Source organism: Lissotriton helveticus, chromosome 9 (assembly GCF_964261635.1).
Source record: "Lissotriton helveticus chromosome 9, aLisHel1.1, whole genome shotgun sequence".
In the NCBI taxonomy this organism is placed as follows: Eukaryota; Metazoa; Chordata; class Amphibia; order Caudata; family Salamandridae; genus Lissotriton; species Lissotriton helveticus.
The window spans coordinates 126,945,210-127,508,462 of NC_136070.1; the positions used below are offsets into that span (position 1 = coordinate 126,945,210).

Genomic DNA, 563,253 nt, shown 5'->3' on the forward strand with positions numbered 1-563,253 from the left:
CAGGCCCTTTGTTCAGCACCAGTGTTGGGCACTCCTGATTACACGAAACTTTTCACATTATATGTACACGAGAGAGATGGATGTGCGTCATCTGTGTTAGTACAGATGCACGGGGACAGGCAGCGTCCGTGTGCATACTTCTCGGCATTGCTCGATCCTGTTGCTCGAGCATTGCCGGGGTGTTTTCGTTCGGTCGCAGCGACAGCTGTGTCAATACGTCAGAGTGAGGGAATAGTGTTATCTCACAAGCTGTTAGTGTTGGTCCCCCATGCTGTTGACGCCCTTTTGAATCAAACAAAGACACAGCATTTAACAAGTGCTCGTCTGACCGGATATGAACTAACGTTGCTGGCTCCCCATATCACACTGAGGAGATGTGCTACGTTAAATCCAGCAACATTGTTACCATTCCCGACGATTCAGCCTGAGGCACAAGAAGCACATGATTGTATTTTTGTGACTGAGGAACAGACAAAGGGTCGTATCGATCTCCAGGATACGCCTTTCTCAGATGTAGATGGAGAATTATGGGTGGATGGCCCCTGCCTGAAGCTACCAGATGGTACGACTTCGGCAGCATATGCCATCACTACTTTGTATACTATCGTGGGACACGAGCATGTGAACTTAGTACAGAGTTGTGTGTGAATATTTATACAGATAGCCGCTATGCTTTCGGAGTAGCGCACGACTTTGGCCTGCTCTGGAAGTAAAGAGGTTTTCTGACATCACACGGAGCACAAATTATGTATGGAGAATTGGTGCACAATCTTTTGACTGCCTTGATGTTTTCCTAAAAAGATAGCTATAGTGAAATGCAGTGCACATAAGAAGGTTACCGACAAAGTAGGGCAAGGAAATGCTTTCGCTGACCAAGTAGCACGAGAAACTGCAATGAGACCTGACTCCACTTCAATGTATGTTGTGAAGTCACAAGCGGAACGATGGCATGATGCTAGGAAAGAAGTGATGGAAATACAGAGAGTTGCTTCTGAAAAAGAACGAGAGCAATGGTCTGAAAATGGAGAACTGGATGATGAAGGTTGTTGGCGCAACAAACAAATGGATAGGTGGAAGTTGCCCACAGCTTTTGTCCAACCTATGGTTCAAATGGCACATGGGCACATGTTGGAGCTTCAGCGATTGTGAAATTGCTTGCGCAAGTTTGGGAGCATCCAGAGATTGCTAGCACGGCCAAGAGAGTGGTACAGACCTGTATGATCTGTCTTAAATACAACCCAGGGAAAGGAACACTGACTCCGGCAGGAGGATTTGAAATACCTACTGCACCTTTTGAATTCCTGCAAATGGACTATATCCAACTCGAACGCTGTAATAATTTAAAGTACGTCTTGGTGGTGGTGTGTGCTTTCAGTAAATGGATTGAAGCCTACCCTACTAAGGACAATACTGCAATGACTACAGCGAAGGTGCTACTGAAGGAGTTCTTCCCTAGGTATGGTGTTTGTAGACTGCTATGGAGTGATAACGGGCCTCATTTTATAGCAGACGTTATCAAGTATGTTCTGAAAGGTCTGGGGATAAAGCAGAAGTTCCATGCAGTGTTCCATCCACAGTCGGCTGGCTTGGTGGAACGGTATAATGGAACATTGAAGCTTAAACTAGCAAAGATCCAGGCTTCCACTTCTCTGACTTGGCCAGACGCTTTGCCTTTGGCATTGTTGTCAATAAGATCAGTACCACACTCCCGAACCGGCCTTACACCGTATGAAGTGGTGTTTGGTCGTCCCATGACTATTTGGGGAGTGCCCAAACCAAGTTCCGTATATGATGTACCTTGTGTATTGATGAATGACTATCTGGCACAATTAACTGATAACTTGGTTTCTCAACAGGTTCGAGAAGCACTCCCTGATCGGTCCACAGGCGACGGTCATAGTCTCCGACCCGGTGACTTCGTCCTCATCAAGGCGTTCGAGAGGACGAGTGGCCTGGAGCCCCGATGGTGCGGTCCCGAGCAGGTTCTGCTCGCAACAAGAACGGCTGTCCGAGTGACCAACCGGGAAAATTGGATCCACTCCCTTCACTGTCGCAGAGTGCAACCCGGATTGGTGGAGCCTGCCGTGTTGACTGACCATCGAGAAATCCTGACTACAGAGAAAGGCCCTGCTGTGGTACCTGATGAGCAAGAGGAGTTCTTCCCGGACCCGACGACTTCTGGAGTAAGAAAATACAACCTTCGACCCAGGAAGAAGTTTGCTGCTGGCTAGACTGTTGTCAGAACGGCCCCTCGGATTGGTGCAACGGAGAGCCGATGAGGCAAGGGGGGGGATAAGCCTTGCATTAGAGTAGTGACACCCGTCTTGGCCCGCTGGTGAAGAAAACAACGGCCGCCTTGGGGGAAGAGTTCTGACAACCTTTTTTTTAGTTTCAGGAAGATTTGCGAGACATTTGTTTAACATGGAGAGAAAAAAAGTGATCTGCGCTTTTGGATTCATTGCTATTGTGGCAGTTGTTGCCATTATCACATGGTTTGTTGAGGATGTAATTCCTGCCCGTGATCTATATGTGGTTTCTACACCGATGCCAGAGGAACATTTCTTTTATACGCTCCCCTATCAGGAATCAAAACACCGCTTGTCCTTTGTAAATAACACCTTCATTCAGATGCTACATCATACCCACACTGCTACAAATGAAACAAATTGCTGGATATGTGGTATGATGCCAGCGCACCAGAAGAAGGGGGGAACACCGTTCATACCTCTCCCTTTCTCTCATAATGGTTCTTGTCGTGCCTGGTATACTCTTCTATTTGCCACAAGAAAGCCTGCTGTTGGAAGGTTACTTTTTAGACTAAACAAAGAATGTCACCAGAATAAAGAAGGCTATCCACAAGCCAATGGAACTATATGGGAGTGGGAAGAATATCGTCCAGACAATGAGTCTACTCCCTACATTTTTACGAACACTAGAGACACTGTCGAAAGTGAAAAATTTATGATCTCAGTTGCACAAGCACAAGCGGACTTATGTGTGCAAAGTGTTGGGTACATCCCTGTAGGTGTTAGTGATTGTATTAAAGTCTTAAATATAGATGGTCTGAATAATAGCACATTTTTAGCATCCCAGAATACATATTTTGTATGCGGTAATAGAGGATATTATCGATTACCAGCTGGCTGGTCAGGAGTATGCTATGTATCGTTTTTATTACCACCAGTGTTTTAAGCACCTGCCACATATCATAAAGACTTGAAATTGTTGAATAATGCCACTGTGAATAGATACAAACGTACTTTATCTATCGATGATGTGGACCAGACTGACACTAGTTTGCAGCAATATGTGGATTTTAACCTAGGTTTATTCTTCTTTGTTGGAGCTGCCCTAAACAGTAGAAAGATAAGAAGACAAACTAGAGTTGTAGAGGCAGTGGCCAACCAAACTGCTGCAGCACTAGGAAACGTAACTGAAGAGTTGCAAATTACTAGAATTCTTGCCCTGCAGAACAGAATGGTGTTAGATGTCATATTAGCAGAAAAGGCAGGAGCTTGTAGAATTATTGGAAGCAGCTGTTGTGTCTTCATCCCAGACCACTGGCCTCTGTTTATAATGCCATAAATAAACTGCATAAAATAGCTTCCGACATACATGTAGATAATGGTACATGGACCTTCTCTAGTTGGTTTTGGACCTTATTTACTACATGGGGTTGGAAGATCCTCACTGTCCTTTGTATAATAGTAGCAATTCTCTTCACTTGCTGTATGTGTATTCAATGTGGTCCTATGATATGTTCTCTTTGTATTACCTCCTGTATACCCAATAAGAAAGCTGTTTCCGAAGCTGCTTATCAAAAAAGTCTAACTAAAGAAATTTCTAACATTATGAGCATTGACATTCAAGATGAGTATGATGACTACCCTATGAAATGGAATGGCTTCAGCTAATGCTGAAAAGGTCGTCTGTTGTAAATAAAACAACGGTATTATTAAGCATTAGCTGAAGCCATAATGCATTAGTCCAAATATCTAGTATACGGATTGTATTTTGTATTTCGAGTCTGCCATTTTCCATGCCCTACATTGCCATGTGCTCAATGTACTGATTGTCCTACCTCTCTGCCAGTTACACTGTGGATTCTACCTAGCAACAGTTATTATTAGTCCTTCTTGAGAGAGTAGCGCATGCTCAGCAGAAGTAACAGCTGTTCCTTATTAGCATAGCCCTCCCATGTTCTAGAAATACTGTTAGCTCCACCTACTGATATGTTTAGAAATGTCCTTACGTGGTTGTGAACTCTGTCTAAACTGTAAACTGAACCCCTTCCACTGTGTATAAAAGGGGCCATGTGCTTGTATTCAGTGTGCTACTCTGTACAATGCTGTAGAAGTGTTGTAGAGGTTGTATCACCACCTTTAAAGGTTTATTAAACTATGCTTTTGTATTTCCAGTTTCCTTGCCAACTTCATTTGTAAGTCTAAGGACTTTGTACACAGAAGGGCGAACCCTGTCGGTACTTTTGGGCCTTGCTGAGGTCTGAATTCATCACAGGTATGGACACAAGAACAGGCCATGGCGATGTAATGCTGCCACTACTACTGCCAATTATTTTGTAAATACCTTCAGAGCTGATTTGAGGCCGAAGGCGAAGACCTCGAACTGGTAATGTTTTGTTCCCACCATGAACCGCAAGAACTTGTGATGTCGTGTTGTGATTGGAATGTGGAAGTATGCATCTTGGAGGTCCACCGAACACATCCAATCGCCTTTCTTCAGATGTGGGAATATTTGATGGAGCGCCAACATTCGAAACTTCTCCTTTTTGATGAACTTGTTCAGAGAACGTAGAACTAGAATTGGTCTGAACTTGTTCAGCTGGTCTTTTTTCTGAACAAGGAAGTATCTTGAGTAAACTCCCTTTCCTCTCTGTGCAGGAGGGACCTCTTCTATTGCTAGCTTCTCGAGAATGGTCGACACTTCCTGACACAGGAGTTCTAGATGTAGATGACAAGAGTTTACTGGAGGAATGTCTCTTGGGGACACACAAAAACGTAGTGTGTACCCATTTTTTGTATATTCAGCACCCACTGATCTTTGGTTATGTTGCGCCACTCTTGAATGTAACTTGAGATACTTCCTCCCACTGGAGTGTGCAACGGTGATAGAGGAAGCAGAAACTCATTGCTTCCCTGGAGTTTTTGTTGCTGCGGAGGACTGCTGTTGATGTCCTCTTCCTCTCGAGGAACTACGGCCTTGGTACTGGGTATTTACCGGTTTGTTTTGTGACCATTGAGGGGTTTGAACCCTCTGTTGGTAATTTTTCCGATTGTAGAGCCTGTATCGCTTCCTAAACTCCTTTTTCTTCTCCAGGCCCACTCTGCTTTCATTCTGGCCATTTCTGCGTATGTGTGTGCACCAAACAGTGAAGTGCCACAAAGCGGGAGGATGCGCTGTTGCGCCTCCGGTTTTTAACGCTGTGAGGCGCAACCAGGAAGATCTTCGTGCACATATGCCATGTGCATAAGAGTGAGCTGCCAGAGACGCACCATCTGCTGCAGTGCTAATTACCTGGTTGGCCCCCAGAGCACCTTCCTGGAGGATCTCAGAGAACCCTTGTTGATCCTCCTTTGGGAGTTTGTCCTTGAACCGCTCCAGTGAATCCCATAAGGACCCGTCATAACGGCCCAGCAGAGCCGCAGCGTTGGACACTCGAAGGGAAGACGCTGCAGAGCCCCAAAAATCTTGCGCTCTACTCTCTTTATCCGGAGGAGCTAAGGAGGAAGATGCAACTGCGTGTCTTCTTCGCTGCTGCAATAATGACAGAGTCCGGAGGTGGATCCGATTTGAGGAAAAGAGGATCTGATGCAGATGGTTTATGTTTTTTTAGGATCCGAGCTGGAGCTGCTTTAGCCGATGATGGAGAAAGGAAGATATCCATTACCGGCTCGATGATACCAGGGACCAAAGGAAGCAATGGCCTAGCCGCAGACCTTTGATGGAGGGTCTCGAAAATGATGGACGTGGTTGTCTGAGGAGCGGACATGGTGATGCCCAGCTTTTGAGCTCCTTCAGTGAGAACATCATGAAAGGTGTTCACATCAACAATAGGAGACACTCTGGAAGGAGGGCTAGCCGCCAGGGTAGGTCCCTTTTGGATGAGTGTGTCGAAGAGGAAGAACAAGATGGTGTACGCAGCCTCTTGCAATGCCAGAGTCGACCTGCATACAGGGGATCTGCCTCGGTGGTCTCTGGTCCGAGAGGTGGGTGACCTGTCCACTTCCTGCACCAAATGTTGCAATGGTCATCTGTGCAGCGGACTGGAATAGTCCGTAGGCCACTGAGCGTGACCTGCGGGCACTGCCTGCCAATGATGGAGAGGTTGGCGCCATCTGGGAGAGAGATGGATGGAAGGAGATCGCTGTCCCCTTGGAGAACCTCTTGGCAGTGATCTTGGAGGCTCCTGCGAATGAACAGAAGCACTGCGTGATGACGCAATCGTCTGGGGTGAGCTCAGAATAGAGTGAGAGGACACTCTGCGGCTTCTGGAACAGGATCGGCATCTTGATGAGCGATGTGACATTGATGGAGTGTCTCGACATCGACCAGCTCTGTGTCACCATCACTGGTGAGTCCCTAATTGTCTCCTCAATGTCGATCTCTCAGTCTGCTTCGATGTTGTATGGTGGGATGTCGAATGTCTGGAGCCCATGGACCTCGCCTTCGACGTTGAGCGTGCAGGAGACCTCAACGATGAGCGGGTGGACGGAGAAATCCTTCTCGACGTCGATCTTTCTCTCGACGCTGACCGTCTCCCCCCCTTTTTGTGCCCCATTTTGCTGGATGCTGCGCGGTGAGGAGAGCGATCCCTGACCCTCCTGGTAGGTTGCTCCCCCTCCACGCAGCGCCGCCTGTGTGCCCCTGCTGCCACTGCCGGGGACTCGCTGGTAAGTGTGCGCCTTCTTAGGGCCCGTTTTTTTGTTCTGTGCCACTCGCTCTTCCCCCCCCTTTTTGTGCCCCATTTTGCTTGTGTACCACTCGTTTTCTCCCCCTCTCTGTGTCCCATTTTGCTTTCTGTGCCACTGTGCTCCCTGCGGCCCTGCCCACTTGCTTCTCCCGCCTCCCACCTCCCAGCTGCTCCTCCCTTCCACCTCCCCATATATGGGGGACGCTGCACGACTGAACAGCGGACGCCGGCAGCGGGCATGCCACTAGCGCGACGAAGGCGCGCCTAAGGCAAGCCCATCTGCGCCTGTCCGCGCCAGGACATTGCCCAGCGCCAGAACCCCTGGCCCCCGCGGACGCCACGACGCCAGACTCCGATACAACGCCAGCACCCTCCACACACTCATCGCCAGCCGAGACCACAGCTGCTTCCAGGCCGCCCCGAAACACACCCACGGACCTTTCTCCTGCCGCACCTGCAGCCTCACCTGCGACAGAGCCACCAAACCACCAAGGACCGGACCCAACTGTAGGAGAGTAGAGTCTGCTTCCTATGGTCACCCCCACTTTTTGCTGTGATTTTCTAGTTTTTCGACTTTAGTGTGGCTGTGGGCCTGCTAATCAGACCCACAGCCCAACTGTTCTCTCTCTAAATTGATACCATGTACTTTAGGTACATACCAGATTGGGTACTGGGTCACCTTTTTGAGTCCCTGTATAGTGTACCATAGGTACCCAGGGCATAGGTGCATCCAAGGCCTACCAGGGGCTGCAGCATGTATTATGCCACCCCTGGCTGGCCCTCCAAACGGCACCACAGGCTGATCACTCAGCTTGGGTAAGGTGGTGTAATCACCCCTCACTTAGATATAGTATATCTATATCTAACTATACATATAGACACATATGCACCTATGTCACTCCTATGGTAGGCCTCGACAATCCTGGAGGCAGTGCTTGGTTTTATGTGAGAGGGTGACCTAGCATGAGCTGAGCCCCTCTGCAGCTTTCGGAACCATCTCCTTATAGCTGTTCTATGATATAGCCATACCATATACTCTTAAGTGCATTATAATCCTAGCGGTTATTGCTAACTTTGCTTTGGATTGGCTTTATCGAAACATGTCGTGTAAGGTGTCAAACACTTTGGAATACTACCCCCCCACCAGTTCTGGTGGCAGGGGTAGCATTCCACCTTTCTAGAGGGAGAAGACATGTAGTTACTGCTTTACCCGGTTAAAGTTATACAGAGCCCCAGCATCACGAAATGGATGCTGCTGCCACAGACACAAGTCTGACCTCCTGCTGCTGGCCGAAACTCCGGCAGGGGAGGGCTGGACAATAGGTTTCCTTTCCAGGGAGGTGCCAGCACCTCCCCCAGACAGGCAGATGTGTATTGGGACAGGGAGGGCTGCATCAGCTGATGCTTTTTGAGAAACTGGCTGGGGCACACAAGGTGCTCCATGCATAGCCCAGTTCAAACCAGTTGCTGGAGCACTCCTGCCCCGCTCTGGCGTGAAACTGGACAAAGGGAAAGGGGTGTAACAACCCCCTTCCCAGGTCCACCCATTGGAGGGACCCAGCAGGTAATCCAGCCCCTTTGCTTAGTATAAGTATAGAAGCTGTGTCCCCAGGACTTTAGATTATCCTGGAACGAAACTCTGATACAGAACTCTTGGACCTTCGACATTCTATTCTGACTAGAAGACGGAAGACATCTCCCTTGTGGTCAAGGAGTGACCACCCTGTGCAAACAGGCACCACCAGTAACTTGCTAGTCTGCTTTGTCGATGCTCCCGCCGGAACCCGAAGACTCAGCGACACAGGAACTGGACTCTCAAACTTCTCTGACTCCGATCCACATCCACAGGAAAGCTGAGACCCGTGGCGGACACGAGAGACGTGGGACCGGACACCCTGGACATCCTGCATTTTGCTAACTGCACCGACTCTTGAGGTAACTCGCAGTTGTGCATTGGGGTACTAGAAGCCCCAGACCCGAGCACCAATTGCACCGAAGCTCAGCTCTCCACACTCCTCGAGTGCCACGTGGGGCCTGCTCTTGCATTTCAGCTCGACGTGTCTTCCCGGTTCCTTGCCCGTTGGCTAGTGAGCCCCCTGAAGACTTTTCTTTCGAACTAAATTGCTTTCCTGGTTGCTCCAGGCTTACTCCAGCTTCCCTTCAAAGGAGAAGCGCCACAGACCTTGCTGGTCTGCAACAGAGCCCATCTCGACATCCTGCGTGGGTTGCGTTTGCCAAGGCTTGTTGGGTCCAATCTGGATACCGACACCGCAGTCAACTAGATCCTTCGTGGGACAGCTCGAATCCAGCGCCTGGTCATTGTCGATGCCTCCTGGACCTCGTGGCTGAAGAGACAAACTCACCTTCTTCACCTACAAGCATGCAACATCGCCTGGTTCCTTCCTGGTCACTGGCTAGTGACCCAGACTCTGTCCCCTCTGCTTTCAGGTTCTTCAGATCTTCGATCCATCCTTCCATCCACCCGGACACTTTTCCTCTGGTCGCCTGCAGCACTTCTTTGCAGATCTCCATAGAAAACGACGACGAAACCCGACACCAAAAGGCACCTATGCACCCGGCTTCCCTGGGTGAGGTAACACAAGTACTCCGGTGCTCTCGTGGTTCTTGACTCTCGAAGTGTCCTAGTCTAAAGGGGTTTTGTCGTAGTCCATCCGGAAGTGCCCGTAAACAGTTACTTTGTAACTTCCTCGTTTCCCATTATAAGTCAATGGTAACTCGCGACTGTGTTTAGACACTGCACACGTCTCCTGTGGGCCTTCTACTTTCTAACCTTTGGTTTTTTAGTGTAGCCCCAGCGATTCCCCAGGCCCTAGGCCTACTCACGGTTTCAGACATGGTTCTTATACCACTTTCTTAGTATATGGTTTGTGAGGCCCCTACGGCATAACTGTATTTGTGCAACTTATCGTATGCTAATTGAGTAACTTGGGATGTACTTTTACCTCTGACCTCAAAGAGTGCAGAGGGGTTGTGTTAGAAATAAATACATATATATTTGATATATACCATGCTTCACATGGTCTCTGAAGTCTTAGCCTATGACTGCTGGCCCATGCTACCACTAGGATAGCTTTTCTATAAGGTTGACTTTACAACCACCATCAATAAGGGTCGATTAGACTGGTGCAAGGTGCCCACTAGAATAGTGGACATCATATGCCAGGCTAACTTCTCACATACTCAACGCCGGACGAGACCACAGCTGCTTCCAGGCTGCCCCGAAACGCACCCATGGACCTTTCTCCTGCCGCACCTGCAGCTTCACCTGCGACAGAGCCACCAAACCACCAAGGACCGGACCCAACCACCTCCGCTGCATACTCCTAAACACACGCTCCGCACGCAAACACGCTGTCGAGCTCTGGGACCTGCTAGACACCTCCACCCCAGACGTTGCCTTCCTGACTGAGACCTGGTAGAACGACTCCTAGGCTCCCGACATCACCATAGCCGTCCCGGATGGATACAAGATCGCCCGCAGAGACAGCACCAACGGAATTGGAGGAGGAATAGCCATCGTCCACAAGTCCACCCTCAAGGTCTCCACCCACTCAGACGACACTCAGCACCGCCGAACACCTGCACTTCCGGATCCACACTGACCCCAACACCACCCCCAAGAGTAACACTCGTCTACAGACCCCTCCAGACCCCGGCCACAGTTCAGCGACTCCATCGCCGACCTCGTTAGCACCCACGCACTCACCTCCACAGACTACATCCTACTCGGGGACCTGAACTTCCACCTCGAGAACAACGACGATGCCAACTCCGCCACCCTGATCCACAACATCGCCATCCTCGGCCTCAGACAACTCGTCACCGCTCCCACCCACGCCCCCGGCCACACGCTTGACTCCATCTTCTCCACAAGCACCCACGTCTCCTTCGACCACACCACAGAACTTCACTGGATGGATCACCACTGCATCCATTTCACCTACAAGAAGCGCACCACACACCACCGCACCCAACAGCGGCCCCGCCGCTGCTGGAGCAAAATCACCGAAGACCAGATGGCCACCACCCTCGCCCAGAACCCCACTAATCCAGACGCTGCTGCCCGCAACCTCAGACAGTTGATCAGCGACTGCGCCAACACCCCCGGCTCGCTCAAGAAACCCTCCAACATCCGCACCAGCAAGAAAGCCACCTGGTTCACCGAAGAGCTCCAGACCTCCAAACGAGCATGCCGGAAATTGGAGAAAAAATGGCTCCACGAACGAACACCGAACAGCCACGCAGCCCACAAGGACGCCACCCGCAGACATCACCATCTCATCAGATTAGCCAAGAGATCGTCCTTCAAAGCCCGCCTGGACAACAACGCACACGACAGCAAAGAGCTCTTCAGCATCGTGAAGGAATTCTCCAACCCCAGCGCCAACGAAATCCCGCCCTCACAAGAACTGTGAGACACGCTGGCCACCTACTTCCACCACAGGATCGCTGACATTCACGACAGCTTCACCACCACCACGACCACCCCGACAACGTCAGACTCCACCACCCCTACGAACACCACCCACACCAACCGCCTGACCTCCTGGACCTACGTCAACAACGACGAAACACGCAAGATCATGAACTCAATCCACTCATGATCACCGTCAGACCCCTGCCCACACCACATATTCAACAAAGCAGATGCAGCCATCGCACCCCAACTACGGAAATAATCAACTGAATAGAATAGCAAGCCCAATCAACCACCTGCAGGCAAATGAGAAGAAACATGACCCAACCAACAAGATTGCAACAGCCGAACTCAGCTGTTACACAGATTCCGCAAGGAGGCCTGGCCTACTTGGGTATCTGCTCTAGTGTCTGAATCTAGACAGTAATGTCTGGTAAATGTATGGACGGACCTCCAAGTCGCCGTCTTACAAATCTCAGACATAGGCACATTATTGAGAAAAGCCGTAGTAGCCGCTTTCCCTCTGGTGGAATGTGCCTTGGGGGAAAACCCTAGGGTCTTCTGTGCCAACTGATAAGACCCCCTCCTGTACCCGTGACTCCCCCCCCCCACCCGTGACTCCCTCCTCCCGTGCCCATGACCCCCAGTTACTACCACTGCACCCACAAGGTCTGGGGGCCGCCACTGCTGTAGAGTCGAACACATAGTTCTTCTTAATGTGGTCGATATTGTTTGAACCAGACAAAGGTTATAGTTTGTTCACATTTTACCCTCAAAAACTGGAACCGGTGGTTTGTAAGATGGCTCAAAAGCTTGCTTCTCATAGATTTTCCTCCCAATCAGCCACCGAGCTCCGGACAGCACACTCCTATATTCTAGTCAAGAAGTGCATTGACACCTTGACCGTTTTACAGCCCTTCCGCACCTGCAGCGGCTGAACCCACGAAGCAACCTATTCCAGCCCAGATTCTCAGCTGAAGCTGATAGTGTTTCCGAGCTATCCCTGATCCCGCCCGTAACAACGTACGAGGCACTAATATTCAGGCTTGTATTAATCCGTCCTGATGATGATCCTGGTATTGTTTTAAAAGGATCGAAACGTCGTCGACTTGTTGAAACAGCTTGCACTTTAATGTGATGTGATAAAACATGTGCAACAGCTGTAGTCTTTAAGATTGTTCCAACTAACTGCATCTTTTACAAGTTAACCTTGTCTTGCCTGTAATTGTTTTGTCCTAATGTATTTGGTTTGTGTTTATGTAGGACGCAGGCCTGTGTCCCACTCTACTGTTGTGCTCTTATTTTGTTTGCTGCATTGATTATTCATTACATTTACTGCCCAGCTGGGCATTACCAAGATAGCACTGATTCTAGTCTATATTAATTACAGCCCCATTTTTCTTCATCAAGAACCACTGTTTTCTTATAATACTAACTCCCAAGGTCCTTATTTACCTTTTGGGTTCCCTTGTTTGGTTTAAAATATGTCACATGCAGGGTGGCACAATCAGTGCTGCAGCCCTGCTGGACACTAAGTGAAAGGCCTTGAGTGCATCAGGAAGGATAAGTTACTTACCTGTAATCCTAGTTCTCTTCCGGGGTTATCCTCATCAAAGTCATAAGCACTGAATATTCCCAGCCATGTGCGGGGACCCCGGAAATAATATAAAAATATATATGGAAATTACATATATCTAGCTCCACATATGTCATGTTTTCTCACACGAATGCAGCCCCACAACTTAGGCTAAACAATGTAATTACTCACACATGCACTGAATTAGCAAGGAAATAAAAAACATATTAGTTCAAATAGCCCTTGAACTCTGTGTTTTAATGAGCAAAACACTCATAAATCCTGAAAATTGCTAATAAATAGACAGTGTTGGCCCATAGGCTGCATTGTAAAGCAACAGCATAGAAAATGAAACCATTTTCAACAAATAAAACTGGCACCGTGCCTTTAAGGCAGCCATGACCCCTGGCTTCCCATCATGCCTCAGGGGTGACAGTTAGGTCAGTTGTTCTTCGCATAACCCTGAAGACAGGGCTCAACAATAAACTAGGAACACATTGATGATTCTCATTTACCTGGGGAGGCGGGTGGGTTGCTTATGACTTTGATGAGGATACCCCTGGAAGAGAACTAGGATTACAGGTAAGTAACTTATCCTTCTCTTCCAGGGAATCCTCATTAATAGTCAAAAGCACTGAATAGAATAGCAAGCCCAATCAACCACCTGCAGGCAAATGAGAAGAAACATGACCCAACCAACAAGATTGCAACAGCCGAACTCAGCTGTTACACAGATTCCGCAAGGAGGCCTGGCCTACTTGGGTATCTGCTCTAGTGTCTGAATCTAGACAGTAATGTCTGGTAAATGTATGGACGGACCTCCAAGTCGCCGTCTTACAAATCTCAGACATAGGCACATTATTGAGAAAAGCCGTAGTAGCCGCTTTCCCTCTGGTGGAATGTGCCTTGGGGGAAAACCCTAGTGTCTTCTGTGCCAACTGATAAGACAGCTTAATACAAGAAACTATCCACCTTGAGATAGAACGTTTCGAGGCTGCATAACCTCCATAGTTGACAAATAACTGATCAGACTTACGTATAGCTTTAGACTTATCAAGATAGAATTTTAGAACTCTTTTCAGGTCCAAAGAATGCAATGCCCTCTCAGCTGGTGTGGAAGGACTGGGAAAAAAGGTAGGTAGAGAGATTGTCTGGTTTACATGAAAATCTGACACCACCTTAGGTAGAAAAGAAGCATGTGTTCTCAATACTATCCTATTCAGATGGAACACTGTGTAAGGCTCTTTGGAGGTTGAATTTCGCTCACCCTGCGAGCTGACGGGATTGCTACCAAAAAAGCAGCCTTCCACGAAATATGCTGCAAAGTTGCTTTATGAATGGGTTCAAAAGGTGGACCCATCAATTTTGATAGCACCAGGTTCAACTCCCAGGGGGGATGATGGAGATCGCACCGCAGGATAAACCTTTTTCAACCCCTGCAGAAAATCCTTCACAGCTTGCAACTGGAAAAAAGAAGGTTGGGAAGGTGATCGCCTATAAGCTGTTATAGCAGCCAAATGCACCTTAATGGAATTAAATTTCAACCCTGCTTTAGCCAGATATAATAGATAAGGGAGAATGACTTCTTCCTGACCCTTAATAGGATGACAATTGTTCTGCATACACCACATATAGAAGCGCTTCCACTTGCGTGCATAAGAATGTCTTGTGGAAGGACGTTTCGCTTCTTTCAAGATGGACATGCAATCTTGCGGCAGTCCTAGGTGGCCGTTCAGTTCAGTGACGTTCAGTTCAGTGACGGAAGGTTGGGATGATAAATCCTCCCGTTCAGCTTGGATAGCAGGACCACCCTGCATGGCAGCTTCATGTGAGGGCTCACTGACAGATGAAGGAGGTCTGTGTACCACCATTGCCTCGCCCAGTCGGGGGCAATGAGAATCATCGTTATGCACGAGTGCGTCAGCTTGCTCACCACCTTCGGGATCAGCGGAAGGGGTGGAAAGGGGTACACAAATTCCCCTGACCAGTCTATCAAAAGGGCATTCCCTTTCGATCCTGGTTGGTAGAATCTTCAGGCGAAGTCTCGGCATTTGGCGTTTTCGTCGTCCGCGAAGAGATCTATGGTGGGACGACCCCAAGACTGGAAGATGTCTTCGACCACCTCGTCGTTGAGAACCCAGTCCTCTCCGTCTTCAAAATGTCGGCTTAGCACGTCCGCCCTCACATTCTGTTCTCCTGGGAGGTGGACTGCTGTGACTGACAAATTGCGAGCCAGGAGCCAATGCCAAATGTGCTGAGCCTCCAGTGAAAGAGTCCGTGAGCGTGTTCCTCCCTGCTTGTTCTAGTAGTACATTGTGGTGGTGTTGTCCGTTAGCACTAACACAGATGACGCCTGAATCGAGGGCAGGAACACTTTGAGGGCTAGGTGGACTGCCCTCAACTCAACATGTTGATGTGGTAAGTACGCTCTTTGGGAGATCACAGACCTTGCATCTGGAGAGGACCCATGTGTGCTCCCCAGCCTTGTAGAGAGGCATCTGTGATCAACGTCTGGGCAGGAGGAGGTTGATGGAACAGAATTCCCACCTGCATATTTTGCATTTTCATTCACCAAGGAATGGATGCTCACGCCCCGTCTGACAGTGCAATCTTGTCGTCCCAGCGAGCTGACTGCTGGTCCCACTTGTTCTACAGATCCTGCTGAAGAGGACGCATTCGTAGTCTGGCATTCGGGACCAGGAAAATGCAGGATGCCATCGACCCTAGCAGGGAGGCAATCCTTCGCACCCTCAGATCTTTCTTGCGAAGCACCAGTTGACACTTCTGAGCTATGGAACACGGTCTCTCCTCCGAAGGAAACACTTTTCCTACCTTGGAGTCTAGCAGAGCTCCTAGGAAATGTATCTTCTGCTTAAGCTGTGAGATTGACTTGTTGAAGTTCACATGCAGACCCAACCGGTGGCAGAGGTTGATGCAGCTCAGAAATTGGTTTCTTACACTGTCTGGGGAAGGACCTTTCAACAGCCAGTTGTCCAGGTATGGGTACACGAAGACACCCCTGCGGTGTAGAGCGGCCGCTACCACCACGAAACACTTCGTGAACACTCAGGGGGCTGACTTCAAATCAAACGGGAGGAATTTGAACTGGTAGTGAGAGGTCCCCACCCGGAACCGAAGGAATCTTCTGTGACTGTGAGCTATTGGGACATGAAAATATGCATCTTGTAGGTCCAGCGAACACATCCAATCTCCCTGCCTGAGATGTGGATATATTTGATGAAGCGCCAACATGCAAAACCTTTCTTTCTTAATATACAGGTTGAGTGTTCTCAAGTCCAGAATGGGTCTGTATTCTTCTTCTTGGCCCTTTTTTCTGACCAGAAAGTATCGTGAATACACTCCTTTCCCCCTTTGTGAGATTGGCAACCTCTCGATGGTTGACTTTGAGGAGGATAGCCACCTCTTTTTTCAGTAGGTTCAGCTGATGACTTGATGTTGGCATTGGAGGAACTGGTGGAGGCAGATGTTGGAAACGAAGACAGTATCCATTCTGAAGTGTAGCTAACACCCAGCGATCTTTTGTAATGGTATGCCACTCTTCCATATGATGCGCAATGCTTCCCCCCACTAGAGTGGTCAACGGCGCTGGGGGAAGGATGAGCTCATGGCTTGGATTGGGCTTTGTTGGAACTGTTGCCCTGGCGCTGATTTCCACCGCCTCTGGAGTTACGTTTGCCTCTGTATTGAGACTTCTGCTGCCCCTGCTGGTCTTGACTCTTCTGCCATTGAGGGGTTTGAACCCTCTGCTTGGAAGAACCCTTATTGTAGGAGCGAAACCTTTTCCAGAATTCTTTCTACTTTTCAAGCCCCACGGCTTTAAGAGTGTCTAATTCCGCCTTCATTCGCTGCATCTCTTCATCGGTACTTGCCCCAAATAACGATGTTCCGGAAAAAGGCAAGTTCAAGATCCGGGACTGAGCCTCTGGTTTTAGGGCAGTAAGACGCAACCAGGTAGACCTCCTTGCACACACTCCGTGAGCATAGCCATGCGCCGAAAGGGTAACTCCGTCCGCTGCAACGCTGATGATCCGATTGGAGACCTGGCTGCCCTCCAAGAGAATTTCCTCAAAGTCCTTTCGATCCTCTTGCGGGAGTTTTTCGATGAACTGCTGCAGAGAGAATCCCACAGGGACCTATCATAGCAGCCCAAAAGTGCTTCCGCATTGGATATCTTCAGACGTGAGGCTGAGATGTTAGACTCTCCTTCCCCATGAATCCTGCGTCTTGCTTTCCTTATCAGGAGGTACCGTGGAGGAGGAAGCTACAGCATGGGATTTTCTCACCGCTGCAATAATGACCGAATCTGGTGGAGGATCAGCTCTGAGGAAGAGAGGCTCCTCCTCTGGCGAACGATACTTATTTATTTATTTTATGAGTTTTATATATCGCTGGCTAGACCCGGAGGTATCAGAGCACTTTACAAGAGTATCAGCACGAAGCAAGTTACAGAGAGGTACTATACATTACACAATGTTAAACATTATAAACACGAGATAACTCGAGAATGACAAAAAGGACATATGATGAAGCAACGTAACACAGTGGCACAACAATATTAGCATAGGATAAGAGAAGACAAAAACAACCATAGAGGCAGAGAGGGAAAGGGGGATAACAATAAGGAGAGGGTAAGGAAAGCAGATTTGCACCGGAAAGTGAGAGCGAGACGGAAGGGAGGTGGGACCAGAGGATACAACAACAATCGAAAACGTGGAGCAGGTCAATGGAAAAGAGAGACGATCGGAGGGTCACCCAGATGCTTCTTGAGAATCCTCGCTGGGGCAGGCTTTATCGTCGCTGGTGTGAGGAACACCTCCATAACCGGTTCTATAATCCTCGGAACCAAGGGTTTGGGCGCAGACTTGTGATGCAAAGTCTCGAAAATCACCGAGGTCTTGGTCTAGTGAGTTGTCATGGGAACTCCCAGCTTAAGAGCCCCTCTACCCAAGATGTCTTGAAAAGTAAAGATGTCGTCCACTGGAGATATTCTCGATGGAGGACTGTCTGTCAAGGTCGGAGAATAATCCCTATGAGATCGAGTAGGAGAAGAGAAAGAAGTTGCGTTCCCTTCTTCTACTCCTAGACCTGGATCTCTGTCTGCTGGAGCACACCTGGGTGCGCGATCGTTCCTTAGGCCTGGACACATGCCTGTTTCGATCCGCTGCCAGCCTGGCCGCTGTTTCCTTGTCTGAAGCCCAGTGATGAAGAGGCCTGTACCATCTTGGTGACAATCTGATGGAAGGCGACTTCTGAGTGTCTCTCCTTGTAGGTGAACGAGCTGGAGGAGGTGATTTCCTCTGTTCGTGCAGTGAACGTGCAGGGGAATGTCTTGACCTTTCACTGTCTGATGAATAGATAACCACATCTGGAGACCTATTACGGTGATTGGAGCGAGAGCCTGAAGAGGATGATGAAAGGCTCACTGGAGGCGTGTTCTCTCTTGAAGGGCCTCTAGGACGGGATCTGGAGCGACTCTGTGATGTCTGATCCGCTGGACCCCTCTTTCTCTTAGCAGGAGGGTTCATGCACACAGGAGAATGATCTATAGACCTAGACCGTCTCCCCAAGGCCAATTCTCCTTCCGCAGCAGACGCCGACTTTGGAGATCCCTGTTGCGACAGTGACCTGGAGATGGAGTTGGCAAACTCGACGTCATGGTTTTCTTGGTCGACGTTGACGTGGGCAATACAGGCTTCGACGCCGACGATGGAGGCTGCGCCGAGGATTGATGAACTCCCCCTTGTGGAGATCTGTGGCTCGACATCAATCGTCTCTGGGATCCTGAAGGAGAGACTTGCCTCGACTTTGAACTTCGGTGTTGAGAAGGCGACGAAAGATGCCTCGACATCGAGAGCCAATGCTTCGACGTCAATGGAGGATGCTTTGACGTCGAGCGTCGGTCATGAGGCGTCGACTGAGTGTGCCTCAACGTCGAACGCCGGTGATGAGGCGTTGACGGAGTATGCCTCGACGTCGAATGCCGGTGATGAGGCTTCGACAGAGTGTGCCTCGACGTCGAACGCCAGTGAGGAGGCGTCAACGGAGAGTGCCTCGACGTCGAACGCCCTTGACAAGGCGCCGACAGAGGAAGCTTCGACGTCGAAAGCCGGTGATGCGGCGTCGATGACGGCTGTCTCGACGTCGAGCTCCTGTGCATCAACGGAGATCTCTCTCTCGACGCTGAACGTCGCCCAGTTGACTTCAGCGGATGTACCTTAGATCCCGACGCTGAAGTCTTCGCCGTCAAAGGAAGATGACTCGTCTTCGACATAGTCTTAGTCGTCGCCAGAAGCTTCGACGCCGAAGGAGAACATGTCGAGACTTCTCTCGACGTCGATCGCGTCTTCCTTTTTTTCCTGTCTCTTAGGAGACCTACCTCTTTCAGAGAGGCCGTAAATCCTTATCCTCTCTCTGTCCTTGAGGGTTCTCCTAGATAAAGTCTTGCAGTGTTCACAGTTGTCTGCAGAGTGTGTCTCAGGGAGACAGAGGATACACACATGGTGTGTATCAGTCCTGGCCTCCTTCTTCCCACAGGAAGGACAGGTGTCAAAAAAAGAAGGCATTTTGACAAAAATAATCCTTTTTTGAAAATCAAAAAAGGCAGCACTGACGCTCTAAACCTAAAAGACGTCGAGTGAAAGTGAATTTAAGGAAAAATCTCAAAGTATTTTTGACAGAAAGTCAAAAAAAGTAGGAGCTGTTAAACCAGGGTCCTGGCTGAAGGAGCCAGAAAGAACAACTGACCTAACTGTCACCCCTGAGGCATGATGGGAAGCCAGGGGTCATGGCTGCCTTAAAGGCACTGTTCTAGTTTTATTTGTTGAAAATGGTTTAATTTTCTATGCTGTTGCTTTACAATGCAGCCTATGGGCCAACAATGTCTATTTATTAGCAATTTTCAGGATTTGAGTGTTTTGTCATTAAAACACAGAGTTCAAGGGCTATTTGACCAAATGGGTTTTTTATTTCCTTGCTAATTCAGTGCATGTATGAGTGATTACATTGTTTAGCCTCAGTTGTGGGGCTGCATTGGTGTGAGAAAAAATGATATATGTGCATACATATATGTGGAGCTAGATATATGTAATTTCCATATATATTTTTATATTATTTCCGGGGACCCCGCACGTGGGCGGGAATATTCAGTGCTTATGACTATTGATGAGGATCCCCTGGAAGAGAACCATGTACTTGGGACCTATAAATAAGTAAAGTTACACTAATTTGGTATAACTCAATCAAACCTATACTTTTAAGAGTCACAGCACTGGCATTGAGGTCTGGTTTGCAGGCCTCCATGCACTCACAGTCTTGAAAAACCAGCAACATCAGTCCAACACTTTAGGGGTGATCATGCAAAATTAGGCATTTCCTAACACGCTCTCACTCTTGTCCTGAAAACGTTTTTGACTGTTCCCTGAAGTGAAAAGTGGTGCAGTCTAAATCTTTGAGGCATAGTGAAGTGCCTTTGGCTTTCAAGTACACTACAGTTCATCTACTAAAACAATAACACCATCTCGATTTGGTAGGTTCTGCCTATTTCTTCATTACCAAAAAGGAGGCTCTGGTAGGAAGACTACGTCGGCCTGCACGTGAAGTATAATAAGCAGTTTGACCTCATCGCAGTAAGGAGTCTGTACTTCATGGAGGCTGTGTCCTTGCACTGGCTCGGGTACACCTAAAGGTTGCTCTTGACTGCACTGATCAGTGAATGCTGTTAAATCCACAGAGGAACACTGGTTTTACCAGAACTGTCCCGGACCAGTGCAAGTCCTTCTTTTCAGACTGACTGCGAACCTTGCAATAACCGCTCTGATCCTCGGGCTCAACATCAAAGACAGACATCAGTGCACAGACCTGCAGAATCAACAATTACAATCGCAGCGGGCTTAAGATTTGGTAGTGGAAGAGGCGATGGAGAGGAATTAGGTCAAGTGTTGGCTTTCGATGTGGCTCTAAGAGAGTGGTGTAGTACGCCACGGTGTAACCATCACCACTGCCTGTTGAGGCAACAGTTCAGGTGTGAGTGGCTGACTGGGGGTATATCACTGGAGCTCTGTGATTCCGTAAGCTGGTGAGAGCTGACCCTATGTCTATCGGAGCAGTGAAAACAGTCGTAAATGGCCCACTGAATACCTTGTGTGACAACCTTTGGCTGGATTGATTACTTTACAGGTTAGAGTTATCCCTGAGAATTTAGTGCTGTGTTGCTCCCATCTTAAGAGCTACTTTGGGGTACTATCGTGGAGAAAATGGAGAGAAGAGACTTTTCCAACTTAAAGTTGTCACCCACTAGAGGGGAAACAAACAAAAAAAGACTGTCAAGCAGTACTTTCAGACGATATCCAACGAATTTAGGGGATCAACAGGCTCTATTACACCCGAATAACGCCATCCACATGGAGGGAGAAAATCTCTTAAGCCTGCTCTTTAGTGAAGGAAAGAAAAACTGGAAGCCTTGTCAAGCAGAGTACTAACACATGAACAGGTGCTGGATTCTACAGAAGGAAAGGCAAAGATGCCGGAAAGCTCGATAGGGGAGATTGCGATAGGCAAAGGAAAGGTCAAAAATAAAAGGGATTCGCTGCTTACGCCATGGTGAATCTGGAGGAGAGAATGGAGATATTGGACAATGAGAAGAGGCTGCTCACAATGAGAGGTTAGAGTCCTCCCAGATATAACTCTGGAAATGCTGCAGGCAAGGTTGATTGCAGTGATGGATTACTTCCTGGCACTTGTGCTGGCAGTAAACGCTTCCTTGGTGAAAAGGCCCTCGTAGTTTCCCACCTGAATTAGAACAAGCCATCAGGTCTCGCCATTGGGACCTTATAAGTGTTTAGCTAGAGCTATTGGCAGTGTGGTTGCTGGCAATTATGTCAGCCTCTTGAAGCGAGAGACAAAGAAGGAAATTGAGTGTGTGTTTGTTGTTGATAGTGAGGTAATGTAAGGAAGAGTGAGAATTAGTGAAAGAGGGTGAATGGATAGTGTGTGTTATACTGAGAGCGAATGCAGGAGATATTAATTGAAATAGAGTAAGAGTGTGTGGGTAAATGTGAGATGTAGAAATAGGGAAGGTAGAAGAGTAGACACTGAGACAATAAAGAGTAGCATACCGGAAACATAAAAGTCGAAATTATACTTATTAGAGGCCCACATAAAATGTAAAAAAACTACACTTAGCTTTTAATTGTTGTGCCTTGTTACAGCAGGGTTGTCTCCATCCTGTAGCTCCGAGTAAACATGTAAAAGATGTGTAAAAGCATGACTTGAAGCGTGACTTGAAACATAAGACAAAATAAAGGCATCTGGCAGACAAAAGTTAACTGAAACCTGTGTCTTCAACCCTCTTCACCAAAAGTAATCCCAGATTTTTTTGTTTTAATGTATATAATAATTTTACTCCCTAAAACAAAAAGCGTTTACGGACATTTTGCAAACAAATGGAACGGGTGTTTACAGCTAATTTATATTCTTTCGAAAATCTGTGAGCGCGATGGAATATTAATTGTACAAAATATACTTGGGTGGCGTAATTTTGTAGACTTGCTTTACTGACAAGGCTGGGCAGGGGCGATGCAAGACCAGCGGAGTGCATGGTCATGAGCCCAGGAGACGCAATTGAGTGTAGTGCACTGGAAAGAACGAAAGGGAGATTGATATTTAGGTGAAGTGCCATTCACTGTGCATATTGTTCCTGCATCTAAACAACCGTAACACAAATGCAGTCGTCTTTGACATCTCTTTAAATCATAAGTAAAGCTGAAATGCCAGAAAAGGCGAGCAAGAGAAGGCAAAGTCTGATCTCCTCAGCCCGTGAAGCGACACAGACCTGCATGCCTGGCATTCCCGGTTACCACAGGGCAGCGTTATACAAAAAGAATTTGAGCAGAAAGCGATGGCAAAGCGACGGCAAGACAAGCAGTTGAGAAGGGATAGCGAGGGCAACAAGGCAAATGCAACCAGCTGTTTTCAAGCACTCGTGCTGGCATCCACCTTGGGGAAGCGGGCAGCGGCGCGCGGGCCATCTGTTTTCAATTAGCGCGCGTGCCGCTGCTCGCTCCCACCAGGTGGATGCCAGCACAAGCACGAGTGTTTGAAAAGAGCTGCCTAGGCAAGACCTAAAAAAGGAGCAGAGGGCTGGGGAGCATAAGTATGGACCTTGCCTGAAATGAGAAATTAAATTATTTTTGGGTGGGGAGGTGGGGTTGGGGCGTGGAATTCGCCGTAAAGAGGTAAAGATGGATGAATGGAGATGGAAGATCTTCACCAATGTATATTCTGGCACTTTAGAGTGAAAAAGGAGGTGCTGCTGATCAAAAGAGAGTGGGAGAAAAGGGGACTTACAGTGCTGGTGTTCTTTCCTTGCAAAATGAGAGTTAATCAATCAAACTTGAATGTCCTGACCCCAAATGTAAATTGGAGCCAGGTGAAGGGTGCGACCCTCTTGGCACAAGGGATACATCAGGCTCTACGAATATTAAGTTATGGTCTGTAAATAAAGTTAAAAAAGTTGTATTTAAAATTAGATCAAATTGAGCCCCTGGTCCTAATGGAATGCCGAACGCTATTTTTAAAACTAAAATTGTGTATTGGCCAGAGTTATTAATGGCCCTCTTCAATGAAATTATTAAGACAGGCTGTATCCCGGATTCATGGAGGGGAAGTACAATACAGCCGATTTACAAAAGTGGGCCCCAGGAGAACCCTGCAAATTATCGATTAATTAACCTCACAGACGTAGATGCTAAAATATTCGCAAGTTGTCTGTTAGAGGAGTTGGAGTCTTGGGCGGAAAGAGAAGAATTGATCCCAATCTTTCAAACAGGATTTAGGAAGGGAGAATCGGCTCTTACCAATTTGATTTTATTGTCTTTACTAGGAGAAAGAGCCATATGTAGGAAACAAAAATTGTACATTTGTTTTATTGATTTAAAAGCCGCATTTGATTCTGTACCCAGAAATATTCTTTGGAAAAAGCTAATGAATTGGGGTATATCAGAAACCCTAATAAAAATGATTAAATTATTGTACTCAAATACCTGGGTGCAGGTTAAAATTGGCAACGGTAGACATACTACTCGCCGCCTTGAAACAAATCTTGGCTTAAAACAAGGATATGTGCTCGCTCCTTGTCTTTTTAATTTATTTATGTCTGATCTCCCAATCCATTTTAACGATGTAAATTCACATTCCCCTTCTGTAATGGGTAAAGAAATCAAATATTTACAGTATGCCGATTATACTATTTTACTTAGCCAAACTATGATAGGACTAAAAAGATTAATAAATTATTTTAATATATATGTAACCCAAAATGGTTTAACAATTAATATAAAAAAAAAACAAAAATAATGTTACTAGGGAAAGGCAAACTTGGAGTAAAGGAATTGAATATCAATGGTTTGTCTGTTGACTGTGTAAAAACTTATAAATATTTGGGAATTACATTTGATGATCGACTATCATTTAGACAGCATTTTAATAATTTAGAGGCTAAAGGTACCTCACTTGCTTTCGCATTTCGTAAATTAAGAGATAAATTAGTATGCCCCAATTATGACCACCTACTTAAAGTCATGAAAGCAAAACTCATCCCCTCCTTGGACTATGGGTCCATTATTTTTAAGGGTAGAGACGTGAAAGTATTGGAGGCCATAGTTGCAAGGACATATAAATCAGTATTTAGGATTCCTAGGCAGATTTCACGTGCCAATTTAAGATTGGAATTTGGCTTACGTCAACAGCTCTTGGTGCGTAAAGCTGTATTTGTTAAAACACTATTGGCATTATCTCGAGTCGAGGAGGGCACATTGGCCAATATGTGTTGGAGCGTGATTTCGACAAGCGAATATTCTAGAAGTTGGCAGGATTATTTAGCCGACTGTCTCCTAAAATTCGAATGTCCCAATTGGAAGACGAAACAAGGAGTAAAATGGTTTATAAAAAAATAATTAATTCGACCGTTGCCTTGTTGTCAGAAGTGTTGGATAAATATGAGTTGGGAAAAAAAAAACACTTTTGGTCCATTGCCAATTGCTTCGACAAAATGATGGTCCAACCCTACTTACTTTTTCATCAAAAACCCTTTATTAAGAACACATTTATGTTATTAGGGTTTGGAATTTATCCAACCAAAGATGGAACCCCCAAATGGAAGTCCAAATGGGCATCAAATATTTGTCGGCTATGTGGGCAATATGATGAAACCTTGCTGCATATGGTAACACTATGCCCAAAAATGATGAAGGAACGGAAAACAATTTTAAAACCTATTTTTATAGAAATGGGACTTAGGACTTGTAGATCGGCATTAATATTTTGCTTAAGTGGTGTCAACGTTCATACAATACATCAATTTGTAAAATTCATGCTTTCAGTGGAAATGAAATTATGTAAGGTTGACACCCAAAGTATATCTTAAATTTGTTACGGCTGTGAAATGAGGTTGTTGTTGTTTTTAAGGTAATGATGAATTATTTCTATGGCTCTTTTTAATGTACTGATTGCTTGTTTTTAGAGTACTACTTTTTAGATAATGTTCTATTTATTATGTTTATTATTTTTATCAAATGACATACGTGCACTTTATCCCTGATAAATGCAAAGCCCTATAGACTGTTTTAAAAATGAAATAATAATTGTAAATTATCCCGAACTGGAAAAAGTTAATTGATTGTGGTCAACTTTATGCATTGTATCCTGGAATATTTAATCTGGTAATGTGCTGTGTTTGTATTTATTTCTGTTCTTTGTTGTAATGGTTTTAATTAATCAACAAATAAATCAATCAATCTATAGAACTATTCTTTTTTACACTTGAAGTGCAGTGCATCCTCATTGTAACAAGATGAGAATCTGATGTAGCACTCTTTCAATGCAGCATCATCCTGAATCAAACAACATTACTTGGTGGTATTACTCATAGGGAGATAGTGACCTGAAATAGGCAATGAAATCTGTGGTATAATTAATTCAGTGCTGGACAACAATCCGGTTGGGATGTTGTTATCTCTTCTTGAGAGTGTTTTCAGCTAATAAATATAGTTTACCCTAAACACAAAAGCAATGCTGGCCCCAGGAATTGTGAATGAGGCTGGCTTCAATTAACCAAAAAATGATTGACATTAAGCATACAAAGGATACAGGCCCAGGCCTACAAAGTTCAACTGGCACGTGCCATATTTGGCCTCCCTTATGTAGCTATTTTAGTTTATGGATCCCCTGAATCCCTATTCTGTGTCTAGGAAGGAGTATGATGTGTCATTATCCATTCTGAACCAGAATCTTTTCTACAAATGGAAAGAATCTATAAGGCACTCATACATTTAATATCCCTTTATAATCTTTACCACGAACAGTAATTTTTGTGAAAAATACATGACATTAAAGCGAAAAGAGATATTGAAAAAATATATTTTTAACATTCCTTGCAAACCAATGGACTACTTTCAAACCACAGTCTAAATACTATATCAAAATTAATTAACATGAGTGAAAATATTTACATATTAAAAAAGTCCTTGTTCTGCCTGAAAACGCACTGACACAAAGGAAGCCAAGAGTTTTACCAAAGAAACAGCACTTTAAAAATTCTGGCCAGTGCTCTTACTTCATTGCTTCCTACATGAGGATACCCCTGATGCTGATGAATACATAGCAGCACCATCTTAAGTATGCCTATAAATACAAATTAAATAAAATGCAAATCTTTTGAATATTTACAAAATGAAAAGTTATTTTGCAATAATAATTCTTCAATAATACAAAGCCACAATATCCTATGCTCCCAACAATACTGACCACCATTCTTCTAGCAAAATCCTTTTTCCACGTTTTACGTTTAAAAAAAGGTGTAGGGTAAAAAAGGCAATTAGACAAAATGAAGTCCTTCTTTCATATTCACTTATGGTGTAGTCAGGGAGTTTTGTTCACGTTAGGAGAACCAGTTCCAAGTAGCTGTTTTGAGCTGCCCCTAGGAAAGGACAAAGAACGCTATCTGGACATCACTGGACTCTCATTCGCTTCTCCGGAGGAGCCTTCGGGCCACTGCTCTGCTGGGTTGTCTTGGGGACCTCCTTCTCTTCCTGCTTGATTGCTTCTGGAGCCTGTTCTGGCTCCTTCTTTATTTGATCAACTGTCCAAAAAACACAGTGCACATTTACATATCTGCAAATTGCTTCCATTAAGGCTGACATTCATCAAAACAATTCAGTACCAGGCTAGAAAATATTTTGCTTTTCTTGTTTCTAAACCATCAAATAGGTACATGCTTCTAGTCATTGAACGCCTAGTAAGTAACTGTACTTATAGCTAAAAAGAGAAGACAAATTTAACTTGCCTGCAATGGGTTTTTCCCCCGTCTTTTGCTGAAATGTAAAGGGATAAAAGATTCATTTAGAGGCAAAGTCTTGCTTGTTTTCGCATTCATTACATCTTCCATAAAACAAACAATTAATCATGAAGCTTTCTGGGACACTGCATCATTCAAGGATTCACTGGGGTCAAAGTAAGTTTAATAAAAAAGGGCAACACAAATTGTCCTTTCAGCAATACGCAGGATCTTTGTAATTCTACGGCATTATAGGGCAAAATTGTGGCACATGGCTGATCGAACTGCGTGGCATAAATGCAACACTGTAGGGCATCTCATGCACTATTCTGAAGCACATTGTATGATATTTTGACCTAGATAACATGAAAATGTAACACAAATCAGGCTTTAATAAAAAAGAAAAGGACCCTATTTCTCTAGAAAATATTTTTGGTTCCATAAGAAAGGACACATTCAAGTGAACCTATTCGAAATGTTATTCATTAACAGTTCACAATTTTGTCTTATATAAAACACCATTTGATCATTACAGCCATCTATGCCATCAGTTAAATATGTGTGTGGCATACACAACCTTACACTCAGCAGAACCAATTGGAATTGAAGCCCCTTTAAATCTTTTCATTATAATTTGCTTTCAAACTCTTCTATCTTCTTCATCCAGTGTTTATACCAAGGGGCATTTGGAAGCAGACATGGCATATCATGGGAACCTGCAAACCCTGTGCAAAATCTCTTCTCTAATTTCCCTATTACAAACTACATGTGAAGTCTATAGTCACCTGCAAAAAAGAGATGACATATTTGCTCAACTGTAATATATTGGATAAAGCACACATTGCAATATATTTTTAGGATATTGCATGCCACCGAAGGCCTGGTTCCTCTATATGAAAGGTGATTTGTAATTTTATAATGTATGGCAGGGGTTACTTGAATCATTAGATTACACTATAATATCACCCGTACAAACATCTTGGTGCGTTGCCCTTTCATATGAAAGACATAGGATGTTTGCAGACATGAAGAATAGACGTAGAATCTGCAGTGCAAATTTAGGCATGCCAAAAGCAATTAGTAATTTGTTGGAAAAATGTATCAGAATCAGGTTAATGTAACCCAGAATAAAACAAATGCTGCCTCTCAGAAGGTGCACGCACACTGATTTTTAGTGCCAGGTGTTTGTCCCATGCTGTAAAATCAGAGCAAACGTGCAAGAGGGCACTGCTTCTTTCTGCCAATTGGGTAGAAGTTTTACTCGGCCTGCAGCTTCCTCAAGCACAAACAGAAGGTTTTTTAACAAGAGTGGTAGCGACCATCCACGAACACCCGGGTTGAGAAATCTTGCAGGGAAGTGGTCTAGCATTGCATTTTCCTTGCTCGTGCTCACCAACCTACTGTTGGCGAGCGAGAAAAGAACTCCACTTTGCGGAGCATGAATAACTCAGCGGAGTTCACTGCCCAGGCTTAATTCAAATATCTTTTTCCAAAAATTACTAACTGCTTTTTCGTGTATTTACGTTTTCAGTACAGATACTGCTTTTATTCTTTTTGTCTGCAATAAACATTAAAGAGCAAGATACCAAGATATAAACAGTTTGTGGGAAAGGTGAGGGCGTGAGCATGTATTATTAGAAATAAAACACTCTCTAAAGTTTGTTTAACGGATATTGCAAGTCATCTCAAAGTTCAATGACCTTATAAGGGAACCTGCTCTTCGGCCTGGTCTGCCTATATTTTCAAGGACTCCTCATGATGTGCAATATACCTATAATTTATGGCAAGGGGAATACTATGTAGCATATATTATCTAAGAGGATGCTGCTTTAAGAACACTGGTGTATACTAGAACTGGCGTCAATAATCAATTTTTACGCTATTCATTTTAGCTCTTGTGGGGCAGCAGTCTGCCAGGCTGGTGTCCTACAATCAATCAAAATATGTTCATAAACACACACAATTCTGACCTCTTTAGTGACATTGTAAAGCAACAAACAGGAATAAGGTGACCAGATAACTTTTGCAAAGGGTCAAGAGTAACACTCATTTCATTCCTAGTAATTTGAGTACATTTTAATATGAGCTACAATGTTAAAATTTGCCACATGTGCAACATCATTATGTGAGAAACACCACTGTCTCACATATTCTGAGTGGCCGTGTAGATAACCGGGCTATTAGTATTGAAAGAAGGGCATTTACAGATATGATGAAGTATACCAAACTGTACACCATTGGGATATTGCGAGACAGCGTGAGATTACATGACTATACAGACGTAACACATTCATAAGAAGGACTTTCGGGTTTTACAGTGATCATTTTGAACTTCATTTTGTACTTCCTTTGTAGGTATATTTTGATATTCATTTTGTTCTGTTAAAAGGAAAGAAGCAGTATTATTTATTCTCCTGTCAATTTGGTAATTGTTGAAGGAAGTAGGAAGAAGACCACATTTCAGTTCCAAACTAGTTAGCAATAATGCATGCTCTGCAAATTAGTCTGGTACTTGGCCAGTTAGTAGCCCCCACCAATCAATTAATGTGCAGATGATAAGAATCTGCTAGCAAAAAATGCTGAACTCGGCGCAACCTGGGTGCCTTCAACAATGCTTTATAAACCTATTTAGCTCTTTGCTTCTTCGGGAACCATGCTATGGTTATCCAAAAACACACCAAACATATAGTTCTAGGAACACTACGATTACCATTGCTATTTCTGCTAACTTTACCGTGTGAGAGCGTGGTTCCTTTACAGAAGATTGCCCCCTTGACTTTTGGATAAAAAAAGCTTCTTGGTTTTTTTTTTAATCCCATAGTTCCAAGCAGTGTTAAGATATTTATAGGGATATGAACATGAAAGCAAAACAATTGCAAAAGTAATTCCTGTTCAAATTTAGTAACAGGGTTATGTGGAGGACTAAAAAACAGCAACTGAAAATATTGTATATTAAATATTCAAGTAAGGGCAGTAATATGGTATAAATGTCAGCCAATTTGCTCTAAAAGGTTGCTCATAGGATCAGTCAAGTGTTTCAGGTTTTTCAAATTCTCCTCAAGTGAGTTAAGGTAAAATGGCCAACTCTGGAAACCCCACCAGGCATCCAAGCACGTCCCAGAAACAATGATGTTTGACTTCTCAGTAAGGCCCTACAGATCCATGTCCCTGACACCAATAGATAAACGTTAAAAGGGGTACCCAGTAGATGATGATTGGGTTGGAGGTCATCCAGAAATCCACCAACAGCGCCAATCCACAAGCACACTACTTTCATGCATGCTGACATGGAGGTTACCTGCACAAACTTGGGAGGAAACTTATGCCGGAGGTCAAGGAGCAAGGAGTCCACTCGTTGCCTCTGAAAGAAGGAGCTTGCTTCTTCTGTTTTCTTGGACTTGGGTTTTGCTTTATCTGCACAAAACACAAGCAATGTAACATAAGCAATCAAAACAAAGTTATTCAACTTTTTATTCCACTGCTGACCCAAGTGTTCTGGTGAAAACTGGACAAGAACAAATCTCCTTGCTATGTGGTACTCCTATTTGAACTCAGCCTCTATTGTACCTATATTTCCTCTCTTGAAGATCTGCATTCTTCTGTAGGTCGCTTCTGCATCTTTAATTACTTGTTTGTGTGTATATGAAAAGGCCATCTGATACAATTTCATCAGATAAGAGATTAGAACAGAGCATGCCCCCATGTTTGCCATGAAGTTCCAAGAAAAACAACCAAACATAAAACTGATGTCAACATTTGTCAGAGATCTAATTGCATATATTGCAGTACAATCCAAATGATGATCGTAAGATAAAGGTCTACAGCCTCCCTGAGTCAAATATTGTAGACAGAGCTTCTTCTTGAAGTAATCTTTGCACATACAAGGCCTACATTTCTGATGCCTTGCATTGCCCTTGCAAGCACAAAGAGCAAGGGTGTTCATGGACAGGACTGGAAAGAATAACCGCTCATTTGCCTGAATTACCCAAGAGTTTAATTTGGGTTTCATGAGTGAAAATTGAATGTTTCGGTGCACCAATGGGTGAGCCTCCATGCAAAGATCAGGGTATTTTGCCATATCCCTTGGCAACATAGAGCAAGGCTAATCTGAATATAAATCTGAATTCTTCTAATTCTACAAGTACAAAATGTTAGACTGCCGTTTTTTTTTTTATTTTAAAGAAAAATAAAATTGGCTAACTATCACCATGAAAAAATCTATTAGGCTAGATTCATTTTCTGCAGACTCTATATCAAAGACCAGGCCTAACTTTTTTGAATCCCAGCAAGATTTCAAAAGAACTTACTTTCAATGTGCTGAGTTCCCTGGCTAGGTCACTTGCTAAGACAGTTCTCCATTGTTCTACTGTGAACACGGGCCACATATTTTTACTGAAAGTGTAATGGTGGGATCAAGACTTTCAACGTGCTGTTTAAATGTGACCAGAATAAAAAATATGAAGGGAAATAGAAAGGTTCTGAAACTGTATAGGTTTTCCATTACATTAAGAATCCATGCTGAAATAACTTGTTTTTACATAGAGCTTCATACCACACTTCTGCCTTTGCTAAGAGTTTAAGTAACAAAAATAATGTGATCATTTGTTAAGATTTTCAAAACCACCTGGATGCAATGAGGACTTGAGCTTGTCTTTCATTACAATTATGAAAATCAGCATATTTTGTGTTAGAAGGCAGGACTAACAGCTCTCACCTGAAATGTACTATTAAACAGAATAGCTGTTTAAGATGGACAACGAAAATCACATAATAATCTGCCAATTCTAGCCCCAGTTCTAACTGTACTGTGCTGCACACTTTCATTAGCAGAAAAAGTGGGGGAAAAAAATCACCTTAAAGGATTTCTTTTCACCTATGTGGGTTTATGTCATAATCCTTATTATCTGGATTGGTTACACTGTCTGCACTCACCAACATGGATAAACAGTAAAGGGCTATGACGTTGTGAAAGGCTTTACAGCAGTGGTAGTCACGCGCAAGGCTGTCTAATAGCACATGGTCAACATATTTAGCAAAAAGTGCTTTTAAAAGGGAAAACTGAGAATATTTGCAACGTTTCTTGGTCAGCTAAACAGTTTAAATCCCACATAAAGGATTTTGGATTTTTTTTACTTTTCTTCTAGAGATTCAACTTCTATAAGAACCCTTAAATTGTTTGGCTTCCTAGCAATATTTTACATTGTACAAATGTTTTTTAACTAATTAAAAGCACTGTTGAATACCGGTTTTAGGTAGATTAATTAAGACAACATTCCACAGCATCCCACTGCTCCTTTTACACATGCTCACAATGTTTAACATTTCACATGTGAGAAGACCACCAATTTAGAGCCGCACTCTGAACAAAGATATGTTGAGTTTATGTCCTAATGAATGAACTTTCAAAGACCTGTGCGAATTCTAATTATTGCAATGCTTAGCCATAGTGTTGCATATGGTGTACTAAAATAAAGAGGAAGACGTTTCCCTTGGCTGAAACTAAAATTAGACATTAAAAAAATCCATATTGAATATTAATTTGTGGTGAAGATGGTTACATGGGCCATCCACACTTCAGCTTGCACTCTTCCTGCTTAACAGAACAAGCATTGTTGTTGGGACAGAAAAGTCCTCTACATGGCAATGGACATGCACACCTGCCCTCAGTGCCCAACTGTACTGGTGTCTGGAACCTTAATGCTGATTGTTGGTGACATAGGCAAACAAGGATCATGCAAGTATGTCATGACATAAACATGTCTCACAGATTGTGGCCGTGTTGGACCGGGAGAGGTGCCCAAAGTGCTACTCTCATAGTGTTGAGAGGCTACCGTCTTCACCAGGAGTTAAGCAGCATGAGTGATGTGGTGGAAGCATAACATGTAGTGATTAGTAGAAGTGAACAGGTCCTTTCTAGGTCGAGTCTGGGCAGCGCATGCGCTGCTCCAAGGCATGCAGTATTGGAGTATGTCTTTGAAGCCTTGTCCACTCTCCACCCATATTTTTAATTGGCTTGTGTCATTGTCCTTCGTAAACGCTGGCTTCCGAGTGGTTATTTGGCTGTTAGTCCCTCCTTGGTTTATTCTTGCCTGCATTTGTTACCTCCCATAATGACTGGTCCTTTTACTGGTGTTGTTACATGTTCTGCTTTAAAGGTCGGTGAGCACTATTTTATTTAATGCTTATCCCCCATTCCACACACTACCTTGCAGCAGCCGTGCGCTTTTATTTTAATTTTTACTAATGGCGGTCAGCTTTAACTATAGCGGCCGCGTTTAGTAGCACAGTCCGCATTTAGCATCAACGCTTATTTGTCTATTTTAGTGTACTAGCGTTCAAGTGGCGCTTTCACATTTATGGAGGTCGCACCCCTTTCTTTACACAAACCGTGACTAGAGAAAGGTACACAGCTGACATTAAAGTGAAACCGCAGCATGGGTGCTTTTATCCCAAAAACAAGTTTGTCAACTTGACAAAACAATGCTTTTTTTCACTTTAATGTAGGACACGTCCCTTTCTTTAGACTCTGCATGTCTAAAGAAAGGGGCGCGGACTCCATAAATGTGAAAGTGCCGCATGGGAGGCTAGTAACAATTTGCAATGCAATAAGTCTCGCATTTGCGAAAGTTTAAGTTATTGCGTTGCCAATAGCTTAAACTCTTGTTAATGCAAGATAATTTTCACTACAAATGCTTGTTAATCAGTGGCACTGGAGTAAGGCCTACAGGCTCACTCATTTTTAAGTCCTGCTAATCTGTGCTTAGTTCACCCTTGGCCTACATGGGTTTGTTGTAAAATGCTGTGCAGCACAGGAGTGGTGTATCTGCCCTGGGTGTTGTATGCCTGGGAAAGGTACAATACAGAGATAATGCAGTACTGAGCAGTGAGTGCATGGTTATTGCATGTGTTGAGTAGGTTTGCCTATGAGAGGTCCAGTACATGAAAGATACAGTGCTATGCAGTATGTGTAAGTTGCATACATGCACTGGCTGTATGTGGGACTGTGAATGGTACAATAAATGGTGGGCCCTGGGTTCTATTTTGGGAGACCCAAGCCTGCATGGTGAAAGTCGAAGAGGAATTAGAGAGATCGCCTCCAGACAGATTTGTGTATTGCTGGATAGGGCAGAGCTAGGCCTCCCCATTACACTTCCAAAGGTGCTTTTTGATTTACTGAAGGGTCACAAGGAAGGGGCCTGGGCACATCTCAGGACGGAGATGGGGCTGATCAGAGAATCATAAGGAGTGGGGCTGGGGGCCTTGGGCTAACATTTTGATGCACATATCACTTTGGCTGACATCCAGTTGTGACCTCTAGTCACTCCCATGGCCTGTGTTGTGGGACTATCAACTTTGGAGTTGCTCCTGTTTTGACAGACTTCTTTTTAAGAGGACAAGAGGCAGAGGAGTGGACAATTAAAAAGAAGCAAAAATCCTCAAAGACTCAGACCCTAAATCACATTTGGTGTCTGGAAATGGACTATAAAAAGGAGAGTTTGAGACCTCAAAAATGGTCATCTGCCAAGCAATCAGACAGACTCTGTCAGGAGGGGAAGCTCTGCAAGACTTCTGCCTGTGACCAGGACTAAGGGTCAGGGCCTGCTAGTCTATGCTCGATGAGGGAACATCACCCAGGGAATCCAATACCACCTGTCCTGCAGCCTGGAGTACCATAGCCTGCTTGCTTGCCAAGACTAGTATGCCTTGTGAAAAAGAGAAGCGTGTTGGAGTGGGTAGGTCCAGTCGGGAGCCCTGTTGAGTGGATTCCCTCTGTGAGATGTGATGAAATGGCGGCTGCACTAATTGGGGCATTGCCAGTGGGCAGGACAGAGTCGGGGACCTCTGTATGCTAGGGGAGGGCCGCTGCAAAGTGAGCCATGTGCCACACTGAGCCGAACTAGCCGAAGCCAGTGCGTAGTGCCGAGTGGGCAACCCCATATGCTGGTAGTGGTGCAGTGAAAAAGACTGCCATGTAAGAACTGTAGCTGGACGTGAACCTAAGAGGGGCCGCTGACTAAGATTTCCCCTAGCCGACCGGCCTGTATCCCATGTACTGTGAGATGCGGTGACCACGTATATGCTGCGCGTGGGTGTCACTGGGAGCAACGAGAACCGCAAACTGAACTGCAATGCCCCACTGGAAAAGTGAGGCTGCCATGGGAGCAAATGCGCACTATATCCCAGATGAGGGACCAGGCAAAGGATCAACGCAACCACCCTTTACCAAGAGCCAAACCGGGCACTTACCCAGCAGGAGGAGCCATAAAAAGCATCTGGTTGCTTCAGGTGCGCAACCATGCATAAGGGACTCTGCATCCGCTGAGTGCAGTTACCTGGGCTGCATGCAGCAGACTCACCTGAATTTAGCTGCTTTGAGCACATGCGGACGGGGCATACTCAAGAAATTCAGACACTCCACGCCTGCTGGTGCGGGTAAGACTGATTCCAAGCCTGTCAGCCTCTGAGGAACATGCTGCTACTTAAGCACGGTAGCGCTGGAACACCATTGACTTTTCAGTAGAGTTAAAGTGGACTTTTGAGACTTAGCCAGCAGGTGGGAAATACCAAGAAAGCTACAAATAGTGAATGAGGAAAACCCACTATCGCTGGAGTGGGACAGGGAATCGCCAGAGAAACACTAGAGCCCTGGCCTGAAAGGGGTTTGGCTCTGAGAAATTGTTTGTTAATTTGTATTACTCTCCTCTTTGTTGGTAGCAGTAGAAAATAAAACACCTTTTTCCTATAAGGTGAGTATTGGGCGTGGCAATGATTTATTGATGCTGCTACCCACATTTGGAGTTGTAAGCCTGTGTTCACTCTCCAGTATTAACATCTGAGAGGGAACTTTGGACTGCTCAGACCACACTAACCAAGAGAGTCAAGTACTGAAGGGGCACTTGGCCCAGTTGCTCAGAATCCATACTAGATTGGGCCCCGGGTCATCAATAGTAAAAGGCCCCAAACCACATGGTTGGGCCCAGTAACCCCTGCTTGTCCTGTGTACCTCTGAAAGGGGTTCTGACGATCAGCAAAGCCATTACATCTGGCTATTTCATAATGATAGAACTACTTCTTTAATTGTGAAGTCTGTGTGTCACTGTGTGAAAATGGGTGGAGGAATGATTGAGCACATGGACAGAAGAAGGATTGATTGAGTGCACGGGTAGACGAAGAAGTGAGAAAGGGCATTGCTGGGAAGTGCATGGATGGATGCCAGGAGGATGGTTACTGAATGACAGGGAAGATGAATGCATAGATGGATGCGGACAGTTTACAGCAATCTTACAAGCTGAGGCCTCAAATTGCAGTAGCAAAAACATGGCAATGGAAGCATTACACCAGGGCTGTGCCTCCTCGTAAAGTATGAGTGTTTCTACAGTTAAAGTATTCAGTAAAGCAATACAGAAAATCTGCTACTTGCTCAGTTCTAAGAGGAAAGCCATCACAAGCTGTAAATTGCCATTGACACAGTAACAATTCATTAATCTATTCAAAGATCATCCCCATACTATTGAACCTGTGCCTTGGCGCATACAAAAGGCAACCTGACTTTTATGATTAACCAGCTGGTATACTCTCTTTTAGGAAAACAAGTAAAAGGAAAAAAGCTATTTGAGGTTTTTAGCAGATAATAAATAATACTATTTTAGACATTGAGGCAGGGTTAGCACCAATGAGTTCTTAAATGCATGTGGCATCAATAACGGTTGAACTTTTTTAAGCAGAAGTAGGGACTGTTTGTAAGCATGCTCTGCATTCCATTTTGAGCCGGTCCTATTTCTACTCCCTCCGTTTGGAAGCATGTTCCGTTTTGCACATTGCTATCGGGTCAGCATGACACAAATATGTATTAATTCGGGACCACTTCTCTATTAAGGTAAGACCCACCATCGGCACCAATATTTTCTTTCTCTTTTGCCGAATAGACGCTCCTCATAACCGTTTCGTTTTGTGCTGGCCCATCAAGCGTGGGCCAAGAAAAGGGATGTGTTCCAAAAGTGAGGTTTGCCATTTTAATTTCCACTAGAAAGTTTGCTCTCAGATACAGAAAAAAACAACTCAATGGAATAGCTTCAAATTTGGCACAAAGTGAGAACTTTACTCAGAAAGCCTGCTTTTGAGATTTGGTGTGAATCAGTCTGGAGAAAATGTTGTGACTGCCATTATAGGACTCAGACACTTGCTCCCAGAGCCCTGAAAAAAGTGCAAAAGGACACTTAAGGCAGGATGACCACACACCGACCGACCCCCCATGCCCATGTGGGGGGTCCCAGTGGAAACAATAGGTTAAAATGTTTTTTAAAAACCAAAAACATTTTTGGCCGCTGAAAACACAGTACAGCTTGGCCACATGTGTACTAACAGTAATTCTATACTGTACATGACTTAAAGCCCTTTACAACCAACTTTCTTTTTTTTGTAAGGGTTTACGGAGTAACATGAATAGCAGTGTCATCGATGACGTCAACAATGATTTAATCAGTGATGTCATCAGAGATGTCATTTGAGATGTAAACAGTGATGTTATCACTGATGTAATTTAACATGTTATGTAATGCATGACATCATAAGCAGTGCATGCCAAGGGTGCAAGTTATAGTTGGGTCACTAAACTGTAAATAGCAAATGTCATTGTTTTTCTTTCAATTTTTGGATGTTCATGCTTAGTTGTTTGTTGTGGCAAATGCCACAAGACAGCAATTCCGCAAGCTCAGGCTGGGCACAAAAAAAAAAACTTTCATGCGATATGGGTCATTTCTGAGTAAGAGACACCATTGCTAACAGCTTATCTGGAAACATACCTCGTTCTTCCTGATCTTTGAAGTGCCACCAGTACCCTTTGGAAGGGTGGTACCGGCAGTAGGACATGGCTTCATCAAAGGCTGACTGGATACCATGTACGGCACTAAGCTGCAGAAGCACAAACCAAATGTAAGAACACTAAAGCCCACAAAACAGCAAAAAACGCATACAGATATCAAACATACTGTACACATCAAATCTATTGTAAACAGAATCTAAGAATGTCCTAGTGTGTCCCACTTATTACCAGTCAGGCTAAATGTTTCACACAGAACGACAGTGACTTGCTGGTATTCCCCAGTTCCAGAGACCAGTCATTTAAAATCTCAAAGAACTTTAGTAAACAAATATGAATTTTAGATCATAATACGAGCATCTAAGGTAGTAGTTAGAACATTTGCATCATATTGTTTAGCAAACAATACAATATCTGCTTTTCTATAAAATATTTTCCATAGAAGTACCAAAAGGCAGACACAAGTAGAAGCTAATATTATTCACAGTACCACATACTGCTGGGACCTGAGCCTGATGCAGAATGAGAAAACATCCAATGGAAGCACAAATCGTACACCATTATGAGGATGCTCAAATGTATAGAATAGCAAACATAAGTCTTTCTAGTTTGGAGTCAGGAAAGTATAGTTTCTTACCGGTCGGTGTAGTTTTGCAGCTTGAAGACTTTCTGGATTCACTATGCCGTGCATTATTCTGCTATCTAGTAATTGGGTCTGGAATTGTAATCTTTTTTTTTTTTCTTTTTCGTGGCCCAGGTGGGCGTTGACATAGCACCATTTGGTTTGGTGTCCTTCGTGACGTTGATGCGCTTCCTCCGGAAGCTCCCACCTTTGGTCGCCATCTTCGGATTCTTTTTTCTTGTCTTGTGTTACTCTTGTGTTTTTCCTTTTATCTTTTAAAGTCTTTCTACAGTTTTAAACACCTTTGCTCCTGTCTCATCTTTCTGGCGGAGGAGGGAGGGTTCGCTAGTGAATCCAGAAAATCTTCAAACTGCAAAACTACACTTACAGATAAGAAGCTATACGATTTGCAGAGTGAATCTTTCAGGATTCACTATGCTGTGCATAGACTTTGTAGCGGTTTGTATTTATTGTGGTGTTTGGGTGGAAGATGAGGTCTGGTTACTGAATATGTGTTGTAAGACCTTCTGTCCCACTTGCGCTTCTTTGTTCATTTGGATATCTACACAGTAGTGCTTAGTGAACGTGTGCACTGAAGACCATGTTGCAGCTTGGCAAATGTCTTGAATTGGTGTGTTAGCTAGAAACGCAATTGCTGCTCCTTTCTTCCTTGTTGGGCGAGAATGAGCTGCTCCTTGTAACAGTTGTCCTGCTTGCTTCTGGCATAGTTGTATGGTTTGCGCAATCCACCGTGCAATGGTATTTTTGGTAACTGGCCGTCCCAAAAAACTGCTGGCAAAGGAAACAAAGAACTGCTTTGTCTTTCTGCACTCCTTTGTCCTTTCTATGTAGTGCATTATAGCCCTCCTTGCTTCCAGTGTGTGTAGCACCCTTTTTGTGCTTGTGGTTGGCTTTTGGAAAAGACTAGGTATTTGGATTGTTTTGTTGATGTGGAATCGAGACACCACCTTTGGCATGAAGTGTGGGTCTGTTCTCATTACAATCCTATCATTGTGAATTTGCAGGTAGGGCTCTTGAAGTGTTAGCGCTTGCAGCTCACTTACTCTTCGTAGTGATGTGATAGCCACAAAGAAGGCGGTCTTAAGCATGAGCGTGTGCTGTGTAGCCTTGTGAATAGGGTCAAATGGTGCCTTCATCAATTGAGTTAGCACTACGTTGAGGTTCCATGCTGGTGCTAGCATTCTGCATGGAGGTGCGATTCTCTTTGCTCCTTCTAGAAATCTTTTTACAACTTTGGAGGTGAAGAAACTTTTCCCTGTTTCTCCTCTTGTGTAAGCCACTATCGCCGCTTAGTGCACCCTTCGGGATGTGTAGCTTAGTTTACTTTGTAGTAGCTGCGTTAAGTATTTTAGTACTGTTGATTTCCTTGTGATTTTCCTTTGCAGTTTCTCTCTAATGCACCATTCGGAGAATATTTTCCACTTTGCTACAGAGCACTTTCTTGTGGTAGGTCTTCTTGCCTCCCTGAGCACTGGCATTGTGCTTGCGGGTAGTTTGAGGTGTGCAAACTCTAGGTCTTCAGGAGCCATGCCGCTAGGCTGAGGCTCTCTGGTTCTGGGTGTAGCACCTTTCCGTTATGCATTGTTAACAGGTCCCTTCTTTTTGGGAATCTGTGTGCTGGTGTTTTTGCGCCATTTCCACCATTTGTGAGAACCAGGATTGTCTGGCCCACTGCGGTGCTATTAGTGTTAGCGACATGTTGCTGATCCTGCATTTGCTGAGTAACCTGTGTATCAGTGGTATCAGGGGAAAAGCGTATGCAAATGTATTTGACCAACTTATCCATAGCGCATTCCCTTGTGACCGATGGTCTGGTTGTCTGGATGCAAAGTGTTGGCATTTAGCATTTTGGTGTGCTGCAAATAGGTCTATTTGCAGTGTACCCCACTTCCGGAACACTTTCTGTATTTCCTGTTGGTTGATCTCCCATTTGCGGGATGCTGACTTCTGCCTGCTGAGTCGGTCTGCTTCCACATTGTCCTTCCCTGGGACATGTATGGCTAGTAGGTCTATTTTTAGTGGAATGGCCCATGTCCATATTTCCTGTGCTAGCCTGGATAGTGCTACTGATTGTGTTCCTCCTTGTTTGTTGATGTAGAACATGGTGGTTTTGTTGTTCGTAAAGCTCCTTCTGAAAGGCGTTTAAGGCTAGGAACACAGTTATTAGATCTAGGTAGTTGATGTGCTTGACCGCATCCTGCTGCGACCATAACCCCCTCACCTTGAGTTTGTTCATGTGCGCGCCCCACCCCAGTTGGGATGCGTCTGTTGTGATGGCCACTGTTGGTTGTGTGAATGGTTTTCCCTGTGGTATGTTTTCCTTGTTCCACCACGCTATTTCCTGATGCACTGCGTGTGTGTGACAACCACTAGATCTTCCCAACTCCCTGTTGCCTTTGAGAATTGCTGCTGTATCCATTCCCGGAATGGTCTCATGTGGAGTCGAATATTTGGGATCAGGTGTTTGCATAACGCCATCATTCCCTCTTAGTTTGCTCACGGTCCTCACTGTCAGTACTTGCCCCTTGCAGTACAGAAGTGTTTCCTTCAGTATTGCCAAAATCCTCTTTGTGCTGGGGAACACCTTGCTTTGTATGGTGTTGATCTCTGCCCCTAAGAATATCTTCACCTGTTCTGGTTCTATTGCCGACTTTCCCCAATGGATTGAAAAACCTAGTTGACTTAGTGTATCACCTGCTGGATGTTTTGTTTGCACTGGCTGTAGGAGCTTGCTTTCACGAGCCAGTCGCCGAGGTAGGGGTATACATGTATTCCCTGCCTCTTTAGGTGCACTGCTAATGCTGCTAGGCATTTTGTAAACACCCTTTTTGAACCCGAATGCGAGCACTGTGAACTGGTAGTGAGTCTTGCTGATCACAAACCTTAAGGAGCGTTTGTGTTGTTTGTTGAAGGGGATGTGTAAGTACGCATCCTTTAAATCTATAGTTGCCATGTAATCCCCTTCCTGTTACTGGGGTATTATTTCTTGCAGAGACTTCATTTTGAATCTTTGTGCCCTTATGAACTTGTTTAAGAATCTTAGGTCCAAGATAGACCTTTTTGTCTACCTTTGGTACAAGGAAGTAGTTGGAATAAACTCCCTTGTTTCTTTCCTTGCATGGTACTATCTCTATTGCCTCCTTGTTGAGCAGTTCCTGTGCCTCTAGTATCAAGAGTGAAAGTTATTTTGCAGAGTGTGACTTGTTGCTTGGCTTTTTGTTTGCAGGTTGTTTTATTACTGCAGTGATCCCATGGACTTTGCAGTTTCATTGTCCTTTTTGAGTTGAGTTAACTTTCCGTCGACTGGCATCCTAAAACGTTGTTCTCCGTTGAAGGGCATGTTCAGGATGTTAGTCTGTACCTCAGACTTGAACCCCGAAATACACAGCAATGCCTGCCTTCTCTCTGTTACCCCGATAATCATCTGTCTTCTGGACGTCTCCGCTGCGTCCAAGGCCGACTTTAAACATGTGTTTGCCACGTTTTCCCCCTGCTCTACCAGGTGGGTTGTCCTCCGCTGGTACTGTTCCGGTAGGTGCTTCAGGCGTTGCCCTACTTCCTCCCAGTGCTGGTATGCATGCCTGTTGATTAGGGTGTTAAGAGTTGGCGATGCACCATTGGAATTGCCGCACTCTGTTCTACCTTCCTCCCTGTGAGATCCATTCTCCTACTCTCCTTGTCAAGAGGTGGTCCTGCATTTGTGGGCACGTTGGCCCTTTTCCTAGCCATTGCAATAATGATTGAATCGGCTGGCACTGATCCTTGAATGTATGCAGGGTCCTCTGAGGAGTGCTTGTACTTCTCTGTTCTTGGGGTTACAGATTTACATATAGCTAGTTCCTTGAAAGCCTCTCTGCCCTGGTCCAGCACATTAGGGAGCATGGGCAGGAATTTACTTCTTGTTTGTGTGGGTAAGAGAGTCTCCAGGAGAAAGCAAGCCTTGGGTTTCTCCTCCACCAATTCTACCCCATATGTTTGTGCAGCATTTTTGACCACCAAATTATAGATCCCTATATATCGTCTGGTGGCGAAGGCCTCGAAGGGTATGTGTCTACCCCTTCTTCTGGCATGTCGGTGTCGAGATCATGCCACTCCAAGTCTTGCGCCTCCGAAGATGTTAAGTCCTGGTAGGTTAGCTGTTCCTCCTCGCCTTCTCCCTCGAAGTAATCAAGGGCTTCTCCTTCCTGTTCTTCGATCGCTTCAAGCGTTTTCGGCGGTTCAGGGTCTTTGAAGTCCCTCTCGACCTCGGCCGGAGGCTTCGGCGAGATGGTGTACCGACTCATCTTGTCGTCGAAGTCCTTCTTCCGCTGCAGGATTCTCGCCATTTTGGCCTTGAGCCTCCTTTTCTTCCTTTCCATCTCGACAGCCTGTTCAGCGTCGAGGGTTTGAGCGCTTCGTATTCGTCGACATCGAAGCAGTTGGCGACCCTTCTCTTCTCGGCATTGAGGAGTCCTTTTCGGGGGCTTTCTTCAATGACCATGATTTTTCGTGGGTCTTTGCCATCCGGGAGTCCTTTTCGAAGGATCCACTGGACACTTTGTCCTTGGGTGCAGTTGCTTTCGTCGAGATTTGACAGCACTGTTCCCTCGAGGACTTTGTCTCACTCTTTCCAGTGTCGGTCGAATGTTTTAGGGTCGTCGACTCTCTTTCTACGTTTTCTTATGGACTTCAACGACCATGCAGTCCTCAAGTCCTTCGGTGATGCTGTCCTCCTCTCCACTGGAGAGGCCCAAGTCTTGGAGCGATGGAGGTGGCCCCGCCATATTGTTGTTCGCCCTTCTCTGCCTCTCCCTTACCCTGAGGTTCTTGGGTGTGAACGCCGAGCGCGCATTGCAGTCCTCGCTGTTGTAGCTGACTGCAGGCAGAGGTTGCAGACTGGATGCTGGTCCTTCTGGGCGTATTCGTGGTGGCAATTGGTGCAAAACTTGAAGGTGGTTTTGTACATTCCTGCGCTCAGGGAGCCCCATGTGTGCGCATTCTCGTGGGAACGCAGAGTTCTCTCAAAATGTTCTTCTCCTTTGTAGTCCCGTCTACTTGGCCTGTAGTCAGGTGCGATGATAAGCTTCGATTTTTATGATTTTTCCTGTTTTCCATCGATTCCTCTTCCAAAAATCTGGAACTCCTCGACAACAATGCAGACCCAACGGTGGAAAAAAGAATCTGAAGATGGTGACGAAAGGTAGGAGCTTCCAGAGGAAGAGCGTCAACGTCACGAAGGACACCAAATGGTGGTATGTCGACGACCACCTGGGCCACGAAAAAAAAAAAGAAGAGAACAAAGGCTACAATTCCGGACCCAGCCATTAGCTGGCAGAATAATGCACAGCATAGTGAATCCAGAAAGATCCACGCTGCAAAACCACTCCCATAATTTGTAAGGAGGTCAAAAGACAAGTCATACAGATTAGAACAAAAAGATTAAAGTAATAATACTGCCTGAAATATTAACAAGCAAAACAAAACTACAGTCTTTCATTTTATTTCTATTTTCTTCTAGTTTTAAAATGTTGCATTAAATCTAAAGCAATTAGGATTTGTTTTCAATTTGACACTCCTCTTGGCAGCAAATCTCCACAAGTTAGAGCGCTCAGTGAAATCAAAAGAACTTGAGAACTGCTACTTCCTGAATGGCTCATTACAGAGCTTGTGCATGAAAATATGCTTCCTTTTTAGGTTTCAAATCCTGTGCATGAACAAGTACATAGTTAAGATCAGAATTGACAAAGTTAGGGAAATGGAGGCCAGATTCACAGAGGTTTTTCTATGACTAGTCATAGCTTACTCCAGACTTAAGTAACCTACTCATATTGTACTGATATAGCTCTTTCCAGACCGCTTGCAAGATACTGCTAGACATGGTCACTAATGAAGATAAGATTTTTGAGTTACAATGAATGCACATGAAGACCAGTGTGAAGCTGTGCCATTGATACATACATATACATGTCAATCAATCAATCAGCATGTGTATAGCACATTACTGTTATTCCTAAGGGTATTGAGTTTCATCCTGAGGTCTGCTACGGAAAGTGCTGTTCGAAGATGGAGGGGTGGGTCACTCCAGGTCCTGGCAGCAATGTAAGAGGAGGAGGAGTGGCCCCCATATGGCAGATGAGGATGAGCCCAAGTCCCTTGCGGGGAAGTGGAAACCACTGGCCAGAGTGTGGTGGTCTACAGTTGTAAAATACTATCCTGAGCAGAAAAACCCTAGCAGAATTTAGATCATCCTGCTGAGCTTGGACATTATACTTGTTTTTATTCAAAGAAGTTTAGAGTCGTAGGATGTGGCAGAGGTTGGAAACGGCACGCTGGTCCACCCATAGATTTTTTGCGTTACACCTTGGCTAAAATTGGAAGGGTGTGGGTTCCAACACCACCTTCCTATCTGCATTCCCTGGGCGAGCTCTGTGGACACTGAAGATCACTTGACTTAGTTTGGGATGGGGGCGATAGCCGCCGGTGAAGTCAAAGTAAAGTGATCTGTAGGAGTAGAGCGATGTTCCAGTAGGAAGATCCACTGAATGGAAGTAGATATTGCAGTGATGGTTATCGGAGTTGCTGGTCTGGAAGAGTGGAGAAGTTAGGTTTGAGAACACAGTGCAATACACATTGATCTCATGACCACTGATGAACACACCTGTACCTAATGGAAAAACACATTCTAAGGTGATGTCCATGCGCACTGTAGACTAGGTGAAAAGTCACAGCACATTCCAGGAATCAAGCTTCTTCAAAGAAAAATAAGTTGTAACGTCAAAGCCAACACTAGCCGGTAGGAGTATGCAGAGAGCATGTGCATCTACAGTCACACATACTATTACAAAGTTAACAACTTCTTTGTGGGCTGCAGAGACGAACTACCATGATGGACAATCTAGCCAAGCTTTCAGTCCAGTTTTTAACACTCACAAAAATTAGAAATGCAATGAGTATCAAATGGGTTAGGAATGTCAAATTTCAGGATATAAGCTACTATGTATTCGCACACAAGAAAGTTCTCTTACCACTCTGGAGTTTATGACAGACCCCAAGTCAGGTGCTTGATAAATCACTCCAGCTATGATATAGTAATCCGCCAACGGAATCACTGCAAGTCAAAGAATATCTGTTTAAACATTGAGGATACAAATGTAAAACCACTTCAGAATAAGAAGTGTAAATGAATCACATGTACAAAGTCTCCTGTAAGTTTACAAATTACTAAAACATTCACAAATACAAAGCATTTTATATAAAAATTACAACTCTTGAAAAATCACTCATCTGGCCCTATCACAAAGCTCTGCAAATGTACCTCTGTGGGAACCTGCTTTTCAGGGATGTAGTGTGGCAATGTCCGTAGAGCCAACTACCACATAGCAATGGGACAATTCAATGCCCAGTTGAATTCTTTGGCATAAAACCTGATCCTGCTTCCCTTTAAAACTATCACAAGACTGATGTCACACTCGGACAGGTCCTGTTATTGCAGATTTTTATATTAGCTACTTAAAAATTTGCACTTCTAATAGTAACAAATTCTTCTCCTATACCTGCAACGTTGACTATGATTGTGACCTACCGGCATCATGATTTTGGCTTATACATTTTAGAGATGTTTGTGGACATTTGTGGGGAGATTCCATTGACTTCTGCCAGTATTATCATCTCATAAGACAGTTCAACATGCATAACACCTCTGATGTGAACTTCTGGTGGTTCAATGCTGAACTAAATTAGGACTGGTCTTAAACAGTGGGCCAAGCAACCCAGGCATACTGCAAGTCAAACCGACGTATCTTGTATTTGCAAAACTCACAGTAATTTCTATGTTTAACTTGCAACCTGTGATCGGATATGATTTGTCTTTTTTTCACCTTGAGCCACTGGGTACTTCTCTTAGGAGCCAACTTCCTGTTGATGTGTGTTAGATCTGGGGGTCTCTAGTTGGCAATGGTATTCACCTTTGTCCAAATAGGAACCCTTACTTCTAAGTCAGGATAAGGGGATTACACTCCGTAATAACCCCTGCTCAACCCCTTGGTAGCTTGGCACGAGCAGATAGGCTTATCTCAGAGGCAGTGTGTTAAGCATTTGCGAATATACACAGTAATTTAGTGAAAACACTACAGATGGACACAACACAGGTTTTATAAAAATAAGTATTCTTCATATAGACTTAAACACAAGACCACAAACGACAAAAATCCACAATACCACACCTAAGATTACTTAATAGATGATTAAAGTCTCTTAGTTCAAGTTGATGGTAAATGCGATAAAGTTCTCAATCAAGTACCTGGTTGTGTAAAGTAAAGTGAACAAAAGGCTCGCAAAAGGGGAGATGCGTCTGTTCCGTGACCCGGGGGAACGGTTGCGTCCTTTCTCAATGCTTGCACAGAGTAGGGGACTCGTCGTGAGCCTTACTGGTGCGGAGGTGATGCGTAGATTCTCAGCCTGCGGGCCCGTTGCGGTTCGCAAGATGTCGCCTTGATGCGATGCGATCTGGTTGCGATACGAGAAGATGGCGCCCTTGATGCGGCGATGCGATGACGATGTGATGACGCCCTGGCAGCCTTGCGACAACTCTGTACTCTGGAGCTGCGACAGGCCCTGCGACACGCTTCTCCGGTGATGCGATGGCGACTCTCTCAATGGAGTCACGCTTCTCCGGTGATGCGACAGCAGGCAGCTTCGATGAACACATGCTTCCAGGGAGATGCGGCAAAGGCTTGCTTCTCCAGTATTGCGATGATTTCAGCTGCGGCGACACGCTTCTTCTCGAGTCTCTGGAGTCAGAATTCCCAGCAAGGAAATTCAGGAGGGAGCTGGAGGTGAAGTCTTTTGTCCCTGAGACTTCAGCAGGGGCAAGCACAGTTCAAGCCCTTGGAGAGTATTCTGTAGATGAAAGTCCTTACAAAGTTCCTTCTCTTTCGCCTTTGGCAATGAAGCAACCACTGCAGGCCAACCCAGCAAACAGCACACTGGCAGAGGGGCAGTCCAAACTCCTGCAGCTTCCTTGGTTCTTCTCCTTGGCAGAAAGGTTTCTTGTCCAGAAGTGATCTAATTTCTTGAGATCAGGGTCCCAATATTTATACCCCAAAATCCTTTGTTCTCTGAAGGCAGAGAGGCCTCTGCCTAGTCCAAACCAGTTCCTGAGCACTTTGTTTACATGACTCTCCTCTTCCTTTCACTGTGCAGGGCAGAGACATCAGCCGCCCCACAGGAGGTGGAGACAGCACAGGGGAGGGAAGATATAGCCCTGGAACACTCTGTTGACATGATTCCTCATCTCCTTTCATAGTGCAGGGCAGAGATATCAGACAAGCCACAGGAGGTGGAGCCAGCATTGTAGAGGGAATGCCCAGCCCTATTCAGGTCCCAGGTGCAACTCCTCCCTCCTATCTAGATGCAGATCTCTCTATTCACCACTGGGCTGTCCCAGCCTGTCTCCTCGAATCCCCCAGCCCTGTCACACACAAACCCAGACAAGGAATACACAACTCAGCAGAGGCAGGCTCAAATGGTTAGGCAAGCAAATACCTACTTTCTAAAAGTGCTATTTGCAAACACAGAATATTAAAATAAACTTTACTAAAAGATTTATTTTATTATTCTGAGTTCAGGCATACTAAACTCGAATTTCTACCATGTTCCCTGAGTAAGTTAGGATTATAAGAATGTAATAATCTTAAGTGCCCATTCTGGTCTATGAGAACAGGTAGCCTTCAATAGTGAAAAACGACAATGGCTGTAATTCACTATTAGAACACGCTACACACATCAGAGCATGCCCTACCTTATACTTCAATGCACCCTGCCCTTGTGCCTACCATAGGGGTGTCTAATATGAAGTAAAGGGAAGGTTTAGGGACTGGCAAGTGGGTGCACTTGGCCAAATCGACAAGGCAGTGCTAGACTGCACACAGGCCTTGCAATGGCAGACCTGAGATACACTTTACAAGCTTCTTCTGTGAGTGGCATAACCAGTGCTGCAAGCCCACCAGCAGCATTTGATTTACAAGCCCTGGGCACACATGGTGCACTGTACTAGGGGTTGACCGATAAATCAAATAACTCAATCATGGAATAACCAATTAGTACATTAATTTAACATAGGGAGCACTTGCACTGTGGCACTGATTAGCAGTGGCACAGTTCCCAAAGCATAAATCCAGCAAAAACATATAATAAAAACAGAAGAGGCAATCCGTCAAAAATTAAGGGAGACTCACGCCAATGATGCCAGGTCTAACAATGTGGCTATTTGTGAGAAGTGGAGAGAAAGCAGCTGTTGAGTTACAGCAGGCCTTATCCTCTCCTAACTGGAAGAGGAGAGTGTTGAATCAGCTGGGATATCTGTACTCAATAGACACAGTCTGTAACAGGGGTTCGACAACGAGTACCGTGTGAGCTACTGTTGCTGAATTCATTTGTGCGTACCAACATGGAAAGGAAAATGCTACTTACCAGTATGCATGTAGAGCTGCAGAATCCTACATTTTGCAATAGATCGCCACCTGGTGTTGGGCTCGGATGATTGCAGGTTGTTGTCTTCTTGGAAGAAGTCTTTTGTAGTCACAAGACAGGTGACTCCTCCCTTGGACAATACTGCGCATGGTCATCGACTCCATCCTCAGATTGTTTTGCGCCATGATGGGAAATGATGGAGTTAGTAGAAGTAAAAGAGAAAGGATGTCCATGCGTGTGCATCTAAGTAAGATGAGTACTGGAACGGATACAAGTCCCGGGGAGGCGGGAGGGCATGTAGGATTCTGCAGCTCTACATGCCAAGAACAGATGCATACTGGTAAGTAGCATTTTCCGTTCGAGGCATATGAGCTGCAGATCCTACATTTTGCAACGATTGTGCAGCAGTGTCTCCCCTAGCGGTGGTCACCTGTATCCGTTGCAGTATGCTGAAATAGTGTTTTAAGAACAGCTTGGCCTACTTCAGCTTGCTGCTTGGCTTGCACATCAACACAATAGTGTTTAGTGAAGGTGTGTATTGTAGACCATGTGGCTGCTTTGCATATGTCCTCTAATGGTATGTTTCCTAAGAAAGCCGTAGAGGCTCCTAGTTTGCGAGTGGAGTGTGCTCTAGGAGGAACTGTTAGTGTACGTTTAGCCTTGTGATAGCATATTTGAATACACTTTACAATCCATCCAGCAATACCCCCTTTAGAGATGGGATTGCCTTTGTGTGGTGGAGAGAAAGATACAAATAGTTGTTTCGTCTTTCTGAAGGATTTAGTCCTGTCTGTGTAATATAGTAGAGCTCTTCTAACATCTAAGGTGTGTAAAGCCCTTTCTGCAACAGAGTCCGGTTTTTGAAAAAACACCGGTAACTCTACTGACTGGTTTAGGTAAAAAGGAGTAATCACTTTTGGTAGGAATTTTGGATTGGGTCTAAGAACCACTTTATAAGGATGTATTTGAAAAAATGGTTCTTCTATTGTGAATGCTTGCATTTCACTAACTCTTCTGAGAGAGGTAATGGCGACAAGGAACGCGGTTTTCCATGTTAGGAATTGCAGTTCACATTTATGTTACGGCTCGAAAGGGGGTCCCATGAGTCTTGTAAGGAGTAAGGACTACATTTAGGTTCCATACTGGAGCAGGTGGTAACCTAGGTGGGATGATTCTTTTTAATCCTTCCATAAATGCTTTTATTGCAGGTACTCTAAAGAGAGATAGATGTTGTCTATTCTGTAAATACGCTGCAATAGCTGCTAGATGTAGGCGTATGGAAGAGTAAGCCAAATTGGACCTTTGTAAGTGTAGAAGGTAGCAAATAATATTTTGGATGGAAACATCCAAAGGATCAATGTGATTGTTGTTACAATATATTGCAAATCATTTCCACTTAGCAGCATAGCATGCTCTGGTAGTGGGTCTTCTAGCTTCTTTAATTATATTCATACAGTCTGGTGGTAAATTTAGGTAACCAAACTCTAGGACTTCAGGAGCCAGATCGCCAAATTCAGTTGGCTTGGTTCTGGGTGTCTTATTTCTCCATGGTTCTGTGTTAACAGGGATGGCGTGAGCCGTAATTTCTGATGTGGAACCATTGAGAGATCTAGTAACGTGGTGAACCACGGCTGACGTGCCCATGTGGGGGCCACTAGTATTAGTTTGAGGGACTGTTGTCTGAGCTTGCGTACTACTAGTGGAATGAGTGGGAGAGGCGTAAAAGCGTACGCAAATCTGCCTGACCAGTTCATCCATATTGCATTCCCCTCCGACCGTGGGTGTGGAAACCTGGCGGCGAAGGTTGGGCATTTTGAGTTCTCGTGGGTGGCAAACAGGTCTATTTGTGGATGCCCCCACATTTGGAAGAATGGTTGAAGTACTTGTGGGTGCAACTCCCATTCGTGAATCTGTTGTGATTGGCGACTTAACAGATCTGCTATCTGGTTGTGTATCCCTGGAAGGTGTTCTACTGTCAGATGTATGTTTTGAGGGATGGCCCATCTCCAGATGTTCTGTGCAAGTTGGGACAGTTGCAGAGAGTGTGTCCCCCCCTGTTTTTGTATATAATACATGGCTGTCATATTGTCCATCCGGACTAGTACAGCTTTGTTTTGTATTTGTACTTGAAAAGTTTTGAGTGCTAGGAAAATTGCTAGCAGCTCCAAATGGTTAATGTGGAACTGTTTCTGTTGATTGTTCCATTGACCTTGTGTGGTATAATGCAGGAGATGGGCTCCCCATCCTATGAGGGATGCATCTGTCGTGAGCACTATCTGTGGAACTGGGTCTAGGAACGGCCGTCCCTTTGTCAAATTTTTGGTGTTCCACCATTGCAGAGAGCGATATGTACGGCTGTCTACCAACACCAGGTCTGTGAGCTGACCCTGAGCCTGATTCCACTGTTGTGCTACAAATTCTTGTAGTGGGCGCATTTGCAGTCTTGCGTGGGGAACTATGAAGATGCAAGATGCCATCATACCTATTAGTTTCATGAACACTGTGGCTTGTAGAGAGTGCTGACATTGAAAAAGGGAGACGAAGTTCTGAATACTTTGAATCCTGGCTTGACTGGGATACGCTAGAGCTACCGATGTGTTTATAGTAGCTCCTAGATATTGATGAACGTGCGAAGGCTCTAGGTGCGACTTGGTGTAGTTTATCGTAAACCCTAAGTTGTGCAGTGTTTGAATTGTTTGTTTTGTGTGTTGTGCACACTGGTTGTACGATCTTGCTTTTATGAGCCAGTCGTCTAGGTAGGGGAAGACATGTATTTGTTTTCTTCGGAGGTGTGCTGCCACTACTGCTAAGCACTTTGTAAACACTCGTGGTGCTGTTGTAACCCCGAATGGAAGGACTTTGAACTGATAGTGTTGTCCTTGTATGACAAACCTTAAATACTTCCTGTGCGCAGGATGTATTGGAATGTGAAAGTAGGCGTCCTTTAGGTATAGCGTGGACAGAAAATCTCCCTGTTGTAGTAACGGGAGTACCTGTTGTAATGTGATCATGTGGAAATGATCTGATTGTATGTAGTGGTTGAGGGGCCTGAGGTCGAGAATTGGTCTTAAGGTCCCGTCCTTCTTTGGAATTAGGAAATACAAGGAGTAGATTCCTGTTCCTTGTTCTGCTAATGGAACTACTTGAATAGCATCTTTTTGTAGAAGTGCTAGAACTTCCTGTTGAAGCAGAGTTATGTGTTCTGCCAACATTGGACGCTGCCTGGGTGGTATGTTTGGGGGGGTTGCAGTGAGTTCTAGGCAGTAGCCATGTTGGATAATTTGTCTTACCCACCTGTCTTTTGTGATGGAGTTCCAGACAGGTAGGAACTGTGAAAGTCTGCCCCCACAGGAGTGGAATGCTGTAGGGGAGCCAGAGGGAAGTCACTGTTTAGGAGTGGAAGAGGAGCGGTTGTTGTTATTACCTCTACCTCTTCCTTTGTTGTTATTGCCTCTGTATCCTCCTCTAAAATATCCTCTATTAGAGGAGGTCTGCGTGTGTGTTTTAAAAGATGATGTTGTGTCTGCGCCGGTTTGCTTGGAGCCTCCTCTATAAGAGGAGCGGCGAAAAGAACCTCTAGTTTGGGTGGATTGTAATGCCCCCATAGACTTAGCGGTGTCTGTATCCTTCTTCATCTTTTCTAATGTATTATCTACCGCCGGCCCGAACAATTGGTTCTGATTAAAGGGCTGGTTTAGGATGGTAGTTTGTACCTCAGGTTTAAAACCCGAAATGCGTAACCATGCTAGTGTTCACTGCTCTGGATGCTGTGTCAGCTACATCTAGTGCACATTTAATTGAGGCATTTGAAATTAATTTGCCTTCATGTAAAAGTTCTGCTGCCAGATCCTTGTGTTGATCTGGTAGGTGTTCCATTAACTTTTCTAGTTGATCGTAATGAGCCCTGTTGTAGCGTGAAAGTAAAGCCTATGTGTTTGCTATGCGCCATATATTTGTTGCTTGTGCAGCAATTCGTTTCCCTGACGCATCAATAATTTTGGACTCTTTGTCAGGCGGGGGTGTGTCCCCAGAAGTCTGAGAATTAGCCCTTTGGCGTGCATTTGACACCACCAAGGAGTCTAATGGCAGATGGCCCTTAATGTATACTGGATCAGCTGGTGCTGGCCTATACTTTTTCTCTATTCTAGGATTTAACACCCTACACCTTACTGGATCTTTAAAAATCTCTGGAGCATGTTTAATGACTCCTTTGATCATTGGTAATATTTGGGTAGACCTTTGTGACTGTTCGAAAGTGTCTAACAAGAAGTCCTCCTCAATGGCATCAGAGTGCATAGGAACCCCATGGTAAAGTGCAGCGCTGTTCAATAAATGATTAAAACCAATACTGTCCTCTGTAGGGGAAGGTTTTGATGGGTAGTACTGAGGATCAGGGATGTCTGGTGCATTATTTGGTTCAAAATTATATGCATCATCCTCCTTAGTGTATTCTGTGTTAACATCCTCATCTAAAGGGACAACATCCCCCCCCCCACCCAAATCATACTCCTCATCAGTGTGGTGTGATGATGCAGGTGAATGAATAGGTTCTACATGTGGAGTAATAGGAGAGGAAAAAGGTGAAGGAGAGGAAGGGTGCATTGGCGAAGTTGCACAGTCCTTTTTGGCAGGAACCACAGGTGTAAGTGGTGTGTCTGCTGGTCTCTTCTTATGAGGGATTGCTTCCACATGTCCAGTTTTTGGAATAAAAAAAGACCTTTTTCTGTCTAGGATCTGGTCTAAACAGTTCTTCCTCTTCTATAATCTTCTTCGGCGTCGATCTTTCCGGGCCGATAGAGGTTGTATAGTGTTTTTTGCCTTATGAGGAGTAGTTGAGTCTTTTGGCAATGATTTCGGTACCGAAGGTTGTTTAGCCTTTTCTGGGGTCTTTGGTACAGATGTTAGAGGTTTCGGCGTGGAGACAGGTTTTGCTGTTCCTTTGGCGCCGGAAACAGGCTCCCCCTCCTTGTTTTTTGAACCGGAAGGTTTCGGAGTCGAAGCTTTCGGTGTTTGTACAGGTTTTGGTTTCGGCACAGATGGTACGGGTGTCGAAGTGTCCTTGTCTTTGGGCTTCGAAGGGTGTTTCATCTTCGGTGCCGACACGTCCTTCGGTGTCGAAGGACGTTTTGGTGCCAATGGAGGAGGTGTAACTGGCACATGGTGTTTCTTCGGTGCTGAGGCACCGGAAGGCGTATTCTCTTTCCTCGGAGCCGGGCCCGAAGGCGGGGCGTTAGAGGGTAAACCTCGGTCTCGACTGGGCCCCATGGGTGGAGTGCTTCTGTTTGGGTAACGTCTGTCAGATGTACCTAGGGGTTGTCGAGATGGGATTGAATCGTCCGAATCCTCTGCCCCCGATATTATCTAGAGATCAGGCGAGTCCTCCTCTGCGCCGAGTGGAGGCTCGTCCTCGGAGATATCTTCGATTGGATATTCGTCCTCGGAGACGTCTTCTTCGATGATCTCCTCTTCAAAGATGGCCTCCGGTGCTGGTGCCGATCTCCTCATTTCGTGTCGACGGGCCCTCCGATCCAGAATGGTCTTCTTCGATCGGAAGGAGGCACAGGCTGTGCAGGTTGACTCGTGGTGTTCTGGCGAGAGACAGAGGTTACAAACCTCGTGTTGGTCGCTATGAGGGAATTTTGCTCGACATACCGGGCATCTCTTGAATGGAGTTCTTTCCATGAGGCGTAGGCCGCACGGCGCCGATGGGCCAAACGGCCCGCGTCGACGCACCGGAATGTAGCTGGTGATGTCGAAAGTCTATTCGATGTCGAAAGACGTTGTTTGAAGTTTCTCGCTTCGAAAAAAGCAGAAAAAGTCTTTCTAGCCGGAGCGGAAAACTTTTATCCGAACCCAGTGGCGGAAAAAAACAATCTGAGGATGGAGTCGATGACCATGCGCAGTATTGTCCAAGGGAGGAATCACCTATCTATCTACAAAAGACTTCTTCCAAGAAGTCAACAACCTGCAAACATCCGAGCCCAACACCAGGTGGCGATCTATTGCAAAATGTAGGATCTGCAGCTCATATGCCTCGAATATGGTTTTTTCAAAAAGAAAATGTGTGTGTTCCCAGAACACATAAGCTGAAGTCTGTCGAATTTCCAAACACATATGAAAAGCTGATATTTGAGCGATAACTCATGTGATGTTAGGGAGATTTTTGCCAACATTATTACTTTGGTGCCAGAAGTATTGCAGGAATAGCTGTTATGTATTACCTATGTAAGGCATTCCAAATTGTCAAAGCCCTTTTGTACCCAACTGGTGACAGTTCTGCCAGATGTACGGACATGATTACTGCTGGTAAACTTATAAAAGGTGGCCGCTAATGTAATTTTGCCTGATGTGGTCACTGCACCAGGATTAACAATATTAGTATCTCTGGGTGATTTTAATTTAGGATTGCACTCCGTGGCTAAGCCACCCAATCCTCTCTTCATTTGTATTGGATAATAGAGGATATTTCTCTAACCGTCCACAGTCAGCGGTACGTTTGGAGTTTGGCAGCATACAGAGCACAGAGTGCCGAGCAGTGTAAGGCGAATCCAGGCGTCTCTAACCCGGCACCAGACACTCCGCCCTTGGGGCTGGTCACTGGGGCCCGCGACCCTGAGATCTGGTGGGGCGCCGGCGGCAGCAGTACCACAGCCGACGATAGCTGACTCAGCATTTCCCGCAAGACGTAGCCGCACCGGAGCAACGCTCGGAACCAGGAGCCCACAAACGGTGAAAGAACAGAGGGTCCCCCTCCGCCCCGCCCACCCCTCATTTAATTCGGGGCAAGCGAGGGGGGATTGCGGAGGAGGCTGCAGAGAGTCAGGGAGCAGAGAACAGCAAGTGTGGCAGCAGTAGCAGGTTACCGCGAAGAGTGGCCCCCAGGTGTCACGGAGACAGCCCGGTTAGACCGGGCGCAGTTTGCGGCTCCTTAGGCACGCCGCCACTTGCTTGACGGCCTCCGACAGCACCCGCTCTCCTGAGCACACCAGCTAGCAGCAGGCCAAGAGGAGCTCCTAATCAGGCCAGGGGCAGCTCCGGTCCCTGCACCAGCCCTACTCCCAGCCCCGCAACCAAGTGTCGGCAGTGTAGAGTCCCCTGGATGCTGAGTTGAGAGCAGAGAGGAGCGTCGAGGAATTGTGGACAACCGGAGGAGCGCGCAGGCATCTGCACCACTGCCAGCTTTCCATGCAGGGGGGTCTCCTAAAATCTCAGCACAAAACTAACCTTGGTCACAATTTAGGGGAACAATCACCCCCCACATCCCTGGCATCTTTCTAGTTACAGCGCGTTCTCAGCTACTGATTACACCACAGGCCAATCAGTCAGACAGCCAAACCACTATCCTGCGCTTTAGCAAGATGGGACCTAAAAAGAAGGATCGACCATGCCTGACCCCTGAAGAAATCACTAACAATCGCCAACAAAAAAGGATCACATCTCTATCAGAGAACCCAAATGAAATCACACAAGGCGCCCGACAAAGGGGGTACATTAGGCACTTCTTTAAAAAAAAAGTCAACCTCAGCACCATCCAGGGCAACATTCAGGGCAGGCAAAAGGATGAACCCCAGGATGTACTACTTTCTGGATACGATCCCTGCATCTCTCAGGAGATCAGCACCAAAAGTATGAGCAGAAAGTTCTCAGACTGCTTGCATACCCTCAAAGTAGGATCATCTCCAAGTCCGGTGAGCCGCAGCGCGTCCACGCAGCAGGCGTGCCGCTAGCGTACCTAAGGCAAGCCCGTCTGAGCCCGTCCGCGCCCAGCGCCAGAACCCCTTGTCCCACGCCCGCCGCCACGATGCCAGCACACTGCACGCTCTCAACTCCGGACGCACCCACACCTGCATCAAGGCCGCCCCGAAACGCATACAAGATCCCTTCACCTGCCGGAACTGCAGCTACACCAGTCTCAGAGTCGCCAAACCACCCGCCAAGAAAAACCTCAACCTCCTCTGATGCATCCTACTGAACACCGGCTCCACACGCAAACACGCCGTCGAGCTCTGGGACCTGCTCGACACATCATCCCCGGATGTCGCATTCCTGACAGAGACCTGGATGAACGACTCCTCCGCACCAGACATCGCCATAGCCATCCCAGACGGCTACAAGATCACCCGAAGAGACCGCACCAACGGAGTCCGAGGAGGAATAGCCATCGTCCACAAGAACAGCATCAGGGTCTCGACCAGCACCGACGACACTCTCAGCCCCGCCGAACACATGCATTTCCAGATCTACACAGACTTCAACACCACCCTCAGAGGCACAGTCATCTACAGACCCCCCGGACCACGACCCCAGTTCAGCAACTCCATCGCCGACTTCATCAGCACGCACGCCGTGACCTCCACCGACTACATCCTCCTTGGAGACATGAACTTTCACCTTGAGAACAACAACGACAGCAACTCCACCACCCTGATCGCCAAACTGGGACTGAGGTAGCTCGTCACGTAGCCAACCCATTCCACCAGCCACACTCTCGACCCCGTCTTCTCCTCAAGCTCCCACGTCTCCTTCACAGCCACACAACCGAACTCCTCTGGACCGACCACCGCTGCATCCACTTGGCCTACCAGAAACCCACCACACACCACCGCACCCAACAGACTCCCAGCCGCTGCTGGAGCAAAATCACCGAAGACCAACAACAGGCAAACCTCACTCTCAGCCCACCCACCGACCCCTCCAACACCGACGACGCTGCCCGCAACCTCAGATGCTGGATCGACAACTGCGCCAACACCCTCCCCCGCTGAAGAAACCCACCCAAAGAGACACCAGCAAGAGTGCTAGCTGGTTCACCCCAGAACTCCTAGCCTCCAAGCGAACAAGCCGGAAACTAGAGAAGAAACGGCGCAATCAAAAGACACCGGACAGCTTCGGCAGCCACAAAGACGCCATCCGCAAACACCATCACCTCATCAGGTCTGCCAAGAGGACCTCCTTCAAAGACCGTCTCGACAACAACGTACACAACAGCAAGGAGCTCTTCAACATCGTAAAGGAACTCTCCAACCCCAGCTCCAACACCAACGACATCCCGCCGTCGCAAGCCCTGTGAGATTCCCTCGTCACCTTCCTCCACCGCAAGATCGCTGACAAACACGACAGCTTTAACACCCAGACAGCCCCAACAGACCCCGACACTCCAGACTCTTTGCACACCATCGACCATGACCCCCCTGCCAGGCTGGGCCACGTGAACAATGATGACACCATCAAGACCATGAGCACTATCCACTCCAGCTCCTCGTCAGACCCATTCCCGCACCACATCTTCAACAAAGCCATAAGCTCCATCTCACCCCACCTGCGCAAGGTCATCAATCTCCCCTTCGAGACCGCGACCTTCCCAGAGAGCTGGAAACACGCCGAGATCAACGTCCTACTCAAAAAACCCAAGGCGGACCAGAGAGACCTAAAGAACTTCCGGCCCATCTCCCTACTTCCGTTCCCAGCCAAGGTCATAGAGAAGATAGTCAACAGACAGCTAACCCAATACCTCGAAGAAAACAGCATCCTGGACCCATCCCAGTCAGAGTTCCGCAGCAATCACAGCACCGAGACTGCCCTCATTGCCGCTACCGACAACATCAGGACCCTGCTGGACAACGGTGAGACCGCGGTCCACATCCTCCTGGACCTCTCCGCCGCCTTCGACACTGTCTGCCACCGCACACTACGCACACGACGCAGGGATTCGAGACAAGGCCCTGGAATGGACCACCTCCTTCCTCTCCTGCAGCACCCAGAGCGTCCGCCTCCCCCATTCCGATCAGAAGCCTCCAAGATCATCTGCAGCGTACCACAGGGATCATACCTCAGCCCGACACTGTTCAACATCTACATGGCGCCGCTCGCACAAGTCGGCCGACAGCACGACCTCAACAATCTCCTACCCTGACGTAACTCAACTTATCCTCTCCCTCACCAAGGATCCCCTCAGCACCAAATCCAACCTCCACGAAGGAATGAAGGCAGTCGCCGACTGGATGAAGATCAGCCAACTGAAGCTGAACACAGATAAGACGGAGGTCCTCATCCTCGACTCCAACCCTTCAGCCTGGGACGACTCCTGGTGGCCCACGGCACTGGGGGCAGCCCCGACACCCACCGACCACGCACGCAACCTGGGAGTCATCTTCGACTCAACACTCTCCATGACCAAGCAAGTCAACGCAGTTTCCTCCTCCTGCTTCAACACCCTCTATATGCTCCGCAAGATCTACAGGCGGATCCCGACAGATACAAGAAGAACAGTCACCCAGGCCCTCATCAGTAGCAGACTCGACTATGGAAACGCCCTCTACGCAGGAGCCCAGGCCAAGCTCAAACGACTATAACACATTCAAAACAACTCTGCACGCCTGATCCTCGACGTACCACACTACAGCCACATCACCCCCCCACCTGAGAAACCTGCACTAGCTCCCAGTCAACAAGAGGATTTCCTTCAAGAAATGAAAAGCTTCATATCCACGCACACAAGGAACTCCACAAGACTGGCCCAGCCTACCTCCACAGACTACTTTTCTTCTACATACCCAACCGCCAGCTCTGCTCCGCTGACCTCCCCATCACCACTGTCCCCCGCATCCGAAAAACAACCACCGGCGGCAGATCCTTCTCCCACCTCGCCGCCAAGACCTGAAACACCCTCCCACTGAGCCTAGGACAGACCCAAGACCTGTTGACCTTGAGGAGGCTACTCAAGACATGGCTGTTTGACCAGTAGCGCCCCCCCCCTTTTTGCCCCCAACACCGGAGACCCTCACGGATAAGAAGTGCGCTCTTCAAGTTCTTGATTGATTGAATCAATGGATCACCCTGCGGCTACATTATACCCTCACTCAAAGAAAAGGTGCCTGACTCAACAATTGGCAGGAAACATGAAACAGCATAGTCTAAAAAGGATTACGACTCTGTGACAGCGGCTCAAATTCACTGAACTAAATGTCATGATCAGGACACCCCGAAGGCGGTGAGCACTAAGCCCTTCCCATCAGCCACAATCCCAGTGTCGCTTCTAGATGACCCGATTCCAGAGTCTCCAGTGGTAGGGGACCTCACACCCTCGTTCCTTCAAAAACTGGGCCAAAAGATTGAAAGAATCCTAGAGTTAACCCCAAATTTGATGGGGCTATTAGAGCCTCTACGGGACTCTAAAGGAGATCACCTTACTTCTAAACAACAGTATAAATGAAGATCTACAGAAACTATCAAAGAATGAGATAAACAGCTCCACAAACAAAGCACTACTGTAGCAATCATCAAAGACGAAGGTCCAAATAGACCTCCTGCAATCGATAGCAGCCCACCTCGTCAATTTAAGCACCAGGGTGGAAGATCTGGAAAAAGAGGATTGTTCAGTACCTGGTTTCCTACCCTGGGGAATGCCCCTGTTCAATCCTTTTGAAAAGTGGGCGTCTCTCCCTGAGGTCCTAGCGGATATAGTTCAGATAATTAAAGGATGTAGGGACATGCCGCTTTCCAGCACCACTGACGGTAGGACGACTTCAAAGAATTACCATCCGGCTGCGAGCAAGAAAGAAGGAGTACTGCCAGGACCGAAGTCAACAGACAGAGCCGATCATAATCTGGCACAAAGGATGGAGATCCCTGCTTACAGGCCCAAACCAGCTCAAGGTACACAAAGGGGAAACAGCAGAGGAAGCTACGTTCTGGCAACTGATACACAAGAACCCAGCCCTAGCACAACAAATAGGTCGGATCCTCCCCTATCAAGGAGGGCAAAAAAAAGCTGAGCCAACAACTGAAAAAAACACAAAAATAAAAGGGAGACAATCGCAGCTATGGAAGACAGACCACTCACCCCCACAAAGTAATGCTAAAATGAATATGCTACTTACCAGTATGCATCTGTTCTTGGCATGTAGGGCTGCTAACATTCATATGTATTGCATAGATCGCCGCCTAGTGTTGGGTCCGGATGATTGCACATTGTTGTCCTGGAAGAGTCTTCGAAGTATCACAAGATAGGTGGCTCCTCCCCTGGACTACAGTGCGCATGGGCATCGACTCCATCCCCAGATTGTTTTTAGCCATTGTGGCAAAGATGGAGTGCGATAGTAGAAATGATGTCCATGCTAGTGATGAAATGCAAGAAGTAATCTGCAGCTGCTACAGGCGCCGGGGAGGAGGGTGGGCGATATGAATGTTAGCAGCCCTACATGCCAAGAACAGATGCATACTGGTAAGTAGCAAATTCAGTTCGAGGCATGTGGGCTGCTAAATTCATATCTATTGCATAGAATACATAGCAGTCCCCTCATTAGCGGCGGCCGTCCGTGCCAGCTGCAGAAGTCTGAAAAAGAGTTTTGAGAACAGCCTGTCCTACAGCTGCCTGCTGTTTGGAGTGCACATCTACACAGTAATGTTTGGTAAATGTATGTGGTGTAGCCCACGTGGCTGCTCTACAAATGTCTTCCAAAGGAATGTTACCTAGGAAGGCCATGGAGGCCCCCAACTTGCGTGTGGAGTGCGCCCAGGGGGGACCGTTAAAGTGCGTTTAGCCTTCTGATAACAAATCTGAATACATTTAACGATCCACCTGGCTATTCCAGCTTTGGAAATAGGGTTGCCTTTGTGCGGTGCTGAGAAGGCAACGAAAAGTTGCAGTGTCTTTCTAAAGTGTTGTGTTCTGTCAATGTAGTACATTAATGCCCTTTTAACATCCAGCGTGTGGAGCATTCTTTCCGCTACTGTTTCTGGGTTTGGAAAGAATGCGGGCAGTTCAATCGCCTGATTGACATGAAACTGTGACACCACCTCTGGAAGGAACTTGGGGTTAGTGCGGAGCACTACCCTATTTGAATGGACTTGAATAAATGGCTCTTGAATTGTGAGCGCTTGTAGCTCACTAACACGTCTGAGAGACGTGATAGCAATGAGGAAAGCCACTTTCCATGTCAAGAACTGAACCTCACACGAATGTAGAGGCTCAAAAGGTGGGCCCATCAACCTAGTGAGGACCACGTTGAGATTCCACACTGGAGCGGGTGGGGTCCTGGGAGGAATGACCCGCTTCAGCCCTTCTAGAAAAGCTTTAATGGCAGGCACCCTGAAAACAGAGAGATGCTGCCTGTTTTGAAGATAAGCCGCTATGGCGGATAAGTGTATCCTAATGGAAGCGTACGCTAGATTGCATTTGTAAAGATGCAACAAATAGCAGATGATGTTAGGAATGGATGCATCTAGCGGGTTTATGTTATGTGCTGTACAATAAATGACAAACCGCTTCCATTTTGCTGCATAGCAAGCTCTTGTAGTGGGCTTCCGTGCCTCCCTGATGATGTCCATGCATTCTGGAGGCAGGTTAAGGTAGCCAAACTCTAAGACCTCAGGAGCCAGATCGCCAGATTGAGCTGGTGCGGATCTGGATGCTGAATGTCGCCATGGTTCTGCGTCAAAAGTCTGGGTGTGAGGTGCAGCCTTTGATGCGGTACCACGGAGAGTTCTAGAAACGTGGTGTACCATGGTTGGCGTGCCCACGTTGGAGCAACCAGGATGAGCGTCATCGAGTGTTGCTTTAGCTTTCTTGCCACCAGCGGTATTAGAGGTGCTGGGGGAAAAGCGTACGCAAATCTGCCTGACCAGTTCATCCATATCGCATTGCCCTGCGATTGTGGGTGAGGGAAGCTGGTGGCAAAGCTTTGGCATTTTGCGTTTTCCCTTGTGGCAAACAGGTCTATCTCTGGATGACCCCACTGCTGAAAGTACGGGCGGAGTACTGATGGAAGTAACTCCAACTCGTGCATCTGGTGGCTGTACCTGCTGAGCAGATCCGCCATCTGATTGTCCTTGCCCGGGAGGTGTTCCGCCATGAGGAAAATGTTCCTCTGAATGGCCCACTTCCACATGCTCTGAGCCAGATGAGACAGCTGTGGAGAGTGCGTACCCCCCTGCTTCTGGATATAGTACATGGCAGTCATGTTGTCCGTCCGGATCAACACGACTTTGTTGCACAGATGTACCTTGAAGGACTTGAGTGCCATGAAGATTGCCATCAATTCTAGATAGTTGATGTGCATCTTCTTCTGCTGTGTAGTCCATAGCCCCTGCACCGTGTAGTGGAGCACATGAGCTCCCCAACCCTGGAGAGAAGCGTCCGTCGTCATGATGATCTGCGGCACAGACTCTTGGAACGGTCGGCCCTTGCAAAGGTTGTGTGGATTCCACCAATGCAGAGAGCTGTATGCCCGACCGGTCACCAACACTAGGTCTTTCAATTGTCCTTGAGCCTGTGTCCACTGATGCGCCAAGCATTCTTGGAGCGGACGCATATGCAACCTTGCGTGCGGGACTATGAAGACGCAGGAAGCCATCATGCCTATCAACTGCATAAACACTCTCGCTGGGAGTGAGTGTTGCGGTCTGAACCTTTGGATGAGCGACTGGATGTTGTCGATCCTCACCTGGTTCGGCTGAGCCGTAGCAGTCCGAGTATTTATTGTCGCGCCCAGATACTGCCGCACATGGGCTGGCTGAAGGTGCGACTTTGGATAGTTCAGTGAGAACCCCAGACTGTGAAGGAGGTGAATTGTGTGGGACATGTCTGCGGCGCACTGCTGTTCCGACTTTGCTTGAACGAGCCAGTCGTCTAGGTAAGGGTAGACATGTATGTTCTGTCTCCTGAGGTGCGCCGCCACAGTCGCCAGACACTTTGGGAACACTCTGGGGGCAGTGGTCACTCCGAAGGGTAGGACCCTGAACTGGTAATGCCTGTTCTGTATGGTGAACCTGAGGTATTTCCTGTGGGATGGGTGGAGTGGTATGTGAAAATAAGCATCCTTGAGGTCCAAGGTTGCGAGGAAGTCTCCCTGGTTTAACAATGGAAGAACCTGCTGCAGTGTTAACATATGAAAATGTTCCGAGAGGATGTACAGGTTGAGGGGGCGTAGGTCTAGAATGGGTCTGAGTGAACCGTCCTTTTTTGGGATTAAGCAGTACAGGGAATAAACCCCTGTGCCTTCTTCCTCCACCGGCACGAGCTCTATTGCGCCTTTTTGCAGCATTACAAGAACCTCTTGCTGCAATAAGTGCAAGTGCTCTGCTGACATAGGTCGTTGTCTTGGGGGTATGTTGGGTGGAGTGGACGTCAACTCCAAACAATAACCGAACTGGATAAGTTTCCTTACCCACCTGTCTGTGGTGATGGACGTCCAGACTGGCAGGAACTGCTGGAGTCTCCCCCCGACAGGTGTTGGATGGTCGGGGGGCAGTGACAGAGAGTCACTGTTTGTTGGCAGCAGAGGAACGGGAACTATTGTTGCCTCTGCCTCTGTTGCCTCTGTAACCACCTCTATTCTGTTTTGGGTACGAGGCCTGGGCGCCTCCTCTGCCGAAATGTGACTGCTGTGCCAAGTGTCCTCTGGTAGCACCCCGCGCACTTGAGTGACGAAAAGTGTTTCCTCTGAATTGCTGAGACTGAAGTGCCCCCATGGACTTAGCCGTCTCAGTATCTTTTTTGATCTTCTCGAGGGTGGTGTCAACCTCCGGCCCAAACAGTCTGTCTGGATTGACGGGCTGGTTGAGGTTAGTCGTCTGTATTTCTGGCTTGAACCCTGAGATGCGGAGCCATGCCTGACGCCTCAACATAACACTTGTGTTGACTGCTCCCGCCGCTGTATCTGCCACGTCTAGCGCACATTTAATTGCAGCGTTGAGCTTGCCCTCTTGTATCAGCAACTCAGCTCCTTCTTTAAACTTGTCTGGAAGGTGTTGTAAGAGCTGCTCTAAGGTGTCATAGTGCGCCCTATCATACCTGGCTAATAGGGCTAGTGTGTTAGATATGCGCCATATGTTGGCTGCCTGCGCAGCCACCCTTTTGCCCCCTGCCTCCAGCACTTTTGACTCTTTGTCCGGGGGAGGAGCTTCACCCGTTGTCTGCGAATTCGCCCTTTTGCGGGCCTTTGAGACCACCAAAGAGTCTAGAGGCAACTGGCCTCGTATATAAGTAGGGTCCCCAGGTGCCGGCCTGTACTTTTTTTCAATTCGTGGGTTCACAACCCTCGCTCTGGTGGGTTCTTTGAAAATGTCTGTGGCATGCTTGAGAACCCCCTTAAGCATTCGAAGTGTTTTCACAGTTTTTTCTGATGCAGAGAAAGTATCAAACAAAAAGTCAACTTCCACAGGGCCGGCATGCATCTCCACCTTATGGTTTGCAGCCGCCCTTTCAATTAAAGCATTAAACGCCGCAGAGTCTTCAGTTGGAGAAGTTTTCACCCCATACATCTGTGGGTCACCGACCACCTGTTGGTCCCCCTGATCACCAGAGTGTACCCATGAGTCCTGCTGCTCATCAGGGTCAGTATTGTCTGGGAAGTTATATCCCTGATCTTGTTCATCCTCATCTCCATTTGAGCAAGTGGGTGAAGGGGTAGGACTCCGCCTATGCCGTTGTGGAACGGGTTCAACAAGTTCTGGCGTGTCTGGTGCAGGCTTTTTCTTCTTTAGAGGTATTACATAGGATTCCACAGGCTGGGATGTAATTTTCCTCTTGTAGGAGCGTTAATCTACCCGTGTCGGCGTCGATAAAATGCTCCTCTTGGTCGTCAGATAAAGGTGGTCGACCAAAGCCTCCACTCAGCTGAGTCTGCCTCAATGGCTCCGAGTCCTCGGGCACCGTACGAGGTGCAAAAGCCTTCGGCGCCACCTTCGGTGGTAGCGTATAGAGGATCGGCATGGAAGTCTTCTTCAGTGGAACACTTGTCCTCGGTACCGAAGGTGTGTTCGGCTCTGACGCCTTGTCTCTCAACCGTTTCAGGGAGTCCGAGACTTGCTTCATAAAAGAAGCGGACAGCTTCGTCGATCCGACCGACGACCTCTGTCCACCCGCAGGGGAAGAACCGAGCGTCGACGATTTTTCCTTGGGTGGCGGAGGCGCGGACGCACCTTCGACAGCTGCGCTCTGCTTCACCGTCCCGGCCTTAGTCGTTGACGTCGCAGACTTTGGAGCAGCAGATTTATCTGTCTGCGTCGGGGCTCCAGACTTCGGCTCGGTGCCCCTCGCTGACTACGCTTCGACTGTCCGTTTGCCTGTCGGTGCGGCAGTCTTGGTTGAAGGTGTCTCGACAGTCTTCTTCGACTTCGACTCGACCATCTTACTCGACACTGGCTCGACGACCTTCTTCGAGCCGGCCTCCTTGGCCCCTTTCGGCACCTTAGCCTGTTCGACAGCCTTCTGCGGCTTCGAGGGCTCCGAAGACGACGGTTTCGATGTAGTCCCAGACGTCTTCGGTGTCGATGGTTTGTCGGCCATCTTTGTTGTTTTCGATTCCGATGGTTTCGGTTTCGATTTGTGTAATGGAGGCTCCGCTGGTATGTCTGTAGCCGGGCCAGGAGGCGGGGCCGAGGACTGAGGAGTAGGGTCGTGGGTAAGGCCGTGTGGCGATCCCGTGACCTGAGCCTTAGTAAACGTACGCACGGGGCATAGCTCTTCCTCCGAGCTATCTTCCGCGGCCCCATAAACTTCCTCGTCGTCCCCTACCTCCTCAACGTGTTCGTCTAGGTCCAGGTCCTCAACGGGTTCTCCGTAGTCGGCCTCGACCTCCGCCTATGTAGGTGAGATCTGCAGTTGAAGCTCTTGCTCGTCTGCTTCGGGGTCGCCAAAGATGTCCGCCGGCACCGGTGCCGATCGCTGGTCCTCGAGGCGCGCCACGCGCCTAATCTTGAGCGTCTTCTTCGACCTGAATCTCGAGCAGTTGGCCTCGTTGTGGTCCGGCGACAGGCACTTGTTGCATACAGGATGCACGTCGATGTGTGGGTACTTCGATCCACACACGGGGCAGTACTTGAACGGGCTCCGTTCCATCGTAGCGTCGTCCGGGTCTTGCTGCGTCGACAGGGCCTCGCTGACCGAAGAGTCACCCGACTCCTCAGATATCCGACTCGAAGAGTTGGAGTACACACGAGACCGAACGCGAACAATACCGACGAAGTAAAGAAGGCCTTTTGGCCTTAAAGAAATTGTTTTATCGATTCCGAACAGGAGACGTCGAAATCACATCCGAACCCAATGGCGGAAAAAAACAATCTGGGGATGGAGTCGATGCCCATGCGCACTGTAGTCCAGGGGAGGAGCCACCTATCTAGTGATACTTCGAAGACTCTTCCAGGACAACAATGTGCAATCATCCGGACCCAACACTAGGCGGCGATCTATGCAATAGATATGAATTTAGCAGCCCACATGCCTCGAACACAGACAGTTCTAGCCAATATTTTCAGTCAAAAACTGGGGTAAGAAGGACGCCTCATCTGTTACGTCTCATGGAGACTATCAAGTGCAGCCAAGTCACTAAGCCATTCTATTGCGAAGGGCTCCAGGACACTCGTAAGACCAAGTCTGTCTTCAGGGCATGAATTAACAGCAGGAATAAGCACTGCACTAAAATACATAACCTCCCAGGTATTGACAGCTATTACACCACCGCAGCTGGATGGTTCAACACAACCCCAGCCAAGTTTCAAGAAGCAGATAGGCTCAGTGAACAACCAAGTATGGAGAATCAAGGTCCAGGTAGGAAATACCTCAAGTCATCAAGCAAGCTCAAGCTCTGCGTTAAGCCCGGCAGTGCACACATCAGGAACAGGAAAAGTGGTTCCAACCTCAGATTCCCCAACTAATGTCCATGAGGTGGTTCTCTCCCCAAGATTTCACATTACGGGACAGCATGATATTCTGAATCGGAGCAACATTCTCTGCCTTTTCAAACATCTTGCCACCCTGGACCAGATACAAACAGGGGAATGTGATAGGCGAGATTCTAGAGCATCCAGGGTGATACCCCTGGTGAATCCACAGTGGTGGGTCTGAGGCAAAAGGAACTACAACAAGCCGTTTTGAACGAATCACCACAATTCGCTGAGTGCGGCATAGACATCCAGATTTTGCCACACGCAAAATATCCACACGTCCGAGCATTAAATAGCCAGGGCAAGGGATCTTGGTTGGTCCTGCATGGTCTAGGGACCCACAGCAGTAGCTGGACAGGCTCCAAGGACCCCATGGGCATTAGGATCTCCCGTTGAAACAACCATTGGGCCATTTATACAAGCTCCCATGCTCTGGACCAAACAGGAACTAAAAGAAGACTGCAGCACTATTCCTAACCGCTGTGGCACCAGGCCTGGCAAGGCAGAAGCCAGGGGAGTTTTCCATCTAAGCAGCAATTAACCATAATTTCATGCAACATTGCAGGCATCAGAAAAAGAAAATACAAAGCAGTTTCTAGAAAATGGAGATATATTGTGCTTCCAAGAGACATTAGCAGCCACCTGGGATCCACATTAGGGCATTTGTCAGACCAGGACCATTATTTCCGCCAAAGAATCAGGGGGGTTAGGTAAGTGATGTGCAAAAGGGACATTATAGTTAGGTGAGAATATCAGTTAAAATGTAACATTTTAAACTAAAAAATACATTTTTTTAAAACACTGAAAATCACTAGTTATGGTTTACTATGCTAACTAAAACTGGTGTCCCTATCATGCCCAGTGTTATCATTGATAGATTACCAGTTATGTCATCAATGACATCTTTGTGTAGATCATGAGTGATACAATCTGTGAAGTCAAAAGCAGAAATTGATGTTTTAGGGCTGAGTTCTAGGTGAGGCCCAACTTTGCTTCGCTCACGCTTTCATGTGGTTTGGATTCTGGGTGTGCGGTGGATTACTGTTTGGTAAATCCTTATGTTAAGTCTGCACTCAAGATTGACATGGTGATAATGTTCCAATTGCTTGCCAGTAAACTTTGCGACTCTGAATTGGTCTTACGCATCACTAATATTTAGTACCACACTCCCTCGAATTTGCTCTGCACGGTGTATGCTTGGTATCTACAGTATGTGCTGTAGTCAGGAAGGAAGCTGTATCTTAGACCAGGGCATGGAGTTAAAAAAAATATATTAAACAAGGGGCAATTAAAGCACCTGTCTCCAAGTTCTCAAGTTAGGAGTATGAAATGAAAGGCCAGACTCAGAGTAATGAAATCAACCAGTAATTAATCTGGATATTGTATGAAAAATTATCACCAAACTACAGAGCCCCCTGCTTAATCAGATCATGTGAACTTTAGTAACGTTTTCATAACTACCAGCGTGTGAGTGGCCGGTTAGTGTGCCAGAAAGCATGCATACATGACATACTGAGTTTTAGTTCTTGGTTGGATATTCAAGGAGTGAGGCTTTCCCAAACCGAAAGTAAAAAGTGAGGTCAAATACAGTAGTGGCTAAGTCCTAAACTCAAACTCATCTAGTCCATCCCAGGATTTCACTGGATTAGAGGTACGACCTACACTAAAATATAAAAATGGGGAAATAGAGTGGGTGCTCCACCATGGAGGGGAGACAGTTGATAAGGGAACCAGAGGAGAGAGGTTGCGTCAGTCAATAAGACTGCGGTTTCCTTCAGGCTGAATTTTGAAAAGGCGACTGACACCCATCATCTCACTGCTGCTAAGAAGGTGGTTGAGTGCCTAACTGGCACAACATCGGAGGGTCCTTAAACTTGTCAGCTTTTCTGAATATGTGCTGTAATAAAGATGTTTCTATGTTTCAAGATTCTTTCTTGCTTAAGGCGCAGTAGATTAAGGTTCACTAAGATTTGCATGAGAAGGCGAAACAACAGGCACAAAAGAAAGAAAATGTCAGTTGCTCCTGCGTTATGCTTCTGTCTCAGACAATCCCAACTCTGAGAGGAATGCTAGGAGAAGTAAAGAAGACAAACTGTGCAAATCAAAAATGTGGATTTAGCTCTCGCCCTCACTGATCACAATGAATGTCAGATGCACTTTGTATTTCAGATGGAGAAAAAACATAAATTTTGAAAGCAATCCAGATCTCAGGGTTATGCCTCACATAAGTCTGTATAACTTGATACAACACAAATGCTAAAGGTGTGTAGGGGCTTTACCTTGTGTGGGGGACTGTCGCTGTTGTTTCCGGATGATGAATAGAATAGGTTCTTGCGCATGTAACAGGATGTACTCCACTCCCGTCATCTGACTGAAAAAGATTCAATAGAAACATGATGTGCTGGTTCAAGAAGACTGACCGAGATACAAGCAATACACAAGTCATGGTACTTTAAAACATCAACTGCTTTCAAAGGCGCTGTGAAGACAAATTACTGAACCCAATTGCAGTATAGCACACAGGTTCTGTGAACCTAAAATAAGATGCTGAATTGCACGACACACTAACTGCTTCCTTGAGCTTTGTAGATTCAAAAGCAATATTTTTATATAGCTTTCAAAGTCTGCCTGTATCCTTCGTTTATGAGATGTACGGTACATGAAAACGAAAGCAATTTTCAGACCAAATGTAAATCTTAAAATTTAGGAAGGAGTTTAAAGTACTGTTACAGTTCATATGGACTGCATTAAATATTCCTTAGTGGCTGTGGTGGTCTCGCATCTAAGAGACCCTTTTTGAGACTAGAGTCAGACAGAGCCGTCTGGTCTCACACCTGGAGTGGCTGGTGGAGGATGATTAGTCTTCCAAACAGGAAACATCCAAGAAAGCCAAGGTGACTTATATGCAGTGATATTCAGCTGTGATGTGTGCACAAGGTGACTCTGAAGCAGTGCAGTGATATTTAGCTGTTGTGTGCACAAGTTCATTGAGATGCAGTGATATTCAGCTGTGGTGTGTGCAAAGTTCACTGGGATACAGTGATATTCAGCTGTGATGTGTGCACAAATTTCCTACATAGGAGATTAATCCAGGCTGGTCTCCTCGGCACGTCCTATAGACATGTTTTGCGGTCTTTGTTGTACTGAAAAAGAAAAGCTCGAGTGTAGGACTGAGAAAGGAGGAAAGTAAGAGATTCGCCTAAGAAAAAAGGACACCTTGTAAAAATTTGTACAACATGATGTATCATGTTAAGGAGCTCCAAATCTATATGATCAATGCTCAGAATCTGTATGATTCATTAAAGTGTATGAACAAACATGATTGTGGTGACAAGAGAAAGTACAACACATTGGAATGTTATTGATAACACAGGAGTAATCAAGAGTAACGCGGAGTTTGTCAGTGCAGAACCAAGCAACTGATCAATGATCGTTTGAGCTTTACCTTCATCATGATCTTAATAGTTATTTCTGGTTGGGAGAAGAAACATCAGAACATCATTTACATTCAGAATTCAACTTATAGTAAATTAAGAAGCTACAGTTAAAACAATGTACTTACATTTCTGTATAGTGACTGTTATACAAAGGCTTTTAATTCATGCAGACTAGTTATACAGTGTGCATTAACACAGCATTATAGTAAATCATATGCCTTATAAATGACACACAGAGTATGCATCTCTAATTTTATACCCAATGTACCAATAAAACCCTCATTAATAAAAGATTATTCTGCAACTTTACCGCACAGCAGAAAGTTCTAACCTAAAGACATAACACTATCTGCTAGTAGTGCTTAAAGACAGCAGCACAAGATAATAGGTAAAGATTCTCTCTTGAATCCATATTGTTTAAAGCAAGCATTGAACCTCTTATCAGTGCCTGTTTGCCCTGATAAAATTAGCACTTTCAGAAGCAATGGGCAGTTGTGTATTGCTAAGTTTAATCATCAGAAAAGAAAAGGACCATCAATATCATAAAAGGTCGATGAACACTATAGGAAAGTGCCCTTTTTAGGTAGAGCATTTGAGACCTCTTGTATATACTTTAGTATACACTTTAGTAAATATACTTATATGTGTATGTACTTTGTGGGTTCTGGAGATCAGCCCTAGGACTTGTCTGCTTCTGCTTAGGGACTTTTCTTTTCTTTTTAACTGCCTCTATTTAACTGTCTTGATATAAAATGACCAGCAGAGGACAGTAAAATACCAGAATTGCTTTCTGCTGAGGCACTTCTTTTTATAAATTTTTCTATTCAACTGCCTCTATTTAACTTTCTTGATAGAAAAACGACCAGCAGAGGTTAGTAAAATACCAGAATCACTTTAGCAATGTCTAGATTCCAGTCCATAGAAATTGTCTTCCACGAGCACCCGTAGACAATAATATTTTTTTCAAATCATGAATTTTCAGTTACATGACCACTGAAGGCCCTGCTTTTATTTTAAAAACAGAGCTTTGGACTATACCATTTACCGATGAAAGGCAATATTTCTCTCCATGTGTTCCTATACCTGGCGTGTCACGCAGTTTGGTGCTTACTTTCCCTCCATGTTAAAGAACAGTAGATGTTTCAGCCCCCAGGCTAATGTGCTGCATAGCTAAATACATGTAAGGTCCCAAAGGTGAGACCGAATGCATTGCAAATACTTGTTTGTCATGGTTACCCCAACTTTTTGCCACAGATACTGATGTTTTTTCAACTGGTGTGCACTGGGTACCTGCTAACCAAGGCCCCAGTGCGTGGTCTTTCCCTAAAACAAAGACATGCTCAATTGCTCACTAATTGGCAAGGACTTTAAGACCCCTGTAAGTGCCTAATAAATGGTACCCAAAGCATGGGTACTAAAGAGGGTCCCTAAGGGCTGCAGTATGAATCATAAGAAAACCAAACTCTAGCTTCTCCGATTAAATCAAAACAAAAACACTTAGCTTACAGTGTTTAAGAGCCATACATCAGACCAGTTCAGTTTATAATTTATCATTAATAAATACATTTATACTTTACAACAGAAATGTATTTTTTGACAATATGTACATGAATATTGTGAGCTCAAACAAGTTCAAAACATACATAAAGGAAAAAGAACAAAAAACAATACAGCATAGCGTGTTTCAAATAACACACACACCCAATGTGCCTGTGATTACTCACTCAAACTCTGTATTCCCTCTGAACCTATACAATGAATATGCCTGATCAGATGGGTTCACCTCTCCCTTAGTTGCTTTAATATCGTCTTGTTTAAATATCATCCTGTTTTACTGACATCTTTGAATGCCCTTAAATGGATGCTTATTTTGTTTTATAGATAGCAGGTCCATCTATTCCAACGCGGAGAATCCTTCTCCCAATATGGCAGCTGTAGCTCCCGCCCATGTATCAAATACCTGCCCAATCCATCTGTTGGAACCACAGGTGTCCCGGGTTCATGTTCGAAACTCGAGAACTTCAGGGCTTCGTTTGTTACACTCTCCTCTTCTAACCTGATTCCTTCTGAAGACATAGCGTGGCTTCATTTTGCTCGAGGCAAGATCTTTGTGAACCATTTGTGTCGCAACCCATTGTGAACACAATAATTTTACGTTCTTTGGAGCTACTCTGCTTAGAACATAATCTTTGTACTTTGTGTATTCGTGTACATAGGAATCTCCCCGAATTCGATTTGGTTAGATTTTAGATGTAGTTATATTCAGTTTTGGTCTGAACTTTCCCCTATGTATGCTCCTGAATGCTACAGGTTTACAAGTTAGCCGATGTAGGCTCAAAACATAGTTTTACCTCTTTTGTTAGGACTCATACCCGGATACATTCATTTTACACATGTACATACGGACCATTTTCCGAAGCCTCTGAATACAAGCATTCCCATATTCCCCTGTGTGACTTTATGTAGTGCTGCACTTCATCTGTACTCCTTATGTGGAAAGTACCTTACAGCTTATGCCTCGTAGTTACTCTTCTACATCTGGGACTGTAATTATACTGAATATGTTCTTTATCTACAGACACAACCAACATACCTTGCCCCATGTGGGACCCACAGAAGTAACGGTTAATTCTTTCATGATGAACTTTTTATGACGATCAATCAATCAATTAGGGTTTGTGAAAGGCAGCTACTCACTGAGATGGTCTCAAGGTGCAGGAGTGGGGGTACATCGCTTACGGTGATTCTTCGAAGAGACAGGTCTTGAAGAACTTGAAGTGTTGGTGCATGTCAGAGGTGGAGAGGGAGGGCGTTCAATGCCTTAGCCGTGAGGAGGGAGAAGGAGCTCCTGTTCTGGATGTGCTGAGCGTGGAACGAGAGGCGGTGGTTCTTGTAGGCGGTTCCGGTGTTGTGGAGGGTCTTGTGCGCGTGGGTGAGAAGCTTGAAAGTGATTCTCTTCTCAACAGGGAGCAAGTGTAGTGTCCATAGGAGATGGCTGATATGGCAGTGGCGTAGTAGGTTGAGGACTAGACTGGTGGCAGCGTTCTGGAGTTTCCGAGTAACGTCGAGTTAATCCTGGCTTAGAGTGCGTTGCTGTGGTCTGGTCTGCTGCGGATGAGGGCGTGGGTGACTTTTCTTGTGCCGAGGAGAACCCAGTTGAAGGTCTTTCGGAGTAGGCGGATGGTGTGGTAGCAGGAAGAGGGGACAGTGCCGATTTGGCGGTCCCTTTTGAGGTCAGAGTACAGGACGAATCTGCCTACACCAAAAGACCTTCAACTGGGTTCCCCTCGGCACAAGAAAACAGTCTCTTTTGAGGTCAGAGTACAGGACGAATCAGAGGTTGCGTGCGTGGTCCATAGGGGAGGAGTGGGGTACTTGAGGACGGGCGGCCACCAGATGTTGTTCCATACGTCGGGGTGTGGGCCCATGAGGAGTACTTCGGTTTTGTCCATATTGAGTTGTAGGAAGCTGTTCTTCTTGCACCTGATGACTGCTTCCATTACTTCTTGAAAGTTTTGTTTGGAGACGTTGGGTTCGTTGGAAAGGGTTAGGATGAGTTGGGGGTCGTCTGCGTAGGATACAATGTGGAGTCCGTACGATCAGACGGTGGGGGAGAGCGGGCCATGTAGACGTTGAACAGGGTGGGGCTGATGGAGGATCCTTGGGGAACTCTGCAGGTGGTCAGTGTGGGATCTGAGAGGAAGGGTGGTAGTCCGATCTGCTGCGTTCTGCCACAGAGGTATGAGCAGATCCAGTTGAAGGCCTTGTTCCAGATCCCTGCGCCGTGGAGTCTGTGGGCTAGGGCGGGGCATGACACTGTGTTGAAGGCTGCGTATAAGTCCAGGAGGATGAGGGCCACAGTCTCTTCTGTCGAGGAGGGATCACATGTCGTCTGTATCAGCGAGAAGGGCGGTTTTGGTGCGGTGATTCTTCCTGAAGCCTGATTGGGACGGGTCGAGGATCTTGTTTTCTTCTATGAAGGAGCTGAGCTGGCGAGACATTTAGTAAGTGGACTTTTAAAAGTCCTACCACAAGCTTTTGCTGGCACAGGGTGTACGGTTACGCGCACAATGATAAGCAGAGGCCCCATCTGGCTTTCCTCTCTCGTAATGGTGAGCGCACATCGCATAGCTCGTGGCACCCTTACACTTGTGTGGTTTTTTTTCTTATTGCGCGCACACACACACACAACTCCCGGTCGTGGTCGCACGTCTTGCTTGTTGCAAGGCCAAAGCTTGTTTTTATTATTACACCTGGTAGACTATGATCGGCCGTGAGTCTGCACACAGCTTAGAAGCACCAAGAAGAAGAGCATAAAACAGTTCAGTACAACGAAGAAACACATGTTGAATAATAAAAGTACCTTATTTTTCTTCTATTCTAGCCCTATCCATCAGCATAAACGATGTGCGGCATGCCTAAGCATTGCCCGGGAACCATAGGCTCTTCAGCATCTCATTAGGGAGCCCTTTCTGGGCACGGTTCTCACTACTGTGCCTTCAGTGGAGTTCCCACGAACATCCTAACTCCACTATAAAAGTTCCTGGGAAACGAGCTGCGGCCCCACAGCTGACAAACGTCCAATGGTTCTTCCCCTAGCATAGTCTTTCTTCCGCCTTTAATCCGGAATGCGTGCACATGCATATCCGCACTCGCGATAGCAGCAAATGGCCAACTCGTTAAGCATGGCTGCCCCCTTTACGATTGGGCTCTTCTGTGTCCCTGCTGTCTTCACTGTAGTCGAATGTCTCCTGCTTTCCAAAGTTTTTCGCATCCTACACACAGACTTGGCGGCTACTGCGTGACACCAGGTAAGGAGTTGCATAAATATATGTAGCATAAATATATTTAGTCTCAGTGTAACTGCAGGTTTAATACACTTCATTTTATTGTCCTTCACTGTATTGTTGTTTAGGTCAGTCTTGACTTTATGTGATCAACTGAAAAACGGGCTTTCAGAGTAGTAATTAGATGGGGGCTTAGGCCCACTCATATGTTTGGTTCTGAGTACAGTATCTGATTGGTCCGAAGTTGTGTGCTTCTACTGAAAAGAAAGTTTGTATCATACATGCCAGTAGATACCATTCAGGTGAGAGACTCCCGATTTTGAGAATATCTTCCCCAGATTCTTTTTTTTAAATCTTCCTCTTTACGCTTTGCAAATGTATTCTTGCTTGTATTGCACCTTTTGGTTTGTGGAAAACCTTATACTCCATACAGTAGGACACGTGGTGGCAAGCCAATAGTGTTATTTTTTGCTGTATTTGTAAAGTGCACTATAACCTGCAAGGGTATCCGGACTGAAGAGGTGAGTGTACCTACCTCTTCATATGGTAGGTTGGCTAATTGAAAAGACAGGTTTCAGCTTCTTGTGGAATTCAGGATGAGAGGAGAAGGTCCTGATGTGGAGTGGGAGGTCGTTCCACACTTCAGGAGCAATATAAGAACGTCAGTCTTCCAGACAGGTTATGTGTATGTTTGGGATTTGTGTAAATAGGAGTCTTGCTAAGCTGAGGTGTCTGGGTGGTTGGTAGAAAGAGATGCAGCTGTTTAGTTAGTTGGTGTCCGAGTTGTGGAGTGCCTTGAATGTGTGTGTGAGCAGTTTGATTTGAGTGTGCTTGTGTATAGGGAGCCAGTGTTGCTCCCCGATGTGTTTGATGTGAATTCTGCGTGGGAGGTGGAGGATGAGCCTGGCTTCTGAGTTCTGGATGATTTGTAGTCTTCTAGAGAGTTGCTTGGTGATCCCGGCATAGAGTGTTTCCCTAGTCCAATTTGCTGGTGCCTAGGGCGTGAGTTATGTTATGTTACAGGTATTTATCGTGCGCACAGCTGCTCCAGCAAAGGAGCGTCCTGGCGCATGACAAGGTAAAACACAACAACGCTAACAACAGGAGCAAAAGAACAACTATGGGGCAGAGTTAAAATAAGAAGGTTTCGATAGCCTTACGGAACTGCAGAAGATCCTCCAACAAACGGATCTCAACCGGGAGAGAGTTCCAGATAACCGCAGCTCTCACTCGAAAGGAGCGGCCACCGGCACGACAAAGCTTAAACCGGGGGACTACGGCGAGAGGCTGGCCCAGAGATCGGAGAGAACGAGACGGGACATACAAAGATAAAAGATTGGTCAGGATCTGGGGGGCAGTGCCCTTCAAAATTTTGAAGGCCAAACATAAGACCTTAAACTGGATTCTCATCCTCACCGGCAACCAATGCAGGGAGCGGAGGATGTTAGAAACAGGGCAGAATCTAGGCAAGCCAACTATCGCTCTAGCGGCAGCATTTTGGACGCGCTGCAGGCGAGTAATTTCAGCCTGGTTAGCCCCCACCAGGAGAGAGCTGGCGTAATCAAGCCGGGAGATTACCGTCGCCTGAATCACCAGCTGCCTGGTCGGGGCATCAAAAAATTTAAGAACGGGTATTAAGCCCCGCAGCACACCAAAGCAGCAGGCCGCAGTTTTCTTTGTGTGGCCGACAAAGATAAGGCTAGAATCTAGCCAAACTCCCAAATTTTTTAATTCAGAGACCGGAGTCGGAGATGGTCCCAATTCCGAAGGCCACCACCTGTCTCCCCAGAGCTCCGCTCGCTTACCGACAATCATGATTTCTGTCTTACTAGCGTTAAGCTGGAGACAATTCGCAGTCATCCAGCTGGCCACCGCCTTCAGTCCATTCTGAGTGACAGTTTTTCTAGTATTGATAGGGAGATATTAGAAGACCTTCATCAGATCTTCGGGGTGTGGAAGCAGGATGCAGTCATGGCTATTGCCCTGATCTTTTTATTATGAAATGTTAAGATAAAGGCAGTAAGCCCGACATATATATTTGCAAAAAGGTCTTTTCTGGCTTTTGTGACCCTGCAGCCATACAGGAAGTCAGCCTGTTGTAAGGACCATGTCTTCCAGTGCAGAAACTTCTTTTTTAGGTCGAGCCTGGGCAGCACATGCAGTGCTCTGGAAGGCATGCTTTATTTGAGTATAGATTTGAAGCTCCGCCCACTCTCTGCTGATATTGGTCATTGGCTTGTGTAATTGTCCTTCCAAAATGATGGCTTCTGATTAGTTAATAGGCTTGTTAGTCCCTCCTTAGTACCACATTGTCTTCATTTGTAACCTCCCATGCGACTGGCCCTTTTACTTTGTTTGTGACACAGTACGTTTTATTTAGTCTGTAAGCCCTTTTTTCTTTAATGAGTTTCACCTACTGCAGGCACGACATGCTTTCCTGGAACATTTAGAGCGCCATGCGTGCTTTCACTTTCCAAGCAGCCCGAGACAATGGCGGCCGCTTCTTTGAAGTGAAATAGGTCTCTCATTTACAAGAGTTTGAGCTATTGGCATTGTAAATGACAATACCTTTTATTCATGTGTTAATTATTAAAACAGATAAATAAAAGGCATGGTCATTTACAATGCCAATAGCTTAAAATCTCACAAATGCGAGACCTATTGCATTGCAAATGCTTGTTAAGATATGTAATGGGCACTGGTCATTAAGAGTTACCCAGGTACATAATGGCTGTACTGAAAATAATTGTGCTTGGTTTCAAACACCTTGTCTTAATAAATCTTTATTGATGCCAGTAGTGGCTTTATTATGACATGCATGTGGTGAAGTGCCCCTGAAAACCTACCAGTCTCTTATTGTGCTGGCTGACTGGTATCTACCAACCAGCCTGCCACCACAGACAGGTTTCTGACCCCCTGCAGGTGAGAGCCAGAGCACTCAGAAGTCAGAAACAATGCCTGCACTGGCAGAAGGCGTTTACATCTCTTCCAGCAGAATGGCTTGTGAGTCAGCATATCAAGTCCAGGAATGTCCAAGCCCCAGCCTCCTTGATATGCAACCCCGGCTCCCGCTAGACCTGGGAATGCAACCCCCTACCCTGAAGCCCATTTGGCACCAGGGCAGGTGGGAAATTAGCTATGCAGTAGGTGTGTTGCACCACCAGGCTAGTCACACCACTAAGAAGGGCTACCGGATGTGCTCCGCGAAAGGTTTTCACCATCTTGCTTTTGGTGGAATTAGCAACTCTGGGACAGGGTTATCCCCACTCCCCACAAGAAGTGGTCATATAGGGGGTGTAGTGACCCTGGAGGTTAGTAGCCCATTGGCTACTAACACTCCTCTTAACGGCCATAAATTCAGTATTTAGGTGGCCCCATGAACCAGGAATTTAGATTCAACGGATTAAAGAAGAAGGACAAAGAGCCTAAAAGGCAAGAACTGTGGACCAGCAGCGAAACTGGCGCCAAACCCTGCCTGCTGCTGTCCTGACAGTTGCAAAGACCCACCTCATCCTGCAGTTGTGCATCCTCCTAAAGTCTTGGAGGACTGCCAGCACTTCGCCAACCAGCCAGCATCTTTAAGTGGAGGAGCCACTTCCCTGAAGGCACGCAAAAGTCAGGTTCAACGATCTGCTTACCACCGGGTCTACCCACACGGCAGCAGCCCAGGAGAAAGCTCCTAAAGGTCAGTCTCTCCAGTGGGCTTTCAGATGCCAGGTCTTCCAGGAGCCCTCCAGCACCAATACCTGAGGTACCGGTCAAAAAACCTCTGCACCCGAGCCCCACAGTCAGAGTCCGAGCCTACCAACGGTTTACCCTTGCCCCAGAGGCCCTCAAGAACCGAGCCCCTCTTTGGGTTCTGACGGAGTTCTTCCCAAGTCCCCGCTTGCAGCTTTTATCTAGTGGATATATTTCCCCATTGACTTTAACAGTAGCGTCTGCTCTTGCTACCACCACCTCTGCACCCGAACACACCAGGGCAGGTAAATAGAAAATGCTGATGGTTCTGAGGACCTTGGCCCCTACTTACCTTAGTCCAGAAGAACAATCCTGTAAGTGGATTGCAGGTATACCTATGCAGTGTATGTTTCTCCCAAAGGATAACATTACTGCGTTTAAAGCTCGTGCCTGAAATTCTAAAGCCATGCTTTCAAAATTAGCTAACTCAATAAGTAGTTATCTCATCCAAAATATCTTGGTGTCTAAATTAATAAAAACATATGTTATTTTTCTAAATTGGTCTAGCATATCATTAAGTGTGTCTCATTTATTGAATGTGTATGTGAAACAAATGCTCAACACTACCCTCTGATAAGCCTAAAGAAGCTTGACCACACTACCACAAAATAGAGCACTCTGGGATTGTTAAAGCAAGGCCATGTAAACTGATAAGTGTTGCCTGGACTCTGTGCACAGTGCACTTCTTTTGGGTCCACTATATAGAGAGACAGCTGGCTACACTCATTTAGGCAGATGAAACCGTCAACTTGGGCCTATTGTGCTACCTCAAGTAAGCAGCTATAAGCACTCTGTGCCATGATTGTCATTTCTCCTTAGACCAATTATGGGATTATGTGCCCCATGTTCTGAGCATGCCCTAGTGTGCCCATTATACTCAATTTGCCAGCCAAGCCATAGTCTGCCTGCTTCCTTACTACAAACCATACCATTCTGTGCCCTTGTCCTAATACAGCAGCCTTGATATGATGCGCTCTTCTTCTCCCCATATTACAGTCATGTTATGATACGTATGTGTTGAAAGTTGAAATGATGACAGGAACGGAATGTCAGAGCATTCTTCTTGATTGACCATCCACATTCTGAAACCCCAACATTCTAAGGTGAGCTCACCAGAGGAACCCAAGGGTGAGGGCAGGGAAGTGGTGGACGGAATTTACCATGTGGGGAACAAGACTACAACACACCTCCCTTCCTATACAGCGAAAGGGGGAAACACAAGCAATGAAAAAATTAACGGAAATAATTTGCAAAAGAAAAACTAGGAACAAATAGATCACATTACAGATCTTATGATTTTGTCACAGCTCCACCATTGCCCATTGTCGAGAGCTTTAGCAATGCGGCAAGGAGGGTAGAACTTACTCTGGCTGTGCCAGTCTTTTGTATCTCTCTTGACTTGTACCACATCGCCAACATTCCAGTCGGGGATTCGGACGCCGTACTTCTGATCGTACCATTCTTTGTAATTGGTTTGGTGCAAATCCACCTTCCTGGTAATTTCTTCCTGGTTGGGGATTGTCTCCCTGCCTCCTTCCAGCCAACTAGGGTTGAATTTGGTGCACAGCTCTTTCCTGTGGAGTGAGACGAAAGGGGAGATTCCAGTCAGTAGGTTTGGGGAGGTGTGATATGCCCATAAACAATTTCATAGGTGGCATTTTACGTCGTGACCATTGACAACAGCCAATTGAATATGTTCTTTGATCATCCTGTTTGCTCTCTCAACTAGCCCATTAGCTTTTGGGCAATACAGTGCCGTCAACTCATATTTTATGCTCATGTTGTCTAGAAATTCCTTCATAGCCTGTGAGGTGAACTGTACCCCGTTGTCCTTGATCAAGGTTGAGGGTATGCCCTCCTTAGAAAATACATCCTTGAGAAATTCCAAAACTGTTTTAGTTTTGACACGATGTACAAACTTCTGGGTGATCCAATGTGAGGTGTAGTCAATTAGGACGAGCATAAATCGCCTTTGGATTCCCAGGTTGTCCATGGATCCTAGGATGTCCATGGCTAGTTTGTTCCATGGCATGGTCGGTATCTTGACAGGGGTGCTTTGCACAAGGTTTTGGACTTGTAGCTCTTGGCACAGCTTACACAGTCCTTGACTTGTTGCCCTGCCATGGTGTCCATCTTGGGGAACCAGAATGTCGCCCTGATTCTCCGTTTCGTGATGCTGTGCCCTAAATGCTCTTCATGCACCAATTCAACAATTCTCTTCCTGAGACCTCTAGGTGGTACCGCTCTGCTTTGGCGGTACACTCTGTTTCCGATGATACTCAACTCGTTTCTGGCATCCCAGAAATCTCTTAGTGCCTCTTCAAACTCATTTATCTTGTCAGGCCACCCTTTTATCATAATGTCTTTGAGTCTGCAGAATTCTTTATCTTCCTCCATGAACTTGTCCCTTTCTCCTTCTGTGATGGCAGGGTCATCCACTACCATGATGGGTTTATCCAGTATTTCTTCTTGCACTTCTGTTTTTAGTGGGGTCATTGATAGATATTCAGCAATTTAAATTTCTTCTCCAGGTACGTACTCCACTTTGAAGTTGAAGTTCATGAGCCCCAATATCCATCTACTTATGCGCGGAGTACAGTTCTCCATTCCTTTCACAGTGAAGATGGAGGTGAGGGGCTTGTGGTCTGTCCTGATGGTGAAGCTCAAACCCCACAGAAAGAATTTAAAATGCCTCACCACCCAGAAGCACGCCAGGGCTTCCTTTTCAATTACGGAGTAATTGTGTTCTGCACTCATGAGGCACCGGGATGCAAATGCAATAATCTTCTTTATCTTCCTTTTGTAGGAGGTTGGCTCCTAGGCCCTTGTTTGAAACATCGGTTATTGTTATTATTATTATTATTAAATTAAATGTATCTAGCGCGCAGCTACCCGTAGGTTTCCCGGCGCCTGTGAACACAGTGAGCAAGAAGAGTGGGCTAGACACAGAAACGGAAAAGGAGTTACTGATTAAAAAGCTAAGTTTTTAGGCCTTTGCGAAATTTGAGATAGTGTGGTTCAGTGCGTAAATGAGTTGGGAGGGAGTTCCAGAGGGAGAGGGCCAGATAGGCAAACGAGCAACCTCCCATTCTGGCTAGTTTGATCCTAGGGACAAGGAATTTGTGTTGATTCAAGGATTGAAGTGGGCGAGGGGGTTGGTAGTGGTGTGCCAAGGCATTAAGATATTGAGGGGCTAGGTTAGAGTTTATTTTATTCATATAGCATAGGGATTTAAATTTGGCCCGACTGTCGATTCTCAGCCAATGAACTGGGCAGTTTGCAGAGCAGTCTGGCAGCGGAATTCTGGACTACCTGAAGCTTGCGCAGCACTTCTTTGCTTGCCCCCAGATAGAGTATGTTACCATAATCCAACCTGGATGCAATTAGGGCCTGGATGACAGTTTTTTGGGTAGACAGAGGGAGCATCCAGAGAATTTTCCTATGCCATTTGAGTATGGCAAAGCAAGTGGAGACCACTTTGACCACTTGTTGCTTCATTGACAGTTGGTCGTCAATGATGACGCCAAGGTTACGGGTCAATAGGGACATTAAGTTTTAGTTTGTTGGCAAGCATCCAGTCGGCAATGTTTATTAATCCAGACCGAAGCGCTGATGATTTAGGAGGTCTCCTTAGTGGAGAGTGAAAAGATGAGCAGAGTGTCATCTGCGTAAGGAAAAATGGTTAGCCAGGCTTGCTCAGCAAATGTAGCCAGAGGGCTCACATAGATGTTAAAGAGCAGTGGGCTGAGTATGGAGCCTTGAGGGACTCCATACTGAGATACATGAGTTTTGGCATGGGTGATAGGGGAGAAGACCTGAAAGGTCCTGTTAGATAGGAAACTGGACAACCATTTGAGTGCCAGGCCTGTAACACCACAGGATTGGTTTTTAACTGCACTGTTTTGTGCCTCTAACCCTGTATCGTTTCTCTGCTCTTCTCCCACTTCTCTCCTGAGGCGGAAGCCGGGAGATCTTGCTCTTTTCTTTTGTGACTATTTGCTATCAGGAGTGCTGTAACTTTTAACAGGGGGGCATTTTCCTACTCTCGCCACCTACCCGATAGCCGCGCCGCGCCTTGCTGACATTCCATCACCGCTGCCCCTCTCAGCCGACTAGGAGCTGAGGGGTATTGTGGGACGGGGAGGCTGTGGACTAGTCGGGCGGACATCTTGGAAAGGTCAGGCTCGCCAGTCAGTGGACTAGGCTTGCTGCTTCCGGAGGGCGGGCACTATAAATTCAGCTTCCTTTGTGGGGTCGGGTTAGACCCGCTTTCATTTCGCAACTCCCGAGGTGGATGCCTGGAGCTGCGAGCTGCACGAACTGAGTTTTTAAAACCGACATTGTTTTGTTAGCTTGCTTTTTAACTGCACTGTTTTGTGCCTCTAACCCTGTATCGTTTCTCTGCTCTTCTCCCACTACTCTCCTGAGGCGGAAGCAGAGAGATCTTGCTCTTTTCTTTTGTGACTATTTGCTATTAGGAGTGCTGTAACTTTTAACAGGGGGGGCATTTTCCTACTCTCGCCACCTACCTGATAGCCGCGCCGCGCCTTCCTGACATTACATCACCGCTGCCCCTCTCCGCCGACTAGGAGCTGAGGGGTATTGTGGGACGGGGAGGCTGTGGACTAGTCGGGCGGACATCTTGGAAAGGTCAGGCTCGCCAGTCAGTGGACTAGGCTTGCTGCTTCCCGAGGGCGGGCACTATAAATTCAGCTTCCTTTGTGGGGTCGGGTTAGACCTGCTTTCATTTCGCAACTCCAGAGGCAGATGCCTGGAGCTGCGAGCTGCACAAACTGAGTTTTTAAAACTGACATTGTTTTGTTAGCTTGCCATTTAACTGCACTGTTTTGTGCCTCTAACCCTGTATCATTTCTCTGCTCTTTTCCCACTTCTCTCCTGAGGCGGAAGCCGGGAGATCTTGCTCTTTTCTTTTGTGACTATTTGCTATCAGGAGTGCTGTAACTTTTAACAGGGGGGCATTTTCCTACTCTCGCCACCTACCTGATAGCCGCGCCTTCCTGACATTCCATCACCGCTGCCCCTCTCAGCCGACTAGGAGCTGAGGGGTATTGTGGGACGCGGAGGCTGTGGACTAGTCGGGCGGACATCTTGGAAAGGTCAGGCTCGCCAGTCAGTGGACTAGGCTTGCTGCTTCCCGAGGGCGGGCACTATAAATTCAGACGGGGATGCCTCCGCGCAGCGGACGCGCCTCCTACGCGCCGAAGGAGCGCCAAAGGAAAGCCCGTCTGCGCCCGTCAGCGTCCCGGAGGCGGTCGGGCTGATGCCCCTTCGGGTAATATTCTTAGGTACTCCTCTGCACACCTTTTAAGTTTAAAAGGGAATTGTCATGACAGGTGTCTAGACAGTTTTTACTGTTCTAACACTGATTTTCTTTGCCCTAGATGTGGGTGGGCCTCGAACAAGGGTGGAATTACTAATGTCCCCTTGGAACAGGACATACAGGGTGCAAGGGACAGTGGTAGGAGATCCTTCAGCAGTAACTTCTCATGCGCACTGCTGAATACGCGCTCTGTGAGCAAACATGCTCTGGACCTTTTTAACCTTTTATCAGATTGTCAACCCGCCTGCCTTTTCTTGACAGACTTGGCTGGGTGAGCTATCGGGTCCGGACGTTGCCAGCGCTCTTCCTCCGAATTACTCCATGTTTAGGAAAGACCGGGGAGTTGGCAGAGGCGGTGGAGTGGCCTTGGTTATAGACAGGCGCTATAAATGTTCAATTGTTCCGACAGTGGAAGTCTGTGGGGCTGAGGTGTTGGGCTTTTGCCTGACCCTCTCACCTTACCAATCTTGTGCGGGACTGCTCGTTTATAGGCCGCCAGGGCCCATCGGGGCCTTTCATGATGAGCTGTACACTGCAATTTCATCTTTGAGTGTGAAGTTCAAACACCGCCTATTTTTGGGCGACTTCAACATTCATTTGGATCAGGCAGAGGCAGCTGATACTGTGAAATTGCTTGACACCACCAATTCTCTGGGCTTATCGCCCTATATTGTGGCCCCTACTCATAACAAGGGCCATATCCTCGACCAAATATTCTCCACTGACCCTATTGTAACAGCAGTACCTAAACCAGTGCTCTGGTCAGACCACATGCTGGTGAGCTTTGACATCTTAGCTAAATCCAGGTCCATGCCTAGGGGTTTGGGGCAGCAACCTCAACCGCAGCGTGCTCTGCGTCGAATCTCGGTGGAGATGGTTACGCAATATTTAACGGATCATCCGTGTGAGCTCAGGGGCAGCCTTGAGAATGATATTGAACATTTTCAAACCTGGCTGGTGCAATGTCTCGATGAATTAACACGTCAGTCGGTGTATAAGAACTCGTCGCGGGCTTCGGCGCCGTGGTTTACGCCAGCACTGAATACCAGTCGGAGGCATTGCAAGAAGTCCGAAAGAGCATGGTGCTCGAGTTATGATGAGCCGCTCAAAGTAGCCTACAGACAGTGTGTCAAGGCCTATCACAAAGAGATCTATCTGGAAAAGAAGGCTTACTTCGCCAGGAGGATTGATGAGGCTGACAATACTAGCAAATAAATCTTCACGATTGTGAAGGAATTTACTTCCCCGGCCTCAATGACAACCAAATGCTCTTTCTCCGAGCCCTGGGTCCTCGAATTAGCAAGCTTCTTCGCTAAGAAAATCTGCAGTATTCAATCCTTGTTTCGGACGGGTTCATTAGGGGAGACTAATAACGCTGCTTCCCCCTTTTTCTCGACTGGAGTGGATAGACCCATGCTGTCGGAGTTTCCCTCCATTGATCTTGGGACTTCGCTAGATCTCTTGTCCAAAATGAAGTCCGGTTCTCTGCTGGACCCCTGTCCCGCCAAGTTTTAGGCTAGTATGGCCCAAGCCTTGAACCCCATTATTAATCCTATTCTGAACCATTCGCTACAAGAGGGAGTGGTGCCGTCGGCATGGAAACAGGCACTGGTTCTACCATTGCTGAAAAAACCGTCCCTGGACCCTAAGAGCCATGCTAACTATCGCCCCATCTCTCTGCTTCCGGTCCTGGCCAAGGTCGTGGAAAAGCATGTGCAAATTGTCCTGTCGGACTTTGTCGAGACTCACGATGCCCTCCATCAAACCCAGTCGGGATTCAGGGCGAATATGAGCACTGAAACGGCATTGCTGGAGGTCTCAGAGGCAGTCAGGGAGGCTCTTGATGGTGGAGGAAAAGCACTGCTGGTGATGTTGGACCTCTCGGCGGCGTTTGACACCGTCCCCCACAGCCGTCTCCTTGCAAGACTCTCAGAGATTGGGGTGGAGGGGACGGTGCTCAGATGGTTTAAGTCCTTCCTATCGGACCGCCGACAGATGGTCTGGGCCCCTCCGTACTCAGACGTGGTGCCGCCTTTGGAGGAGGGGGTTCCTCAGGGTTCCATTCTGAGCCCCACTCTGTTTAATATCTATATAGCCCCTCTGGCGGCGCTGGCTGAGTCTTGCGGTGCCCAGATCGTCTCTTATGCAGATGATACCCAGCTCCTTTTCACTTGTGATAAGAACATGGAGTTTGATGGAGAGCGTATCAAGAACTGCCTGGATACGGTCTTTGCTTGGTTCCAATGTAACCAATTGAAGTGTAATTCCGATAAATAGAGGTCCTGTTTTTCGGCTGTCATCCTGACCCCGGCTGGAAATCATGGTGGCCGGCTGACATGTTTCCTCCGGATTCGGACACTTCAGTTGCGAAAAATCCAGGAATAAAGATGGATAATGGTCTCACCTTTAAGCCGCAGATTCTGGGTCTGGTTGGGCAATGTTTTGGCTTGCTCAAAATAATGAAAAAATTCCTGCCACTCCTTTCCATCTCTCATAGGAGAACGATTGTCCAGGCTTTGGTAGGGTCCAGGCTGGATTATGCGAATGTGCTCTACCTTGGCCTCCCAGACTACCTTCTGTCCCGCCTGCAGGTGGTGCAGAACTCGGCGGCGCGGGCAATTTTCGGTCTTGGACGGAGATCCCATGCTACGGGGCTCCTGAATTCTCTTCACTGGCTGCCCATACAAAAGCGTATTGTCTTTAAGACTCTTACAATCGCTTTCAAGGCATTGCATGGCAAGGGCGCCCGATATTGGAGGAGCAGGATTGGCTTCCACCACCCCACCAGAGCCTTGCGCTCAGCTTCTTGGCTAGGACTCCAGCTGTCAGACGGGCCCGGACCGGAGGCCGTTCATCTAAACATCTGGCGCCTAAGGCTTGGAATACTCTTCCAGTGACGTTAAGGAAGATGGACAACCTAATGTCATTTAGAAAAGAACTCAAGACATGGCTGTTCTGCCAATAATTCCTCTGTGTCCCTGTTCTTTTTCATTGGGTCTGTCAGCGCCGGGACATTCTGTTTGAGTAGCTGAGCGCTTTACAAAACTCCATTTAACATAACATAACAGATTGGAGTGTAATTAGGAGAGCAGTGTGAGAAACCGTATCGAAAGCGGCACTTAGATCCAGCAAAATAAGTTCCACTGTTTCTCCTTTGTCGACCTGTTGACGAATATTTTCAGTGACACCCAACAGTGTTGATTCCGCAGAAAAGCCTGCCGTAAAGCGAGATTGAGACGTGTAAAATATTATGTGTCTCAGTAAAAATTGTAAGTTGTGTATTGATATGTTTCTCCAGAATTTTGGAGAAGACTGGAAGAAGGGAAATGGGGCAAAAGTTGGATGGGACCTCCGGGTCGGTATTGGCTTTTTTCAGCAGGGGTACGACCATGGCATTCTTCCGAGCAGCAGGAACCATTGCTTTACATAGAGATGTGTTGAGTAGTTCCATGATGATATTCAGAATGGGGTGATTGAGTTTATGAAGGACCGAGGAGGGGAGCGGATCCTTGGGGGACCCAGATTTGATATTAGCAAGAATGCCAAGGAAGGAGGAAATGTCAAGAGAGACATTGTGTTGAGGGGACATCAGTTTGTAAATTTATTAAAGTTGTGGACCATTTTGTCAAAATCAGCATAGATGTTATCTATTTTATCAACAAAGAATTCTGCTAGATTATCGCATTGATTAGAGTCCAGACATGGGTGCTCAGGCTGACAAGAGGCACCCGAAATTTCCTTAACAACTTTAAACAGTACTTTGGGACAGTTTTGTGCATATAAAATAGCTTGATTGGTATGCTCTGCCCGAGCCGTATTAAACATTGAGTGATATTTGTTTAAGGCTAACTTATACATTGATTTTATTGTTGGTTCGTAGTTTTTGCGCCAGCGTCTTTCTAAATTTTTACATTTCGTTTTTTCTAATTTGAGCTTTTCTGAAAACCAAGGGGCTGGGAGGTGGTGGCGATTATATTTCTTATTGGTTAGGGGTAGACATACGTCAATAGACGAGGTTAGTTAGTCATTGATGGAGGACAACATCATCATCAAGATTAGTGATAGCGGTAACCGGCATAGTGTTTTCTAGAAGAAGGTTGAGTTTGTGTATGTCTAGATCCTTCCAGTTTCTCGCGTTCCTTAAACCTGAGGGGTATCGGGGGGTTCTTGGAGCTCTGCTCATGTATGATTTGGAATTCTACCAGAAAGTGGTCTGACCAAGGGATCAGAATAGCAGATTTACATAGAACGGTATTAAGGTTGGAGAAGATAGGATCGAGTAAATTTCAGGCTTTGTGGGTGGGGCCAGAGTTGTGAAGAATAACGTTCAGACCTGCCAGGTCAGTGATGTGATTGGCGCTAGTGGGGCAGGTAGTCTCGTTGAAATGTAAATTCAGGTTGCCCAAAATCAAGACGTTAGTAGCTTGTAGTAGTAAGGGGGCAATGAGATCAGGGAGTAAGGTGGCCCATGCACCAGCTGGTCCCGGGGGTCAATAGATTAAAGTTACAGAAAGAGTGAAGTTAGGTGAGAGCGAGAGTTTACAAAGACCGGCTTCACAGTCATTAAAGTCTAGGTCCTCCCATTTACATGCGTAGGAAGTTTTAAAAATGATTGCTATGCCTCCTCCGTCCTTACCAACACGATTTTTACCAAGGTATGTGTAGTTAGGGAGAAGTGCGTTACCAATGTCAGGGCCAGAACTATCGCTTAACCAGGTCTCCGTGAGGAAGATGGCATCTGGTTGAGAGACATAGAGCAGGTCATAGATGTCTCTTTTATGTTTTGGGAGTGACCTCCAGTTTAGACTAAAGAAGGAGAACTCTGAGACTGAGGCAGTGTTTTTCATTTTAGGAGCAGATACAATACTAAGTTTACTGGTATTCGGGTTTGGGGAGGTAGGTGAGAAGGAGAAACTACAACCAGAGCAATGTGAGGAGCTTGAGTTGCACCTAAGAGGTGCGTAGTGTGTATGGGCAATGGGCCAGAAGGTTAGGAGGACTTCCCTAGAATATTTAAAAGGGCTGTGATAAAGTTGGGCAGGGGTTCTGGCCCCAGGCCCCATCCGGGCGCAGACGGGCTTGCCTTTGGCGCACCTTCAGCGCGCCAGTGGCGCGTCCGCTGCGGGTCTTGATAGGCATCAGTTTTTAAGGCGTGTGGATTGACAGCTGCAAGCAGCTGATTGGCCGTCTGGCCCGGAAGTCGCAAATCACTTCCTGGAGCCCGGTTCTCGTCCCACATCCCTCCACAAAAAACAAACAATTGGCGGTCGACCGGGAAACTCAGAACAGGTAGGGCAGTGTAATCACTAATAGATTTAAACAAGTCAAGTGAATTTTAAAAGCAAGCGTATTTAAAATCAGAATGAATAAATCGTGATGCTGTGCTAAATACAAGTATGGCAGAGGACTGGTGAAATTCTACTAGGAGGCGATACCGGAGCCCTTTCCCAGGTGCTCCTCTCACCGAAGAAAACAGTGTCTGCCTTCCCTCAAGCGCGTCCGTGAAGACTATCCTCTAAGGTGAGGATAGTCTTTTTCCTGGGGTCGAAAGTTCCTAATGCTGGTGAGTTCAGGATCTCCTCTTTTAACTCATCCATTACACACTTATGTTCCTCGTTCCACACAAGATCTGTGTTCGTCTTCAAGAGATTACACACTGGTTCACATTTTGCTGCAAATTTTTTGATGTACTTGGCCATATATTCCATGAGCCCCAGGAATGACTGGAGTTCCTCTTTGTTTCTCGGGTAAGGGGCATCCTTTACTGCACCCAGCAAGCTGTTTTTAGGCCTGAACCCTTCCTTAGAAATTGAGTGTCCCAAATGGTCAACGGATGTCACTCTTATTTTACATGTGCTCCTTTGTACCGTCAGCCCAGCGTCCATGAGCTTCTGGAACACCAGCTTGAGGGTGTAGTCGTGTTCTTCCACGCTGCACTCATACACCAGGAAGTCATCTTGGAAGCACATCGATGTGTCCCCTCCTCTCAAGATTTGTTGCATTATCTTCTGAAAAACCACTGCACCCGACGCTAATCGGAATGGCATCCTCCAAAACATGAACACACCTTGGGGAGTTATGAAGGCGGTAAGTGGCCTGGATTCCGGGTGGGGATCCACCTGGTGATATGCCATTGATAGATCGATTACGCTGAAGTATCTTGCCTGTTCCATGGTGCTGAGCTTCTCGTTGATATTCGCCAGAGGGTGCCTCTCCACCCAAATGCTTTCGTTAAGGCTGCGTAGGTCCACACATAATCAAATTCCTTCACCATTGGCTGCGATAACCACTGGGGCCAACCATTCAGAGCAATCCACAGGTTGTATGATCCCCATGTCACCAAGTTTGCTCAATTCCTTTTCCAAAGGTTCTCTCGTTAGTTGCGGTACTGGGCACAGTTTGTGGACCCCCGGTTTTGTGCTGGATTAGAGTTTGATTTTGTGTTGGAATTCATGCAGACAGCCTAACTTTTCTCGGAATAATTCTGGGAACCCCTCACAGATGGGGTCACGTCCGTGGATTCCTTCGGTAAGTAGAACTTGTTCTTCACTGTTTGGGTCCAGGATGATACCCAGATCCTTTTGGTGCTGCCATCACAGCAGGTTGGACCCAGACTCTACCATGTATACCTTACCAAAAGTTTTACTGTCTTTGAATTGTATATTCATTTCCTTCATTCCCATGAGGAGTATCGGTTCCTTGCAGTACCCTGTGGGAGAAATGTCAGGTTTCTGCAAAGAAGTTATTAGTTGTTCCCCAAGGTTCTCAAAATCTTTTTTGTTTAGTAGGGTGAACAGAGAACACGAATCAGCATACATAGTAACATTTTTGTTATTCGATAGCACATCACATTTAGGATAAATGGCATTAATAGAACCTGCATTACTCTTAAGCTGTAGTGCATATTTTCTCTTGCTAGGTATCACACATTTTACTTCCGTGTTCTGTGCCTTACCACCTTCTCTCTTGCTGTCTCTTGTGAGGGGTTCCCCTTCCCTGCATACTTTAGCAAAATGCCCCCTCCTGTTACATTTCTTGCAGGTCATGCTTCTGGCGGGGCACTGAGGATAATTGGCAAAGTGATTACTGCTTCCACACCAGTAACGCTTAAAGTGTCTTTCTTTGGTGGTTACTTTGCTACTCACGCTTTCTTTACTTTTTACTTTGTAAACCTCGCCCTCTTCTTCCTTCTCTTTAACATTAGCTACCACCTCAGTGTTAGGCTTCATTTCTTTTCTGCACTTGGCTGTGTGCTCAACGGATTTTGCAATCTCCACTGCTTCCCTTAAACCAGGGTTCTTAGCTAAGAATTGTTCTTGTATGTGAGTGTTGTTAGTACAACGCACCAGTTGGTCCCTTATAAGTGAATCAGTGAGATTGCCGAATTCACACAACTGCGTGAGACCCCACAACGCAGCAATGTAATTTTGGACGGACTCCTGTTTTCCTTGCACTCTATTGAAAAATGTAGGGCGTTCCAGAACAACATTTATCTTCTCGCCAAAATAGGTCTCTAATTTTCCCACAGTGCACATAAACAAATCTACATCCCCTCCTTCTACCCCCCCTACAGATTCAGGCAATGTCTCGTACAGTTTCCTTCCATGTACTCCTACGTTGTGGAGAAGGATATGTTGTTTGCGCAAGGAAGTAGAGCGTCCCCCCCACCCCAATTGATATAATGTACGATTCAAATAGCTTAAACCATTCCTTCCAACATATCGCTGACTCACCTATTTCATTTAGGAAAGGGGGTGGTTGGCTCATGCTTGTCGCTGCCATCATGGACACTGGAGGAGAAAAAAGTGGCAAGATTGACCCCTGAGAGGAAGAATGCCTGACCAGGAGGTACTAGAGGAAACCCAGGAAACCCCACCTGACAGACCCCAACACACCACTGGGCCAATGGGAGAAGGAATGGAACTGGGGATATTAAAGAATTAAAGTAGCTTATACCCCTTGACACACAAAATAATGTGAGTCAATGTGGGGAATATTTCATGTTGGCTTCCAATACAGTAATTTTTCCAGTGGGAATGCTGAAAAGTAACCGCGTTGCAGAGGCAAGGAGATGTACATGCTCTAGGGCACAAAACGTACACTGTAGAGCTCCGGACTGGAAATGGAGAGGAAACACTCTGGTCCTTAGTGGAGAAAGGTCCGGGGAGCAACACGCTGCAATGAAGACTAACAACACAGAGCTAAGGTTGGAGCGCTCCCGCACACATCGGTGAACTTCGTTAGTGCACCCAGTTAGTCAGGTTGGAATGCAGGGAACTTTAGCTGACGTACCTCAGGACGCTGACAGGATCCGGATTCCAGCTTGCTCTCCCACACACCTCGACGAACCGCGGTAACCACCGCGTCAGACTGCTAGGAATCAGGGAAACTTCATGTGGACGTACCCAACTCGGAACTTGGCGGCGTCTATCTCCCACCTCTGATGCGGCACCGGACCATACACAGCAGTTATAGGCGGAACAGGGGTGAAGGGAGTAAGGAACTTTCACGCTGCTCTGAGGGGGACTCGATGCAAGGTGCTGACGAAGCGGAAACTTAGTGGCGTTTATCTCCCCCTCAGATATGTTACTGGACCATACACTACAGCCTCAGGTGACACAATGGTGAAGATAGTCAGGTAACCTCACGCTCTTCTGAGAGGTACTCTATGTAAATGCTGGTGACAGCGTTCGTCTCACCACCTCTGTGACAGGCACAGGGACCCGCTAGATGCACAGAGACTAACAGAGAGGCAAAGCGCAGGTCAGAATAAAACGATACAGAGCAGTCCACAATCACGCCTGAACAGGTGTAGCCACAACCACATAGATAAGGTAAGTCCAAAGGATTACTTCATTTGAGACTGAGTCTTCTCTGTAGACGCGCACAAAAGGGCACCGGCAAAACATAGGATGGTTGGCAGGTATTCGAAATGTCCGCTTGCCCAATAGCACAAACGACAACTTCTAATAGTGTGAGGGTAGCGCTGACCTTCCGCTGTAGAAATTCCAACGTCGCATTAGTATGAAGAGTTTTTTGCTGGTAGACAAGCAAGATAAGCACATAAGCAAGGAGTTCTCCACTGAGGATTTCACAGGTTTTTTTTTGAAGGATGGAATGGAGGAGTACACAAAGGGGAGATGGTCAAAACTGCCCCCTACGCAGTAAATCGTCGCCAGTGTTGAAAGTTGAAATGATGACAGGAACAGAATGTCAGAGCATACTTCTTTATTGACCATCCACTCTCCAAGGCACAGCCTGAAACCCCAACATTCTAAGGTGAGCTCTCACCGGAAGAACCCATGGGTGAGGGCAGGGGAGGGGTGGACGGAATGTACCATGTGGGGAACAAGACTACAACAGTATTATTCCCCAACATACTTACCAAGCCCTGAAGAGAAATCAAAATTGTGCACAGCAGGTCATCCACTAATGCTTTAAATATCAATGATTTTTCAATCAACTGTTTCCAGATCCTTGGCTTTGTTTCGACACGTGTCGGTATTAATATTTAATAATAGATTCTCTAAAAAAAGAAAGGGATTAGGTAGAGCATGAGCATTATGCAGTGTGTGGTGCATACTGAAGTTGATCAAGGTAGTCTACATTGCGATCACAGCTGGCTACTGCATCACAGATTCCATACCACTCATTTTCTTGCAGACAAACAACTTGCACGGGAACGATTTCTCTCCTCTGCTTTGAAAAAGCCTCGGGCTAGATCAGCCAAATAAGTGTGAAAACTTCAACATCATGGACCCTACTCAATCATTTTCTTTTCAAGAGCAGCTGCTGTTGTTGATTAATAAATATGCAAAGATCTGTAACACCATTTATTACATAATTATTGACATTTGCATTTTTAATGGAACGCAAGCTCCACTGAATTTTTGAAGATTTACATTCCTTGTTTGTATACAATGGATCTCGGACCATGAAAGCCAAACTATGGTGTTCCAGGTCCCTATATGCGAACTATGCCCTTATATACTCCTGCAACCACATATGCCAGCCTTCTGATGTGCTTGTTTCCCCAATCAGCTAGTAATGTCATGATGTGTCTGTTTCCCCCATGCGAGCCATATCAGGATGTCTTTGTTCCTCCGTGTGCCAGCTATACCAGTCACAGCTCCTTCTCAGATTAAATACCAATTACACATTGAGGTATCCATGTTCCTCATGTGCTAGCCATGAGGTTTCCCTGTTATACCCATAAGCCAGTCATATGATGAGCCCGTTTCCCCAATACACTGCCTATAGACCACTCTTCTGCCCCATTCCAGGCATGTTGTAAGTTAACAAACTTCTGTCTTATAGATTTTACAATTAATAAGCACCAAATGCAACGGACAGGGAGGACTTTAGATTGAACTGTAAACAGTCCATAAAGCCAAAATGAGGAGGACAACGGAGTACATTCAGGCCTCTAGAGCTTTCCAATGCAAAATGTAGAAAAGTCTTGCGAAAAAAGGGATCTACACTGCCGGGAATTATGGATGGGCAGAGAAAGAGGGCAGGGGTGGGAGGCAAATAAGGGATAGAAGGTCTGGTTGGTCTCTGATGTTTAAGAAGAAGCTTAACAGCAAAAAGTGGTTTTGAAAGCTGACAGCTTATGTTGCAATACCAAACCCTGGCAGGTACCTTAAGTGGTCCATGGTCAATCTCTGCATTTTGACCACCTCATTGCTGCAGGTTCGATCGTAGAATGGGTTGCTTCTTTCGGAGAAATAGTCCAGAACGGTGACATTGTTCAGAATAGGAATCCAGGAACTGTCCACCCATGAAATCCCCAACAAGTTATCTAGCAAGGAAGAAGAAACAAGCGGAATAATTAAACAAGCATTGGTAATGCAATAAGTCTCGCATTTGTTGGAGTTGGAGCTATTGGCAATATAAATGGCAATGTTTTTTCCATATGCAATAGATGGAACCTCCCCACCTTAATAAAATAAATAACTCTTGTGTTTTTTTTGTATAGTATACCTGTGATAGTGCTGTAGCACTGGGAGTAAAAATAGCAGTTCCGACTCCACTTTAACCTCTTCTTTGCTCAAGACGGACCGTCATGAGCACAAGTAAAAGTGTGCTCATAATGGAACCATTCAGCCATGAGCACACTTCCAAAAACTCCCTCTGCTGTAAACAGCAGAGGGCTTTCCTATTATTAGGTCTCGCCTGGTGTTGCAGCGCGCATGCGCTCCTCGCCTGCGAGAGCTATAGTCATGAAGGCAGTTTCAAGAAGGGGACTCGAAGCCCCGCCCCTCATTTTCATTGGGTAGTATCAGCGTTCATGTTAAACACTAGCTTCCCATTGAAAAGGAGGGTTTTTGGTTGCCGCCCTTTCGCCTTTTTGGACGGCCCCCAAGGTCTCGGTCACCTGCATTACGGCTGTCGTAACAAAGTTTCTTATCAGAAGCTTCGTCACGCTGCCTTGCGCGCGCCAGTCCGGCTCTTTCATTGGGCGCCTGTACCGACTCATGCAACCCCTGCAATTTGAGGAATCGTCTTAGTGACACTTCCTAGACCCGCTTTGCTTTTAGAACCTGCGTCCCGTGCTCCTTTCCGTAAACGCACGAGGAAGAGTTGGAGTGAAAACATGAAGCTCAGCCGGAACAGAATCCGAGTAACACAAAGAGAGGGTGTTCCCGCTCCACAAACACACAAGCAGACTTCTGTGTGGCCCTGCCCCTTTCCTCTCCCCTCACCCGCTACCACTTCCTTTAGTGTTACTGCCAACAGTTAAGAGTGTGACTAGTATAAACACGGTCCACAGCAATTTAATGCTTTTCCCAATAACAACTATACTTTCCCCGCACAATTTCCTAACCTCCGCAAGCTTATTGGCATATAGCTGACTGCATGGAGAGCGGCCAACTAGGGACGGGAGTCGTGTAAAATGGCAATGGCCCCATGAAACGAGGGTATCAACCAAATGCGTTGTAGCACCCTCTTCCACTGCTAAAACGTTAAAAGGGGGGGAACTTCCAAAGGCTGGTGGAGAAGGTCAGAGTGTGATGCGCAGCGCGAAACACACTCACACCTTGACGCCCCTCCATCACGTTAGAGAAACAGAGGCCCAGATTTAGAAGCCCCGTGCGCCACTTTTACGTCACTTTTAACATGGGGAAAGTGACGCAAAAGTGGCGCAAGGGGCTTGTAAATCTGCCCCAAAGCATTCTGTGCACTAGAAAAAGTGTGTGCGCCGCTCTTAAAATCACTTTTACTCTGGCGCAGAGCACACGGCTTTGCGCACACCTCTGAAAATACATTCACTCTAGCGCAGAGCCAGTGGTTGAGTGCACCAATCTCTAAACACATTCATTCTAGCACAGATCCAGTGGTTGTGTGCACCCCTCTAATAACACATTCACTGTAGTGCAGAGCCAGTGGCTGTTGTCACCCCTCTGTAAACACATTCACTCTAGCACAGAGCCATTGGTTGTGTGCACCCCTCTCTAAACATTCCCTCTAGCAAAGAGCCAGTGGTTGTGTGCACTCCTCTCTAAAAGCATTCACGCTAGCGCAGAGCTCATGGTTGTTTGCACTCCTCTGCATTCACTCTACAACAGAGAAAGTGGTTTTGTGCACCCCTCTGCTAGCATTCAAGCTAGCGCATAGCCCAAGGCTGTGGGCACCGGTCTGAAAACATTTCTCACCGCAGAGCCGGCGCTGTGCTCCGCTCAGGTGTACAGATGTGTCACAGAAGCGCGGAGCGGCTGCAGCGAATCCCTCTACACACACATTTACGGATTCTCGCCGTACTCACATGCACAGTAGCTTAGCAGTAATGCTGAGCTTTAGGCAGAGCCCTTCGGGATGCTGCTGCTGGACGGGGCTGCGAGACTGTGGTTGAATCAACCACCCGAGCCCCCGAACAGTGGGTGCGTTTCCGTTTTTTGTGCGTCGTTCAGCCCCTCTGGTGAATCACCCTAGCCACAAAGCTGTGTATGCCTGGTGCCACTCTAGGTCTCAAGGTTGACGGGATGTACCCACAAAAGCCTATTGCGTGACAAGCTGCGTAACTTGGAAAGTGGACAGACACCCAGACTGGTGAAGTAGGCTCGGATGGCCATACTAACTGGCAGTAGATGGGGGTTACCATTGGAAGGGCAGAGGGTGGATTACTCTCTACACAGCCTCAATGTGCAGACGCAGTGTCCACTAAAGCTGGCCTCAATGTAGCCACGAGAAGCCCTGAGGTGATGTTACAATTGCAAACTATGGTAGCTCATTGCTGAGTATCTTCTTCTGTCACTGCATGTTTGGTCGCGTGGTACGAGTGAGCTCTATGGTGAGCCCGGGATCAGACTGGGGTCAGATGTCGCCAACGCTTGTTTACCAACTGTGTATAGGGTTCTGGGACTTGAAGTTTCTGTTTCATAGTTACGAGTAGGGGACTGAGAATACCAACTTGCAGATTGTATGTATTGCTTTTTTTTCATTCTTTGTTCCCCATCCCTCCCCCATCTACACTTTTCGGGTGCCTTTGTTTTTTGTTTTTATTTTAACCGGAGCGTTGTGCTATAAATTTTAAATATGCTCTTTCTCCCCATCTCCTCCGCTGCACATACGCCCGCAAGACGGGCGCTGTCTTAATTAAAAAAATATGCTCTTATATTTACACACTTAAATGGCAGCAACGTGTCTCGTGCGCGGCTCACCCAACTCATTTATATATATTTTTATTTGTATGCTATATAATGGCAGCCGGGAGACCTATGGCAGTGTATCGCAGGGGATGCTGCCATTAAGGGCGGGAGTGTGTGGGCAGCTGAATTCGGGTGCGCTGTAATAAAGGCAAGTAAGTTCATTTGTACGCTTGCCGCAGCCAAAACCATTTCTCTACTTCCTTCAGTTAAAAATACGCTCTAAGTCAGCAGTTTGTTAAAAGGAAAGTGAGAGCCGGAGTGCTTGGAGCGCTGATATCAGGAATAGTGGCACTAAGATGGAGTGGCTGGAAATCTGGGTAAATGGCGGTGGTTGGCCATCTTTGAGCGAGTGAAACTGTTGGCGATAGATGCCTGGCAAGAAGTCAGGGAAAAGCAACAGGAGTATAATCTGTTGACCAGATTGAGATCTGGGTGTACATATGTATAAAACAACAATATTTCAATTGGATTCACTTGAGCAACAGATATATTTGCATGTACAAGACATTACAAAGGATCTGGACATAAAGGAAGAGCGACTCAGAATTTTTAGTTTTTGAAAGTGCATATAGCGTCATGAATTAAGGGACAATATTTGCAAAACAGCCAAACAACAGTTTGGAGAGCAGCACTGGAGGCATATAATGCGGTGGCAACCCAAGGGGGCTTTGTGCACTACGTGATAGTGAGACAAACGGTGACGGCGCGAGTGACATATGGGTGAAAAACAGCGATAGGCGCAGAAAGACAAAAATTAAAACACTATATACAAAATTGTTGGTTCCTCCTTGATGAATGGGTAATTGCTGTTAGTTTGGGAACCAAAGAAGGTAATGCGCCATGCGTTGCGCTGTGATGTGGGTCGACGGCGTTTCGATCCTATTGATTTAGGATCTTCATCAGGACCGGGTTGCCTGTTCAAGGAAGTGAGGATAGGTGCTGGCCCAGAAACGGATCCCCGTTCTGGTGAGGACGTAGGTTGTGTTGTTTTGTAGTCGGGAATGTAAAAATGTAGGATCTAAAGGATGTGGAGAAGGGTGCAGGCACAAAAACGGAGCACCGCTAATTCCAGGAAGACAACAATGGTTATGTAGGAGTGGGTCCAGTAGCTGGGTCCGGTGATGGGTATCATGTGAGGGTCGAAATTGGTGTGAGGATGCAGCCCCGTCTCGGTCGAGACGAGGCGGAGGTCGGAATGCAATGGAGAAGCCAGTCCGGTGGCTTGTCCAAGAGTATTGTGTGTGCTCTGCGGGTCGTTGGAAGACGCGGAAACAGAGCCCCGTTCCGGCAGGTACAGTGATTAAATTTAGGCAGGGTCAGAGTATCCACTGTTTTCTCCCGGTGAGGGCACCGTGAAGGAGTACTGAGTACCGTCAAAGTCCGGCGGTCAGAGAGCTGTCACGGATCTGTTGAGTAGATCTGGATCCACTGGAAAAATGTTTCCCGCAGATCCAAATCTACTCAACAGATCCCAGTCCAGTCCCACGTAGAGATCACTTTTGTCAGCTCTTGCGGAGGACCAGTTGAGGATGCAATGTTCTTTATGAATCTCCTTTAGTCAGGGCCACTAGGATTAAGCGGCAAGAGAGAGCAAAATTATTTAGCAGGGTTGAGTAAATTGTGTGACGAGAAAAGGCAGATTATGCAGCATAATGCGCCACTTTTTGTAATAGTATTAATTATTTAGTCGTTTTCAAACATTGTAACACTGTCTAGGCATTTATTGCCCCTCATACGCACCAGTTTAACACCCAAATATAGCAATAAGCAGCCGAAAGTGGACCAGTCAAGTTTTGAAAAAGGCCTTCCATCATGCTACAAGTGTGGCTGCATTTTTAGTAACTTTTGAACTGTTTGAGGCAGAAACAATATTTTTTGTTACAATCTGCAGTTTATGCAGCAGATGATTGAAAATGTGGCAACTGCAGCAAATCTATAACTATGCAAAAACTGCAGCAGCCACAAAATCACATAATTCCAGTATCCCTGCCTATACCATGTCACAATGCAAAGAAAACAAAAACATTAAATTATGACCCAGAAATAGGTGGTGGTGCAGACCTTAGCTCAGTTGCCAGGTTAGAAAAGTTAAATAAACGGACACATTGCACGAAAAAGCTCAAATGTGGAGAGCTCTTTATGTTTCCATAGCAGTGCATTTTATGGTTTAGTGATGAGGTCTTTGCTATCAGATTTATACAAAGTCAAATGTTATACCGGGGTAAAATGTATTCACGTCTTATCCAAGTGGAGGCACTCTATACCATTTCCGGTGTCTTAATATAGAACAGCCAACACACTATATTTTTTCTCAAGGATTTGAGTCGACATAGTCTCAGCCAAAGTCTGAGAGATGGAGAATCACCTCTCCTGTTTCTCTTGTTATACCTATAGCCCAAAAGAAGAGGTATAAAGTGCAAGGGTTTAATTTGTGTGGCAGAACAATTGATATGTTACGAATAAAGCGGCAGAAAATGATTCACTCAATGTTTGCCAATTAGAGAAGACACGTGTGACTTAACCACACAGAACAAGATTTATAATGATGATATTCTCTACACTAGTGAAGGTTACAATAATGCTGTCCGAGAGGGGTGTGGCCTACCGGAGGAATCAAACAGAGGTGAGACTCTTGAGCCCATTCGGGACCGAGCTTTCTCCAGCCGCAATAGCATCCCTTGGGCACCCGGGTCACTCTGAAGCCAGCTGCAGAATTTGGAGGTAAGGTGGTCAAGATCAGACAGCGACACACCAAAATTGTTAGTGTCCGAATCTGATGGGGACATCTGTTTTTCTCCAGAAGCCACTTGGCACAACAAGACTTGCAGAGACTGCATTCTAAATGGTTTCTACTACAGCACTCCTCTTGGCAACCAGAAAAGGAAGAATAAGCTCTTATTTTATGGAAAGTTTAAAGGAACAGTTAAGATTGTGAAAACTGATACAGCAGGGAGATTGTCGAGTGCTCCGGTCTTTGTAGGACAGAATGTGTACATGGTTCCTTGTATGCAACAAAAAGCAGCCCAAAATCCTTTTTCAAATAACTATATCCCCAAGCCTTAACCTTCGCTGAAGGAGAGCTTGCTTTAGGGGATTATTTAAATATAGTCATGAGCAGTGTCCTTGGTTGAGCTAGCAAGGAATACAGATGGTCAACCACTGCCTTGAATGAATTTAGAAGGTGGAGGCAGCAGATTATTTTCTAAATAGAGCAGTTCACAAATCCCATCCACTTCGTGACCTACTGCTCTCCATAACTATTACGAAATGGCGGAGGTCTGGGTGAAGGTAAAATTATAGTCTTTTTTCAGACCACTGCACCAGGAGATTGTGTAAAGTACTCAGGGGTACATCACGGATAATGATAAGGACTGGTCAAGAGTTTGGTTGCCCCAGCCCCTGTTACCAAGACACGTAAAGAATTGAAGAACAGAAAAATATGGAACACAACCACAAAGGGTCATCTAAGATTTGGCAAAAAGCACTTGGACGCCAAAAGCTACATACTTACTATATAAGAGTCAAGTAAGGATATACTTCGGGCAATAAAGCACGGCAGCTCTACACTACAAAAAAACTAAAATCAAGGATAGAGGACAGAGGGACTATTAAGAATTTAGAGCCAGATGTACAAACATTAGGAAATCAGCATTCCTAATATATGAAACTCATTGAATTTCATTTAGGGATCCCTTTTGGGTCGCAAATCGACTTACCTCATGAATATTAGTAAGGTAGGTCGCAGTTTTCAAACCATTAGGAATCACAGCCATCACAGGGATGGTGGCCTGAAGAGGTCAGCAGATTGCCATGTCTGCGAGTGCTTTTTAAAAAGGCAACTTTTTTTTCCTTCAAATGCAGACTATTTTCCTTACCAAAGAATGCAACGTGTTCAAAAAGAAACAAATGTAACCTAGAAGTTTCATTTTTTTAAGGGTCGGCAGTGGTTTCGTGGGATCACTTCCTGCTGTAAAAAAATATTTTATTTAACTTCTCAGAAAGGATGGGTTACCACCAGTTTTAAACTGGTGGTAAAGTATTACTGTTATGTAACTGGAATTCGGTCACAAAACAGTAATACATACCATACTGATTCTGTATTTGGAATGGACGCCCTAAACATACCGCTTACAAACACTGAATCGCAAATGCAAAATATGATTAGATAAAAAGCTGCCAAATCGCATTTTGTACATTTGAAAACGCATTTTCTGCAAATCGGGCAGCTTCCAACTAAAAAAGTGGTTTGTACATTTGGCCCCTATTTTCCAAACAGGAGGATTTGGCACTAAAAGATGAAAACATACCAGAAATAGACTATTATCAGAATTTTTATGGAGAAGAACTTACAAGTGTAATTAAATAAGGACAATGATATCTATTTTTCTGCTCACATGTCCAAGGTCCTGGAGGCACATGTAGAGAAATTGAAAGACCGCCTAATTGTGACAGTGATGAGTGGCATCAACCTAGGTAAGGTAGTGAAATCTCTGGAACCAGATGGATTCTCAGCCCTCTAGTTGAAAAACGTTTTGCAGATCCTTAGTCCCAATACTCAGAAAGTAGTACAATTCCTTTTGAGAGGGGTAGAGGGGAATACTAATTGGGCCCATGTTGAAAGCAGTAATCCCCCCAAAGACAGAAAAATATGTGTGTCAATTTGTCTCCTACATGCTCTTTTGAATATTGATGCACAGCTCTTATTTATCAAGATACTGGCAACCGGACTGCAGCATCTCCTACCAAGCTTATCCCTGTCAAACAAGTCTGCTGTGGGTATACAATGCGTAGATAAGAACAAAAAGATATTCCAAGTAGTGGAGAATGTGCAGCACACTTGTGATGGTACCTTTGTACTCATGGAAGATGCGAAGGTGGCTTATGATAAAATTCACTGAAAATTTTGCAGCGAGTACTGAAGCAGGTCAAATTTGGCCTAAGAGTTTGACGTGGCTGTTGATCAGCTACCAAAATCCAACAGCCCACATTAGGGTGAACAGATTGGCTTTTAATTTGATTATTGAGATGGAAATTGGAAACGACAGTGCTGGCACCTCCCATCTTTAATGTTTGCATGGAGCCCATGGCCAAATATGTGTGCTGTAAAGGTGTAGCCACAGGCAGAGATGAATTTAACCTCACCAAGTTTGCGGACGATTTAATGGGTAGTGTGAAGGAGCCTGTGAAATTATTACCAGCACTTATGGAGGAGCTGCTAAGATTTCCATAAGTTAGAAGTATTAGCTTTGAATGTCTTGACATAGACATTAACTCTTCACAAGTAACTCCCTTTTCTTTGCCTTCCACAGTTGATATTTACCTTGGGGTACAAAGAGCTTCATATATTTCCATGCTGTGACACTGAACTTTCTTCTCCATCTACATGACATGAAAAAGACTGTGAAAATTACGAACTGCCTAGGGAGATTTTATTTGTTTTAAACACCCCCAAACCCACTGGTGCTTACAATTATCAAACCGTTTCAGAAAACGACAGGAAATTGTATGTGGAGTGGTAAGAGTTCTAGAATTTCACCCAAGCTGCTGTTCTTACCCACTACATCGCGGGGTTGGGGGTGGAATGGCAGTTGCAACATTACAGCACTATTAACAGGTCACACAGTGAGGTAACTGTAGAAAAAATTTAAATAAAACATTTGATGCCATGCCATTAAATAGACGGGTCTTTTCTGTTGCGGGCTTGTAGTTAGCCATGTCCAAATTTTGTAACGGCTGCGAACAACATATTGTTCAGGTTGGGGCCAGCCAATCTGTATTGACTAGTCCCCTTTAAGGTGGCCAATCAGAACATATCTGGACACCAACATTCCAGATACCCCTTCATGACCACCCAACACCTCTAAACACACATTTCTCAAAAATGGCAGGACAGATTTACAGCAAATAACAAAAAAAGCACACTTTGGAATTACATCAAATTTGTCAGAATACTCATTCAGTCGCTTTTTGTTTGCAAAGTTGCATAAAGATTTGTAAAACGATATTAAAGTTATTAGCAAATTGTAACATTGTGCCTTTTTACTTATAATTACCTAGTTGTTCCTTTAAGGGATTTAGTTATTGTTCAAGTAGCTCCATGGCAATGGAATATATATGTGTGCTCAGAGAGTCAGTTGCACCTGACCATTTCAAGCTGATGGATGGGACATTTCTTTCTCCTGAATAAACATATCTTTCTTCATCATATAGACGATTATTCACCATTTTACACTGGCGACGATGGTCTAAAACATACCCTGCGTTTGCTGCACTTGATTCACAAGGATTTGTCTCAACATCAAGAAATGTATTTTATCTTCAAAGTGGAAGGAAAGACTGACTGATTAAACCTTAATTTCTTCTGCTCTGTTCTACAAGGAGATTGGCAGTTTTCAAGTGAGTGATTATTTCCAGTAACATTTTGAGCATCGCCACATGCCTCACTCTAAATTCTATATTATTTATGTTTAAGGGTTGGGAGGCTTCGATGTGGGCTGTCTACCTGTTTGTGGAAAGATTTTAGTCTTTATCTTAATTTGACATTGACTTTCTCACCAAAGATTGTCTGCCTATTTAATTTAAATAAAATATCTCCAATTAATTGTAGTTACAGTAGCTACATCATACTGTTGGTTTTTAGTCAAGTTCAGCCTCATCAAGTTACTTTGAGTCCCTTCTGAAATTTTGAACTTAAAAGTAAGTTACTTACTTACACGTTAACATCTGAAAGCTTCTCTGGGATTCACAAGTACTGAATTCTGTACTCAAAGAAGGAAACTAAGTTCATTCTGTGAACAACTACCAAATGACTGGTGAATAGAGCTGCAGCACCAAAGTACTACGTGTGAACTTGACTTTATGGAAGTGCGTACTTTATTGATTTTTGTCTCCTTTGATCTATGATGGCATCTATGTGACAGTTGTTTGCTTTGCGATTTAACTATAACTTCAGGGAAGTTCAAATTATTGAAAGTAAATAGTTCCCTTAACTGTCTTCATCTCGCATCGTCTCGCTTCGTTCCTACCTATTGCCATGTGACGCTACAAACAATTCTATTGCTGCTGTCTTCATCAGAGTTCTTCCTTCTCTTTGACGTGCACCAGTAGTGTTCTTCTCGCGATCTCTCGCTTCTCTGAACTCTACTGGCTTCATCATCCCTCAGGCTTGCGTGTGGGTGCAGCGTCACACGGGCGCCATTTTGAATTGTTTTCCGGACGGAGAGAAGAAAACTTCTTCATTACTTCGAGGGATACCGTGTCTTCTACATGTTATGGAGGTGATTTCAAAATAAGTATAACAACCCCAAATAGGACAGAAACACGAATTGTTACAAACCTGATAGTTTAGTTTGTTCTCTCGCTAATCCAAATGGCTGTTAATGTTATGTACAACAGCACCACCCTGTGGAATTTTAAATAACTTTGAGATGTTTATCTTCCAGGTTGGCACTAATAATTTCTTTTCATTTTAGCTTCCAAACACTTGTAAAAATAGTCATATTTAATAATATCGTTTATATTTAGGAAGTTACAAAATTGAGAACCGGTTGAAATTTCTGGTTTTGTTCTGCATTTGAGGTAACATGCAGTACCTTGGCATTACTGTTAAGCTCACAGTTTAAGATTGCATTTATTCGTGCAAAGACTTCGCCCAAGTTCCTCAGGCCAGCAGAGAGTTCAAAGCTCGCTAGCAAGTCAAGTCTCATTACATTTCATGTAGAGTTAAAGGCACTTTCTTAAGATAAACACTTAAGTGTATAGTGTTAAAATGCAGAATGTTGCCACACCTCCATTTTTCCTTTCAACACCTGGTGATTCACCCATAAAGTGGCAAAAGTGGGAAAATGTGTTTGAAAGATACGCAAAGGTGTGTGGAACAAACTTAAGCGCAGAACGTAGGACTGCACTTTTGTTCAATTGTTTAGGGTTCGAAGGACAGGACGTTTTTGATCATCTTCCTGATATAAATGATCAAACGTTAAATGAGGGTTGTAATATTCAAAAAGTTAGGGATGACATCTGGCAAAAAGATGATCCCTGTCTAGATGAGGTTATAAACCTTGTTAAGCAAATTGAGCATTCATTAAAATGTGTTGAAATTATCACTAAGCATGAACATAAAGGTGATACTGTACATGTGGTTAAAACCTCTTCCAATGGTGGAGATTAAAAAAAAAAGTTACAGACCTGTTAACAACAAATCACATGTTGTCAAAAAATCTACATTTCTAGGCAAGTGCTTTCATTGCGGTAATGTGGGTCATTTAGCCAATGACAAGAAATGTCCCGGGCATTTCACCTCAGTCTGTCTTGCTAAGAAAAAAAGGGTTAAAGTTAGTTCAGTGTCACGACAAGTATTATCTGATAGTGATTCAGATTCAGAAGTGGATTGAAGACAGATTGTATCACAAGTGTCGGATAGTGACATAAAAGGACCTTTTGATGAAATACTTGTCGAAGGAATGCCCACACGTGTATTATTTTACTCTGGAGAGAAAATAACCATTATTTCCAGACATTTTCACACTCATCATTTGGAAGATAAAGTTAAAATCTTAAAAGCTGATATAAAACCATTTGCATACGGTGGTGAACCCATCAAACTCATTGGCTATTTCCATAGTTTGATTGATTATGAAAGAAGATTAGTCTTTGAGAAGGTCTATGTATCCCACAGAGGGGACAGAATCTTAAGTGGTTCCACCAGCGAGACTTAGGTGTCATGTTGGATCCCAACTGTGATCCCCCCCATTTTATTAAAAGAGAGATTGAACGTGTGCGAAATTAATGAGAGTGAGAATGATACTGTGTATACCGAACACCTCAAAAACTTATTTCCCAGTGTTTTCAAGGATAAGTTAGGTTGTCTACGTAATTACACTCATAAAATTAAGTTAGTACCTGGTGCTGAACCTGTTGCATGCAAGGTTCAAGGTGTACCCTATTCAGTACGTGAAGAAATGGAAAGTCAACTAAATAAGTTGAAGAGTGAAGGCATTATAGAGGAGGTTGAAGGCACACAGTGGTTGGCCCCAGTGGTCGCAGCCAGGAAATCTGATGGGAGCCTGCACCTATGCATTGACTTGCGCTCTCTCAACAAGCAGGTAATTGTGGATAGGTATCCTCTCCCTAAGATCTCAGATATGTTGCTCAAAGATCCAAACGTCTTCTCCACAGTAGATCTAAAGTCAGCCTACCATCAGATAGAGCTAGATGAGAGTTCCAGAGAGATCTTAGGTTCTTAAGATTGCCTTTTGGTTTAGTCTCGGCAGCATCAGTTTTTCAGGGGGCATTAGAGAAAGTGTTACAGAATCTAACAGGGGTAAAAATATACCATGACAATGTCTTCATTTTTGCTCGGGACAATGAGGAACATGATAAAGTTTTGAAAGAAGTTTTAGATAGATTCTGCAAAAACAATCTCACCGTTAAGTTAGAAAAATGTAAATTTAGGAAATCATCTATTGATTATTTAGGTCGCACTATTTCTGGTAAGGGTGTTGAACCTAAACGTGAATTGATTGAGACTATCCAAAATTTAGCTTCTCCAATGAGTAAGGAGGAAGTTATGAAAGTGCTCGGGATGACAGAGTACTACAGTAAATTAGTGGAAGGGTTTGCTGAAAAAACAGTTAACATAAGGAAATTGTTGTGCAAAGGCGTTGACTTCCATTGGTCTAAGTTGTGTGAGAATGAATTTATAAGCTTGAAAGAATGTTCGAGAAAGGCTCCTAAACTTAGGAGTTGTGATCCATTGTTGAAATCTGTACTTATAACGGATACGAGCATGAAAGGGCTTGGTGCAGTCTTGCAGCAAGAACATGGGGAAGAAGTGAAGGTCATTTTGTTTCTCTCTCGCAGTTTGAGAGGTGCTGAGCTCAGGTACTCAGTGATAGAGAGGGAAGCTTTAGCAGTTTACTGGGCCATCAAAAAACGTAAAAATGTACTCTGGGGTACTAAATTTCTAGTGCGGAGTGATCACAAGCCTTTGTGCGAAGTTTTTAATAAAAAAGGGTTTGATGCCATATCTAGCAGAATATCTAAGTGGATTGTGGGTTTGCAGGCCTACGATTTCAAGGTTGAATATCTACCTGGGGTGCGTAACAGCATCGCAGATACACTCTTCAGGTTGGTCAATATGGAGGAAGGTGAAATAGATTCAAGAGATGAGGATTTGAATGAATGGGTATGCAATGTTGAACATGATGGGATGAAAGAGGACAAATGGCGCGAAGCATGTGACTCTGATGGTGAGTTCGCAGAGTTACGCAGGTCAAAAAGGGTTGGTCAAAAAAACTGGTGGGTCTGTGGATGATTTTTGGAATGTGAGGGACGAATTATCCCTAAGTGGAAGTTTGATATTTAGAGGTTCAAGATTAATTCCACCTAAGGTTTTGCGTGAAGAGTTGATAAACTTAGCACATGAAGGTCACCAGGGAATATCCAAGACTAAAGAAAGACTTAGGCTTAACTACTGGTGGCCAGGGATAGACATTCATGCTGAGAGAATTGTCAGAGACTGTGTACCATGCACTTTAAGTGAGAAATTCTTAAAACCTAGAGTTCAACCCATGATAATAAGAGAACGTCCAAAAGGTCCATGGCAGGAACTTGCCCTTAACATTTTGGGACCTGTTACATACAATGATTGTGAAATGTTTACGTTTGTCCTCATTGACATGTTATCAAGATGGCCAGAAATCAAGTTTACAAAAAATGTTGACTCCAAGCAAGTCATAATTTTTCTTAAGGAAGTCTTCACGAGAGAGTGTTTGCCTGGTTCCCTTTTGACAGATAATTAATGGGTTACAGTTTGTGTCTCGTGAAATGGAGGATTTCCTACAGCGGTGTTCTATTAATCACAAGCTATGTGCACTATACCACCCAGAATGCAATGGCATGGTAGAATGCTTTGTGCGAGTGCTTAAAGAGACTATTTCAATGTCCAAGCAAAATAATCTTGACTGGAAAAACAAATTGAATAAAAAGGTTGAAGCTTATAGGTTTACCCCACATGCCACCACTGGCTGTACTCCGTTCAGCTTGTTGAAAAACAGACAACCCAACACATTCGTAGCTCAGTTTTGGGTAAATGTTGCTGAATCCAAAAGAAATAAAGGTGTTTCCTCTCAACTTTTATGAGAAACAAATGAGGAGAGAAAGTCGATTGCAAGGAAGGAGTATTATGACTCCAGAAAAGCTGTGAAATCCGTAGTTGTCCATGTGGGAGATTTGGTCATGATAAGGGCACCCTTGGGTAAGAAATCTTCAGGTTTCTTTTCTAAACCCCACAAAGTCATCATAGTTTTGAGAAATGCCATAAGACTGAAGACTCTAGCATATGGAATTTGAATAGGGTGGTAGTACTGAAAAATACCACCCCCTTTTCTGAATCATTTTGTCCACCATAAGCGTGGAAGGGTATACTCAGATGTGAGTCCCTTGCTCATTGCACCATCAGGATTCAAGCAAGCCGGGCCAACGAGGCTGAAATGCCAGAAACCGGTCCCCGGTAGCTTGTTTCCTTCCCAGTATAAGAATTGGCTTGGTAGTTTGGTTTGCCCTGTTCCCATCATGCACTGGGACAGGAACAGACTAATTTGCATGTAGCCAGGTTCTGAGCTGGGATGGTGCAGTGAGCTAAAAAACGGTGATGGATCAAGCCCTGATCTTTGGACTGGGTAAGAGTGGTCTGCTTAATTCAGACACTCTGTTCATCACCACCCCCTTTTCTGAATCAGTACTGAAAAATAAAGCACTGATCAATGACAAAAACAAGGGTGATACAGTAGAGCCTAATACTACATTTAAGGTTCCCACTCCAATCCAGCAAAAATGTAGAAAAAAATGTACCGTCTGAATTCAAAGACTTTGTTATGAATTCTTAAATTTTGTTACACTGTATATCATACTCTTTTGTTATTTTCTGTTTTTGGTTGTATGGAAGGAAAGTGTCTAACATTGTGCCTTTTTACTTGTAATTACCTAGTTGTTCCTTTATGGGATTTAGTTATTGTTCAAGCAGCTCCATGGCAATGGAATGTATATGTGTGCTCAGAGAGTCAGTTGCACCCGACCATTTCAAGCTGATGGATGGGACATTTCTTTCTCCTGAATAAAAAAAAAACGCTCTTTCTATGAGAACTCTTACCTAACTACAACAAAACAGTGGCAACTGACACTGTACAGTAAATACATACTCGCATATATGACAGTTGTGTATATGATTCGTTAATGTGAATACTTTATTTACTATTAGGATAAAGTGAGCTCTAAGAAAATGTATTCAGTTATTCAATCCTGCTGGTGTTCCAGCATAAAAAAAGTGTACACGCTTTCAAATGTAACAATTTAAAGCTACTTATGTTACAAGAATATGCCCTGACTATGCAAGCAAGACTGTTAATTGCTTGTTTTTTTAAAAAAAAATTATAAAGGAAAAAGAAAAACAGACAAGTGTTCTACTTGAAATAAATGTTGCTATACTAGTGTGTACCTTTAAATACCATTTCTGAGGCATCACTTAGTATAAAGTATTCTTTGCATGCCAATATAAAAAAAATCCTCATCATAGAGAACCAGCGTAAAGTCATTATGGGAAACTGTAGGGTAGCATGAAAATAAACGTGGTGCCCGATTCTAAAAGAATGTAACAAAAGTGCAACTGCAATTATATGTTCTTGTATTGGTTCAGATATGCGGCTTTCAGGAATTTCCAACAGTTTAAAGATGTAGTCTTTGAAACAGTACTCGGAGCAAACTTTTGTTTCTATTTTTACATAGCAAATATATTTATGAAATCTGTTGATCAATTACGAATTCACTTTCCCACACTGGATTACGTTTTACTCCTGCCCTTGCCAACAGAAACATTTCAACATTTTCAAGTGAAGGGAGAGACTAGAGGAAATAGTGCAAACCCTTAAACATGTAAGTTTAAGGATGTGCAGAGGGTCTCAAGGAATTAAAATCCTGAAACTATAACTTTCCATCTACTTTCAGCCCCTGTGTGAATATTTGCACAAAGGTGGTAAAATCAGAATCCCATCAGTTTTACATATTTCTATAATGAGGAAAGACAGTCTGACAAAATAAGGTTGAAGAAAAGTCATTATGGAGAAATAACAAAACACAGTTTCCACAAAACCAGAATGAATTGTGTAAAAGGTACAATAGACCAGGGATTGGATACTGGGGCAGGAAAATAATACTCAAATTCCTAGCAAAATAGGAGGTTTAGAAATAAAGTTTCACATAAAAAAAGTCCCAGTCTTTTTATGTTTAGCCGGTAAACAGAAGATGATGACAAAGGAAGAGGGAATTGGAACAGAAGACAAGGGAAAACAAGTTGAGATTTGAGGGGGTGGGCCGTCTGGAAGTGGTGGGGGTTACTAGGAGGCTCCATTGAGAAAAAAAACAAAAAAACTTGTAGGTGGGAAAAGAGGAAAGTGAAGAATCAAGAGGGTGTTTAAAGGCAGGGGGATGCCAAAAGAATTGGAGTGGTATGTTTCGTGGGGTACCCCCTTAAAAGAATACCAAAGAGTATTCTAGACCTTTAGGGTGAAGCAGCCCCCAAGACAAAACCAAAAACACACATAAAACTAACGTGATGAAAATATTTTCCATAGAAGAAGGTCTTTCACCAGGTTGGTTATGCCATCCTGGCCAAAGCCACATATGAACAAAAATTCATCACAACTGGTTTGACGTAAAAGAAACATCAAAACACATTTCTGAAGAGTTGCATTAAGAACAGGTAGCAGGTAAAATCATGCCCCTGACTTGAATCCAAACCTTGATATAATACGTATTATGAGATCTGATGTAATAAAACCGCTGCAATCATTTGTCACGTCACTGCATGCCACCAAAAGGGACATTTTTATTTATGATGGAACAAGTATATTGAAACACCATTCCGTCCCCTGGACAAGCATTTTATAATATCCCACAGCCCTCTGCTCCCTCTCAAACCAACAATAGATGAGTGGCGCTCAATGACAGCCTCTGAAGGCTTCCCATGACCTAGTCCCTCTTACGGAGACAAGTGTCAAACGGTTTGTCATGGTAGGGAGGGTCGGATTTGTAACGCAGGCACTCGGGCAATTCCCGAGAGCCCGGTGTCCAGTTCCGGCTGTGGGCTGCTTTTTTTTAGCAGTCTGGGAGGCCGATTTGGGTGGTTTCTGCGTTGTTCGGATACCACCAGCGGCCCGGTGGGTGCCTAAGTGGCCTTTCTGGAGGCAGATGGGCGTCCCTTACCTCCCTTTCATCAACTGGCAGAGGTGCCACTCCCTTTCTCTCGCTGGGCCGGCACATTAATAGATGCATATTGAGCGGGGGCAGAGGAGGGTGCATGAGCAGAAATAGCCTAACTTGTTTTCAGTTGTTTTACTCCAGTGTAAACTAATCAGTGCATTTCTTTTTTAGCCCCCTCCCCCCACTTTTTTTAATAAAATTTCACAGAAGCAGTGTTTTGCAGAAAGACAATATGCAAATGTGAGCTACTTTTTTTTAGCATGCCCGGGCCGATTTTAAATCCCAATGCAACCCTGATGGTAGGGTCATATTTACCCCCACCCACATCCCCCACTGCTACCTCCATTCTCCACCCGAAATGGCATAATTCCTTACTTTTAACCCCTTCCATGCTGCCATTGGCCGACGGCAGCACTACCTCGCTGGTGCTGCCGTCAGCCAATGGCCGACGTGGCCCCGCCCGTTTTGCGGTAGTGCCGCACTTCCGCAAAATAGGCGGCGCAGCCAACGGGTTAAAAGAGCTCAGCATGCATAGGATGTAAATCAATGCAGTTGCAATGTCCTTCCCAACTCAAACGTCTTTATTTTCAGTCTTCTAACACTGCAATAATATGCCTCAGTACATAAATATACTTTTTAAAACAAAAACAAGTCTGAGAAATGTTGCAAACGTCAATCTTTCCATACACGTTTAAGCAAAAATTTGCATTAAAAATGTCAAAATAAGTTCAGTAAAGAAATAGTTGTTTCTTTGTAAAAAAAAAAAAAATGGAAAATTAGACTTCACATTGGGTTACCAGCTCTACTAACTATCTAAGTCAGAGCTTTCCAAACTCTGTGTCGGAACACAGTACTGTGTGGCCTGCTATGTGTGTGTCGCATGAAAATGAATATACAGGATCTATTCATTGATTTTGCAGGACGGGACTGCTCATGTCAGTGACACAGTACAACTAAGCCGCAGCTCCTCTGACAACTCCAGAAGCAGGGGCTGCGCTTTTCCAGGTGGGGGAATGAAATGGCCTGCCGTCCTCTTGTTGTTTCCTGCCAGGTTAGAGCAGGGGTCCGGACAGGGTCAGCAACGGGTATGAGAGAGCAGAACCCCAAACCTGTCAGACTCCGGGCACGAAAGAGTGCAAGGCATGTCCATTAGGTTTGAGAGGGCACAGTCACCCAATGTCACACACCGGCACAAGAGAAGCCGCTTCAGACTCTGGGCATAAGAGCGTGCAAAGTTCAGCTACTGCCAGACACCGGACATGACCTCTGTCAATCTCGGGGCACAAGAGTGTGCAGGGCGCAGCTACTGCCAGGCACCGGACACAACCTCTGTCAGACTCGGCCACTGTTAGACAACAGGCATGACGGGAAGGAGGGAGGCAGAGGTGTACAACCCCGTGGAACTCTAACCCCGAGAGCGAGCACACCATGACAAGTAGGCATGAGATAGTGTGGGTCACACATGAACACAAGAGAGCTTGATGGTCAGTCAATGTCAGACACCGGGTACAAGAGAGCACCGGGCTCTGCTACTACTATACACCGGGATGAGAGAGCGTGGGGCACAGACACTGTCAGACGCTGGGTACAAGAGCGCACAGTGCTCAGCAGCTGGCAGACATCAGCATGAGACAGCATGGGCACATCACCTGGATGACAGCAGGTGCGAGAACCCAGGGGCACGATCACTGTCAGACACCGGGCACGGGACTCAGTTATGCAAGGACACAAGAAAATGCGAGACTTGGAGACTGTCAGACACCAGCAGAAGACTAAAAGATACAGCCTCTGTCAGACATCGAGCAGGACATAGCAGGGCGCAAAGCCACTGTCAGACACCGGGCACGTCTCACGAGCTATGACTGTGCACGCCCACCATCAGGCACCGTGCACGGTTAGGAATGACACTCAAACAGGGTCAAACACCAGGCACAAAAACCCGGTCACTCACCAAGCGTCTGAGAGAACTAGGGACAGCTCTATGCGACACCTTTCACAAGGAAACAGGGACGCAGGCTCTATCGGACATGAATGTGCAATTCCAAAATGACAACACACCGCACTGTGTACTATCCGAGCCCACTTGTATGCCAATAATTGTCCACTCCAGAGCCAGGTGTCATTAAAGGCTGGTTTACGTTTAATGGGACTGCGACAGAACTTCTCAATTGGACTACATACTTTTAATGGTGCAGGGAGCACATTCGAATCGGGCACGATATTTTAATCTTAAAGCTCCTGTACAATCACGTCGTAGCAAGGCTGGTTCACTTTAATGTGAGAGTGACAGAACATCCGCATTAAGCACTTAATGTTGGTGAGACATTCACAAGAGATGGCGGCAGGTATTCTGTACTTTCAATAGCAGAGTACAGCACTTTTCAAGCGAGTGGGTGTGCATTTCATGTGCCACCACAGTCATTTCCCATCAAGGCTAGTTCACTTTTAAGGGAGGGTGGTAAAACTTCTAAGATGGGCTTGGATACTCTTTACTGGAGCATTCCCAGAAGCTAGCAGCAGTTTGGAAATGTATGTGTGTTATCTTACAAATCACATAAAAAAATATTAAAGATTTTGTGAGATAAGTAGTGTCCCCAAATATTTTGTTATTTACAATTTCTATGACATATGTATTTGTCCCTATCTCTTTTATACAGTTAATTTAACCTACGGTTTGCTAGTAAAACTGATTTACTGTGTCACAAAATGACGCACGTCTACAAATGCAGTAAATTTTACCTCTGGGTTGCTAATAAAACTGCGTTACCGTGTCGCGAAATGATGCATGTCTAGAAAGTGTGTCACAAACATGCAAAGTTTGGAAAGCTCTGATCTAAGTAATGGGTTATCCCCGAAAATGCCCTGTGGCCATGAAGATTCCCTTAAAACTACAGAGCAAACTTATTACTTTGGAAAATTACAGGTGAAAAGAGATCAGTTTTGTAAGGTCAACATAAAGACTATTAAAATCAAATTAACCCGTCTGCGTGATGTGCTAAATCATAGACTGTCCGGTTATTACTCCCTGTTCTATTGTTAATTCAAGCACATTCATTCATGGAACTATTATAATTTGGAATAGTCTTTAAAGAGATGTTTTGGGCAACTAGGAGAAACCGTGATGCATAAAAAGACCCTAGCTCTGCCCTTTGGCCTGTGTTGTAATCGTACAGTGGGTTAGAGTTAGGAGCAGGATCTCAGACAGGGACAGTGATTCCTTTTGGCAGTTACTGTGCCTTCGGGTCTAGGACATAAACACAATGATGCTAAGAACTGTAGCAAATGTGTTACGTATGTCCGCTTAACACAGTCCAGATGGGTGTCTCCCCGTTTATACGTAATGGAGTGGAGCACAGCGTTGGCCCATCCACGGACTGCCTCGCCAAGAGCGGGCCGAGCCTCTAGGCCCAAGCCGGGGACTTTCCTGCCTCACCTCCCCCGGGAGTACAGAGAGGAATGCGGGCGCAACCTACACCTCTGCCCCCTAGACACCGGGTACCTGCGGGACCTCTCTTGAGGTGAATCTCTTCCTCCGGGACGCGCAGGTCCGCCCGCCCGTTCATCTTCGGCCAGCCTGGGTGGGAGGAGAGGCTCCTCGCAGATTCAGCGCTCCGATTCCAGCTTAGAAATGACTCGGCCCGGCGGTACTTTCGTTTTCAGAGTCTGAGCATAGCCTGAGCAGGGGGCGGGGAGGACGCAAGGGGCGCTGGGGCTTGTAGTCTTTCGGCTCCACAGTGAGTTTTGAGGGGACAGACGTCATTTATCAAATCTGAACCTCACCCGGCTCCCGAATGGACTCGGATGTGAACTGGATGTGTTTTATGTAGCCTTTGTTTTTAAAAACCGTTTTCTTTAAAAAATTGTTTCTGACTTTCCGGTAGAGTTGCCACATTTCTTAAAAAAATATTGGCCATTTGCCTATGATTTGCTATTTTGGGACAGCCAGCCACCGGTTAGTGAAAAATAATTGGTGTAAAATTGTTAGTATTCCTTTGTAACGTGGCAATTATTCTATTTGCTCTAACAATCACTCTGAAACAATTTAGAACGCTCTTGAATTCCTTTTTAACTTATTACGTTATATGTTTGCTGTATTAGGTTTAGCTTTCAGAAGGAAAAAATGCAGAATTTTACTGATTTTCTCAATATTTTTACTGCCTGGACTTAAGAATAAACATCTGTTATTCAGCGCCAGGACACCTACGGTAATCGGGCGCTTTACAAATACACATGTTATGTTATGTTATGTTATGTTATGTTATGTTAAGAATACAAGCTGAGCTTGTCCGGTGGCAAACCTACTTCCATGTCAGCAGGAGAGGCAGTTGTTTCTGACGCCCTATTCATATTGTCCTATCCTTTGCAGAATTCTAATGTATCTTAAATGTCTCTCTTTATAAATTAATAATTACAGCATCTCATTTTGTCATCCTGCGTTAATTTGATTATGTTAATAATGATCCCTTGCTTTTTTGTGTTCTCTTTTTTCTGCAATTTGGATGTTTTATAATTGCTATAAGGTTTTCCCTGAAAAAGTAATCAGCAATGAAAAGGCAGAATGAACATGAGGGGATGAAAACGGGAAATGCAGATGCTAATTTCTAGAAAAAGTGACATGAAGGGTTTTGTCGTGCGCAAACCATTCTTCTCATAACTGTATCAAGGGCACGCCAATGACGCTCCCCTTACTGGACCCTGCTTTGATTTTATAGAGCCCAAACTCAGAACCAGAACTGTAGCATTCTCAGTAAGGATGACAGACATAGGTCAAGATTTAAGGAGTTTTATAGAAACTATTGTTAAACAGAATAAATAAAGTGTCTCTTACAAGCATGATTAGCAATAAAGAGCACAATTCACAAGAGCACAGTACTCGGTAAAGTTCATTGTAAAATCCAGCATAGATTTGCCTTACAAAGTAGGAATGGGATACTCTAGTTACATAGAAAAAGTACATCCTTTATAGGACTTTGGACAAAGGATTTCACACACTGCTAAGCATTTATATGGGTCTCAGGATATGCACCAATAAGGAACAAGCAAGCAGAAACATTTTATTACAGAATACATTCAATGATTCTCTCATAATGCTACTATATTGAATTCAATCTCTCACTCAGTTTATTCATGCACATGACACATTGGGGAGAGGAGTTGGCCTAATGGCTAACGGCGGTTGACCTTGAATCTGGGGAACTGGGTTCGAGTCTCGGCAATGACGCTCAACATCCTGTGATTCTGGGCAAATCACTTAATCTCCCCGTACCTAAAAAAAATGAGTGTGCCTCCTGTAATGCCACTGGTGCTATGTAAAGCGCTCTGATACCCAATACCTTCCGGTCAAGTTTGCGCTATTAAGGAATTCCATAAAATAAAAAATATATAAACACTAGCCGAAGTCAGTTTGGAGGTCCTTGGTTGGGTATAACATGGTGAGAAACTCCTGGGAGTGCTCACTGTCTTTTAGTGGGAAGACTGCAATTCTTTATTTAGCCAAGAAATAACAATAATGATCATGTCATGTAGAACAGCGTCACTTCAAAATGAAAACCATGACATCTTAGGTTAAGTTAGCACAATTTCAAATTCAGGCACTTTAGAAGCATAAAAATTAAACAACATTCACAACCTTCACTCTGATGATTTATAAATCAACACATCTGCATCTGTATTACAAAACAGATTTCAAGGGGTTCTCCTTCAGTTCTCCCAAATCTTTAATAGTGAATGTAGGAAGCTGTCTCTCTATACAGGGTACTAAAAAGAAGTACACTGTGCAGAGAGTCCAGTGGGTCCTCAATTGGTTTACTGAGGCTAATATAGATAATACTAACACTCTTTAGTGGTAGTGTGGGCAGTCAGTTAGGCTTATCAAAGGGTAGTTTGCATGTTTTTGGCTTGAACCGTTGAGCGTTACACAACTGGTATACCCCGGACCCTTGGTCCGCTATATAGGCTCACTTCTTTATTTAGTGTGCACCATTGAGGGTTACACAACTGGTGAACTGTAGGCCCTTGATGCTTTATATAGAGCACCACCCTGAACTTATTTTTAATTTAAAAGAGTCTTCTTAGGGACTGTCAGTGTCTTAACACTGAGAGTGTCTGAAAGAAGTTACAAGGTGGATTTTTTACGCTTGAACTGCTAGGCGTCAGCCAGGCGGTACACATGACCCCTATGCGTGGCATAGGGTCTAATTCGGATAGTAGGGAAAAATTCGGACTTTGGTGACTAAGGTGTCTGGCCACAGAGGCCAAATAATTGTCAGGTTATTCCTTTTTTTCTCAGCATAAATCATTGCTATTTTGTCCACCGAGCAGATATTGACAGACTATTGGGCTCACCTAGCTCCGTGTATTAAACTGAGCTTCCCCTCTCTTCGGGCTGTAGGCACTAGGAGGGGGCTAAGGTTTTTTTGACCAAAAGAATATGTTTTTCTGTCAACCTTTTCTCTGCTAGTTTCTTTTAGATTTTCCATGAATTCATTGTTGCTATTACAAGTTCGCAATTGTGCTTCATGTTTAAATGTTATGTCATGTTAGTGAGTTTATGCATTTATTAAATAAGAACTATTATTCCACAAATCAGAATTCCATATTTGCTATCTCACTGCTAAAAATAAACTCGTACTTTTCTGAACTAACTTGCACTTTGTTACAGGTTGTTATTATTTCATTACATTTGTCTTTGTCCAATTGTTAAATGTTTTTGATGCATCCATTTTTCTGGAGCTCATAACCAGTAGATTGTTTTCGGTGCAATCCCATGTACATAGTTTCCCCTAATCTGAGCAGAATTTGTTATTATTAAAAACATCTTGAGACAATCAAAAGTTTATAAAGTCCTTAAACAAGTTCCATAATCCATCAAGGAGACTCCATTGGACTACATTCAAGCTAGGTTGCTCACTTACGCTCGGAAACTAGAGAACCATCCTTGATGGATTCAGCCCAGATCTGAGACTGGGGATGAGTGTCTGCAAAGTTTCAGCGATCCGGCCATCATCTCCTTCTGTTTGCTTTGTTCACCCTAAGTTGGCAGTGTATGCCCAGACGTGGGCCCCTTGCTCACTGTGCCACTGGATTCAAGGTAGCCTGGCTGATGAGGGGGTGATACCCCAAAGCCGGTCCCATGATGCTTCTTTCCGGTCCAGGGAAGAACTGGCGTGGCAGTTCAGGTTGGACTGTTCCCATAAGGAACAGGGTCAAGACTGATTTGCATATGGCTGGGTCTGTACTGGGGTGGCGAAGTGAGCTAAAGAACGATGATGGATTCAACCCAGATCTGTGACTGGGTGTGAGTGTCTGAAATGTTTCAGCACTCTGCCCATCATCTCCTTGTGTTTGCTTTGGAAGAAGATCCAGCCACGGAATCCCAGAGGGATCCAACAGAGTGCCCACACCAGAGGGCAAAAAAGCTGTCAACCTACATTTTCTAGAGAATACCGTTATTGTTACCTAAGAACAGACAGGATTGACCATTGCCACCTTGAAATATATCCCGAGCAGAACAGAATATTTCCAGGACAGCCCCCACAGAATAGCCATCCACAAAACCAAGCCAAGATCAACCCGAGGGTGCAGCACATTCAGCCACGAGGAAATTAGTCTGCAAACACACAACTACGACAATGACCAGATGGTTGGCCACCCACATGGCAACCGCAACAGATAGGGAGCCCAACCCAGCGGGAACTGGGGTCACAGCCACGGCAAGTACGGGTGACTGTCTGGGGTGGCAATGCCCTAGTGCAATCGCAGAGTACAAACACACAGTAAATCCAAATCCCCAGTAGGACACCCCCTTCACAAAATTCACTACAACCATAAGGATTAGTGGCACAGCATTAGGGAAAAACTCAACCTTTTATTTGCGTTCAGGAAAACTTCCGGGCGGCCATACTATGTCGACTGGGAATTCACACTAGGATTTGCCATCCAGGTGCCTGAAGGGGCATAGGCCTCCCTCCGCGGTTGATCCCCCAGGGCTGACCTCGACCCCGGGGGAGTCAGTCTGAAGAGAGAGCAGGGCGGCCTAAACTGCTGCATAAAAGCAGGCACCCAAGTCCCTTTCCCACAAGTCCCTAGGGTGCGCCCTAGATCAAAAGGACCCCATTCTTCAAAAGTTTTCAGGCCTCCAGAAAATGGAGAACCTCTTTTTGCTTCCAAAACAAGACGACGCTCCAGTGCTGGAAGCCAGGTTTTCCATGCACTTGGGGTGTTTAGGCGACCCATAGAACTCTGTAGTCCATGCGCAAATTAGGCTCTGAGCTATTAAAGAAGTTCCTCTGGGCAATCAGCCATCTCAGTTCATTACTCACAGCACTACAAGTCCCAGCCATGCGCCTGACTTCCATCCTAAGCAGGACATTCTGCCTCCTCCTCTCCTCTAATGCTTCCAAACACATCCAAATCCTGCTCATCTGATCATGCCCCTCCAAAGCAGCAGGAGTAGCGTGTCACCGGGTGTTGGACCTGCGATAGGCAAGCCCAGCACAAAGGGGGGTAGCTTGGCTTGAGTGACAAGGCGGTAGAAGGCTGTTGTGTTAAGCCAGCTATGACCAAATAATAACTCCCTGCACACCACACAAAAAGAAGGACACCACACCACTGTTATAGAAAAATACGTTTCGTTTATGTAAAAGTTCTCTGGGTTTGAAGGAAGTTCACTTAGGTAATCACATTCACATTTCTTACATGGGTTTGATTAGCTGTGTACTGGTTTCTCAGGAATAAATAGTTGGACTCTAATAAATAAATATACTGGATAAATATCAGGATTCAATACATTAGAATAAATATCAGCAATGACTGGAATAAATATCAGCAATGACTGGAATAAATATCAGCAATGACTGGAATAAATATCAGCAATGACTGGACAGTTTCCTAGCAGGTTAGATACTGATCGTTTCACATAAATATCACAGGGTCATTCTGGTATCGCTGCCACTAATTAATCACTTTCAGGGTAAACACATTACGTTTGTCATTCAATGCGGAATGCGTGCTCTTACAGTTTTTGAAGTGTTCACGGGTTCGGGCTCTCTGGCACAAGATACGCGTGATAATCCCTTAGTTGCACTCACAACTCATTGCGCGTATATCTGGAAGATAAAGGCATAAAATGACTACGGCAATTACACTCCGCGGCCAGCCGGTTCAATGCTACTGCTGCCGGAGGAGTCTGTGCGCTTCTGTCAGCGCAGGCGGGGTTTCCGAAGGCGGCACCAGTTCACGAGTCTTGGGACCGTCGAACGGGCTGCCGGAGGGGCCAAAACACCTGCGCGCACAGTTCAAAATGAGACCGCATCACAGTTCCACAACAACGCGGCAACTTCAGGGGTAGAGACGGCCCACCTCACTTCGGCGGCGCCGGTAAGCGCTCCAGTCAGTATGGCACTTCTCCCAAGGGCGAAGGGGGGTTCCAGGGGCTCCGCGATCCTCCCTCCGAGCTCACTCACGGGGGGGGGGGGTCCCGCCCACACACCAGCTCCCAAGTCACTCGGGCAGGGCAGAGACAGTAATCTCGCCCAAATGAAGGCCAGCCTTTCCCCGCCCCAGCGCAGCACCTCACCTTCTATCCACAAACAGCGCGTCGACGGCGGTGGGTTCGGAGACGTCCGAACGCCCGCCAGGAGGCACTTAAGTTGAAGGTGGCACTTTCAAGAGTTGCAGTTGCGATCTCACCACTGGGGGTGGGGAGGCTCTAACTATGGCCAAAGTCTCTGAGGGGCAATTGGGCACTCGCTGACCAGGCGCTGAAGGCTAGAGGTCACTGCTCACGCTTCTGACTGGAACGCCAGTCAGGGTCCACGCCAGCAACCTCTGCTGCTCTTCTGCCTGCGCTATCAGCTGCCTCAGGGGGTTAACAGGGCAGGTGTCAATCTGGGGTCAAGTCCTCTTCTTCTGGTGTTCTTTGATCATTCTTTTTTATGGCCGCCAGGGACTGGGCCTTTTATAGCCCGTGCCCTAGGATGGCAGCACGAGCCAGAAGGTTCTAGAACCTTCCCAGGCTATATCAATGACATGGCCCTTTCAAGGTATCTTTTTGGTCATTAGGAGCCACCGTACTGGGCTTCCTAAGGCAGCCATTTTGTGTACTTGTAACTCCTGAGGGGATTCCTGTCAGGTTTGCAGGTTACACAAAGTGCGCCAAAACCTTCAAAGGGTCAGAGGTCAGAGGGGCTCCAATGGGAGTCACTCTCATAGGGGACAATGGTGTCCACCATTTTAGGGTTGACAACCCCAGTTGGTTATGCCACCGGTTCCGTCAGGCGCCTTGTACATAGGTGCCAGGAACTTGGTGAGCAACTGGGCATCAAAGAGCATCTAGCCCCATGGGACAACACACAAAAAGGTCCTGGTAGACAAAGAAAAAGCGACAAATTTTAGGAGGCACGGGGGAACAAAATAAATCATAGTGTGAGGGGACTCTCAGAAGTAGACAGGTCTAACACGCGTCCCCCCCAGCTGAAAGTGGGGAGAGCTACCCAACCCCTTGGGAGTTCTCAACACTAAGGCGGAAATACCTGGAGAGACCGTCTGCATTGGCGTGGTCAGCTCCGGGCCGATGTTCCACCCGAAAGTCCATTCCCTGTAGGGAGATAGACAACCTCAACAGTTTTGGGTTTACCCCCTTCATCTGCATGAGCCAACGAAGGGGTCGGTGGTCTGTCTGAACCAGGAAGTGCGAACCAAACAGGTATGGTCGCAGCTTCTTCAGTGCCCAGACCACCGCAAAGGCTTCCCGCTCAATGGTACTCCATCTCTGTTCCCGGGGAAGTAGTCTCCGTGACAGGAAGACCACGGGTTGATCCAGACCCTCTTCATTGAGTTGCGATAGCACCGCCCCAATGCCAATGTCGGATGCGTCTGTCTGGACAATGAATTCCTTTGAGAAATCTGGAGCCTTCAAAATTGGAGCATTGCACAATGCTTGTTTCAGGGTGTCGAAGGCTCGTTTGCAAGCCTCGGTCCAGATGACTCTCCTGGGTTGCTTCTTGGCCATGAGTTAAGTAAGGGGAGCCACGATAGTGCCATACCCCTTCACGAACCGTCTGTAGTAACCTGTGAGGCCCAGGAAGGCTCGGACCTCAGTCTGGGTCTTGGGGGGTTCCCAGGCCACGATTGCCTCAATCTTTGCCTGAAGGGGTTGCACCGTTCCCCGGCCCACCAAGTGACCTAAGTACACCACCGACCCCTGCCCAATCTGACACTTGCTGGCCTTGATCGTCAGACCAGCTTTTTCCAGGGCCTGGAGAACGTCTTGCAGGTGCTGCAAGTGATCCTCCCACCTGCTACTGGAGACGGCAATGTCGTCCAGGTAAGCAGCAGAGTAGGATTCCTTCCCAGTGAGGATCGTGTTCACCAGTCGCTGGAATGTTGCAGGAGCGTTCTTGAGCCCAAAGGGTATCACACAGAACTGGTAGTGTCCATCAGGTGTGGAGAAGGCTGACCTTTCCTTTGCTCCATCAGTCATGGGAATCTGCCAGTACCCTGCTGTGAGGTCAATGGTACTCAGATATTGGGCAGCTCCCAACCGGTCAATTAGTTCATCCGCCCGAGGGATCGGATGAGCATCGGTCTTCGTGACCGAATTGAGTCCTCGATAGTCCACGCAGAATCGCAATTCTGGCGTGGTGCCAGGTGGTGCAGCTTTGGGAACTAAAACCACCGGGCTAGACCAAGGGCTATTCGAAGGTTCAATGACTCCGAGCTCCAGCATCTTAGCTACTTCGCTTCGGATGCTGGCCTTCACCTTGTCCGACAGCCGGTAAGACTTAGACTTCACAGGTGGGCTGTCACCGGTGTCCATGTCATGAACACACAGATGGGTCTTACCCGGGACAAGGGAGAACAGAGGAGAGAATGACCCCAAGACCTGGCGACATTCCTCCTGCTGCTCCAGAGTTAGGGATGGTGAGAGTTTCACTCCCCCCACTGACCCATCCGTCTCTTGAGACGCAAACAGGTTGGGGAGAGGCTCAGTGTCCTCTTCCTCCGATCCATCAGTCACCATGATTAACATGACTTCGGGCCTCTCATAGTGGGGCTTGAGGCGATTGGCATGCAGCACCCTATGGGGATGCCGTGGGGTCTTGACGTCCACCAGGTAGGTAGACTTGCCCATCTTTTCCAATACCTCATAGGGGCCTGTCCAACGGTCCTGAAGAGCGCTCAGCTCTCCCGGCTCCATCACCCACACCTTCTGTCCAGGCTCCAGCTCCACTGGGTGAGCGTTGTGGTCGTACCACGCTTTCATCACTGCCTGGCTGGCTTCCAAGTTGTCAGAAGCTTGCTTCCACAACTTAGCCATTTGGCTCCGGAAGGCCAGCATGTAGCTCACCACATCCTGGGGAACTTTCCGGGGAGACTTTTCCCAGGAGTCCCTCACCAGGCTGAGAGGTCCACGTACAGGGTGCCCGTACAAAAGCTCGAAGGGGCTGAAGCCCACGCCCTTCTGCGGCACTTCCCTGTAAGAAAAAAGTAAACAGGGTAGGAGGACGTCCCATTTCCTCCGCAGGCTTTCGGGTAGACTTCTGATCATACCCTTCAACGTCTTGTTGAATCTTTCCACAAGGCCATTGGCCTGTGGGTGATAAGAAGTGGTGAACCGGTAGGTCACTCCACACTCCTTCCACATTGCCCGCATGTATGCTGACATGAAGTTGGTCCCCCTATCAGACACAACTTCCTTGGGGAAACCCACTCGGGTAAAGATCCCCATCAGGGCCTTTGCCACCACCGGTGCAGTGATGGTTCTCAGAGGAATTGCCTCTGGATATCTTGTGGCATGATCCACCAGTACCAGGATAAACCTGTGACCGGAGGTTGTCGGTGGATCTAGGGGCCCAGCAATGTCGATGCCCACCCTTTCAAAGGGGGTGCCAACGACGGGAAGTGGTTCCAGGGGAGCTTTCAGCTTCATCCCTGTTTTCCCACTGGCTTGGCATGACACACACGACCGACAGTATGCGTCGGAGGCCACCCTCATTCGAGGCCAATAAAAGTGGGGGACAAGCCTGGCAAAGGTCTTGTCCTGACCCAAGTGTCCTGCCAAGGGAATCTCATGAGCCAACTCTAACAGGAAGGCTCGGTAACACTGTGGGACTACCAGGGCCCGTGACAATCCGTGCACTGGCGCCCTGGGTTCACTGTTGAGAAGGCCATCCTCCCAGTAAACATGATAGTTCCCAGACTCGTTACCCGCTGCTTGGGCTTCAGCCTGTTGCCTCAGACCCTCGAGGGAGGGACATTCCCTTTGTCCCTTGCTCAGTTCCTCCCTGGACGGACCTCCCTCCACTCGCCAATCAGCGGGGATAGGTAAGTTCTCCAACGGAACCATGTCCTCCTCCGTGGACTCCAGGTCCACCTCCGCAGGTGGCCTATCCGCCTCACGGGGCACGGACGTCGAGGCAGGCTCCTCCTGTCCTCGACATGCTCCCTCATCAGCAGCTACGGGGCGGGCCATTGTTCCAGACTCCGACCCCTGCGACTTCTCCTCTCGAGCAATCGCCGACCTGGTACTCACACAGGCCCAATCAGGTGTACCCAGCATCTCAGTATGAGTCCGGTATTCCACCTCCTTCCAAGCATTGTGCTCCATATCATTGCCCAGCAAACAATTGACTGGCACGGCGGGGCTTACGGCGACTCGAAGTGGACCTGCAACCCCTCCCCACTCAAAGGGAACCTCGGCCACAGGATAGTGACCCATTCTGCCGTCAGCCATTGCGGCTGGATGAAGTACGCCTGGCATCACCTGCTCCGAGGACACCAGATGACTCCTTACCATAGTCATACTGGCTCCTGTATCTCTCAGAGCTTCCCCTCTATGGCCATTGATGGTGATCCACTGCCCATACTTGGTAGTATTCGCGGGCACCTGGATCTTTGGAACCATCTCCCGATCACCCAGGGACACTAAGGTGACTCCCGCCCATTCCCTTCCCTTACTTAAGGACATCTCCTCCCCGAGCGCTACACTAGCGACTCCCAGGGCCTTTCCTCCAGTAGGAGGGGGTGGTCTCTTTGGGCATTTCGGGTCTCCTTTGTAATGTCCAATACCACCGCACTCAAAGCAATGGACAACCCTTGGCTGCTGACTCTGGCCAGGGTTAGGGTTCTTCTGCGGGTTAGCCTTAGAGTTGGAAAAGGTGTTTTTCCCCTTAAAGTTATTTTGGGGACCTTTGGAGAACTCTTTCTTATTATCTCCCCCCTCTTTCCTCTGGGGAGCGCCCTGTCCGGACTTCTGAGAATCTGCTCCAGTCCCCTTCGTGGGCACTCGGGTACTCGCCCAAATGTCCGCCTCCTCAGCAAGCTTACGGGGGCAAGTAAGTTTGCTGTCTACCAGGTGTTGCCTCAGCTCGGGAAGACATTTCTCGAGTAGATGCTCCTTGAGGATTAAGTCATACAACCCTTGATAGTCCTCCACCTCACTACCTTGGACCCACCCTTCCAGGGCTTTCTTGGCAAAATCCAGGAAGTCAACCCAATTTTGTGAGCTCAGCTTGTGGCTGCCCCTAAACCTTTGCCGGTATTTCTCGGGGGTCAACCCAAACTTCCTCATGAGCGCCACTTTCATGGCGGGGTAATTAACCTGTTCCTCCCGGTCTAGGGCCAATAGGGCATCCCTACCTGTCGGAGGCATGTACCGGTATAATCCACCACCCCAATGCTTCTCATGGATCCCATGGCTCTTAAGGAGACCTCATAGGCTGCCAGCCACTTGGCTATGTCGTCTCCAGCGGTATAACTGGCGACTACGTCCTTGGGTAAATGGGGCCAGGGCTCCCTGGCAAATTCCTTTGACTCGACACCCTTCGGAGTGATGTTAGAGGCCTGGAACTCGAGTTCTCGTAGCTTGAACTCGTGTTCCATCCTTTTCCTTTCCATCTCCAGCTTGGACTCATGTTCCAACCTCCTCCCCTCCCTCCGTTCTTCCAACTCCATTTTTGCTATTTCCCACCTTAACAGTCTTTCCTCTCTCCTGTCAGCTAACTCGGTTTCTGACAACCCTCTCGATGACACACTGCTGCCCTCCCGCGAGGTTGCCTTGGGGCTGATTGACATCTCACCCACCCCTGGGGGACATTCCGCAGTCCTAGCAATGACAGTACCTCTGTCCGATTCCTCCTCTTCCACCGTTCCCTCCGTGTGTGCTTCCACCCATGCTCGCAGACTAGTACGGAGCTCCTCTCTTTTGGCCCCTCGCCTGACAAACACTCCCCTCTCCTGACAGAAATCCTTGAGCTGGGCCACAGTATAGGTCTCCAGCTCTGACATTTCGAATTCCATCTTGTCAGTGAAAAGTGTGGACCACCACCCCAAAGTAGGTGACCAGGATAAGAACTTTGAGGGTCACTTCCACCCACCTCCAGGAAAGAATTTGGAAAAAGCAAAACGTTGAATTTGAGGGCCGCTAGGAGAAAACTCCGGGTGTGTACCTGTGGTGCACACTGAATTATTATGTGGTTCAAAACAAGCACGGCTCGCAATCCCACCCGCTGAGCACCAATTTTATGTTGGACCTGCGATAGGCAAGCCCAGCACAAAGGGGGGTAGCTTGGCTTGAGTGACAAGGCGGTAGAAGGCTGTTGTGTTAAGCCGGCTATGACCAAATAATAACTCCCTGCACACCACACAAAAAGAAGGACACCACACCACTGTTATAGAAAAATACGTTTTGTTTATGTAAAAGTTCTCTGGGTTTGAAGGAAGTTCACTTAGGTAATCACATTCACATTTCTTACATGGGTTTGATTAGCTGTGTACTGGTTTCTCAGGAATAAATAGTTGGACTCTAATAAATAAATATACTGGATAAATATCAGGATTCAATACATTAGAATAAATATCAGCAATGACTGGAATAAATATCAGCAATGACTGGAATAAATATCAGCAATGACTGGACAGTTTCCTAGCAGGTTAGATACTGATCGTTTCACATAAATATCACAGGGTCATTCTGGTATCGCTGCCACCAATTAATCACTTTCAGGGTAAACACATTACGTTTGTCATTCAATGCGGAATGCGTGCTCTTACAGTTTTTGAAGTGTTCACGGGTTCGGGCTCTCTGGCACAAGATACGCGTGATAATCCCTTAGTTGCACTCACAACTCATTGCGCGTATATCTGAAAGATAAAGGCATAAAATGACTACGGCAATTACACTCCGCGGCCAGCCGGTTCAATGCTACTGCTGCCGGAGGAGTCTGTGCGCTTCTGTCAGCGCAGGCGGGGTTTTCGAAGGCGGCTCCAGTTCACGAGTCTTGGGACCGTCGAACGGGCTGCCGGAGGGGCCAAAACACCTGCGCGCACAGTTCAAAATGAGACCGCATCACAGTTCCACAACAACGCGGCAACTTCAGGGGTAGAGACGGCCCACCTCACTTCGGCGGCGCCGGTAAGCGCTCCAGTCAGTATGGCACTTCTCCCAAGGGCGAAGGGGGGTTCCAGGGGCTCCGCGATCCTCCCTCCGAGATCACTCACGGGGGGGGGGGTCCCGCCCACACACCAGCTCCCAAGTCACTTGGGCAGGGCAGAGACAGTAATCTCGCCCAAATGAAGGCCAGCCTTTCCCCGCCCCAGCGCAGCACCTCACCTTCTATCCACAAACAGCGCGTCGACGGCGGTGGGTTCGGAGACGTCCGAACGCCCGCCAGGAGGCACTTAAGTTGAAGGTGGCACTTTTAAGAGTTGCAGTTGCGATCTCACCACTGGGGGGCGGGGAGGCTCTAACTATGGCCAAAGTCTCTGAGGGGCAATTGGGCTGACCAGGCGCTGAAGGCTAGAGGTCACTGCTCACGCTTCTGACTGGAACGCCAGTCAGGGTCCACGCCAGCAACCTCTGCTGCTCTTCTGCCTGCGCTATCAGCTGCCTCAGGGGGTTAACAGGGCAGGTGTCAATCTGGGGTCAAGTCCTCTTCTTCTGGTGTTCTTTGATCATTCTTTTTTATGGCAGCCAGGGACTGGGCCTTTTATAGCCCGTGCCCTAGGATGCCAGCACTAGCCAGAAGGTTCTAGAACCTTCCCTGGCTATATCAATGACATGGCCCTTTCAAGGTATCTTTTTGGTCATTAGGAGCCACCGTACTGGGCTTCCTAAGGCAGCCATTTTGTGTACTTGTAACTCCTGAGGGGATTCCTGTCAGGTTTGCAGGTTACACAAAGTGCGCCAAAACCTTCAAAGGGTCAGAGGTCAGAGGGGCTCCAATGGGAGTCACTCTCATAGGGGACAATGGTGTCCACCATTTTAGGGTTGACAACCCCAGTTGGTTATGCCACCGGTTCCGTCAGGCGCCTTGTACATAGGTGCCAGGAACTTGGTGAGCAACTGGGCATCAAAGAGCATCTAGCCCCATGGGACAACACACAAAAAGGTCCTGGTAGACAAAGAAAAAGCGACAAATTTTAGGAGGCACGGGGGAACAAAATAAATCATAGTGTGAGGGGACTCTCAGAAGCAGACAGGTCTAACACCTGGTAAAAGGCCCCTAATTCCCACTGAGGGCGGCAGACCCAAACGCATCCTAGATCAGAGGGAGAGGAAAGCGACAGGAGGGAAAGGGTTTCTATAGATGACCATTGCAGCCCCCCGCACAAGGTGCATGGAGAGGCTCATCACTGCAACCAGCTTGTTGAATAGGATATGCAGGGCCTCATGAAACATCGTCCAATGAAGCAATAGGCACAACCCCGGTCATGGCCACATCAGAATCACAAGGGGCCACAGAACAGCTTCTCAGCAATCACATGACCCCAATCCATAGGAAAAAATCCATCAAGTCCAATAGCGTTGCTCATATCAGGCCGAGCACATGAGTCCCAACTGTACACCAGACTCTCTGTAAAAACACAGCAAACAAACATGATTCCAGCCGGTTGTATGACGATCCATCGGAAACAAAGATAGCGCGGGAGTTGTCATCGCGGCAATCACATCGCAACGGCAGTCACAGCGGCAATTTTGTCATCGCACGTTGTTGCGACGCAAATGCGGGCATGTAATTGGTTAGCGTTTCACATCGGCGACTTTACATCGCGCGACGTGACAACGCGATGTTTGACCCACACGTTAAAATCTTTGCAGCCAAAAGCGTGGGTTGCATGCAGCTATGAAAGGATCTAATGATCGTAATGACTGCATCCCGTTACACTGCCCTAAAACAAAATATAGTGTATAAAAGAACAAGCGCTTAAGTGACATGAAAGCAGGCACCAATGTAGATAGAAACTGTGAAATTTCACAATGAGAATTTTGACACGCGTGGGCAAAAGCGGATTCTGTTATCTTCCGGTTTTAGAGGAAAATACATTAATCAGAAGAACGCGGAAAAAGACAGATAACAGACCCCAGACCGACTTTCCACCGTCCCCCATAAAGAGGGTGTCAAGTAAGGTAGACTTTCAGTGATAGTGCACACGACCCAGGGAAAAGCTACTGAGCGCTTCTTGCACATCTCCACCACACTCCTCTTCCATAAAACAAAAAAAAAATATGCATACAAGAGGTTGAAAAACACACATACTTTAGAAATGAACACTCTACGCGCAAGTAGGAAAATATATGATCCAGTACTTCCTCCTTACAGCTATGAAAAAAACATGCAATATTGAAGAGCGAGGAAACAGAAGAGGGGGAGGTGGAGACAGCTTAATTATGCCCCCAACAAGATCTTTTTCCATCCTCCTTTTTTAGGGGGCTAGTGAGGACTGTCATGAAAGAGCCTTATACCACCTGCGCCAAACACGACAGGCAGCACACACTCGCCTCTTCCGAGTGTATTAAAACTCTTATTTTTAAGGGGAAAATAGGCAGTGTCCAGAAACCCTCACAAAGCGAGGCACATAGCCATGCATGCTGATATTTAAAAAAGAATCTTCCAAAACGCATGCAATTGCGCAAAAGACTAAGTTGAATATTGATGCTCCCCCTTAACTTTACAAACACGTTTGTGCTCTTAAAATGCATGAAACGAACATTCCCACCACCAAACAGAACAAGCATTGTTAGCATCGTGCAACGGGTGCCCTGGAAAGCAAAAAAAGTACGAAGGAAGGAACATTAATTAAAGAAGCGTACTTACACTGTACTTTACCGGTGCTTCTCAGCCTGGAGAGGAAGTGAGCTATTGGCTTGTGGTAAATAAATAAATAATACCCTATTTTTGACTAGGCATATATCATAACAGATAGCTCAATAAATAAGAGTCAAGATTCGAGGTAGTAGGAGTTTGCAGGTTTATTACAGCATAAGGACAAGGACAGGACGACCTGCATAGGAACAGGATGACAGGGCCCGGCAGCTGCCGGGGCTGGGTCTGGGATGAGCGCGCTAACTTTTAATAACAATACATGAACTTATATACATAACGCAAACACATAGCATTACATTGCAGTAGGCGTAGCAGTGGGTGGAGCAGAAGGCGTGACGCGTAGCAGTCGCGAAAGATAAGAGTAAAAGTAGGTGTAACTGGGCGTATACATAGACATGTGGTGCAGACGTAACAGAATATGTCATGAATGGGGCGGAAACATTGGAGGGGGCTACCTAAGGAGCCGGGACCTCTAACCTGGTGGTGCGCGTAAACTGGCAATGACGTGTTACTAGGAGAAGCTGGGGGCTATGAACTCTGTGCTAGGAGCAGAGACTAAAGTCTGGAGGGTCGGAGCGACATGTACCTAAACCCTATCTAGTATCTGATGTTTAGGGAACATGTTGATATAAACTAGAAATCAAGAGGGGAAAGGCTAACTTGATTCTAAGACTAGACCATGCATTATTCTACATGTAGTGCGTGATGAAGAATATTAAATGACCATTGAATACAGTATTTCTCTAACGTGGAGACGAGAAAGCTAGACAATGACGGAAACTATTGATGCAGTTCAGTAGCTTAGGAATGCAGAGAAGGAGGACTGAACTGATAACTGGAACTATAACATACTTTTGGCAGACTCAGAGGCAGAGCCAAGCTGCACCGGGCACTGCGAGGCAGGAAGTAAGTGAAAGGTCGAGGATACAGGTGGGGGCTGTATCGCTCCTCAGCGAGGCTTCAGGAGACAGGAGCTGAATCTGATGTCCAGGCCCTTTTGAGGCCTAGAAACGGGGACTTTATAATGGAATAACGTGCACACTGAGAAACGTGGCAACGTAGCTTTACATAGGCCTGATATTCGTAGTATTCACGAGGACTGGAAACTGGCATACTAGAGGTGGACACAACTGTAATTGCGTCATTAATCAGACATGGGGAATAACATATGCATATTGGTCATGCACACATAACATATGATGGATGAGGCGTAGTGACACAGAACATGGCAAAATTTACTTTTCCACATTCCCTCCTTGTCACTACGTTTCCATCAGGAAACATCAATATTCATGATACCATCTATCATTTCATACAGTATCATTTGCTCGTCTCGAATTATCTTGGAACGAGATTTAGAACGGGGCTTGGGACTAGGAATACAAGAGGTAGCACAAATGCCGCAAATCGCAGGGCCACATTGTATACAGAGGCAGCAGCTGAATATGATCGCTACTGCAATACCTAGGAAGGACAGGACTTTCCATCCCCAGGCGGAAATTATATTCCAGAACCAACCGGACCATGTCCAGGTGCCTGGATCTTGGTGTAACAGATGGGCAATCTTATGGAGTCTGGTTATAGCTGAATAAACAGACGGTGTGTTATTTGGAATGAAAATGCAGCAACTAGATCCGATGACTCTACAGGCCCCGCCCCTATCGGCCAGTATGACGTCAAGGACGAGACGATTCTGTAAAACGACAATTCTCATAAAGGATTGCTCTTCGGTTAAGTTACCTAGAGCAGAGGCAGTCTCATCTACTACAGCTTCAAGGGTTCTTGTTAACCTACGAATTAGCTTACTATTTACAACTGTGCCTAAATAAGGGAACACACCTTTATCTATATCAATAAATTGTTCTGCAGCAGTTTCAGTATAGTCGACAATCGGGAGGTTTCTCTTGTATCTAGTATGTACTAGATGTGTATTTCTATGATAATCAGGTGGGGCTAGAAAAACAGGTGGCAGTAGGAAGGCAATGTAACAGGTTCCCTCCCAATCGAGGGGCAGACGAACATATGCGGTTTGACCACAAACAAAATAAGAATGACGTGAAGCTTTGAAAATAGATTTCCCACTGTCACTATACTTGACGACAGTAGTACATTCACTATGTCCTACGTGTACGGAACCCTTATTTCGGACACATAATTCGCCTTTGACTGGTAGTACTGAAATAGCGGGTAAGTCTGGAGTAGTATCAGACTGAACATTCAGGACCATAAAATTCGAAGAATAGTTACCTAAATTATACACTTCATTTTCTAGATCTAAACCTGTTCTGTGGGGAAGACCTTGCTTGTCTGGGAAACATGTACTGTTAAGAAAAGACATATCTGTTGAGGATGACGTTAACGTGGACCATGCTCCACACGAACCATTATGTGAAAAAGGATAAGGAAAGAGTGGCAGAACTCCCTTTGATGTCTGGAAAGGGGGGAGTCGACCACACACCCAACAATTAGTGGCATTGCTGGTCTGGTGTGAGTAATGTAACATGCGGATAAATGAATTATTACGCATAGCGAGGCGATATGAATATTCGTGAGGAGGCAGATCGCTAAACGTGTGCTCTGCTGTAGCATTAGCAGACTTATTTACATGAAGAACTGGGAAATATAGGAAAAATGCGTAACTAGTGCAGGAAATCATTATGCTGATGAATAATATGAAACTTAGAAAAACGATACATTGAATTGAGTTTTGACTAACTCTCTCACTATGGGGGTCTATTTTATACATGTCAGAAACAGTCTAACCGTTTCACCTAGGGGAGGACTTATACAATCAAACTGACTGACTTATTTTACTAGACCGGAGCTTTAACTTATACTCCTGCTGCGGAGTTTTCTCTACCAAGGGAGGGGTTGTATCAATGTCTTTTGCGGGACAGTCCTTAAAATCCTGGGAAATGTTCTTAAAGACGGGTTTCAGTCCATTAAAAAGTTTAACGTGAGAAAGGTGTATCCATCCTTTTCGGCCTTCCAACTTCACGGCTGTACGGGTGGTGAGGAGGACCTGACGAGGCTCTTTCCAACGTGGCTCCAGCGGACTTGATCTGTCAAAATTCCGGACCATTACCATGGAACCTGGAACGATTTCATGCGGTGCCACCTCGGTATTGTCTGGAAATGCGGCAGCAACCTGTGAACGACATGAGTTGAGGGCAGACATCAAGGAAGCTAGGTAATCTGTCAGCATATTACATGAAACATCAGTAATACTTCGGGGTCTAGGAGTACCCCACATGTTAGGGGGGCGGCCGAATACGACCTCATACGGGGACAGACCTGATCTGGAATGTGCGACCATGCGCATATAAAACAAAGCGACTGGCAGAGCTACTAGCCAGTCCACACCCTTATCTTTACAGACTTTTGCAATACGGATTTTCAGAGTCTGATTATGTCTCTCGACTAGACCGGCTGCTTCAGGATGGCGTACACAATGAAACTTCCACTGGTACCCCAACAACAGGGAAACGTGCTTCATTAATTCAGATGAGAATGGCTGACCGTTATCAGAATATACGACTCTAGGGAGTCCATATCGAGGGAAGAATTCACGAACCAACTGCTTGGCAGTGGTCGCGGCTGTGTAATCTGGGACTGGATATGCTTCTGTCCACCTGGACAAAGCGCATACAACTACAAGGACATACTTGAAACCTCGACATCGCTCCATCTGAATATAATCCATCTGGAGGACTTCAAAAGGGTGGTCAGGGGGCTGGAAACCACCTTGTTCCACCGGGACACTTTTACCTGGATTAAACTGACAACATATCATACAGGTACGGACTTTCTGCTTGGCTGCAGCTCGTAAATGCTTGTTGAACCAAATGTTCTGGATACTGTCTAACATAGCTTTTTCTCCTAAATGTGCTGGACTATGTGCGGTATTAATGATGACTTGAACCATAGAGTCAGGGAGAAACCATGTGGCTCTACCCTTCGTTAACCATCCTTGATCTGTCTGGACCCCTCCTTGTTCAGACCATTTCTTGATTTCATCGGGAGTAGCATGTAACTGGATATCTATGACATCTTGTGTAGGGTCCTTAACTGTCATACATGTAATCGGATCTGGAGTGTGTGTTATGTTAACTGGAATGTCTGGAGTCTGTGCTGTAAGCTTGGCTGTGCGATCTGCTAGATCGTTACCTTGGGAAATAATGTCAGTAACTTTCGTATGTGCTTTGCACTTCATGATAGCAATAGATGTCGGTAAATGTATGGCATCTAACAGAGCTTGAATGAGGAGACCATGCTGAATCTTGGTTCCGTGAGAAGTCATAAAACCTCTCTCCTGCCAGAGCACTCCGAAGTCGTGTACAACTCCAAATGCGTAACGTGAATCTGTATAAACATTAACTTTCAGGTTCTTGGCGTGTATGCAGGCTTGTGTCAGAGCAACTAGCTCTGCTGCTTGAGCGGACAGGGTATCAATACGGTGTGTTTCAATAACTTCGGTGTCAGTAGTCACTGCATACGCGGCGACTAGTTCTCCTGTACTAGTTCTCATACATGAACCATCCACATAAAGTGTCAGGTCAGGATCTGGTAACGGAATGTCTGTCAGGTCTTGTCTTGGCTTTGTCGTAATGTTGACTACTTCCACACAGTCGTGTGTGGCAGGATTTGAACTAACTGATGGTAACAGTGTAGCAGGATTCAGGACGTTGCAGCGTCTGATTTCTATGTGTGGCTGGAACAGTGTCAATTCATAACCTGTTAAACGTGCAATTGTCAAGTGCTGTGTTTGTGTTCGGTTTAAAAGAACTTCTACTGAATGTGGGACTTGTACTGTCAAGGAGTGTCCTAAAACTATGGAATCACTTTGTCTGATAGCTAGGGCTGTGGCTGCAACTGACTTGAGGCACGCAGGCAACGCCTGGGCGACTGGATCTAGTGTGCTCGAAAAATAAGCACAGGGCTTGTATTGTCCTGCTTGATCTTGTGTAAGAACAGATAATGCTGTACCTTCACGTTCAGTAACGAAAAGTGTAAAAGGCTTACTGTAGTTCGGTGTAGCTAGAACTGGAGCTTGACATAAAGCTTTCTTTAACTCGTTGAAACTAAGTGTATGTTCAGATGTCCAAGGGAGAACAGTCGATACGGCTGCCTCCTGTGTCGTTAACTGTATCAGTGGCTTGGCTAGGAATGCATACTGGGGAATCCATTGTCTACAATAAGAAGTAAGGCCGATAAAGGCACGTACCTCCTTCTGGGTTCTGGGCTGGGGAAGACTCGCTATTAACTGGATACGGTCTGGTGTCAACTGCCTACCCCTCTTGGACAGCAAGTGTCCTAAGTATACCACTTGCTGGACACAGAATTGAAGCTTCGAAGGGGACACCTTGTGCCCCATCTCGGCTAGAAAATACAGAACCGTCAGTGACGCTCGCTCGCAATCACGTTCAGAACGGGCTGTGATCAGTAGATCATCAACATACTGGAGCAGGGCAGTGTCAGTTGGCATGTGAATGTTATCTAGTTGTCTCTTGAGTGCTTGACTGTAAATACTAGGACTTTCTGTGAAACCTTGAGGAGCGCGTGTGAACATATAGCTCCTTCCATTTAAACAAAATCCGAAAAGAAACTGGCTGTCTGGATGAATTGGAACACTAAAAAATGCGTTCTTGAGGTCTATGACAGTGAAGAACGTGGCTTCGGAATCAATGGCTGTCAATAGGGAAGAGATGTCTGGGACAACTGGGTACTGCGGAATAATACATTTATTAAGCTCTCGTAAATCAATCACTAATCGATATACTGGGGGTGCATTTGGATCAGTACGTTTCATGACTGGAATGATCGGAGAATTACATACATTGGAGTCAGTTTCTACAACTACTCCTTGAGCGATGAGCTCGTCAATAATTTTGGATAAGGCTGCTACAGCCTCGGGTGGCAATCTGTACTGTCTGATTCGTGGTAACACTACACCTGGCTTGAGAGTCACACGATAGGGTGTGATTTGCATGTAACCTACATCAGTTGGACCTTGCGCCCATAAATGCTGCGGAACTTTAGACAGTCTGGAATCAAAATCTCGTAATACATAGTGACCCTTAAAGTCACGTAGGAACAGACGTATTCCCTCTGGGGAGCAGCATATAACTGCACCTAACTCTTTCAGTGTCTTAATGCCTAACAGATTTTCTGGACATGACTTAGTAAGTAACAGATCAGTAGTACGGGACAATGGACCTACTTCTAGAGTAACTGGCTTTGAAATCTCGTTAACTATTGGCTTTCCTGAAAATCCAAGGGAAACATTTCTTGAGCCTGAGAGCGGAGCCCCTGGAACTTCGGCATGACTAATTGTGGTCCTACTTGCCCCTGTATCAATCAAAAACTTTCTGTCTTTCCCTAGTACTTGACTGTGAACATAGGGACCTTCTTGATCTACAGGTATCTCGATGAGAGGCAAGCCTACCTCCCTCTCTAGGCTGTTTCATGAATATGGCTGATACTCTGGATACTCAGACTGTGCATACTGGTACATCTGCGATGTAACATGCTGTGTTGCAGCAATAGGCTGCGGAGCTGTAACTGTCTGTGGTGCATTCTGTGACTGAGGAGTCTGTGAAACTTGCTCTTGTCTAGGCGGACGTGGTCTTTCTTTTGTCTTACCAGTAGCTATGTTATGTTTCAGAACTGCACACTCATTTATAAAATGACCTGGCTGTTTACAATAATTGCAATTCCCTTTAACGGGAGCTGCAGGATGACTGGCTTGATTCGGACCCCTCTTCTGACTGTCTTGAGGAACAGATTGTGCAACTAGCACTTTCATTTTCGTGTCTTTCATACGTTTTCTTTCGTGTTCTTGCTCTTCCCTGATTCTATTCTGGTGGTACTGGAGCATCTGGAGCATCTGGGACGGAGTATTAGCTTGCCAGGTGCTTTCGACTTTCAAAACTCGATTTTTAATTTGTGGACTTGAATTCTCGACTAATTTAGTAACAAAAAGGTGAGGGTATGACTCACTACTTGTCTTGAGACCACTGTTGATACTGAAACATTTTTCAAATCTAGAATAAAAATCACTAATATCTTCGTCTTGTTTCTGTTTACAGGCTGAGATTGCATCCCAGTCTTCTTTTCTAGTTGTCAATAATCTGGGTAAAACTTGAATCAATAATTCTGGTAATTCTTTGCATTTATCTCCAAGACCGGTACCTGGTACTCGTGCCTTGTCTTCAGCTTCTAGAACTGTCCAATCGATCTTTTTCTCTCCCACCTCCCATTCTTTTTCCTTTAGCTTTTCATACACCCCTGCGGGTAACAGGACCTTTAACATTTTAATGATATCTGGGTAAGTGTATTCTCCCATACGGAGCATGTCTTTTAATTCTCTATGGAACCCTGCTGGATCTTTGTCATGACAGGGAATTAATTTCTTCATTTCAAGGAGTTCCATCTTTGTGATTGGAGTGTATACAAACACTCGTTGCATTTCGCCACCCGTTCCTTTAACTGGGTGGACTTCTCATAACGGATTCTGTCTGTCTATGTAGAATGATTTACTTTCTGGGGGTGAGACATGAACAAAATGCGGGTTCAAAAATGTTCTATATTTGTGACGCTGTTCTAGAATGACACTAATTAAATCGGTACCTAGACCTCTCCATCTATACTGGAGTAACTCGTTCAGGACATCATGTAACGGACCTGGATCAGAGTGCTGACCCTCATACAAAGTAATGAGGTGCTGGATCATATACATACCCACCAGTCGTTGCTCGGCTGGGGGCAATTTCAGAAACATTTGTGCCACTATTTCGTCTGGAAAAGTGGTAGAATCAGTAATCCATCGGACTGCTGATCGGACTAGTTCTTGTTCGTGCATAGTACTTAATTCACTATAACCGATTCGTGATTTCAGAATGTGATCGGTAGCTTGAAATACTTGTTCTAGGGAACCTTGTTCTGGTGCTGGATGATGGAAAGTTGGCTTGGGTTCTAGACGTAAATGGCGATCTGGAAATCTAGATTTTCCTACATACGCTATTCTGGCGGTATTCTCGTCGTCTTCCTCTTCAGGATCAGAGGTACTTTCTTTCTCACTTACTTGTGCTGCTTTACGCTGTTCGTGTATCTTTATTATTTCTCTACGGATTTTCTTGTACATACTTTCCATGGCACCAATAGTATTGTGCTTTCCTTCGGCTATATTATCACTCCACTTTGTCAAAGTTTTCATTTCGGCTGGATCTTTAGACGGGTTATCTTGTTCTCTTATTAGACAGTTAATTAAGAACTTTAATATCATACGCCGAATCTCGGCTTTCCTTTGAGACATGGCATCACTAATACTTTCTGGATCATTCCCTGTACGGATGAAACGATATATTCTGTCTAGATCTTCTTTCATATTGGGTAGGGTGACTAGATACTCGGTCACCCTCCTTACGCGTACGGAATATAAAACCATATTAAACTCGCCTGGAACTGGGTCATAGGCACATTCGCCAAGGGTTTGCCTGATTTCTGTAACAGACTTATTACTTTTAGGAGTACGCTGTGATGCTTGAGCATGTAATTCGAGTGCTGATAAACGCTTGTGTGGCGGCGGGGTTTGAGGAAGACCTCCCCCTGCGGCCCCTAAACTGGAATCATCAACTGATGCTTTCCGTCCTGGCAGGGTCGGTAATTGTAACGTGGGCTGGACTTGTATGGCGGGCTGACCCGGGGGAGCTGTTAAGGGCACCCCGGTATCTGGGGGAGCAGGAATTACCTGATTTACAGGGACTGGCGGAGCGCGAACAGGATTTGCATACTCGGGGACTGTGTCGTCCAGATAGGACGAAATAAAAATATCAGCTGCGGTTGGTTTGTGACGTAGCTTGGTCGGAACTAATGGTGGCGGGAAATTACTGGATGCCTCTGGGGTCGCTTTTGGCAAGCCTTCGGCAAGAAGAGGATACATACCCTTAATAAGGGCATGCCTCTGTCTATCTGACTGTTCGGCTTTGACTCGTTCACCTATCTCGATTAATTCTCTTTCTTGGGCTCGTTCTTGGGATTCTCTACTTAACTCTGACTTTCTGATTTCTTTTTCGGTTCTTTTATGAGCTTCTTTGCGCCATAACTCGATGGCATCTTTCTGTGACTGTCTGGCTTTCTTTTTCCATAATACTTCTTCTACTCGCATGATGCATTCGGGATCCCATGTACCCGATACGGGCCATCTATACTTTTCTTCTAACTGTTTGGTATAATCTACCCATAAATCTAGATACAATATGGCGCTTATGCCATGTTTCTGATACATAAAATGACCTGGACTGTCCCTAGGCGGAACAGGAACTGCTTCTTCTAACAAACCCTTTCTAGTTTTTAACTGACGTAATCTCGAAAAGAGAGACATTGTAAACTTGAATCGGAACACAATACAATACACGAAAAACAATAACAATTGGGAAAACAATTCAGGCATACCACGACATTGGAAATACATTGAACAACATCATAACATTACAGTTCGGACAGAAATATTACCTGGAATACTAAGAACAGAAACAGAACAGAATTTCTCGAGAACGGAACAGACTAGAGTTACTGGATGCACTGCTGAAACAGTACGGAACATACCGGTCCCATAAAGGACGCATCAAGACCCGTATCCACCTAGGTGAACACTTCGTTAGTGGGCCTGGGTACCACCAACCCACGGACCAGGAGTCAATTTAGACTGACCCTGTCTAGATACTACCCCAGTAATGGTACTCACCGGGCAGCAAGAACGGGAGGCCTCGGACTGGACTGGACGGACGACGAACTTCGGACTTCAGTTACGGGTGGGCCTCCGGATACCTCGGACCTTGGACTCTTGGCTTGGGCTCTGGTCGGGACTCGCCGCGTTCCTCCACCGTCTCGTTTGGATGCTGGACCGCCTCCTCCGTCTCCTCCGTGGGCCTGAGGGATACTTGAAGCAGAAATATCTGCCGGTGCACGGTATGGTTCCGTCACGGCTGCAGAGGGTCAGGGGGTCGGCGTGGCTTCACCGACGCGTGGGGAAAGGGCAAGTCCCTATTCGGGCGCCATTATGTGGTAAATAAATAAATAATACCCTATTTTTGACTAGGCATATATCATAACAGATAGCTCAATAAATAAGAGTCAAGATTCGAGGTAGTAGGAGTTTGCAGGTTTATTACAGCATAAGGACAAGGACAGGACGACCTGCATAGGAACAGGATGACAGGGCCCGGCAGCTGCCGGGGCTGGGTCTGGGATGAGCGCGCTAACTTTTAATAACAATACATGAACTTATATACATAACGCAAACACATAGCATTACATTGCAGTAGGCGTAGCAGTGGGTGGAGCAGAAGGCGTGACGCGTAGCAGTCGCGAAAGATAAGAGTAAAAGTAGGTGTAACTGGGCGTATACATAGACATGTGGTGCAGACGTAACAGAATATGTCATGAATGGGGCGGAAACATTGGAGGGGGCTACCTAAGGAGCCGGGACCTCTAACCTGGAGGTGCGCGTAAACTGGCAATGACGTGTTACTAGGAGAAGCTGGGGGCTATGAACTCTGTGCTAGGAGCAGAGACTAAAGTCTGGAGGGTCGGAGCGACATGTACCTAAACCCTATCTAGTATCTGATGTTTAGGGAACATGTTGATATAAACTAGAAATCAAGAGGGGAAAGGCTAACTTGATTCTAAGACTAGACCATGCATTATTCTACATGTAGTGCGTGATGAAGAATATTAAATGACCATTGAATACAGTATTTCTCTAACGTGGAGACGAGAAAGCTAGACAATGACGGAAACTATTGATGCAGTTCAGTAGCTTAGGAATGCAGAGAAGGAGGACTGAACTGATAACTGGAACTATAACATACTTTTGGCAGACTCAGAGGCAGAGCCAAGCTGCACCGGGCACTGCGAGGCAGGAAGTAAGTGAAAGGTCGAGGATACAGGTGGGGGCTGTATCGCTCCTCAGCGAGGCTTCAGGAGACAGGAGCTGAATCTGATGTCCAGGCCCTTTTGAGGCCTAGAAACGGGGACTTTATAATGGAATAACGTGCACACTGAGAAACGTGGCAACGTAGCTTTACATAGGCCTGATATTCGTAGTATTCACGAGGACTGGAAACTGGCATACTAGAGGTGGACACAACTGTAATTGCGTCATTAATCAGACATGGGGAATAACATATGCATATTGGTCATGCACACATAACATATGATGGATGAGGCGTAGTGACACAGAACATGGCAAAATTTACTTTTCCACAGGCTGCAGGAACGAAACAGGGGGCCGCAAAGAAGAGTGACGCTGGAGTGCATTGGCCCATCACAGCATTGTGTCCGAATCATCATTCCTAAATGGACACTTACAGGCTTACTGTTCCGCATCCATGCATCCATCCAGCCATCCACCCAGCGCCTATCCATGCATCCATCCATACTGCCATCCATTCACCTATCCATGCATCCATCCACCCATCCACCCATCCATGCATCCATTCATCCATCCACCATCCATTCATCCACCCATCCATGCATCCATCCATCCATCCATTCACCATCCATCCACCCACCCACTCACCAGACACATCCTTCCACCCATCCTTCATTCATGCATCCATCCACCCTGACATCCGCCATCCATTCATCCATCCATCCAACCCAGTAGTGATAGCGACTGTTTTTTTAAATCTGACATCTGCGCCATTATAACATATCTAGGCTGTGAATACATAAAAATGTAATGTAGCGCTGCGTGGCTTTTCCGCATCCATGCATCCATCCAGCCATCCACCCAGCGCCTATCCATGCATCCATCCATACTGCCATCCATTCACCTATCCATGCATCCATCCACCCATCCACCCATCCATGCATCCATCCATCCATCCATTCACCATCCATCCACCCACCCACTCACCAGACACATCCTTCCACCCATCCTTCATTCATGCATCCATCCACCCTGACATCTGCCATCCATTCATCCATCCATCCAACCCAGTAGTGATAGCGACTGTTTTTTGAAATCTGACATCTGCGCCATTATAACATATCTAGGCTGTGAATACATAAAAATGTAATGTAGCGCTGCGTGGCTTTTCCGCATCCATGCATCCATCCAGCCATCCACCCAGCGCCTATCCATGCATCCATCCATACTGCCATCCATTCACCTGTCCATGCATCCATCCACCCATCCATGCATCCATTCATCCATCCACCATCCATTCATCCACCCATCCATGCATCCATCCATCCATCCATCCATTCACCATCCATCCACCCACCCACTCACCAGACACATCCTTCCACCCATCCTTCATTCATGCATCCATCCACCCTGACATCTGCCATCCATTCATCCATCCATCCAACCCAGTAGTGATAGCGACTGTTTTTTTAAATCTGACATCTGCGCCATTATAACATATCTAGGCTGTGAATACATAAAAATGTAATGTAGCGCTGCGTGGCTTTTCCGCATCCATGCATCCATCCAGCCATCCACCCAGCACCTATCCATGCATCCATCCACCCATACACCCAGCCATGCATCCATCCAGCACCCACTCACACTTTTCCGCAAGTTGTGTCTCAGCCCGTTTCTGTTCTGTTTTTAGGAAAGGCGCATTGTGTTGCGTTTCCGTTTTGTATAATTCTAAAATATATGTTAGCCCGTTCCTGTGAGTGTACATTTCTCAATCCATGCATTGCAAGTAAAATACAATATTTTTCAGAAATAAAGAGACATTGATGTATGACAGTGTAAAGGCATTATTGACTTAAAGTTACAACAACTTCCCCTATACGGTGTCCAGCGAAGAACTTTCTGGCTAACACCGAGCCTTTCAGACCGCCGGCAGCTGTGTGGGTCACAGTGATCCAGCGAAGGCCACGGGTGAGTCATTTCTTCCACACGTGGCCCCTGCACTTCTGTGCTTAGCAGACGGCACCATTGCTGAACAGTCTGTGCGTGTGTACTCTGCAAGTCACGGGTTCGATTGCCAAGAATGGTGACGAGGCCTTACACGAAGCTAGTCAAGTCACTTCACTTATCTTGTAGCCAGCAAACATATACAATTTCACCATGAATTATACCCTCCAGCTTTTTCTTACAATAGCAGGTATTCCATCCGAAAGTAATTGGGCGTTTTCCTAAGCATTTTAAAAGGGGGACGCATATATAATATTGTTTTTGGTATTTACTATAGTGCCATTTTCCGAAGCAATATTTTGTGCATACGACTGTATAGCTGGTGGTGGTAGATGGGTGTGCTAAACCGGTCTATAATCAGCTATAGGTCGAGGGGGTTATTCCACTGCCCTGTACACCAAAGCCCCATAGTAGCGAAGGATACATTGCACAGTAGATACCTCTACTTTGGCATCCACCATATGAAGCTGGATCCCGGCCCTGCGGCATTAGTCTTGCTGTTTCTGGGTGTTCACATTGGCTGGGTCTGGGCTGGGCCCTGGGTTGTGTGCAGAGCTGGGTGCAAGGTCAGCAGGTGACTGATCACGGCTCTCGTCCTTCGAAATACCCCCACAAGGCCCCTCCGCTCGTACCTGCACTTTAGGCCGCAGCCGCAAAAGTGTTGGCAGAGCTTAAACGGCAACCAGGCAAGGCCAATTGGCTTTTCCAGTACTTTGTAATATAGGCTAGTTCTATAGGATTTGTAACGTGCCACTTGTCTGCTGTTCGTGGCGTGCTTTTTTTAATCTCTTAGGATGCATTTAGATGAGGCGGTACCCATCATCCATTCATCCATCCATCCACCCACCCAGCACCCATCCATGCATCCATCCACCATACGGTCCGCCATCATCCATCCATCCATTCATCCATCCATCCATCCATTCATCCATCCATTAACCCCCCCACCCATCCATGCATCCATCCACCATACGGTCTGCCATCATCCACCCACCCATCGATTCATCCATCCATCCATTCATCCTGTCCGAGCATCCATTCATCCATCCATCCACCCACCCACTCACCACACACATATCACCCATACACCCATCCATCCATCCAGACAGCCAATCATTCATCCATCCGCCATCCATTCATCCATCCACCCACCCACCCACCCACCCACCCAGCACTCATACATGCATCCATCCACCCATACACCCATCCATCCATCCATCCATCCATCCATCCATCCAGAAAGCCATCCATTCATCCATCCATCCACCCACCACACACATATCACCCATACACCCATCCATCCATCCATCCAGACAGCCATCCATTCATACATCCGCCATCCATTCATCCATCCATCCACCCACCCACTCAGCACACACATATCACCCATACACCCATCCATCCATCCAGACAGCCATCCATTCATCCATCCGCCATCCATTCATCCATCCCCCAGCACCCATACATGCATCCATCCATCCCCCAGCCCCCCCACACAAACACCCACCCACCCAGCCACCCAGCACTCATACATGCATCATTCATGCATTCATCCATCTATATAAAATAATAACTACATAGCCCCTGCATTTTTTAGTGACATGTGACATGTGACAGACTGACTTTTTTTTTTTTTTTTAATGGCATGTGACAGTCTGCATTTCGATTTTTGAATGTTGTTACGGTCATTTAGCTGCATTTTTACAAGGAAAACCCCGTTTTGAATGGTGTTACGCTCATTTTCACAAGCCTCTTTTATTACAATCAGCGAAGTTTTGCCGAAGCCCTGTACATCAGCCCTGTCATTTTTAAAAGGAAAAGCACGTTTTGAATGGTGTTACGATCATTTTCACAAGCCTCTTTTATTAGAATCAGCGGAGCTTTGCCGAAGTTTCATGTGACAGACTGTGACGTTTTTTTTATTGGCAAGCCTCTTTTATTACAATCAGCCCGGTCATTTTTACAAGGAAAAGCGAAGCTTTGCCGAAGTTTGGCATTAATGACGTTTTTTTATTGGCAAGCCTCTTGACAGCCATTAACACAGCGTTGTAATATGCCATTAACATCGCATGCGTTGAAATTGCATGCGATGTTAATGACATTGCGCCGTCGTAGCATGCGTTTTAAAAGCATGCGATGTGAACGACGATGCGATGTGAAAGTCGCGGTGCGATAGCACCGCGATGTTTTGACCCCGATGCGATGGGTGTTTCCCTTCCAGCCATTCCCATGCAGGACCAGACGGGGCCACAAACACCCCAGACAACCTCCAATATGAGCAGCATCACCCAAACCACAGGTAAATGCCCAATGGAACCTGCACAAACCAGCCCAAAACTAGCCCAAAAACTCCAAACCTTCCCGAAAGTGTGTGTAACCCAACACACCAACCCCATTAGAGAAAACCTCATTACATGTCACATGCAGAGACCCCGGGACGCGCTTGTGGCAATGGAAACATTAACCTAAAAATTAAACATCCACCTTCTCTTGCAGTTGCACGTGGCCTATGCAGGTCAAAAGGACAGCCCTGCGCCGGTTGAACAACACACCTTTAAATGGAGCAGCCAACAGAGGAAAATTACTGTCCCCACCATAGCGAGGGGGAGGGGGGCAAAATATTAATAGCACTAAACCAGCTTAAACTCATCATTTCCTAAAAATGCATGTGCCTCTTTCCAGTACCCCACTAGAAAATATCGCTCACAGTGGAGCCATATAGTGTATCGGTAAAAAGTAAACGCAGGAAGTTTCAGAAAAATTGCTTAACAATGGGGTTTTTCCAAGCTAATCTACAATCCACAACTCTTATCCTACATCTCTGTGATCGAGCCGCACATGCACCAACATTGCCCCCTGCTCCTTCAATCAAAGCTTGAAAAAAGGAATTCAACAAGACCAACCACTCAATGACCCACAGGCTACAATTTGACTTTACAACAACTCTTTTTGAACAGCACCAAGAAATGACACCCCAGGGCATCCAGACAGCAGACATCTCCACTGAAGACCATCCCACAGCCTACGAATGTATTTTAATTTACATAGCTATGTATTCTTGTACACACTCTGTTTAACCTGGTTTAGAAGCCAGAGCTAGAGCCAGAAATGTGCCTAGTCTCAATAAATCTACTTAGACATTCTTGCAACGCATGCACAGGGATCTCTCTCACCTCACTTACACCTATTCTGAACCAAACACTAGCATTCCTCGCACACTTCAAAGTGCACTCCTACATAACACCTGGTATCAACATATGACCGTCGTGTTACAAATGTTCACTTATACCCCATGCCGTAGGCACAGACAGGTTTTACTTATCCCAAGAGATAGCCCTCGAAATAGCAAAATGCCTCTGCCACCTGTAGCAATGCAGGATCAGTGCCAAGATTCAGCCCAGTAAAATGAAAATGTGGGTGTACTTGTAAAGCGCACTGCGACTCCAAGGAGTATCCTGGCGCTGAAGAATGCTGGGGAACCCGTCCTGGTTTTCCCTGTGAGATGGTCCCTTTCTGGGTATCTCCAAGGTGAAACCAGGCATCCCCGGCGTCTGTGGGGGGCCGTTGTAGAGATGAGGCAAGTTTAATGCCCAGAGTTGCTGAGTGTGTTCCCTGGTTAGAGTAGGCACCGAGGTATAACCCGCACCTGCAATTAGGATGCCACAGCCACTGTGGCAGTGGCATCCCCTATTCCCTGCATTGTAGTGGGCATAGGCCACAGCACCGCCCACCATAATCCTGGGAATTCACGTTGTGCATTGGTATGCACAAGGTGACAGGCACCGCAGGGTGCCTGCCACTTTGTCCATGCCAATGCAGGGTGGTACCATAGGTACCCCCCATGTGCACCCCTCACCCCCAACTTCCTGGGGCCCACTACGGGCCCCCAAACGCAAAACCTGAATGACTTTCCATGGAGGCAACGCTGCCATGGAAAGGCACATCTCCGCCTGCATGCTTATATGTTTGGCGGTGTCTTGTAGACACCGTCATCATGTTAAACCCCTTTTCCGCCCAGTCGACTCGTTGATGGGCGGAAAAGAGGCAGACCATCTTCCCGTCCGCAGCGGACCCCCCAGCCATCATAATATGGCGGGGGGTCATTCATGTGTAGATGGTGGGCGGATCGCCCACCGCCGTCCCGGCAGGGGCGATCCGCCCGCCATCCTAATGGGCCCCTAAGTCTGTGTACAGCTCAATGTGTAAAATTCGATCCGACTCCGATCCTCTAGGTTTATTTTTAACGGTACTTTATATATCATGCATTTTATGTGTATTAGCATTTACATGTACTAGCATTCTGCTTAACCCCAATATCGCTTGGCCTGAAGATTCATAAATTGTTATTCCTTATAATCTAATTATGATGAAGGAAGAGGAGTTGGCCTAATGGCTAGGGTGTTTGACCTCGAACCTGGGGAACTAGGTTTGAGTCTCAGTAACGATGCTGAACATCCTGTGATTCTGGGCAAATCACTTAATCTCCGTGTGCCTAACAAAAATGAATGTGTGTCCTCATGTAACGTAACTAGTGCTATGTAAAGCGCTCCGATACCTGATTTGGTTGCGGGTCAAGTTTCCGCTATTTAAAACTCTGCAAAAAAAATGGAGGAATGTTTTATTATTTATGTATTAGTATGTGTTGGACTTTGGCCCTTAGGGCAGGTTCACCCCTAGACTTTTTACTTGAAATGGTGACCTGGAGATGGTGATTTTTGGATTCTGCGCACTTTCACTGTGTCCCAGTGGAAAGTGCGTGCGCACTCTGAGTGCATGTGCTGAGCTAGGCCTGCCCGCCCATAGGAATGCATGGGGAATGTATGTGTCCCTGGTAGTTCCTGATGCGTGGGGTGTACAGGCTTGAGTCTGGTATGTGTGAACTCTTGAGAGTGAATGCTGCGAGATGGTGTATGCAGCATGTATGTGTCTAGTAGAGAAGCGCCATTTCTAGACATGGCTGTACGTGTGCTGTGAGGGTGCTGGCGTGTGATTGGCTGGAGCTGGCTGGCATGCCAGGCTCCAGGAAGTCTGGATGGGTCTGCCCGGTGGTGAGTGGGAGATCTGCATGAGTAATGTGTGGGAGGAGTGTACCTGTGTCCTGGATGGGCTGGGTTTTCCCCACACAATGCTGGCTCCGCCCCCCTGTGGTGTGTCTAATGACCCAAGCCCTGCCAGTGAATAGAGAGGGTGGTTGAGGTAAACAGAGTACTCAAGAACCAGCTGCGACTGGTTCCGCCCCCACTCTGCACCCTTGAACAAAGGAATACACTGTATAAAAATGGGGCTGTGTCCCCACAGAAGTTGTTCTCTTCCAGGATCCTGAGGGGGCTGTTGCTGCTGTCGCTGGGCCAGAGGACCGCCACTTGGACTGTCTCCCTGCCTGGAGACCCAGTGTGCTGGCTCTGGGCCCAGCCTTGCCCCCTGCCTGCCCTGAAGGACTTTGCTGGAACTCTGCCCTGCTGAGGGCATCTGGGAGCGCTGTGCTTGTGCTCCCAGAACCTGGGAGCGCTTTTGGACTTTCCCTGGAGCTTGGAAGCGCTTTATTTGTCTTTAGCGCTTGAGAGCGCTTTATTTTAGGTCCTAGCGCAGGGAGCGCTGTAAATTGCCTTTTAGCGCTGAGGAGCGCTTTGCCTGCCTAGCGAGTGCCCACCTCGCTTATTTGGGTTAATTTGCCCCCTGGCAGGTGCCCACCCTGCCAGGGACCTTGCCGCTATATTTTAAGTTTACCTCGAGGGAGCCCACTCCTCGGTAAACTCATCCCCCGCCTACGAGTGCCTGGAACGGGCCGCCGCGCTGCCCGCGACGACCCGGAAGTGCAGGGCCCGTCGGCCAATCACAGCGCGGCCCCGGGGGAAGCGACCGGAAGTCCCGCCCCGCAGCCGCGACCTGGAAGTCAGGCAGGCCGGGGGCAGGAGAGAGGAAACCGGAAGCAGACGGGAGGCCACCCCGTGCTCCGGTAAGGGGAGAAGCCGGCGTCTTTCCTTGTCCCCCCCAGGCTCCCAAAGCGAGGGAGAGCCCAGGGGAGAAGTCTGCAGAGAGCCCCGAGGAGCGGGAGCTCTCGGGAAGCAGCCGCTCGCCGCAGGAGACCCGGTGAGTGTGCCTCGAGGGATACGCGACTCACGCGAGATGCGTGAGATTTGGTAGGGGCGGTCGATTTCTCCCTGCTGAAGCGCACAGAAGCGCTGCGACGCGTCCAGGGGGGCATGATGTGTTTCTGAGTCCCCCGTGAGGGACTCCAACAACCCCACAATTGTGTTTTGAGCCCAGAGAGGCTCAAGGAGGGCACTGTGATTTACTTGGAGCCCAGAGAGGCTCAGGGGGCATTTGCAAAGTTGAGTCCCCCGTGAGGGGCTCCACCAAGGCAGCATTTCGTGTTTAGAGCCCAGTGAGGCTCTGGAGGGCCACATTTATTTCTTAGGGCCCGGAGAGAGGCTCCAGGCGCCAAAGTGGTTGTGAAGGGCCCAGAGAGGCTCTTGAGCCCCCACTGTTGTTCTTGAGCCCTGGCAGGCTCAAACATTGTTGCACCAGTTGCCCAGCACTTTGTGGGCAACTGCTACGTTTAGGACCCTGACACTGGACACAGGGCGTCCTAGCCCCAACAAGGCCAGAGGGCCTAGGGACAGTCACAGGTGGTGACTTACGTGAGTTTGGCGCAATTGTACTTTCTATGCACCTCTGAATGTATTGTTTATGCGTCATGTGCCTTTACACCTCTGAATGAATGTTATGCATTGCATCATGTGTTTTCCTCTTACACCCCTACAGGTATTGTAATACATAGGTGGTTGTTTTCTCCCTAGTACAGGTGGTGCTAGTGAGATCCTGGTTACCAGTAATTACTGGTTGTGCGCTCTATTGTTATATTGTGTGCTATTTTGTGCTAAAGTAATTTTACTTTCTGAAAGTGCTACTTCTGATTCCTGACAGTGGTCCAGGTGGCCCTGTCTTGTACATATCCCCTGTAAATTCTGCCCGTGCCTCTGGCACATTGTAAAGTGTGTGTTTTATCTAATGTGTTTTGGTGTAATACAAAGGCTATTTTTATATAACCTTGTGTGGAGTTTCCTTTGTGGTGGGCCTTTGGTTGTTGTTGCTGGGGTGCGTGCGCAAATACTTAACTTACATCGCCTCCAAGTTTAGCCTTGCTGCTCGCGCCACGTTACCTAGAGGGTGAGTAGGGGTTATCTTGGCGTGTAACTCCCTTGCCCTGACTTGGGAGTGGTGGTCTCTGACTGACTTTGGCGAAAGCCCTGGCCAGCCGGGGATCCCATTTCCAACAGTATGCTTTTATGATGTTTTTTCTTTTGCACCGAATAAAGCTGATTTCGACTTTGACTCCACCGGAGTACCAATTAATTATCTCTCAGCCATCACAGCAGTACTGCCATGTACAATGTAATAAACTGATCACAGATGGCCAATGAAAATTACTTTACTAGTATTACAGAAAAAATCCATATATGTAGTACAAAATAGCAAAATGCCAATGATTTTAAATCAAATGTGTTAATGAATTGCTTTTGGACCTCAATATGATTGATTAGACTTATCTGTGATCCGTTTATAACATTTTACATCACAGTACTACTATGATGACTGAGAGTTTGTACTCAGGAGAAATCATTTGGTTTTTTTTGGTTATAGAAGAGTTGAGTTGTTGCTTTTAGTGGTGGTAGTTACTCTTTATCCTCAATCTTTCCCACCCTCTTTGAGGTAAAGAGATTTGCTCAGAGTGTATAAATCCGAACCCAAACCTGCCAGGGCCCCTTAAAACGTACACGTTGCCTTGCATTGCCTGTGACTATTCTTGTGATCTAGTGGCAAACAGAGGTGATTAGGTTAATGTCTACGGTTAATGGGTTTTGAAGCTAGAGTTTGGAAACTTCGCCAGGGCTCAGGCTGTGAAACGCTTTTTACTGCAATTCAATACATCGTATTACCACTAAATACAAACAAGTTCTAGGAATGAAAAAAAAACAGAAACTTAACCTCTGCTGCCACCTATTGAGTAAAGCTTGCAATAAAAATGTAAAGGTATATTCCTTCGCGTCATCACGACCCATGTCGGGTTACCCCTCTCTAAATGAACAGTAGAGGTGGGCGAGCCATTGAAACCTCGAGTCAGGTAGTTCAGCTCAAGACCCTCCTGGACTAACAGGTCCAAAAGGAGCCACGCTTCCATGCCACCCACGCTGTTAACCTCACGCACCAAGAACTACAAAGTATACACCTTTGATATTAACAAGCATTTGCAATGCAATAGGTCTCGCATTAGGCAAAGTTTGAGCTTTTAGTATTGTAAATGGCATTGGCTATTTTTTTTGCAGTAGTTACGTTTTGTTTTTATAAAAAGGGACATATAAAATATGTTGCATATTGACATATAATGATGCAGCCCACCTATGACTTATGCAGCAGCAAAATGGAGCAGCATTGAGATCAATTTGTACTGTAAGTGCAGCTCCTGACAGTCCTCTGACCGCAGGCCGGTCGCTGCCCTGCGTGTTTTCTGCTGGCAGCTGCACTCTGCAACCTTCCACTGTTCTAAAGGATTGTATCCCGAGAGTGGGCATTATTGTATGTTAACTCCACATTCCGCAATACAAATAACTTGCACTTTCCTCTGCAAGGCCTATTTCTATTTATAGTGGCTTATCCTGTACTTTATTTAATTTCAACTTTTATTAAAAGAAAAAAAACTACTCACTTGGGTGTGTGGCTGTCTTATTTCCCCATTCATAAGTTGTAAAATGCATATTTAACCTGCAGAGTGAATTTTGTTCTGTTCATGTTATTAAAGTATACCACTAGCTGCTGAAAATGCCTTGCTGCGCTCTACCAGCTGTTGGTGATGTTGTATTAAATGTCCAATTTCAGTGACAGACCAAGCTCGAAGAAGCTCTCCTTGGAAGGATGCTCAGTGTGTACTTTTATTGAAGGGCACTGGCGCTCCTGCCTCTCCCATCCTTTGTACGTCAAACTCCCACACGTTCATCCTTCCAATGTATGTAAAAACATCTAACACCAGTGCTGCGTTTTTTAGGTCTGGCTACGAACAGCTTAAGTGTTTACACCGAAATCTGCAAACAATGGAAATTATGGAATACCCTCCCTCATTGGCTATGATGTGTGGAGTAGCCCCCCTGCACAAGCATAGGGTGATTTCACTGCACATTAGACATGCATCTGCTGAGAGCGAATAGACAGATTTCACTTAAAAACAGCCCTACTGACGGCCGCATACGAAGAAATAGCAGTGCCACTACAATGCAATAAGTCAATAAGGGAAGAAACCACTATATATAAAATTACATTTACACAGTTTTACTAAATATTTTAAGAGACAGTAAATGAAGAGCCTTGGCTGAAACTGTTCCACGAACATGTATAAATAGTTGCACTATTTTTAGTATCACCTGTGCAAACTTGCGGTCACATTTCGTAGAAATGTGGTGTATGTGCCAGAAGCTTCTAGTGCCTGCATACTAGAAAGCGCTCCTTCAAGATGACCATCACCAACCTTTATAACATCCTCGTTACTCTGCCGGCCTGCAACCAGGAAGTCAGGCAGGCCGGCGCGACAACAGGAAACAGGAAGTAGGAGGGCGGGAGCCTACCCCGCCTCCCACGGAAGAGCCGGAAGAGCCGCGATTGGTTGCAGCACCGGAGCAGGCAGGAGCCTACCCTGCGCCCCGGTGCCGAAGAATGGAGGAAGAGTCCTGCTGCCGGTGAGTGGGGCTTCGCTTTGTGGCTGGCCTGCGAGGGCGGGAGGGGGGCATGTGTGGGCGAGCGCGCGGCGGCGGCCTGTGTATGTGTGCGTGTGTCTTGGAGTCTGTGTGTATGCGTGTGTGACTGTGGGGGAGGAGGAGGAGGGGGTTGCCTGTCTGGGTGCCTGCGTGTCTGTGTAAGTGTAAGTGCGAGTGCGCGCGCGTGTGTGTGTGTGTGTGTCTGTGTCTGTCTGTGTGCATGCATGCATGCGCGGTAGGCTGGGAGTATGGGAGGGCGGCGCAGGACGGAACGTGCGCGTTCGCGCACACCAATCCAGCCTGGACTGCGCTCGTGCACCTTCTCGTCCGTCCTTCCCTCGAGACAGCTGACTATACGTCTCCAACCCTGGAAGCATCCTTTGGATGCTAATTCCAGGGCGAGACCTAAAAAGGAGAGAAAAACCATCAAGTGGCCGAATTGCATAATTTGACACCAGAAAACCTGTGATCATTCCTGGCTTCGCTGCTTGACCAAATTGTGTGATTCTAGGGAAAATTTTGTTTCACAAAGATCCTTTTTTCATCGTGATCACATATTAGAACACCTTTAAAATACACAAATTCAGGGCGTGAACAAAAACCTTGTGTGTAATAGACTTAAATTTGGCTCCATCTATAATAAGAATGTAGGCCATGTATAGGCTTGGCCACTACAATTATGTGGCAGGAGAGGAACAAGTTATGCAGCAGGGTTGTATAGTATGCGGCAAGAAAATGCCAATTATGTGGCATAGCAGCATATTTGGTCATAGTATTACTTCATTATTTAGACATTTTTACCCATGATAACACTGTCTGGGCACATCATTCGTACCAGTTTGACATCCAAATATAGCAAAAGGAAACTAAAAGGTGAGCAGTCAACCTCTAAGTAACTTTTGATCCAATTGAGCTGCAACCTATTTGTTTTTGTTAAAAGCTGCAAATTAGATTGTATATTTATTTACACCACTGTCCTTGTGTTGATTATCCTTACTGAAAATTCAATAAAAACGATTTTAAATCAAAAGTTGCAAATTAGACGTCAGGCAATAGATTTGTCGCGCGTGCACAATTATGCAGAAAACACTGTGGTCACAAAACTGCACAATTCAAGTGGTCATGAATATAGGGTAAGATCACAATTGACCTGCCTCTTACTACACTAATGGCAGAAACATCAGGGAGGGAGGTGGAGGGGCAAGCTCTTTAATACAGGGCTTTATTAATGAATAATGTATATGCAGAGACCTATGGCTTGTAGGATGCTTAGCACGTGGTGTCATTGATATTTATGAACGAGAAGCATGAACAGAGATTTGAGTCTACAAGAGAACTTTACCAAGTGCAGGAGAAAATTCATGTTAGCAGATGACAAATAAAAAGCAGGGCAGGAGGGGTTCCAATCAGGAAAGGCTAAGAACGAGCCTAGTCCCTGTTCTTTTCCAACACTGCATTGTTCATGTCCATATCCATAACCAGTAGCTTATTCTGGCCATTAAAGTCCACAGATACATCTGCTTCTCATAACATTGGTGTAGGACTCTGACTTAAGTTAGCCTCCCCGTTGAACAGAAAATCTGTCTTTATGCTTGCACAGCAGCTGCAAAACAAAACCTAAAGTGATGTATGTAATAGGAAACCAGAGAATTCGGTCATCCTCATGTGACTAAACTTTGTTATTCAAGAAACAGATGGCAAGGGGGTAGTATGAAGTATCCTTGTGCAGCTCCAGCATGAGGATCCCTTGTTATGATTCAGCATGAGCTCCAGACTCAGAGAGTGGAAAGGTGCCCGCGTGGCTCACCGCAATGTTAGTCAGATGATGGTTGTTCCCTGCAGACGCCGGACGCTCCTGGCTGTGGGTGTTTGAAGACCTATAACAAAACTGTTAAACTTACCTACTGTTTCTGCGATCTCCTTACTACATCTTGGGACGAGCGGAACAACCCTACACTCTATGCCTTACCTTACTACAAATGGTCAGGTTAGGACTGGCCCATCTGCAGTAGGGCTACGCCAGAAGGACTGGCATAAAATGGCAACTGCAGGCTTGCTTTGTGGCCACAGTGGACTCATTCCTGATGCTGTGTTTCCCAAACTGGGTTGCCAGGGAGCTGATTTATGTTGGGTTGTGAAAGTCCAAGCAATAAATAAAGATGTCTTTAAGTTCTGTATTTGTCTGGTCACATTTGCTGAGCTACAAAGAGAGAGGGGTCAAATGTCAGGCTATGTCTTCTGACAAATTGCTGCTTATTTGATGAACATGGGGATTGGTGTTTACAAACTCCTCTCCCTTTACAGTTAGAGAAAAGAAAGGAAAGTGAATTATGTGACGACAATCTTGATGGAGTACAGAGAATGAGAAAGGAAAGAAAGGCTGTATGATCTAATTTTTTGTAAGACACAACAAACTGTATAATGGACTATACACATTCAGGGGATAGGAAATAAAAAATGTAGCACATTTTTGGGGAATTCTGAAGTGCAATGGAAATAGAGATTTTAATAGGATCAAAACAAATCAAGACACTTTACTTGGTGATGCACGGTTGTTAAGTATTCACTCAAACACGATTTTCACACATTGTCAGTTGTGCGTAATATAGTTTTAGTGACCATGTTATTGGAAAATGTGCACTCTGTAAATGACTGTGTGTTACCTCACAATGCATTAGGTCCATTAAAAAAATAAGAAGAAATTGCCCGCTCCGTGTCCATTGAAGCTAGGTGGATCGCAAAATGTTGTTGTTTCTAAAAGTGTGCCATGGTTCTAAAACGTTTGGGAAGCACTGCCTTAATGCTTAGTGCATCACTAATGAAATGTAGATAAGGAGAACAGTTTGTTGGGCATTAGTGCCATGGACAAATACTTGTACACAAGCAAATAAGAAAGACACTGACATAGTCACAGACACGCCTCAAATCTATCCAAAAATGTATCCTTGAGTTACTACCAAAAAAGAGTGGCCCAAACTCTTGAATCACAATCTGAGAATGTGGGCCACTTTCACACATTACCTAGGCCTGCTTTTTGTCTGTCACAGTTCAACCCTGGCAGGTGTAGAGTGTTTCAAAAGGAACTGAATTTTGTTGAAAAAAGAGCTGATCACCAGTGGTGGCTAAATTACATAAGCTCTCTGCAGAGTTGGAACAGGTCCCCAACTGAGAACAAAGAATTTCACCACGGGATTAATCCAGGTCTCTCGTTGACAGGAACAAAGTCCATTGTTGTAGACAGTATGTTTCAAAGGGCATTTGGGTAAGGCCTCTCAAAGCGACCAATGCATTTAAGACAAGGCTATAATGATGTTCTCTGCAGTTGAAATTTAGTTCTGTTAGTACTGGAATATGTCACTTATTTGATCATTTTTATTTTCAAAGGATTTGGTCACCTTAATTATGGGTATGTACATGTACTCTGGATCAGTCAGGGACGCATTACGATTTATATATTCTTTGATGATGATAATGCTTGTATAAATAGTAGTATCTTTGGATTCTCCATTGCTGCCATTGAGTTTCGAAAAAGTTGGTTTAACAACCACACATAAGAGGATTGGGCATACATATTTTTGTGTTGATTTCTCTGCCTTTTAATATTTGTATCTTTCTATTCTTGACAACACAACATTGATGACTGTCAGTTTCTCAGAATATGTATCCTTTTCATGTGCCCTGAGTATATATATTTTTACTTGCTCAAGTAAACCGATTATAAATCCTGATGCATGAGCTTGACTTATCTAGCCATAATATGCGCTGAAACTAGTTGAATTATACTTGTGGAAGTCACTAAATCATAGAAAAATTCTGTGAGCTGTCAAACTTGATATTAAGGCTTATACTTAACTCTAACTATCTTGACCTTTAAGGGGAATGATGCCATGATGACCTATATTGTTTACAACTATTGAGATAAAAGTTAGCAGTTAATTCATTTCTAACTAAGTAAAATTTCATCCATATTATTGGTCTTGTGTGAATATACATGCAACAATAACAGGGGAGGCATCACAACTTCACAAGCGAGGTACTACTTTCAGTTCCACCCAGGTGAGTTCTAACTGTAGGATTGATTTGAATGATTGATTGATGATCCATCGTAGGCAACTAAATGGAAGTAGAAAGACTGAGTAAGTGGATTATATATTTATCAAAGATTTACAAAGATTTGACACCACCTAAGTGCTACGTAATAACACAATGAGAATGCCTGATTGTGCTAAAATAGAAAAAATACAAATTCTAGTCAGAAATGTGGAGCTAGCAGTATTATACATGAAATCCTCAAGTTATAACAAATGGACCTAAAGTCTGGAGTGAACAAGCTTAGGTTAGGCATTTACGGTTAGGCAACGCAAGACCTGAATGATGATGCTGACGACTGATGTTCTTTATTCTATATCTAAAATATGGATCATTTCTAATGCGCGGGTTGGTAATGGGCTGGTGTGGGCTACTGCTTAGAAGATTCTACAGTAAGTTGGTATTGCTTTCACCACATCACCAAGTGTGTGATCCATTGATAATGTAATTTAAGCCACACCTCAATAAATCACACAGCTTGATGGAAGAGGGTTAGTGGTTTGATGAATGGATGGTTAAGGGGATTTGGAGAAAGGTTTGACAAAGACAAATGCTACAACACAAGGCCAACATTCATCTGGGTAATAAGCAGCAGCACATCATTTGCCATCAATCTGTTACTAGAAGGAAACAAAGAAATTAGTATGACAGAGTAAAGTAAATGCATTGCAAACAGTCCTTCTGCCTCTGAGACAGAATTTATCAGATATCTAAATATTCAGTCCTCTATGTTGGGGAGTGAACCCACCCACCCACACCCACCTCTCTTAGTTAATATGATTGTTAAAAGAAAAATTATATTGTATTGTAAAATTGGGTGGTGTATCTGCATTTTCCCCAGGGTATGTCCACTCTTTGGGGCCTGTCTGCACTGGTCCGGTAGGTAAGCAGGAGTGTTGTAGAGCTCACCTAGCTTTCACCTTTTGTAAGTGCAGATTGTTAAAGAGAAACTGTATTTTAGAGTCAAGGAGAAGGACAGAAGGAAGGTGAGCTTCATGAGGAGTGTATCAAGCAGACTCTGAGGCAGAGCAAAAAAGCAAACAATGGACTCAGAGTATCTCTTTTGCCACAGGTCCAACACACACACACATACACACACACAGCAGCATTTCACAAACACACCTCTCTCTAATACACACAGCTGGATACTAGGCCTCAGACTCTTGGTTTACCTTTGAACTGAAGTCGATAAATACTTGATAACTTCTTGCTTCTAGCTGTTGATGAGGTAGTCCTACAGCTCCCACCCTGAGTTCTTCTATGATCCTCCTCCTGACTCCGAGTAATGCCACCCAAGACCAGTCATCATCTTCATGAATCACAATGACCGAGCAAGATAGACGTGGAGTGCACTACTGTAGAGAAACAGAATTGCAGTATTTTGCATAGGTTTTGGTTTGTTAACTAACGTGACTGTTCTGGTCCTCAAAGAACCAGAAAAAAGGAGAACAACCTACAATTAAATATGGCTAAGTGTGAAAGGGCTGATAACCTACATGGAAACAAATCAGCGTCCATCCCTCAAGCCCCAAATAATGCAAATCAATAATCATCTCAAGAAATTTCCCATATTACACTTCAACACTTCCTCCCTCACTTTCAGCCTCCACATGAATCATCACTAGTTCAAGTTCTGCATTTATATAGCGCACTACTCACCCAGAGGGTCTCAAGGCGCTTCGGGGAAGGAGGGTGCTCACTCATCGAATATCCAGGTTTTTAATTGTTTTCTGAATGAGAGGTGGTTCTGGGTAAGGCGGAGGTAGGCAGGGAGAGAGTTCCAGGTTTTGGCTGCTAAGTAGGAAAAGGATCTTCCACCCATGGTGGATCTATGGATACGTGGGATTATGGCGAGGGCTTGATTGGTCGATCGAAGTTGGCGGGTGGGGGTGTAAAAGGACAGGCGCGTGTTAAGGCATTCGGGTCCAAGGTCGTAGAGTGCCTTGTGTGCGTGGGTGAGGAGACGGAACGTAATTCTCTTGTTGACGGGGAGCCAGTGGAGTTCTTTCAGGTGACCGGAAATGTGAGATTGGCGGGGGACGTCTAGAATGACTCTAGCTGACGCGTTTTGGATGCGTTGGAGTTTTTTCTGTAGCTTTGCTGTTGTTCCGGCGTACAGGGTGTTACCATAGTCCAGACGGCTTGTGACCAGAGCGTGAGTGACCGTCTTTCTTGTTTCGGTGGGGATCCAACTGAAGATTTTTTTAAGCATACGTAGGATGTTGAAACATGATGAAGAGACGGCGTTGACTTGTCTGGTCATCGAGAGGGAGGAGTCCAGGATGAAGCCCAGGTTACGTGCGTGGTCTGTGGGGGTGGGTGCGTTTCCCAGGGCCGGTGGCCACCATGAGTCATCCCAAGCAGAGGGTGACGATCCTAGGATGAGGACTTCAGTTTTGTCCGAGTTCAGTTTAAGGCGGCTGTTCTTCATCCATTCGGCTACTTCCTTCATTCCTTCGTGTAGGTTGGTTTTGGCGGTGTTTGGGTCTTTGGTGAGGAAGAGGATCAGTTGGGTATCGTCTGCGTAGGAGATGATGTTGAGGTTGTGTTGTCGTGCGATGGAAGCGAGGGGGCTCATGTAAACGTTGAAGAGGGTGGGGCTGAGTGAGGAACCTTGAGGTACGCCGCAGATGACTTCAGTGGCTTCTGATCTGAAGGGGGGTAGGCGGACTCTTTGAGTTCTTCCGGCGAGGAACGAGGTGATCCAGTCCAGTGCTTTTCCTTGAATTCCAACATTGCTGAGGACACTCAAGTCACTCGATAATTTGATCATTTATTGGTGCAATGGTTACCTGTCCTACTCCAAGCACAGTGGTGGGTACACTTTCTCCCCTTTAATGCAAGCAACAGATGCAATGTGGCCGTCTCATAAATAAAACAATTGTCTAGGGCAGCCATCCTAGATGATGAAAAAAACAGAAGGATCATAGGAGAGGACCATACAAGTTAATTCATCTTTTCTCAGTAAGTTTGTGAAGGCCAATCAACTCCAGGGGAAAAATGATCAACCAACCCTCAGGCCCCAAACATTGCAAATCAGTCGTCTCATCCAAGTTCCCACATTACAATTCAACACCCACCCTCACTGTCTGTCATCACATGAATTATCAATCAACTTAAATCATCACTCATGCAATCAGTCACTCATCATTGCAATAGTTGAAATTACCTCTTTCATTCCCAGCACAGGTAGATTAGGTATTAGGCATTCAATCATCTTTGATGCAGGGAACATATTGAAATTTGATATTGGCAGCCAGTCTTGTAGATAATGTATGGTTTTATGGGGCAGCCCTTCTAGTGCTAAGTGATGCAAAAAAGGATATGCATTAGGCAATAGGCATGTGCAGTGGCAGGCATTGTCCCCTATGTCATGAAGGAATTGTGGGAGCTTCTTCAATGCACACTGGTACAACCTCAATCCGGCAATATATATGTGACCTATTAAAAAGGTGGGGCAGCATAAATCTGACACAAAAAAATAATGTTCCTCTAGCTAATTTATTTTTTGTTTCTTTTTTTGCAAAGAAAGAACTAAGTTCAATGAGAATTTTTTTTAATGTTCTATGGGGGCACTGGCATACTAAGGGGGTCATTAGGATCGCGGTTTTTCCGCATCCTCGGGGCCGGCGGAAGGCACCGCCGGCCCAGAGGATGCGGAAAAACCTCAGCGGACTGACCAAAGACCCACCGCCACATTAGGATGGCTGGTGGGTCCTGGTTTCCGTCCGCAGCTTTTCCGCCGCGGCTGGCTTACAACCGCGGCGGAAAAGCTCTAATATGGTGATGGTGTCTGTCAGACACCGTCCACCATATTAGGATGGCCTGTAAAGTATGCTTTTCCGCGGCGGGTTTTCCGCCGTGGAAAAACATACGGAACTTCACTGCGGGGGCCCGTTGCGGGCCCCCTAGGTGAAGGGGGGGTGGGGGGTGCACATGGGGGGTACCTATGGTACCCCCCTGCATTTGCATGCAGAAAGCGGCAGGCACCGCGCGGTGCCTGCCTCTTACTGCATGCAAATGCAATGCGTGCATTTTTAACATTGCGGCGGGTGCAGCTTGAAGCTCCACCCGCCGCAATGTTAAAAATAGAGGATGTGACCGCAACCCTTGCGGTCACATCCTAATTGCACAGGAGGGAACTCCGCATGCCATGCGGAGGTTCCCTCCTGCTCTGGGGTCGCGGACGGACGCAAGTCCGTCCGCGATCCTAATCGACCCCTAAGTCCGGAAAGTACAGTTAGTCCGCAAACGCAGGTGGTTCACCCAGAAGTTGGTCAGCTAACACATTTGGCTCAATTTCAGACCAATCAATCCTCCTCCTGTGCTGCTGTTGCAGGAACGGTGGAATTGTGTGGTATAAAATGTTGGTCCATTTTGATCATAGTCAATCTCTCCATGTTTTAAGGTGAGAGACTGGCCCTTCTCACTGTGACAACTACACCAGCTGCACTGAACACACATTCAACAGACACATTGGTGACAAGACAAGCCAGATACTTTACTGCCAGCCTGCTGAGCTCTGACCATTGGTGCATCTTCCCTTACCAATACATCAATGGATTTTGATTCACATAGACTTCTTTTGGATCATCCACATACTCCTGGAATATCCTTTGGCTGGTCATTGGTGCTGCCGCTTGCTTAACCTATTTTGCCATTACTCCTGCACTCGATTTGAGATCTGTCAATTGAAATCAATATAATGCAGAGCTTGGGTCTGATCTTTTTGTGGTTTTTGTTGCCAGTGTTCTGGTTGATGGTGTTCGTGGCTGCTTTGAGATAAGACTGCCCTCTCTGGAAGTTGGAGGCAGCACCCCATAACTGCGGGGTGGGACTCGAAGTTCCAGCTGTTCTTCTTCCAAGTCTCCGGCTTGCTCTACAATCCACCTCTTGTATTTTAAAACACCCCCTTCAGAAAAACGAATGAAAGTGTGAAATATTTTGTACTCTGGATCAAGTAGTGTGGCACAGATGTACTCTTTGGAGTCAATGATGTCATGTTGCAGCCTTATATTAGAAGCCAAACGAAGGACTAAGGTCTCAACCAAAGCATGCGCTTCTTTGTTCTCATTTCACACCTGCAGGGGCGAACCTTTCAGACACCTTCTTTACCTTGCCTTGTAGGAGATGCAACAATTGGATAGCTTGACTCACCGTACTGTCCTACTTGCTAACTGACTGTGTGAAAACCTCAAAAGAGAGTAACATCTTTGTCAGGCATTTGACTAGGCCCCATTTGTCCGCATCCATGGTCATAGCTGTCCCAATTGCATCCCCTCCCCTTTGAATGACATAGTCATTGATCTGATTGTACTGCTCAAACAGACGTTGCAAAATGTAAAAGGTGGAGTTCCAGCGTGTTGGCACCTCCGGTATCAGGGCTTTAACTGGTGTTCTATGAATAATCCGGAGCTACTTTCAGGCATTGAAGGAATGGCTGAAATGAGTGCAGATTCTTCTGCAGGTGGTCAGTATGTTGCTGACTAGGTCTTCCTTTTTGAGGAAATCTTGCACCACCAGGTTCATGCAATGTGCCACACACAGGACCCTGAAATAGCCTCCTTCTGCCATGGTCTTGACTATGTGACTGTCATTGTTGTGGGAACAAATCCCATTCTAAGACCTCTGGGTCGCAGCCATTCATAAACCTTGCTGTTAAATTCCTCCAAGATGTTTACAGCTGTATGTGATTTCTCCATCGTAAACATGGTCACTGGTGCATGCCGTTGAACGCTCTTAAAAATTTCTTCAGGGCCAAGACCTGAAGATATCTTTTTGAATTACCCCTGCAAAAGAGATACAGTGTGCTGTGATGCACATGTAATCAGTCGCCTGACAACTGGTCCACATGTCTGTCGTCAGGTGGATGGTGCGAACAACACTTTTCTGCAAAGCTTGTCACAACCAACTGTAGCACATAGTGATGCAGAGCTGGAACAGCCACTCTGGCAAAATAGGTCCTACTTGGTACCTTCCATTTTGGCAGATGGCTGCCACAAATTCTAAGAATCCCACTACTTCCACAAAAGAAAAAGGAAAGTGGTCCAGCGCTAACATTTTTGCCAGCTTCCCATTGCACAAACGTGCGGTTGGTTGGTTTCGCTTATGGGGTCCCTCCTGCCTAAAACTAGCCTGGATTTTCTTTTTTTCTTGGGGCACTGACACAGGCATTTTTTGAGAAGTAGATGCTAGTGGTAGCCTCAATTTGAGTCGTGGTGGTGGGGCAGCCACTGTATGCTGTGGTGTCTCCATCTCACTCTGAGTCTTCTTGTGCCATTGTGAAGTCACTGAGGTGGGTAAATCTGCTGGCACACTGCTGGGGACAGGGCCGCTTAGCGTGAAGACGTCACCCTCTTCTTTCTCATCATCACCTTCCACCATGATTAGACTTATAACTGATGTTCCCCGGGCTCTCCCCCCCACCACGGCTATGTTCAGCAATTTTTTTAAGGTGTTCCTTCCACTTGATTGTGTGGTATTTTTTCATATGGGTTGTCTTGCCTGCAGTAGCATATTGTGTACCAGGCTTACCTCCACAAACATTTGTGTGGCAAATAGTGCATACTGAAATGTGCTCCCCCTCTTTGCTAACTGTAAACAAGTCCCAAACTGGTGAGGAGTAATTTCTTCCTGGGCCACTGCCAATGCCTGAAGAAGAACTGGAGGTAGGTGGGCATGTTTTCGATTACCTCTCTGCTTCTCCTGAGGCAGGGGTTAGTGCAGGTCTCAGCTGGGGCGTTGCAAGTATGGAAGCTGGTGGCGGTGCTACCTGTGCCACATCCCTCGGAGCTGGTTGAATAGCAATGTCAGATTCCTCTGGTTCACCTTCTGCCATGACTACCTCGTCATCTTTAGCCTCCTCTTTGCCTCCTTCCATAAATCTAAGTATTTCTGGAACTTTTCTTTTCCTTTGCCTCTCCTGTTGCCTCCTGGTCTCTGTCCACTCCATGTCCCTATCATCATCATAAGTGGTGATTGGAGAAGATGGTGCAGTAGTACCCTTCCTTTTCCTTGCTGAAGATCTGGGAGCCAATGATTCTAAAAGAGAAGGATCAACTTCTTGCTCGGAAGGAAGCTACACCTCCTGTTCTGCTCCAACATCAGACAAATGTACTATTGCTGGCTGCGGCTGCTGTCCACTTTGCTGTGTTTCCTGAAAGGATTCTGTACTACTTTGCGAAAGGGACAAATCCAATTCAACTCACTACTCGTCTTCACCGACATGATTGCACTGACTGCTTCACTGACAGACATGGTCCTGGGCTTAGGTTGCTGGGGTGGTACTGCTGATGCAGGATTTCTGCTCTCAGCTGCTTGCCGGAGGCCGGTGCAGCAGGCACAACTGTCCTGAAAATGGTTGCGGTGGGCACGCCAGTGGTAGAAATCTGCTTCTTCTCCTCCCCACTAGTCACTTTCTTGGGAGCACCTTGCTTTGGGGCCATCTTGAAGCCGTCAGTTGGAAGTGACACTTAGCTTCACAACAAGCTAAATAGATGACCATGTTGCATAGTCAGTCACATGTCACATCGTGCACAGGCCTTCTGTCTGGCAATACTGTGGTGATGTCTCTCCTCTTGTGAACCTAAAAGTAAACAAGCAAGAAGAACATCAGTGAGACGTGGCATTGTTGCAGTTCAAGTAGTAGTACAAACAAACAATATCATTTATTGTGGTGACTTAGCAAGAATACACTCTACCTATCCATTTGCACAACCACACCAACAAACTTTCAATGTGTACAGTACACTCAGGAAGGATCAGAAAGAGCAACAACAACATACAGATGTAACTTTTTGCTTTATGTCACTTTGGGATGTGACTCTCAGGGAGGTGCAGGTGACAATGGAATAATCCTTAGACAATGAATGCACCTATTTCAGTCATGAGATTGATGCTAGACGTTAGGGAAAGGAAACAAATTCTAGATCAAAATTAAAAAAACTAATTAAAAAAGTTTAATAAAAAATTAAAATGACAATTTTTAAAGAAACAAAATGTAAACAGTTTAAAAAAGATATGTGAATTCAAAAAAATTAAAACGAATAAAATATATATAATTTTTAAAATGTTTTTTGAATGTAAAATTAAAAATCAAAAATTAAAAAAATTGAAATATAAAAACTAAAGATAAGGAAAAATATCCACAAGCATATTAATCTATTAAATTGCTATCATTGTCAACCATCCATGCAAGCCTATGGCAAACGGCCACACTGGCTGGACACACAAAATGTCTGCCAGTCAGTGCAACATGGTCATCAACAAAAACTAACACTAAGCAAGGAGGCATGGCCACAAACAGAGAATGCATGCAGGCGTATGGTGAAAGCACATGGTCTGGCTATCTAAAATGGCTCTCAGCAACATGGTCAGAACAACAACAACCAGCAAGGAGGCATGGCCACAAACAGAGAAGCCATGCAGGCCCATGACAATAGCACACTGTCTGGTTACACAAAATGTCCACCATCCACATGGTCACAACAACTAGCAGGAGGCCTGGCAAACAAAGAACACATGCAGGCATAGGGTGGACTCTGACCCCATGGCATGGAGTACAACAAAGGCAGATGGTGGCCTAAGGCTAACACACATACACAACCACTGGTCAGACAAAAGAGGCATGGTAACACAGAGAACACAGCATTAATTCAGCAATGCCAAAAATGAAAATTGACAGGGCTTGAAAGGTAACACCAACACACATCCTTCAAAATCATTACCCCACCTATACACTGTTTACAGGAAAAAATGAGAAATACTACTAAAAAAACTAATTTTGTATTTGATCCAATGTCATCCATGGCCTAAATGATGTTTCTGTTCAACACACACCACAGAAACAGTTGTTTCATGCACCCATAAGAAGTACAGGGCCTACTGGCTGGAAAGCCCATTGGCAGACTAGGCCACGAAGTGAATTAAATCAATATTGCTAATTTATTTTAAAAAATGGGGAGAAAATGTAGTAAACTGTACAACATTTTTCCTTCACAAAGGAAGAAAAATGAAATGCAAAAAAATAACTATGCCCCTACTACAACTGCAGACCACACACCATAATACATTTTAGAAATCGTATGAAAGCACAAATAAATCCAGGTGCATGTTCCCAATCAAACTACCAACACCCTTATACACCAGTTTTTCAACTTACTTGTGACATCTCAAAAACAAAGTCCTTAAATCCAACTGTACATATGCAGCAGACAAGGAAAGTGATCCTTCCAGCTCCAAATCCCAATGAAAAGTGACCAGGAGAGCGACAAAACACTGGGAGGAACCTGCTGGACAGGAATAGGAAGTTGAAGTCTCTGGGGCACTTCCTTCTGGTTTGAAAAAAAAGTTTTAAAAAATAGCTTCTTGTACACAAAAAAACAGCTCCAACGGTCAGTTAGAGAAGAAAATCCACTCAAAATGCCTCTCAGCTGCATTCTCAAGCAGAAAACTGCTTGACCGCTCCATTTGCGATTGGAACTATGGATGCTAGATTAGCGCCGTCACAGCCGAAAGCCTTGCGAGTGAGCGCGAAGTCTCACAAAAGCTCGCTAGCAGTTTGAGAAGTCTTGCACACACTCGCAAGTGGCCCAAGATTCTTGGCGCTCGCAGCTGAAAGCCAAAAGAAAGCTCAAGTACGCGAACGGAAAAAAACCTCTGCTTTTCACCCAAATCGCAGAATTCAACAATTTCTCATTTATCCACATAGAGCGGAGTGCCAAATTACGCAAGCTCCACAAGCGGAGCGGAGTTTACCACCTGGGCTTAGTTCTTATATACCTAGGCTCTGGGTTGAGAAAGATTTATGCCATCTGAAGTCTAAGTTGACTATGGAAAACCAAAAGGCACTGATTTCTAGTGCCTCAATGTCGACAATCCATAGGTAAAGTAGCATTTTCGTTTGATTGCAATATTGGGTAGGCACAATGCGTTGGAACACCTCGTTGAGTTATTTTGGTTTTGAAGGAACAATAATCAGACCCAGGGTGTGGGATAGTCCACCCGTTCGGTTCTATCTGCAACTTTGGGCCTTAGATGGAATGCCACTCACCAGTAGCCCAGCACAACAGGCCATATGGAGCAGTCAATGTGCAACTGAATGGTTGTATGTTTAACATACCCAATGCCATGAAACGAATCATCAAAATCGTGCAATAAGTTCTTGAGGTCTCAGTCATGCATGCTGCAGTCAAACTGGATAGGTCGCAGCAGCTCAGCAGTGGGCAGCTAATGGGAGGCCCTGAGTTTGGTGGTAATGTTGTAGTCTTTGTGAGCTACTTTAGAAGTGAACACGCCATTCAGCAGGAGCAAAATGGTGTTGCTGTAGACAAAAATGAATATATTTTAGTCGTACTTTTGGTATTGGTGAGCGGGGAACCAACTCTGAATTGGACATTATGATTATTGTTACATGTTTGTCTATAAGGGCTGTAATTGACTGTGTGCCAATGGAGTCAAGTTTCACATGCTGGAGAGTAAATACAACACAAATCTAGCATTTCTGCATGATGCCTTGTACTTAAGCATCTGGGATGCCTCACCTTTTCTTCAAATTAGAATTTCAGGAAGACCATCATAACTTAAAGCTTGCAACTCATTTAAATAGCCAACCACCAACAACAAATCCATCCATTTTCTGTGAAACGGGTAAGGCATGCACCCTGTTCCCTCTTGTGTTGGCCGTCCCAGTCCCATTCCCCGTGAACTGCAAGTAACAGGCAGTGGAGCGCGGGTCAGTGGCACCCCAGGAAATGTCATTGCTCTTTTTAATGCAGTCAGTGAAGAACTGAAATCTTCATTCTCAGGGGTCTCACTAATACAAAAGAACTTGGCACAGAAGCTGAAATATGAAAAGACATCTTTAATAAACTTAAAGTGAGGCCATGTCACACAGAAGCCGTAGCAACTGAATGAGGTAGTCTAAAGAATACAGAACACAGAGGTCTTTTATATGCGTAGGATTTACAAACTCAGCATAAAAGAAAGGGGCAGTCCTAGCTTCTGCAAGCATACAAAATACCTAATATGGACATACAAGATCTGCAAAATATTAGCCAATAGAAAAACATCATGTAACCAGAATGTCCCCCTTACGTCGTGTTTCTGCCCAACCCATAAGTCAATCAATTACAGCACTTATAGGTCAATCAGTAATGGCAGAACATGTCTGTATGCAGTTAGGCCAGCTAGTGTCTGAGATTGCTTTCAAAGCAAGGACAGAGGGGGTTTTTCTACACGTTGCAGTCCGAAGGGCAGAAACACTTCATGAATAGAGCAGTCTGTGTAAAGGCAACACAAATTGATGACAAATGTAAGATGGAGTCAAAATTAAAGAACCTCAGACCCCCTTTTGCCATTACACAGGCAAATCCTAAAATTATTTTGCCAACATTATGTATTTCAGTGACTATTGACAATGCCAATAAAACAATAAGAATCAGTCTCCAAACACCAATTCTATGCAATCGCACGGGAAATACCCAGAGTCCGTCAAAGCCTCTTCTGGCAGGCTTCTATTGTCCATCAAATCCTGTTTCTGTTGTTTTCTTCCGCATGGGCCTCTTCATTCAGGCCTTTCATGAAAATGATGTTACTCAGTATCCGTTGGAGTGCCTTCCTGGCAAACACTCACAGCTCACTTGAAAGTCTCAATGTCTCAATGCAGTGCACCAATATTTCCTGTGCTGCAGGCACTACAGATAGTGTGCTCTTCATTGATCAAGGGCAAAGATCATCTCATGCAGACCCAAGTACTATTAATCGGGGAAGAGCAACAGACTGTCACTCTCAGCAACACTTTCAGGCTCCAACACTCTCTATTCAGTGTCAGAGGATGCTCGGGCTGCTCTTTCATGGGCACCATAATGTTGTGCCTTTTGCCAATCTCAAATCCTCCGGTGCACTGCACTTCCGTTGGAGCAAAGGAAAAGGGGTTGTGTGGCCAAAACTCAGGCCAAGGGGCTCAAGGGACTGCACACTGTCAGAGGTTAACCAGTACATGACAGGTGGGTGGAAAACTGAAGCCTCAAACAACAAGAATCCTTCTCTTTCGCTCTTTGCACTGAAATTCTGGTTCTGTGGCAAAACCAGATCCTCCTTCTTTTCTGATGTTCAATGCCTTCTGATGAAGCAAGTACAATACGTTGGAGATACCACTGATGGCATGGCGATTGCTGTCCAATCTTGCTACTTTTCTGGGTGCTGGGACTTTTCATCTGTTAACTGTCACTGATGGGATTGTGGGTGAGTTCCGCAGGTTATCATGACTTAATCCCGCAGAACCTAGTGATGTAGGAAATGTGACACAGTTGTTTCCTTCAATTTAAGTACAAAAACAGTTCATTGTATAACAAGGGGACTGCAAGCAAGTGGCCTGCAATCTTTAAAGGAGTGGCCATACGTCATGGGACATTTCTGGTCTAGAACACACTGTCATTCTCAAAGGCAATACAAAGACAAAGGCAGTAGGCAAAACAGTGCCTCTAGCCTCTTTAATTGGGTTTCCATGTGAGAGCATATCCTCTACCATCTAAGGGTAGATAGCGACATGGGAATTCTATCTGAATGGATGTCCTCACACATAGTGGCATTGTCTAATGGGGCAAACACATTTTTTTTCTGTAAATGATTACATATAGGTGTTCCTAAATTCCTTATATAGAGCACCTCAAAAGAGAGATCACATAATACATATTATCAGGGACATGTAGATACCTCCCTTTAGTAAATTGTGCATCAGGTGGACTATGCAATACAAAAGCTAATGATCAAAATGTGGAAACAAAAGACATGAACTAGAGAGTCCTGGTATTTCCATTATTTAAAATACATCTGGTCCATCAAAAATTAAAGCAGCAGAAAAAAGGAACTAAAAACCAAATTAGAATAGGCATTGAATTTGTCATATTCAAAAAAACGTAAGATGTCTCCTATTGAGGTGGAAAACTTGTCTTACTATAGTATTGAGTCAGTTAACCAGTCCATCACTACCCTAACAGTCAGACTGGAAAACATCAGAGTAGGCCTAAAGAAAATTTTTGAAAACCAGTCTGGTCATACAAAAGGGAATTATACATAATATGGGGTCTCTGGTACATTACTGCAGTCTGGAAGTGTGAACCTGAGCAATACACCAACTGGTGAAAGGAATTTGGAAAAGGGAAATGGGACTAGGTAAAAATGAAGCCTTGTTTCCTTTATGGTACAAAGCCATACACTACTTAGGAAGCAGAACAAAACTGACTAATGTAATATAGAAATTAGGTCACCATGTACAAGAGTCACAAATCTATAATGTATCCTTACGTCCAATCAGGATACATACATTTAGGGCTGCCTGTTCCTTTAAGGGAAGAGGACAATATCGTGACTAATTGCAGATGACACACTTTGATTCTGTATATCTCTTTTTTTTCCCTTCAAATACCATTAAAGCCAAATTTGACATACACTGGTGAAGTGTTGTCTTGTTTTGTTCACAGCATGAAAAATCATATCTGTGAAATTTAGTATCAGCGCAAAAAAAAACAACAAAAACACACATATGCCAAGCCATCAGATATACGCGCTGTATATCAAGCACAAAAAGCATAGACAAAACAATAGCATATGTAAATAAGTGGTAACACACAACACTATTGCATGCACTTTTATGCACTGTGAACCTGCAGCCCAAAACAGAATATTCAGGCCTGCTTAATTTGTCAGGCTTAAAATCCTCACCCTCCTTTTGACAGCAGATCACCAGTTAGTGGGCATTTGGCTGTCAAAACACAACTAACTGTGTCGCTTCTGACACACAGGACCAGCAGGAACAATTCATAAAAGGATAAAATGCAAAAATCTGTAAAACGCACAAACATTTCTGCACATAACACACAAAATATCAACTGTAACAACCATCTTTTGAAAACATGCTAAACCTTTTTAACTTTCCAAAAACATTTTCACAGACACTCTGCGTGTCCCGTGCGCCAACACCCTTTGAGGCCCTGCTTTTCCAAGCAATAATTTCTCCATCTCTTTACACTTACTCCTATCCTACCTCACTGACCCTAAGGTCAACATCTGCCTTGCGGGCTCCTCAGCCCTCTATCTCTTCCTCACTCTAAGGCTGAAAAAAAGACAAAAAACCTTCCCAACTCTTTCTAACCTGCAATAACCAACCCTATTTAAAAACACATGATATATATATTACTCCTGTTAGGGGCTACAATTTATTTCTATACTTAGATTATTACAACAGTTACTGTGAATAATTCGCAGAACATAATAACACACATACCAGTTTTTAGAACAAATGCTTGTTTGCAATGGTACTCATTTCATCAATCTTAAATGGATGAAGGTCTCAGTTAGGTCCAGCAAAAGTTAAAACCTTCCACCCTGATATTAAACTCAAACCTCTGCACCAGGCACATTGGCTCACTGACCTATTTAAAAGGAAACTCAAATGGGAACAACCTGCAAATTTGTATTATACCTAAATGTATGCATTTACTGAAGCCTAAAGCACTTTAAAGCTATTGTAAATGGCAAAAATGCCCAAATTTTACCCAAATTCGACTTTGATATTTGGGGCACTTAAAAATAAATATCCTATAATAATGTTACATATTAATCATCCTCAGAATGTTCTTTACAAATTGCGGAGATTGGACATTAGACATATCTCCTGCAAATCCTGAGAAAAATGAGTTTTTCACGCCTGCGTCAAGTGAAATTCTATATGCTAATGTCCTCATTATGCAGTATACCATACCCTAAATTAAATTATAATGCTAGGAGGTCACAGTATAAGTATTAAGCTTCATGAATAGTAAAAAACGAATTTTGTAGCACTTATTTTTATAACCCAATCATTTTTGATAATTCCACATATTAAGGCTCTGTAATTCCTCGAATCTGACTTCATTTTTTATTTTTTTTATTTTCTCTGTATCACGTAGGCCGACGAACAAAGTGGCCTGGCCTCCCCAGGTCATGTACACATTAACCAGATTAAACTGTAAGAAACTAACTTCTTCACCCAAAACTGACCTGCAAAACCAATTTACCTGATTGATCTTTATCTGAGATTGCCAATCAATGTTCAAGACATCGTTAACTTTTTAGTTTCCTTGCACTTGCCCTATCTTGTTTCAGCATCTGTTACGGTTTATTTCTTTTTAAATGTTTCTTCACTACATGGGTTAATTATTACTTAGGAACTGAGCCAAGAATATGCTTAGAGAAATGCTTAAAGAGAGGAAAACCCTTAATTAAAATGTCTTCCTATAATACAAAATAATGAACCTTAGTTTTGGAACCTTTTTAAAACAACATTCTGAAATGCAAAGTTTCATCTGTGCAACTGAGCGCAAAGTCCTGGCTGAATAAATATTCCTGTTTATTTAGCTTGTCTCTAAGTGTTTGTAACATGAGCAGCTGGCAGTCTTTTTCAAACTAAAACATATCAATGCGTGTTCTATATTATTTTGAGTTCAGCAGGAATTTACTTCAGCTGATCTGTTTGCCTGTTAATATCTAACACAATGTATCTAAGGAAAATGCTGTAAGTTTATTTTATTTTTTTGCAAAACACCCAATTTCGTTTTTGGGGGCTTTTTATTCCTAGTGAATGTGAATTTACATTTTAGTTTTTAAACATTTAGACATCTTGCTTAATAGACTGAAAACATCAAGAAAAACACAAACACACATTTGAGCTCATTTCAGACATAAACAGAAAGGGGTCGAGCACTCAGGACACACAATACGGCGTGCTTTTAGCCATGCATTTCGTGAATAGCGCCATCGCTATTCACTTACAGAAATTGCACTAATGGGAAAACCACATAGACATTTAAACACACATTTAACCCACATATCAATACTCAGGACAGAAATAAAGGGGATCACTGAAAGAATATCGACTACCAAAATATCGACTACCCAAAATATCGAGGAAAAAATATCTACAGCAAAAATATCGAGTTTGTATGTACAAACAGGTAAGTACAAAAATATCGAGTACAAAATATCGTTTACAAAAATATAGTTGTAAAAAATATCGTATTTACTAAAAACAGTGTTAAATTAAATTAATATTAATAATTAATTACTAAAATATACTTTAAATTACTTAAATGAACTTATAATAATTAAATAATTAATGAAAGTTAAATAAATATGTTTTTATTTCATATTTATTAAACATATATAATAGTAATAAAATATAATAAAATAATACCCAAAAACTGAAAACTGACCCTGAACCCTAAAAATACCCCTTTACCCAAAAACTGAAAACTGACCCTGAACCCTAAAAATACCCCTTTACCCAAAAACTGAAAACTGACCCTGAACCCTAAAAATACCCCTTTACCCAAAAACTGAAAACTGACCCTGAACCCTAAAACTACCCCTTTACCCAAAAACTGAAAACTGACCCTGAACCCTAAAAATACCCCTTTACCCAAAAACTGAAAACTGACCCTGAACCCTAAAAATACCCCTTTACCCAAAAACCCAAAACTGACCCTGAACCCTAAAAATACCCCTTTACCCAAAAACCCAAAACTGACCCTGAACCCTAAAAATACCCCTTTACCCAAAAACCCAAAACCGACCCTGAACCCTAAAAATAAAAACGATATTACTTCACTTACCTTAAAAACGATATTACTTCACTTACCTTAAAAACGATATTTTGGCTGTCGATATTCTGTCCAGTCGATATTTTCTCCAAACGATATTTTGGAGTCGATATTATGTCCAAACGATATTTTGGAGTTGATATTATGTCTGTGTACCAAATAAAGGACAGCCCACAGACCGTACTTAAACCAAACCATTTGTAAATACTAGTTGTAAGTCATATTTACAAGAAACGCTTCTCAATTGTGTTCCAAAAGACTGCGAAAACAGCCCAACAGACTGATGTATGTCCAAGAAGCAAAAATACACTCAATTCACTAGCTTTGACTAGCAGAACACCAAAAATCGCTCTGCATATCTACATTCAAAAAATTGCACAGAACAAAGGATCCTTGTATGTATTATGTCCATATTTTAATTCCCTGGGGATACAAAATCACCAAGGAAGAAATATGTTTGTAAATCTAAACCTATTTAGATATTCCCTCTAGGGAAGCCGGCTAATTTACTTCACATCACAACATGGTACCTTCCAAATAAAGCAACACATTCTTCTTATGTGAGCTTTCAAACAGGCATGCCCAAAATATTGCAAAATATACAATATTATAATCAAAATAGTGCTTAATGTACTTTTCGTACGTGCACCGTTCAACTAAACCAAATAGAGAAATTTCTCCTCATTACCTGTCTACACAAATTGCAATTTGCATATACAAACCTATACAAATCCAATAGTTGGCCAACACAAATTCCAAAGTTCCAAAGCTTCAGTAAGCGTTACTAAACTACCTTACTCTTCCAAAGCTACAGTAAGGGTTACTAAACTACCTCTTACCAATCAAAAAGGTTATCCAAATTCTAACTGTCAAGTTCTAAATGACCTAACGGTCGCTTTGGTTTTTTTTTAATACTCATGCCAAAAAGGTTCTCAGTCAGGAGTGACATCGTGTGGAGGATCAAAATCAGGAAGAGCAGAAATACACTGGGCTGCAGAGACGAAGAATCCCCAGAATCCCTGTGCACAGAGTACCTTCTTAGTAGAATCCTGTCTTGTCCTCCTCAGTAGCTTTCTGTCTCCTGACAAGATCACTCCCACAGAAAGTCACTTCTCTGATGAAGCCCGCGTTGGCCGCGCCATCTGAAGAACTGAAATCTTCATTCTCAGGGGTCTCACTAATACAAAAGAACTTGGCACAGAAGCTGAAATATGAAAATAAATCTTTATTAAACCTAATAAGTGAGGCCACGTCACACAGAAGCCGTAGCAACTGAATGAGGTAGTCTAAAGAATACAGAACACAGAGGTCTTTTATATGCTTAGGATTTACAAACTCAGCATAAAAGAAAGGGGCAGTCCTAGCTTCTGCAAGCATACAAAATACCTAATATGGACATACAAGATCTGCAAAATATTAGCCAATAGAAAAACATCATGTAACCAGAATGTCCCCCTTACGTCGTGTTTCTGCCCAACCCATAAGTCAATCAATTACAGCACTTATAGGTCAATCAGTAATGGCAGAACATGTCTGTATGCAGTTAGGCCAGCTAGTGTCTGAGATTGCTTTTAAAGCAAGGACAGAGGGGGGTTTTCTACACGTTGCAGTCCAAAGGGCAGAAACACTTCATGAATAGAGCAGTCTGTGTAAAGGCAACACAAATTGATGACAAATGTAAGATGGAGTCAAAATTAAAGAACCTCATCAGGATGCATGTAGTCACTCAGGGAGTTTATCATCGGTTTTTGGCTCAACTGCTTGTGAAAATGTAAACAAATCCTACCTCCATCAGCTTTGGTATGGCGGTGGGAGGGCTCTCCGGTTCATCAAGTTCAACCATTGATTAGCGCCAAGTTAAATAATTCACTGTTGGATTTGTCCTTTGTCGGTCTCTGCATAAACCCCATTAGGCATGCAGTGGGGTTATCTATATCATGTTTTTCAGTCCACTCAGTAATTAATTGTGTGATACTGGTCCACCATCACCCAATTAGGGCATATGAGAACACCATATTGGCAAAAGTATCCTTCCTCTTCTTACATCTGAGGCAATAAAGAGTGGTATCCAGGAATATGACCTGTAATTGTGCTGCAGTCAGAGAAATACTGTGATCATAGTTAAATTGCAGGAGCTTTAGCCAGGCATTTATGGAGACCATTGAATGAAATGAAGAACTTCTGCCAATTCAGCAATCATTAAAACTTCCCCCACGTTCCCATTGCATTATATCTTGGAGCTTGTGGACTCACTGTCTGCATGACTTTGATAGTCCTGTAAGCTGCGATAAGGAAGTGACCTACCCCAGGTGTTGAGGATCAGCATCATGCTATCCAGTTTCCAGTTCCAGATCCCTACTACTCCATGTGCACTTATTTCCCATCATCATTGCTGCATGAACAAGAAACTGCATCAAGAGGATCCCAGTCACAGCATTCAACTCCTCAGATGCCATAAGCATTCCTGAATCATGCAGTTTGACTATTGAGGTCACCTCAGCTTCATACCATGTCTAAACGCCTCCTCAGCTATCTGTTTAAATCTGTACAATGCCTATAGATGGGCATAAAAAAAACCAAAAAGGGTAAAACTGGAGAGTATGGCTCTCTGTCTCGTTTATCAGTTCCAATTGTGTGTTGTTGCCTTCAGGAGAGTTAAATTGGATTGTTAGTGGGTCTGGGTGTTAAACATATCCGCCCTGGCATCTCTCAGCGCTGTCTCCCCTTGGACGTAAACCCATTCTGGCGAACCACCTGGCCCACACCACTATGACCAGCATTGCAGCTGTGCTGCCAGATAATACGAACCAAAGTCAGGGGGGCGGGGGGTTGAGAGGGGGGGGGGTCCAAGCCCTCCATCATCCATAGATCAGTGTAAATCTCTGCCCTGCTTCCCATATCAACTCTATCAATAGCACAGTCACCTCCTGGATGAAGGGTCTTTTAAGCTGCAGTGGGATGTTTGAGAAAAAGACAGCAGTTTAGGCAGCAGAACCATCTTGGAAACGACCACACACTGAATCAAAGAGAGTCGGCAACTTGCCACGGAAGGCTACTGACGATGATGCCACAGTTACTGCACACCAATGCTACTTCACCTGGATCCCTGTAGATCTTTACTCCTAGGTACTTAAACATCTGCCTTTCTAGTGGCAGACCTTGTGTAGGATCCAAGTCAATGTCCTGGGCGCCTACACCAGTTAGCAGGAATAGGCACGACTTGGCCCTAATTGATCATGAGTCCTAATGACTCGCTGAATCTCTCCAGGTCCTTTAATAACAGTGGTACTCCCTCCCTCACATCCCTCATATATAGCAATATGTTGTCTATGTATAGTTAGATGGTATGGATGTGCTCATGGTTCCATGTGCCTTCTCATTCTTGGCACCACCTCTTATGACTCACTAGAGGCTGCCTTGCTAGCATAAGCATCAGTGGGGACAAAGGGAATCACTGTCTAGCCGCTCGCTGGATAGCTCAGGCATCGGACACCACTTTTACCCATTGTACTGCAATCCTATATGTCTCAATGCTGCCCATTTAAAGTACCGATCCAGGAAATCAAAGGCCTTCTCCATATCAATAGAGGCTGCTGTAGGCACCTCCAGTATGAGGGAATACTGCCAAATAGTGTAGAAATCGTACATACATTAGGAACAGTGTTCCTACCCAGGATAAACCCACTCTGGTCATGGTGGGAAAGGTGTGTTAGAACTGGGGAAATTCTGTTCGTTGACACCTACCCTAGATTCTTGCAGTCTTAATTCAATATTGACAGGGGCAGTACGATCCCACCTCAAAAGGATCACAGTCCATCCTAAGCAGCACAGTAACAGTAACAATGGCCTCCCTATTAGTAGGATGACTTTTCACCCCTGTCAAATGCCACCAAGTACAAGTCCAGAAGATGGTCTCACAATTGCCCTTGTAATCCCTCACGAAACTCTATAGGAAGCCCATCGCTTCCTGAAGCTTTGTTCATGGCCAGGCTTTCATCCAATAAGACGTGTGTCTCGCTATCCCCTTTTCCAGTTGTGAAGTGATAAAGAACATATTGATACGAGAGATAAAAAATGCGTTGGAAATAAGTAGGGGAATTCCCTTCCCAAAAAATTGATTGCCCTTCAGCTATCAGTGAGGTCCCATCCTACTCCTCTTACCTTCAATTTCTCCACAAGCATCTAAGTGGTAATCGCTATTACTAGTGTACTAAAGGGATATTTGCCCCTTATTTCCAAATTAGCAATTCGTAGTGGGTCGCAAATAGACCTACCTCATGAAAATTATTGATGTAGGTCTCAATTTATGACCCACTAGAATTTACTACCATCACAGGGATGGTGGCCTGCTGGGGTCAGCAGAGCACCATGTCTTTGATTGCTTTTAAATAAAGCAATCTTTTATTTCTTCCAATACAGCTTGTTTTACTTAAAGTAAAAATGAATGCATTTAAAAATAACAATGAAACATTACATTTTATTTTTTAGGAGTAGGCAGGGGTCTCTGGGACCAATGCCTGATCTTAGTAAATACTTTTTCAAACATTCTCAAAGGAGAAGGATTTCCCAAAAGACCCCTTCTCATTTGCGAATAGGTTACCACCAACTTTGATTTGGTGGTAAAGTGTGAATGTTTTGCTACCGCATTTTGGTCGCAAAACATTAGTACATACCTTTGAGGTTCCCTATTTCGAAGGGACGCCCTGAACATGCACCTTCCAAATGGCGATTCTGTTTTGGGTCGCAAACCCAACCTGTGATTCGGTAACAAGTTACCAAATTGCAATTTGGCGTTTGTACATTTCAAAAAGCATTTTTGCGGTCAAAAATGGCCCAATTGGCGACAGCAAAAATGCTTTGTACATCTAGCCCCAAGTTTCATGCATTAGGAATTGTGATTTTCTAATTTTCACTCACAGACAATTGCAATTTGGAAATTGCTATTCTAGATTTCTAATGCAATGAGGTATCTTAGCTGAGTCTCCTCTATTACCTGGGCTCAAACTGCTTCACAAGTGAGGTTGGGTATTCAAGCCAGAAGGATCGTGTTATGGCCCCCAGATTGGCACAAGATTCTCCCTACAGTGGCACCAATTTGGCCACTGATTAGTGCGCTTCCGGCTTCGCCTTTAAATTATTCTATTTTATGCGGATTTCTAGAGTGCATGGCTACCCGAAGACTTCCTAGTAATAGCCGACCCACATTATTACACCTGTGCTAAGCATGGAACCATAAGATGAGGTGATTGTTAATAGGGAAAGAGCCACATTTTAAGCTGTTGAAATGTGTCTCCTTGTTTACCATCCTCAATTCTAAGGGCAATGAGTTCCATAATTTAGTCCACCCTAACGAGTTCTTTGTATTCGAAGCACCTTCTGGGGTCTGGTAGAGGAAGATCTCAGAGCCCTGTTAGGGATGTATGGTGTCAGCAAGGCCAGAGCAGGAATCAGAAAGGAAGTATGAAGTCCTCTGAACTAGACATAGTGCCTTAAAGTTTACCTGTTGCTCAACAGGGAGCCAGTGGAGGCAGCCCAAGGCATTTTTAGCCAAGGTGTGTTTTGGGACCTTGAGTAGTGTCCGAGTTGCTATGTTTTGAACGATCTGGAGTCTTTTGGTTACGTATTAAGGGGAGCCTAGGTATAGGGAATTCACTTAGTCAAGGCAAACAAGTATAATGGACTGGACCACAATTCTTCTACAGTGGAGGGGTAGGAGGTCTAGGATTTTCTGCAGTGTTCTCAGTATGTTAAAACAGGTAGCAGCAAGTTGTGTTGCTTGTGTATCCATAGAGAGGGAATTGTCAATCCAAATTTCCAGGCTTTTTATGGGGGACCTAGGGGTAGGTATATTGCCAAGACACTCCGGCCATTCGAGGATCTGCGGGGGGTCGGGTCTATTACCCAGTATCATAATCTCTGTCATTTGCCCATTTAGTTTGAGACAGCAATTCGCCATCCATGTGGCTACTTTTTCTAGACAGGGGGCCAGCTGCTGGTAATGTGCTCCTTTATCATGTGTAATGGAGATGACCAGTTGTGTGTTGTTGGCATACCTGACAATTGACAGCCCATATTCCTGAGCGATGTCAGCGGGCGCAGTGACATCACAAGAAGTGACATCAGATCCTAATACCTCACAACAGGTCTATCATGAGTACCTTTGAGCACATTACAGGATTTAACAAATTAGATTTTGTGTGTGGTTTGTGTCAACAAAAGGGATGTAATCTTACACAAAAGCAGGGCCTCAACGTAAACATTTATTTAAAACAAATGTGCCACAAAGAAATTATCAACAAGGAGACATTTGGCAGTAAATCTGTTCTGCTTAACTGATTGCAAAGTCTGTATTTTAAAATATTTTCTGGGGTTAAGGCATCTACTGCAGAGATTTTTGTGTGCACCCAGTAAATCTCAGGGAATAATAAAGGTAACTCTGGATGTTAATGCATTTGCTGGAGAGATCTGTGTGTTGTGTAATACCAGTTTTGAATCAAAGTAGCATAAAAGGTTAATGTGTCTCCTGCAAAGCACATTATGTAACATGCAGATGAAAGCTTTTTGTTTTATGTAGCTAGGTAAGTGGGTCACTGCTTTTAACACAGAGATCCTTTTGTTACTTGCAGTTCATAAATTGGAATCACTATAATATAGCAAAATGAGCTATGAAGGACACGTGGATCCTACACCTTGTAACCCTCACAGTCTTATGTAACACATCCTGTTCATTGATTTACACATATATGATTTATTGTGAATGTATAATGTGTACGTGTGATGTAAAGCACTCTGAAACCCTACATTGGGATGAGTAGCGCTATAAAAGAAATAAAACAAAATAGTGTTATTTAAATTGCTATTTATGTAAATAATGGGGCAGACCAACGCAAGTGACATTCTTACAGTGAATGCATATCTCTTATATACAGAGGCTGGTCAAAGTCAAAACCACGCCCCTTCTAAGTACCTATGAAGTGACAACAAGCTGTGTGCCTTTGTTTCCCCTCTATTCCATTTGCATCTAGGTGTTAGGCTTCAGGTAGCTCCCAGCCAAGATACTGAAACAAAAGAAGGCCTAATGGCCTCTTAAATTCGGCCTTTGTTTTGTGCACTGCAGGATTTTAAAATTGCAGAGCCCTCTCGCTGGTTGCAGGTTGCTGCTCCACGCGAAAGCAGACAACGTGCAGCGGTCGCTGAATGTGTCCCGGTGTCTGAAAATTACACCAGAATGATTCCGCATATTTTAGTGGAGCCCAGCTTCTTGGCAAAGTGGACAGCGTCCATCCTGTGAAAAAAGTGGGTGGGCGCCTTTTACCTGCGTGTACCTCCTACTTGTGCCCTGCTCTACTCCAGCTGAAATTATATTTTTCCACATGGAAGGCACTATATTCTTCTTTATAAGTGTATCCACTAGCATTGGATTGTGATTGTTTATGTTTTAGCAACTATTGGATGTCCATCACTTCAAAAGGGATCCTAAGCCCTCCAAAAAGAACCCAACTGTGGTCGTAGTTCCCCCTAAGGACATACGCCAGCACAGCCGCAGCCGGTAGTGGGAGTACCGGCCGGGCGGGGACGTGTGGAGGGGGAGGGGCAGGGTGGGGGGTAGTAATGTATGGATTACGGACCTTCACAGGTAAGTAAACATATAAATAAATAAAACGAATTTTGTAGCGCGCACTACATCGCATTTGGTGATGCAGTGCGCGCAACAAAATTCGTTTTATTTATTTATATGTTTACTTACCTGTTAAGGTCCGTAATCCATACATTACTACCCTCCACCCTGCCCCTCCCCCTCCCCACGTCACCGCCCGGCCGGTACTCCCACTACCAGCCGCGGCTGTGCCAGCAGTTCCAGCACTACTGCAAACGACAATGGGGTTATGGAGCATCCCGATCTGGCCCCCTTTGAGTTCGTAAAATTTTAAGAACGAAGAGTTCATCTTCACTCCGGTCCTGGGAGCGGTATACAGCAGCAAAATTCATCCCATAATCCCCTCCCCATGGCCCAATTTTTCCTATACTGTGAATAGAAAACTCCACTCTAGGGAGTCAAATGATTTTTCAGCATCTAAGAGTACCGCTGCTGCTTTGTGATTTGGACATATTTCATGTAAGGCACCAAATAAGGTGTGGCGATTATGGGACATTAGTCTCCCTGGAACAAAGCATGCCTGATCCGGCAGAACAAATCCGGGCATATGAAATTAATCTTTAGTTCAATTTTGGGACCAGTATCTGGTCTGTAGGAAGTCCACTTTGAAGCTAATTTACCTGGTGCTAGCAGTGCAACAATAGTTGCCTCTCGTATGGGAGGCGATAGTGACCCGCTCACAGTGGCTTCCTTAAACATATCAAGCAAGTATGGGGCTAATAGTTAACCAGATCAGGAGGTCCTCCTTAACCTTCTGTAACCCTTGCACCTTTAATAAGTCAACCTGGTATAGCATGGACACATCATTTTCTCTCCTCGTGACATTGCCTCCTGTTGTGCATTAGCTGCTCTCTCTGTTCCCAGCTCAGTAATCACAGTTCCTTTCACCTCTAGATTTTTCTATATGCTATGAGTAGCTATGCTGTAGGCTTTGCACACCCGGATTTGATTGAGAAAGTCAGGGGAAGGAAACTAGATGATATAGAACAAAGAGGTCCCCTTAACCAGTCTGTGCACTCCCAGCATTGGACATTGGCATAATGTGCTATATCTTCCATATGTTTCACTTGGGCCTCTACGCATTACTTAGAGGAATCACAGTACCTCGAGGTCGACAGGAGCTGTGAATTTTGCAGATATTGCCTAAAATGTTGATGCAGCTATTGTTCCATGTCTTTCCCTTTCAGGGAGACTCCGTGCAAGCATGGGCTACTGGGACCAACTGTAGGGTTGAGGTCTTTTACTCCTGACGTCCTGTGGCCCAACTTACTATGAATTCTGAGCAACAAGGTGAAGTACCCCTTCTGCAAGAGTCAAGTCTCTCAGGGTTGTATGGTATGATCAGTCAAACGGTCACTCTGGGGGAGGGGAGGTGTGGCTACAGGGGAGTGAACATAGGCTTGCAACTCAAAATGCGAGCAGCAGCAATAAAACAATTTCCAGGCAAATATTCTCTTTTCTGAAAAAGGAAGTATTTTATTTTCTACCACTACCAACAAAAATGGAAACTGCGACATTTACAAACAATCACACAATTCCCTATGAGGTTGGGGCTCTGGTGTTTCTTTCGCAATTCCTCGTCCCACTCCCTCCTCTTGTTAGCGATAGTGGTGGCTCCGTATTCACCACTGGTGACATTCAGGATATTCCCCACTAGCTGTCCGAGTCTCAGGAGTCTTGACTCTAAGTTACAGTTAACACTGCTTCAGTGACGCAGGGCTACTAGCAGCAAGTTCCCCCTGGGCTGATGGGCCAGACATCAATATTACCAGCACGAGCAGGCATGAAGCGTCTGAAAATCCTGAAAGTGCACCGTACGCGGCTGCTCAAAGTGGCTATAGCTGAGTTCAAGTATGTGTTCTGGCAGTGGCCCTAGTGGCTGCACTCGGCGTGTGCAGAGTCCCTCACGCACCGTTGCATGCTAGAAGCAACCAGCGAATATCTGCAGATCCTCCTATGGGGTAAGTGTCCATTTCATCTGCCAGTACGGGGCAGTTGTGATGTTTCTGTTGCGGGTGCCTCGCCTGGGTGATGGTGCTCAGGTGCTTCCACGGCGTCCTCACTTTTCCAGCGGGGTTGCCGATCAGGTCACAGTTCTTGATACTACTGGTGACCCCCTCTGGTGTATGAGGTCACCGTACCGCCTAGTACCCGATCAACACAGTGAAATCTTTTGCCGCGAGTTCTCCTAATATACAGGTTCATGACCCACTACCACATAAGATTATGGCCCTTACTGTATGGCAGTATTTTTCCTTCTGGCCTCCTCTGGCATGCAGGGCCACCGACTTGGCACTATGCAGGGATCCAGCCCGATCGGCACAGCGTGACACATGGCTCACTTCATGGCGGCCTTCCCCCTGGCATACTGGGGTCACCGACTATGTTCTGCACACAGGCAGCAACCTGATTGGTGCAGCAACCGTTTCCTCACACCTCGCAAAGGAAGTCCACTTGGCAGGGCTCCCCACTGGACCTTTCTCCCTCCAAGGCTCTGCTCTTCCTCACAGAGCAAGCGGTCTTGGCAAGCAGGCAGGCACTGGTGCTCCAGGCTCCAAAGCAGGTGGTCTTGGATTCCCTGGGTAATATCCCCTCACCCAGCTGGAAATCAAGAAGGCCTTGGCCTTCATTCCTGGTCATAGGCAGAAGATTAAAAAAGGAAACAAAGCCTGCCTACTATAATAAACAAGACGAGAATGCCTCAACAACCAAATCTCAAGGGTGCTAAAAAAGTTATTGAAGAGTCTAGTACAATGAAAAACAAATAATGACATACAGAAACACAGACATAATTTAATAAGTGGAAAACATTTTTGTTACATATACATAATGATATCTCAGGTTTTAAACAACTCCAGTAATCTCAATAAAAATCACCAGTAAACATTAAATGAAATGGTTAAAGAATTAAATGCAGTGTAACTACTCACTCTGGAAGAGCTACTACTCGCACCAAACATGCCATCATACTTTCAACCAAACATGCACATTGCATTCATTCCACAAATTAATTCCATACTATAACATAAAAACACCACAAATTAAAATCAGTGTACCTTTAGAAATCACATGGCCTGGTATCATAGAGACCATCACCGGGTCTCTATCTGCCTCTCGTCTGACCTCCTGGAGGTTTGTCCCGGACTGATTTGGCTTTATCATTGGATCGGTTGAACCATTTTTCATTATTTCAAGATTGTGTTTTGTTTGGATCACTCCTATCAGAAGTGTTGCTTTGTGTACTGTGATTCCAGTTGCCTTTATTTCACTTCCATTCTTTGGAGTACAGCCCTGGATGCTTGGGACGCTATTTTCCTTTGGCAGGACTTTCACGAGGCCATGGGCCTCTGCCCATTTGGAAACCCCCTTGTGGACTATCTATATTTGGGTTTGCCCTTGACCATCTTGCTCCCTTTGGATTTTCCCCACCCCTTTTCTCCCTGCTCGCTACCCTGTTTGGATTTTATCTTTTCTGTGCCCTGAAGAAGCTGTGACCATTTCTGTAGTTCTTCACCAAAACGCGCGTCGACGCTTAGGATTGATCACGAGGATTATGGACTTTGAATGGCTACATTGGATGGAACTACCACATTATTATTGTTTATATCTGTAAAGGTATTGCTTTTTTCCAGCACATCCCAGGAAGTGCATAACCGTCTTTGTATTTCTCATTGAGTGTTAATTAGTACCTTGAGATCTCTTATGTGTGCGAGTTTCACCTAGAATGCAGTATTTGATACCAGTCCTTGTGATTTCTAAAGGTGCTCTGATATTAATTTGTGGTATATGTATGTGATAGTATGGGATTCATTTGTGGGATGAATGCAATGCATGTGTTTGGTTGAAAATGTGACAGCATGTTGGGTGTGAGTGGGCTCTTCCAGAGTGAGTAGTTATGCTGCATTTAATTATGTATGCATTTCCTTTGACACTTACTGGTGATAAGTATTGAAATTACTTAAGTTTTTTAAAACCTGAGATTTCATTATGTATATGTAACCAAAATGTTTTCCGCTAATTAAATTATGTCTGTGTTTCTATATTTCATTATTTGTTTTTCCTTGTACTAGGCTCTTCTGCGACTTTTTTAGCGTTCTTTATATTTGGTTGTTGAGGCATTCCCATCTTGTTTATTATAGTAGACAGGCTTAGTTTACTTTTTATGTTTTGCTTATCCACTGATAAGCCTCTAAATTCTCAGTCTCAGAGGCCCTCTTGTTTTTACTTGAATAGGCAGAAGTCTTGCAGAGCTTCCCCTCCTCGTGCAGCCCGTCTGGCTGCATAGGAGATGACAATTTGTGCAGGCTCAGGGTCTGAGTCTTTTACGTTTTGTGTGTCTGGGGTTTCCTTCTTTTAAAGTGTCCACTCCTCTGCTCTGTCTCGCTCTTGAAAAGCAGTATGTCACACAGCAGGGGCAACTCCAAAGCTGATAGTCCCACAGCACAGGCCATGGGAGTGACTAGAGTTCACACCTGGATTTCAGTCACAATGCTATGTACATCAAAAGTTTGCCCACGTTCTGAGTTCTACTCTTTATGATTCTGTTATCAGCTACATTTCCTTCCTGAGCTATGACCAGGCTCCATCCATGACTTCCCACTGAATCAAACCCTTTGAAGTGTACAGGGGAAGCCTGGCCCTCTCCCCTCTCCCGTGTTAGTCCCATCCAGCTACACAAATGCAGCAACACACTAATTTGTCTGGGGGGCTTTCTCTTCCTCCTCTCCATGTTTCCCCATGCAGACCTGAGTGTCCCAAAATGGAACTATGTATTGTACCATCCACAGCCACACATACACCCACTGCATGTATACAGCATGCACACAATGCACAGTACTGTATCCTCCATGTACTGTACCGCTTCTAGCCACACATACATCCAGCACATGCATTCACAATTCACGCCTTGCACAGCACTATATCCTTCATGTATTGCACCACTCATAGGCAGACATACATCCAGCACATGCAATCACCATGCATGCACTGCTCAGTACTGCATTATTCCTGTATAATACCCTTCTCAGGCACACATACACCCAGTGCAGATACACCACTTCTGTGCAGCACTTCACACAACCCAGCATAGGCCAATGGAGAGTTAAGCACACAGCAGCAGAACTTTAAAAATTAGTGAGCCTGTAGCCCTCACTCCAGTGACACAGGTTAAAGAGTATATGTTCACTACTACTGATCACTACACAATATGCTACCAGCACCGTGCTCATTCTGCTTAGCTCCTGGTGAAGGAAGTAACCTTCCACCACTATGAGTGTAGTGCTTTGGGTGCCACACCCGGTCCAACAAGACCACAATCCGAGAGACAGGTCTATGTCATGGTGCACACACATGATCCGTTTTTGACTATGACAACAAAAATCAGCGCTAGGTATCCAGACATCAGTGCAGCTGGGCACTCAGGGCAGGGGTGTACGTTCATTACCATCCAGGGGACTTTTCCATCCCAATATCCCACAACTCATAATCCGTATTAATACATATTAGCTAAATCTATTTTTGATGATTATTAGTCATAACCCTTCTTCTTGATTTAGTGAATGAAACAATTTTAAAGAACTACCTGTTGGAATACCTGTTGTGCTTCACCTTTTGCACGTTCTGGCTACTGTCAGTTTGTTGGAGCCACCTCAGTTTTCAAAGGAATGCAGTGAACCCGTATTACCTTGGAAACAGTGCACAAAACTATTTGAACCTTATGTAACTGCTATTGGAGCTGAAAAAATGTCACCTTTACAGAATCAATACATGTTGCTTCACAATTTAGGTATTAAGGGAAGGAAGGTTGATGACAATGTGCATGGTCTTATTAATGAGGATGGGAGAGGTGAGCAAAGTGATGTTTTCCACAATCACATCCCAAAGCTAGAGGCCCCTGCATCTAAGGAGAAATGAGAACATTGCTAGTGATGTGATTCTTCTCAGGGGTCTCTCTAACACCTGCACATTTGGACATCTCTGTGATTCACATATCTGTGATCAGATACTACTAAAATTGCCTTGAATTAAAAAAAAAAAGTAACATTACTTGCAAAGAACCACAATCATATTGCTAAAGGCATACATACAAACAGGCCAGTTGTATAAAGGAAATGAAAGCAAACAATGATCAATCAGTTTGTGAAAGGAAAGACTGCAAGAAAACAGATGTACCCACTATATCTAGAGACACTCTCGTGCTGGGTAGACAGTCCTATTGTGCAATGCTCCTGATGAGGAAATTGTGGACGTTTGTTAAACTGTGATTATTGTCATGCTAAATCCTCGATATGTAGCAACTGTGGAAATATGAGAAATTTACATGTGTGATGCAAAGAGCAAAGCAATAAGCAAGTGTGTAGTTGAAGAACTAGTTGAGGAAGTTAAATGTGTTTTTCAGGTTACAGATGGTACTGAACAATTGTACTCGCCTGTGACAGTTTTTTAGATGACCATGTAGTGAAAGTATACGCAGATTCATGTTCACTATCTAACCTTATTGACAAGAAAGTCTATGATGGTTTTCTCAATAAAGCTGTGTGCATCCTGGAAGGTCCAGATATCAACACAGGGGTGCACAACAAGGATCCTGTACACCCACTGAAAAGTTAAATCTGAAAAGGTGATCCCTGACCCTCTCAAGGGCCGAATCACTCCCCTACCGCCGAACAGCGCCACCTGCTGCGGTCTCTCCCCGCTGCCGCTGCCTGTGTGAGTTCGACACTCCGGTGTTCAGGATCCCTGACGAGTCTGTGTTTTTTGTGACTTATTTTTTTTTTTACGCTCCCCCTCTCCTGCCTACTGCTATTTGTGTTGTTTGCTCTTGTTGTTGACCGTTCTCTGACACCCCCCGCTCCCCCCCACCCCCCTTCTTTGCCTTTTGTGACCCGTTGTTCCTGCCGCTTACCCGCGGCCACGCCCCTTCGCCGCCCCGCTCCCGCCTCCCAGCTGCTCCTCCCTCCCTCCCCCACTTAAATGCCGGCCGCTGCCCGATAGTAGGGGTGACCCCTGACCCTCTCGAGGGCCGAGTCACTCCCCTACCGCCGAACAGCGCCATCTGCTGCGGTCTCTCACCGCTGCTGCCACCTGTGTGAGCTCGATCTTCCGGTGTTCAGGATCCCTGACCAGTCTGTGTTTTTGTGACTTATTTTCTTTTTTTTTTAGCGCTACCCCGCTCCTGCCTACTGCTGTTTGTATTGCTTGCTCTTGTTGTTGACCGTTCTCTGACCCCTGACCCTCTCGAGGGCCGAGTCACTCCCCTACCGCCGAACAGCGCCATCTGCTGCGGTCTCTCACCGCTGCTGCCGCCTGTGTGAGCTCGATCTTCCGGTGTTCAGGATCCCTGACCAGTCTGTGTTTTTTGTGACTTATTTTCTTTTTTTTTAGCGCTCCCCCGCTCCTGCCTACTGCTATTTGTATTGCTTGCTTTTGTTGTTGACCGTTCTCTGACCCCCTGCCCGCTCCCGCCTCCCAGCTACTCCTCCTACCCTCCCCGACTTAAATGCTGGCCGCTTCCGGTACGCGCAGAGGACGCCGCAGCAGGCGCGCTGCTGGCGTACCGAAGGCGAGCCAACGGCAAGCCCGTCTACGCCCGTCCGCGCCTGGACCGTGTCCAGTGCCAGAACCCCTGGACACGGCGTACTCCACACCGCCAGACGGCGATATGACGCCAGCACCCTTCTCGCACTCAACACCGGCCGAGACCACCGCTGCTTCCAGGCTGCCCAGAAACGCACCCACAGACCCTTCGCCTGCTAAACCTGCAACTTCACATGCGACAGAACCACCAAACCTCCAATGACCGGACCCAACCACCTCCGCTGCATACTCCTCAACACCCGCTCTGCACACAAACATTCTTCGAGCTCTGGGACCTGCTCGACACCTCTGCCCCAGATGTTGCCTTCCTGACCGAGACTTGGTGGAACGACTCCTCGGCTCCCGACATCGCCACAGCCATCCTGGATGGCTACAAGATCTCCCACAGAGACCGCACCAACAGGATGGGAGGAGGAATAGCCATCATCCACAAGTCCACCATCCAGGTCCACACCCTCGCAGACGACTCACTCAACTCCGCCGAACACCTGCACTTCCGGATCCACACCGACCCCAACACCACCCTCAGAGGAACACTCATCTACAGACCCCCGGATCCCGGACCCTCTTCAGTGACTCCGTTGCTGACCTCGCCAGCACCCACGCACTCACCTCCACGGACTACATCCTCCTCGGGGACCTGAACTTCCACCTCGAGAACAACAACAATGCCAACTCCAGCGCCCTGATCGACAACCTCCCCAACCTGGCCTCCGACAACTCGTCACTGAACCCACCCACGCCGCCGGCCACGCGCTCGACCCCGTCTTCTCCGCAAGTACCCACGTCGCCTTCAACCACACCACCAAACTCCACTGGACCGACCACAGATGCATCCACTTCACCTTCAAGAAACCAACCACACACCACCGCACCCAACAGCTGCCCCGCCGCTGCTGGAGCAAAGTCTCCGAAGACCAGCTGACCTCCACCCTCGCCCAGAACCCGCCCACCGACCCCTCCGACACAGACACCGCCGCCCGCAACATCAGACAGTGGATCAACGACTGCGCCAACACCCTCGCCCCGATCAAGAAACCCTCCACCAACCACCCTAGCAAGAAAGCCGCCTGGTTCACTGAAGATCTCCTGATCTCCAAACGAACATGCCGGAAGCTGGAGAAGAAATGGCTCCCGACCGCACACCAGACAGCCACGCAGCCCACAGGGACGCCATCCGCAGACATCACCACCTCATCAGAACAGCCAAGAGATCATGCTTCAAAACCCAACTGGAAAACAACGCACACAACAGCAAAGAACTTTTCAACATAGTGAAGGAACTCTCCAACACCTGCGCCAACACCAACGACATCCAGCTCTCGCAAGAACTGTGTGACTCACTGGCCATCGCAAGATCGCCGACATTCACAATAGCTTCAACTCCTCACCCGCCCCGACCGCAACAGACCACGCCCCGAACGCCACCTGCACCAATCAACTGACTTCCTGGTCCCATGTCAACGACGAAGAGACTTGCAAGGTCATGAACTCCATCCACTCAGGATCTCCATCAGACCCCTGCCCACACCACGTTTTCAACAAAGCCGATGCAACCATCGCACCCCAGCCTCGAAAGATCATCAACATCTCCTTCGACTAAGCGACATTCCCGGAAAGCTGGAAGCATACCGAAATCAACGCCCTCCTCAAGAAGCCCAAGGCAGACCCCAAAGACCTCAAGAACTTCCGGCCCATCTCCCTGTTCCCCTTCCCGGCGAAGGTCACCGAGAAAATCGCCCACATGCAGCTGACCCGCCACCTCGAGGACAACAACATCCTAGACCCATCCCAGTCCGGATTCAGACTCAACCACAGCACCGAGACAGCCCATGTCGCCGCCTCAGACGACATCAGGTGCCAGCTAGAAAACGGCGAAACCTCAGCCCTCATCCTCCTGGACCTGTCAGCCGCTTTCGACACGGTCTGCCAACATACACTAAGAACACGCCTCCAAGAAGCTGGAATCCAGAAGAAGGCCCTGGACTGGACCACGTCCTTCCTCTCCTGCAGAACACAGAGAGTCCGCCTCCCGCCCTTCCGATCCGAATCCACCGACATCATCTGCGGCGTACCCAAGGGCTCATCCCTCAGCCCGACCCTGTTCAATGTCTACATGGCCCTCCTCGCACAAGTGGCCCGCCAGCACAAACTGAACATTATCTCCTACGCCGACGACACCCAGCTCATCCTCTCCCTCACCAAGGACCCACACACCACCAAAACCCACCTCCACGAGGGAATGAAGGCAGTTGCCGAATGGCTGAGGAGCAGCCGTACGAAACTGAACTCGGACAAAACGGAGGTCCTCATCCTAGGTCCCACCCCCTCTGCATGGGACGACTCCTGGTGACCGACCTCACTGGGGGCAGCCCCTGCGCCCACGGACCACGCACGCAACCTGGGATTCATCCTCGACTCCTCCCTCTCCATGTCGAAGCAGGTCAACGCCATCTCATTCTCCTGCTACAACACCCTCCGCATGGTCTGCAGGATCTACAAATCGATCCCGACCGAAACAAGAAGAACCGTGACCCAAGCCCTCGTCAGCAGCAGGCTGGACTACTGCAACGCACTCTACGCAGGAACCCCGGCCAAACATCTGTGACGATTACAACACATCCAGAATGCCTCAGCCTGACTGATCCTCAACATCCCCCGACGCAGCCACATCACCTCCCACCTAAGAGACCTGCACTGGCTCCCCATCAACAAGAGGATCACCTTCAAACTCCTCACCCACGCACACAAAGCACTCCACAACACCGGACCAGCCTACCTGAATGACAGACTCAACTTCTACACCCCCGCCCGCCAGCTCTGCTCCGCCAGCCTCGTCCTTGCCACCGTCCCATGGATCCAACTAACAACCTCCGGCGGCAGATCCTTCTCCTTCCTCGCCGCCAAGACCTGGAACACCCTCCCCACCCATCTACAGCAGACCCAAGACCTGCTCACCTTTAGAAGGCTTCTCAAGACCTGGCTCTTCGAGCAGTAGCAGCATTCCCCCCCCAGCGCCTTGAGACCCTCACGGGTAAGTAGCGTGCTCTACAAATTCTCTGATTGATTGATTGATTGATTACATCCATTATTGGAAATGTGTTTGTGGTTGAACATGGGTCTGATAATCTTAGTTGGAAACATTAAAATGAATTGCGTGTCATACCTAATCCTAATGCTAGAGATCATGTCCTATTGATGAGAAGGAGTTTAGGAAATTGAAAAGTGTGCGTGTGTCTCTCCTCGGAGATTGTAACAACACCGGATGACTTCTGAGTGATTCTATAAGTAGAAGGTCGAGCAAAAATACAAAATAACCTCTAGTCTGACCCGTATGATTTCATCTAGTGATTAGATCATAACATATTTCACAGAGGATGCAATGTGTAGGAAAAGACTTTTATTTTATTTAAGCATGTTATTTTTTTACTTTTCCATTTTTTCTTTTTTTTGTCATATTTAGTATACATTAATTTCTTCATATAGAAAGATTTTATCAACACTTTATATGAATCAATCTGTGTGACATATGTTTTAAAAGGAAACTCTTTATGCAAAGAACCCCGTAAAGTCACCATAAGTTCATACCATTCATTCCGTCATACATACTACTTCACTCATTTCCCAACCCATAATCAAACTAAACTAACATTAGAGACATAAATTAATAAACATACAACAAAACTGCTGAGAAACCCCTAAAGATTTTACAAAGTCAAATATTCAAAATCGTTCACTTTTTTTGTTTGTACATTCTCCATTCTCTATGTTTCTTTTTCTTCTTTTTCTTTTTTATATTATGACTCTATGTGTGGGGGTCTCAGATGCGTACGGCCTACGTACGTTTCGGTGATTAATAACATTTGGTTCACCTTCCTCAGGGCCACAAGAAAAAACTAAACAACAAACAATTATAGACACTCAATATTAAAAGCAGGGGGTTCTTTAGTTTCTGAAATAAGAACATATTATATTCAGAGTTTGTTACAATCCTTATAGAGCATCCACATAGTAATTCATTCAATACATTTTTAAGTTTTAAATTATTTGCATGCTATAGTATGGAGAACAGGCTCGACCTGCGAGACCTGTGTGATGACTTTTTTAATGTAACCGGTGGCAGAATTTGATACACACAGTGTCTTATAGAATTTTGATGAATATATAAGAAAAGATAAGAAGAGTGTGATAAAGTGTTGAAATCAGAATCTCAGCAAGAGCGAAATAGTTAGAGAGGTTTATTTTGCCAAGTCGAATCTGCAGTTAAAAACTGCATGCAGGCTGTAATGGCAGAGCGGAGACGTGTTCCATGGTTACCTAAGCGGGTGACACAATCAGTGCTGTAGGCCCACTATTAGCATTTAATTTATAGGCCCTGGGTACATGTAGTAGCACATTACTAGGGACTTATAAGTATATTAAATGTGCCACTTGGATGTAAGCCAGTTTTACAATGTTTACAGGAGAGAGCACATGCACTTTAGTACTGGTTAGCGTGCAGAGTCCTAAGGCCAGAGAAATGAAAGTCAGCAAAAACAGGAGGATTAAAGGCAAGGGGCCAGGTGTACAACCCTTACATTTAGCGCCTCGCAATTTGCGACTCATTGTGAGTCGCAAATTGTGAGGCACTAAATGAAATGTACAACAGTGTTATTACACTGTTTTGCGATTCCCAATGGGGTCGCAAATTGTAAGGCTCATGACATTAATGAGTCTTTCGCAATTGGCTAGCCCATTGGGAATGCCAGCCCTCCCAGGGATGGTGTCCTGCTGGGCTCAGCAGACTACCTTGTCTGAGAGTGCTTTTTAATAAAACAGCTTTTTTTTCATGCAGCCCGTTTTCCTTAAAGGAAACGGGTGCATTTGAAAAAACAAAATGAACCGTTTTTGTTTCATTTTTTAAGGGCAAGCAGTGGTCCCTGGGACTACTCCCTGTCCTTAAAAAATATTTTTAGAGACAGTGACAAAGTGGAAGGGGTTGCCTGGGAACCCCTTCCAAACAGTGAATTTGCATGCGTAAATTAGTTCACAAACCCTTTTGCGCATGCAAAATCACGTTGTTCAGCTGGCCCAAAATTTTTAAGGGGTGACTCTGCAGTGAGGGTCAAGTCCTACAACCTGTTATCTGTACTTATGTCGGGTAGCTGCTTAGTAGTAGGAAGACAGGATAACATAAAACTTCCTAAAACAACCAAAACTGTTAGGAAACCAAGAAGAACTAATTCCCTAAACATGAAGGGTCCCAGGGAATCATGAGAAAAGTGAAAGAGAAGAGATTGAGAGACACTGGGGAGCACAGAGTAGCAGTAGCGGCTCCTCGATGGAGTGCTGCGGGCGGTGCGGCGGGGTGGGCAAGGGGCGGGGTGGGGGGTAGTAAACTCCGGAATTTGGCCTAATGGAGTTGAGTAAAGAAATAAAGCAAATTACATTGTGCGCTGCATCGCCGATTTGACGTTGCAGCGTGCTCAATGTAATTCTTTTTTTTTTTTTTTACTCAACTCCGATCTGCCCAATTCTGGAGTTTACTACCCCATACCCTGCCCCTCACCCGCCCCGCCTTACCGCCCCGCAGCGCTCCCTCGAGGAGCCGCTACTGTAGAGGAGTCCCTCCCAAGAACCAGGATCTGCAAAAAGATTAGTCAGCGCAACATGTAACATCAATAACCACAGCTGCACAAAAAAACAATGTACATTACAATCACCACCTTGTTGGCAAGTAGAGGCTGAAACTAGCTGGTGGTTCAAAGGCTGGAGTTGAAGAACAAATAAGGAACTGAGTTATAAGAAACCAGGAAACGAAACTTAGGGACAGAACAAGAGAGCTGGAACAAAGCTGGAGGAGGGGTGTGACCTTGGCGACGAATGAAAGGGAATTCGAGCTATAGCACAAAGTTGCTGGTGCCTGGGTGAAGAGCTGCCAGGTTTCAAGTGCTGCAGCTGATAGTTAAGCCCAGAAATAGGATATTTGTACCGGAAAGACAGCCAATTAAGTGGAGGTCCCTGGTCCTGCATCCATTCAATGGTTCACTCAGGGAGAGGTGTGGCGCCACGGCCAGGGCGACTGATGCTGGACGCTAGGGATCACGGTTCGATCCCTGGCTCCAGTGGCAGGGGTCTGCCCAGCACCATGCAACGCTGGGCAAGAGCTTGCTTAATCTTCCCAACGGCCCCCAGCTCTGAGATACCCCTTCGGGGTGATTTGTGCGCTATACAAGTACTGGATTTACATTTTTTTACTCACACATGGCTAAATGAGCATGGCAGCCACACTCCATGCAACGCTCTTGATGCCAGAAGCACAGTTCATCATACCTTTTCGGCTTCCACCAGTACCATGCTGCACACCATGGCAGCCATGAAATCGCTCACATCAGATACCCACACCACTGCTCAACCTGTTGGACCCCATCTCTCCATTTGAGCATACACTGACAAGCCTTTGTTCTTGTAGCTGCTCCCTAAATTCAGCATTTACAGGAACTATAGGAATTAAACAATGAAAGTCGGCAAACAATAGAGGCTGACCACAACACCCTAGTTTGAGCCCTGAGTAATTTCCGATGCCTGTGTTTGCACTGAACCAATATCCAGCAGATCTAACATAGTCTTCCATAGACTGCCTTACTGTTGTCCCCAAAAAGGAGCTTAGAACTAAATCAAGGGATTATTACAACTCCTCAGTGAGCAGCTGCTGCCAAATTATGACACATAGCATGTACCTCCTACTGTAATCCACTGGTTGAAACAAATAAGGCTTATTCTAAGGAGTACAAATCCTCTTTTCTTACTAATGAAGTCCTTAGAGAGTTTCTAGATCAATTTGTGTTAAGTCCTTATGCTGTTTTGTGACATTTTCTAAAAACAAACATATAGCAAGACCAACTATGCGGACAGAATGCATTATATTTTGTGGTTCTGCACTTTGTTTTTGGGGTCAATAGCCGGATGATGCATCATCCGGAATATTTTGTGTTCCAGAAATGTGTGTTACATGATGAAATCACACTGGGAAAAGCAGTAAGCCACCTCTCTTAGTGCTGTTTCTCGACTGAACAGAGAAAGGGACTTGAAGATTTGAGGGCTTCAAATTGCTCTTAGGATCCTAAAAGCAGATGTTGCCTTTCTTAACAAGCTTCTTTTACAGCCAGCATCTTTAGTTCAATCACAATGCATCTCTGTTCAAATTCCTGCTCAGAAGGTGTTATTGTTCGAATAAAATCGAAGACAAGATGGCTACAGTCATCTTCCTAGTGCATCCTCTTGCTGTGCAACAATATCACCCCCACTGCGCAGTCTAAAGCATCGGTGTCCTAGATACAGTTTCTTTTTCAATCAAGTTGTTCTGAAATTGGAGCCCTGGTTGAAAGCCTTTTCTAAGACTTCAAGCAAAATGTCCCCACTATTGCCCCTCAGGAAGCCATTCTTAAGATTTCCCTTTTTTATGACCCGTGTGATATCGCATCTGTATCTTGCATATTTGTCAGTAGTCTGTAGGTATTATAAAAGCTATGACAAATCTTTCCTATCTGCAGATTAATGTAACCCCCAATCCAATCAACAGTTCTTTCTCTAATGATTCAAGACATATATCACATGTTTACAAAGGTTATATACAGAGGTTATTGAAGCTCAAACCCTGCCCTGCCCCCTCCCCCCAAGGCTTCCTTGAAAAAATGAATGATGGCAAGCAGTGGAGTTTTCAGCACACTTTTCCACCAAAAAATGTCCAAACAGCTATATGTATTAAAAGAAGTTAAACGTAAGCAATGTCACATCACCTATTATTTATGAAATGTGCATAGCATCTTTATTCACCTCATTTTTCCAGTCTACCCCTTCCAAGAATATTCTGAGAATCAGCTTCAAAAGGAAAGCTTGGACAAAATGTATACAAATCTAAAAATCATAATACAGAAAAACAAAGCGTCAACGGCGCACTATTGTTTCTGCACCTCACGCAAGTTTCCTTAATTCAAAAAAGTTCTGCGCAAAGAAACCCTGTCACCAGCCGTTACGTGATGTCTCTATGTCCCAGATCCTGAAAATGCAGCTGCAAGTGGGTTGGCACCAGGCAATGAAGTTCAAGATACTCTTGTTGTAATAAAAAAAATTATTTATTTCAAATCAGTATTTCCTATACGGTAATAGAACATTCAGCTCAGCCAACGTGTTTCGTTCTCTCTTGGAGAACTTCATCAAGGCTTAAATAAAGCGAGGCAAAATGTCAAAGTAATCATAAAAAAGGTAGTCCAAGTGAGATGCTCCAGTGTATTGCGCTGAACGCAAACGGGAATTTCCAGGGCTAAGTCAAGCCCGGAAGAGAAGATCCTCGTCGTATGTCAAACGAGTCCGTCTGGATGTCACAGATGGACTAGTTTGACATGGACTACCTTTTTCATGATTACTTTGACATTTCGCCTCGCATTACTTAAACCCTGACGAAGTTCTCCAAGAGAAAACAAAACACGTTGGCTGAGCTTAAAGTTCTACTGTCGTATAGGAAATACTGACTTGAAATAAAGACTTTTTCATTACAACATGAGTATCTTGGACTTCATTGCCTGGCGCACACCCAGTTGCAGCTGCAAATCTCAAAATCATATGCGATTGACAACAGTGCTCGACAAATCCAACAAGTTCATATAGCAATGCAACTGCTCAACTACCCAGAGGCCACAGCCATTTTTGTGCAGTGCATCTTAAATGTTAAAGAAAGTGGAACTGTGCTTCAATTCAGAATCTGTCAGCACCAGCAATGCATTTTGGACCCAGTAAGGTCGACCTGAGGCACAGGCAGGGCAGGGTACTAAGAGTCTTTATCGGTAATGGTGTGCAACCAGTTTATTGGAGGGCCAGTGCCTCAGCCAAGCTAGAATAACAGGCAGATAAATACTTGTGCATGTGATGGTGTCGTGTAAATGCCATACTGTGCATGGTCCATGGCTGGTGTGCTCTAAAATTGGTGATTTTTAACTAATGAACCAGGGATGTGGCTCCGACGAGACTCATCAGTTTCGATTCAAGCCATCAAATCAAACAATAACATGTATACTTATCTTGAGTCTCATATTGTCTAGCATGTCACTGGATGCAGCAATGCATGACTGATTGGGCAGGGATGAAGCGGCAGTATGTGCGGAGCAGTGTTTGGTTGATGGCTACGCCCCCGCCAGTTAGATGAACTGAAGAATTTTGGTGTCAACAAACAAGTGCTGATGCTGACTCCAAGCAAGAGTCAGGCATTGGGCGTAGCTCTGGAGTCTTCTTGGGTACAAAGAACATGGGAGCACCCATGGGCGATGTTGAAGGTGCAATCAAATAATTTTGAAGGTTTAGTCAAGGTATTGCCTTATGGTTTCCCTGTCACTGGTTCCAACAGAACACATTAAGGCACTGGGTACTGCACGTCATGATTCCAGAGTTATAGCACAGTCCACGTCTCAATAAAGTGGTAGGAAAAATGCTGTTGGTTTAATAATGGCCTCAGCAAACTCTTGTTGTTTTTCAGGCAACAGGTGGATAAATTAGCAATTTTGCCGGTGCTTGTTTACGGTTCGCTACTTGTTCTTCCATTGGAGAATATTACTTTTCAAATGAAAAAACAACTAGAATGAAGGAAATGGCAACAGAGCAACATGAAACAAGCTTCCCAATTTATAGAGTGATTGTTTCTGGAATCTAGGGAGACCAAAAATATCTAGAAACGTTGGAGATGCTATTAAACCAAAAGCATTCATCACACAACATTTTATGAAGGGCACATATAATGTGTACCATCCACCATCTGTGGTCGTCTTTGTTATTTGGGTGTGCTCTCTATTTGCACTTATGTACAGCGCCATTATCGTTAATGAATGAAAGCACTCAGGGACATATTTTATAGAAATAAATTCACAACACTGTAAACGTAGCAGACTGGGACAACGACTGGTGTGTTCTTATGTTAAGGACCTTGTTGTACCACTTATCTGCATCCGTTTTTCGTGGGAAAACTGTAAAGCAGTAGATGGTTTTGGCTCACGAACTACAGACATTTTAGAAAAGTGCAAAACCCTGCCCCTCATGATAGCCTCTTCTCTTTCTTTTTGAAACTCAGTCCTCATACTCTGTGATAGACACAGGCATGGATTGGGCCTTAATTCTTCCCTTATCTCTTCTTTAATCCCTATCAAATGTTAGTTCTCTCAACCAACATTGTCTCAAGGACTGAAATGTGCTAGATAAAACATGCCTCCTCTGCAGAGTCCTCCAATCCCTTTCTCTCAAACATTCAATCCAGTGCACTCAAATAAGGAATAGTTATTGTCTGCCAGAACTGGATAAGTAAGGGGCGTCCCAAAGCAGTTCTTCTGGTCACTTTGGGGTTGGAATGAGCTCTTCAGCGATAGCTCAAGGAATCCATCTGATGAGGTCCAGGACTTTGAAAGTAGTGGCTCTTCCTGCCCTTTACATCTTCTTGTCTGCAACCTGTGTTCATCAAATTCATTTTTAAGGAGGGTTAATAAGTGAGTAGGGGAGGTTCTCTTGCCACTAGTAAAACTCTTTATTGAGGAAATGCAAACCTGGACAAATACATATATGAGGAGAAAGACAACCATATCTTCATACCCCAGTCTTTATATTCACTCAGTAATCCAGACTAGATGTCCCACCAAATCCATCATCAATAGTATGCAAGTGTTTAAAACTAATTTATATATTGATTATCTGCTTGTGGATTTCTAGAGAATTGATGAGTGGATGCAACACACGCGGCCTCACTGTGGAACAAGTGACACCAGTGGCAGCTGCTTTAATTTTGGGGTGGTAGGGCAATGTGAGGGGGAGGGGGTGCGGGGAAAATAATAAATAAAAACACTTACGCGACTCTATTGCCACCGCCTCGGTGCTCCGCTCCCAATGCTGGTCACGCTGCACAGGCTCCCAGGGGGCAATCACGGTGCTGCTCTCATTCTGGTAATACTATTTACCAGCATGAGGGCAGTGCTGTGATAGGCCTGAGCGGGCTGACTTAACGCTCGCTCGCTCGGGCCCTGGGAGCCTATGGCTTTCTCCAAACCGGCTGTGCAACACAGTTGAGTTGGAGAAACATAAGTGCGCATGTCCGTTTGGCCGGCCTAAGACGGACGGCCAAATTAACATGCACACTTACAAGTGCCCAACACTCTTCCCTACTGTGATGTGACGGTCGTGAGGATGACACCGTCCTAACCTCGACTGGCAGTAACAAAAATAAAATGATTTCAAAATTTTTATAATTTTATTATTCAGTGGGGCAACGCTCCTCCGCCATAATTCCAACAGTAGCTCGGACTCTTCCCCCGCACCCACGCCTCTTCTTAATCGTTCTGTCCGCTAGCGCCGGGACACTCAGCTGAGTAGCTGCGCGCTCTATAAATATGTTAAAATAAATAAATAAATAAATAAATAAATAATTGGAAGAGCCGCCCATGCACCTTTAGCAACCAAGATGAAGTTGACAGCAGTTCTCTGAGAAACCCAGTGGATAAATATAGTTTCAAGAGAACTTGCAGTAGAATTGGCTACTACCTTCAAAACTCTAGCAACTTTGCACATTTCTATAATGGGCAAGTCCACACCATAGTTTGTTAGCATTATGGCAAATAATTGTGCTGTTACAGATATTGCTCTTTCCTTTGTCTAGATTATAAAGGAAGGGGTATAGTTGAGTGCCTGATGGCTGCTACCAGATAGTATGGAAAGCAGGAACACAACAAGTTTTTGGGGTAGCAAAATATAAACTTCCTTTCACCGCAGACACTACATCAGAACTCTCCAACAAGTCGATCACAAGCTACCAGTAGCTCACTGCCTTTCACTCGAATTTAGGGATATACACAACTGTGAGGCCGGGAGAGGTGACTGCAAGAGCAATATTCAGCCTGCCCTCAATAAAACACGTTGCTGATAATAAGCCTTAAATAAACAATACAACCTGACATCACAGAACACAGTTTAAAAATATTCACGCTGCAAAAAATATAGCATTCATGATGATGTCTCAGTCAGAGGCTTATTTCCTTAAAGTCAATGGAAGTCAAATATTTGGAGAAGAGTTGCTCTTGACTTTCTTTCTTTTTTTCACTGTTTGTTTTGTTCTTGGTCTCTTTTGTTCTTTTCTGTTATTCTTTCTGGCTCTTTTTTGCTCTACTTTTCCTTCTGGTCCGTGCTTTCTCTTTTTCTCTTACTTTTTTCTTCATTCTCTTTCTCTTAATTTTCTTTCTTTCACTCTTTCTTTCTATCCATCAATCTTTTCCTCTCTCTTTTGTATTGTTCTTTATTTTTTGTCTTTGCTATCATACTTCTCTCTTTATTTCGTTCTATCCTTCTTTCTCTCCTTTCTTGTGTCCATCTGTCCTTTGTTACTTCTTTCCTTTCTCTCTTCTTTTTTTCTTTGGTCATTCCTTCCATTCATCCTTCTCTGCTTTGTTCCTTCTTCCATTTTCTTCTCCACTTTACTTCTTTTTCTGTTATTTCTCTTCTTTGTTGCTACAGCACATTTCTTCTCTAGGTTGTTCTGATTTCTATTTCCCGTCTCCTGTGTTTACAATTTTTTATTCCTTTGTCCATTTCCATGTTCTCTTCCTTGACTACACTTCTATCTCCCCGTCATTGATTCCTTTTTAGGTCTCGCCTGTCGATGCGCATGCGCATCGAGCTTGCGAGCCTATTGCGGCTTAAACAAACTTTAACTACGAAGCAAGGAATCGTGGCGATTCCTTGCAGTGCCCGTGACTTTTAAGCTCAATGCGCATGTGTATTGAGCTTAAAAGCGCGTGCACAGCCGCAATCGCCGTCTGTTCCCTAATCCGCATTCCTCCGACACCTTTTGAAGTGAAGCTTAGCTTCACTTCAAAGGCCCGGCTTCTTAACACCCACATGCCGCTCTCCCCGCTCCGCCCCCTCCCCTGCCCGCCGTGTCCACTTCACTTTGACGGCCGCAGGCCGTCTCTCGTGTTTCTGCTGGTTTGGTTTCTGTTCTTGTGTTCTCCGTCGCTTAGTTATTGTTCGCATTTCTTTCTTTCTTTCTTTCTCGCAGTGAGCCTCACTGTCCCTCAGCAATAAAAAAAATATGTATTTTCTAGTGTAACCATTATCATAAATGTTCTGATTTCAGCTGCCTCTACAAACAACTATGATATCATGTTATCTGGCACAGGGGAGTGACTGTGGTTGAATACAGCGCTTATCTCTGCCACTAAACCGTTCTTGTGTTCTCCGTCGCTTAGTTATTGTTCGCATTTCTTTCTTTCTTTCTTTCTCGCAGTGAGCCTCACTGTCCCTCAGCAATAAAAAAAATATGTATTTTCTAGTGTAACCATTATCATAAATGTTCTGATTTCAGCTGCCTCTACAAACAACTATGATATCATGTTATCTGGCACAGGGGAGTGACTGTGGTTGAATACAGCGCTTATCTCTGCCACTAAACCAATTTCGCACAATAAAACAGCTTCTGCATTGTTTATGTATCTTTTACACGAACACGTTTTTCTGAACATATTTTGTCCTCGAGCTATTTCTAAATGCACTATTGTCCTGCAAATGTTACGGACTGGGCTTCAGAGTCTTACAGGACAATAAACAGTGTCTTACTATGTGGGTTGACCCTGTAGAGTATAAATAAATGCAGGAGCACACATAATTTAAACGGAAACGCTATCTTTTTTAAACACGAATATTACTCTGTATGAAATAGGAACACCCCAAAGAGAAAGGATTGGTTGCAGGCTGCAGCATCCGTTAGTCGAAACTTCTCAAGGCAAACACGTGCAAGGAACTGCCTTAAACACTGTAAATTCTTACCTGGTGGTTTCTGCTCCACTTGGATTACATCCAAACACGCTTCCTTCACACCCACTACAGACTCGAGCGTCAATGCCGAACATTGGGGGCACCCGTCCTCTGATGAAGAGCGCTGCCGCGCGCCGGTTTCCAGGCAACGCCCTCTTGCCTGCGCCCTGCTGCGAATGGACCTTGACTGCAGCTGAACTCAACAAATGGCAATGCACAGAGCTCGCATTTCCTTTTTCCAGAGCCCTCAGTGGTTCAATCAGAGTTTTTGGTCAACTACGCGTTCCATATCTCAGCATGAGAAATGGACCCACGGGAAGATAACAATTCTAATTTTAGAACAATGTCCGCTGGTCGTAGCTCGTTAAAAAAGCTTACCACCACCGCATCCACCACCGCATCCACCACCACATCCACCACCACCACATCCACCACATCCACCACCACATCCACCACCACATCCAACACATCCACCACCACTTCCACCACCGCATCCACCACCACCACATCCACTGCATCCACCACCACCGCATCCACCACCACATCCACCACCACATCCACCATCACCTCCACATCCACCATGACATCCACCGCCACATCCACCACCACATCCACCACCACCACATCCCCCACATGCACCACCACCGCATCCACCACCACATCCACCACCACCACCATCACCACATCCACCGCATCCACCACCACCACATCCACCGCATCCACCATCACCACCACATCCACCATCACCTCCACATCCACCATGACATCCACCGTCACATCCACCACCACATCCACCACCACATCTACCACCACCGCATCCACCACCACCGCATCCACCACCACCACATCCACCGCATCCACCACCACATCCACCACCGCATCCACCATGACATCCACCTCCACATCCACCATGACATCCACCGCCACATCCACCACCACATCCACCACATGCACCACCACCGCATCCACCACCACATCCACCACACCCACCACCACCACATCCACCACCACCACATCCACCCCCACCACATCCACCACCACCGCATCCACCACCGCATACACCACCGCATACACCACCGCATCCACCACACCCACCACCACTACATCCACTACCCCATCCACCACCACCACCCCATCCACCACCACCACCCCATCCACCACCACCACCGCATCCACCACCGCATCCACCACCACATCCACCACCACATCCACCACCACATCCACCACCACATCCACCATCACCTCCACATCCACCACCACCACATCCACCACATCCACCACCACCACTTCCACCACCACCACATCCACCACCACATCCACCATCACCTCCACATCCACCACCACCACATCCACCACATCCACCACCACCACTTCCACCACCACCGCATCCACCACCACCGCATCCACCACCACCGCATCCACCACCACCACATCCACCGCATCCACAACCACAACCACATCCACCACCACATCCACCATCACCTCCACATCCACCATGACATCCACCGCCACATCCACCGCCACATCCACCACCACATCCACCGCCACATCCACCACCACATCCACCACCACCACATCCACCACATGCACCACCACCGCATCCACCACCACATCCACCACCACACCCACCACCACCACATCCACCACCACATCCACCGCATCCACCACCACCACATCCACCACATCCACCACCACTTCCACCGCATCCACCACCACCACCACATCCACCACCACCACATCCACCATCACCTCCACCGCCACATCCACCGCCACATCCACCGCCACATCCACCGCCACATCCACCACCACCACTACATCCACCACCACCGCATCCACCACCACCGCATCCACCACCACCGCATCCACCACCACCGCATCCACCACCACCGCATCCACCACCACCGCATCCACCACCACCACATCCACCACCACATCCACCACATCCACCACCACATCCACCACCACATCCACCATCACCTCCACATCCACGATGACACCCACCACCACATCCACCACCACCACATGCACCACCACCGCATCCACCACCACATTATTTACAACATTAAAAGCCATTGTTATTTGTAATATCATTACATCTAAGTCACGTAAATACAACACACATTGCATTACAAATGCTATAGGTGTCACATTTGCGAAAGTTAAAACTATTGACATTGTAACTGACAAAGCTAATAATTTTGCTATTTTCAAAACCAACACATAAATAAAACAAGCACTGGCGTTGCCAATAGGTCTCGCAGTAGGAAAGTTGGAGCTATTGGTTTTGTAAATGACAAAGCCCTTTATGTTTTTAAAATGAAAACAAAAATAAAAGGCATTGTTATTTGCAATTGTAATAGCTACAACTTTCCTACTGCGAGACCTATTGGCAACGCCAGTGCTTGTTTACCTTCCATCTTTTCTTCCCCTGCGTCCCTTCTCCCTCTGTCTTCTCTTTCTCACTCGATTCCTTCGTAACTTCCTCCCTATTCTTCTTACTGTCTCTCTTTTGTTTCTTTTATCTTTCTTTCCTTTCTTTCTTGTATTCTCCTTTTCTTATGGTTACCTTTAAATGCAGATTTTTCTTAGAATATCCCCATGCATCACACTGGATCTGAAAATTCCTCTAGCATTGTTCCCTTGAACTGGTATGTCGTGCTGTGTGGTTCCACAGTGACACCATATTGCCCATATTGCCCAGGAAGTAACATAGCGGAGCCGCTTACAATCACCACCTCTGCATGCTGGTGTCACTTCCTTTTTTGGATGCCCTCAGTGAGGATTTGGAGGTCCACTCCCACCTTTGTCAGTCTTTTAACTAATTCAAGATACGTTCTCAGTGTGCTAGGCGATGATATTCCCACCACAAACAACAGGATTTAAGCCATACTGAGACTGCAGGAAGCAGCTTGAATGTTGCGTAAGGACTCAGTGTGACAATCTCATCCAATGAAATTCAGAAAACATGTTATTTGTATAAATTCTGAAGGACTCAAAATGTAATACAACATTCTTTCTCTAAGAACCCCATCAGGCAACCCATATGCAGTGATGCTTACAGCATGATGCTCACTTTTAATTCTATGTGAAGAAAAATGCACTTGAAATTTTTGTTTTACAGGAGTTGGTAAGGAATTTTGAGGAAGAACTGCATTTCCTATAACATGCCACCATCTAGTACACCACTAGGCAAATTACTGAGTGCTTGCTTATGGTCCCACAACAATTTTGGATCCAATGCCCTAGCGGTCAAGGCTTGTTTCGGTGTGCAAACTTAGCATCAACAAACGTCTATGTGGCAAAGGCACTTACGGGTGAGTAGCCGAACTTTACAAACCCCTGATTGATTGAAAGGCCAGGCCATTATCTGAATGTCAGGCTAAAACAGTCACTCTCTTGTCCACCCTACAAATATGGGCGTCAAATGGGATCACTACTGCGAACCCTGGCTTTCTGTATGCGACCAGTAGCACAGACCTTGCAACCCCCTGGCCCTGAGGTACCAAAAAAAATGAAAAGCAGACGCAGCTTGTTAGAAATGGGGGTCTCTAATTGGCAGGTTATTACTCAATCCAAGTAGGGACCCTTCTTCCTAGTCAGGATAACGGAGTTACAGTCCCAAAATAACCCCTGCTCACCCCATTGGTAGCTTGGCACGAGGAGTCAGGCTTATCTCAGAGGCAGTGTATAAAGCATTTGCACATAACATACAGTAATACAGTGAAAACACCACAAAAGGATGCCACACCAGTTTCATGAAAATCGGCAATCTTTATCTGTGTAAAACAAGATCAAAACGATAAGGATCCAACATACAGTTACTCAGAAATCTCAATAAACAAAAATAGACTTTAAAAACAGTTTGAGGAAGTCGATAGCTCTTACCGGGGCTATCATGCCGTAATGAAAAAACAAATCCAACAGTTCTGTTCGGTCACGGTGTCTTCAGGTCACGGAGGCGGTTGCTTTTTCTTTTGTTGCAGCGCAAAACACACAGTTCCTGGTGCTGGTAGCAGATGAACTTGAAGTCTCTGCTGTTCCTGAGACTTCTTGAACAGGGGGCAAGCGGTACCTTAAACTCTTGGAGAAACTCAGAAAAATAAGATGCAGAAAGTCCAGTCCAGTCCTTTCACTTCCCAAGACAGAAGCAGCAGCTTGCAGGTCAACACAGCAAAGCACACAGCAAAGTGGTAGTCTGTCCTCACAGCAACACTTCTTCTTGGCAGGTTTATTGATCCAAAGGAGTAAAAAAAATTCTGGGGTCTCCCCTATATTTATGCCACATTTACCTTTGAAGTTGGTACAAAGTTCCACTAGCATACATAAACCAGTTCTGCCTGGCTCAGGCCAGTTCCACTCCAGGAGGTGGAGACAGCTTTGTGGAAGGCAGCCACAGTCCATTTAGGTGCAAGTGACAACTCATCTCACTACTCTAAATGCACCCAGGTCTATTCATCCTGGCTATGTGTCACCCAGGAAAGGCAGGACACCCCTCAGCCCCCCCCCCACTCTTGTGTCTGTCTAGTGTAAATGCACATCCCTAGCTACTATCACTCCAAACCTAGAAGGTAAATACACAAATGGCAGAGGCACACAGGATGGTCAAGCAAGAAAATGCCCAAGTTTGTAAAGTGGCATTTTCAAACACACAACATAAAAATCATCTTCATTAAAATATGTATTTTTAAATTTTGAGTTCTGGAAGCCTAAACTCAATTTCTCTGTCTTGTTCCAATGAAAAGGTATGCTTATCAAATGTTACAAAGTAACTCCCATGTTAGCCTATGGGATAGATAGCCTTTCAATAGTGAAAACGAAATTGGCAGTATTTCACTATCAGGACATGTCATACATACCAGTGCATGTCCTACCTTGCACATACACTGCACCCTACCCGTGGGGATACCTTGGGCCTTCCTGAGGGGTGTCTTACATGTAAGACAAGGGAAGGTTTGGGTCTGGCAAGTGGGTGCACTTGCCAGGTCTACATGGCAGTGAAAACTGCGTGCTAGCACTGCAGTGGAGGTCTGAGACACCTTTGAAAGGCTACTTGTGTGGGTGGAACAACCAGTGCTGCAAGCCTACTAGTAGCATTTGACTTACAGGCCCTGGATACACACAGTGTACTAGGGACTTACCAGTAAATCAAATATCCCAATCATGGAAAACCAATCGTTGACACAATTTACAGCAGGAACAATTGCACTTTAATACTGAACAGCAGTGCTTAATTTGTAAAACAAGAAGTGCCAGGGATCTCGTCAGGAGGCAACTGCACGTTTTGCCACAAATTACCCCTGCTATGCTCACAATGATAGTAAAAACACAGTTACTAACCGTCACACTCCTATAAGTGTGCCAATTCAGACAATTCCAGGCACCCAAAGCTATAAGAATGGCTTGGGCAGCAGGTAATAGCCATTGTTAATGTTTATAGAATTCATAATTAACTGTTGTCACAAGCACCGGTGTTGGCAATTAAGTTCCGGTGCTGAGCACCGAAAACCACAAGCTCAGATTTTGCACTGCTGAACATAACACAATTTACAGTAGAAGCAGTTGCACTTTAGTACTGAACAGAAGTGAGAAAGTGCTCAGAGACACGAAACCTGCAAAAACAAAGTCCAGCACACCCTCAAAACCAGGAGGTCAGAAAGCAAAAAAGACAGGGAAACCACGCCAAAAGATGCCAGGTCTAACAGCTCTTCAACAGAAGTGAAATGAAATTAAAAGAATTTAGAAAGTGCACTATACCCTGAATGAGGTGTCAAAGTGCTAGCACCTTAAAGCAATCAAACATTGCCCCAAGTGACTAATGGAAATGGGAAGAAAAAAGCCGTATTTTCAGAGGTTTTTTAATATGGCAAGCGAGTCAACTTCCAAGATATGAGCAGGGGGTAGTCCCCAGTTTGACAGCAGCTACCAAGTTGGAATGAACACCCATCTGGCCTTTCGTAATCTAGGAAAAGGATTTAAGAAACTTACTAGGGTTGTACCAGTGGAAAAGAGAGTTAAGTTGCTTGGAACGTTTCTGACGCAGGACTAGAAAAACCATGCAAAGATCCTTAAAAATAACCCTCTTTCTGATTACAAGCCAGTGGGGTGAACGAATCCCGTCTCTGACCAAAAGGTGCCTTGGGATGTTAAGAATAAGTCGGGCAGCAGGATTCTGGGCAACTTGAAGTTTGTTAAGACAGGACGCATTAATATTGAGATACAAAGAGTATCAGTTTCAGTAGTCCAATTGCGAGGTGAATAATGTGATAATTGGCGCAGTTGCACTGGAATATAGAGAAAAATCTTTCTCAGGGATCTGATGATAAGAAGACAGGTGCCCAGTAGTGCGGCTGACCTGAGTATCAAAGCTCAAGGTATTGTCGAATAAAACACCTAGGTTTTTGGCTTATTTGACTGGAGTGGGAAGAGTGCTTCAATTCTTTAAATAAACAGCTCTTCTTCCGCTGTTTGGTATGAAGTTAGAAGCTGCTGAACAGGATATATGTATTGGGAAAGGGTGGGGCTTGTTAAACCCTTTCTTTTCACTTAGCCCCTCCTGCCTCCTATTGGCCACTGATGGTCATGGGGAGGGACAGGAGAAGATGGCAATTTTCCTTCCTGCTTATGTCACCAGGCCATGCACATGGAGGAAAGCCAGCAAGTTACACATTCCTGCTGAATACAATTTCCTTGAGTGCACTAGTTTCAAAAGTGCAACAGGGCTGGCATGGAATCAGCATGTGAACAGTGGCAGTGCTTGCTGCATTTAGGTAAGTGTATTTTTGGGGCTCCTTAGGAGACCCTGTTCGATTATTAATGTTTAGCCCAGGGTTTCCACCTTTCCCTGAGAAAAATACAGGCCACCTTTTCACAACACTTCTTCCTCAGTTACAAACCACATGCTCAGCATCCAGCTTCCCTATTTACTTGTAACTGCAAAAACATGAAACAGAATGTTGGAGGCCTCCAGTGACCTCTTGAGGGATCAGTGACGGAATATCGGAAGCACAAATGTCATACGGACAGAATATTGTGTCCAAAATATTGAGAAAAAAACACAGTTGATGGACAGAATGTAGAACAATGTCATACATTCACCCCAGTACAAGGATCTGGGCCTAAATCCATCATTTTTTTGCACTCCACACCACCCTGGGTTAGACACTGGCTATATGCAAATCAGCTCTGACCCTGTGCCTCATGGGAACAGTCCAGTCCGAACTACCAAGCCATGTCTTTCCCAGACCGGAATCAAGCATCCAAGGACCGGTGTCTGGCTATCAGCCTTCATCAGCCTGGATAGCTTGACTCCAGTGGTGTGGAGAGCCTGGGACTCACGTCTGAGCATCCCCAGCACACTCAGGGTGAAATTGCAAAAAACACAGTTGATGGACAGAATGTAGAACAATGTCATACATTCACCCCAGTACAAGGATCTGGGCCTAAATCCATCATTTTTTTGCACTCCACACCACCCTGGGTTAGACACTGGCTATATGCAAATCAGCTCTGACCCTGTGCCTCATGGGAACAGTCCAGTCCGAACTACCAAGCCATGTCTTTCCCAGACCGGAATCAAGCATCCAAGGACCGGTTTCTGGCTATCAGCCTTCATCAGCCTGGATAGCTTGACTCCAGTGGTGTGGAGAGCCTGGGACTCACGTCTGAGCATCCCCAGCACACTCAGGGTGAAATTGCAAAAACCACAGTTGATGGACAGAATGTAGAACAATGTCATACATTCACCCCAGTACAAGGATCTGGGCCTAAATCCATCATTTTTTTGCACTCCACACCACCCTGGGTTAGACACTGGCTATATGCAAATCAGCTCTGACCCTGTGCCTCATGGGAACAGTCCAGTCCGAACTACCAAGCCATGTCTTTCCCAGACCGGAATCAAGCATCCAAGGACCGGTTTCTGGCTATCAGCCTTCATCAGCCTGGATAGCTTGACTCCAGTGGTGTGGAGAGCCTGGGACTCACGTCTGAGCATCCCCAGCACACTCAGGGTGAAATTGCAAAAAACACAGTTGATGGACAGAATGTAGAACAATGTCATACATTCACCCCAGTACAAGGATCTGGGCCTAAATCCATCATTTTTTTGCACTCCACACCACCCTGGGTTAGACACTGGCTATATGCAAATCAGCTCTGACCCTGTGCCTCATGGGAACAGTCCAGTCCGAACTACCAAGCCATGTCTTTCCCAGACCGGAATCAAGCATCCAAGGACCGGTTTCTGGCTATCAGCCTTCATCAGCCTGGATAGCTTGACTCCAGTGGTGTGGAGAGCCTGGGACTCACGTCTGAGCATCCCCAGCACACTCAGGGTGAAATTGCAAAAAACACAGTTGATGGACAGAATGTAGAACAATGTCATACATTCACCCCAGTACAAGGATCTGGGCCTAAATCCATCATTTTTTATATATATATATATATATATTACCTACTGGCGGTCGCCAGTAGGTATATATAGTTAGGATTTTTTCTCTATGGGATTTTTGAAAATTCTATGTCTAATAACTTTGGCGTTTGTGGACGGAATTGGCTGAAATTTTCAGGAAAATGGCACATTTTGTTTCTGAGCAGCCCTTGAAAATTTGGGGGGGGTTCGTCAAGGGGGGGCCGAGAAAAAAGGGGGGTCCCAAAACGTGTTTTTAACATTGAGTTTTCCATAGGGCGGTTGGCCTCACTTTTAGCCCGAACGGCTGAATGGATTTGCACGAAACTTGGCAAAATTGTAGGGACTGGTAGCCCGATGTGCCTTTTGTAGGTCTCAATATATGTGCTCCAGTGGATTTTGAGAAATTAACGTTTAAAAAAAGATATATATCTGTAACAGCGGACCGGGCAGCGTCCCAGGACGCGTACTTTTCGCGCAACGGAGCTTTGTGAAGCGAAGCTGATTGGTTCTCCGGCGTCTGTAAACATTCCAAACAGTCCGTAGCGGCCGCCATCTTGTCTCTCGGTAGGATCGAGAGACAAGCGGAGGCCAAACCGAAGGGGCAAATGACCATAAGGGGGCATAGTAGATCCTCCCTGACCGTTTAGGTTTGATGTGGAGGTTTTAAAAGGGCCCCGCGGGGCAAAAAAAAATAAAAATAATAATAATCGAACAGCTGAATGGATTTGCACGAAACTTGGCAAAATTGTAGGGACTGGTAGCCCGATGTGCCTTTGCTAGATCTCAATATATGTGCTCCAGTGGATTTTGAGAAATTAACGTTCAAAAAAAGATATATATCTGTAACAGCGCACCGCTTCGCGTACTTTTCGCGTTACGGAGCTTTGCGAAGCGAAGCTGATTGGCTCTCCGGTGTCTGTAAACATTCCAAACAGTCCGTAGCGGCCGCCATCTTGTCTCTCGGTAGGATCGAACAGCTGAATGGATTTGCACGAAACTTGGCAAAATTGTAGGGACTGGTAGCCCGATGTGCCTTTGCTAGGTCTCAATATATGTGCTTCAGTGCATTTTGAGAAATTAACGTTCAAAAACAAGATATATATCTGTAACAGCGCTCCGCTTCGCGGAGATAAAATTATATGTGTATTACCTAGCTGTTGCTAACACCAGTTAGCGACGGCTAGTAGAAGATAGCGACCATCTTGGGCCCCACTTTGCATGTGAGTGATATTTATCACTAATGACATGCAAAGTGGGCATGCCAAGATGTTAGCGACTGGAAACAGTCGCTAACATCGCTATCTCCTATTATCAACTTTTGGAAATATTCGAGATAAGCGCGAATATCTCCAAAAGCTACCACCTGCCCTGAGCAGTTCTTAGCCATGTTATCCAATGGGAGGTGGATAACATGGCTAAGAGCATTAGCTCGGTAATGCATGAATATCGCTGAGTTTTCAGCGATATTAATGCATTGCGGTCGTTTTTTATCGTATTTCCGATAAACCTTGATAATAGCAAGGTTTATCTGCGATAATTTCTGACGGTAAAAAAATCGTTGCTAAGCATCGTTAGGGATAAATATCGCTTAACTTTGGTAATATGCCCCAACGTCTGTTAACGTTCGATTCGAAGGAAATCAGGAAGTGTTGAAAAACATTGTCTGCGCCATCTTGTCTTTTTTCAAATGCCACACTTTTGTCGTGCACGGCAGCCATTTTAGATGCCTTGACCAGACCCACTCTGTGCACGCTGTCGATCCTTAGCATGGCTCCCCACCCTCGCAAGCATCTCCCCCAGGCAGTGGTCACCCCCGCTCTCTGTCTTATGCATGGGTAATAAACCTCCCCCCATCTGCGCTGCTCTTCCCTGAGAATCACACCCTGTGCCCGCCCGACACCTCCCTTTCGCCCTATTCACTACCGCACCCTCTGACACTCCTTTTCCTCTGTGTCCGATTGTCCAGGCTGGTCCTAGGGTATCAGCTAGCCCTGCAGATGTAGTTTATGGCCACAGCTGTAAAGAATCACCCCTCTTCAAAGGAGTTATAGTAGATCAAGGCCCACACTCGATGAGATCCGTCACAGCAGAAGCGTTGCTATTATCTGAAAACCATCCTGTATTGTGATTGGGGAGGGGACCGAGCCTGAAGCGGAAGATTCCAGGGATGACTCTTTGTACATCAAAGTTTTTACAATTATGTGTCACATTAAAAATATATAGCACTCCGACAAAGTAGTAAGATTATAAAACTTTAATAATTTATAAATATATACAAGAAAACAAAAATAGTAATAACATATAAACATTTTTAGGGAAAAACAACGAAGTAGCGGTCGGCTGTGCGAATAGTCCCAACGCAGCACAACGTCCAGATTTCCGGCGTGGGGCGTCGCGGGGGGTGGGTCATCAGTAGCAAACTGTTGTGCGAATAGTTCCAAGGCAGCAGAACGCGCTGAAATCTAGATGACACGAAAGTGATGTCTAGTAAGTTGCCACCCAGCAAATAACGGCATGGGGCGTCGCGGGGGGTGGGTCATGAGTAGCAAACTGTTGCGCGAATAGTTCCAAGGCAGCAGAACGATGGCACCAAGGTGATGTCCAGTAAGTTGCCGCACTGGTTTTGGTATCCTACAATGCTGCTCCGAATAACGGCGTGGGGCGCCCCGGGGGAGGCGGCGTGAACGGGCCTCTCCAGGTGGAGTGTCATCTGTTGTAGTGGGGCCCCCCTTTACCGTTTCAGTTGCCATTCCGTCCGTTTTTGGTCCACTGTGTCAAAAGCCGCAATTCAGCTGAGTTGCGCCCAGTCTTGCGGTGCAGCGATAGGCGGCTGTCACAGGAATCTCAAAATGGCGGCAGGCTGTTTCCTTTTTGGGCCTGGTCCACTGAAATGGCCCTGGGACACCTTGGAAATCGGACGCTTGTCTGCTAGGTCTTGGACCCCATTCTCGAAAGCGTCCCCTCCGCCTTGAGAATTCATCAAAAGTTTTGGGGGCTCCGACTCCTGCAGGCTTCTGGTGGGGAGCGGCTGCCATGATTGCTCGCGGAATAACCACGACTGAGCTACGAGATGGTGGTGCTCTCATGCTGACGCCAGCTTCAGTCTGAAACATCCAGAAACAAGGTGGGCCTTTCATCGTTTGGGAAAAAAAAAGTTTTCATCCAATGAAAAGTGTTGTTTTTAGGTCACATGATCAAGCCTTCCATCATTAGGAAACCAAAAGTAAAATGAACCAATGAAAAGTTTTATAAACAAGTCACATGACCTGTTATGCGGCATAGGGTATAAAATGCGGAGAAAATACGTTGGCACGTGAGGCGGCGTCAGTAGCGGACCGATGTGCGAATAGGCCGAAGGCAATACAACGCGCCAAGATCCGGATGGCACCGAGGTGGTGTCATAGTTGAGAGTTCTGAGCAGCGTTGTAACACTGTCTGAAGCTTATTTGCAGCTGCTGCAGCTTCACTACGCGCCAAGATCCGGATGGCACCGAGGTGGTGTCTAGTAAGGTGCACTGGTGTGGCCATCCTACAATGCTGAAAGTCGGCGTGGGGCGCCCCGTTGGCCTGTGAGTTTGCGTCAGTAGCGGACCGATGTGCGAATAGGCCGAAGGCAGCACAACGCGCCAAGATCCGGATGGCACCGAGGTGGTGTCTAGTAAGTTGCCGCACTGGTGTGGCCATCCTACAATGCTGAAAGTCGGCGTGGGGCGCCCCGTTGGCCTGTGAGTTTGCGTCAGTAGCGGACCGATGTGCGAATAGGCCGAAGGCAGCACAACGCGCCAAGATCCGGATGGCACCGAGGTGGTGTCTAGTAAGTTGCCGCACTGGTGTGGCCATCCTACAATGCTGAAAGTCGGCGTGGGGCGCCCCGTTGGCCTGTGAGATGGTGTCAGTAGCGGACTGATGTGTGAATGGGGCCAAAGGCAGCGCAACAATATTTTCTACAATATTTTCGGAGTAGAAGACACCACAAGGCGCTGAGATGCCAAGATCCGGATGGCACCGAGGTGATGTCTAAGTTGCGGACCGATGTGCGAATGGGGCCAAAGGCAGCGCAACAATATTTTCTGAAGAGAATACACCACAAGGCGCTGAGATGCCAAGATCCGGATGGCACCGAGGTGATGTCTAAGTTGCGGACCGATGTGCGAATGGGGCCAAAGGTAGCGTAACAAGATTTTCTGTATGGAAGATACCACTAGGCGTTGAGATGCCAAGATTCGGATGGCACCGAGGTGATGTCTAGCAAGTTGTGCCACTGGTGTGGCCATCGTACAATGGTAAAAGTCGGCGTGGGGCGCCCTATTGGCCTGTGAGATGGTGTCAGTAGCGGACTGATGTGCGAATGGGGCCAAAGGCAGCGCAACAATATTTTCTGACTGACACCACAAGGCGCTGAGATGCCAAGATCCGGATGGCACCGAGGTGATGTCTAAGTTGCGGACTGATGTGCGAATGGGGCCAAAGGCAGCGTAACAATATTTTCTGTATGGAAGATACCACTAGGCGTTGAGATGCCAAGATTCGGATGGCACCGAGGTGATGTCCAGCAAGTTGCTGTACTGGTGTGGTCATCCTACAATGCTGAAACTCGGCGTGGGTCGCCCCATTAGCCTGTGAGATGGCGTCAGTAGCGGACCGATGTGCGAATAGGCCGAAGGCAGCACAACGCGCCAAGATCCGGATGTCACCGTGGTGGTTTCATAGTTGAGAGGCACTTCATCTGCAGTGGGGCGCCGAGATCCGGATGGCACCGAGGTGATGTCTAGCAAGTTGCTGTACTGGTGTGGTCATCCTACAATGCTGAAATGTAGTGGGGCGCCCCTTTACCGTTTCAGTTGCCATTCAGCTGAGTTTCGGCTGCTCTTGATGCTACAGCGAGAGGCGGCTGCAAGAGGACTCTCAAAATGGCGGCCTGGTCTTTGGATTTGGGCCTGGTCCACTAAAATGGCCCTGGGACACCTTAGAACTCGGACGCTCGATTTTTTTTTCCTTTCCTGTACATGCAAAAAAAGGTAAATGCCCGGTACGTTACACGCTTCATCTGCCACGATGAACTCTCCAGAGGAACCGAAAAAAAATATAGTTGTGGTAACTATACCATGCATCGTCATATGGAGAGGTGGCACCAATTAATTATAGTGCTGCATAAAAGAGAGATTTGGAGGAGAACCCCTGACCTGCTAGTACATTCATCAAAGAAGTGGCACTGAGAGCTTCAGAGGCAAGGGAAACGGTCCCAAATATTTAGAAGAACTTTGGAAAGATTAAAATGACATGTTTAGATTGTGGTAAATTAATTTCATGTGGACAGATGAGTGTTACTCTAATAAATACAGCATATGAACATCATCATAGTCGATGGTTGGTAGAGACATTTTGACTATATCCTGGACCTGCCCGTCCTCGCCCAAAATGGCGCCGGAATAAATGGGACTCGTAACTCCTTGTTGTGTACTGGTTGCAGAACCTTGAAATCACGAGATACGTATGCAGTTTTGAAGCACATGGCGGGCGGGGACGAGAATTGATTGAATATTTCGACATCCCTATTGATATTAAGTTCTGATGTGTTATTGATTACTGTACTGTTGAGAATTCGAATTAACGTCACCCATGGTACTTGCCCGCAAATGTATATCTAGATAATTTTATTGTAACTGGCCCTGTCGTATTTTAATTATAAAATGTACGTCCACCGATTCCGTAACTGTTAGACACCTTAGTTCTTGCAACCTAATGGCCCGCCCGTTACGTTCCTCTACAGTGTAAATGTCTATTCATCATATACGATTACAGTTTGCTCCGTGGCAGGCCCACGTGGTTATAGGCTCGTATTTGTATAATGAAATTTTCACAATAAAGGTTTTTAAAAGAAAACATGGTAGTAGTATATACATTGGTAAAGTTTTTAATAATAGTCACTGTTTTAGAATCATTAAAAGGCAAGTGAAATAAAGCAGACCAATTACATGAAGGGTAAAAGGTATAATACGAAGGAACGCAGTAAAGATAAATGGTCAAGGGCTGTTGTGTTTTCTATTCCTGCAACATAAAGTGATCGATAAGAATCTCATATTCAGGCGTATCGGCGACTAAGACAGCAGGTCGACCCTCTTTTGCTCAACGGCTCCGTCATGGGACGAAGAAACGCTCTTTTTCTCGAAAAAAGAATATATTTTACTTGCAGGACAGTTGTAAAATTTCCGGGAAAGTACATTAGCCTGGAACATTATAACATATATTTAAGAAAAAATAATGTTCGGAAGTAATTAAAAGCGTAATTTTTAGGTGATATGACCAAGCCTTTCATCATTACAATAAGAAAAGTAAAATGAACCAATGAAAAGTTTTATTAACAAGTCACATGACTTGTTATGCTTACGTTACGCGCTGCGCGCCCCGGATGACTTCCGGATGCGCTAACGCGGCGCGTCATATGACGCATTACGCGACAACGCAGGTCCAGAATATAGTCAAAATGTCTCCACCAACCAGCGGTCGAAACACAACCCCTTTCAGCAGGCTAAATAGTTCTGTTAAATGACAACAGAAGGGACAGGCAACAAGAACCATCAGTCAAAGAGGGGAGGGCTAGTTCTTCTCTACCGGGTTACATTGGGGCGCTACCGGAACTGATCGAATTGGTAGTCTACAGTGTTTCTGGATGTTTCAGACTGAAGCTGGGGTTAGCATGAGAGCAGCACCATTTCGTAGCTCCGTTGTGGCCATTCCGCAACCAATCATAGCAGCCGCTCTTTATCGTTATTTTGGGCGGGGTGGGTGGCGGAGCCGAGCTGTTTTGCAGCCATCATTGTGTGGAGTTCAGTTCATCTCACTAGTTTTGTATTTGTCATGAGGGGTTGTTCCTAATGTTTCTATTTTAGCGAGGTCAAAAAGAGATCCCATTAGTGGCCTACTGATTTTACTCGATTCCTTTTCTTTTTTTTTACACGATTTTTCGTTATCTGCAAAGACTAAACAGAGTATTGCGACTCTGTGTTTGTTTGTAAATAGAGAATGAACCAAAGAGAACTAATTCTAAAACAGTAAATACTTGGATAACAATCAATCAAATGGAGAGAGAAGCAGGCACGACGGATTACAACGGGGGCAAAGGCCTGCGTTAACTACCTTTCACTATCTGCAAAGAGAGAGTACTCCTAATAGAAATGAGGGGGGGGGGGGGGGCACCATTCAAAGCAGATCAGTGTGCATAAACACGAAAATGTTTTCACTTACCACGTACTTGACATTCGACAGCTTATGATATTTGCTATTAAAAAACCATTGAAATTCACTGAAAAAACCATAGGTTATAGACCATATATAGTTAGGAATAAGCATTTACAAAACCTTGAAAATTCACTGAAAAAACCATAGGTTATAGACCATATATAGTTAGGAATTAGCATTTAAAAAACCTTATTTTACTCACACAAAACCATTGAAATTCCATATATAGTTAGTTGCACTAACTATATATCGCGCACCCGCAATCCACTGCTGATCATGTCACATATTACATCATTCATGACATGGTCAGTGACATCACTGATGACATCACTGATGACATCTCAAATGACATCACTGATGACATCACTGATGACAACATCCAGTGACTATGTTTCTGTAAAGTTAAAATATGTCTTACATATTGAAGAATGAGTGGATGTATAAGTGTCTGGATGAAGGATTTAGTAGGTGCATGCCTGACTGTATGAGTGAGTGATTAAATGTGTCTCACTGAGTGCATGGGTTAGTGACTAAACTGTCTTAATTTGTGCATCATTATGTCTGTTGTTCTGTAAACTGCTGCATGTGTTGATCAGTAGCTATATGAGTAACTATATGGGTTATTGATTGGTTGCCCAAGTATTTGTATGGGAGTCTGAGTGTGTGTGTGGGTGACTGGGAAGTGTATGACTCTGTGCATAGATGTGTGAGCAGTTGATTCACTAGATGTATGGGTTCAAAAGTGCATGTGGAAACAGCTGTATGGGCGGTTGACTGTGTGCATGAGTGTATTGGTGAGTGAATGGATATCTCAGTGCTGCATGTCAAAGTAAGTACATATGTAAAACACAGTACATGTGAGAGTTGACATATATAAATAACTGTGCATAAGAGCCAGTGAATGTGTGAGTGGCTGTATGGATCACTGTGAACTTGTATCAGGGATTGTATAATAGAGTAAATATGTGTTAGTATATGTTTGAATAAGTAAGGTGTGTATAACTGTATAGTTGAGGAAATGGAGGTGTGATTGATTCTTTGCATGACTGACTAGGTGTGTGAGTAACTCCATGGATGAGTGACAGTCTGTGAGTGTCTGTTTACACTGAGTGTATCTAAGGTTATATTAGAGTCTGAAGAGGTTCATCGTATTATCACATGAATGATGTCATCAGTGATGTGATCAGTAATGTCAAATGAGATGTCATCAGTGATGTCATCAGTGATGTCATTTGAGATGTCATCAGTGATGTCATCAGTGATGTCATTTGAGATGTCATCAGTGATGTCATCAGTGATGTCATTTGAGATGTCATCAGTGATGTCATCAGTGATGTCACTGACCATGTCATGAATGATGTAATATGTGACATGATCAGCAGTGGATTGCGGGTGCGCGATATATAGTTAGTGCAACTAACTATATATGGAATTTCAATGGTTTTGTGTGAGTAAAATAAGGTTTTTTAAATGCTAATTCCTAACTATATATGGTCTATAACCTATGGTTTTTTCAGTGAATTTTCAAGGTTTTGTAAATGCTAATTCCTAACTTTATATGGTCTATAACCTATGGTTTTTTCAGTGAATATATATATATATATATATATATATATATATATATATATATATATATATATATATATATATATATATATATATATTCCCAAAGTTGCCTCTGAGCTCAAAAACGCTACTCCACACGAGGACAGCTCAACAGAACTTTATTTCAAAAACCGGTTCACCTTCCCACAAGTTCAACAGTCCCTGACGCGTTTCGATGCGCATGCATCTTATTCATAGGGCGGGGCAAGCAGCAAAAACACGGAATCAAATTCCAGCTTACTCCCATATATAGCATCCACCTTTCAGTAAGCAGCATGCTGGGTGCTGTAGTCTTTAATATCTCCCCTCCAGTGGGGTCCGTGTCCGTGCCAATGTTAAAACACCCCCAATATTTTCCACAGTGTAAAGCCCTCCAGTGGGCCTCAGAAAATGCTCCGGTTTCACAATGAAGGTTCCTCATGTGCTGAAAGGCGGCTGCCGTTCATCAACAGCCACACAGACCTGTTTTCAGTAGCCAGGCGGTGCAATTTTCCACGGCCGAGGCCGCCGCGTCGAAACATTCCCAAAGTTGCCTCTGAGCTCAAAAACGCTACTCCACACGAGGACAGCTCAACAGAACTTTATTTCAAAAACCGGTTCACCTTCCCACAAGTTCAACAGTCCCTGACGCGTTTCGATGCGCATGCATCTTATTCATAGGGCGGGGCAAGCAGCAAAAACACGGAATCAAATTCCAGCTTACTCCCATATATAGCATCCACCTTTCAGTAAGCAGCATGCTGGGTGCTGTAGTCTTTAATATCTCCCCTCCAGTGGGGTCCGTGTCCGTGCCAATGTTAAAACACCCCCAATATTTTCCACAGTGTAAAGCCCTCCAGTGGGCCTCAGAAAATGCTCCGGTTTCACAATGAAGGTTCCTCATGTGCTGAAAGGCGGCTGCCGTTCATCAACAGCCACACAGACCTGTTTTCAGTAGCCAGGCGGTGCAATTTTCCACGGCCGAGGCCGCCGCGTCGAAACATTCCCAAAGTTGCCTCTGAGCTCAAAAACGCTACTCCACACGAGGACAGCTCAACAGAACTTTATTTCAAAAACCGGTTCACCTTCCCACAAGTTCAACAGTCCCTGACGCGTTTCGATGCGCATGCATCTTATTCATAGGGCGGGGCAAGCAGCAAAAACACGGAATCAAATTCCAGCTTACTCCCATATATAGCATCCACCTTTCAGTAAGCAGCATGCTGGGTGCTGTAGTCTTTAATATCTCCCCTCCAGTGGGGTCCGTGTCCGTGCCAATGTTAAAACACCCCCAATATTTTCCACAGTGTAAAGCCCTCCAGTGGGCCTCAGAAAATGCTCCGGTTTCACAATGAAGGTTCCTCATGTGCTGAAAGGCGGCTGCCGTTCATCAACAGCCACACAGACCTGTTTTCAGTAGCCAGGCGGTGCAATTTTCCACGGCCGAGGCCGCCGCGTCGAAACATTCCCAAAGTTGCCTCTGAGCTCAAAAACGCTACTCCACACGAGGACAGCTCAACAGAACTTTATTTCAAAAACCGGTTCACCTTCCCACAAGTTCAACAGTCCCTGACGCGTTTCGATGCGCATGCATCTTATTCATAGGGCGGGGCAAGCAGCAAAAACACGGAATCAAATTCCAGCTTACTCCCATATATAGCATCCACCTTTCAGTAAGCAGCATGCTGGGTGCTGTAGTCTTTAATATCTCCCCTCCAGTGGGGTCCGTGTCCGTGCCAATGTTAAAACACCCCCAATATTTTCCACAGTGTAAAGCCCTCCAGTGGGCCTCAGAAAATGCTCCGGTTTCACAATGAAGGTTCCTCATGTGCTGAAAGGCGGCTGCCGTTCATCAACAGCCACACAGACCTGTTTTCAGTAGCCGCCTTTCGGGCTTGAGGGCCGCGTCAGGGACTGTTGAACTTGTGGGAAGGTGAACCGGTTTTTGAAATAAAGTTCTGTCGAGCTGTCCTCGTGTGGAGTAGCGTTTTTGAGCTCAGAGGCAACTTTGGGAATGTTTCGACGCGGCGGCCTCGGCCGTGGAAAATTGCACCGCCTGGCTACTGAAAACAGGTCTGTGTGGCTGTTGATGAACGGCAGCCGCCTTTCAGCACATGAGGAACCTTCATTGTGAAACCGGAGCATTTTCTGAGGCCCACTGGAGGGCTTTACACTGTGGAAAATATTGGGGGTGTTTTAACATTGGCACGGACACGGACCCCACTGGAGGGGAGATATTAAAGACTACAGCACCCAGCATGCTGCTTACTGAAAGGTGGATGCTATATATGGGAGTAAGCTGGAATTTGATTCCGTGGTTTTGCTGCTTGCCCCGCCCTATGAATAAGATGCATGCGCATCGAAACGCGTCAGGGACTGTTGAACTTGTGGGAAGGTGAACCGGTTTTTGAAATAAAGTTCTGTCGAGCTGTCCTCGTGTGGAGTAGCGTTTTTGAGCTCAGAGGCAACTTTGGGAATGTTTCGACGCGGCGGCCTCGGCCGTGGAAAATTGCACCGCCTGGCTACTGAAAACAGGTCTGTGTGGCTGTTGATGAACGGCAGCCGCCTTTCAGCACATGAGGAACCTTCATTGTGAAACCGGAGCATTTTCTGAGGCCCACTGGAGGGCTTTACACTGTGGAAAATATTGGGGGTGTTTTAACATTGGCACGGACACGGACCCCACTGGAGGGGAGATATTAAAGACTACAGCACCCAGCATGCTGCTTACTGAAAGGTGGATGCTATATATGGGAGTAAGCTGGAATTTGATTCCGTGGTTTTGCTGCTTGCCCCGCCCTATGAATAAGATGCATGCGCATCGAAACGCGTCAGGGACTGTTGAACTTGTGGGAAGGTGAACCGGTTTTTGAAATAAAGTTCTGTCGAGCTGTCCTCGTGTGGAGTAGCGTTTTTGAGCTCAGAGGCAACTTTGGGAATGTTTCGACGCGGCGGCCTCGGCCGTGGAAAATTGCACCGCCTGGCTACTGAAAACAGGTCTGTGTGGCTGTTGATGAACGGCAGCCGCCTTTCAGCACATGAGGAACCTTCATTGTGAAACCGGAGCATTTTCTGAGGCCCACTGGAGGGCTTTACACTGTGGAAAATATTGGGGGTGTTTTAACATTGGCACGGACACGGACCCCACTGGAGGGGAGATATTAAAGACTACAGCACCCAGCATGCTGCTTACTGAAAGGTGGATGCTATATATGGGAGTAAGCTGGAATTTGATTCCGTGGTTTTGCTGCTTGCCCCGCCCTATGAATAAGATGCATGCGCATCGAAACGCGTCAGGGACTGTTGAACTTGTGGGAAGGTGAACCGGTTTTTGAAATAAAGTTCTGTCGAGCTGTCCTCGTGTGGAGTAGCGTTTTTGAGCTCAGAGGCAACTTTGGGAATATATATATATATATATATATATATATATATATATATATATATATATAGTCAAAGAACATATCTGTGGGGTTATATATAGAAAAGTTTACTTACCCATAGACCTCACGATATTCTTGTCCTCGATATTTTAGACAGAATATTCTGTCCCACGATATGTGTGTTGCCGATATTTCGTCCAAACACCCTCTTGAGGTCATACAACACTATATAAATAGTGCATACGGAGCAGTTATTTTCTCACAAGTCCAGAAAGCTCTTTCAGCCTCGCAAGGAGCACGGAAAGAACTATATAAATGACAATACAATATTATCGAATAAAATAAGGAAGATTGCTTAATGTTTTATCACAACTCCCTGTTGTCTCAAGCACAGACCTATGTCATAAACACTTATTTTTAGATTAAGGATTTGGCTGTTGCTTTTTATAAACGCAGGTTAGGAGTCATTCTTACTGATTTTTCCAGGCACCTCCCCATGCACCTGTTATGAAGTTAGCACACTAGTAGCTGGGAGTGGGAGGAGCTAGGGGGCGAAAGGAAGAGGAGGAGTGAACACAGGAAAGGGGCAGTTAGAGCAGGGACAAGGTAGGAGTGAGATGTAGAGAATAAAGCTCCTGTGAACATTATACTAATTGTTGTGTTTATTGTAGCTGGATGCTACAACTGGCGACGAGGGGTGGGATTGAGCAAACCCCACTGTGCAGAGCCTCGAACGCCTTGTCCCTAGCAGCTGTCGCGCTGCAAACGCACTGCACACTGGAAGTGTGTGTCCCGAGTGCGAGCCTAAAAGAAAGCAGGAATCGGGAGCCCACTCCGACCCTGTGGAGTGCCCCAGAGGTGTGGACGACGCCCACGACGTGCCGCCAGTAAGCGCTGCTGCGAGCGCTGAGATCTGTGTCCAAGCGAGATTGGACGTCGGAAAACCTCACGCCCGATGCGTGAGGTTTAGGAGGCCATCGGCGGAAGAACGCGGGAACTGCGGAGGCAAGTCGGGAGCCCACCCCGATCTCACCTGATGTCCATGGTGTTGGTGGAGAAGTGAATCCTGGCGTGGACTGCCCCAAAAGCCGACCGCCGGTGAGTGCTGAGTGCCCCCGAGTGAATGAGCCTGGAGAGCCAGCCTCGTGTGTGCCTGCAAGGACGGCGGCCATCTTGAAGTCAGGCGCTGGAGTGAAGACAGTAAGGACAACCCTGTACAAGGCAACGGCGGCCATTTTGAAGTCAGGCGCTGGAGAAAATAAGCATTGGCAAAGTAAACAAGCATTGGCGACTACGAGAAACAAGCGTTGGCAAAATAAACAAGCATTGGCGACTGAATGAAACAAGCATTGGTAAAGCAAACAAGCATTGGCGACTACAAGAAAACAAGCATTGGCAAAATAAACAAGCATTGGCGACTGAAAGAAACAAGCATTGGTAAAGCAAACAAGCATTGGCGACTACAAGAAAACAAGCATTGGCAAAATAAACAAGCATTGGCGACTGAAAGAAACAAGCGGTGGCATAGCAAATAAGCACTGGCAAAGACAAGTGAGATCGTTGCAGAATGTCCGAAGAAGATGCTCAACCTCCACCCAGTGGATCACTGTTGCGAGCACCCGCTCCTATCAAGGTAACAACGGAAGGGAGCATGGGCCCCAAATGGCAAGAGTGGCTGGAAGAGTTTGAAGATTATATTGAAGGTTCAGACATCACTGATGAGAAAAAGAAACTGATTGCTCTGCGCAACCTGGCGGGGCGAGAGATAGTCAAGATACTCAAAGACCTGCCCGCTGCTGACGTCGATACTTATGTTAAAGCGTGTGAAGTCCTGAACAAGAAGTTTCTTCACAAGAGAAATGTGGACTATGAACGACACACATTTCACTCTGCCAGGCAAGGGAAGGATGAGCCCATGAGTGCCTTCATGGTGCGTCTGCGGAGACTAGCCAAGTACTGTGAATTCGATTCTTTCTCTACTGACGCTGCCATCAAATCCCAGATAATAGACGGATGTCATTCGGATCAACTAAGGAGACGACTACTGAGGAAACCGCATGGATTGGATGAAATAGAGGAGATGACACGAGCTTATGATCAGGCGGAGAAGTACGCCGCCGTCATGGAAACGGAACACAAAGGGAGTCATGAACAGGCGCGACGCGTACACGCCAGAAGTGACAGTCGGAGAAGCTCCAGAGATAAACAATGGAGATCACACACATCCTCCCGTCAAGAGCAATCAGGCTATCAACGTCGAGAACCATGGAGGAAGGAGAGACGACATGAAAGAGTGAGAAAGTGCTACCGATGCGGATATGATTATCCTCATGTGGACAGCTGCCCGGCCATGGGCCAGAGATGTCGAAAGTGTGGTCGCACTAACCACTTTGAGGCGATGTGCGGGGACTACAACAAAGAGAAGCGAAGTGGCCACTCAGGTACCACACGATCTGACACACGAAGCAGAGCTACAAGAGTGTCGCGGCCCGACACTCGAAGACACCATGCGCGAGCTGTCCAAGATCAGACGGAGCGGTCCCCTGAATCGTCACATTCTAGCAGAGAGTCACGTCGGTCTCGGTGGGAAAGGAGGTCACCTTCCAGAGAATCCAGACCTTCGTCCCGAGACTCTGTTTACACCATTGAATATCTGAATTTGGCAGCAGACCCGGACCAGCTTAAGAGATACCCTCGGCTGGACATTAAAGTTGGAAATCACGAATCAAAGTTTGTATTAGACTCTGGTGCCTCCTTGAATTACATTCCAGTGACTGAATATGAAAGGATGAGTCCACGACCTCCCCTGATATTCGCACCTGTAAGAGTCTTCACGTGGATGGCTAAGAAGCCACTTCCCTGCCTAGGGAAATTCTCGACGACACTTACACACGACAACACAACCATTTCAGCAGTCATCCATGTTATCAAGGGCCCTGAAGCAGACTGTCTTTTGAGCCTACCAACTGCTGAACGACTCCACCTGGTGGAAATTCTCTTCAGAGTTAGCGACATCCGAGATGTGACTCGCCTGTTTCCCAAGTTGTTTCAAGGCCTGGGCAAATTGAAAGACTGTCAAGTGCGATTGCACATCAACGAACAAGTCAGGCCTGTCGCCCAACACCCTAGGCGAGTACCATTTCACCTACAGGCCGCTGTTGAGGAAGAGCTCCAAGATTTGTTGACTGCGGACATCATTGAACGCACTGATGGCCCGACCCCATGGGTTTCACCGGTCGTCATCGTTCCCAAAAAGGGCACGGCCAACAAAGTCAGACTCTGTGTGGACATGCGCTTGCCCAACACTGCGATAGAACGAGAGCGGCACCCGGGGCCACACTTGAGCGACATGATCGCAGCACTCAACGGAGCCACTGTGTTTTCCAAATTGGATTTAAATAAAGGTTACCATCAACTGGAATTGGAAGCAGGGTCCAGATATATCACTACTTTTGCAACTCACCTGGGGTTGTTCAGATATAAAAGACTGAGTTTCGGTGTGTCCTCGGCGGCCGAGATATTTCAGGAAATGATCCGACAGGTCATTCAAAATATTCCAAACACGCTCAACTATAGCGATGACATCCTTGTCTATGGTTCTGATGTCAGAGAGCACGACATTGCGCTCAATCGTGTCTGCCATGCCCTATTGGCAGCCAATTTGACTCTGAACAAAGAGAAATGCGAGTTTCACCAGGACACGCTGAAGTTTTTCGGTCACATCTTTTCTGGTGCTGGCATGAAACCTGATCCCGACAAAATCATGACATTGAACAACACCAAGAGTCCCCGGGATGTGGGCGACCTCAGGTCGTTCCTGGGAATGGCCAGTTATTGTGCTCGCTACATTAAAGATTACGCTACAATCAGCCACCCCCTCCGCATACTAACCAAGCAGGGTCAGCCGTTTGAATGGACTCCCCAATGTGAGCAGGCATTCAAAGAAATCAAGAAGGCGGTGGAATCAGCGAATCACTTATCATATTTCAACCCAAAGCGGAAAACCGAAATAACTGTAGATGCAAGTCCGGTAGGTCTGGGAGCGATCCTGGCACAATATGAAAATGACACAGATCAACGCCGCATCATTGCCTACGCGAGCCGCAGTCTGACTGAGCCGGAACGAGCCTACTCCCAACCTGAAAAGGAAAGCTTGGCCGTGGTATGGGCCTGTGAACATTTTCATGTCTTTATTTACGGAAAGCATTTCACCCTGATCACAGATCATCAAGCTCTCATCACCATCTATGGAAATCCAAGATCCAAGATGCCACCGAGGATCGAAAGGTGGGGCCTACGATTACAAGAATATACCTTCACTATACTTCACAAACCTGGGAAATCTGAAAATCCTGCGGACTACATGTCCCGGCATCCTCTCCCATCATCAGCTTCCCGAGCTTCCATTGCGGAAGAGTACATTCATTTTGTAACGGATCAAGCTCTTCCCCCAGCTATCCCTCTGGAGACTATTCGGGAGATGACGGCCCAGGATGTCATCTTGCAGAGAGTCCTTCACAAAATCCGCAACAATAGATGGAGGCATGATCCTCAAGACGATGAAGCTGATTCTTTGACTCAACGTGAACTACAAGCCTTCCGGCATGTGAGTGGTGAACTATCTGTCACGACTGATGGCATATTGTTGCGTGATCAGAGGATTGTAATCCCTACACAACTGAGACAGGGAGTGGTTGCTCTTGCACATGAAGGACATCGAGGAATAGTATCGACCAAACGAGCACTAAGGGAACGAGTGTGGTTTCCGTTCCTTGATCAACTAGTGGAAGTCACCTTAAAAGATTGCCATCTCTGCCAACTCACCAGCAAGGGTGACCCTCCAGCTCCTTTACATATGACCAGCCTGCCCAGTGGTGTGTGGCAAGAAATCGCCATAGACTTTTATGGACCCCTGTCATCGGGCAAATATGTGCTGGCCATCATTGATGAGTATTCCAGGTATCCCATTGCCTGTTTTGTGTCATCTACGAACACTGCCAGTACCCTCAAGGTCCTCGATGAAGTCTTTGCAGCGTGGGGAGTTCCTAAGATCGTTAAATCAGACAACGGACCTCCTTTCAACGGAAATGACTTTGCTGCTTTTGCGAAACACCTTGACTTTCATCACCGCAGGATCACGCCTCTCTGGCCACAGGCGAATGGGACAATTGAGAGGTTCATGGCCACCCTCAAGAAGACCTTCCAACATGCTACCGTGGAAGGGAAAGACCTACAAACAGCACTCAATGAAGTTCTTCGAGCTTATCGTACAACTCCTCATGCTACGACTGGCAAATGCCCGGTGACTCTCATGCTGGGACGTCCCATGAGGAATCGCATTCCCACGTGGGATGGAGCCCTGGAAGTATCATTATCTGAGATGGACTCACGGGAAATGAGAGCCACTGATGACCGCAACAAAAGAAAAATGAAGGCCTATGCCGACAACCGGAGGAGAGCACGGTCATTATCATTAAATGAAGGGGACAGTGTCTTCGTCAAGCAAGATATGCAGAAAAAGACTGACTGTACATTCAAGGATGAACCATTGGTGGTCACCAGAAGGCAAGGGACTATGGTAACCGCGGAGTCCGAGCAGCGGCGAGTTACGAGAAACATCTCGCACTTCAAGAAATTGCCAACTGATACCTCAAGAACCATGGTTAGTGACACACATAATCCCCTAGTTGAAGAACCACAGTCAAATGGTCGTGAGAACATTGCTCCGATCCTTGAGACATTGAATACTGATGGTCTGAGGGCCAGGTCGCCACGACCTCATCGTGACATACGTCCACCCAAGAGACTGATTGAGGAGATGGACTAAGAAGTCAGTATGCTCTGTTTGTTTTGTTACAAAGGGGGGAGATGTTATGAAGTTAGCACACTAGTAGCTGGGAGTGGGAGGAGCTAGGGGGCGAAAGGAAGAGGAGGAGTGAACACAGGAAAGGGGCAGTTAGAGCAGGGACAAGGTAGGAGTGAGATGTAGAGAATAAAGCTCCTGTGAACATTATACTAATTGTTGTGTTTATTGTAGCTGGATGCTACAGCACCTGTAGTAAATTAGCAGTACTCAACGAAAAACCTGGGCTACGTCCTCTTTAAAGACAATCCTGCCTTTTCATTTACAAAGTGCTGTTAGTAAGGCTTAATATTGGGTGAATAAATGTATTGCTAAAATGGGTGCGAAATGTGTGCATCACAATTTCATTCTTAATCCGAAACTGAGTGGATTAATACACCTCCTGTGTGTAACTGTTGGTGTAGATTGTGAGATGGTGGAATTTTATGGAATAACACGGATATTGCAAACCAGGATTGAGATGCACAGACAGAGCATTATTGAGCCTGGCGCTGGTGCATCAGGGTCTGGATTAAACATGCAATAGCACTGCTGTGTGTCCATTCCAGTACTGGAATATCAGATGATTCAACAGAGATGCTATGACAACGCTGTGTGTAGGAAACAGGAGAGGCAGGCGTTCTACACACAAGGTCTGAACTACACTAGTAGAGCTGTGAGCTACAGCACTTAAAATAGCAGAGGTCGTCTGTGGTAGGATTCAGGTGCAGAGAAACCTGTGACTCTGCCTGGAATCTTGAGGGTACTTCTAGGAAGGATGAATGTACCCAGCTAACTGTACAAGTCCTAATTTTGGCATAACCATGGGTGCTTCAGGCCTTGCTTGTGATGCACTGCCAGAGCGTTAGCAGCGGTGCTACCGAGCATGGTGAAGGTGCATAGGCAGTCAGTGTGGTGTGTGGGTCTGGTGCTGTGGAATATCAGTAGTACAGCAGGATTGTCAGACAGCTAGGGCTTGGGAGCCAATTCAGGCTGGGGCCGTGCCATTCCGCTTGTATGCGACACTCCCATCCCATCCTGTGGTCTAATTATGGATACCAGGTCAGTCCCACTGCCATTAGTCAGACCTTTTCCTTCCCATCAGAGCTTGATGAAGGTGGAATTGATTCTTATTGCCCTACCATCACTCATGGACAGTATGCTCCCTTTACCCAGGACCTGTGCTTGATGTCCAGTTCAGGGCACGCCCCACAGTGACTTCTATTTTGCCCTGTTACATTCTGGAAAGACCCCAAACCTCCTTGCATATGCCTATCTGGGGCATTGTGATTCTGGCATTGAGATGTGTATATACCTCGGGCATTGTAATACAGGGGTGGAAAGGTGTGCTTAGCTGAATCCTTGTGGAAACTGGTACGCTGGCACATTAAGACAACCAATAATTCCATGCAGCGATACTATCCGTTTCATTATCTTTTATTTATGGCTACTGCTTTTGCTAGACTTTGTGTTGCTTCCTTGTGGCTTCAACCAGAGGCACCAACATTTGAAATATGGCGTGTGAAGTTCTACAATGTTTTTTATTTGGAATATAGTTTGTATCACATGAAATCGATGCGGAAGAAACAATTGGTGTTGAACATTTGGCAGCCTATGTTATAGCCTTATAGCCCGCCGTAGAGGGCTATACCGGCTATTAAAGGGCCTCTCCAGCGTTAAAGGCCCGGAGCCAAAGGCGAGGGCCTTTAACAAGGGAGAGGGACTTTAATAGCGGTATAGCACATCTACGAAGGGCTATAAGGCTATTAGAACAATCTGTCACTAGAGGACTGAATGTTCTAACAAAAAAACAATGCCTTTTGGAAGCGTGAGGGGATTGGAATCCCCTCAGGCTCCCTGAAACCTTTGTTCACAGCCAGAGCTGTGAACAAAGAAACATTGGAATGTTGGAGCTCCAGGCTTATACCAGGCATTATAAGCCCAGAGCACTCCATTGTTTTCAATGGAGCTCCCAACATTCCAATGTTCTAATACAACATATGGAGATGTCGGTATGAAACCAAAGGGGGCCTTATATACTTGTATTTCATATTTTTTGTCTCTTCTTTTTTTGTGTGCAATATTCCTACAACAATGACTTAACGTTATGATTTTCAAAGAAATTAATTTGCTTCTTTTTGTATTCTATGTACTGAACAATAAAGCATTTTTAGAAAAAAAGGACAACCAATAAGCCAAGCTCTGGTATATCTGATCAACACTGCTGGCTGGTGAACATATTATTCCTCATACTAGGAGCAGCACCAAGTAATGTTTAAGCAAAAGTGTGATATTGTTTGCATATTTATGCATCACTCCTGTGTATGAACGTTGTAGTGAGAGAGACAAAAAGAGAGAGATCTGCTGTGTGAGGTTTGAAGCACTTGCTGCAGTTATTTCTAGTCCACTGACAAAGGAAGCCTGTGGAGCGAAGTCTTTTCTAAGGTAGGCAGAAGGCAAGACAGTCCTGCTATATAGCCTAGAAGTAGCGCAGGCTCCAGCACGATTGCTTGCTTTATAGCTGCTCCTTCTGTATGTGCTTTGTGTAATGAGGACAGCTTGCAGTGCTGCTGCCTTTGCTGTGTCTGTTCTGGGATCATGAAGGAAGCATACAGCCCATGCTATTGCTTATGTGTGAGTGGGGGAAGCTTCCAGCTGTATTTGTGCTTAGACATATGGGGCTATGCCTGGCTATGAGGTTGTCATTGGGCATAGGCTGGCTGTATATGATGTCTGCCCCTGGGAATGTGATTTCTTCATCTCTATGTCAACACACAACACCCTGGGGTTTCCCAGGGGAGGGAACTAGAAGCTGCGGGGTATTCAGGGTGAGCTGGCCTCCAACCAAAATGTACACACAAAGAAGCTATCCTGAATGAAAGAAAGTCAATTCGGATTTGTGACCGGAAGTTACAAGGTACTAGGTGGGGGTGCCGGGCAGTTAAAAAAATGTGAAGGACTGTCCTCAGACACCACCGGGTGTCATGCTTCATCATCGGCAGTCCTCGCTCTCTAGAGACCGTGTTTAGTAGAGAGCGGGCCTACATCTGGAGACAGGGAGGCACTTCTAAAATCTAAGTGGAAAAAGCGATCTTAAAAAACATGTAAAAGCCTAAATACATTTATTTGCTGGGCATTTACTTGGTATTAAAAATAGGTGTGGGGAATGGGGGAGCTAGTACCCCATCACCACTGTGGTCATTGTCAACATGTTTCTGCCAAAGTGGCCCTGAGGGTCCGTGGCATTTATCAGGACGAAAAGATCTAGGGCCCCTATCTTACCAAAGTTGGTCAGATATTACCACTATATAGGGTGACAGGTGTCATCCTCTAACTGAACGGTACTCTTTAAACCTGTAAAACAAATATGGGATTGCCATCAGAATGATGTTGGCACGATATCCGGTCACACAAGAATAAAATAACATACATTTTATTTATTTATTTATTTATTTATAAAGTGGGTATCAGAGCACTTTACATACACAAAGGAAAAGAAAAATTGCATAACATCGCAGGACATGAGGGTGCATAAAGATAAAACCAATGAGTGAAATCCAGTGAGGGAAGAAAGACCCAGGTGGTTTACACAGTCAGATAATCACCATCTTTGAAGGTCAGAATGAGGGGGGAGTCCATTAAGTTATTGATGCTTAGGTTGGTTGACTTGGTCGGTAAAGTATTGGTTGAGTAGAAGAGTTTTCAGGTCCTTTTTGAAGCAAGAGAAGGAGGGGTTAGCATCTGACATACCATGCACATATAATGATTTTCACATGTGGATGTGAAACATGTGTCACTGTAAACGTGAGACACACAGTACATTTACAATTTCTTGTGAGGCAAGCTCACAATCTTACCCCTAGGAAGGGTCCTAAATGCCCTATGGAAAGGGAGTAGGAGAGACCCCTTTAGTCACACTCTAAAAGGGATGAAATTTAAATTTAAATTTAAAGGAGGTAAACAATCGCAAATGCACGTCATTTGAAACCATGGAATCCATTCACTGAACTCCCTTACTTCCTAATCCTCCCTAATGTGTACATTAGCACCATATCTTGATAAAACATGGCATCTTTCTCACTGGTGCACCTGCATACCTGCTCAACATGTTAGTTTTTCCAGTCTGCTGCTTGCCCATAGGCAAGACCACAGTTTGATATTCTGCAAAGAGTCTGATAGCATGATGCAGGCGCGAACTTGCTTTTCGCATACTGTTTGCCCCAGAATATTTCACATATGATCTATAATTACACTATCAACCTTAACAAAAACAGTTTTGTCCTGTGAATACAAACAAATGAAATGGCAAACATCATTATATATTACAAAATATATGAAAATGCTAATAAACACACATGAACCTAGGCTTTGAGCAGGCTAACAAGCAGAAATAAGGAAAGGCAAACCACACAAAAGTTTTGACTTTAACATGAAAATAAATCAACATGACCATGTGGTCCTATCACGCCTAGACTACTGCAATAGCCTACTCGCAGGAGCAAATAAACAAACACTCAAGAAATTACAAATGGTGCAGCACGCAGCTGCACGTTTAGTCCTAAAACTACCACGTAGGTCATCCGCCTCACCTGCCCTAAAAACTCTTCATTGGCTACCCTTGCATGAGAGAATCCTATTCAAGGTACTCTCAATCACTTTCAGAGCATCCAGGAATCTGGATCCTATATACCTCTCGACCAGATTCACTCCCTACACCACTGCCAGGACACTTAGGTCCTCATCTACGAACTTTCTCAAGCCCCCCTGCTTTCGGTATAATATCAAAGGAGGAAAAACCATAGCTGCATTAGGAACCAAAGCCTGGAACCTCATGCCCATGCACTTAAGGCTGATCAAAACAGAATCCCAGTTCAGAAAGGCCTTTAAGACCTGGATCTTCGGATCTTCAGATGATCTTCGTTCATCGCTCATATAGGGGCGCTCTTGCTCACCTAACTCTCCTCCGCACAGCGCCAGGATGCTCCTTTCGGAGTGACAGTAGCGCTCTACAAATACCCTTTCAAATTCAAATTCGTTGCATAGAGCGACCCATAAATTTTTTTAGGAAGACTCCAATCTTAACATGAACCTTAAATCTCCTTCTGATGAGGTCAAGCAATTTCTGGTCCCAGACCATGGAAGGGGACAAATGTATTAAATCCTGTCTTATTGAATTTGTCAGAAAATTCAAAATGTTAATCCTCTTCCTATTGTATTTGTTCGAGAGTTCACTGTGAAAAAACACGTTTTGCTCCATCTGTCAGAGTCCCAATGTTCTTTTAGCTTTTGTGACTTGGGACCTTGTGACCTGGGTCCTCTGTAGCCCAGACTCACAAACTTGAGAGCAAGTGGCCCTGTTAGCACTGGAGTCAAAGCAGGTAAAGGAAAGGCGGACTCAAGCAGGCGATTTCGGCTAGAAAATCAACACATTCCAATGCACAAAAATAAAAATAAATATCCAACCAGTTCATCTTCGAAAAAAGTACTGGAATGAACACATAACTAAATACTATGCAGAAAACTACAAATATTTACAAGATTTCAAGTAGCATGACAATTCAAAACCACTCCTAAAGGTGTCTTGCAGAAATATCACAGGAGCGACTAACTCTGAACATCTAGTCTGTTCCTGTTACCAGTGTCATGCTGTGTGGTAATTTGTGCATCAAAAGGCTCTAACCCTAAAAATCCACAATACTCCCATACGGGCCGATTGCAACACATAAAGTTTGCCACAATCAACATGGGGTTGTATGTCAATGCAACGCGGTGTTTACACCGCACTACCATTACAACCCTGGTTTTACAACGCAAGTCGTTACCACGACTTGCGCTGTAGGGTGCTGGACTTAGGAATAGTAAGATTTACTATTCCAACACCAGCCTACGTACGATATCCTTCTTTGTGGACTGTGTCCTACTGTATGTGCTAACCCTGGGGCAATGCTTAGCAGTGCTTAATTTGAGCCGGTGCTCGCTATTATCACTGGCACTTATGACAGGTGCCACATGGTGGTGCTGTTTGTGTAAGTTAGAGATGAGCAGAACGACAGTTGTTAATGAATTCAATATACATTCAAAACAAGTAAAGGCCTGATCTAGATCTCAGCAGACGGCTTACTCGTTGCAACGCTGAGGGATATCCCTCCTGACGAAATAATAAATCCCATTATATCCTATGGGATTTATATTTTATATATCCATCACCATTGTGAGGGAATAACCCATCCGCCTAATACCTGTCGCTCAAGCCATTCCTATAGTTTTGGGGGCCTTGAACAGTCTGAATCGTCACACTTGTAGAAGTCTGAGGGTTAGTGGGTGTGTCTGTGCTATCATTGGCCGCACTGGCAGTGGCAATGGGTGGTGCAAGCTTTGGTGACCTCCTGACCAGGGCCCTGCACTTCAGGTCTTTCACAGATGAAGCACTGACACTTTCAGGCACGGTTCGAAGAGCTTGGAGGATATTCTGGATACAAAGTGAACTGGGCTATATTGTTACTATAGGAGGAAGTGGAGTATGATGGCTTTAAATACCTACACATCCTCATAACAGCGAAGCTTGGCATCTTCGGGGGGGGGGGGGGGGGGGTGGGGGGGAGGGGGGAAATAGAAAAGTTGTTGGCAGAATTTCAGGGAGATATCGCCAGATGGCGCAAGTGGCAGCCAAACCTCCAGAAAAGAGCAGCTATTTTCAAAATGATAACACTCCAAAAACTATTGCATATGATGCAAAATACAGTATTCTCCATACCGGAGAATGCAGAATGAAACCAGACTGCTACTCTGGGTTAGCGCTGCCCCGAAGGTTGGTCTGAAAACTCCCCAGATCCGTACACAGCAAGGGGTGGAGGGCAAATAGTTCTTCCACATATCAGGGGCTATTATTGGGCCTCCATTCCAATCTGCAGGGCATTAATGACTGGTTAACGCCCTAATAGATACCTGCGATCAGAATGGAGAGACGCAACATGACAGTGCTTTGCTGGAAACATTGTTCACTTGGCCTTGGAAAAGAGGCCAGTAAAGACAGGTCAGTAAAGAATGTTGGGAAGAGGTTTACGAGGTTTACGAGCTGCCTCGAGGGCTCCTTTTGAGGAAGGCGCGGAAACTGCAGTCCGTCCGCGGTACCTCCAGACCAGGTGGTTTACACGGGAGGGGCCATTAAGCCTTTTGACCAGCTATGGTAGGCGTGTAAGCTCTCGCCCCCCCCCCCCTCCTTAGAAATACAACCGATGTCAGCAGGTCCTGCGCGCAGAAGCCACTGAGTGGGGAACTCGGCTTGTGTATTCAGCGCCAGGACACCTCCGGGTAACAGTGCGCTTTAGAAATGTGAAAAATAAATAAATAAATATCATGTTCTACAGGACGCGTTGGGGAGGGGTGCAGTCCCCTCGATTTATGAAATATTTATGAATAATAACCTTAACTATCTGAAAATATTACTACAATGATGGGGGGAGGATGTGGGAGCCCTGAAGATGTGCCACGGGAGCGCGCTTGAAGCACCCCCAGGACGTGCTCACCAGAGCGCGATCCCGCTTAATTCAATGAAAAATCCTACACAAGAACCTAAATGCACAGTCGGGGCTTAGTTATATGAACTGGGAAAATCCAAATGCCTGCGTGCTTAAAGGTAGTAATTTGGGGCCATATGTATGAAGCAAATTCGCATTTGCAATGGCCGAAATTCGCAGAATTTCGTCCTTTGCGAATGCGAATTAGCCAAATGATATGTATGAAGTAAAATCTGGTGCAAAATAAGGAATCGCAAAATTTGTGATTCCTTATTTTGCAATTGCATTTAAGGAATCGCAAATTTTGCGATTCCTTAAATGCAATGTATGAAGCCAAAAAAAATTGCAAAACGCCCTTAAGGAATCGTAAATTACCACCAACTTCTAGTTGGTGGTAAATTGCGATTTCCTTGAAAAATGCACATTTCAGCATTTTTCAAAGTGCCATGTGACGCACATACATGCCCTTAGGGCATGTATGTGCGCCACATGTGCACCCATGCATATTTCAGGGGTGCAACAGGGTGTCCTTTGGACACCCCTGCACCCTTGAAATTATTCTCAATTGCGATTTTCAAATTGTGAATCGCAAAATTGAGAATACCTTCTCATTCATTCCTATGGGCCTCCTGGCCCATAGAAATGAATGGGAAAGTATTCCTTAATTGCGATCGGCAATTTGCTAATCGCAATTAAGGAATACTAAGAAGTCGCTAAAAAAGCAAATTTGTACATACATACCAATTTGCGATTCTGAAATAGCGATTTCTTAAAAATCGCTATATCAGAATCGCAAATCGGTACCTTCATGCATATGGCCCTTAGACGCCTCATTCTATCAGACATTGTGAGGGTGCCCTGGGATTCAGAAATATTGGTGCTTGGTACTCGAGTATCTGAGCCTTACCCTGTAAAGTACCATCCCTCATACCACAATTTTTACAGTTGGGTACCTTAGGAGACACAGACGTTTCCCCGGTGCTTAACTTGTTGAAATGTTGGTGCCAGGCTCTGAGGGGCTTCCAGGAGCCCATCGTTAGTAGCACTACCTGCTGCTGCCCCTGCAAATCTCAAAATGCGAGTGTGACGTTTTGGGTTATACAAGGCCATCTCGAGCTGAAAGATGGCCGTGACCCGCTGGGTTTATTATTATTTTTTGAAGTAGTTAAACACTTTAGAGGAGAGCACTGCTCAAACATAGACAGGCAGCGCCACCATGTGGTAGAATGGCTTAACAACAGCCGGTGTTTATGAATAAGTACCGTCCCGAGCACCGGAAAACACCAGCACAAATTGAGCACCGCCATTCCCAGAAATAGTTGATCTTCTGCTCCCTGAGAATGGTGGTGGCAAAAAGGGATATTTCACAGCTATGGGTTGTCTTTAGTGCCTACAAAAGAGAACTGGCTAATGAGAGAGTGAGGTATACAAGAAGAGGCTGTCCTAATACATTTGAGACAGTATGGGAGCAATGGAAAGACTTCTATGGGCTTGATTCTGGACATTTGAGCACCCTGTGCTTCAAGCTTCGAGCAATCAATAGATTTGGCCGAGAGGTTTAGGCTCCTACAGAACTATAAGGGTCATTTGAATGGTGAACCCCAGGGAGAGAAGTCCGAGATGATGGGGTGCAGATGTATGGCCTCCATATGACCGTCTGATAAACAACATTGCAGAAGGTGCTCCTTATTACATATGTTGATATGCACTATACTAGAATGTAAACATCCTACAATTTGCTCATTGTTTGAAATTTAAAATCTACATAAAAGCAGACTTAAAAATCTTACATTTCTAATTCCTGCGTTCCAGGAAGGGACAGGCATCAGCCATTCCCACACCCTGTGTATGCAGTCTGCTGTTGTGCCATGGCTTCTGGGTGGGACAGCAACCATGTTGCGTTTTAAATATAACGTGCTGCAGCAACAAATGATGGACGGAATGCTGAATAAGTCAAACATTCTCCCCCAGTCAAGAGATATGGGTTAAAACCATCGTTCTTGTGCTTACTACGTCACCCCAGTTTGGACCCAGCCATATGCAAATCAGTGTTGACCCTGCTTGTCACGGGAACAGTCCAGCCCGAACTGCCAAGCTGGATCTTGACTCCTCCCTGGACCTGAAATAAGCATCCTGGGACCGGTTTTGGGGTATATCACCCCTCATCCGCAGGGCTAGCTTGAATCAAGTGGCACTGTGGGCGAGGGACCCACAGCTGGGCATTACCATCCTACTTAGGTCAAAAAGTGCTGCGGCAACAAATGATGGATGGAATGCTGACAATGTTTTGCATTCCGTCCATCATCTTTTTGTGTTGCATTTTCAGCCTAAGTGGAAAGGGTATTCCCGGAAGTGAGTACTGTGCTCGTTATGCCACCGGTGTCAACCAAGCCTGGCTGGTGAGGTGTGATATACCCAAAACCGGTCCCAGGATGCTTGTTTTCCGGTCCAGGGAGGACCTGGCTTGGCAGTGTGGGCTGGACTGTTCCCATGGGGACCAGGGTCAAGACTGATTTGTATATGGCTGGGTCCAAACTGGGGTGGCGTGATGAGCAAAACAACGATGGATTAAACCCAGATCTGTGACTTGGGGTGAATGTTTGCCAATGTTCAGCATTCCGTCCATCATCTTTTTGTGTTGGGTTTTAAATATAAGGCACAGGTGGGCCCTGGTCAGACGTGTCTGATGCACGTTATTGAACTATACAGCTTACACCTACTGTTCCTCGACACTGGCCACATTAGTCGCCATCTCATCCAACTCCGTCCCGCTATTCCCTTCCCCAAGGACCTTTCCCACTCAAACCCCAAATCTGACAGTATTTTATCTGCGGTGGAAAGTGGGTCTCTGTATGATGTCACTCCTTTGTGTCAGGACCATGGCAGTAACCCGGTTGCCCAATCAGAGTGCAGTAGTATTGAATTCCTCTGGCATGACCCTTCACGGACACCGTCCATGAACCACTGACTGCCCTTGAATACCGAGAACAGGTTTCTTTATAAGAAACTGTATGAAAGACTAGATACAGTCAAATGACTCACAGGGCAGTGCAATTTTGCCAATTAGATAGGGCGATAAGACATATGGAGAAGTGTGGCTCAGGGGTTATAGGCAGCAGACCCGGAAGCTGAGATCGGTCCTGGACCAGGGTTCAATTCCCCGCCTTGGCGGGGTCTTGGGCTAAAAATTCCACGGACTCGATAATTCTCGCCCCGGTGCCTCCTCGACTCACTCTGCAACTCTGGGCAATAGCTTGCTTAATCTCCACCGGTGCCTCCTCGACTCACGGGTTCACACTCTGCAACTCTGGGCAATAGCTTGCTTAATCTCCACAACGGCCCCTCGCGGCGGGATGCCTGACTTTCACCTTGTGGATACCCTGCTATCTCACAGGGGAATACCAGGAAGGGTTCCCTAAGCAAGTGCCGGGAAACCCACTGTGGGTAGCTGTGCTCTATATAAGCTCAACTACATTTACATTTACATTTACATATATTTGACAGACTGTTTTGTAGGAGAGATGACAAGAGGCCAGGCTGTCGAACAGTGTCCAGAGGAATTAACAAACATGCAAACCGAAATCAACAGCATGAACCTGAACTTGGCTTTGGCAATCCTAATACTGAATCCTTGACTTTTTTTTTAAACAATACTTAACATTTTGTGTTATGTTAAAAAAAGTCTTCCTTTTGTTATCTTATTGTTGTCTTACTATGACATGGTAACACTTTTAAACATATAATGCCATTTTCTATTTGGCATCATATAACTGAAGTTAGAGAACAGATGGTCATTGCACAATGATAAATACGGTATGGACAATGTATATGGCACGGACGGTCTCGGGGCGCTGAGTATAGGTGCTGCTGGTAACCAGTGGCTAAACTGGATGGGGCCCCCATGAAAGGTCGGGGGAGGGCAGCCTGAGCAGCAAGGGCCTACGTTACGCTCCTGGAAGTATCAAAATAGATGGACTCTTATCGATCCCAGAAACCTGAAACGCTTAGTTGGCCCTACCGGTCCGGAAGCTGTGATAACACGTTGCCCTGCCAAAACTTGTCTGCAGCCGGCACATGAACCACTGAACTATCTCGCCGGATAACCACAATCTACAAAACCTCTGTGAAGTGTACAGTGCGTTAAAAGAGCCTTCCAAGAAAAAAAATAGATTAAGCAAGTGTGGTTTATGAACTGAGGATCTCAGAAAAATAGAAGCGAACGACAGGAAAATGCGCGTGACCATGTGCAGCAGGTGCTCGGTTAAAGCGCTCCAATACAGTCGGGTCGAGAACGCGCTATATGAATAATGAAACCTTCAAACGGCAGGCACTGCATCGAGAGAACTATTTGCAGTGCGCGTTTCCCATTTAACTTGCAGTTCCCTGGAAAGCAGCGAGGGGTCAGAAAGGGTTAAAAAACAGAGGAGGATGGAGGGAAGGGAAATCTGTGCGCAGTCCCTTTAAGAGCCCTACTAGTACTTGACATTAAATTGCAGGAGGTGGGTTTGTGGTGTCTGTGTGTATTGTTTTATTCCTCTGGAGACGGTGCTGTCTTGTATTCCGCTTTCTTAACCCCGCACCTCTCAGCCGGAGCCCGGCGGGGCTGGCAAGGGACGCTCCGCCCGGATTCCCGACCACAACAGAGGCTGGAGCCGGGCTGCGGGGAGGGCGCGTCCGGGCAGAGCCCCGGAGGAGGAAGCGGTGCCCATTCAGAGTGTGTGAAGAGAAGGGAGGGCGCGCGGGAGCGCAGTGCCCACCGGGGACCGGGGCCAGGCGAGGACATGGGCAGCGCGGCCGCCTCCCTTGGCATCTGACTGGCAGAGCAGCATGGAGCGGAGGAAGGAGGCTGCACTGGGCGCTGCCGGCGATGGGCACCACCTGGGCAGAGCCTGTCCCAGCAGAGGGGGCACCGCCAGGGTGCCGGCCACTGGTGGCGGGGAGGGTGGCAGGAGCCCCGCCGAGCTCATCCAGAGGGCCCTGGAGTTCAAGGGCCAGGGGGCCGAATGCTACAAGGAGAAGAAGTTCCGAGAGGCCATTGGCAAGTACCATCGGACCCTGCTGGAGCTGAAGGGGCTGGGGCTGCTGCCGCCCCAGCCCGGAGGGGACGCCTCGGGGGCCCTGACCCCCGAGCAGAGGCACACGGTGGAGCGCATCGAGGTGGACTGTTACAACAGCCTGGCAGGTCAGCAGCCCTCGCTACTCTTTGTGCTGGATGAAAGACGCGGACTGGCTCATGTGGGGTGGGTGGGGGGCAATTTTGCTAAGCTCGTGCATTGGAAAGGCCGGTCCAGCTGGGGCAGAGCCGGGGCTCTCGCATGCGGCTGATGATGCTATTAGCGCCAGAAAGCACCTCGGGCACAGTTGCTGCGCTTTAAATGCTTCTTAATGGGATTAACTGACTCTTCCCCAGCCCTCCCTCCCTCATGCAACTCAATAGTGCTTAATTTGTGCTGGTGAGTGCTGGTGCTCAGCACCGGCACTTATTTGGCAGCACCGCGACTTATAACTGTCTGGTAGTGGTGTCTGCCAACTTCTGTCTGGTAGTGGTGTCTGCCAATTTAGGTACGAGCACAACAACTTCTGTTTATTATTTTAATTTACATTTTCAATTATTAGTATGTGTCTCCAAAGTCATTCTTATAGCTTTGGAGCCCAGTAATAGTAGGAATTGTCACACTTTTAAGAGTGTGATGATTAGTAGTGTATTGGTGCTGTCAGGGGCAACGGATGGTGCAAGCTCTAGTGTCCTCCTGTCGAGGGCCCCGGCACTAAAAATGTTTACAAATTAAGCACACCCTGTTTTCAGAATGACTCCGTCCTAACTTCTCTTGCCTGTCAGGGGCAGCTGTATTAAATATGTGCCCCATTCTCCTAAATATGTGCCCCATTTTCCCGCTGGGCATTCTGGCTCTGTTTTTGTTTACGTTCTTTCTTTGTTTCCGGTTGTACTTTTGAGTTCTTTAGACCCACCAGCCGCGGCTTCTGGCAATTCGATACTGCTGCCCCCAAGTGCTGAATGCATGTCCGCCTGGCATGCATGTGGCATCCAGCTTGTGTTTAAGCACCATATGTAATAGAGGGCTAGGGAGTATTTCGCTATTTCACTGTAGAAAGACAAACCTGAGTTTAAATTGAGGTCACTGCAGAAAATGCAAGCAGCACAGATACTTTGATATTGCAAATGAAATGAGGTTGGAGGTAGGTACATGTGGGAATAAAGTGGTATTGAAGATTTGTTTCTGGAAAATGGTGGGATTCGAGTACATGATTTTATTGACACTACAGCACAAAGTAATGCATTCTGCCATTCTGAAAAAGTATATTATGTGTGTCCTGCTCCTTCGGTGTGAGATGTAGGAACACAGTCCTGCGATAACCTGTGCACTGTAGTGAGCACGCTTTAAGTTTAAAAACAGTTCACGCTCAGACCTGTTGATTGGCAAGCCTATATATTATTGCATGAGTTACTTCTCTATATTGTACCTCTGACTGGGCTGAGATTGGCGTCAGAGCGCCTTCTTTCTTACTCGGTGCTACGCAGCGCTATGACTGTGATTCAAAGCGGTATCCTGTCTGCCACTGCCCTCGGCGGTTTGTCTGGACAGTCTGGCTCAATTAAAGTGCTGCAACTTTCAGCAATCTACCTTAATTAAAGCGCTTCGGTACTCGAGCTCTATTGCACTTTGATGGTTTGTCCAAATGTAGCATGCGGATGGCTGGCTTTCAGATAGCGCTTGGTGTTTTGCTTGAAGGCGCTGCTACATTTAGGAGAGACTCAAACGAAAACCCGCCAGACACGTTGATTTATGTGAACTGCACAGAGTTGTCTTCTTAAATGACAGGCGCTAGGGCAGTCCGGGTGTAAGGCGCTAGATTTACCGACCCCATCAGATTCGAGTCTGTCAAGCCGAACGCACCAGGTCGCACCTGATCCCCACAGCAGGTGCCAAACCCGCTCATCTGCCTTACCTGACATTTACGGCACCGTAAATGAACGACGCGAGGTAGCTTGTATCGCAAGCAAAGGGTCAACAAATGGAACCTCACTGTATTTTAATGTAAATATAATCGCGTGTCCCTTTCATAGAGCAATACAACTGAGCCCTAAGGGGTTAAAAGCTTTGGTACTGGAGACGCGTCTTGCAATGATGAGCCGGCGCATAAACGGAGCGGGCTGTGACAAAGAGGTGGGTGGCCAGTTTGTCTGGTCTTGCGACCCCCCCCCACCCAATGTGGCGCGGAGGAGCCGTCTGCCTTCTCTCTGTCACTCCCTCTCTATCCCGAAGACCCGGATGCGCCGTGCCTCAGCAGCCGCCTCGGTCCACCTTAAATCCTGTTTACCGGGATCACGCTGATTACCTTGGCTGCCTTTGTTGTTGTGCTGGCTGCATCCTGTACTAGTGCTACCGCGTGCACGCTCACACGCGCACACACACGCCCTCCCTGTGCCACACCGGGAATGCACCGGCACAGTCCCAAACCACTGTAAGCAAACACCTATATTACACACCCATGACGTCAGAGCTTACAGACAAAGCACCCCCTTGAGCTTACTCACCCACCTCTTTTGTGGGCACATATTTTATCACCACATCATAAGCATATTTATACGAGTGAGGTAATTAGATAAAATTACTTCAGGAACCCAAACATTGGGGGTTAAGGTGTGGTAGAGGGAAGTCACGAGGGGTGAGTTTGACAAGCAGAGTCTAACTAAATGTCTACTTGTACATGAATACACGGCACTTTACGGAGGGGGACGTCGTTTTGCACGTTATCTCATCGAGCCACGAAGGAACCAGGGGATGCTGCAGCTTACTTTATCAAGAGTTTCTTGACAATAGAACTACTACATTCTCTTCTATCAATAAGAAGGTACTAGTAGACGACAGACGGAGGTCCCTACTACCTCTCTACCCTGGTTTCACTACTGTTGGATAATCACTGCTTATGTTTTATATCCTAACTTTGTGTTTCTCCCAGCCATTTACTCTTAACATATAATGTCTACAAGTATGGATGAGGTGAATCCTATACCTTATAAGGCTCATTCTTTTATGTAACATTTCCTGTAGATTGATTTGCACACTTGTAAGATTTGTTGTCCCTCGCGTATGATATAAAGCGCTGTAACACCCTACACTGGTATGAGTAGTGCTATAGAAGAGTTAAATAAAAAAAAATGAGTAGTTCCATTAAACCAATATTAGTCTAATTACTCATACAGGCCGATAAATAAGTGTAAGTACATATTTTAAATGGGGAGTTGAACAAAGTTAAAAACCTGCCTCCAGTGGTTTCTCTTGTGAAGTGGTAATAGGCTGCGTGCAATTGGGTGGGCGTGCGCGAAGAAAAGAAGTCCAAAGATCACGGCGATTCAACGTTTGGACCCGGCGTATCGTGAATTTAGGCATGTCATAGCCTATGGGAACTCTCCCCGTACAAGTCAGCGGTCCCGCATAAGGACCTCCTCTCTGTTTCCTTTGTCGGCCCCACCTTGCGATAAGCAGGACTGGGGTGATGTCCACGATATTATCACTTAGCCTAGCACACCTTTGAAGCCATCACGCCGATGAGGAGAAATATTCATTTCCGCACGCTGTACGCAAACGGATAAAGTGACATTGACTGTGACAGACGTATTCTTACTTTCGGAGTTCAACTGTATTATCCCAGCACTTATCAAAGTATTAAGGACCGACGCCATGCACCTGTGAAACAACAAGAACCTATTGATACGTCTAGGCTACGTACAGAACAGTGACTTACCAAGCCCTGATGAAGTTCTCTGATGGAGAACGAAACGCTTTGGTTGGAAAGTAAAGTGTTTTCTAGACATTGAACATAAAATAAAGAAACTTCATAAAATTTGCGCCGTGATCTTTGGACTTCTTTTCTTCGCGCACGCCCACCCAATTGCAGTTTGAAGGATCTGGAACACAGTGGCACCACTAGACAGTTGATGCCAGGGCTGTTTGCGTAGGAAAAGTGTCCCCCATGTGCACACTAAATACACCACAAACTCTCCGTGCGCTCCCAGACCCCCTCTCCCTGTCTTCCACCGTGAGAGCACAAACATCCTCATCACGGTCTCCACAAACACCCTTACCATGCATACCACTACAGCACATCCTCAACTTGCACATACCATGATCCCACAAACCTCCTCACTATGTTCTCCACTGTGAAAACACAAGCATCCTCACCATGCCTTCCCACAAGCACACAGCCTGAAGAAGCACCCACCATGAGCATGCAAACCTCCTTTATGTGTCTTCCAACATGAGCACACAAGCACTCTTACCATGCCATGTCTCCCACGAGCACACGAACCACATAAACTCATCATTAGCACACAGTTACCATTCCGCACCATGAACAGAGAAAATGACCCCACTATAAGCACAGACAATTTCAACATAAGGAACCGTGAGCTGCCAGAGCCCCCTCACCATGTCTTCCACCATGTACCCGGAAAAAAACATCATGCCCCCACAAACACCCTCGCCATGCCTACCACAAACACACACCCTCAACATGCACATACTGTGAGCAGACTGACCTCCTCACTAAGTCTTCCATGAGCATACAAACACCTTCCCCTTTTCTCCCATGAGCACCAAGCATGTAACATAAAATCACCATGAGGGTACAGTTACCATTCCCCACCATGAACACAGAAAATGCCCCACCATATGCACATAACATGCATGCAAACACAAATGGAACCCACAGACGTTTATGCTTCGCTCTGGCCTTGCCCGGTTGTCGTTGTTGGTCAGGTTTTCACTTCTTTTAGTGAAGGTGTTTCAGAGATCTGTTTACCAGCTGAAAATGGCTTACCCGGTCCCTCCCAGAGTGTACTTTACCTGGGACACTAGCCGTGTAGGTCTTCATGGCAATTTTGGAAGGAGCGACTCACACGGGTTCTTGCATTTCATCAGAGGGAGCTGGTGGCCTTGTTCATTGTGTCCTTGTGGTGTAGGACACTTGCCCTTCGGAGTTGCACAACACTGATCAGTGGTTTGCTGGTATTTGCTATCTCAATGCTATTGCTTGGCTGTCACCCGGGTTTTCTGCTCTGGTTTCTAGTGCTTCTTGGGGTGGTGGTGCAATTTTGGCTGTGGAAGACTGTGGTTGCTACTAGGGAGTGGTTTATCTTCTGAGAAAACGTTGCATTTTCACCAAGTTATCATGGGGTTCGGTCAATTTTCTGTGTGATATGAAAACCAATCCATCATGGCTGCTGGCCCCTAATGTCGCTTATTCTTGCAGACATGTACTAGCAGCTCGCGAGTCATGCCTCGTTACATTGCAACTCTTCGGAATGGCCCCTCGGAGTCATAAGGGTCCTCGCTCCACTCCTCTGTTCACCACTGTGACCATCAATCAATCAATCAGTCATTTGTTAAGCGCACTACATACCCGTGAGGGTCTCAAGGCGCTGGGGGGTACTCCAGCTTCCTGAACCACAGTCCTTGGTGCTACCGAACAACACGTACCCATCAAGACGGGTCCAGCAGTTACAAGCTTGATGCCACTGTGAGCAACTGGTTCTGACCCAGGGACTTGCACCAATAAGGTTTTCATGCTTGCTTACTTATTTAGAGCATCTTTATGTAACCCGGGTTACTATTGGCCCAGAACCCCAGGTCTGTTTAGTATCAACTCCTGTGTCCAGCCCCTCACACAGACAAAATAAATCCCCAAACCTTGGCTCTTAGCCTTAAAACTAACAAGTATTCACTGACAATGCAGCAGGAGCTGTAACTCACTCTCTCGCACTAAGCCTTCGCACCACCTCTTCATTAGCTATCTCCAAGAAGGAAACACCTTGTCTTCCAAATACACCATCTTTCCTTCTTTAAATGCACCTATTTGCCAGATTTTGCCTTGCTCCCCACTTGTTTCCTTGGCCTCTTCTAGTTACAACGATTAAATTCCTAACTTCTCGCGGAAGCTTCATCGATGAGCTATCCCACCTGGATCCCCTACAGTGATTGTCATTGTGAGAGTTACACTAAGTGTGCTCAGATGTTTGTACTTCTCTTCTCTTCTGATTCCCTTCTGATATTTAAACTTTGCAGTGTGGACCTGTTTTTATTCTTCTTCCTGTGATTGCCTCACTTCACTCTGTAATTTATGTCACCTTCACTATTAGGAGCTTTAGCATCTGCAGACCATGTTCACGCTGCAAAACACTGTCCATTAATAAAAGTGACAGGACCCCTGTGCTGAAAAAGCCAAATGTTGATACAAAGGATTTACCAAACCACATGCCCATCTGTAATCTCCTGTTTTAGTTTAAAATATTTCTTATAAGTTTCATATAAGAGAAAAATATTCATGACTGTTAGAGCTTTTGGTACACAGGATGAGCAGAAGGTGAGTCATTCAAGTTTGATATACAATAAGATGTTATGTTATGTTTGGTGTACCGGATAAGATGAACATGGGTCATTCACCGGAAGTTGAGATGCAAGGGCAGAGGGAAAGAGGTGGAGAGAGAGAGGGGGGAGATGAGGAGGGGGGCTGGATCAGATATTAACTCCTTGCATACTGATGACGGCCCCCATCCGTCATGCACTACGGCGCTCGTGTGCTGATGACGGCTGGGGGCCGTCATAAACCCGCCCACTCGTGGTTTTGCCGCACAGGCGCAGAATCGCGGCAGCATGCAAGGGGTTAATCTATGAGTATGAAAACCATCCTGTGTAGGAGGTGCTTAGTTCAATATATTCATAATCTACAGATGTGTTTAAAAAAAAAAAATCTGCATTATGTGAGACCGTTCAAGCCAAGAGGTACCACTGAGTTCCTGCATTGGACCGCACTGTTAAACAGTCAATTTCAAGATGGCTGATACGTTTACTCATTGGTTCAGAAGAGGCTATTGCTGCTGAAGTCTTTTCTGAATGTCAATTGGCTGTACCCCCTCAATCCAGTTATCCGTTTTACAGCATGAGCTGCCCGGCAGCCCTCATGAAAGCCGGATCTAGTGCATGCTTTTGTAGGTGTTTGTCATTGTCCACCCAACTGTCCCTGTCTTCCATCGTAGCTCAATCAACCAATATGGATTTTTAGAGCACGGCTAATCACCCATGAGGGTATCCAGGCGCTATTTCCTCTTTTTGATTTTTTAGCTTGTAGATGCTGTTGAAGTCCACATGTTGGCAGCAGGATGATTTCATGGTCTCCAAGAGAGTGTTGCAGCTCTGCAAGAGCAACTAGAACAACTGCCCCCAGCTCTCATCTGCAACCATTGTCTTAAAAATTAGGAGCACTGCTGCATAATGGTTGTCATTTGCAGCCACAGCTTTATTTCAGGGGCGGATTCTTAGGCCTTTTGGTTTCTGCTCCAAGTGGGACACCGATAGTAAGAGGCAAAGTGCCATCGCTCCCAATGCCTAACACTCCAAGCAACCAATGGCTGCCCTATGGATTTATTATAAATTTGAATAACACCCGCAACAAAGCCAGTGACTGAAACGGGGTGACCCACTTCCGCTCTTCTGTGGGTTGATCCAACATGTGAATGTACAAAAGGGGGTGGTGATGGACACGATAAGTGTGGCAGGGTATGCTCAGACGTGAGTCCCTTGCTCACTTTGCCACTGGATTCAAGCAAGCCGGGCTGAAGACGGCTGTAATGCCAGAAACCGGTCCTTGGAAGCTTGTTTCCGGTTCAGGGAAGGCATGGCTTGGCAGTTCGGGCTGGACTGTTCCCATGAGGCACAGGGTCAGACTGATTTGCATATAGCCATGTCTGAACTGGGGTGGCAGAGTGGGCTAAAGAACGGTGATGGATCAAACCCAGATCTTTTGACTGGGTGTGAGTGTTTGATTGGTTCAGATGCTCCGTCCATCACCACCCCCTTTTGTACCGCTTTGGCCGCCATAAGTATGGCAGGGTATGCTCAGACGTGAGTCCCTTGCTCACTTTGCCACTGGATTCAAGCATAATAAAAATTTAAAAAACTTACCTCTATGCCAGGTCCCGCGTCTCTGCTCCTGCTCTCCTGTGTCTGACTCCAGGAACAGGAAGCAGGCCGCTAGGCTCCCACCCCTAAGTCAATCATAACGCTGCAATGCAGTGTTGTGATTGGTCTGAGCGCCATGACACTGTGCTCATCCAGGGGCTGGAGGGGTAGATATGTTCTCCATGCAGGCTGTAAAGCAGCCTGCATGGAGAAGGGGAACATGTGTATGACTGGTTTGGGTGGCCTGAGAGGGCTGACCAAACAGTCATTGCGCACTTAGGAGTGGGCAAACCACTCCTCCCCTGCCCTGCTCCATTAGCAGAACTGCCCTGACCACCCACCTGCCCGCGAAGGAAACATAAAACGGTATTAACTGAAGTTATTATCATTTTATGTTTTTGCTTCTTGCACTGCGAGAAAGCAGTGGAGTGCGGCGGAGGAGCTGCCACTGCTCAAAGCCCCTATATATGTATGTATATTTTTAACGTTTTGTCTAAACTGCGCTGTCAGCTAAAGCTACTGTTCTTAAAAAAAATAAATGTAAAAGGGTCTTAGAGCCCACCCATTACTTACCATTGATTGTGTCCCACACCGCTCTTGTTTCCTTGCTTCTTATTGGTTGGTGCCTCCTCCTTGTCTCTGGCTTCAGTCTCCTTCTCTTCGTCGAGCATGAGCCAAGTACTCCTTAATGTGGCCAATGTCCTTCCACTGACCACAGGCCTCCCTTAAGTACTAGTTTTTATTTACATTTTGTTGCCCACCACCCCTTGTTGGTGTTTTTAACCCACTCAGCCCGCCTGCTATTGTTTCAGCCAAGATCCCTTAAGGTACTTCTACTTCTTTACTTTTCGTCACCTCCGTCATTTCTTTTTAACCCACTCACCCCACTGCCATTGTTCCCACCCTCCTCCCTCTTGTTTCATTTGTATTTTATTTTTGTAAGATTTATATAGTGCAAACCTGACCCAAAGGTATTGAAGCACTTTACATGAGGATCATTTACTATACACAAAGACAGATTCATATATATTTTATAAGCACTGAGAGTTTAAGAAATTTGCCCAGAATCTCAGGATGTTGTGCCGAAGCCAAGACTCAAACCTGGTTCTCCAGATCCACAGAAAGCGGTTCTGGCTGTAACGCCATATCCCTTAAAAGAACATTAACAAAGCCAAATAGCTCGTGCTTGGCTATGTTAATGTTTTTAAAAGATGTAGCACACCAATGCCGGCTGCTGTGCAATATGACTTAAAGTAAACAAAAAAACGCTATGCCGTGGTCAGCGCTGGCCACACCATTATGCTTGTTTTTTATTTCCTTTGAGTCATGTTGCACAGCAGCTTGTGCTACTGTGCAACATCTTTAAAAAACATTGACACCACCAATAGGTCTTGCATAGGCAATACTATATGCTTTGCCAGTGCTTGTTTAGGATTACAAGATACTGCCAGACATTAAATAAGTAAAACTTTAATGATTCAACTATTTAAAAGTGTTCCAATAGGTACATGTGACATAATAAAAGGAAGATTGTAACTAAAAAAGAAGATAAAAATTAATCAATTAAAATTTTATAAATTGCTGTTATTGTTACCACCCTCATGAGTTTTTTCTAAGTCTGCAAAACATTCATTTTATTACTCACTATAATTATAAATTTGTCAAATCAGGCAAGTTCTGTTGTGTTACGGGTGGTAAAACAAAGTGCTAATGAGCTTCTTCAAGTTGTAATACCGCTTTTCAAAAACACTGTTCGAAGTAGGGTGCGTTGTACAGATAGAAATTCAGGGCAGCAGCAAAGTAAATGTGTAATCCGAAGTTACAAAATCCTACAGCCCTTGCTGACTGTAGGCTGTGCCCTCAAAGTTGCCTTTACTAATTAATAGGGGTGGGTGGAATTTGTGTAGTTGCGCTTCGCAAAGCTCCTCTAAACGGTAAAAAATCTCCACGAGCACGCAGAGTTCCGCGAACACACGGAATTGCTTGTTCCGCCCATTCGCGATGCTTTTTTCCTGTTCGTGAACGCTGTTTGCGTGCTCGGGGGGAAACATCTCGCGAACACACGTTTTGAAAGCACGAACAAGCAAAAAATTCCATGAAGCCGCGGATCGCTGAATATTTGGCAATTCCGCGTTCTCCTCGGAATGCGAAATTAGCCAAATACCGCAAATTCCGCAAGTGCAACAGAATTTACCGCCCAGCCCTACTAATTAGTAGTGTAGCTAGACCTTTTGCCGCCCATGGCGGTAACTGCTTTTGCCACCCGGCTGCGGTGGCTGCTGGTAAGGGCTGGGAGGATGGTGCTGGTGATTTCTGCGTTTGCTGCCCCGCGACAGCCCTAGGTAAAGCGGGGTGGGGAGGGGGTAGGACACCGCCTCAAAAACTCATGCCGCCTTCGGCGGACCGTCCGTCACATCCCCTCCCCGAAGGGCAGGACCATAAAGCTTGCACGCAGAATAGAGTTTCTGCAAGACCTGCTCAAAGCTGTAGTTAAATTAGGCTGCTTTTACTTAATTTCATACGATCTACAGATACATTCAAAGAGTCCCTTAGTTTATATGTTGGTCCAGGCTGCATCCCTTGATAAAAGTTGCACTTGTTTTTTTTTAACAAAGCTTTTAGAGCGGATAGGAGATTGAGCTAGAGTGATAGTCTTGGGCTATTTGATATAAAGATGTTTCACACTCCAAATCCTGTTGAAGAAGGGCACACTGTAATAGATTCTGTGCTTGTGAAGGGTAGTGTGGTTAGCGACTGATATCCCTGTATGGAGTATATTGTAGTTTATCGAGTAACTGAGCTAGTTTAGAGAGGAAAGCAAGATGACCATAAGCCACCGTTGGAATTAGCTTGGTTTTAGTTACTCTTACTATTGCTTCAGCAGTTGGACTATACAGCTGCGAGTCAAGCTTGCACGAAAGCAAATATTGGCTTGTGGACTTTTTGCTTCATGTTGTTCCTATGGATGGTTGATGAGCCGGTACCTGTCAGCCAATCATACATTGGAGTGTACTCTATCTTGAAGTGACCTGGGTACCAATGCTGGGCTGACTTGTCCTTTAATTTTCCAAATAGCATAACCTTGATTTTATAAAGGTATACTTATAACTTATTGAGTGAGTTATAATGTACTTTGACCAAGGAACAATATACTATGACTTTTGTGTGGTCAAGAATGACTAGATCGACTGCATACTGTATAAGCTGAATTGTTCGTGTGCCAAGACTCGGACGAAAGGATTTGGCTTTTCATAATGCTCTCACCATGGTCTGTGCTGCATTACACGGTACAACTTGCCTTTACTTGCTACTTCATTTAGTCAATGCTGCTGCACGATGACGACCTCCACTACCACATAACTGCTGTGCCCCTGCCTATATGTAGAGAGAAGTGCGCTCCTTGAGGTATGTTAATTTATAAAGCACTTGTTCTCTGAGTTTCTTGGACCTGTTAAAATACAGCATGTAAAAGAAGACTGACCCCGAAGAGAAACTGTGGAATTTACTCCTAAGGTAATTCTAAGGAAAACAAAAAGCAAAAACTGCTGTGGATTTGAAAGTCAAGTTGTTGTAAATGAAGTTAGTAGACAGATGTAAGGCTTAATACTTGTTTATTAAGCACCATAGAGAATAGCTGGTGTTCCCATCAGAAAGCAGGAGCTAACTGACAGGACAGAACATAGGAGAATATGACATCAGGGAAAATGGAATGCTGGACTTAAAGGGATACAGAGAAACACAAGTGCAGAGAATACAACACAAGTCTTCAATGGCTTCCAGAAGTTTAGAAAATTAAATTGAGCCTTAATATATGTCTTCCTAATGTTTAGTTCTCATCTGCAACAGTGCTGTGTTGCATGCTGTCTCGCCTGAGAGACATATTGAATACATTGCTTAACATTAGTGGACTTCATTGTCAATCTTGTTTGCTGCTTCTAATTTGCCAGCACACACTGGCTTCACTTACTCTTCTTTCGGCTGGAGCATGGACTAAGTACTGATACCTTCTGCATAATTGCTGTTCTTCTACTGATTGCGCTGTGAATGAGGTACCACTTTTTTTCTTCTACCCTTTTGTCCTTGTTGACCCTCTTGCCATGTGTAGCTATGCTTTCCTATACCACTCACAGTTCAAAGACGCCTTTTTCTCCTTTGGAATTGATGTTTATTTTGACAACAGATGTTATTTGCTTTTAATGTGAGAACAGATGTTATCTGCTTCCAAGTGTATTTTCACTAAGACATGGGTGCAATTGCTTTCTTTATTTTTATAGGATTCTTCACGAAACCGGCGCAAATGAGGGGCCGGTGCCACAAGAGAGACGATTCACTTGCTCGCAGTTTGAGAATCCTAACCAGATCTCAGACCTAGAGAATCGTCATAGAATCTTGGAGACAGAGAATCCCAAACGGATCTCGGAGGCACACATGCCTAATCAGAGCTAATTCATGAGCTCAAGTATAAGATATCTCTGGTTATTTGTCCTCACTTAAGTTTAACCTGGAACTGATGGGGTCCTGGAAGGACATCTGAATCAACCAAATCATTAGTTGTTCTAATAATTATCTACGGTTGAGATTTATCACCATTTTTCACAGGCTGTTTTCCTTTGCCCAGTCCTGATGAAGACCCGGGGTGATGTTTATGATTTACACACATAATGGGTAGAAACGTCGACGATAATTGCTGGTACTCCCTTAACCTGACCAGCGATTTCCATTGCTAATGTGAAAAGGACCTTTTCTTGTACATTTATCCGCTTCTTTGGGATACCCTTGAAAGGAATCTTCTGTGTTATCATTGTACCTGTATATATGTCAACTATGTCTAAGTGTACGATTTAATGTACCCCTGTTTTTTCATGTTTTCCTCTCCTATTGTTTATGTTTCTTAGCAGTCCTGTGTGACCCTGTGACTTGCTATTTTGTACTTCACTTTACAGTATATGAATCGTAATATACCTTACAACTCTATCGGGTTGGTGTCCTACACTATTTTGTCCTGCCTAAACGGGATTGATTTGCCATGCTAAATAGAATGTTTGCGAGTGATTAATTCTCATGTTGACATAAGTATAACCTCCCCCACTGAACCAACTGTTGTTGCATACTACTATATTTCCCAGGTTCTGAGGGATACTGGGTCACCCCATTATCTTTAATCGGCAACATCTATAAGCCCACTCCTATAAATGTAAGGATTCTTTTCATAATGCTTCTAATGCGCATGTGGTGTCCTACCACGATAGAAGCATCCCAGTTTCTGAATTTCGATGACCAACATCACCACAGATTTTCTTGCAATGTGCGATGTGGGTCGTGTTACACATCATGTGCAACCCTGCTGCACCATATGTAGACTGCTAAAATTAAACAGTTGCACATGGGACTGGCTTCAAGCAGCCATGGATGCTCATTTTGGGTACATAACCAGAAGGGCGCAAATCAGCCTTCACTGGCCCACCTCTGGGGGGTGTCCTTGTCACCCAGCTAGCTATTATGGCCATTTTTTTCCTCACATGTACCCATGTAAATTCCATCACTTCTAGAAGGTTTCAAAAGGTGGTCTGTACTGCCTGAAGCACTGGAAGAGTCTTGTGTTTATGTTTCTGAATTAGGAACCGTGCGTCAAAATATGCTTCACTTTGGGTGCAAACCCTTATTTGCATCGCTGGCTCTCGATCACTCTTTGGCCCAGATGTACGACCATTCTGTTTTGCGACTCACAAAAAGGAAATGTACTAATGTGTCTCAGACACATTTAGCGAGTCCCAATGGGGTCGCAATTGACCTGCCTCATAAAGCAATTTGCGACCCATTGGGAATGGGCTACAATCACAGGGATGTAACTTCATTTTGCCCCAGACTTTCACATGCAGATTTCGACTGTCTTCAGTGGCTGAAATCTCAAACCTCTGAGTAAAGTGCAAAGCCTACAATTTCTATGGGGCCGGTAAGTGCTGCTACCGGCCTTGTTGGAATTAAGAGGTCACTCGTACTCTGGGACCTAGTTCATTCTGTTACTCCAGCATATTATACGAATGCGTTAATAGGGCATGGACAATAGCAATAAGTAAAGTAGGAAGCAACTTCTTTTGTTTTGGATGTGTCTTAGACTGTGCTAAATTTTCACGTGCCTCACACGTAGGGCTCCAGCTTTTATGGCATTTGTTTTTATAGCATTTCCACCCCATCTCCATTTTAATTTCTTGTTACTTTTATCAGTATTTACCCGTATTATGTTTGTTCTCTCTTAGAAAAACGTGAACTAGTATATTTCTGCAAGTATTTAACCAATAAATGTTCACTCTCCTTTGGTTGCCTATCAGGTTTTGGCACTAAAAATCGCAATGTCGAAAACAAAAATATACTTCTGAAAGACTTCTGAATAGACGATCTGAAAGTATTAGGATTGTAGTACAATTACACGTGCATGTATGCAGCTAATGTAGGAAATGTCATCCCTTTATATAACCGCCATACATTCAATCTGTGCAGCTCGTGCCTTGTAATCATGGTTAAAATCCAAGAGAGATGCTACAAAAAAAACATGCATGCAATACGTTGGAATCTATCTATACTACTATTATAAAGAGAGAACTTGCACCTTTGAGCCAGGTAAACTCGAAAACTACACCACCAATCTGAACACCCAAGACATCTTAGAAAACCTCAGGGCAAGCAGAAGGACATAGGCTACATAAAAATAAAAATAAAACGTTGTTTAAAATATTTACAAATAAAAATAAAGTAGTCCCTTGCAAGTAGCGCCGGCCGCGACGTATGCGTGAGGGGAGTAGCGTCAGGACATGAGCGCCGGGAGGAGCGTCTGCGTGAGGGGAGGAGCGGAGTTCACCAGCAACAGCAATACGGGAAAACATGAGCGCCAGGAGAAGCTGCTGAGCGGTGAGAAGCGGAGGAGCAGTGGCAGCGCGGGGAGGAGCAGCGGATGAGGTAAGTCGGGACCTGGGGGGGGTTACAAAGCCGGGGCAGGAGGCGGGCTAGAGGCTCAAGGCGCGAGGCGGGAGGCGGTAGGCGGTAGGCGCTATGCGCTATGCGCTATGCCCAATGTCGGGGCGGGGGGCTCAAGGCGGGAGGCGGTATAGCCAATGTCGGGGCGGAAGGCGGGAGGCGGGAGGGATGCGGACTGGGCAATGTCGGGGGGTGCACAGAGGCTTAAAATGCTGCCCCCAGCCCCTTTCTGCCCCAGGCAACGCGGGGGCGGGCTGCTAGTACTACTATAATAAAGTAAGAACTTTCAGGCTTTGAGGCGGGTAAACTCGGGAACCACAGCGCCAATCTACACACCCGATACACCGTTGAAATCGTCAGGGTGTGTAGATGGTTATAGGCTATATAAATTTAAAAAATAAACGTTATTTACAATATTTATATTTTAAAAAAAAGTAGCCCCTCCAAAGTAGCGTCGGCCGCGATGTGCGTGCTCACGTCAGGAGCATGGGGAGGAGCGGCGTACGAGGAGCGGCGGACATGGCGCGGGGGAGGAGCGGTGACGTGAGGAGCAGCGGACAGGCCTGCGGCGGTGCGAGCAGCGGAGAGGCGGACATGGCACGGGGGAGGAGCGGCGGCGGCGAACAGGCGGTGAGGAGCAGAGCGGCGAGGACCGGTGAACTGAGGAGCGGCGGCTGAGGTAAGGCTCCGGGGACAATGTCGGGGCAGGGGGGTGTCGGGCCAGGCGGAGGACGGGGAGTATCCCTGCAGTCTCGAACTGAGGAGTAAGTCTCGAACTGAGGAGTAAAACGTATTAGAAAGGAGAGGCAGACTAGAGGTATGTTTGAAGGGCTGGTGGCGGGCCAAAGGTGGACTGGAGTTAGACTGGAAGCGGGAGGTGACTGAAGGTGGGCTACAGGCTGCTGTGGGCAAGGCTATTCGCCAGTGAACGCTGTCGGACACGCAGAAGTAAGTGCACTTGAGGAGAAAGACGATTCCTCTCATCAGCATGGTAACGAGGCAGGTCACGCTGAGGGGAAATAAATGGGCACTTTGCCAGGGCCGGTTGTAGTTCCCAGTCTGGCCCTGCAACGAGGGCATGGCGATGGAAGCACATGGAGAGCGGGAGTGGGGAGGACAAGCAACAGGTGAAAGAGCAACATAGAGGCGAGAAAGCAGCTGGGGAGGATGTGAGTATCAAGACAGCTGAAAAATACATGCACTCTTGTGGAGTGCTTAACCAAAAAGGAAAATAGTGCTTGGGAAGCTTAGAAACTCGCTAATGAAAAGAGATGGTAAAGAGGCTGTGCTCCACTGGTGGGACAACACAAGGTTGACAAATAAAAAGCAAGCAACTGAGAGTGGCAGGAAGGCCAATCAATGGTAAGCAGAAGGCAGGCTCCAAGCCCCCCGTATGTCCTTGGTAAGCTCACAATATGTGTTTCTCAACAAGACTCTGGCAGGCTCGACTTAAAAAGACTTTGTACTGAAACGTAATTCTTTCTGCTGGTCAGTTGGTATGTTTTTCATGGTTTTGGTTCATCAAGAACGCATCAATGTTCAGAATGTTATCTGTTGTTTATAATTAGAATGTTACTAACTGCAGCCTTTTCTCCTGGTATCTTTGCGCCAGTTTGAGGTTCTATTTGTAAATTTTTAGTACGTTAGAGTTGGTTTGTTTAGTGTGTGGTGAACAGAGGAACGCTGCTGCTCAGTGGCTGCTTTTTGGGTTTCGCCTGCCGAAGGCTGCGCTCTGCGCAGCTCTTCAGCGCAGGTGAAATCCTATGTCGTCAATAAGGACTCCTGGAACGTCCCACGGCTCTCATTGGTTAGCTCCATAAATGGAGGCTAGCCATTGAGTGCCGGATCTGTCCATCAAGGCTGGACCAGATTCGGGGGCGTTCCGGAGATTTTTTCCCAGGGCGGAGTTACGTTTTTTCCGTTCCCTCCCCTTTCACTGAAAGTGAATGCCGTCCGTGTCCTCTCCCGCCCCCTCCCGCCGTCCGTGTCCTCTCCCGCCCCCCTCCCGCCGTTTGTGTCCTCTCCCGCCCCCTCCCGCCCCCTCCCCCGCCCCCTGTGTCCTCGAATGGATCTCCCGCCCCCTCCCGCCGTTTGTGTCCTCTCCCGCCCCCTCCCGCACCCTCCCCCGCCCCCTGTGTCCTCGAATGGATCTCCCGCCCCCTCCCGCCGTTTGTGTCCTCTCCCGCCCCCTCCCGCACCCTCCCCCGCCCCCTGTGTCCTCGAATGGAAGGAATCTCTCTGAGGGAGTGAGTAATTCCAGGAAATTAACCCGCCGCTCACAACTCAGCACATTCCGGAAGCATAACAACAGAGCGGGCCTCACCCCCAGAGAGCGGGGTGCGCGGGAGCCTACACCCGATCCTTAACCCGGTAAGAGAACGCACGCAGTATTCACCGTGGTGACTCTTGTATTCTCTATTTCGTTACAGAGCTAGGGGTTGTCTGTGGGGTCCGCTGGGGCCCAGAGATGACCCAGATCTTGGACCACTCTCCTCGTAGGCCGCTGTACCGCCGCAGACATTGGGAGGTCCACTCTCCTCGTAGGCCGCTGTACCGCCGCAGACATTGGGAGGTCCACTCTCCTCGTAGGCCGCTGTACCGCCGCAGACATTGGGAGGTCCACTCTCCTCGTAGGCCGCTGTACCGCCGCAGACATTGGGAGGTGGGCCGGGCGAGTGGGGGGTGAGGGTACTGGCCTCGACCTTTCCACTGGTGGCTTCCACTTTGCCCTGACGTAGGGGAGAACGGACGCCGAGCCTTGCCAGCCCTTTAAGGGTTGCAGGAGGTCGGTTTCGAGACACGTGGTGCGGCCTGGGTGTGCCCGGGTTAGTGGTGGAGGCACATCTCCGCAGTACACACATTCATCTTAGTTAGTGGTAAGTGCTGTTTTACTATGTTTGGAACCCGTAAAGTGAAGGCCTCGTAATTATCTCTACTGCTAGCCCCTTGATGGATATGCAGCAGTTAGACGAACCCCCTGAGCCATTTCACCAGTTGGAGCACGCCCACTCCTGTGTAACCCGTTTTACTAGTTGATCAAATGCGATAAATGTAACCCCCCCCCCCATGAGACGGCCAGGATTTCCTAGTTCAATGCGTGCAGTCAACTGTCTGCTCGTGTTTATTTTAGGAATATGATCGTCTGCATACAGGCCCTTTCAAAGTTGAGTGCAGCTAGTTATTCCTGGGCAGCGTCTCTACATTTTATGCAAATCCGGAATTCTAGCGACTTGTTGAGGCTTTCCTGGTGAGCAGACTTCCCTCGGTGGAGTGACAGGGCACTTGACACAGTAAAGGGGAAGTGTCGCCCAACGGTTTTATTTTCGGTAAAAAGCTTACCAAAGTGACTGCAGGTATCTTAGTTTAAAAAGTACGTATTCGTATACCATTTTTTGATTTTTTTTTTAAAGCAAGGTTCCATTTTGGCTGTCGGTCTCTGGTTGAACCAGTGATGCCCCTCGGAAGGGTGGGGCAGGTCGCTTACAGTCTGAACTGGAGGTGGCCTTGTCTTCTTATTAACCTCCGTCTATTACAGGGACTTGAACCTCAACTCACGGTACTAGTAATGTTGACCCCTGCGCCGCTGTCATGTTTTAGACCCTGGTCAACCAATTCCGCCGCTGCCTATATGGCCCGTTCATCTGAACTCATTCCGTCCTTATGTGCAGGCCTCACCCTAACCTTATACTCGCCAATCAACTCGCCGTCACTTAAAGGGCGTCACCTTCTTTGAATCTTCGCCCCGGCGGGGCCTACCTACACTCTGCTGCTGTTATTGCATGCCAAGATGTATACATTGCACCTCTCAGCCTCTACAGAGCGAGAACATCTTGCTCCAAAAAAGAGAAAACTCTTGCTCCAGGGGCCTCCAACCTATTCTGTAGCAAGACCTACTTTTATTAAATGAAAATCATCGTGAGCTATTAACAACTTTGTCACAGTGACCCCATCATATATGATTACTTTAGGGGCCACGTTATGCAGGCTTACCAACAGTGATCCATTCCATGCATCAAGAGGGTTGCCAGCAGTACTGTAAAAAAAAAAAAAATTGTCAATTTGGAACGCTTTTACATAGCTAATACATAACCGGCATAGCTGCAATGCCTGATCATCAACGTAAAACTGTCAGTAATATGTCTCCCAATCGCCCCACGATTTATCACTCCAACATCTGCTTTAAATATATTTTGGAACGCCAACCATTTACTCCAGCTGTCAGCTTATGAGTTCTGAAAATACACACATTTTTGTCTCAAATACACGTTTTTATTTTGGTTTCCACATATTCACCCAACCAAAAGCTTCAAATTGAGTAGGCTGGGCAACACACAGGAGAGCTACTTACAGATAGCTGGAGAGTAGGAAGGCTGGAGAGTAGGAAGTGTGCAGAGTAGGGAGTGTGCAGAGTAGGGAGTGTGCAGAGTAGGGAGTGTGCGGAGTAGGGAGTGTGCAGAGTAGGGAGTGTGCAGAGTAGGGAGTGTGCAGAGTAGGGAGTGTGCAGAGTAGGGAGTGTGCAGAGTAGGGAGTGTGCAGAGTAGGGAGTGTGCAGAGTAGGGAGTGTGCAGAGTAGGGAGTGTGCAGAGTGACTAGGGAGTGCAGAGTGACTAGGGAGTGCAGAGTGACTAGGGAGTGCAGAGTGACTAGGGAGAGCTAGGGAGTGCAGAGTGACTGCCGAGATTAAGCTAATGGCAATGTAAATGACAATGCCATTTATTTATGTTTTCAAAACCAACACATAAATACAAATTTTGTCATTTACAATGCCAATAGCTCTAACTTTTCCAAAGGCGAAACCATTGCATTGTAAATGCTTGTTAAGTATTTGTTAAGTATTAATGTAAATGTACCATTTGAAGAATGCGGGTACGCCGGGTACCACCACACTGATGTGCATCAGACCTGGGCAACTGGATGTGTGTGTTGTGTTGTGAAAAGCATTGAGAAACATCCGCTGAAGTCGGGTGTGGCCTATACGTGACCCATAGCCATCTCTCCTTTTCAAACAGGAGAAGAAGCTTGCCAGACTTTGCAAGCGCTGGCACGTGCAAGGGACACTGGTGCAAAGAATCACTTTGAACCGTCGTGAATTTTTCTGGGCTGACCCCTCTACGGATTAGCTTGAGACAGAAGGGTGTCCTGAGACTGGTAACTTGTTAGTTTTCCTACCGCTTCTTACGGCTGGCTAGCATTTTGACGTCAGGCTAGTAAGCGGTGTGCTTCATCCTACTCTTGGTCTCTTCTGCCTCCCCCCCTCATGTTTATATTTACCTCTTACCTCGCCTCTTTATTTCTTCCCCTGCTGTGAGGTGCACTTTTATTCCTTAACCCGTTGCGTGCTGCCGTTGGCCTACGTCCGACGCGGCCCCACCCACCTTTTAGAACGCCCATTGCGTGCTGCCGTTGGCCTACGTCCGACGCGGCCCCACCCACCTTTTAGAACGCCCGCACTGCGCCAAAATAACAGCCGCAGTTAAGGCGGTAAACCATTCCTCTGAGATCAATCCTTTTCCACAGAGCAATTGCTACCTCGCGCCCGAAATGATAGGGCGGGGTCCTCTGAGTAAGGCCTACGTCTGGGTCCAGTGGAGTGAGACTGCAGGTGATGCGGAATGTCCTCATAAACCCTTCTAGTGATAAACACCATTAGTATCTTGTGAACTGGGGTAAATATTATTAGGGATGCTGGTTGGCCATTCTCTCGATTAGTCCCGCCCTGACCCCGCGGAGAGGTGGGAGTCATACGCGTAGACGGTTACTCTGGCATCGTGCATTCAGGGGTCCTCGTAGCCTATCACCAGGTACTCATGTGAGTCAATAATGTAGCCTGACCCTGCCTCTCTGGTCCAAAGTTGTGGAGGCTCTCCCAGCCCTGGTTTCAGCAACTACCCTAATGGATTCCTGCTTTACCTCTGCGGGGCTGAGGTGTGCAGCATCACGGCTGGGCATCGCTAGTGCCAGTGGGTCAAATAAACAAAAATAATGTAGCCCAATGTAGGTAGAAAAATACTTATGGGATGGTATGCCAGGAAGTATAGGCCATTCTTCTAGCCATATCACAGCTGTCGGAGCCAACACTCACCCGGGATAGGGTCTGGGGTGATGACATGATCCCCATAGCTCGGATGCTGGTCCTACTTGATGACCCTTGCATCCTTGTCCCCTTATTCTTCTCTTCGAGACTCCATCGTGCAGCCTTACAACCCAGGCCCAGGACTCCACCTGGTTCCAGGCCACTCCAGTTCAGTCAGGGTATTAAGGGATCAGTTTCTTTTATTATAACATCCTCCAGTGCATCAGGGCGGACCTTGTACCCACCTGTCCCTCACATGGGCTATCCTACACCTGGTTTCTCCCCCTGCCCAGGGGGGCCTTCCCAAGCAGAGGGACCAGGGAAGAAACCTTTGAAAAGATGTGGTCTCTGTTGGTGTTCGTCAGCTCTCTGGACTGATTTGCTCACAGGATCATTCTCTTCCAAGCAGACTCCAGGGTCACCTCTCCATCCATGCGGCCTCGGCAGCCGCTCGAGCCACTGTCTCACTGCTAGGAGATTGCTATTAGATGCTAGCCCCCCTCCCACCCATCCACTCCTGGCCGCACCGCTTCCTCGTACAGCTGCAGGGCGCCCTCTGGGTTCTCTCACTCTCCTTGCAGGGTCACGCTATGAGTAAGAAGTTTTGCCTTCTTGTGTTTGAATTAAACTGTGGGACTTCTCTAGAAATTGAATTAATAGTATGTTTTTTGTGTGTCTGTTGAGGACTCGCAGGTTTCTTCACCTTTGGCTACGATTGCTCTGGCAGTAGCTTAAAATATTTGATGAAAGTGGTCAGGTGTTTCTGGTTCTCACTTTTTGTTGTGGGTGTGCTTGAGAGGCCAGCTGCTTTGTTTTGGTCCTATTATTGGCGCACATGTGTTCTCCAGGGTTCTCTGTGTGCGAGCTCATACAATCCCCTGGTGGTAGCTTGGAATGTCTTACCTCCTAATGGCTGCAGATGTATTTTGACTGCTTTCTTGTATTCCTGCTTGTCTGGCAGTACATTGGCATGTATATATGTGTATACAGCCCCCTGGCCAGGGTAGCAATGATGGAACTTAAATGTCCTGGATGGCTGGGCTCGATCGGCTTCATTTAGAAACATTATTGGCTTTGTTTCACAAATGTTACCCGTAAGTAATCCTACTCGCGGCCCAGCTGAGGGCACCCCTGTGTTGAGTGACTGGCACGGCACACGTCACTGTGCATGGTGGGGATGTGGCACCCTGTGGCCCCCGGGGACCAGTGGTGAGGGGTGAGCATCCCACACATCTCTGGAGCCCAGAGCATCACTCTCGTCGACACCTCGCCACATCTGTCGTTCCTGCTGCCCATGACTCCCGTGTAACATCAGTGCCCCGCGTGCCCCTCCCTGTACAGAGGAGGGGAGGGCAGAAATGTGCCAGCATTGCTTTGGCATGCTGAAGGAGCAGTGCCCTGTGGCCTGCGCAAGCAGGGCTGTTCCCTCAAAATATGGGGCTTCCTAGGCGCTGATACTAGACTGTGAAACAAAAACCAGCACAAACGCTTGTCAATACCCTTCCCCTCCCCCACCTCCCTCCAACCCCAAACATACACGAGTGAACACAGAAGCAGTTCATGTTTGTTTAAACGTGAAGAAATGTGACCTTTGCGCAGGTACCCTGCTTCTCTTAGGCGCTTCTGTTGGGATGAGAGAAAGCAGCAGAGAAGTCCCACCCCCCAAAGATCCTGGTGAGCACACACACTCAGGCCCCGTGCACCTTGCCGCACACGCACTGCCCCTACACTGAGCTTTCCACATTTCACAATGCATCTACCCCATACTCTGCCCCTAAACCCACACAATGCATCTCAATCGGACCGTGTCCCATCCCTACCACACCCTGCCCATGGCCCATCCCACACTGACACTACACTGTATTCTGAGCTCGCCCTCACAAGTCGCCATTGGCCTTACACTCCCCCTTGCCCCTTCCATACATCCACTCTCCTATTAATCCAGCATTCATCCTTGTGCTCGCTCATCCATTCATCCACCCACTCACTCACTCAGTCACCTACTCACCAAATCCTTCTTTTCAATTATCCATCCGCCCTTCACCCACTCATCCTTCCATTCTTTCATCCACCCATCTTTGTATCTTTTCATCCACCCAACCTTTCATTCAATCATCCAACCATCCTTTCATCCACCCATCCTTTCAATCACTCATCCATCCACCCTTTCACCCACTCATCCGCCCTTTCACTTTCTCATGCATCCACAAGTCCATCCTCCTTTCCCAACAGCCTTTCTGTCTTCCTTTTAGTGATAATTATGCGCTTTTATCTGCCAAGTTGCAGATGAAAGAGGCGCATACATAACCCTACCCCCGCGCTAGCTGGTAAAGAGAGACTAAAACGTGGAGAAGCACACACGCTATCACGTAGTGCGACAGGGACCTTGCTATCACTCGCACGGTTTCATACCGTATGGTAGAGATTTTTTCTGAGAATTTGTAGTTTACTTTACTCTATAATTATTGGATAGGCAGAGTTTTCGGGAAATCATCTAGAAGGTAAATCGCACCGGGAACTGATTTAAAAGCACTTTTTTTAACCGATTTGTTATGCTCCGCCAGTTGCTAAAAATAGTTACAGTGCTTAAAAGGGAAAACATGTTTTTAGGCGCAACGTGATTTAATTTCTGCCATGTCTGTACTAATTGGTTTCTGAAACCGACAGAGACGCAGAGCAATGATAATTTGCAATCGACACCCCGTGGGCACATAATGCCTTACTGCACGGAGGCCGTGCTAAGAGGAGATTTTCACTGCTACATTTGTGCCAGGCGGTGGGCACAGTCATTCCTTTTTGGGGCCACCGGACTTACTTTTCATTATGCGACTTTGACTCAGAGCAAGAGAGAGGGAGGTAAAATAAAAAGTGAAAAATAGAAAAAAATGCACAAAGGGAGAAAGTAGCATTGCAAAATATCGTGCAAGAGTGAGATAAAGAGACAGGAGGTGGAAGAAGAAAGATGCTGCAGAAACTGATATTAAGCAGCACTGGGGGAGGAGGGTCTGGCACCTAATAAAAACTTTGGGATCCTGGATCTGTTTTTTTTTCTTTTCTAATGAAGTGATGAATTTTTCTGCTAGTGGGCTTGTCAGAATACATTAGCCTGCACTCCAGGTCACACGAGTGTGCTAAACTCGTCTGTACTTCTCCAGATCCACAGCAGCCAACCATTCACAATATGAGGGCGAGAAAGGGGAATGGAATAAGGGAGAAACAGTGACACTGAATAGCACCACTCTGACGCGTGACTGTGGGCGCTGCTGTCTACTTGGGGCACAGTGAATCTTTTATAATCAGGATTTACCCCTTCCGTATCTACTTTGTGTGTATACTTCTGGCTATGCGCTTGCTGTAGCAAGTGATAACAGTGGCGTCGCTAGACTAGGTGCCACCCCTGGCGGTCCCTGCGGCAGCCACCTCACGTTCAAGTTCAAGTTCAAGTTCGAGCATTTGTATAGCGCACTACTCACCCAGAGGGTCTCAAGGCGCTGGGGGAAGGGTTCAATATTTGTCGAATAGCCAGGTTTTGAGTTCTTTTCTGAAGGAGATGTGGTTCTGAGTAAGGCGGAGGTGGGTGGGGAGAGAGTTCCAGGTCTTGGCAGCCAGGAAGGAGAAGGATCTGCCACCCATGGTGGATTTCCGGATGCGCGGGATTGAGGCGAGGGCTTGATTGGATGATCTTAGTTGGCGGGTGGGTTTGTAGAAGGACAGTCGGGTGTTGAGGCATTCGGGTCCTAGGTTGTAGAGGGCTTTGTGTGCGTGGGTGAGAAGGCGGAAAGTAATTCTTTTGTTGACGGGTAGCCAGTGAAGGTCTTTTAGATGTCCGGAGATGTGATCTTGGCGAGGGATGTCTAATATGAGTCTTGCTGACGCGTTTTGGATGCGCTGGAGTTTTTTCTGTAGTTTTGCTGAGATTCCGGCGTATAGTGTGTTACCATAGTCCAGTCGACTCGTGACCAAGGCGTGGGTGACAGTCTTTCTTGTCTCGAGGGGGATCCAGCGGAAGATCTTTTTGAGAATGCGAAGTACGTTGAAGCAGGAGGACGAGACGGCGTTGACTTGTCTGGACATCGAGAGAGAGGAGTCTAGGATGAAGCCAAGGTTACGTGCATGGTCTGTGGGTGTGGGTGCTGCGCCCAGAGCGGAAGGCCACCAAGAGTCGTCCCAGGCTGAGGGAGAAGATCCTAGGATGAGCACCTCCGTTTTGTCTGAGTTGAGTTTAAGGCAGCTATGTTTCATCCATTCGGCTACTTCTTTCATGCCTTCGTGAAGGTTGGTTTTGGCGGTGTTGGGGTCTTTGGTGAGGGAAAAGATTAACTGGGTGTCGTCGGCGTAAGAGATGATGTTAAGGTTGTGTTGACGCGCGATGGAAGCGAGAGGACTCATGCAGACGTTGAAGAGGGTTGGGCTGAGTGATGATCCTTGTGGTACGCCGCAGATGACTTCGGTGGCCTTTGAGTGGAATGGTGGAAGTCGGACTCTTTGAGTTCTTCCAGCGAGGAATGAGATGATCCAGTCCAAGGCTTTTCCTTGTATGCCGATGTTGCTGAGGCGATGTATAAGGGTACTGTGACAGACTGTGTCGAAAGCGGCGGAAAGGTCGAGTAGGATGAGGGCCACCGTTTCTCCGTTGTCCAGGAGTGTTCGGATGTCGTCGGTCGCTGCAATGAGGGCGGTTTCGGTGCTGTGTTTGGCTCGAAACCCGGATTGGGATGGATCAAGGGAGTTGTTGGATTCGAGGAAGGCAGCGAGTTGGCTGTTGACGGCTTTCTCGATGACTTTGGCCGGGAAAGGGAGGAGGGATATGGGTCGGTAGTTTTTAAGTTCAGAAGGGTCTCCTGTGGGTTTCTTTAGAAGGGCGCTGAGTTCGGCGTGTTTCCAGCTTTCTGGGAAGGTGGCAGAGTTGAACCTCACAGCAAGGTGCTGGCGATACTGCAGGTAAGAGCTGGGGAGAAGGGAGGCCGTCGACCCCAAAACTATTGCCACCCGGGGAGGAACACCCCCCCCCTACATCCCCTCCTAGCTACGCAACTGAGTGATATGCTTAGGTAAGCCTGGGTAGAGTACCAGAACTCCGCGAAGTGCAAAAAAACTCTGCTGTGCTAAGCGGTACTCCGCGTGTGCAGCGGAATGTGTTAGATAAATGCCGTTTGGGGTGATTTTCAGTGCCAGGTGCTTGTCCGCACTGTGCAATCATCCCGAATGGCATCATGCACAGCGCAAGCGGGCGCTGCTTACTTTCTGCCGCTACAGTAAATTTTTACTCGAGTGGCAGCTTTCTCAACGCGAACAGACGGTCGCTCAACACGAGCCGTCCCGGAGCATACGTGACCACTCGCAATGAGAAATCTGACCACCAGCGTTGAAAATCTCACCGGGAGGTGGAGTTTCTTCGCTCTCGCTCGCCAACTTGACGTTGATGAACGCGAACAAGAAAAAAACTCAGCTACGCGAAGTGGATTTTTTCGGAACTCCATGAGCTCCGTGTAACGCGGAGTGCGGAAAACTCTGGAAACTCTGCGAGTGGAGCGGAGTTCACTGCCCAGACCTAGTCTAAACCTCAGGATCTTTTGCCTGTTGGTGGAACTCTACACTCTTTCAGCTGAAACATAAACAGTGTCTATGAGATTGGCATACATTGTGTTGCCATAAAACCTCACTATCTTCTCTGATAAGTGCAGATACCTCCTGTTCCTTGACTACATGCTCTCTGGTTCTGATATACATTCAAGAAGATTCTTAAACTTTACCATAAAAACACTTTAGTTAGGATTATATAGTTTGTACTCACACTAATGAATCATTTTCCTAGCACATACCAATGCTCTAGATAAAAACATATGCATCATTCAGTATTAACAGTCGATAAATGTGTTGAGGATTTTTTACCTTCGTCGCATAGCTTTGGAATCCAAGCATCAAATCACTTAATCTCCCCGTGCCTAAAATGAAAGTGTGTCCTCATGTAGCGTAACTGGTGCTATGTAAAGCGCTCTGATAACTGATTCGGTTCGGTTCTAGTTCGCGCTATATAAAAACTCTGCAAAAAAAAAAAAAAACAGATCTGTGGCGTTTATACTTCTTCAAGATAAGTTCTGTATTTGTACTTTAAAGTAACTCCAAACTTGTTTTCAAAATCTGACTTCATTTCATGGAATACTTCTTGTATCCACCTTCAACACATAATCACGTTTGCAATGAAAAACAATCTCCATGGGTTTCACAAATGTTTTTAACAGAGCTCCTCCTGGGGCCAAGGAAAGAAGCAGTGGGCTAAACAAAACTTAAATTTGATATCTTCAAGATGACCACCAACATTTCCAGATATCTTCAGAGTTCTGTGGACTCATAATAAATGTAGTTTTGGATTCTGTTTTGTGGTGCTTTTGCATTCTGAAGCCTTTTGCCAGGTGGCACCAAGGTTCCGAGAGCTTGGCCAGCCTTTCTTACCCTGGAATGACATCAGCACTTGTGAGTAATTGTACAAATTAGACAAAACCGGGGTTCCTGAAAAAAGTCTATATTGAAGGTCTCCATTGCTCCACCACACATCAGCTGTCTCGCCTCAGCTGAGCCACACCAACATTCTAAGGCAGGCTCACAGCCCAACTGTCGGAATGTTCTAATGCTCCAAAGGGAAAAGGGGAGTGGGAATATACCACTATAATAGAACCATATTACAACTCATCTTCCTACCATAGGATTCAAAATATAAGTCCCCATATAACCCCTTCCCAAGACCTTGAAAAAGGAACAAAAACATAACCAAGTTTGTGAGAATAGCCTCTCAAGTGACAACAGAGGGAGCGCATATAGGAACTGATAGGATATTACAACCGTATTGCATTCAGCAGTCTTGTGTGGGCGGGAAAGAGAGTCTTTGCCACGGATCCTGACAAGACAACACAGCCGAGGCGTTTGTAATGAACGATTGTGGTAACCCCATTCATCATTGGTTGATCGCTACCACCATTTTACAGAATTCAGGAGAATATGTGATAATGGAAACCGCTTTCCCTCGCGCAAGAAATCATTGTCCACATCTCTCTTTTAGGAGCAAAAAAGGCCACTTTATTTTAGGACAGGTGCATCATAATTTTCACGAAACACATTTCATTATTTATTTATTTACAAAATCCAACTCTACAATGATCTTACAAAACCTGAATCCCAAAACCCAGAACGAAACTCCTACCTACTACCCCTAACCTACCCACGCTACCCTTCAGGATGGCCAACTCGCTCCAGGCTGCCCACCCCCACTACCAAAAACCCGCCTATAAGTAGAACAAAGGCACCCATCCTAACCGTGGCAGGCCAAGAAAAAGGAGCAGCACCTAGGGTACCACAGAAGAAAAAACACCCCCCACCCAAATGGAAAAGAAAAAAGAGGGAGGGTGGGTGGGGCAAAACAAACCTCCCTACTAGCCTCCCGCTACGCAGTTACCCCACTGCCAGCCTGACCCCCTTATATCTGTTCCCTAATCAGTCCACACCTGCTTTCCTGATTCTCGCGCGAACCTACCCAGGGAGAGACCGGCTCGCGCCTGGCTCTCCCTGGGTCCCCCCTCGCGCAAGAAATCATTGTCCACATCTCTCTTTTAGGAGCAAAAAAGGCCACTTTATTTTAGGACAGGTGCATCATAATTTTCACGAAACACATTTCATTATTTATTTATTTACAAAATCCAACTCTACAATGATCTTACAAAACCTGAATCCCAAAACCCAGAACGAAACTCCTACCTACTACCCCTAACCTACCCACGCTACCCTTCAGGATGGCCAACCCGCTCCAGGCTGCCCACCCCCACTACCAAAAACCCGCCACCCAGGAAAACCTTTAGTGTTTTCCTGCCCCACCAAAAGGACAGGAAGGAGCACACCATAACTGTACCTGAAGAACCTTACTAATCAAATCCCTGAGTTCTAAAAGGTAAAAAGAAATACCCAAAGCCGAGAGATGCACACCGTCCTCACAAAATAAATGATGTTCAGAGACCTGTAAATGATAATGATTCAAACAGTAGATACCCAAATTATGACAAAAAGGTCGCATTGTCCTGTTCACTTTTCTCCTGGCCTTTTCAAGGGCGGAATGGTTCCTTGCTCCACGCCATTGCAGACGAGGCACAAACTCAGTCCATATCAGCATGGTGCTCACCCATGTGGTTTGATAATTTCCAGATCTTGCTTCATGAGTGTCAACAAAGTTAACCCAGAGAGAGAAACCAAGTCATTCTCGCCCAGATGGAGCACCAGGAGATCCGGAGGGCCCCCCAAACACTGGGAAACCAAGGCAGCTAAGGCGGGAAAAAGCCCACCCCACCGCATGCCCCCTGTTCCATGCCAGGAGACTTCGTGTTCCGCGCTGTTGAGACCAAGCGATCTCCCACAGAGCTGAGTGGCAGCGGCGAAAGCTGCACGTTTAATAAAAGAGTGCCCCAGTATCCACACCCTCCGTTTGCTCCGGGGGCCGACGGCCAAGGACCTAAGAGAGAAAGAAATGTTAGACAATCCAAAAATGCACTATTTCCTCACATATTTCTCACAGCACTTGGAACGCCAACGACCAATGCGTCGGATCTGGGACCAGTCCCACCCCAAACGAGCGGCCTCCGTCGCCGCACCAATTCTGAAGGAATGGGTACCAAACTGAACCGGATCCTTCCCCAAGCGCAACAAAACTTTGCGCAAGACAGCCAGCAATTGGGAAGCCACAATGGGACTACCATCCACATGACAAAATATAGACCCCTGGAGAAAATGTGGAGATGATACAAACACTTCCCATTCCCCAACCGGGCAACATGCAGAAACACCACTCCTGCCAAGGAACACCCACTTACCCCTCCCCAACTGGTCGGTTTTGGATGCCCGCAGCCACAGCCGCACCCTGTCACTCTCCAACACTACCTCACTGCTAGTCATGCCTACCCTACCCCGTAACCCCAACAATTCCAAAGCCCGAAATGCCCCAAAGAACAACCAAATGAAACACAAACGAAATTTGGCACACTCAAAAGCATCATGACAACACAACTCCAACTCTGGTAACAACAACTGAAGCAACTCAAAAGTCACTGGCTGCCGTAGCTGCGGACCACCAGCCCGAAGCCTAGCCAAACCTTTCAACATTTTACGAACCAACACCCCCCCAACCGGATCCCTCCCCCACCAAAGTAGCCCATAAAAAGAAATCCCAGCCAACTTGCCCGAAATGGTAGTGGGCGATAGACCTTTGTCTGCCAAATGCAACACAAACTGTAAGATGCCACGTTCATCAGACCAACCAGCCCCAGCCGGGCCCACCAAATCCTTACCGAACTGCAGAAACTCACTCCAAGCCTTCACATACCCCCGCCTCGTGGAGGCAGCCACTGAATGTTCGACTAATTGGTGAACCCTCAATCCCCCAGGTCCCATACGTACTGTGGGATCGCTGTTGGTTCCAGGTCCGCCCCAGGAGCTAACTTGCGGAACTCGGCCCACTGAAATCGAGACAAAGAGTCAGCGATGCAGTTAGAAGTACCAGGAACATGCCGTGCTTTAAAGACAATATTTAATTGCAGACACCGCAGCATGAATGCGCGCAGGAGTCGCAACACCCGCAAATCACGAGCCTTCTGGTGATTGACAAGATGTACAACTGCCAAATTGTCCACATGAAACAAAACTGATCGATTCCGAAACTCATCCCCCCACAGATACAAAGCAACCAGCAGTGGGAAGAGCTCCAGAAATGCTATGCTACGACCTTGGTCCTGCCAGAGCGCCGGCCAGCCGGCCGCGCACCACCGACCGTCCCAAAAAATTCCGAAGCCATGAGCCCCAGAAGCATCAGTGAACAACTGTACTTGCCACACCATGTCCTCATCCGCAAAAAACAAGGACACGCCATTGAACTCCTGCAGAAAACTAAGCCAGACTGTCAGATCAGCACGGACAGCGGTGGTAATGCGTACCCGATGATGGGGGAGGCTCGCACCGGACATGGACAGACCCAGACGTCTGCAGAACGTCCTGCCCGCCCGAACAACCCGACAAGCAAAATTGAGGTACCCCAACAGCTTCTGGACAGTTTTCAAAACTACTTTCCGCTCCCTCAAAACCAGTTGGATGAAGTCAGACATTTCCGTCACTTTAGCTGCAGGCAATCGCGCCATCATAGACAGCGTGTCAATTTCAATCCCCAAGAAAGTCAGGGACGTACATGGGCCCTCAGTCTTGTCCGGCGCTAAAGGAACACCCAATTCCTCCGCCAGGGCCTGAAAGCTGTTCAAAGCCGACTGACACTGCCCGGAGCGACCTTCCCCAATGAAAAGAAAATCATCAAGGTAATGACAGACCAGGACGTGGCCAGTAACAAAAGTGAATCTCCACTGCAGGAAGGTACTGAAAGTTTCAAACAGGGAGCAGGACACTGAACAGCCCATGGGCAACACACGATCCACATAGAAACAACCATCAAACTGCATTCCCAACAGACTGAAATCCCAAGGATGGATGGGCAAAAGCCGGAAAGCCGACTGAATGTCGCTCTTCGCCAGCAATGCCCCAACACCTGCCATGCGCACGAGCCGTAAGGCATCGTCCACCGAGGCATAAGTAACACTCGAGTCGGCCGGATCGATGAAGTCATTAATGGAGGTACCCTCGGGCCAGGACAGGTGATGTATAAGACGAAACTCTCCTGCCGCCTTCTGGGGCACCACGCCCAGGGGTGAAACAATCAAGTCAGGCAGAGGACAAGATACAAAAGGACCAGCAATCCTACCAGCCGCCAGCTCGGCATCCAGTTTTTTCCGCACCACATGGGGACTCTCCCTCGCAGACTTCAAATTGTCCGACCACCTGCCCACCCTGGGTCCCTGATACCCAATCCGAAAACCAATTTTGAAACCCCAAGACAAAATCTTAGCGGCGTCAAAATCTGGATAATCTACCAGCCAGAGATCGAGAACCGTCTGCCTAATAGGAGTAGGAGCCCTTGTAAACAGACTGTTGTTGCTGTCCCCTACCCCCGGAACCTCGTCCCTGATCGCCCAAACGTTGTCCAGGAAAACAGTGGGTGAGGGGGTGCTTTCCCCCACACTGGGAACACTCATGCTTGTACCTACAAGCTGGCCTGTTACAGGAACCCCGGTTAAAGTGCCAGCAAGTGCCAGTGGCGGCTGCTTGACCTCTGCCCCAAACCCCCGCCCCAGACTGAGCGGGGCGAGCTGAAAAGGGCCGATAATGCACCGGCTGACCGCTAGCCGTGTGGGTCGTAGCAGGCGGATTTGCCGATGCCATCCACTGTAACCATAATTCGGAATCAACCTCGCCCCACGAACGCTCGGGGAAAGCGCTCATGCGGGCCCTAAATTCGTCATCATAGGACAACCATGCAAAGCCACCAAAATAACTGTGAGCCTTGCGGACGATATCTGCATATTTAAACATAGCAATTGCCTTCTCAGGATGACGTTGACAATAAACACTGGCATAAATCAGAAAGGCTGAAGTCCAATTCTCTATAGACTTCGGAACACGAGGCCTCCGAGCCAGTTCTAGTTCCTCCTCCTTCGACCCCTCTTTTGCCTGAACATCTCTATGGAGAAGTCGAAAAACATCCACAAATGCCCCAGACCATATCAGATTCTTTGTTTTTTCGGACAAATGAGACCCCAAAGGCATCCCCACCCCAGAATAAGGCAACTTTTTCGGTAGGATACTATCCTCCGCCACCTGTGGGGCAACCATTCCACCATTCCCAGCAGTAGAAACCTCTTTGGCAACTTGCCCCGTAGAAACATTCGAACATACCGGCCGCTCAAGCCTCGGTGCCAGAGCGACTCGCTCAACCACAACCCCATCCCCCGTAGAAACATTCGAAAGTACAGGCCGCTCAAGCCTTGGTGCCAGAGCGACTCGCTCAACCACAACCCCATCTCCCGTACCAATAGATCTTGTACTCTTCACAGGGAGACTCTCCCTAGGTTGCCACACAGACCACCACCCATCCTTACCTCTGGGCAACTGCTCCGACTGCAGTGTGACAGCCCCACGCTCCTTCTGCGAAGGTCCAGACCTCACTGCCCCTCGTACACCTGCATGGTCCGCTCGAGACTCCTGCAAAACACGAGAGACAGGGGGTTGCCCCAACCCACCCCCCCGGGCCCGTGCTGCCAAAAGCCCAACATTTGTGTCTCTCAATTCCCCTTCCTCCAAATCCTCCTCACGAAAATTACCACAGAAAGCTTCATCAGAAAAGAAAACTTGGTCACTGCCCCTGGGCATAGCCCCATCACCGATACCCCCATCATAAAACTGCCAATCAATAGGCTGAAAACTGTGCACATTGAAAGCTGTAGAAGAGCTATCCGCTCCAGACAGCCCCCCGTTAAGCCCACCACTGGAAACAGCCGTGTGGACAGTTCCCGGGCCCGTAGAAACAGCCGACAGCCGCCCAGCCGAAGGCGCCGCATGAAAACTGCGGCCGCTCGAGCCAGACGAGGAAGAGGACCCCAGAACAGGCTCCCCGAAAACGAAAACGCCATCACCCCCCGAGGAACGAGTCGCCGACGCCAAACCATGGCCACCCACCACCCCAGGCTCAGGGCCCCCAAAACGGCCACCCGGCCGACACCTGGGGACCGGGAACAGGGAAGGACCAGTGCCTGTGGGCGCCCCCCTATGCAACAAACCCCTCCCACCCGGAACCAAAGGAGAGAAGGTGGCAGTCCCCAGGCCAGGCACACCAGCGTCCGTAGACTGGGCAGGCGGGGGTGGCAGCCCGCTGGGTGCAGCACCCGCAGGAAGAATAACAGCAGCAGGGGGCGGAACTTCAGGGGGGGGGCAGACCGGCAAAGCGTCCGACAAGGGCCGGACCTCAGCCCCACCCTGGGGTGGGGGGCCAAAAGAGGGGTGAGGAGCCGTACCAGGCCCCGGCACAGCGGGGGAGAGCAGGAAACATTGCCCGTTTAACCACAGGTAAGGCGAGGCCCCGTCCGGCAATTGAGGAACCGCGGAGGAGGGGGCAGGGGGCACCGCTGCAGGGGGGGGGGTTGCACACGCCCAGGCACATCCAGACTCCGCCCACGCTTGGGTTTCGGGCCCGCCTGAAGCTTCCCCGGCTTCCCCCGGACCAGCCCGCTGGGACTCGGGACCTGCCGGCCCACCGAACGACCCCTCCTCCCCCCGGGCGCCCCACGCGTGCCAGCAATAAAAAATGGCAAAGCACATACCTGCGGAGGGGCACCCGGGGCATCCGGCGGGGGTTCCACATCGACGGCGGGCAAAACCAGCCCAGGCCCGTCTGCCGGCATAGCCGCCTCTCCGTCTTCCTCCTCCTCCAGGCCCTGCGATAAACAGGCCTCGACCGCCCTGGAGACGCCCTCAGACGCCCTGCGAGGGGGGCGGGCCATGCCGACCCACGCCTCCGCCGGGACACCCGGCCGTAGCAGGTCTTCACGCCCCGCCTCACAAAGGATCCGCACAGCCCTCCGGACCTCCGCCGCTTCCTCCATGACCCAGGACACAAGGTAAACCACGAGCGCCGCAAAACAAACCTCCCTACTAGCCTCCCGCTACGCAGTTACCCCACTGCCAGCCTGACCCCCTTATATCTGTTCCCTAATCAGTCCACACCTGCTTTCCTGATTCTCGCGCGAACCTACCCAGGGAGAGACCGGCTCGCGCCTGGCTCTCCCTGGGTCCCCCCTTGCTGTCAATTTGTCATTTTGCCAGTCTACTACTATGCACAGGCACAAAGTCCCTCCACTTGCCAGCCTGTACATAGAAGCCACGAGGCCTCTGGGATTTCACCGTCCATAGGTTTCAGACAGAGCATGCGCACTATACACACTCTTCCCACAACACAGAGAAATCAGAGCATCAGATGGTGAAACTGACTACTGTGATTAGGAAATGCCACTCAGAGCATTCCCAAGTACATGTGAAGGTTTTACTCATCAGAAGAGACAGCAGGGTCCAGCCAGATGCTTTGAAGCAATTAATAACGGGTGTTCAGGCTGATTAGCCATCTGGCCCTTCATTCATGAGGAAATGTTTAAAGATCCATTTGGCAGACGTAGAAGAAACTTATAGCCATAAAAGATGTGCTTCGCCCTGGACATACCATGTGGCAGCAAAAGATGTGCATTGTCCATATATCTATTTCCAAGATTACTATCTTTCTCGTATTTCTAGCTTCTGTCGCTCTGCAAAATCCTCCGAGTACAAGTTTACTCCATGGATGTCATTTGGGGCTAGTCAAGGGTCGCGGCTGTGACCTCTAGCTTGCTATCTGCAGCTCCTGGCACTTCCTTTGCGACCCCTGGCCTCAGAGGTGGCAAAAGTGTCACCCCTCTAAGACCAGGGGTAACAAAGGAATTACCAGGAAGATCAGGGAACAAGCTAGAGGTCATAGCTGCGAACCCTGACAACCCCCAAATGACGTCCATTGTTTACTCCCCGGCAGAGGCACAACTAGAGCCACATTTCGGGGGGGGGGGGGGGGTGCTGCTAATTCTTCCAGCGATAGTCAGAGTGGAGATGCAGGGGCTCTAAGAAGGGGTGAAAAACAAGAACAAAGCATCGTTAGCAAGTAAATGATCTTTTAAAGACCTGTGAAGTACTCGGGTGCGGCTGTGTGTGTGCCCGGGACGCTGTCTCAGCCCAGGCTGACCTACACGACGGGAGGGAGGGGGGGGGGTGAGGCCCTTTCAGCCCAATGGGTGTTGCGCGCCTGCTCCCCGGAATGGGGAATAACCACACAAACACGATTATACCTAGTCCTTTTCCATGTGGAGAAATCCACAGGTTTCTGGGCTTGCTTTGTGCAGGAGAAAGCATCAGAGAAAGGGCCAGGGGGCTTCAGCAGGGTAGGATGGAGGCGTGGAGGGTTGGGGCTAGTTTGAGCCTGTACAGGTGAGAGTTGTCTCCTACCCAGTTAATGCTGCAGGGGTTGTGAGGGGACCGGGCTGTGCTGATGCCTGCCACCCCTACCCTGCTGCCTGGACTACGCTCCTCTGCTTCCCTGCCTGGAATTATTAGGTCCATGGTTTACAAACCTGATCATTCAGGGCCAGGAAACACTTGGAACTGCGGGTGTTAGAATTTTACTCAGAGTTATTGCCTTTACCTCTTGTTTTTGCTGCTATACCTGGTTGATCGATGCCTTATGTACTTGTTATTGGTTGGACTGCCAGCCAGATAGATATTTATGAAAATGAAGGAGACCAGGGTTGATGCAACATTGAACTGTGCCTTGGACCCTACGAACAGACACGCTTTTAGTGAATACAGGAATTGTGTAAGTACAAGCATTTTAGCCACTTAGCGCACCGCTTCGTAGTTGCGCACCAGTGTCATTAGCATAAGAAATGGATATCAAATGTGTATTTTCTTCTGTAGCTTACAAAACAGGAGGGACTATCTCTTAAAGCGCATAAAGACTGTGGACATAATTCATTTTTTGTATTGAGGGCAAACAAAGACAAAGAAACCCGGTCACCACTTTAGTTAGAAGTAAGTCAGGGTTTCCATAGGAAGAGCGTTTTTTGTTCTGCTAACAAATTTTTGATGAATCTTCACAAAACTCCCCCCCCCTCCCTCCCTCCCACACACGAAGTTCACCCAGCTCCACTCCTTCCTGGAAAGTTTCACGGTGATTCATCAAACGGTGGCCAGGAAAAAGGACTGTGTCCCAAAACACTTTTTTCCCCATAATAAAATATCTATAGGAAAAATATGACAACAATCCAGAAAAAACAGCTGAACAGAATTACACTAAATTTGGCAGAAAGCTAGATATGTATAGAAAAAGCATGCTGTTTGTGATTTAGTGTACACCTGTTTTAGAGAAATTAAGTTCAAAATGTATAGATATCTGTTGCTGCAATACTTCAGCAGGAAAATACTTCAAAACTTGTGTTTTGATTGATCGGTCCTGTGGGACTGAGTGATGTGATTGGCAGTTTCAACATGAAGAAAAATGTTGCAGCCATCATTACAGGACTCAGGAACTTGGTCCCAGAGTCCTGAAAAAAAGCGACTAAAGATATCGGGGGTAGGGTAAGAATGCCCTGACCCCCTTGTAGCAAAATGATTTTTTTTTAAAGTTGTCATGGCCCTGTGGGACTCTTGCGGGAGCCAGCACGGCCCTGTGTATCATAAAAAGATAGTAACATGTGGTAGAGGCCTGTGAGGAGGTTTGCATCCTGTGGGGGGTTGAGCCAACCCCACGACATACATTGCCCAAGTATATATACCTCACATATTACATCACAAATGATGTCTGAAATCTATGGTGGTGCAAGTTATACTCGGTTACGTATAACTGGCAACTTTTGATATTAAAACAGTATTGTTTTTTTCAGTGAATTCTTAAGGTTTTTTGTAATGTAAGTTAAAATCTTAGTACCTTACGTATAAGCCAACTTTAACTATGTAAATATATATATAGGATAAAGTACCTTCTGGTATACATTATATGGATATTGCAGTCACCTAGGAGTTCCATAACCATATTCAGAAACAAGGCTGATGGGCGAGATCTTTATAAGATCATGGAACTCTAAGTTGACTTGCAATATCTTTATAATTTACTGCAAGGGGGTATTTTGTTCCTTATAATACATAGTCACACCATCCCACTTCCCACAAATCACTTACGTCCTTGATGTCTTGCAGTTTCATATGAAAGATAAAGTATGGTTGCAGACATGAAATGTTAAAGGGGTATCTAGTGTGAAATAAAGCACATCAACAAGCAGTTATTTATTTTATTGCAAAAAGGTATTAGAATCTGTTTAATATAAGTCAGATTGAAAAGGTCCTGAGGCTCGGACTGTGTAGAAAAGACAGATACATTCTATTTTTCCTGTAATTAAATTTATTGTGCAAAAAATAAACTTGAATATTTCCTTTAGTTATCGGTGTTTGTTTAAGAAAACCCTTTCATAAGAATGAAAATCCAGTTTTTGTTGCTTTGTTTACACTGCAGCTGTAATTATGTTCCATGGCCTGCCTTTCTTCCTGGCTGCTGCTGCATCTGACAGGAGGCATTATGACTGTCAACTTTTTATAGTTGACCAGCTATATTATAGGTGACAAGATTGGCAAAAATCGCTTGAAATAAGGAAATTAGAGTCCGTCTTTTATACAGGAATTGCAGCCTCTCTACATATATATATATTTGGTATTTATGCCATGGCAGTAAAAATAAATGTGGCCCAATAACACGTTATTTAGAGAAACTGTACTAACATGCACATTCACATTTTATTACTACAGTGCAAAGCCCATATTCAAGTTTATTACTTCAGTAAGAAAAATAGAGATTAGAAAAACACTGATTACTGCCTCACAAACTGCATAAAATAACAATTAATGTACACAGGGACTTAACTCTCCCGTTAGTGAGAATGCCTCAGCACTATGATTTAATTTTATTCTACAAATTGCCCCCTTAAATCCTGTGTTTGGTCAAATAACTTTTGTTAAAATAAGTGCACATTAAAAAAATGCTGTGGTATAAAGCATATATGCGCATATGGATAGTATAATATGGTATTTATTAGTGTAATTGAGGGAGGGGAGGGGCATCATGAGCCACTCAAACTTTTAACTAATGTGAGTCATGGCTCGTCCCCATACTTGGTAATAAATAGCATACTACAGTCTGCACATATATACTATTCAAAGTGATTTGGTTCTAAGATATTTGGTTCATCAGGTGTGTACTCCAACCTACAAAGAAGAAATATAAGAGACCCCAGCTTTTGTTACTCCAGCGATTGGTTTCTTTCCTCCATGTTATTCTAAAACCAAGAGCAGACAATGACCAGATAATTCTATAAGGATAGTATTTGGGGACATGTTTAAAGATGTAAAAATTTAAAAAAAGAGCTACATCTTGGGTGACAAGTTTGGGTCCAGAGGGGCCGCAATCATGGATGATTGTCAGGATAACCATAGGCCATATAAAAAGGTTCCATTATGATAATTGTATATACATTTCATTTAATGTTACCTAAACTACATATAGCCTGACCACTCTAAGTTTTAATTTCCTGATCCTTAGGAAATACTTGTTGATGAATACTTAGCATCCTGAAGTTTGGAGGCTATGAGGACATAAGCCCCTCTCACTGGTCTCCAGGTTGAACGCGACAAATTAAAATATCCACCTATCCTCTGATGTATGTGAATCAGGGATGCCTTTAAAAAATATATGTTTTATTGGAATTTTTGATATTTCTCAGGTTACATCTTAAGGTTGTTGATCAGCATTACATTGACAGGTATAAGATTGCTAGTGTTGATATAATGAACATTTATGCTATAAACTTAGTTATTAGTGATTAGCAGCCTCCTTCTTTGAAGCCTATATTGCTTCATATTGTATGCAAAGGCTTGTAAACTTACATAAAACACTTCAACTTTTCAAATCCTCCGATTTTAGTTTGCCCCTGGAGAGAGGTATTTTAAGTCACATGAACATAGATAGGCATGTATTGGTTATGGAGCGGCATATGTGTAATGCTTCCCTTTTAATTTGGGTATGTCTTATGCTTGCCTCCCCTACCTTTCGCAAGTATCTTTTGGGCGTGCACGGGCAATGCCTGCCCGTTCTTCTGACATCTTTTTATCATTTCGTCAGTGTAATGTGGTGCCACCATTCAAGGGGATCTCTTGTCGTCATCTCTGCTCTCTTTGAAGGAGTACGTCATCTCATTTCATTGTCCTGCAATGGGGTTTTGCATAGTGTTCTCCTGTCTTCTCTTCTAACTCTTCTGCCCTAAACCTCCACCCAGCGAAATACCTCTCTGCTCCAGGGTTCAACCCAGGAGGCCTAGGTATCTTCTGTCTGATTGTGATGGCCCTCTTGGCCAGCAACAGTGCCAGGCCTGCAAATGTCATAGTTTCTTTATTCTTTTCAGGTCATGTATACATCCCAAGCATACAGCTCTTATGCTCCCTATATCTATCCTTCCCTTAGTCCGGCCTATTTCATTTACCACTGTGGTCCAATAAGATCGCAAGGCAGAGCAGATCCACATCATATGTGGGAAATCGACGAGTTTGTTTGTTTCTACATCTAGGACCAGTTGCTGAGGTCTCTGGGAAAATAGACCCTATCATGTGTGTGGTGAGGTATGTCCTATGTAGCATATTAAACTTGACATTCCTTAATCTCGCATTTCTAGACACCATTTAGGGTATTCAAGCACTTATTGCCATTCCTTGTCGTTAAATGCACGGCCAATGATACTTTTCATTTTGCCTCGGAGAGGCTGAAGTGTGATCCTTATGTGCTCACCAATGGACTTGTAAAAAAGGATAACCATTCTGCAGCCACTGCCTATGGTCATGCACTGGAGGGTAAGCCATATTTACATCCTACTGTCGCCTTAGAAAATCTGCTATCCCGCCATATAGTAAAAACTGACCGCCCGGAATGTCCCATTCCTCAACAAGTATCTGGAAATCTACTAAGGAGCAGTTTTGAAATAGATGTCCTACTGTATCTAACCACACCACATCCCAGCACTGCCCATCTTGTCATGTTAAATATCCCTTTGTAGCTGGGAGACCTTTCAAAGGGATCGCTGGCGCATATGGTGATGCTGGATTCATGTCGACGGAACAGCTCCTCAAGAACTCATTACTGTTTTGACCAGCAACTGAGATTTCTCTGTGGATTTGAGAGTGTTCAGTAGGGCTTGGATTGCTCCTTCCCGTTGTGCCTTTGTGCATAGCCTGTCTCATTGGTTCTGCCAGTTATTGCGGTTGAGCAGCTAGGTAGTAGGTTTTGAAGTCCGGGAACCATGCCGCCTCTGTATGTGCCCAGCTGTAATTGGGCCATCGCCACTCTTGGGGACCTTGGCATCCCATGTCAAGGTCCCCAACAGGGAGTCCAGTCCTCGGAACAAGGTAGGTGGCAACCCAAATGGAATGTTGGCGAAGTAGTGAGGGAGGTCTTTTGTAAGGTAAACCCCGTCTGGGAAGATGGTGGCTTCAATCTGGCAATGCAATAATCTTCAAAGCATAAGAAACGTCCTAGGAGAGCAGGTGAAGTACATGGCTGTTACCATATTTGTAGGCGAAAATAACAAGATTAATTGAATAGTCAACATTCTGAAATCATTGTATTTAATTTCAGGAGGACGGTTCTTTTTTTGTTTTACATCACCCGAGTAATTTAATGCGTTTAGTCGCGTAACAAAACTTGAGCCCCCCTTCAAAGTACATGGAGGGAGCCCCCAGTCTTGAGCTCTCAGCCCAGGGACCCCCTTCTGCTAAGCCCCCCTCCCCCCAAAACAAGGGCTTTTGTTACACCAATGAATGTGGTACTCTTTTTAGGTTTTGGTTGTGACTCCACAGCTGACAACTCAACCTATTGTTTCTAATATGTACAATGAGCTTTGGGCCCGCCTCCTGCAGTCACTGACTTTTTTTTACGTCCACCCTTTTTCAGCCATTGGCTTTAGACTATCGTCGCGTCTTGGCTTTGCCCAGTGAAGTATTCTTCAGCTCAACATAATGCTAGCGATTGTTTAAATGCATCTTCTTGCGCCTGATCCCTTAACACTCCCACCCACCCTGATCACACAAGACTTCAGCGCCATCTTGGAGTCATCCTCCCCGATATGTCAAAAAAGAACGCCAGCACCACCTGTCTTTTTCCCAGGTGTTGCTCCCACCTGCTTGCAACTCTTTCTTTCTCTATGTATTGCCCCTCTTGGGTCTGCTGTCACCTACCTCTTATTCACTCTTTCCCCTTTCTGTTATTCCTCCTTCCCACCACACCCCCTTCCTATGACTTGTCATCTGTGCCCCAACGTATAATGCCAGTCTCAAATGAAGGCTCTCGTGCCTTCATTACAGTACTGTTTTCTTTTTTTTTTTTAATGAGGCCCAATAAACAAGGGAGCTTTCATTTTAGTCCTTTGCTTCTTCCTATGTTACGAAGTGAAGAAAGACTGTAATGAAGGCTCCCTTGCATGAGCCTTAACCACTTGGGCGCGGACGCGATTCTGCGCCTGTGCGGCCGTTTTATTGAGTGGGCGGGTTCATGACAGCCCCCAGCCGTCATCAGCACACGCCCACCGTGATGCATGACGGCCGGGGGCCATCATCAGCATGGAAGGGTTTAATTTCACATTGAAATACAAACAGGAATGTAATGAAGTGAATGGAGCCTTGAACATAGTCCTCTTGTTGTTTCTTAGATCTGCTGGGTTTAATGTGCTAACAATTTTCCTCTGTGTGTTACCACATTAAACCCAGACCGATTTAATTTGGCAGTGCTTGTATAACTAATGTCAATCAGTTTTTACAATTATTATTTTCTTTTGCAGTAAAAATGTAAAGATGAATAAGTAACAATTTCATGAAAATTTTTTTTAAATAAAACGGTACTGATGTTTTCTGACAGGCAGGTGCACTAAGAAGGAATGCACATCAAAGGAAAATGTAATTTTTATTAGTGCAAAAAAATGCTAGTGGCTTTGGGTTGCAGGAACCTGAAGACATATTTTAAACACAAAAGAATGACTGGAAAAACGATAAAAGCATAAAGAATCATGGAGAGAAGAAAATATTGACGACGTGAAGCATTGGACCACCACCACCCCTGGTCTTGAAGTGTAGTTCTTTTTAGGCAGACGTGCACATGTAATCAGGGAAAATGCTGTCACTCACAGTGCAAGAGAAACAGTGGCAGAGGAGGACTAACCTATTGCCCTGTACTTTGTGCTGTGATAGGCTGATGGAAATGTGAATGACAGATGAACAGGCCAGTAGATGAAATGGGCTGACTCTAGGTAGCCATTGTTTTTGAATTCATTGTTTGGTTATATAAGGCTGGGGTGACAGCTAAAGCTGTATCTAGTCCACAACCTGAAATGCCCAGTGCCTTTGCACGAGGGTATTCAGTGCTCAAAAAGTCTTATCAAAGAACTGGACAAGGTGCCTAAACAATTTCAAAAGAGCGCATACAATATTTAATATACAGATGTAAAAATGCAATATAAAATGCGTAAAAAGAAAGGAAAAACTTGGAAGGTCAGCCATTGAAAAACCACATGACTAAGTGGCCATAATTTGCGTCAGGCTGTGAACCAACAAACGCACTTAACGAGAACCGAGTGACTCATCGCCTGGATTTATTCACGCATCACCACAGGGGATTTTTATGATGAGTTTTTGCCTCTGAACAGAGAACTTTCAAGGACAACAATGAAGACGGCAGAAAACATGAGCTATTTTTGAGAGCATAATTTCGGATGCAGTTTGCTTACGCAGTAAGTCACTGGAAGTATTTTTAATTTTTTCCTTGACATTTACAGTTTTAACTCTTTGCTTGCAGAAGCACATACAATGCTCAACATGGTTTATTTTTGATGCGGTAGGAGTAGTGGCATTTTTCAGCCTATCCTCTGTGTCCCGATTAAGTGTATCAAGATTAGTCAAGAAGCAGTAATTCCTGTAGATCAATGATACTCAACCTATGGCCCGGGGGCCGCTTGCGGCCCTCTTGACCTTTACATGTGACCCCCCTGGTGAAGAGTAGCACAAGCTGTTGTTTAGTTGCTCAGCACTAATATTCAGAAAAAAAGGTAAATACACGGGCAAGCATTTATTAACGTTCAAATAAATGCTTGTTTACCTCCTTACATAATCTATGACCCACCCAGACCCCCCTACCGCCACACTGCTGGCATCAGTGCGGCCCTCGGTCCAGGGCCGGCTCTAGGCTCACGGAGGCCCTGAGCAGGGAGTGTAGGTAGGGGGCCCGAGGCCGCCAAATCCCTGCCAGGGGCCGCCACGCAAATATGTATCTAAGGATATATATTGGCGTGGCGGCCCCTGGGGTTTGGCGGCCCTGTGCAGGTGCACAGCTTGCACATGCCTTAGGCCGGCCCTGCTCGGTCACACCACAGACTGTACTTTGTGGCCCCTGGGCAAATGTTTGTGAGTTCCCATGCTCTAGACCATGTTTCATTCTGGGTGGGAGAACCCTACATGGTTTGAGAAGCTGTGCGCTTATAAAAACATTTACCCTCCCCTCCGCCCCACTTCTCGACTAACATCCACCTCTTACTACCTCAGAGGCCTCCCATTTTTGTTTGTGCCTTCTCTTTGCCCCTCTCAGGCCCTCTTTCCCCTTTCTGTTATTCCTCCTTCCCACCACACCCCCTTCCTGTGACTTTTCATCTGTGCCCCAACGAATAATGCCAGTCTCAAATGAAGGCTCTCGTGCCTACGTATGATGTATATGCGTTGTACAAGTGGCGTTTCATCATCATTCTCGATATAGGGTATAGTACTGTCCATTTGGAATGGCAGATGGGGTGTCAAGAATATTCAGTGCCTTTCTTTATTAAGGCCTTGATGAATATGTCAGAATGGTTAAGACATTTTCAAAAACAGTGGCAAAGGGCATCTTAAAATTGCACCTTCTATGTGATTTTGTTAGTCATTAGAATTGACGAGCAGCTCAAACCATGTCTAATGAAAATAAATTCTCTTGTGATGGCGGTCACCAAAGCAGTTATCCACATTTTCCTATAGATTGAGCTTGCCGCGATTTGCTGGTCAACCCCAACTGAGATTTCACCCATTGATACTAAACTAGTCCTTTACAGACTACTATATCCATATGTAGTTATTAACACATTTGAAAATCATAAAATGTTGAGAACCCGTAAACAAAAAATTTACTTCTGTAGAGTTACTCACTCTCCTGTGCGCATTTAAGTCGTTTGAAACTCACAAACCTTCCAAGTGGTTTATCCTGAAAGCTCTGACAATTGTATGTTTTGAGCACACTCCTGAACAAGTCATACAACATTTTCGTATTTGCCAAGTTTTACAATCCGGAATTGCATGCGCAGTACAGTTTACCGTGCCTGTATGCAATTACATTTTTTCTACTAGTAAAATTATTCTCTCTGTGGAAAAACACGAAGTGTGATGGAAACCCCCTTTGGGAATCTTGCCTCTGAATGTTTAGCATCTGGATTCGTTTCTGAACCTGTTCCTGAATTTAATTCGAGATAGTGCCAAGTCTACCCAGTTGTCATTCTTAGGGACATGAGGAAGGAAACTGCTGTAAATTTCAAAATCTATTAATATGTATAACACCTTACTGTGAAAACTGCTTAGCAACAGATTTTATGAAAGAAACTAAACAGCAGAGACCACAAATCCTGACATGTTAAAAGCAAGCTAAAGCACTGAAGACCGATTAGAGAATACTATAGATTAAAAACGGAATTAAATGTAGGAGAAAAAGTGCCAAAAGTATGAAAAAGAAAATGTATGTAAGGGAGAATACGGAAAATATAAATGATAACTGTTTGATGCAAACAAACTGGTTGATAAGATTTTGAATAACAGGTGGTGAAATTTTACTTAAGAAACATACATGTATTATAAGTGAGATAGTGTTTGCCTTAGTAAATCAACTGTATTGTGTCTGAAATGCCTGTATAGCCACTGGCTCTAGCCCAATGATGTACAGACAACATAGTCTGTATTTAAAGATTATATTTTGGCGCGCTAATGTGTAGAAAATGACCAAAAATAAAATTTAGGTCTGACATTTTTTTCTCAGGAGGTTTGTCGTCTCTCTTTCCCAGGTAGGTATGATTACCTTACCTGCACTAGAGGACTGTGTCAGTGTATTGTTATACCTCCTTATTTTGGACAAGTTCTTGAAAGTGGATTTAGGTGCAGTCATATATTTTGAAGGGAAATATTTACATCAGGTCAACATTCTTATTCTTTTTTGTTTCCTGCCTGTTTGTGGTGACTGCGTGTTTTCACATGCTACCCTTACTGACCTTCAGAGCTTACTTTTGTTACCCGTTTCCCATTTCCCATAAACCAACTATATTCGTTTTTTTCCTGCACTCGTTTGTCACCTTCTCAGTTTGCTTTCTGGTTGCCATCCTCTCACCTCAGATGGTTTGTTTTCTCAGTCTTGCCTTAGCTGTCGGACTCCGACCACTAAGTTAGGCTGAAAGGCTCAATGAGCCTACCAATTTCATATCTTTTCAGTTGCAGAGGCCTGTCCTAGCCTATTTACTTATGCGGTTGTTGCCCATGATAATGCTGAATGGCAATCCAAAGACTAAAGTTTTCAAACCCAGCCAAAACTAGCATTGGCAATGTAAACACACACACAGGCAACACTGATTGGCATTGCCAATGCTTGTTTTGCCAGAGCACTGAGCAGGCCTCTCATATGCAAATGATGTCCATGTGCATGGAGTAGATGGAGAGACTCTGGCAAGTGGCTGTCAGGGGCTGCTGTAGCAGGTTTGGGCATTGCTGCTGTGGAAGAAGGGCGCAGACATGTCACTGTGGAAGAAGGGTGCAGACATGTCAGTGCTACTGGCCCGGCGCTCTTCTATGCGGTGTCCTTCCCCAGGATGGCGATGAGACAGCCCTTGAACCGGCTGCCAGCAGCTCAGGGCCAGTCAGCAGAAACAAGCACTCATGAGAACCTCTTGACTGTCTTAGCTTAAATTATTTCTTCTTTCCATGCCCAGTGTAAACTCGAGACCGACTTGCAATTTCAATGTTATGAGCCCACATTTATTGCTATCTTGATGGAGTTAAAAAACACAAAATAGTCCTTTTATGTCTACACAGCGGCAGGTGCTCTGTTTGCAGCAGGGGGATTGATGAATCTACCAAGACTAAAACCAAGAAGCTCCTGGGGGTGGGTTAAACATAGAAAGGATGGAAACACACCAATAAAAGCAAGGCAACTAAGACTGACACGGAAGCCTACGAATCTTGAGCCAAGTTTTGGGATTTGGAATATTGCATATAATGCTCTCTGTGACAGACAGCTGGCACTGCTTGTAGTGAGGCAGCTATTTGCACTCACTGAAGCTTTACAAGAAATCAACACTTAGGCTTTCATCGTGGGGAAGCATCACTTGTACTTTATTTGTCATAGTAAAATTACTTGATGCAGAATAGACCAGCATTGGCAAAGCCAAGCCAATGCTTATTTATTAAACATGCCAAAAGAGAAGTGGCTAGAGTGTGACGTTCACAGTGCTCTACTTAAAATGACACAGTACTGGAAATTATTGTCCCCTTATGTTATATGAAAGTTACTGACTTACAAACTATGACATTGACACCAACAGGTACCACAGCTATTCATCTTATACACAACATAGGCAGCTAAGGACCAATAGCACACTGAGACCCTCACGGGTGTGTAGTGCACTTTATAAACCCCCTGATTGATTGATTGAATGTTCCAAACATTGTGGAGATTAGGTAAACTAATGCCCAGAGTTGCCGAGTGAGACCCCTGATTAGAGTAGGCACCGAAGCGAGAATTATCGAGTCCGCTGACCCAGGTACACGACCCTGCCACGTCGGGAATTGAACCCTGGTACCGGGCTGACTTCTGCTCCCGGGTCTGCCGCCTCTAACCAGTGAGCCATACTACTCCACAAGTAAGCTTGTTCCCGACCTCTGTAGGTTGGCTACCAAACAACCTAACTCCAGAAATTGTATAGCGAAACAGAGAACAGTAATCAAAACATTTAGTCCAACAAACAACATTTTGGAGATTGTTCAAATCATGTTAATTTGAATATGTTCTTTATTCATCACTTCTTCAAATACAGGCAGCCATACAAGCAGCCAATGTGTTTCGCTCACACTCGAGCTTCATCAGGGTTCATAATATATTCCACTATCATTGTTGCATCAAAGAGTAACCTGAAAATCTTAAATACAACAATGGATGTGTCCTCATGTTAATCTAAAACAGCAGAAACCTGGGAGTCTATAAGGAACAAAGTTGTGTCCTAATGAGTGAAAAAACCAATGCCCTGCGCTTAGGTGCAAAGGAGAAATCCTTACAATTGATTAATAAGAAATGCATATATCAACGCACATAGCCACCAGCAGCTCTAGGTGCATCCCAACGTCCAAAGATGGATTCCCATCAAAGTCTTGTAACTGATCAATTCTATCATATGGTCATCCAACGGTAGGGATGGTGGGTCTCTAGATCATTGAGACAAAATCCAAACCCTCCATATAAAGACAGGAATATACCTCCTGAGTTACTTGTAGACCATGCGTTCTAAGGCAGTTGTTAAAACATCCAACATGGCAGAACGCCAGGGCCTCTCTTATGATGAGGCAACCCTCCAGAATATACTCGAGAATATGCAGAGCGTTTTGGAATCTTTACCCGGTCCCTCTACCAGCACAGCAGATGAATGGACCAAGGTACTCACACTTAAGAAATCCTATTCCCGCACTGCGATACATGGAATAGCTATGGCTGAGTACCTACGGGCGAGCTGTGCACCACCCGGCTTAATTGTTACAAATGCCCCACGTCTGTTCCTGACTGATAAGACTTTCCTAATGGACTGGTCCCTGATTGCATGGCGATGCACCAGGGACTGGTTAATTCTTATAATCAGTACTGCGAAAAAGACAGCAGATTCTATTCTAGTTGAAATTCAACTCTTAGAGGGGCAAATTAGAGCTACCATCACCCCTGCATTATACAAAAAACAACATGATGAGTCAGATAAAAACAACAAAGAGTTTTACGACCCTACTCTACAGTTGAAAATTGACAAATTTAAGAAGGATTTGGCCAAGTTCCAACTTGAGAGGGTGTACCCTTACACTAGTGAGACATACACTCCACCAGCGTTTAAGAGGAATGGGTTAGCCTTTGGGTCTAATTATTCAGGTTCCAGCACTGACTCAGGCAGTGATTCTGATCAAGGCGGTCCTCCACTACTGATGAATAGAGGACAAGGGCGTCCCAATCGCTATCAGAATTACAGAGGACAACAGAACCCCCAGCTACAACCTTGGTGGCCACCAGCCCCGTGGGGACACCCTGGCAATTTTCAATACCCGTTCCAACCACCAATGGCCCCTTTCCCTGGTTACCCCAATTACAACAACCAACCTTTTTTAGGGTTTGGCCAGAGACGGAACAGAGGCAAACGAAGAAATGCACAGTCCCAGGTTCATTGGGAGGAACCAACAGGACCTCCAACAGGACCTCATACAGGGACGCGCAGCCAGACGAGAGGGAACCCTCGTTAGGAGTGGTACAAAAGGAACCTAGCTTGGTAGTGAACCTTAGTAACAAAACACTAACTACTCTAGAAGAGGTGGTTCTCAACAAAGGCCTAGGTTTCGTGATCACTGACTATGGAGACCCTTTTAAACTCCAGGTGGAACTTGCTCAATTCTTTCGTAAACTACGCCTACACTTTTTCTTTAAAGACAAAGTGAGCGATGAGAATTCCATGACTGACAAAAATACAGGACTGAGGACGAAATCCTCTTTTTTTCCCCCGGCACATTCTGTACCATCACAAGTGGTGACCTTTGAAAAGGCAGTCAAGGATGAGGTAGAGAGACTCTGGCACACGAGAAATGACACTTTCAAGAACCTTTCAAAACTTGAAGAGGTAGCATTACAAGCTCTAGCAAGGGATCCCCTGATTACTATCATGCCCGCTGACAAAGGGGGTTCGATTGTTATTCAGGACACTGAGGTATATAGGAGTGAGTGTTTACCACAGTTGAGTAACACTAACTCATATATTCCCCTCATGGAGGATCCGACAGAGAGATTAACATCTGAAATTAGAGACTTGGTTGAGGAAGCCTTGAGTGAAGGATGGGTTACTAATTAAGAGGCCTTGTTCTTACATACACAGAATCCTACCATGCCCTATTTTTACACCTTACCTAAGGTCCATAAAGTCCAACGACCACCGCCTGGCAGACCTATAATATCAGGGCAAGGGTCTCTTTTAGAGCCTTTGTCGGAATTTGTGGACTTCTTTCTTAGGCCTTTGGTCCAGACAATGCCCACATACCTTAAGGACACTAAGGATGTGTTACGTGTGATTCCTGAGATCGATTTCAATGAAACAACAGAGCATCTAGTTTCATTCGACGTCGAATCTCTCTATACTTCCATCCCCCAGGATGAGACTCTAGAGACTATTACTTCTATCCTAGAGAGTACCAACCTGGAATCAATCACACCAGTCCCTTTCATCATGGCATTAGCCAGAATTGCCATGAAAGAGAATTTCTTTAAGTTTGAAAACACCATCTATTTGCAGACATCAGGGACCAGCATGGGCTGTATTTATGCCCCAAGTCTGGCTAACCTTTACGTGCATTCGTTTGAACAAGAGCATGTCCTTACTTCCACCAACCCTTTTTTCTCCAACATCCGTTGGTGGAAGCGGTACATAGATGATATTCTGGTGATATGGCGAGGAGATACGGGTTCGATCCTGGCCTTCCATCAGTGGCTGAACTCTCAAAATGAGTTCTTGAAATTCACAGTGGAGAGCAGTAGAGAAAGAATCTCGTTTCTTGACCTATCGATCTATGTAACCCCTTCAGGTTTACAAACTGAACTATTTCGTAAACCCATGGCAAGGAACTCTCTTCTTTTGTATGATAGCCAACACCCCAGGTCTTTGAGGGACAATTTGCCCTATGGGCAATTCCTTCGGGTCCGGAGGAATTGTTCCACTTTGGAAACCTTCAATATACATGCCATGGGTCTCTCTCACCAACTTAGAGCCAGACATTATCCACGACATCTGATTAAACGTTCATTGAAAAGGGCGGCCAATAATCATCGTGATGCCCTACTGGAGGTGGCTCCTCCAAAGGCTCCCCTTGAACGCCTCACTTTTGTCAGCACGTTCAACACTAAATCTAACCAGTTACAACGGATTGTGAGACGTCATTGGCGCGTGCTCAATTTCACTAATGAGAAAATAGAACCACCTCTGTTTGCCTTCAAACGGTCGAGCAACCTACGTGATCGGCTGATACATACCCGTCCCCAAGAAGCGACTAGGCGGGCCGTAGGTACTCTATGGGACCTGGCGGCAGTGACAGGCCACCACCCATGTGGCAACTGTTCCATGTGTCCACAGACATCTAAATCGACGCAGATAGACATTGGTACGAACCAGCCATGGATTCAAAAGAACTTCTCTAACTGTAACAGCTCAGTAGTTATTTACCTATTAACATGCCCGTGCGCTAAGATATATATAGGGATGACTACTAGAAAAGTCCGCACCAGGATGCTAGAGCACAAGAGCTCCTTTCGGTGTAAAAAGAGTGTGTCAAAACTAACTAAACATTTTCTAGATCACAATCACAGTGAAACTGACTTCACCTGGACGGTACTAGAGAAACCCTTTGTACCGTCACATATTGGAGATGTTACAAGATTTCTATTTACTAAAGAGCAGAAATGGATTTACAAACTATCTACGGATAGTAGTGGTCTGAATGATGATATTCCGTGGACTACGTTATGAGAGTACGGTCAACCTCCCTATAGATCTCTAGTCCCCGATAAGACCAGCTACACCTTATGATAGAGAATAGGTTGGTTGATGCTCCATATCCCGAACCTTCGGTCAGTAAAAATAAACTTACACTGTTTTGGTTGCGGTGACACATCTCATGGAAACCTCCACACACTGTCAAGACTAATGCGGGCGACTGAACTTTGGAGGCATGGTTTATTGCCACAGCTGTATTTTCCTAAACATACTCCTACGAGACCCTCTACGGGTTCAGGTATTTTCTCTTCGCACATAACCATAGGCTATATATACACATATATTCAGTCCTTCTTGTATATATATATACGCCCCAACAGCTGCTCACTAATTCTAAGCTTTCTAGTGACAACATCCCAAGGATTGTTTGCATAGCTGGCAGATATCCGAACTTCATATTCACTTCACCGCGTGTCTAGAACTAGCACATCCATCACTAGTCTATACCGCAAAGACACTAAGATATTTTCCAACCAGTAATAGTAAGGCACAGGTCTCTGTGCTAAACTTGGTATTAGCACCAGCTCTTGTGTTAACTATTTCTATACTAGAGGAACAATGTCCCCCCTCGCAGATATACTTCTTTCTTTCTATACAATACTGCTCATCTGACTCACAGCTTTATGAATAGATGGACGTTTCGAAAAAAGTTTTTAAAAAAAGAGATAGAACTACAGCGCAGTCACGCATGACGTCACTTTGTAGTTCTTTGAGAAGCCCCGCCGAAGTCCCGTTTCTCGCCGCGAGATCTCGCGAGATCTCGCTATCACAGAGTACTGCAGCAGACCGAAAGGGAGAGTTCCCCCGGTGGACACATACATTGCCCAAGTAAGTCCTATGGCTAGATATATGCACTTATGAAGGATTGCCTTTTTTTTAATTCTCATTTGAAACTACGAAAATGGCGTTGCATACCAGGGCCACACGATTACCATGTAAATGGTTTGACCCCGTGTTTAAACATAAATATCGGCCCCTCCCCTCCTCGTTGCCTCCCCCAGCCTTGGGATCAGCCTGAGGCAACGACGGAGAGGTAGGGATTTCTTTGCTAGTCTCCACCATTAGACATGAAATGAATGCCTGTAGGAGCACAACTTAGATTTTAATGACTGCCTGTCTTTGAGGTTTGTTGAGTTTGATGTTAGTGAGCCCATAGGAGTTTTTAAGTAGTTTTAGCAAAGGTCTAGGTGGCTAGATTAGTGGTGAACTATGAAAACTTTTTGCATACTGCTAGATCTAGAACCATCTTATTTCCTTGCCTTCCTTGCCTTATAGCGCGTGGCCTCCTTTACCCTGAGCCTGGTCCAGGAGAGGTGAGGTCTTATCCCCTGTCATTATAGGTGAGTTAAACAACATTGCATACTTTCCAATTTATTGCTGAACTCAATGCACTGATGTCGCCTTTTGCTTTTATAGGTGAAATTCACACCAAGTGACATGGAGGAATAGTTACGTATATCCTTTATGATTTTTCATTATTTTTCTTTGGTGATGGAGTTAATTGTGCTACACATCAGCAGTCGCAAAGTTTATTTAGAACAGAGGCCCTGAAGAAAGCCTTAGGAGTTTGTTCCCGTTAGGCTGAAACATGTCGGCCCCGTAGCAGCTATTTGTGTGAACTGCTATATTTGCGCTGTTCTTGGTTTTAATGTGGAAGAGACTGATAGCTATTAAAAATTTTCTGCTATCTTTTTCTATTCATTTTAAGCACACTAATTTCGTTTTTTGCACTGCACAGTTTCCCACCTCATGATCAAACGCATGGTCTACAAGTAACTCAGGAGGTATATTCCTGTCTTTATATGGAGGGTTTGGATTTGGTCTCAATGATCTAGAGTCCCACCATCCCTACCGTTGGATGACCATATGATAGAATTGATCAGTTACAAGACTTTGATGGGAATCCATCTTTGGACGTTGGGATGCACCTAGAGCTGCTGGTGGCTATGTGCGTTGATATATGCATTTCTTATTAATCAATTGTAAGGATTTCTCCTTTGCACCTAAGCGCAGGGCATTGGTTTTTTCACTCATTAGGACACAACTTTGTTCCTTATAGACTCCCAGGTTTCTTCAGTATTTCATGTTGGCTAGCAGGGGACTTAACCTGGTTGAGTCTCTAAAGTTTTTCCCTGAGACCCTCTTTACCCGGTATGTTTTATGAATCTAAAACAGCAACCATCAAAATGCAGCGTTCGCAATACGTATGCCGATCCTTAACATTGAAAACAATGTCCACAATACTGCCACCGTTTACAGTAAGAGACATGAAAATGAGTTGTCGTACACGGCACCGGACTTCGGTGTCTGCGGTTTTAGTTGAACACATGTAGTTGCCCGGGTTCCAAATAAAAAATTTGTGGACATTGTTTTCAATGATATGGATGGACATGCGTATTGCGACTACTGCATGTTGACGGTTGCTGTGTTAGATAAACATGAGGACACATGCATTGTTGTAGGTAAATTTTTGAGGTTACTCGTAAACACAACGCTGATAGTGGCATATATTGTGAGCCCTTATGAAGCGCGAGTGGGAGCGAAACGCGTTTGCCTCTCATATGACCACATCTATTCATTCCTTTTTCTCATGGCATGGGGGCAGCCCATGGGCAGCGATATAGTCTCTTTGACTGTTATTTTAAGACATGTTTGTTAGAAAGGCACAGCCTGGTTAGGACTGGAATGCTGGATTCTCAGTTTCTCCACATCTACTGAACTGCTACACAGACCATTGTGTTTGCTTCCAGTTACAGCCTCGAACTAGTTATGCTTATTTTCCGGCACCTTTAGGTTTCAGTTGGTATTTTGATTCAACCGGTAGGAGCTCACTTTGTTTTTCCAACTGCACATGAATAGTTCTGTATCCAAAAGCTCATATCTTCCAACCAGATCCAGTGTAAACCATTTGTAAGTGGTCAACTGGAAATACCACCAGTGACCCTTGAGATGTCTGAATGCACTTGGAGGTAACTAAACCCAACAGTCAATCAGAGCAGGGAATAAACTTGAAATGTAGTATAATATTTCAGAAAATATTTGCCTTGTGAAGATGCAGCGCACGTCTCACTGCCTTTGGGTTTGGGCTGATTTGAAGTCGCCTCTATAAAGAGTTTTAGGACGCCTTGCATTGAACTGGAAAACAAGGGGTTCTATTCTATACAATAATTATCTTGAAAACGACAGCCTTTAATTGCGATTGTACAGAGACTGAATGGGATTTTTGAAATATGTTTCTTGCAGCTGCTGTGGTTTTCTGTGCATCGGCTCGTTTTGCTGCAGTCGACTTTTCTTTCGTGCAATTACATTACGTCTCTATTTAATGTCTCGCTGAACGCTGTTAGGCTGCTAATGCAAACTGCTGCCCGGGCGGGCTGACAGGCAGCACTTAGAGCCGCTTCTTGGAACCGCGAACAGCTTGTCAGCAGAAAGGCCCCGGGGACAGGAGAGAAAACCCAACGCACACTTTGGACTCGGGGCGGGAAGGGCCAAAGTTCACGGGGAAGTCCCACCAGCAGAAGTGGCGTGTTAGGCTCTCTCTTCTTCTTCTTATGAGAAATGTATTTCAGAATCCTGCCTCTTTGTTTTCAAAGGGAATTGGTTTTGAGGTCCTGTGCTTTCATTTGATAATCCTACACTTTATGGAAGTAATGGTTTTGACTTACTTCAACTGAACCAATCACACTAAGGCACGTGATAGCAGTGAGGTGTGCCATGGGGCGGCTCTAAGCTCATAGCGGCCCTGGGCAGGGAGCGTAGGTAGGCGGCACCGGAAGAGGGGGTCTGGGCGGGGCAGAGCCCCCTCCCCCCCCTGCCCACCCCCCCCCCTGAGCTCAGGAACCAGGAGGAACACAGGCGCGGAGGCCAGTGAAGAGGGGGGACCGGGGTCAGGGTGTTTGGAAGTGGAACAGAGCCAGAGGCCGCCAAATCCCTGCCAGGGGCCGCCACGCAAATATGTATCCATCCTCAGAGGATTATTAAATGAAGGATATATATTGGCGTGGGGGCCCCTGGGGTTTGGTGGCCCTGTGCAGGTGCACAGCTTGCACATGCCTAAAGCCGCCCCTGGGTGTGGCTGAAAGGACAAGGAATGGAAAGCTGTTGTATTATTGACACAGAGTAAGACCTAGGGGCGCAAATCCAGTGGCACCCCACATGGGTTGGGTTAGTAAGGCTGTGGAACAGCCGTGTATGCATGGTATTCTTAATAGCACGTCTAAAACTTGCTGGCATTGAGTAGCGGCTGGTGTCGGGGAAAAGTGGTAAGGCAGTGCGGGTAGGGTGGGCAGTAACAAAACAAAAATAAATGTATCTGCTGCTCGCCGCTCTTCTGCTTGCTGCTCTTCTGCTCCTCAGGTCACAGCCTGAGGCTCCCAGGCTGCCCTATTGACAATCCCGATGTTGCCCTTATGGTGGTAACACCCATGAGAGCAGCGTCAGGATTGGGCGGAGCGGGTTGGTTTTGCGCTCCATAGAGAGCTGGTAGCCTGTGCCTGCTGTTCTCCACCCAGCAATGCAGCAGGGTGGGAGTGATGTCAGTGCGCATGTCGGTTTGGCCATCCTAAGACGGCTTGCCAAACCAGCATGCGCACTGACAGCAGTGCCCACCACTCCTCCGCCTCCTCCTTCCTGCTGCTGTCGTCATGATGGCCCGCACCTGACTAGGCGTCCACTGTGAAGAAAAATAAAATGATAATAAAACTTTTGCGGGGGGTAGAGCGGCATAAAAGTGTTGTGGCCTGTGTAATTCAGGGTGTGGCTTAAACATGTAAACTACATTTCTGTGATTCCCGGAGTGTGCCACCCAACCAGTATTTTCGTTTCTCTCTGCGCACTCTGTGGTTGCATCCAGCTATATAGCACAACAGCTGCTGACATACACCTAAAACCAGCCGGTCTTTGTCAGTGGTTCTTAGCTGTTTAAGATAAATGAGTAACAACAGTGATTTTGTTGTAAATAATTAATATTAAAAATGCTTCCTTTCTGAAATTTGCTGAGTCTTAAATTAAACATTACCGAGTCTTGTGGAAGGAGTGGTGTCTTCAGAGTATCTGAATGACTCCTGTTATGCTCAGTCAGATATGTAAACCCTTTTACCCTCCGCATTTTACCCTTCACATCTCCACCATTTGCCTATCTTACACCTCATCTCTTTCCTCTTCAGCATCCTCCTTTCGCTGTCTCCTGAACGCACTTCCTGACATCTCACAGACCTAGAAGAGAAAAATAATTGTTGGTATTCTGAGCTGGGTTGCTTGTTTTGGAGGAGCACGGGGGTGGTGAGATAAGAGCCCTCCATATAAGTCATAATACTTCAGGTAGCCCATCTTTAGCAAGACAGTTCCGACTTTCACAGTTTTAATTAGTCAATGTGTACATATTTTCTGTCTTTTTAGGTCGAGCCTGGGCAGCGCATGCGCTGCTCTGCGAGGCATGCTGTATTCAGGTAGGGACTTGAAGCTCTGCCTACTCTCTGCCCATATTTTTTATTGGCTTGTGTCATTGTCCACTGTAAATTATGGCTGTTCATTGGTCAATAGGCTTAGTAGTCACTCCTTAGTAACGCCATGTCTCATTTTGTAACCTTCCATGGCGACACCCCCTGTTGCATGTGTTGTTACTCAGTAGGCTTTAATTACAGTCTCCAAGCTTTGTCCTGCCTGATACGCCCCCGCCAAAAGCTTTTTAACATTTTTTATACCACGGGCATTTGCAATGCAATAGGTCTCGCATTTGCGAGAGTTTAAGCTATTGGCATTGAAATGACAATGTTTTTTATTTATCTGTTTTAAAAACAACACATACATTAAAAGGCATTGTCATTTAGAATGTCAATAGCTCAAACGTTTGTAAATGCAAGACCTATTGCATTGCAAATGCTTGTTTTTCTTGATGCTAATGAATACTGCAAGATGTTGGAAATCACATGTTTCTGTAGTTGGAGAGCGGAATGGGTGTGAGAGAGGCTCATAGCATGGGTCCTGCTACATAATAAAAGAAACTGATTTTATTATTGCTGTAGTGAAAGTGCTCACTTCTGTGTTGCGGGCAGCTCGAGCCGAAGATGTCTGCATTTGCCTGGGCTATCTGCTGAGGTCTCATTTTTGGGAAGGTCCATGCCTCATTGGACAGCCTTGTGATCTGGGTGGTAGCAGTCTTGTCCTTCTGGCTCTACAAAGATGGCAGGTTGGGAAGCCACAGAGGATGTTAGTGACCTGTATGGGGGCAGGAAACATATCTCAGCAGCAGAACTAGTGCCCTGGGGGGGCTGTGGTCGAGAGACCACAAGCGAGACCACTAGCGGTAAAATAAAACAAAAAATCAAAAAAAAAAATCACAAAGTAACGTTACTGCTGTTAACTAAAAAGTACACAATTAATGCCAATACACTACTCGTCGACTAAAAAATATGATGTCATTAAAAGGGAAATCTTAGGTCTGCTAGCTACAAAGACATTCCGCTTTCTGCACGAGTGAACATCATAATATTGGAAAAGAGTCCCTCATTGGAGTATGGTATACAGAGAACCAGAGGACCAACACTGTGGCATTGATTATAATTTATAAAATGGTATCCATCAGGTTGTATTTGAGGATTTCTTTTTAATCAGGTGGTTCTTTTGCAGTTAAAGATCAGGGGCCATGTGTAGGAAGCCTAATTGCGCTCGCAAATGCTGAAATTCGCTGAATTTCAGCATTTGCGATCGCAATTAGGGCAGTGTGCTATGTAGCACACAAAAACCCACATGCAAAATAAGGAATCGCAAAATTTGCGATTCCTTATTTTGCAATTGCATTTAAGGAATTGCAAATTCGATTCCTTAAATGCAATGTAGGAAGCACCCAAGTTGTGCAGATTTTGGCTTAAGGAATCTCAAAATACCACCAACTTCAGGTTGGTGGTAATTTGTGATTTCTTTGAAAAATGCACTTTTTGGCATTTTTCAAAGTGCCATGTGGGTCACATACATGCCCTTAGGGCATGTCTGTTGGCCACATGTGGACACATGTTAATTTAGGGGTGAAAAAGTTTGTCCTATTGACACCCTTGCAACCCTGAAATTGCATTCTCAATTTGAGAATCGCAAATTGAGAATGTCCTCCCATTCATTCCTATGGGCCTTCTAGCCCATAGGAATGAATGAGAAGGTATTCCTTATTTGCGAATCTCAATTTGCGATTCGCGAATAAGGAATAAGTGGGATTTGCAAATTTTTTTGCTAATCCTACCTACATTGCGTTATGCGATTCTCTAATTGCGATTCCCTAAAAATCGCAATTTGAGAATCGCAAACACAAATTACCTACATATGGCCCCTAGTTTCTTCCATGGTGAGTAAGTGCTGGTTGTAAGGGTCGTTAATTGGATAACAACGTTGTCATCTCTGGTAACAAGCAGAGCCACTCCCACCAGGTGTGTACGAATATATTATAGATTGATTTCCATTGATCCCTTAGGTCAGGAGCAGATCTAACGGACGTTGCTCACTTTGATGATGTGAGGGTGATTTTTGAAGAGCATTTATGCCAACACAGGCCACCACAGGGATTAAGTTGATGTTAAAACTGACAATTTCTTTTGTGTGTCAGGTGAGATCTAAAAAGAGGGTTTGTATATGTTGCCACTTGGATATCATGTGTATGAAATCTCTCCCAGGTGTGTGACAATTCCAGAACGAGTCTGTTGTGAGGCTTCCTACTTTATTAACTCTGGTAGTAGTCCAATATGCTCTATGTTGGGTAAAGAAGCTAGTTTGTGATCGGGCTGGTCGCTGGTATTATTTTGGACTGACATGTGGATAGCCAGATTTGTCATCAGTCCTTTTGATTGATCGGGAGAGTAGACTTTAAGCCAGCTAAATCATTCCATTTCCTTTGGATTTTTAAATTTAGTGAGAGTGTCTTGGGGTAGAGAGGTTTGTAGTTCTTTAAAACCATATGACCTTAAATGCTAGTTTTTCAGTAGATTTAGAAGAGGGTGATGGCAGTTGACCTATTTTGGTGATGACAGCCTCAGTTTCTGTAAGTTACAGAGCTTGTAGGCATCCAATCTAATTTGTAAATCTTAATATGTTAAAAGAATATCGGGTTCAGTTAGGTTTTTGAATAATGCTATTCCATTCTTTAGCCAGTTCTCGCATTGTCGTGGAGATGCTTTTATCTTTTGTTTCTGCCAAAGACTGATGGCAATGAAGTTCTCTCAAGTTTCTTGCTTCATTACCTGAGGAAAGGAGGATTCTTTGCAGTTGCCACGGTACTGCCCTTCGGGGTGACTGTGCACTTTACAAATACACATGCTATGTTATGTACTGCCCTGCACTAAACATACTCGTGAAAGGTGTCTACTACCTCCTTTAGACAGTTCCAATTAAAAAGAAAAAACACCAAGGGCAGGAAAAACTCCTTGGCAGCATTGGGAATTCTTGATTATAGTTGATAGTAAATTCAGAGGTCAAAAAGTGAGATACCAAAACCCTCCCGTATTGGGGTTGAGAAAGAGCCCAGAAAGATTCCAAATGGAATCCTGCCTCCTTATATATACTGTAAGCAGGAAAGGACATCACAGGAAAAGTGGCTGACACCCTCTTGGGTTGGGAACTCCAGGGTGCTAAAACACTGGAGGGTTTACCATCCTGGAAAGGCAGAGGTCAAGATCTAGTTATGCCTACTCTTCCAGGAAAATAAAATTTCCAAGAGAAGTGGCTGGTTAATGAAGAAGAATGCTGTGTTTGACATCCTTTCCTCCACTATATACTGCTATTATTTTTAGGATACTTCCAAATTGGATATGTTTTTAGAACACTGATTTTTTTTCCAGCCTCCTCAGAATAACAATTACTCTATTGTATTTTCTTTACCGTCACGTTAATCGCAATTCCCTCAATGTAGCCTTCAATTATTCCCCGAGCATTTGGGATGATGAAGTTCAACCATTGTTTTCAGCAAAAAATTGGTTAGTAAACTACTTTATGGTGTCTAGCAAGTCAAGATGATTCAATAGTGCATCAGACTTGGTTTTGGGTCTTAAACCTCACAATTTAAATGTCTTGGAGACGCTCGTGTTAGTTATTTGCTGAATTCTTCTCCTGGATTTGGCGTGCTCCCTCACTCAAGATGTGCTCTGTTCATAAACCGCTTTAATATGAGTGCAAAAGTATGTAAACTTTATCACCTGGATTACCCTTCTCTTCACATCATTAAGGTCTTAACTTGTGTGTCTCTCATCAATAGACAGGTTAAAATCGCCCCCTCAGTATCATGTTGGCATCATGAGAACTTGCTTCCAGTGGCGGCTGGTATCTACGGGGAGGAGATGGGGGCATGCAAAATATTATTAAAAAAATAATAAAACGTACCTAACGCAATGTCCTCGCTCCGGACCTCTCCTTTGCAGGAACTGAAACCAGATGCTGGAAATCCCTTGCCCAATCCTGGCACTGTTCACATGCAGCATGTGAGTGGCACCCTGATTGGAGGCAGTGGCCTCACTCTGCGCTCCACAGCACACTGGAAGCCTGCATTTACCCTCAACCCAACAGTCTTAAAACAGCTGGATTGAGAGGTTTAAAGTGCGCACGTGTGACTGGCCATCGCTAGACAGCCGGCCAAAAAGACATGCACAGTGCATTAGGGAGTCCACCCTCCTCCCTGCCGCTGTCAGTCAGAAGCGGCCCCACCCCTGTCCTGGCGCTCCGCTCGAGACAGGATGAAAAATAAAATGGTAATGAACTATTATTTTTTTCTTCTTTGGCGGGGAATTTTAAATGGGGTGGCGTGCCTCCGCTCCAGCGGAGGAGCCATTCCTGCTTGTTACTTTATTCTTGAGGTCTTTATTCTTTTTGAAACTGGCCTCGACTAGAGAACTAGAAACATCACAAAACACGCAAATCAATCAATACAGAGATCAGTTATCACAGTTCTAAAAAGAAAAAAACCAGCAGTCAGCAACTGCCAGTGGAGCATTTATTAAAGTCAAGGTGTCTTTACAGATTAACAGAGTATACATTCTAACTACAGAACATGGGCCTCAACAAACTTCAAGCTGCCAAAACAAAGGACAAATAAACAACAGATGTAACACATCTTGATTCCCACTGTAACAAAATACACACACACTCTTCTCAAGTCATACCTTCGCCCTATTAAACTTCTTAGTTTTTAGACTGAACTTCTGAAACTAATATGGAATGTTTGCACCCTGTGTTCTACCAGGTGTTCTAAATACGGCTGTACTTTATTTTTCACTTTCATAAAGCTTGTGCATTTAAAATTCAATAATTCCAAATAATAAATGTTATCTGAAATAAAACAGGCTGCTCTGATTGCTTTGTTAGCGTTTTCTTTTTGATTTACAGAAGCATAATGTAATATTGCAGTGGTCTTCAAACTTTTTAATGCCGCACCCCCCCCCCAGTGGAAAAATAAATCACCACGGTCCCCCCTCAAAACCTTTTTATGAATATTTGATTAAACTGGTAATTTTTTAATATGTCTAGTCTTATTTAGTTAATGCAGTTAATTTCTGTTACTGTTTTACAAATGCAGACCTGCCAACTCACACAGTGCCACCCTTTGACACACAATATTGGCTTCCATCACATGGTCAACCGGTGAGGAGCCAATATCACACGGTGGCAGGGAATAGAAGCTGAAAACCACTGTAAATAGTGGATTTGTAGCTCGTTTTCCTAGGCTTTGAACTACAGACATCGGTTAAGGTGTGTGAAAACACCCAAGGACATCGGCACCATCCTCAGCATGCTCGTTTTTGTTTTTGTAGGAGGGTGCTTGAGGGCAGGGTGAGGTCAAAAGTGTCTCATAGGTACTTCTCGGCACAAGGCCCCGTCCCCTCCTCACACAGTGAGATTTTTGTTCAAGTTGGCCTGTATGAAAATCCAATAAAGTACATGCTTGCCAAACGTACTATTCTTGTCAGGCAGGCCTTGCTAATGTGTACACATATCCACAGTTGCATTATTAGATATGGGGTGCGGATTTTGAAGATTATTTGGAGTTCCTTCCCTTTTGACAACTTCTAAAATGGCGAAAGATATTAGTGATTACCCATCACAGAGCGGCTTACTGCCACTCATTTTTCTGCTGAAATCAAAGTGCTGTTATTAGCATAATGCTTCTTTTGTCCAAAGCCTGGCGTTCCACCCTCCTCTGGGATCACTTGAGGACCCCCTGGGTGGCCCACCTCCAGTTTGAAGGTCCCTGTTAAACTGGGTGTTTGGTGTATCATTCCACCTTTCATGATGTTTACCAGTGGACTACATGAAGGACTATTTTACATCAGAAAACTACATTCAACCATCACAGTCTTTGTCACATTCAATTATTTGTCTCCTATAAGTGGTTTATAGTTGGAAAGGATTTATTTCTTGTCTTTTTTTCGCTAGAAATGGCCAAGCCAATAGGGCAGGCTTTAATGCGATAAACCACATTTGTGCATGCAACACATGCAAGCAGCGTTTGTTCATGTTTAGATGCTTTGGTATATTATGCACAAGCCTATTGGCTTTGCCATTGATTTTTTTCCAGGCTGCAGCTCTGTTCCTCTAGAGAAGATCATTTATCCAAAATACCAGGGGGCGGTGGAGAGGCGCAGTGACATTTTGTGTCCATTGAATCCGATTATTTCACAGGAAGTGACATCCCATTATATTTGTTCCGGTATCATCATGGCTTAAACTCCTCTGCAGAGTGTCACTTACACACACATTGCCAAGATAAATACTCGAAAAGCGGTATTGCCAAAATGTCTTTATATCTCAGACAAAGGGGGTAATGCGCATTTGGAGTCCCCTTGTAGTATATAGTGTCGGTCAAGTGCCTGCCTGGTTGGGTAAAATGCACATTTTCCTGCGAGTTGTGTGGGAGAAGTGACTCGTCTTTCGAATTAAAGTTGTTTTATTTCATATAGGGGTGGGGGAGCTTCAGACAGGCTGAGGGCACTCAAGCCTGGTACTTCCAGGCTGCCAAGCAGCACTGTTTCCAGTGTTTCTCCATTTTATACTTTGATATTTTTAGACACTCTTTGAGTGAAGCTGTGAGGATTCCATGGATGCACCTGACTTCTCTTTATGTTTACATATGCATTCACACTTTCTATTTTTAGCCACTTAGTTAATTAATTTGCTGAAATGCACTTTTTTGCAGTGTTTTTCTAAATTTGTGCGTACAAAAGAAATCCAGTAGAACACGATGTTGAGAGGCTGACAAGGGGTGCCTAGATGGGTAGCTTTGTCAGCGCTAATGTGATAAAACAAGATGGTGAGGTTTATGTGCTAGTCAAGGGGACATGACCCTCTGCGGCCTCTGGCAGGAGTCCTTAGGGCCTTAATCGCAGTCTTCAGTGGTCAGGGTCAGGGTTGTCCTGAGTAGTCTAGGCGAGATGCCTCAGGAGGCGAGAGAGGAGCCCAGTGGCCCCACGGGAGCTTCCAGCACTGTAACCTGGACATGAGCCTTCAGCACTGTATCCTGGACAGGAGCTTGCATCAGGGTTAATAGGAGCCCTCAGCACTGTATCCTGGAAAGGAGCTGGAAGTAACCTGGACAGGTGCTTGCAGTAGGGTGGACAGGAGCCCTCAGCACTGTATCCTGGACAGGAACCTGCAGCAGGATTAATAGGAGCCCTCAGCACTGTATCCTGGACAGGAGCTTGTAGTATGGGGACAGGAGCCCTCAGCACTGTATCCTGGACAGGAGCTTGCAGTAGGGTGGACAGGAGCCCTCAGCACTGTATCCTGGACAGGAGCTTGCAGTATGTGGACAGGAGCCCTCAGCACTGTATCCTGCACAGGAGCTTGCAGTATGTGGACAGGAGCCCTCAGCACTGTATCCTGGACAGGAGCTTGCAGTTGGCTGGGCAGGAGCTTGCAGTAGGGTGGACAGGAGCCCTCAGCACTGTATCCTGGACAGGAGCTTGTAGTATGGGGACAGGAGCCCTCAGCACTGTATCCTGGACAGGAGCTTGCAGTATGTGGACAGGAGCCCTCAGCACTGTATCCTGGACAGTAGCTTGCAGTATGGGGACAGGAGCCTTCAGCACTGTATCCTGGACAGGAGCTTGCAGTAGGGTGGGCAAGAGCGCTCAGAACTGTATCCTGGACAGGATATCTTGGCATTGAACACTGGATGGGAGCCCTAAGTATTGCGAATCGGTGAGATGCTAGCGGCACTGCAGATTTGATAGTATCCCTAATTGGAGCAGGTTGGATAGGACTTTGCTCCACTCCTGAGTTTTGAGCAGTGCAGGTAGGACAAGGGCTCGCAGCATTACAGACTGACTGGATAGGAGCCCTCAGCAGTGCAAATTAGGCAGGAGTTCTCAGTACTACAGACTGAGTAGGAGCCCTAAGCAGTGCAGGCTGGGCAAGAGCCTTAAGTAGAACAGGTTGGGCAGAGTTCTCGACACTGCAAACTTGATTGTAGACCTAGGCCGCCCGTTCGCAGAGTTTGTGGAGTTTACCGCACTCCGCGGAGCTCAGAGTTTTTCCCTCGCTCACTCTTGCCAAAATTAAGCTGCATAGCGCGAGGGAGGAAAATACAGATCTAGACCATCTACTAGCGAGATTTCTCAATGCGGGCGTTCGTGGATGGTCACTACTTCTGGCGTTTGGGAAACCTTCTGTTTGCATTGAGGAAGCTTCCGCTCGAGTAGAACATCTACTCGAGTGGCAGAAAGAAGCAGCTCCCTTTTGCACTGTGCATGGGTCTATTTGCGCTGACTTTCCAGTGTGGGACAAACACCTGGCACTAAAAATCAGCATGAATGGTGCAGCTTAACGCACCCCACCGCTTGCAGAGCTCAACATAGCGCAGCAGAGTTTTTTGGTCACTTGAACTCCGTGAATTCTACCCAGGTCTACTTGATAGTAACCCTAAGCAGTTATGTTGGACAGGAGCTTTCTGCACTGCAGACTGGATAGTAATCCTAACCAGTGCAGGTTGAGTAGGAGCTCTCGGCCCTGTTGATTGAATCGAAGCCTTAAGCAGTGCAGAATGGACAGGAGCTATTGGCACTGCAAACTCAATAGGAGCCCTAAGCAGGGCAGGAGCTCGCCGCACTGCAGATTGGATAGTAATCCTTAGCAGTGCAGGTTGGGTAGGAGTACTCTTCACTGCAGATGGGATACGAACCTTAAGCAGTGCACGGTGAGCAGCAGCTCTTGGCACTGCAGACTGAGTAGGAGGCCTGAGCAATGCAGTTACGAGAGGAGCTTAGCCGAGCAGGTTGGGTAAGAGCTCTCATCGCTGCACCCTGGAATAATCCCAACACAGTGCAGTTTAGAGAGCATATTTCACAGTGAACAGGAGCCCTCAGTACTGTTTCCTGGACAGGAGCTTGCAGTAGGGTGGACAGGATTCCTCAGTACTATATCTTGGACAGGAGCTTGCAGTAGGGTGGACAGGAGCCCTCAGCACTGTATCTTGGACAGGAGGTTGCAGTAGTGTGGACAGGAGCCCTCATCACTAAATCCTGGACAGGAGTTTGTAGTATGGGGACAAGAGCCCTCAGCACTGTATCCTGGACAGGAGCTTGCAGTAGGGTGGACAGGAGCCCTCAGCACTGTATCTTGGACAGGAGGTTGCAGTAGTGTGGACAGGAGCCCTCATCACTAAATCCTGGACAGGAGTTTGTAGTATGGGGACAAGAGCCCTCAGCACTGTATCCTGGACAGGAGCTTGCAGTAGGGTGGACAGGAGCCCTCAGCACTGTATCTTGGACAGGAGGTTGCAGTAGTGTGGACAGGAGCCCTCATCACTAAATCCTGGACAGGAGTTTGTAGTATGGGGACAAGAGCCCTCAGCACTGTATCCTGGTTAGGAACTTGCAGTAGGGTGGACAGGGGCCCTCAGCACTGTATCCTGGACAAGAACTTGCATCGGGGTGGACAGGAGCCCTCAGCACTGTATCCTGGACAGGAGCTTGCAGTAGATAGGACAGGAGCCCTCAGCACTGTATCCTGGACAGAGGCTTGCAGTAGGGTGGACAGGAGCCCTCAGCACTGTATCCTGGACAGGAGCTTGCAGTAGGGTGGACAGGAGCCCTCAGCACTGTATCCTGGACAGGAACTGAAAAAAACAGAGGTTAAAGTTAAGTTATAATTAGCTTTGCCTATAGCACTTAAACATATATTTAAATAGAAGCTTAGAAAAATCACTGAAAACAAAAGTTAAATTGGAGAGATGGGTGTGAATTAAAACTAAAAAAGTACTGAATTTGCAAGTTTAAGTTAGGATCACAATCCATATTTCACATAACAGACATGCAAACTATAATTTATACACCCTCACAATATTTATCACAATATTTATCCCACTAAGTAAAAGCATCTAAACCAGACAGCCCAATTGAATGAAATAACAATACACAGTCAAACCAATAAATGCTACATACATAGTTGTCACTTTCATAGTGTTAATGGTTTTCAGCCTTAATTGGCATCTCTATATGATTGAAGGCAAATGACTCTCGTAAATTTCCTGTTCTTCAGCCCTAGTGTGCATATTTCCTGTAACACTTTCCAGTGCTATTTTCTCTATGTATATATTTCTAATAGTCTCCGATTACAGTTTGCACCCTAAAATAAAGGTGAAGTTTGTGTTTAGTAGTTTTTGTGCTCATTATTTCATGATCTCATCAGTTGAAGTAGTGGGCCCGTCCCTGCGCAAGGCACTTGTGTTAGAGCCAACACGTGTCGGTCCGTTTCTGCCACTTTTCAATAAATTACATTTTCTCCCTCAGCTGGAGCCTGTGTGAACTACTGAAGAGGAGTGATGCTCTGTTGGATATATGCAAATATCTTGCAGACCACCACTCCTCTATATATATCCGGTTCTGATATTCCACAATGATCAGCTCCACTTCTAGTCACATATCAGTACAAATCTTACAAAGATATATAGGGGAATTCAGGGAGATACTCGTCCGGCAAGCTTGCAATTAACCTCCGGTGACCCTTTCCTCGCTCACTCTTCTGTAATGAGTTATGGATTCACAAACGTTAAATCTTTACAGATTCACAATTCCTGCAGTAGATTTGCAAGGTATTTTTTAGGGTATCTGGTGTCACACATTCTCTCTCTCTCCCTCTTTCCCGTGTCTTTGCATGCTCTTTCTGTTGCTATTTCTCTCTTCCTCTTTCAATCCATCTCGCTGTTGTCCACTCTCCCTATCTCGTTTTATATTTCCCAGTGGCCCAACTCTCTGCCTCTCTTCCAATCTCTATTCCCACTCTCCCTGTTAATGAGAATGTCAGGATATCTGACTGTGTCACACACTTTCCCCATCGTTGTCTCTCTCCCTCTCGATTGCTCGTGTTGTTTATTTTTTTTTATCTATCTCCTTCTCCCCTCTCTTTCTTCTTCACCAAGTTTCTCAGTCTTTCTCACTATTCTCTCCTCTCAGTACGGTGCAGTGCGCCTTTTTGCACTCTTTCTACCCCTTTCTCTTCTTTTCCCATATTTAGCCATCTCTATTAGTCTCCTCTCATTTTTAGGTTGAGCCTATAGCGGCAGCGCTCATGTGCTGCTCGCTTTGCGAGGCATGCAGTTATCTAGTATGGAGTGGAAGCTCCGTGGAAGCTTCACCTACTCTCCGCCCATGTTTTTAATTGGCTCGTGTCACTGTCTTTCGTAAATGCTGCTGTCTGATTGATTATGAGGCTTGTTAGTCCCTCCTTATTGTGGCCATGTAGTCATTTGTATACTCTCATGGCTACTTGCCCCTTTACTTCGAGGGTTACACAGTACCTACCTGTTATTTAGACTGTGAGCACTACTTTGTCTGTGCCGTCTCACACCCCCCCTCCCTGCACACCCTGTGTCCGTGCTCCGCCCCTCCCGCTGTCCCTGATGCAATGCAATAGGTCTCGCGTAAATGCGAGTCTAATTGCATTGGAAATGCTTGTTTATGAGGTACACATTTTGATTGGACGCAGCTTCCAGCTTCGTTAGCAGGGTGCGCAAATAGAGGTGGCCAATAGTAACAACTATCCAAACAGGGTAGTGCGAATAGCTACAGGGTCCGCAGTCCCAGGCCACCTTTCTTAGGTACACTTTCAGCCATGGTTTGTTGGATGTATGACATTACAACGCATGCTTTTACATCGCATGCTTTTACAACGCGGTTTTTACAACGCTTACCATTACAACGCATAGTGGTTTGGGGCGTGGATAGTGAATAGTTTAATTTACTATTCCAACTCCAGTCCCCGTGGATAGTAGGGAAGGTGTTGGACAGTAAATTAAACCTATTCCCTATCCTAGAGCGCCCCCCAGCACAATGCGTTGTAATGGTTTGCGTTGTAAAAGTTGCGTCGTAAAGGCACTGCATTGTAAAAGTTGCGTTGTAAAGGATGTTTCCCTGGTTTGTTGAATGCCAGAGCTCCACAGGAAACTTTTCATTGTCAGAGCCACATCTTTGAAGCTAGAAGACCAAGGGCGCCGGTGTAGTCGAAAACCTAATTTGAATGTGCTGAGTTCTGCAGGTTTCTTCATTGTGGAAAAATACGGTGCGGCGCTTGCAAAATCAACCCTGGCATGGCCCGTAACTGCTCCCGTCACATGAAAAGAACTGCACAGCCAGTACATGGTTACAAAATGGATTACTTGAAAGCGCCCAATTCAGTAATAGGCGGCACTTCGCGGAAGCTTTGTAATGTTCTTAAGGCGACATCCACAAGATGAAAGGAAAACTTCACGCTTTTCTTTGAATAAAGTTTTTGTTTATTTTTTTCACAAGGTATTGCTGGGGGAAATAATTCAAATATCACCAGACAGAATGCTAGCATTATAGGTTTAGTAGGATTTCCCATTGATCCCCAGTGCTCATTCAGCAAAAAAAATGTAAGAATGTTAATGAAAGGTATAAATAGGTGTGGCCGGTCAGTCACTAGAACCACATTTGCACTATACGAGTACTGTCTGAAATAGAGGTGCACCATGTACCCCACAAAAGCACACAAAACACCCACTCACTCGGATAGCTAATGATGAAGGAGGAGCATATGGCTGGACCAAAATGGAAACCAAAGTAATTCCTGGTAAAACCAGCGCCACCGTGCAGGAGGCCGTGTTTAGAAAGGGAAGTAGGGGTTGTCATGCTCTGAAAGCAAACCCTCGCCTCTAGCCTACCGGGGATTTGTCCGAAGGTTAGAACAACCAGTCCGGCCTTGCTTGGGTGCACTGCAAATTGATGCCTCCACCTACATCTGACACCAAGTGCTGCCCGCTGACAGTGATGTAGCAAATTTTCATTTATTTCTTATCTCTCTTTATTTCTCATCCTTTGCCATTATCTCATTCACATTCTTTTCAACCTTTGTATTCTTTACTTGTTTTACTCTCTTGCCACTTTTCCCTGTCTTTTCCCACTTTTTCTTCCACTTTTTCACTATGTTCTTGACACTCTGTTGTCCTATATAGTGCTATATCCCAATCCACTCACACTTCATTTTTGACATGTTCATAGCTGCCAAGGTTTCAGATTGGTATGTGTAACATATTCATAATTTCAGTGAAATTATGAGTGACAGTTCAACGATTATGAGTGACATTTTTTGCAAGCAAAAGTAAATAATGAAGATGACGAGGGAAACATAAATATCACAAATTACAACCGTTTGACCAACGAGAAACTCTAAAACCTCACCGAACTAAAGTGTGCTAAAGGTAATCAGTTGAAAGTTGACCAGAGCACTGCAGAGTCAGACTGCGTGACCGCACAGTTGTAGTTGTTTCTGTGTTTGCTGCAGTTTTCATGACTGTTCGCTCCTAAGATTTTTTTTGTTACCACCAACCCTCCATGGTAATGAATTTATCGACCTTGGAAAGAAGAATGGTTGTGGAGATCCTAATATGATCCAAATCTGTGTCTTGCAGACTAGACAGATTAGTAGCGTGTTTCTAATACACTGAAGCTTGCTAAGGAAATAGCCACTTTCTCTATAAAAAATACCCATAAAGAAACTAAATATGAAAAACGTAATATTGATACAGTCAGTAACGCACTGCAAAACATCATTATACATAGTTTCGAAATAAAGTAATTGAATGTAAAATATGTTATTTAAAGGTTGTTGGATTTGATTTGTACAAATAAGGAGGCAAAAGTCACTCAATGTCAATGATATTAGTTGTTTGATTAATAAAGATGTTGGGATTACTGAAAAGTTATTGCTTGAATGCGCCCTATATCGGAAGCTAAGCTGGTTAGTATTTGGATGGGAGATGGGAGACCACCTGGGAATGTCGGGTGCTGTAGGCATTTTGCCTCTCGCTGACAACAATTGGTGCTCGCCCGCACCACAATCACACAGAACCTTCCTCGCACATAAAAAATATATATTCCGCTCTCTTCTTATTTGTTTTTATTTCTTTCTTTATTTATTTAAAAAACAGCATCAAGTTTTACAATGTGCATGGCCCTTAACTTTCCACTCGAAAACTGAAAGAAAATGAAGAACATTTTTGCCCTAAGACAGCACAGAGGACCCCCGGCTAAGGCTTTTCTTCTGCTGGTCACTGGAAAACTGCTGCAAGCTGCTGCAAGTCATTAATAGTCCTTATTAGCAGTTGGCAAGCACAAACAAAACCAGCCTTGTTGCAGTAATGTGCAATAATGTGCTGCATCGCTAAATACTTATACGGTCCCAAAGGCGAGACCAATTGCATTGCAAATGCTTGTTGTCTGGGACTCTCCTCAGCCTCACTCCATTCTCTCCATCCCACCTTTGTTTCTTTGCTACTACCCCTGCTTCTCTCACACTCCCTCCTCTCTCTAGCCCTCTCACCAAACAGTTCTATTTCCATACATACAATGCATATTCATGAGATCTTTGTACGAAAGGAGGAAGATGTGCACACCACCCACAACAAAAACTAGGGAAGATGCAAACCTAATTTGAGAAAACAACAAGCAAAACGTTGTGGGTGGAATGATAGCAAACGGTATAGATGTTTATATTCTTTGTAGGCATTAGGCATGCGGAGCAGGTTGGATTTATCGCTTTGAATCATCTCTGCGCCTCAGATGCCTTTATCAGCTAGATGCCAGGGTGTCTGCAAATAAATTGCTTTGCGTGGTACACACAGGATTCCAACTTCAAAAGGCCTCTAAGGCGTCTCCTTCAAAGGAGAGATTACTTGGGGAGAATGCCTTGATTTGTGCGTGTCCTTGCTGCTGCAGAGTTCTGCAAACCTTGCAACATTCGTAGGTGTAACTGTGGCAGACTTACCTAGAAGACTGCAGTCCCACATTCAGCCCTGGAGGGGCGCTATGCTGGACCGGCGATTTACTCTTGAACATTATTAATCCGGATCACATGCTTTTATGGCAACAAAGACTTGAATTTGCAATCTGTGTCCTAAAGCTTTATTGAAAGAATCACAATGTGCTGATTTTACCAACAGTGTTACTGTTACTGTTGCAAAGTATTCTGCCAGTGTGCCAGATTGTCTGTAGCTGTGCTTAATTTGTAAAATGATTAATTCCAGGGCTCTCGTCAAAAGGCTACTGAAGCTTTCACCACACATTGCCCTGCCAGTAACTAGCAGGTGCACCAATGCCATACTATTCAGAGTATTGGTCCTAAGAATGGGGAATAATGAGCTAATTGCATGTTTTTAATATGGATGTATGACGGTACAACGTGTGCTTTTACAACGCGTACCGTTACGACGCAGGTTGTTCAACGCAAGTCGTTACAACGACTTGCGTTGGGGGGCGCTGGATAGTGAATAGTTTAATTTACTATTCCAACTCCAGTCCCCGTGGATAGTAGGGAGGGTGTTGTATAGGAAATTAAACTATTACCTATCCTAGAGCGCTCTCCAGCGAAAGTCGTTGTAATGACTTTCGTTGTTAAACCTGCGTCGTAACGGTACTTCGTTGTAAAAGTTCCGTTGTAAAGGACGTTCCCCTTTTAATATATACCACTTAATATATTGATTTGGTGTTTCATTATTAATTACTTTCATGACATTGGTATAAGTATATACCAATAGTGTATGAGGTAATTCTTAATAATTGTTTGCATATCCGGCAATTACATTTAAAGAAGTTGATAATTCAGCATACTAGTATGTAAAGCAAAGAGAGAGAAAATAGTTTTATAGCAAGTTTTTTATTAGTACAGTCCTACTGGGCAGTGAATGCACTGCTTGTTGCGAGGGATAATGTGATTTACCAAGAACATAGACGAGCTTGGAGCTCACTAATTGCTTACCTTTGGTTGGCCTTCCTTGTCATCCTTATTTGCATGCTTCTTATTTGTGTTCCAGGTTGTCAATCTTGTGTTTGTCCTTTCCATGGAGCATTGCCTCTTTACAGTCTATCAGACTGGCTGTCATCACTGCTTGTTTGCTATTCAAGCTCTACTTTTTATTTTGTGTGACCCACTCTATTAGAATGTGTGTGTTTTTGAGCAATCTCCCTCACGTATTTCTCTCCCGGCACCCCGTGTTGCTTTCTATTGCCTGTCTGCTTCCCCCACCCCATCTCTCTTGAGCTCGCCCGTGTGCTAGCCCCTTTTGCGTTTGCCACATCCACCCTTTATGTAGCTTATCACAACCACTGTGATGTTTTTTCTCCTGCCCATCTCCTGTTCTTTTGCATTCCCTCCAAACCTCCACCTGTTGCTTTTGCATCCCCTCTTCAGTTGCTTTGGCTTCCCCGATCACCCTCCCTGTGTTGCATCGCTGGTCCCCTCCCTCACCCTCCTGTTGCTTTCGTCCCCTCCAGCCTCCCAATGCTGCATTCACATCCCCTCTTGTGTTGCTTTGGCATCCCCTCTCACAGTCCCCTGTGTTGCTTCGCCATTCACCCCGCATGTTCCCTGTGTTCCATCACTGTTCTCACATATTCCCCCTCCCATTGTTTTCCCGCCCCCTCCAGCCCTCCCACTGTTGCTTTTGCATCCCCTCTCACAGTCCCCTGTGTTGCTTCGCCATTTACCCCGCACTTTCCCTGTGTTGCACCACTGTTCTCACACACTCTCCCCTCCCATTGCTTTCCCGCCCACTCCAGCCCTCCCACTCTTGCTTTTGCATCCCCTCTTGTGTTGCTTTGGCATCCCCTCTCACAGTCCCCTGTGTTGCTTTGCCATTCACCCCGCACTTTCCCCGTGTTGCACCACTGTTCTCACACACTCCCCCTCCCATTGCTCTCTAGCCCCCAACAGCCCTCCCACTGTTGCTTTTGCATCCCCTCTCATGTTGCTTTAGCATCCTCCTCATACTCTCCTGTGTTGCCTTGTCTTCACTCCACCCCCACTTTGTTGCTTCGCTGATCCCCTAAGCTCCCCTAGGTCCCTCCTTTTGTAGGCATGCACATGTGTGTACACACCTACAATTTAAAAAAAAACTTTAGCAACAATGCACTCCGTGGAAGAAGTGCAGCTAGGTATCAAAGATGAGACCTATTGGCTTTGCCAATGCTTGTTCTTCTTAGTGTTTTTTATACTGTATCCCCAATATAGTCAATGTAATAGCTGTGTAGTACTTAAGCTTGGAACTCGGCCAAAATGTGTTTCATCCTTTGAAATTTACTAACCTAGGGTTTTTGCGAGGCTTGCGTTCTTGGAATAGCCCAATATTTTGGAGATATGCTATTTAGGAGCCTTTGTAGAATGAGGGGTGTGAAGTCAGGACCTCATCTGTGACATCCCATGTTGAAATCCCACTTTTGTCTGGAAGAGACGTTAGATGATGGGATCTGAGATAAAGTTTTGTCTAAAAAATCTGCATCATGGTCTGGTGAATCTGCATCGTTGTCTGGTGAATTTGCATAGTGGTCTGGTGAATCTGCATCGTGGTCTGGTGAATCTGTATCGTGGTCTGGTGAATCTGCATTGTGGTCTGATGAATCTGCATCGTGGTCTGGTGAATCTGCATTGTGGTCTGATGAATCTGCATCGTGGTCTGGTGAATCTGCATCGTGGTCCGGTGAATCTGCATCGTGGTCTGGTGAATCTGCATCGTGGTCCGGTGAATCTGCATCGTGGATGGTGAATCTGAATCGTGGTCCGGTGAATCTGCATCGTGGTCTGGTGAATCTGCATCGTGGTCTCGTGAATCTGCATTGTGGTCTGATGAATCTGCATCGTGGATGGTGAATCTGAATCGTGGTCCGGTGAATCTGCATCGTGGTCTGGTGAATCTGCATCGTGGTCTTGTGAATCTGCATTGTGGTCTGATGAATCTGCAATGTGGTCTGGTGAATCTGCATCGTGGTCTGGTGAATCTGCATCGTGGTCCGGTGAATCTGCATCGTGGTCTGGTGAAGGTTTGTTCTTTTCTAAACTGATTGAATGTGTTTTCAGCCTTTTGGAGGTTCCCAATTCCACCTGCTTTAAATCTTTCGGGTAAGCACCCATGAGGGGAGCAATTAGAACCCAGACTGTAATCCAGATTGAGCTGAAAACAGGATTAGCATCCAAACAGAAACTTTTATGAGGTGTACTAAGAGGGCCCAGACAAAGCTTATGATGTGAAGTAGCTATGCAGACGCGCAAACTAAATTCACCAAGTTTTCCATATCTGCCGTAGAAATTCATGTATTCCAACCAGTATTATTGCATATCTAGGAAACCTATTTATAAATATTTTATATAAAAAGACCTGTAAATTTAGATAGAGAGATTTATGATGGGGCATTAAAAGCAAAGAGATGCAAAGAGCATCTTAGTGGCGTCTCCCTGTACTCAGAGCCTTGCCTTAATGGGTGTGCATTGATCAGTCTCTGAGGCAAGGCTATTTATTTTGGCATGGTGCCTGGGGTAGAGTGTTATTTATAAGCTTCCACACAGTGTCATGAGACACCGCAATGTTTTTCAAGCTTTTTGGGCCTTAGCCCAAAATATAAAGAGGAACATGAAATTAAGCCTTTTCATCCACGTCATTGTGTGTTCTGGGTAATCAGTAATTTGGATGGGGCCATTTACCAGCATTAAACTAAAGTCTCCTGCATGGGAGTCATGGGCGGCCATCTTATGCGATCACAAGGGGAGATGAAGAGGAGAAAAGACACGGTACGTCCTCCAAAACGTTAACACATCTAATCGCAATGAGCACGGCGTATCAAGAGAGAGTGCAAAAGAACACTGTGTTCTGTATTAAATAACCCTAGATGAAAAGACCAGATCCAGTTTTTCTGGATGAGGAAGCCTCACCCATGTAATGTGGCATGCTTCATCATAGGTTTCCACACCCCACCCTGATAAGATGATACTACCAGGGTGGACTCAACCTCATGAGTATGAGGGAGTTCTTGATAACATAATTTCTGGATAATTACAGTGATCCAGATAAAAATATCTTAGGGTAACCCTTTAGGAATTCCCTTTTTTCTTCGGTACCCTGGATATGGCTAAGAGAACTGAGAGCGATATTTCTGGGCACTATGACCCTCAAATATAAGATAGTTTGCTGAGAGACATGTTTCGTCCCTTAATATGAGCTTAATACATGGTCTTGGGCATTCATCAGGGTTAACAAAGGTAGAGATAGTAAATCCCTCCTAACTGACATAACACCTCCACATGCAGGTGACACAAGTGAAAAACTGGATCTGGTCTTTCAACCTAGGTTTATTTAATAAAGAACACAGCGTTCTTCAACGCTCTTGTTTGATCAGCCAATGTATGCAATTACCTGACCAAGAAGATGCAGCGCTCACCAGATTAGTTACAAAAAAACACAAAAATGTACTTCATGTTAGCCAATGGGGTCTGCCCACATGTAGATGGGGAATTTCCAGTTCTTTGTTCAAGGCTATAAAAATGAAATGCATCTTACGGTACCACCATAGTGTAGTTACTTTCCACTTTCCATAGGCAATTCGAAATTGATGCCTTGCTGGTAACTTGTGCGTTTTCTGACCAAAGTTCACAAAATGTGAAAAAGTCTCAAAGAACAGACATGTGGTAACCCTTTTGAAGTCTGTTTTAGATTGGTCAATGACTTTCTATTGTAAAAAGCTTTTTTGGTGCCTGCGTTGACCAGTTTTTTTAACACACTGTTCTCCATGAAACATTTTCAAACATAAATTACTCAGAACTGATAAAGCTCTCACAAACCTGCATGGAGCGAGTCATAAGTGGTGAAAATTGATCTAATTGTTTCTCCAGTAAAACATTTTAAACTTGATTAAGAGTTGTCTTTAGTTTGTTTGTGCACAAAGGGGGGGAAAGCATTTGGTGAGTATCTGGAATGTTTTTGTCAGAATATGGACTACAACAATATTATCCTTCATAAATATTGCCAAAATGTTGACAACTAGAATATCAGAATACCAGAATAGAAGGTAAGTAAAGATGGACCATTCGCAACTCCACATCTACGTGCCAACAGGTGTGTCAAGTGGTACATAAATGTAGAATTTAGAGCAGCAATTCTAAACCTATCTATATATGCTTATCTTTACAAAATTGTGGTAGTCGATATCCTGGCAACAATGGGCATAATTTAGATTTCAGTGGACGGGTTACTCGGTCACAGCGATGAAGGATATCTCGCCCGCCTAAATATAAATTCCATAGGATATTCTGGGATTAATATTTTGGCTGATTGGATATCCGTCACCGCTGTGATGGAGTGACCAGTCCACTGAAATCTAAATCAGCCCCAATATTTTTTTTTATGACAATATTGAAAACATGATATTCAGCTAGACTGACATCCGGAAACCATGATTAGTGCACCAGCATAGCTGGTGGGTTTCCCCAATCAAGCCCTTTTAACTAGGATAACACTTCTACAGGTTCTCACTGTCCAGTACAGCCAGCTTTGATGGGACATCTGCGCGGGATGATGTACAGTTTTGCTTGATGTGAGATTCTGCCCCTTCTTAAAATGGAGTCTGCTGTGGTTTTCGGCTACTAGATCCACAGCAGGGCTATGTAAGTTTTAATGGTGGCTCCTTACAAAGACAACTGCATTCCCCTGTTCATAGCTGACCTCGGGCATGATGTGTATGAGGGGACAAGTACTAGCCTGCCCTTTTTCCATCTGCATCATTGCTCATAGTCGGGCATTTTTGGTGAAAGAAAACCAGTTTCAGTTGTATTGACAACGGTAGTATCTAGTAGAATTAGTCACAAATTAACTTTCCTTCTGTTTCAAGGGATTCTTCGCCATCAAAATGCATTTTTGGATGATGGTGTGCAAGGTGTCCTGGGGTCAGGCGCGCAACACCCAAGTACTTGACACGTCTGTTAAAGGGCATTTACTTGTAAATGATGCTTTTATTATGTTTTCACCCCTTCTTACAGCCACTCTGGTTACGGCTGGAAGAATTAGCCCCCCCAAAATCTTTTTACCCCCCGAAATTTGGCTCTAGTTGCCCGCCTGCCTGGGGTTCCAAAGGGGATGTGTGTTGGGTGGTCCTTGAAAGACAAGTGTAGACCTTGTCTGTGGATGTCCTCTCATGTGGGCATGTTCTGATTTAAGAAAGTGTCTGATCAGAGAAGCATAGCTGGCATCTGTGGTGAGGGAATTTTGAGGAGGTTTGGATTTTATTTTTGCATTTATTAGAGCTGGCGGTTTGCCTCCTCAAATATTCGGAGATGCATGGTTGTAATCCTGTTTTTTAGGAATACAAAGTATCTACAGATTAATGTATCCACACAGTAACATTCCACTGTTGACAAAGCAGGCTCTGCACTACTGCCACTTCTTCAGTCTGAAACTTTGGCACAGCTGGATGGATTTATATGGAACATTTCAAATCTTTTTTTTACCCCATTAGAAATGGTTGTGAAATTAGTGAAAATCCCTCTTGATATGTTCACTTCCTGGGAGCCACGACTCCTTCATCCTGGAACTATAATGGAAGCACTACCTCAAATGAATTTATAAAATGATTACAAGGTCCTGGTTCAGTCTTCTATTTTTATTTTACTTTTCTTTCTTACAATTTATTATAATGAAAGTTTCACAGATATTGAATTTGTTTAGCAGTTTTTAGGCTGATTAAATAAGTTTGTTTGATTAGCCAGGGCATGAGAATCAATAGCTTGCATATTGGCATTGGCATCTTTTCGGTAGGGTGTACTCCTTTTAGCCAAGGGCAGGTTTGATTTAGCACTTAAGGTATTTGTATTTATCTAGAAGACAGATGTCCATTGGGGGGCTGGCGTCAAGGTGCATCCCAGATTGTTTTTAGAAGCACAGAAGACGCATCCTCTATCATAGCTGCGGAATTCTGTCTCTGCAGATATTAGAGTTTTTGTCAAAAACACTTCAGTTTTTAGGTAATTGTTGATCTTTCACGGGGTTTAGTTTCCTTTGCAGGCCTGCCTATGATATGCAGACTTTCAGCTGTGTTTTGTACGAATGAACCATGGGAAGGATTTGCCACTGAAGATTTAAATGTAGTGTTCAAGGCATGTTTGTCTCCGTCCTCCTGTTTGCAGTTAGCTAAGAGTCCAAGCAGTCGCTCTACATACCCCTGCAGTGTTTGCCCGCACCTGAGCCGCGGGGCATTAAAGATGGCGCAAACCTCTGCTCTCTCACCTGAGCGGATGTACATGTGACCGTCTTCATCTCCGCCTCTGCAGGTGCCTGCTTGGAGGGTGAGCCAGGCACATATGGGATGTGCTGCTGGGTGAAGAATTGTAAGAAGACATAAAAAAAAAAAAATAATAATAAGGGGCAAACATATATAAAGGCACTGTTTTTTAATTTCTTTTTTTTAACAGTCATTTGAATAAATTTTCTGAGCTCATATGAATTGATTAATTAGAGATAAGCTAAGCTTACAGCGGTGGTTATTTTAAACCCTTGATGGTCAAAGTGTGTTGCGTCTTTGCCAAATTAATGGTATGCGGTTCCCACAAGGCCAAGGAGAAGCCAGCCAGAAAACACCCACAGATATATACACTAGAACCTTAACCCACTCTTTAGTTAGGCGTTCCGGAACAGTCCCACCCCCTAAAATAAGAGTTTCGATCACAAATTAAAGGGCCCTCCGGTGTATGATGTCACAATGCATCTGAAAACCTCAGCAGATGACATCAAACAAAGCAACATCCGACAGTGCTTATTGTTGGAGAGGCGGGAGTTGGACGTGGGAGCTGGTTTTCCCCTACTTCCTTCAGTCAGTCCCTGGATAAATGTTCTCGGTCAGCTCTGACTGGCCAGTACCAAAATGTGATTCAGAAGACTGGATGCAAACAAGAATCGAAAGTCACATCGAGCCTAGAGCAGTCTAGGCCTGCGGGGAAAAGGCACTATCGTCGACTTGCAGACGGTAGGAACAAAGGGGGCCAATCAGAGACGGACGTAATCCGTCGGGCGGCATGGAGAGGCACAAAAATGCTTTGTAAAATCCTATGTGAAGACAGTGGGGTGCCTGTCACGCAACGCAAGATTCGGACTCCATAAAAAATAAGTACTTTAGAAGGGGGTGTGGGTTCAGAGGGAGGCGGGGGCGCCAGTCAATCACCACAGCGGGCATCTTCGGAAAATGCTAACAGGACAGGTCCAACGCACGTCACTATTTTTCCTAAAGTGCTGCGCTCAAAAATAAACCCGCCCTATCGTGCGTCGACCCCAGACATTACTCTTTTAAGTTCAAGGTAAGTTTATTGATAGAAGTAAGATAACAATATGTAGGAGAGAATTACAAAATTAAAAAGAGAGAACATACAATACAGCAATTAAAATTGGCAAGCATGTAAATTAATAAGAAAAAAAAACACAACAATATGCCATAAAAAACTAATAGTAAATAATGAAGAATTATACAGACCCCAGACATTACTCTGACCCAGTAAAGAGAGTATTCTGCTGGGTGAACATTAACCCTCAGTGCCCCGTGTGTTGTGCGTGCTCTGGTGCTCCAGCCAGGATTACTGTTCAGGCACGAATTAAAAGTGTGCAGTTCAAGAGAGTCCTCGTCAAGGGCCTCTTGGCAGGCCATTTAAATATGACTCTATCATTTGTCAGGCAGAGCGGCCAGTGGATGCATGGAGGAGCAATGTGTGATTGATGTCAAAGGAATCATTTAACGTGCATTTATTCCGTTTTTAAATGTTTAGATACATTCAGTACATTATGATACACACAGAGAGGGGCTGTAAGTTGGTTCCCCTCAGCAAAGCAGGAACGGAAATGGTAATCAACCCCTGTTGCCAAGTCATCCTGTGCTGTGGGTACCCCCCAACTTTTGGCTGACTGGTACTGGTGGGACCTGACTCTGACTGACCCTGGGCTCTGCCTAACCAGGCCCCGGGCCAGTGCTATGCTGAAAGAGACACATTTAGATTACAGTGAAAACACCTACATACACTAGGGTACACTATGGTATGGGGTACCCCTGCGATTGGCATGACCTACCCCCTAGGGCCCTAGTACATATTAGGGTAGGGGGATTGAAACTACCTAACAGTCCCTAGTATAAATAGTCTAACAAAAAGAACAAGGAGAACCCTACTCACATAGGAACCAGGGCATTAAATTATATCATGGAACAACGGGTCCTGTGGTATGGTACTATATAATATATTATTCAATGTATAGCTTAATAGCAGATTCTAAAGACACAAAAGGGCTAGCAGGGATGTCCCGTATTCCTGAGGGTCGAAACGCCATCGACGCCATAAGGAATTGAACCAACAATTAGTGCCTAGGATTATGTATAGACACTAAAATAATTGATTATTAATATTTTGGTCATTTTCCTTCTTATTTGTTATTCTATGAGACACCATTGTGCCTGTATTTAATGTATGTTGTTTGTATAGTTATTTTTTGGTTTCACATGTACACTTGGGACACTGTGCACCTCCTTTTTCTTGTGTTCACATGATTATGTGACAAACTGAATACATTTGCATAATTTTGCAACTAATGTTTGGAAGTATGTAAACAGTATTGAGAATTCTCTCAAACTGTTGGTGTATTTCTTTTTGACATCCCTGCTAGCCCTTTTGTGTCTTTAGAACCTAGTATAAATAGGGCAGGGCAGTTTAGAGGCCAGCAGCTTTTTCTGCACTTGCATGTGTCGACTGTTGAAGCATGAGGTCAGTTTAAAAGCAGCACTGGGTGGCAGGACTGCTTTTAACCGCTTTACCGCGGCGGACATTCCGCCAGGGTGCAGCCAAATCTTACGCGCGTGCAGATGGGACGGCCCCCGGCCGTCCCACGCACATGCCCACCGTGACGTTGAACGCATTGAAAAGGTTAAAAAGTAAATTGTGCCCAAATGCAGCTTTGGTGTTTGGGGCACTTAAAAATGTATAACCTATAATGGTTTGGCATATTAGGAACCCCCAGGGTCTCCCCTAGGTGTCCCAGGGGTGGGGGGTCAGGTATTTATAAGGTAGACCCTTATAAAATGAAGTTTATTCCCTGGGTTAAGTGAAATTTCACATTTCACTCCCCACATTGTGATAAAGTGCTGCCCCAATTCGACTTTGATGCTAGGAGCACTGTGGAAGGAGGAGCTTCAATATTTCTACAGATTCAGAACCCCCAAAGTCTCTCCTAGTTGTTACATGGGGTGGGGGTCCTGTAGATATAAGAAAGGTACCTATAAAATACGTTTTTTATAAGTCCTGCTGCTTTAAAAATGTCCCAAGTCATTTTTCTTATTGCAAATCCCATGCCACATAGGTTAACATGGCAAGAAGTTATTAACTAATAACTCCTGATAGGAGAATGATAGGACTTCCACTCAAAGACTTCCCAGAATGGTTGTGATGAATCCAACACTATCATATTGTTAAATTTCTCCTAAAATGTACAGACACGAAGTTATAAGACTTTCTTGTTTGTAAGTCCAGATTCAGCCTTCCCGTGGTCTGTCCTGATTGGTCAGAGTTAAGTGGATTAGCCAGGCTGCCTTGAAGAGGTGGTAAAGAGCCCCTGGGGTTAACCAGCTCTGCTGGGAGGGCAGTGTGCTACCACACAGGAATGCCAGAGCAGGGGGAGGAGTCGTAAACCATGGTCTTCAAAGAGACGAGGAAGGCCTCAGGGTCATTTACAACTTCACTCTTTTGACCCAAAGCAAGAGCTAGGCTTATGGAAGGAATGCACAGATTCAGGGGGGAGAGGCAATGGAAAGTAGCCATCCTAGGGGTGTGTTTAGCCAGCTCTTACCTCCCTGCTGGAAAATCAGCCATTATGAATTTGGAGGATTTGGTGCACTCTGTGACAAAATAATGCCACACTCTTCAGGATGTGGTCATATCCTTGGGGAGTTGTTCTGCTCCCAATGGTCAGGAGTGACCTCCTGCTTGACCCAGAGAACTTGTAATAAGTATATGAGAGGGGCAGAGTCTCTCAGATCTGCTGCTTGAAACTTAAGAAAGCAAGACGTTGCCATGCGTAGAAGTTGGGTTGCAAAATTCTAAGGGCCTGCCCTCTGAAGACTGCACCAGCTGAAACTATAGCCCTGTGGATTACATTGCTGTAAAGGAACTAAAGAGTGGACTCCCTGCAAGCTACAGGTTAACAGAGCTCACCTGGAACATAACCACCAAGGATCCTCAACCTGGAGAATGTGGATTTGTAAGGTTTTTGTCCAAGTGAATTGTGGGAACTGCAGTCCTCAACTTTCAAGGACCATCTTGAAGCTTCCAGACCCTTGGAGTGAGTTTGAGACACTTTTGGGACCCTTTGGGGAACTTCAGGAAGTAGTTCCAGAAGTTTGGAGAACTTTGGAGCAACTTTGAAAAAAAGCTCCATGGGGGACCAACTCAACCTGGCCAGCCAAGCCCACTGCCTTCAACCGCGAGCCGGCCAAGCCATCCAGGTTCGTCCCGCTAAAAGCTCCGTAGGTCCGACTTCCAGAGTTTGACCGGGAGTAGAAGAAATCCGAGGCTGGCGAACCCTCACCGAATCTGGCCTGGTGAAGAGCATTGAGGGACCCCGCGAGAAAAAGCTCCAGAAAAGTTTCTAAGTCTGCAGGTAAAAAATGTGTCCGGGACCTACCGCGAGTGGTAGCGGCTCAGGGCTCCATCGCGGTCGGCCTGAAACTTTTACTTTGAGACAGTCTATCGCGACCAGATGTCCCCATAGGGTACTATATGTTTCTAAGTGCTATCAAGTGATAAATCTTAAACAATTGATATCTCCGGTTCCCTACATTGGATTTTTGTCGTTCTGGTGTCATTTTAAAGATACAAATATTTCATATTTTTATAAATTGGTGTTGGATTTTTATTATATGTTGTGTCTTAATTATTTACTGAAATTGTGTTTTTAAATGCTTTACATATCTGTCTTTGAAGTTAAACCTGCCTGCACGCAGCCACGTTACCAACGGTTGGGCATAGAAATAATTTTCTAAGACCTATGCTGAGTCCTATCATGTGTTAGTGGCCTTATTGCCAGTGGCAGACCTACATTTGCCCCTACCAAAAAACCCACTTTCCAACAGCCCTCGACACAATGTTTACCCCTCCCCCACCATACAGTAGGCTGCGACCTCGGGCTTGGGGGCATGATGGGGTCATGGCGGCTCCTCCTCCTCTGAAAGAACCCTCTATTTGAAAAAAAAATAGAATCAATTAGTAGTCCAGTATGTGCTGCTCAGTAGGCTACAGTACAGCAAATAAGATGATGCTGCTAGGGTGCGGCTAGTAACATAATGCTGCTAGGGTGCGGCTAGTAACGTGATGCTGCTAGGGTTAGCTAGTAACATGATGCTGCTAGGGTACGGCTAGTAACATTATGCTGCTTAGGGTACGGCGCCTAGTAGCAGCATGCTGCTCACGGTGCGGTGGCTAGTAACATGATGCTGCTTAGGGTGCGGCTAGTAACATGCTGCTCAGAATGCCAGAGTGCGACTAGTAACATGATGTTGCTCAGGGTGAGGATAGTAGCATGATGTTCGGTATGCCAGGGTGCAGCAATTAACATGCTGCTACTTAGGGTGCAACTAGTCAGATGGTGTTGCTCAGGGTGCAACTAGTAACATGCTGCTCAGAATGCCAGAGTGTGACTAGTAACATGATGTTGCTCAGGGTGCGGATAGTAGCATGATGCTCAGTATGCCAGGGTGTGGCTGGTAACATGATGCTGCTCAGGGTGCGCCGGCTAGTAACATGTTGCTGCTAGGGTGCGACTAGTAACATGATGCTGCTCAAGGTGCTGTGGCTAGTAACATGATGCTGCTAGGGTGCGGCTAGTAACATGATGCTGATAGGGTATGGCTAGTAACATGATGCTGTTCGGGGTGAGGCGGCTAGTAACATGATGCTGCTCAGTGTGCAGCTAGTAGCACGATGCTCAGTATGCCAGGGTGCTTAAAGCAACATGATGCTTCTCAGGGTGCGGTTAGTAAGATGGTGCTGTTCAGGGTGCTGCTTGTGACATGCTGCTCAGTATGCCAGGGTGTGGCTAGTAACATGATGCCCCTTAGGGTGTGGCTAGTAACACAATACTGCTCAGTATGCCAGGGTGTGGCTATTAACATGATGCTGCTCAGGATGCCAGAGTGCGGCTTGTAACATGATGTTGCTCAGGTTGCGGCTATTAGCATGCTGCTCAGTATGCCAGGGTGCGGCTAACAGGATGCTGCTCAGTATACCACAGTGCAGCTAATAGCATGATGCTGCTCAGGATGCATCTAGTAACATGATGCTGCTCAGAGTGAGGCTAGTAACATGCTGCTCATAATGCCAGAGTACGGCTAGTAACAAGATGCTGCTTGGGGTGCGGCGAGTAACGTGCTGCTCAATGTGCCAGGGTGTGGCTAGTAACATGATGCTGCTCAGGGTGTGGCTAGTAACTTTCTGCTCAAGGTGCAGCTAGTAAAGTGCTGCTCAGTATGCCATGGTGTGGCTAGTAATATGATGCTGCACAGGGTGTGGCTAGGAACATGATGCTGCTGAGGGTGTGGCTAGTAACATGATGCTACTCAGGGTGCTGCTAGTAACATGTTGCTCAGTACACCAGGGTGTGGCTAGTGGCATGATGCTGCTCAGGGTGCGGCTAATAAAACGATGCTGCTCAGGGTGCAGCTAGTAACGTGATGCTCAGTATGCTATGGTGTGGCTAGTAACATGATGCTGCTCAGGGTGCTGCTCAGTACGCCAGGGTGTGGCTAGTAACATGATGCTGCTCAGGGTGCGGCTAGTAACATACTACTCAGTATTCCAGAGTGTGGCTAGTAACATGCTGCTCAGGGTGCGGACGGGATACTTTGGAGCGTTATCTCATTAAGACTATGGACCCACCACAGACACCTCAAGTTTCGACGTGCTATAAAGACGTCGCTGTTCACAAATGCCTCGCTTCTGCTCAGGCATACATCTAGGGCCTCTGACAGCCTCACACCCTCCTGCTTCGTGCTAGGCCACATCCTGCTTCAAGCTCACTGCAAAGCCTGTGGAGCGCCCTCCCCAAACGTCACTCACGACCCCCAGCGCTTCCAATATAGACCACACTAGAAAAAGTCCCTCTCTGAAATGTGCCCAACAAACAGGTGGCAGCCTCTTCCCCGACGACCCAGAAGAGTGCCTGAGGCTCTCAACAGGGTTATGAAGCGCTATACAATTACTAGAGTACAGTACACGGCTTGGCGCTACACTCCCTTTGTTCCCCCAGCAGGGCCCATACACCATGGCCCCGTGGCGCTTGGCCCAGGGGTAGGAGCAGGGCACAAGTCCTATAACAAGAAGTGGGGGGGACTGACCAAGCAAGACAATATGCAAATAACCTCATGACGTCACAACGTAGCGCTATAAAAGAAATAAAATAGTGCTATTTAAATTATTTGTGTAAATACTGGGACAGACTAACCCATCTGACAGTCATACAGGGACAGGTCACAGGCAAAAGCTGCCTCTCTTAAGTACCTGTGAAGAGAAGGCAAGCTGTGTGCCTTTGTTTCCCTCTGTGGTATTTACATTTAAATGTAAGGTTCTAGGCGGCCCCCAGTCAGCATATACAAACAAAAGGAGGCCGGATGGTCCCTTAACTTCGGCCCAGCTAGGGGTGAAAAAAGGCTCCCTCGCTGCTTGCACGTTGCTGCTGGGAATGGAAAGCAGGCAACGTGCAGGTGCTCCTGAACGTGTCCCGGTGTCTTCAAATTACACCGGGACAGGTTCAGCATATTTATGTGGGGCCCAACTTCTTGGAAGCGGGGACGCTGTCCACCCTGTGAAAAGAGTGGGGGGACGCCGTGTACCTGCGTGTTCTCTCGACTCGTGCCCTGGGCAGGAGCTTGGCAGGGTGAGAAGCGCTGTTCTTCCATCTTACCCCTGCCATCTTACCTCCCGCCGGAGTCTCCTCTTGGATTTGACTGGCAGTCCATGGACCCTGTACTGACTCCAGGCTGCCCGTACCATGCTTTGGAGCTTAGGGGTCTGGTAAGGAACTGGACTGAGCGCAGAAGGAGCCACGTCTTTTAACCCGTTCCGTGCTCGCGTCGGCACTACCTCCCTGGTGCTGCGCACGACCGTTGGCCGAAGCAGTCCCGCCCACCTAATGGAACACCTGCACCGTGGCGGAATTTGCGCCGCGGTAAACGAGTTAAGGATAGGGTGTCCCAGATTTACCTGGCCAGTCCCGGTTTTTCGATGACTGTGGGGGCGTCCCGACATTTTTTACAAAAACAAATAAATGCCCCGGTATTGAGAGAAGGTTGGGTGAAAACGCACATATACCACTGTGCTGCGAAGGCTCACCTTCACACTGGCCCTCTCAGAACACCAGGGAAAGTGTTTGAAAGAGTCTTCTGCTGTGCTGCCTGACTCAATGCAGGCAGCACAGCTGGATTTAACAGGGGGGAACCAATCCCTGCAGAGCACATCACTCGAGGCCAGACCCACAAGCTCCCCTCTGCAACACACCCCAGCTTGGCCGAGTAAGTGTGTGTTGCATCTGGTGCAGAGAAATAGGGCTAATTGTTGACACTGCACTGACCAGTACCAACATTTAGTCCTATTTTTATGTCAATGGCTGTCCCAGTTTTTTGTTTTGAAAATCTGGTGACCCTATTTAAGGGGCCAGTGATTGAGCGCCACTCGGGTTGGGCCAGCAGCCTCTGCAGCTCCAGCCGCCTGCCCTCCGCCAGCGGCACTCAACCCCCTGTGCTGCTGGCACGCCGCCCTCCTTCATTAAATCTAATCTCATGGCCGCGGGCACCAGCTGGAATTTAATTATAAGGGACAGTTTGTCAGTGGCCAAGTGGGCTAGTCTGGGCCTGACCAGAAAAGTGCACACTCTGGGGAGACCGCACCTTAGACGGAGGAGAGAATGCCTGTGTGTCATTACAGCTGCTAGTTAGAGGGCTGAGCCTCGTCTCTAAGAATACGCACTTATGGCAAACCTACACTTTATTTTAATTTGTCATACAGACAGCACTCCTATTACTATCGGCTGTCCTAGGCGTGTGTGCTACCAGCGCACACGAAACGAAAATGTACAGCTAACTCCGACAAAGGCAGATATGATAAGTGTTTCCTTAAAGAATCCTGCAGAGTTAACAATATTACACTTTTGTATAGTGTGTTGTACTGCACAATCGCATTAACGGCGAGTGTTTGTCTCAGGGAACCGTCTCACGTGGCCAAGAGGAAAGCTTCTATAAAGGGAGGTGAGGGTAGCGCCGCCAAAGTACATCTAAAGACGAACCGTGTCTTGTTCTGTGTAAGAGGAGTATTGCAGGGCAAAATGCTATTTTGCCTGGAGCGTTGAAATTCCCCACACACTTTCAGTGCTTTGCTCCAACTGGCTGTTTCTAGCCAGAGCCCTGATGAGTTTTAATGCAGCTCTTTGATCCCTGATCCCTAGCTGCGCTTTGTGCTTGTTTGCACTTAAGGTTTGTTGGACTTTAGGCTTACCCATGCGTTGTGTTATATTTTTTTTGTTGTAACATACTTTGCAGGGCACAAGTCCTAAAAAAAGAAGTGGGGGGACTCTCCAAGGTAGGCGTGGTCACAGGAAGTGACATCACGACAGGAAGTGACATCACAACAGGAAGTGACATCACAACAGGAAGTGGCATCACAGCAGGAAGTGACATCACATGTAAGGCAGATCTATCATTTGCATATAATGCAAGATTTAACAATTGAAGCTGCTTGGTACTTAAGCCTGTGACTTAAGGTCCCTGCATGGAGGAATTAGCAGCCCAAATGTGGATGAAGTTTGGCGAAGGTGACATGAACACATTTTCAAAACGCTACAGGAAAGTTTGACTGCAAGATTTAGTATACATTACAGGTTCCCAGAGAGGCTGCTTCCCACACTCGACAATGACTATTACACACAGTAGGGCTCCATATTCACGTTATTCTATTGATGAGTGTTATATGTTATCTCCCCACCTATTGTAAACTAGCGACTCTGTATTAAATAGTTTTGTCCCAGCTGCCTCTCTCTAGCTGTGGCTAGATTTATTTATTTTATTAATAAAGTTTTATATAGCGCGAACTTGATCCCGAAGGATATCAGAACGCTTTACAATTTGCAGCAAAGGTAACAAATCAGAACATTAGTCTAACATTGGGAATCTTGGCTGAAGACAATGGAGCTGCCGGGGCATTAGCTTGGGTCAATGCCTAAATTTTAGATATATTAACTGGCCATTGTATTTATTTTAGCAGATTTATTTATTTCTATTTATTTTAGGAAATGTATTTAGTTTTGGTATATTTTAGTTTGACTTATTTGCCTTAATTTACTTCAGTGCAACAAAATATAAACATTGCTTTACTTTGTATTAATACTGTTTATTTTTGTGATAGTTCCTAAAAAAAGGGCCGATTATGACTCATGCATTGTAATGGTTGTTTCCCCCTTTACAGAGACTACTTACTATAAAATCGGGGTGGGCCTAGCTCATGATGTCATTTTGTGGGGACCCCTTGAAGAAAGCGGGCAGAACCTTTGCAAAACTTTGTGCCCCCCTATCCAGTAGTGCAATTATCGAAACACTGACAGGATTGAGCCTAAATTAAAAATATACTGACATACGTAATGCCAAGTCAGACGTCATCATGGAGTCATGTTTAAATGAACAATCCAGCACCATCCTACACCTCCCCATTCCACAAAATTATACAATTCAGACCAACAACACAAACTAGAAGGGGGCGTTGCTGTCATCATTAAACATTCCATGTGGAAACAGCGACACACGGAAGAACACACAAGGGTACACCATCATACTACTTACATTTTGTAGCCTGGTGTCAATTGTTCAATGCAGGGCGTAATTTGTGCCAGTGCTTAGCGCCGGCACTTAATTGGCAGGGCCGGGTCTAGTGGGACTCTGATTCTACACGCACGAGGCGCACAGTGCATGTAAAATGTTTTCATTTAACTTACAGCACACTTGCTAGTACTAATACTTAATTAACTCCTCAAGTCTCGTGCAGCCGCATCGCATTGTGTTTAGTTTTTCACATCTCAGTTTACCCTTAATTGTTCACGATCACTTGAATAATGAAATATTCTGAGTGGGAGAGCTCTTTGGCAGCACTCTGCCAGGTTTCTCTCTCGTCACTCTCATGCTGCTGTGTTAAAGAGCCTTGGTTCTACCGCACAAAGAATTAGGGTGACCAACTGGCATTGGTGCACATTCAGGACGGTGAGTGTAAAAATTCAGGACAAAGGGTCAAAATTCAGGACACAAATTCAGGACAGGAGGTCAAAATTCAGGACAAAACTTTAGGACAATAGGTACGTTTTACAGACACATCAGAGGTTGTGCAATAGTATATAAGTAAGCCCAGCCATTTCCAAAAGTATTCAACCATTTGCAAACCTATCCATCATGTATCCTTCCATCTATCATTTCACTCATCCATCCCTTCATCCATCCCCTCATCCATCCTTTCACTCATCCTCCATTATCCATCCACCCTTTCACCCTATCCATCTGTACACTTATCCATCCACTCTTCATCCCATCCATCCATTCACTCATCCATTCAGCCATTTACCCTTTCACCAATCCAGCCATCCTTTCACTTACTAATCCTTCCACCCATCCACTCTTTTAGTCATCCATCCATCCTCCCTTTCTCTCTCCATCGACCCTTTCACTTAGCCTTCCTTCCTTCCATCCATCCATCCACCCACCCATCCATCCATCTACTCATCCACTCATGAATCCATCCATTGCCCCTATCACTCATCCATCTATCATTTCACTCCTTCACACATCTATTCATCCTTTTGTCCATCTACTCTCCCTTTCACTCACTCATCCATACTTACACCCACCCTTTCACTCATATGTCCATTCATTCACCCTTGCACTTATCAATCCATCCATCCATCATTTCACACATCCACCTACCCCCCATCATCCACCCACCATCCACACACCCACGCATCCATCCTTTCACCCACCCACCATCCAATCCACTGATCCATCCTTTCACCCATCCACCATCCACCCACCCACTCATCCATCCATCCTTTCACCCACCCACTCAGCATCCATCCATCCATCCTTTCACCCACCCACTCATCATCCATCCATCCATCCTTTCACCCACCCACGTATCCATCCATCCATCCCTTCACCCACTCTCCATCCATCCATCCTTTCACCCACCCATCCATCCATCCCTTCACCCACTCTCCATCCATCCATCCTTTCACACACCCATCATCCATCCATCCATCCATCCGTCCTTCCCCTCATCATCCATCCATCCATCCCCTCATCATCCATCCATCCTTCCCCTCATCATCCGTCCATCCTTTTCCCTCATCATCCATCCATCCTTTTCCCTCATCATCCATCCTTCCCCTCATCATCCATCCATCCTTTTCCCTCATCATCTATCCATCCATCCATCTGTCCTTCCCCCTCATCATCCATCCATCCTTCCCCTCATCATCCATCCATCCTTTTCCCTCATCACCCATCCATCCTTTCCCCTCATCATCCATCCATCCATCCATCCTTCCCCTCATCATCCATCCATCCTTCCCCTCATCATCCATCCATCCTTCCCCTCATCATCCATCCATCCTTCCCCTCACCCATCCATCCCATCCATTTATCCTGCCCCTCATCCATCCATCCTTCATCCTTCCCTTCATCCATCCTTCCTTTCATCCATCCTTCCCCTCACCCATCCACCCATCCCATCCATCTATCCTGCCCTTCATCCATCCATCCTTCCCCTCCATCCATCCATCCTTCCCCTCATCCATTTATCCTTCCCCTCATCCATTTATCCTTCCTCTCATCCATCCTTCCCCTCCATCCCTCATCCTTCCCCTCATCCATCTTTCCCCTCATCCATCATCCAGCTACCCTTCCACCCATACATCCAGCTATTTACATTTTCTCTCCATCCTTCCCCTCACTCATCAATCCATCTATCCTCTCTCATTATCCATTTATTCAATCTTTCATTCATCCATTCACCCTTTCACTAATTCATCCAGCCATTCACACATCCCTTCACTTACTCACTCGCCCACCTTTCCATATTAATTTTGAGCTGAGCCCTTTTGAGAAGAGGCCCATCAAGAACTTCACCCTCGCTGCAGGGGCCGTTCCAGGACTGGGACAGAAGCCACCCAGGGCGGAGACAGGATCCACCACAGGGGGGGACAAGAGCCATCACAGGCGGGGACGGACTGGAGCCACAACATGCGGGACAGGAGCCATCACAGGCGGGGGTGGACTGGAGCCACCACATGGGGGACAGGAGCCATCACAGGCGGGGGTGGACTGGAGCCACAACATGGGGGGACAGGAGCAGGAGTCATCACAGGAGAGGGAAGGTGATCCACCAGGGTGGGCATGCAGTATTCTAGTATCATCTTGGGCTTCTCGCTCCCTCCTGCACAAGACAACGAGAAGACAGGCTCTATGTCCAAAATGCCACCCCCCACTGTGATATACAGTACTTACAGAAGATACTCTAAGAGAACTGATTGAACTGATTGTCCTCCATACTTTGTTCATCAGTGTGGGTGCGATTGTGCCATTTCTTTATTGTATTACATTATGCATGTTTGAAGAACCGAGGTTTGCTTACAAATTAGGGACAGTAATTAAGCTCGGTGAAGAGAAGCAGGTGCTGCCTCGGTGTAATCAGGGGTGTAATCTGGCCGAGTCTAGGATGTTTGGGGCCCTGTGTAGAAATGGAATGTGTGAGCCCCCCTCTAAATAGCAGATACAAGACGCATTCAGGGCTGTTTGCATGCGAATGGATGCCCTGCTCCTGAACCTGCAGCACCTCCCTCTGTCACCTTCACGCACCTCTTAACAGCTCATCAAGGGCTGGAGGTGTGAGGGCTGCCATCCCGCTGTGCCTCTACAGTGCTGCTGCTGCTGGGGGTCGGAGCTTTCATACAGCCTCGGAGTCAAGAAGGGAGGTGGGGGCAAGCTGTGCCCGGTTCAAATTATGGAAATGCTTTATTTACTTTGTGCGCGCCGCGCTCCCGTTTTTTTAATGGTGGACGCGGTTTTGATTTAGCAGGGTGGACGGCGTCCACCCTGAAAAACCCTCGGAAATAAGTGGGGGGATGCCGTCCACCCGCGTGGTACCCCGACTCGTGCCCTGATACTTTGTTATGTTATTAGAGTTTCATGAGCATAACATCCCTCCTGGGTCCTTCGGTGCTTATGAGCATGGACGTCAATTCATCAACATGCCTGGGGTAGTGAACGTGACATCACACGCCCTTTGACCTTCGCTTTCACTCTCACACATTTACACATACAGACACATACACTCTCTTTCACATAAACGCCATCTCAACCGCGCTCGCGCGCTCGCGCTTGCACACACACACCCACACCCACACACACACACACACACACACGCACACACACGCACGCACACACACGCACCACACACACACACACGCACACACACACCACACACACACACACACACAAACATTTAAAAGCATTTTTATTCCTTACCTGATCTACCAGGGAAGTTCAGACATTCCATCTTTTATGACACAAAATAGTGAGTGAATAATGACGTCCTTGCTTCTGAGATTCATATATATATTTTCGGTCTTCCATCATACATGGCGACTGTAGCCTTTAAAATAACGTGGTGGCCGCATGCACTTGCTGCAGAATTGTTTGTGCAACGAATTGTTTGTGCAACATGCATGTCAAAGATTGTAACAATTAATGACTGAGCTGGTGGCTGGTTTATATAAAACAAGTGTGATTGCTTTGGTTAATGGTGGTAACAATTTTTGTTTAATGTTGGAGTTTAGCAGTAGGATATTAGTGGCATACAATTACACTGTTATTGTGTGTGAGCTGCTAAGACAAAGCCTTTTTGTCTTGAGCTCAGAAATCGAAAAAGGTCTGTGCTCTTTAGCTAAGCTTTTAAGACTCCAGGCCTGATTAATGAGATGCATAAATTAAGGAGGCAGCAGGTTTAAGGCAGATACTTTTATGCTAGTGAGCAAGCCTCTCTAAAATGTCATATAACTCCCTCTGCAAACTGCTCAACAGAAGAAATAGCATGGGTAGACCTACGCCAAACACCACCATGCAGAAACAAAATCACACTGACAGCATGTCAGAGGCAAAAAAAAAAAGATTTGCATGGATTCGTGTTTCTGCCCAGTGGTTGGTATTTCAGCCACGTGGTAGAATTCCTTGGTGTCCTTTTATTGTTTTTTTAATAAACAGGAGAAACATTTATTTTCTTACCTATGGTGTTCGGACATCAAACTACAAAAAGGAAAAAGAGGCACAACTCGCATGTAATATCATATTACAAGTGAATAGTGATGCCAGGGCCTCCTCCTCTTACCTCTTGCCACTGTTACTGCCAGTGTCAGGGCTCCATTCCATCCCTTCACTGATACCTCACACAGGAAGGAGGGAACCCTCAGGCCCCCACTCTGCCATAGGTCACCGACCATTAATAACAAGCATTTACAATGCAACGGTTTCGCCTTTTCAAAAGTTGTTGTTTGTGTTTTTTTACATAGCGCCAAGAAACCTCTTGGAAATTATTAAAACCGCCTGCCACTTTTGTCGGACGAATGTTCACAAATGCCATTAATTACTCCACCACACATGACTTCCGGGTGAAACAATTCTCTTGTATATTTTATTTGTAACCAACGAGTCCAAACTGCTTGAAGGGCAGGTAAAAAGCGCTTCACCCAGGACAGCGCTGTGCAGGGCTCCCTCGCATCTCTTTCTGTGCACACCCCATGTGTCTGGACCTGCGCTGAGTGTGCACAAGTATGAAAGTCAACTGCTTTAATGCTGCGACTCGCACAATGTGTATAAGCATAACAAGTTAACGTGGTTTAATTCTGCGACTCGCACAATGTGGCAAGTGCACATGTATAAAAGAGTCACCATGGTTTAACGCTGAGACTCGCACAATGTGCACAAGTATAAAAAAAGTCACCATGGTTTAATTCTTCGACCCGCACAATGTGCACAAGTATAAAAAGTCACCATGGTTTAATTCTTCGACTCGCACAATGTGCACAAGTTAAAAAAAAAAGTCATCAGGGTTTAATTCTGCGACTCGCACAATGTGCACAAGTATAAAAAAAAAGTCATCTGGGTTTAATTCTGCGAGTCTCACAATGTTTACAAGTATAAAAGAGTCACCATGGTTTAAAGCTGCAACTTGCACAATGGGCACAAGTATGAAAGTCTTCGTGGTTTAATTCTGCGACTCGCACAATGTGCACAAGTAGGAAAGTCACCTGTGCACAAGTATGAAAGTCACCTGGTTTAACTCTGCGCCTCCGTGCTGTTTTAATAACTTTCTCATGTACTTTAATGTTTGATAATATTTTGGTAGAGGGATTTTAATACCCTGTCTAACGTACACCTTGGGATTTTAATGTGTTTATAGGTTTGGTGCCTCGGTTTTTTAACATTCAATCAATTTGCCAACATTTCTACTTTGTTGTCAATTTTGCGCTGTGTTATTTTTAATGTCTGTACGTTTATGGATTCCCAAAAATGCGAATAAAGTGATGTTGATTGGTTGAACTCAGCAACTCACACAAAGTGCACACGTATGAAAGTTACCCGTGCACAAGTGTGAAATCACCTGTGCACAAGTATGAAAGTCACCTGTGCACAAGTATAAAAGTCACCTTGGCACAACTGTGAAAGTCACCTGTGCACAAGTATGAAAGTCATCTGGTCTAACTCCGTGACTCATGCGGAGTCTGTGTGCTTTAAGAGAGCCGGGTGCTCTGCGTTCTGTTCTGCGACAGGCATTAACTGTTTGCAAAAAATACAATAAAAATAATCATAATAATCAGATTCATAACAATAATGTAGACTATTGATACAGCACCCATCAGAAACTAAACTTACCCATGAGTTATTATTATCCAGCCAGTCGATCGTGCTCTCAGGTGTGTGAGGCGCTTTCTGTGCACTCGGCGCTTTCTGCGCACTCGGCGCTGTGAAGGGCCCTGAGTGTATGAATGAATCCACTTGCCGCTGCCCTGCGGGCTGCTCTACCTGCCCCCACCCAACCCTTCCCCGGTGGGAACCGACCCCGCGCGGCGCAGCAGCGCTAATAAATCAGTCATCGGCGTTAATTTGATCAAGCCATCCCGGGGTGACTTCCCACAGCCCCCCACCCTGTAATTAGAGCCAGCTCGCGCCGCCCCGGGCTGCAAAAGTGCGTTTCATTCCCCGCATCTGACTGGGGGAGAAGGGCGTCAAACGAAGAAAAAGTCGCGTTTTATGATCCGGATAAAAGGGATTTTATTTGCATGTTTTCCGCGTTCAACTACATCCCCGTAGACATCTTATAAAAACAAGGGGTTTTGTTCCCTTCACAGCAGCTGTTTAGGAGGAAGGCTGGCTCACGGGGCGCAAATGTTTATTTGATAAAGCTATCAATTTACATAAATGATAGCGTATTTTAAGATATTTACCTGCGTGTTAGGATGGTGTTTTCCCCCTAGCAACACTTTGATAAACACGCACATAGTTACAGATAGATTCACTGACACACACACGCAGATAAAAACACACATATAAACAAACAAACGCGCATACTCACAGACACACGCATTAACATGCATGCATACATGATCTATGTATTCAGACACCCACAAATAAACAAACGCATACACATAGACATGCGCAAACACACATACTCAACATACATATATGAAGGGCCGCTGGAGGTATACAGCGGAGAGGGCAAAATTATGAGACAGTAAGGAAAGGAAAATTATGCGGCGTGTTATGCCACATTTTGTTATAGTATGGCGATTATTAGTTTACCAGTTATACACATGTCGCAACTACCCAGACAGATGTTTCACTTCATTAGTACAAGTTTAATACACAAAAACCGTAAAAAGCAACAGAAAGATGATCAGGTGATACACTATGGCAAATCAATAACTAGGCGGGAACGCCGTCTGCAGAACCGCATAATTACAGTCGTCCTGCACCTATGTCTGTCTCTGAACACACACGAGTAAACTCACATGTACAAACGCGCAGGCCCGTTAATGCATCTACACACATGTGTTTAGCTGTATACAAAAATACAATTAGATTTGATTCGACAAAATTAGACTAGATTTTCTGTCACCAAGGTACGGAGATTACAAGATTCGTTTTTTAATAACAATTAAAATATCTTGTGTACAGATAGTAAAAGGTTTGAGCATAAATAAAAACAAATCTAAAATAAAACCATAACTGAAAAGAATAGGTATATCCAGGCACTAGAATATTGTAACTGTGAAGCCGCTACCAGGTTTTTTACCCAAATAATACCATCAACAAATATCTGAACGCTTTGAACCTCTTCACCTCTTCCTCACCTCCCCTCCCTCCCTCCCTCCCCCCCCACCCCCACCCCATCCAGGCTAAAACGTCTGCTCCTCGCTTTCCCTGCAGGAGCTGCATTGGGTGCAGTGAAAGAAAAGAACAAACGAAAATAAAAAATATAGCGGCCAGATGCAGATAACGCCCCGGCCTCAGTGAGAAAGAACCCAGGTCAACATTTCGATTCTACCCCAGCCCGGCCCACGCCTGAGAAACGAATCAAGCGCAGGCCTCTGAAGATGACCTTAAAATGTTATTTTAAATGTTTGAGAATTGAAAACAAGCCACCAAGATAAAAGGAGCGCACCTTTTATTGTAACGTTTTTGCACAAGTCTATTGAAAACTCAGCTGTAGTGAACAAACAGTTGTAGTGAACAGACCACAGGCGCACAGACACGGAGCAGAAACCCGTAGGAAATAGCGAAGACGCTGTACCTGTGATATTTTAGTGTCAGTGCGGCCGGGTTACAATGGAGAAACAAGTCAGGTCCCGGGCCGGCCAGCCAATCACAGCACGGCCCGGGGAATGACATCACGGGGGTGTCCCGGGCCGGCAGCCAATGACAGCGCGGCCCGGGACAAAGGGGCGGGACTTAAAAAAAGTCCCAGAAACGCCCCCGAATCGCGTTTTCACCAGAAAGCGTGATTGACAGCCTCTGTCTCCCAATGGCTAGCCTCCATTTATGGAGCTAGCCAATGGAACAGAGGGCGGAACTAAGCCCTACACTGTGGGACATAAGATTTCTCCTGGGCGGAGATAGGAGCTCCGACGCCAGACGGAACCTAAAAAAGAGACCGCAGAGTAGCTGCACTCAAGGCCCAATAAGGACCTTCATGGAGAATTACATCAATTTCTAAGGCAGCTGGATGGCTCAGTGAGCTGAGAGCTCGCTGTTCATACATGCAGTGATCTGAAGACCATCAATTCAAAACCTGCCGAAGAAAACAGGTGTCGAGTTTCTATTCCCAAGTCCAATGGGGCCACATTTTAGTAAAAATATTTAAGACATAATATTTCTGTCTAGTAATATTTTAAGTTTAAAAAAATATATATTTTTAAAATTAAATATTTAATTTTACATAGCTGAAATGTCCATCTTTCTGCTTTACAATCTTAAGACTATAACAGTAGCATGGTGTATTTCGCAAGTCAATCATTAAGTATAATGTCAATCAGTACGGTACCTCATAACATTGGCTTGCACGAAAAAAACAACAACAACCTGAGACAAGTTCCAAATCCCCGAATTTCAGTCTTCGAATATGATATTTTAGTTGTGGGTGATGTTATGGTTCAACACCCTCCCATCACAACTATATGCCTTAAAAATAAGTCTTTTCTGCAAGCATTGCTGGTGTAATCCGGTTTTAGTACCTTGCTAGAGGTGAAATGCAAAATTTAGTGTAGAAAGATTCCTGATGTAAACGGGTGAAAATACTATTTTGTCTTCAAGTACAGAAGCATAACATGTAAAGTATGCATCACAATCATTTTTGGGTGAACATGTGTATATGAGTGTGTGCATGTGTATATTTGTGCGTTTATATGTACAAACACACACTGTTCAACCAAGCATGCATTCCAAAGTCCTCTATCTCAATCGAGGAGGCGCGTGTGAGCGGATTCAGGATACCTACATACATCCCACAGACACCGCTCCTGTCCAGTGTCTCACACACGCTCGGATGCTGGTGAAAATATTATTTAGGGAAAAGTGGGAAAAACGGACCCAACATATTTCGACTCTAACTCTAGATGCTCACAGATGGGCACCATATTAGAAACAATATACATGTGAACCATGTGGTAGTAGAAAGTGAAGACAGACTGCATTCAACAGCATTTCTTCTGATTTCTATCAGTCACTGAACTAATTGCAATTGAATTTGAAAATCCACTTTAAATTGCATGGGAACTGACTTGTCATGGCAGTGTTTCTCAAGGTCAAAATAGTGTCCATGTTGAATACAAAGCGATTGAACTATAAATGTCCTTTTATCTGCTTATCTCCTGCAGGCTGGTGGTTTGCTTTAAGCCTTAATTGGCTTCTGGATACATCTCTGCATGATTAACGGCAAATGAGTCCTTTAATTTTTTTTCTTTAGCCCAAGTGGGCATAGTTCCGGTACCACTTTCCAGTGTTATTATCTCTATGTGTACATTTCAATAGTTCCCTAATACCGTTTGCATCCTTAACAAAGGGTGAAGTTTGTCTTTAGAAGTGTTTGTTGGCATTACTTCATGATCTCATTAGTCGAACTGATGGTGCTTTGCAGCATTGACTCCTTACTACCTCTCTAATCACTTCGTTTATTAAAGTTCATTAAATCCTGCACTAAGTGTAGGCGAGCCGGTACGCGAGGGCCGCGTTAACCGCGCACGCCGCAATCCGAGGTAAAACAATTATCCTGAGAGCTCCACAACAAGCAACCGTATATGCGGATCGCGTCCGGCCCTGTGTCAAGGAAAAAGCACAAGATAAATTAATACTATCACAAAGCTAAACACAGTATTAAACAGTATTAGAACATTGGAATGTGGAGCATTCCATTGAAGACAATGCCACAAAGTAACATTCCAATGTTGTTTTCACAAAGGCCTCTCGGAGCCCGAGGGGAATTAAACCCCCTCGAACTCTGAGAGGCCTTTGTTTTACTTGTTACAACATTCTGCCCTCTAGAGGCAGAATGTTCTAATAGCCTTATAGCCCTTCGTAGCTGGGCTATACGGCTATTAAAGTCTTGCTCCCTTGTTAAAGTCCCTTGCCTTCGGCTCGGACCTTTAACGCTGGAGCGGGCCTTTAATAGCCGGTATAGCCCGCTACGGTGGGCTACAAGGCTATAATATGGATTAGTTTCATGAATACATAATAGATAATGCTGGTTCAAAGCAAAAAAAGAGGAAGTGGTCATGTTGGTGACTCTTCTTATAGAGGCACAGACTCTATGATTGGCGGTATTGCACCATGGCATTGTGGGAAATGTAGTTTGCTGTAATGTTTAAATGTTTTTTCATTGGTTGCTGTTAACTTTCAGTAAAGAAAGAGAAAGCATAATCCTCGCCTCCGTGTCCTTAATAGAATTGGAGATTTTTGGCGCGATTGCTAGCAAATTTTTTATCCTGCACTAAGTGTAGGGAAACATTTGAAAGCATCGGAAGTAGCTCCTTGAAACCAGCTTCAAAGCTCATTCTGTAGCATCAGCAGTCTCAACAACCACCTAGGGAAGCATTTGTCACTATCACCCACCAGTTGAATGCTTCTATGTTTGACTTAGCTCTGATCTTTGGTTATACCGTCATCAATTATCTTGTAAAATGTTTTACTATTTTACTGTGTATTATCACACATCCGTACTGTCTTTGAAGGCATCAAGAAGTAAGGTCTGTTTCTGACATTAGTAGTGCATCATCAATAAAATAAATATACATATAAATATTGACCTACGACTAGAAATTGTGACCTCTCAAACCTTATTCTAGACTCCCTATCTCACTCATGAACTGCACGGCTTCCATTCATGAAGGTGTTCGTATTCCTGGGCAGCCAGCCTCAATGGTCACAGATCCCCAAATGTACCCTCACATCAGAAAATATTCACGTTTCTTTTCCACAGTCCCTTAAAATGTCACACTTTTGGGACCTTGAAGTTTTTTTATATACAAAAATACTGATCAGAGCATCTGGGTTCCCTCTTTGGAAGTCAACATTAGTCAGCGTAACCTCTTCAGAGACGATTTACTAATATTTTTGGTGTGTAAATCTGAATTACAGCTTGTAAAGGCTATACTGCATGCCTGTATATTATATATTAATTATACACCTTGATTGTATAAACCTTAATCATGTCAATGGGATGTTCCCGTGGATAAAGTTTGCAATGAGATGAGGAAAGTGTCCAAAGGCCTTGGTGGTTCAAGAAAATGGCATGTAAGTGTCATGTCCATTTCAGTTCTGCAGATGTTTAGCAGTACAGCAGTTCACCCCGCATCTATCTGAGCATTTAAGTTACCCCTAGTGGATCAGGAAGAGACAGAACTGCACAATCCTGTCAGCCTTTTCTGGATATATGTAGGAAAATGTCCTATCTATAGGACACATAGTTTCACAGCAGGAAAAAGTGCAGTAGTGCATATCAGCTGAATCTCAGGTTTCTCCTAACCCCTTGTCTGCCTAAGGTAACACGATGCATACATTGCACACATAGAGTAGAAACATAGCTGTGATAGGGCATTGCATGCGAATCCTATACATAAAGGCACATATATGACTACATACAAGGGGCAGGGGGAAGGTGTAAAAAGGTGCAAACAGTGGTGAACTACTATGCATATCAGTTCTCACGGGATCACTTATCAGAATTATTTGATACTGCTGTTGCTTTATTTTCCACATAACTGCACCATGTGCTGCCTACTCAGTGGCGGCCGGCACAGATTAGGAGTGGGGGGCCGGGGTAGGAGGGGACGTGGGGAGCAAGCAGGTGTACATTTTTTTTTAAACTTACCTTCTTGCCGCATCCTCTCCACATCTCTCCTCCGTACTCCTTCACTATGACCAGAAGAGAAAGCACACCCAGGCTCCCCATAGCCAATCACAACGCTGCAATGAAGCGTTGTGATTGGTCTGCGCGCTGTGGTTCGACGCTCAGACAGGCAGTGGAAGCCTGGGCATGTTCTCCACCCAGGCTGTTATACAGGCTGGGTGGAGAACATGCAAAGTGAGCATGGATGATTGGCCTGACAAGGCGACCTGCCAATCATTCATGCACACTTACAGAGTGTGCTCATCAATGCCCCTGCTCCTGCCGTCAGAGCAGCCCCACCCCGCCCTGCAAATCTGCCGCAGCAGGACAAAATAATTGATAATAAAGCTGAGTTATTATTTTATTTTTCCTTTATTTCATTGCTAAAAAGTAGTGGGACCACACTCCCCCACCTTAGCGGCGGAGCCGCCACTGTGCCTACCCTGAAGAGTTCGGTAAAAATCATTTCTAATTCAAATGAACCAAAATGTATTAAAGGCTGCACCTGTAATGCAAGGCATTTCCCAATGTTTGCAAAGCTTAACTAGTTACCTAAGACGTTTTGATTACTGTATTGGGGCATTAAAGATGTGACGGTTTTTCCCACGTGGTTTTAATATCGCCAGCTAAAGTGTCCCAATTAGTTTACAACTGTTTTCAAGAGCGGATATCTATTATATTAAACACCCCCCCCCCCCTCCCTCTTACTGCACGGAAATACAAAATGTACAGCACCACTCTGCGTTGCTGTTTCTTGTCGTGAAGTGATGTTTCAAGATGCCCTATGGCGCGATTAGATAATAAACATCAAACTGAGGTCCATGAAGCAGGGTTTAAAACATACCTTAGGGGGGGTGCAGACTAAGGAGACCCATCTTTTATTAAAGTATAGATGTTTAGAGTTGTTTTCTGCTGACTGCAACATTGCAAATGCTTTACACAGACAATATTGCTCTGGGAGGTTGAAAGACTGATGATTAAATGGCATTTCAGCGCTTCCATGCTGGGCAAAATCATTAATTATTGGTGAGTAGTATTTGAAATGCGGTAGTTGCTTGAGAAGGCTTTGCGTTTTTCTGTCGGGGTGTGGAGGGTTGGGGGGGTCCCTGACCTTTTTTGTAATAAGAGCTACTTATGTCCAATGATAGTGGAAGCGAGTTACTAATATTATTGGTGTTGTAATAGTGGCCACATCAGATAGGATTGCATGAGTGGCCACCATATGCAAGATTGCCAGCAATAATCACTTCGGTTCGTTTGGCACAGATGCCAGCAGTAATGAGTTCTGAAAATTCGCAAATTTTTTTCTCAAATACACATTTTTAAAATGTTGTAAACATATATTCATTCAACCAAGAACAAGCTTCTAATTTAGTAAACTGGGTTGTACCCAGGAGAGCTACTTCGAGGTAGCTGAAGAGTTACTCGTTGGAGAAGTCATAGCTTTGAGTTCTCTTTTGTATCAATGACTATGTTAAATGTCAATATTCGGGGGCACAGCTACCATCGGTGCAGCAGGTACAGTGACACCAGGGCCCACAGTTCTGAGAGGCCCATCGAACCCTGCGAATTGTTGTATTCTAGTCCTCAAACAGCAGTCAAAGGGCATTTCTTTACTTGCACCAGGGCCCAGAGCATCCTTGATCCGCTAGTTGTAGATATAGAGTGGCCAGGCGTCCCGGATTTGCCAGGACGGTCCTGGTTTTTCCCCAGCTGTCCTGGCAGAGAGAGAGGATCGATTGAGAACGGAGGAAGGTGTGTTTTTATGTTTTACAAAGCAGGGATAATTAGCAGTTCTTTCAAGAAAGCAATTTAATTAACAGGCAACTTACTGGGTTTAAAAATTGCATTTTAGGTATGTTCTTACTGACTGTTCTGTAATTCTCTGCTGAGGAGCGCTGTCACTCTGTGCGCTCCTTTGAAGTAAAATTGTAGTCCTTCTTCTATTTTTGTGAAATGTCCCGTTTTTTGGCTTTAACATTCTTGTCACCCTATGTAGATACCTAAATGATGCATTCAGTGATCCTCGCGATTTGCTTTTAATCTAACTAATATAATAAAGAGAGAGCCCAAACCTTTGAGGCGGGTAATCTCAGGAACCACAGCATCAATCACAACACCCAATACAGCGTTGGAAAGGGCAGTTGCAGCAGAAGGACATAGGCTATGCAGATGCCCACCATATACATTTAAAAGGTAAAAGAACCGTGCCAGCAAAGTAGTCCCATGGGGGCGTGTCTACGTTGTGCTGTGGGCATGTACTGGGGGCATGGCAAACGCTGGGGGCGTGTGGTACGTTCCGCCCTTCATGCCATGTCTCATATCGTATGCTGTGGGCGTGTGCTGGGGGTGTGTGCGGGGCGCGGGATTACGTAAAAAAAAAAGCGAGTGTTGTGCCCAATATTTCATTGTTTTTTCTTCCCAGGTTCTGTACATTCCAGCTCCGGGTGTCCACCCTGCTCCCTTTAAATTCCCCTGCACCCCTTAATCATAACTCACCCTTACTCCTTAAAATACCCCAACACCCTTAAACACTAACCCACCTTAACCCTATAAATATACCCTGCACCCCAAAACCCAAACCTATCCCTAAACCCTAAAAATACCCCTGTACCCCAAAACCCAAACCTAGCCCTGAACCTTATAAATACCCCTATACCTCAAACCCCAAACCTACCCCTGAACACTAAAAATGCCCCTGTACCCTAAAACCCAAACCTAGCCCTGAACCCTAAAAATACCCCTGTAGCCCAAAACCCAAACCTACCCATGAACCCTAAAATACCCCTGTACCCCAAAACCCAAACCTAGCCCTGAACCTTTAAAATACCCCTGTACCCCAAAACCCAAACCTACCCCTGAACCCTAAAAATACCCCTGTACCCCAAAAGGCAAACCTACCCCTGAACCATAAAATAACCCTGTACCCCAAAACCCAAACCTACCCCTGAACCCTAAAATACCCCTGTACCCCAAAACCCAAACCTACCCCTGAACACTAAAATTACCCCTGTACCCCAAAACCCAAACCTAGCCCTGAACCCTTAAAATACCCCTGTACGACAAACCCCAAACCTACCCCTGAACCCTAAAAATACCCCTATACCCCAAAACCCAAAACTAGCCCTGAACCCTAAAAATACCCCTGTACCCCAAAACCCATACCTATCCCTAAACCCTAAAACTACCCCTGTACCCATAACCCAAAACTATATCTGAACCCTTAAAATACCCAAACACCCCAAAACATATACCTCAGTACCCCAACACATATACTCCTATACCCATACTTACCTTATCCAAACATTAAAAAAAAATGCTTTTACCATTCATGCATTTACAACGAATTTCGTTGTAAATGTATGCGTGGTAAAGCATATAAAATGTAATGCCATGCGTTATAATGGCATTGCGGAGTCATGGTACTTTCGTAATGAAAGTATGCGGAGTGATGGTATGCGGAAAGAAAATTGCGGAATAATGGGTGTTTACCCTCCCCCAGTAAGTACATTGGTGGCACGGCGGCCCACATCTCCAGCAACATACTCATATTTTTTCACCACCGATTTACAAAATATGCACAGGTCTCTCTCATTGATGGCCAGCACCGACATACACTTTAGACACACCTCCCGCCACAAGTTCTAGAATTGCGAACTTTAGAGCTGGGGAGCTACGTTCGAATCTGGCATCAGCTCAACATCCTGTGATTCCAGGCAAATCGCGTTGTCTCCCCGTGCCTACCACAAATGAATGTGTTCTTCTGTAATGTAAATTGTGCTCATGCCATGTTGTCGAGTTCGCGCTATATGATATTGCAAGGAAAAATAAAGTACGGAAACTCGAGTGCACACACTACTGAACGCGTACTCTTAAGTGCATCAGCAGTGCACTGTGAATCGGAGCGTTTCACAGGCCTGTCACAGATAAGAAATGCTATCAAAACGAAATCCTACAAAACAATATACTACTGGCCGGCAGCAATTCATACCCGGACAACGTCGGGACGAGCTGCTAGTCGCTTAATATAGCAGATAATGGATCGTGATGCAAAGCGCCTAAATAAACCCTGGGCAGGTGTCACACTTTGGCCCCTCCAAGTCACGCATGGTTATACGCTCTGCTGTACGGTATCAGGTATTTCGGAGTTCCTTCTTCGCATCCTTTGATTGGATCGTGCTGTTGAGCGCACTCGCCAAGCTTTCAGGCAGATTGTTATTTAATTCTGCTGATGGTGCCCCGGCTGCAGGGTTTTCATTAGCCTGTTTAATGTCATCTCGTTTCATGCGGACGTCAATCAGAATAGAGGGCGCAAGACTGCGCTTACGTCATTTATGCAATGTTTCTGAACCGGTGCTTACTGTCCTATTATTTCCTGTACTGTAGAGCAGAGGGATCTGGACAGAAGATACAGTGAGGTTGAGTCAACAAAGCAGGGGGTGTAAATTATAGAATGTATGACGTTACAACGCATACATTCACAACGCATACCATTACAACAAAACTTTTACAACGCAGGATCCATTACAACACATGCCATTTCAACGCATGCCATTACAACGCAGATACTATTACAACGCATGCCATTACAACGTAAGTATGGGTAAGTATTTTTTTTTAATTTTAATTAATGGGAATGCAATAGTAGTGTAAATGTTGGATAGTGTAGGGGTTAAAATTACTATTCTAACTCCAGGGGGGTGTAATAGTAGGGTAAGTGTTGGATAGTGTAGGGGTTAAAATTACTATTCTAACTCCAGGGGGTGTAATAGTAGGGTAAGTGTTGGATAGTGTAGGGGTTAAAATTAAATTAAATACTTACCCATACTTACGTTGTAATGGCATGCGTTGGAATAGCATCTGCGTTGCAATGGCATGCGTTGTAATGGATCCTGCGTTGTAAAAGTTTCGTTGTAATGGTAGTGCGTTGTGAAAGTTGCGTTGTAATGGCTGTTTCCCAAATTAAAACACGTGATTTACGTTGTCACCTGGTCACAGTAGTTTGAGAGCTGCTGATTCATTTCCTACGGAGTGGGTGGATGTGTGTAAACTATGGAGCATATTTAAAAGCTCTCAGCGCCACCGGGAGCGTCCTTTTTTTTATGCTCTGGTGGCGCAGCGCCATTTTCTGCATTTACAAGGTGGCGTTAAGCCACTTTGCATGGCTTAACGCCACCTTGTAAATATGCCTGTTTCCGCCACAGTCCTCTGCGGCAAAGGGGCGTGCAATGGGTGTTGCAGTGGGTGTTCCACCGCAACACCCATTGTTTTTTTACGCTGCCCCAGATTTACAAGGCTGAGGCAGGGTCAAAAACGAATGCCATGGAATACCAGGCGTTCGAATAGCGCAACGAGGAGAAGGTATTCATTTCTCCTCGTTTTTTGCTCTTTCCATGTGTACTGCATTCTGCAGCACACACAGAAGGTGCAAATCGCCATTATTGATTGTTTATGTGCAGGAAGGTGTCCCTTTGTGCACATAAACAATCGTCCCTACAGAGCAGGCACCCTTGCAACTTGCTGTCGGAGGCAGCTTCTTTGTGCCAGCGCTAGGGGAAACACAGGGGTGCGCTGTATTCTTGTGAATGCGACGCATCCCTGCATTTTTAAAATGTCAGAGCTGCCAAATTTGGTGAAGCTCTGCGGTCCAACATTTTCTTGTGAATATGCCCCCATGTATGTAATTGTTTACTTAGATATGTGCGCACAATCTATGGCCTATGTAAATTTGCATGTGAAAGGTTAGGAGAATGTGGAGTTCATTTTTAGGCGCTTACCCTAAGGTATGACAGTCTGAGGTGATTGGGACTATTAGTTTACGTACTACTGCCCTGTATTTTGCCCCTGACAGAGGTGGTAGACCCCATTACCCACACAATGGGGTTTGCTTCATTCTGGGATTCTCAGTTCTCCGTGTATGGTTTCTAATTGGTTGGACTGAGGGTGTCCCGGGGACCCCTCTAATGGGTGTTAATGTCCACGAGTTGAAATCCTTTATGCCTGTTTACCACTGTTGAACCTATCTAATCTTCTGTATGATTTGGGCCTCCCTGCCATCTGATGAACACAAGCAATCACAAAGACAGTAGGTCTGGCCTACAACGTGCCTGTTACCTTTTTTTTCTCCAATGAGTGTGGAGCTAAACTTGCAAAAAAAACAGTGTCAAGCCAAAAAAACTAAAATGAAAGCCAGAATAAAAGCAGAGACTGGTCCGCCAAGCCTGGCACTGTGGCTGACCCCTTTGCTGGCAGATGTGTGTAAGCAACATTCAGCCACTTGCAGTGAAGAGAGCCAGTGGCTGAAGGGGGCTGACCCAGGCTCTGTACTGCGGTGGGTCAAATCAAAATGCGACTAACATCTAAACAGTGGATGAAGAAGGCTGATCAAAAGCTCCTGTGTTTATTTTATGATTATTTGGGGGGAGAAAAAATGAAGCCTCCAGGGACCGTATTATATATTACATATGTATACATTTATTGGGTTTTTCTCTTTCACTGTATTAGCATTTGAAATAGGTGCAGAGCGTACATCTTTTTAGGCATATTTCGAAACATTACATAAAGAGAGACCAAAAAAGGAGAAAACGTGTACATACAGTGCCATCTCCATTGTATGACCAGCACTTAACAGGTTATTTTTCAGTTTATTCCCTCCGCTTCTATAAGATACATTCTTGACTAATGCCTTCTTGGCAACAAAACCTTTTTTCGGTTAAACTCCCTCTCCCCACCCCCAGTTATACATTTATTGTTTGATTAATTAAAATCATTGCAATCAATTAAGAGATCCTAGATTACTGTACCATTCTGATACAACATTTCGCTAATATTAAGTTAAAAGTAGTGAACATTACCTTAGCAACAAAGTATTACCTATATAAAAACATGATACAGAGGGATTTTAATTGATATAACGAGGTAACTGTTGTACGGGGAGGGGAATAGACACTGAAATGCATAAGTCAACTGACGGTGGAGTTACTACCCGAATAAGTAGAGACTTGAGCAAACTCAGTGGTAAATAAGAGAACAACATGCTATTAAGAATGTATATGAGATTATGGAGACCTATGGTTATGACGTCCCGCTAATCATCAGTATACTTATTAAAAATAATAAAACACATTTAAAAAAAGTGTGCAAATATACAAGGCAATATAATTGATTCATTCCTACATATCATCAATGACAGCTAATCACCGCCTTCTTAATAACAGCCTACCATGCAATAGTATAGCCAAATAATCATTTCTATTGTTCACTTTTCATTATGTAATGCCAAGTTATATTTATAAGTACATTAGTCATATATATAGCCAGCCATTCGCACTGTTATCTGGCCCCTGAGTCAGTTTCTTTAATTTCTGATTGGCTACAACATCAGACTGGGGCAAGGGAAAATCATTTACAAAAAAATAAACAAGAATTGCTAAAGTTCCTAAGATTAATTTCCATCTTTTACCTTCTAATCAACCACTTATTGGCAATAAGGATGTACATCTCCTTGTCAAAACCTGTGTAAAAACTGCTAAGGTAGTTAACATTAAATCTCCATTAAACAATGTGTCCCGGGGGTGCAAGAGGTGTGTGCGCCTGCTTTGTGCATCCTCATGGCACAATGGCATTACAGACGGGGAGGGGGGGCACAGATGCTTGTGCATCCCCTTTTGTAATACTGATAGTGCACGAGTTGCACCAGTGCTATCATAAGATGGCATTTTCTCATTTGCATGGTGTGGCACCAAGCCCCAAGCAAACGAAGGAATCACCTTGCCTTGGGCGCTAGCGCCATATTATGGACGTATTAAGCCTTCAAGGAGGCTCACTGGAGGTGCGCCACAAAAAGGTGGTGCATTTTGCATGCATTTCAAAAAGGCAGCCTTTTGGAGCGGATGCCCATACATCTAGCTGCAAGGGCACCTCTCTTCCCTCTTGAAAGTATAGGAAGGTTGTCACCCGCACTGTGAAACATGGAGCAGCTTTAAAATAATGTCTCTGTATTTCACTTGAATGCGCTGTCCCAAGGGCAGAGCGAGTACACAGCTACCCGGGGGCAGCTCATTCTGTGTAATATGGCACACTGTCCCTTCACCAATGGTTGCATATGTTGCACTGCATTCATTCATCCAACACTTCCCGGGGAAGACCATACAGTCTTTTTATTTTGAATGCTACTTTTCCTCGTCTCAGTCCTTAACTTTGAAGAGGGTAACCTTTGAAAACACAGAGTGTCTGCAGCGACATGGGCCACCAAGCACTCCAAAAGTGAGGTGGCTCAGGTCCCCACTAACCAGGGCTAGCCAGTGAAAAGAAGGCCACATCAATCCTACTTCTCTCCCAGTAGAGGAGGATTCTGAGCAGCAACAGTCCAGTTTAAGGCCAATGTGTAGGGTGAGTCTTCAATTATCTCTGTTTCTAGTATTTATTATACAAGAGTCCTATGATGCATGAACAAAAGTACAGTAACACATCGTCTGCGAAAAGCAAATACTCTTAGGGGATGCAAGGTGATGTGAAATGTAAACAGGGACTGCACAGCTGATGTGGAGGACCTTAAGCCATTTCTGAAAATATGATCAGTATCTTTGCCTGCAAATTTAAGGACCGGAATATGGAGCCCGACAGGGACCTGTTCCAAAGTGAGTTTTCCTTACTACTAGAATGATTCCTGGCAGGACCCGCCCCACTTAAAAGCCTGACCGCAGCCAATGTCTGTACTCTGATTCCCTTGCCTACACCTTTATACTGCTGCTCTTATCTATACTAGCCCCCATACTCCTATTCATACTGCTGTACCACTGCTTAAATCCGTGCCCCATCAGACACCCCTGCTTACACCTGGTACCCACAACATCCACATCTGCCTTTACCTAAAATGACCTGTTTCCTAGTTTCGCCAATTCCACCTATACCGTAGTACCTATAGCGCAGTACCTATAGCGCTAATCCCTCTTTGTTACTCTCACATTCTTAACATGAAGAGTTAAAACATATAATCAATAACCCAAAAAATTATGTCCTATGAAATTACCAATATAATCAATAACACCATCAATTCAAAATGAGCAAAATGTCACCAACAGTAAAAAAACTTAATATTTTCAACACTTCAAAAATACATGCTAGCATATTAACCACTTGGCTGCTATGCGTTTTCCCCCCCGGTGCTGGGATTGCCCATTTTCCATTATTCATGACGAGCTGGGCTCGTCATGAGCGTGCGAGGAGGCTACACCATGACGAGCCCAGCTCGTCATGAGCGTGGAAGGGGTTAACAACATTTCACAACCCTATTGATACTCACACCACTTCTTGCATCACCTGCCAGTACTGCTTTGCCAGCCTTCAGGTTCTGAGAATTGGAGTCAGGACTTGGGCATTTATATAACTTGGGCAATTATTTTATTTCCCTTCTTAAGGTCAATGATCCATTAGTTGAATAGTTGTTGGTGAAATCAATAATCATTAATCACCAAACTAATCAATAATGACCAAAAACTGATGGAGAGGTAATTTCTTCTGGTAGTTTCTCAATGCAAAATCCTCATGCTACCTCTAATTTACCGCTCAAAAGGTGTTGGGCCCTTCACACCATGTATTACCTACAGGAGATTTAAATAATCATGAACAGTAAAAAATGCAATTATTATTCAAGCCAATAAAGAGAGTTGTTGAGTGTTTTAAAGGGTTTTATTTTCTAGTCAAAAGTTAAGTTTTTCTCTGACCCTTTATTCATTAGTAAAATATCAATTAGGTTAGAGAATTTGGAAAACAGGAAAAATATCAATAATACAGAACACATTACAGTCTGCATATAAGCATTACATGTAGTTATGAAAATGTGGCGCAAAATTCTTAAAGAGTTTCTAAGAAAAATAGTCTTGCAAGGCTAATCAATAATTAAATAGTTGGCAAAAATCTCCCATAAAGAGAAATAAATGCATAAGACAAATAAATCTTTTCAGACCTAATTAATTAGTCAAAGCATAAACTTAAAGTTTAGCATCTAAATCTAAAGAGCCTTTCTATCTGTTGCTGCTCATGTGCATCTCTGTGTCTAAAGAGCAAACAGGAGGGAGACAGCCCGCCCTTCACCAGACCTTAAAGGAATGTGGCCTGATGTGCCAAGATATGACGTGGAAGCAAGAAACCTCCCCCTGAATCTCCTCGGACGCACCTCCCCTTCAGCAATCTCCCGGGACGTTTCTCGTACCTAACCCATAGAAGCCAGCTGAGCTGAGAAAAGCCAGCCCCCATCCAGAGAGGACATTATTTTATACCCTAATTATTGGCAGACTACACAAAGATATAGCATCTTTCAGGAAAACCTGTACGTGATTGGTCAGTCATGATGGCATGAGTTGTCACTCCCCTGACTCATTCTAAAATCCTGACTTTACCAGTTTTAACAAAAGAAGCATACATGAATAACTACATTTATAAACATTTGCAACATTTACTAGGAAAAATGTTTCATTCTAATTCTCTTCCTTCCACAGCGCAGTCAGATGGACACTTTAACTAACACTGGTACATTGGCACAATCACAAGAATGTACAAAGTTCAAAGTGTCCTTGACTCCTTTAGGAAAGCTGGTACAGTCTGCGCATGCTCTCTTCTCTTTAATGCAAGCCTTAGCCTTGCTGGATTCACAGGCAGCCATTTAATTGTAGGCCCCAAAAATAAAACAAACACAAAGATAATATTAATTTCATGTAAATCAGCCCAGTATGTTTCCCAACTCCATACTAATACCCCTTATAAATGTTTACCTAGCCAAGCTATTAGTTTCAAGCAGCTTTTCTATTATTTATGACAAGATGCAAAATAAATGTGCAACATAGCATTTTCATGCATTTAGTGTAAATTTTAAAAGCACACACAGTTAATATAGCACACACAGCAACATGCATTAGTGTTTTAGATAGCTTTTCATGCAGAAAGCATTTAGTCCCCTGTGTAGTGTTTGGTGCATTTGTTAATTCACACACATTATAAAAAGAGGTGTTATTTAACTGAAAATATTTATCAAAATATGCAACAAGTCAAAGTCTTTTAAGACAGAAATAGTGGATCTAGATTACCAGGATGAGCTGGGAAGAGAGAAACACATTCTATTAATCTTCAAAGGTAAAAAGGCCACTTTTCTCCACGTTGCAAAAACACGTATAAATTGAGCAAAAGCATTTTCAGACTGAATAGGCCTCACTTTCTTGTTTTTCATGTGCCATGTTTTTAACTTGCAACAAAATGTGCGTGGCAATTTAAATGCAGTCTGTCTGTAGCACAAAAAATAAAACAATGCCTGACTGCAGATGAAATCTGCTCCATCAATCCACCCTTCTGATGATTCAAATCATAATAACATGATTCATAATTCATCACACATATTTAATTTCACTAGTGACATTTCTTATTGCAAAAGCTGAGCATACAACAATGTTACTTCTATTTCTAAGGCAAACACAAGTCTGGTCTGTAATCAGATCATATATAGCCAAGCTCAAATGTTTTAGTACAGAATTCTGTAAGTAGCTTCTTGGAGCTGTTAGTCTTCTTTAAAGTAAGTAACTAAAATAATAAAAGGAATTCAACAGGACAGTTTCAGCATTTCTTTGCTCTTTGTCACCAGCTTGTCATCAGTATGGCTCATACTTTCCATGCAAATTGGACTACTTCGGTGGTGTGAAACTCTGACAGAGCACCATCAATCCTTTGCACTTTTTCAACCAAGGCCTTTCACTCTTATTTTCACTTTGATCAGATTCAGATGTTTCACCACAGCATCTCTCAGACCAAAGCTGTTGCACCATCCATTATGCAGATCTTGTGTAGCAGCTGCAATCTGGTGAGAAACTGCACACTGTACATCAACCAGACCTACACAGCAATGGCTAGTGTTCTCATCAGTGTTTTCCACAAGTGCATTTGCATATGTCATTTCAAGCCACTTTGGTGATGCTGAAAAACAGTCTTTTACAAAAGGTAACTCAGTGCTGCCATTGTGTTGCTTTATTATGCTTGACACTTCAGGCAGATAGCTACAATCCATTCCTTGTCCAATCTGTTGTTCTGCACTCATTATCTTTGAGAGCCCATTATGATCTGATTTCAGAGAAACTGGCAATCTATACCTGGGCATCAGTCTTTGCAATAACACTTTTGCCACTAAGCAGTTGTCACTTTTCTCAAAAACAGTTGTGATACAACCCTGTTGTTCTGCTTCAAAAACATTTTCTTGAGCCTCTTTTAATTCAACTGTGAAGATTCCATAGAATGTACATGCTAACAGAACACAAATTTGTGCAACTGAATTAGCATTTCTCTCTCCCATGACAACAGTGACTCTCAATTGAGCAGATATACTGCATGTTAGGGTAAGGGCAATTAATTTCGAATTTTGGGCTGGGGTAACTACTGAAAGCCATGAAGCTTTGACAACATAATGCATAAGGAGCACAGTATGTGCTGCTTTTAATGTGTCATCTTTCAAACATGGGCCATCTACAAAATGGACATTGTTGGGCTGATTCAGACATTCATCCTTAAAGTCTGAATTTGGCTTTATGCATATTTTCATGATATTTAGACACTCATATTCAGTTTCATCACAATCCAATTCATTTGCTAACATTTCTGTGAAGGTAGGGTCAAAGGTCATTGGGCAATACATCACAGACCTTTGAACACAGTCATCTTTTTCAATAGGCAATGAGAGAGCGCAGCCCTCCCTCTCACTGCAAATTAGTGTATTTTCTTTCAAATAAACTTTCATTCCTAGTGCTGGGGCACGACATTTTTTCTCTTTCAACTCTAGGAATGCTTTTGTGCAGTTGTTGTCCAATGGAAGCGGATCAGACACACCTGAGTGTGTCAGCCTCAGTAAAGGCTTAGCCACTAGGGAAAGGTGTAGTAACCACTCTCTACAGCAGGTAACCATTCCCAAAAATGTCCTGACTTCTTTCTGAATTTGATGTGGATTTTTCTTGGAAATCATTTCCACTCTCTCTGGTGACACCTTTCTACCTCCCTTTCCAATTTTGTGTCCCAGACATTCAGCTTCTTTTTGACAGTACTCCTGACTATTCTCATGCAATGGCACTGTGACATGAGCTTTGCAAAAATTAATAAGTGTAAGCCATTCTTCAGCACATGGAATGTGAAAAAATATATTGGCTGGATTCGGTACCACAGGACAACATGGAAAAATTATGCTTTTAATCTCCTGCACTATTCTGTTCTTTTCATTTATTTTCTGTGAACATGTGATCAGAAAGTTACACAAACTTCTAATCAATTCCATCAAAAATCCTTTTATTGGTAAAATTCCTGCAACTGATTCTGTTCCTGAATACATGTCATCTGGTTCAAATTTTAATAAGACATGTTCTGCACATTTTATTAATCTGCCATCCTTTTCTGTGAACTCTCTTATTTCTGTGTTTATTATTTTTTCCAAAGCAGAAGGTAATTTTTCAACTGTCTTTTCTGAAAATAATGCTACAGCTGTCTCTTGGGTCATTTTAAAATGTACATCATCATCAGGAATCTGAAAAATAACATTATCTGGTGTACAGTAATCTGTGCTGCTTAATTTGAAAAATAATTGTTTTCCTGCTAGGCCTGAGTCACAGACAACAGTTTTGCAATTTTCCTCAAATGGGCCTATTTTTGGTGCACATTTTTCTAAAACTGGGTTTGTAATTTCTTTGTTTAAAACTCCTGCAATTAAGTCTGGACTTTCCACTGCCTCCACAATGGATTTGGTAAATTCAGAATTGTGAGGGTTAAAACTCTCATTTTCAAACACAGCAACCTGTTGGACTGGGTTCTGTTTTTGTCTCTGGAAATAATTCACATTTGCTCTGGACACCTTATTTAAATTAACTTTAGCAGTTTCCATATTTTGTGGGGCCATTTGTGCTTGAAAAATTCCTGCCATTGGTACCTGTTTCTGAACTGGCATTTGCATTTGCTTAACTGGCATATTTTGCATCTGCAATTCTCCATGTCTTTGTGCATTATGTTTAAATTTATTTTTCTTCTTCCAATGCTCAAATCTGTTATAAAGATGGCAAAAGGACACATTTTCCAGCAGTACAACATCCACACCTGAATTTGCACAAACCAAAACACCTTTACTTCCATCCTGTGCTCTTTTAATCTGTACCCAATCAACATCCTCTGCTGGCACTCTGTCCTTCAGGAAAGTAATCACTGCTATGTTTTTATCCATTACAACAGAAAATGATGGTGCATTCATGCAAACCCTTTTCATTGTCTCTTCACCTGGCCTTTCCACAATTTTAGATTCAAACCACAATTTAGTCTGCAAGTCAATGTAAAAGAACATTTCCAAATTAATGCACAACTCTTTCAATAGTTCATCAAATCCATCAACTTGTGGGTACCACAGCATAATTTTGTCTCTCAATTGTGGGAATGTGTTCAGAAATGCTGCAAGTTCACTTTTATTCTGTGGCATATGCACATACATTTCTCCCACCTTTTCTCTCAATGAGTAAGCAAAAGCTTCTCCCTCATTCTGCTTATTATTTTTCTCAACTAGATCTGGTGGCTTCTTTTCCTTATCCATTGTCCTTGCTAGGTCTGGTGGTTTCTTTTTCTTCTCATGTTTTCTTGCCCACTTGTCTCCTAATTTCTCAAGCTGATTGCATTTAAAACCATATTTTATTTCTGCAATGTGCAAATGCATTCCTGAAGAACACATGTTCTCATTTGCTTCATCATCCATGTGTACCCTAAAACTTTTCTGAAATGGAAAACTTCCTGAAACATCAGTTTCATATTTTTGAGCCAAATCTGTCAGTCCATTATGTGTAGTTAATGCACATACAGTTGTTTCCTTTCTCAGGGAAATTAATTCTTTTTCCTGACACTGGTTTACATTTTCAATATTTAAACAGCAAGGACAGTTATTTTCCCCATGTTTAAATGCTGAATTTAAAACACTAAGCTGTTTCTCTTTTTCAGGGCCTGTGTTAATATGTTCTCCCATGTTCTCTATCTTTTTAATTACTGCTGCTTCCTCAGAGCAGGTTTGAAAAATCCCATTTTCAAATATATTTACTTTATCCTGGGCTGCAGATGTTGTAAATACCATTTTTCCCTCACCTTTCAGTGCTTGGGGTAATTTCTGTTCAATAATCTGTGTATTCTGAGTTTCTGAAATAAACCCTGGCAAAATCACTGATTCTGCAGCTCTTTGAAACTTTTCAGTAGGGACCATATTATTTGGGACAGTCATAATTTTTCTAGGCTTTATCTGTGCATCTGCAGTTTGCAATTCTTTGACTGAATCAGGCACATTTCAAGCAGTAACACCTGGAGGTATCACTGTCAGTACTGAATCAACAGGTAATGGGTCAATATAAAATTTCTGCACAGTTCTTTCAATCTGTATTTCTCTCTGTTCAACAGAAGCAGTAGCCCCTGTAGTATTTACTGGTACACTATTTTCAGTATTTTTCATGGGAACCACATAAAGTGGTAGACACTCAGTTATCAATGCATCCATTATTTCATCCTCTGAATCATTATTTATTTGAAGCTCTTTACCATCACTAATTCTCTTCTCCTGAATTTTGTGCTTTACCTTTTTTATCCTCACTTGCTTTCTCTCTTGCTGTCTTTTCCCACAGGCTTAAGGCCTCAAATTGTGCAGCTTTAGATGGTGTCTTTATTTCACATAAGACTTCCCTTAATTTGTCAATAATTTGCAATTCAAAAGTACCATCTTTTGGAAACCTCAAGGCACCTTCTTTTTCAGTAATTTTGCACCATTGGTGAACCCACATACATGTATTTTGTCCCAAATTGGTAGACATAAAATGCACAGGTGTTCCTTCAGGAGCATCACCAATAAAAAACGAATTTTTCATTTTACCTCCTAACAGCTTCTTTAAACCTTCAAACATTTTCATTTTTGCAATAGTTCAATGCAATTTCTTTTCTCCAAAGCTGTCAGTCTCAATTTCAGTCAGTTTTACTCCTACCACTGACCCTCCACAAAATCTTACTGCAATATTTCTCTTAATCAATAACTCTGTTAGTAACAACATAAATACATTCGCTACTCTGTCTATTGTGCTAAATAAAGGAAAGATTTATATTCACTGCGAGTAACACATTCCGCTTACCCTTCACAAAGTAAGACCTTCAGTTTACTCTTCAAACACTACAGGTAAATCCCTTCCGCTTACCTTTCACTCAAGCTCAGAAGAACCTGCTACTCCTTTGGACTTATCCTTCAGGATATATCTTAGGCCAAAGTTTCACCAGCGAACCCTTTTGCTGTCAATCAAGCTCAGAAGAACCTGCTACTCCTTTGGTGTGACCCTTTCTAGGTGATATCAGACCAAAGTTTCACCAGCGAACTCTTTGCTATTAATCACTCACACAGAAAATAGTCCCTAATTTAACACTGCCAGCCCTACCTAGCTTCTCAGTGTTATTCCAACAGACTAGTAACCTCAGTGCAGTGTGGCTTCCATTTACCACCCGCTATTCCTTCCCGGGATTCCACAGGTGTGCATACCTGCGTGTTCCAGACAACATAGAGCAAGACACTAACTTAACATGAAGAGTTAAAACATGTAATAAATAACCAAAAAAATTATGTCCTATGAAATTACCAATATAATCAATAACACCATCAATTCAAAATGAGCAAAATGTCACCAACAGTAAAAAAAACTTAATATTTTCAACACTTCAAAAATACATGCTAGCATATTAACAACATTTCACAACCCTATTGATACTCACACCACTTCTTGCATCACCTGCCAGTACTGCTTTGCCAGTCTTCAGGTTCTGAGCATTGGAGTCAGGACTTGGGCATTTATATAACTTGGGCAATTATTTTATTTCCCTTCTTAAGGTCAATGATCCATTAGTTGAATAGTTGATGGTGAAATCAATAATCATGAATCGCCAAACTAATCAATAATGACCATCCTCTGCTTACCAAAAACTGATGGAGAGGTAATTTCTTCTGGTAGTTTCTCAATGCAAAACCCTCATGCTACCTCTAATTTACCGCTCAAAAGGTGTTGGGCCCTTCACACCATGTATTACCTACAGGAGATTTAAATAATCATGAACAGTAAAAAATGCAATTATTATTCAAGCCAATAAAGAGAGTTGTTGAGTGTTTTAAAGGGTTTTATTTTCTAGTCAAAAGTTAAGTTTTTCTCTGACCCTTTATTCATTAGTAAAATATCAATTAGGTTACAGAATTTGGAAAACAGGAAAAATATCAATAATACAGAACACATTACAGTCTGCATATAAGCATTACATGTAGTTATGAAAATGTGGCGCAAAATTCTTAGAGTTTCTAAGAAAAATAGTCTTGCAAGGCTAATCAATAATTAAATAGTTGGCAAAAATCTCCCATAAAGAGAAATAAATGCATAAGACAAATAAATCTTTTCAGACCTAATTAATTAGTCAAAGCATAAACTTAAAGTTTAGCATCTAAATCTAAAGAGCCTTTCTATCTGTTGCTGCTCATGTGCATCTCTGTGTCTAAAGAGCAAACAGGAGGGAGACAACCCGCCCTTCACCAGACCTTAAAGGAATGTGGCCTGATGTGCCAAGATATGACGTGGAAGCAAGAAACCTCCCCCTGAATCTCCTCGGACGCACCTCCCCTTCAGCAATCTCCCGGGACGTTTCTCGTACCTAACCCATAGAAGCCAGCTGAGCTGAGAAAAGCCAGCCCCCATCCAGAGAGGACATTATTTTATACCCTAATTATTGGCAGACTACACAAAGATGTAGCATCTTTCAGGAAAACCTGTACGTGATTGGTCAGTCATGATGGCATGAGTTGTCACTCCCCTAACTCATTCTAAAATCCTGACTTTACCAGTTTTAACAAAAGAAGCATACATGAATAACTACATTTATAAACATTTGCAACATTTACTAGGAAAAATGTTTCATTCTAATTCTCTTCCTTCCACAGCGCAGTCAGATGGACACTTTAACTAACACTGGTACATTGGCACAATCACAAGAATGTACAAAGTTCAAAGTGTCCTTGACTCCTTTAGGAAAGCTGGTACAGTCTGCGCATGCTCTCTTCTCTTTAATGCAAGCCATAGCCTTGCTGGATGCACAGGCAGCCATTTAATTGTAGGCCCCAAAAATAAAACAAACACAAAGATAATATTAATTTCATGTAAATCAGCCCATTATGTTTCCCAACTCCATACTAATACCCCTTATTAATGTTTACCTTGCCAAGCTATTAGTTTCAAGCAGCTTTTCTATTATTTATGACAAGATGCAAAATAAATGTGCAACATAGCATTTTCATGCATTTAGTGTAAATTTTAAAAGCACACACAGTTAATATAGCACACACAGCAACATGCATTAGTGTTTTAGATAGCTTTTCATGCAGAAAGCATTTAGTCCCCTGTGTAGTGTTTGGTGCATTTGTTAATTCACACACATTATAAAAAGAGGTGTTATTTAACTGAAAATATTTATCAAAATATGCAACAAGTCAAAGTCTTTTAAGACAGAAATAGTGGATCTAGATTACCAGGATGAGCTGGGAAGAGAGAAACACATTCTATTAATCTTCAAAGGTAAAAAGGCCACTTTTCTCCACATTGCAAAAACACGTGTACATTGAGCAAAAGCATTTTCAGACTGAATAGGCCTCACTTTCTTGTTTTTCATGTGCCATGTTTTTAACTTGCAACAAAATGTGCGTGGCAATTTAAATGCAGTCTGCCTGTAGCACAAAAAATAAAACAATGCCTGACTGCAGATGAAATCTGCTCCATCAGTACTAGAAGAGCCATGTCTTCTGTTGCTTTCTAAACTCAAGGAGCATTGGAATTTTCCTCAGGTGTCGGGGAGAGGAGAGTTCCACTCCTTTGAAGTATTGTAGCTGAAGCTCCTACCTCCCCAGTTCACCTTTCTTATTCTGGCCATAGGCATCAGATGGGTGTTTGCAGATCTCAAGGATCTGTTTGGAATATACCATTTAAAAAGATCCCATAAAAATGTTGGGCCTTCTTTATGGAGGGCTTTATGAGCTACGCACAAGGTTTTAAATTGTACCCTCTGGGCAACTGGCAGCCAATGAAGGTCCTGAATCCCTAATCTAACTGACTGATATTTAGGTATGTCCAAAACGAGTCTTGCAGCAGCATTTTGCACTGTTTGCAATTTTTTTAGAAGAGTAGAGTAGATGTGGCGAGTAGTGGCGAAAGAAAGACTGGTCTCTCAGGGAGCATTGCAGACATACTCCTGCTTAGGCGAGTAGCACCAGTTCAGGAGGCAAAAAGTAATGCGTGGATGACCAGCTTCTGGGTCTTAGGGGTGGGGGGATGCCAGCCAGGTTAGTGCCTCTGAAAAGCTAATGGGCTTGGACAGCGGCAGTCACACTGCTACATAGTCCAATAGAGCTGGGGAAGGAGTTGGTCAAATGTGTGGCACCCCTCTTCAGTTCAGAGGGGCTGGAGAGGAGTTAGCAACACGTCAAGCACACATCTGGCAGGCTAGTAGGGCTGAGCTAATGACTTTCAAGTGCCACGGGCATTAAAAAAAAGGCCAGTATGGCTGGGGCGCAGTCAGTCACATGCCAAACGAAAAAGGCTTATTGGTGGGAAGCAGGGCACAAGTCCTAAAAAAAGAAGGGGGGGGACGCTGACGTCACGACGGGAAGTGACGTCACGAAAGGTGGCTTGCACCATCAGACTCATTGCCTCCCCTCGCTCACCCTTTAGATGCGATTGCATCAGAGAAGCCAGCGCGTGAGCAGCGTTCTGAATGGGCGCTGATCATACCCCAGAGAGGCCAAAGAGTGAATGTGTGGCTCCATTTGCTCCAGTTATCGAGCTCCCGGTAAAATAAGTGGGGGTCGCCGTCCACCCACGTGGTACCCCGACACGAGCCCTGGTGGGAAGTAGTTGTTGGATGGGTCGAAGTTGCCCGTTTCGCTTTCGTGTATTCATACTGTTCTTTCATCTGCTCTGCAGTCTCGGGGAGACGAGGTCACGCCGCGGCTGCACTCCAGATGCCAGTTCTCTCATTCCACCGATGCCAACGCTCTCGGCCATCGGGGCGAGCGGATGAAACTTGGGCTGACCCTCTTCTGCTAGCATGGTGCCCTCCATGCCCGCCTTCCATGGGCTCTGCCTTGCACCGCCCTCTCTGTGCAGCCATTGTTAGTGCGCAGAAGCTGCGCTGAGTGTCTGGCACGCGGCTGGCTGTTACTTCCCTAATGAGTTCGGCAGCGCTTGCCTCCAGCTCTGTGATCTTGGCACTCTTCCCTGAGATGCATCCTGTGATTTTTACCCGTTCTGCGAGAAGAAGGAAGCCAGGGAATTGGAGCTGTTATTTGGGTATTTGTCAGAGTGTTTATTTTGTGTATGAAGCGGAAGCTGAGTCAAAATATAAAATGAACAGCTTTTAGTCACTTGTGCGTTTTTCAGGTAAAATGAGCCAGTCGAAGGGGGCTCTGTTTTCTAGTGCCCACACCGTCATCCGCTCCCCCCTCCACATTTTACATTGCCCATATAATGATTACGCTGGACACATTGTTTATGGGAAAAGAACTGCTGCAGATTTATTTTCATACAACAAAAGTATGCCGTTTTGTGGGTTATCTTACGGGCGATCCAGGGCAGGCAGCCCCTTTGCTGCCCTGCCCGCCTAATGAACCAGCCAGCATGGTGGGTCGACGCCCGGACAGTGCAGCACCTTTGTAGATCCCCTTCCGGATCACGTGATCATGTCTTATACTCCCGCCCCTTTCAGGGCGGAGCATGGTATGGCACACCCCCGGTTGGTCAGGCCCCCCAACCACCCGAAGGACTAACGGGGCGCCATTGCGGTTTTCCCGGAACCTCCTTGCGGCTCCAGGTCTTTGGCTCTGGCACTCTCTTCTTTCCTAAACTCACACAGGATCCTGATTTCAAACGGAAACATTATTTTGGCATTTATCTTCCTGCATGTCCCTCTCCATGCACGTGTAATAAATGTAGAAATTCCCACACATCCTGCAGTGCCGGGGTGCTGTGGCATGGGTTACTGTCCACATATTCTTTCTTGATGTGCACATGACTTGAAGATATATATATGGCCCAGTGCATATTTTGTAAAAAAAAAAAAACAGAAGTGCCAGGGCCCTCGTCAGGAGGCTCCTGCAGATTGCACCACCCATTGCCCTAGTTAGGGCCACCAGTGACACTTCAAACGCACCTACTGACCATCACAGTCATGCAAGTGTGACAATTCCGACTATTCCTGGCTGACTTAGGCAGCAGCTACTAGTCATTTTTAGAGTATATTGAATTAATAAATAACAGTTGTTTTGATCATCTCTAATTTAGACAAACAGCAGCACCATGTTGTAGACTGTCATAAGTGCCGGTGTTGACAAGTGCTGGTGTCAAGCACCAGAAACCACTGGCTCAAATTAAGCACTGAGTTATGGACTTAAGTGCAGGATAATCAGAAAAGTTCCCTTTAATTGTATTTACAATTCAATGTTGCCAATATTTCTGTGCAATTTGTAGAAGTGGGCGAGCCACTAAAAGCTCGAGCCAGATACCGGACGACTCTGGGTCAGGTACTCGAGGAAGCTCAAGGCCAAAACAAGCGGAGCTTTAATGTGGCTTCTGCTTGCCGTCATCCTTCACCCTATGCACAAAAAGTTAAAAACAGAGGATTGACATTTGGGGTAAAAAGGAGAGACAAACAAGATACCAGTTTAGGGGCTGATTTGTAGAAAGTGAAACCAGAAAACCTTGAATTTATCCTGGCTTCCACCATTAACCAAATTGTCAATCTTAGGCAATATTTAATTTCATCGACCCTCCTTTTGCCTCCTTACCCCATATGAAAGCACCTTCAGATACCAGAGTTCAGAATAGAGCTGTACAAAAACACATTGTGTTTGATTTAAAAGACTATAACATAGTTCCGTCTATAAGCATATGTTCACATGCAGGGTGCACATGACAATTGACTCCCCACCAGGTTAGGGGCACGAATGGATCAAAGTTCATGTTTAAAAACAATTGCTTTTAATAAGAACCTCTCAGTGAATTGATATAATGTGACATATTACTGTCAAAGCTACTGCATGTTAAAGAACACGTTTGTGAATTGTGAAGAGACTTTATCATATTTTACGTGATGTTTGTTGCTTGATTTACGAGGGAAACTTTGTGAGGGCTCGGATCTTGCACGGGGTCTTCGAGGCAAGCCAGGCCCTTGGCTCCGCTCTGGCTTGGCTAATCCTTTTATTTTGGTGGCTCGCCCACCTCAGGCAATTTAAGAGAGTGCTTGTCATGCAGCATCCAAGTGCCTTGTAGATCTTCAAAGATGGTGTGAGTCGTGTAGTCGGCGACATGCATCAGACATATAATGCATGTTTCACGACATGCAATATTTATCCTGCTCAAGTTCCGATGTGGAATTTGAGAAGTTTAATGTGCCGGAGTATTCCACAGTTCAAGGACCTGATATGCAGGATTGTGTAACCTTTATACTAGGTGAAAGACTCAATATGGAGGTTTACGCCATTGTACTACAGGTGAAAGGCCATATATATGCAAGTTTAGGCCACCTTTAGTGAGGGTGGAAGGTTTTTTTTTCTTTTTTTTAATTTTGTTTAAGAATTTTTATTAAAATTTCAGGAGAAGACAAAGAAAGGCATAGCACATTCATAGAATATATGAACATATTACAATATTAAAAAAAAGCAATCAATATGTAATTGCAATATGTAAACAGCATGAGAAGAAAAAGAAAGGAGAAAGAAAAAGAAAAGAAAAAGAACAGAAAGAAAGATATAAGAGAAAGAAAAGTGTAAAGAAAGATAGAAAAGAAGAAAGTTCAAAAAATTTATAGAACAGATGAATAGAGAAAAAGAAAAAAATAATTGGTGTAAAGTAGCGTGTGAAGAGAGATATGATGCAAAAGGTAGCCAGAGAAGATCAGCTTTAATTTTTTGAGCGAGAGAAATAGAGGAAACAGTAGCAATTCTGTGTTCATCACAAAAAAATTCCACCAAGTTAATGAAGATAATCTGGAATTATCTTTCCAAGATGATAAGATAACTTTAAATGCTAATGCAATAAACAAGTCAAATAACATGGAAATAGAAGAGAATTCTTCAACAGCAGGTGATGAAGAGCCTAAAAATATGTTTTGTAATGATAATGGAAAATCTCATTTAAAATTTTTCATGCAAAAAGTCCAAACAGATTTCCAAAATATTAATACATTTGAACAATCATAAAGTTGATGTCTCAATGTGCCAGTTTCATTAGAACAAGACCAGCATAATGGAGACGAGGATGGGGAAAACGTTGAAATACAAATAGGAGTAATAAAGAGTAGGTGGAAGGTGTGATGTGCAAGGTTAAGCCACCCTTCATGTAGCAGCACACAAAGTAGATAAAAGGTCCGATATTGATAGGGCGCTTTTGCTCCTTGCAAATTCTGGTGTAAATTCATGTTCAAACTACACTGCAGTCAGGGTGAGGGAGCTCCCTACACTGCAGTCAGGGTGAGGGAGCTCCCTACACTTCAGTCAGGGTGAGGGAGGTTCCTACACTGCAGTCAGGGTGAGGGAGCTTCCTACACTGCAGTCAGGGTGAGGGACCTCCCAACACTGCACAGTCAGGGTGAGGGAGCTCCCTATACTGCACAGTCAGGGTGAGGGAGCTCCCTATACTGCAGTCAGGGTGAGGGAGCTAACTACACTGCACAGTCAGGGTGAGGGAGCTCCCTACACTGCACAGTCAGGGTGAGGGAGCTCCCTATACTGCACAGTCAGGGCGAGGGACCTCCCTACACTGCACAGTCAGGGTGAGGGACCTCCCAACACTGCACAGTCAGGGTGAGGGACCTCCCAACACTGCACAGTCAGGGTGAGGGAGCTCCCTATACTGCAGTCAGGGTGAGGGAGCTAACTACACTGCACAGTCAGGGTGAGGGAGCTCCCTATACTGCACAGTCAGGGCGAGGGACCTCCCTACACTGCACAGTCAGGGTGAAGAACCTCCCAACACTGCACAGTCAGGGTGAGGGAGCTCCCTATACTGCACAAGCAGGGTGAGGGACCTCCCAACACTGCACAGTCAGGGTGAGGGACCTCCCAACACTGCACAGTCAGGGTGAGGGAGCTCCCTATACTGCAGTCAGGGTGAGGGAGCTTCCAACACTGCACAGTCAGGGTGAAGGAGCTCCCTACACTGCAGTAAGGGTGAGGGAGCTCCCTACACTGCAGTCAGGGTGAGGGAGCTCCCTACACTGCAGTCAGGGTGAGGGAGCTTCCTACACTGCAGTCAGGGTGAGGGAGCTTCCTACACTGCAGTCAGGGTGAGGGAGCTTCCTACACTGCAGTCAGGTTGAGGGAGCTCCCTACACTGCAGTCAGGGTGAGGGAGCTTCCTACACTGCAGTCAGGGTGAGGGAGCTTCCTACACTGCAGTCAGGGTGAGGGAGCTCCCTACACTGCAGTCAGGGAGAGGGAGCTTCCTACACTGCAGTCAGGGTGAGGGAGCTCCCTACACTGCACATTCAGGGGGAGGGAGCGGTAGCCCATCCAAGCAAAGGGAAAGGCATCTGCTCCAAGGGCATCTGTTGCTAAGCAAAGGGAAGAGGGAATCTGAATCGAAAGGCAAGTGAACCTGCGTCTACATTGCCTTAGTTTAAATCACACATTTCTAACATTTCACTACCCCTACACATGACTCACATCTGAGCAGCCAATCAGGTTAAGGCACACGCAGGTAAGACCAGTTCATTATTTTTCTCAAGCCAGTCCATAGTGAGCGCCCTCTAAACGTCCTTCGGACTCGCAGTTATCTGCCACATCATGAAATACATTCGGTGGCAGCGGTTCCCGTCAGTGCTCGTTGGTACACTTCACACAGATTATGTAAATAAAACAATTTCACATGGGAAGAGAAAACAAACCATACATCACCTACAGCTGCTGACTCTACACAGTGGGGAGACGAAAGGTAACTAGACGTTAACCATTTTAAAATGTTGCCTACATTACCATTGTCAAGTCAAATGTGAAAAATACATACTCAGTACATGTGCATGTTACATGTTAATTTTTCAAGGCTAAGCCACCCTCAGTGTGGGTGAAAGGCCTCATGTACAGGGCTAAGCAGCCTTTAATGTGGGTGAAAGGTCTGGTATGTGGGATAGATAGGCCACCTTTTAGAGCAGGTGAAAGGCCTGAAGTGCAGGGCTATCAGACCCTTAAAGTAACTTACAGGGTGATGTGCTGTGATGTCACCTTTAGAGTGGGTGAAAGGTCTGATGTGCAAGGTTAAGGCACCCTTAGTGTAGGGAAAATCAATGATAGGGAGGGCTATGAGTAACTTACAGGGATGATGTGCCATGCTGCCATCTTTAGAGTGGGTGAAAGGTCTGATGTTCAAGGTTATGGTAATGGCACCCTTAGTGTAAGGGCAAGCAATGATAGGCAGGGCTATGCTACCTTTAGAGTAACTAACAGGGCTGATGTGCTGTGTTAAGCCACGTTTGGTTTGAGTGAAAGGCCTGATGTGCAAGGTTAAGGCACTCTTAGTGTGTAGGAAAGGTCTTATTTGTAGGGCTAAGCAGCCGTTAGTGTGGGCGAAAGGCCTGATGGGCAGAGCTGTGCCACCTTTGGTTTGGGTGGAAGGCCTGATGTGCATGGCTAGGCCACTTTTAGAGAAGGTGATAGGCCTGATTGTTTTGTGCGGTGTATAAATGTCAACGTTGAATGGCTACTCAGGAGTTTGGTGACAGCTGAAAATGGCCTTTAACCCGAGGAACCTTCCAATGTTTGACCTGTTCTCTGTTATAACTGTATTTCTTCCCAATCGTTTGTTGTTTTTACAGAGCAGAGTTTTCTTGGTGGAGTGGCAATATATACAAAATAAATAGGTTTGTTTATTGATTAACTGTGTGATTACTTAAAATCTTTACAGTGTAGAATACAATGAATTACAATAAAATGCAGTAAAATGCCCCCCTCCCCCTTCTCGGCCAAAACCAAGTAAAACCATTAGTGCAACTATATAGTTACTAGACTGACATATTCACTACTGTTGTCCAATCAGGGTTCTTTTAAAAAAATGAGAATTATGATTTCACCATGGGACCACGCCTACTAAAGTCTGAGAGACATGTAGAAGTTCGACATCCACGCTCACGCTGCGGAGCCAGATGACAACTGTTGGATTCTGCATCAGACCCTTAGCCGACCCAGGTTAAGTGCCTAAGTCCGATGGTTCCGATTACTTATCGATGGTTCCCTGGGTTAACTATAGGCTGACAACTTTGGGGCGGCGGGGGGAGCACTAAGCCCACTTTCAGGGCACATTGGGAATGTAGCATGTAGTTGGGAATCGAGTGCAGTTTTAACTTGGTGGATAAACTTGCCGACCCTAGCTAATAAGCAGGTCGTAGTTTCTGAAAACCAACAGTCCGAGGTCTCTCTGCATGTTCTGTGGCCCAGATTCCGTAAAGCCGGGCGGATCAGTCGTTGTCGGTCGCTGGCCAACTTTGTACAGCAACATAGCAGGTGTAGCCAGGATTCACTGCGATAGTTGCAAAGACGGCAAGCAATGGCACCGTCCGTACGTGCCCAAGTTGGATTAAAGTCCGCGATCCTGAGAGCCAGGAGGCGCATAAACAGAATTTTCTGTCTTGCCTGGGATGTTAATGAATCATGCAGATATGGTTGGGGTTTACCAGAGATATAGGACTTGTCCAGGGCCAGAGTTAGTGGGTTGTGCCTGAGCGAAGAAAGATCTAGTTCAAAAGAAATGGACTGAACTTGGCGCTTAACGGCTTGGGCCTAGGCGGTAAGTGGAATTTCCTGGAGATGCAGGCTCCTTCCCTCAATATTCAGAACTTTAATGGCTAATTCCACCTTGGAATGCCATGGGAAGCCTGCGTCGCCAAAGACGATTTTTAGGGAATGCTTTAAGGTATTTTCGGGCGATTTCAGTACTCTTATGTAGTATTTTAGCAAGTCCCCCAGTAGTACCAGATCTGGTCGTTTCAGGCCTAATTCTAGTCTAAGCCTGTTGTTCCGTGCCTGTCTGGGGGCCCGAAGCACCATCTTGTATGGTTTCACCTGGGCTGCTTGGACCACTTTCTCAAAGGCCCCTGGGTAGGCTATGTGTCCGTACGTGATGGCGGGAATCAGTTTAGCCCTGAGTACTGTCAACATCAGGTCCGCAGAAGGACTGGCCAGGCCATAGCTTAAGCGTCTGAGAGACGCTATTATTTTGTTTATTTTTGGTTTGAGCTCCTTCAGATGTTTAACTGCGGTGGCCCTCTCTGATACCCATGTGCCCAGATAGTTGTAAGATGGAGTCGTGGTGATTCGGTGCTCCCCCAGTGACCAAGAAGTTTTTGTTTTAAGATGGTATTTGCCAAAGATTACTATCTTGGTCTTACTCACGTTGATACATAGCTCATTGTCCTTGTTGTAGGTGGCAAGACTATTTAAGGCTCTTTGAAGCCCTATCCTGGTGTGGTCCATGATTACTGTGTCATCTGCATACTGCAGCGTTCCCAGGACCAGCTTCCCTAATCTAGAGGGTGCTAGGTGCGCATCTTTCAGGGCTTGCCCCATGTCCGCTGTGTACAGATTAAAAAGTAGAGGGGCCAAGACGCACCCCTGCTTTAAACCAGAGTTGGTGGCAATTCCTGTGGTTGTAGTTGAAGAGCTTAGTTTCACCTGGACCCAGGTCCCCTCATAAAGTGCTTGTATGGCTTTTAGCAGGACTTTGGGGATCCCCCAGGTCACTAGTTTCGCCCATAGCCGGCTTCTGTTCACTCGGTCAAAGGCCGTTGAATAATCTATAAAGCAACAGAACAAAGGTAATTTGTTCCTCGAGTTAGCCTTCTTCGCGAGGTACGTGAGCGCTATGATGTTATCCAGCGTGGAGCTGTTAGCCCTATAGACAGTCTGTGTGGGCGGAAGAATGCTGTTCTTATCCACCCAGGTCTCCAGATCCTTTAGGAGAAGGCGGGCATATACCTTAGCTTCTATGTCAAGAAGGGCTATGAGTCTGTAGTTAACCAGGTTTGAATGCTCGCCTTTTTTATGAATTGGAAATAGAATTGAGCCTTTCCAGGAGATTGGCAAGATTGAGGTTGCGAATGAGTGGTTAAATAGGGAAGTAAGTTTGGTTGCAAAGAAGGCTGGGGCAGTCTTAAATACATGATCGGGAATCCCGTTTGGGCCAGGGGCGCCATCAGTTCTGATCGCCTTGATGTGCTTTGCTATCTCCGCCTCCGAAAATTAAAAAGACTAACCCTAAAAGCATAGTTGGGGATATTTCATTCTGATATAAATGTCATTAAAGTGTAATTATCAAGCACATGTACCACTGTGGGGTTCTAGCACCAGGGCAAGTAGTGTGAACTGTGTGAGGTTGTGATATGTAAGTGGACGCTATGCTTACAACAGAAAGGTCTCTGCGTGGGGCTAATTTAGTGTCTAATTTGAGCCGGTGGTTTCCGGTGCTCAGCACCAGCACTTAATCATAACACCAGCGCTTTTCCTGAGCACCAGTTAAGGACATATTCATTTATGGTAGGCACAGGGAGATTAAGTGTTTTGCCCAGAATCACAGAATGTTGAAACAACGTTTCAGATTTGAACCAGGTTCTCCAGCTCCAGAGTCTAAAGCTTTGGCCATTACGTCACATCCTCTGCCCACTTACATGGTTAGTAGTTGGTTCTGTTTTTAGGCGGAACTTTCTTTTCATGTTCCTATATAGCGCATAGCTACCCGGAGGCATCCCAGTGCTGCGGACAGGCAGTGAGGAGCAGATGGACGTATGGGAAAAGCCATGTCTTCAGAAGTCTGCGAAATGATAAATGGTTGACTTCCTGATGGATGGGGAGCGGCAGGAAGTTCCAAAGCCTAGAAGCGTTGTAGGAGAAAAGGCATCTTCCTGTGCGGGCCTTCCTAATTCTGGGGACATCGGCCAGATGCAGTTCATTAGACCGGAGATTCCTGGTAGCTTTGTAGGGTTTGACGAGATTATTTGATAATGGGAGGACCTTTGCCCTGGAAGTTTTTATGTGCCATGCAGAGAGCTTTAAAGTGTATTCGCTCTTGTATCGGGAGCCTGTGGTGTGTTTTTAGGGCCTGCTTAGCTGAGCAACGGTTGTTTGTACCTGTAAGGAGCCTTGCTGCCGAGTTCTGGACCACATGAATTTATGAATGACTGAGGTGGGTGCACCTAAATAAAGGGCATTTCCATAGTCCAACCTCGATAGAATACGTGCCTGGATTAGGAGCTTTTTAGAACTACCAGGTAGAAGAGGCAATATATTGCGTGTTGACAGGAGCAGACCAAAGCAGGTGGCAGCGTTTTTCCTGGCTTGGGGTCTAAAAGTGAGCTTGTAGTCGAGCCAAAAGCCCAAGCTCTTTATTTCATTTTTTGGAATTGGTGCGGGCCCCTTACAGGACGGCCACAGAGTAAGAGGGTTGAAAATTGCTTAGTTGCCCAACAACATGAGCTCCGTCTTGTCGCTATTGAGTTTGAGATAGGATAAACTCATCCAGCTAGCGACTTCTTTAAGACAGGAGCTCAGGTTCGTAGGGGTCTCCTCTGCCTGGTTCAGTGCTACGATGAGCTGGGTATCGTCCGCACAGCTGACCAGTTGGATTCCGAAGGGTGCCACTATCTCAGCCAGTGGGGACATATATACATTAAAGAGTGTGGGGCTCAGGTATGAGCCCTGATAACCCCCACACTGGAGTGGCAGTGGTTGTGAATGGGTATTGCCTTCAAACACCTGGATGTATCTTCCTTCAAGGAATGATTCCAGCCAAGACAGGGCCGTGCCAGTCACTCATAGTTTTTTGAGCCGGTGTACCAGGGTGTGATGGTTCACCGTATCGAAGGGTGCACTTAGGTCCAGGAGGATGATGGCTATGGACCCTCCGGCATCAAGACTCTTTCAAGACTCTTCCACCACCGCGATTAGTGCAGTCTCATTACCCTGACTGCGATGAAAGTACATCTGGGAGAAATGGAGCCATTTGAAGGTTTCGAAATGTGCAGAAAGTAGGGGGTTCACATGTTTTTCCACAACCTTACTGATTCCAGGAAGTAAGGAGATGGGACGGTAATTAGCCAGCTCCATGGGAGCTAGGTGTTTTTTTTTTAGTAATGCTTTTACCATAGCAATCTTTCCAGTCCTGGGGGACTACACCTGATGCTAAAGAGGCACTGACTATGTTAACAATGGGAGAGAGGATGATAGGTATTGCAGATTTCAGAATATTAAAAGGGGCGGGATCCAGCGGAGAGCCACTCTTGATCGTATTAAAGATAGATGGAAGAACTTCCTCAGTGAGTGGGAACTAAGAGGAGCAATGGGCTGGTGCAAGCAGGCTCCTGATGAGAATCCTGGTATGTATATTTTTCACAAATCAACCACTGGGGAGCTATGTTAATAAAAAGAGTTTAAAAAAAATCAACCACTGGGCTTACTGTATGCACTGAAAGGCCTCTCATGCTCTCCCCACCTTGTACAACTTTTTGTGGCAAGGAGATGCTTTTTCCAGTGGTTTCAACAGCACGTGAGTCCCATGGAGGTGCTTGGTGTTTGAGCTGAAATTCCACAATCAGAGGCTGTGCTGGTCAGGAAAACACCCAAACTATGGCCTTCATCCATAGTCAGGGCTGGTTGCTGCCTCTTATAACAGGCTGTGGAGTGGCTGGTGATTGGTTCCAGATGATTCTAGTGCAGAGGGGCCGAACATTTTACCCGTACCCCTGATGAAGTTCATGATAAAGTAATGCAGAAGGAAAGATATTTAAAATAGGTGGTTAATGGCAAAGATATAAGAAAGAGCAAAGTGATCAGATGCCAACCTTGAGAGAGAAGGTTTGTTAAAAGGAGGAGTTATGAGAAGTAAAAAGATGGGTGAAATTCTGAATACGCAGTTTTTCATAAACTTCATCCAGTGGGAGGGGTGAGGAGACTCCGTTTCAAGATTACAAAAGGCACGAGACATTGCAAGTGGAGTGATGGGGCAAGAGTGGAGGCGGAACCAGGAACTGTGTTGAGTCTATGGTGGTAGGAGGGAAGAGATGGACACAGAAGACTAGAAACTGTATAATTAACACTACTGCAGATGGGGTTGGGGCAAAGCAAAGGAAAGTGTAGATTCATAAGAAAATAGTGAATAAGCCAGTCACCTGTCAGCAGCAGTGGTGGTGGGTGTAGTGGGCCAACTGAGCATCTGGAAGTCAGTGGGTAAAGGTGGAGACCAGGCCAGATGATACAATTAAACAGTAAATGATCAGACAAGATGACCCTGGTGGGGTATTGTCCGGTGTAACATTTGGTGTTCCCTTTGTGGCTCAGGATAAAAAAGTGTGAACTCACTGGAGGAAAAGGTCTACATGGAGAACAGTTTAAGAAAGCAGATTTCGAAGGAGAGGACAGAAAATGTGAGGCTAAAGTGGACGCTGGCTGATATCCGTTAGTCGCGTCACATTGGGGTGCTTGTACGAATGTAGGGAGCTGGCTTGTGACTCGGACGATGGTATCAGATTGGGAGTTCTGCAGATTCTACATCAGTGTGAAAATGTTGATCTGACTTCAGACTCATTTTACGCTTGCCATCTTTAGAATAGATGCAGGAGTGCCAACTGTGGACTAGTTGTGACACTTTGGGGCCCACCAGTAGGGGGGGGGAAGCAATGACCACAGACACAAAATGATGTGACAAATGCGACTTTATTGGAAGCAGGTGCGCCCTAACATTTTACTCCAACCTTGGCCTGTGCCGAACAAAACTAAACCTCACTAAATATTCGAATGCCTAACAGCCCCCCACCCCACCCCTAAAATTGTTTCCCAAAATTGCAACATAAACACAACATCCCCACTTGTAACAAGCCCCTTCCTAATTACTTATAACTTGACCTCAGTGTCCCCCATCACCTGCCAAACAGCTCAGGCCTCCTGCAGTACCCTCCCCTTTCAACAAGGAAAACAACGCTACCACTAGCGCAGCACACCAGCACCTGTTCCAGCGACACGAAAATTGAACCCCACTACCAACAGCAATCCCCCGATGCACCAGCTCCCAAGAAAAACTCCTCTGAAGGAAAACCAATTCCCCACACACCATGGGACCCCAAACAAAAAGAGGGCGGGAACATTTTTTTAACCCCAACCGTCCCTAGCCCGGACGCTGTGTCACTGCCACCGAAATGGTGGACAGTGACACAAAATGGCCGCTCTTAAACCCCCCCAAGCCCAACAAGCCAAAAAAGAGCCCAAGGAGCCAACCCCAGCCCAAACAGCCCAACAGCATCTCCGCTGTTATCTCGCGCCCCCCCACCCTCTACTGGCCCCTAAATTCCCCGGTGGGGGCAGGCCTCCCGTTGGTCGGCCGCCCCCCCAAATCCCCATTGGGAATTTGTGAGGGGGACGCCATCAAACCTAATCCCGGGCATCCAGAAGGGTGCCAACTTCACACCCTAGAGCCCCCTGACTGGTAACTGTTGGCCTTCGAGAGTGAACGCACCAAGTCTAAGCCCTAATCCAAGGAGGGCTTATACAAAGCTCTGTGCCAGAAGCTTCTAGTGTTTTCAGAAATCAGGAGCGCCAGTAAACCCTTTTCTGCAAACCCTGGAGTAAGCGCGCGACACAGCCTTTTTCAGAGGGTGAAACAAGGCAGGTTTAATTTACAAAGAAATAATATATTCTCTTCGAGCTGTTACGAATTCGCAACTGTTTCCTGTGATATGTAAATCTGGCAGAACAAACTGATACCATTGTTGTGTTATCGCACTCAGGAACACCGTGACCTTCGCTGTAGACGCCCGAGCATTGCAAGAAATGCTAAAACCGTGAGCAAGCCAGGTCTTTGGAAGGTGTTGTGCAGTCCAGGAGAAGGTACTTATGAGGCTCGTTGATGGGGTGGCTGCAAAATGGGATTAAATCTAAGGACAGACTCAGTCGCTCCATGTCAGCGGGCACTAGTGTAGGTCAATGACTGTAGTTTAGAATATTTGATCTACATGACTGCGTTCCTCCTCCTGTCCACTGTATGCACCCCCTCTGATGACCCTGGGATTCTCCCAGTACCTGTCCCAGATCACGCCCGCCCACCTGGGCTGTGGGATCTTGCTGTGAGATCTCATTGTCCATGTGTCTGGAAGAACCACTACTGTCCAGGATCTGCTCTACGGTGCTTTCCGGTGCTATCCTGTGGCTCTGTTTAGGGAAATACTGTTCTCTTCCCTCAGCAAGACAAACTTCCTAAACTGCTCACACAGTTCTCTAAATGACCGTCACCCCAATGCCCTGGGAGATCACAGGGGTGCATAATGTCTAGAATATAGTATCTTGCATAGTGCTTAATACAGGGAGTTAGTCATGTTCTAGGCACTTCCAATCTTAGCGTGGAAATGGCATGCATTTGCCAGAATATAAAGGGACAGGAAGCTATTAGTACCCAGTAGTTCTGGCTCCACAGTTGACACCATGACCACTAGGTCCCTAGGTACCTCCTCCAAGATGGACTGTTCATGTCCATTGCAGGAATGCATCAGACCTCTGTCCTGAGAGAGCTGCTTTCTTTTCACATTAAATACATTTCGAATTGCGCCTCCAATAACCTACGTCAAGTGTACAGTGGCCTCCATCTTGCTTTAATGTCACTCAGATGTTGTTGTTATAGTCGTTATTTGTTAAATAAAGAATTGCAAGACTCACACTCATGAATCGAAACTTGTTCCCAGAACTCTCCTTGCTACACCCCAAGGACGGCTCACCTGTCCCAGGCGATGCACTTCCAATGTATCCATTGGACTTCCAAACTAACCTTGATAATGTCTGCACATTCAAAGTAATGCTCCATCGAGAGAATCCACAAATGTATTCTGTAGCACATTGTTTCTTATTGCTTGCTCTCTATTGGTGCATATCATGAGAACCCTGGGGTCATATATAATGTATGACTGTCTTTGTCTAAAGTCCTATAAAAGGACCTAGATTTTCAGAGATGCATCTCCCCCTTTCCCTCTCTTAGAAGGCGAATCTATTCCAGACTTCATATAAAACTGTACTGACTTCTTTGTACTTATGACTTGTATGCTTTGCTGCAAAATTTCCCTAATGAGAGATTTTGTAACCTGCCTAAAATGACTTCTATAAAGCTTTGAACCTCCTACCCTTGTTTGTAATTCTTATCAAAAAGTCTATCACCTGCTACTGAAGGAAGAGCGTGACGGCTCCAGTCGGAGATCACTAAAGCCAGTAGCCAGTACTGGTTCTACAGCCCTCCCGGTCCTAGTTGTTAGCATGCCCAATTATTTGCATTGTTTTTTTTTTTGTTGGTTTTTTTACAGAGTTTTATATAGCACACATTTGACCCGAAGGTATGGGGTATCAGGGCGCTTTACTGAGCATCAGTTGCGTTACATGAGGACACATTAATTTTTGTTGGGCATGGGGAGATTACGTGAATTGCCCAGAATCACAGGATGTTCAGTGTCATTGCCGAGACTCGAACCCGCTGCCCCGGATTCGAGGTCACCCGCCCTAGCTGTTATACCGTTAGGTAGAGAAAGCGTGCAGGCTGCTCTCCAACAGGATGAGTTCTGAAGTTACCTCCATCTGAGAAGCTCTATCCTCCCTCTACTGTGAGAAAGTGGTATGTAGTGAGCAGAGCCTCTTCCAGGGACCAGCATTGGTTCACCTTTGGATTTTTTATGGAGATTCGTGGATGTATGACGTTACAACGCAGGCTATTACAACGCCTGCCTTTACAACGTGGTTTTTACATCGCATACCATTACAACGCATAGCGCTTTTGGGTGCTGGATAGTGAATAGTTTAATTTACTATTCCAACTCCAGTCCCCGTGGACACTAGGGAAGGTTATTGGATAGTAAATTAACCTATTCCCTATCCTAGAGCGCCCCCCAGCGCAATGCGTTGTAATAATTAGCGTTGTAATGACCGCGTTGTAATGGTAGTGCGTTGTAAAAGTTTTGTTGTAAGTGATGTTTACCGTAACTATGGCTCCCAAGGAGCAGGAAGCCGTAGCCGTTGAAATGTAGGGCTTTGGTCCTGTAGTACCAAGCACCTGTTTTATGATGCTCTGCACAAAGGATCCCTGAGCCCCCTCAGCTACATATCTGCTCAACTTAGTTTCAACCACTCGTTGGAGAGGCTGTGGTGCCCTCTGATCAGGGTGGGCTGGAAAGCTCTCTGTGAAAAGCATTCCTGCAGACCATCACAATGACCGCCTACCGATGATGACATCATTCACCAAAAAGTAGTGTGGATTCATGATATCTATTTAATAGCCTCTATAAACGCAAACAATATTAAAGGGAACTTTCTAAAGACACGATTGGACGAGTTGCCTTGCTGATTCCAACCAGACACCTACAAAAATTGTAGTAAGGGAATCCCGGTTGACAGACGCTGCTCAGGGAATATGGGACCCTTTACTTGTGAAACTTGAAAGCCCAAGTGACTGGATGCAGGGCCGGCTTTAGCGCAGGTAGTGCCCCTTGCAACAATCTTTTTTAGCACCCCCCTCCTCCTCAGATTCCCTCAGTACCATCCAGCAAAAGAGCTCCTCATCCCTCCATAGCCCCTCTCTTGCATACATTTAATTTGTTTTAAAACCCTGTTTAAGGCTGGCTTTACTAACCCACTCAGCTATCAACTTTAAATACAGATCTGTTCTGTGCAGTAGGCAGGTTACCCTCTGCGCTACTTTATGGCGAGTCAAAACTGCCACTAGACAACACTCTATAATCTCTAGCAGGAACATTTATCACAAGCTTTATCTTCACATTTTTACTGCTGCCTGAAATCTGAATGCACATGGAACTCTGCAATACCTGCTTTTAAATCGTAAGTTATTGCTAAACACAGCACCCCCCTGAGTTCTGCACCCCCTCCAGGTCAGCGCCCACTGCGGCCGCACAGGTTCCTCTGCCCTAAAGCCGGCCCTGACTAGATGGATGAGTTAATGAGATGTTAATTCAGAGACTGATGCGTGCATTCGAATTAGTTAATTTATTTCCATGTCTTACTTTTCTTGCTCTCCCTGCCTCTTCTTTGCTTCATCTTCATCTTGCTCTTTCCCTTCCTCTCCCTGCTTAGACAGAAGAGCTGGGGCTTTTAAAAGCTGCAGGCATTTGATAAAAATATATATTGAAAACAACAAAAGGACAGACGAGGAAGATCAGGCTACGAGACTGCTGTTGCTTTTCACTTTGAAAGCCATATTGCCTCGTGGCCACTGGCCAGGTGCCGAGGCCGGGGTGAGGGGGGAGAAGGGGGGGGGGGAGTAGCTGGCCCTTACCTGCCCTTACCTGTGGCAAGCTCCATCAAGTTCCTTCCGACTTGAAAGTTGAACCCCTGCAATTTGACATTGTTTTTATAGTGCCCCATCTGTGGAGGCCTTTGATGTTCTGTAACCCTTTATTTGTGCCCATATTATGCTCTTGTAATTGTTGTTTTTAAGGCATTTTTTACGATCTGTTTATGCGAGAACTACCCTTCTTCCTAGCAGGTCGCCCTGGTCGCTCAGTTATTGTCATGGGATTTTTCAAATGTTAAGTTCTCAGCACTTGTCATGGTTACACTTTCCTAATCTGGGCGGGTTTCCTTTTCCTACGGTTCTGTGCTTTCCATCATCGGGTGTGTATTGTTGTTTGGTTGTTTGCTGTTAGTTGAACTATGTAAAGTGTCTAGTTTTGAAACGGTTCGTGTTGGCAAATTTGAAAGTAAAATGCCTTTAATCCTGCCGCACCTCTTTGCAGGATACCATCTGCATTGATTGGTGTGGGGAAGGATTTTTACGTGTTTTGTTCTCCTGGGTGATCGGCTGTCTGTCCACCCACACTATGTGGATTGTTTTCAAGACCACATTGACAGCCAGTCAGTTCAGCCGCTATGATGCGGTGTTGTGAGGGTGAGGGTGTGATATGTTTGAGGTAATGTTATCTGAACTGTTCTAAAGCTGGCAGGTGTTGGTGTGGTGCATGAGAGGTGCAGTTGAGTTGGCAGCTTCATGCCAGCTGTATGGCTTTGGTGCCATGCCGTGCACATGAGGGTGCCAGGAGGGAGGTGAATTACAAGTGTAACTGGAAATTTGCTATTTACTGGGTATTGTTGGTTGGCGGTAGCTAGAGCTGTTGGACACCGCGATGAAATATAACTTGGGCTACTGGACTGTGTAATCCGTGTGTGCTGGGAATTATGTCCAGTCTGTTCTGTTGGGTGTGTGTAGCGGGAAGGCTGACAAGTGTTGAGAGCTGGGCGATAACCATACTGTGTTGGATGTATGTAAGGTGATGTGGTTAATGTGATCTCTTGAAAATGTGTGTGTTTGCTGCCACTGTACCCTGTCATCACATGATTCATAAGTGCTTGGTTGTAGCTAATTTTTATTTTAAATTTTCTTTATTGGCATTTCAACATATACATCGCACTTGGCTATAGATATTTGAGTTTTGCATCTGCCTCCAGGCATCTACGTAGTGCCACTATAGTCAAAGGAGCAGATGAGTGCTGCGTATGTGCGTTTTCACCAAAAGAACACGGGGGCATATTAGCAAGAACCTCGTTAAAATTATCGCCGTTTTAGCGGCAGGAAACTGCCGCTAAAACGGTGATAATGGGCTTGCAAATATGCGTTATAGAATTCCAATAGAAGCCCAGGTTAGATGCCCTGCACACCTAACCTGGGCTTCTATTGGAATTCTATAACGCATATTAGCAAGCCCTAGAGAGGATTCGTTCTTTTATCCTAAAGTCAGCAAAATTTAATAAGATGGTTCTTGGGAATGGAGAGTTTGCAAAACGCTGTGCTGGTACTCTATGGGCCCTTGTGATCGTCATGTCCCCTTCAAATTCTGGAAGGACTACTTTTTGGATAAAGGAGTTAGCCCATTGCACTGTGTCAGAGCCTTCTGTCCCTTCCGGTACCCCCACGATTCTCAGATTCGATCTACGTGAGTGATTTTCTAACTCCTCGAGTTTATTTTCCATAGAGATCCGCTTCTTAGTGGCCTCTTTAGTTGCTCCTGAAACCAGACCCATTTGATCTTCCAGAGCTGAGATCCTGGACTCTGCCTCCACTACTCTAATAGGGAGCGATACTGTTAACTCCTCGAGCTTATCCATTCTGGCATGAAGAGCAGCTAGCTCCACTTGCTGGTTGTTTTTAATTTCGCGGATCTCGTCGAGAATTAAGTTGAGCATTTCGCGAATATCTAGCTGATATCTCGCTTCAGTTCTGTTTTCAGAACCAGATGGGCTAGCATCGTACCCCGCTGCTCCTTCAGGTCCGGAAATTATATCTTGCAAGGAATCCCCCTCATTTATTATCGCATCTACAACGGGAGGTGAAGTTTGTGATAGTGTTTCAAACGTGCCGGGATCCGTACTTGATATTCTCAAGGATGATGCCAGAGTGGAGACTAGAGGAGATTGTACCGAAAGAGGGGGAAGTGTTTTTGGAGTTATTTTTTTCGCAAAAAGTGGAAAGTCTTTCACTTCCTTCCCCCCAGTACCACTCCCCCCCGACACCATTTTTTCTCTTCTCCTCCACTACCTGGAGCTCAGCCGAGACAGGAATCGATGGAGTTTTAGGGGTTTGATGTTGAGCATCTACTTCGGAATGGGACAGAGAGTCTGCGATGTTAATGACCTCCACATTGCCCCCCTCCACTACTGCCTTACGCTGATCTTCCTGCTGCAGAGAAACAGAGGGGGGGAGTGATTCATCATCCGTTGACTCAGGTGTAGAATCTTCCATTGCGGAGTTTTCCACCCTATTACCATCTTTGTTCCTGTCTTTAGCAGCTTTACGCTCAGCTTTCCTGGCTAGGGCAAGGCGAGTTTTAGCCTTCTGTCGTGCAGCTGCTTCCACTTTGCTGAGCTTGACTGCATCATCTCCCTCCTTCTTTAGGATAAAAGAACGAATCCTCTCTAGAGCATATCAACAACGTCAGTTCAATGTCTCCGAGACGGCGAAATGCAGAATATTTACAGATATGACAGCGGTAGCTGCCAGAAGAAGAAAAGAATTTGTTAAACTGTTGCAGCTATTCAAAGCTAATGGTGCCCAGGCTTCGATTGCACAGCAATCAAAATTGAAGGTTCTTGTCAAAGGGAAATTCTTTCTGTTTACTGATTTGGATGAGGCGCAAACTCTTCTTAATGAGATATCTGCTAAGGCTTAGCTTTGAAGGTGGGGAGGGAAAGAAGAAAATAGAAAGAGTTTGGATTTATAACCTGTAGTAGTTGTGATAGATATGAATTATTTTTATTTCCCTTTCTTCAAGAGTTAAAAAGAATTGCAGAGGTGGGTGTTCCGGGTCACTGAGCCACATCAGGGTGTAACAAGAAGACACCCGAAGAAGAAGTAGAGGGGGGGATGTGGGCTGCGTGGACAGGGAGGGGGCTCCCGCATCCCTGGGGGTGGTTAGGGTGGGGGGGGGGGGCAAAAGCAGCAAAAAGTTACAAGTACAGCAGGATTGTTATTTGGATTTTTTCTTTTGATTGGTACAGGTTAGATATACATGTTTTTAGGCATAGAGATGAGATTTGATTCATGTAATATCCTCTCTATTAATGCAAATGGGTTGCTCAATAAACAGAAGTATGGCTCGCTTTTGAAATGGGTAATTACCCTAAAACCCCAGGTGGTCTTTCTACAGGAGACACATCTGAAGACTAACTCTCCAAAGTTGTTTATGCCAAGATACTTCTCGTATGGGTTTTTTTCCTCAGCTGGGGTTGTCCAGAGGGGGGTGGCTATTTATTTAGCTAAGAGTCTTCCTTGGGAAGTCATGCAGATACGAAGAGATTCTAAAGGCAGATGGCTCTGGTTGCTAGTAAAACTATTTGGGAAGGTATTAAATTTTGTAAATTATTATGGCCCAATATTTGATGACATCTCGGCCTTGATAGAAATTAGTGAAATTTTGAGAGGCACTCCAGGACAAATCATAATAGGTGGTGATTTTAACTATATTCAAGATTTAAGATGGGATACCACTAATAAGAATAAGAAACAATTAAAACCAAAGACGAAAGGGGTGTTAGAAGCTCTTACGACCGAATTCCAACTGCGGGACTCTTGGCGCTCCCTATATCCTAATACAGAGTCCTTTACTTGTTATTCAAACAGATTTCACACCGCCTCCAGAATAGACTTTTTTTTAACTTCCAAGTCACTTCAAATTGTAAGCGCTTTGATAGGCTGTAACCCCTTTTCAGATCATGGGAGGATTGAAGTTGAATTGATGTTGGAAGGTACAAAAGGAGAACGTCCCAGGTGGCAGATGGATCGTACCCGTTTACAGAATACTGAATGGGTGGAGGGATTCAAAGTTTGGATGAAAGAATTTTTTTTAGTAAATAAAGATTCAGCAGAGCCTTTTTCTATATGGGGAGCATTTAAAGCAGCAGCTCGGGGGCAAATCATAGCATTTTCCTGTAATAAGGCAAATGTTCGAAAGGAACAAATTGCTGCCCTCCAGTGTGCAGCTGAGAAAGAGTATGCGCTAAAACTTAATCGTCTACCGAATAAGTGGGAACAAGCGAAAGTATCGCTCAGGGATTTCTTCACTCTCGAAGAGATAAATAGCTCGAAGGCCTACCAGCAAAGGCTTTATGAGGATAGTCAATTGATGGGGAAACTTTTGGCTAATTCAATTAGAAAAAGACAAGAATCTTCCATCATTTTGAAAATTATAGATCCTCTGGGTGGCACAGAGACTCGGAATGAGGGAATTGCGAAAGTGTTCCTTGATCACTACGAGAAAATTTACTCCACAAATATACAGGTGGAGGAAATATTGATTAAGGAATACTTCGATAATTTGGAAATTCCTAAAATTTCTGTTTCTAGGAGAAAACAATTAAGCTGCGAAATTAGCACACTGGAAATCCAAAATAGTATAAAAGCAACATCAGGAGCAAAAGCATCAGGTATCGACGGATTCCCGATTGAATTTTACAAGGTATTTTTAAAGGAATTGGAGGATCCCTTGAAAAATTTATTTAACTATATCAGAAGTGGTGGAAAGGTTCCCTCCGAGTTTAAAGAATCTACAATCATCAGCTTTGTAAAGAAAGATAAGAATCCAGAAGAGGTAAATTCATATAGACCAATCAGTCTATTGAATTCGGATTACAAGGTTTTTATGATAATCTGGGCCCAAAGATTTGTATACGCAGCACAGGAAGTAATACATCAAGACCAGACTGGTTTTATAGCTGGTAGATTTATGGCGGCAAACACAGAATATTTGATTCACGCTTTAGATTTTTTTAACACTAATTCAACTTCTGCATGCATCTTAATGATTGATGCAGAAAAAGCATTTGATTTAGTTAATTGGACAGCGTTATTTTTCTCCTTGGATTATTTTGGATTTCCAGCCCCGATTATTAGTATGCTACAGAACATCTATGAAGGGGCATCAGCTCAGGTCATAGTTAATTCCAGACAAGCAGGGAAGATTAAAATAAATCGAGGGACTAGGCAAGGCTGCCCTTTATCCACCCTGCTTTTTACTTTTTTTATTGAGCCGTTGGTCATAAAAATAAGGAACAATGATATAATAATACCCCCTATTGTCGGAATGTCAAAGTTAAAATTGTTCGCCGACGATATTGTTTTGTACTTAGCCCCCGAAAAAGAAAATATTTTACATCTCATGAAAGAGCTTAAAGATTACGAAAAGATTGGGGGGTACAAGATCAATGAGAAAAAAACCGAAGTTCTTATTTTAAATTCTAATTTAGATTTTCTTCCACCACATCTTCAGTTACAAGCCGAAAAACGGGATCCAATGAGATATCTAGGGATCTACGTGACTAAACAATATCAAGAACTGTTTCGGCTGAATTATATCAAGATGAAGAACAAAATTAAGAGCATGCTGGATCAATGGGATTTATTGCCCCTGACCTTGATCGGTAGAGTCGCATTGATAAAGATGAACATACTCCCTTTGATTTTATTTTTATTTAGTAATATCCCAATTAAAGTTAATATGGTATATTTTAATGAACTCGAATCTATGATGAGAAGATTTATCTGGAATAAAAAGGCCCCAAGAGTCAAGCTCCCGGTCGTACAACTTTCTGTCATCCAAGGAGGGCTGGCTCTCCCTCATTTTAAAACATATTATGAAGCAGCTCTTTTCGATATAGTGGCAGGATTATTAAGAACCAGACAGTCTAGAGACAATTTCTTTCTAGATAAAATGCTAGAGGAAGCAGGCTCCCAAATTTCTTTCTTTTTAAAAACTGCAAAGCTGCCAAAAAAAACAAGATATAAGACATTGCTTGAATACTCATCAAGATTACGGCTTTTATATAAAAAATGCGGTTCAGATGGCTCTAGGTTTTTGAAATTACTAGAATGTGGTAGAATGGGACTTAAGATATCCCGGAGTCACCTGCAACAATGGGAATCAGCTGGATTTGTGGAAATAAGACACTTATTTCCTCAACATGAGATAATTAGCTGGCAAACGGTGGTAGATAGAGCATATCCCAGGCGGCTTATGTTTTTTGATTATTTACAATTAGTTTATCTCATAAGAAAAGAGATAGGGGGTTCTGATACTTCATCTAATGCCTTGCTATCAGCCTTATACGGGGAAAAACATAAGGGTATAGGATTTTGGTATAAAAGGCTATTTCCTTCAGGACCTTCTCAGGTTATTGCTAATCATCTAAAGAAAATAAGCCACAAGACACAGTGCGTCTTCTCAGAAAAAGACTGGAAAGTGATATGTCAGCTAGGAAATAAAGCACTCCGGGCAGCTAATTATAAACGAATGTCCTTTCTCTCCCGCTGGATGGTGTATTATACCCCGGAGGTCTTGCAGAGAATATTCCCTGAACATGAAAATAAATGCTTTAGATGTAAAATCAGTGGTCAGGGTGTTTGGCATCATATTTTTTTCTCCTGTCCAAAGCTAGAATCTTTTTGGAAGGAGATTTTTGCTGACATGGAATTGTCAACCGGGAAAATACTACCACCTGAAGCAGAAGTGGCTCTTTTTGGTATTTGCAAAGATAGGAATAGGTTTAATAACTCAGAAGAAGCATTTATTTTTATCTCCACTGTTGTTGCACGATCTATGATTTTACAAAATTGGAAATCTGAGGAAATCCCATGTCAATTAAAATGGGTCAATAAAATGAAAAGAACATATACTTTTGAGAGAGCTTATGCAGGCAGGGTGGGTGTGATTACAAGATTTGAAAGGACTTGGAAATATTTAGAGAAGTTGGAATTTATTAAAGGAAATTGATATTTTATTGTTGTTTTATTCCAGCTGCTATTGTACATTTCTTGCACTTTATTCTGCTATTTTGCACTACTCCTCACTGCACTTTAAGGCAGCAGCACTTTAACAATTGTAATAATAATTGTTCATGATTCAAGTGGCAGGTCTTGTATATTTCTAAATCAGTATTTGACGAACCATTTCGCTTTATCGACGTATGTTGGTTGCACTGGCACTTTAGAATAGTATATTTATTATATTTGATGCTGATGTATTTTAATCTACTAGGGCCATAGGAATTATAATAGAAATCTGATTGTTCTATCTTAGCCTTTTTTGTATATAGCCAATTTTGCACGATTTCGCACTAGCACTTTAGTATGGTTAAAGTATTTCTCAGTTCTAAATTAGTCGCATAATGCACTTCACTGAACTTGTATTTGAGGTATTATATAGCAATCTTGTTGCTGTTTATCAATTTCCTATCATTGGTCGTTATACTGGTTAACCTTTTATGTCTTTGCATCTGCACTTTAAAGAAGGGTAAAGATATCAACCTTTCACGTCTTTGCATTAGCACTTTAAAGAAGGATAAAGATATATTTTGTTGTGTTGATCTGCTTTGCGGTAAGCTAAAACATAATAGGAATTTTGATGTATTGGATTAACTGCCCTCCTGTTTTTTTTTTTTCTTTTTTCTTTTCTTTGCACTATTGTGCACTAGCATTAGCACTTTAAGCTCGGCTTACCATGCCACAGTAATGTATACTCTTAGATTGTCTCTGGCATATTGTATGAAATCTTGTCTAATGTTGAAGAATTAATGTACCAATGTCTTCCTGCTGTCTTGTTCAATAAAAAAAAAAAGCATATTAGCAAATCCATTATCGCCGTTTTAGCGGCAATTTCCTGCCACTAAAATGGCAATAATTTTAACGAGCTTCTTGCTAATATGCCCCATTGTCACAGTGGGTTCAGTGATCTGGGAGGCAGCATGTACCCAGCAGTGCAATATTCATGAGGCAGGGATTCTGCTGAAGTATCACCATGAGCAAAGCAGCTTTTAGGGTAGCACTCCTACCCTACACTCTCATACCCGATACCTTCGGGGCAAGTTTGCGCTATATAAAACTCTGTAAAAAAAAAAAGTCAATGATGTGGGCAGAACCTTTGAACATTTGTCGAAGCTACAGTTCCAATGCTTGGTGGCAGACATGGCACAGATGTATATATCATTTGTATAATGCAGATGTGTCTGGAAGCGATGTATTGTTGATATCTATGGGTATTCAGAGACGTTTCTGGATCATGTAGATCAAGTGGGATGACACTGGTGATGAAGTACTCTCTTCTTCTGCGGTTGGCCCGTGGGTACAGTGGGAGCCGGGAGGATCCATTTCGGTGATGGATGATGTGATCCCCGAAGAGATGTAACTTCAGTTCTTTTCACTACAGGAGGCATGAGGCACTCTTGTTAACCATCATGTAATTGAATTTTTGCACACAATTTTATAACGTTCCACGAAGCACACACCTCTTAGAGACAGTTAATAGTGGATTGCTAAAAGAAAAACACTCTCTGCCACAGCCCAAAGAGACTGCCTCACTGGGTTTCTTCAGCTCTGGGACCAGAAACAGCCAAGAGAGGTAGTGAGCTGTGGTCCCTCTCAGCACAGGATCAGGGACTACAGATATGTCAGGTTACGGATCAAGCTGAAATGCATGAGACTGTGAGCCAAATGGAGATTGGTTCCACCGTCCACTTTGGAAGCCATTGTACTCCACCACATTTCCCCCCATAATATTGTGCGAACATGCAGTAGAGGATTCAGCGTATGTGAATGACTTCATCAAACTCAAATGAGCAGACAAATAACGCATAAAGCACTTCACAGGCTCCATAATCCTTTCCACTCTCAATCCTCTGTCCACAAATCGAAGTTCTTGCTTTGGTTTCACTGGCTAGTACATTTTCTGGCAGGCGACCAGTTTGTAAACAGACCTCCCTGGTGGAGACAGTAAATACTCTCTTTAAACCTCTGCGATTGGTTACTTCCCAGGTCAGTTTTTTTGGAAGATAACAGTCTTGAGCATTTTTTGTTTGGTTAAAAAAGTCATGACTTTACTATGTTTATGTTGCTCGATGTGATACCAGTGTAAAGAGTCAAGGTGTAGAATATGTGAATGAAAGGATTAACCATGAGAAAACAATGCCAGTTGGTGCAGAAAACACCAAGGTGATGGCTATAATGCTAGAATTTATCTCATCCACTGGCGACTGCTTTAAGCACCATTCAGGTCCATCGCTTTTGCACACATGAATCTCTTGTAAGGCCAGCGTTCCTTGACAGACAAAGTTACAGCGGTTTATATGGCACCATGTTGCTGTTAGTATGTGTAGCACTATTGAATATACGGAACTTTTATGCTCTAGTCTTTAGTATTACATCATAGACCTGAGTCTTGTTTCTGCTTGGGTTAGATCATCAGTAGCATGGGTGTGGATAATATTGTGTTTTTTTGCATTTAATTGTAGGTGTGTTGTAGCTTTAATTGTTTAGTGTGTGCTACCAGCAGTCTTTGCCAAACTGGATGCGTACCATCTGGAAAGGTTGATATGTGCGTTGCTGGGCGTGAAGTATATCTATGATATTAGAGATAGAGTACTGTCTGCATTACATTATGAGGATATTGCAAGTCACAGAGGCGTTCCAAAACCATATAGAGGAACAAGGCAGAAGGACCTACTTTATCCCATGTAATACATGGTCACACCATCACCGTTCCCACAAACCACTTAAAACCTTGGGGTGTAGCTCTTTCACGTGCAAGAATAAGAATAAAGCATCTAGTGCAAAAGTAAACACATCAACAACGTTTTAGAAATTTATTGCAAATGGATATTCAAACAATTTAATGCAAGTCATTTTTTTAAGTTGCAGTAGCTCAGAATGTGTAGAACCATGCAGTAAGATTCCAGCATTCCTCTATATAAGGAGTGCAAAAAATAAACATATTCTCACTGCTTGTCATTGTAAACTATTAAAATGGAGCAGAAGTAAGAAAAGCAATATTCTGGTTGTTTTTTGCTTTAATCAGCTGCTTCAGTTATGTTCTGTGACCTGTCTTTCACCTTAGCTGCTGGCTCCGGCAGCAGGAATTGCCACCTCAGGACTCGACTGTAATAACTTATAATAGTCGAGTTCTGACCTCTTTCCTTTACAGTTGGCTACTTGATGTGCCACAAGTCGCTGATTATAAGGAAATCAGAGACTGCCATTTAGACAGGGATAGCAGAATCCCATGTATTATAATGAGAATATGTGGTCTTGCTACGGTCCACAGTAGACCTTCAATTAGACATGCTGAGGCGTTAGGTGGATGTTGTTTTAGTGTGTTATGTGTTGTCATGAAGTAGTATTTTGTTTTATGAAGAGGAGAGTGCCAATGTGATCTCTGTGAGCTTCAACAGCCTGGTGCCTCTGAGATGCGATGGATGCTTGTGCATTGTGCGGAGTAAGGTAGTCTGTAGTCCGTTGGGTGATGTGATTGTTTATCATTATGGGTGGCGTTGTAGGGTGGTGAGACCCAACTACATGGTGCATCTGATTTCTGTTAAATGTGTGCTCCATTTTTTTTTACAGTGTTCTGCATTTTATGTGTTGCTTTGAACTTTGAAAGATCTATCGTGCTCAGTGACATCGAAGCACCTATCCCACCCGAACAGTTCTGTACTAATATGTTTAGCCTCTTCAACTTTGTCTAATATGTACTGATGGGGTGTGTGTTTGTTTTGCTTCATGGTAATCCAAGTCAGAAGGGCAGATTGCTCATTTTGTTTGTCCTACACAACTATACCAACAATAGATAAAGGCCATGTATGCAGTTGGCGGCAGGAGCAGCACCCTGGTTAAGGTAAGTAGAAGACCTCGCCAACCTCATTTAAGCAAAACAAGTGCAGTTAGAGCTGGAACAGAGTTGGTGAAATGTGCAGAATCTGTCCATCCTTGTAAAGGTGCAGATTTCATCTAATGCTACTGGACTGAAAGTGGTCAATTATGAAGAGAGTCTAGTCTCCAAGACTATCTCAGGCTCCTGATGGCTGCCGAAGGCGATAATCGGCAGTCGGTGCAAGTCCTATCTTGGCCATAGCTAAAATCCTGGCCAGGCTCCAACCTGTTGTATCGTAGTGTGAAGCACAAAAGAGTTAGGCTAATGGGTAACCCTGATCAGGTCTGCCTCATATCACCCTCATTGCGCTTAACCCGCCATACAAGTTTAGATCTGTATTTTATACACCAGATGCCCTTGTGGTGCTGTGTGTAAATCAGGTGGAATCTACTACCCCCCCAGAACTATTCCTCAGACCGTCCACCTTCATTCTTAGTAAGGAATGACATTTCAAGTCCAACAAATACAAGAACCTTAGCAGAAGACAAGCAGTATTGTGGCCAAGAAGACATTCCCTCTTCCATTGGTCTGGCTCAGACACCAGCACAGCATGGATTTGACAGTGGCACTTTTTCAGTATAAACACAGTTGTTTCCTGTTTCCATACCACCCACAAGATGTCAACACCAATAACCAAGTCATAAAAGAGTAAGGCGTGATCCCTTCACTTGTGCATCTGCACCGATCATATACTGTACCCTAGGGCCCTATTGATATGCTCTAGAAGCCATTGGAAATCCCTCAGGACAGGGCTAGTAAGAAGATCTTCCACAAACGATAGCCCTGCTGCTGACATACAGTAGCTGTTGATCCTGTGAAGGATGGACGCAATGTTAGCACTAAGCATGGGCAGAATTTGCGAATTTGCGATACGTGAAATCGTGCAAATTCGTGATCGCAATTTGCCAAATTCTGCAAGCTTGCGAAATTAATTTTTTTTGCGAGTTCGCGAGAATTTTTTACCAGTTCGGGAACGAGAACTTGCGCATGCGGTCGCAACGGTCGCGAACATGTTGTTTCCCCTTAACCAGCCTGCTCGCGATGCCTTTTTCCTGTTTCGGGTTGCAATGACGTGTTCACGTTCGCAATTTCCTGTTTCGGGTCGCAGATCGCGGCGTCGCTCGGCCAGCTACCAAAATCTCGCAGCGCACGTGAACAGGGAGGAAAACTCATCAGCAAACGCAGAATCATGGTAAGTCAATGCCGCGCGCGCAAGATTGTCTTTTTGAAGCGCGAACAAGAAATAAAATCCACCAACTCGCGAATTGCGGATTTTTGGACAATTTTGCGCGATTCGCAGATCGCAAAATTACCAAAAAATCGCAAATTCCGCGAGCGGAACAAATTTTGCGCCCATGCTTACTTAGCAACACAAGACCAGGGGTGGGGGTTAAACAGGCTTGTCCAATGCCAAGATGGCTGCACAGAAGGAATCAGGCTTACCACCCAGTGGCATAGGTAGTGTACCATGTTCCCTAATGAAACCAAGGACATTTGGCACCATCCACTGGATTTGGTAGCAAAGAAACATCATACATGGGGTGCCGAGGGCCCTTAAAGTCTCCTGAGCCTCAGTGCTACTGCACTTTCTGCACTATTGACACATGCACCCCTGTTTTCACCTCCCTCATGCAGAGACATTTTAAGGCATGGGCAAAATGGGCACGCTATTTCTTAACGTCTCTCCACGTCCCTATATACCTTCATCCTTTCTTTCCCACCTCTCTCTGCCTCACCTCTTTGTTTTTCCTTAAGCCTCTCTAACTCACACTGCATTTACCTCTAATTCACCCTTTTCTACATTACTTGTCTCTGTAACTCACTTGTTTGTGCACTGTCTCCACATTTCCTTCTCCTAATCTCTATCGATTGCTACTGCACTCTAAAATCTTACCGATTTCTCAACCCATATCTTAGTTTTTCTACCTCTCTTTATCTTTCCTTTTGGCTACCTCACGTTTCTATGATTTCTTTACTTTTCTCCCTACCTAACATATGTTTCTACATCAACTCTATCTCTACCCCCTCTATTACACATCTCTCATTATACTGTTCTCTTTATGTTTCTGCCCTTATCTTGTATCAAGGCCACAGGTATTTTAGCCAGAAAAGTGCACTCATGTAAAGAGAAGAAGAGGGGCGAGGCAGGGGAAGACAAATTAGGAGAACCGTATTAGTTTTTAACCAGTCGACTGCTGAAAATCCCCAGAGCAGTGATTTAATGTTCCCCATTCAGCAAGAATACCAATAGTGAAGCTTGATATATTTGTGATTACAAATATTTGGCAACTAAAGCTAGAATCTGAAGGCAATGAGCGAATATCTTATTTTAATGCTATGCACTAGTCCATTAATAATCAAACAAGTCACCATTAACATGTTTACCTACAATGGGAGTCTCAAGCTGGTTGGACACTAAATTTCACAGAAAATGTTGTTGCAAGTATACAAATTCTAGCTCCCAACTCAAATAGAAATGGCTTTATCAAAGCTTGTTTGCGTTTTCTTTTCACACCAATTGGCTTGCAGATGCCAGGCAGTCTGACATTTTAGCTGCTTTTGCGTGAAACCTCCCCTTTGAAGGTTTTACATATAATTCAGTATTGTTTAGCATGACGGCTTAAATGAGCCGAAAAGGGGTAATAAATTCAAAGTTGTTCCAAAATATATCTTTGTTGTGGCAACACAAATTCCTTAAGATGACACTGATCCAATGGCTTTAACAGAGGCATTGAAAACTCATCCATTTAAATTGTAACTGTTGTAAGACTCCCACTAGATCGCCGTCTGGTGGTCAGAACTGTCATTGCATGTTCCCCTCTCCCTTCCTCCTCTAATGGTCTTCCTTGCTGCTCTCCAGTATCAAAAAAGTCTCTCTTTTCACTACAGTTTATTAGAGTTTCTTGTTTATTGATGTTTTCTTGTCTGTACAGTAGAAATGCAGTCAGATCGCCCTTTCTAGATAACGAAATGAACATACATAAATCAGAATCTGTTCTTGCGCGAAAACGAAATATACATACTTACTCTGGTCAAGCACAAAAGACGATTGTATTCAGATTTTTTGTAGAAGAAATTCCACTTGCTTCTCCTTAAGTAGCGCAAAGGTCATGTATTTCCTTAGGCCAATGCCAGGGTTTTGGCTGGCAACAAAATGGCTGCTTGCAAGCACCAAACAAAAAAAAACTAGCATTGACAAAACGAATTGGTCTGCTTTCATTTTGAGTCCTGATTAAATCGTTAAAAAATTGCTGCAATTGAAAAAATAGCAAAAATGATTACTTTCTGTTCAGAATGCATTAATGAGAAAGCATTTAGCATAGGATAATTCAGTGTACTTTTGAGATGATAAAACAACCCCTTGCGCAATGCTCAGCTAGTGCTCAGTAATAGGCAGAAAGATACTTCAAATAGCCAGTTGTAGGAGATGAGATAGAAATACTCCTCTGGGTCGAGCTAAAGGCCACTTTATGTATATTGTAATAAATTAGTAACAACAGGTTTAGCAGACAGATGCACTCTCAAGCCAGACTCTAAAAGAGAACATGCGCAGTAGCTGGTTCTGCTCCACTTTCCATGTTTTCGGTAGGTATTGTATGATTTATTGTTGCATCTATGCAGCCTTGCCTGGGTGGACCACTCTCTCTCTCTGGGTTATATTTTGTATTATATTTAATATTCATGATTAATAATGATTACATCATAGAAACCAATCTGATCAGGTACAGGAATTAACACTAGGGCCCAGATGTAGGTCCCCATTTACCGGTCGGTAACGGCCGATTTCAGCCGTTACCGACCGGTATTTAGGATTTGGCATGTAGGGGGCATCTCATTTACAGAATCGGTATATTTACCGATTCGGTAAATATACAGAATCTGTAAAATACCGAATCGGTAAATTTACCAATTCTGTAAATGAGATGTAGGTGGCACTTCAAAGAGTGCCACAGGCCCTTTAGGAGTCGGTATTTACCACCCAATCCTATTGGGTGGTCAAATACCGATTTCCTGTGTACATGCACATCTGTGCCAGTACACCTATGCCATGTGACACACAGAAATGCCCTTAGGGCATGTATGTGTGCCACATGGCACACAAGCCTGCAATTGGGGTGCTACAGGGTGTCAAAATGACACCCCGTTCCCCCTGCCAGGATTCGGTATTTACCGATTCGGTAAATACCAAATCGGTATTTCCCATTGATTCCTATGGGCTTCACAGCCCATAGGAATCAATGGGAAATACCGATTCGGTATTTACCGAATCGGTAAATACCGAATGTTACAGATTCGGTAATTGTGATTTTAGAATTACCTACATCTGCCTCCTTCTAATTTACCGATTCATAAATACCGAATCGGTAAAATTCGGTATTTATGAGTCGGTAAATTAGATTTACCTACATCTGGGCCACAGTAGCATATAGTTTTGTTGTGTAAGCCACGCTGGGCTCAACAACACAATACTAGGGAATAATGTTGAATGATCTTACCTGATATATTCTCATTTGTTGAATATTACTACTATCCTACTGATCTCCTAGGAAAGTCCTGTCCCTCAATTTGTTATTCTTCTACAATTGTATTTACAATGTATCCGGCCGCCGCGCATCCGCATCGCACAAGCATCATCGCATGCATCGGTGCGTGCGTGCGTGGCGACGGCAGTGCACACACTCAGTGCACTGAGTCACTGACTGCAGTAGTAGCAGACGCACGCAGTATTTTAATTTGTAAGCAGCAGGTGCGGCACCATGGTGACGTGCGCTAGTTGCGGCTTGCACGCACCACGCACTATAGTATAAATAAAAAAAGCAGCACCACTGGTAGGCAGCAGTTGAGGGCGAGGCTGAGCTGAGTCCTCAGGCTGCACTGCGAGAGCGAGCCAGGCAATCCAGCGCATAACTAACCAGATTGGTGTCACCCCAGATGGGGTGACACCCGGTGCGGTCCGCACCCCCCGCACCCCCCTAGTGACGCCACTGCGTGTTTATTCATGTGTCTTTACCTGTTTTTCACTCCTCCCCCTTGGAAAGTGCTCTGATACTTTCACGGGTTATGTTCACGCTATATAAAACTTTATAAATAAATAAATAGCAGGGGGGAGTAGTGAAGCCAACCCACTGTCACTGTCAAAGTCCTGCAATATCATAGTATGGTGGCCTGGGGATGTCAATTCCAGCTTAGCAACAGGCAGCTTATTAATTGTTCATTGTGTCGGCAATTTTGTTGTATTATGTGCTAGTTTTATTCCCATGAAATCCAAGTACATTGTAAATGCAGCCGATGCACCTTTCTAGATCATGTTTAAGCCCCGCGCCTGACTTGAAAGAACACTCTAATGACTAGGTTGTAAAAGTAATCCACAGGGATTTTTCAAGGAAAAAAAGTTAATTAGGGAGAAAACGAGTTAATTAAAAAGATGTAAGAACATTAAATCCTCCATCCTCCTCACTGGATTTTTGCTTTACAGTTTTAATTGCAAAATGCCAACTGCTGTACGCATGAAAGACAGCGCTGGAGCAAAGAAAATGAAGGTCTCCGCCTGTGCATAGGAAGAGATGCCGCTCAAGCAGTATTAGGTCAAAATGTTTGTCATTGTCCTCGTGATGTGCGTGCAAAGAGGTGGCGTAAAAGTAGCACATCATCCTCTGTGTGTTGAAAGAGTTGTCGCATAGGCAGCGTCAGGTTCTTCGCATAGTCCCCTGCATAAGTGTAGATAGAGTGCAGCAGAGGCAACATCCTTCCAAGCATCTTCTCATAATCCACTGCATAAGTGCATGAAGAGCTGCAGCATAGACAGTGTCTGGTTGAGAATATTCTCATAATCCACTGAATAAGTGTATGAAGAGCTGTCACATAGGCACTGTCTGGTTGAGCATCTTTGCAAATCCACTGCATAAGTGTATGAGGAGCTGCTGCATAGGCAGTTCTGGTTGAGCATCTTCGCATAATCCACTGCATAAGAAAGAGTTGCCTCATAGGCAGCATCTGGATAGACATCTAAAATAAGTCAATGTGTGCAGGGTGCTCAAAATGTATACCAACAAAAAGAGAGATAGGGAGAGGTATGTGACACTCTTATTCCCCGGTTATGTCTCTTAAACAAGAAAAGAGTGTCATATGGTTTAACAAGACCACACGAAGGAGCGTAAGAAAAAGAACCGGCCTCACTCAGGTCAGTTAAGAAAGCCCTCACTCACCACCTGGTGATGAAATGCTTCATCATTGGGCCCCACTAAAGAGGCAGAGTGCCTCTTTAGTGTGCTTCGACGCCAGATCTACTGCGGAGCAGGACTTGTGAGTTCAGGCGTGCAGTGAGAATTAAATTATAAGGTGAGGAAAGGGTTAACCCCTTCAGCGCAGATGACAAAGCCAGCTCGTCATGAGCGTTACCTGCGCTACGCACATGACGAGCTGGCTTTGTCACGTAATGCGCGATTTTCAAATTTCAGCGCACAGCGGGAAAACCCGCTAGCGCGGTAGAGGTTAAAAATGTCTTTAGTGTATCCAAAAAATGATTTATTGTTTGATCACTTAGGACATATATTTAAAATTATGTGTAGGGAAGTAGTCCACAATTAATTGTGTGGTTATTTCCAAAAGTCGTTAATCGTCAGTCAACATGTTTCTGCCTTTGAAACGGTGTAAAGTTACCAGGCATTCGTCTGGACTCTAGAACTGTACTAAACCCTGGCGGTATGGACACGCTAAGGCCCACCCTTACCTAGGGATGTGAAAGTGAAAAGGAAAGTGAAAAAAAGTGCAAAAAAAGGAAGAGAGGTTGGTCTTCCTAATAACTCCTGGTTTAGGAGGCTTTCTATATTAGGTTTCTGCACTTTAATGGTGTCACAGTGGTACACCATGGGTCACGGGAGGGGGGTGGTAGCGTAATTGGCCCACCGCCCTTGACGCTAGGCACCCTCTGTATACCTGCGATACCCTCTGAACGACTTTTGGAAATAACCACACAATTAATTGTGGACTACTTCCCTACACATAATTTTAAATATATGTCCTAAGTGATCAAACAATAAATCATTTTTTGGATACACTAAAGACATTTTAACCCTTTCACCACCATATAATTTAATTCTCACTGCACGCCTGAACTTACAAGTCCTGCTCCGCAGTAGATCTGGCGTCGAAGCACACTGAAGAGGCACTCGGCCTCTTTAGTGGGGCCCAATGATGAAGCATGTCATCACCAGGTGGTGAGTGAGGGCTTTCTTAACTGACCTGAGTGAGGCTGGTTCTTTTTCTTACGCTCCTTCGTGTGGTCTTGTTAAACCATATGACTCTTTTTTCTTGTTTTAGTGCTCAAAATGAGCATCCCTGCTGGCCGACAGAGAGCCAGATGTACGACTGTTTTTTTGGGTCGAAAATGGAATGCGACCGCTAAAAAGGGTTGTAGCTTGTACAAACCCTATTTTGCGAGACAATATTTTTTGCGAGTCAGTCACCTATTACCAACTTGCAAGAATAGAGTTTGCAAGTCATTATTAGGAAGGGCCATGCCAACAGCAAGTCGCACGAGGATGTATGATTGTTTTGCAACCGCAAATGCAGTTGAAAAACAATTGCAGTTACCACCAATTTCAAATTGGTGGGAAGCCAGTCACAAACGGGAAGGGGTCCTCAGGGGACCCCTTCCCGTATGTGTTTGGCAGGGAAAATATTTTTTAAGAGCAGGCACTATCTGCCCTTAAAAAATGAAAGGAAAACGTTTCATTTGTTTCTTTTAAATGCATCTCGTTTTCCTCTAAAGAAAACGGGCTGCATTTGAAAAAAGAACGTTGCTTTATTTAGAAAGCAACACACAGACATGGTGGAGTGCTGTTCCCAGCAGGCCACCATCCCTGTGATTGCAGCGTATTCCTAATGGGTCACAAATTGTGACCCGTCTCATGAATATTGATGAGGCAGGTAATTTGCGACCCCATTGGAAATCACTAAATGTGTCTGAGACACAATAGTACATTCTATTTTATGTCACAAATTGGGAGTGGCAGAAAATCGCAATTTGCGACCCGCAATACGGAATGGTTGTGCATCTTGCCCAGAGTGCATATGTTTGCGGTTTCTCATTTCACCTGAATCTTTGGAACATCGATTAGGGAAGGGTTTCACCTTATCTACTAACAGTCTGCGTCAGTTCTTCATGCAGTCACAATAGCCGAGAATTAGATGGCAAAGGCATGTAAAAATAAGCATGCACCCTTCTTTAGGACATGGGGGAGGACTTTAATAAAGCCCAGAAACTCACGTATCTTGTAGCAGAAGCATGAGGTAACTTTAAAAGATAATATAAGGTCTAGCCTGTGATTACGGAACCTGAATCAGCAGAGAGCCCTGCGTTGAGTGTCCACTTTCAAAGGAGGCACAAAAATATCCAGAGGCGCCTGGTGAATAGCAGATGTTCTGTGCTCTCCTCTGGGGGTTGCCAAGAATTTAATTTTGCAAGATAGGGTGGCTGTGACCTCGAGGTAGGCTTCATTGCATAAAACATGGGATTAGGAAACGGAAGTGAGTATAACATTCGTTATTTACACCCTTGTTTGGCTGTATTTTTTTTTATGTGTTTACCCTAACTTGAGAAAACGCATACACATAGTTTATACTTGCACCCTTCCCATGTAATAATTCTTCCAGCAAACACTTTATGTTTATCAGTTTAACTTAATGAACTTGAATTAACCAACAGTATCTTTGGGGATGTGATGTTCAGGCTAGTTAGCAATTATGGAGCAATTATAGAGTACCAGAAAGCAATAATTACTACCCTTGCATGTTGTGCATACTGAAGAAAAATAAATTAGTTGTCTAGACAATAGGTAACATGACTTTAGTCTTGGCAGGCCTTGTGAATTTTGCAAAATTGTTGTCCTGGTTTCTGTGACCAGCGTGCTGTGGTTTTTTTTCTTTCTTTTTGAGCCAGCCGCTCAAGAGAGCATTTGTGAACATGTGCAGTAGGACAGGGACAGGAACAAATTAGTTCAGAAATACTGCTCTTGCAGATTAAAGTAGGCAAAATCACAGCGAGAATACACTGTTTAAAATTGCTTTCTATAATAACTAAAGATGTGATCACAAGTGTAGGCTTAAGAGAATGGGAGTAGGTGCAGAAAAATCAGTGTGGAGTAAAATAAAAACAAGATAGTAGGCTAGAAATAAAAAGAAAAGGGCCTGGCGGGAAGCAATGGATGTTGGCACAGAAAAGCAGGATGCAAGCTTAAATAAGCATTGGCAATGCATGGGTTTCGCCTATGTAATTAATAAAGAGCTGTTTTTATCAACCATCGTCCGGGGAAGGAAAGAGGTCCGACAGATAACACAAGAGTGGAGAGGATGTGGCACAGTGGCCAGAGTTGCTGGCTTGAGAACTGGGGATCACGGTTCGAGTCTCGCCGCTCAACATCCTGTGATTCTATTCAAATCGCTTAATCTCTATGGGTGACAAATTGCTATATAAATATGCTGCAATAGTAAAAGGCAAATCTTTATGAAAATATAGTTCCATCCATCAAAGCGGTTGTTAACAGTATTTCGGTGGCAGGAAACTGATAGGAGAAGCAGATGAGAAACATGCATTGGTAAATGCAGGAAAATATGCTACAACCAATAGAAATGGAAGAAAGGTAAGTGGCATGCACAGGAACCAATGAGAAGCCAGGAAAGAGGCCTTTTTAAGTTTATATTAAAAACAAAAGCTTTTTTGCTCAGCGCAGGCGCTATGCAGGCAAAAACGTAATAAGGGCCCTGGCTGGAAGAAATGGACGTTGACGCAAAAAAGCTAGATGCAAGCTTAAAAAATGTTGTTAGATGATATAGGGAGATGCAATTTCAAAGACAGCATACAACAAGATGAACCAAAATTGGGTGCAAAAACGGTCGAGTAAGCTCCTCAAATCTGGTGTCCAGGCTCAAAAGGATGGGGTGTATGGTCTGCATAAAAGCGAACAGCCTTTCTAATAAATGAGGTGGGTGCTTAGAATATCACACCCCTTCTCAGTGAATAGGTCCTCGTCACAAGCAAAATCCAATGTGAGAGCAAGTTGCTTTCCTAGGAGACAAGTGAGTCCAGCCTTTCTTCAGTACTGATTGAGCCATCAGGAAGTCCTGCTTGTTGTTTGTATGAGACAACTGTTTGATTCTAGGATTTATTGATGTTCGTTATAATGCACATAACCAGGCATTTTTTACCTTAACCTCTCAGTTCTGTCGTGCACGACCACCATGATGTTAATTAGGACACGATTGTTGCTTGCAAGGGCGGCTATGCATACTGGTGTTCGTGTGGCACAAATAGCAAACTGTCTTGCCTTTTTCATGTTGTTAAATGAGAAGTCAGTAACTGCAAGTTAACTTAAGTTCACAACTTTCTAAATATGTATAAGAGATCAATTTAATCAGTGTTTCAATAAATAAACAACACCCATTTTTTTGTTTTTTACAAATGTTCAGCATTCAACTTTCACAATTCTTTGATTTAATTGTGCAAATAGTAAAAATATTTAATTATCCATTGCAACCCAAAAAGCGTAGCTTTCAATTAAATGTCTATCTTTCCAAAATCATTACACAACTCTCTGATTAACAAGATGGATCTATAAAATTTGGTCTAGTTCATCAGAGAGAAAACCATTTAAGCAGACATGATCTACAGCTTCCAGTGCAGATGCACTGTACATTCATAGACTATCTCGTTTGACATTCAAGACGTCTTGTACGATCAGCACTAGAACTTGTACAAGCCACTTAATCTCTATCTGAGATAAAAATTGTTCATTTCTTTAGATATAGTAGAAAGCGTAAGGGAAAATACATATTTTCAAATCCCTTTGACCTACACTATTTTTATGAAGAGAGTCAGATAATAAAACACTTATAAAATACCTCAATTAATCTATCATATACAACTTTTTTAAGTTCAGAATTTTTTTATTGAAGCAGTTTAGACAAAAATATACAAAGTAAGTCAATAAAAATGTTACATAAGATCATACAGCAATACATATAAGAAAAGTAATAATAGTAGTAATAATAAGAAAAAATAAAAAAGAATAAAAGAATAAAAGATAAAACCAAATTTAGGCAATGACTATAAACATGACCGGCAAGTGGTAAAATATATATCAATAAAATACTTAGGAACTAGAAAATACAAGTGTAAAATGTACAAGAAGAAAAGCATATGGAACAATCAAAAGGAAATCATGGAGGTTTAGGAACTTCTTGTTGCAACGGGGGATAGAGGCAGAGAACGTCTAGCACATTCATCGAAAAAGGACGTAACAGGACCCCATCATTATCTTCTTTTCGTAGCCAAAATCTATGGATAAACAAATGTTGTGTCTAATCTAAGATTATAGCAAACAGCATACCACCAAGCCTGATATGATATTTTGATGAAATCTTTCCAATTTTTGGTGATTTGTTGGAAAGGTACTGCTTATAATAAGTCAATTATTCTTATACTAAAAAGTCATATACAACTTAATGCACGGATTTAGGAGCAGTTTACTTTTTTCTTCACTGTAAATTTCAGAAGCAAGCCTTATACGATTTACAATTAGTTATTTAATCCTGATTGTAAACAGAAGTGCTCACATATTTTTTCCTATTCCGTCTCTTTTATAGCGTGTCTGCTTCAAGCTGAACTTGTGAATTATGAGCGTGTGAAAGAATACTGCCTTAAAGTACTAAAAAAAGAAGGAGAGAACTTCAAGGCACTTTACCGATCTGGAGTAGCGTTCTATCATCTTGGCGACTATGACAAGGCACTGTACTACCTAAAAGAAGCCAGAAGCAGACAGCCAACAGGTGACTAATTTATAAATGTTTACGTCTCACCTACCTTATGGTATGGTCCATCGTACTGAAAACTTTGAAGGGGCTTAGAGCCCACCCACTGCTTACCATTGGTTAACTTTATTATCACTCTGATTTCCTTGCTTCTTATTTGATGGCTTAACTTTCTCGTCTTGTGTTTGTCACTCCCCTGCAGCACAGCCTCTTTACCCTTCTTTTGATTTGTTGACTTGTATCCTTCCTCTGCTCACATTTTAACAAACTACTTTTTTAAGTCCTCAATGAAAGGGCATGTGTTTTGCAGCTCCCGCCATGGTGTGCTATTTCCATCCTTATGCCCCCACGCTCTGTGTAGCTCATCCCCTACTTTCTCTCTCCCTCATTTGCTGCTTTTGCTGTTTGATACCCAAATCCACAAAGCCATCCTCACGCTCCGTGTTGCTCGCTTCTGGATCCCCACCCTCGCTTCATTTCCTTTATTTAATCCACCCCAAGGCCTACAGCTCATCCATTGCTCCCACCACCCAATGTCCTCATTGCTTCCACACACCCGCTTCTACATTGCTCCACCAGCCTTTGTGGTCTTAAAAATACTTTTTTTTTTTTTTGCAATTCCCATTTGCTACATACACCATTACGTAAATGACACAGCCAGAAGAAAGCATCATGACGTACGCCCTCATGTGAGCATTGCATCGTCACGTCTTTTCTTGTTCCTTTTTTTTGAAGATGCAAAATGCATTTAGCTAATAAAACATTTTGCCATGGCCTCACAACGTCAGCAGAAAACCTTGGCAAACCAATCGATCATAAAAACAAGATCTGTTGGTTAAACCAATGCTTGCTTTATAATATATTTGCAGCCAGCATTCTGCTTTGAATAGCATCCCTTCATAATCCTTCCAGAAATCCTCTGCCATGCAAACAGCATACAATTAGGACAACTGCCAAAGTTGTGTGAAAGGTCACTTCATACCCTTATATTTTATCGAAGATTACTTTTTAATTTTAGATTATAAGGCAGGAATGCATTAAATATGGCTCAATCAAAATGTGTCCCATTCGAATTAACCTTTTGGGTGTCTCTTGCATTCTAGTCTTAGTTAATGATGTGATTAAAAGGTGCACGTGCAGGGGATGTTCATTATTGGTCTGGAAAGTGAAATTGCCATTTCCTTATTCGAGGTACTTTCAGTCTGACCATAATTTAGTATGAATTAATAATGCCATGGGTGCTCTACAGGCAGTACAACAACAGAAGCCACCCTATATCGAAGAGAATCCCGTCACTGACAAGGAAAGCGGCACATCAATTCCATCCACAAGTGTTTATTCGTGCAAAAAGTGTTTCCCAGGTATTCATTTCTGATCACAAAATTAAACACTGTGGCTTAAATCGATACAACAGTTAAATTGGCGCCGCCGTGCTACACTGCTATATATATAAATAAATCAGATGGGATAATAGGAAAAGAGCTAGCATGCTATCCAAAAATTACATATAGAAAGAATCGTTCACTGAGGGATCTTTTGGTGCATAGTCATTTCGACTCAGTTCCACGCACACCAAGATTAGGAATTCTGACTGGATTTTTTCATTGCCAAAATTGCAAAGCCTGCAAGGCAAGTACCAAACAAACACATTACTCTGTTCCAGGGAAACCTTTAACCAGAAAAATCAATAAATTCTTAACATATAGCACCCCATTCTGTGTTTACTGCCTTGTATGTCCATGTAAATTGCAATACATAGGCAGTACAATTTACCCAGTAAAAAGGAGAATTTTGGAACACGCCAGGGCAATACAGCATAACGACCCAAATTACCCAGTGGCAAGGCATTTAGCGAAGGAACACAAAAGTGATCGGAATCTTCTGCATTTTTTCTGCCTTGACCATGTTCCCATTAAGGAAAGAGGCGGTGATAGGGAAATTCAGCTACGCCGTCTCGAGTCGAGATACATCATCGACCTTAATACAAGAACTCCCTCTGGGCTAAACACAGAAGAAGAATTTGCTATACACTTAGGCCAGTAAGTCCCAGTCCTCATATTTCCTTTGATTAGTCTGAATACTTGCAAAGCTGAACTCATAAAACAACCACATATATACACACATAGTATCCCTCATACATTGTTTTGTAAAAATATTCACATTAATGAACTATTTAGTAGATCATATATCATGAATGATTTCTCCAAGAAGTGATTATTGAGTATTTCTTTTTGATTGTGGTAATATTCTTGCAAATATGCCCATCCAGGGCTTAATGTCTTTTCTTTTTACAAAACGATAATAATTTTTGAAAAACATGAATTTATTGAGTGTTTTAGTGAAATGACCGATTATGTTTGATGATCGCCCATCCAGGGCCTAATCTTATCATATGTCTAAAAGCCATTCCAAGATGGCTGCATTTAAAGCATAAAATTGAGTCCATCATTGCTGTTTATTACAGTAAATGATGTCATCAATGTTAAAACTTTATTTAAAAAATGAATTTGTGTGCTGTGAAGCAACAGCTAGAGGAAGGCGCGAAGCCGAAACGCGTCCTGTTGCTGCAATTTTGAAAGAATAAATAATATAACCTTATCCACTGAGTGCGGTCCGTTCCTTTACTTGAAAAGGAAATTGAGCAGTGATATATATATATATATATATATATATATATATATATATTCACTGAAAAAACCATAGGTTATAGACCATATATAGTTAGGAATTAGCATTTACAAAACCTTGAAAATTCACTGAAAAAAACATAGGTTATACACCATATATAGTTAGGAATTAGCATTTACAAAACCTTATTTTACTCACACAAAACCATTGAAATTCGCATATATAGTTAGTTGCACTAACTATATATCGCGCACCCGCAATTCACTGCTGATCATGTCACACATTACATCATTCATGACATGGTCAGTGACATCACTGATGACATCACTGATGACATCTCAAATGACATCACTGATGACATCAATGATGACATCTCAAATGACATCACTGATGACATCACTGATGACATCTCATTTGACATTACTGATCACATCACTGATGACATCATTCATGTGATAATACGATGAACCTCTTCAGACTCTAATATAACCTTAGATACACTCAGTGTAAACAGACACTCACAGACTGTCACTCATCCATGGAGTTACACACACACCTAGTCAGTCATGCAAAGAATCAATCACACCTCCATTTTCTCAACTATACAGTTATACACACCTTACTTATTCAAACATATACTAACACATATTTACTCTCTTATACAATCCCGGATACAAGTTCACAATGATCCATACAGCCACTCACACATTTACTGGCTCTTATGCACAGTTATTTATATATGTCAACTCTCAAATGTACCATGTTTTACATATGTACTTACTTTGACATGTAGCACTGAGATATCCATTCACTCACCAATACACTCATGCACACAGTCAACCGCCCATACAGCTGTTTCCACATGCACTTTTGAACCCATACATCTAGTGAATCAACTGCTCACACATCTCGCACGGAGTCATACACCTCCCAGCCACCCACACACACACTCAGTCTCCCATACAAATACTTGGGCAACCAATCAATAACCCATATAGTTACTCATATAGCTACTGATCAACACATGCAGCAGTTTACGAACAACAGATATAATGATGCACAAATTAAGACAGTTTAGTCACTTACCCATGCACTCAGTGAGACACATTTAATCACTCACACATACAGTCAGTCATGCACCTACTAAATCCTTCATCCAGACACTTATAAATCCACTCATTCTTCAATATGTAAGACATATTTTAACTTTACAGAAACATACAGTCACTGGATGTTGTCATCAGTGATGTCATCAGTGATGTCATTTGAGATGTCATCAGTGATGTCATCAGTGATGTCATTTGAGATGTCATCAGTGATGTCATCAGTGATGTCACTGACCATGTCATGAATGATGTAATATGTGACATGATCAGCAGTGGATTGCGGGTGCGCGATATATAGTTAGTGCAACTAACTATATATGCGAATTTCAATGGTTTTGTGTGAGTAAAATAAGGTTTTGTAAATGCTAATTCCTAACTATATATGGTGTATAACCTATGGTTTTTTCAGTGAATTTTCAAGGTTTTGTAAATGCTAATTCCTAACTATATATGGTCTATAACCTATGGTTTTTTCAGGGAATTTCAATGGTTTTTTAATAGCAAATATCAAAAGCTTTAAAATGTATTCTTCTTTAAATCAAAAAATATATTTTGTATGTTTTTAATACAATTTTTTTATGTATATATATATATATATTTTTTTTTTTGTTTCGCTACCGGTCCGCGCACCGGGTAGCTTCCCGTTAGCTCAATTTGGTGCCGCGACCCGGTCCGCGAACCGGTAAACGTTCCGTTTGCGCAACTGCCGCGTTAGAAAACAACATCGTAAACACAAGATGGCGGACACCCGTTACGCTACCGGTTAGCTACCCGGTTCGCGTACCGGGTAGCGCCTCTACCGCGAAAAAAATGATTTTTTTTTTTTTTTTTTTTTTTTTGCCCCGCGGGACCCTTTAATAGCCCCCTCATCAATCCTAGGGGGTCAGGAGGGGTCTACCTTGCCCCCTTTCATTAATTTCCCCCTTCGTTTTTCTTCACCTCTTGTCTCTCGATCCTACCGAGAGACAAGATGGTGGCCGCTCCGGACTGTTTAGAATGTTGACAGACACCGGAGAGCCAATCAGCTTCGCTTCGCGAAGTTCCGTTACGCGTCAGGTACGCGAACCGGGGCGCTAACCGGAGCGTTGTTACAGATATATATATTTTTTTTAACGTTAATTTATCAAAATCCACTGGAGCACATATATTGAGACCTAGCAAAGGCACATCGGGCAAACAATATCTACAATTTTGCCAAGTTTCGTGGAAATCCATTCAGCCGTTCGAGCTAAAAGTGAGTCCAACCGCCCTATGGAAAATTGCATGGGAAAAACGCGTTTTGGGACCCCCCCTTTTTTCTCGGCCCCCCTTGACGAAACCCCCCCAAATTTTCTGGGGCTGCTCAGAAACAAAATGTTCCATTTTCCTGACAATTTCAGCCAATTCCGTCCTCAAACGCCAAAGTTATTCGACATAGAATTTTCAAAAATCCCATAGGAAAAAAATCCTAACTATATATACCTACTGGCGACCGCCAGTAGGTAATATATATATATATATATATATATATCCAGGCTTTCCCTTTCTCACCTTCCAAAGAAAGCACAGCACTCGCAGGAGGAGGGTACAAATCCTTTATTGCTCCCTCAGAGAACCAGACGCGTTTCGGCTACCGCCTTAGTCTATGGTACAATGGCGCGCCATTTTTTGTTTTTTTAAATACCCTTTACGTGCGTGTCATGGAGATAAACAAGGGACAATTACATAGTCGCCATCTTATGATGGTTTGTATAACATTACAATTCCGCCCTGAATGGGCATTACACCCCTATGCATATAATTCATACGTAGCTCACGAGGGAGTAAAGAGAAGGAGGAAAGGCGAGGAGAATACGCCATACTCCAAGAAAATATCACCACAATAACAACAGTGGCGCCATGTACAGCGATACGGACCGCCAGGAGGCGGCTGAGAATGCTTTTAAAAAACGCCCACAAACAAACGGAGCGAACAAAAAGAAACAGGCAGAAGAAATCAAAGGATCCACATTAACAGGACAGTTATTGAAATTGGAGAGACTCTTCGAACGTGAAGTGAGAAAGTGGTGGGAAGCCACTTCCCTGCAAAATTACGTGGAAGTGAAGAGGGTGCCGAGAGGACTACGTATTTACACGGTCCCGGTTTACGAGAATCCAGACCCAGAGCTTTTGGAACAATGGTCAGAATATACAGCGGATTTTTGTCAGGGGCTCCTGAAATTACTAATCAAATTCGCATGGAGTGACCATGAAAAAGCACGAAATGAAATCAAGGAGCTGGAAAAGGAGATAGAAAGCATGGGAGAAGATAAAAAGAAACTGGATGAACTGAGAAGTAATATGATGAAGAGATTGAAATCATATGAAGATAAAATCAGGAAACGTAAGCAAGAAAAATTCGAACGCGATGAAAGAGACTATGAGTCAGGGCGGGTATTGACATTTGCAAAACGATACGATGCACAGGTCAAAGCCTTGACATCTAGGTTTGCCAAGGGGACCACAGCAAATGAAAGGGGAGAGTCGGGTGATACTACGGAATCAGAGGTTTCTGAGAATGAAGAGGCAAGGAGAGACCAGGAAACAAGGGATAACGCAAAAACACGGAAACTCCCTTTTCGCGACGAGTTTCAAATAATACGACAATCGCGACAACAAGGAGGAAGGGGAAAACCCCCGGACCAACGAAGAAACGCACCACGCGGAGGGGGGGAGAGTGGAGGAGGAGGAAGCAATTACTCCCCACCGACAACACGCAGTGGCAGATTCAACAGAAAGCGATAATAAGGGATGAAAGCCAAGAGAACAATTTGACAATTGTGAATCTGAGTCCACGTATTTTGACGGATGATGAGAAATACGTTTTGCAACTGGGGCTCTCCTTTTGCCCTTCCAAGCAATTGGAATATACACAAACAAAGATCGATTTGTATAAATTCTCAAGAAAATTGAAAATACACAAATTTTACAAACAGCGCCCTAAAAAAATAACCGAGAAATCAGTAAAACAAACAATACCACAAATCAGAGTAAAGGATTTACCGACTCTGGATGTTTTACAGCAATTGAGGAATGAAGGAGCGAGTCAACCCGAAAACCTTTCCCAATCAGATATAGTACAAAGAGGGGGAGAAAACAACTTTAAACCTGCATCTACATTCGTACCACAGACGCCCAGTGACAACATAGACCTATTTGCGGAAGCAGTTTCAAAGGAACTAAGGAAACTGGAACAAAGAGGACATACAAACAAGCGTAAGAATTTAACACCCGGTCAGTGGCAGGCCATAAATAACTTACGAATGGACAAAAAACTGGTTGTGAAACCGTCCGATAAAGGAGGGAACATTGTTCTACAAACCTATGAGGATTATAACACGGAAGCCATGAGACAACTACAGGATAAACAGTGTTACCAAAAGGTGGGGAGGAAAGAATATCTCAATAGCATTACGGAATGCCATGAAATGTTGAAAAGATGGCATACTAAGGGGATCATCGAAACAGAAGAATATCTGTACTTAAGAAATCTGAATCCCATCACACCATGTTTTTACCACCTACCCAAGGTACACAAGAACAGTTTGAAACCTCCTGGATGACCAATCGTAAGTGCACAGGGCAGCCTGTTGGAACACTTATCTATGTACATTGATTATTTTTTAATTGATCATGTGAAAAACTTGCGTAGCTATATCAAAGACACGAAAGATTTACTGGGCAAGTTGGAACAACTTACCCTAAGAGAAGGGGATTTGCTCATAGTGATGGACATTACTAGTCTATATACAAGCATAGGCCATGTGGAGGGGATGCTTGCAATAAATGAAATGTTGTCCACAAGAGAAGCAAGCTTCACAGATCATAATGCAATGCTTTTGGAATTCCTAAATGTCAGTCTTAGAAATAACATTTTTTTGTATGAAGACCAATACTATCGACAATTAGTCGGAGTAGCCATGGGCACGAGTTATTCTCCCAGCTTCGCCAATATATTTGTGGGGTGGTGGGAAGAAATGTGGCATGGCATGCAAGATATACAGAATGGTCCCAACATGTACTGGTCTGGTACCGGTACATAGATGATTTGCTACTTGTATGGCGGGGATCCAAAGGCAAGGCAGAAGAGTACATAGACAAACTGAACCAGAATGAATATAACTTACACTTCACAGCAGAAATAAGTGAGAACCAAATAAACTTCCTTGACCTTGAAATAAGAAAGGAACAGGGTAAAATATATACACAGCTATTCAGGAAACCCACGGCAGGAAATTCCATATTACATTCCAGCAGTAGCCACCCGCCTAAACTGATCTACAGTATTCCCTACGGAGAATTACTCCGTATTAAAAGGAATTGTACTCTAGAGGAAGATTACAACAGAAATGCACAAGCGAGTGTAGACAGGTTTAAGGCACGTCGATATAATGGCCTGATGTTTGGCAGATGCCCAGTGAAAAGTGAATGCCATGCCCCGAAAAGATATGCTAAAAGTAAAAACAAAGGAAATCGAGAAGGAGGGGAGGTTTAGATTCATCACCACCTTTTCAGAGGGTGCGGGGGGACTAAGACAAATCTTAAGAAAGAACTGGACACTTTTAACCACTGATCCAGTCATTGGAGTAGATATGCCCAAGCAACCTATGGTGACTTACAGAAGGGCTATGGCACTACGGAACACACTGACACAGAGTTACCGGGCACGCCCAGTAGACCGACCATTTGGAGAACATAAGCCGGGATTCTATCCATGTGGAAGGTGTAAGGCATGCAAACAAAGCAAAAAAGTACTCTTTTACGATGTCAGAGGACAGAAGCGTAAAATAAAAGTGTTCCTTACATGCTCTACTCCCTTCGCAGTATACTGCCTCGTATGCCCATGCGGACTACGTTATATCGGCAGCACTGTGAACCCTATGAAATTACGCATCCTAGAACACCTAAGGGCTATAACGAATTGTGATCCTGTATACCCAGTAGCCAGGCATTTTAAACAATATCACAAAAATAACAGCGACCTCATATCCTATTTTGGGGTGGACCATATAGAAGCGAGCCCAAGAGGAGGGGATAGGCTGAAGAAATTGAGAAGGCTGGAATCCAGATATATAATAGACATTGGAACAAAGGTGCCTGGGGGTCTGAACAGCCATGAAGAGATGACAGTGCATTTGGGGTAGGGGGCTCCCTGCTCCGTTAGAATATTTTGAGGATGATAACTGTACCTGTTTCAAGTTTTAAGTTAAAAAAGATGAGTTGAATTGATGGGGGTTCACACAGTGGGTGATAAAATTGTACTATTGTGAAAAGGAGGTAACTGGTTGAGGGAAGCCCATGCAGGGCAATATGCTGGAGAAATTGTATAACAAATGTCAACAAGCCCATCCAGGGCGATATGATCGAATATTAATTGCAGAACAATGAAATGTTATAATATATAGTATTGATTGCAATTTTGATATGAAACGAAGCCGCTACGTATGAATTATATGCATAGGGGTGTAATGCCCATTCAGGGCGGAATTGTAATGTTATACAAACCATCATAAGATGGCGACTATGTAATTGTCCCTTGTTTATCTCCATGACACGCACGTAAAGGGTATTTAAAAAAACAAAAAATGGCGCGCCATTGTACCATAGACTAAGGCGGTAGCCGAAACGCGTCTGGTTCTCTGAGGGAGCAATAAAGGATTTGTACCCTCCTCCTGCGAGTGCTGTGCTTTCTTTGGAAGGTGAGAAAGGGAAAGCCTGGATTGAAGCGGGGTGTTGTCACCCGCACACGAGCACCCGTGTTAGAGTGCGCGACCTGGCAACACAAGGAAGCAAGGATATATATATATATATATATATATATATATATATATATATATATATATATATATATATCACAATCACGAGCAGGTTTAGCCCCAAGGAGAAACCACCAGAAGGTACGTCGTTCACGGTTATTTATTGAACAACTTGCAAACAGGCAGCCTTCAAATGTCATGCATCAATAGTTCAAATGCCAAACGCGTTTCGGGAGTCCTATCCTTCCCTTCATCAGTGGCAAATCATGGCGAATTAGAGCAATGTTTCTTGCGCCTCTTTTATTTCCAATCACCTGCCTTAGTGGGCGTGGCCTTTCCCAAAGCCTTCTGGTGAACGTAGTGCGCTAAGGTAATCCCATGTGGGTCTGCTCGCATCACTCATGCAGTTAAAACAAGGTTTTACCCATGTGGGTTTGTACATTCACTTGCCGGTATGCCTGCTCCGCTTTACAGAAGTCCAATGTGAACATCAGCTGGCACCCGTCCTGCACAAGCGCCAGCTCCTTCTTCCGTTAGTTGCAGCACCGGAATGGCGCCAGCACGGACCTGCTTTCAGGCAGTGGGCTTTAACTCCGCGGCTGGGCAACAGCCGATTATATCACAATCACGAGCAGGTTTAGCCCCAAGGAGAAACCACCAGAAGGTACGTCGTTCACGGTTATTTATTGAACAACTTGCAAACAGGCAGCCTTCAAATGTCATGCATCAATAGTTCAAATGCCAAGCGCGTTTCGGGAGTCCTATCCTTCCCTTCATCAGTGGCAAATCATGGCGAATTAGAGCAATGTTTCTTGCGCCTCTTTTATTTCCAATCACCTGCCTTAGTGGGTGTGGCCTTTCCCAAAGCCTTCTGGTGAACGTAGTGCGCTAAGGTAATCCCATGTGGGTCTGCTCGCATCACTCATGCAGTTAAAACAAGGTTTTACCCATGTGGGTTTGTGCATTCACTTGCCGGTATGCCTGCTCCGCTTTACAGAAGTCCAATGTGAACATCAGCTGGCACCCGTCCTGCACAAGCGCCAGCTCCTTCTTCCGTTAGTTGCAGCACCGGAATGGCGCCAGCACGGACCTGCTTTCAGGCAGTGTGCTTTAACTCCGCGGCTGGGCAACAGCCGATTATATCACAATCACGAGCAGGTTTAGCCCCAAGGAGAAACCACCAGAAGGTACGTCGTTCACGGTTATTTATTGAACAACTTGCAAACAGGCAGCCTTCAAATGTCATGCATCAATAGTTCAAATGCCAAACGCGTTTCGGGAGTCCTATCCTTCCCTTCATCAGTGGCAAATCATGGCGAATTAGAGCAATGTTTCTTGCGCCTCTTTTATTTCCAATCACCTGCCTTAGTGGGCGTGGCCTTTCCCAAAGCCTTCTGGTGAACGTAGTGCGCTAAGGTAATCCCATGTGGGTCTGCTCGCATCACTCATGCAGTTAAAACAAGGTTTTACCCATGTGGGTTTGTGCATTCACTTGCCGGTATGCCTGCTCCGCTTTACAGAAGTCCAATGTGAACATCAGCTGGCACCCGTCCTGCACAAGCGCCAGCTCCTTCTTCCGTTAGTTGCAGCACCGGAATGGCGCCAGCACGGACCTGCTTTCAGGCAGTGGGCTTTAACTCCGCGGCTGGGCAACAGCCGATTATATCACAATCACGAGCAGGTTTAGCCCCAAGGAGAAACCACCAGAAGGTACGTCGTTCACGGTTATTTATTGAACAACTTGCAAACAGGCAGCCTTCAAATGTCATGCATCAATAGTTCAAATGCCAAACGCGTTTCGGGAGTCCTATCCTTCCCTTCATCAGTGGCAAATCATGGCGAATTAGAGCAATGTTTCTTGCGCCTCTTTTATTTCCAATCACCTGCCTGGATTGAAGCGGGGTGTTGTCACCCGCACACGAGCACCCGTGTTAGAGTGCGCGACCTGGCAACACAAGGAAGCAAGGATATATATATATATATATATATATATATATATATATATATACATATATATATATATATATATATATATATATGCTCCAAAAGTGCCCACCTGGCAAAGACGCACTCTCGCACCCCACAGCAGTAAATGCTCTTTAATCGGTAAATCCAGGTGCCACTTGCCAATGTGAAATTACAGCGTTCTGTCGTGTACGCCTGACGCGTTTCAATGCTTTCCGCATCTCTTCAGAGGCGCGACAGTCTCCTCCCACTTTAAATATTTTTCCCTCCAATGGGCGGCTTTAATGAGCACACACGCATTCTGGGTTCTGTAGTGTGCTCGGCCAGTCATTAAGCTGTTACCAAAGTTCAAAGCCCACAGATGAGCCTCGGCAAGTGGTCCTGTTTAATATCCTGTTGGGATGTGTCCATAGTGAAGCAATGTCGGATACAATGCTCCTGGCCCTCTGTTATGGGGGGGTGCGTCTTTCGCAGCTGGGCCGCCGCGTTAACATAAAAGCTCCAAAAGTGCCCACCTGGCAAAGACGCACTCTCGCACCCCACAGCAGTAAATGTTCTTTAATCGGTAAATCCAGGTGCCACTTGCCAATGTGAAATTACAGCGTTCTGTCGTGTACGCCTGACGCGTTTCAATGCTTTCCGCATCTCTTCAGAGGCGCGACAGTCTCCTCCCACTTTAAATATTTTTCCCTCCAATGGGCGGCTTTAATGAGCACACATGCATTCTGGGTTCTGTAGTGTGCTCGGCCAGTCATTAAGCTGTTACCAAAGTTCAAAGCCCACAGATGAGCCTCGGCAAGTGGGTCCTGTTTAATATCCTGTTGGGATGTGTCCATAGTGAAGCAATGTTGGATACAATGCTCCTGGCCCTCTGTTATGGAGGGGTGCGTCTTTCGCGGCTGGGCCGCCGCGTTAACATAAAAGCTCCAAAAGTGCCCACCTGGCAAAGACGCACTCTCGCACCCCACAGCAGTAAATGCTCTTTAATCGGTAAATCCAGGTGCCACTTGCCAATGTGAAATTACAGCGTTCTGTCGTGTACGCCTGACGCGTTTCAATGCTTTCCGCATCTCTTCAGAGGCGCGACAGTCTCCTCCCACTTTAAATATTTTTCCCTCCAATGGGCGGCTTTATACATATATGACTCAACAACCCGCTCCCAGTCAGAAAACAGGTCCCAACACGCCCTGGTTCTTAGTTAATGGTTTATTGCAGCTTGAGGTAACGTGTTTTGACCGTGCCTACGGTATTCTTCACAACAATCCCCAATCGTCATTTTCTGTGTTAAATACTTCCCCAAACATTTAAAGTGACAGTGCAAATTTTCTGCTCACATTGCACAGAACAATACAGAACAATAACGTTTTTCATCAAGCAGTTGGCACTCAAATAACAACACCTTGTTATCTCACAAATCTATTCATTTTAAATCACACTGTGTTATCCTGAAGCCCTGAGCCCGAATAAATGCAAATAAATAAATAAATAAATTCCACTACTAAAAAAAATGCTTAATGCTCTCTCTCGCCCTGCGTGTCTACATCCTCTGAAGCAGAATCGGATACTACTTGAGCATTGCCAATGCTTTAATATCAAATTGCATTGAATTAATTTCTTGGAATAGCCCCAAATAGCATTGCTGTAACTCACGGGGTTGGGACTTCATATTGATCACATAACAACTGTGCATTATTGTGACCCTAATTTGGTCCTCTATATAAAGTGCATAGTGCAATTGCAATCCTCCCCCATTGTTCACTGCCAATCATGGTTCAAGATGCTTTACATCAATAGCAAGTGCTCTGAGTGCAGAGGCATAGAGTAGATTGGTGAAGAGTAGAGTGGCATCAAGTACAGTGGCTAAAGCAGAGTTTTGCAGAGTTGAGTAGAGTGCAGTGGCACGGAGTAGAGTGGTGCAGACTAGATTAGAGTGGCATAGAGTGCAGTGGGGTAGAGTGCAGTAGCATAGAGTAGAGGGGTGTATATTAGAGTGCAGTGGCGTATAGTACAGTGGTGCAGATTAGAGCAGCGCATAGTGTAGTGACGTAGAGTGAAGTCGAGTAGAGTGGCATAGAGTGTAGTGACAGAGTAAAGTGGTGCAGAGTAGAGTGTTGTAGCGTAGAGAGCAGTGGCGTACAGCATTGGCATTGAGTAGAGTGGTGTAGAGTGCAGTGGCACAAAGTAGAGTGGCATAGAGTACCATGGCATAGAGTAGAGTGGTGCAGAGTAGAGCACAGTGCCATAGTGTAGAGTGCAGTGGTGCAGAGTAGAGTGCAGTGGAAAGAGTAGAGTCATGCAGAGTAGAGTGCAGTGGAAAGAGTAGAGTCATGCAGAGTAGAGGGCAGTGGCGTAGCATGGTGAAGAGTAGAGAGGCATAACGTGCAGTGGCATAAATGAGAGTTGTGCAGAGTTGAGTAGAGTGCCGTGGCATAGAATAGAGTGGTGCAGACTAGTTTATAGTGGTGTAGAGAAAAGTGGCATAGAGAAGAGTGGCATAAAGTGCATTGGTGTACAGTGCAGTGGCACAAAGTAGAGTGGTATAGGGTGCCATGGCATAGAGTAGAGTGGTGCAGAGTAGAGCTCAGTGGAATAGTGTAGAATGCAGTGGTGCAGAGTAGAGTGCAGTGGCAAAGAGTAGAGTCATGGAGAGTAGAGGGCAGTGGCGTAGCATGGTGCAGAGTAGAGTGGCATAGAGTGCAGTGGCATTGAGGGCAGTGGCATAGAGTAGATTGGTGAAGAGTAGAGAGGCATAAAGGGCAGTGGCATAAAGGAGAGTTGTGCAGAGTTGAGTAGAGTGCTGTGGCATAGAATAAAGTGGCGCAGACTAGTTTAGAGTGGTGTAGAGGGCAGTGGCTTAAAGTAGAGTGACATAAAAGACATTGCCATAGAGTGCAGTGGCGTATAGTAGAGTTGTACAGAGTAGACTGCAATGATGTAGATTTCAGGGGTGTAGAGATGAGTGGTAGAGTGCAGTGCCATTCAGTAGAGTGGCATAGAGTGCACTGGCGTAGAGTAAAATAGTGCAGAACACAGTGCCGTGGTCTAGAGTAGAGTGGCATAAAGTAGAGTGGTGCAAAGTAGATTGTCTTAGAGTCCAGTTGCATAAAGTGCAGTGGCATAGAATGGTGTAGAATTCAGTGTTGTAGAGTGCAGTGGCACAGAGTGAAGTGGAGTAGTGTGGAGTGATGCAGAGAAGAGTTCAGTGGCTTGAAGTGGTGTAGAGTGTAGTGGCATTGAGTGGTGCAGAATGGAGTGTTGTAGAGTGCAGTGGCATAAGGTACAGTGGCATAGATTGCAGTAGCGCACAGTGAAGTGGAGTAGATAGGAGTGGTGCATAGTAGAGTGGCATAGAGTGCATTGGCTTACAGTAGATTGGTACACAGTGGACTGCAGTGTCGTAGAGTACAGTGGTACAGAGTGCAGTGGCATAAAATAGAGTGGTGCGAAGTAGAGTGGCATAAAGTGTAGTGGCATACAGTAGCATGGCATAGAGTGCAGTGCACTGCTGTAGAGTTGTGCAGACTAGATTATATTGGCATAGACTGCAGTAACATATAATAGATTGGTGTAGAGTAGAGTGCAGTGCTGTAGAGCAGAGTGGTACAGAGTAGAGCAGAGTGGCATTAAGTGTAGTGGCGTACATCAGAGTGGTACAGAGTTGAGTAGGGTGGCGTAAAGTGTAGTGGCATAGAGTAGTGTGGTGCAGAGTAGAGTTCATTGACATAGAGTGCAGTGGTATGGAGTACAGGGTAGGAGGATGGGAGGGAAAAGAAGCAACATGGTAGGGGCAAGGGGGAGGTAATAGAAGCTACACGGACGGGTATATGGGAGACAGACTGAAAATGCAAGCACTCATATGAAGTGCTTGAACACAAAAAAAAAGTTTCTCCAAAACGGGAGCAGTGGATGGGCACAAGTACTTGGTCCATGCTCCAGGGGGGCCAAACAGAAAAAGAGGACATGATGCCCGCATACCAGAACCGACAAGAGAGAAGCAAATTAGAGCGATGCTGAAGCTAACAAATGGTAAACTTTGGGCAGACTGTAAACAAAAAGTCTTGCAGAGACAACGCATTCTAGGTGAAACCTAAAAAAGGTGTGATGGCTCCCTTTTTAAATTTTTGTAAGTGATTCTGTCCCATGAGGAAATCTTCTCCCCTTGTTTTGAAAATCTCCTGCAATCTCCAGCCTCCTTTGAATAGCCTTCAGTGTGCCGTCCGTTCAGGGCAGTCTAGTCTCCACATGTTTGGCTTTGGTTTGCACCTTCTTGATTACCGCCATTAGGAATATTCTCCTTGCGGTGAGGTCAGACCTTGACGTGTTTCTTTTCTTGGTGATCGACTTTGGGTTAAATGACAAATTACTTCATTTTGGGTTCTTTTCTGTGAACCTTTTTTTGAGTTTTGAGATTTCTCTTTGAAATGTGCTACCCCACAGCTCTTCCTCTGCCCTCTCCGTTTTGGGATAGAGCTGCATGAGGAGGGGCATGGCGTCCTAGGAAAGGGATGGGCCAAAACCTAGACAGTTTTGTTTTAGTGGCCTCAGCAGCCCACTTCCTTGTTGTGCCTCGTTTTAGGGTCGAGCCTGCGAGTGCATGCACTAGCGCATGCGTCTTACTTGTGAGACACTATTGTATACCAAACAGGCTTGGAGCCCGCCTATTGCTTACCATTTGTTAGCTTCCTTGTCACTCTTCTTTACAGCATACATAATTGGCCAGTGCACAGATTGAGTCAAGTTATTCGGTGCCTGTCCGCTGCTCCTGATGTGACTGAGGTACAATTTCTTCCCTCCTCCCATTCCCTATGCATTCTGCTCTCTCCATAGCCCTTGCTCTTTTATCCTTGTTTTTCTAGCACATTATTTCCAGCCCTCCTGCGTTGTATTGCTTAATGCCCCCCCTTGGTGTTACTTGCCCCCTCCCTTCCTCCACCCAATGTCCGCCTTGGCCTGCCCCCATCTCGCATAATAAAACAAGTCTTGGCAGAACCAATAGGTCTCACCTTATGCAAAATCTATTTGACTTTGTCCATGTTGCTTTTTAATAACCAAATGTTATTGAGTTTAACAACATGAAGCATCATCCACTGCAATATAGACATTCTTATCATGTTAATACCTGGACAAGTTCCTGAAAACAGCATAATCATAGTAAGCATCAATCTTCATTACATCGGTAGCCCATGGTATGCCCATCACCCTCTCCCCCATATCTTGCCATATTTTTGGGGTGCACCCCCTTGCCTCATAGTTTGGTCTTTCTTGAGGTGCGCACCACTCAACCCTCCTCCTCCAAACCACAAGTGAAGGAGGCTCGGATAGCTTCCAATGGCAGGCAATATCCCTTTTGGCCGCTAAGCACACCAACCCTATAAAGGTTCCTATGGAGCATGGTCCTCCAATTTCCTCCAAGAGACCTAGTAGCGCCCCGGGCCCAAATCAATGGAGTGGCCCAGCACCTCACAAATGTTGGGGTTTGCCCCACTGTAAAAGGGGCACAATACTGGGCAAGACCAAGCTACATGAAAAAAGTTGGCACCAGGGCGTGTGCACCACACACACGTGGCCTGAGCCACAAGACCTATCCGCTGTAGCTGGTGCGAAGACAGGTATGTTGCGTGTAGACAATTAATTTGGATCATCCGCAGTCATGAGGAAATCGCCAGTTCTGTCGGGCCAAGCATGCCTCCTGCCATTCGTCCTCCTCTAGCTCTCCCACCTAGCCCTCCCATTTCCCTCAGAGAGGAGAGAAGTTATCCGGTGCATTAATTACTAGTGAGCAATAGATAGGTGATATGGCTCCCTTGCCTATGCGCCAGACTTTGTTAATTTTTTTAGCCATGTTGGACAGCAGTATGGCTGAAAGTAAAAAGTAAAAGCTCTATGACCCGGTCAACGTAGGTTATGTCAGAGTGCTTTTTTTGGTTCTTCACTTTCAGCCATGTTGCACAGCAGATGCGCTGTGCAAACAAAACACTGACAAACACAATAGATCTTGCATAGGTGAGACCTATTGGCTTTATCAAAGGCTTGTTATTTTTTTTTGTATTTGACTGTTGCTCAATATTACTGCATAATGATGTAATATTGTTCCTGAGTTTATCCTCCTTTAGGGATCGGGAGTAGGCGTTACAGGGAAGGGTTGCCCTGGAAAGTTTGGGGGCACCTACAAAGTGAAGAGTTGGTCTATATTCATAATCTGTTATCGTGCCAGTTCCCTCACTGGCAATAGTTAGAGGTTTACTTCTGTCAAGGGTGGAAACATGCACAAAACCGGTGGGCGCGCAGAGAGAGGTGGTCCTCCAAAGACTCTTTCCCAGTAGAGAAACTGTAAAGATAATCAGTGCAATTGTACTACTAGAATGTAATTTGCCTATGCCTGTGCTCCATGGAGGCATTGCATATATGCCAGTTTTCCAGGTATAGACTGGGTTGAGCAGAACTCGCTGCGTTTCACTCTGTGGAATTCAGCGGAGATACATGACATCTCCGCGAGATTCTTCGGAGGTCCATGAATGGGCGGAAATCCGCATGCTGCAATGCTTGCGCTGATTTTTAGTGCCGGGAGCTTGTTTCATGCTGCAAAATCAGCACGAACGGCACCCAGCAGTGTGCCAGAAGGTGCTGCCTCTTCGCTGCCACTCAAGTAGATTTTCTACTCGAGCGGCAACTTTGTCACTGCTAACGGTCGCGGCCGCCTGCATTGATAAAATCTTGCCGGGTGCCCTCCTAAGTCCCAAAAATTGCACAAGGGGACCCCAGTTCTTGCTCGCTCTTGCGAATTTACCACTGGCTAGCAACGTGTGAGAAAAAACTCTGCCACGCAGCCTTTTTGTGGAGGTTGCCCGGAAATCTGCGTCTTGTACCGCAGAGTGGGTTAAACGGCGGAGCAGAATTTATCGCACACCCCTAGAGTAGACCCAGAAAATCAAGACTGCTGCAGGTTTCCTGGTGCATTTTGGGAAAACTTTTCACATTCAGAAAGGTTCGAAATACGAAGCCATCAGAGGTTGAAAACCTGCAGATTATCATTTTCGGCATTTTCCTGTGGCTCGTGCCCCTGTACGAGGCGTGTGGACTCCACACCGGGGAGGTGTTCACAAACTCGTCTGCACTTTGAAACTGTGGGTTCACACATCACTCATTCTTTCGACTCTGCTCACTACACGTTTCTCCTTTGCTGGAGCGTTTCGACTCGAAAGGCCTGGGTAAGAAAACTGGTCCTGACAGCTACGCTGCATTCTGAGGTGCACGGAGCAGATCACCGAGAAATGCAAATCATTTTCCTTGAGCTAGTCTGCACGTCTTGGCACGCGCGCGCTGTCAGAGGGCGCGAGGCAGCTCTGGAATCTTCTCGTGCCCTATTACTAACACGACCAATCACGCAAGGATCGGGGTACAACAACTTCACTGCTCTTGAAGACTGTGCCCTGGTAGCTTCCCGGTGCGCCCGGTGCCACCGCACCTGTACCTGGCCTGAGAGGGGCGCTGTGTTAAAAATAACATAGGTTTTTAAAAGCACTGTTGCAGAGTTCCTTACCTGTCCTTAACTCTGGTGATTAATTTTCCTGCTGGAGAGAGATTGGGGTTTTGCCGAGTGGCAGTTTTGACCCAACATAAAGTAACTCAGAAGGTTAATGTGCCTGCTGCAAAGAGCGTGTGCCATGCAGCTCACAGAAAGGAGTGTGTGTGAACTACGAGTGGCGCTATAATAAATAAAATGCATGTCAGAGGGGCTACAGCAGCCGCTGCCCATGGAGGGAGTTCCGGTGGGTCAGACAGGCAGGGCGGGAGAGGGGCAGGGTGGGGAGTGGTAAACACCGGGATATGGATGTTTGCAGGTAAGTAAACAATTAAATTAATCAAACGATTTTCGTAGCGCGGGCTGCATCTCATTTTGCGATGCAGGGCACGGAACGAAATTCGTTTTATTAATTTAATTGTTTACTTACCTGCAATCATCCATATTCCGGTGTTTATCACCCCCCCCACCCCCACCCTGTCCCTCCCCCGCCCCACCTGCCTGTCCCACGGAACTCCCTCCACGGGCCGCGGCTGGGCTACAGTTATATTAGGCAACAAGGGGTGGTGATGGACAGAGTCTCTGAATTAAGCAGAGTACTCTCACCCAGTCAAGAGATCAGGGCTAGATCCAACACCGTTTTTTAGCTCATTGCACCATCCCAGTTTCAGAACCTGGCTGTATGCAAATTAGTCTGTCCCTGGCCCAGTGCATCATGGGAACAGGGCAGACCAGACTACAAAAGCCAATTCTTACACTGGGAAGGAAACAAGCTTCCGGGGACCGGTTTCTGCCATTTCAGGCGTCTTCGGCCCGGCTTGCTTGAATCCTGATGGTGCAATGAGCAAGGGACTCACATCTGAGTATACCCTTCCACGCTTAGGGTGGACAAAATAATTTACAACAAGGGGTGGTGATGGACAGAGTCTCTGAATTAAGCAGAGTACTCTCACCCAGTCAAGAGATCAAGGCTAGATCCAACACCGTTGGATCTAGCCAGGTTCTGAGCTGGGATGGGGCAGTGAGATAAATAACGGTGATGGATCAAGCCCTGATCTTTGGACTGGGTCAGAGTAGTCTGCTTAATTCAGACACTCTGTTCATTACCACCCCCTTTTCTGTATCGTTTTTGGCCACTATAGGTGTGGCAGGGTATACTCAGACATGAGTCCCTTTCTCACTGCCCCATCAGGATTCAAGCAAGCCGGGCCGAAGAGGCTGAAATGCCGGAAACCGGTCCCCGGTAGCTTGTCTCCTTTCTGGTGAAGAATTGGCTTGGTAGTTTGGTCTGCCCTGTTCCCATGATGCACTGGGCCAGGGACAGACTAATTTGCATATAGCCAGGTTCTGAGCTGGGATGGGGCAGTGAGATAAATAACGGTGATGGATCAAGCCCTGATCTTTGGACTGGGTCAGAGTGGTCTGCTTAATTCAGACACTCTGTTCATTACCACCCCCTTTTCTGTATCGTTTTTGGCCACTATAGGTGTGGCAGGGTATACTCAGACATGAGTCCCTTTCTCACTGCCCCATCAGGATTCAAGCAAGCCGGGCCAAAGAGGCTGAAATGCCAGAAACCGGTCCCCGGTAGCTTGTCTCCTTTCTGGTGAAGAATTGGCTTGGTAGTTTGGTCTGCCCTGTTCCCATGATGCACTGGGCCAGGGACAGACTAATTTGCATATAGCCAGGTTCTGAGCTGGGATGGGGCAGTGAGATAAATAACGGTGATGGATCTAGCCCTGATCTTTGGACTGGGTCAGAGTGGTCTGCTTAATTCAGACACTCTGTTCATTACCACCCCCTTTTCTGTATCGTTTTTGGCCACTATAGGTGTGGCAGGGTATACTCAGACATGAGTCCCTTTCTCACTGCCCCATCAGGATTCAAGCAAGCCGGGCCGAAGAGGCTGAAATGCCAGAAACCGGTCCCCGGTAGCTTGTCTCCTTTCTGGTGAAGAATTGGCTTGGTAGTTTGGTCTGCCCTGTTCCCATGATGCACTGGGCCAGGGACAGACTAATTTGCATATAGCCAGGTTCTGAGCTGGGATGGGGCAGTGAGATAAATAACGGTGATGGATCAAGCCCTGATCTTTGGACTGGGTCAGAGAGGTCTGCTTAATTCAGACACTCTGTTCATTACCACCCCCTTTTCTGTATCGTTTTTGGCCACTATAGGTGTGGCAGGGTATACTCAGACATGAGTCCCTTTCTCACTGCCCCATCAGGATTCAAGCAAGCCGGGCCGAAGAGGCTGAAATGCCAGAAACCGGTCCCCGGTAGCTTGTCTCCTTTCTGGTGAAGAATTGGCTTGGTAGTTTGGTCTGCCCTGTTCCCATGATGCACTGGGCCAGGGACAGACTAATTTGCATATAGCCAGGTTCTGAGCTGGGATGGGGCAGTGAGATAAATAACGGTGATGGATCAAGCCCTGATCTTTGGACTGGGTCAGAGTGGTCTGCTTAATTCAGACACTCTGTTCATTACCACCCCCTTTTCTGTATCGTTTTTGGCCACTATAGGTGTGGCAGGGTATACTCAGACATGAGTCCCTTTCTCACTGCCCCATCAGGATTCAAGCAAGCCGGGCCGAAGAGGCTGAAATGCCAGAAACCGGTCCCCGGTAGCTTGTCTCCTTTCTGGTGAAGAATTGGCTTGGTAGTTTGGTCTGCCCTGTTCCCATGATGCACTGGGCCAGGGACAGACTAATTTGCATATAGCCAGGTTCTGAGCTTGGATGGGGCAGTGAGATAAATAATGGTGATAGATCAAGCCCTGATCTTTGGACTGGGTCAGAGTGGTCTGCTTAATTCAGACACTCTGTTCATTACCACCCCCTTTTCTGTATCGTTTTTGGCCACTATAGGTGTGGCAGGGTATACTCAGACATGAGTCCCTTTCTCACTGCCCCATCAGGATTCAAGCAAGCCGGGCCAAAGAGGCTGAAATGCCAGAAACCGGTCCCCGGTAGCTTGTCTCCTTCCTGGTGAAGAATTGGCTTGGTAGTTTGGTCTGCCCTGTTCCCATGATGCACTGGGCCAGGGACAGACTAATTTGCATATAGCCAGGTTCTGAGCTGGGATGGGGCAGTGAGATAAATAACGGTGATGGATCAAGCCCTGATCTTTGGACTGGGTCAGAGTGGTCTGCTTAATTCAGACACTCTGTTCATTACCACCCCCTTTTCTGTATCGTTTTTGGCCACTATAGGTGTGGCAGGGTATACTCAGACATGAGTCCCTTTCTCACTGCCCCATCAGGATTCAAGCAAGCCGGGCCGAAGAGGCTGAAATGCCAGAAACCGGTCCCCGGTAGCTTGTCTCCTTTCTGGTGAAGAATTGGCTTGGTAGTTTGGTCTGCCCTGTTCCCATGATGCACTGGGCCAGGGACAGACTAATTTGCATATAGCCAGGTTCTGAGCTGGGATGGGGCAGTGAGATAAATAACGGTGATGGATCAAGCCCTGATCTTTGGACTGGGTCAGAGTTGTCTGCTTAATTCAGATACTCTGTTCATTACCACCCCCTTTTCTGTATCTTTTTTGGCCACTAGAGGTGTGGCAGGGTATACTCAGACATGAGTCCCTTTCTCACTGCCCCATCAGGATTCAAGCAAGCCGGGCCGAAGAGGCTGAAATGCCAGAAACCGGTCCCCGGTAGCTTGTCTCCTTTCTGGTGAAGAATTGGCTTGGTAGTTTGGTCTGCCCTGTTCCCATGATGCACTGGGCCAGGGACAGACTAATTTGCATATAGCCAGGTTCTGAGCTGGGATGGGGCAGTGAGATAAATAACGGTGATGGATCAAGCCCTGATCTTTGGACTGGGTCAGAGTGGTCTGCTTAATTCAGACACTCTGTTCATTACCACCCCCTTTTCTGTATCGTTTTTGGCCACTATAGGTGTGGCAGGGTATACTCAGACATGAGTCCCTTTCTCACTGCCCCATCAGGATTCAAGCAAGCCGGGCCGAAGAGGCTGAAATGCCAGAAACCGGTCCCCGGTAGGTTGTCTCCTTTCTGGTGAAGAATTGGCTTGGTAGTTTGGTCTGCCCTGTTCCCATGATGCACTGGGCCAGGGACAGACTAATTTGCATATAGCCAGGTTCTGAGCTGGGATGGGGCAGTGAGATAAATAACGGTGATGGATCAAGCCCTGATCTTTGGACTGGGTCAGAGAGTTCTGCTTAATTCAGACACTCTGTTCATTACCACCCCCTTTTCTGTATCGTTTTTGGCCACTATAGGTGTGGCAGGGTATACTCAGACATGAGTCCCTTTCTCACTGCCCCATCAGGATTCAAGCAAGCCGGGCCGAAGAGGCTGAAATGCCAGAAACCGGTCCCCGGTAGCTTGTCTCCTTTCTGGTGAAGAATTGGCTTGGTAGTTTGGTCTGCCCTGTTCCCATGATGCACTGGGCCAGGGACAGACTAATTTGCATATAGCCAGGTTCTGAGCTGGGATGGGGCAGTGAGATAAATAACGGTGATGGATCAAGCCCTGATCTTTGGACTGGGTCAGAGTGGTCTGCTTAATTCAGACACTCTGTTCATTACCACCCCCTTTTCTGTATCGTTTTTGGCCACTATAGGTGTGGCAGGGTATACTCAGACATGAGTCCCTTTCTCACTGCCCCATCAGGATTCAAGCAAGCCGGGCCGAAGAGGCTGAAATGCCAGAAACCGGTCCCCGGTAGCTTGTCTCCTTTCTGGTGAAGAATTGGCTTGGTAGTTTGGTCTGCCCTGTTCCCATGATGCACTGGGCCAGGGACAGACTAATTTGCATATAGCCAGGTTCTGAGCTGGGATGGGGCAGTGAGATAAATAATGGTGATAGATCAAGCCCTGATCTTTGGACTGGGTCAGAGTGGTCTGCTTAATTCAGACACTCTGTTCATTACCACCCCCTTTTCTGTATCGTTTTTGGCCACTATAGGTGTGGCAGGGTATACTCAGACATGAGTCCCTTTCTCACTGCCCCATCAGGATTCAAGCAAGCCGGGCCGAAGAGGCTGAAATGCCAGAAACCGGTCCCCGGTAGCTTGTCTCCTTTCTGGTGAAGAATTGGCTTGGTAGTTTGGTCTGCCCTGTTCCCATGATGCACTGGGCCAGGGACAGACTAATTTGCATATAGCCAGGTTCTGAGTTGGGATGGGGCAGTGAGATAAATAACGGTGATGGATCAAGCCCTGATCTTTGGACTGGGTCAGAGTGGTCTGCTTAATTCAGACACTCTGTTCATTACCACCCCCTTTTCTGTACAGTTATATTAGGGGCACTGCTGTGGGTAGCTGTGAGGGAATTCGTGGAGAAGGTCGTCAATGGAATTGCACCAAAAAGATTTTTGCATCCGTTGCCACCAGCGCTAAAGCCAGCCGTGACCTCGAGTACCTGTGCAAGGCACTTACAGCTCCACCATTGGAAAAGCACACTTGGGCATCAGTTAGACCTTGGCAGAGGAAGTCTATGGCCTCCCACCACTAAGGTCCAACCATACGCCACTCAGCCTCACTTAGAAGGCTGTGGCCAAGGCGAGAATGGTAATGTCCCAGAACTGCCTCCATGTAAGGATGTGGTGAAGTATTTAATGTGGCTGGTAGTGTGTAAGGATGTAGTGGTACCCACCTGCTCAGAGCTGACGGTATCCTCTGCTCTCCAAACCTTCCTTCCACCGGGCATTGGTATTACTGTTGCACCCGCTTCTAAAAGGGAACCCCAAGAAGTCCAGTGCAGATCAAGATCACATGCTTCTAAGGAATGCCCCAGCCATCGTCCTGGCAACATACCATCCATCCATCCACTCACTCATTTTTCATCCGTCCATTCATGCACTCACTCACCAATCTCTCCACCCATTGATTCATTGTCACATTTACATACACACACACACACACACATGCACATACACTCGTTTGCCAACCAAAAAGAACTTCAATTTATGAAAAAAATCATACCTTTTTTCTTTGTTGTATTTTGTTTATGATGTCACATTTTGTAGGTCAGAGTTACCAAAATCACTAGTAGGGGTTATCGATGCGGGTGGTTCACCTCAGTGATCAATGACACTACATTTGTACACTTATATTACCTGTTATTTTTGTAAAACTTATAAGCATAAGTACATTGATGCTTCTTAGCTCTGTAGGAATAACACAGCCTATTATTCTGACCACAACTACACAATAAACGACATATTAAAAAGCCGAGTCTTCAAGGATGTTCTAAAAATATTCAGGGGATTTTTAGATACAAGTGAAGAGAGAGCTCTGTTGCCCTGACTTACTGTTCCTATTTTGAAAATGGAAAAGAAGCAAACATCTGTGGAATGCAGTGCTCCAAGTCTGAGCATGCCAGGAGAATTTGGAGAGTTCGCTTGTGGGTAAATTTGAGTAACATAATCATAGATTTGAAAATGCTACCTTGCCTACAGGTAACCAATAGAGCGACCTTAATACGTGTAAAATGTGTTTCCCTCTAGAGCAACCTGAGATTACACAGGCGTCAGCATCCTGAACTAAGTGTAGGTATCAGGGGTGTGGCTAGAGCATGTGGCACCTGGGGCTATCCCTCAGATTGCCGCCCCTGGAGGGGGGACGGGGTGCGGGAGAAAAAGGACCGAGAGACACGTAGTATCGCCGCAAATAGTTACCTGGATCATGTAAGTTACATGCACATACATGACACGGTCCAAGGCTACACAGTTGAATATACTGGTGACCGGCAGTACAAAGGAGAACACACAGACTGCCACCATGAAGGATTTCAGGAAGGGCCTAAAAACATGGTTATTCGATTCACGTCCCTCATCAGCAGCACCGCCCCACCCCCCTAGCGCCTAGATACCCTCACAGGTGATAAGTAGGGCTATGCAAATCCTGTTTGTTTGATTGATTGACACCCAATTTCCACACATCGTTTGAGCACTATATTAGTTTTATCTGTAAAACTGTAAAACTGTGTCTTTACCAGTTAAGTGACCCCTTCAATTGAGATTGTGCTGTCTATAAATTACAGTGCACAAACACACCATGCTTTAATGATATATGCGTAACATTTTGAGTTCAGTGATGAAGCATTGATGGCAGCAACACCACTGTTCGAGCACCACTGGGTGTTCCCAATGCTGTTTCTTTCTCTTGGTTATTACCTTCTCTGACTCAAGGAAATTTTAGTCCCCCTCCTATATGAATGTGTCACAAGCCCTCTGGACATTATTAAGGCAGGTATTGTCCTGATAATGTGGTAACCTGATATTTTGCTCATTTGCATTTTTAAAGAAAGGGCGCATGTTGTGTGTGTTTTTAGTGTCTCACCAGAGACAACAAAATATTTGCGCCAAACGGAAATTTTGAAGCAAAAGTGGGTATTTCTCAACGCAGGCACTAGGGTAATAAAAACAGGCAGCACAGTAAACAGGCAAGCTTAGGCTCTGAGTGGCAGCATGTCCTGTGTTATTAGTGGCGAGGTTGTGTTTTTTTTTAAACACACAAACGCGTCCCATGATGCATTGCAGTGGCGCAGAGAAAGAGCACCGTGCCCTGTTAGCCACCGCGCTGCATTTGCTCACACCCATTCCCAGCGTCTCGAGCTGGATTGCGGCTGCTTTTAAAACTGCGATGTACCAGCAACATTCCTGCCCTGAACCTTTTGTTCTAAGATTTGAAAGGCATCTGCCTGCCCGACTTACATGCCTATGTTCCCTTTTGCAATAGAGTGGTAGGAAGCGTGGATAGGTAACCATACTGAACATTTATATAGCTCTCTCACAGGTCCGGGAGACACATGTTTCCAATCTTGAGCCATGTTTACAGCAATGACAGCCAGGCCTGGCTCTCACACTCTGTCACAGTGCCTACAACTAACTGTGAGGAAATTGATCTTGCTGTGCCGTGATATCTGCAGCAACACCGAGCAAGTGACTTTATCATACCATATTTCACCCATATGATACATTAAATTGTCATTTTGGGAAACTATGGCAAAGTAAAAGATAACATGGTGAGTGTCACCACAAATGTAGAAGAGTGACTAGAAACAAGCATTATGAGGGCGGGAAGTGTTCAGCTGCACAGTTACACAATTGTTTTACTGTACGATCAGTTTGCAAGGTTACTAGGTGAGTGCCCTTTGATTTCAGCTGCTTCAACATCTTACAGTTTTTCGTAGCATTTATATATATATATATATACACAAATATCACAGAAATAAAAGTCAACACCTGTAGGCTCATAGCTGCCAAGGTGATTGTTGTGTGTGACATTTTCATAATTTCAGTATATTAGGAGTGACATTTCAACAACTATGAGTGACACATTCTCATGAGCAAAATCAAGCAATGAAGATGAGGGAAACCTATAAATATCAGAAATTACGCCCATCTGAGCGACGAGAAACTCTAATCAGATCTTACAACTGCTGCAAAGTGCCAGAAATGGAAGGGCACTAAGATGTGAGAGAGGCCCCAGCGTGGAGCCTGAGCCTGCCTCACTGAAGCTGAACTCAACTTTGCGCAGACAGTGACTGCAATGCAGAGCTCAGCTGTACCTTTGCTTACAGTAGCAGGGCTGAATGATGACATCACCTAAAAGTAAATTAATAGGTAAAAGATGTGCGACAACATGACACTGCAGCATTGTTATTATTTAGAAGGTATGGGGGGGAGTGTCTAACAGACAAACACGGCATACACAAATTAGAGAAGCTCTCCCTCTGCGCCCTTAATATTTGACCACATCTGCCCTGTAGAGACACACAAGGAACAGAAAAGATGCAGCATATAACTGCGAAAGATGAAGCAAACACAAACACGCAAGTTTTGAACCAAAGTGCATCGGAGGGATTTGGAGGATCGGAAACCACAGGCCCGCCTGATTGGAGGTGGACACAAGCGGATGAGCCTGGAGCTGTGCAGATCTTGTGAGGGAAACATGAAGAATTGGACCTGAGGGGGGCTGGCGGCCCTTCAAGAAGAGACCACGTGGCCTGCTTCGATCGGGACCTGCTCTCAGCACCACGGAAGGTAACATATGGTAGGTAAGCTGTGGCCAAGCGGGGGACACGCAAATTAGAGCTGTGCCCTCTGCAGGAGTCAATTAAGTACTGGGGTAAGCGGGCTGGCACAGGTAACTTTCAATTGGGTGACCCTGTGGGATGTGGCCTGAACTGCATGGTGCAATAGTCCAGCGGTGTGATGCAGTGAGAAGTGCTGGAGAGTGACCTCATATGCATATTTAATTAGGACACACCGTGCTGGGTCCTTCACATGCCTAACAAATCAAAATCTGCTTTTTTTTTTTGCAGAGTTTTATATAGCGCGAACTAGAACCGAACCGAATCAGTTATCAGAGCGCTTTACATAGCACCAGTTACGTTACATGAGGACACCATTTCATTTTTTAGGCACGGGGAGATGAAGTGATTTGCCCAGAATCACAGGGGTTTTTTGGCGTCGTTACCGAGACTCGAACCCAGATCCCCAGGTCCGAGGTTGAGCGCCTTAGCCGTTAGGCCAACCCCTCTCCCCTAACGCTTTGGACATGAACAGTGGAACAGAGGAATTGGGATGACAATAGCAGGGTTATCACATTCAGGATGTGTTACTACCCACTCATTTAAACATTACAACAAAGGCAGGCCGAAATTCTACACTGCAACCCCCTAATTACATAATCTATCATCATAAAACTAAGGCAAGTCCTTTTGTTGGTGACTGTATGAGATGCAGGACTGGGTCTAGAGAATTGTTTCTCTTTCGTATATGGCTCTTTCGCAATAAAAACAGTGATTTGCAACACAAAAATAAATGCATTTCATATGTGAAAGGTATTTATCTAAAGACCAGTGTGAAAAAAACTGTCCCAAAGAAAACACTTTGGTGCTAGACTCAAGTCTTCTGAGACAGACATATGACAAAAAATGAGGCAGAGAACAAAACAGGCACAAAAAAAAGAATGTACACAAAACAGGCACAAAAGGCAGGGAAAAGCACACATGTGAAATAACGGGGCAAAGCGAGAGTGAAAGGGAGAACAGGCTGGAGCAGAATGATTAGAGAACGAGAGTGTAAGAGGAGTCAACGAGTGAGTGAGAGCAAGAGGACAGCAGAGAACAGCAAGAGGACAACAGAGATGAGTCAATAAGGCCAAGAGTGAGTGAGAGCAACTCAGCTATCAAGCCCACCACCCTGGTATGTCTGCCCCCATCTCTGGACTCGACTCGACTCGACTCGACTCCCCCCTGGGCCCCGCTGCGACCGACTCTCGGCTCACCTCAATTATTTTGGTGTGTGTCGCACAGAGTGCCGCCCGCCCGCAGCCACAGCCCACAGCCCACAGCACAGAGAGACAGTACAGTACTGTAAAGCGCTGAACAGGGCAGGGCAGCAGGGCCCGGGCCAGGCCAGGCAAGAAGAATGGTGGTGGTGGTCTCCACAGTCACTCCTCGACACGACGGGAGGGGCTGGGGCGGTGAGCGCGCAGCCGCAGCGCGTAACGCGTCACAGGTCACACTGGCTCAGTTGGCTGGCTACGGTGCGGCGGCGAGAGGGCTGGCCCAAAATGTTACTGGGGCCGTCATTGGTTGCGGCTGTGCGCTGTGCGCACGCTACCTGATTGACGGCCCTGTGAGCGAGGCTGGGAGGTGGGGGCCCTGAGTTGATGTGACGTTGGGCCTCCTCCAGTCAGTCAGTGAGAGTGCCGGCCCGTCCGTGCGGCAACCTCAGCCGCCTCAAAAAAGGTGCCGCCTGAGGCGGAATGCCGCGCACCCCCCCCCCCCCCCCCGCCCGCACCACCTAGCTACGCGGGTGGTAGGTATTGAATAAGTCAGCTGAGGAGGCTGCATGGAAGGACTTCCAGTTGTCCAGCTTCAACAGGAAGAATGCATTGGCCACTAGAACCTGGAGATGGGAGTCCATGAAACCCCCCGCATTTGTTTTCGGTTTTAGCAATCTCAGGAAAGCAAAACATCAATTAGCCTAGTTGTTGTCTTGGTAGTCAAGAGAAAGGGACGTGTCTAGGATAATTCCCAGATTTTGAAAGCCCAGGGTCCCTCTGTGTGCCTCTGCCACTTTCCACAGCTCCCAGGAAGCTTCAAGAGAGAGAGAAAGAGAGGGAGAAAAGGGGAAAGTAAAGCAAAATTGATTGGAGAGAGAGAAGGGGAGAGGGAGAAAATGGATGGATGGGAAAAGAGCAACCGCACAGGCAGACAAAGGGAGCAGGGCTGGTTTCAGTATTTTCGCCAGAGCTCCTGTGGTTCCCCTGTCCGGCCCTGGCCCAGGACCAGTGGCGAGCATTACATCGAAGTCCGCTGACGATGGAGCTCTCCTTGAGGTCATCCCAGCGAGTGACAGTCATGGACACTTGGGACCCATCTGACAGGAGGGAGGGGCTTGTGCCAGACTGCTGGTACCGATATAGCTGCATAAGGCTGTGGAGATGGCACCACTGGTGGATAGCGTGCTGAGGAGGCGCTGGTTGACTGGGTCTAGCGGGTACATGTCTGCATGAAGAGCAGACGTGGACGGTCCTGCTGTGGTTGAATCAGCAGGGACCTTCACCCAGCTTGCAGCCGACTATACCACTGAGACCTAGTTATACTGTCAGCACATTCAGGAGCTGAAAACCATGGGAGCAAAAAGTGGAAGAAAAGAGGATTTTTATTTTTTTACTTCAAGAGGGTGGCAATACGATTCTAAAAGAGCAACACGATGGAGAAGTCCTCAAAGGTAACACACCTACCCGTAGAAGAACAGGCGCTCACGTGCTCCATTCAAGCCTTACACACTGAGTTAGAGGAGAAGATAGTGAAGGTGGACACTACTGTTTGAGGTATCAGGGAGAAATTGGAACGCACAGCACGCGAAGGAATTACTGGAGGATATGGTCCAATCTCTGCATAATCAGCATCTCTCCCCAATCTCCTGAGAGCCATAGATCGATGATGGAACCGAAACTCTGTGAGACGCAGTCTTTCAGGGAAAATGCTGTATCTGCGCTGATAAAGCTGGACAATCTGAGGAGAGGTGCCTTTTTGTGAACTCTTGGCGTCTCAGCAGGGTCCCCCTCTGAGGACCTGCAGACTCAGTTTGGAGCAGTGTGGGCAGACCTGTAGGAGATTTCACCTGAAGAGGCCGCGGCAAAAGTGAAGAGGACCTCTCGACTTGTCCGAAATACGAGGAGACAGAATCATGGCCCAGGGGACTCTGTACTGCTAGTTGTGACCGCGGTGGAGGGACCGAATCCTTCAGGTAGCCGTAAACCATAGAGTGGTATAACTAGGAGAAAAGTAGTTATTTTCCTTCCCGACCTGCGCTTATCTACACTGGCAAGGAAGAGAGCTGCATTAGCCATTAAGCGGGACTTGAAGATGAAGCTCCTCACTTGCTTCAGTGAGCTTCTCCTCAAAGCTACAAGTTGAACACAAGGGAAGACATTTCTCTTTTCTCAAACATTTCTGAACAACTTGAAACGTGACAGTTTTTGATGTCCCCATGGTGGTGTTATTGTATTGTTGAGAGGTATGGGTTAGTGGGTGTGGTTGACCTGGCCGATGCACGCCTTGAAGTAGCTTCTCCAGGGGGAGGGATGGGATATGAGTAATATATGTGAGTAGATGCTTAATCCTGTTCCTACCTTCCTTTCTCTCCTCTCCCTAACTGGGCTCCAGGAGCCACTTGGAGTTGCACCGTGTGGAGGTATTTGTTTATTTTGAATGATTGACACTGCTTAATCTGTTCTTAACCTGTTGCTGGCCACCAGCCCATGAGGATGTAGGAGGTTACATGATGTATGCATGTCAGTTAAATACAGTTTAACCTAATATCTGCATGAAAAATATGCACCCTCACTCAACACCTCTATCCCCCAGTAAACAAACCAATCTTGCCCCCCCTCCCAATCACACTGATCACTGAAACCATCAACCCAGGACATTCTTCAAATTCTTCACAATTGCTCCTCAGCCAGTATCCAAAACCACCACAAGACATGCCTCATTAACAAGTTCCTGAAGGAACGAACAGTTGCAGCCAGCATGAAGCCACTAGCACAACGCCAGTTGGTCATAGGCCATGCCTTTATAATGCAGCACAAAGCTATTAGCTCTGCCAGTGCTTGTTTGTAAAACATTGTTAATATCAAAGCCACCACCCCCCGCATCCGAAGAGCAACCTCTGGCGGCAGATCGTTCTCCCACCTCGCCGCCAAGACCTGGAATACCCTCTCCATCCACCTGCGGCAGACCCAGGACCTGCTAACCTGCAGGAGACTTCTCAAGACCTGCTGTTCGAGCAGTAGAAGCCCCCCTCCCCCCCCAGCGCCTTGAGACCCTCACGGGTGAGCACTGCACTTTACAAATGTTTGATTGATTGATTGTTTGATTGATTGAAAGTAAAATGAAAAATATGTCAAAATACTGGCAGCAACGCAAACACACATCTTAAGGTGCCTCAAAACTAAGCATTGAGGGGGCATATGTATCAAGCAAATTCGCATTCGCAAATGCCGAAATTCGCAGAATTTTGGCGTTTGCGAATGCAAATTTGCCACATGGTATGTATTAAGAAAAATCTAGTGCAAAACAAGGAATCACAACATTTGCGATTCCTTATTTTGCAATTGCATTAAAGGAATCGCAAATGTAGATATTCCTTAAATGCAATGTATGATGCAAAAAAAATGCAAATTGTCCTTAAGGAATCGCAAATTACCACCAACTTCAAGTTCCTTGAAAAATGCTTAGGGGATGTATGTGCGCCACATGTGCACCCGTGCTTATTTCAGGGGTGCAACAGGGTGTCCTTTGGACACCCCTGCACCCTTGAAATTATTCTCAATTTGCGATTCTCAAATTGCGAATCTCAAATTGAGAATAACTTCCAATTCATTCCTATGGGCCTCCTGGCCCATAGAAATGAATGGGAAAGTATTCCGATTCACAATTTGCTAATCGCAATTAAGGAATACTAAGAATTCGCCAAAAAAATGTGAATTTGTACATACATCCCTATTTGCGATTCTGAAATAGCGATTTCTAAAAAATCGCTATTTCAGAATCGCAAATTAGGTTGATGATACATATGGCCGGAGATTCAGTATTTTCAGTCTTTATTTATGCCATGGTTTATTTTTGAAACTTTCACGCAGGAAACTGTACAGAATTTAGAACACCTGTTGCATGTGATCCTGCATAAAAATAACACAGACAGCTAGCTGCAGGGACTTAAAAAGTATGCAGCAGCTGTCTAAGGAAGTGTGAGAATTTAGTGGAAAATGCTTGTCATTTAATTTCCACACACCTTTGAAATTGAACAAATGCCCTGGGAACAGATTTGTGAGTCATCTTTCCAGTCACTCCCCGTGCATATAAGTGCATATATATTGCTTTATATGTACCGAGGGCTCAGCTTTCATGCACCATGTGGAAGGAAGGAGATATGAGAACACAAACCTGGTTAAGTCTTCTGTTTAGTCAAAACAGTCGAAAATGGATGATCTGGCAGAGACCGAGAGCATGAGTGTGGGGGCAAAGATGAGATGGGGAAAGATGTACATGAGGAGAGAAAAAGAAACACATGAACTCCTATTGAGTGCCCAAAGAAAAAGAAAAAAGGTAGTTCTCTGGTGTGAGCCGTGAAAGCATACATGTCACCCAGTCAAAAGGAAATAGCTTTACTCTAGCTTTACTCTAAGGAATGGACAAACAGAGAGCAAGGAACACCATTGAAGCAAACACATTAGATTGACAACAAATCCAACAAATGAGACGCAATGGACTCACCCAAATCCCTCTCTAAGTATTGATATTGTACACAATAGGTCTTCAACAACATGAAGCTAAACACTACCATCAGGCAAGACCTAAAAAAAATAATGTAAGAACTAACATGCTGATTCACAAACCTTTTACCTTTATAAAATCTTTGCTGAAACAAAAACAATCTTTCAAAATCTAAGCCCACCTCAACAATCACTTAATCTTCAAGGTGGTTCTTGAAGGGGCTTACAAAGGCAAGACATGCCTCGGTACACTACCGCATGGCGTTTGCAGAATACAACATCCTGTGGGCTTTCTTTCTTACATACAACATCATGAGCCATGTACTCCTCCCTCGACAAGACTCCAGTATCATCTGGACTCAGCAGTATCTGCCCCAGCCCCCCTTTGAAGACCAGCTGCCGCCGAAACCTCATATATGATTCCTGAATCAAACTGTGCATCATTAATGAGCTAAACCAATACTCCTCACAGAGGTCAGCCAGAAAAATAAATCAGCATTAGCAAAGGCAATGGGTCTTGCTTGGATTTTGAGTCCTGATCAATACGTTATAAAATCATGCTGTAATTAAAAACAAAACAAAAACGATTGATTTATGTTTGCAGTGCCTATTTCAGATATGATAATGCCGTCTATTTTAATTTGTAAATGAGTCGATCATGCATTACTATACAAACACTCCTGTGAAGGCAGACGGTAATGCTAAATGTTAATCGAAGTCATTTAAAATTAAATTCAGCTTGTCTTCCAAATTGCCACTTTTTAAAGGATCATTAAAACTGGAGAAATTGGTATGTGCAACTTGGGTGGGGAGAGCAAATCTGTTTTCAGCTGTGTATACCAAAACATTTGATGGCTTTATACATGGCAGATCTTTAATCCTGGGACTATCCTTGTCCACCCATTTGCTGTTCTGACTAAGTGGAGTGCCTTTTTAATGTGAACGGGTCTTTTTCGCCGTATAGTGCATAATTTGTGAAAAAATATGTGCCTGGGCCCTCTTCTGGAGGCCACTGCAGCTTGCACCAACCATTCCAGACAATTCCGACTATTCAAGTCCCCCAAAGCTATACGATTGACTTGGAAGGAAGGTATTAGCCATTTTAAGCTAAACTGAATTAATAAAGAAAGGTTGTTTTGCTCATCTTTACATTAGACAAACAGCGCTACCATGTGGCAACTGTCATAACTGTCAGTGTTGACAATTAAGTGCCCGAGCCGTGTACCAAAAACCACTGGCTCAAGTTAAGCACTGCCCTGTAAAAGATTTAAAAAAACAATGAAACCTTGAGGGAAACCAACTTTTGCCATTGCGAGTGTAGGTATCCTTTTGCATTTCATCTTCTGTGGGTGAGGATCAATCTCTAGCATGCCCTTCATTTTTGGGATGTATAAAAAGTTACCGGAACCGCTGAATGGCGCAGTAGCCCTTTATCGCTAATAAGAGGATGCCTCATAAAATCTTCAGTCCTTCTCAATTTCCAAACACCTTTTCCTAGTTACTGTGCACGTTTGAAATTTATTTCGATGTATCTCTCTCTCGAGGCAAGATGTTCTTTAGCAGTGAAGCTGAATTAGATCTCCCGCTTGACCTCCATGAGAACATCCCTGTTTCTAACGCAGACTCTTTGGTAAGGCATGTAAACACCATCATCACAGGCACTCCAAATAATGATGGCAGTCCATTAGGAAGATGGTAAATGTAATAATAAAAAGGATAACGCATTTTATAGCCTGTTAACTCTCAAAGCAATCACTGCATTTACGTAATGAGATGTTTTGACATTATCCGCTTAAATGACTCTCATCCAGCCCTCTAAAGTCTTAATCCAGTAAACGTGACTCAGCAAGAATTCCAACTCCCAGTCCTCTGGCTTCCCCTTGCTGCTTAGTGTGCATGCAATAAAAGATAAAAAAAAGTCAGAAAAAGACATGTTGTAAAAACAAAATCTTAAAATAATACGTATATTGCAGTATGAGTGGTTGGCAATGCTTGGTGCCAGTAGCAGAGCAGGGATGCCATGGGCCCTGGAGCAAGCGAGGGAAATGGCTCGCGTCAATGTTGTTTGGAGTAGTAAAATATATAATTTATCAGGGTTAGGACCCTCTGGGCCCTGGTGACACTGCACCTGCTTCACCAGTGGTAGTTACTCCGCTATGAGGTGCTGTAGTTACTCAAGTCTAAGCTGGAGAAAACCTGATGGTTTTGGGTCATTTTTGGCTGAGTTAACTATAGAAGTCCAGTTTGTAAATAATAATGGGTTTAGGCTTTTGTGAGTGGGTGTTTGTCTCTCTCCCTGAACCCCACTAAACCCCTCCTTACCCCTTCCTAACTCCCTCCCTTTTTGTAGTAAGAATTCCTCACTTTCCACCTCCCCCACCCCCCACACACACCACACAAGCTACTAAAACATAGGCATATGAGCGCGGTGATCTGCACAGTCAAGTAAGAGATCCCTACATATAAAGGACAGGAGAGACGGAGGCATTAACCTCCACAGCTAGGTAATGTGACTAGCTTTCTATAGTACGTGAGTAGCACTACTAAACATACTACAAAATGCAGTTTGAGAATAGGCCTAATTTAATTCTAATATTGGGGCTCCTCCCACTCATTAATAAAATAAACTACAAGGAAAATACAAAGTTGTGTTATGAGCATGTGTATCAGTGGCATAAGACAGGTCCCCACAGCCCCCGTGGTGCGATTGGGGGGGTCCCGCACCCCAGGGGGCCCCTCAGCATAGTACCCTGGCCTGAGGGCTCCTGGTTGAGTCCATAGGGGGGTCCTCCATGGACCTTGCAGGGGAGGAGCTCAAATTTCGTTATGCCACTGAAGTGTATAGTCACATTTTGCCAGTGGTAAGGCATTGGAGCCCTCGTGTTAGTTCTGGGGTGGCTTTATAAAGGGTTCTGTGTTTTCTGGCGCGCACAGGAGTTGCATCTGGCTTAGAAGATGTACCATCAGTAGCGATAGCAGATGTGTAGATATGTTCCTTTGTTAAGATAATATGGCAACTTCAATGAGTTGTAGCTGATGTCCTTGTCCTTGGTGTTGGATGAATGGGACTGGAGGTTTTTACCAAATTATTGGAGCATCTTCTGTGATGGGAGGTGTACACATTGTCCGCAGAGATATATATGTTAAAGGTAATTGGTAGGAACGAGTGCTGTTGTGTGCCGATTATTGGCACATGTGTGTTTCTTTGAACACATACAGTGGGCTGACCTATAATGCACATGAAGTGCATACAAAAAACATATATATTGAACATCTTTGTAAGAAAAAGTATGAATTTCTTTCTTTGATTTAGACATTTTTTTAAAAGACTATATTTTTATGTTAAACCATGAAGTAATTCCTGTTAGATATCCTACACCAAAGGTCAGCTTTTGAATTATATTCATCCGAAGTAAGGCCAAAATTCCAATGCACAGCCTTTGCCAACTACTTTTTTCATTAGCAGGTAAAATACTTAATACCGCCATTTGTTAAATGTCTAGTCAGACAATACATCCCTGTGCCTCAGAAATTGGTATTCGAATGTTGTGCTGTTTGTAAGGGGGTTGATGTAAGCGGCATAAAACAAGCATTGCAACATACTTCACTAACTTTGATGGTATTACATTTATAAATTGTCTTTCCCAAGTTTGGCTGTTTAATCGTGAAAAAACAGGCTTTAGCAATGCCAATAGGTCTGGCTTTAAAGGAATGTTGTATGGTAATATGAAGTATTACAAGAAAATAGCATGGGAATGGGTTTGTATATGCGTTAGCAAAGTACTGTAGAATAAATTTGATGTAGATTAAATGGTCAGATGACAATTGGACTTTCAAGCCATACCCAAACATCCTTGTAGGCTAATGTCTTCCATTTCTCCCATCTGCGCTGCTGCAGGAGAAAAATACCATAAAATATCTAGTTATCTAAGACACTTTCATAGCATTACAGTGTCATGTGTGTGACCCCTAAAGTTCAAGCTCAGGCAGCTGGATAAATAAACAAAATGATCACAGCTATGTGGAGGGCAAGTACTTTGTTGTGGAAGCACACAACGTCTGCCCAATCAAAACATGTACTCCTTGCTTCCTACATGTGGGCGGAGCCAAAGACCCTGTCTAGTGGAGCTCACCTAATTGTCTGGCGACAGCTGCGCTGTCAAGCTACACCATAAAAACAACTCTTCTGCTCTTTTTTCACCTTAATATTTGGCCATTCAGCCTAATGAAAAAATATTCTCTTCAGGACATTAGTTGTTGGAGAAGTGTTTTCCTTTGTTTGTAGCTTGGAACCGATCCTAGTAATCAAAAGTTGGGTTGGTCTGGGATTCACAAAGATGGCAAATTAAAACAACCATATTCAGTGCCACAAAGACTCCACACACTGTGGCCCGGATCATATTACAGACACTTAGCACAGTGCTAAAAACAGGGTGAATTTTACACCAGTGGTTCTTAACCTTTTGACTTCTGTGAAGCCCTATTTAATCATTACTGGAATCTGTGGACCTTCCACCCCTAATCATTATGGGAAGCCGGACCCCGGTCTAAGCAATGTTGATGATTTGGCCTGCAAAACAATGCACAAAAATACAGAAACCAGTATTTATCAAACAAATACACATGATGAAATATGTTATTTAATTCACAAACACATAAAAAAAATTCAAAACAAAATTCACAGTTTAATTTTCTTCTTTACGAGCAAGATCCAACGCATCCAGGAGTCATTCCTGGTACCAATGTCTGTGGGCCAAACTGAACGTGACATCATCACACTGCCACAGGCCGGGCCTAGGGCGACGTTGAGTGTGTTTCCTCCAATTTCTGCTCCGGACTCCCTGGCTCTAATGGGCAATTTAAAATCGGGTTCTCCCCTTGACCCATGCCCGGCTAAATTTCTAGCGAAAGTCGCGGAGGTGATCAACCCGTTGGCTAATCCGCTTTTGAATCTTTCGTTGAGGCTAGGTGTGGTCCCGCAAACCTGGAAGCAGGCGATGGTGATTCCCTTGCTTAAAAAAATCTGGCCTAGACCCGAAGGCCCCAGTCAATTATAGGCCCATCTCCCTGCTGCCGGCCCTCATGAAGATTCTGGAAAAGCACGTTCAAGGCGTGCTTTCCAATTTCCTTGAATCTAATGAGATCTTGCACGCCACCCAATCGGGCTTTCGTCCCCATCTTAGCACGGAGACTGCGCTCCTGGAGGTTTCGGAAACCATTAAAGGGGTTCTGGACTCTGGGGGCAAAGTCATGCTGGTGATGTTAGACCTGTCGGCGGCTTTCGACACCGTTCCCCATGATGGTCTTCTCGCAAGACTTCGCGAGATAGGCATACGGGGGACGGTGTTCGACTGGTTTTCTTCCTTTCTTGCCGGCCGCCGGCAGACGATCTGGGCCCCGCCTGATTCCGCCGTGATGCCGCCTCTGGGAGTCGGGGTCCCTCAGGGCTCTATTTTGAGCCCGACCCTCTTTAACATCATTATGACCCCGTTGGCGGCACTGGTGGAGTCGCATGGTGCCCAGATCGTATCCTATGCGGATGACACCCAGCTCCTCTTCTCCTGTACGAGAGGAGGTGACTTTGATGGGGAGAGTATTCGGGATTGCCTTGGGGCTGTTTTTCATTGGTTCCATCTAAACAGCCTTAAGTGCAATTCCGACAAGTCCGAAGTACTTTTCTTTGGGTGTGACACCGAACCTGACTGGCAGACTTGGTGGCCACGGGATATGTTCCCTCCATCCTGCTCCTCTCAGGTTGCAAAGAATCTAGGGGTGAAGTTGGATAACAGGTTAACCCTGAAATCTCAGATCCTGGGGGTGTCGGGCATGTGCTTTGGCATCCTTAGGATGCTGCGGAGGTTTCTTCCTCTGTTATCCGTGGAACATAGGACGCTGACAGTTCAGGCTCTGATTGGGTCCAGGTTGGATTATTCCAACATTCTCTACCTGGGCCTTCCAGAGTACTTGCTGCAGCGCCTTCAAGTGGTGCAGAACGCCGCGGCTAGGGCAATCTTCGGCCTTAGTAGGCGCTCTAGTGCCTCGGGCTTGCTGGTAACGTCACATTGGTTGCCCATCCGCAAGAGGATCGCCTTTAAGGCTCTGACCTTGGTCTATAAAGCTCTTCACAAGGGGGGAGCTAAGTACCTTCAAAAGAGACTGGTCTTTTATCATCCGACCAGGTCTCTGAGGTCGGAATCCCTGCACCTTGCTGTTGTCCCTCGGGTAAAGAAAGCGCGCCTTGGCGGGCGCTCTTTTGGATTGCTGGCATCTCAGCTATGGAACTCTTTGCCGCTGGCCCTGCGGGGAGCCACTAGCTTGCTGGTTTTTAGGAAAGGCCTTAAAACGTGGCTTTTTACTCAGTAGCCGTTCTCTCTTGAATTCCTGGCTCACTGCTCTTTTAGTCTTTCTTTTGGTGTTATGTTATTATGTTGCAGCTTTTTTGCCTTCTCCAATAAAAGCGCCGGGACACTCTTTTTGAGTAGCCGTGCGCTATAAAAATGAACAAATAACATAACATAACAAGTCAATTGAGGCCACACATCATCCATACTATATTCTGTTTGATGCATATGTACTGCTCCCACAATTCAATCTGAGGACACCAACTTAATTTTAACCTCCAATTTCAAATTCCTTCACATATCTAGAGCATTTCAAGGTTTTTAATTTTTAAAGCGTACTTCTCTATTTATATACACTTATTTATCTGTTAACATTATTTCATTTTCTAAGCAGTCCCTGAGTAGTTGTTGTGAACCCCAGGGGTCCCGGACCCGGGTTAAAACCCACTGTTTTTGACTATTTATTTGTTTGTCTAACACAGAATGATGGAAGCAAATTTTGCTACCGTTGCTATTTCATAAAGATTTTTGCACCACAGAAGAAAATCACGCAAATTGGTTGGAGAGCAATCACTAAACGTATACAAATACATTCTCATGTCATTTTACCTGTGTAATAAAAATTTAAAGAAATAAATCTTAGAACACCATAAACATAAAAAAGTAGCCAACAGATTTGCTCAATCATTTCTAAAAAAAAAGTTGGACTAACTGATTTTCTGCAGCTATGTCGTATCTTTCACAATTTAAAGACATGCTTTTCCAAAGTCAGTTAGTTTCACTCTTAGCAGCCAAGGCTAGAGGGATTGGCTTTGTAAATGCTTGTTTGCTTAGGCCTTGTCCATTGCTTATTTTAATTTTGTGACTGAAAATAGTCATTAGACATCTTTGAATGATAAATAAATAATAAAGGATAACAAAAAAAAAATCAAAAATGGCCATCAGTGTGTCACCACTCGTGTATGCATGCACATACATGGCGGCAATCTTGGACTGGGGTTTTCTCCTAGAAAAGCATTCCAAGATGTCAACATATGCTTGTGTACTGACACACTGGTGGCCATATTGGAATGTGTTTTTTGTTAAACTTTATTATTAATTTACACTTCCGGGATGGCCAACCCATTTTCGAACAATAAATTAACAATAAACAATGCCCAATGCCAGTGTAAACAATGATTTAAGGATAGTTTTGAACGGTAAATTGAGGACTAAAGTCGGCCATGGATGCAGTGCAACGTCATTGAAGTAAGCGGCCAGGCAGTTCTGAGTAGATGACAGCCCTGCACAAAAAAAGTAAACAATGAATTGAAAAAAGCAATACAGTAGGGGTGGTAGGAGAATGAAAGACGGCCATATGATTGGAGGGAGCCTGAGAATCGTAAGTGAGGGAGCACGGGGTGAGAAGGACAGAGAGCAGTGGCAAGATATCTCCGAGGTAGGGGCAGGAGACAAAATAGTCCCTTATGCTCTAGAATCCAACTACTCCATTGGAAGTTGAAGGACATTTAAGCAGCCAATAGAAAGAGATTGCTGAGCAAATTGCCTGTGAGCTCATCTAAGATGTGAATGACAATGGGCCATATGTATCAAGGCCAAATGGGTTCGCAAACGCCGAAATTCACAGAATTTCGGCGTTTGCGAACCAATTTTCGCTAAATGGTATGTATGAAACAATTTGGGTGCAAAATAAGGAATCGCAAAATTTGCCATTCCTTATTTTGCGATTGCATTTAAGGAATCGCAAATTTTGCGATTCCTTAAATGCAATGTATCAAGGAAAAAAATATTTCAAAATGCCCATAAGGAATCGCAAATTACCACCAACTTCTAGTTGGTGGTTAGTTGCGAATTCTTTTAAAAAAGCATTTTTTTTAAAATCCAAAGGTGCCATGTGACGCTCATACATGCCCTTAGGGCATGTATGTGCGCCATATGCCCACACATGTCATTTTCAGGGGTGCAGCAGGGTGTTCTTGAGACACCCCTGCACCCTCGAAATTATTCTCAATTTGCGATTAGCAAATTGTGAATCGCAAATTGAGAATAATTTCACATTCATTCCTATGGGCCTCCTGGCCCATAGAAATGAATGGGAAATGATTCCTTAAGTGCGATTAGCAATTTGCTAATCGCACTTAAGGAATTTTAAGGAATCGCTAAAAAAGAGTGAATTTCTTCATACATACCATTTTGCGATTTCTAAATAGCGATTCCTTAAAAATCGCTATTTAGGAATCGGTATGTTGATACATATGGCCCAATGTCTCAAGCTATTGTCTGGAAGAGGAAGAACACAGAAAGCCAGTGGTTTGAAGTGGGCTGGCCCAAACCCCACTCTTAGGTATATGTTAAATTATTAGATACAAAAGGTATTTCAACATCAGACAGTTAGCCGGCAGTAGGCCAGACCTATATATGGAGAAACATATGTATATTATTGAAACATGGAAAAAAACTGTACTAACTCCAATTGGTCCACGTCTCATTCCGATGCAAATTCCCTTCCTTCTATTCTTTGTGTACTAACAGCATATAAAGTGAATTTTTCACCAGTGCAACATTTCTGTTATCTGGCACCTGCTCACAATAGAGTGATATTGTTATTATCACATTAGCACACATTGCCATGATTTGCACAAGAATAAATAATGCTCAATAGCGGACTCAATAATCCGGCCATTGCACTAGTGCGTATGCTGCCACTATCTCTCTGTGACCTTCAAAACAGAGATTTGAATCCCTGCAGTTCTAGTACGCTCTTCATCCTTCCATGGCCGATGTAACGAGTTCCAAACCACATGGCCGTTAAAAGGTTTGTTAAGAACCGTTTAATGGCATAAACACATCAGACAAGGTATTACATTCTGTAGTTTGTAGATGGCATAATTGTTTTGTGATTTTATTAGGTTTTTAAACACAGACAAACATCAAGTAGTTCTCCTTATCATGACAGTAGATAAATTGAAACCATAGTCGCTGTGAACATGTCCAGATACTCCTCATATTTGAGAGTGTGCCAGAGAGGTTACATCTGGTGATCATCAACTGAAGCACGATTCAAGTGTTTGGGTTTAAGTTTCCCAGCAGTTAAACCTTATTAACACTATATGGCCAGCAGATGCAGCCCAGAAACATGTGCACCCTCCAGGGAAGAAATGTCACGAGTAGTGGGAGGAGAAGGAGCAAAAAAGGGGGAAAAGGAAAAAAAAGATTGCATAATTCTCAGTGTTTTGTGTCCATAATTTTCCTTTAGTTATTGTCAAAAACAGGTCATACAGTCTTAATGCCATTCCCTAAGGGTCTCATTAAAAATGAGAGTTTTCCCCTGCATCTGATCTACCACACTATTGAGTTGCTTTCCCATTGCAAACTTCCCATGAAAAACCAGGCAACATTTGAATGTGTTTAAAAAGTGACAAAATGTATGTTAATCGGGTTATGCCTTATATTTTGCCTCTAGGTAATACGGCACAAGTACATGGACCTTTCCATAAGGCTTGTGGCTGCCCCATGAACATATGGAGAATCTAACCTTTCACGTAGGCTACTAACCTTTCCTTCGCTGCCCATTTCCCTTGTGGGTCGGATCCAATTTACAGGGTTTCATCGACAGGAATATGCAGCCTTAAGTCAGCACTTCACACCCATTACCAAGGACATCACACAGTAAATCACATCTGCTCCCAGCAGATGAATCCCAGCAGACCTGCCCCTGAAAGAGGTGGAAGCTCATCACGTGTCGGGGAGCGTTGCCTCTTCTTTTGGATGGGTCACCGACTGCCCCGGACATTATTACCAACGTAACAAGTTTCACCTGTAGACGTGGGCCAATTTACTAGATCACATGTGCTCTGTGATCTCTCGGGTGCATCTATGAGATCATGGCTAGGGCGACCAGATTTTCCGGACAAAAAACCGGGGCGTGGCACAGACATAGAAAAGGGACTAAATGTCCCATTATGTCTTAGGACATCATATATATATATATTTATATGAACCACACAAATCCAGCTCCCACAAAAACTTCACAGCAGACGGCACGGACTTGAGATGTTAAAATTCAGCATAAATTTATTGAGCAAGGTTGGCCTCAATCCCAGAGGCAAAAGATACACGTTTTGTCTTTCAGGAAGATATATATATATTTATATATATATATATTTATATATTTATATATATATATTTTTATATATATATATATATTACCTACTGGCAGTCGCCAGTAGGTAGTTATAGTTAGAACCTATTTACAATAGGAAAAGCGTTTTTTGTTTTGCCAATAACTTTAGCGTAGTTTGATGAATCTTCGCTACTTTTTCAAAACTAATGGGGCGCTCTGGGCCGCTCCTGTCTTGAAAGTTTCGGGGTGATTCGTCAAGCGAGGGCCAAGATAAAAGGGGGTCGCAAAACGCGTTTTCCCCATGTTAATTTCCATAGAAAAAATTGGAACAGGCTGCAGTCCGAACTGCTGAACAGAATTACACCAAATTTGGCAAAAAGCGAGCTCTGGGTTCAGAAAGCAACCTTTTGTTTTAAATTATGTAAATCCGTTAAGTAGTTCCTGAAAATTTAAAAAAAGAAAACTTTCGATATCTGAGCACCGAGGAGGAGTTGTGACTCCTCCCAAGCACGAGCTGACTTCTGATTGGCTGCCAACACTCCAAACCAGGAAGTGTTGCAGCCAGCTTGTGACTCGGTAACCGAGTCACAAGAAAACAGAACAAGCATTGGCATAGCCAATAGGTCTCGCTTTTGGTACCTTATCAGTATTTAGTTATGCAGACACACATAAACGTACTATGCTATTTTATGATGTATCAAACATGTGATGAGACTGCACACAGAAATTTCCAGTAAATGCATTAACCTCAAGTATTATCCTGCTGTGATCATGCTAAGGAAACTTTCAGGTACACAAAGATGTCTGCAGTGGGTGCCTTAACATGTACCATTTTAAAAAGCATTCTGCTTGGAATCAATTAGGAAAACCGGAACAGAATTACTATCACATTTGTGCGTGTTGCCAATATGTTGTGGCAGAGTTTCTAAAAATACATGTGCGAGCTGATTAGGAGGTTCGCTCCTGATGGCCCTTCTTCCTGTAACACAACACCTTCCTGTTGCCACCCCCAATAGCCAATATATGGGATCCCAGGCTAAATCCATTCCCTTTCTAGCACAGAAGGGACTGCAATAGAAAAAGAACTGGAATAAATCCAAGTGCTCAGCAAATAGCGAGCGACAATACCGAAATGCTGCATTAAATTCTGGATGAGTGCCTGTCTGCAAAAACCGTGGTACTTACTGTAGTTCAAACACGTCAACAGGCAACCAGTGCAATTAAGACGTCCCATTCATGAGTTTGGCTGCTCGGGACATGAATAAGGGAATAAGGACGCAGCGGGCGTCATGAAAAATGCAATGAACAGCTGAAATCAGAATCAGCAAAAGGAATCAATTGAGCCCAAATCAAATTGATACTGTACATCCCTAATGCCAAGCCAGAGTTACAGGTATCGTGCATATGAATTTACCCAAATGGAATTTAGCCAAGTGACCCTTTAACAAGTGGATCAAGTAGAAAACCCAAAATGTCAGATAAAGAACTAGCGTGCTCGTAACTAGGAAAAGTTAAACAGAACGTTATGATTTATTATTATTGCTCTTATTATTAGTATAAGTCAATATTAAGCAGACAAGAAGACAACCTGTCGGTTACTTACACGGACCGCTTGTAATTACAATCCAGCGTCCCTTCTCCGTTATTGAGCGCTTTATAGGACACATGTATCCTTAATTCCAGAACTTCTGGGTCGCATAACAACCAATCCTATGGCTGAATCTATTCTAGGAGTCATCTGGGAGTAGGAGGGATTGTAATGCGTAAGGTGACCTAAGATTGGAGCATGTTGCCTCTTAAGTCAATCCTAGTACTTGCATGGAATTTCAACATGCTGATTGGCTGCTTAGACTGCACATGTTACTGCCTGGCGCAAACACTTTTGCTCGAGCTGCATCGTGCTCTGATTCTACGCTTTTATGTTCTCGGTCCATGGATGAAAGCATTAGATACAGACCTGGCGCTGATAGACTGTCTCGGCTGTAACAGAACGTGCTGCTGTTATCTACAGAGATGGGGGTTTGGGGTAGCAGCAGCAGCTGCTTGGCGATTTGGTGCAAGGTAGATTCCGATGGCGAATTAGTGTGATGGTCAGATTCCGGTGATGGGAACAACCAACCCAAAGAACGAAGCTGCTGCTCTGTGAGTGCGCGAGCAAAAAGGAGACGGAGAGGGAGGAGCGAGTGAGTGGCCGGGGCATGTGGGTGAGGAGAGAGGCACGCTTGCGCGCTTGGGAGAGCAGTTTGCTTATTTTCAAGCACTGCACTCGTGCTTGTGGTGCACCGCTGCTCGCTCCTTCAAGGTGGATGCCGCCACAAGCACGAGTGTGTGCTTGAAAATGAGCAGAGCGACAGCTAAAGGCCCTCCTATGCAGCATATTTGCACTGCGTATGCGAGACCTACAAATAAATATTAAAAAACAAGAAAAGGGTGTAGGGTAGAAACACCCTGACCCCCTAGGCCGGCTCAGGGGTCCCACAAGGTTTCAGGGTGCCCACCCCTGGGACACCGCTGTTTGCAATGAGAGGACGGGAGCACGGCTCCGACCCTGTCATTGCAAACTCTGCTTTGCTTCATTGAAGCGAGAGCAGGAAAACCTTCTCTTGCTTCAATGAAGCAAAGCAGATTGCTTTTGAGCAAGGGGAGCTGCATTTCAGCAGCTCCCATTGCTCAAAAGCAATGCGGACTCCCGCAGGATGCGGGGAGCCGGCGGGGCGGTGGGGGCATTGGGGTCCCCCCCACGGTCCCCAACGCAAAGGACCGGCCCCAGGGTATGGGGTCCCCGGGGCCAGAAGTGGCCCGGGAGTGGGTCGACTGGGTCCCCACCGATAAAATTTATTAAAAAAAGGCTGGCCAGGCACCGGGGGATGGGGTCCTGGGCCCATAATTGGCCTCAGGAGGGGGGCATGCAGCCCCCCTCCCAAAATAAACAAAGGTGGCCAGGCCCCGGGGGATTGGGTCCTCGGGGCCATAATTGGCCCTGGGGAGAGGGGTCAGCGACCCCCTCCCGATTATAAGAAAAAAAGAAATAAAAAAGAAGGCTGGCCAGGCCCTGGGGGATGGGGTCCCCGGGGCCATAATTTGCCTCTGGAGGGGGGGGGGCACGCAGTTCCCCTCCCCAAATGTTTTTTAAAAAAAGAACAAGGCTACCAGGTCCCGGAGGATGGGGTCCTTGGGGCCAAAAGTGGCCAAGGGAAGGGGAGCCAGAAAATAACAAAAAAAGAAACCAGCAACTTGCCGGAGGCCCTGCCCTCTCCCTGAATGATTCTGCAAACGTGCCCCCTGGCACGTTCTAAGTTGAGGAATGAATTCCCCATGAATACTAAGGGTGCCTGGGGGCTAACTAGCCCACCAGGTACCTCCTTTAAGCACCACACAGCTAGATTGCAGAGAGGAGGTCCGAGGCCATGCCCCTTTTTACACCACTCTGCAAACATGCCTCTTGGCACACTGCTGGTGGGGCAATGAGGTCCTCTTGTGTCCTGAGGACCTCAGGTCACAAGTGGACTTCATCCCCCGAGCAGCAGTGCACCAGGAACAGCGTTTGCAGAGTGGTGTAAAAAGGGGGCGTGGCCTCAGATCACCTCTCTGCAATCCAGCTGTGAGGTGCTTTCTGGAGGTACCTGGTGGGCTAGTTGGCACCCAGGGACCCTCAATATTCAAGGGGATTTAATTCCCCAACTTAGAACGCGCCAGGGGGCGCAATTGCAGAGTGGCAGGGAAAGGGGGGCGTGGCCTTTGTCCCCCTCTCAGCAATCCCACGGTGTGGGGCTTACTGGAGCTAAGTGGTAGGCTAGTTGGCCTCTAGAGGACCCCAGCAGCGAAGGGGACTTCAGTCCCCATCGAAGAGCACGCCAGGGAGCGCGTGTGCAGAGTGCTGGGCAAAGGGGGCGTGGGCTACTATGAGAATTTTGCCATCCTGCTATGTGGGACTTACTGGAGGTAATAGGAGGGGTAGTTGGCCCCCAAGGATGTCCTTGAGAGCCAACTACCCCCCTTGTTACCTCCAATAAGTCCCACACAGTGGGATTGCTAAATAATCATTGGAGGGCATGCCCTCCCCCTTTCTCCACCACTCTGCAAATGCAACTCTTGGCAGACTGCGGGATGGAGGATGAAGTCTAATTTGCTCCTGTGGGACTTTGAGGGCCAAGAAGCCCTCTGGTACCTCCTGTAAGTCCTACGCAGTGGAATTCCTGAGCGCTGGTCGGAGGCCCAGCACCCTTTCTCCACCACTCTGCAAACACGACTATCAGTTAAAGAAGTGTTTGCAAAGTAATAGGTTTCGCATTTGCGAGAATTAGAGCTATTGGCGTTGTAAATGCAAATGTTTTTTACCAATGTTTTTTGGAGTGTTGTGGATGTACGTTGTGTGTAGTGGAATTATGTGGTATGTTGTGCAGTGAAATTATGTGGATAGAAAGTATGTGGTATTTAGTGTATAGGAATTATGTAGAGTGGGATTATGTGTTATGGAGAGTAATTATGTGGTATGGTAGTCTTGGTTGTGGAGTGGCAACCTCTGGTTTAGTCTTTCTCGTTTCCACAGAAGCTCAACTATGAACTTAGTGAGACAAAAAAAGAAGGAATCACTGAGGAGCACTTGTGGACCTAGTCAGAGGTATGAGCAGGGCCATTTGAATTATGTGAATGTTTGGCTGCACCAACTATTGCACAATTGTACATTTTCTGCATTAGCCACATAATTCATCATCTGCTCTCTAATCAGACGATTTGAACAAAAAAAGCCTTGTTTCTAGCTCAAACGTTACCAAAAATACAGCGACAAGTATTGGTACTAATGGTGTGCAAGCCACTCTTGCTTCCTTCTGTGCCTCTCTTGCCTCTTTCTGCATTCCTGTTGCTTCTTTCTGCACATTTCTTTCTTTTTCCGCACCTGTCTTGCCTCTTTCTGAAAGTCTCTTGTACTTTCTGCACCTCTCTTCCCTCATTTCTGCACATCTGTTGCATCTTTCTGCACCTCATTTGCATCTTTCTGTACCCCTCTTGCCTCTTTCTGCACCATTCTTTCCTGTTTCTGCACCTCTCTTGCCTTTTTCTGTTCTCCTCTTATGTCTTTCACACTCATTTGCCTCTTGCTGCACCTCTGTTCCTTCTTTCTTCACTTTTGTTTCTTTCTGCACCTGTCTTGCTTCTTTCTGCGCCCCTCTTGCCTTTGTCTCCACCCCTTCCCTCTTTCTGCACTTCTGTTGCTTCTTTCTGCACTTATCTTGCTTCTTTCTGCACTTCACTTGCCTCTTTCTGTACCTTTATTGCCTCTTTCTGCAGTTCTCTTCCCTCCTTCTGCACTTCACTTGCCTCTTTCTGTAACTCTGTTGCCTCTTCTGCACCTCTCTTGCCTCTTTCTGTACCTCACTTGCTTCTTTCTGCACCCCTTTTGCCTGTTTCTGCACCCCTCTTCCCTCTTTGTGCAACTCTCTTGCCTCTTTCTACACCTCTCTTTCCTCTTTCTGTACTACTCTTGCCTCTTTCTGTACCTCTGTTCCTTCTTTCTTCACCTTTCTTGTCTCTTTCTTCTCTTGTTTCTTTCTGCGCTGCTATTGCCTCTTTCTGCATCCCTCTTGCCTCTTTGAACACCTCTTTTGCTTTTTTATGCACTTCTCTCTCCTCTTTCTGCACCTCTCTTGCCTCTTTCTGTGTTGTGTGTGCTTGTTTGAGCTATGGTATTTGTCTTCAATCAACTTTTCTATGTTCATATATTTGTATGATGTCATACCCTCATAAGCATCCTTATACATCCTTTGCCTTTCAGTCACAATGAGAGTGATGGTTTTTTGTTGGATTTGAGGAGAATATCTTCCAAATTGGCAAATTCATTGGAAAACGTAGATCAATGTGATCTGAGCATCAGGGATCAATCACAATAATATACAAACCAAATAGGTATTAATACTGACAGAAAACTTAAGTAGGACACAGAGCTATATTGTCATAGGTAGACAGCCATAATATGATAATGAGATAGGCATCAATACAGAAGGAGAAACCTGATTAGGGAAATTACATAGGGGAAACAGTCAAAAGAATAAGTGTGGCATCAGTATTTGTGAGGATGAGGTCCTGGAGCAGAGCTATAATTTTACATGGAAAAATAGCATCCATACTATTGCAATTGGTATTGATTAAATAAGTTATTCTTAGGATACATGACATTAGTCAAATGAGTTGTTAAGAAAACTTGAGGGTGGTAGGTCAGAATCTAGAATACATGGTAGTCCTGGGATGGTTCAGAACCTGCTGAGCCTTGGGACGGTTGATTTTCTTTAGTCTCAGGGGAAACAGTAAAGTGAGAAAAGGCTAGTAATTGCTGAATTTTTCTGGTCTAGATCAATGGAGGGCCAGAAAGCCAGAGATGGAGACCCAGGTACCAAGCCAAATATATGGTATTGTGCTTTCCACATAAACTTGTGTAATGCCTCAAGGTGTTGCGGGCAAAATTCCTTTCTCAGGGAACTAGTCTGGAAGCACGGAGGCCACTGTGCCGACTTGCTTGACTCTGCAGGTACAGGCAGAAACAGGGCTTGCACCCGACACTGAAGGGAGGGGGACCCTTGCGTGTCTCACACCTTGTATATTAAAGACATGTTGCATCATCTACAAGGTGGCAGCCTCCCATGGCCATCTGACCAGGCTGAAACAAACAATATCTCTGATGGCCAAAGAAATACATCAAATATAGAATATTTATAACAGGCCCATTCTATACGGTGTACATGTTCCAGGATTAAGGATAATTAATACAGCGTCACGCTAATTTAATACACATGCAATCCTTAAACATTTTGGCTCATTTAAAGCCTTAATTAAAGTTTGGCAGGAGCGGTACTCTGTCAAAATATGGCAGATGTCTCATCTGCCTTATTTAAAGTACCATTGACTATAAAGACGGACATCTGCCACATTTGTGATTGAGGACCCTGCCTACCAAAGTCTGAATAAGGCCCTGAGTTATATGAACACAAGGACAGTTCTTCGAAAATTTGTAAGTGACATGTCAACCCTGATGTGCACATCTTCAGTAAACCAGCCAGACTCTCAGTACTCTTACAAAGCCCCTTTTCATCACTCTACTCACACACACTACCAATATTTATCATTGCTGAAATTCCAACAGTGTCCATCACCAAGGTGAAACTGTTATCCACTAACTTCCTCAATCACTTAGTTCTCACAAAATACACAGCGTAACCAAAACAAACAGTATTGTCAACCAGACTCTTAGAATAGTAAGCAGATAATATAAACGTGTATGCATGCTTTGAATGTACTTATAAAAATGAACCTAACAGATCTTAGAAGTCCACCATAACTTACTTACTTGGTGCACAGGGTTGGTCTATATGATTTAAATGAACTTCCCCAGCCTGCAAATGCTTATAATTAGAAGAAATTATTCAATTTGTAACATTCCCACCTGAGTCCATGCCCTCCAATCATTAAATTCAAACAACCTTTATATGTGTCATATCTGCTTGGCCATTGTCGGCAATATCTAGCGATGCTGCACAGTAGTTGAGGTGTATGTGGCACGTGGGATAATTTTCAGTAGACCGCTTAGGTCTACCCTTGCAGATGGTTACAGATCCGTTTGCAAACTATGCTTCTTCAGCCATCTTTTATCAATGAATCACATGATTCCTAACATAGAAACCTCCATCAATGCTTCCATCAATTGCTTTTCATTAGCATGCATCATAATATGCGAAACAGAATCAGGGCACAGAGCACAGACTTCTCATCGTCTTTAGGTCGAACTTTGCCTTCACCCTACTCTCTTAGGAGAAGCAGTCTTTCGTCCCAGAATGTTTTCAATCTAAAATTGAGATCCAAAAAATGTAGGTTTTATTCTGGCCATAAAAGGCAACATTAAACCTATAGTGCATTGACTACATTAATAATACTTTGTGAGCGCCACAAAAATATTTTCACTGCTGTGCTGCCCTTGTGCATGCAAGAATCTGTTTTTGTTTCAAAAGCAAGTGGTGGTCAATAGACCACTGGAGCATGAAACAACCTCAGTAGGAAACGCCTCATTTTTTTTTTTTTAATGTCCTTGATTGTACAATTCCATGATGACACAGCATTCAGCCTACAACCCCAAGGGCCGGCCATGTTGTTCATAATTACCTTGCAACACTTTCAGTTTAAACACAGCCCTTGAGTCGACACCCCTGGGGTCCGGCGGCGCGGTAGTATAAGGTGAACATAGAGCAAGCACTTTGTGTGTTGGAAAACCTCCAGGTCTAGTATTTTTTGATTTTTTAACTTGTAACAAACAGGCACGTTGACAATCAATACGACAATACTACTACATAAGAGTTTGATTTTACAATTGCATAGAATCAGCGTTTATAGAAACAGCATCTAGTGTGGAACCCCACTACTCACTCTATTATTTATTTTATTTTATTTATTTTATTTCTTTCGATTTGTATAGCGCTATATAACCCAGGGGTCTCTAAGCGCTTGTCCAGTAAGCACCGCAGGAAGCCAAAAAGAAAGATACTTCCCAGAAATTTATAGCCCTCCCCAGGCCTTCTGGAAAAGAACAGTCTTCAACCTCTTCCGAAAGGACAGCAGATTAGATTCTTTGCGCAAGTCCGCCGGTAGACTATTCCAAGCCCCTGGGAGGGTGTTCGAGATGGCACGACCGCCCACTGTCGCCAATCTGAAACGAGGTTGCATGAGAAGAGTTGCCTCAGCAGATCTTAGCACCCTGGCAGGTTTATATTGAATCAGGCGGGTCTTAATGTATCTTGGTGCCTTACCATAAAGAGCTTTATGTGCAATGCATAACCCTTTGAAGAGCACCCTCTGCCTTACTGGGAGCCAATGTAGCTCACGCATAAGTGGGGACACATGCGTGCTCCTGGGTTTCTTATGAATGAGCCTAGCGGCATCATTCATCACCATCTGAAGTTTGTCTAGGAGTTTTTGGGGGTAAACCCAAATAGAGCGAGTTGCCGTAGTCCAGTCTTGCAAGGATCATAGCGGAAACCGCCCGTCTCAGTGTAGAATGGGACAGTAATGGCGCAATTTTTCTGAGTTGACGAAGCAAGCCAACACAAGTTCCTACCACCGTGGTAACTTGTTTCCGCATGTTAAGCTTGTCATCCACATAGATGCCTAGGCTTTTTACAGCCCCTGCCGGCTCCGGGGGCGGTCCAAGTTCCCTCGGCCAGAATCCATCATGCCATGGATTGCCAGCGATTGTAATAGGTAGAACTTCCGTCTTGTCCGGATTAATTTTTAGGGAGTTCAGCGACATCCAATTAGCTGTATGCTTCAAGATGGTTTGTAGATTTGCTGGCGCCCCAAGCGTATTATCCATTTGGATAATAATTTGGGTGTCGTCCGCATAGTTGTATACCTGGCAATCCATCTGATTCAGGAGTGCAATCAATGGTTGAAGATATACATTGAATAACAGGGGCGACAAAGCCGACCCCTGTGGCACTCCACAAGAGATTGGTGTTGCAGTAGAGAGCAGTTCTCCCAGCTGAACTCTTTGTGTCCTCCCTTGTAGAAAAGAAGCAAACCAGGCGTGGGCTGTGCCCTGGATGCCGAAGTCCCTCATCCGCGACAGGAGTTGTTTGTGACAAACGGTGTCAAACGCCGCGGAGAGGTCTAACAGCACCAGGGCGCCGGGTGTCTTCTTGTCTGCCCTATTCCGGAGCTCATCTATGATGGACAGCATGACCAGTTCCGTGCTGTGATTTGCACGGAACCCCGATTGGTTTGGTTCCAACAGACCGTTCCTTTCTAGATGGTCAGAAAGGTCGGCCAAAACATGCTGTTCCAGCACTTTGGCCAGGAAAGGGATCTGGGAAATAGGCCTAAAATTTTTTAGGCATTTCACGTCTGCCCCAGGCTTTTTTAGCAAAGGGATCAACCTTGCTTCCTTAAAGGCAGTGGGAACCTTTCCTGATGCTAAAGATGAGTTCAAAAGATTCAGCACCTCCTCTTCTATTCCTGGCATAGCCAGTTTGAAGACGTCAGGGGGACAAGGGTCTGCCTGGGAGCCAGACTTAACTCTCCCAATGAGCAGGGACAAATCCTCTTTCGTAATGGGAGGAAGGAAATCCAGCGGTCTATCCACCAGCTTTTTAGCCGACATAGTCAGTGGGGGGCAAGCATGTATGGGAGTGCAGGCAATTTCCGAAGTAAGATCTTTAATTTTGCTGGTGAAGAAGTTCTGAAATCTCTGGCAGTCCTCTAAAGTGAACTCCTTTGTTCTTTTACTTTCTTGAGTTCATTTAGGACTCGGAAGATTTCCTTTTGAGGATCTATAGCTGTGGTGATCCTTTCCTCATAAAAATCCGCCTTCCTAGCTATTATTGCCCGCTTATAATTCGCTAATTCAAGCATATAGATACTTCTCGCCTTAGTATCATAGGCTTTGCGCCAAGCTCTCTCCGTCATGCGCAAGGCTCTCTTTTTCTCCCTTAGAGAGTCGTTGTACCAAGGGGACCTCCGACCTCTATTTACTAGATTGACCCTGCGTGCTGGCGCCACATGGTCGACCGCACTTAGAAGCCTCTCCTCTAGGTTACTACAGAGGGCATCAGGATTGTTAACTAAACGGGTCTGAGAGGAATTCGCTAGAAGATGTGCCACCATCTTTTCTCCATTGATGTTCTTCCATTTCCTCACCAGCCTCTGGCCTTCTGCCGGTTTCGTTTTATGTAAGTTCATCAGGAGATCTCCCTTCAGTAAGCGATGGTCCGACCAGACACACGGTTGTGAGGTCGTCGGTCCCAGTACCGGCATTGACGTCCATATTAAGTCAAGCGTGTGACCTTTCACATGTGTCGGTCCCCTTACTTGTTGGATTAAACCTAGCGAGGATAATGCCTCGTCAATGTGGCCAGCCTGCCCTTCTCTTGGGGTAAGTTCCCAATGATAATTGAAGTCTCCCAGGATGACCAAATTATCAAACCTCGAGCGCATGTCCTGCACCAGTTTCAAAAACAAGTCCGGGAACTCCGGCATGGCCCAGGGAGGACGGTAAACTACCAGGACAGTTAAGCAATCTGTCCCCAGTCTAAGTTTAACACCTAGAACCTCCGCCCCGCCTATATCCTCGGCCAAGATTGTTTCTCCACGCATACGGTCAGCAAAGAAAAGTGCCACCCCTCCACCTCTTTTCTCTCCCGCTCTATTGCGATGTAGGACCGAGAAGCTTGCCGGTAGGGCAGCCACCAGATCCGGTAGCGAGGAATCCTCCAACCATGTCTCCGTGATCCCCAACACGTCGAATTCCCCATCCTCCAGCAGTGAGTACACCTCTCCACTATGTTTCTGGAGAGAGCGGGTGTTTAACAGCCCATAGTGCACAATCCCAGCTTTATGAGTGAGAGCCCGGCCAAGATTTTTATCTTGAGCCTTCCATAGTCCTAACTGTCGGAGCGCCGCCTCGCTCCCCACCTCAAGTGGTGAGCGTCTCAAGTTTATTTCCAGAAGCTCACCTCTGCTATATATAATGCGCGTACCAGGGGTTCTGGCCCCGGGTCCCGTCTGGTCCTTGATGGGCATAGATGGGCTTGCCTCTGGCGAGCCTCCGGCGTGCCCATGGCGCGCCCGCTGCGCGCATACGCTGCGCGCTAGCATAATGGCAGGTTTAAATGGGCTCCTGTGTGCCTATCACGTCACCCAGCAGCTAGACTGCTACCCAAGATGTCTGCCGCAACCGGCACTACCTCACCCAAGATGTCCCCCTCGCAGGAAGAAGCAGCTAAAGGCCCGCTAAAGCAGCAGTGAGTGTTTCCAATTTTTATGTGCTAGCAATGTCCTAACAAACCCCGTTACCCTCTCAGACAGCGCGGCGATTTAAATCAAAAGTAAAGCGGCTAAGAGCCACGAGCATTTAAAATGGGTAAAATAAAAGTTAATAAGCGCAACCCAGTAGTGCCAATCACGCGTGCCAACAACTTTAAAAAACCACAAGTAACCTTCAGGACTGCAGCGCTTACCTTTCAGGTTGGCGGGTCAACAGTTTCAATCCCATTCCCCTTCAATCTCTTCATCTGAGCTGGCATCTTCCTCCTCTGGCAATGGATCACACAGGAAACGCCTCATTTTGAATCAGAATGGAACAGAATAACACCCCACGCTGTTAGTGTGAACATCCACTGTAGCACATTATGGGCTTTCACCTATAGGAGCAAAGCAGACACATAAACAATGTCCATTTTCAAAGTTTCCAAGCACTTTTATCTGTTTGCCAGGCCATACAAATTCCACACCCTGGTACAAGTTACCATACTTCGTTTTGTGGCAAAATTGTATATAAATTTAAAATGGAATTCACACATTTTTTATTGTATTGGGGTCTTGCTGTAGCGAAGCAGTCAGATACTAAACCAGGACATAGTATATTTTATTGCTCCTTCTGCCTCAAGAAACCACAGTATATGTTATACAACATAATCAGTTTAGTTATCAGAATCTCAACCACTGGCTAACTGTGTCCTTGAACATCTACACATCTGCTACAAAAAAAATGTCGCCTTGAAATGCTACACCACCACTTGAAGAAGATGATTCTAGCCCAGAAGGCATTCTGCAAAATTGGAATGCCACGCCAAGCAGAACGAAAGTTTCAAATGCTATTCCATTCCCCCTGACATTATGAAGGAAGTGTTCTGTCTCAACCTTCACAGTAAAGTTTCTTTCACGGTTTTTAAGAGGTCCTTGAAAGGTCTAGATTATTGATTTTATAAAAGGCAAGATATGAATTTCTATTAAGTTAGGAATAGAGGGGTATATTATCAAGGGGTTTTATCTCCGCTTTTTTGGCTTTAAAAGCCAAGAAAGCGGAGATAAAATTATCTCCCTATTACCAAGCTGTCGCTAACACCAGTTAGCGACAGCTAATAGGAGATAGCGACCATCATGGGCCCCACTTTGCATGTCAGTGATATTTATCACTAATGATATGCAAAGTGGGCGTGCCAAGATGTTAGCGACTGGAAACAGTCGCTAACATCGCTATCTCCTATTACCAACTTTTGGAGATATTTGCGCTAAGCGCGAATATCTCCAAAAGCTAACACCTGCCCTGAGCAGTTCTTAGCCATGTTATCCAATGGGAGGTGGATAACATGGCTAAGAGCATTTGCTCGATAATGCATGAATATCGCTGACTTTTCAGCGATATTCATGCATTGCGGGCGTTTTTTTCGCATTTGCGATAAACCTTGCTAATAGCAAGGTTGATCTGCGATAAAAATCGCCGATGTGCGGCGATAATTTTTGTCTCTAAACAAGTTAGAGACAAAAATTATCGCTAGTTGTTGGTAATATGCCCCCTAGTTCTTTGTTAAGTAAATTGCTTTTCAATGAGAAAATCATGTCTTACCCAGGGTTTTTGTGCCATAAAGTAACAGGCTTTTAATTAGACAATATATGTCAAGTATTTAAGTGGACACAAAACAACAATGAAGTCAAGAAACTAACTGGCAATCTTCCCAAACTGATTTAGTAAAAAGAAAACATATCTAATAAGTAAAAGAAGGCCAAAAGAACAAAAAGCAGATAAACGGAGCCTGAGATATGAATTAATGACGGTTCAATGTCAAAAACCAACATGAAAATACAGAGCACCTATGGTATTCTTTTAATGTGTTAGACCCCATCCTAGATGCATTTTTAGGCCATCTTCAATGAAACATTGGTTGCATGAAACCCAATGATCTACCCCTTTTCAAGAGTTTTAACTTCTGATGGAATTCAAAATAAAATACTCTATTGGGTAATTCAAGACACTGTGGCAGACAAGTGTTCCAGGCAGGCAAACACTTAGGGGCAGATTTATGTTAACTGGCGCATCCCCAGGGATGCGCCAGTTAATGTGCGCCACAGTGCGCCACAGCTCCGCCACCCATGGTGCGCCGCATTTACAATGCGGCGCACCATGGGGCAAAAAGGGCACAGATATGTGACGCATCTGTGCTGTAAAGGGGGCGCATTGCTGGAGTTGCGTCGCAAGCGCGACGCAGCTCCAGCAAGGCTCAGGGGTGCCCCATCTTCACAATGCTGCGTCAAGACCTACGCCTGCTTCAAGCAGGCGCAGGGTTTTGACGCAGCATTGGCCTGAAAGTGACTGAGTGAAATCTTATAGATTTCACTCAGCTACTTTCAGGAGGCGTTCCTGCGCAGGAACGCCCCCCCCCGCGCAGGAACGCCTCCTTATGGCGCAGGGCTTTACAACGTGACGCATCTCCTAGATGCGTCACGTTGTAAATAGGGTGCATTGTTTGCGCCGCCGTTGCGTCAAATAAAGTGACGCAATTGCGGCACAAAGAGGCGCAAGGGCCTCATAAATCTGCCCCTTAGCATTTGCCCACCCCCGTAAATTGTGCGTTTTGGCAGCTGAAATCTCTGAGTGAGACAAACTTGACATCCATGCCTGTGATTTTGCTCCATCATGGGAATCACCTTGCCCCCTTTTCCCACTTTTGAGTTGTAGTTTCAGACTTTTTTTTTTAGCTAAGACGTATGAGGCTGTGAGCCATAGCCAGACATGCTGTTAAAGCCCAGATATCTTCTGGTAGAGACCCTGCTAAGCATTCCTTCTTGGATAGCCTAGACACTGTGTCTCGTTCCTCCACAGATTTCTAAGTCCCTATTTTCTTTAAGTGCAGGATATACACCTTCTTTCCTGCCTAAAGGTTTCAAACTGCTAGGGTCACCCAACAGTTTTATGGGATAAATCACTCACTCCAGCTATTCCTTCAGCACAAGTTCCAGTGGCCACTTGGCTGCTGGTTGTTCTTAAAATGCACTTAAGTATACAACAAAGTGATGGATGAAATGCTTGAATTAGTCTCAGCCATTGGTAATTACTCTGCTGCACCTCAATCCACTGTTATTCTGCACACCATACCACATCAATATGGACCCAGCTGTAGGCAAATCAGCCTTCACCCTACTCCAGTGGGAACAGTCCAGCCTGAACTGCTAGGCCAGGTCCTCCGTGAACGGAAACACAAGCAACCCAGAATCAGTTTCGCCCTAGTTAGGGCTCATCAGTGAGGTATAGTTTGGCTCCAGTGACACTACCGCCCATATGCGACGTTTGATTTTTAGGCCACTAGTGCACCTTATGCACCATGGTAGTGTGACTATATCATAGATTCAGACGCCAATTGGATTAACCATTTATTATCATTTTTAAGCCACGGCACATGCATTGGGCAGTGTTTAGCAGCCTCCATTGACCAGAGTTAAAATGTGTTAGTTATTCCACTCGCATAAAGGAAAAGAACCTAGGGTGTTCATACAGGGGGATGAATTTCCCTACAAGGCCCGATGACTCGGTTTCAGTATCTAGTATGCCAAAGTCTTGGACAGTCCCTCGTCTTTGGCTGATAACATCCCTAAAAAACACATATTGGCTATTTATGAAATACTGGATTTCTGACAACTCTGAAGAGATGAGCGTGTTTCTTGAAATTGATCTGACAACTAGAAACAACTCTCTGGGGTTTGTTAGTTAAATAAGAAGCACAATATGTAAAAGGAGAAAACTCAACTCATATTCTGTTCACAGTAGAGACAAAGCCGGGCATGTCAGCTCTTCTAAAATCTGACACTGGTTCTTCCCTTCGGGGTCTCCCTTTGAAATTGATTCTTAGTTTGGCAATTAAATGCTGTTGAACTTCTGAACAGAAATCGTATTGTCCCGTCCAGATTAACAGCTGAGCTCTATTTGTATGGTGAAGTGCGTATAGTGTAGGTTGTTTATAAGGACCATTGTTCCAGTAAACTAAAATGCAATAAAAAAAAACTATAAATCTGCTCCAGATTCTTCAAGGAGCACAAACTGATGGCAAACAGCCCTGAGAATAAGTGTCAAAAATATGAAACAACAACCAAAGTTCAAAAATATGAAACTACAACCAAAGTAGCTTTAGTGTGCGCACAGGCCTAATTCATCATTGTGCTTTTCAACAAGCATGATGGGAGAAAGCCACACCAACGAGTTGGTGGTTTCTGTGGCCCCCTCCTCAAACATGCCTTTTCAAATTCTGTAGAAATATATTTCCTCAAGCAATGTGCACTGTAACCAGCCTATTGCTTGACCTGTATTCAAAGTTATATCTCTCAAGCCAACTTGGAGGGATGGCTCTTTGTACAGCCACAGAGTCTCACACAGATCGCTATATGTTACTGATGATAATACTTATTATTTTGAATGTTGCACAGCTTAAACTTTCAGCAAGGGTGGAATGACATTTGAACTACAGGGTCATCCGTACATTCCTCAGCATCTCAATGTGTTTACCTGCACTGCCCTTTGTACTTCACACGGTCTAGATCAGGTGAGATAAGAACTTGACCACATCAGAGCTCTTTGTATCCCCCTCCAAGTATCCCAGCAATAGTCGATGCAAATTCCACCAGGGACTTTATTAACATACTGCTTATCCCAGCCTCACAAGAGGATACACCATGCTCACTCGTGCCCCCTCGCACCAGCCTTCCCGGGCATGACACACAGCAGTCTCTGTCATCTCAGATAAACCTTCTTGTCTGTTGTTCAGCACATTTTCATGCATACATCTCAAACACCTTTTATTTTTTAAAGTCCTTATTTAAGCTGTGCAACGTTTGCTAAGCATGTGAAGAGACTCACACCTGAAGCAATATTTATTGGACGAGTTGCCTGCCCACTTTTATTTCCTTTCCTTCACTGTTAGCCACAACAGACCCACATTGTTCCATCACAGACCGCACCAATACTCTGTGTAGTCACATGGTCCTCTCAGCAGCTGCTCTGTGAAATGTTCAAACTCAGAAGGAGAAGCTGAGTCATGAGAGCTCTGACGTCACCCTAATGAACTCATTAACACGATGAAACCATGTATGGAATGGAAAACACTGCATTAAATGCTAGGTTTTACAACACAGTGTGTTTCTTTTCCTTCCTCTCCTGGTTCAGTGACAGCCAAACGAGTAAACACAGTTTGACACTTCTTTCCAAAAGAGTACAGGCAGAGAGAGCTCTCTAACTCTCAGGGCACAACCTGTCAACATCACTTGCAATGGTGTTTACGCTGAAAGTTTTCCACATTCAGGGCGATTTGCCAGGTCTTCTCACAGTGGAGGACGAGGATTGAAACTGCGTATCGATGAGGGCGTAACATGGCCCCTGCAGCTGAGCCACTGCTGCGCAGGGGGCCCTCAACTCTTCAGGCCCCCCGTAAACCCTGCAGGTATGGGAGTCTCAAGGGACCCTCTTCGCATTGTGCAGGGGGCCCACCCATTTTATGATACGCCACTGCATATTGATAAGTCATTTACACGGAAACGTAAGGAAATACACACACACACGCTATCCATGTCCAGTGGCAGCCCCTCCATTAGAGCGGAGGAGCATTGCCCCCCTGCTACCACCCTCAAATAAAACGGGTTTTAAACATGTTTCATTATCGTTTTATTTTAATCCCGTGGACCCGCCCAGCGAGCTCCGACGAGTCTTGGGGGTGGGTCCTCGACGATACTGCTGGTAAGGGAATGTTAGTGCACTCCCTTCACTGCGCATGAGGGTTTGGTCCGCCATCTCAGGCCGACCAAACCCTCATGCCCAATGAAGCTCTCTCGGGCTGGAGAGAGCAGGCACAGTCTTCCAGTCTGCCTGGGAGCGCAAGTTGCCAGCACTCAGGCCAATCCTGTTACTGTTTTCATGCAGTGTCAGGATTGGCCGCAGTGCAGTCTGGGCGCCTGAAGGCAGAAGAGCGGGATGCGGCAGGCGACGCAGCATTGGCGGCATTCAGGTATGGTTTTTGGGGGGATTTTGTTTGTACTCATGATGAAGGTATATCTCCTTTTCCTCCACCTTCTCGAAACCAAAAGATAAGTTATGTGAATTCCCTGGTCATATGCATTATAGGGTTATAGAATGGGGTTTGGGAGCACACTGCCTCACAGTCCCAGCACAGTTTGCCCCTTTGCATCCTGGTAAATGCAGTACACAGTTCAAACGTACTTCATAATTAGCTGGAGTTTTTCACCAAAGTTGGTGCAGACATTGCTGTATATCTCTAGACACGTGTTTCTGGGTTGAGCCCGTCTTCAGTAGAGAGCAGCAGTATTAGAGAGCAAAGAAAAATCATCTGGGGTTGCTGGAAATGCTGCCAAGTTTCTATCAGGTCACAGTACCACTCACAGGCACACAGGTGCATCTCCAAAGCTCGTCAGCTTGCTGGCTCGAGGCAGCCTTTGAAACAGAATGGGGGTTGGGAGCACACTGCTTCACAGTCCCAGCAAAGTTTGCCCCTTTGCATCCTGGTAAATGCAGTACACAGTTCAAACCTACTTCATAATTAGCTGGAGTTTTTCACCAAAGTTGGTGCAGACATTGCTGTATATCTCTAGACACGTGTTTCTGGGTTGAGCCCATCTTCAGTAGAGAGCAGTAGTATTAGAGAGCATAGAAAAATCATCTGGGGTTGCTGGAAATGCTGCCAAGTTTCTATCAGGTCACAGTACCACTCACAGGCACACAGGTGCATCTCCAAAGCTCGTCAGCTTGCTGGCTCAAGGGAGCATTTGAAACAGAATGGGGGTTGGGAGCACACTGCCTCACAGTCCCAGCACAGTTTGCCCCTTTACACCCTGGTAAATGCAGTGCACAGTTCAAACTTACTTCATAGTTAGCTGGAGTTTTTCACCAAAGTTGGTGCAGACATTGCTGTATATCTATAGACACGTGTTTCTGGGTTGAGCCCATCTTCAGTAGAGAGCAGCAGTATTAGAGAGGCAGTGTGCTCCCATCCCCCTTCTGCATTATACGGTTATATTTACCTGCCTATTTGACAGAATTTAAGGTACATGAGTTTACATAATGCCATATCCCAATAGCCAATTCTCTTCATTTTTCCTCTCCAAAAGAAATTGTACTTCACTTGAGCTAACTGGTCACTGAAATCAGCCAACACAAGTTGTGTTCAAGTTTTCAATGGATTCGTTCAAGACTGTGAGTACTTATTCACATAACTACTGAGTCTGCTTAGGAACATGAACATGCATAACACGACACCACGTGTGAGGCATCTGCCCGAGATCCTGACTATCAACTACCAATGAAAATTCCACCTCATTGTGGGTTGCGTGCATAATTAGAAAATACCTGTGTGGAAAACTAATGGAACCAAACTAATAAGTTTGAGTATAGCATTACTCATCCAGTGACCAATTCCAGTTTACAAAAGTTAAAATTGCTAGGAGTATTAAGGGCCTGTTTTAAGCTATAGATGCAGAAATGCAGATCACTCCAACATTATCTCACTTGTCCCTTCACAGCAGTCTTACAGGAGAGAAGTGATTTACTGAATTTTTATTGTATTCCTCACCTTTTAGTGAACCACATCCGGCATATCTCCAAAGCCCCCAAGGGAAAGGTATGCATCACACCCTCTTTGGAGAGAAGGAGAACCAGCAAGTGCCTCTCACTCTCCTGTCTAACAAGTTATGCTCTTTTAGATAGGGAGTGGTAGGAGTCAGACAACCCTGTCGGAGGATCTCTTATTTGCAGGGGGGAAAGTGAATACAGAGCTCCATCCTGGTTCCCGGAAACAGTAGAAATATGTAATAGTTGGTATTTTACTGCATGTGGTTAGTTATTATGTATTATTCGTCTTCAAATCATGTGCATCCAAATAATGATATTTATTCGAAAAATGTCAGCAGTCAATACAAAAATCAGAGCAATTGCTGCAAAGGCTCCAAACATATTTAATAGCACGCTCTGTTTGTCTAAATGCCTTCCTAATTTGCAGATATTCTTTCATTCATATTATTTGGCTTGTGTTGGAAATGGCCATTTCTGCAGGGTTACCCCAAACCTTTTGCCTTCCTTCTCCTCTTTTTCTGCCCTCCTTTTTGTTGGGTCTAGGATTCTGGGCACTTTACCACTGCTAACCAGTGCTAAAGTTCATACGCTCTGTTCTCAAAGCATGGTATCATTGATTTATCCACAACTGACATCTTTTATTTACTTAAAAGTCCCTAGTAAAGTGCACTATGTGTGCCCAGAGTCCATACATTAAATGCTACTAGTGGGCCTGCAGCACCGATTGTACCACCCACTTGTCTCTGAATACACGTCTGGGTTGGGTGACAGCTGGGCTTTGTGTATTCCCTCTAGACACTCACACAAAGGGAGAAGGGTGTGACATTTGCATCCTGATGGCCCATCACCAGGCTGATGGGCCTTCCTGAGGTAGATTGGGAGGGAAGAGCTGACCTTTGCACCTGAATAGAGCTGGGCCTGTCCCCACACAAACCCCTCTGTAGTGTGTCTGGAGCCAGGGCAGGAAAGGCAGGGACCTTGTGATCCTCAAAGGACTCTTTGATTTCTCCCCCACTTCAAAGGCACATTTGAGTTCGAGTACTGGACCCCATGACACCACCAAATCGGAACTCTATGTTAACCAAGGGCATTCTTACTGGAAGCAGGGCTCCTGTGCTGCAGGAGGGACTGCCACTTTGTTACCTGTTCAGCTGTGTTGGCCTGCTGCCTACTCCTTCTTGCCTGGGAGTGAGAAGGACTGAATCTGCTCCCTGCATCCTTGAACCCAAGATTCTCTAAGGGCTTGCTGGCTTGCCCCCTGTTCTTGAAGTCTCAGGGACATTAAAGACGTCCTTCCACTTTGCTCTACATGCTGGACTCTGCCAACTGTGAGTCCTGCCCTTCCAAGAGGTGATAATCCAGTCAGTGGCCTTGAAAGTGGGTTCTGTAGCTGGTTTTCTGCTAAATTCTTACAGTGAGGACTTTGCACCAATCAGAACCGACACAGTGCCCTTCGACCCCTAAAGCAGTGCTTATCTGAGGACATCCCTACGAGGCTCGACGACGACGCAGTGCTGATTCGAGGTCCTGACTGCGAGGCTGGACGACGGCGCAACTCCTGCTTCGTAAGGAGTTCGACAACGACATGGGACCCCATTGCGAAGCCTGACTTTGTCGCATTGACACGACCACATGAATCAGATCTGACGCATCAAGTCTTCAACGCCGACGCTTGCTCCATCCAAGGTACTTTTATAGTGGGTCCTACGTGGGTCCTGTAGCTGGCATGCCCTCCATTGTGGTCGGCCTGAAACTTTGGATTTACCCCTAAGCGCTATTGAGTTTTAAGCACTATATTGCAGTTTATTCTTTAGAAACTCATATCTGAAGTTCTACTTATTGGAGTTTTATCATTTTGGTCTTGTTTTACTCAGATAGAGTTTTCTTGTGGTGTTTTCACAGTGTTACTATAATTCAACTGTTCCACAAATACTTTACACATTGCTTCTTAAATTAAGCCTGGCTTCTCTGTGTCAAGATACCAGAGGATTAGCACAGGTTAATTTAGGTTGTGTATCTGACATACCTTGACTAAGATTGTGGCTCCTACTTGGACAGGGTGTATACTCTTCCAACCAGAAACCTCAATTTCTAACAGCTTTGTGATGATATATAACTAACTTCCATTAATCCATGCCAGCTTCCCGCATACCTTACAAAGCTGTTGGATCTGCAGTTGGCTGTAAACTCTTCTCCCAGCCACTTCAGTACTCATCGCTATCTCTGACTCCCCTCCCTAATTCTAGTATTCCTTTATACCTTTTTGTCCAATGATTCCTTGGGGGTAGGGAAGAGGGCACTCAAGAGTAGCTTCATTATGTGGTTATTCTTCAGTAGATCAGTGGAACCATATCGTTGGATGCTTATCAGCTCAACTTCAATCTGAAGAGATTCACACCTTGGAACACCTTCTTTGGTGTACTGAAGTTAAATTAATTTCTTCAGCATCAACATTATGTTTAGTGCGATCGCACCTACTACTAAAATAGGAGCCAATTCTGTGAAAAAAAAGTTGAAACTGCATATCTTAATGTATGTGGAGATGGCCATAATGTTTTCCTAAATATTTCCAATATTCCTTTTCCTGCTACTTTTATGTATATTACTTCTATTACTGTTGTGTTAGAAACATGGGATTTTGGGCCAGATGTGCGAAGAAGTTTTATGGTCGCAAACAATCGGATTCAGTGTTTGTGACTGCAAAAATGAATGTCTTAATATACAAATCCCATTTTACAAGTGGGTAAATGCTTACCAACCCCGAAACTGAGATTACGACTCATAACGATTTGGTATTTGGAAGCGACGTGTTTGAGTCGTCCCCCTCTAAAGACCTAATCGGTGTGACATGTATCAGTGTTTTGCACCCAAAATCATCAAGTTCACTCTTTGTTTATTTATCATGTTTTATTATCAGTCATTCCAGTGTGCATTGCTTGTTAATCAGTGCTTGGACCTGGTTGCTTTTTAGGTCGAGCCTAGTGCAGCTCGCAAGCGCTGCTTAGGAGATGACCTCTTGGAATTAGTCTTTCCTTTTTGGAAAACTAGTGCATGTACTGTACTGTTTCCAATGAGTACTCGTGCATGTACAGCATCCACCTTGAGGGAGCGAGCAGCAGCGCCATCTGTTTTCAATTAGTGCGCCCGCGCTTGTTTACATTTGCCATGTCTCCAGCAACAAGCATTTACTGTAGTGCTGCATGGGCCTTCCTTGTGTTGATGTCTTTCTTTTACAGAGCCCACCAACACGACATAAGTGCTTGGTATTATACCGATTTCCAGCCCATAGGTGTTTTTACGTCCTGCAACGAAGGTCAGTTATTTCAATGTAAACAGACTTTTCAGTAGATTTCCTTCCGTTTCACTTGCTCTCTTTTCAATTTTAGCTGTCTAGTGGTTATGACGCTGAGTTTACGAATGCTCAGTGCGTTGCTCTACTCTGCCTGGTTTTTCATGAATCAGCCTCAGACTTGCAACCACGGGGGAGGGGTGTCTCCGCTCTATCCAAGCCTATCTACGCTAGTGTTTTCTTTCTTTTTATTTGGAAGACTCATCTGTCTTTTAACCTTACTCTGTTTTTCTTTTTCACTTTTCAGACTCTCCTTGTTTCTTCCTGTCGCTCACTCCGCTCTCAACGTCTCTCGTGTCTATATCGACTTTTCTCTCCTCCGTCTCCTACTCATTTTGTAATTTCTTTTTCTTCATCTGTGCCTCATAGATATCTCTCCCATCGCTCGGTCTCCTACGCCAATATCAAACTCACTTGTTCGTGGGCTGTTTCTTTCTTTTAGTTTCGCAAGAGGCATAGCCAATAGGTCTCGCCTTTGGGACCTTATAAGTGTTTAGTTATCCAGCACAATATCCTTGGTGCAGCAACATCAACTGTTGCATGGCTAAACACTTATAAGGTCCCAAAGGCGAGACCTACTGCTTGTTAGATTAATTAGGGGTGTCCAACTGGGATGAGTTCTGCAACATGGTCGTTGCATAGTTAGCAGTAGCTTCTATAATTGTACTGGGGTGCATGGACGTCTGCAGAATTGTTTTCAGGTGGGGGGAGGGGCATAATTTTACAGTCATCCTTTCTCCGAGACTTTTTGACATGATGTCAAAGAGCAGGGGCATACTCATTAAAGGGCAAGTGAAAAATCCAGGATCCCCTTCCTCTGCCCTCCCATCTCACCCCCGCCCCCGCGGACGCCCATGCTGGGGTGCTTTATACCGAATGAGCCATTTACCAGGGCTTTATAGTATCAACAGACACCAAACACTGTTGTTGATCCTTTTGTTACCTTAAATAGTTTCTGGTTATGTTTTGTTACCTTAAGTAGTTTCTGGTTATGTTTTCAAATTCAATAGGGCGGGCATAGGTCAACTCTGGCAATGCTCATGGAACTAACTGTCAATTTGGGTGACTGAGCGGCACGAAGACAACCAAGGCACTGCAGCAGTGAGCACTTTTGAATCTTCTCTAACTCATCTATTTCTCCCACCAACCATGTGCATGAGTTCATATACTCCCCACTAACGATCACAACTAACCCCCATTAACTTAGTCAACTATAAAGAAACTTCAATGACTGCATGGAATGGCTTACTGGAGTACACAAGACTAATACAAATAATTAAAAGCAATCAACAATGCTGGACTAACCACTAATCTTGGGTTCTGGAGCAGTGTGCTGCCCGATATATAGAGCACTTCAACACCTCAGCAGGGGTAGTAAGCACTATATAAATGCAATTACAGTACAATACAATAATTAAAAAACTAATAGTCAGCTATGCAAGTTTGTCAAATAAACAAATGTTCTGTATTTTTGTTGGTAATGGTATAGAATAAGTAACATGGTAAGCAGATATTGTTTTCTTTATTAATATAATGGGTATTGGTTGTTGATCGGGTCAAGGGTAAAATCAGGATCTATGTGAGAGTACCCATAAGGCTTTGTGAACAGTCAATATTAGGATAGAGTTTGGTTTAGGTTTACATTTAATATTGGTGTTACAGTATTTGCTATATGCTAGATTTAGCTTTGGGGTAAGCTGTCTCATACTTTTGGTATTTGTAAAAATTGTTTATAGTTACAGTATCATATTATATATGATATATATTTTTTTATATATATATATATATAGATATATACATACACAAATCATAAATAGATTTCTCGACATAAAGGGTTCAGTATTCGTGAGTTACTTCTTTATTACAATCTCCTTTTTGATGCAACTGGATTCTACAGAGGATATCTTTGTGTTGAACTGACTAAAGAAATGCTATTGGGTGAGGATCAGCTAGGATAGGCTTCTGGAAGAAACTAGATGTATTTCTGTATTTTTTAAACATGTATTAATATAAACCTGAAGCTATAGTTGTTAAAATATTTGATTGATAACAGGTACATACATAGACCTAGGAATTAAAAGTAAAAAAATATTAAGTTATACTTAATTTTAAGAGTAACTTTCATATTTAATTTTGCAAAAAACAGATTTGTTTCATTGTTTTAATTCAGAATTTTTGGAATTGCTTTATATCAGATAATTATAATAACAAATACATTTAAAATCCATTAATACATTTATTAAATTATGGAATGAAGTTGCAATGTTGCAATGGTTGCAACATGGACATAGCTGTTGCCACGACTAAATGAAGCCACAGTATTAGGCGGGGTCTCTCTGAATGCGGTTTTCAGATGAACTAGGGTGTTGTAATAATTATGTGTATCAAATCAAACAAAAGTGCTGCTATACTTTTATTTTTCATTCTGGTTTAGGTCTCATTTTTCGTAATGTCTTCTTTCTTTATTTTTTGCGGGCCTTTCTTTTTTAGTCTCTCTCTGGGCCATATTAGCAAAAAGCTCGTTAAAATTATCGCCGTTTTAGCGGCAGGAAACTGCTGCTAAAACAGCCATAATGGGCTTGCTAATATGCATTATAGAATTCCAATAGAAGCCCAGGTTAGATGTCCTGCACATCTAACCTGGGCTTCTATTGGAATTCTATAAGTATTCAATTAAATTCAAAAAGCTTTATTCGATCGTTACAAAATTACAATCATAAAAGCACAGATAAAAAAAATCATTATTATATTACAAACAGTTTGGCAGCTTTCGTACTGTGCAAACAACGCTATCAACAAAAACAAACAAGGTTAATCCATAGAAATTTAAAAAGGACCATTCAGATAAAAATTTATAATTCAACAGTATTACTTAGCCTTTTCCTTAAGTAAAATATTCTCTTTAAGAACATGGTAAGTCTCCAAACGGCATGGTCATTTTCTAATTGTAGTAGTTTTAAAAAAGTCGGGCGACACTGTCTTAATCCATAAGCTTTTACAAGCGGGACCAGCCACACTTTTCTCAATTTCTCAATTCAGAATAAAATTTGCAGAAAAAAACAGTATGGATTGTAGACTGGCATGAATGTTAATCACATGGACACTGCTCAAGATGTCTGGACCAATCATTAAATTTGGGTCACGAGACCATTCTATGAAATATATTTAACCTGCATCTAATCAATAACATTCTAGCAAATGTAGCAGGAACGTATGACAAATAAGACTCCATTCCAAAAGGAGTTACAATAATTTGGTGCTGGTTAACAGTAGGTTTAGCGAGTTCGCTAGACAATATGGCTTCTTCTAGCATACCTAGCTCCTCCCTTTTTAATGCTTCCAGCGAGATTTTCTGCATGGAGCTGGGATTTCTAAAATACTCTGCATGGCCCAAATCGGTCATAAAGTCCCGCACGTAACTAATACATGGTATTTTACGCACTCTGTCAAGTAGGAGGCAATCAGCGATAATATCCCTATTTAACTGTGTTTGTTCCTTAACCCAGACACTATGCCACAATAGTATTGGTTCCATCTTAATTAAATCGGATAAAAAAGAAAGGCCCAACGCTTCGTGGCAAATAAAAGCTGACGTACTCGGGGGAACAGACAGAATAAATCTTAAAAAAGAATTTTCCACTTGCTGCAACTTTGTTGTGTTTGTTAAACCCCCAAACCCCTGCTCCATACATCGTGGAGCTGATGCATCTCGCTTTATAAATTTGGATCAGCTCCGAGGGGGGTTTCCGGCCCAATTTCATAGAGAACCCCATCAGGGCATTCGAGATCCGGATAAGAGTCAGTTTTTTAGCAGTTATGGTTTGGGCCCACGATTCGCTTTGATTAAACAAAACGCCCAAGTACAAGAAACTCTTGGTTGAATTTAGTTTCTGCCCCTCTACAAATATATCTTTCACTTTCTTGGGTCCATGACCAAATCTCATTACTATACCTATCTCTAAGACATATGTCTTAGAGATGTTGATAGATAGGCCTAGATCCTTCATAAAAACAAATAATTCATTTAGGACCTTTTGGAGGGCAACTTAAGTTCTCACCAACATAACTGCGTCATCCGCATAAAGAAGTCCCGGGATGGGCCGACCGGCAACGTGGGGGAAATCATGTGTAGATTTTGTTAGTGCTTCCCCTAATCCATTTGTATACACATTAAACAAAAAGGGGGCAAGCACGCAGCCCTGCCTCACCCCCCTTCTGACGGGAAAGTTGGCTGTACCCCTCCTATTCCATAATGCACACTAGCCTTAGCGCTGTTATAGAGATTTCTTAGAAAAAGAATAATTTGGGGTCCACTTTCAAGTCTTCAAGGATTTCCCATAGTCTTACATGTCTTACTGAATCGAAGGCAGCAGTTAGGTCAACAAAGACCATGTATAGTCTACTATTCTTAGCCTTCGTATATTTTCCTATGAGTAGGGATACGTTTAAGCACTGCTCTATGGTACCAAGCCCCTTTTGAAAACCATATTGTGGGTCAGTTAAAATTTTATTTTCTTCTGACCATTCCTGCAAACGTTCTAAAATCACTCGCCCCGCCACTTTCACCAATGAGTCTAATAGTGAGATTGGTCCGAAGCAGGCCGGACTCTGACGATCTCCCTTTTTAAAGATCGGTACTATTAGTGACCTACCCCAGGTTTCTGGCAGTTTTGTTTGACAGCTTGCGTTTAAAACCTGCGTTATAATGGGCTCCCATAGTGTGACATTGAACTTAAACAAATCTATCGGGATGCCGTCCGGACCAGGTGCTTTGTCGGACTTACTCCTGTGCAATGCTCTAATTACTTCATCTAATGTGAAATTTAAATTCAATTTTGGGTTTAATTTGCAGTAAAAATGTGGGTCTTTTGGATTAGCTACTTCATTTTTATTAATTTACAAAGTGCAATAAACCAACTGCTGTTTCTGTTGTGATCATAGTGACTATAGAAAAACTGTTTTTTATGACATCCTTCATAGGATATGCAGTCCGATATTTGTATCCATATTAATCACAGCTTAATAATTAATATAATCATTGTATTGTTAATACTAATATTTTTAATGATACTGGTATTAATGACACTTGCAAACCAACTCAGACTTTTATATGATCCTGAGTTGTATCTTTTCATGTGTTGGAATGTTAGTGTTGTTGACGCTCTTACTCAATTAATATTCAGGAGGGTTAATTTGCAGGAAAGGGAGAATCTTCAGCTAAAATATTCAGCTGTGATCATTAGAGACCGCTAGTACAACTAATCTCAGTGTTGTAAATATGTTTAAATAACAATGTTCTGATTACCCAAAGCAAAAGCTTAGTTAGGATCTAAAACAAATGCATCAATAAGTGCAATAGTGCCAATTTGCCGTTAAGAAATTAAGTTAAGTTATCATAGCATATTTGTCAAATAATCAATTATTAATCGCAAGTCCCAATACTGAAGACCATGCACATGCTCTCTCTAAATACAAAAGCAGCTCTTTTAAAATGTGCAATGCAAAATGTAAAAATAAAGCCTAAGAAAACATGTCTTACTAACCCTCAGCATCTCATAAGCAGTAGAGAAAAAAATGGGCATTGCCTCAAATGATCCCAGTGCTCGGAAATGATGTAAAGGGTTGACTCTGCCTGAAATAGCAAGTCTTTTGTAAAGTTCTGGACAGTGAAAGCACACAACTTCCATGGCACAACATAACGATTACGCAAAAGGCAGCATTAAAATGTTATTTGCACCATAAACAAATCAATCTTCTAGCTTCCAAACAAAACATCCTTGCACATTGTTTCCACTGGCTCTATACCATATGGTTTATTCCACAGATGAAACTGTACGTTGTATTAATGCAAAAATAAGAAAATACATTGGGCTGCTTCTGCACTGTCAAAAAAACATCGACATAGCATGGACCTTGAGCTCATGAACTTCTAATGTTGCAAAACACAATCCGTCAGCCGAGGAACCTAGGAAAATGTTACTTTAAAATATGCAGGGACAGACACGAGGAGCCGTATAACACAAGGCGCCCCGGGGACGCAACGTGCGTTTGCACCCGCTTTGCGCACCCCTGGGGCACTTTAGTATTACAGAAAGGACCGCAGATGCTTGTGCGGCCCCTGGCGCACATAAAGCGTCAGCACGATCTTCAGGGGGCGTTCATTCATTTACACGGGTTGTGCCCCATGCAAATGAGGGAATGCCTTTGCTTCTGTGCCCACCCCGTATTACAGATGGGAGCGCAGAGGCAAAGAAGCTCTCAGGAGGTGTACTGATAGTGCACTACCTAAACGTTGGCCCACTGTCAGTGCGCCCCTTAGAGCAGCCCTCAGGCGAGGGGAAAGAGGGTGCTATCGACTCCCCAGACATCCCCTTGCAGGCGGGTGCAGTCACTGACTGCACCCGCCTGCAAGGGGATCGTTATCCCACTTTAGAAGTGCTGGCGGGTTGCCACCTGCACTGTGAAAACACGGAGTGGCTTTAAAGCAGCTGCTTCGTTTTTTACTTGAATGCGCTGCCCTGGGCGCAGCGCGAGTTCGCGGCTGTCCTTGGGGCAGCGCATTCCATGTAATAGGGCACACTTTCTATATTGCGCCCGGTGCACCTGTTTTATGGTGCACCGGGCGCAAACAGGGAAAATGTGCCCTTTACATAATATGGCCCCATAGCTGCAACTGATTTTCAATGATAATCAAGCACTTTTCAGTAATTTGTCTTACGTTGATATTCTTATGCTAAATGAACCAAACCTATGTTAATCATCTTTTTCTAAATGAGAATTTGGTTGTCGCAGCATCATTGTTAGTAACATTTGCACTTTTTGCTTTCCTCTAGATACCAATGTTATCCGATATATCCAGTTGGCAGAGATGAAGCTGAGTCGGTGTGCCCAGAGAGAGAAGGAGGCCTCTTGAAAAGGCACGGATTTGCACGGACAACACTTTCATATACGGAAGCTTAGATCTGGTGGATCTTTCCAGGGTGGATCAGATCCACCTCACATGACAATCTTAGATCCAATCTGGCTGCTTTGCCTGCACAAAGAGAACCTTGCCCTTTTTCTTTAACATATGAGCACCAAACTCACTGATGGACTCCACCACTCTATGAAAGGAGGCGTCGCGACCGTAGATCTGTGATGCTGACGTAAGGTGCCATTGGCTGACTGCTTGCTCCAGTGTGGAGTGGAGAAGAGATCTTTCGAGGCTTACAGTGATTTCAAATTGCATTTGTACTCGCCAAGCAGACTGTTCTTCTCTCAAGAGTTAAAGGAGATCTCGAAGTGTCAGACACATCTGGAACAGCTGCCTTATTAGCAGAATTTTTATTTTAAATTCTATTTCCTGTGTCTTCAGAGGATCATTTGAGATGTTGTGTAATATATAAATTGTGTAGTCACTGGACATCACTATGGTTGAGGGTTTATAGTTTTAGATAAATTAAAGAGTAGGAAGAGCAACCGTGGCTATTTATTGATGGAGAAAGAAGGTAGTAACTAGAAACTGGGATTATGTATTTGTCTTGGAGTTTACTATTTGTACATGTTGAGTTGTTGAAAGAATGATACCTTTAGCTTTACTGGAATGTTTGGCACACTGCCAAGTTTTTTTGCCTTCTGCGATGCCTGTGCCTGTTCTAAACTTGTACTGGTTATTTGATAAAGTATGTGATGTCACGCCCCTACTAACGCCCACTAACATTCTTGTTACCCTTCTTCACTCAACAAATGCAGATATATCCTTGAGAATAGTATTGATTGCCTCAAATGGCCAGGTCTGATCACAAGTCATTCAGACAAAAGTATTGCATGTGAAGTTGTGGGGGCTGCAGCATTGGTGGAAACCTGAAATGCAGAAATTAAATGATTGAATCAGGTGAAACAAATGCCGTAGGCCTCTGCATAAGATAGCAAGCTTGTGACCGATATTTACAAGTTCAATTGTTTTCTTATAATTTCTAGTTGGACAAAAAGGCTACAGTGAGTGGTAAATGCTGACTCTTTCTGAGTGTAAATCTTTATCTTCAAATTAAATCACTTATGATTACATGTTTTGCTCTTTACAGTGGCAACATGGATTGCAGATGTCAAAACTTCTATAGAAATAGTGGATTCTGTATGTCATTACATCGCTTGTTTTACGATGCCTTTTTCCATTTTGAGCACAAGTTGAACTGTCTGTGTTTGGAATATATGTACATTAGTCAAGGACCCAGGTCCATTTTCTAAGGGAATTTTTTATTCTAACTTTTTTTCCTAAATAGGGACTGATGAGAGCACAACTTTTATTGTTCTAGCACCCCCCTTATTTATAGAGCGTATTACCTAAGGCTATTTCGTGACAGAAAGTATCAATATATCATGTGTTTAAGAATAATTTAAAGCTGGTTTTTCCAAAGGGAAAGTTAAGGGAACAACATTTTTTAAGAGTGAATACTAGAAAACGAAGGTGCACTTTCGTTCAAAATCGTGTGTGAATGAGATAGCGAAAGCTTTCATTAGTTAAGAAATGTGGCTTTGCTCTTGACATGCCCATATCTGTAGAAACAGAAGAAAGACTAGACTTTCTCTTGCACCCCATGAAGAGAAGACCTCCATCTTTTTTCTAACTATAGACCTGCTATTCTGTACAAAGTAGATTGATGTTTTTGAAGAAGAGATTCTGTACCATATTATATTTGTACAATTCTGTAAACGTCAATAATGTATGGCTCAAATAACAATATTCAAAATATTTACTTTAGTGGAAGGTATTCCTGAAAAGTAAGATGCAAATAATGTTGTTATCCAAAGGCTGGCAAAAACATCATATTTTAATTGTCATTTAGATACACCAATTCTAAATATGCCTGGCCACAATCACATTTCAATTTATATATAAAAAATATGTTAGAATTTGTTTTATAGATTGGATCCCAACATTTATATACAGTGCTCATATGTTAATTCCAAGAAGGCTTTTGCTGAAGATCTAAAATCTCTTTTTATGTTATTTTGTTGAACAGCTCTTCTCCCATAAATTGGAAACACAATCATATTAATATTGGAGTTGCTTTAATCAAGGAGTAGCTTTTCTTTGCTGGTTTTTCAAATTTTGTAGCAGGAAAGTAAGATATTTTTTAAGAAATGCACATGCTTTTTATATTAAGTAGACCTTTTACAAGTGACGGAGTCACGCCTGCTTTCACCAAGATATACATTTTACAGTCTAAATGCTCTCATAAAATAGTTTGGTAATATTTCTGTAAATAGCAAACGTATTTGGTGTAAAATAATGGCCGATAATTTCCAGCATTAGGTAGTATATCAGGCAGTGTAATTTTCTTTTTGTAGTAGATCAGCTGTTTACTGTTAATTATAAAATATCATATCATCATAGTCCATAATTTCATCAATGAATACTACAGATGTGGAGTCTCCTACTTTTTTGATTGTCAATGACATAGTAAGGGTGATTGAAAGAAAACCCTGAACCTCTTAGCAAGGTTTCCCTGAGCTAGAAATCTATTCATAAAAGGATTGCGGAATTTCGTGTGGGGAATTTGGTCTAGCCTGTATCCACGCAATCACAAGAATGGGTAATAACTTTGCTTAAAGCAGGCGGAAAGTGTCTGTGGGACTGTTGGTGAGCGTGTGGGTGAGACATTTGGTGTTAGGGCAGGCTTCAGCCTGCCCAGACGAACATTGTCTGCTCCCCCGTGCTGCTGTAGGTGTTGTGGTAAGGGGTGGGCTGGATTGCTTGTATTGCCAGTAGCCACTCCCCCTGTAGCAGCGAAAACAGATCTGGTGTTTTTGGACCCAGAATTATCGGGTCTGGAGTAACAATTCTGGGTAATTGCGGATGGTGGAATTTCACCCATACTTATTGCTCTTGGTGGAATTCCGCCACTCTTGAGGACTATTGCTTAGTACTGTATTTAGCTTGCTTTGGATTCTTAAACAATATAAATGCCAACACAGGTCTTACCATTGGTCCAGAGTTTAGACGTACATGTATCACCCTTAGATGATGACCTAAAGAAGTGCTTTGCAGTCTGTCATTAACTCCTGTTGATTCGATTAGTGCACTTGTGGGTGCCTAGAAATTAAATAATGGTAATCAGTATTTCATTTATGCAAAGTCAAAGACAATACTATTTGAGAAAACACCTTGGGTCAGTGTTACCACCCAGAAGCAGTGGGTGTAAAAAGAGTAAAAACACTGAAGTGAATTCATGACATCTTTAACAAGACTTAAGGCAGCCTTAAGCCTAGAAAGAGTCATTAAGCATATAAGATATGCGATTCACAAAGATGTGATGTGCACACATAAGTAACAATTATGTGTTGTATATACACAAGTCATGCCTACGATACGCATATTATAGGTTATATTTGAAGTGGGTGACCCAGTGGGGATCGTAATGGTGTGACCTGAGAGAAAATACATGCATATTAGCTTACCACCCACAAAGCAGTAACTATTTCGATATGGCCAAACATTCAAGTATGTGTTTTTCATACTTATCTAATCAGAAATGGCCCTGGCATATGTTTTGCAGAAAGTATATAAAACAGGCGTTCTTAGTAAGTTCATAGAAAGTTGTGCATTGTACAGTAGACATAATTTTGGTGCATGGGATAAAGATACCAGAAATATAGGCACGCTACCAAAACTGTATTAATCAGAAGCAGCCCTAGTGTACAAATTATATATTCAGCGAGAGCTAGAAAAATAGTTGCACATCAGCCATGTACATGAGTACAACACGCATAGACCTGTACATTACGATATGTGTAATTTATGTTTGAGTAACACATGATTGTGCGTAAATATCCAAAGGGTAGTAACCAGCACTCCTGTATAAATTAAATGATGCATTTTTAAGTTTATTTTCCAAAATCTCTACCTTTGGGGGCTTTGTGTCAATTCCTTGACTTAGTAGACATAAGGGTTTTTGACAAACAGTAAGTGATGGACCACATGATCAAGCACTCTGGTGCCTAAAAAAGATGGAAACTGACTGTATCAGAAGATGCACAAAACAAATCATTTATTGTGACAGAGAACAAGAAATTACCTGTGACATCTCCGAACCTGCCATTAATCTTTGTCACAAGGAATAAGCTGACTATAAAGTTCTGAGGTGTGTCGACCCATAAAGGTCTCTTTCACTTTTCAAATACAACCCTTCATGTATTTCAGTAGCCTTCACCATTTGAGTTAATTGCAGCAGAAATGAAATCCATCTAGACTCCATCAAGGCCATGAGGTGATCAAGAAGGAGGCCTGCATGTTGTTGGGCAAATTGCACTGAATCCAACACATTAGTATCAGTGTGTCTTCTCAACCTGTGAGGAAGCCACTACCAAGCACAGAGTTAGGTGGCCGCTTCCACCATATTGTACCTCCTTAGAAGCCCCCAAGCTCTTTTTGCCCACAGTTTGAATGCAAGTTGCTATCCATTCCCCCCGAAAGTAGTCCACGTTTCTGCTTCTTATGAAGGTGCATTTTATTTCTGCATTTCTCAAGAAACGAAAATGCAGGCCTATAAGGAAAAAGCACTAGAATTTCAAAGATGGCGTCCTGTGAATTTGATGTAGCAATCCACACATTCTAATGACATCACCGTCCACACCAACATTCCACTCTCACTGGCTGAACAGCAGAGGCAGAGAAACAGGGAAGATGTAAGGTAAAAACCTTAGCAGAATTCTTACCTGAAACAGGTGTGCTGAAAGTCTTAGACTCATTTTACAAACGTTGGGTGTATGTCATGCTTAGTCAACGTTCTGTGGTTGCTAGCTCGGCGGTTGAACCTTCAGTGGTGAGGGTTATTTTCCATTACATGCTGGCACTCATCTATACCTACACCTATTCAGTTAAGGTAGCCCCTTCCTGCAGTCTGGCCTATATACTCGGTCACACATAGGGCGCACACAAGGGGTTAATCTATTGCAGCACAGTTTGGGTGCTCATTAAAGTCATGAGATGTTCTGGGTGACATTTTTCACCCCCAGGTATTTGCTGTGTGGGGGTTGATACGTTTGTGCTGTGCGAATACATTTTCAGGTTTTCACCAACATTGTAAGTTTTTGACCTTGTACCACTACCCGTGGTGGCTGCATTCCTGGGGTCTCTGTTTGGACATGCAGAAGCATCTGAAGGCACCCTCTGTAGATTCTGCTTAGTGTGATGAGTCAGTCTGGTTTGATTTCAGCAGGATTGTTGAAATGGCACCAGCTTCAAATTGAATAAAATTATTTTGTTACCTCACCACAAGCTGACTCCTGATGTTTCTTTTATTTCTCATGACTGTAGCCCCGAGCAACATACAAAATGAAACAAATGGTGTGCTCTATGTGTTCTCTCACTTCTGCGTGCAAGTGTTTTTTTATATATATATCCTTACACATTTGCTGAAGTAAATATACAGGTTACAGCCCTCTTCTATCCCTCTATTATCCTATTCATTCCAACCAACAAACCCACGTATCCACCACTGAAATTAACATATTTCCCTGTACTAACCCACCGCTAATTCTTTTTGGGTTCTGGAATAGCGCGCTACTCACCGAAAAGCGCTTTGACGCCTCGTCAGGGACAGAAAGAGCTATATAGATACAATTACAATTACAGTAATTCAGACAAAGTCTTAAATTGCTCTTGTGCGTAACAGGCTGCACGCAAACTGCTCTGACGAAAAGCACGGCGTGAACGACAAAACATTGACAAATCCAAAATGTGAGACTTTTTTTAGCTCTGCCTGTGAGACAACTTAAGTTGTCTTTGGTATTGTGAAATTTCATACGTGGCATTTTTTATACATGGGCTTTTGGTCTGCGTGATTCGTCCATTTTTCGGTTCAATTCTCATTCACATTTTGCTCCTGCCCACCACAGCATACCGCGTGAAGCAATGGGTCAGCCCACTTTACCCACTGGATCCCTTCACCTTGTGTGATTGGTCAATGTTTGTGCGGATTTTTCACATTCGCCTAAAAATAGTTCCTTACTCGTCTATGAAGAAACTGGTTCAAAGTGTGCTGTTTTTCAGTTTTTTGACCTTTTAATATTGGCTATTTATTTATTTTGCACATTTTGAGTACATTTGGATTGTTATGTATTTTCCATGCCGTTTGCAAAGTTGGTGTTATAGGGTGACTTTGTGATTTGACTGCCTGTTATTGGCGTGCTTCTTTAGGTGGTGATTTATTCTTTCCTCATTCACCAATAACAATACTGAGAGCATTATACAAAAATAACACTAGTAAAACCACCACACGAATGAATGTTTTTTTAAACATAATATTTGTATTGTAATCTATTGGCAATCACATTGAGTGGCAGCGTTTTAAATTTTGTGCTGCATGCCTCCAATTTTTTTTAATTAACCATTGCACCAGCTTGCCAATGTGTACCTATTGGCATTGCTAATGTTTTTGTTTTTTTTAAAAAAATAGTGAATTTTCATAGACTGGCGAGTTTATTGAGTGGAGCAGTAGATGGCTCTGTGTGTGAATGAGAAAATGACTCAGTGAAAAGGTGGATGTGAGTAACAGTATGTGGAGGGGGCAAGTAACTAATGGGCACTAATGGCCCCTTGTGCCACTAGTGCGTCACTTTTAACATTGATGGCTGAGTTGAATGAATGAATGGATGGATGGGTGAGTGAGTGGGAACATATATGGATGAATATATGCATTTACATAGAATCCATCCACTGTCTGAACTGGTAAATATATATTGAGTTATGTCCCAACGTTTAAAGGAAGAGGCTGCTCCACCACTATAGATTATATAATGATATCTACCTTTGCTAAAACTAGGATCACAAAGGTTAGTACGGAATGGAGCCCCTTTAGTGATCACAACCCCTTAGTCATGGAAATAATACATACTGGCTGGGGGGGGGTAAGAACAAACAAGGGGACATAAGCCTGCAGCCCAAAGATCAGGGGAGGCGACTAAGGTGGGCAAAAATAAACCCTCAGGAGTTTTATAAAACTCTAATCCAAAAAGGTGGAAAACAAGTTGAAGATTGCCTGGACCCCCTAATAGAAGGAGCTGAGCTAGTTGCAACATTTGGATCCCTGACAAAACTGGCTGACAAATTATTGAAAGCAAAAGGCCCAGGAAAAGGTACTAAACAACCAAGATGGTTTGACACAAGTTGCTCCAAAGCATTAAGGAACTTAAAAGTTTGCCTTAAAGCTAATCTAAGGGATAAGGTAGAAGTGGCCAATTGTAGACAAGTCTATAAATCTAAGGTAAAGGAGAGAAAAATGACCTTACAAGCAGCAGTTGGGGCTGACTTGAGAGAGGCAGGTGAAAACAGGGATTTTACAGAGTTTTGGAGGATAGTAAATAGACCCTGTTTTCAAGATAACACCTCCCCGGTGATTAGCACCAATATCCTCCCAGAGCAATGGGTTGCTTACTTTGAGGGTCTTTATAACAACTCAAAGGTAGCGATTCAAGAAGGGGGCTGGGAGGGTATACGGAGTTCTGAAATAAATTTTTCACTAGAAGAAATAACAAAGGCGATCCAAGGGTTGACCCAGAATAAAGCTCCAGGGCCCGATGGTACTCCACCAGACCTATATAGAACCAATATAGACCTTTGGGCCCCCATTTTATCCAGGGTCCTAACTGCGGCTATTAGATCAGGTCTACCACGCTCCTGGTCCACTGCATTGATTGTACCGATTTTCAAGAAAGGGAGTAGGGACGATCCAAAATGTTATAGGCCGATCTCATTAATTGATGTCTCTGCCAAAATATTAGGCCGAGTGATTCTGAATCGGCTTATGGAGTGGACTGAGGAGCACCGCACTATAGTTGACATACAGTACGGGTTCAGAGCTGGTAAATCAACCAGTGATCAGTGCCTAAATTTGTACCTGCTAATCGCCAAATATACCAAAGCTAGTAATGGCACGGTTTATATGGGATTTATGGACCTGGCTGCGGCCTTTGACAACGTGAACAGGATTAAACTGTGGGCCATGATGTACAAGATAGGTATGGATGCGGGGCTGATAAACATCTTAAAAGAGTTACATTGGAACACCACGGCCAGGGTTCGCTTCAGTTCAGAGGGGAGGCGTACTGACCCATTCCCTTGCTCGGGAGGAGTAAGGCAGGGGTGCATTCTTGCCCCTTTCCTCTTTTCACTTTATATTAACGCCTTGGAAAGCACCCTTATTTCCCTGACTGTGGACTGCCCCAAAGTAGGATCGCGTCAAATCCCTGTACTTTTGTACGCGGACGACGTGGTTCTGCTTGCCCGAACACCAAGGAGTCTACAACAACTGGTGGACAGATTTGCTAAGTTCATGGCCAACCTAGACCTGTCCGTAAATCGGAAGAAATCCTTTGTCATGGTGGCCGGTAAAAAACCTTCTAATAAGTTCGCGTTCAAAATAGGGGCACACACCTTGGACACAGTAAATACTTTCCCCTATCTGGGCCTTTTGTTTGATGGCGAAATTCAATTCAACCCCCAGGTCAAGGAGCACTGCACTAAGCTGGTCTCTTCAAATGGTGCAATATTAAGCTTTGCTCGTAGGCTGGGACGATGGTGCCCCGAACAAATTATGACTTTATATGGCTCAATTAGCATGGCAAAGGCCCTGTAAGGTGCTGAGGTGTGGGGCTTCAGGGACTCTAAACAACTACAATTAGAGGAAGATAAATTTCTCCGTAGAGTCCTGAAAATCCCACAGTCCACCCCTGCCGAAATTGCTCATACAGAACTCAGGATTCCATATATTTCAGACCATGTCAAGATGAGGCCAATTATAGCATGGATTAGAATATGGTCTAAACCAGAGGCAGCATTGAGCAGGGAAATCATCATAGATTGTTTGCAAAGGGATAAGGGGTTACAAATCCCCTGGCTAAAATACGTTAAAAGTGCTTTAGAAAATATAGATGAGCATCTCCTTTTTAGTGACCCTTCCTCAATCTCTATCAGCTGTAAATAGAGGGTCAAAAAGTTGCTTATAGAAAAATTTGAAACTGTTAGACTTGGTGCTGGACCCTTAAAGAGATCAATAGCAGCCCATGGTCTAGTTAATAATGGGGAGGGCATGGAACCCTATCTGTTCCTGATGTATAACCAGCATGATAGATTTTTAATGTGCCGTTTTAGGCTCAATCTGTTACCTAATATTTTAGCTTATCCCTCTGGTTATACTGTAACGATTGAGCAGAAGGGTGCCTGTGGCTGCGACAATAGGTCTCCGCAGGACACCCTTAATTTTGTACTTTTATGTTCATTTTATCGAAACCCTAGGCGTAGATTTTTGGTTGACATCCTCAGGAAGCAGAAATTTTGTCATGCAAGAGCGGCATTGCTCTTTTTACAGAGGGCTAGCGACATGTACACCTTATGCTCTATTACAAGTTTTTTTAAAGTAGCAGTAAGACTGAGAAACACAAGAAATTAGCCAACTTTTGTACAGAATAATTACTTCCCTCTATGAATTGTACCCTTCACTCCTTGTGGTTTTAATTTGTCATAAGTTCAGATATGTAATTTAATGAATTTTTATTGTACAAATGTATTTTTATGATGGTTTTTAATCGTCGAAATAAAGATTTACTGAGTTACTTAGACCTAAACTACACTCAAAGCTGAATTCAACACAGTAAGCACAAGCATAAGGTTGCAAAAAGAGTAACCAGCCCAACGTGTGGCAACAAATAGACTGGAGTCACAGGAGTTGGATAGAGGAGCTGGAGCAGGGTGGGTAGCTTGCTATGTTATTAATTGTATAATATTGTAGTATATGCAGCGGAGATTCCGCCCCAAGTGCAGAGACTCCACACTCATAACTTTACTACGCCTCACTACCCCTCTGTGAATCGGGCCCCAAATATGATATGGCCCCTGATTTCAATGTTAAGAAATGGGTGCTTTCCCACTTTTGCAATAGAGTGTAGGAATGGTTTATATCCACCTAAATGGCCACTGTCTATCTGAGCAGGCATTGCACATTCAGGCTTAATAGAATTTACAGAATATTGTAGCATAGATTAGCACATTTTGCAGCACCAAATTAGAACTTTAGTGGCACAAAAATTGAATTTTTGCCATATTAGCAGCACTTTATTTTACAACAGTTCTTTCATTTATCATACTTTTAACACCAAACACAGGGAACATATTTTTATAAGGTCTATCAAAACATTACATTCCATGCCAAGACATTATTTAAAGCATTTGTGCAGCCAGGTGTTCATCTTGGCTGTTTTGATCAAATTCTTCCAAGCACCTGAAATCTACTCCAACATCCTGCTGCTGATTGTAGTGTAAAAACAATAATGCACGGATTTATTTCTCATGAAGGGCACAATGTCTACCTAATGAAATAATCGTATAGTTGTTTTTTCTCCTTTCAGCATCTACAGAACTAGTCACACAGTCCTCGTACACAGCTGACATCGATGAACCCATGTACTTGTCCACATATTCAAGGGCATTCTCAAATGTTTCATTTACCTGCGCCATTATATGTTTTATCTGAGCGAGATTCAATTACCCCCCTGCAGTACTGTCAAGGAATGGCCGCAGTGACTCCAGAGTGAATACTAAATTATTTGCTACGTTTATATGGAGGTCCTCCAGATTATCATACACCTTCATGGTTACTGGTGTCTGACTCTGGAATTGGTCTATCAATCCTAAAATATTTTGCCATTAGTCTGCAAGGATATCCAATTGAAGTTTAATAAAGTTCTTTTTGTCGCTGTTCAGAATCCTCTGCAGATTTTCAAGGGAATCAGCGGGAGACTTGCTGAGATCCATCTCCAACTCAACAAACCTGGCATAGCTGTTGAAATGCTTACAGTGCTGTTAAAAAGCATCAAACCAAGAAATTCCACCAGGTACTGCAAGGGTCAAGTGCCCTTTGGTTTTTCACTCCAAGAGCCTCCACAAGGTGTTGCAGGTACCATCGCATTCTGTTACCAGCCATATAAAAGGTTCGTGAGAACTACAACATGAAAGCTTTCGGTTCCATAAAAGGCTTCCAAAATGACTAATCAACAAGATTAATGATTTGTGCAAACCAGGTGGTGGGTATTGAGATAGTATATTGTTTTTGCAATAGAGCATTAAATGCTTTGAAGAAGACCACAGCATTGTCTGTGTTAAATAAATTCAAAACCAAAATAGAGAGTTAGGACTATAAGACGGCCGCATGAGTCCCTAACTATATATTAATAAACAAAAGGAGACGGCCAGGAGCAATTACTGTCTGACGTGTGTGTTAGCACCTCTAAGGTTTGTTAATAAAACCCTCACACACCAACCTGGTTGGTGTCATGCTTCATCATCGGGTCACAGCCAGGCAGCCAAATGTTACCTGGCTGTGCTACGACACCTGGTTACAGTGGAGCGGGTTCTTTTGAGGTGATGTGATGTGCGACTAAGTGTGTGAATTTACTATTAAAAATATCTCCAGATTACTGCCAGTTACTTTATTCTTGGAGTTCTGGGGTATGGTTAAAATACATTAGAGAGTGGATAATATATTAAAGACACTATGTGTAACTGTATGTATCATCAGATGGTCGACATGTTTCAGCCCAAGGGAAAAAAATAAGGTGGGCTTTTTTTTTTTTGCAGAGTTTTATATAGCGCGAACTAGACCCGAACTGAATCAGGTATCAGAGCGCTTTACATAGCACCAGTTTCGTTACATGAGGACACGCATTCATTTTTTAGGCACGGGGAGATTAAGTGATTTGCCCAGAATCACAGGAGGTTTTTGGCGTCGTTACCGAGACTCGAACCCAGATCCCCAGGTCCGAGGTCCGAGGTCCGAGGTCGAGCGCCCTAGCCGTTAGGCCAACTCCTCTTCCCTTGCTTTCTTCAGGACCTCTCCAAAATGGTGCATACAAGTGAAGAAAAGTGAGTGGTAAAAATTTACCACGTGAATAGCATTTTCACACTCATGCTAAGGAATGTTTGTCATGCCTAGAGGACTGACCGTTTGTATGTCCTCACAAAAATGTGAAAATCATGGTGAATCCTACCCATAAATTAACATTCTTCCTTCCCTTGTTTGTTGCTTCCCTTGAGTGGTATTGATAAGAATTGTTTCTCTCAATTTAATAGGAGGTTCATTATTTGAATCCAGGATTAGACCTATATTGCTTTGATGTAGCCAGTTGATAATACTGTCACCTTTGCATGAAACATACATTTTCCCTGCAGCAAATCAATTCTTGCACTCCAGTTCACACAGAAAATTAGGCAAAGTTTGATAGGCTCACCGCCATATGCCAAGGGTATAGTGTCATACTGGTTTAATAAGTTTCGTTTTAGCCCTCAAATTATGTTAATAAAACTCTCTAGGTACAAGAGAGGTTTGGGCCCCTGAATTAAACAACATTGTTAGATTATACCCACTTAATTTTATTACATCCAAAGGACGATCTTTACCATAATTCTACACCTGTAACACGATCTACAATCAGTGTAGAGCATTCTCACTGCCATCATCTACTAGATCTACTTTTCTTACTTTACTTTTCTTGTTTTGTGATTTAAAAGTTTTCCCATAATGGCCCTTCTTGCCACACACCTTACAAGCGGCATTCCTTGCAGGACAGCATTTATCATTATTCATATGTATCACATCTATAACACTTTCCAGAAAACCATTTGCTTCTAAAACTCACTGTTTCTTATTTTTATGTTGTGCTATACTTTTAACTTTTTCTACATTGCCTATACCATTATCTTTTTTATAACTACTACAAAAGCCGGAGAGTGTTCAATTTTTTGTGCCATGGTTATAACCTCATCAAGATTTGGATCATCCTTTTGCCAAATGTTTTCTCTGCATTTCTCTATACTAAAGCCTAACATAAATTGGTCTCCAATATGCTCTTCCTGAGTGCCTCCAAACTTACAAGTAGAGTCTAACTTACATAGATCAGTAACATTGTTTTCTACCGATGCTTGAGCCATCTGTACCCTTTCTTCAAAGTGATATCTCTTGAAAAACTGTTCTAACTCTTGGAAGATAATGTTTGTCCAATTTCTTGATGCACACCTCAAGTTCATTGCGACTAGCATCTTCTTCATTGTTCAGTTCAGGAAGATGATAAAACACCTGATGTCCCTCCAGAACTAAACAAAGAAGAAGAAATTGGGTTTTCCTCTCCGCACTTAACTAAGTGCTACAAGTTCTGGCATAGTGCCCAAAACGTTCTTCTACTTTGCCCAGCTAATAACAGGTTCATCTTGGGAAGGCAGGAAGAAAGGAGGAGCAATGACATTTTGTATAATGAAGCTAGTGATAAGTGACAATGAAAACTGATCAAAAAACAATAGTGCGATGAAGAACAGTTGCATGTAGGTGATCAACACAAACACTCGACGAAGTACCCGAGAAACATAACCTCTTAGACACCTGTATTCGAAGAAGTATCCAGGAAACACAAATTCTACCAAAATTCTAGAAACATTCCTTATGTCAGAAGCAGTCACAAAACGCAAAGGTGCCAATATCCAATTATTGTTTTTCCCAAAAAATATTATAATTTTTTAGAGGGTATAAGTACCAAGAGTGTAATTTCAGAATAGTAAAGCCAGCACACAGTACCACAGTACAATAAACTTAAATAGCTAGCTTTTTCCCTACTTTTTTTTATAACCCAGAGCTGGTTTTAATGATGTCACCTGTTCCCTTTGTCAAACTCCACCGCTGAACAGCTGGACATCACCCAGAAGAAGACACAATAAGACCCAGGAAGTAGTGATGCAGGGAGGACGCCAAATGTTCCATGAAGGACACTCACAGGCGCATCGGTTCTTGAACTTGAGAAGCAGGCAGAGCATGACGTAAAGTCCAGGGAGATCCAGGGGACATGAGACAAGACAGCGGAGAGGCCCATGGGGCATGTAGTAAGACTGAGCATGTGCTCAAGCAGAGTCATCCCGGGGTAAGGCTGAACACTTCTTCAAGCCAAGTGGCCTTTCATTGGCTATAGTTTTCAAGAAATGTGCATACGCCCCACAAACAAAGCAGAGTTTAAATACAGTAACACACAGTTGCAGTCAGGTAGAACATGTGTTGGATATATCTAGGCAAATTTTAGTCCTCTGAGGAGAGTTGGTACACTATTGTTGAACTGGTCTATAAATAATATAATCAGTGTTAATTCACATACCCCATGGGGAGGGGTGGGGAGGATGAGCGTGAATAAGGTCAGGTAACAACATTTAATAGAAACATGAGTTAAAAATTAAAAGTGTGCTCCAAATTAACCCAACGTGATTGGGGTAAAACCATTAGAGTAAAAATGTTTAAGCATTATCCAAATTAACATATATCAAAGCCTGATCCAAAGTAACCTCCAAATAAAAAGAGAGAAAAACTGAAAGAAAATGTCAATGAACATTGTTAATGTCGAAGAATGTAAAATATGGAACAACACATGTTAAAAACAGAACAGTCAACTGATAAGAAAAAAAGAAACCTTGCAATCTTGAATTGGGAATGCAGATGAAATAGTAAAAGGATGAAACATGAATGCCTGGATCCAAAATCATGACAGGACCAAAAAGAAACATTTAGCATTTCTCCTTGAAGTGCATTTTGGCAAAGTATTAAAACAAATCTTGATTCAGTTAAGAAACCAAAATGTGGAAAACATTTTGCAACGAAAAGAAAAAGAAAAATTGAATGTTAGGACATGAGTTGAAGTTGGATTGCTTTTATTGAAGGGGCCCCATTTAACCCTTGCTAGAGCTGTCCAGGATTGCAACAGCCCAACCTTTGATGGGGCATCGAGGCTACTCTTGAAGTGACACTTTATAAATCTGGAACTAGACCAAATAAAGTCCTGGATCTTGATATATGCACCATCTCCCCTAAACTGTACATACCACCAGACTGGCCTGGGCTTTTGTCAGTCCAGCAGCAAGAACACTGTATACCCAATAGCTCCAGAACCAACAGATTCTTCCCTTTGGAACTCTATAAAAGAACAAAATAGTTAATATATATATATATAATAGTTAGTATAAATATAATTAGCCCCTTTCCCTGCCACCCTTCTTCCAAACCACTGCCATCCATCCCTGAAACACTGCCCCTTCCCTGCAAATACAGCAGAAGACAAGTGAGCAGTAAATAAGCAAAATCCTCACCTGCCTGCTGGCCCTCTTTTTGCTTAGCTGTTTGTGCTTGGCCCAAAAACCAAGAGCGTCATATTATTTGAATTTGGCAGGATCTTTGGTGAAATGTGTGTACTTTTTACAAACCTTCCAATTGAGTAATTATGTTTTTGCAAATCGATCCCTGGAGGGTTTGTTTGATAGATTAATCTATTTTGGATGCTCTTTCTTTAACAAGGATACCGAGAGTTCAATAGCAACTGCTCCCAGATCTTTCAAGGGGAGACTATTGGACCTGCCCCACCAAAAATCAACAGACCAATTTGCTTCACCCCTTGGGCGCGGCTGCGAGTCTGCGCCTGTGCGGCACTTCTGAAGAGTGGGCGGGTTCATGACGGCCCCCAGCTGTCATCAGCACACGCCCACCGTGTTGCATGACGGACAGGGGCCGTCATCAGCATGGAAGGGGTTAATGACTCAGGAACGCACAGTGGCATAATGCAAAATGATGGACCCTCCCTGCAGAATCTGATAAGGGACCCGGGCATCTCACAGATCGCACAGATATTAATTTGTCTTGGGCTCAAAGGGCACAAGACCAATGAATATCTGTGAGGTTGGGCCGCCCTAAACTGCAGGGGCCTGCTAGGCAAAGCAGAGTGGCTTGTCCGATCGATTAACTGCATCTTCTCTCATATCATTGCAGGCATTCTGCAAGGCATGCAATGGCATGGCTTAGAGGGTGAGGGGACCCCCTCCAAAACAAGAAACCCTGGAGCCCCGGGGAGGGGGCTCCGTTACGACCCTGGAACACACTTGCAGCCAACAAAGGACCTGAACTTGTCTCTGACTATTCAGACTCCTCTGAAAGTTGCACTATGAAATGTTCATATGTTGATGCTGTAGTTAAATGCCATATGTTACGAACGACAGTGAAATCCAACCAAGGCTTATGAATGTGGGTAAAGGCAGATGTTCCACTGTTTTAATGGGCACACAATCGTGATTTTATTAAGGCCATAGCTGCTGCTGTGTGTGAGGACAACATAATATTGGTGTCCGTGCCTTGCCATAAAATAAAAATATGAATGATGCTTCAAACATAAAGCGCCTTAAGGCGAGCTGAGCTATTTGCCTCTCACAGTATTGCTAGTAGTAGTTATCTAAAGGTGTTTCAAGCTGGACCTAAAAAGAACGGCCTGTGAAACAACGCATGTGCTGACCAGACTTCAGTTGCATTCCAGATTCAGACTTAGCACACAGTGCACAACACATTATTTAAAGGAAGCCAGGCAGGGGGCCGACCGAGCTTCCAGACTGGAATCTTAACATCCCTCCAGATTTAACATGGCTCTAGCCCTATAATATTAACAAACAACCCACTGCTCCATAAGCCTCACGAAAAATAGATGCTATAATGCCAAAAATAAATGCTATAATGGAAATTAACTCACATGGTGATTGCTCTCAGCTATCTCATATTAGGGAGGGTCATAATCGCAAAGTAACCCGAGCATTGCAAGCCAAGAGGTCTGGCTTTTTATTAGTGAAAGTGCTTGCAATGTTATGGTTGAGATTGTCTGGAGTTGAGACAGTCAGTGAAAGAAGATTTTGAGTTAGAGGGTGTGTGGATGTGGGTGATTGTGGCCAAGTACTGATTGATTGAGAGTGAATTGGTGGGAGAATGTGTTTGGGAATGCTAATGCAGATGTGTGAAGGAAGGTGGAGGAGCCATAAATAGCCATACACCAACACAAATAGAACCCTTGTCAACAGTATCCACCAATACATGAATGCTCAGGAGTCTCATTGCCTTCTCACCTGCCAGTGCAGGTGCTTTTGGGAGATTGGTGAACACAATGTTACACAGTTTGCCCTACTGTGGAGGAATTATGTTTCAATCCAGTGTAACAGTGATACTCGTCAAGTACTGTGCCTAAAAATAATTAAAATCTACAGTACTAAATGATATAAGCAAGCAATAGCCATTGGGGAGGGGCACATTGGCCTTTCCCCTGCATTTCATTTGCCTCAAAAGTTATGACTAGTCCATAGGCAAGTCTTTGTGGTAGCCATGGGCATCTTGCCACTGCGCTGGTTAAGGTGCACTCAGTAGTACACAGCCCTTGCATTGTTGTAACTTCTTCACCTGGTCACCACACTGGAAAATTCCCTGCCACATGTCCTCTACCTGACCTTATGAAGTTTGCAGCCTCTCACTCTGTGCAGTCTTCCACAACATGCAACATATGGTGGAACACTGCACTGGTTCAAACGCACATACCAGTAAGTAGGCACTTTAGAGCATGTTATCACCTACCAATAAGCATGCATGTACTAGATGGCAGATGCAGGTACGTGGTCGTGCTTATCAGGGATCATCCACTCAAAGTACATCAGCAGCTATAAGTGAGCTCGCACCTTATACTGAGCAGAAATGCAGCAGAAAACCAGGACCTTACAGTGAATAGGAGCCTTTGGGTGCCTAGCACCTGACCATCTGCAGACATTTATAAGTAAGTATCTTGGCAGACATACAGAACTTTGCGCTAAGCTTTGTTGTCACAAAATACAGGTGCTGCCTTTCATATAGTGTCTGCAGGACACTTTTTGGAGATATATGTACTCAAAATAGATGCTCAATAAATATGTAAATACATGTATTAACCCCTTCTGCGCTCATGACGAGCTGAGCTCGTCATGAGTTGTGCCGCTCGCATGCTGATGACGAGCTCAGCTCGTCATGTAACGCGGCTTTTTGAAAAAAGCCGCGTAACGCAACAATAGCGGCCGCACGCATGCGGTTAATACTTTATCTATAGTACCCCAAGTTTGATGGTCATAATATTAAATGAGCGTATTATATAATATTAAAGAAAGAGATGTTTTGTCGCACATCACATCACCTCAAAAGAACCCGCTTCACTGTAACCAGGTGTCGCAGCACAGCCAGGTAGCATTCGGCTGCCTGGCTGGGACCCGATGATGAAGCATGACACCAACCAGGTTGGTGTGTGAGGGTTTTATTAACAAACCTTAGAGGTGCTAACACACACACGTCAGACAGTAATAGCTCCTGGCCGTCTCCTTTTGTTTATTAATGTGTTAAATAAATGACATTCAGAAAGGCAATGTTGTATTTTGTGTGCAGCTTCACAACTACTTGTGCTATAGTATCTTGATTGCATTGCAGGAGGAACACTGTGTCTTACTATTGGTTATGTGCAAATGCTTCACACACTGCCTCTGAGATAAGCATGACTGCTCATGCCAAGCTACCAAGGGGGTGAGCAGGGTTTATTTCAGTAGTGTATCCCTCTTATCCTGACTAGAAGGAAGGATCTCTATTTGGACAAAGGTGCAAAACAATTACCAACTAGAGACCCCCATTCCTAACAATCTTCACCAACATCTCATCCATAACAAACCAGCCTGGAAAGACTGTCAGTGAACCCTTTGCTGACACGAGGAATATATCTTACTTCAAAGTTAAACTCTTGTAACGATACCACTCATTTATAAATTTTACTTGAAATTACAGTAAGTCCTTTCTTTCTGAAAACATGTGTGAGTGGCTTGTGGTCTGTCTTTACTTCAAAATTGTTGTCCCCTAAACACCTCTTACGTTTTGTTATGGCCCAGTGAATGCATAGAGCCTCTCTCTCAATGATGGAATACCTTAGCTCTGGACCTTTCACACTATGTGAAAAAAACAGGATGGTTCTCTCACTACTACCTTCACCTTGTTTTAAGACTGCTTCCATACCTTTCACAAAAGCATCTGTTATTAGTACCGATTACTCATAGGTATCAAAACTTTGTAAGGAAGAGCCATTAGCTAGACCATTCTTAATTTATTTCCTGAAATTCTAAGTTGCATTGGGGAGACCAAATAAAGGAAGACCCTATCTTTACAATTTCTCATATTCACAGTTCACCTTACAAATTGGGGAATAAATGTGTTATAGTAATCCACTGTGCCTAGGAATTTGACTAAATCATCTTTGTTACCATGGATGGGTATACTTTTGATGGTGCTAACCAGATCGTATTTTGGCCTTACCCCTTACCAGGCAATCTATGTCCTAAGTGTACCATCTCTTTACATTAAAGTTTACATTTAGATTCCTTGAGAGTGAATCCTCTATTTCTGAGAATTCCAAGGACACTCCTTAAACAAGATGCACGTTCCTCATCCAACACAACATAAAACAACACATCATCTTGGTAGATTTTTACTCCAGATATATACTTTTGAACACACTTTCCATGGCTCTTTTGCAAAGCATATGCTGTGGAAATTATACGAAATGGCATTTTCGTATATCTGAATACACCAAACCGAGTGATAAATACAATTAAATCCATAGATTGATCATGAAGCTTAATCCAGTTGTAGGCAATCGTGCAATCTAAATTGGAGAAGACTTTGTCATCTTTAATTTGGGACAACATCTCCGTAATTTTGGACAGAAGATACCTGTCTATCATCACACATCTATTTAACCCTCCTAAATCAATGGAAAGCCTTACCTCTCCTGAGGCTTTTGGAGCTAAAACCACTGAATTTACCAAATCTGTAGTCTCTACTTCCTCACTAATCCCATCCTTTTTCAACTTCTGAAGATCATTAGACACAGCTTTCTTCGCCGCAATTGGAACTCCATGTGCCTTGCAATGTTTAGGACAAGGACTTTCTTTCAAGACAATTTTGTGAGTGTAATCTGCCAAACAACCTAATTTATTACAAAAACGTCAGGAAAATCATGGTGAGTCCTACCCATAAATTAACATTCTTCCTTCCCTTGTTTGTTCCTTCCCTTGAGTGGTATTGATAAGAATTGTTTCTCTCAATTTAATAGGAGGTTCATTATTTGAATCCAGGATTAGACCTATATTGCTTTGATGTAGCCAGTTGATAATACTGTCACCTTTGCATGAAACATACATTTTCCCTGCAGCAAATCAATTCTTGCAATCCAGTTCACACAGAAAATTAGGCAAAGTTTGATAGGCTCACCACCATATGCCAAGGGTATAGTGCCATACTGGTTTAAAAAGTTTCGTCTTAGCCCTCAAATTATGTTAATAAAACTCTCTAGGTACAAGAGAGGTTTGGGCCTCTGAATTCAACAACATTGTTAGATTATACCCACTTAATTTTATTACATCCAATGGACGATCTTTACCATAATTCTGTAACACGATCTACAATCAGTGTAGAGCATTCTCACTGCCATCATCTACTAGATCTACTTTTCTTACTTTACTTTTCTTGTTTTGTGATTTAAAAGTTTTCCCATAATTTCCCTTCTTGCCACACACCTTACAAGCAGCATTCCTTGCAGGACAGCATTTATCATTATTCATATGTATCACATCTATAACACTTTCCAGAAAACCATTTGATTCTAAAACTCACGGTTTCTTATTTTTTATGCTGTGCTATACTTTTAACCTTTTCTACATTGCCTATACCATTATCTTTTTTATAACTTCTACAAAAGCCGGTGAGTGTACAATTTTTTGTGCCATTGTTAAAACCTCATCAAGATTTGGATCATCCTTTTGCCAAATGTTTTCTCTGCATTTCTCTATACTAAAGCCTAACATAAATTGGTCTCTAATATGCTCCTCCTGAGTGCCTCCAAACTTACAAGTAGAGGCTAATTTACATAGATCAGTAACATCGTTTTCTACCGATGCTTGAGCCATCTGTACCCTTTTTCCAAAGTGATATCTCTCAAAAACTGTTCTAACTCTTGGAAGATAATGTTTGTCCAATTTCTTGATGCACACCTCAAGTTCATTGAGACTCGCATTTTCTTCATTGTCCAGTTTAGGAAGATGATAAAACACCTGATGTCCCTCCAGAACTAAACAATGAAGAAGAAATTAGGTTTTCCTCTCTGCACTTAACTAAATGCCACAAGTTCTGGCATAGTGCCCAAAAACATTCTTCCACTTTGCCCAGCTAATAACAGGTTCATCTTGGGAAGGCAGGAAGAAAGGAGGAGCAGTGACATTTTGTATAATGAAGCTAGTGATAAGTGACAATGAAAACTGATCAAGAAACAAGAGTGCGATGAAGAACAGTTCCATGTAGGTGATCAACACAAACACTCGACAAAGTACCCGAGAAACATAACCTCTTGGACACCTGTATTCGAAGAAGTATCCAGGAAACACCAATCCTACCAAAATTCTAGAAACGGTCCTTATGTCAGAAGCAGTCACGAAACGCAAAGGTGCCAATATCCAATTTTGTTTTTTCCCAAAAATATTATCATTTTTTAGAGGGTATAAGTACCAACAGTGTAATTTCAGAATAGTAAAGCCAGCACACAGTACCACAGTACAATAAACTTAAATAGCTAGCTTTTTCCTTACTTTTTTTTACAACCCAGAGCTGGTTTTAATGATGTCACCTGCTCCCTTTGTCAAACTCCACCGCTGAACAGCTGGACATCACCCAGAAGAAGACACAATAAGACCCAGGAAGTAGTGATGTAGGGAGGACGCCAAATGTTCCATGAAGGACACTCACAGGCGCATCGGTTCTTGAACTTGAGAAGCAGGCAGAGCATGACGTAAAGTCCATGGAGATCCAGGGGACATGAGACAAGACAGCGGAGAGGCCCATGGGGCATGTAGTAAGACTGAGCATGTTCTCAAGCAGAGTCAGCCCGGGGTAAGGCTGAACACTTCTTCAAGCCGAGTGGCCTTTCATTGGCTATAGTTTCCAAGAAATGTGCATTCGTCCCACAAACAAAGCAGAGTTTAAATACAGTAACACACAGTTGCAGTCAGGTAGAACATGTGTTGGGTATATCTAGGCAAATGTTAGTCCTCTGAGGACAGATGGTACACTATTGTTGAACTGTTCTATAAATAATATAATCAGTGTTAATTCACATACCCCATGGGGAGGGGTGGGGAGGATGAGCGTGAACAAAGTCAGGTAACTGTAGGAGAGTAGGGTCTGCTTCCTATGGTCACCCACACTTTTTGCTTTACTGGTTTTCGACTTAGATGTGGCTGTGGGCCTGCTAATCAGTCTCACAGCCCAGATGCACTCTCTCTAAATTCTAACCATGTACTCAAGGTACATCCACAATTGGGAATTGGTCCACCTTATCAGCCCCTGTAGATGTGTACCTTAGGTACTCAGGGCATAGGTGTAACCAAGGCCTACCAGGGGCTGCAGCATATATTATGCCACCCCTGGCTGGTCACTTAAACTGACACAACTGGCTGATCACTCAGCTGGGGCAAGGTCGTGTAATCACCCCTTGCTTAGGTATAGTATTCCTATATCTACCCTTAAATATTGACACACAGTAACCTATAAGTCACTCCTATGGCAGGCCTTAACAATCCTGGAGGCAGAGTGCTTGGTTATGTGTGGGATGGTGCTCTAGCATGAGCTGAGCCTGTCTGCAGCTTTCGGAACCATGTCCTTCTAGCTGTTCTATGATATTGCCATACCATATACTCTTAAGTGCATTATGAACCTCGCGATTAAATGCTAACTTTGGTTTGGCTTTATCTAAACATGTCGTGTAAGGTGTCAGATGCTTTGGAATACTACCCCCTCGCCAATTCTGGTGACTGGGGTAGCATTCCACCCTTCTAGAGGGAGAAGACATGTTGTTGCTGACTATCCTGGTTAAAGTTAACCAGAGCCCCAGCATCACAAAATGGATGCTGCTGCCACAGACACAAGTCTGACCTCCTGCTGCTGGGAATCCTTCCAGCGCGGGAGGCCTGGACAATAGGTTTCCTGCCTGGAGAGGTGCAAGCACCAACCCAGACAGGATTTTGTGTATTGGAACAGGGAGGGCTGAATAGAATGAGACATGCCTGGGGCACACTAGGTGCTCCATGCATACCCCAGTTCAAACCGGTTGCTGGGGCACTCCAGCCCCAGCTCTGGCGCGAAACTGCACAAAGGAAAGGGGGTGTAACCACCCCCCTTCCTGGTCCCACCTAGTGGGACCTAGTGAGTAAACCAGCCCCCTTTAGTAGTATAAAGATAGGAGCTGACCCAGGAGACTTTAGATGTGATCCTGAACTGAAACTTGAAATGAAACTCTGGACCCTTCGACATTCAACCGACTTGAAGACTGAAGAATCTCCCTTGTGGCCAAGGAGTGACCACCCTGCGAAACCAGGCACCATCCAGCAACTCGACGGCTTGCTTTGTCCCCGTTCCTGCCGGAACTCGATCGCAGAGCTTGACAAGACCTCGACTCCAGGACTCCTCTGACCCCACTGCACGACTCCAGCACAGCTGAGCTTTGTGGAAAGCGTCAGAATCCGTGGAACCAGGCAACTTGGAAAGTCTTTAACTTGCTAACAGCGCAGCTCCTGAGGCATCCTCGAAGCTGTGCACTGGGGATTGAGACAAGGAGGTGGACCCAACCTCTACCAGCACTTTTTCAAACCCCAGCATGTTAAGGCAACTATTATACACGTCCAAAAGGATTATTAATCAACGTTTACATGCTGGAACATTGATCAGATATCATAAAGATCAACGTATCCCTAGAGGATTACGCATCGCTCTAAAGCCTACTCTCTGCAGGAACAACCCGAAGTTCACGGAACGCTGGTATGCCATCTTAAATCGTTGTTCCCTTGATCTAATTGTATTAATTGTTGAAGAACTTTCGAAAGTTTTCAACGACCGTGTGAAGGAAATCGGCCAGATTCACCAGAATTTGGATAAAAATATGAATAAAGATGAACTTGACAAAGCTCTTGAGGACATAAACACCCAGTTGGACAAGTACATCAAAGAAATAAATGACAGAAAAATAAGAAAATATAAAAGAGACACAATGGATTATAAACTGGGTGAGGTCTACAGTTGGGCGGAGGTTTACCCTCAACGTAGACAACAGAGACCCTTCAACAATCCTTTATCTGACGAGGGTAGTCCTTCTGATGGATCTACAGCTCAAAGAAGCGGCCCTTTTTAGGGGAGACCACCAAAAATGGCCCCTCATGGTAGAGGGGGAGAAAACATCACCCAGACAGTCCCCACAACTACTGGAGTTCCTTTTTTAGAGAAAGGCCCAACCGTTGCCGTAGAACCCGGAGGGGCAGAAGCCGCAACAGTAACATCGTCCATAGCACAAGCAACCAGGAGCAAGAAAACTTAGTAATCAAAATTTCGAAAGTCTCCCTAACTAAAAATCAATTGAACGTTCTACAAAAAGGGATATCTTTTGTCCCCACCTACCATGCCAATGAACTTGAGATCGAAATAAGCCTATTTAAATTTATGCGTAACCTACGATTACGCCACTTCTTCACCAATGTGAACCCCACGACTGGTCCTCCTGTACAACACACTTGTAAAGACCTAAGAAGTAAAAGCTCTTTTATGGCTCCGGTAAGCCATAAGATTCTCGACTCGTAGGAGACCATAACTATGAATGCCCTGAAGGAAAGTTTCAAAAAACCCACTCCTAAGATCAGCAATTTCAATTTGAGAGAGTCTAGAGCACTCAGGGAAATCACCAACAACAAGAAAATCACCTGTTGTAAGGCTGACAAAGGGGAGCCCTGGTCATCTTGGACCAGAAGTTCTACCACAAGAGAGTGACTGACCATGTGAACGATAAGGATTTGTACATGAGATTGATCTCAGACCCGACGGATACCTTTTTGAAAATTTTGAAGACCATACTGGAAAAAACGCTATGGAAATGGGGACCATCACTCAAAAAGACTGGAAGTACTTGATACACCCTCATCCCAAATGTCCCAGCATACACATGCTGCCTAAAATCCATAAAAACTTACATCAACCGCCGTTTCGGCCCATTGTGTCTACAAGGAATTCCATCCATGAACCCACTGGGAAGTTCATTGACATGTACCTTCAGCCCATTGTGAGGGGCATGTCCACATACATACGTGACACCACAGGTTTCCTCAATCAATTACAGAAAGTGACTCTAGACCCAGACATTCCACACACTCTGGTTACCATCGACGTGTGCGCTTTGTACACCTCAATACCACACAACACAGGCATTGAAGCTATGGAATCCTTTCTACTTCCTTATCCTATGAAAGAAGATTTGAAAGTGTTATTACTTGAGCTTATGCAATTCACCTTATACCACAGTTATTTTACTTGGGATAACGAGTTTTACATGCAGCTAGTGGGTACATCGATGGGTAACTGTGCAGCTCCCAGCTACGCAAACCTGTTTATGCACCGCCTTGAACTTGACCATATCTTGAACAACGCCTATTGGTTTAAGAAAATAGAAACGTACTGGCGATACATAGATGATATCTTTCTGATCTGGGCCGGACTACCTGAAGAGATACCTGAATTCATTTCCCACATCAACGGTGTGGATGATCACATAAGATTCACCTATAGTGCTCCCCCGGCCACGCCCACTGTAACTGGCCACGCCCACCTGAGCACTTAAGGAGCTGAATACGAGCTCTACACAATTGGACCGGATCACTCCCCTGCCTTCCGTGGGAGTCATAGACCTTAACAGACCCCTAATTTTAACCTCACTCGCACTTTCTCAGCGCTTGCTCGCGCTTACTTTTAACTGCTACCTACCTGCCTTCAGGGACTCTCCCTTGCCTCTGTGTCCGCCGCGCAGCCCAAGGTGACGCTGCAGCGGCCATTGCAACTCCTGATCGCCGCCTCCAGCGGCCGCTCCCCCGGCCACGCCCACTGTAACTGGCCACGTCCACCTGAGCACTTAAGGAGCTGAATACGAGCTCTACACAATTGGACCGGATCACTCCCCTGCCTTCCGCGGGAGTCATAGACCTTAACAGACCCCTAATTTTAACCTCACTCGCACTTTCTCAGCGCTTGCTCGCGCTTACTTTTAACTGCTACCTACCTGCCTTCAGGGACTCTCCCTTGCCTCTGTGTCCGCCGCGCAGCCCAAGGTGACGCTGCAGCGGCCATTGCAACTCCTGATCGCCGCCTCCAGCGGCCGCTCCCCCGGCCACGCCCACTGTAACTGGCCACGCCCACCTGAGCACTTAAGGAGCTGAATACGAGCTCTACACAATTGGACCGGAACACTCCCCTGCCTTCCGCGGGAGTCATAGACCTTAACAGACCCCTAATTTTAACCTCACTCGCACTTTCTCAGCGCTTGCTCGCGCTTACTTTTAACTGCTACCTACCTGCCTTCAGGGACTCTCCCTTGCCTCTGTGTCCGTCGCGCAGCCCAAGGTGACGCTGCAGCGGCCATTGCAACTCCTGATCGCCGCCTCCAGCGGCCGCTCCCCCGGCCACGCCCACTGTAACTGGCCACGCCCTCAAGCATCCATATAAAGCATGTGCTTTTACCGTACGCGCAGCGGACGGGCGCAGCGGGCGCGCCGTTTGCGCGCCGAAGGCGCGCCTAAGGCAAGCCTGTCTGCGCCCGTCCGCGCCCAGACGGGCCCAGGGCCCCGGAATGCTGCCCAACTAATGGCATATTCTTCCGCCGCACTCAGAAATCTCCAGCAGCCTCCCGGTGCCCTTCTATCTACAACCTGGGACCGCTTGACTTCCCTTGACATTGCGGCCGATGTAGCCTCTCCCAGACTCATCTGTGCACCTGAGCCGCTCCCTGTGCCGCCGGAAACTCGTATCCGTATACTATACCTTAACACCCGGTCTCTCCCCCAACATCACACTGATATTTTTCTCCTACTGACCGCGGAAAACCCAGACATCCTGTTGCTCACCGAGACCTGGCTGTCCGACCTATCCCTCCCCGACATTCTGGCTGCCTTACCCCCCAATTATTATCTGCTGAACGCCAACCGGCCGCATGGCCGTCGTGGCGGTGGGGTTGCAGCAATTATTCGCAAAGACCTACCTTTTATCAAGTCTTCATCCCTATGTCTCCCAGATGCTGAAAATTTGGTAATTAGCCTGCCAACCGTAGCTGGGGCCCTGACCCTCATTGTTTTATATCGCCCCCCTACCCCGATGCCTTTGTTTCCTGTCACTCTTTGTGAGCAGCTCACTGCCCTCATGACCTCCTCAGCCCGCGTTGCCATATATGGCGACTTCAATTACTGGTTCAACCATGTGGATGCTGGTCCTCATGCCACCGAATTGTTTGAGGCACTTTCCAGCCTCAACCTGACGCAGCATGTCACCTCTCCCACTCACATCGGGGGTAACATCCTAGACCACATCTGGACTCAGGGTATATCACTTTTTGACCTGACTATTTCCCCTTGTGTCTGGTCTGACCATTTATTGATCGAGTCCTCCATCCTTATAACGGGCCTGGTCAGGCCTCCCTCCCGGCTTGGAGGGTCTGCTCGGAATTGGAAGTCTCTTGACTCGCCTGTCTTCCTCTCCCTACTTGCTAATACCCAGCCCCCACTCCCCGAGTCCTCAGACATCGACATCAACACCATGGATGCCAATATCTCTCATTGGTTAACGACGGCCAGCGACACTTGTGCACCTATTACTTGCTATTCCCGCACCCATCTTAATAAATCCCACAAATGGTATAATTCCATCCTAAAGCAACAACATCTGGAGCTGCGCCGATTGGAGCGCAGATGGCGGCGCCACTACCTTGCCCCCGACAGGGAAGCCTATGTGTCCGCACGCAAAGCCTACAAAGCTGCAATCATTACCACTAAAACCACTTTTATTTCCAACAGGATCTTAACAGCTCCTAACAGATCCAAGGAGATCTTTAAAGTCCTCGGCGAATTGACATCGGACGCCAGGACACTCCCGATCCCACCCCCCTCCTTGGAATCCTGCACTGCCTTAAATTTCTTCTTTATCGATAAAATCACCTCCATCAAGAACTCTATCCCCCACCCGCCCCTCCTTGCCACATCAGATCCCTCCTCTGTCAACACATCCACTTTCTCCCAGTTCCCTGTGCTCGACCCAGAATCTCTCGCTAGACTGTCTGTCCGGGTGAAATCTGGATCCCCCAGGGACTGTTGCCCTCCCTTCGTGCTTCGTGATATCTGCCATACCCTTCCCCACTGCATCCTTCCTTTACTCAACTCTTCTCTCAACTCGGGCACCGTCCCCAGGTCATTCAAAGAGGCCACATTGGTGCCTCTCTTAAAAAAGCCTGGCGCCGATCCAGCAGTCCTAGCTAATTACCGTCCCATTTCCCTTCTACCCTTTCTATCCAAAATCCTTGAGGCTCATGTCACGACTTGCCTCTCAAATTTCATCGAGGAGTCCAGGTACCTGGCACCCAACCAGGCCGGGTTTAGACCAGTTCACTCCACTGAGGCCATGATTCTCGCTGTGCTGGATAATCTCAGACGCAGCGAGGACAGAGGACAACCCCAGGCATTAGTACTACTCGATCTTTCGGCGGCTTTCGACACGGTGGACCATAACATCTTAATCCACCGTGTCAAATCCGCCGGAATCTGTGGAGCCGCTCTATCCTGAGTCAAATCCTTTCTCGAGGAAAGGTCCCAGGCAGTCAGCTTGGGTCCTTTCTGCGCCACCAGCGTCCCCTCTTCTTGCGGAGTCCCCCAAGGATCTTCTTTGTCTCCCCTTCTTTTTAATTTGTATCTCCAACCCCTCCTTCACTCCCTGGGTAAATGGGATATCACCGTGTTTAATTACGCGGATGATTTACAGATTATTTTTCCCCTCACTTCCCCTGATGCTGCCATTAATTTCCAGGCTGTTATGACACATATCCAGCTCTGGATGAACCAAAATCAACTCAAGCTCAATCCGAGCAAGACTGAGCTCCTCCTCCCGGGGAGAAGCGCCCTCTTCTGGGGCCCTCAGTACTGGCCGATTGAGCTTGGAACACCACCTTCCCCTGCTGGATGTGTCAAGAGTCTCGGAGTCTTGATTGACTCCGGGCTCACTCTCAAGGCACAGGTGAGCGCAGTAACATCTTCCTGTATGTTCCAACTCTACAGGATACGGAAAGTCGCTCACCTCCTTTCACCTGAAGCCTTGCTGCAAGTCCTAATAGCCCTGGTGATGTCCAGGTTGGACTTCTCAAATTCCATCTACTACGGTCTCCCTAAAACTTTATTGTCAAGGTTGCAGATCGTCCAAAATCAGGCCGCTCGGCTGATCTTTAAAATCCCCAAATGGCAATCTGCTCAACCTCTTTTACGCCACCTTCATTGGTTACCAGTGAACGAAAGAATTACCTTTAAGGTTCACTGTTTGGTGTTTAAAGCTCTCACTGTTTCTGCCCCCGCGTTTCTCAAGTCTCTCATCACCCCTTATTGTCCCCCTCGTACCTTGAGGTCCACTCATCTTTTGCTCCTTGCCGTTCCCCATTTCAAACTCTCCAGATCGGGCGGCCGCAGCTTCTCCTGCCTAGCACCCAAGCTATGGAACTCTCTCCCTCTCGCACTTAAGTCATCTTGTTCCCTTCTCTCTTTCAGGAAATCCCTAAAAACTATACTTTTCCCCCATTAACTCCCCTCCCTCCCTGATCTTCCCCCTCTTTTTCAGTCCAATCAGCGCCAGGAAACCTTTGGTGACAGTGCGCTCAAGAAATTTGTTATAACATAACATAACATAACATAACATACCAAAAGCTTACCTTTACTGGATGTCTTAGTCACCCGTGACAATGTTAAGTTAAAAACCTCACTGTTTGTGAAAGCCACAGATTGGAATAACGCACTAATGTACACCAGCTGTCACCCCACCCCCTTGAAGAAACACCTACCCTTTTCTCAACTAATGAGGGCCAAAAGGATTTGTTCTGAACCTGAGGAATATCGCCAAACCGAAGAGAACATTCTGCAGAAATACAGGGAGAGAAAATACCCTGAATTCACCCTGCAAGCTGCTCGAGAACGCATAATGCTAAAGAATAGAAACGACCTTTTGACCCCTCGCACTAACATCACCAACAGTAAAAGACCAGTATTTGTGTCCAGATACTCTTCTAGAAGTTTGTCCATCAAGAACATCATTTTAAGCAATTGGCAGATGATCCAATTCGAACCAGACTTTGGTGGAATATTTAACTGCACTCCGTTGTTCGCATACCAAAGAACGAACAATTTGAAAAATGTGTTGGAATGCAAACCCAAATCACCGGATACAGATTTTTCAGGGACCAGACCATGCCACAACTGCAGCCATTGCAATAACATCATCAGAGGCAATTTCATCAACCATCCTCTGTCTGGCAAACAGGTCAGACTAAGAACAAACGCCACTTGCGATTCCATGAACTTGGTCTATTTACTAAAGTGCCCTTGTGGCTTACCATACGTTGGGAAGACAGAAAGGAAAATTAAAGTTCGTCTGACTGAGCACAAAAGCACAATAAGAAACAAGACCTTCAAATCTCCCCTAGCTGCACACTTCACCTCATCTCAGCACAACATCAGCCAGTTAAGGTTCCTTGTACTGGAGGTTGTCCCGACGAGACCTGGCATTGACAATCGTAAGAAACTACTACAGTGTGAACTCTTTTGGATAAAGAAGTTGGACTTGTGCCAACCTAAAGGACTCAATGAACGAATTAAGTATAGCTGCTTTCTCTAAACATGCTTCTATAATCTTGTTTGGCTCCCATTGTTTTTAACCGTTTTTTTACTGAGTTCATCCTGTTTCCTTTTTCACTTACCCTCCCACCAATCTTTCATCCTTATTTTCTATTCTTATTCTTCATCATTACTTTTTTTACCCCTTTTTTTGTACCCCTTTTTACATTTGTATCTTCTTCTATATCCTGTGATGAACATCTCCTTTTAACCTTGAGAGGAACATTGACGTTCATACATTTTCTTGAATTTTCTATTTTCCAGTCTGTCTGTCTTTCTTTTAATTCACTTTATTTCATTGCTTCTCTTATTGCACCCTATTCCATACTTGCCTTCACCTTGTTCCTACTTACCTATTACCTGTCCCCGAATGTCTCATTGTGTGTTCCCTATCCAAGATGGCCGACACTTGAGTGTCTAGTTGATTCTGCGTTCAGTATTTAATGTTTATTTTTTGATCGTTATTTAATTTTTTTAGAGTGTTTAACTTTGTTTTTTATGACTCTATTACGAATTTTATTCTTTCCCCGATTCTAGGGGATTTTACCATAGTCACCAGTACACTTGTTTTGTACCGTACACTTTGCAGTCTGTTTTCTATGTTTACTCGGCATCTTCAAGACGTACTCTTTCACTGCCGTGTATTGACTTTCTCGACACTCGCCATAGAACGCGGTCACTTTGTAACACTGGTGAGAATCCTTATTTTATTTTACTTCAGCTTCACCTTTTTCTTCTATGCACTATAGTTCGCTAAACTTGCACACATTTTGGTGATTCTTTTGGTGTTATTCTTTCCAATTAGCTGTCACTATATTTGTATATCTCTCATCGTTTTATTCCGCATGCCACTATGTGCTAACTCTTCAGTTTCTTTAGCACCGCATTTTAGCCGTCAAACACGAAGTTTTATTCAGTTTTTCCTTTTTCTTTTCCTCTGGTCTTTTGATCTCACATCTTATTCCTCTGTTGTAAACATAGGGTCGCGCCCACTTCCTGAATTAGTGTTTGTTTCCTTTCAGATTACCTCTAGTCCCCTGATGAAGGGACTTTCGTCCCGAAATGCTCAGGGATTCTTGCATTTGAAGTGTTCTCATTCGTTAAACTTTGGATAATACCGCTGGAGTCGATAACGATATGATCGTAATATGTGACTCATATGAATAAATTCATGATAAACTGATTTGATTTATGAACTTGATTACTTTAAAGATAAACAGAAGCAACATTTGCCCTTGCAGGAGCTCCACAGGAACTAGTGTGGGAACCTCCCACACTCGCTTGACATGATTGAGACACCCCGACACCGAGCTCCACCTGCACCGAAGACCAGCCCCCCACACTCCAGGAGATCTGCGTGGGGCCCTTCTGCTTGTGTTCTGCTCGACGTGTTGTCCCGGTTGCTGGCCAGTTGGCTAGTAGCCCTGTGACGATGATTCCTTTGAAAATCCATCACTGGCCTGGTTGCTCCAGACTGGCACTTTCTTCCCTGAAAAGGTGAAGTACCTCAGACCCTCCTGGTCTGCACCAGAAGCTCCTTGTGTATCCTGCGTGGGTTGCCTTTGCTTAGGCTTGTTGGCTCCAATCTTGAAGTCGACCCCTCCATCTGCGAGAACCTTCGTGGGACAGCTCCTCTCCAGCACCTGGTCGTCCTCGACGCCTCCTGGTCCGCGTGGCTGCAACGACAAGCTTCACATCTGCACCTGATTGCTCCTCGACGACGTCTGGTTCCTCCCTGGTTCCACCCGGTCACTGGCTAGTGACCTAGACTCTGACCCCTCTGCTTTCAGGTCCTCTACATCCTAGATCCACCCTTGGATCCACCCGGACATCTTCCTCCTGGTCGCCTGCAGCATCTTCTTCCAAGGCTCCATAAGAATCAACGAGAAAACCCGACACACTTTGACACCTATGCACCCGCAGCCCGTAGGTGAGGTAACGCGAGTACTTCGGTGCTCCTGTAGGGATTGACTATCCTAGTGTCTAGTTTTGTTAGTTGTACATTCCTAGTTAGACCGAAAGTGTCCTAAATCTTCAATTACTTATCTTTAAAGTTCCCATTGACTTTCTATTTACTCTCGCGTGAGTGTACTGACACTGCACGCGCCGCCTGTGGGCCTCCTACTCCTAACCTAAGGGTCAGATAGTGTAGCGCCAGCGATTCCCTAGGCCCTAGGCCTTCTCCTTTCCCAAGTCGTGGTTCTTATACCACTTACTTAGTATATGGTTTTACGCGCCCCTAGGGCCTAACTGTAGATTTTGTGCTATTTAAAGTATTTCTAAGTGTAACTTTTTGTGTTCTTTTGCCTCTGACCTCATAAAGAGTTCAGAGCAGTGTGTTAGTGAATAAATACATATATATTTTATATATATCCTGTGTGGTGTCCTTTCATTTGGTATTCAAGGGGTTACATATGGTAAAACAGCGGGCTTTACACACCCTCAAGAGTCTTTTAGCCTAAGACTGTTGTGTCCACGCTACCACTAGGATAGCTGGTCTATAAGGTTGACTTACAAACATCACCATAAGGGTTGTTTGGACTGGTGCAAGGTGCTCACTAGAATAGTGATCATCGTATACCAGGCCAAATTCTCACAGTAACAACATTTAAGAGAAACATGAGTTAAAAATTAAAAGTGTGCTCCAAATTAACCCAACGTGATTGGGGTAAAACCATTAGAGTAAAAATGTTTAAGCATTATCCAAATTAACATATATCAAAGCCTGATCCAAAGTAACCTCTAAATAAAAAAAATAAAAAACTGAAAGAAAATGTCAATGAACATTGTTAATGTCGAAGAATGTAAAATATGGAACTGTCTAGAACATGTTAAAAACAGAACAGTCAACTGATAAGAGAAAAAAAGAAACCTTGCAATCTTGAATTGGGAATGCAGATTAAATAGTAAAAGGAGGAAACATGAATGCCTGGACCCAAATTCATGACAGGACCAAAAAGAAACATTTAGCATTTCTCCTTGAAGTGCATTTTGGCAAAGTATTAAAACAAATCTTGATTCAGTTAAGAAAGCAAAATGTGGAAAATATTTTGCAACGAAAAGAAAAAGAAAAATTGAATGCTAGGACATGAGTTGAAGTTGGATTGCTTCTATTGAAGGGGCCCCATTTAACCCTTGCTAGAGAAGTCCAGGATTGCAACAGCCCAACCTTTGATGGGGGCATCGAGGCTACTCTTGAAGTGACACTTTATCAATCTGTAACTAGACCAAATAAAGTCCTGGATCTTGATATATTCACCATCTCCCCTAAACTGTACATACCACCAGACTGGCCAAAGCTTTTGAAAGTCCAGCAGCAAGAACACTGTATAGTCACCAGAGGGCCCAATAGCTCCCGAACCAACAGATTCTTCCCTTTGGAACTCTATAAAATAACAAAATAGTTAGGACACATTAGCCCCTTTCCCTGCCACCCTTCTTCCAAACCACTGCCACCCACCCCTGAAACACTGCCCCTTCCCTGCAAATACAGCAGAAGACAAGTGAGCAGTAAATAAGCACCTGCCTGCTGGCCCTCTTTTTGCTTAGCTGTTTGTGCTTGGCCCAAAAACCAAGAGCGTCATATTATTTGAATTTGAAATGAAATGAAATGAATGAAATGAAATGAATGAAATGAAATGAAAGGAAAATTTATATAGCGCGATGGCTAACCAGAGGCGTCCCAGTGCTGCACAGGTTTAAGGCAAGGCGGGGTAAGCTGGACTTAAAGGTTTCTAAAAGAGTTTAAACAGATGTTTTATTAAAAAGCCAAAGTTTTAAGGAGCTTTCGGAAGGTAAGTAGTTTGGGCTCTGATCTGATTGAGAGGGGGAGGGAGTTCCAGATCTTGGCTAGGTTGTAGGAGAGCGACCGGCCGCCACACCTGGCTCTTCTGATTCGTGGTACTGAGGTTAGATAGGAGGTCCCAGATCTGAGGAGGCGATTGGGATGATAGGCATTTACCAGGGGGAGGTTGATAACGGGACCTGTTCCCCAGTAAGAGCAGTGAGCAATACACATGCTCTTGAATTCAATCCTCGCTTTCACCGGGAGCCAGTGGAGATCCTTCAGTCGGGCTTTGACTGAGACTCGACGTGGGATACCAAGGAGGGTCCTTGCCACGCAGTTTTGAATGATTTGGAGTCTGTTGAGCGTAGACTGTGGGGCCCCAAGGTATAGGGCATTTCCGCAGTCGAGGCGGGAGAGAATCAATCCTTGGACCATGATCCATCTTGAATGAAACGGGAGAAGAGGGAGGATTTTGCGAAGTAGCCTTTAAAGCCCGAAGCATGTGGCAGCAAGCTTGGTTACTTGGTGGTTGAAAGTGAGGGTTCGGTCAAGCCAGATGCCGAGACTCTTGATTTGTTCTTTGGGTTGCAGGGGGCTGCCAAGGCAGAGGGGCCAGATGGTATCGATGGATTTGGTGATGTTGTTTCCCAAGAGCATGACCTCTGTTTTATCCCCGTTTAGCTTTAAGCAGGAGCCCGACATCCAAGCGGCAACTGCTTCCAAACATTTATGTAAGCTGTGGTGGGAGTTGAGGGGTGGATCTAGCGCTACCACCAGCTGTGTGTCGTCCGCATAGGTGACAATTTTCACTCCAAAGGGGCGGACGACATCAGCCAGAGGGCTGAGGTAAATATTAAAAAGAGTGGGGCTCAGGGAGGAGCCCTGAGGCACTCCGCAGTTAAGGGGTTTGCTGGAGGATGTGAAGTCTTTCTCAAATACCTGAAAAGATCTATCTGTAAGAAAGGATCTCATCCAGGTGAGTGCTGTTCCTGAGATTCCTATCCTGCCAAGGCGGTGGTGTAGAGTATTGTGATTTACAGTGTCGAAGGCGGCACTAAGGTCAAGTAGGACGATGGCCGCTGACCCGCCGCTGTCTAGGATCCTTCTTGCTTCCTCCGTTACTGCAATCAAGGCAGTTTCGGTTCCATGACGGGGCCTAAAACCCGTTTGAGTAGAGTCAAGTATGTTGTTAGATTCCAAGAAGTGTGTCAGGACAGAGTTGACATACTTCTCATGAAGTTTACTGAGCCTGGGGAGAAGGGAGATAGGTCGGTAGTTGGAGGGATTGTTTTGATCGAGGCTGGGTTTCTTTAGTAATGCCTTGACCATTGCTCTCTTCCATAGAGGCGGGACGATGCCGGTATGGAGGGAGGAGTTGAGCAGGTCCCGAATGGTGGGTGAAATCTGACTGGTGATCGGGGTGAGAGCCCGGGGGGGGAGTCGGATCAGTAGGTGATCCAGATTTGACCTGTCGCATGATACTTTCTAGATTGGTGAGATCTAGGGGCGGGATACTTTTGAGAGAGTTTGGTGGTGCTATCGCAGAGCCTGTGTCAGCGATGCCACTGGGCGAAGTGATGGTCTGGGAGAAAGAGGAGTTGATGACTTCTATTTTGCAGTGGAAGAAGTCCGCTAGCTCCTCGCAGTGGACCTGGGTGTTGTTGTGCTCTTTTGGGGCCTCGGGTAGTCGCAGGAGGGATTTAGCTATCCGGTAGATCTCCTTGGGTTTAGAAGCTGCCTTGTCGATCTTTGCTTCAAAGTATTTGGCCTGAGCTTTGGTGAAATGTGTGGAATTTTTACAAACCTTCCAACTGAGTAATTTTGTTTTTGCAAATCGATCCCAGGAGGGTTTGTTTCATAGAATAATCTATTTTGGATGCTCTTTCTTTAACAAGGATACCGAGAGTTCAATAGCAACTGATCCCAGATCTTTCAAGGGGGAGACTATTGGACCTGCCCCACCAAAAATCAACAGACCAATTTGCTTAATGACTCAGGAACGCACAGTGGCATAATGCAAAACGATGGACCCTCCCTGCAGAATGTGATAAGGGACCCGGGCATCTCACAGATATTCATTCGTCTTGGGCTCAAAGGGCACAGACCAATGAATATCTGTGAGGTTGGGCCCCCCTACACTGCAGGGGCCTGCTAGGCAAAGCAGAGTGGCTTGTCCGAGCGTTTTACTACTTCTTCTCTCATACCATTGCAGGCATTCTGCAAGGCATGCAATGGCATGGCTTAGAGGGTGAGGGGGCCCCCTCCAAAACAAGACACCCTGGAGGCCCTCCCGCACCACGAAGGCTGCAAGGAGCCCCCGTTACGCCCCTGGAACGGATGTATGACACTGCAACGCATGCTTTTACCACGCATGCTGTTACAACGCATAGCGCTTTGGGGTGCTGGACAGTGAATAGTTTAATTTGCTATTCCAACTCCAGTCCCCGTGGATAGTAGGGAAGGTGTTGGATAGTAAATTAAATCTATTCCCTATCCTAGAGCGCCCCCCAGTGCAATGCGTTGTAATGGTTTTCGTTGTAAAACCTGCGTTGTAATAGCACTGCGTTGTAAAAGTTTCGTTGTAAAGGATGTTTCCCCCCTGGAACACACTTGCAGCCAACAAAGGACCTGAACTTGTCTCTGACTATTCAGACTCCTCTGAATGTTGCACTATGAAATGTTCATATGTTGATGCTGTAGTTAAATGCCATATGTTACGAACGACAGTCAAATCCAACCAAGGCTTATGAATGTGGGTAAAGGCAGATGTTCCACTGTTTTAATGGGCAGACAATCACGATTTTATTAAGGACATAGCTGCTGCTGTGTGTGAGGACAACATAATATTGGTGTCCGTGCCTTGCCATAAAATAAAAGTATGAATGATGCTTCAAACATAAAGCGCCTTAAGGCGAGCTGAGCTATTTGCCTCTCACAGTATTGCTAGTAGTAGTTATCTAAAGGTGTTTCAAGCTGGACCTAACAAGGAGGGCCTGTGAAACAACGCATGTGCTGACCAGACTTCAGTTGCATTCCAGATGCAGACTCAGCACACAGTGCACAACACATTAATTAAAGGAAGCCAGGCAGGGGGCCGACCGAGCTTCCAGACAGGAATCTTAACATCCCTCCAGATTTAACCTGGCTCTAGCCCTATAATATTAATAAACAACCCACTGCTCCAAACGCCTCACGAAAAATAGATGCTATAATGCCAAAAATAAATGCTATAATGGAAATTAACTCACATGGTGATTGCTCTCAGCCATCTCATATTAGGGAGGGTCATAATCACAAAGCAACCCGAGCATTGCAAGCCAAGAGGTCTGGCTTTTTATTAGTGAAAGTGCTTGCAATGTTATGGTTGAGATTGTCTGGGGTTGAGACAGTCAGTGAAAGAAGATTTTGAGTTAGAGGGTGTGTGGATGTGGGTGATTGTGGGCAAGTACTGACTGATTGAGAGTGAATTGGTGGGAGAATGTGTTTGGGAATGCTAATGCAGATGTGTGAAGGAAGGTGGAGGAGCCATAAATAGCCATACACCAACACAAATAGAACCCTTGTCAACAGTATCCACCAATACATGAATGCTCAGGAGTCTCATTGCCTTCTCACCTGCCAGTGCAGGTGCTTTTGGGAGATTGGTGAACACAATGTTACACAGTTTGCCCTACTGTGGAGGAATTATGTTTCAATCCAGTGTAACAGTGATACTCGTCAAGTACAGTGCCTAAATATTGTTAGAAATCTACAGTACTAAATGATATAAGCAAGCTATGGCCATTGGGGAGGGGCACATTGGCCTTTCCCCTGCATTTCATTTGCCTCAAAAGTTATGACTAGTTCATAAGCAAGTCTTTGTGTTAGCCATGGGCATCTTGCCACTGAGCTTGTTAAGGTGCACTCTGCACTTCTTCACCTGGTCACCACACTGTACATTCCCTGCCATATGTCCTCTACCTGCCCTTATGAAGTTTGCAGCTTCTCACTCTGTCCACATGCAACATGTGGTGGAACACTGCACTCGGTCAGACACACCAGTGAGTAGGTGTTATTTCCCACCAATAAGTATGCATGTACTAGATGGCAGGTACCTGTACGTGGTCGTGCTGATCAGGGATCATCCACTCAACATACATCAGCAGCTATAAGTGAGCTGGTACCTTATACTGCGCAGAAATGCAGCAGAATACAAGGACCTTACAGTGAATAGGAGCTTATGGGTTCCTAGCACCTGACCATCTGCAGCCATCTATGAGTAAGCAGCTTGGCAGACATACAGTACCTAGCGCTAAGCTTTGTTGTCACAAAATACAGTGCTGCCTGGCATACCATGACCGCAGGACACTTTTTGGAGATATATGTACTCAAAATAGATGCTCAATTAAAATGTAAATAAATGTATTAATACGTTATCTATATTACCCCATGTTTGAAGGACATAATATTGAATGAGCGGATTATATAGTATTAAAGTAAGAGATGTTTTGTGAAAGTTATTTTTCTGTAGGTATATTATGTTTAGCTTTATCGGAGAACGTGTGACGTTAGAGCCAGAACTGATTCAGAAAAGGGGGTGGTGATGAACAGAGTGCCTGAATTAAGCAGACCACTCTTACCCAGTCCAAAGATCAGGGCTTGATCCATCACCGTTTTTTAGCTCACTGCACCATCCCAGCTCAGAACTTGGCTATATGCAAATTAGTCTGTTCCTGTCCCAGTGCATGATGGGAACAGGGCAAACCAAACTACCAAGCCAATTCTTATACTGGGAAGGAAACAAGCTTCCAATAGCGTGGAAGGGTATACTCAGACATGAGTCCCTTGCTCACTGCTCCATCAGGATTCAAGCAAGCCGGGCCGACGACGCCTGGAATGGCAGAAACCGGTCCCCGGAAGCTTGTCTCCTTTCTGGTGAAGAATTGGCTTGGTAGTTTGGTCTGCCCTGTTCCCATGATGCACTGGGCCAGGGACAGACTAATTTGCATATAGCCAGGTTCTGAGCTGGGATGGGGCAGTGAGCTAAATAACGGTGATGGATTAAGCCCTGATCTTTGGACTGGGTAAGAGTGGTCTGCTTAATTCAGACACTCTGTTCATCACCACCCCCTTTTCTGAATCATTTTGTCCACCAATAGCGTGGAAGGGTATACTCAGACATGAGTCCCTTGCTCACTGCTCCATCAGGATTCAAGCAAGCCGGCCCGACGACGCCTGGAATGGCAGAAACCGGTCCCCGGAAGCTTGTCTCCTTTCTGGTGAAGAATTGGCTTGGTAGTTTGGTCTGCCCTGTTCCCATGATGCACTGGGCCAGGGACAGACTAATTTGCATATAGCCAGGTTCTGAGCTGGGATGGGGCAGTGAGCTAAATAACGGTGATGGATTAAGCCCTGATCTTTGGACTGGGTAAGAGTGGTCTGCTTAATTCAGACACTCTGTTCATCACCACCCCCTTTTCTGAATCATTTTGTCCACCATAAGCGTGGAAGGGTATACTCAGACATGAGTCCCTTGCTCACTGCTCCATCAGGATTCAAGCAAGCCGGGCCGACGACGCCTGGAATGGCAGAAACCGGTCCCCGGAAGCTTGTCTCCTTTCTAGTGAAGAATTGGCTTGGTAGTTTGGTCTGCCCTGTTCCCATGATGCACTGGGCCAGGGACAGACTAATTTGCATATAGCCAGGTTCTGAGCTGGGATGGGGCAGTGAGCTAAATAACGGTGATGGATTAAGCCCTGATCTTTGGACTGGGTAAGAGTGGTCTGCTTAATTCAGACACTCTGTTCATCACCACCCCCTTTTCTGAGTTAGAGCCAGAACTGCCGACTTTGGACCAGGGGAAGCAAGTTTAAATCCGAGCGTCAGCTCAATATCCTGTGATTCTGTGCAGCTCACTTATCCCCCTGACCCCCGTCAAAAAACATGAATGTGACCTTCTGTAACATAACTGGTGCTAATGTACAGCACTACAATACCCTTGAGCCAATTGCAGTATATAAAACTGCAAAAATAAATAAATCAGGATCAACCCATCCTGAGAAAATTGAGAGTATGGACTGCCTCCTAGGAGGCCTGGGGTAGAATCAGTCAGAGCTGCAGCAGGCACTGAACCCACTTGACAAGAGTATGGATTTAGATGAACAGCATTTTCAACAGCACTACTGTCACCAAATGCAATAGGGCCCTCCTGCTGCTTTTAGGGGAGCCCTGGATTGAATTAGTTAAGTCAAAGCTGGTTCCCTGATCAGAAAGCGAATTGCCAACAAACCTCCAAAAGCTACATTGACTTTAAAAAATCATGCATTGCATCAGATGCAGTTTTTTTTTATATTTACTTATTTATTCCTTGGCTAATGCTTCATAAAATGTGCACATAAAATCCATAAAAGCGCATACAATATTACATCATAACAATAATCCATAAAACATATCAAGCAATAGTTACAAAGTTAAAACATGACAATATATGTTAAAATACTTTTAAGAGAGCATAGACCTACGAGCTCGCACAGCAGATTTTAAAAAAAAGCCCCAACATACAAAACAATTTCAGCATCTTACTCACCAAGCATGCAGTAAATATCTAGACATAGAACACAACCCATTCAGAGTGTCTTAATATGCAAGTGGCATCCGTGAGGTGTTCCATGGACAAAATGTGGCAAATGGGAATAATCCAAGTTTTTCTCAGTTTATGATAGGAGGGACAGAAAACCAGAAAATGCTCTTCAGACTCAGGATTTGCATTACATACTAGGCGGGTAGGTGAGACAGAACTCTCTCTCCACCCGCTTCTGTATTTATTCACAGGTAAGATCCCATATCTGAAATTTAAGAAGATGGATCTAGCACGATGTGTTTCCATTTGATCCAAAAACAGTTAAATTTCCAAGTTATACTTAAAATCAAGAAAGCTCCCTGTCAGAGTACCAAATATTGGTTTAGACAACTACTTTCTTGGATGTGCTTCCAATATCGTGTCCCCAATTGACCAATTGAGCATTTCCTTAGTTATCCGTTCTGGGTTGGCCCAGGCTGTGTAGGCCCAATATCCACATCCAACTCGTGATGTGTTTAAGTCAAGTTATTTACTTAGAGTTATCCAAAACTTTCATGTCTGTAAATTATTGTCGAAGGGGAATCGGGGATTCAATTGTCCTGACCCTTATCCAGTAAAACAATGGTTGAAAAGTCACAGCATTTTTTACATTCTTTAAGCCTAGGTTTAAGCGCATTAGTGTAAGTGGAGCACTTTGGGGCAGCATCAGTATTGATTGTATGAACCTATTGTATGAACCTATTCTTCATACTCTTAGTTTGGCCAAGCAGCAAATCTTTGCTCCATAGAGGGCCACGCCAAGTTCTCTTGTGCAATAGATTTCAAGTGTAGGTGATATCGATCGAAAGTTGGATGTATTTAATTTCTTCAGGATGGCTGACCCAGCGTGCTGTAAAGTCAGCTGACTCTTCAATATTTGGGGAGCCCATGGTAATGTACTTCTTGCAATCCTCATAACCAGATAATCAAAATCTTTAACTTGCTACAAGTTAGTGGATCCGAATTTGTCAATAAAAGAATGTATCCGTCCTAATATATAAAATGAGGGCACTTTCTTCCCATGAGGACCAGTCTCTAAGATAAAAGATTTTGCCTCATCAGTTTGTAAATCTAGTTGTTGCATAAAATTCACATATATATGTAAAAGTTTCGGAAGTGCCATGCCAGTGCGTGGGATAAGGACCACGTCATCTGCGTAAAGGAGAATGGAGCTAGGGACTTTATTCATCTTTGGGACATCCGGGGTTGAATCTAAGAGGGGGGCTTCTACTCTATTAGAGTACAAGGAAAAAGGAAAGGGGACAAGAACACACCCCGGACAAACCTCCCTATTTATCGGAAGCCACCTAGTACATTCTCCCTGCTTCCCATAAGGGACACAGGCCTGAGCCCTAGCATATAACTATCTTATAAAAACTATAATTGCCTCATCAATCTCCATCTCCTTCATAATTCTCCACAGATGATGGTGAGCAACACAGTCAAAAGCTGCGGATAGGTCAATAAACGTCAAGTATAACTTTCCTTGTTTAGCTTGTGTATACTTGGCAATAAGGAGGCTCAAATTTAAGCACAGGTCCTGTATACCTTTTCCCTTCTTAAAACCATATAGGGTTGGCATCAGAACATTAGTATTAGTGGCCCATTCCTCTAATCTATTCAATACAACCCTCCCCATAATCTTAGCCGTACACTCCAGGAGTGAGATGAGCCTATAATTTTTAGGCTCCGACTTATGGGAAAATCAAGAGGTACACAAAACTCACAATCACATGCTGTAAATAGCAAGTACAAGGGAAATCCTTTGGGCTCACACAGCACTTAAAGCTTACAGGGTCCCAAAACAACACTAGTGTTACATGCTGAAGCCCCAGAAAGCAGTAGTGATATCATTGAAAGATTTTCCAGTATAAATGATGAAAGGCCTTCACACAATCCATGAAAAAACAACCATAGCAGTAAGTGACCATAGCAGTAAGTGTCCTCTGGTACCACATAGTAAAGATATAAGCAACAAGTATCCCAAACATTGCATTAATTATCCCTCTAATATTAGTTTCAATTATAATGCAGGAAAGCAATAATTTTTCTGAAACGTCAGATCACCAGTTTTGGAAAATAAGGGTTTTATACAGCTACATTCATGATCTGCAGTTTGGACAAACAAGCACTAGACTCTCCCCCCCAACCAAACAGCTCTCATCAAATGCTAGCGTTTCGTGTTTGGTAAATGCATGTCTGTTGGAAAACGATGCAGTATCTGTGAGGCCTGCACAAATAACGTGTCACATTTGTCTTTCACTGAGAACCAAATACCCTAGTGTAGTGCCTGACTCTCAGAGGCTAGCATTGCAGAGCAGTCTACGGCTTACTCAAGTAGGGTGGTGTGGGCTGGTAATCGCCATTACAGGTGCACAGAAATAACATTTAATAATTGATTGTCCAGTCTGTACTTTGCTTTATAAAAGTAAGAGTACCTTTATTAAACACACACACTACTTTATACTATGTACCAATTTACAAATATACATAAGCTGTTGGAATTACTTTGTGACCTTGCATAACATCTCCACCCCTCCTGCGGGGGGGTCTAGTACCACCACTTCCATGTATGCACATCATTGTGCCCCCTAATGCAGTGGGTTGACACAATGTGGAGTGAGGGCCCTGCCAACTGGCACCATCCCTGTGGTGACCCACCCCATTATCTCAACAAGCATTACAAATAGGTACACCTGCCCTGGGGACACATAACCCTGACTGAGCATCTCATACTGACCATACAGTATGCACCTCTACATCTTGTGGTTAACAGTCTGGGTTGTTCCTCCCCTAACGCAGTAGCAAGAATACATGTTTGGCCATCACTTTAAATGAGGTACTTATCATAGATGATAACAATTGTAATGCATTGCAATCACAGCCTCTAATAGGACTCACAGGTAAAATCACAGGATTACGCAAATACAACCAGACACCCTAGCAGGAATGTCCAGCAACATAACCCCATTTGGCTTATGACATCACCTTACACAGGTAACTTCCAGTCCCTCAATAGAAAGAACATTAGTAATGCACTTCTCTTGCAATTGCACCTCTTCGTTTCCAGGGTATGCATTTCCCCTGACATCCTCAACTCAGCTCTTCATCCCTTGGTGCACTTCTCAAAACACCGCCAGCTGTAGAACAATAGTTCCAGCCCAGGAGATGATTAAACGCTGGCTGAGTCCTTGAGGGGTTATTTATTCAGAGTGCCCAGAGACTAAGGGGGGACTTTTCTTCTTCGTGCTTGGGGAGGCTGCATTTCTCCTGCAGCTCCCCCTGCACCTCTGCACTCACTTGGGGTTGACCCCGTCCTCCTGGAGCCACCACTGACTAAGAAAAAGCTGGTTGTCCTTGGAGGCCTGTCCGGGCCTGCAAGGCATTATGGGGCACTTCCTTGTCTTCAGTGAATATTATCAGAAGACAAAAACACCAGCGCACATCATATCAGGTCACTTTTATCCCTGTGCATTCAGCACCATTCTTCAATATGCATCCTTGCACAGACACTCCTTCTCAGTCCAAGGGAGTCGCATTGTGTAAAAAAAAATTGGAATTTTATTTCTTTTAAAAGTGCTTCACAGCCGAAGCACGTTTCGCCCTTTGCGGGCTTCCTCAAGGCAGATTTCCAATATGATCAGTACTGTATATATCAACGCTTGTCACTTTAAGCCACTCTTAATACAAGCTCCAACCAACTTATATTTCAATCTATTCATGCACCAGCAATGGCGTGCAGTAATTCTCATTTATTTTTTGTCAGGAGCCATGATAAGTTCCATCATAAACGCCGCGAGTTCCTCCAACATCGACTTTCGCAACAGATTTCCCTGAATATTCAGTGAATATTATAGTAGTGGCTCCCCCGCTGCTTCGGCAGATCACCGCGATTGCACAGCTGGCGGCTTCACCGCATTCAGATTATCGTTGGGGGGCCCGGTCTCACCTAGACCCCCAGGGGATGTATCACAGCTCGGGGAGCCCACCCCCGGCTGCACTTGCCACGGTGAGTGTTTACTGCGGCTCGGGGAGTCCACCCCCGGCCGCTCTTCCTTTCACAGGGCCATTGCCAATTCATTGGAGGGCAGCCCGGGGAGCCCACCCCCGGCTCCCTGCCTTGCCAGCACCATTGTGTGCAGCAGCGGGAACCGGCACACCAAAGCAGGTCTGCCCGCTCCTATGGGCTGAGGCGAGGCGGTCTCCTCGGCAGCGGGTCTTCAGGTGGGTGCGATGGCACTCCCCCGCCTTCCCGCTACTGCGGGGGAGTGCGGCGGCACTCCCGCCTCCTTCCTCCACTCTTCGGGCCCGGAGATGGGGTCCCGGGCCCCAGGGCCATCTTCATGGGAGCGGGACGGCGCACCCTGGCTTTGCTTCTCCTCTGGGGTCCAGGGTGGGCTCCTGGCCCCCCCGCTTGGGCAATCTTCACGGGGAGCGCAACGGCGCTCCCCGTCTCCTCTCCACCACACGGGGCCCAGAGTTGGGGATCCCGGGCACCCCCTTGGAACCTCTTCACTGGGAGCGCGACGGCGCTCCCCGGCTTCTGCTGTCGACGGGGGCCAGGGTGGGCTCCTGGCACCCCTTTGGAGACACTTCACGGGGAGCATGATGGCACTCCCCGACTTTGCTTCATGTGGGGACAGCCCCTGGGACCTAACCCACCCCGGGGGCATCTCGGAGACCGGCGGCTGAGACCTATGTGCTTCGTTGTCGGTCCAGCCAGAGGTCAAAGGTCGCCTACTTTCTGGGGGCATATCTGAGCCCCCAGGGGCTCGATCTTCACGATTTTGGCCTCTTCTTGCTCCTTGCGGCGCACCCCAGCCACTGGGAGCACTTTCCTTTGCCCTCCTATTCCCAAAGAGGGTTCCCAGCAGGGAGCTATCTTCACTGGCCCCCTGAACCAGCCTTTCAGCTAGCTCTCCTCCTCGGCCTCTCTTCTTCTTGCGCAGAGGCCCAGGCTTCTGCTCACTGGTCCTGGTTTCTCCTCCTGGCCCACTGCAGGGTCGTTCTTCCTTCCAGCTGCCCATGGTACCAGGCTCCAGCACCAGTCTTCCTCAGCAGAGCACACCCAAGAGAGAGCTCCTCTTCCTGTGCAAACTCCTTTAAAGAATTGGGGCGGGGGTTGGCAGGAAGTCTCTGGTTGCCCGATCACACAGCGACACATCACTTCCCTGCCCCTGCTCCCTCCTTCCTGCCCAGGCCTCTGGGTTTGTTCAACATGGCGTAGTCCAGGGGTCTCATGCCACAAGGTCTCTGAGAGCCCCTTCCCCCCTCGCTGCCTTCTGTCCAGAGCACCTTGGTGCCTTGCACCAAGGGTCAGCTGCTGATGGATGAACCTGTAGCTCCAGCCATCTTCTCTTCTTGGAGTGGAGGCCTTTGCCCTTGGAATGCTTGTTGTGCAGGGCTGGCTTGGGGAGAGGAAGGTCATTTATTCAGCCTGGCAGGGTCAGCCCCAGCCAGGGCCTGGTTATGAGCTGACACAGAGAAATATGACTTTTCTGGATGGCCCAAAAGCAGTACAAATATCACTTTGGACTCTGCAGAATACTTCTTCTCACATAACTTACAGTGGATTTTGGTGCTTGTCTGGAATTGGTAGGCCCTATGAAAGTAAGACTAGACCATGTGCTCCCCATCCTCATAGGCGAATAATGGAATAAAAACATTAAAGCACACTGACTTTCCCTCAAATTTTTCTTCCCATTGTATAAAGTCTATTCCATGTCACTACCTAGTTCTGCACAAGTCCTGCCACACCAGTCACTTTGTAGCTGCTCTTGGGCTGCACACGCCAGGAACCTCCCCTGTGAAGCCCTAACACTTGTGCACATGCATGTACACACATGTTTGCATGTAACCAACCCAGTGCTCCTTATTCTGGCTGCAGTGCAGCGACCTACTCGTGCCAGGGGGACACCAGTAAAAAAATACACATGCAGTTCCTTTCATCATGAGTTCACTGTGAGTGAGTCCCAACTTATGAGGCTCTCCCACATTAAAAGCTCAACAAATAGGTGTTCAAAAAGCAAAAAATCCGGGCGTCTCAGATGGTCAGAACTACCTTCTAACAATGCCCTCTTCCCAAACAGCAACTTGTTATGCTCACCTTTAATTTGCTATCATCCATGGACAGATACTGCTTTGTGTCCATTTATCACCATCTTCAAATATCAGGGATGCCAGGCTAATAACAGGTATTTTCACAACCATTGTACCCGCAACAGCAACATCTGTTTCAAGCTCATACCACAGTTATTAGAGGTAGACAGAATATCTCCAAAATTTCAAGTACGTCAAAGATGTGGCACCAATATGCTACAGGTAGCCAGAATGTTCCCAAGACTTTTTATTATGTCATGGTTGAGCCAACACTTTATCTCAGGGAGTACCGGAGCATTGTCAAAAAATGCCCACTTCAATTTAAGAAAAACAATGGTTTTCCTTGGTGCATATACTTTCCAATCAATTTTGGTGTTCAAATGTTAACAATAATCTGCTGTATGAGCAAACTTAATGACTCCTACAGAAACATGACACAAATCAAAAGGTAAGATTTGGTCAATTTATCAAGTATAGACAGTTCAAAATGTGTAACAAACATCTGTGATAGGTGCGGAACAGAATAAAATATAACAGAACAATAGATCCTAAAGTGAGCTACAAGGAATTTAGGGCCAGATGCATGATGCTTTTTTCAGCTTGCAAACAGTCTGATTTTTAAATGTGCAAAGCTATATTTGAGATTCAGTACGCTATTAGGTTTGCGAGTTGCTATTAGGAAGGGGCGCACCAAGGGCGCCCTTTCCTAATAATGAGTCGCTGGGGTATGTATGCATGTTTTGCAACTGAAACGCAGTCGCAAAACATTCATACTTTACCGACTCCGTGAAGGAGGTGGTAACCCATTCGCAAACGGGAAGCGGTTCCCAAGGGTCCCCTTCCCCTTTGTGAATGTGGGATCCAACATTTTTTAAGTGCAGGCAAGGGAAGCTTTTCAATTTTCTTTTTAAGTGAATCCTGTTTTCCTTTATGGAAAACAGGCTGCATTTCCAAATAAAAACTGCTTTATTTAAAAAGCAGTCATATACATGATGGTCTGCTGACCCCAGCAGGCCACCATCCCTGTGAACGCTAGCGATTCCCAATTGGTCGCAAATTGTGACCTGCCTCATGAATATTAATGAGGCAAGTCCCTTGTGACCCAGTGGAAATCTCAACCGGTGAAAAACACACTGTTGTACATAATTGTTTGCAATTTCCTAATAACAAATCGCAAAACTCCACTATTAGGAAATTTAAAACGAAAGTCTATGTACATCTGGCCCCTAGTCCAACAATGTTTTGTTGTGGTAAGTCTGTACTTAAATCTTAATGGGCTTATTTACAAGTCCTTTGTGCCAGCGGTGCGTCACTTCTTCCCATGTAAAAAGTGGCGCACTGATGGCACAAGGGGCTGGTAATTAAGCCATTAACAGGCAGATGCATCAAAGAAAATACCGGGAGCAAACGGGCAGATTCTCAGAATCTGGCCGTTTGCTCCCGGTATTTTTGCATTTGGGATGCATCATCCCAAATGCAGAAATCGCAATTTAAGAAATCTCTAAATAGCGATTCCTTAAATTGCTCTTGCATTTAAGGAATCCCAAAATGAGATTCCTTAAACGCAATGCATGAAACCCAAAAAAATAGCGAATTCGCTAATAGGGGGAGCAAATTACCATGAAGTTGAACTTCGTGGTAATTTGCTAAAACTTTGAAAAATGCACTTCTGTGCATTTTTCAAAGTTACATGTTGCGCACACACATGCCCTTAGGGCATGTGTGTGTGTAACATTTGTGCACAGGTCCATTTCAGGGGTGCAACAGGGTATCCTTTGGACACCCTGGCACCCTTGAAATAGCGGAACATTATCGCAAATAAGGAATCTGTAGGAATCGCTAATAACATTGCGATTCCTACATGCATCCCGTTTTGCGAGTCTTTAATAGCAATTCCTTAAAATTCGCAAAACATAACTTTGATGCATCTGCCAGGTAGTGCCTTCTTAAGCCACTTATGGTAAGTCACTGTTTCAGTCCAGGCTAGTTACTCAATGGATCATCACAATGACTTTCAAGCGATTAGAAGTGAATCTGAGATGGATGGTGTGGTAAATGAATAGGGACCATAGAGGTTTGGAAAATTCTTGGGAGGCTAGCAAGAAAAATTGTTGAAAGTTTGAATTACTCGTTTTGTCAGTGTGTTCATTGGTACAATCATCAATGTAAATTAGTTGTTAATGAATGGTCTGCCAGCTTGGTAATATTGTCTGTAGCGTGAAGTGCCCACTTCAAGGCTGGGACATCATGGTGCCGATGAAAGCCGAAATGTTTCCAAAAATGCCAAATATGTCAAGTTGGGCTATAATGAAAGGGAGAAACAAATTGTTGTCCCATCTGATGACCCCTCTTGCAAGCATTCAAACTGAGGCAGACATGCAAACACACTCCAAAATACATGCTTATTCACACATGCATATAATACCCACTGACATACACATACAGGCACCCAAGCATTCAGTACTACTGATTTTCTGCCAACTGATGTAATGGGAAGGGCAGTGATTCTGTGTTGCCTACTCTGCAATCCTTTTCTTGCAGCTCAACTGGATGCAACCTGCATCACTGGTGGGTTGCGGATGGAAGAAGCTACAGGCCTTGAGACGCAGCAGCCCTGTGGTGGGTGCTGCGACACATCAGGGCGGAGCTGTACTCCGCTAAAAGTCCTCAGGAGACCCAGAACCAACCAACCTTGAGCTTGCCAAGGTAGAGGCCGGGGACTGACAGGCCAGAGGCACAGAATGCAAATGGGTCACTTCTAGAGACAGCAGAAGGAGGCAGACAGCAATAAAGAAAGCCTTGCTTCCCGTGCCTCTGCCCAATCTCCTGAGGGAAGGAGGCATTAGGAGCATGGCCTCAGCTTGCAGCACTGGTCCAGTTGATGGCTTTCACGCTGATCTCCGAAATCTGTGCAGATATATGTGTCGGTATCAGGTTCAGCCAGACTAATATAGCTCAGGGGCTTAATTTGGTAGAAAGATTTTAGGCAGGACATTAGGAGCCACTGCGGGCGCGAGAAGGCGACGCTGAGGGACCATTCAGAGGCTAATAGGCAAGCTTACCTTTGCAACCCTGGTAATCCCAGCAGTCAGAGTATTTGCCAGACGATTGACCCAATTAACATGCGGGCTCACCCAGAAGCATCACTACATCAGGCTCGGGGCAGAGGTCCAGAAAGACTTGGTGATGTGGAATACTTTTCTAGCAGATTTTAATGGCTTGCTACGCGGATAATGGTTGGTATGGAGGCACACCGGTGGGTGGTGGGCCAGAATAGGACCACTTACCTTGGGATGCCTCACGGCTAGGTGAGTTCGCCTAAGGGCGGTGTGTAGGACCCCTCACTTTGGGATGCCTCACGGCTGGATGAGTTGGCCTACCAAAAAGGGGAGGGTAGCAAACGGAGACGGTGCTCACAGCCCAGCCCCCGCCGGACGGCAGGGCACAACAAGAGTCTGACAAGGTAGCGAGTTGTGGCCTAACTCCGGGACAGAAGGTACTCTCTCCCCGCGCAAAGACAGCGCAAACCCAACCTACCAAAGAAAACGACCCAGAAGGGCCAATAGACAATACAAGCCTGCAAAGTAACTAACAATGAACTGTCAGTCTAAGGTGCTATGCTATGGGGACAATGTATACATGACTTATGGCAGAAATGATGTATGATGATATGCATAGGGCGCACAACGCAAGTATGATAGTTCACCAAGGAAGTGTTTCTGACATAACATGCAAAGTAAGCAAAGTATATTTATGTTTTCCTTGTATTCCTAATAAACTGCGGCCAACAAATGACCACCACAAGACAAGCGTGTATGCTGACTTTTGCCATGAGGAATTCGGTAGGGGAATGTTGCATATATGTGGGAGTGGGGCAGAGTGCGGGAGTTATAGCAGAGGCTGCCCCCGAAGGGGGATCGAGAGCCGGCACCATAACTAGCGCCGTGCCCCTGGACAGAACAAGTTTGCAGCCAGTTTTTGGCGCACAAAAGCGCCAAAGAACAAGAAAAACACCCGTGCCCCCCGCAGCAGCCGCCGAAGAGGCACTGGCACCCCTGGCCAATGGGGGCCCGGGAGAGATACAAACCTCCCCCCCCCTATAGGGGAAAGTGCCTACATGGGCTGGATAGCAAGTGGGGGGATATAAGCACTGCTCCCCCAGCTAAGCACCTATCTTCACGGAGCGGGAGAGCAGCATCGGCATCAGAACTTTTTGTCCCACCCACCCACACCTAAGGAACAGCAATGTTGCAGGGCTGAGGAACAGGCAAGACTTGGCCAAGGACAACACGGATAATGGTTGATACGGAGGCACACCAGAGGGCGGTGTGCCAGAATAGGACGGCTCACCTTGGGATACCTCACAGCTGGGTGAGTTGGCTGAAGGGCGGTGTGTAGGACCACTCACTTTGGGATGCCTCACGGCTTGGTGAGTTGGCCTAGCAAAGGGGAGGGAGCAAGCGGAGACGGCGCTCACAGCCCAGCCCCCGCCGGACGGCAGGGCACAACAAGAGTCGGACCAGGTAGCTAGTTGTGGCCTAACTCCGGGACAGAAGCTACTCCCTCCCCTCACAAAAAAAGCACAAACCCAACCTACCAAACAAAACGACCCAGACGGGCCAATACACAATACAAGCCTGCAAAGTAACTAACAACAAACTGTCATTCTAAGGTGCTATGCTATGAGGACAATGTATACATGACTTATGGCAGAAAGGATGTATGATGATATGCATAGGGAGCACGACGCAAGTATGATGGTTCGCCAAGGAAGTATTTATGACATAACATGCAAAGTATGCAAAGTATGTACATGTTTTCCATGGATTCCTAATAAACTGCGGCCAACAAATGACCACCAGAAGACAAACGTGTACGTTGGATTTTGTCATGATGAAGAATGCAGAAGGGGAATGTTGCATATATGTGGGAGTTGGACAGAGTGCAGGGGTTATGCGATACACAATATTTGTGATGTTCCGAACACTTGACACTTATATACAACAATTTGGCATTTGTATACATGAATTTTCTAATACCAAAAATCTGTGCTTTGTGCAAATATTCTGCTGCACTCGCGTCAATTTCAGTTGTTTTAAACCAACTGCAATAAGTATTTTGTGACGTCAGGACCCATGGACATAACGATGCATCTTTAGTCCCATTATGATTAGTGCTCTTGGCTGAAAATCCAGATTGGGCTCGAATCCACCCTCATGCTTAGAACCAGTTTGCCTGATTTCTATCATTGTAGCAGACCTGCCTACTCACACGCTGCCATCGCGTGACACACAATATTGGCTCTCTTGACATGGTCACCCGGTGAGGAGGCGATACTGGTGACATTGAAAATGAGCTGAAACCCTCTGGATTTTCTGCTGCTGATGACGATCCAGGAGTGAAAACATATGCCAGGACATCGACACCAGCCTCAGCAAGATTTCTTTGATATTTTTTTGGAGAAGGGGGTGTGGGAGTTTGAAGGGGACACAAGTGCCTGTTTGGTAGTTCTAGCACAAGAAAACAAAACATTTTGTTTTAGTGGCACTCTGTAAAGTTTTGACCTGGTCAGGAGCCTCAGAGAAGCTGCAGCTGCTAGCTAATAATCCACGTGGCAGGACGGGTTTGTCCACTGAGCAACTTGGAGTGACTGTACCAGGTAAGAAACCGCTCAGTACCCTCACCAGTCAGTCTTTTCAGTTCACGGGCTTTTCTTTGAACAGATCCTACTGGCCGCCATCTTGTTTCCCAATTATCCGCGCAGGAGCTCTGCTGGACATTTTCCTTTTAAGTCCGAGATGAAACGCTGTTACAGGAACCTGCCTTCATGCTTTTTGCCGGGTCTTGGGGCCTGCCTGTTTCAAGCTTTGTTGTGGCGCTCACTTGACGGTCTGATAAAAGCGGGATGTCTTTCCGTCACTCGCCCATATCCTTACATTATTTATCTCTGTACTGGGCCGCAGAACCTCCCACCCCCTCTCGTCTCTCGCATCTTCCACATCTGGAGTCGTCAGCCGGTCAAAGGACGCCGGAAGCTATGAAGGCTTTGCAACAAGCAGCCACAGCAGTTTCCTTTCATTAAATATCTCTCACGTTCTTTCAATATTCCACCCCTACGCCCCACAGAACAGCGTGATGTATAAAATTCATATTCACTATGGCAACACTTTATGACATCGGCTGATGATGGAATGCAAGAAGCCCCTGCCAAAGGTAACAATGAGAACCGGGGGCCTATGCTAGCTTGCATAGTAGAAATACTCTCTAGCCTTGTCCGCGCTAGGCACTCTTAGAGGAAAGAAACACCCTTCCTACCTGAAGCAAGGTAACCTCTCAGGGGCTTATTTACAAGCCCCTTGTGCCACTTTTGGGTCCCTTTTCCAATGTTACGCAAAATGTTGGTAGGGGCTTGTAAATCTGCCCCTCAGAGACCTCTAATGGTCGAGTTTGGGGTTCACATCTATGGCTGAATCATTCTAAATGTTTAACCTCAAATCCCCAGACTCGAAGGAGGAATAGCAGAAAACTCATCCGCATGAGCTCAAGGATTGGAAAGTCCAGCACTCAGGTCATCGTCGTCATAATGCTAGAAGGTCAGAATGGTTATTACACAATAATACTACAAGTATCACATCAGACAGACGGTGAACAGTGGGACCACTCACCATGCTAGAGACTTACACCATGTGACCTCAAGAGTGGAATCCCAGTGTAGAGACATAGAGCAGCTAGTATCTTCCAGATATACCCTTTGTAACCAATCACACAATATTAGACATCATAATAACTGCTCTTGATCTGTTTTGTCCTCTCTTTAGATGCTGTAGCAATGCCACCTCGTTTACTATTGTTCAGAAAGATTCCTTTGTGACATGCTATACTCTATGACCTAAAACTTATTTTCATACCTGTGTATCTTGCTTCCCAACTCTTATCCCAGTTCAATGGTTCTATTTCTTTTCTTTACTCCATTAAATAAAGAGTGCAAATGGATACATCTCTATCCCAATCTAAACAATGAATGAAGGTTCTCCATCATGTATTGCTGCCATTATGTGATTTGTATTCAGAACAGTTGTTGTGACATCTCATAACTCCAAGGTACCGTGTGACGATGACCTTGTAAGTATACCGTGGACATCAACCTAACACAACTTCAGATGCCTGATCCTAAATTCTGTCCCTAAAGAGAAAGTGCCCAAATTATTCCTTGAAACAGTTTTCCTTGTTACAGGGGCTCATTCCAAAAAGTCTGATGTTGCATTACTACAAGAAACCCACCTTTTCATAGCTGACAATAAGAATCTTAAGCCTTACTGGATCTAAACATAATTCCACTAAAGCACTACCACCAAAATAGGAGGAGTGTGGATTCTCACCAAATGTTTTTAATTTAAGGCCAAACATTCTGCAACTGTAGATTGAGTGGTAAGGATTAGGGGTACAATGGATGATAACCAGACCACACCGAATGATAAGAGAGAGAAGAAGAGAGAAGTGATTCTCTTACTTCTTTCTACCAGCTTCAGTGCCGTCTAGACGCACTCTAATAATTGACAGTGATTTCAATGACACACTCGACCTAGAATGAGAGTACACCTTCACTGGTCATCACAGCCTCTTCTCTCCACCCTCTCTCATAGATGGCCTGAAGGAGCTAGAATTAATATATAACTAAGATAGTATGCATGGCCCACAAAGCCAAACATCTCAAGAATCCCATTTATCTAGCTCAAAACTTAGAACTATCTGGAGGTTGCAGACAATTAAGAAGTGTAAGCTCATTGCTCCTGAAACCACAGTTCTTCCACAAAACCAGAAGGAGTTACAGAGCCTTATCAGGCGCTGCCCCAAAGATTTGGAACTACCTTGCACCGGAAATCAGACAAATTTCTTCCACTGCCAGCTTCAAAAAGTAAAAAGTGATCCTAATAACTAAGTTCATGCCTTAAACGACCCGGGCCTCATTGCTTATTGACTGCCTAATGAATGACTGCTAGATTATTGTGCACCTTTGATTCGCAGCACTCGCCTGCTATGCTCATTCATGTACTAAATGTTCTTCTCCATGTACCGTATCCATCCTACCCTAATTGTGATGCACTCCTATCTTGTTCGTTTTATGTATACTCAAGTTATGCTTGTCCTTCCCACCTCCATACCCCACCTATCCTAACTGTAAAGCGCACTGATACCCGCCCGGGTTATGTTTGCGCTGTATAAAACTTTCTATATAAAATAAAATTAAAACAAAATAGTAAATGTATGGAGGGCCAACATCAAGGCAAAGAGATTATGCTCATCTCTCTAAAGCCTAAAGATCCACAGAAGCATTTACTTTTTTTCTGATCATTAGACCATTCCTTTCTTGGATTGTTTAGACTGAAATAAGTGTCCAAACACTCTCGAACCATGCCTGCATCACAAACACTAAACTCATACCTAGGCAATGAACGATTAATAAACTAGCCAATAGTACTCACAAACTCGATAAAATGTCTTGACAATTATTTCAAGGAAAATGTGAATAGAGAGATCTCATGGTATATGGTCTGGTATACAACCAAAGCTATAGTGAGAGACAAATCAATTACCCAGACTACACGACTCTAAGGATTATTTCTATTATCTCTGAAGCCCCTAGCACAAAAAATATAACTGTACACCCAGTGCTCAAGGCCTGACCACAAGATTCAGGCACCACAAAGCTGTATTGTTAGCTAACATAATGTTTCTCCTAACTTATCCTGAGACCTCACCACCAACTCTGATATCCACTCCGGAGGATCTTTCGGTGGTCTCTGAATTCAAAATAATTTTCTTAAAATCCAAGGAGATTGGTATTAACATTACGAATTTGTCGCATTCTAACACCTTTGGAAGCTATAGTTTCCAATGGACACATTTATACTTGAAATGTTATCAAGAAGTTGATAAGCGTGGCTCAAATCCACCCGAGTGACTTACCGCACTCACCTATAGTTACCCAGTAATAAGTCAGCCGGACAGTGGAGAAGAATGAACAAGGCAACTTTATTAGGCCACAAACTCCCATATGAGAGGGCCCTGTCCGACCTCACCCATAAGAGTGCGCCGAGAGGACTGACCCATCCCAACACAGCAATACGTTATATCAGGATACAGTAGAGTAAAACACGCCCAGTGTGGAAAAATACTGGACCCCTGGAAGAGCAAACAATGGCCTCACACAAGAGGCATCTGCACCTGCGATGGTAACATTTCTTATCTCGGCCCAAGGCCGCGGAGCCGGGCCTCAGCGTCTCCAGCATATGAGAACACCACTGATAATGAATTTGTTATAGTTTCGGTCACAGTTAGCTGAGAAAGGAAAACGACTGCATTAGCATTTCTTTTCTCTATTCCTACGGGAGGGGTGAGCGAGTGCGACTCGCACGCAGAAAGAAACACTTCCAAAATGGTGGCACACAAGCTAAGCTAAGAAAACATGATAGTATAACACGCATAAATGAATATTAGATGAAGAATATGAGCAAGAATGCATAAATGAATATACCATTGGTTAGACACATCCTGCTAACTCATAAATGTAAATGAAAATGAAAATGTAAATGTAAATGGGCGGGGCATCGGGAAATTAAACCTATCAGACCCTCCTTTTAGCAGGATTGTGGCTAACATAAGTGCTGCCTTTATTAACCAAAAGAAGGGTCTTCACAGCAAATGCTAGGGGCATAGAAGCAATTACTCGAAAACATCATCATCAATGAGCATTAACCAACGAATATCGTGAAGTTCCACATCATTAGAAACAGGATATTGTCGTGTTGGTCATTTAGAAACATGGATATTGCTGGCACACATGGAACAACAAGGGGGAAGGCAATAAACACAGAGGCAACAAGTCAATAGTACACCAACGATCCCTACAAGCCCCATCAAAATCTTCCAACCCCAGGAGGAGAAGACACTCCACAACCATGTCTTTAAGGACCAACTACCTGTATCCTGATGAAGATCAGCTGCCAACCTATGGAGCTTCTGTACCGCTAAATTAACAGTCGGTGCCGAGTCTGGAATGTAAACACAACAGGAGGTCCCGATGACGCGACAAGTTCCACCCCTATCTGCGAGGATGACGTCAAGCACCATCCTGTTCTGGATTGTAAATAATGGCAGCAATATCAGCCTCCGTATTCACTACCTTCTCCATTACCCTCGAGAGACGCCTGATGGCTCTGCTGTTAAAGATAGGACCCCAGAATGGCAGTAAACCCTTGGAAAAATCTGTGAATTGCTGCCCAGAGGTGTCAGTCTGATCAACATCCTCAACCTGGAGTGCCCTCCTTTTACGCTGACCGGGCATGATGGCAAACCTCCGATGAGTTTTATGATAATCCGAAGGTGCCACATAGACAGGGGGAAGTAAGTGGGCTAGGTAACAGACCCCACCCCAACCCTCAGGCAACCACAGGTATCCATTACTCCTGCAGACAAAATAAATATTTGGGGGAGTAACTAATGAAGGACTAAGGGGCAGGCGAATTGAAGCAGTCACATTGCAGGAGCTGTCCCCCACCTTAATGGGACCTCTCCCCAAAATACAGAAATAAGGTGAAGGCCCAACAACCACCAGGGGCACCAGAGAACGACCACTACTGTTTGTCGCAGGGGGCTGTCTATAGGTCAAGGAGGAGTTCAACTGCAGAAAACTTTCCCTCACTTTGTCAGTGTCGTTGGGTGTCGCAAATCGTTCTACCTTCTTCGAGCACGTCTCTAAGAATGTCTGATCAAAACGTCTGTCAGTGAACAACCGTCCAAGGGAGGAAGTGGGCATAGGGCGTACTCGCATTGTCAACGTTGACCCAGTACCAGGCAATCGGGGAGTCAGAAAATCAGGCTGCTGAAAGAATTTCACCATACCAATCAAAGTGTACCAGCCCACACAACTGTTCACAGGTGTCAAGGGAAGTGCCAGCAATCTATCCTTCTTGTATGCAGCGGAAGGGAGCAACCCACAGACCCAACAATCTGTCACATTATACACAGCATGAGCATGATGTAGAGTTTTAATGAAAACATTATCACGATAGCCCTTTCTCATGCATTGTTCACCATAATCAACAGTAATCATATTATGCTCCGGCAACGTTGAAGGAGTGGGAACTAACTTATGAACAGGGTAAGCTTCATCCAGAAAAAACAGTATACCAAGAATTATTAGAAATATAATGATGAAGATCACAATAACCACTATTTTCCTTTTCGGGGCAGAGCACGCCATGGTGAATCTGGTTCTGGTCTATGGGGAGCTGCAAAAGGGTGCTCCTCCTCTGGAATAGGACGGCCAAAAGGATACATATCACCTAGCTAAGAGTCCAAAACTAGACTAAAACAATACTACAAAAAAATGTTCCAGACACTCCAAAACCGGCCAGAGGGGTTCTTCACCCTTGAAGGGGATCTTCTCCCTGTGTCCGTTAAAGCCTCACAGGTAGACTTCTATTGTTCAATCCTCAATCCCTCGACGGAGTCGCACAACTGTAGCAACTCAGGAGCACTGTACCTGGGCCCAGGCGCAATCCTAGTGTTCCATTCAACAATGTCTCGAAGCGCACCAGGGCTCTTACCAGCAGTCCATCCCTACCATTGAGCTAACCTGTTCAGCATTGTCCACATCTATTCCCTAACTCAGCCCTTCTTCCAGTGCTCACTTTTCCTTCCTCTCTTTTCTGGGCCGCAGATTATAGCGAGTGCTCCCTCGCACTTCAGGATCTGTGAACAGAATGGGGAGATCAACAGCAGAGGATGTAATCTCCGGTGTTTGCTCACTACGATCAGGGGAGGCCTCACTACTTGCACTCAAAGCTGGCCTCCTTTGACTCTCATTTGGCTCGTCACCTTTCAGTAAGGCATCCGAAAAGGGGACGTAACGAGGAACTGCCTCGGTCTCGTGGTCAGCAACGCCGCCTCTCACCCATTCATCATAAGGCAGTGGGAGTGGAACTCTCTTGACATGCGAGGCATGGGTCCACGCCTTCCGGCCCTCAACTCGAAGTGCGGTGCGTGTGGTGAGGAGCACTTGCCTAGGCTCCGACCACCTGGGCTCCAAGCAGGACTTCCATTGGTATCTTCTTATCACCACCCAGTCACCGGGTTTGATGCTGTGTCCAGGCCCCTCCGGCAGCAGCTTCAGGGTGTCTGCTACCTGCTGATGAATAGAACGGAGATCTTTAGTCAAGGCATACAGGTAATCTATCAACAAAGGATACTCAATTTCCGAAAAACATTTAGGTCTAGGGACACCCCACACATTGGCGGGCCTGCCGAATATAACTTCGTGGGGGGAAACGCCTGTCTTGGAGTTAACTGTCACTCTGGTGGAAAGCAAAGCAAGAGGAAGTGTGTCTGGCCAGCGTAGCCCTGTACTCTCCTGTATCTTGGCCATTTTGAGCTTTAAGGTACCATTGAATCGTTCAACCAAACCCGCGGCCTGGGGATGTTGGGCTGCGTGAAATTTTTGAGATATTTGTAATCCTTTACATATCTGCTTCATCAGTTCAGCATTAAAAGATGTGCCATTATCACTCCAGATCACCCGGGGCAAGCCATATCTCGAAAAGTATTCTTTAATCAGCATTTTTGCTGTCGAGATGGCTGTACAATCTTTAGTTGGAAAGGCCTCCACCCACCTACTAAATGAGCATACCACCACTAGGACATATTTTAAATTATTTACCCTCTCCATCTCAATATAATCCATTTGTATGACTTCGAAAGGGAAAGAAGGAGGGGCAAAATTTCTAACGGGGACAGGTGTTCCTTTGCCAGGATTATGTCTTAAACAAACCATGCATTGCTGCACTAAATGTGTTGCCACTTTGGAAATGTTCTTATTGCTCCATACTGGGTCTAACAATTTGCAGATCCCTTTTGCACTAATGTGCGCTGGCCCGTGGGCCATTGTCACCACTGGGAGGACATATGCATCTGGGAGTAGCCATCGTCTTTTGTCTGACACAACCGTCCAACATTCATCCGAGTCTAACCTCCCCCCACCATCCTTCCATGCCCTCAACTCGTCGTCTGTTGCTTTTTCCTGTATGTTCCGCACACTCTGTACAGTGTCCGCAAACATATTAACGTCCGGTACCCACCTAGCTGGTCCTGCCACAAACATTCGTGGGAGTTTTGTCCGAGCCGTTTCTTTGGCCGTTTGGTCTGCAAATGCATTTCCCCGTCCTACGTCATCTACCACCGCTTTGTGTGCACTACACTTGATCACAGCCAGTCATTTGGGAAGTGTCAAAGCTGTCAATAGTCGTAATATCAATGGGCCATTCTGAATCTTCTGTCCATGTGATGTCAAAAATCCCCGTTCTGCCCACAGTCGCCCATAGCTATGGGCCACGCCAAAGGCGTATTGGCTGTCAGTGTAAATATTCACATCCAATCCTTCACTCAGCTCACACGCACGCATCAATGCTATTATTTCTGCAGCCTGAGCTGAATGATATGGAATCCTAGAAGTCTCTACCACAGTTTTCAAAGTCGTGACTGCATATGCTGCAGTTGAGGTACCATCTGCAAGTTTGAAACAGGAACCATCAACATACAATTCCCCATCAGGATCATCTAGGGGGGTGTCCATCAAATCTATCCTTCCCTTTGTCTCCTCCTCTCTCCTAAACAAAGTCATGCACTCCATCGTCCTTTTCGTCTGAAGGGATAGGTATCAATGTGGCCGGGTTCAGCGTAGCACATCGTTTAATCGTCACATGGGGTGCAAATAACGTCATCTCATACCCAGTAAGACGAGCACTAGTTAAATGCTGCGTCTGTGTTCTGTTCAATAAAATGTCCGCAGCATGCGGTACCATTACTGTGAGAGCTGATCCCAGGACGAGCCCTGCCGATTGTCTAATTGAAACTGCAGCAGCCGCTGTAGCCCTCAAACAACTCGGCAATGCTCTCGCCACATTGTCAAGCATTGCAGAGAAGTAAGCGCACGGTCTCTGTTTCCCGCCAAAACATTGAGTTAGGACAGACAACGCGCAACCTTCCGCCTCGTGTACGTAAAGCACAAAAGGCTTCTGGTAATCAGGTGTTCCCAAAACAGGTGCAGAGCATAAAGCAGTTTTTAGTAACTCAAACGCTTCTTGACATGCTGGAGTCCAGGGTAGGGGTTTGCGCACTTCTTTAGTAGTCAGATACAGAAGGGGTTTTGTTAGTAGGGCGTAATTAGGTATCCACTGGCGACAATACGAAGTTATGCCCAAGAACGCGCGCACCTCTCGCTGCGTGTTAGGTACAGCCATGTTAGTTATCGCCTTAATGCGCTCCGGCGTCAGCCTCCTCCCCTCCTTCGATAGGAGATGACCTAAGTAGGTAACCTCCTGTCGGCAGTATTGAAATTTAGGAAGAGACACCAAGGGATTGCCTTGGGGCTGTTTTTAAATGGTTCCAGCTGAACAGCCTCAAGTGCAACTCAGATAAGTCTGAGGTACTCTTCTTCGGGTGTGCGTCGGATCCGGACTGGCAGGCTTGGTGGCCCATTAACATGTTCCCTCCGCCTTGTTCATCCCATGTAGCTAAGAACTTGGGGGTCAAGATGGATAAGGGTCTGACGCTAAGGTCCCAGATCCTAGGTGTGACGGGTACATGTTTCGGCCTCCTCAAGATGCTCCGGAAGTTTCTGCCTCTTCTGTCTGAGGAACATAGGAAGTTGACCGTGCAGGCTCTGATCGGCTCAAGATTGGATTACTCCAACGTCCTCTACTTGGGCCTGCCAGAGTATCTGCTGCAGCGGCTTCAAGTTGTGCAGAATGCGGCCGCGAGGGCCATCTATGGCCTAAACAGGCGAGCCAGCGCTGCTGGCCTTTTGCAGACCCTACACTGGCTGCCTATCCGAAAACGGATTGCCTTCAAGGCGTTAACTCTGGCCTATAAAGCTCTTCATGCTGTGGGAGCTAAGTACCTCCAAAGGAGACTTGCCTTTTACCACCCGGCCCGATCTCTCAGATCAGAATCTCTGTTTCTGGCGGCTGTGCCGCGTGTAAAGAGAGCCCGCATTGGAGGCCGCTCCTTTGGATTGCTGGCGCCACAGTTGTGGAATACTCTGCCGTTGACACTTCGCGGAGCTACTAATTTACTTGCTTTTAGGAAGGGCCTTAAAACTTGGCTGTTTGCCCTCTAGGCTGATTTTTTTTCTCTCTTCTGCTCTGCTCTCTACTAAGTTGTTTTTTTACTGTGTTGTGTTATTTTGCTGTAGGTCTCATTATCAAAAGCGCCGGGACACTCTTTTTGAGTAGCCGTGCGCTATATAAGAATAAATATAACATAACATAACATAACATAACATTGTGTCCTTTGTGAGCCAAATGGTGTAACAATTTAACAGTGGACTCTCGACACCCTTTCTCAGTGTCTGATGCTATGAGGAGATCATCCACATATTGTAATAAAACATTACCCTTCGGGAGTTCCAAATCATCTAATTGCGCCTTCAAAGCTTGACTATAAATGCTGGGACTTTCCCTATAACCTTGGGGAATTCTACAAAATCTAAAACTTCAGCCAGCCAATGAGAATCCGAATAGGTAACAGCTATCTGGGTGCACGGGGATACTAAAGAATGCATTCTTCAAGTCCAGAACAGAGAAATATTTAGCAGAGGGAGGAATCATTGTCAGAATCGTGGTAATGTCAGAGACCACTGGATACTGGGGCTCAACCACCTTGTCAATGTGACGTAAATCAATCACAAAGCGATAGACATCAGGTGTACCATCACTGGAATCTGCAGAGGGCCTCTTAAGGATCGGGAGAATAGGACTATTACAACTGTTGGAGTCCGTCTCCTCCACTACTCCTGAACGAATCAAGTCCTGTATTATTTGCAACAAAGCCTTTTCTCCATCCCTAGATATCTTATATTGAGGTATCCGAGGCAATCGGGCTCCCATCTTAACCTTTATCGACACAGGGGCAATATCCATTTTACCCACATCGGTATCGCTGCTAGCCCACAAACTCTCGGGAATCCCCTCAAACTCAGCTGGGAGGGGCTCATCTTTTGAAAAACACTGCTGCGCACGCGCGACAGTAGGACCCAACGTAAGGTACACGTCATCTGGAGAGCAGTAAATGGTAGCATTCAATCTTTTCAGCAAATCCAAACCCAGCAAGTTCTCGCCACACTGTGACGTTAGGAGGAAAGGGGAATCAATAGTAAAAGGACCAATCGTAAGAGCAAGCGGTTTAGAAATGGGGCTAATCACCGGAGTACCTGAGAACCCTACGGAGATATTATTCTTGCCAGACAGAGCCGCCCCTGGGACCTGAGAACGGGCCACCAAACTCTTCGTAGCGCCCTTATCCACTAAAAATTTCTGGGGTGACCCTAACAAATCTGTTGTCACATAGGGTCCTCGTTGATCAATATCCACAGAAACCGGTCCCATGCTCTGTCCTACGCTGTCCTAGTTATGAGAAAATCCAGTCAAATCGTCCATAGCATAAGCATCATTGTAGTACTGTCTGTCTCTACCATTTTGTCGCCCTCGCTCTGGAAGTGCTGTCGGTCCCTGTCTCCATCAAAGTAATTCCCTCCCGGTCGCCTACCTTCATCAGACTGTCTATCATTCCTGCGAAATTCACCCTGACCACGTCCCCTGCCTTGTCCGGCAGTAGACTGAAGTTCCGGGCAATCTCTCCACCAGCACATTGATTTTGCCCCAGACACTCTCGCTTCTCTCCCCTTCCATAACCACTTCCTCCTCGACCAGCTACCATGGGCGGGGCTCCCCGTCCCCGACCCTTCGCTACTTGCTGCAGTAACTCTCTTGTCTTCAAATCCTTCGCCTTCTTCTCTTGTCTGTCCTTATTCTCATTCTCCCTATGTTCATAATACTGAGCCATGCTCAGAATACCAGAGGGGGTGGACGTCATCCACGTACTCTCCAACGCCTCCAATCGACCCGATATTTCCGGTAACAAATTTGTTACGAATCTATTAACGAAAAGGCGCAGGCCGCCATCTTGGGAAATATCTTGACCACTGAAATCCATGAAAGTCTCTTCAAAGCGAGTGAAAAAATCTGAAACCGCCTCATCCTTTTTCTGTCTGCAGGCAGTCAACTTATCCCAATCTACTTTCTTAGGAGGAATAAGGGAGTGCATATATTTTATTATGCGTCCCGGTAATGCTAGAATTTCAGCCTTCAGATTCTCCCCTGGCTTTCGCTCCTTGTCCAAATCCTTAAGTTCCTCCCAGGTGCCACCCAGCTCTTCTACATGATCCGTACCCTTTACCTGTCTCCACACATCCACCGGAACCAACAGTCCAAAAAACAACTCTATGTCTGCTAATGTCATGACCGTCGAGGACGCTGCTTCCGTCAGCTCTTTGTAATAGGCAGTCGGATTCTTCTTCGAGTCGGGCAACTGGGCCTTCAGTGCTAATACCTCGCTCCTTTTCCAAGGCGTATACACCCATTGTTCTTGGAAATGAGCATCGACGCGAACTTGAGTGACATTATTAGTGCGCGGGTCTACCACCTCAGGTATTTCAGGGTGGAAAATAGGGTGTACCTCCCGCATCGGATGTACCCCAGGGAAACGAGGCTCTCCCGCCGACGGCAACTCTTTTCTATACTCCAACAAGGACCTCAAACTGCGTAACACATCCTTCATACCAGTATTAGCTCTGTAGGCATTATTCTTAATGTCATGAAGAATCGCCGGTGCTTCTCCACCATATCCCTGTTCCCACAACACTATCAATGTCGTCGACATATGCCATAAAGCATGCTGTTGCATCAGTGGTTCATAATCTTTCATCGTGGACCAAATATCTTCAATCGAATAAATATTATTCCTAGCCCACTGGCAAGCCTGATTAGCTATCACCGTTTTCTCCTCCAACCCGACAGTAGAACGCGTGAGCAACTTCCGCACCTGAGTAAGCAGCCGACTTCCCGCACCCCGAGCCGGGGTCACCAACCCACCTTGAGGGGTAGCGCTAGCAGAAACAGTAGGGTGCGCAGAGGGGGCCACCGAGAGGACTGGTGAGCTCGCCGCCAAGAGGGAGACCAAGGGCGCCGTCAATGAAGAGGTGACAGAAGACAAAGCTTGTTCAACATCACTCAACAATTTTGGAGCGGAAACGGAGGAGATGGTGGGGGTGCCAGATAAAAGAGAAGCACCTGCCTGCAGAACCGAAACTGCCGCGGAAGAAGCAGAACCCGCCAACACAGGGTACAAGGGTTGCGGGGCATATGGGGGAGGTAGGCGAGCGTTCAAAATGTCCTCCATCTCATCTTGTTCTTCCTCTCTAACCACATAGCTCCTACTATCCTGTAACCTGAAAAGCCTGTCTGGGCGCTCAATCCGCTGCTCATTCTTTCTCTTAGTATGTTCTCTCACCTTCTGCGCCATTGTCTGTGCCGCTCTCTTTTGAGCTACCTTCTCTTCCCTCAACTCGCTCCTTTACTTCCTTCTGCCACATCCTCAGAGAATCGAACATACTCTGGCGACTGCGCCTAGCAAACAATCGGTCTTGTAAATAATCTAATTTTGCCACATCAAAAGAACCGGTCAAAGGCCACTGCAAATCCACATTTCCCTTCGTATATCTGTGCCACAAAGTGTTAAACAAAATCGGAGGCAGCCCATGTTTGACGTACATCTCGAAATTAGGGGAGCCCTCCACCGGGGTGGGTTGGCTCTCGGCCAGTCTAGTGTCCGAAGAGCCACAGCAGCACCCAAGGCACCGCAGTTTACTAAAACACGGCATCGCCACTCACTCAACCTCACACCAACACAAAACTTTCACTTCCCCGGGTCATACAATCACAACGAGAAATTCACACGCAGTTGCACTTCCTATTTCGCAACACAATCCCTGCCAAACACGTGTTATCAAAAATGGGACGAGGCCCGTCGACCAAGTCCTGGGGAACCTGGACCCTTCCGCAGACCAAACAGTATACACACCGTGCTGAAATTGAGGAACACATCCGCCTCCCAGGCGGCACTACAGATCGCTGCGCACTATGCCACGTGAGAACCGGGACCCGCACCCAGCGAACCACACACCCTAGGGGTTCAGGTAGGTCCCAAAATTCATCCGCAGCAAGCCACGCCTCGACAGCAGTACCATCCGGTCGGATGACAAACAGACGTCCACCCAATCTCCACTAAGTCTGTCAGGGCGCCACTCGCACCCTGAGTTCCCCGGAGCACACTAGCCCCAGGAGCACACCAGCTCCTCCAATCACCAGAGACACACCGGTCTCAGAGACACACCAGCCTCATGGAGCATCCCCGCTCCCTCAATCAACAGTTGGACCACTAATCTTCTATGCGCAGTACCGACTTCTACCGTTCTCCACCACCGGCTGCCAGGACCAACACGGTCAGCTCCAAAGTTCCGCCTTCCGGACTCCGGCGCAGGATCATGAACCAGGACCTCTCCCGATCAGCAGGGCGGGGCAGCGCTGCGAGAACCAAGCTCGGCATCAAAGTGGGTACCCAGACCCACCGTGCCGACCAGAGGGTCCCCGGTCTTCTGCTACCCACTTACGCGTGAGAAAGATCCTTATCGCGGAGTCCCTGTTCGGGCGCCATCTGATAAGCGTGGCTCAAATCCACCCGAGTGACTTACCGCACTCACCTATAGTTACCCAGTAATAGGTCAGCCGGACAGTGGAGAAGAATGAACAAGGTAATTTTATTAGGCCACAAACTCCCATATGAGAGGGCCCTGTCCGACCTCACCCATAAGAGTGCGCCGAGAGGACTGACCCATCCCAACACAGCAATACGTTATATCAGGATACAGTAGAGTAAAACACGCCCAGTGTGCTAAAATACTGGACCCCTGGAAGAGCAAACAATGGCCTCACACAAGAGGCATCTGCACCTGCGATGGTAACATTTCTTATCTCGGCCCAAGGCCGCGGAGCCGGGCCTCAGCGTCTCCAGCATATGAGAACACCACTGATAATGAATTTGCTATAGTTTCGGTCACAGTTAGCTGAGAAAGGAAAACTACTGCATTAGCATTTCTTTTCTCTATTCCTACGGGAGGGGTGAGCGAGTGCGACTCGCACGCAGAAAGAAACACTTCCAAAATGGTGGCACACAAGCTAAGCTAAGAAAACATGATAGTATAACACGCATAAATGAATATTAGATGAAGAATATGAGCAAGAATGCATAAATGAATATACCATTGGTTAGACACATCCTGCTAACTCATAAATGTAAATGAAAATGAAAATGTAAATGTAAATGGGCGGGGCATCGGGAAATTAAACCTATCAAAGTCATACACATTTTTCAAAGATCGATACAGACGGGAGAAAATTGAAGTTACCTGGTATGGCAAAATAGCATGGGTTGCCAGACACACATTTAAAATCATCAAACAGATACTACACAATCTTGAGGCATTCACATGGAATAATAAACAACCACGAGTGGCCAGATTGACTCTTTGCGGATTATTAGGGGATGCAGATCTCACTGATATAGGAAACTATGTTATGGCAACAAAATTAAAGTCCTCCTCGGAATGGTCGGCAAGCAATTGTAAGAAGCACTGGGTAGCAATAGAGCAAGAATTCTCCCCAATATCTTTATAATTGCTGCTATGGATACCATACAAGAATAGTCAAATGATAACCCCCCTCTTACCCCCCCTCGATCAGACCATCAATTTGTTCCTCTCCTACTGGAACTGGGCAACTAGTAGGCATGGGGTGACAACACACATAACTTTGATTCCAACTTCATGTAACCGGAATTTCTTACAAACTGTGATGAACAGGCACTTCCATCAATGGAAAGTCAAAAGTCATATAAAACGTAATAACCGCTACAATAAAAGTATAATGCACCGATATGAGACATATGTAACCATATTTCATCTAACCCTACCAGACCTATTTACCACAGTTCCTGCACCAGACCACATCCCAGAGATACAATTGGGAGGCTCTAGAGATGACATTCAGATTGAAGAAATCTACATCTGGGGTAGACTTGTTGGGGCATCTCTACTACACAGAGCTCTGCACTCTGCTGCAGCTCTGTCACATACATACGTGAAAAAATGAGAGACAGGTTTAGTATGGGCAATAACGTGGATTGTGGCAGCCGGGTCTGCCATTTGTTCTCAGTTTAAAGAAAAAAACATCCAAAAATATAATATCCAGGTATCATACTCCAATGAGGCTATGGGCAAAGCATAGAGCCCACCTATGTTAGAGGGGTTGTGGGCAGAAGAACTCACTGAAACATATGTGGTGTGCCTGTCCAGTGTTAGTAACTTTCTAGAGAGCAATACGGGAGTAATCAAGGAAATGGTAGAGCGAGGTTTTCCACTGTTCTACCTTATGGGTTACACTAGCGACGAAAGACCTTACCCCTTATAGTCTCCGCAGGGAAAGTTTACCCATTGTTCCTTGCTGCAATACTTATTATAGCTCAGGAGTGGAAGTCATGGAAGCAATCCCTGTTCAGTTATTGTTGAACAATATTTTATACATGAAGCATCAAAACACTCATAAATCTTGAACTAAATGGCCACCAGGTCAGATGTTTTCAACCTATGACTGTTTCCAGATCAGGTTTACTTAGTGGAGAGCTGACTTAATATACATAACTGTCTCAAGTGTTGATCATATTGCTAATGAAGTTGCTGTTTCGAGTTGTGCAAATGTTGAACTATGTTTAGTGATTTAAGTGAAGGCTTACCTGCCTAACGGAAGAAGTGGAAAATTCAAAAGTGTGTCTCTGGAAACAAACTTACGTAGGTCTTGGAAAAGATGTTATGTCGTGATTAATTATATTTACTGTGTATATCCTTCACATCACGAAACTGTATAAATAAAGTTACTAAAAAAGGATTACACTTGTTAATTGGAGGTGTGGCACCAGATTAATGAAATAATGTACTGACCAAATATTGTTGTGAGGAGAAATAAATAAGGGTGCTTGCCACTTCGGAGAAGGGTGATGAGAAGTTGGCTAGCTGCCACCCTGGAACTGTATAGTAAGAAAGATCCTAAACTAACCATTAAATACATGCATAAGAACATGCTCAGAGTTAAGGGTATTGGCTGTTGCATTAGGGCTAGTCGTGTAGAAGGCAACTGTTAAGGGTGATGGAAAGAGGAAAAGGTCAGCCCTCCCCCTCAGGTGTGCAGGTTTGCCTGGGGGACAGGTGCAATCATGGTGAATAAAGGACCATTCGACTTTGGAGAACTGTAAGGTCTAGTAAGGACATCCAGTATGGGGGAATGGCAATAGGGCCATGAGATCGCTGGGTGATCAGGAGTTCGGGGAAAGAGGAAGATGGTCAATAAACCAATGGTGTGTTAGTTAATTCGAGGAGGGATTCATAGGGTAGAGTATGCATTAGTATGTTGACTAAGGTAATTTTAGAGGACTAGGCGATTTTTTTGTTTTAAAAATCGTATTATTTGTTTTTAGGCATGGATTGCGGGTTTCACAGCACTGCACAGAATAGAGCGCAGCACAGAGATAAATGTCTGCACAACAGGTCGGTATTAAAAACATCTGGAGGAACATTTGATAGTCTCACAGGTCCACTGGGGGTATATCTGGGCTTAGATGCTGCTCCTCCTCCCCCACCTTGTACTCAGGGCCGGACTGGCCATAGCGGGCACCGGGCATTTCCCCGGTGGGCCACCAGGGTTGGGGGCCAGTTTTGGGTACCTGGGGGCGAATTTTGTTACAGGGCCGGCAGGGCAGGGCATAGCTGCAATATCGTCCGCTGCAATATCGGCCGCTGTAACGAAATCGGCAGAAAACGGCCCTGGTAAACAGCTCGGCCGCACCCCCAAACCCATTGGGGAGGCTGGCAAAAAACTGTGCCAGGGTCGGTTTTGGCTCCCAGTCCAGCCCTGCTTGTACTCCCAGGAGGCTAAAAGACACACCTGAGAACATAGGGAGAAAGGGGAATTGGGAAAAAGCACGTCAATGCATAGCACACTCTCTTGGATCTAATATGGATTTCTCAAATGCGTTCAAGTCCTAAAGATAGTAAACAAACAAAATCAATATTTATTTTCCTGAACTAAACTTTCTAACATATTGTATACAGGATATACATTTTAGAGTTGGATAACACTCTGCAGCCCAGTGTGAGTGTGAACACAAATGGCTCGCCTGCAACATATAATGAAAATATTAGATTATGGTCAAACTCTTCTGACTGTAATGATATATCTATGAGGATGCAGCCTTACGGTTAGTGCGGTCGACCTGGAAGCTGGGGAACCGGGTTCAAGTCTCGGCAAGGACGCTCAACATTCTGTGATTCTGGGCAAATCACTTCATCTCCCCGGTGCCAACAAAAATGTATGTGTCCATTTGTAATGAAACTGGTGCTCATGTAGAACGCTCTGATACCCGGAGTCTCGGGTCTAGTTCTCACAATATAAACCTAAAAAAATATATATGCTAAGTGTACAGTATGTTCCAAAAGTCAAACCTAATACGCTGTTCAAACTTTTTAGAATGAATAAGAAATTGTCACTCAAAATCAAGAACATCATTTTAGTTGAATAAAGTCTGTCACATCTAAAGGATTCCACAGCATAGTTGTATGCAGACGTCAAACGGAGCGAGACGCAAGTGGACAAAAATGTGGCCATTGGGAAGGGCATTGATATACTAGGGTTCAAAGAAGGCTGTTACATTGTAGTTCAGATTTGTTCTTGTGTGACATGATATCTCATTACATGCGAGCCATCTTGGTTTGGCAAGATATGTCAGAAATTCAAAATTTCTGCTTCCATTTTAAATTATAGAACGTTACTTATTTCCGTATTCGATATTAATAACATGAAATTACAATTAAAGATGGAGGGCCTGATTATGAAAGAGCCAGTTAATTCCAACTCCTGCACAGACCCTGTTTATGCATGGGGTGGAATTACAAGTTTTTTTGTAATTAACGCATACGATAATTATCGGATGCATTAAAGATCTTAACACTTGCTAAATTAAAACAGTTGAAACCTGTCGAAAGTTAACATGGAAAGGTCATATGGTATTTACCGTACTGTGCTGATTTTGTTGCGTTAAACACCAAAATCCATATGTTATTCTCCTAAAACTCGTAATGGATGTAATTTATTGGACCGGTATCCTTACCTGATATTGTTATTTATCTGGCACGATAAATAAAACCTAACCTCAAAATCAGGCCCATAATGTTCTGAATAACCACAATATGAGAAATCATAAGTGGTTACGTCTAAGTCCATCAGCCTTGATTTGCCCCTGCGACTTATCCTTATCTACTTTGACCACAAATGATGGATATCATGTTGATGTTCCTGACACTGTTCTAACTTTTGAAAACAGCTCTCTGGGGTTACATAGTATGTAGACAGAATTTTGTGAGACATTTGATCCCAAAGGGCAGTGGTTTATTAGTAACATCACAGTGCAGACAATTAGGAGAGAGGGAGGAGAGAGATAGCCAAGGATATATATTGGAAGAATACGAAACTTAATTTCGAACAAAATGTTATTTTTCTCTGAAACTTTGTAACAGGAAGAGAGGTTTAAAATGGAGGAATGCCACAAACCAGTTCATTCCTCCGGATGTTTCTTACTGACACGGGGCCAGGTCTACAAACATTTTATGCTGTGTTTTTGCATCACAAAAGTGACACAAACCAGTGCAAAATGTTTTTTTTTACTTACATGTTTTGCGCTGGAAAGTTGCCTAAAAGTAACATGAAGCACTGCCTTGCATTACTTAGCGTCAAGGGGGAGTTACATGGGTCGTATCTGGACATTCTCATGCAACCACCCATGCTTTTTGATGCAAAACCCTACCTCCCAACAATAGTAGACAGGGTTTTGTGTCAACAAATTAACGCCACTGAAAAGCAGGAGTTAAAAGGAGAAATGTTTCGTTTTTTCTTTCTTTTTCGACTTTGCGTATGTGCTGCACCGTACAGCTCACAAAGTATGAGCAGTTTAAAAAGTTTTCTAGGCATAGTATTTTGTACCCTGCTAGACTCACGTACACAACCTTGCACTATGACACAAAGGTGTGTGCGCCACGCTCAGCAGCAAAATTCTGTGCCAGCACTAGAGAGAGGGGAGGAGAGGGCCATATCTCTTTAGATAAGACACTCACCTCCTCTCTCCCTGTACGCAAAGCGCCAAAGCAGCGCAGCATTTCTGGCTGATGTACTGCGTTGGGTACCACTTTCATAAATCTGGCCCTAGGTGTCTTAGCAGTTCCTTGAAAATACGGAAATATGGGGCATTCATTCCTAATGTGTTCGACTTCCCCTTAATAACTTTTTCTCTATTTAAACAGCGCCGTTGCGCATTCTGCACTGGTGTTAATTTTTCAGTCCTTGTCTGTTTGTTACATAAAAACGTATTGTCAGCTGAAAAATATTTAGATACCTCCATGATGAATATAGCACGAAAAAAATGTTAGTATTTCATATACCCTTCTGCCCTCTTGTGGCTCTGAATGTATTTCACTGCATCAGATTTTAAACTTCAAATCTAAAAGTAAGCCTGTGCTTGTGAAGACACGATATCTTGTTACCATAGTTCTGCGTCTGCGGTATGTTACTTGGGTAAATGAAACAAAGTGACCAAGATATTACAATAATGTAAAAATAAAAGCAGGATTACCTTTCAATTAAATCCCCACTAAATACATCGGTTTAACTGTTAATGTGCTTTATTTCCTGCTCACTAAGAACGGACTCTGCTTCAAATCTCTACAAATGACCTGCAAAGCATGCTGGGACAGAGGACCCACAAGCGGCAGGCCTTCCTCACAGAGTGCAAACACACATCTGACCAATCCCTTAATGAAGAGTTCTCCAAACCTACGCCCGTTATTGGTCCAAGCCTATGGACTCAGACCCAATCAGGAGGCAGGTGAAGAAGGGTCGGTGCTTTCCATAACCCTAACTAAATGGCCGAAACACATCGACGTCGGCGTGCACTTTGTTATCCCTGGCATTGCCTCTGCTATCCCTGATATCAAAGGTTAGAAGAGCAAGGACAGGAACAGGAAATAGACAGGGCTCTAAAACTAAAGCCTTTCTACTTTCAATAGTTTCTGCGCCTTTCCATTCTTCTTGGGCCTAAATATCATAGGACGCTGTTGAGCTGGTAGGTGTGGGGCAGGGAGTCAAAAAGGTAATGTCACCGGGGAGTTCAAATTACGTTTGATGCCCCCTCCCCCCCCCACCCCCTTCATTTTGGTGCATTGACTTCCATACAAAATTATTAATGATAAACTTAGACAATTTAAACATTACCACCATTGTCCTTCTATTCAGCACTTTATTTCAATGTTGTGGCTCCTACATTCTGGAAAATGCAAGAAAGAGACTGCAGCCTGGCAGTCAAGGGGCTGTATTCCATGGAAGAACTTCTAACGCAACCATACATCATAAGCGCTATCTGCTCATCAAAGGATGTACATGCATGCATCGGAGAAAGACGACACTTCTCTAGCCAGTGCTTCATTTGTACAATAATTAATTTTATTTATTTGAGAGGTTTTATATAGCACTGGCTGGGCCCGTGGGCATGAGAGCGCTTTACATGAGCGTTGATTGTTACAGAGAAGACAGTTGTTCAATAGAAATATAAACATAAATGTCAGGATAAAAAAGAAAACATTACAAATATGCAAAAAGGCATAAATTGTTACAGTACAACAGTTTTCCCATAGGATACAGACATAGAGGTTAGGATAAAAGACAATTTAAATTAACAAGTGGGCAAAAAAGCTATTGAAATAGGGGCAGGGTTATCAAGAAAAGCAATTTGGCATAGGAACAGTATAAAACTAACAGGAGATAAATGACATGAGTAAAGGCTATCAAGCGAAACTGCTTTGGTACGATGACAAAAACACAGTATACAGCTCATAGTTGAGGGCAGGGGAGACGTCAAAGTTCGAGGCTGGTTGGCGAAGAAGAAGGAAAAGATTGATAAGTATAGAAGGGGGAGAGTAGTTTGGGAAGAAAGGAAGTAACATCAGAGAGAGATTCAGGGGGGAGGGAGTCAGGAGGGCAGAGGAACGGAACCAGTTTGGTGGAGGCTTGTAAGAGGGGGCAGAGACGAGGATAAAGACCCCAATATTTGTTGAGAAGGTGCGCTTTGAGGTCTTTTTTAAGGCTGAGGTAGGAGGGTCACAGCGCAAATCCCTAGGGAGAGCATTCCAGATTATTGGGGCATTCCCGGAGAAGGACCGAAATTGTGTGGATTTCTTTTTTACCAGAGGGGGGACAAGGATTAGGGCATTAGTGCTTCTCATCGTACGGGAGCAGCCTGCTTTTTTTAGATTGTTTGTAAGGTACATGGGGGCTTGTTGGTGAAGAGCTTTGTGTATTATGCATGTAGTCTTGTAGGAGGCTCTTCCTTCAACAGGTAGCCAATTTGAGAGCTTTGAGGGAAGGGGAGATATGGTCAAAACGTTTGCTGTCTGTGATTAGCCTGGCAGCTAGGTTGAGCACGGATCTAAGGGGGGGCAAGATGTACTTGTTGAAATGTTCAGTAAGTTCATTGGCATTTTGGGAGAGGGGTTGAGAAAATGTTGGGCTTGGAGTTTAGACTCAAGTATATCCGGAGGGATTTGACTCGGATTTCTGGTCCATTTCAGGGGTTTGGTGATTTGTGTGGAGGGGGTGGGGAATTGGTTACGATCTTAAACAGAATGAGGTGATGGTTGGACCAGTCAATGGGGATGATGATATGAGATAGGGAGAACGTGTCATGATGTCCATAATAAAGTGCAGGTGCCCAAAATGTTCTCAGAACCCCACAGCCAGTGCTGACATCAAGGTACCAAATATCAAGGTTGTGATATTAGTTTAACCAAACAGCTAATGACATTTGAAAGTGGTGAGCCATATAAGTTCTGTATGAGTGAGCATAGCAAGTGAGCCCGACCGCCATAAGGGGTGTTTTGGGGGCGGAGGGTTCTCCACCACAAGAAAATTTTGAAATAAGAAAGGGGCAACTGTTGCATTTTCAGGCAAATTTGCGAAAGCAAGAAGGTTAATAAGGCAGCTGTGAAAGTGTGTTATGATACCAGCAGCGAGGCTCTTTGAAAGCAACATACCCTTTCCTTTGAAAAAGGTTTGATCATGTGCATTGTGCAGCGGCCTCGATTTGAATGAATGCACAGGTGAGGGATGGAGCCACCAGCAGCATGACCAGCGGAGAGCAGAATACACCTACAGTGAATCTTTAAACCATTTGTAGACCACCTGAGAAAATGAAAAGCACGCATTCTCTCAGTCTTCCTGCCTGGAAAGATAAATGAGTTTGCGTTGAACACATTGAGGGATGTATCCATATTAGCCTTTTGCAGCTAGACAAAAAGTACAGACAACCCTCCACCTGCCCCCCAGCTAAGTCAATCTCCAACTTCTTTCACAAAGACAATCCACTGCCAGGGACTAAATTTCACCCAGTGATAGAAGCAGACTTGCCTCAAGGCACATGTTATTATTTGCGTAGTGCTGGCCTCCGGGTTCCATTTACTTGGGCTCTTACTGCTGCTGTGGAGCTGGCTGTCGTCTGCAGTCTCAGCTTCTAGGTGCCTTGTCAGATGTGAGCTGCTCAGGACCAGTATGTGCCACAGTGGCAGGTAGAGGTGGTCAACCAGGGTGAGCCAGGAAATGGGCGGAAGGGAAGGGGCCTTGACTCTGGTGAGAGCCTAAATATTAGGAGTTTTATTGAAAACAGAGGGGATATGACGTCCCTGGGACCACTTCCTGCCCCTAAAAAACATTTTTAGAGACAGGCACAAAGTGAAAGGGGTCCCATAGGGACCTCTTCTAAATTGTGACTGCATTACCACCCTCTAAAAGAGGGTGGTAATTGGTGAGTGTTTTGCGACCGCAATTGCCGTTGCAAAATATTCATACATGGGGTTGCGGTCGCTATTAGGAAGGGAACACTCCTTCCTAATAGCGACACGCAATTCCTAAATAGTGAGTCGTAAATAGATTGTGACTCGCTATTTAGTAATTGTACATAGCTCTTTCACATTTTGCATGCACAAACGGGTCGCAAACCTGTTTGCGCATGCAAAATAGGGTCGTACATCTGGCCCTAAGGTTTTTAAGGCAGCCATCAGTTAATAATTATCCACCTCCACTATCTTATCATCAATCACAGTATTTAGCACATTACAAAGTGTAACATAAGTAAATTACATACCTTTGAAATTGACAAAGACTACCTGTGTACACACTGAAAACAGTACAGTTTGGTACATTTATGTCACACCAAAATTAATCAAACACACAAAAAGTAATGGAAGGAATGCTTGCAATAAGTCTAACCACTGTCAATCACTCAGGGTAGCATTCCAACCTATCGTTATTTTGGCCATCATGCCACCTCATTTTGGACCCAGCCATATGCTAATCAGTTTGACCCTGCTCCTCATTTGATCTGTCCAGCCCGAAGTGCCAAGCCAAATCCTCCTTGGACCAGAAACAAGAATCCTGTCACCCCTCATCCAGTGGCACAGCGAGCAATGGACCTATGTCAAGGCATACTCTTGGCACTGGACTCAAGCTAGCCTGGCTGATGAAGGGTGATACCCTGAAACCAGTCCCATGATGCTCATTTCCAGACCAGGGAGGACCCAGCTAGGTAGTTCGAGCTGGACTGTTCCCATAGGGAGCAGGGTCATGACTGATTTACATATGGCTGGGGCCAAACTGGGGTGGCATAGTGAGCAAAAGAGCAATGGAGTAAACTCAGATCTCTTGACTGGGGTTGAGTGGTTGGAAAGTTTCAGCACTCCGTCCATCATCTTGTTGTGTTTGCTTTGTTTGCCCTAAGTGGCCAAGTTTGGACCCAGCCATATGCAAATCAGTCCCGTCCCGGCTCCAATAATAACAGTCCAGACCAGCAGTCTGGCAGTTCTGCCTGGGCTGTTCCAATTGGAGCAGGATCAAAACTGAGGAACTATAACTCAGATTGCTACCATGGACAGTGTTATCATAAATGGTGTCATTTGAGATGTCATGAGTGTTGCTATGAATGCAATAATTGAACATGATATTAGGGATGTAATATGAAAGGATATAAGCAGTGCATGGGGAAGGCACCACTTATATTTAATTTAGTCTGGCTAGCGAGTTCACAGCACTGTGTATGGAAGTGCACGAGTTAAAGTACGTTCTGGGTGATGATGTGCAAATTATAACTTTTACATATAACTGTAACTTTCGAATTTCTAAGACTTGTGTAGTTTAAGTTGGTTTTGTATAGAAATAATAAATGTAGCTTTCCTTACTATAACTACTCTTAAACCTTTGTTTTTTTCATTGAATATAGATAGATAGATAGATAGATAGATAGATAGATAGATAGATAGATAGATAGATAGCACTCAAGCTTTCTGCATCATATGTGCACACAGTCAGAACAAAACCTTTCCTAACCCACAGTACACTAGCGGATAATACTATGGCTAGCTAGAATCTCTAGTGTCACATTTTAATACGAAAGCAACTAGAGTGTGGTCTCATACTGCCTCTCCGAACTATCGTTTATCAGCTTTCCTGTTCCTAATAGCAGACCTGTCAGTAAAAAAGCTGAAGCACCTCAAGGGCTTGCGAGTGAGAACCCCATCAAGTATGAACATCACCCCTCAAGCAGTGACAAAGAGCTTTGTCTGTACCAATTTATTAGTGTGCCTGGATCTCTTTTTGTACTTTTATATTTATATATTTAGTACAGATTTATTTAAGAAGAAAAAGCAGGACATGTGCAGGAGGATGGATTGTGAGACAGCACAAGACAGGGCATCAGTCCCATCAAAAACCTCGAATTGGTCCTGATGTAATTATCCAAGTCTACGGTCAAGAGCAGTCCATTATGCTTCAGTAGGGTATTTCTGATGACATTTTGAAGTCAGGGCAAAACGTCATTTAGGGGTCACCATAGGTCGTAGTTGAGACACCTGGGCCCTCCCTTGTGATCCTTAGCATTGTTCTTGCGACTCCTGGCCTCTGTGGCACCCAGGATGCACCAGCAAAAGAGACATCTCTTTCCAGGGTGCACTTCTCCTTTTGAAAGAAGAACAGACTGTGGCTTAGATCCCTGAGATTGTAAATAGTAGTACAACAATTGTTACAAATTGTCCGGTGATGGAGCAACTTCCCTTCCAGGCCCAGGGTGCATGGAAGCTTCACTGCGGACATTTGGGACCACACTGCACATATTGTGTCAAATTACTTGAAATGAGGTCGTGGTATAAAGGAGGGGGTAGCCTCCTCGGTGTAGTGGTGCAAGAGCACTGATTGATGTTTTGAGTACAAATGTGAGCACAATTTGTCGAGCCCATAGTACATTGTTTCACATCATTAACCCCGTTTGCAGGAGTTTACATAGTTTACTTATGTTAGGGAACAGGATGAAAATCAGACTTAGTAAGTCATTGTCGAAGATATGGAGACGGGGATGGGCACACCTTAGACCAGGCAAGGCAAATGTAGGCGATTCTTCACCATTCACTTAGGTGGGAGGGGACTTTAAGGAAGAGAAAGTGCTTGTGATTTGGAGCAGAGGACCAGAGGGTGAAACTGGAAGGGCTAATGGAGCCATGTATAGATGTAGGGTTGAGAGGTCGAGAGGAAGAAGCGATACACAGGTAGAACTAGTGAGATGAATAGCAGAGGGAGCATTGGTAGATAGATGTTCTAGTGGATTTTATCTTTGGTGGGAAGAATGTTGCAGACTCAAGCACCCACTGATTGCATGCATAATTTGCAGGGGAGTGGGTAGGAGAGATTTGGGGGTTCTGAAGGGTCATATGATTGGGTACTGAGAACATGAATCAGTGTCCAATCAAGAAGGCCATATAATTGTCTCACAGACCATCCAATGTTCCTGAAGATGATATTTGCCTAACACCAACACAAGTGTACAAGCTGACATGCATCGATCAAGCAAAGAGCTGATTTATAAACTTCAAGTGAAGCAAGGGCTTCAAGAAATGGGCACTTGAGTGAACTAACGAGGCTGAATTCTGAATGGAGTAAAAACAGAAGGATTCCCAGTGGGACCAAAGCTTGGAATAGGGTGCCAGAGACTGCCCTACTGCCTTCAGGAGGGTTTGGGTTTCTGACCACCCTTGCTAAGCAAGCAAGATTTGTGTCATTTTGGAGGCTGAACAAAAAACCGTTAATGCTTTTCTCTGCCCGAGACGGCTAAATTCAATGGGGCAGATTTATGAAGGCCTTGCACCGCCGGTGCGTCATTTTTAACATAGGAAAAAGTGACGCACCGGCGGCGCAAGGCCTTGATAAATCTGCCCCAATGATCCCATACATTGACTGAACGTGTCTTGAGAGGAAAGCGATTCACTCATTAACTCCAAACTAGATTATGCCAATACGCTAATGGGAAGCTTACAAATTGGTCATCTCTATAATCGGATAGTACCAGGGGGCATGGGGAAATGAAACTGTCCATAATCCCGTAGTCATACGCCATTATCAGAGTCACCAATCATGTCCATCTTTGCAGGGCAGATCATCTGACCATGTGAAGTAGGACCATTTAAATGCTAGATGATGTCGTCTTCAATGTTCCTATGACCTACATACATACCTGTCTTCTTGCCAATAGGTCAGATTGTTGTTGTATTTACCATTAGGGTAGCAAACACCTGAGAAATTCCTTTTTCAACCCATCTTGTAGTCAGCAGTCCACTCTCTAATAGTGGTTCCTCTAACTCGCCTGACACCTCCTGGCTGCAGGAGAACAGTGCATGTTTGAGTTATGAGTCTCTGAACAACTGTGAGACATTCAAGTCAGAATCGGATTGCAAGTAGGCAACACCAGATGCATCTCATAGAAGTAGAAGTAGAAGTATCTGAAAGACGCTCAAAAAGATCGAGACATGAAATTTAGTGAGAACAGAGGGGCAAAGCGGCGATAATTTTATCGCCCTATTACCTAGCTGTCGCTAACACCAGTTAGCGACAGCTAGTAGGAGATAGCGATCATCTTGGGGGCCACTTTGCATGTCAGCGATATTTATCGCTAATGACATGCAAAGTGGGCGTGACAAGATGTTAGCGACTGGAAACAATTGCTAACATCGCCATCTCCTATTACCTACTTTTGGAAATAATCGCGCTAAGCGCGATTATCTCCAAAAGCTAACGCCTGCCCAGAGCAGTTCTTAGCCATGTTATCCAATGGTAGGTGGATAACATGGCTAAGAGCATTAGCTCGGTAATGCATGAATATCGCTGACTTTACAGCGATATTCATGCATTTCGGCCGAGTTTTATCGCTTAGGAGATAAACCTTGATAATTGCAAGGTTTCTAAGAGATAAAAATAGGCGAAGCACGGCGATAAAATTATTGCCTCTAACCAAGCTTAGCGATAATTTTAGCTTATTCTTGGTAATATGCCCCAGATTTTCATGTAGCATACACTTTGTTGAATCGATTAATTGTGCAGCTTCGCAGATAATGCTCATATATAACTAGGGGTGTCTTGTTTGTTGTGGCAGATCGAGGGAGAAAAAACTACACAATCGGGGAAAACATGAACGAAGCGTAACAGCCAGGTGCCGGCCGTAGGTCTTAGAATTAATACCTCGTATTTGGCGTCCTCCTATTCTTTAACACGTGAGTGTCCATATTAAATCCTAAAATAGCCATTAAAAAGCACACAATAGCCTGTAATCTGTTATTTAATAGGTATGTCCTTGACAGTTTTAGATCCTGTTGTGACGAGTCAAAAGCCATATCCATCATTTCTGAAGCGACTTGATGAATTTGAGGTACATACATTTTCATTCATGAAAAGGCCAAAAAGTTTAGAAGAGGAGTGGGGTCTAGTTTTTAATTCGTTTATTTAATTTCACCATTCAGATTACACCGTGCCCAAGTGCCCTGATGATAATCCTGTGATTCTACGCAGGGATTAGAAACGCGTCGGCCTGTCCAGTATATTTGCCACATAGGACCCCAATGAATTCCTACACTACAGAATTAGGGTGTATAATGATTCATGCACCCGGCAGGGGTTAAGATAAATTGCCCATGTATCTCCGTGATAATTGCCTAAATGTTAGGTCAATGGAGTTCTTGTTATGAAAATGTTTTTGCTGGTGTAATTTTTGGAATAATTTTGTGTATTTTCTATATTGTTTATGTATAATTGTCACATTATGTTACTAGTCTAATAACCTGACCATCGTAGTTTTCTGGTGGATGTGAGTTGTAATGTATCTCAGACTTGAAATGAATGTTTACTTTTAGTAAATGTTGTGTAAAAATGTAAATTACATACACTAAACACATGAACCTAACGGTCTTCTCCGCATAAAATAAATAGCGGTGAGACATACAAACCAGGTACTCTCTTTTGTTACACATTACTGCAAATTCGTCCATACCTGGTTTGCTAAGGACGAAACCCCCATTGTACTTCACTCATAAGTCGCCCAGCATGCATATTCCAATCCTATCCCATTTTTTAAGTTGTTTTAACGTTCGTTGGGACTTTCGTCTGGATCTTACCCACAGTGGTGTTATAGCAGTCAGTTTCTCATCCCATTTCTCTAGTATCTCTTGTGCCTTGTCTTTACCACTATACAAGAAGCTGGCAGCATGTTACTTTGCATTGTACCTCCATATACTACATGTAAAAATCCTCGTATGTGTCTGTCCAAGCGAGAGGCCAGTTTGTTCTGAGGTGCAAACACCCCCCTTTACTATTGTAGGCTCAGCGGCTTCATACAGTTTCTTTCTGTTAGGATGGGGCAGCCCAACCACTTGTGTGCTTATTTAAAGATTTGTCAGTGTGATTCGATTCTCGGGAGGTGACTTTCATAAAAAAATGAAGGTGTTAACTCTCTTAGGGCCAGACGTACAACCGTTTTTTGTGGTCACAAAGGGGTTTTAGGCCAGTTTACGACCACAAAAAACATGTGGCCAATGTACTAACCCTATTTTGCGAGTCGCTGATCAATTTGCGACTCGCAAAATAAGGTTAGCTACTCGCTATTAGGAAGGGGCGTGCCAAGGGCGTCCCTTCCTAATAGCGAGTCCAGAACCCATGAATGAATGTTTTGCGACCACGACAATCGCAGTTTACCACCCTTCTCAGAAGTGTGGTAAGGCAATCGCAAACGGGACTGCATGAACCCCATTGAGAATCGCAAACAGTGTCTCAGACACTGTTGTGCATAGCATTTTGCGACTCACAATTTGTTGCAATTTGCGGGATGTATGACATTACAACGCATGCTTTTACCACGCATGCCTTTACAACGAGGTATTTACAACGCATGCCTTTACAACGCATAGCGCTTTGGGGTGCTGGATAGTGAATAGTTTAATTTACTATTCCAACTCCAGTCCCCGTGGATAGTGGGGAAGGTGTTGGATAGTAAATTAAATCTATTCCCTATCCTAGAGCGCCCCCCAGCGCAATGCGTTGTAATGGTGTGCGTTGTTAATACCGCGTTGTAAAGGCACTACGTTGTAAAAGTTGCGTTGTAAAGGTTGTACACCCAATTTGCGTGTCGCAAAATGCTATGGTCGTACATCTGGCCCTTATTTCTTACAGAATCCATCGGCACTGCCTATAGCATTTGCATTTTGTAGTACATACAGTTAGGATTTTTGGGAAAGCAATAATTTTAAAGAGAGATGCCAGCCCTGTTATTAAAAGTGCTAACTTTATGCAATGCCCACACACAGGTCTTCTAATAGACTGTTCTGTTTATCTGTAATACATTTATCAAAGTCTGTTAATATCCCACACTCAGCTGTTTGCTTTGATTTGATTTGATTTGCTGCTATTCCTAGACATATGACATGTTTATAGTCCATTTTTAGGACATGACAGTCATCACATGTAATATCTTGCCAAAAGCTGCCACATTACCCTGCTCATTTGTTCTCCACCTTGAGGCATCGCAGTCATCGCCAACATAGGGCTGTGGGAGTCCTGAAAGGAAGGTCGTGTGTCCTTCAGGGATTCTGTTTGGATATTCTGATCAACCCCACAGCTGTGTGAGTGCTGATAAGGGCTTCGCGGACACAGAAGAGACTTTAAAGCGCCCTGCCTTGTGTGATGCTCGCTGCTGATAACGCCTTGGATTACCTAGGGCGGTGTTTGCATGCTGAGGTGTTCGCATGACAACAGAATCCGGAAACAAAACAAGCCCTGGAAAAAGGCAAGGGATCTGGATTTTATGTGGTAGAGCACGCACACACAGGCAAGCATAAATGTTGCGGTGGTGGTGGTGGTAGCGGTGGTGGCAATGATGGTAATCGTTGTGGTAATGGTGGTAGCAGTGCTTAATTTGTAATAAAAACCCAAAAAAAACGTCTTCCCAGGAGGCCACTGCAGCTCACACCACACACCGCCCCTGCCAGCACTGCCAATTACAGTACCGACACAAGGACTAAGCATTCCACCACTACAAGTGTGACACTCCAGACTATTCCATGCCATCAAAAGCTGTGACAATGGCTTGGGAGACAGGTATTAGTCATTTGCATTGTATATTGAATGATAAAACTAATGTTGTTGAGCGTATTTCAAAACTAGACAGACAGTGCCACCATGTGGCGGACTGTCATATGTGCAGATGTTGATAATTAAGTGCCTGTGCTAAGCACCAGAAACCACCGGCTCAAATTTAGCACTGGGCGGTAGTAATGGTTGTAATGATGGTGGTAATAGAAACAGTGATAATTGTGATGGAAGTGGAGAAATGGTGGAGTTAGTGTAGGTGGCATTGATGATGATTGTAGTAATGATGGTGGTGGTAAGGGTAGTGACGTGTTGGTTTTAATGCATCAAACAACTTGAAATGGTAATTTAAGTATGAGCTACGCCAAACAACATCCAGGAATGGATGCGCGGAAGGTCAGATGTATTGGCTATGCCAGGGCTTGTATACAACTAGTACATCTACCAACATTTGTAGTTCCTTAAATAGAAGGTTCCGAAAGTAGCAGCTCCTTGCAAAGCCAAGTCAATGTCCTCTCCTGTGCTTAAGCAGTGTAGCATTTGATGGACTGATCTCTGATGGGTGTTATCCAAATTCACATCAGCCTATTGGGTTGAGTAGTCTTTATATTACCTCTATACCAGAGACAGCGAGTGGGCGTTACCTCCATCTGATATGGATTTGTCAGCGGAGGACCATTGCAGCTTCCTGATTGTGGAATTCTGAATAAGGCAAACGCTTTGAGTACTACTCATTTGCCACATCCGTTAGTTGCCTGGAGGCGACTGCTGCTTCCCAGGCTGAGGGGGTGGACACTTGCTGCCCAAGGACTCTGTTGTAGCCACAGCTGGACCTCACCGCCGCCGCAAAGCACCCCATCAGCGGCCGCGGAGCGGGTGGACCACAGTCCCCATAATCCTTGATGTGATCGCCACACCCATCGACACGCGATCTTTGGTGCCCGGAGGCGCATTTAACAGCGGCGCTTCCTCGGCAGAGCGGGGACTCATTTGCCACATCCGTTAGTTGCCTGGAGGCGACTGCTGCTTCCCAGGCTGAGGGGGTGGACACTTGCTGCCCAAGGACTCTGTTGTAGCCACAGCTGGACCTCACCGCCGCCGCAAAGCACCCCATCAGCGGCCGCGGAGCGGGAGGACCACAGTCCCCATAATCCTTGGCGTGATCGCCACGCCCACCGAC

At 45.1% G+C, this 563,253-nt stretch overlaps 2 protein-coding genes across 2 annotated transcripts; one reads left to right on the top strand and one right to left on the bottom strand.

Moving 5' to 3' along the window:
* Positions 1-26,286: 26,286 nt before the first annotated feature.
* Positions 26,287-116,745, bottom strand: MED6 (mediator complex subunit 6). The gene is made up of 8 exons (XM_078659613.1): positions 116,580-116,745; positions 95,817-95,976; positions 70,152-70,243; positions 45,762-45,844; positions 38,098-38,206; positions 30,594-30,709; positions 27,305-27,332; positions 26,287-27,100 (listed from the first exon to the last, which is right to left on the bottom strand). Exons 1-8 carry the CDS (start codon positions 116,641-116,643, stop codon positions 26,970-26,972), a joined length of 783 nt encoding a protein of 260 aa, XP_078515739.1. The 5' UTR covers positions 116,644-116,745; the 3' UTR covers positions 26,287-26,969.
* Positions 116,746-243,134: 126,389 nt separating this feature from the next.
* On the top strand, positions 243,135-483,658 carry TTC9 (tetratricopeptide repeat domain 9). The gene is made up of 3 exons (XM_078659614.1): positions 243,135-243,817; positions 404,285-404,467; positions 478,233-483,658. The coding sequence occupies exons 1-3, from the start codon at positions 243,463-243,465 to the stop codon at positions 478,310-478,312; spliced, it is 618 nt and encodes a 205-aa protein (XP_078515740.1). The 5' UTR covers positions 243,135-243,462; the 3' UTR covers positions 478,313-483,658.
* Positions 483,659-563,253: the final 79,595 nt, after the last annotated feature.

What these genes read in the sequence shown, in the direction of transcription:
- MED6 (XM_078659613.1), bottom strand. Translation starts at nt 116,643, where the DNA reads ATGAACGGGCGGGCGGACCTGCGCGTCCCGGAGGAAGAGATTCACCTC. An exon ending in TTGACCATGGACCACTTAAG is followed by an intron (nt 70,244 to 95,816) that starts GTACCTGCCAGG and finishes AATCTTTTTCAG; the next exon opens with TCAGATGACGGGAGTGGAGT. An exon ending in CAAAGATCAGGAAGAACGAG is followed by an intron (nt 30,710 to 38,097) that starts GTATGTTTCCAG and finishes TGTTTTGTGCAG; the next exon opens with ATAAAGCAAAACCCAAGTCC.
- TTC9 (XM_078659614.1), top strand. Translation starts at nt 243,463, where the DNA reads ATGGAGCGGAGGAAGGAGGCTGCACTGGGCGCTGCCGGCGATGGGCAC. An exon ending in CTGTTACAACAGCCTGGCAG is followed by an intron (nt 243,818 to 404,284) that starts GTCAGCAGCCCT and finishes TCTCTTTTATAG; the next exon opens with CGTGTCTGCTTCAAGCTGAA. An exon ending in CAGAAGCAGACAGCCAACAG is followed by an intron (nt 404,468 to 478,232) that starts GTGACTAATTTA and finishes GCTTTCCTCTAG; the next exon opens with ATACCAATGTTATCCGATAT.